Genomic DNA, 545,324 nt, shown 5'->3' on the forward strand with positions numbered 1-545,324 from the left:
ACTAATTTCACTTCCAATAAAAACCTTCAGGACAATTTTGCATTTGAAATGACAATATTAATTTGTTGCTGTAAGTATGCAGTTAGTGAAAGGAGAACATGGCATCTATCCTACTTGCTGTCCTGCTTGCTGCCTGCTATTACAGACTGACTAAGCTGGGATGTAGAAACAAGGAACTGCAGATGCTGGTTAACACACAAAAGGACAGAAAGTGCTGGAGTAACTCAACAGGTCGGGAGACATCTCTGGAGAACATGGATAGATGATGTTTCGGGTCAAAACCTCGACCCAAAAAGTGACGCATCCATGTTCTCCAGAGATGCTGCCTGACCACTGAGTTACTCAAGCACTTTGTGCCATTTTCTGACTAGACTGGGGTTGGTCTCTTTGAAACAAAGGAGACCAAGCAGACATTTGATTCACCCCTGCTCTGAGGCAAGTATGAATGAGTAATTTCCCTTAGCAAAGAGCTGATAACAACTGGTCGAATTTGTTAATTGGTGGAAAGACTGGAGTGCAGAAATAAATCCAAGCTGTGTTTAGAAATTGCTGTCTGTAACAGGGCTGAGGGTAGAATGCATGACATTTAAAAACAGTTAATGCTGTGGCTCACAGCTGCAGCAACCTGAGGTAGGACCTTCAGGTGTTATCTAGGTGAATGTTCCCACATTCTCCCCTTGGCTCCATGGGATTTATTGGGGTCCTCAATTTCCTCCAACATTACAAAGGCAGACATATAGATGGATTAATTGGCTGCCATAAATTGCTCTTTAATGGAAAAATAATCAAAAGGTTCATTGATGGACATGTAAGAGAGAATAAGAGAGCATGGCTGCAAGGAAATCAAGGTTGAATTCTATTGAGAGCTGGCACAGACCTGATGGGCCAAATGCTTCCTCTTTATTGTGATGAATTAATAAATTAGAAGCTACCTGGATGAGCACATGAAGAGCTAGAACCTGCAAGGCCACAGGCCAAAAGCTAAGAAGTGAGAGTGACCTGATTAGTTCAATTTATTCTGCACATGCACAAACTTGTTGGGACAAATGGTCTCCAGCGCTGTACATTTATACAACTTCTGGCATTTAAACCACACCATCTAACCAAGGAGTCTAATGTGCTCCACAGAAGGATTATCGAACACAGAGCCACAGGTAGATATTAGAGAAGAGAACCAAAGGCTCTCCGTCCCCATTGCATGCCAAAGGAAATGCAATAATAAAAGTATCAAAACTGCAGCTAATATAGGAGCTAATTCTCACACGGATTATCAGATAAATCTTGTGGTCCGAGAGCCACTCGTTATCTTCATGGTGAGTCATTTTCAGAAGCTTAGAGACAAGGCTGGGTTAGGATTATAATCACCATTTTAAAGGGCATGCAACGGGGGAGGTTCCCGGCAACAATAACTGGCTTGGAGCCAGGAACATCTTTCATCATCTGAATGGGTGGCGAAGTTGTGTAGCTGTTGAGTTGCTGGTTTACAGCGCCAGAGACCCAGGTTCGATCCTGACCACGGGTGCTGTCTGCGCGGAGTCTGAAGAAGGGTCTCGACCCGAAACGTCACCCATTCCTTCTCTACAGAGATGCTGCCTGTCCCGCTGAGTTACTCCAGCATTTTGTGTCTACCTTTGTACATTCTCCCCGTGACTTTCTCCAAGATCTTTGCTTTCCTCCCACACTCCAAAGATGTTCAGGTTTGTAGGTTAATTGGCTTGGTATAAACGTAAACATGTCCTTCATGTGTGTAGGGTAGTGTAGGATAGTGGTCAGTGCGGACTCGATGGGCCGAACTGCCTGTTTCCACGCTGTATCTCTGAAACTAAATAAAACTGAATGTTCTCGATCTTCTGAAAGTCTTTTTTTTCCAAAAGTTATATTTTCTCTTCATTCATTGTGTTACAATCAGAAGTTATAATTATACCATTTTATTTTTTATTTTTTAGGTTTCTCCGACAATGTGCCTTCCAGGTAAAAGAACCATTCTTTCCTACAACTGTCAGTCGATTTTGTGTGCTTTATCTATCTTTACAGGTGGTTGGTGAAAGATAAGCTGTGATACATTGTCAGTATCTGAGATCGTGAAAAGAAGGCCAAATAGAAGACTGTGACTATTTATTCGGCCACATTGTCAGGAAGCCAATGATGAAGAGATTGTGAATTAATTATTTCAAGAGACTTAGCTCATTGGTGGCACCCTTATTTCAGAAGGTTGTGGGTTGAAGCATGCGCTGGAACGTTGAACATATGATTTATGTCCCTGTCCCACTTAAGAAAGCTGAACAGAAACCTCTGGAGACTTTGCGCCCCACCCAAGGTTTCGTTGCGGTTCCCGGAGATTTTTGTCAGTTTCCCTACCTGCTTCCACTACCTGCAACCTCCGGCAAACACCTGCAACCTCCGAGAACTGCACGGAAACCTTGGGTGGGGCGCAAAGTCTCCAGAGGTTTCCGTTCAGGTTTCCTAAGTGGGACAGGGGCTTTATATCGCTGATTCAATCCTGTTGATGTACTAGGATAGAATTAGGAAAGAACTAGGAAAGTCTAGAAAGAAAACTAGGAAGTAGGCTTTCGACCCGAAACGTCACCCATTCCTTCTCCCCAGAAATGCTGCCTGTCCCACTGAGTTACCCCAGCATTTTGTGTATCTTCTGTTGATGAGATATCAAACTGTATCATGTGGATTCAAAGCCATGGACAGGAATTTATATTGAACAGCTATGCAATGAATAGGTAAATGATGTATTTTAAGAAGGAACTGCAGATGCTGGAAAATCGAAGGTAGACAAAAGTGCTGGAGAAACTCAGCGGGTGCAGCAGCATCTATGGAGCGAAGGAAAAAAAAATGATGTCAATAATTTTGCATGTTTTTAGGTGACTGTTACAGGGTTGGAGGGTGGGGAAGGCTCTGACCTACTTGTGTAATCCATCAGTAGATTTAAAATATCCTGTGACATTAGAAACATAGAAAAATAGGTCCAGGATTAGGCCATTCGGCCCTTTGAGCCAGCACCACCTTTCAATATGATCATGGCGGATCATCTAAAATCAGTACCCCGTCCCGAATTTTTTCCCCATATCCCTTGATTCCTTTAGCCCTAAGAGCTATATCTAACTGTTATGTGGTCAACTGTTAGTTGACGACAAGCCCTGGCCAATATATTTATCCTCCCACCACCTCACATAAAAACTGGTTAAATTACTATTTATCACATTGTTATTTTCTGGGTTCTTCCTCAGCACCAATGGTAACCCTTTTGTTACAGAAGAATCAGACTTTCTAAATACATAATTTGTAAGGAAGACTTTTAAGATGCTTTCTGTATAAATATTGATGCTTTTTTAAACTATCCACAATGAACATTGAATTAGATCTTTACTCAGAAGCCCATTACAAGTCCGGTTTGCTCATACTATGTTCAAAATGATACATTTTATTAGTTTGTATTCCCATACCTTAGTCACACAGTTTGATTCAAATCAATTTTACAGACTAAATGTTAAAAAATTGTTTTAAAGGGGCACGTAGGCACATGATTACATTACTGGACCAGTAATTCAGAATAGGCATGCCAACCAAGATATCCTATCTAAGCTAGTCTCATTTGCTCGCAACTGGCCTATATAGGTCTAGTAGGTAGGACAGGGATAGAGATCTGATAGGATAAACTATGTTTACTTTAATACAAGAAGCCTCAAGGTAAGGCAGATGGATTGACATAGGGGGTTACGATATTGTAGTTACCGGTATTTCAGAACATGGTTGAGGGACGGGCAAGAGAGGCAGCTCAGTGTTCCAGGTATCAATGCTTCCGGTGTAGTAGGGTCTCAACCCGAAACGCCACCCATTCCTTCTATTCAGAGATGCTGCCTGTCCCGCTGAGTTACTCCAGCATTTTGTGTCTATCTTTGGTGTAAACCAATATCTGCAGTTCCTTCCTGCACATTTTGTATGGAAATCTCCTCAAGGTATGTCTACTTTGAAGAAGTTCTCCTTCTCTCTCCGATGAGGGTTCTGTAACATTCTCTCTCACTGCTCCCCCTCTGTGATTCCTCCTGCTCACAGCTTACCCATCCTTATCTCTATGTCTCCCTCTCCCCTGACTCAGTCTGAAGAAGGGTCTCAACCCGAAACATCTCCTGTTCCTTCTATCCAGAGATGCGACCTGAGTTCCTCCAACATTTTGTGTCTATCTTCCGGTGTGACCGAAGTGGAGGCAATATCAAAGAGGAGGGGAAGTTGTACTATTGATTAGGAAGAGCATCATGACAATATTTTGGAGATGATATATCGGGGGTATGTTTGGTGAGCCTTCTAATTTACTTTAGAGATACAGCGCGAAAACAGGCTCTTTATCCCAGAGTCTGCGCCGACTGCCGATCATCCCATACACTATCACTATCCGACACACGAGGAACAATTTACAATTTTACCAAAGTCACAAACCTGTACGTACCTGAGGCAGGTTGTCTAGCGGGATATTGATCAACTGAGAACATGAGCCGGAAAACGCAGAGGGAATTTAACTCGGGGAAGAATGAACTGGTGCATTTTGGGAAGTTAAGCTGGGGTGTGACATATATAGCGGATAGCAGGGCCTTTGGGAGTGTTGTTAAATGGAGAGACATTGGGGTACAAGAGCATAGTTCCTTGAAAATGCAGCACAGATAGACTGGGTAGTGAGGAGGGCATATAAAATGCTTGCCTTGTTCAGCCAGTATGAAGTAGCAGCAGCTGCACTGCCGTACCAGTGCACCATATTAACTTGTCTCAATCGTTTCATAGGACCTCACTGCGTATAAACTACTGCAGAGATTGCTGTGGGGTATGTCAAGACATTTCACTGTCCATAAGAAATATGAAATACTTACCATTTTATATATTTTAATTTCTATTGAAAGGTTCATTTCAAAGCAGAAAACGGACAAGTTGTTTCCCTTGCAAGGACGGAACTTACACAGAGGTGAAGAATTCTCTGCAGAAGTGTCGCAAGTGTTATGGGCCCTGCATGGGTAATGTCTTCAAATACCTTCTTTAATTCTCCAGTAAACGTTGACAATTCCACCAGCACATTATCCTCTTGAAGATTGCGTGCACTTTGAACACCAACCTGTGTTCAAAGGCACAGGCGGTCTTCCCGCAAAGGGAATATATAAATGCTTGAGGCAAAGTCCACAATTTCTATTAAAATTGAATTAGATTGAATCGGAGCCAGAGCTTTCAGGTTTAAAGTTTGGAAATACTTCTACATGCAGAGAAGGAAATTTGGCCTGAGCATCTGTACCAGTTTTTGATAAGTAAAGTTTCCCATGACAGCATTATCAATGATTCTCTCTGTACTGAGCAAATGATTACGAATAGACACTTGAGCAAGGCTATTTTACTTTGATCTTGGTGCCAACCTAATCTAGCAACCAGCTGAAAAGGCCTTCTGATACCTGAAAAACAACAAGGCCTCTGGTGCAGACAATATCCCTAAAATCTCTAAAACATGTCAGAGAAGTTCTTCCGGCCTGTATTATTGACTGTATCTCCCTCAGAGAAGAGTGTACCAGAGGATTCTTGAGATGCTGGATTCATGATCATCTTCAAGTGTTAAAGATAAATTCTCTGGAGCAGCCTGAGAGGCCAAGTGTTTTACTCTTACTACAAATTTGACTGAACGATGAGGAGAAGTCACAGGAAAAGTATTTTTAAATTCATTTTCAGGGTCAGGGGATCGTTGTCCATACCAGAAGCTATTCCCCATCCCTAATAGGTTGTAGTGAGCCAGCTTCTTGAACCACTATAGTCATTCAAGTAAAGATTGGGTGGCACGGTGGCACAGCAGTAGAGTTGATTCCCTACAGCACCAGAGACCCAGGTTCGATCCTGTCTACGGGTGCTGTATATATGGAGTTTGTATGTTCTCCTGTGAGCTGCGTTGGTTTTCCCTGGGAGCTTCAGTTTCCTCCCACTCTCCAAATACATGCAGGTTTTGTAGGGCGATTGGCTTGATATAATTGTAATGTGTGTAGGATAGTGTAAAAGACCTGTCCCACTATACAAGTTTACCCAACTGCTCACCCGAGTTTAAAAAAAAAATCGAACTCGTGGTAAGTATGTAGAATGTACGTAACGGGTATGTCGGAGCTCGGGACGTCTCTTAGTGGCTCGTAACGCTAACGGCAGGTATGTGGGAAACGCGGTAAGTTCGTGAAGTTTTTTCAACATGTTGAAAAATGTCCACGAGAGCCCAGAGTACCTATGAGCGGCTATAACCGTAATTCTCCGAGTTCGAATCAGAGGAAACTTGGGAGAACTCTTGAATTACCTCGTACAGTGGGGCAGGCCCTTTAGTGTATGGGGATCGCTGGTCGGCACAGATTCGGTGGGCAGAAGGGCCTGTTTCTGTGCTGTATCTCTAAGGCTAAACAAAAAAACTATGTACCAACAGTGCTCTTTGGAGGAGGCAGTTCCAGGATTTCAATGCAGCAACAATGAAATGTTAGTGATAAATTTCTAAGGCGGGATGTTGTGGGACTTGAAGATGAACTGGCTGCTGGTGATGTTCCACACCCCTTTTACATCTACTCTTCTTGGTGGTTGTTGTTGCAGGTGGCAGTGTCGAATCAGTTCCATGCAGCACAACATCAAATCGAAAATGTGAATGCCCTCTCCATTATTACTGTGCTGCAGAGGATGCAACAAAATGTGAATACTGTGAAAGGTGCGATGCCACAAAGGGACCCCACAAAGGTACGGACTTCACCAAACTTAATTTTTTTTTTTTTTTTTTTTTTTTTTTTTAAATATTTTATTTTATTAGAAGTAAGTACAGTCATATTGCACCAAAGTGCCTAATATATATTTTCATAATACATTTTATGTACAACTTTTTTTTTTGTTACACTGAAAAAAGATTAGAATAAGAAAAAGAAGTTAGATAGTAAAGGATAGAAAGATGTGAAATATATAGTGTGTGAAAAAAGAAAACGAGTAAATGAAGAAAGTTGAGAGAGAGAATAGAGAAAAGAAAATAAAATAAAAAAGAAAAGGAGATTATTATTTATAATCTTGACCAACCCTCGTCCAGTCCTGAAACAGTTATTTTTTACAATTGTGTTGCACCATATGATTCCAAAAAAACGACGAATGGAGGCCAACTCGTTATGAATTGGTCTGATTTATCCAATTATTTCTTTAAAATAATACATTTCTTTTCATTCACATAATTAGTACACTAAGAATGACAAACCATTTACATTGTGGTCAACACTTGCTGATGATGTTGATGACAATGTAAATGCTTTGTCATTCTTACTGTACTATTTACCTGCCACGTGGTTTATCGAAACACAAATAACTTTCTTCTGATGATAGAATTATTTTCTGTACATTCCATAGACTGTAATTTACAATAGTGACACAGCTTTGAGCAATATCTAAATGCAGGCAGCTTAAGATTCTTGGGTGACATTATTACATATCTTTCACCACAGGATTTAGCCAGAGTGTTGCAGCTACAAAGAGAATGATTGATTAGCCAGTGCAGTGGTTTCGAGCACGATTATTTTTGTCATTACAAACTGACAGTTTAAAAGTTCGTTTCTTGTTCAAAGTATCCACTCTGGTGGGGATTTTTGTTTAACTCATCACAAGTTAGTATATTCACTGAAAGGAAATACAGTTGGTAAAGGATGTAAACTGGGTGTAGTCTCTTGTGAAGGGAGGGGAGAGTTATGGGCCTGTCCCACTTAGGTGATTTTTCTGGCGACTGGAACGGCGACGGTCAGAGTGGAACACACACACACATCGCTTCCTTCACCAGCCCTTTATGCAGGCGGGGGACAGGGCAAGCGGGGGGAATGCTGTCTGAGTAAAATTCACACGGTGCAAAGCCAATGTGATATAGATACACACCGTGATGAACAGGAAGGTTGGTGCTGTAATTAAGACGGTGAAAGCACAGTGTTCGGGAAGGGTCATGTAAGTCCTTTAAAAGAGGGGGGGGAGAAGGAGGGGAAGGAGTGGAGACAACTTTTAAGAAGCCAGAGATACACGGCTGTGAAGCTCGGCGGACATTAACATTACCGGTCGGTTATCCTTGGTTTTTCCCAATGAGCCAATGAAATTCACCGGTCAGCACCGGCTACAACCTACACGAACCTTTGACCTCTTGGCAACCCACTAGGACCTCCTGGCGACCCACCTACAGCACGAGAATTCTCACTACTCTACATGGCGGCTTCATTCTGGTCGCCGCTAATTTTTCAACATGTTGAAAAATTCGCGGCGACCATAATGAGGCCGCGACTAGTCCCCAGAATGCGGGAACTCCTCACGACCATGAAGACGACTCCCCGGCAACCACCCGCGAACATGTGGCGACTGCATAGGCTCCTTAAGATATTTTCTGGTGGCAAAGCAGAAGCTCTTATTCTGCACTTGACATACAGTTTAACTAAGGTGGAGTCAGAAGAGAGGAGAACTGCCTGTTTTATAAAATTGATATTAAATTATATTTTTAAGGTTATGAGGATCACTACGGACAGGCATGTTCCTGTGCTTCAGGAACATTTCTGAATACCACGCACAGCCAGAAATGCCAGCCTCACACTAAGTAAGTCCTTCTTTTAGCATCAGGGTATTAAGGCACATGCCCAGATTTTTCCAATAAGAATGATATGTACTCACATTGCTCTGTGGAATAACCTGCAAATTAAAGATTTTTGCATGGGTTTAACTCTACTGTCTTAGAGCTTTCCTCATGCAATGAGGGTAAATTAGTTAATGGATATGAAGTCTGTTCTCTCTCCCTATCGCAGTCTCTTGCTATGTGTTCCTTGCATTTAGTGTTTTCATTTCAGATTTCCAGAACCTATTGTATTTTGATTTTACATCACTGAGCTTGCAGCAGCTGGGAATAATACATTGATTAATATTATTTTTGCAGCTGCACAGCTTTGAATATGACCATTCGTGTTAAAGGCAACAGCACTGCTGACAACCACTGTCATTCAGCGATTAATTCTTCACAGATAAATAAAAGTAGGTATTGCATTCAGTTTATCACAAACCTAAACTACTGTATATCTGAATTTCTATTCTGTGGGTGATGATGTTATTGGTATGTGATTATTATTATCACATGTACTAAGATATAGTGAAAAACTTTGCTTTGCTTGCTATCAGGTAAATCTCAGCATACATGAAAGCAACCATACCATACATGAGTATAGCAGGTACTCACAAATGGTATGGTTAGGGTGCAAGGAGAAAAAGGAAACAGAGTGCAGAATATAGTGGGTTGATACAAAATGCTGGAGTAACTCAGTGGGTCAGGCAGCATCTCTGGAGAGAAGGAATGGGTGACGTTTCGGGTCCCGAAACGTCATCCATTCCTTCTCTCCAGAGATGCTGCCTGACCCGCTGAGTTACTCCAGCATTTTGTGTCTACTTTTGATTTAAACCTGCATCTGCAGTTCCTTCTTACACACAGTGCAGAATGTAGCGTTACAACTACAGTAAAAGTGTAGATAAAAGAAGTGCAAGGGCTGCTGCAAGGTAGATTGCGAGATTGAGAATACATCCTCAGTTTGTGAGAGGTCCACACACTAGTCCTGATACAACAGGGTAAAAGCTGTTTGAATCTGTCTGATGAGACGTACTTATTATCCAAAATAATTATTTCTACCAACACAAATGTGGAACATAGAATGTGGATTAAAGACATCAAAATAGATTTATTTCAATATTTGTTATAATATTGGAATAAATTGCATAGACTCCAGGTTGGGGGTGCATTTTAATGTATTAGGGGCATAATCTGTTCTTTGTGACTTTACAGTATTCAGAATTTCTTAAAATTCCTGAAATTGGGCTTTCCCCTCACACCTTAAACCTATGTCTTCTGATTCTCAATTCCCCTACTCAAGGTAAATGATCCTATCTATTCCCCTCATGACCTTATGCACCTCAATAAGATCACCCCTCATCCTGATGTGCTCCAAGGAATAAAGTCCTAGCCTGCCCAACCTCTCCCTACAGCTCAGGCCTTCAAGTTCTGACAACATCCACGTAAATCCTCTCTGCACTGCTTCCATCTTAACGACATCCTTCCTGTAGCAAGGTGACCAAGTTATTTTAATGTTTAATTACTATTGTAACAGAGAAATCACGCATCCAATCCATGCAAAGCAAGCATCTACAAATATAACTGAGATAACAATTAGATAATCTGTCTTTTTAATGTGGGATGAGGTATAAATAATGAATAGAAAATGTGGGTTCTCTTTTCAAGATACTGCCATAGGAACATTTATATTTGCCAGAGGGATAACGGCTTAATGTTTCACTCAAAGGATGGTATCTCCAACAGTGCAAATATCCATCAGTACTTGTTTATAAATAGTGATTATGTCTTCAAATCTCTGGAGGAGAATTTGAACCCACAACACTATGGCCAGGAGATGAGGTGCCAGTTAATGGAACTCAGTTGATAGTTGAACATAGGCCACCAGAGAGGAACCAAGGGACATTTGCAACTACTAACCTTCTTTAATGAAAATCCCAAGAACTTCACCATTAATGGAGGGCTGTAAGAGATGACGAATAGCAGACAAAGAGGGAACATTAGGCCTTCCTGAACATCTTGGCTAATTCATATTAAAGCTTGTTGTTAACAAGCAGGTTACCAGAGGAGAAGTCTTACGCAAGTGCTTAAGTGTCACAGGTAACCTGTTGGCTTCAGTAGCTTTGCGTCAAGGAAATCTAAGTCAGGAAAACATGTCACAATGATTCAGTTGTTTAACAATATTGTTGCATACAAATTTTATTTCAGGAAGTTCCTTTACCTCTTACATGATGTGGATAATATCGATCTTGTGCATTCTGTGTGTCATTGTAATGCTAAAATCAACACGATGCAGGACATCTAACAAGCGAGGTAAGGAGTCACACTGATGGTCCTTCTCCCTATTTTATGGTCACACTAGGATTTCCGAAAACTGCCATTCAGGAAGACTCCTAGTATAGAATGGGTGACCAGTGACTCTACATGTTAGATTAGATTATTTTCATATAAACAAGGGTATAATGGATTTCCTGATTAACATGAAGCTCACAATGTGTACAGTAACTGTACAGTAATGACAAATATAATAAATACAATGATGAGGGCAAAACAGCAGAATGGCACAAGATTGTAGAGCAAAATCTGAGTAATACAAAAGCATGTTAAAACACAATAATCTGAGTAATGCTAAAGAATGTTAAAATACAACAATGGATTAACTGATGAAGTAGTGGTAAAAGTAAGAGTATGTGGCACCACGTCCGGGAAGGGGTGTGCATGAGATGATTGGTTCAGAGTTTGTTAACAATGGGGAAGAAGCTGTTCTTAAGTCTGGATGTCCGAGCTTTCCGACTCGAAGAGTGAAGAGGGAATGGCTAGGGTGACAGGCATCCTTGGTTATACTTTCATCTTTCTCTCGGCAATGCACCACGAAGATGGAGTGGATGGAAGGAAGGAAGGGGTCAGCTTGTGATGAATGGGCTGCAATCACCACTCTCTGTAGGTGCAGGTGGACAATAGGAAGAGTTGCCATACCAGGCTAACATGCATCCTGTCAGAATACTTTCTACAGTCCATCTGTGGAAATTTGAGAAAGTTCTCATGGACCTGCTGAATCTTCTCAGAAGCCTCAGAAAGTAAATATGCTGATGTGTTTTCTTGATCAACGCAGCAGTGTTAAGGGACTAGGTTAGGTTGCTGGTGATGTGAACGCCTTGGAACTTGAAACTATTCGACCATTTCTACAGCAGCTCGATTGGTGAGGCCAGGCTGGTGTTCACCTTTCTTTGTTGGGCCAACAACCAACCCTTTTGTCTTGCTGATGTAAACGACTGAGTTATTGTACTGACAGCACAACACTAGGTTCTTGATCTCCTTCCTGTACTTCATCACATTGATGTTATAGTTTTGGCTGATATCAGTGGTATCAGCAGAATTAAAGATTGAGTTGGTGTTGAACTTTGCCAGTTAGTTATGGATGTACAGGGTGTAGAGCTAGAGTAGACGAAAATACTGGAGAAACTCAGCGGGTGCAGTAGCATCTATGCAGCGAAGGAAATAGGCAACGTTTTGGGGCAAAACCCTTCTTCAGACTGTTGTAGGGTGGGGGGGGGGGGCAGGGAGAAGAAAGGAGAAAGGAAGAGGAGGAGCCCAATGGCTGAGGGAGAGCTGAGAAGGGGAGGAGACAGCAAGAGCTACCGGGAATTGGAGAAGTCAATGTTTATGCCGCTAGGGTGCAAACTGCCTAAGCGTAATATGAGGTGCTGCTCCTCCAATTTCCGGTGGTGCTCACTCTGGCCATGGAGGAGGCCCAGGACAGAAAGGCCGGATTCGGAATGGGAGGGGGGGTTAAAGTGCTGAGTCACCGGGAGATCAGGTTGGTTAATGCGGACCGAGCGGAGGTGTTCGGCGAAACTAGGGACTGGACACACAACTCCGAAGGGCACCTGTGTTGAGAGTCAGATGGAGGGAAGATGACCATTTCTAACCAACTGAAGTTCGCCAGTCAAGAAGTCCAGAAGCTAATTGCTGATGTAGGCACCAAGGCCAAGGTCCAGATGTTGAGGGATGAGCTTACTTGGGAATATGATGTTTGATGCTGAGCTAGTCAATGGTCGCATTCTGACATAGATGGACTTATTGTCATGGTGATCCAGATCTGAATGCGGGGCAAGAGAAATGGCCTCCTCCAAATACATACTTTTCCAGTGTACAAAGTGCAGGGGGTCAGGATTGTCCAGAAGGCTGATGCAGATATGGGTGATCACCAATTTTTAAAACCGCTTCATTATAGCTGGTGTTAGAGGTAGTGGCTGGTAGTCATTGAGACAAGTCGTATTTTAGTTAATTAGTTGGAGAACAAACAGCTGACTATTATAGTGCGAAAAATAAATAAGCTTTTTTTCAAATTATTTTAAATGGATCTTATTTAATATAAAGTCGAAAATCTTGATTCCTGCATTGATTCTGCTTCTGTCTGTCTTACAGAAATTGGAACATTGATCAAACTGAGGGTGAGTATTATTTTGGTGAACTAAGATAATGTAGATGAGTTGAAAGTGGTCATGTAACCCGTTGAGCCTGCTCCACCATTGGATAAAATTGCAGTTGATCTCTTCCTTTTTCATTTCCACTTCCTTGCTTCATTCTCACAACCCTTGTCTCCTCTGTATCTCAGATTATGAATATTCAATAATTAAGCCTAGACAGTTCTCTGCAATAGTGAGCACCAAAGATACATTGAGCCTAAAACAAACTGCTGGAAGAACCTTTGTTCAAGATTCCAGAATCTAGTCACGAGTGTCTCCAAAGATTAATTACTGTTTCAGAGCGAAAATTCTTCATTTGTATGGTAGAGGGCAACCACTTATTCTGAAACCATGTACTTTAGTTCTAGAATTCCCCACAAAGAGAAACATCCCTCACAAACTGACATATTTCATCGAGCTCTCCTCTGATTCGTCTAATTTCCTATTAATTTCAGATTAAAACCACTCCTTCATCCTAGGAATTGACCCAATGCACCTTCCCCAATCTGTCCTCAATGTAGTTCATATCATTCCTTAAATGAGATGACCAAAGATGTACGCAGCGTTCCATGTATGGTCTCCCCAGAATTACACATGCTACAGGAAGACTTCTCCATTCGTTTATGCTCCATTCACTTTGCAATCGTGAACAACATTCAAATTGTCTTCCCAATTATTTGCTATTCATGCCTGCAAACGTTGTTTGTTTTATATACCTGGGCATCCAGATACTGCTATATAACAACATTCTGTGGATGTTGTCCAATTAACTGAGATTCTGGTTTTCTATACCCATCATCGTGGATAACCACAGGGCAGAAGTTTCATAGTGCTGACTGTAATAAGGTGAAGATTGCAGTCAAGGAACTGAACAGAACAAAATTTTGGGTTGAATGTAAAATAAACTTTACTAAAACCAAAGACTCAGCAATACAAGATGTTTAGGAAATCACCGTCAGAAAGCGAAAGGCAATTTGGGGAGCAAGATGACACGGCTAATATTGCTCCTGCATTACAGATCCAGTGACCCAGTTTGATTCTGATCTCCAGTACCATCTGCATAGAGTTTGTATGTTCACCCTGTGACTCCCCACCTCCTCAGTTCCCCGTTGATATTCTAAAGCCTTACTGCATGTTAGTCTTATTGGTTGCTTAATTTCTCCTTGGTATACAGTATGTAGGAGCGAATTTTGTACTTTACCCATACCCTATATCTGACTTTACTCAGATAGGCACAGACACAGGATAAAACAATTCACAGATCAGTGGTGAGTCTATCGCACAAGTCAGTTTATTGATAGGTCTTATCGATGCACATCGGGAAGCAGTCTGAGGAGACCCAAACTGCTTCAACAAGCCATGGTAACTATACCATTTTTATAACCTCATGACACATTGGTTACTTGTGGAGTTGACATAAGCCATCATTAAACGGAGTCTCTGTAACTTTCCATCTTTGTCTTTCCCCAGTTAACTTGAACCTTACATCTCTTGGTGTTTTGAAAATCTCTCGCCCATATATCTAATAAATAGATACCATAATTGTCAATGCCCCTGTAGGGAGAATTGATTTGAGAGTCGGCATAGACTTGATGGGTTGAATTGCTCCTATGTCACAAGGAAATATGAAATACGTTCTTGTGTTACTAATATTTGAATTGTTTTCATACTTCAATTGCAATATAGTCAGACTCATTTGCTAAAGCAGTTAGCATAGAAGAGATTGTTACCTCAGATGTTCTCAAAAAATAGATGGTGGGTATATGGAACGAGCTGCCAGAGGAGGAAGTTGAGGCAGATACTGTAACAGAATTTAAAGGATATGGGCATGTACATCGATTGGAAAGATTTAGCAGGATATGGGCCAAATGCAGGCAAATAGGTTCAGTTTCGAATGGGCATCTTGGTCAGCATGGACAAGTTGGGCCAAAGGGCCTGTTTCCGTGCTGTATGATTCTAACTGTAAGGCAATGGTTTAAAATGGATATAATTTAAAAAAAAAGAAAATACGCAGATCATAAGATGAACCCAATGGATTTTCTCAACAGTTTATCTGCATCTGTGGCACGGAAAATACTCAAGGTAAAGATGGTGATAATGAAGAAGAAATTCAACTAAAAACACAGCCGGAGACAGGGGAACCTGTGGACTCCAAACCCATGATATTGATTGTACCAATAAGCAGCAATGAGGCTGAAGCTCCAAGACTGGAATACAGACCTGAAATGTTAGACATTGAGACCGTGTCAGGAGTTGGTGAGTGAATGTTTTTCCCTGGAGTCATAGAATCCTACAGTTTAGAGAATATAAATAAGTTATGGTATTAAGATCACGTTTCGATTATTTGCAACTGAGATGAGGAAAAGTCGCAAAGGACTGTAAGCAATCAGAGTTTTCTACCCCCATTAAATGCTCAAGATAGACTTTCATGCACTAAATATATCAAATAAGGTGGGGATTAGAGGAGAGCCTAATTATCCTCACCATCCAGGCCATGTTCTCTTCTCACTGCTAACATAGGGCAGGAGATATGGAAGCCTAATGTCCCACACCAGCAGGTACAAGAACAGTTACTTTCCGCGAACTATCAGTTCTCAAACTGACCTGCACAACCCTAATCCCACTTCAGTGACGTAACGCTACCGACCAATTCTTGCCTTATCATGGACTTGATCTCTAATTGTCTATTTTGCACTCTAATGTCCTGCTATTTTTGCACAGTATCTGTCTTGCAGAACTTATGTGTAAAATATTTTGTATTATTTATGTTCTTGTGTGTTCTCTGAGTCTATGTGCCCATGATGCTACTGCAAACAAGTTTTAAATCAGGGGTTGGCAACCTTGTTCTGCATAGGGACCAGGATCCATGTCTGTGAGCGGATGGCAGGCCACATATGTCGCCACAGTGTTGTTTTTCGCATAAGTTTTCACATGTTTTTCCAATTCGTTTTCTGCAGCACCCAGGTCCCTTGCGTGCCCCGGGACTGGCTGCAGTTCCCAGTTCGGCTCGCCTGCCCCGGGACAGGCTGTAGCACCCAACTCGCCTGCATGCCCCGGGATGAGCTGCAGTTCCCAGATCAGCTCTCATCCCCTGGACTGGCTGCAGTTCCCAGGTCGCGAAAACGAATTGAAAAAAAAATACGCCTGCGGGCCGGATGATTTCGGGTTACAGGCCGAATCCGGCCCGTAACCCGAAATCTTCCGGCCCGCAGGCGTTTATTTATTTTTTTTTACGGGCTTTCCTTTTACGGGGGCCATAGGTTGCCGACCACTGTTTTAAATTGAACCTGTACCTCGACTCACTGATACATATGACAATAATCGCGCCTTGATTTGAGGGGATGGTTTGATTACAATATTGTTGAATCCAGAGGGCAGGGTTGTATGGCCTAGTGCCACCTGTATTCCGTTCTTAAGTAAATCGTTCATCTCTCTATTTCACCAAACCCCAGCTGTGTGCTGCAGGTTAATTAATTCATAATGATGGTTATAAAAGGGAGTGAGGTAACAATGATGCCCTGGAGCTTCTGATGTACTTTGCAGCTCTGTAATCTAAAATCTAAGATTTAAATGAATCCTCTGCACAATTTGAGCAATGAGCCTAATTGTAACGTTCATTTGTTTCTATTTGCCTCACACTAAAGGCAGTACAGAAGACAACATCCCATTCCCAGTGCAGGAAAATGGAAGAAATTCAAACACATATTACCCCATAGAGGAGCAGAATAAAAAACAGTACTACCAGCCTGTAATGACTGAAGCCAAATCTGGAATACAAGCAAGACCATATTTGCACAGCAGTAAGTATTGACTGGATTGAATTTTCGTATGAAATGAGCCTCTTGCTGGGCAATATATTGTAATTTGATGACAATATTCAGTAGACAGCAGGTGGATATCTGCATTGACCTTATTAACTTCCTAATCATTCGAAATTATTTTTTCAGGCAGCTAAGAGGTGTCGAAGGACTGTCGAAAACTGGAACTCCATTATATGAAAGCAACTGATTTAACATGAACGTGGATCATGCATCAGACTTTCTCCATCTACATCCTCTCAGCCCTCGAGTAAATTATCCTTTCAAAATATGGGCCAAAAGCTTAATCCCAGGGAGAAAGCCTCAAGGAGTGAAATCTCCTTTAATTGAGTGCTAATAAGATAGTTCGGCCTTGAAATTAAATATCAAGCCTGCTGATTTCAAGTTTTACTTAAAAATGTCGCAGCATTTTGTGGGGATTAGCTGTAAGACCATCATAATTAAACAGTTTGAGCATCCTTTTTCTGAAAAGATAGGGTTTATAGAAAAGAAAAGCAGAAGCTCTCCAATTGTACTTGTCCCTCCAGCATGAGTTTGTTGGAATAACATCCTCACTAACTGACTTTAGTAGCTAACCCCGTAATGCATCAGTGTTGTCAGATCTCCTCCACATCCTGGCAACCCTCTCCATCTCCTCTACATTGGCAGAGGCATCTTTGATCGACATGTCAAAGAAAGAGGTTTTGCTGGTAGTTTACCGATTTCCGATGAGATGAGTGGAGAGTTCCTCCAGCATCTTCAGGACACAAATGTAAGCCAACACCCACTGCCAGAGGTACGGTTTTTCACTCAAGACGTTTTTACTCCATCAGTTTGATGAAATAGCACCAATTGAAGTACAGCGGTGTTCAACCTCATGTTGTGGCCCACATCTATCACTCAGTCAACATCCACAAAACACAGATTACTTGATCAGTGCCACATTATAGACAATAGGTGCAGGAGTAGGCCATTCGGCCCTTCACTGTGATCATGGCTGATCATCCACAATCAGTACCCCGTTCCTGCCTTCTCCCCATATCCCCAGACTCTGCTATCTTTAAGAGCTCTATCTAACCCTCTTTGCACTTTGTGTGAGCTCGCTGGTGTTGTTTTCTTTAATACAACCAAGACTACACTTCAGAAGTTCCAATTGCTATAAAACTGTGGTTCATCATGAAGTGACGGAAGATGGTGGAGGTTTAATTTTCATTTTTCATCTGATCACCGTTGACTCAGCTGTCATTTCCCAGTCTGCAGAGGTCTGCGTCTGAGTTAGTCGTCGTGGTCGGATGCATCGTCACAACTGACACACTGGCAAATAAATCCATGTCTGTAAAGATCTCTGAGGCTTCGCCAAGTGCCATGATGAGTGTTGACATCAGTATAAATTCTTTCCTTTGTACATAGGCTATGTATATTGATTGAGCTTGTAGGTTTACCATTTTATACACATTGATTGAAAATTTGTTTTTGTATGATATATATGTAAGTAAAAGGAGCTACGGTCGATATCTCTTAAGTTTCAAATCTGTACTAAGCTAATATTTGGAACAACAGCGTCTTTGCTACACTATGCTCTTTCTTTACAGTAAATATTTCCCTTCACAGAATCCATTTCCTTGCTCTCTGGACCAGGCACTTTGCGACCTTGAAGCTCACCTTGGGATCAAATCCAGCAGAGTTTTTATCTGCACCATCAATGGTCTCCATTATTTCCACTTCCTTGGGATCATCCAACTCAGTCCCTGCCTTAGTACAGCCATTGCAATCTCATCCATGCATTGGTGACCTTCAGGGATGATCATTCCAATACTTTACTGGCCAGCTTTCCTCATTCTACCCTCTAAAAACTCGAGACCCAGCAGAAGAATGCCACCTGTGTCTTAGCTTGCACACATCTCACTTGACCCTCGCCATTGTCTCGCTGATCTATTCCGGCTCTCTGTTAAGTAACATAATTCTTATTTCCAAAACCCTCCACAGTCTGAAACCTTCCTTCTCTCTGTCTATCATTCAAGAGTCAGGAGTCATTAATTGTCGTATGTGCGGAAACACAACAATGAAATTCTTACTTGTCGCAGCACAACACCATCCTGCAACCTCTGTAATATTTGCATTCCTTAAATTCTGCCATCTTGATCAACCACAAATTTAATTTCGCCACCAAAGTTGACCTTGCCTTCAGCTACTGAAACTAAGGTCTGGCATTCCCTCCCTCAGTATCCCTGTCTCTCTTTTCATTGTTAAAATGTTTGTTAAAACCTAACTCTCTGACCGCATCTTTGATCATCCTTATCTTTGGATGAATTTTGGTAAAAAGTGAAGCAGTTTTGAAGCAGTTTTAGTAAAAGCACTGTTAAATAGAGGTTATTACAAGCAGTTTTTTTAAACAAACCTAACACATCCCAGATGTGTTCCTTTCACTTATAAAGCTCCTAGGTTTTAATGTTTACTTAGTGTTTTATTTTTGTACATTAGATACAAATAAATTCAACCATATACTTTAACTGGAACAATTCTGTTTGGTGATAGTTCACTTCACTGGATAGTTGACATGGAGTTCTGATCATCTGAAAACTGGCTCATCACAATCTGAATTGACAGGAATATCTCATGTTCATAAGTTACAGCAGAATTAGGCCAATAGGACTACTCCACCATTCAATCATGGCTGATCTATCTTTCCCTCTTAACCCCATTCGCCTGCCTTCTCCCCAAAAGCCCTCTGCAGTTGTACAGGGCCCTAGTGAGACCACACCTGGAGTATTGTGTGAGTTTTGGTCTCCAAATTTGAGGAAGGACATTCTTGCTATTGAGGGAATGCAGCATAGGTTCACGAGGTTAATTCCCAGGATGGCAGGACTGTCATATGTTGATAGAATGGAGCGGATGGGTTTGTATACTCTGGAAATTAGAAGGATGAGAGGATATCTTATTGAAACATATAAGATTATTAAGGGTTTAAGAATCACTTAATTAAGAATTATTAAGAATCAACAGCATAAACTAGCTGGACAATCACTGGGATTTCCATGTTGCATAATTTAAAACAAAATTTGTTTTTGGTTCAATTTGTAATACAGCACAGAAGCAGAACCTTCAGCCCAACTTTGAACTAGTCCCATTTGCCCATATTCATACGTGTACAAATGTCTAGGTTGAATAGTGATATTGCCATATTTTATTTAGACAATACTCATGCATGAGCCATACCAAGCACAAAACAATAAACCGTATTGTATTGTATTGTATCATATTTGAAAATTATGTAGTTAGTTAGACAATCAGTCACTTAGCAATTGGGAATTCAGTGAATCAGTTCTTGACATTCCCTGCCATCAAGGTTAATTAAATATGGTAGATCCTCTGCTCAGGAGATTGTGTGGGCAGAACATGGAAAGAGCAGGGGTGGATTGAGAGATTTGGAGTGCGTATAGATTCAAAGAGTCTTAAATGTCATCTTTTTTTTCTGCATTACTATCAATACTGAGGATAATTTGGAAGCATTGCTATATGAGCATTTCAAATCACAATTAAACATTCACTTGTGGCATCAAAATTATGATTTACCAAAAACAACGTGTGGTCACTCATCGATTCACTACCAATAACTAATTTAATGTTGTCCTCTTGAGGGCTCCAATTAAATCCATATTATACTCCCGTCATCCGATCATGCATTCGAAATCCCAACTACCAGATTTCCCCTGGTCATGCGGCCTTTGATTCTTGGCGTCTCTTTGGCGGTGCCTAACGGCAGCGGCTTGACTGCAGTCCGTCTGTCTTTTTTAAAATTTTTGTCCCGTTAGATGTATGTTTTTGTTTTTAATTTTTATTATTTTTTATCTGTGCATATGTGGAGGAGGGTGGGGGTGGGGAAAACGTTTAATCTCTTCCCTATACGGGGACCCGACTTTTTCCCCGTCGGGTCTCCGGTGTCGTTGGGTCTAACATCGTGGAGCCGGCGGCGGCTGCAATCCTACTTCGGAGCTTCGGAGGCTCCGGCCGCAGGCCCGGTGGACAGGAACATCGGGAGCTCGCCGATCCATGGTGGGAGACCGCTTTTCGGAGCTCCCGCAACGGCAACTTTTCCCGCCGGAATCTCGGGGTTTAAATGACTCAGAGCAGGGCCTAACATCGCCCGGCGCGGCTTAAACGGCTGCAGGACTTACCATAGCCTGCCGGGGGCTTTAACATCGTGAGCCCCAGTCGCCTCAACGCTGCAGTTGTACAAAAACAAAGGGAAGAGGTGAGGAGGTGTTGGAGATTCACTGTGATGAATGTTTGTGTAAATTGTGTTAAGTGTATGTCTTGTTTTTTTTTTTGTAATGTCACGACTGCAGGAACGAAATTTCATTCAAACCTTGTCTGTTTGAATAACAATAAAAGGTATTCTATTATGTCCTTTACTTTAAATCCACTCAAGGTGGTTATTAACCTGTCAGTCACCAAGAGCAGTTTCTCAATTTTGTTTACCCTTTTTGTAAATCTTCACTTGGCTTCATTTACTTGTGAAAACAATCCCAGCCTATCAATATAACAACTGTAGGTAGACACAAATGCTGGGGAAACTCAGCGGGCGAGGCAGCATCTATGGAGCAAAGGAATAGGCGACGTTTCGGGTTGAGACTGAAGGTATGCCGACTTTGAAGAAGTTGTCCTCCTCTCTCCGAAATCTCCTCAAAGTACCAACTGTAATCACTCAGACCAGGAAACATTCCAGTCAATTTTGCTGAAAAATATCACCGAGCCCAGTCTCCCAGGTTTTACAACAGGGAGACACCAAATACTTACATTGTATCATGGATTGTTCATTTAGATGACAGGTATTTATATGACAGCTATCTGTACACATTGATTGCACCACGTATTACTGACTATTGCTCTTAAACCTGGACAAAAGGAATAATCTTGAGTTAAATGTATTTGCGCCAATGTACTACTCCCCAATCCCTTGTCCCTCTGACTGCACCGTCTGCCCACCCAGAAGGAAATTCACCCACCATCCCCAAATTACTAGAACATATTTTCTTCTTGCTGTTTTAATCAAAATATGATCAGCAATTAGCAAGTTAATAGGATCTCAAATGGAATTTGCATTAATAGATCATGTATTCCAAATCACAACCATCTGAGTCTGAAGAAAGGTTCCGACCCAAAACGTCACCTATTCCTTTTCTCCAGAGATGCTGCCTGACCCACTGAGTAACCCCAGCACTTTGTGTCTATCTTCGGTATAAACCAGCCTCTGCAGTTCCTTCCCTCACAACCATCCTGTGGCACCAAGATGATTTATATACCCATCATGCTGCCTCGGATTCTTTTGTCCTTTACTTTAAATCCACCCAAGATGGTTATCAGCCTTTCAGTCACTATGAACTGTTTGCACTTGTACAACAGCAAATAAAAAAACACAGCCTGCTGCATTGATAATATATACTATTGAATGAATCATCATGCCACAGGGAAATCTACTGAGGGCCGAATGGCCAGCTTTCTTAAAGATTCAGGGACGGCCGCAGGATCTCTTTCCACTGTATTTATTAGGTTTCAACCATATAGGTAATCAATAATCATAGGTAAAATCAATGCTGCTGCATTCGCCCTTAGCGTTGGCGGCGCGACTCATGTTGCAGCGGCCCCTACAGCCTGTCTGTCTTTTTTTTTTGTCTAGTAAAATGTAGTTGTCATGTTTTTTTATACTGTTTTTAACTGTGTATATGTGGGGGGCGGGGGAAACTTTAAAAATCTCTTCCCTGCACGGGAGACCCGACCTTTTCCCTGTCGGGTCTCCGTTGTCGTAGGGGCCTAGCACCGTGGAGCGGCCTCGAACCGGAACGACCTGGGGGCTCCAGTCGCGGAGCTGCGGACTTACCATCATGGGGCTGGCCGGCCTCAGAGCGTGGGGAGCGGTGGTGGCTCGCTGCTGCGGCCCGACTCCGGAGCTCGGAGGCTCCAGCTGCGACATCCGGAGCTCGCGGATCCGGGTGGGAGACCGGTTTTCGGAGCTCCCGCAACGCAACTTCTCCAGCCCGTGTCGCGGGGTTGGAACGACCCGGGGCGGGGCTGTACATCGCCCGGCGTGGCTTTAATTGGTGCGGAATTTCCAACGCCCGCTGGGGGCTCCAACTTTGTGACATTTAGACCTGGAGCGGGGCCGTACATTGCCCCGTGCGGCCTTAAATGGCCGTGGGACTTACCATCGCCCGCCTGGGGCTTCAACATCGGGAGAAAAAATGGTGCAGGGGAGAGAAAAGACTTTGCCTTCTATCACAGTGAGGGGGAGATTCACTGTGATGGATGTTTGTGTGTCTTGTAGGAATTGTTTTGTTTGTATGGCGTTAGAAACGGAGTTTCGTTTGAGCCTCACTGAGGTTCAAATGACATGGAATAAATATTGAATTGAATTGAATTGAATTGAGAGAGGTGGAGTTGGAGAATGGAATGAACGCACATGGAACAGCAATGAGAAAAATGGGCCAAACTATACATTTGATCCCCACGTTTGGGAAACAAGGGCAGTACAAAATATTTGCCTAGAAAACTGCTGTATCCAGTTACATCCACACACTGCAACTTAAGAGTGTCGGTGAGATCCACCAGTGTCATTCAAGGCCTTGCTTCCAGAGAAAGCCTTGAAGGCTTAGACTGACCGCTCAATCAGGATATGCCAAATCTTCTTTAAGACGCCAGACTGGTTAATCAAGTCGTTCCTCAAAGTTTCATGGTTCACAAAACTAGCTTAAACCTGGGAGTAATATTAATGCATCAACTAATTCTTCGGTACATATGATATTACAGAACTACAGTAGTGCCATGATCAAATTAGCAGACCAACACTCCAGAAACTTGAACCGCAGACTTGGGGAAACTCACCACGACAGAAGAAATACTGGGATTGCTCCGTTACTGTCCTCCAGGGAGCAAGACCTACTGCCTTTTTGCAACCCAAGATTCTACGCACCATGATCGACCATTTCTGAAAGGACCCATCCAGCAAACAACAGAGTAAAAGCCAGCAATGACATCTCCTATGAATAATTTAAAAATCATTAGACCATGCAAAGCATTTAGGAAAATATACCAGATTTAGCTTGTAGCAATTTATGTTTGTGCAAGTAATTCCATTGTTTACTGTTAGACTGTGATCAAAATGGCTGTTTTTCTCTGTGAGTACAACAGCTACACTCCCCCATTGCCCCACCACAAGATGGCAGTGCTGGGCTTGGTGCAATAATCCAGGCAGCAGCTTCACTGATTTTACTGAGTCAGACATCAAAGGGCCATCACAATGGCTCAGGTAGTGTGCAGCGTTCAGGTCTGTCACACCAGAAAAAATCCTTGCCATTCCCCCCCCCCCCCCCCGCAAACACTGGCTCTTTTGGAAAATTTAGCAGGCAGAACATTGAGGTGTGGGGGTGGGGGGGGGGGACACCAAGTCATACTAACCATCAACTCAAAGGTGGAAAAAAGATACTAGGTGCTGGAGTAACTTAGTGAGTCCGACAGCATTTCTAAGGGACATGGATAAGTGACATTTCAGGTTGCCTGTCCACTCCCTCCACAGATGCTGCCTGACCTACTGAATTACTCCAACACTTTGTGTCTTGTTTGACAAAAGAGCATCTGCAGTTCCTTGTGTCTACAAGTCAAACATGGAGTACCGACTCAAAACATCTCTTGAGCTCTACCGTTCCATAGTCATCGTCATCGGGTGGCGCCGCGAGCGGCAGCTGCGCCAGCCGTGTGTCTGTCATTCTGACTTATTTGTTTTTTGAGTATGTCTAAATGTATATGCTAATGTTTCTAGGTAAGCTTTTATGTGGGGGCTGGTGGGTGGGGGGTAATAGGGGGAAACCGTTTCCAGTCACTTACCTCAGCGGAGATGCGACTTTCTCCTAGTCGCATTTTCCCCTCCCCGCGGCCTAACAACTTGGATTGGTGCGGCCTTTACCGGAGACGGCCCAGAGATTCAGCAGCAGGCACGGCGCGGCGCAGACTTTAACATCATGGAGCCGGAAGAAAGCCTGCTGACTTTAACATCGCGGAGCTTCTAGCCGCGGGCGTGCAGCGTTCTTTTAATTGTGTTGTGTTTGTTTCATTGTATGGCTGCATGGTAACTCAAATATCACTGTACCATAATTGGTGCATGTGACAATAAATGTGAATCTGAATCTGAAAGTTCAAACATTTCCCCAACACCAAATCAAGGTGCATAAAAGAGACACCAATCTTTGGCCCATCAGTCTATATTTTCCATTAACTTGGATTCAGGAACAAAGCAATAATAATTGCATTGGGCGGCTGGGCTTGTATACTCTGGAATTTAGAAAGATGAGAGGGGATCTTATTGAAACAAAGGACAAAGGACATTTATTGTCACTTACACCAAATTGGTGCAGTGAAATTTGAGTTAAAGCCCTGTCCCACTGTACCAGTTCATTCCAAGAGCTCTCCCGAGTTTAAAAAAAATCAAACTCGTGGTAAGCACAGAGAATGAACGTAGCGGGTATGTCGGAGCTCGGGACATCTCTTAGCGGCTCGTAACGCTAACAGCAGGTACTCGCGAAGACTCGTTAACGGCAGGTATGCACGGGAAAAATGTCCACGAGAGCCCCGAGTACCGACGAGTGGCCATTACCGTAAATCTCCGAGTTCAAATCAGGGCAAACTCGGGAGAGCTCTTTAAATGAACTCATACCGTGGGACAGGGCTTTTACCATGCAGCACACAAATACGATAAACACACTATAGAATTTAACATTAAACATAAAAACATCCCCCCACAGTGAAATTAACTTTTCCCACTGAGGGGGAAGGCAACAAAGTTCAGTCCTCGTCCTCTTCATATAAGATTATTAAGGGTTTGGACACGCTAGAGGCAGGAAACATGTTCCCGATGTTGGGGGAGTCCAGAACCAGGGGCCACACACAGTTTAAGAATAAGGGTTAAGCCATTTAGAACGGAGACGAGGAAACACTTTTTCACACAGAGAGTTGTGAGTCTGTGGAATTCTCTGCCAAGGGCGGCGGAGGCCGGTCCTCTGGATACTTTCAAGAGAGAACTAGATATGGTTCTTAAAGATAGCGGAGTCAGGGATATGGGGAGAAGGCAGGAATGGGCTACTGATTGTGGATGATGAGCCGTGATCACATTGAATGGTGGTGCTGGATTGAAGGGCCGAATGGCCTACTCCTGCACCTATTGTCTATTGTCTAATATATATTGAAAGAAAAAGCGCCACGGTGGCACAGCGGTAGAGTTGCTGCCTTACAGCGCCAGAGACCCGGGTTCGATCCCAACTGCGGGTGCTGTCTGCACGGAGCTTGTATGTTCTCTGCATGACCTGCATGGGTTTTCCGGGATCTCCGGTTTACTCCAAAGACATACAGGTTTGTTGGTTAATTAGCTTGGTATAAATTGGCCATAGTGTGTTTAGGATAGTATTGGTGAACGGGTAACGGGGATCGCTGTTCGGCGAGGTCTCGGTGGGCCAAAAGTCCCGTTTCTGTGCTGTATCTCGAGAATAAATGAAACTAAAAAGCCATCAGTACTCCAACATGCTCAAAACTAACATAAGTTTTATTATTCATGAAAATTTCAGTTAGCTTCAAGTTCAGTTGATCATTTGAGTTTACAGTAAGTTTATCTTCTGCGATTCTAAACCAGACACCAGTGCAGAATGTTTAAAATATCTACGTGGAATGTTATTTCACCAGTATTTTGCCAGCGCTGGCGGTTTAGGCATTGTACGGAGTCGACGCCACATTTCCACCGTGACCTGTCCAATTGGTGTGGACAAATGTCCCGGGCTTGTTCTGCATTTCATACGTGTGAGCGCCAAAGTAATCCCTTTGTGCCTGTGGGAGAGAGAAGGATCAATTAACAACCACCTATAGAAACAAAAGCCCAAGCCGACATCTACACTTCACACTGTGGTGGAAAAGCAGCCAACATTCCTCCTTCTCCCTGCTCCCTTCAGATAGAAGGTATAGAAGTTTCAAAGCGTATACCAAAAGACAGAGGAACAGCATCTTCCCCTCTGTTATCAGGCTTCTGAATGGTCCTTCCATAAGCTAGGGTGCTGTCCGATTCACCTCTACCCTATTGGGGACATCGGACTGTGTCTCTGGAGCTGGTGCACTGCAATGCTGAGAACTATATTCTGCACTCTGGATATTTTCCTTTATTCTACCCATTGTACTCGAGTTTGGCTTGATTGTATTTATGTATAGTATTATCTAATTGGATAGCATGCAAAACAAAGCGTTCCAGTCCTCATGACAATAATAAACTAAAATGGGTTCAATTCAATCATCCGCTCTGGGTGATCAAGTGTGAGATTCTGAAGATACTATTTCAGATTGGTCACATTAATGTTCCTTGGAAGGTCTGGTGGGTACTGATGGCAAAGCAGTCGGGCAGAAAGGTCTCCGGAAAGATTTCAGGACAATGGCTTCATTTTAGTCAGTAAGTTGGGTTAATTTCTACTTGGAAATACGTCATTCCTCCAATGTAACTTCTCGACAGCCGTGGGAGTATTTTCACATGGACTGCCACAGCTACATGGAAGGGCAATTAACCTGATGACATGATAAAGAACAACAAGTTTACTACCATTGTTGCAGAGAGCAGGGGAGGCGAGGCAAATTAATAGGGCAGCGTGGTGGCGCAGCGGGAGAGTTGCTGCTATCAATGCCTGGGACCCGGATTCCATCCTATCTATGGGTGCTTTCTGTAAGGAGTTTGCACGTTCTCCCTGTGACCAAGTGCATTTTATACGAGTCCTCTGGTTTCCTCCCACATTCCAAAGATGCACAGGTCAGTAGGTTAATTGGCTTCTGTAAATTGTCCCTCGCGTGTGTGTGTGGGACAGGACTAATGTACCAGGCGATGGTTGTTCAGCGCAGACTCAATGGGCCGAAGGGCCTATTTCCACGCTGTATCTCTACGCTTAACTAAACTAATGAAGAAGCTGCCGAGGCCCTTCACCGCCGAAGGTTAGTCAGCGTCTCAGTGTCAGACTGGTTGAGGTGGTCATACTGGATTAGTGGCATACACTGTAGCTGTGCTCTCTGGTACACGCATGGCTTCACTTGGGGAGCTGATAATTCCTGTTGAACTGGAGCTGGGGAATGTCAGTAGCTCCAGGGAGAAGGAAGTAATCAGACCAAATGTCATTTGCAGGTGCAGAAGCTCTGAAAACACTATCACAACTTAAACCATTGACAGGAACTGCAGTGGCCGCAACAAACAATGAATCTGCCAGAAAGGTATTAGCTGACACCAGTGTATTCACACAGCACAGCAAATCGATTTGAAGACTGCCCTAATTAAACACTTGTGGCAATGAGCAAAGCAGCAGAACATTTGGTTGTTTTATTCAAGGCAAAGAACAGTAGCTCATTCTTCTGAAGAAGATGAACAGCAGTTTTTAAGAACAAGGTCCCGACCTGAAATGTCCCCTATCCTTGTCCTCCAGAGATGCTGCCTGACCCGCTGATTCTGGTTGGTAATTGCGCAGACACCTCCTAAGTGGTTATCTCGCGCAGGTCGGAGTGAGTAGAGTAGCCATTAAATTTTGAAGTGGGCCTTTTTGACCAAGTTGAGGAGATCTAGTTGCTCCATCCCCTTTTTAAATAACTTAACATCGGGAGCAGCGCGTGTTGGGTGGTAACAGATGCCATTCCCTTATCGTCCTTGGGTAAAGGGCAGGGGTGGGGAACCTTTTCATGTTGGAATGCTGCATTATAAGTTAGCTGTAATCTAATAAGGCCGCATCCAAGAAACTTCAATTAGATATACTTCAAAATGTACATTATTTTGTTAAAATAGCCCTCATGACTTACTAATGTTTTAATTGTGGCCGTCAGTTAGGGAGGATTATTTTGTTGAATCTTCTTTTACTCTTTGGTATTTTAAATACGTCAATTTTAAGATTAAAATAAAAATAATAAAAGATGAACAAAAACATATTAATAATAATAAAAAGATTTGTTCTACAATATTTGGACTCATTCAAAAGGCCGCACTTAATGGCTTAGAAGGCCGCAGGTTCCCCACCCCTGGGTAAAGGGAATAAAGCGCTGAGTTACTCCAGCACTTTGTGTCTTTTTTTCCACACAGTTTTTAAGATGGGTTGCTCCAAGGTGATACCACACTATAACATTGTGCAATTGTATCACTTTGTTACGCTGAAAGATTGAGCAGTACACTAAGTTACAGACTTCTTTTGTTGATTAAAAAAACAGGCTGCCAATCTTTGAAGCTTTGAGTTTAATCAACTCAGGGTTAAAACCGAGTATCAAATATCTATGGTTTCTCAGGGAAACAAAGTCTTGGCAGATGCCCAAGAGCGACACTTGTAGAACCCAGCCAAGATGCAGTTTAGTTTAGTTTAGAGATGCAGCGTGGAAACAGGCCCTTTGGCCCATCGAGTCCGCACCAACCAGCGATCCCCGCACATTAACACTATTCTACACACACTAGAGACAATTTACGATTATACCAAGCCATTTAGTCTACAAGCCTGTATGACTTTGGAGTGTGGGTGGAAACCGGAGCACCTGAAGAAAACCCACGCAGGCCACAGAAAGAACGGACAAACTCCGTATAGACAGCACCCATAGTCAGGATCAAACCCAGCTCTACTGCTGCACCACCGTGCCAATAGACAATAGACAATAGGTGCAGGAGCAGGCCATTCGGCCCTTCGAGCCAGCACCGCCATTCAATGTGATCATGGCTGATCATGCACAATCAGTACCCCGTTCCTGCCTTCTCCCCATATCCCCCTCTATTTTTAAGAGCCCTATCTAGCTCTCTCTTGAAAGCATCCAGAGAACCTGCCTCCACCGCCATCTGAGGCAGAGAATTCCAGACTCACCACTCTCTGTGAGAAAAAGTGTTTCCTCGTCTCCGTTCTAAATGGCTTACTCCTTATTCTTAAAAATGTGGCCCCTGGTTCTGGACTCCCCCAACATCGGGAACATGTTTCCTGCCTCTAGTGTGTCCAAACCCTTAACAATCTTATATGTTTCAATGAGATTCCCTCTCATCCTTCTAAACTCCAGAGTGTACAAGCCCAGCTGCTCCATTCTCTCAGTATATGACAGTCCCCCCATCCCAGGAATTAACCTTGTAAACCTACGCTGCACTCCCTCAATAGCAAGAATGTCCTTCCTCAAATTAGTGCCGTCTTTTGAAGACATTGTGGTAGGGGATCCAGTTAACAGCTAAAGGCCATCAACAGTGTGCAGGTCTAAAAGGCGAGTATAAGATAAGATCAGATGCTTCTAATCAGTTTTGTTAGCTGCGGTACCTGTATAAGGTTGGCTGGAAGCACGCCATGCCTGTAACCATCGTAGAAGGACAGGGCTGTACTGAAGCAGGGCATTGGAATCCCCATCTTCACCCCAGTGCTGATTACATTACGCCAGGAATCCTGTGGGAGGCAACTGCAGAGTTAACCCAGCAACACCTTCAGGGGATTCACCAACAACCGAAGTGGGTTTGACATCCATCCAATTGACGTGAAACAAAACAAATAAACCCACTAGGACTTACATTTTAAGACCAGAGCACGAATTTGAATTGAGTTTTTCTTTTGACGAGGTGGCAAAGAAGATTGACAAGACTAGGCCGGCGGATGTAGTGAAGAAGGGTCTCGACCCCAAATGTCATCCCTTCCTTCTCTCCAGAGATGTTCAAGAAGGAACTGCAGATGCTGGAGAATCGAAGGTAGGCAAAATTGCTGGAGAAACTCAGCGGGTGTGGCAGCATCTATGGAGCGAAGGAAATAGGCAATGTTTCGGGACGAAACGTTGCCTATTTCCTTCGCTCCATAGATGCTGCCGCACCCGCTGAGTTTCTCCAGCAATTTTCTCTCCAGAGATGCTGCCTGTCCCGCTGAGTTACCCCGGCTTTTTGTGTCTATCTTAGGTCGGTAGATGCTATCTACTTAGATTGCTGACAAGACGCTACATGTTAGGCTGGACCAGAGGGTTAAATCGCATGAGCTAGCCCATCGGATACAAAATGGCGTGTGGGCAGAGAGTACCAGTGGAGGGTTGCTGTTTTTTTTTTTAGATTGGAGGCCCGTAACCAGATGTTGATCATACGAGAGAACATGTTGAAGGAAATAAAGAGACCGCGACAGATGGGCTTGGCGCGCTGGGAGCTAGCATGGGGCACAATGGGCTGAATAGCCTTCTTCTGTATCGTGAAAACCGGCTAACATTTTTTGTGAGAACGGTCAAACCTCATTGACCATTGCACCAAACCCGGCTCATCATTCGATTCAATAAATCAGTTGGATTGATTAAGGAATAACATACTTGAAACTCAAAAAAGGCAGGAAAGATGAGGTTATTTACAGATTCCAGCACACACAATTCAATGAATCCAACGTATGAGATGGAATGGTTAAGCATTCACTTTCAACACCCAAGCAACTAGTGAATTGTAACAATGATCCTGCTTGAATCAAAGAGCAAGGGAGATTGCAACATCGCTGTACAACTGTTAGATTACAAATGTTGAAACGGTACAATCCTTTCTCAAATATTAATTTAGCAAACGGGTTTGCGCACGTACCTGACATTCGTGAATCGCCTTCTTGAAAAAATCGTCAAGTAACAGGTTCTGCAGATTGGGGTTTGCATCGAATGCATCTTTAATCTTTCCTAGAAAGACACTGGCAGGGGAGAAACGCAGAGAAAACATTTTGTGAAGATTCCATCTGTAATTGCCTGCTTTTTACAAGCGATATTATCCTCGCGATGAGGAGCTCAGACTCCTGAAAGAAGGTCAGCAACCCCGAAAATAACTGCACAACTTTACACGACCTGCTCTGCTTTGTTCCCTACAGTCTGATGAAGGGTCTCGACCCGAACATCACCTATTCCTTCCTCCAGAGATGCTGCCTGTGAGTTACTCCAGTACTTTGTGTCTATCTTCGTTCTGCTTTAGCAGGTTGTTGACGAGACCCTACATGTTAGGCTGGTCCAGAAGGTTAAGGCCACAGCTAAGGATGCGGATGCCAACAGAATTAGCGAGCACATCAGGAAGGCTGGCTCTGTCCTGGGGGAGTAGAGTTGGACTCACTTGAGACGATCTTGGAGGGGAGGATGCAGAGCATCTTGGACAATACAGCTCACCCCCTCCATGACACACTGGTCAACCTGAGGAGCACCTTCAGCAACAGATAAGCCACAAAATCCGAATTGTCTGAAGGGCCTCGACCCGAAACGCCACCCATTCTTTCTCTCCAGAGATGCTGCCTGTCCAGCTGAGTTACTCCAGCACAATGCATCTATCTTTGCGCTGCTTAACAGCAGTGAGATGCTCCCAACATTCTCAGAACCGTGAGCTAATGAAGATCAACGGTTTCATATAAAACCAAGTCCTTTCCACAGCAGATTTATCACTGTGAAGAAAATTTAACACTTGCAAACCTTATGCTCGATTTATTATTTGTCTCCAGCTTACGTACAACTGCAGTCCCTGAGGAGTTTAGGTTTAAGGTGAGGGGGTGAAAGATTTAATGGGATCCTGGGGATACACACACACACCATTTTTTACACAGAGGGTGGTGGGTATGTGGAATAAGCTGCCGGAGAAGGTAGTTGAGGCGGGGACTATCGCAATGTTTAAGAAACATTTGGACAGGTACATGGTCTAGAGCAGGGGTTCCTAACCTTTGTCGTCCCTGTTTACCTCTGGCAACTTTAGTAGCGCATAACAATGTTACTTCACTTATTTATGAACAACTAATAATGAACAAATGCCAGTAAACCAGAACCAAACACAGTCAGTCAATGAGTAAAAATATGTACAAATCCAGTATCAACAAATTTACCCCCCTGGGTCGGCGATATTTACCCCCTGGGGAACCCTTGCTTTGAGGGATATGGGCCCATGCAGGCAGGTGGGACCAGTGTAGATGGGGCACGTTGGTTGGCAAGGGCAAGTTGGGCCGAAGGGCCTTTTTCCATGCTGTACGAGTCCTCTCCCTAAACCTCCCTCTCCATCTCCATCATGGACACCCTTTAAATCCCACCTTTGTGACGGTCTCGTCCCCCGATATTTCACAGGGCCAAGTAGAGTTCTTCTCTCTGGACGCTGTGACGAGTGGATACCTACCTCCGGATGATGCAGCCACCTCTCCACATCAGTGCAATCCCACCGTAATTCAAATACCAGTTAAACTCTTTAGCCGCTTGTCTCAGGAGCATGAACCCCTGGGTGTAGGAGATGATCTTTGAAGCATAGAGAGCCTGCAAAGTGGGGCAAAGAAAAGATCACTGTCACATCAACACTACAGGGAGATATTTAACCAAGTTGATGCATCGGAATATTCAGCACCTTGTACATTAATAAGCTTAAAATAAAGACAGAAGGTGGCGCAGTAGCTCTGCAGGGTCTGGCAACAGCTCTGGAGAACACGGAAAAGGTGATGTTTTGAGTTGACACCCTTCTTCAGACCCGATACATCACCTATCCATGTTCTTCAGAGATGCTGTCTGACCTGCTGAGTCACTCCAGATCTCTGTGTTTGTTTTGTAAACCAGCATCTGCAGAGGTCCTTGTTTCGACATTCAGACTTCGTAACGTTACTGCATCCAAATCCTGGCTTGTCCTCCACAACAGAAATAAAAGCAGAAAATGCTGAAAATACTCAGTGGGTCTGGCAGCATCTGTGGGGGGGGGGGGGGGGTCGCCTTCCATCGCAGTGAGGAATGTGGAGGAGTCACTGTGATGGATGTTTATGTTAAAATGTGTTTTGTGTGTTAGGTTGCTTTTTATTTGTATGACTGACTTGGCAAATGAAATTCTTCGTATGTTGCAAAATAAAGTATGATTGTGATTGTTGTCACGTATATTGAGATACTGACGAGAAATGGAACTAATGTTTCAGGTCAAAGACCCTTCGCTAGCACTGGGAAAGATGAAACAGAAGCTTAGCTTTTCCTACCACAGATGCTGCACGACCCGCTCAGCTCTTCCTGCATGTACTGTATTTTAGCATCTCCAACATCTGCAACTTTTTTTCCCCCGCTCCTACACATCTGTAGTGCAAGCACGATCAGAACTGTACTGAGTACTGAGGGTAGCACGGTGGCGCAACTGGTAGAGATACTGCCTTACAGCGCTTGCAGCTCCGGAGACCCCGGTTCGATCCCGACTACGCGTGCTGCCTGCATGGAGGTTGTACGTTCTCCCGGTGACCACGTGGGTTTTATCCGAGATCTTTGATTTCCACCCACACGTCAAAGGTGTACAGGTTTGTAGGTAAATTGGCTTGATATAAGTGTCAATTATCCCTAGTGTGTGTAGGATTGTGCTAATGTGCGGGGAGGACTTGGTGGGCCGAAGGGCCTGTTTCAAAACCAGCTTCATCACAGCAAGAGAAAATAGAAACATAGAAAATAGGTGCAGGAGTAGGCCATTTGGTCCTTTGAGCCGGCACCGCCATTCAATATGATCAAGGCAGATCATCCAAAATCAGTATCCCGTCTCTGCTTTCTCCCCATAATCCCTTGATTCCGTTAGCCCTAAGAGCTAAATCTAACTCTCTCTTGAAAACATCCAGTGAATTGGCCTCCACTGCCTTCTGTGGCAGAGAATTCCACAGATTCACAACTCTCTGGGTGAACGGAACGAAGGAATCGCTTTAAGCATGGTCTGAAAACCTAACGAGTTCACTGCCTCCCTGACACGACTATCAAAATGGAACAGCGGTGACACAGAACCCACAGACCTGGAGTGGATTCACCACCAATCATGAACAAAAGGCCAAAGAAAACAAAGAGATATCTAGTAAAGAAATGCAGAAGATATTGGAATCACTTAACAGGTCGGGCAGCATTAGGTGGAGAGAGAAACAGTGAATGTTTCAGGACAGAGGCTTAACATCAGAATATTCTGATGTATTTGACCCCAAAACCTGTCTGTTCATAGTTTTCTGAAAGTTGCGTCACAGGTGATGAAGAAGCCTAGGGAATGGAGTTCAGAAGTTGGGACCTAATGTTGCAGTTGTACAAGTTATTGGCGAGGCTGCACCTGGAGTACACACAGAATGCTGGGGTAACTCAGCGGGACAGGCAGCATCTCTGGAGAGAAGGAATGGGCGACGTTTTGGGTCGAGACAAGACTCGGAGTACTGTGTTTGGCCCAGTTTTGGCCGCCCTGCTGTGGGCAAGGTGCCATTAAACTGGAAAGTGTGCAGCGATTTATGATGATGTTGCCAGGAAACGAGGGGCCTGAGTTATAAGGGAGAGGTTGGGCAGGCTAGGACTTCATTTCCTGGAGCACAGGAGACTGAGGGGTGAACTTAAAGAGGCAAATAAAATCATGAGGGGAATAGATAGGATGAATGCACAAAGTCTGTAATCCAGGGCTGGAGTTCATTTTGCTCAATCAGGCTGTGGTCTCACCAGCCACTGAGACTGCAACAACCCTTAATCAAATAAAGTCATACAGCATGGAAACAGACCACTTTGCCCAACTTGCCCAGGCTGACCCATCTACATTAGTCCCACTTGCCTGTGTTTGGTTCATATTTCCCTCTAAAACTGTCCTAGCCATGTACCTGCCTAAATGTCTTAAATGTTCTTATAGTATGAGAAAAATAAGAACATCGTAATGCCAGCCGTAGGAACTCGGGGCATCAGGTAAGTCGGGACGTTTTTTCAACATGTTGAAAAATGTGCACGAGTTTAAAAAAATAGCCCCGAGTACCTACGAACGGCTATTACCGTAATTCTCCGAGTTCGAATCAAGTGGAAAACTCGGGAGAGTTCGTGAGTAACTCGGGAAAGTGGGACAGGGCCTTAACTGCTGGTGCTGTCTGTACAGAGTTTGTACCTTCTCCCTATGACGGCGTGGGATTTCTCCGGGTGCTCCAGTTTCCTTCCACAGTCCAAAGACATGCAGATTTGTAGCTTAATTGGCTTCAGTGAAAATTGTAAATTGTCCCTCGTGTGTTGGACTGTCCTCGTGCACAGGGTTGGCGTAGACTCGAAGGGCCTAGTTTCCGCGCTGTATCTCTAGAGCCTAATATAAAGTCTATCCCATGCAGGCTTTGCCCATTGTTGGACCTCTGGCGATGCCAGTCACAACTTGGCTGCCACCACATGACTTTGTAGTCTAATCCACCATGTTTACTTATTGAACTTTTTCCATTTTCCCCCGTTATATGCAATGTTCACATATTCACATATTCTGTTGTGCAGCAGCAAGTAAGAATTTCATTGTCCCGTCTGGGACATATGACAATAACACAATCTTGACTTGACTTGAAAGTCACAAGCAGAGTCCAATCTGGTGTGAACTACATCAGGCAGCGTTCACCAGATGAACTGCAGGAGTTCATTGCTCTGCTTTTACTCTACTTGTTCGTTGATGGGTTCAACTCCTGGACTACCCATCCAACAGACCTGTAGGAGCTCCCTCACTAGAAGTACCGCAGCAGATGGAGGCAACATCATCTGGGTTTGGGTTGGCTTTGCCAGAGGAGCGCACTTGCCCAAAACTGACTACGAGAAAGAAAGGGAAAGCAGAAACTGGTGCTGACACAAGGCCAAATGCCCAACTGGTCGGAGGAGATCTGGGTTAGGCTCATTGACACATGTACCGAGCGAGGTACAGTGACAAGCTTTGTCTTGCATGCTTTCCACTCAGATCAGATACTACGATACATAAATGTAATCACGTCAAACTCACGAAGAATATAGTTATCCACTGTCCGCAATGGGGTAGAGGTGAATCAGATAGTACCTTAGCTTATACATCCCTTGTGCACCTACTCAAAACATTGACAATTTCCTGCAGATTTCTTTCAGCAGACCTACCTTGCGTATATTCTCCAGGAATGACTTCTCACTTCCAGAGAGTTTCGATCCTTTGGGTCCACACAGTTGCTTGCAGGCGATCACACGCTCATCTTTCAGGGAAGACAGGCATCTCGCAAAGACAGCTTCACCTGAGACGATACAGGGGACAGTTTTAACGCACACGGGAACTGCAGATGCTGGAATCCTGCATAGAACCCCTGCAAAGTGCTGGAGCAACTCAGCGGGTCAGGCAACATTTCTGGAGAACATGGATAGGCAATGGTTTAGGTTGGGACCCTTCTTCTGACTGACACGAGGAAATGCAGGTGCTGGAATGGTCTGAAGAAGCATCCTGACCCAAAATATCACCCCACCATGTCCTTCAAAGATGCTGCCTGACCCGCTGAGTTACTCCAGCACTATTAGAGTCCAGTTCATAGCTGGATATTTGATCAATCTTGATACATGATCAATGTGTATGAGGCTTCTGCAATGCAGTCATGCTCTCCAAGTCCACCCTTTGAAATCTCTTGATTTAATCCCTGGAGTGCAGGAGGATGAGGGGTGATCTGATGGGGGTAGTGAAGATGCTGATGAGCCTTCTGTACCATGGGCGGACAGCGGTAGAGTTGCAGCCTTACAGTGCCCGAGACCCGGGTCCGATTCTGATCTCGGGTGCAGTCTGTACGGAGTTTGTACATTCTCCCCGTGAGTTTTCTCCAAGATCTTCAGTTTCCTCCCACACTCCAAAGACGTACAGGTTTGCGAGTTAATTGGCTTGGTGTAAAAAAATGTAAATTGTTCCTAGTGTAGGATAGTGTTTATGTGCGGGGATGACTGGTCGGTGCGGACTCGACGGGCCGAAGGGCCTGTTTCCAGGCTGTATCTCTAAACTAAACTACAACTAAGATCAAGTGGCCATCAGCTGGTGGGTGAATGTCTCATCTCGTACTCTTGGGATGTTTTACCTCCCGACCCGTAGCTACTCAGCGTAAACCGTGGGCATTGACGGCAGGCCCCCCCCCCCCGTACCTATCAGGGTGACGGGCATTCCAAACTCCAGCGCGGAGACGGCCGTCCACTTCCCCGTTCCCTTCTGTCCCGCCGAGTCCCTGATCTGCGGCAGAAGGTGCTTCCCGCTGGGGTCCTTGAACTTGAGGATGTCGGCTGTGATTTCCATCAGGAACGAGTCGAGCTCCGTCTTGTTCCACTCCAGGAACACCTGAAGGCGGAATCAACACAAGGCGTGAGAATCAAAGCAGCACCACTCCTCCCAGTTACTCACACAACAATGGCCAAAGACCAGGTCGCAACTCACATCTTACAAGCTAGAAGATGCTGGTCACAGATCTCATGGTGAAATAACTATCTCACACTCGACTCCAGCAGCACGTACACCATGACCAACAGTCACAATGTCATGGTTGAACAGTTTGGTGACTATCCTCATACTGACCATGCATAGGTTCATGTCAAAGGAGCAGAATTAGGCCATTCGGCCCATCAAGTCTACGCCGCCATTCAATTGTGGCTGATCTATCTTTCCCTTTCAACCCCATTCTCCTGCCTTCTCCACATAACCCCTGACACATGTGCAAATCTGTCAATCTTCACCTTAAAAATATCCATTGACTTGGCCTCCATGGCCATCTGTGGCAATGAATTCCGCCATACATAGAATTGTACCACACAGGAACAGGCCCTTCAGCCCACCATATCTGTGCAGGCCATGGTGCCAATCTAACACGTGCCATCTGCCAGCACGTGGCCCTATCCTGCGTGTTCAAGGCCAGGTCCGGCAACTCGAATGTCCAGGAACAAAGGAGATTCCAAAATGTTGGGGAAGTCAGTGCCTGTGGTGGACAGTGCCTGGTCCATCACAGGCACTGACTTCCCCAACATCAAAGTGATCGATAAGAGTCGCTGCGTCAAAAAGGCAGCCAGCATGATCAAGGACCCACGCCACCCTGACCACGGTCCCATTTCCATAGACTCCCGACCCGAAACGTCACCTATCAATGTTCTCCAGAGATGCTGCCTGACCCGCTGAGTTACTCCAGCATTTAGTGTCCTCTTGTGTAAAATTGCATTAACCGTTACTTGTTTCAACCCTCTCGACTCTTGAAATGCCTCTTCAAAGTTGCTATGGTGTCTCCTATCACCTGCTCTGGCAGTGTGTTCCAGGCATCCCCTACTCTCTGCCTAAAATAACTTGCCTCACGCATCTCTTTCAAACTTTCCCCCTCTCATCTCAAAGCCATGCCCCTTCAGTACTTGACATCTCCACCCTGGCAAAGATTAGTTGTCCACCTCATCCATGCCACTCATTATTTTATACCCTTCTATCAGATCACCCATTAAACGCCAATGTTTCAGCAAAAACAGTCCAAGCCTGTCTAACTTCTCCTGTCCAGAAAACAGCACCAATTAACTTCTTCTGCACCCTCTACAAAGGCTCCAGATCCTTCCTGTAATGCGGTGACCAGAACTGCACACTACACTCCAAATATAGCCGAAGATTTATACATTTGCAACATGACTTGCCAACTTTCATTCTTGATGTCCTGACCAACGAGGCAAGCATGCCATATACCAACTTCTCTACCCTAGCCACTCGTGTTACCAGCTTCAGGGAGCTATAGACTCACACCCCAAGGTCTCTCGTACATCCCCTGTATCTCTACTGTATATTCTCATCGTGTGTTTGACCCCCAGACAGCATCACCTCGAACTTGACCAAATTAAACACTATCTGCCATTTCTCTGCCCATATTCCAAACAAGGTCTATCCAACCTTCATATCCACATCTCCACTCATGTTTGTGTTGTCCGCACACCGACTGATCAGATGTTGTACCACGTCTAACCTTGGCCATTTTATCGTGGTCCATGCGTAGAATGTCCTTCATCAGGTGGTAGGCTTCACAGATCAGCTGCATGTCCCCGTACTCGATGCCGTTGTGGACCATCTTCACAAAGTGGCCCGCTCCCTCATCTCCCACCTGGTGGCAAAGGAATGATCATCTGAGCTTATTTTCAAAGCCTTTCAGAAGCACAGGCAAGCAGTTACTTCAGGGCAACCCACCAGCAGGGCAGCAAGCACAGCTGCTGCCTGAAGGCCCTGTCCCACTTTCCTGAGTTACTCACAAACTCTTGCCCCTTGATTCAAACTCGGGGAATGTCGGTAGCGAGCTCGTAGGAGTCCGTAGATGCTTCGTAGCGGCTCGTAATGCCAGTCGTAGGAACTCGGGGCATCAGGTAAGTCGGGACGTTTTTTCAACATGTTAAAAAATGTACACGAATAAAACAAATAGCCCCGAGTACCTACGAACGGCTATTACAGTAATTCTCTGAGTTCGAATGAAGGGGAAAACTCGGGAGAGTTCGTGAGTAACTCGGGAAAGTGGGACAGGGGCTTTACAGCGCCAGAGACCCAGGTTTGAACCTGACCTCGGGTGCTGCCTGCGTGCGGCATTTGCACGTTCTCCCTGTGACCGGGTTTCTCCTGGGTGCTCCGGTTTGTGCAGCTTGATAGGTTAAGTGGAACCTGTCCACTGTCCCTCGCGTGTAAACATGGGTAACATTTGGTGGGTGGGGATGTTGATATGACTGGGGGTAGAACAGGTTGCAGGAAATTCAGTGGGGGCCATGGGATTGTTCTATGGGCTGCAGAGACTCAATGGGCTGAATTCCTTCAAATAATGTCGTCAGGAAATAGGGAAGTGCAGGACAATTTGCACACAGCATTAACACCAATGTAATAATGTACAGATAATCCACCTCAGTTTTGGTTGAAGAGATAAATAATAACGATTGAATATCCAGTGAATAACGCCTTTGTTCTGCAAATAGTGCCAAGACTGACAACAATTGACAGCACTCTCACTCCTGAAGAGCGGGTACAGCCGTCCCTGGAGCTCAAAACATACGGTTTACAAACAGAAACGAGAGATTTACAACTGCAGATGTAATAGCCCTGTCCCACTGTACGAGTTCATTCCAAGAGTTCTCCCGAGTTTGCCCTGATTCGAACTCGGAGATTTACGGTAATGGCCGCTCGTAGGTACTCGGGGCTCTCGTGGACATTTTTCAACATGTTGAAAAATCTTCACGAGTCTTCCTGAGCTTACCTGCCGTTTGCGAGTCTTCCCGAGTACCTGCCGTTAGCGTTACGGGCCGCTAAGAGACGTCCCCGAGCTCCGACATACCCACTACGTTCATTCTCCGTGCGTACCACGAGTTTGATTTTTTTTTTAAACTCGGGAGAGCTCTTGGAATGAACTCGTACCTTGGGGGCAGGGCTTTAACCCTGCAATCTCTAAATGTAGGAAATATATGAAAAAATAAAATTCTTAAAAGCATTATGGGTGGCAAAATGGCGCAGATGCTAGTGTTGCTGCCTCACAGCGTCAGAGACCTGGGTTCGATCCAGACCTCGGCTGCTGTCTGTGTGGAGTTTGCACGTTCTCCCCGTGACCGTGCGGGTTTCCTCCCACATCCCAAAGACATCAAGGTTCTTTGGGCAGCCAGGATGGCAGACGCCACCCAGAGCCCTGGTCTCCAACACACGGCCATGGCCAGTTAGGCTCCAGCCTCGGTTACTGCAACCTGGTCAGTAACGTGTCCAAGCTCAGCCGCAGGAAACAGTTGCAAGACTTACCCAGTCACAGCACGGTTCACCAGTGCCAACCTTGGCAGCAATACTCTGGAAGACATCCTTGATGTAAGGCCTGTAGGGGCAAGTAGAAAGCAAAACTTAGCCCAGACTCAGAACGTCACCATCGGCTGGTGTTTCGATGGCAGCCTCGCCTATCGTCTGTCTGTCCTTTTCGGTTTTTTTGGGTTATTTTTTGGGTGTAAAAAGCCCGTGTTAATGTTCCACGGTTTGTTTTATGTGAGGGGTGGGGTGGGCTGGGCTGGGGGGTCAGGGAAGCTTTTTTTCAATCTCTTACCTTGCCGGAGATGAGATTGTTTTCAGGATAGTATCTCCGTTCGCTCTGCAGCCTAACATCGTGGAGCTGGCAGCCTTGCTCGGGACTGACTTTGAGCCCCGCCATGTGGCGTAGACTCACCATCGGAGCCAAATCGTTGCCTGGGCTCCAACCGTGGCCTGTGGACTTTAATATCAAGGAGCTCGCAGTCTCGGGAGAGACCAAGTCGGGAAGCTCCAAAACCGCACGACGTTTGACAAGCCCCAACCCGAGGTGGATCGCCCGGCGCGGTGGAGCTGAGATTCCCCCCCCCCCCCGGTGCAGGAGCTTGATCGCCCCGACGAGGAGGCCTGCCGCCGGTTACGGGAATAAGATCGTCCCGTCAACGGAAGGTTAGCGGCCCCCAACCGCTGGAGAACAAAGACGGGAAGAGATTGAACTTTTTTTCGTCTTCCATCACAGTGAGGAATGTGGAGGAGTCATTGTGGTGGATGTTTATGTGAAAATGTGTTTTGTGTGTTCTGTTGCTTTTTACTAGTATGACTGTAGGGCAAAACATACTTGGCTAATAAAGTCAGTATCAGTATGAGTATCAAAGAGGCTTTTGGATGTGCAGGGAATGGAGGGACATGAGTTATGTGCCAGCAGATCAGAGATAATAATAATAATAATGGATGGGATTTATATAGCGCCTTTCTAATACTCAAGGCGCTTAATGGTCTTGCCAACATGTTCAGCACAGACATTGTGGGCCAAATGGAGCTGGCCCTGTACTGTACTGTACTGTACTGTTCCGTGTTCTGTTACCAAGGAGCAGACAAATGAAGCAGTAAATTGCTTTGAAATGTTCACACACCAATTGTGCAGGATACTTTAACTGGGATGTTCTGTACGCACTCTGGGCTTGACCACAAAGAACTAGTTAGAAGGCGGCTTTTTCTTATTCCACGCACATTATTACCCCTCTCGCCTTGTCAAGATCAGACAGAATCTTCTTTTCCACAAATACAACTTTGTTTTGAAGTCAGTTTTTTTCTCTCCTTGATCCCAACTCCAGCCCCATGAATCTCACACCCTTACGACCAGCAAGACAGATGGTTTATTGCGGGTAGACACACATTCGTGGAGTACCTCTGCTCCCTGCTCTCTCCCTCTCCCTCTCCCTCTCCCTCTCCCTCTCCCTCTCCCTCTCCCTCTCCCACCTCCCACCTCCCACCTCCCACCTCCCTCCCTCCCTCCCTCCCTCTCTCCCTCTCTCTCTCTCTCTCTCTCCTCAGCTTTTGTTGCACTTTAATCATAAGTGCAAAGTATACAGGGAATATTTGCAGTGATCATACTGAAGGATGGGGACTTGTAGTAATGTGAGTTACACCAGTGCGAGCGGGAGCGTCTGGGGACATACCAAGCCTCCTTGTGTCCTCCCGGCATCAGGGACGGTCCGTATCTGGCCCCATCCTCGCCGCCGCTGACCCCGCTCCCCACATAGAGCAAACCCTTGGCTTTCAGCTCCTTGCATCTCCGCTGCAGAGGGGGGTGGAGGGAAACAAAGTGTTGACAGCACACACACACACACACACATACACAGCAGAAGAACATGTCAAACAAAGCAAAGCAGTGGTGGAGTTGCTGCCTCACAGCACCAGAGACCTGGGTTCAATCCTGACTATGGGTGCTGTCTATACAGAGTTTGTACATTCTCCCAGTAACCTGCGTTAGTTTTTTCTGGGTGCTCCGGTTTCCTCCCACACTCCAAAGACGTATAGGTTTGTAGGTTAATTGGCTTCTGGAAATTGTCCCTAGTGTGTAGGATACATCTAGTGTACGGGGTGATCGCTGGTCGTCATGGTAGGCCGAAGGGCCTGTTTCCACACTGTGTCTCTAAACTAAACTAAACCACACTAAACCTCCACTGCGACACTGCAGTGTAAATGCTCTTAGCAAGGGGTTTGATTAGGACTTTATTTAATTACAATGTCTGGTAAAAGATGCAAAGAGGTTCAACGTTAACTCTATATTTGCAGTGTACAACCTATTTGTCTGGGGACATTGGCTAAACTCGATTGGAAGGGCATTCAAGCTTGAAGACTCTGTCAATGGTTTCTTTAGAAAGGAGGAAACTAGTCATTAAACTCATTCACATGATGCCAGAGAACCACTGCTCACTCATCATGGGCAGCACAGTGGCTCAGCTAGTAAAGCCACTGCCTAACAGGGCCAGCGACCCGGGTTCAATCCTGACCTCGGCTGCTGTCTGTGTGGAGATTGCACGTTCTCCCTGTGGCCAGAATGGGTTTCCTCCCACATCCCAAAGAAGGGTTTGTAGGTTTACTTAGCCTCTGTAAATTGGCCCCTATCGTGCAGGGAATGGATGCAAAAGTGGGATAACATAACTCGCTGGGCCGAAGAACATGTTTCCCGTGCTGTATCTCCAAACTAAAGAACCTAAACAGCAGGGGTGCACAGACATGACATTTCACACAGGATGGCAAATCTCAGGAATTCCCGACTTTAGAAATCAATGGTTGCTGGATCAACGGAACTGGTCAGAGTGGAGCTAGACACACCTTTGAAAGGATGAGATAACTGGGGGCTGTGGGGAACTGCTGGAGAAGACAAGGTGAATGAGTCCAGCCAAGACCATATTGAGCCCGACCCCTGCCTCTAGTTGCTAGTGAGTTTGTCGAACAAATTTCAATGCAATCTTGAAAATAACCCAAACATTCTTCCTGGATACAGAGCATTACTCGTTACAGCTCCACCACTGGTTTTCCAGCCTCCTCTGGTTCCAGAACCTTGCCAGATTATCCGCTTTGCCAGACCAACAGAGGTCATGTAATAATAATTCAACAATATACCTTCGACTCACTAATTATACCCCTCCCATGTCTCTGAAGCACCATGGACTGCGAGAAACTTAAATAATTTTAAACAATTAACTCAGAAACACAAGTAATTCTAACAATTAACAATTATAATAATTAAAACAATGAACTCTTTCGGGATGGAGGCGCACGAAAGTTGCGGGAATTTCAAGCGAGCGACTTTCGTAAATTTGTCCGGATTAAATCAGTTGCTGAAAAAACAAAATCAGTGGTGGACCTGTGCCTTGTTTCGATAACACTTCACTGTCAGTTCCCAACACACATCCATTAGAAACAGTGGGATGCACACTCTCTGGATACTTTCAAGGGAGAGCTAGATAGGGCTCTTAAAGATAGCGGAGTCAGGGGATATGGGGAGAAGGCAGGAACGGGGTACTGATTGTGGATGATCAGCCATGGTCACATTGAATGGCGGTGCTGGCTCAAAGGGCCGAATGGCCAACTCCTGCATCTATTGTCCATTGTCATTACAGGGACTATATAATGTGGTGTCACGCACGGCTGGAACAACCATTTCCAGGTTCATTACCGTGCACAAATCTCCTTCATTGTGAGTGGAGGTAGTGGGGGAGCAATACTGAAATGGACCACTCATCCCACACTGGTCCAATACTTCTGCCCCGGTGTGGATTACACACCGTGCAGCCTGTGGGAGATTTATCCCACACGGAAACCTCTCGCCAAAGGCACAAAACTTACCGTGGTGTCATTGTATTCGGAATTCCCACCGTCAATAATGATGTCACCCTTATCCAAAAGAGGAATCTGTCAAGGCAAGAATGACAACGTATTTCAGAAAAAAAGACAAAGTGTTGGAGGAACTCAGAGGGTCAGGCAGCACCTGTGGAGGGAGTTGGGGGTGGGGGTGGGGGCGGGGGTGAGGGTGGGGTGGGGGTGGCAGTGGGACACCTCTGCGATGTCAACAACATACACATACAATTTGACGCCCTGGTTTTTGAGCGATGTTGTCCAGAATCAGCTCAGATTGTGGGAGAGATGAGCAGCTAGCAACGCCCAGCTCACGAGGCTGAGAGGCGTCCAGCCATGGCCCATGGAAGAATCCAAGGGAGGAGGGAGTTTTAAGAGGTCGGCCGACTCATCCACACCAGGGTGGAGTCACCATGGAAGGAACAGCCAAGGAAGAGGGTGGACCTCTCTGGGAAGGCAAACGAGGGCAGGAGAGATTGGGGGCTTCATCAATCCCCCTACACCCTTGGTCCTAACACAAGACACAAGAAAGGTCCCCTCTCCCCCCCCCCCCCCCCCCCCCCCCCCCCCGCCTCCCCTCGGGAACCCAGTCTTACATAGTCTCTGCTACTGAGGTCGACCACTCGCCACTGAGGCCGTCACCTGGACAACGTACCAGCTTCTGGATGAAGTCATCGACAGCATCGCCAGCCTTCACCAGCATCATGATGCGGCGTGGCTTCTTCAGCTTCTTGACCATATCCTCCAGGGAGTTGGCACCGATCACCTTGGTCCCTTTGGCCTCGTTCTGCAGGAAGCTGTCCACTTTGGCAACCGTTCTGTTGTAGGCACAAACCTGGCGCACAAACGGAGAGAGTTCTGACCGCACCATCACCATGGAGCAGCACCCCTGTGACATGCAGCTGTGTCTAAAGCACTTTCACCACAGTGGCCGGGTCAAAACAGCGAGAGCAGAGAACAAGACCATACACACATGTCTACAATAAACCCCAATGGGACATATCTCCACCCCTCTCAGAGATCAGCCCCTGACATACACACGTTCCAAGCTGATAACAAGCATTACTTAACTCTCCCTTGATACAAATCCTCCCCCCCCCCCCTTCTCCCCATCAGAAAATCATCCAGACAACAAAATAATCACTTTCCTCAAACATTATTAAGGGTGATTATTCAGTGACTAGGCCATTCAGCCCATCAATACTCTGCCATTCAATCATGACTGCTCTATCTCTCCCTCCTAACCCCATTTTCCTGCCTTCTCCACATAACCCCTGACACCCATACTAATCAATAATCTATCCATCGCTGCCTTAAAAATATCCATTGACCTGGCCTCCACAGCCCTCTGTGGCAGTGAATTCCATAGATTCGCTACCCAAACTATATGTAGAGGGTTTGTATCACCGATGCCTGCAAACATTGACCAGTGATTTGGTTGCGGAGGCAGCAAAGGGCAAACCAGAGCGACTGCCACAGTCAGAACTTACGGGGAGAGGTAGCGGAGTCCATAGTGTTCAGTCTCAGCTCCCCAGCAACTGTTCCCTGCTTCCGCTAATGTTACAGAGACCAGGAAGGAGGCCAACATTAATTTGGAGCATGACAGCACCAAGAGGCAAGAAACACCTCCCACTCAGTCAGAGGCTGCAGAAAGTGGTGGTGAAGTTAGCCCGGTCCATCACTGGCACAGCCCACCCCACTATCAAAAGCATCAACACCAGGCGCCGCCTCCAGAAGAGTACCATCCATCACCAAGGACCCCCACCATTCGGGCCGTGCCCTCTTCTCACTCCTACTATCAGGCAGGAGCTACAGAAGCCCTATGTCTCACACCACCAGCTTCAGCAACCGCTGCTTTCCTGTAACCATCAGGTTCTTCAACCAACCTGCACGACCCTAAAGGGCCTGTCCCACTTTCACAACGTAATTCACAACCTTTTTTACTCATGCACATTTTTCATCATGTTGAAAAAACGCCCTGACCTACTTGATGCCACGAGTACCTACGACTAGCATCATGACCTGCCTACGACCTCGTGACGACCATGCTGCGAGTATGAGTCAAGGGAAAACTCGGCAGAGGTCGTGAATTAGGTCGTGAAAGTGGGTCAGGCCCTTTATCCTACCTCAGCCAACTCTTGGCACTATTGTGTTTGGTCCTAAAGTCCTGTTATTTTGCGCACATTTTCTTGCAGAATTTGTGTGACTTGCGTATAACTGACATGATAGTGTGTTGTCTGAGCCTGAGCTGCTGCAAGTCTGCACCTCACTGTACCCGTGCATGCAACAATAAACTCGACTTGACTTGACCACCACCTGGTCCTACAGAACTCTCCCTGGAAGGAGGTGCAGGCTCAGCTCCGGGGCAGTGTGACGTTTAACCAGCCCCCAAAATCGTCCAGCGTGCCCCCCTCTCGTATCATGGGCCCCCTCGCCACCCGAACAGCAATGTTCAAGGCACGCGGCTCACTGCCCGGGATTCATCACCAAAGTCCACAACTTCACATCACCTCCTCTCTCTGCATCAGGGCCGGCCGTTTCTGCTGTTGTTTTCCACCAGTGACAATGGCTCAGCGTGGATCGAAGCTGTCACACACCCTAACTGACCCACAGCCCCTGCATTCTCACCATTTTTCACAATTCTTTAGTCTGTATTCTCACTCTCTCTGACTGCTCGCACTCCCCAGTGTTCATTCGACCCCTCTACCTGCCCTCACTAAACCACTAATCAATTCCCTCTACAACCCCCTCTGTGGCAGCCTTGTCCTCACTACAGACCTCGCCCCTTTGTCCTACCTGTTCACGTCTATCTTCCCTACAACTTGTTTTCTCTTGTGACCAGTTCTGATAAAGGGTCCTCAACCTAAAATGTTAACTCTTCCCCTTTCCGCAGAGGCTGCCTGACCTGCTGAACGATTCCATCACTTTGTTTTTTCTGATTCATCAATAGTCTCCCAGCAGCAGTTTGAGGTGTGCATTCAATGTTGGCCATCACTATGATGCCCACGTTCAATGAATGGATAAACAAAAAAGTATAATGGGGTTAATTAATATTAACGCTGCCTCACAGCGCCACAGACCCAGTTTCGATCCTTACTCGGTTGCTGCCTGTGTGGAGTTTGCACGTTCTCCCTACGACCGCGTGGATTTTCTCTGAGTGCTCCTGTTTCCTCCCACATCCCAAAGACATGCGGGTTTGTAGGTCAATTGGCCCTCTGTAAATTGCCCCTAGTGTGTAGGGAGCGGATGAGAAAGTGGGATGACATACAACTAGTATGAACGGGTGTGTGAGGGTCAGTGTGGACTTGGTGGACCAAGGGGCCTGTTTCCCTGCTGTATATTTCAAAGCCAAGCAACACACAGCAAGATCCCATTAACAGTGAATGAGGTGAACCACTAAGAAACTTGCCACCAAGTGAGAAGTAACAAGAGACTTACTTACCACAAAGCCATGATCGTTCATGTTCAGGATGATGTTTTGGCCCATTACAGCCAGCCCGATGAGTGCAATATCAGCTCTGTGGAGGAGGACAGAAAGCATTTTAATACCCGAGCCCAGTACCATTACATTCACACCTTAGTTCCCGAGGAGTGGGGATGTGGGGGAAGAGCATCAGAATGTTAACATCACAGATAGAGTTGCCGTCAGCTCCTACAATGGAGTGTCTGCGTTCACACGAGTCAGCAGAGTGGGGCGTCGTCCTTGGGCACGGCCCTGAAACTACTGGTCGCTCATCATTTTCACCATCGTTCCCCCGTGTTTCTACTTCAGCCGTCCTGTCCAGACACCTTGCAGAGAAAGGAAGGAACGCTTTGTGCTAAGGGCGCCAAAGGTTATGGGGAGAACATGGGGTTGGGAGGTTCCGTTTGGTTCATTGCCACGTGTGTGCCGAGGTACAATGAAAAGCTTTTGTTGCGTGCCAACCATTCAGTGGAAAGACAATACATGATTACCATCGCGCCATTCACAGTGTACAGGTACAGCATAAAGGAAATAACGTTTAGTGCAAAAATAAAGGGAAAAAACATGAATTTACTGCAAGACGAATAACGTCCAGTGCAAGGGGGAAAATAGATCAGCCATGATTGAGTGGCGGAGCAGACTCGATGGGCCGAATGGCCTAATTCTGCTGCCATGTCTTATGGTACTCTAAAACTGAGAGAAATTTACAGGTGAACTGAAATGAGTGTATTAAATTATGAGAGGATAGGCAGTCAGATCTTTTTTCCACCCAGGTGGAAATTACTAAGATTAGGGGCCAAAGCTTTAAGGTGAGAGGGTAAAGTTTAAAGAAGATGTGCAGGACAAGTTTTTAGTTTTGTTTATTGTCATGTTTACTACACGGCCAGAGGTAGTGGTAGTCGAGGCAGATACGATAGTGGCATTCAAGACAGGTCTGTGGAGTTTAACTTCACATCATTTAAAAATAAATTGGATAGGCATATGGATGAGAAGGGAATGGAGGGTTATGGTATGAGTGCAGGCAGGTGGGGCTAAGGGAAAATAATTGTTCGGCATGGACTTGTAGGGCCGAGATGGCCTGTTTCCGTGCTGTAATTGTTATATGGTTATATGATTATATCATGTTCGGCACAGATATTGTGGGCTGAAGGGCCAGCTCCTATACTGATATAGACTATGTTCTTTGATGGTTGGTCAATAATATCTTAAGTACAGACACAAAGTGTTGAAGTAACTCAGCGGGTCAGGGAACATTTCCGGAGACAAAGGATGGGTGACCTTTTGGGTTTGGAACCTTCTCTTCAATATCTCAAGTGCCAGGATCACTATTTCAAACGGATATTTGAGCATTGTTAAAGTCAAACTAAAGCCCACATCAGAGCTAAAAGAAGTTCTTCAATACGGGAGGACATTGTGTATTCATTGGATGAACAAAATACACAGCGGAGGTGCAGAACCTGGCGGACTGGTGCGCACGTAACAACTTGTCACTAAACCTCCAAGACCAAGGAGCTGATTATTGACTTCAGGAGGTCCCATAATGGAGAATACGCCCCAATCTCCATTTACGGGGAAAGTGTGGAGAGAGTGTCCAGCTTTAAGTTTCTGGGCACTCATATTTCAGAGGACCTCACATGGTCCACCAACACCGCTGCGCTGGTCAAGAAGGCACAGCAACGACTGTTCTTCCTGAGGACATTAAAAAAGACTGGTCTGCCCCAACAGCTGCTGACAACGTTCTACCGCTGCACCACAGAGAGCATATTAACGTATGGCATCTCTGTGCGGTATCTCAGCTGCACGGAGGTGGAGAGGAGTGCTCTTCAGCGCGTCGTCCAGAGCGCAGAGGATTATTGGGACACAGCTACCAGCCTTGGAGGGCATCTACCACACACGGTGCCTCAGGAAGGCCGTCAGCATCCATAAAGACTCCTCACACCCTTGTAACGGACTGTTCGAACTACTTCCCTCCGGCAGACGTTACAAGGCCTTCTACGCCCGAACCTCCAGACTCAGAAACAGCTTTATTCCCAGAGCTATAGCGGCTCTGAACCGGCCCTGCTGAGTGCCCCCCACCCCCCCTGGACTGTCTCCCTCGGATGGTCACGTCACACAGCTTATTTATTTATTTTACTTTTATTTACATCGGTTGGAAGCTGCATACTAAATCTCGTTGCACTGATGTGCAATGACAATAAAAGATATTATTATTATTATTATTATTCTGCACCCGTTATCCCACAGCAGATAATGGCAGGATTCCTATAAAACCGATAGTCATCGGCACAGCGTTTAGCCGACAGCCATGATCATGGAGGCTTTATAGACGTCACAGTGGCTGTTGAAAATGGCTAAGGGGAAGTTGCAAAATGTGCGTCCAAACCATTAATGGTGTCGAAACAAGGAATCGCAGATGCTGGTTTGCTTAAAAAGTCACAAAGTGCTGGAGTAACTCAGCGGGTCAGACAGCATCCCTGGAGAACATGTATAGGTGACGTTTCTAATTGGAACCCTTCATCAGACTTGGGAAAAAAAGTCCTGACCCAAACTATCACCAATCCACGTTCTCCAGGGATGTTGCGTTGCCTGAGCTGCTGAATTACTCTAGGACTTTATGACTTTCTTCATTCCCCCATTAATGCCGTATATTAGTTTTGTTTATTATCACGCGTGCTGAGTTAGGGTGGAAAAGCTTTTGTTGCGTGCTAACCAGTCAATGGAAAGAGAACAAGTCACTCAACAAAAAGCTGGAGTAACTCAGCGGGACAGGCAGCATCTCTGGAGAGGAGGAATGGGTCGAGACACTCGACCCGAAACGTCACCCATTCCTTCTCTCAACAGTTGCTGCCTGTCCCGCTGAGTTACTCCAGCTTTTTGTGTCTATCTTCGGTTTAAACCAGCTTCTGCCGTTCTTTCTTACACAAGTCGCTCAGCTAGAACTGTGCCAAATTCTTCCCACCCCCTAACCCTCACCTTACAGTAGGTTTACAAGAATGATCCCAGGAATGATTGGGTTAACATATGATGAGCTTTAGACAGCACTGGGCCTGGACTCGCTGGAGTTTAGAAGGATGAGGATGGGGGGGACCTCATTGAAACTTATGTTGAAAGGCCTGGATAAAGTGGATGTGGAGACAATGTTTCCACTAGTAGGAGAGTCTAGTACCAGAGGCCATAGCCTCAGAATAAAAGGATGTATCTTTAGGAAGGAGATGAGGAGGAATATCTTTAGTCAGAGGGTGGTGAATCTGTGGAATTCATTGTCCCAGAAGGCTGTGGAGGCCAAGTCAGTGGATATTTTTAAGGCAGAGATTGATAGATTCTTGATTAGTACGGGTGTCCGGGGTTATGGGGAGAAGGCAGGAGAATGGGGCTGAGAGAGAAAGATAGATCATAGAGAAAGATGATTGAATGGTGGATTAGACTTGATGGGCCGAATGGCCCAATTCTGCTCTGAGAAATTATGGACAAAATAGACCCACTCCCTGAGGCAGATTGACAGAAGTAAAGTACAAGGAGGCCTATAAGAGTAATATCAGGTACAGGAGAAAAGTCATTGTAAAAACATTTGCGGAAAAGCAAAGTCATCTCCATTAAAGAAAGGGATCAATGCTGCGATTGCAAAAGGTTATTTTAACTCAGCACCAGGTTAGGCATTGTGAAATCTGCATTGTATCATCCCCACAGCAAGTTTAGTTTGATAGCAATTACAAATATCAATGCTGATAGTTCTCTTCTTGCACAACTTCCCCTTGGCAGTGTGACACGATTCTTAATTCAATACTTGCTGCAAAAATCTTAACTGTGGTATTGCAAAACAGGACAGACACTCCCAGCAGGATTCTTGTGAAGTGGAGCAATAGATGTTCACAATAACTCATGGTGGAACTTCCTGATACCAACCCACCTGTGCAATGAGGAAATATCAGCCTTCCAGTGTACTGCACAGCCAAAAATGTAAAAGGACTCAAAAGGACTGTGCAGGGGATAGTAATCCAAATATTATCCATTTAAAACACACTTGGACAGCTACACAGATAGGAGAGGTGTACAGGCATATGGACCAAACGTGGGCAAACATGGCACCTTGATCAGCAAGAATGAGTTGGGCCGAAGGGCCTGTTTCCATGCTGTACGAGTCTAAACTAAAGTGTCGTGATAACACTAGGGACTTCTGGCTTTGCTTTGTATTTTTGCACCATTTTGGATTTTTTTTAAATTGAGCTTTTTTTCAATGTTTATTATATATCTACTGCGTACTGTTTTACAAACCTGTTATGCTGCTGCAAATAAGAATATCATTGCTCTGTGTCAGTACATATGACAATAAAACACTCTTGACTACGACTCAATGCCTATGATTGATGGCCTCCCATTTCTGCACCCCCACCATCACATCTGCTTCCTTTATTGCAATACTCTCTGTCTAGCTAATGGCCAAACGCCTTTCAAAGTTGTGGTTTAATCCATTAAAAGTTAGGGCTGTCACTGGATCTTAGTTTATGGGGAGGATTTACTCCTTATGAAAAATACATCTGAGGGTAGAATTACATATGTTTTCTTCAAAATCAGCTTGTGCTTTGAATCAGAGAAGTTTTGACTTGAGATAGACACAATGCTGGAGTAACTCAGCAGGTCAGGCAGCATCTCAGGAGAATAAGGATAGGTGGCTTTTTCGGTCGGGACCTTTCTTCAGATTTAAAACAGTCTTAATACAAACAAGCAATACAGACTGCAGAAGGGTCCTGACCTGAAACATCTTTTATCCTTTTTCCAGAGATGTTGCCTGATTTGCTGAGTTATTCAATGATACATTATTGTCACATGTACCTGGGTACAGTGAAATGCTTTGTTTTACCTCAACCTGGTAACATCATACAGCTGACCTCACCCAGGCAGAACACAAATAGCCCCATGTTTCTGTTGCCGACAAAGTTACAAAAGTTCCCCAAACAGCACTTTAGTTCCTCCAGCACTTTGTGTCTATCTTTGGTACAAACCAACATCTGCAGTTGTTTTCTGCATCTTTGTTTCCCAGCATTGACGAGCTTGATAAGAGCCGAGTGCAGGTTGGGCCAGGTATAGAGGCTGATAAAACATTATGTCACAATTTAAAGGTCGACAGGTCAGGCCACACCGACCCAATACAGGATGATTTGCTGAGTTGGGCGGCGCGACTTTCGTCAGCAGCGACCTCTGCAGTCCGTCTGCGTTTTTATTATTTTATGTCTTTGTTTTTATGTAGTTTTTGTTATTTTTTGTTGGGGTATGTGTGTGGGGGGGTGGGGGTGGTGTGGGGGGGAGGGGGTAACTTTTAAATCTCTCCCTGCACGGGAGACCCGACCTTTTCTTTGTCGGGTCTCCGTTGTCGTTGGGGCTGCAACGAGGAGCGGCCTCCAACAGGAAGACCGGGGGCTGTGGTGCCGACTACTCACCTCACTGTCGCGGAGCTGGCCGAGTCCAGAACGGGTGGAGCTGTGGTGGACGCTGCTGCGACCCGACCCCCGGAGATTCGGAGGCTGCAACTGCGGGTCTGGCGGACAGTGACACCGGGAGCCCGCGGGTCCCTGGAGGGAGACCGCTTTTCAGGGCTCCCGCAACGGCGACTTCTCCCGCCCGAGTTGCGGGGTTGAGGAGCGCCTGGAGCGGGGCCTTACAGCACCGCCCCGCACGGCTTGGAATGGCCGCGGGACTGCGAGCGCACGCCGGGGGCTCTAACATCAAGAACCCGGTGTGCGGCCTTGCATCACCCGGCGTGGCTTTAATGGGCGCGGAACAATCGCCATCGCCCGCCGGGGGCTTTGACTTTGACTCTGACATCGGGGGGGAGAGTGCAGTGGAGAGAGAAGTTTTTTTGGCCTTCTATCACAGCAATGTGATGGATGTTTATGTAAATTATGTTGTGTCTTGGGTCTATTTGTTTGTAATGTATGGCTGCAGAAACGACATTTCGTTTGGACCTCAAGGGGTCCAAATGACAATAAATTGAATTGTATTGTATTGTTTGCTAATTAAGAAAGTGACTTTCAGCAAGCTTCAGGTGCAATTATTTGGCATTGCCTCCTCAGTTCAATAGTGGATCAGATCTTGTTATACTTGAAGTGATGAGGGGAAAATGAAGTGAAGTGACGAGAAAACATGATAAATATTTGGGCTTGGGTAGGGTTCAGAATGTCCATGGTGGTGTCAGGTTTTAACCTGACACCCAAGCAGCCATCTCGCTCCACTCCTCACTCAAAGACACATGCACAGAAGCCAATCAGGCAGATGAGGCTTGACTAATATAGGTTACTCTGGCTCTTTTAAATTAAAAATAACTCTTTTAACTACAGTTTTAAGACTATATTGTACATTGGATGTCAATTTTGGCTCCAAATCTCTGTGTTTTTCTAGCATTGTGGTGAATGGTATGTGGAGACAGCTGCCGGAGGAGGTGGTTGAGGCAGGTACTGTCACATTTAAAAGATATTGGGGGACAGGTACGTGGATAGGAAAGGCTTACAGGGAAATGCAGGTAAATGGGACTAGCATAGATGGGGCATTCTGGTCGGCAGGGATAAGTTGGGCAGTAGGGCCTGTTTCTGTGCTGTGAGCGAGTGAAGAAAAGAAACTCACTTAAGTGGGGAAGAAGATAGGTGAAACCTTCCAATTAAGTCAGCTGATGATGAAGATGCTCTCCAAAAGGATCTCGATACTATGGTTAAGTGGTCACAACAATGGGGCATGCAGTTCAACCCTTCCAAATGTGAAACTATGCGTGTCACCAGAAAGAGGAATCCAGGCAAAATCTTACAATATACTTGGTGCCACCTTGAAGAATCCAAACAAACCAAGTATCTTGGCATCAAATTGCAGAATGATCTGCGTTGGAATGGTCAGACTCATCATGCAACAGTGAAAGCAACAGGTGTCCTAAACTTTCTGAGGCGCAACTTTCATCATTGTTCAACTTCTGTCAAGGAGAAGCTATACTTCACCCTCGTTAGACCTCATTTGCACTACGCAGTTGCAGCATGGGACCCATACACAAATAAAAACATTTCTTCCATCGAACGTGTCCAAAGACAGGCAGCTCGATTTGTCACTAACACCTATGAGAGAGAAGCGAGTGTCACCAAACTTCTGAATTCTCTGGGGTGGAACCCTCTCCAAGACAGACGTGAAGCTCACTGTTTGATCTGTTTTTACAAAATGTTAAATGTTCAGATCGACATAGACTACAAGACCTACACCAAACCCAAACCAATTAGGAGCAGACGAGGGCATTCGATCCAATTTGTGATCCCAGCTACAAAGACAGATGTGTACAGCAATTCATTCTTCCCCCGCACAATTAAAGCATGGAATAATCTCCACCCAACTATAGTTACCCAACCAGATGCAACTAAATTTAAAGTAGCTCTTTCTACCCAATAACCCTTTCTGGCTTAAGCCCTCCCTTCACCACCTCCAGTTTAAATTCCATTTGGAATATTTTGGAGGACCAAGAAACCAAGAAGAAAAAAATATCACCTATCCACATTCAACAGAGATGCGGCCTGATCCGCTGAGTTACTCCAGCACTTTGTTACCTTTAATTCCCTATTCACTTACACTATTCAATAGGCTATGGATTAAAGACCTCCCCAAAACCTCACACAGTGAAAGCTAGGCAAAACACTCCAAGCGCTACAACGAATACAGTGGAAGCGTAAATACTCCACAAGTACCATTCCTAAGAGAAGCGGAAGAGTTTCGGCCCGCAACGTTGCCTATTTCCTTCGCTCCATAGATGCTGCTGCACCCTCCGAGTTTCTCCAGCACTTTTGTCTACCTTCGATTTTCCAGCATCTGCAGTTCCTTCTTAAACAGAAGAGTTATATGCAGAGTCCTGGCCAATATTGATCATCCAACACCACTGAAAGGAAATTTCCTGGTCTTCATGACGTCACTGGTTACATCGCACCATCGCTACTTTGAGACATCTTGCTACGCGCTACAGAAATGCACAGTTCTTTGATGATCGAAGGGAATAATGGGGGCAGTCGAACAAGGCAGCAATCACACAGTAAATATCACGGAACAGTACCAGAAAGTAACTTTCAGTAAGATTCAGGTCCAGTTACTCGGCATCGCGTTCTCAAATATTTCAATAGTGGAGATAGGCACACAACGTGCTGGAGTAACTCAACAGGTCAGGCAGCATCTCTGGAGAGAAGGAATGGGTGACGTTTCTGATCGGGACCGTCTGAAGAAGGGTCTCGACACGAAACATCACCCATTCCATCTCTCCGCCTGTTCCGCTGAATTACTCCAGCATTTTGTGTATATCTTCAGTTTAAACCAGCATCTGCAGTTCCTTCCTAACCCTTTTTTTAAATCTTTGATATAAACCAGCATCTGCAGTTCTTTGTTTCTGGATCAATAGTTGATCTGACATTGTTGTGGCTGAAAGTTAACCGAGGAAGCATTCACACAGTGAACATGAGGGGCAGTCGGAGTGCAGTGTTGTGGCGGTGGTGTGTGTGTGTGTGTGTGTGTGTGTGTGTGTGTGATGGTGTTTGTGTGTGTGTGTGTGTGTGATGGTGTTTGTGTGTGTGTGTGTGATGGTGTGCGTGTTGGTGTGTGTGGTGATGGTGTGTGTGTGTGTGTGTGTCTGGCAGTGGTGTGTGTGTGTGTGTGTGTGTGTGTGTGTGTGTGTGTGTGTGTGTGTGTGTGTGTGTGTGTGTGTGTGTGTGTGTGTGTGTGTGTGTGTGTGTGTGTGTGTGTGATGGTGTGATGGTGTGTGTGTATGTGGCGGGGTTGAAACTCACTGAGCCATGGTGGCGATGTCCCCTTGTGCCGCCCGTGTATGTTTCACCCAAAGATCACCCGGCTTGTATCACTTCACCCTCCGCCTCCCATTGGCCAGCGCCGCATTGTTACACCGCGATCCACGCAGCGACGCCCTGTGATTGGCCGCGCCGTGTATCAGCATTTTGTGTATATCTTCGGTTTAAACCAACATCTGCAGTTCCTTCCTAACCCCTTTAAAAAATATCTTTGGTATAAACCAGCATCTGCAGTTCTTTGTTTCTGGATCAATAGTTGATCGGACATTGGTGTGGTTGAAAGTTAACCGTGGAGGCATTCACACAGTGAACATGAGGGGCAGTCTGAGTGCAGTGTTGTGGCGGCGGTGGTGTGTGTGATGGTCTGTGTGTGTGGGGGGTGGGGGGTGGGGGGGGGGGGGTGATGGTGAGTGATGGTGAGTGTGTGTGTGTGTATGTGGTGTGTGTGGCGCTGGTGTGTGTGTGTATGCGGCGGGGTTAAAACTCACTGAGCCATGATGGAGATGTCGTCTTGTGCCGCCCGTGTAGTTTCACCCAAAGGATCACCCGGCTTGTATCACTTCACCCTCCGTCTCCCATTGGCCAGCGCCGCATTGTTACACCGCGTTCCACGCAGCGGCGCTCTGTGATTGGCCGCGCCGTGTATCAGTCCCGGCCGCGCGGGAACGCATCGATTGGTGGTCGCAGCCCAGACATACATGGTCCCCTCCAGACATCATCGAGCGGATCTTTGGGGCGGCCGGCGAGGGGCAATGAAAGAGGTGCCTGAGCGGAGAGGGGCCGGCTCTGGCGGTGCAGGGGAGACCCTCCGAGGCCTGGATTAGGGGCCGCCCATCGACTCCATCTCTGCTCCATTGCTTCGGACGGATAGCCCGAGCTCAACCAATGAGGTCAGCTGAGCGAGGCTGAATCAATTTCCTGCAAGTCAACATGACTTAACACTTTGGCCAGGAACAAAGATTATAGAGGAGCCCGGAAGGAACTGCAGATGCTGCTTTAGACACAAAAAGTTGAAGCAACTCAGACGATATCTCTGGAGCAAACGAATAGGTGACGTCTGAATGTAGACACAAATGCTGGAGAAACTCAGCGGGTGAGGCAGCATCTATGTAGCGAAGGAAATAGGCAACGTTTCGGGTCGAAACCCTTCTTCGGGGTTTCCTTCGCTCCATAGATGCTGCTGCACCCGCTGAGTTTCTCCAGCATTTTTGTCTACCTTCGATTTTCCAGCATCTGCAGTTCCTTCTTAAACAAGTGACGTCTGAAAAGGGTCTCGTCCCGAAACGTCACCCATTCCTTCTCCAGAGATGCTGCCTGTCAAGCTGAATTACTCCAGAATTCGGTGTAAACCAGCATCTGCAGTTCCTTCCGCCACATCTCTGGAAGTGCTGCACTGGAGGGTCACCTTAGGTTTTTCAGCCCAATTTTCAATCTCAAAAATAAATTTTATTCAGAATAAAAATAAATATAAAACAAAAACTCTTCATACATTATCTGTGTCTGTGCATTCAGTAGATTCACACTCAGTAGTATTCACACCTATCTTTAAACAAAACACCCTTGCCTCTCACGTGGCCAACAGGGGTGATATCCCTTCCCTTGTTTGAGAGGTGCCCTCACCAGACTCGGTCCTCAATGTCCAGTAGCGGAAGGACCTTAAACAGTGATCCTCCCTCACAGAACCTTTGCACGATAAACAAGTTCGGTATTCCGACTGCGCATGCCCAGGTCAAAGGTCACTCGCGATAAACATTCTGGGCAGCTGTGCTGCTGCATGTATACAGCCCTGCGTTTCATCTGTATTCAGGATCGAACCCGGGGCTGCAAGCGCTGTTGAATCGCTACTGGACCATCCCCGTCCCCTCCTGAGTCTCCCATCCCTGTCCGGGGACGACCGGAGATACCCGGGGTGACCCTGGACTGACGGGACATCGGCCCAGAGCAGTGGCGGCCCAGGCTTACAGCCAGCGCGGAGAAGAAGTGCTAGCACCAGCTCAATTCTGCCTGTCCCGCTGGGTTAACCGACAGCCCTGGACTGACGGGACACCAGCCTGGAGCAGTAGAGTTAGCGCTTCTTCTCTGCGCTGGCTGTAAGCCTGGGCCGCCACTGCTCCGGGCCGGTGTCCTTTGACAAATCCCATGATTCCTTGTGTTTTTTGGAATACTGAACTCGCTTATTATTTAGCATGCTCCACCCAGTGAAAATAGCTAAGCAAAGAAGCACGGCCTACGTTTCTAGGGAAATATTAATCTGTTGCAAAATTAACCTTCCGGAACTTCTTACCTGTAATGACCGCACTTAACGATTTTAGAGGTTTAAATCGATGATTCCATTCACAGGATTTACGAGATATAGACAAGGGAGATAACAGGAATCTTTTTCTGAAAATGGTGGTGTCAAATCGAAAGGGCATCTAAGATGTTCAGAAGGGATTTGAGGAAGACTTTCTTCAACCAAAGGGTGGTTGGCGTCTGGAACACACTGGATGATGAAGGCCGATACTCACACAACATTTAAGCGGCATGCAGAGGTACATCTGAACTGCTAAGGTTTAGAAAGCTACAGGCCAAGCGTTGGTGTATGGGATTAATGTGGATGGGCGACTGATAGTCGGCTTCGACACAATGGGCTGAAGAGTCTTTACTCAATGATTCATTGAGAATTTGGATAGTGATGGAAAGGCAAGTTTTCTTTATTCAACACCAGAACTGATTTAAATACAGAATGATGAGCGGATGCAGCGGGTTAGGCAGCATCTGGAGTGGGAATGGACCAAGATGACACTTTGGGTCAGGATCCTACTTCAGACTAGACCCATCGGACCTAATTTTAAAAAGGGTCCTCAGATGATGTCTGACTTGCTGAGTTCCTCCAGCACTTTGTATTTTGCTCAAGATTCCATCATCTGCAGTCTGTTGTATCTTCACCTGCATAGATTTGCTTGGTGGATTTTTATAGAGGGCAGCAAAGAATCTGTACCTCATTGTACTTGTGCATATAATAATAAACTTAACTTGAACTTTTTTCCCTTACCTGTAGCTTATAGATACCTCCATTGTGGGCCAGATGTCAAATGGGGCATGTGTGGAAAGGGTGCAGACTTTCAAATTCCTAGGAAATATCCGAGGATCTCTCCTGGTCGGCCAACACCACTGCAACCGTCAAAAGAGCACAACAGAGACTTCACTTCCTGAGAATGCTCAGGAGGCACAACACCAAGAAGAAGCTACTGGTGGCCTTCTACCGGGCGAGCATTGAGAGTCTACTGACATATTGCATGTCAGTGTGGTATGCAGGCTGCTCTGCTGCAGATAAGAAAGCGCTTCAGAGAGTGAGAAAAACAGCAGAGAGAATCACCGGCTGCCCACTGCCCTCTCTGGAGGATATTGCCACCTTGCGCTACCTCAGCAGAGCCACTAAAATCATCAAATACTCCACACACACCACCTTTTTGAAATGCTGCCCTCTGGCAGGCGTTACAGGTCAGCCAAAACACGCACCTCCAGACTCAGAGAAAGTTTCTTCCCCAAAGCAATCTTTACACTCAACGTGAAAAAACACAAAGATTATTCATGCTGCACTCTTCCATGCTGCTACCCACCTTGAATGTTTACTATCACCATGTACAGTGCTGATGCTTATTTTAATACCTAGTTTTTAACATTGTTTTTAAATTGTGTCCCGTGTTTTTATGTTTGTATATTATGCACCAATGGAGTGGTAACAACAATTTCGTTGTTACAACGACAAATAAAGGCATTTAATTTCATAATGATGAGACGGAGTACAATGATGAGAAGGAGATTGAGAGCCTCGTGTCCTGGTGTCGAGACGACAACCTTTCTCTCAATGTCAGCAAGACAGTGATAGACTTCAGGAAGCAAAGCGGTACACATACCCCACTTTGCATTGATGGCACCGAAGTAGAGATAGCTGAAAACTTCAAATTACAAGGAGTCAATATCACCAATTACTCCTGGACCACCCATATTGAAGCAACAACCAATGAAGCACACCAACACCTCTACTTCCTTACAAGGCTTAGGAAGTTTGGCAAGTCCCCAACAACTCTCACCAACCTCTATAGATGCTCCATAGGAAGCATTTTATAGTGATGCATCACAGCTTGGTTTGGGAACAGCTTCATCCAAGACCGCAAGAGATTGCAGCAAATTGTGGACGCAGCCCAGACCGTCACACAAACCAACCTCCCTTCCATTGATAAACACAAAAAGCTGGAGTAACTCAGTGGGACAGGCAGCATCTCAGGAGATGAGGAATGGGTGACATTTCGGGTCGAGACCCTTCTTCAGGCTGGTTAGGGATAAGGGAAACGAGAGATATAGACGGTGATGTGGAGAGATAAAGAACAATGAATTAAAGAAGTAACGATGATGAAGGAAACAGGCCATTGTAAGCTGTTGTTGGGTGAAAACGAGAAGCTGGTGTGACTTGGTGGGGGAGGAACAGAGAGAGAGGGAATGCAGGGGCTCCCTGAAGTGAGAGAAATCAATATTCATACCACTGGGCTGTAAGCTGCCCAAGCGAAATATGAGATGCTGTTCCTCCAAGTTGCATTTAGCCTCATTGACAATGGAGGAGACTGAGGACAGAAAGGTCTGTGCAGGAATGGGAAGGAGAATTAAAGTGTCCAGCAAACAGGAGATCAGGTTGGTTCAAGCGGGCTGAGCGAAGGCGTTCTCCTTATCCCTAACCAGTCTGAAGAAGGGTCTCGACCCGAAACATCACCCATTCCTTTTCTCCAGAGATGCTGCCTGTCCCGCTGAGTTACTCCAGCTTTTTGTGTCTATCTTTGGTTTAAACCGCATCTGCAGTTGTTTCTTACACACTCCCTTCCATTGATTCCATTTATACCTCATGCTGCCTCGGCAATGCCAGCAACATAATCAAGGACGAGTCGCATCCTGGCCACTCCCTCTTCTCCCCTCTCCCATCAGGCAAAAGGTATAGAAGTGTGAAAACACACACCTTCAAATTCAGAGACAGTTTCTTCCCAACTGTTATCAGACAACCAAATCATCCTACCATAACTCGAGAGCAGTCTGTCGAGAGATCAGACTTTACTGGCTTTACCTTGCATTATTCCATTATCATGTATCTGTACACTGTGAATGGCTCTATGTAAGCATGTATTGTCTTTCCTCTGACTGGTTAGCACACAATAACTTTTCACTGTAACAACATTAACACTGTACTTTTCACTGTACCTCAGTGACAACATTATCACAAAGTGACAATAAACTAAACTACTATGGATGGTTTATGGCTCCGACCACGGGTGAACAAAGGAGGAGGACTGGCTGAAAAATGCTGTGGTGGATGTTTGTGTTAAATCTTATTGTGTATTGTGTGTTCTTTTTAAATGTATCGCTGCTGGCAAATTCATTTCACTGCACCTTCGTGTGCATATGACAAATAAAATTGACTTTGACTTTTGGTAGCATTTGCAGAAATTAAGTCATCATCAGAACTGGGAAGTGAAAACGTGAACACTGTTTCACTTTCCACAGATGCTGTTTGACCTGTTGAGTTTTTCCAGCATTCTATTTTTATTTCAGATTTTCAGTTTCTTCTTTTTTTCCCCCTCTCAAATTTCACCTTTGGAAGAGGACTGCAAATATGTATACTATAATAATTAAATGTTGCTTCTCATGAGCACCTCAACGCTCAGTGTAGAGGAGCATTGAGTGCTGGCTTATCATATCCCCCTCAATAAGGGAGAAGGGGGGGGGGGGGGGGGGGGGGAGAGATTATTTGGGCAGCTCAGTGGCGCAGCAGGTAGATCCGTTGCCGCACAGCACCAGAGATGTGGGTTTCATTCCTGACCTCTGGTGTGGTCCGTGTGGAGTTTGCATATTTCCCCGTGGGTTTCCTCCAGATGCTCCAGATTCCTCCCACATCCCAAAGACATGTGGGTTTGTAGTTTAATTGGCCTCTTTAAAATTGTAACATAGAAACAGTGTGAATGGGTGATCCATGGGCAGCGTGGACTCGGTGGGCCAAAGGGCTTGTTTCCATGTTGTATTGCTAATCTATATCCAGTGGTGCAACGGGTAGTGCTGCAGCCTCACAGCCCCATGGAGCTGCATTCAATTCTGCCCTCATATGCTGTGTGTGCGTGTGTGTTTGCGCGTGCATTGTGTGTGTGAGCGTGTGCATCGTGTGTGTGTGTGTGCATTGTGTGTGTGCGCGTGCATTGTGTGTGTGTGCGCGTGCATTGTGTGCGTGTGTGCGTGCATTGTATGTGTGCGCGTGCATTGTGTGTGCGTGCATTGTGTGAGCGTGTGCGCGTGCATTGTGTGTGTGCGCGTGCATTGTGTGTGTGCGCGTGCATTGTGTGTGTGCGCGTGCATTGTGTGTGCGTGTGCGTGCATTATGTGCACACACCATACTCCATGGATGCTCAGATTTCTTTTTAAATCTAAAAGGCATACTGATAGGTTACTTGGCTACTGTAAATTATTCTTAATTGTAGGTTAAGCGGCAAAGAAACCTCAACAAAGAGACGATGGTGGCCATGTGAGACAGCTCTCATTGCAGGAGATTAAGATGAGGATTGGATGGGACTGAAGGGATTGCTTGGCAACGAGTTGTATGGATCCAATGGGCCAATGCTTCCTTCTGTGTCATAATACACTTCTATTCAGTTACGCTCAGGCCCTTCGCCTACGTGATCTCCCGGTTGCCAAGCATTTTAACTCCCCTTCCCGCACTGACCTTTCTGTCCCGGGCCTCCTCCACTGTCAGAGTGAGGCCACATGCAAATTGAAGGAACAGCACTTCATATTTTGCTTGGGCAGCTAAAACCTACAGATATGAAAGTTGCTTTCTCTGATTTCAAATAACCCCTGCATTCCCTCCCCTCCCCCACCCTAGTCACTTACGAGTTCCACTGTTCGCATCCTTGTATCACTTCATTATCACCTCTTCCCCAGCCAACCATGGGTCATTATGGGCTCCATCCTTCCTTGGTCATCTGTTGCTGACCCTGCTTTGTTCTGGCCTTTTCCTATCTCCAGTTCCCTCCTACTTTCAGTCCGAAGAATGGTCCAAACCCGAAACATCACCTAACCTTTTTATCCAGAGTTGCTGCCTGACCTGCTGACCCAGCAGTTTGTGTCTATCTTCAGTATATACCAGCATCTGCAATTCCTTTCTGCACGTGTGCTAATGTATATGGGCCCAGTGCTTACTATATTCTAGTGAATACAACTAATTTAAAATCTCCAAAGACATACAGGATTGTAGGTTAATAGGCTTGGTATAGGTGTAAATTGCCCCAAGTATGTGTATGATAGTGTTAATGTGTGGGGATCGCTGGTCGGTCCGGACTCCATGGGCCGAAGGGCCTGTTTCTACACTGTATCTCTGAACTAAATTAGGATTTGATCAGATCTTTAAAATACATTTTTGTTACTGACACGTTGCTGTGGCGAACATTTAGAATCCAAGGTGATTTGCTAAGACTCGGCAGTATAGATATTCTTCTTGCGTTGGAGGCAGCAGGTTATGTAACGGCCTCCAGGCGCTGACGCCAGTTCAATGCAAAGATCCTATAGCCCCTCTATAATCTTTGGTTCAATGTGCTGTTGTCGAGGGCCGTGAGGTCTACCCCTCCACCAGGGGGGCGGAGGACAGCGCAGTTGAAAATGACGTGCTGCTGCGCTGTTTGCTGGTCTGCTCCACACACGCAGGCTGCTGATGAACGCAGTGATGCATGTTGGCGTTGAACCGGGTCTGAAGAAGGGTTTCGGCCCGAAACGTCGCCTATTTCCTTCGCTCCAAAGATGCTGCTGCACCCGCTGAGTTTCCCCAGCAATTTTGTGTACCTTCGACCCCTGTACGGAGCGGGTTCAGGACGACCCACTCATTGCGGGGCAGGTCCGAGCTGGGTGGGGAAGTGTAGATAATTTAATTATGTTAGAACACTTTGAAATTTTGTAAGAGTCCAGGCACAGGCTGGGCCAGCAAAAATACCCTGGCTGTCACAGTCCGAAGAAGGGTCTTGACCCGAAACATCACCCAGTCCTTCTCTCCAGAGACGCTGCCTGTCCTGCTGTCCAGTATTTTGTGTCTATCTTCGGTAGATTTGAATTTGTGTTTCTTTATGTTAAGTTTGGGCTGGGGATTATTCAACCATCATGATACTTCTGTAGAACAGTGCAAATGGTGCTCGTTTTATGTTGGAGTAACTCAGCCCGTCAGACAGCAACCCTGGAGAAAAGGAATAGGTGACGTTTCGGGTTGAGACCCTTCTTCAGACTCAAATAATCTGAGGAAGAGTCTCAACCTGAAATGTCACCCATCCCTGACGCGTTGAGTTACTCCAATGTTTTGTGTCTATCTTCGGTGTAAACCAGCATCTGCAGTTCCTTCCTACACGTTGAAAGTCATTTTCTCATCTTGATCAGATTTGGAAGAGCAGCGAGTTCTCACATTGTCCTAGCGTCTATTTTCTAACCCACATGAAAACCCTAATCAAAGAACAACCCGCTGGAGAAACTCAGCACGTTGAGCAGATCTGTGGAGGAGGAAATGAACGGTCAGCATTTTGTGGAGGTTGAGCCTCAGGACTTCACTCCCACCCACACGATTCTTTGTGCTGTATCTCAGCTTGTTGGCTCTTGCTAATGGTTCTCGAGAGAAGAAAGATTCTTTTCCTAATGTTTCTCAAGAATACTTCCCTTACTGTAAAAATGTGTACGCAGTACAGTATGCAGGGAAATCCCCGGCACTAAATAAACGCAGTGTCTTTTATCAATTAAAATAATGAATTGATTGAAATATACAGCATGGAAACAGGCCCTTCAGCCCACCAAGTCCATGCAGACCATCAATCACCCATTCACACTAGTTCTATGTTATCCTACTTTTGCATGCACTCCCAGCACACGGGGGGGGATTTACAGAGGCCAATTAACCTACAAATTGGGATAGGGGAGGAAACTAGAGCACCTGGAGAAAACCTACGCTGTCACAGGGGGAACGTACAAACTCTACACCAGACCGTGCCCGAGGTCAGGATTGCGCCCGGGTTTCGGGTGCTGAGGCAGACACTTTCCCAGCTGTGCCACTTTGAATGTTTAGTTTAGCTTTAGAGATACAATATCGAAACAGGCCCTTTGGCCCATGCTGACCAACGATCACCAGTGCATTAGTTCTATCCTACACACTAGGGAAAATTTACAGAAGCCAATTAACCTACAAAGCTGTACGTCTTTGGAGTGTGGAAGGAAACCGCCGGTGAGGACCTGGAGAAAACCCACGCGGTCACGGGGAGAACGTCCAAACTCTGTACAGACAGCACCCGAGATCAGGATCGAACCCGGCTCTCTGGCGCTGTGAGGCAACAGCTCCACCAGATATGCCGCCCAAATAATTCCTCCATCTCCCTTGTTGAAGGGGATATCATAAGTTACTATTTACAAGCCAAAAATAGTGCGCCACTGTGACACCCAAAATTATTGCTTGAAGAATTCTTCGGATGGCTACTCCCGACATTATACATGGATGAAGTGTAAATAAAAAGGCAATTTTATCTTCGATATGCTCTGGTTGTAGTTTTATTGTTACTTCATTCACTAAACATGTCGGAGCTGCAGCTTACCCTACACAGAATTAGATATCTCTTTTACACGTCTATGCTATACAGCAAATGGATTATAATTAGTACAAATACATGAAATATTTACATTTAAGTCTTTATACCTCAAGCTTGGTTCAACATATATTTACAAAATAAAAATTATGAATGTGTAGCCACCCTTATGAAGTATAATAAATAATATACAGTGTTGATGCACTCCTCTGAAGGATCAGGTGTTGATAGGAAGCACAATAAAGCAATCCAAACTAAAATATTATCTCGAGCTACCTTGGATTGTGGTTAACCAGACTAAAGTTAAAGTAAAAACACACAGGTAAACAGATCACATTCAGTACATTCAGTAAACCTACCAACAGCAGCTATGATATCTTCCTTTTCACTGGCCTTGCTTCCTAGTTTTATTTTGAGCGAGACTGCGCAACTCATTCATTCACACTAGTTGAATTTCAAGTTAATTAAAAAAAGAACAAAATCAAAAATCTACAAAGTAATGTCCTCTCCGCATGACTTCCAATAAATAACGTGCGGTTGAAGTGGTCTCAATGGCTACCATGTAGCTGAAGTATCGGTGGAGATCTGACCACTTCCTTAACTCGGCAAGTCAGGCAGCATCTCTGGAGAACATTGATCGGTGACATTTTGGGTCGGGACCCGAAACGTCACCTATTCATGTTCTCCAGAGACGCTGTGTGTGTAGGAAGGAACTGCAGATTCTGGTTTACACCGAAGATAGACACTATATGCTACCTGACCCACTGAGTTACTCTAGCATGTTCTCTCTTCTCCAGAGATGCTGCTTCACCCGCTAAGATACTCCAGCAATTTGTGTCTTTTTTTCGTAAACCAGCCTCTGCAGTTCCTTGTTTCCACATTTGACCAGTGGTTTATATGATTTACACTTCTTGTTTTACAATGTAAAATAAACCAATGTTACCAATAGGTTTGTTTGATGAATAGTGCTAACTTGGAATATTATTAAGCTGAAAAATAAAAAAGACATTAAAAATAAAAATTCTATCTTTCTTGGAACCGTTTTCTTCCTTCCCGCCACAAAAACCAAGTGGCTGTGACAATTTCACACCTCAAGGGGCAGCATGATGAGAGGGTACACAAAATCCCACAGCTATTTTTCGATTTTCCAGCATCTGCAGTTCCTTCTTAAACAGCAATTTTTATTCTCTTTTGTAACAACTACTTCCTTAGGTGTGCAACTTACCGCAAACAAATCTTTAAAAAAAATAGTGCATTTTGTTATGCACTAGCTAACAATTACACAGCATATAGTGGGGGGAGGGGGGAGGGGGGAGGGGGGAGGGGGGGGGGGGAGAGAGAGAGATGAAGGGAGGACATCTTTGCTCTGATAAAACTATTATACACCCTTTAAGATACAAACGGATAACAGATTCTGGGCTCCTGAATGAAACTGGATCTTCAATCTGAAACTAGCTGTTAAGACCATGTAAAGTTTATAAAATGTGAATATATACTTCTACTAAACTTGAGATTGGCAGAAGATGAAGGAAAGGATTTCTGTTTAGTAAAGTGAACATAATCAGGTATGTTTTAAATCAATCCACTATCTTACTTTTCTCACCCAATCTAACATCATTACAGGTTAAATAACTCTTTTTGGAACATGTACGAATATATTGGTATTATTTATTTGGTAAATCTAATTAAACTATAGAAGTAAAATAGACCCTGATTTATCAAACTATTGATTTAATTTAATAAGATGCAATATTTAAAAAAGTCATGGTTATAAAATATTGGAAGCATTATTATTTCTGTTGGTGTGAACACTACGCTGACATGGTGGGATATTACTGCGTCTCTAATAGAAATGTATATGTTATCAATGCAGCTCTTCATTGATTTATTTGCACTCTTGCAGAACTCATGTTGTTCACCCAGGAGGCAGCTGGAAACAGGGAAAAAATGTAAGACATTCAAATTCCATTTCATGCGTCCAGTGAAGTCCTCCAGCTCACTAATCCTGCATGTTTAATTCATGCCTGTTGCTGCTTATCACCTTCAGACCAAGAATGGGAACCTGAGGTACGACCTCAGCATGCTGCAATGGGTTTAAATATCCAGTGGCTCAGTGCATGGAAGTTGAGCAGTCTTATTTTTCAGGCATTGAAGCAATAACTGACCATTATATGGTACAATTATTTGTCCCAATCGACTCTGCTGTTGCCTATGCTCTGGAGGTTGCTTAGAGTCTGGCACAGACAGCTCACTGAATGTTCTGTAGGCTGGCTGGCTTCAGAAACCCAATGCATTGAGTCAACGAGACAAGCTTACTTCATTTGCCTTGCTTTCTTCACACCACGTGTGCTGCAATGGATTACATCTACAAAACCCTGCACAGACGCCGGCTGTCATTCTGCAGTCAAAGACACAGCGACATACATGCTCAATTTTACCAGCTTCTAGTTTCATGTCATCTATTTTACTTTGGAGACTGTAATGTAAAAGCTATCCCTTTCATTCCTTCATCGAGACTTGACCAATTTTAATGCAAGTCTCATTAGGAAATACATCTGAGGTACGGGGACATACAGAATGTCTTGACAGAAATAAAGCAAAATACTATTTCACCTTAAGCAAAGCCTGCAACATAAAAAAGGGATTAATTTAAACTATAAAATAACGTGCTTGTGTTTACAAGAGGTAGGTTCATTATGCGCACTAATCTGCGTTTAGCACAGAATGTGACCGTTACATCAGTGAACACCATGATCTGTAGGTTTGCCGGCCTCAGTCGTGCTCTCCTGTCCATTCAGGAGGTTTCTGTAGCTTAGACAAAGGGCCCGAGGCCAATTAAACATAAAGCTGGGTGGACTGGAGGCATGGTGACACATTTAGGCGTCTTGAGATAAATGCTTAAAAAGATAGACACAAATAGTCTTCTTCTGTGCCCTAATCCATCTGTGAGCCCAATGCTTAATTACAGGTCCACAGGTAATGTACATTAAAGGTATCCAAGCATTGATGATGAGTGCATTGAAGGACACAATCATTTATCCATTCACATTAGTTATGTTCCATCTGAATGGATTTGATATTGGAGTTGGATATTATTATTTGATTTACTGGGTTTATAGAATTTATCGATATGCTTATTCCCTGTTAAACAAGCACCAGATGCTGTGCAAGTATCGATTCCCTGATGCTTCCAGACTAATAAAAATAAATATGCACTTGTCTTCAACCTTTCTACGATGGATCATTTCAATTATAAGTTCAACTTTAAAAAAAGCTGATGATAGCAGGTAAAGTCAAGCTAGAATTTATGGAATCGGATACTAATTAAGGATTGAAAATCCAGTTTCTAGGATTAGACAAGAGTGTTGTTTCTCAGGTTCAGAGCAAAGATTGAACTGGGGTTGGAGCAGAAGAAAACAAAACTGTAAAAAGTGCACCATAAAAGTAAGGTTGGCAAATTCCAAGCGAATTACCAAAACAACTTCCATCCCGGTAACTCTTGTAGTAAACAATTCAATCACAATGTTCAAAATATTTCCTTCATTTCTACTCGAGTAAATCAGTGCCGATCAGTAACTAAAGCAGCTTGGTCTCCCGATAATTGTTCCAAGAAAGTCCAGTTGACAACATCACAGGATCCATTTTGATCAAACGCTACCGTGGAAATCATGACCTTCAGTGACTTATAAGAAAAAGTGCATACATACTGTACGATAATTAGCAGTGATGTGGGTCTGTTAACTACACTTGGCCATAAATGCTCAGTGAAGTCAAGTTCCATTGTCTGTGTCAATACTGGGGAAATGTGAGTCACACAGATAGCATTGTAGGTGGTTGTATTGCAATTCCTTATCTGGCAACAATCAGGCAAATAACGTCCTACAATGAATGGAGGGCTTTGAACCTGCTTAAGAGAAGCCAAAGTCATGAGCCAGATACACTTCCCTGCCACAACAGTTTAGCAGGATGCCACAATATTGCCAAACCCTGAATGTTTCTACCTTTTGAAGAATGAACATGTACAAGTACCATTCTGTTTTCATGTCATTCATTGCAATGCCCTCAGCCTATAATCCTCAGTGATGGAGTATCTTCAATATCATTTTTTGTTTCAATCAGTCGTTAGGCAGCTATGCAAGTTGGAGGGATTGCTTTTGGCGATACAATCAAGGGGGGGGGGGGGGGGAAACGCAAAGAGATTTGAGAAATACTGGAATGCAATTGCCTGATCGGTGGCCAGCTTGTCAAATGCTGGGTTTGGGGGAAGGCATTTGGCAAGTAACGTGTGGGTGATACCTGAAGGATTCTTCATTGACCGGGGAGACAATAAATAGGTTGTGAAAACTTGGGAAAGAATATGAATGTGTGAAGACAGGAGGATAATCTGCAACAAACCCAGCTTCCAGCTAAACTGTCAAGGCGGCAACTCTTTGAAGAACATCTCATGACATCTCCAAACCCAGAACCTCGGCCTTGAAACATCTGCCTTGCGTTCACTCAGATAGATCCAGGTACAGATTTGTACCTTCAATGAAACCCTGGTCCAACTTTGTATCCTGTTGCTTTCTAAGTTGCCCCTTCCTTTCAGAATAGTAGCTTAAGCTGCAGGTTACTCAGCAAGACAAGGGGATGGCAGTGGATAAGCACCTTAATGCGACTTAGCAGATTTAAAAAACAACGTTGTTTGTGGGACATGTGCGAGTATGAGGGAAATGCAGCTTGGTGCATGAGTTGTGGAGCATTTCCAGTTCCCCATTTGGCATGGCGGTCAGCTATTTCAGGACATTCCTCCCGACCCGCGATGACTACCCTCCAAAGAACACTCCCTCACTGAAATAACACAGGCATCTTCTCACCAACAAGCCTCAGCCACATACATGCATTGCCGGCCAAGTCCAGCCATTGCGTACAGAGAGGCCCATGGCAAACTTGTCCCTGTAGGTAGGTACACAAGCACACTCAAAGCAAACATGGACAGGGCAAGGAGAGCCCCAACACCCCAGCTTCTGTGTGGACAGCGGCATAGAACTTCGATCGTTTTCCCTGGTAGTTCTCAGTGCTATCCTGCAACGCGACTGATTAGCGAGTCATATGTTAAAAGTGAGTCATCTGTTCAAAGCCGCTCGCTTTCTCATCATGTGTAGAGGGACAATGTTTCCCCAGAATGAGTCTCACCCTCTACCACACTAGACCAGCGTAATCCCGCCAAGTTCACAGCTGCTGCCTCCCTGGTAACTGCAGCATTCCCAAGTACCGGGGATCAGGAAACAATATTCCAGCACACACGCACAACCCTGTTCCTGAAAGGAACAGCTACCCTATAACATCACTCATCGGGCAGGAGTCTGCCCCTCTCTGTCCTGCCTCAACTTACAGCCTGATGCCAGTTGTGGTTATCATGCAGTCACAGTCCAGAGGCTGCATTTCGCTAGGTAGCACAGACAATGACATCCTACAGACACGAGAAAAACAGCAGGAGAGTGGAGGAAAGTGGTTAATCGTGCTGGCACTTGACTATTTTACAACATGCTACTACCAGATTGGGACGGATGTAACGGAAAAGCATTCTGTGAACTAGAAAATAAAAAAAGGTGGTCAGACAGAGAGTTAAGCCACAGGTCTACATGTACGGGAGAAATAGTCAAGGATCACAAAGGTTAACAGCAACACTTGAATGTTCAGAGGGCAAGTCAGAATATCCACGTCATTTCTTGCTCTCCGCAGAAGGTTCGCCTTCACACTGTCGGTTGCCCTGAACGTCTTCGAGCGAGTTTCGACCTAAAGGGAAGAAAAAAATCAACATTAATTTAACTAATGTGAAGGCGCCGACCCATTCCAAAATAGAAAAGCACCAGTAACTTGCATTTATTGAGCGATGTTTATGTTATAAAACATACCATGGCACTTTCAGGAATCTTAAGAAATTAAGTCAATTTCAGTGCAGTGCAGTGCAGTGTAGGTTCACGAGATTGATCCCTGGGATGGCGGGACTGTCATATGAGGAAAGATTGAAAAGACTAGGCTTGTATTCGCTGGAGTTTAGAAGGATGAGGGATCTCTTATAGAAACATATACAATTATAAAAGGACTGGACAAGCTAGATGCAGGAAAAATGTTCGGAATGTTGGGCGAGTCCAGAACCAGGGGCCACAGTCTTAGAATAAAGGGGAGGTCATTTAAAACTGAGGTGAGAAAAAAACGTTTTCACCCACAGAGTTGTGAATTTGTGGAATTCCCTGCCACAGAGGGCGGTGGAGGCCAAATCGCTGGATGGATTTAAGAGAGAGTTAGATAGAGCTCTAGGGGCTAGTGGAATCAAGGGATATGGGGAGAAGGCAGGCACGGGTTTTTGATTGAGGAACGATCAGCCATGATCACAATGAATGGCGGTGCTGGCTCGAAGGGCCGAATGGCCTCCTCCTGCACCTATTTTCTATGTTTCTAAATGTAATGTGATGTTACATTAGTTTTACTATTATATAATTGTTGATTGTAATATGTATGAGCAATGAAAAGGGGTTACCTGGCAAACATCTAAATTACTACTCTGGAATTTTAGGAATAAAGCTAAATGCAACTGATGAAACTTTGTCAGAAATAAACAGAACTATATTGATTTTTAAAATGTGAACAGGCATCACTGCTCACTAACATTCTTTACATTTCCAGCCCTGTTTAAGGTATCGACTGGGAACTGATTAAACGTCAAAGGTCAGGTCTGCCATTTATAATCGATAAATCTGGGCATGGTCACTGCCCTGACTCATCACAGCAGCAAGGTCACCATCGAAAGAAAGGAAAAGATTACAAGGAGACAAAATGTGTAGGGAGGAACTGCAGATGCTGGTTTGAACCGAAGAAAGACACAAAAAGCTGGAGTAACTCAGCGAGTCAGGCAGCGTCTCTGGAGAGAAGGAATGGGTGACGTTTCGGGTCGTGACCCTTCAGAGATACTGCCTGTCCCGCTGAGGTACTCCAGCTTATTGAGTCTATCTTTGATCACAAGGGGAACCAAACTCCATCAACCGGCACCCCTGGGACTGTGGAAGTGCCACACTAGAAGATTATCAGGACTCTTGGACGTTACCGTTAGTAATATCCGAATGCAGTTTTTGTTCCGAAAGCTAAATTATTGAAGGAACTCTACGGGTCAGGGAGCTGCTGTGGAGGAAGAAGCACGGTTGTTGTTTGCGGTCGAGCCCCTCCATCAGGCCTGAGAGATGTAGAGTTATGATAATCAGTATAAGGAGGTGACCTGGGCGGGGGTGTGGAGGCAAAGATGAGACCAGGGCTGGCAGATGGTAGGTGAAGCAAGAGCGAGGTCAAAGACCAGTAGAAGCATAGGGGGGGAAAAAATCAGTGAGAGTCTCGAACAATCCTCGAAGAGAAGAACTTCATCAAAGTAGGGATACACGTGGAAATTTTACAGTGGGTAATGTAATGTCAGCAGAAACATACTTCAGTTTAGTTACGTTTAGTTTATTGTCACTTGTACCGAGGTACAGTGAAAAGCTTTGTGTTGTGTGCTAACCAGTCTGCGGAAAGACAATACATGATTACAATTAAGCCATCCACCGTGTACAGACACATGATAAAGGGAATAACATGGATAATGTTCAGTGCAAGATGAATTCCAGTAAAGTCCGATCAAAGATAGTCCGAGGGTCTCCAATGAGGTAGATTGTAGTTTACACTGCTCTCCAGTTATGGTAGGATGGTTCAGTTGCCTGAAAACAGCTGGGAAGTAACTGGCCTTGAATCTGGAGGGTACACAAAAATGCTGGAGAAACTCAGCGGGTGCAGCAGCATCTATGGAGCGAAGGAGATAGGTAACGTTTCGGGCTGAAACCCTTCTTCAGACTGATAGGGGGTGGCGGGGAGTAGGAAGGAAAAAGGGAGGAGGAGGAGCCCGAGGGCTGGGGGATGGGAGGAGACAGCTCGAGGGCTAAGGAAGGGGAGGAGACATCAAGGGCTAACAAAATTGGGAGAATTCAATGTTCATGCCCTCCGGATGCAGGCTCCCCAAGCGGAATATGAGGTGCTGTTCCTCCAATTTCCGGTGTTGCTCACTCTGGCAATGGAGGAGACCCAGGACAGAGAGGTCGGATTGGGAATGGGAGGGGTAGTTGAAGTGCTGAGCCACCGGGAGGTCAGGTAGGTTCTTGCGGACCGAGCGGAGGTGTTCGGCGAAATGATCGCCCAACCTCCGCTTAGTCTCACCGATGTCTGGAGGTGTGGGTTTTCACACTTCTGTACCTCTTGCGTGATGGGAGAGGGCAGAAGAGGGAGTGGCTTGGTTGCGACTCGTCCATGATGATGCTGCTGGCCTTGCCGAGGCAGCGTGTGATGTCAACGGAGTCACTAGAAGGGAGGTTGGTTTGTGTGACGGTTTGGGCAGCGTTGACGATTCTCTGTAATTTCTTGCGGATTTGGATGGAGCTGTTCCCAAACCACGATGCGATGCATCTCGATAAAATGCTTTCTACAGCGCATCTGTAGAAGTTGATGAGAGTTGTTGGTTGGGGAGATGATGAACTTCCAAAGCCTTCTAACAAAGTAGGGGCGTTTGTGTGTTTTCTTGGCCATTGCTTCAATAGGGTGGTATTTTGAAGAGATTCTCCTTCTCTCTTCACTGGAAGTTCCACGAGTGCCTCTCTCACTGCTCCCTCTCTCTGTCTACTACTGCTCTAACCACCTTCTTACTCCTGACCTCCCCCCCCCCCCCACCTCCTTACATAGACAATCTCCCCCTGCCCTCTCACTCCTGAGCCGCAACATCAACCACCCCTCTGCCTGTAGATGCTGGTTTATACCAAAGATAGACATGAAGTGCTGGAGTAACTCAGCGGGTCAGGCAGCATCTCTAGAGAAAAAGGATGGGTGAAGTTTCGGGTCGGCATCCTTCTTTAGCCAATGTCATGAAGGACCAAACCACCCTGGCCATGCTCTCATCTCGTTCCTACCATCGGAAAGAAGGTGCAGGAGTCTGAAGCCCATGACCTGTAGAATTCTCTGCCTGGTCTGTGGAATTCTCTGACTCAGAGGGCGGTGGAGGCCGGTTCTCTGGATGCTTTCAAGAGAGTTAGTTAGGGCTCTTAAAAATAGCGGAGTCAGGGGATATGGGGAGAAGGCAGGAACGGGGTACTGATTGGGGATGATCAGCCATGATCACATTGAATGGCGGTGCTGGCTTGAAGGGCCAAATGGCCTACTCCTGCACCTATTGTCTATTGACCTCCAGGTTCTAGAACAGCTTCATCAGGCTCTAGAGCAGGACAGAACACTAACTTGTGCATTACTGTGGACTGTAGTTGGTTGCACCTAGGGGGTTTTGTTTGCACTCGAATTAGCATTATTCATGTTTATTTTTTTTGTTTGTTATATAACATCTATGTGTATAGTGTTTACATTTCATCGTTTTGCTGTCAGTACAAATGACAATTCAACACCATTGATTCTCTGCCCAACCCTGCAAATTCTTCCTTGTTACTTATTATATAGCTTCCTTTACAATGCCAAATTCTCTGGTAGTGCATCATCAGTTAGCAACTGTCAATTAATTGTTTCTCCATTAATAATAATAAGAACTTTGCCCTACAATTGCAACAATGAGTTACTTCCTGTAACTCCAGGGAAGACTTTAAAGACATTGCCAGAAGATGAGTCATTGATGACATCGAAGTAGAGATGGTCGGAAATTGTAGGAAGGAACTGCAGATGCAGGTTTAAACCGAAGATAGATGCAAAATGCTGGAGAAACTCAGCGGGACAGGCAGCACCTCTGGAGAGAATGACTGGGTGACGGTTTGGGTCGAGACCCTTCTTCAGACTAGTCAGGGGAAAGGGAAATGAGAGCTATAGACAGTGATGTAGAGAGATATAGAACGAATGAATTAAAGATATCCAAAAAAAAAGGAACGATCAAGTTCCGAGGAATTAACATCACCAGCAATTTGTCCTGGACCAGTCTCATCGAAGCAATGGCCAAGGAAATACAGAACATCTCTACTTCCTTTGAAGGCTTAGAAGTTCGACATGTCCCCAACAACCCTTACCAACTTCCACTGTGGGATAGAAAGCATCTCATCGTGATGCATCACGTCCTAGATTGGGAACAGGTCGATCCCAGACTACAAGAAATTGCAGAGAGTTGTGGATGTGGCCAGACCATCACACAAAGCATCCTTCCTTCCATTGGCTCCATCTATGAGTCATGCTACCTCGGCATGGCCAGCAGCAAAATCAAGGACCAGTCTCACCCCGGTCATTCCCCCTTCTCTCATCTCTCATCAGGCCAGAGGTACAGAGGTTTGAAAACCCATACTTCCAGATTCAGGAACAGTTTCTTCCCAGCTGTAATCAGGCAACTGAACCGTCCTCTTGCCAACTAGAGAGTAGTCCTGACTTCCCATTTACCTCATTGGAGACCTTTGATATATCTTTAATCAGAATCTAATGTTGTATCTTGCACTGAATGTTGTACTCATTATCCTTTATCTGTGCGTTGCGGACAGCTTCATTGCATTCCTGTATAGTCTTTCCTATGACTGGATAGCACACAAACAAAAGCTTTTCACTGTACCTCGGTACACGTGACAAAAATGACCTGAGAAAAATGTAACTAATGCATAAACTGATGCATTACCTGATTGAACCGGCCAGCAATGGATTAAAAGCATACAACCAGTCATACATATCCTTGTCATTGCTTGCTTGCAGCAGGATTCCACGATGCTTTGTGCACACTGCAAATGTATTAGCCGTCTGAGAAGGGAAAAATAATCATATGGTTATTTCCCAGAATCTCCAAACTCAAACGGTTTTGATTGCTTAAGAGTTTCAGCTGTGAATCAAGAACAAGGAGTGTTGCAACACTGAACATGTAATAAATAAATGTTTCCTCACAACCAACTTTCACTTCTGCTTCATTTTTCTTTTGCAGATGAAAAACAAGTTTAATTTATAAGTTGGCCTCAACATAGGGAAATATCCCACACGATTTTTAAATCAGTCTCCGGGCCACAAAGGGAGATATTAATGCAGAGGAAAGCTGTATTTTTTTTAGGAATTACTGAAAGGGATACCGAGACGCTGAGGTTCCTTGAGAGATTTTTAATCTTAAGCCAAGTGGTGAATCTCTGGAACTCTCTGCCACAGAGGGTAGCTGAGGCCAGTTCATTGGCTATATTTAAGAGGGAGTTAGATGTGGCCCTTGTGGCTAAAGGGATCAGGGGGTATGGAGAGAAGGCAGGTACGGGATACTGAGTTGGATGATCAGCCATGATCATATTGAATGGCAGTGCAGGCTCGAAGGGCCGAATGGCCTACTCCTGCACCTATTTTCTATGTATCTATGCCAAGTAGCCAACGTTCTTGAGCCTTACCAAGGTGCTGAGTGTTTAGCTGTGACAACTCACTTGCAAGTCCAGGTGTCACAGGTGACAATCAAAAGAAAGAAAGGTCTTAGTTTGCTATATAATGGGGGCAGCAGCAAAATAGTTAGTTCAGCTGCTGCCTCAGAGGACATAGGTTTAAGGTTTATGGAGGCAGTCTGAGGAAGGGTCTCGACCCGAAACGTCACCCATTCTTTCTCTCCAGAGATGCTGCCTGTCCCGCTGAGTTACGCCATCTTTTTGTGTCTATCTTAGGTTTAAGGTTAGATTAGACCAAGTGCAGACCCGTTGGGTCTGTTTCCCCAACACGCGTTTGTGGGGGGGAGGGGAGGGGCTGCAGCATCACACTTTACACTAACCACCCCCCAAACACCCAGGCGGGGGGAGGGGGTAGAGGGAGACGGGGTGGGAGAGGGGAGGGTGAGAAGGGAAGGGAGAGGGGGAGGAGGAAACGGGAGAGATTTGGGAGGGAGAGGAGAGCAGGGTAGGGGGAGAGAGAGGGGGATGGGAAGGGGGAGAGTGAGGAGTGGGAGGAGAGCAGGGAGGGCTGGAAGGGGGGGAGAGGGGTAGGGGAGGCGTAGCGGGGACTGGTGCAAGAGAGAGGGGAAGGGGGTGGGGGGGGGAGAGAGGGGGTGAGAGGGGAGGAGGGAGTGGGTGAGGAGAGAGGGAGATGGAGAGGGGGAGAGAGGGGGAAGGGGAGGAGGAGAGTGGGGTGGGGAGGGGATGAGAGAGAGAGAGGGGGAGGGGGGAGAGAGAGGTGGGGGAAGGGGAGAGGGGGGAAGGGGAGGGAGGGGCGAAGTGTCGGAGGGCGGGGAGAGCAGTAGGGGGGAGCGTGTTGGAGGGGGAGCGTGGTTAGGGGGGGAGAGGAGGGAGGAATTGGGTGAGGGAGGGGGGGGAGGGTAAGAGTGCAGAAGAGGGGCAGAGGGGTAGGGGGAGTGGAGGAAGAGGCAGAGATGGGTAGGGGGAGAGGTGGGGGGGAGAGAGGGTTGTGGGTACATGGAACGAGTTGCCAGAGGAGGCGGGTACTATAGCAACACATAACAGGCACTTGGACAGGTACATGGATTGGAAAGTTTTAGAAGGAAACGGACCGAAAACGGGCAAAAGAGACTAGATTGAATGGGACATCTTGGATGGCATAGAGGGGGCGGAAGCGCCTGTTTCCAAGCACTAAGGTTCTATGACTCTAAATCTTGGGATCTTATTAACTGGAAATCATTTGTAAGCTTTAAGTCTTCTCATTGACTGAAATTTTTTTGACAGTGAAGCCATATCTGTAGACTGAATATGCCGTTAAAATGTGTGAAAATTCACAAATATTCAACACCTTTTAAAAACTGAACTCTCTATTTAAAAACAAATAGATTTAGAAAGAGCAAAAATAATTAAACAGAATAGCATTCAAGCATTTAAGCCAAGAAAATGTAATTCACCCAAAACGTGCTTCCCTCCCTTGTATCCATTCATCTGCCTTGAAATGAAGGGAGTTGCTGACTCCCTTTGTAACTGCAGGGAAACTAGAAGATTAATCCCAGGACTCCAACAGGAATGCACAGTTCCAGTGTTGTGCCCAAGTTCAGTATTCCCACCCTCTAGTAACAGTACTAACACAATGCTGCACAATCTTGGAGGGAGAGCTGGCTTTCTTTAGAAAATTCTGCGCCATTTCAACTCAATGGCTTTTTATTGTTTTGATTGAATTAATTGAAAGACCCAGCATGGGAACAGGACCTTCCCTGCACCGAGTCCACGCCGACCGTCGGTCACCCGTTCACACTAATTCTATGTTATCCCGCTTTTTCATCCGCTCCCGACACACGAGGGGCAATTTACAGGAGGGCCGATTAACCTGCAGACCCGCACGTCATTGAGTTGTGGAAGGTAACCGGAGCACCCGGAAATAAACCCACACGGTCACGGGGTGAGGGTGCAAACTCCACATAGATAGCATCCGAGGTCAGGATCGAACCCGGGTCCTTGGCGTTGTGAGGCAGCAGCTCTTCCAGCCACCGTTCACAAGGGAATGTGCACGGATAAGCAATGCCACAAATGCCGAGGATTTTGCCAGGACTTAAGGGCCTGAGCTGCAGGGAGAGATTGAGTAATTGGGACTTTATGCCTTAGAGCGCAGGAGGCTCAGGGGTGATCTTACAGACCTATAGAAAATCACTAAGATAATAGATAAGGTAAATGCACATTTATTTTCCCATGATAAGAGAATCAAGAACTAGAGGGCAGAGGATTAAGGCGAGTGGGAAGAGATTTAATATGAACCCGAGGGGTAGCTTTTTCCACACAGAGGCTGGCGAGTATATAAAACAGGCTGGCAGAAGAAGTAATCAAAGTGGACACAATAGCAACAATACCTGTTCAATGCCCAAGTATATTCGCGTCATGGCCAATTGTGAAGAAAAAACTTGGCAGTGAACAGGTTAAAAGGCATTTGGACAGGTGCATGGATAGGCTAAGGATACAAGCTAAATGCGGGTATATTGGGCTAGTTTAGATGGGGCATCTTGGTTGGCATGGGTGAGTTGGGCCGAAGGGTTTGTTCCCGTGCTGTGCGACTGTGTGACTGACCTTCAGCATTGCCTGCTGGTCTTCACTGTACTCCACTTGGGCAGTGGACAGGTTCAGAATTCCTCGCTCCACGGGGTCCTTGTCGCTGTTGTACATGAACACGTAGGGACGCCGGATAGCAACGTAGTGTTTCACCCAAGAATTAGACAGTGGCTCCATGAAGTGCAGGTATCCCTTCTTTGACACCACAGGGCTAAAGCGGGAGAAGAAATAAATAAGTGGCGGCTTAACTTCAAAACATTGATCGAATCTTGGAATAGACTGAGGTTGATTAATTTGGGATTAGCAAGAGGCCGTTACCCAGTTCTGATCTCTTCAATGTCAGGAAGAAGGTTCAGGAATTCATTCTTCCCAGCTCTGGCCAAGTATGAGGTTTCCACTCGCGTAACCATAGGGAAGCCATCAAACTCCATGCAGGGACTGGATGATCTAGTGTTGGCATCAGGAGTCCTGTAATGTGAACATGTATTCATCTTAGACGTCAAGCTGGAAACACCAACAAGGCACTGCTACTGACGGTGGCTTAGTTTAGAGATACAGCACGGAAACAGGCCTTTCAGCCCACCGAGTCTGCGCCGACCAGCAATCCCCATACACTAGCACTATCCTACACACTAGGGACAATTTACATTCTTTACCAAAGCCAATTAACCTACAAACCTGCACATCTTTGTAGTGTTGGAGGAAACCGGAGCACCCGGAGAAAACGCACTGACTTCACCGAGTTCCTCAAGCACTTGAGTTTTGTTCCATCATCTGCACTTTGTTATGTCAACAAAATGAAGAATGTTACACTCACACACACCGCCACACACACACTCACACACACCCCCACTCACACACACCGCCACACACACCCACTGCCACACACACCCCCACACACACACACACACACACACACCCCATTCACTCTTCTCCCCTCTCCTGCTGGGCAAAACATACAAAAGCTTCAATGCACGTCCCATCAGATTTCAGAAGCTCGTTCCCCCGTATTGGGCTCTTGAATGGTCCTTTCATGCAGCTAAGGATTTATTCCCAATCTCCCAACCTACCTAGTTGTGGTCTTTGCACTTTAAAAAAATTGCACTTTCTCTGTAGCTGTAACACTACATTCTGCACTCTGTCCCCCCCCCCCCCCCCCCTTTTTTTCACTACCCATTGTCCTTGTGAATGGTTTGAATATGGTTCAATTTATTCAGATGGCAAGAAACACAAAACATTTCACTTTATTAAGGTATAGGAGACAGTAATAATAAACCAAACCAAATCTCACACCATCCTAATGTGGACATCGGTCCTTTATTGCTGCTGCCGGGCCCTCTCAGCTTTGTGTGAGAGGAGCTTCACCACGGAATTTAAATCCGAGGCTACCATCACCTTCTCACAAGGAAAGTCAGTCAATGCTGACAATGCACACATACCGAAAATGAAAATAACAATAGAAAAGCTGGGAAGTGGAAAGTTAAAACACAGCCACGACTATATCCCATCGTTAACACTGGAAAAGGAGGTTGATATATTTAGCTGAAGGTCAGCAAGGAAACTTTCTTTCAACAAATGCAAGAAACACAACCAAACTTTATTTGCATGATGAAGCAGTAGCCCTTTGTTTTGAACTTACTTCTGGTCGACCGAGTTACACCTGGAGTCTGCGAGTGATGGGCAGGTGGAAGAGGGGGTCAGTGTGCTGCTGCTGAAGCTGGAGACCGATGCATCGCGACCGATGGGGGAGTTGACATCCGACAGCTGAAACACACAGCAAATGTCAGCAGCCTTCTTCTGGTGCTTAACCCCGACACAGATAAAAATGTCAAACGTACACTGAAGCAGGTTCCGGCCCAAAACGTCACCTATCCATGTTCTCCAGACGCTGCTTGACAGCCCCCCCCCCCCCCACCCCCACCCCCGCACGTTACTCCAGCACTTTGCGTCTTTCTTCGTAAACCAGCATCTGCAGTTCATTGTCTTTAAACACACACTTGGTTTGATGCACAGCAGATCCCCGCCATCTCAAGAAGGCTGAGTTAATTTGTAATCCTCAAATTCCACTGCATTCTCCTCAAAAGGCAAGGAATATTCTTGGTAAATAATATCTTGGCTACAGAATAATATTACTCAATAGGTGGAAATGTTGAAATATCCAATTCCTTGATTTATCTACAGATTTGAGCACTGGATGCTTTTTTTCAATGGAGTAACAGGAATCTACACTGCTTAACAGGGGAGCAGTACTACTTTGGGAGATGCCAAAAGACATGTTCAAAGATAAAGATATTCTATACAAGGTGATGGGCATATCCATCCATCTACCTATCTATCCACCGATATTCCTACCAGTTTATTTATTTGTCATTCATTCATTCATTCATTCATTCATTCATTCATTCATTAATCCATTAATTAATCAATTAATTAATTAATTAATTAATTAATTAATTCATTCATTCATCTGTCTGCCCGCCCACTTCTTTCTATTTTTTGGGAGGTGGTGGGGTCTGTTCAAAATATTGAGATAAGTAGGACTTATTACAACCGGCAGAATATTGTAGAATATTCAACAACGAGACAGATTTTCATAAACTCACTCACCCTCTACATGAACTGATTTGTCAGACATCCTATTTTCTGAAATTTTCCTATTTTCAAAACTAACAGCAATTTCTTTTGCATTTTTGTGCTTCAATAAAATATAGGTGTTTGGAAATTGCATCCCACATTGTTGCGTTTTAGTGTGCTTTCTGATGCAGTTTCAATGAAAAATAATAAATGCAATTAAAACTCAGAGAGTCAGTGGTGCAAGTGAGGCAAGGATTGGGTCACCTGAATGATGCACACTGTTGGATATGGTACCACTTGTCCTCCCTTCACCTGCTAGTTCAACATGCACACGGAAATGCCACGCACATGCACATAGATACCACAAACACACATGGAGCACTGCATGCACCCGGGTACCGCACGCATTGAGTGCATGAATCTGTGTGTGGTGTCCATGCATGTAGTGTCAGTGTACGTGTGAACACGGTGTTCTGTGCGTGTGGTGTCAATTGTACGTGCGGTTGTGTGTCCGTGTGTGTGTGTGTGTGTGTGTGTGTGTGTGTGTGTGTGTGTGTGTGTGTGTGTGTGTGTGTGTGTGTGTGTGTGTGTGTGTGTGTGTAACTAACAGGTGGAGGACGTGTACAAACATCCCCCCCCCCCCCCCCCGTGCAGTTACTGTTCTGAACCAACTCTCTCTGCCAGGAGCACCCAACAATGAGTGATGCCCCCCTTGCCTGCTCCAGCCGCCAAAACCGTCTCCTCATCCCTTCATCCGAAGGCCTGCTCCCTACAAGATTAAAACCCATCCTGCCGTGGGCAATCCGAGCCAGACTCAAGCCTGAGGTTTATCCAGACCCAACAATAGGCATTGGCAGGAATCAAAAACTAGTTATGTAGCTCAAGCTTTGTGACTGAGCAAAACCAAGGGACATTAGGAGAATCGAGGGATGTGGGGACGGTGAACCTTATTTAGTTTAGTGCAGAGATACAGGGAGGAAATAGGCCCTTCGGCCCACCGAGTCCATGCTAACCAGTGATCGTCTGTGGAAGTCCCAATAACAGTTGGAGGTGTTTATTCATACATTAGTTCAAGCTGCCAGCTATCTTCCATTAATATATTAACTGTCAGCTCCACTATACCCTGGTTCTCACAGACTCACCATTAACACCTTCATTGACGTTGCCTTTGTTGCATTCAGAACCGAGAAGTTGTGACTTTTGTTACAATGTAAATGTAAATACAATTCCTGTAATGAACATATCAATCTACTTCATATCTGTACTTCCTCATCTTTTTTGGTGTATAAATGTCCTGCTGTACCGACTTCACTTTGTAATTGTGATCACAACCTTTGACTGAGACTGAAGAAGGGTTTCGGCCCGAAACGTCGCCTATTTCCTTCGCTCCATCGATGCTGCTGCACCCGCTGAGTTTCCCCAGCAATTTTGTGTACCTTTGACTGAGACATTTCTCCTCTTGTGCAAGTAAAACTCACTGCTGATGGTTAATCTAATAGTTTCTTGACTCTTATTAAAGGATCGACTTCGTCACATCCCGCACACTGACACTATCCTACACACACACTAGGGACAATTTACAATTTTACCAAGCCAATTAGCCTCCAAACCTGTACGTCTTTGGAGTGTGGGAGGAAATCAGAGCTCCCGAAGAAAACCCAGCAGGTCACGGGGAGAACGTACAAACTCTGTACAGACAGCACCTGTTGTCAGGATTGAACCCGGGTCTCTGGTGCTGCAAGGCGTGCCGTCTCATCTCTGGAGAACATGTTGCCTAACCCACTGAGTCCTGCCAGCACTTTGTGTCCTTTTGTGCTTCCACAAGGCGAGCGGGTGCTTACCTTACTGTCACTGATGCTACTGCACACCTGGTTCAGATCCTTGTTAAAGGTGTGCATTAGAAGTCGCAGGCACTGGAACAGAGAGATTAATGCGCATCAACAACAGGCCAACCGGGTATAAAACAGCTCCACGCTACTGATAAACACAGAATACTTGGCTAAGGAATCAGAGCATCAATAATTATTTTTTGCTATCTGCAAACTGAGAAGCGGCTAAAGGGCGATCAGTCCTACGACCGATTATTCTGGGCAATCGGAGCCGAGACATCCATTCACTTTCAGAACAAACGTATTTGTGGATGAAACACACAAACTAACACAAGTTGCATATTGTTTTTATAAAGCACTGCCAAAAAATGTAGTGGCTAACTTCTCAACTTGTTCTGTAATGCTGTTATTGTATCTACTTTCAGAGCATCACCTACGCAGCAGTGGTAAGACAGGTGATATGGGTTCAAATCCCGGAGCACAAATAGAGGCTGGTGCCCCAGTGCAAGGCTCAAATAGTGCAGCAATGCCAGGGGTAAGGTGGGAGGGGCAAAGGTTAGACGTGCAGGGCAAGTGTTATTTTACACAGAGGGTGGTGAGTGCCTGGAATAAGCTGCCAGAGGTGATGGTGGGGGCAGATACAATAGTGGTGCTTAAGAGAGTTTTGGATAGGCACATGGCTATGGAGGGATATCTATCATGTACAGGCAGGTAAGAATTGGACTAGACATCATATGCGGCACAGACATTGTGGGCCGAAGGGCATGTTCCTGTGCTGTGTTTCATACAAGAGCACTAAATATCTGTCTTCTCAGCGACAGGTAAAGATCTCCACTACGTCACCTCCAAGTGGAGCAAGGGGGGGCCCTCACCCCCTCATCTTCACCATGGATGTCCAGTCACTCTACACCTCCATCCCCCACCAGGATGGCCTCGAAGCCCTCCGGTTCTTCCTCGACCAGAGGAGCAACCTATACCCAGCCACTGACCCCTCCTCTGCCTAGCGGAGTTGGTCCTCACCCTCAACAACTTTACGTTTGACTCCTCCCATTTCCTCCAAACACAAGGCGTAGTTATGGGCACACGCATGGGCCCCAGCTACGCCTGCCTCTTTGTCGGGTACGTTGAATAATCCTTGTTCAATACGTACCAGGGCCCCATCCCCGACCTCTACCTCCGTTACATTGACGACTGCTTTGGGGCCACCTCCTGCACCCACACACAACTGACTGACTTCATCCACTTCACCACCAACTTCCATCCGGCACTCCAATACACCTGGACCATTTCCGACACTTCCCTACCATTCCTTGACCTCACCATCTCCATCGCAGGGGACAGACTTCTGACCGACATACACTACAAACCAACTGACTCACATGGCTATCTGGACTACACGTCTTCCCATCCTGCCCCCTGTAAAGACTCCATCCCCTACTCCCAATTCCTCCGCCTACGCCGCATCTGTTCCCAGGATGAGACGTTCCACACCAGGGCATCGGAAATGTCCTCGTTCTTCAGGGAACGGGGATTCCCCTCCACCACCATAGATGAGGCTCGCACCCGGGTCTCATCCATACCCCGCAACACTGCTCTCTCTCCCCATCCCCGCACTCGCAACAAGGGCAGAGTCCCCCTAGTCCTCACCTTTCACCCCACCAGCCGGCAAATACAACAAATAATCCTCCGCCATTTCCGCCACCTCCAACATGACCCCACCACTCGCCACATCTTCCCATCTCCCCCTATGTCTGCCTTCCGCAAAGACCTCTCCCTCCGCAACTCCCTTGTCAATTCTTCCCTTCCCTCCCGTACCACCCCCTCCCCAGGCACTTTCCGTTGCAACCGCAAGAAATTCAACACCTGTCCCTTCACCTCCCCCCTCGACTCCATTCAAGGACCCACGCAGTCGTTCCAGGTGCGACAAAGGTTCACATGTATCTCCTCCAAACTCATCTACTGCATCCGCTGCTCTAGATGTCATCTGATTTACATCGGAGAGACTAAGCGGAGGTTGGGCGATCGTTTCGCCGAACACCTCCGCTCAGTCCGCAATAACCTACCTGAACTCCCGGTGGCTCAGCACTTCAACTCCCCCTCCCATTCCGACCTCTCTGTCCTGGGTCTCCTCCATTGCCAGAGTGAGCAACACCGGAAATTGGAGGAACAGCACCTCATATTCCGCCTGGGTAGTTTGCGTCCGGATGGCATGAACATTGAATTCTCCCAATTTTGCTAGCCCTTGCTGTCTCCTCCCCTTCCTTAACCCTCGAGCTGTCTCCTCCCATCCCCCCGCCCTCAGGCTCCTCCTCCTCCCTTTTTCCTTCCTTCTCAGTCTGAAGAAGGGTTTCGGCCCGAAACGCCGCCTATTTCCTTCGCTCCATAGATGCTGCTGCACCCGCTGAGTTTCTCCAGCATTTTTGTGTACCGGGGATCTAACCTTCCTGTCTGGACCAATTTTCAATCCCTCGCTCAACATCATTAAATCATATTATCTGGTCATTATCGTCTTATTTGTAATAAAAATGAACTGCAGATGCTGGTTTATACCAAAGATAGACACAAAGTGCGGGAGTAACTCACCGGGTCAGACGGCATCTCTGGAGAAAATGGATAGGAGACGTATTGCGTCAGAACCCTTCTTCAGACTGTTTGTTGGGGGCTACAATTGGTCTGAAGGATGATTGTAGCCCCTACAATCAGTCTGAACGAGGGTCCTGATCTATCCAGTCTGCCAGATATTGCCTGACCCACCGAGTTACTCCAGCACTTTGTGTTGACCATCCCGTTTGTTATTTTGTGTGAAGTGACCTGGGGCATCCTGCCGGGAATAATGATGGCAACAATTGTTTGGAACTCTTCTCGTTCTTTCTCTTGACCGACTCCACAAGGGGGGGGGGGGGTTCATCACAGTGCCATACCTTGGTCGCCAGCTCCTTCTCACGGTCCACCAGGCTCTGGATGTCCGAAGAGTCGTACCCACTGCTCTCGCTGGGTGTGACGGCGCTCTCGAAGGTGGTGGTGGATATCTGGGAGGAGATGCTGGTGGAGGTGCTGAGCGTGCCGCTGCTCATACTCGGAGAGATGGAGTCGCAGAGAGACTTGGGCGGCGCTTCACCCAGCTTCTCCCTCAGCAGCAGGAGATGGCGAGTCCGCTCAACCTGGGCAAATTGGACCGGAGATAAAAAATCTGCACTGACAATAGACAATAGGTGCAGGAGTAGGCCATTTCGCCCTTCGAGCCAGCACCGCCATTTAATGTGATCATGGCTGATCATCCACAATCAGTACCCCGTTCCTGCCTTCTCCCCATATCCCCTGACTCCGCTATTTTTAAGAGCCCTATCTAGCTCTCTCTTGAAAGCATCCAGAGAACCTGCGTCCACCGCCCTCCGAGGCAGAGAATTCCACAGACTCACCACTCTCTGTGAGAAAAAGTGTTTCCTCGTTTCCGTTCTAAATGGTTTGTTCCTCATACTTAAACTGTGGCCCCTGATTCCGTACAGACAGAACTGGGAATCCGGAGCATGTTCGGTCAATGGATTCAGGGTCTTTATCTAGCTGGTGGGACCCACTAAAGACCACAATGCAAAATGTTTTCAATCAATCTGGAATTCTCTCCTGAAACACACTGCATGCAATTTACATATTTTCAGCGTACCCCTTTTTTCCAATTTATTCCAATTTTTCGGTGCCGTTCATCCTGAGGAATAGCACGATAGTACAGTGGGCAGTGCACTACCCATGGACTTGGGTTCATCCCGACCTGGGGTGCAGTGTTTGTGGAGTTTGCACATTCTCTGTGTGACCTGTTGGCTCCTCCCCCCCCCCCCCCCAGTGCACTGGTGTATTCCCACTTCCCTGGAATGGGTTGGTGGGTTCAATGACAACTGTAAATTACCTCTTGGATTCATCTCGACCAAACATTGAACAAGTCAACTACTATAATTTCCCTCTGTGGTGACAGAACTCTACAGGTCCCTAGAATTACTGGGGTCACCGTCCTCTGGCCCAGAGTTCCATATCACACTGATCTGACTTCCCAACATTGACTCCATCTACACTTGACACAACCTTGGAAAAGCGGCCAACATTATCAAAGACTTGTCTCACCCTGGTGATTTCTTCTTCTCCCTGCTCCCGTCTGGCAGGAGGTGCAGAAGCTTGAAAGCGCGCATCACCAGACTCAGGAACAGCTTCTTCCCCTCTGTTATCAGGCTTTTGAGTGGTAAATCCATAACCCAGGGTGTTGTCCAATTCACCTCTACCCCATTGCAAACATTAGACTGTGTCTATGGAACTGTTGCACTTCAATGCTAAGAACTGTATTCTGCAGTCTGTATCTTCCCCCTTGCTTTACCCATTGTATTCGAGTTTGACTTGCTTGTATTTATATGTGGTATATCTGATCGATTGGGTAGCATATAAAACAAAGCTTTATGATTCTGTCCCACTTGGTGATTTTTTCGGCGACTACCCACGCCATATCAGTGTCGCCAAAAGATTTTGAACATTTCAAAATCCAGCGGCAACAAAAAATGTTGCGACACTCGGCAAGTGGCACAGGCACCTTACACTGCACCTCAGTACATGTGACAATAATAACTCTAAAACTCGGTATGTGTGTCTATAATAAACCTATACCTATCCCCAATACTGGGCCGTAGACCTCCCCAGATCTTCAGACCTGGGAATCAGACCTCCCTAGATCCCCAGCTCCAGAACACAAACCACCCCCAGGCCTGGGTTAAGGCAGTTTGAACATTACCTCATGCAGGATGTCCAGTTTTTCCAGCTCCCACTGGTGTTCCAGGATGAGGCTGTCCCCACGGGGCCTCCAGCCGGCCAAATTCTCCTCTCCTCTCACGTAGGCAACCGAGGTATCCAAAATTTTCCTTCTCCTTCTTTGCATCCCTGGAACATATCAGAGCATTATGCCACCCAGTGGTCCAGTCTCCATGAACACCACACCCGTTGCTTTGAGAAGAGTTTTCAGACACACCACTGTCTCATAATTTAGTTTTTTTTTCCTGCATTCAACCATAAATGTCTTGAGTTGTTTGCATTTGGGAGTGGGGTGCATGGTTCCTGAAAGCAGCAAATCAAGTGGTCAGGGTGGTGAAGGAGGCATTTGACATGCTTGCCTTCAATGAGAATAACATTGAGACATAGGTTGGGAGATCATGATGCAGCTGTACAAGTCATTGATGAGACTGTGTGCAGTTCTGTTGGCACAGCTACGGGTTGCCATTACATTGGAAAGGGTGCAGAATAAATTCACCAGGATGTTATCTGGGGTTGCAGGTTGGATAGGCTGGGACATTTCTCCTTTAGAGAATTGGAGACTGAAGTGTGTCACTTATTAACAAGGACACGAGGAACACGGATAAAGTGAATGCTCAACTTTTTCTCTCCTAAGGATAGAGGACTCTAAAAGTCGAGAACATTGGGTTAAGGTGAGCGGGGTGAGATTAAAGAGGGACCTCAAGGGCAACCTTTTCACTCAGAAGGTCGTGCATATCTGGAATGAGCTGCCAGAGGAAACTATACAAATGGATACAATGATGACTTTTAAAAGACATTTGGACAGCAATTTGAATGGGGTTTAGGGGACTACGACCCAAATGCAGGCAAATGGAACTGGCCCATGAACCTGGTCAGCATCGATAATGTGGGCTGATGGGCCTGTTTCCATGCTGTACAGCTCAATGACTCAATTTAACAATGTGTTACATGCAGAGGCCTTCTGTCAATGTACAGTGACCTGGGTTCAAACCTGACTCCTGGTGCTGTCTGTGTGTGGTCTGCACATTCTCTCCTCACGTGTGCAGTCCACACATTCTCCCTTGTTATCAGGCAACACAACCATCCTACCAACTGCTAGAGAGCGGTCCTGAGCTTCTATCGTCCTCAGTGGAGACCCTCGGTCTATCTTTGATCACACTTTATCTTGCACTAACGTTATTCATATTATTCCCATTATCATGTATCTGTACACTATGGATTGTAATCTTGCATTGTCTTTCCACTGACTGGCTTACACGCAACAAAAAGCTTTTTACTGTACCTCAGTTCACGTAACTAAAAACTAAACACAACTCCCCCCCCTCCCCACGCGCGTTGTCCGCACATTCTCCCCGTGACTGAGTGGGATTCCTCCCACATCCCACGGACGTGATGGGATCTCCCTTGGCATGTAGGTGGGTGATGGAATCTTGATGGGAAAGTTTGGAGAATAAAGTCGGGTCAGTCTACACGAGGGCTTGGAGAGTGGAGGGGGATATTTCAGTTGAATCAAGGACATAGCATGGACTGCAATAGTTTGAGGTGATGATTAAGGGTCTGTGACATCCCATGGACTGCAATAGTTTGAGGTGATGATTGAGAGTCTGGTGCAGACAAACTGGACTAGAATAGATGAGCATTTCCATGCCGTATGGCTCCATGGCTCACCTATCTTTTCATGGCAACTGGCAAAGTGCTAAATATGCTGGCTGTGCCTGTGGTTCCCTTGTCATGAGGAAAGACACATGTAAACCCAAGCATGTGGTTGAATGAACTGCAGATGCTGGTTTATACTGAAGATCGACACAAAATGCTGGAGTAACTCAACGGGTCAGGCAGCATCTCTAGAGAAAAGGAATAGGTGATGTTTCGGGTCCTTCAGAAAGATGGGGGGGAAACCGGACGCGAGAAAAGCCCAGAAAATTCTAGCCCTGATTTGTTCTAGCCTTATCTTGCCTCCGTCTCCCACCCCCCCCCCCCCCACCCAGCTTTCAGTCTGAAGAAGGGTTGCAACCTGAAACGTCACCTATTCCTTTTCTCCAGATGTTGCCCGACCCACTGAGTTACTTCAGCATTTTGTGTCTGTCTTCAGTAAACCCAAGCAGTTTGGTCATGTGGAGGCTCCAACCAAAGCTGTGTGCATGTTAATACCACAGAGCAGTAATCTGCATAACCAAGATGAGGAATCTTGCACTTACCAGGGCTCCCTGTGTCTGACATTTTACACAGACTAAGCTCATAAACCCCACTTATTCGGTTACTGAAATAAAACAAAGAAAAACAGCTTGTTAGTTTTGTTTGCATCCTTAAGGGCCTGTCCCACTTACGTTGGCGCGCGAAGATTTCGTTCACTACAAAAAATTCGGAGCCCCGCGCGATGTCGCGCACAACTCCATACCCCTCCGCACTTCTAAGTGGGACCGACCATACGATGCCCGTGCGATTCAACGCGACCACGAGGTTGCGTAATTTGTGTGCCAAGGACACGTAAGTGGGACAGGCCCTTTACTGTCTGCCTGCACAATCTGCAGCATTTTACATTTGCAACCACAATACATTTTTATCAAAAATATTTTACGTCCATTTACATATGTGTAAAATTCTCAAGTAAAGTGGCACGGTGGCGCAGCGGTAGAGTTGCTGCCGTACAGCACCAGAGACCCGGGTTCGATCCCGACCACAGGTGCTGTCTGTACAGAATTTGTACATTCGCCGGGTAACCACACGGGTTTTCCCACGGGTGCTCCGGTTTTCTCCCACACTCCAAAGACCTGTGCGTTTGGCTTTGGTAAAATTGTAAATTGGCCCTAGTGTGTCGTATGTGCCAGCGTAACAGGGATTGCTGGTCGGCGTGGGCTCGGTGGGCCGAAGGGCCTGTTTCTGCGCTGTATCTCTAAACTCCAAATTAAAGCGATCAATAACATTTCTCCCATTCCAATTTACTAACGACAGCACTTTCAAACCCCATTTTGATTTTGAGCGTACCAGTCGGGTGTCTTTGCGTAGCCACTGCCAAACAGGTTACGCAGGGAACGTGGAGGCGAGATCTTGGCATCCCGGGAGTAGAAGACCATGCAGATATCTTTGGTGATCACCGCTGGCTGAATGCAATGGTCCAGCTGCAAGTTGAAAGGGCGCAGAAAATTATTACAATCAGGAGTGCAGCCAAAATACTGTAATCTTAAAGTCTGATACAGGTGGCTCCAAAACTGCGTTCCACCAAAGTCAATAGCACACATATGTCAGAAGCTGATTTCATTTCGCTCCTACCATTGGGAAGGTGCTTGGAGCCTGATAACCCAGGCCACGAGGCTCAAGGATAGCTTCGTCCCAACAACCATCAAGCTCTTTGACACTTCACAACACAAACCTCAGCAACTATGAACTTCTAAGGACCGTCTTTGGTCACCATGAGCAGTTTGTTTTTTTGCGCTAGTTATCACTGTTATTAATTACTGAATTTTTAAAAATTATATTTTCTGTGTGTATTGCATTTGCCGCCCTATTAAGCTGTTGCAAGTAAGAACTTAATTGTTCTGTTGTCTTTACATATGACTTACACACTCTTGACACAGCCATCATTCACGTTGTGCATTGAGTCTAACCTGGTAATATGTGTGTCTGCATTGATACAGAGATGCTCTGCTTGTAAATGGGGTGGATCAAGCCTAACCCCCATCTCCAACCTCCACACAAAGGCATCTGGGGATAAGCACTAACATAATCCCAAACTAATAACAACATGTACTTCGCATAAGCCACTGAACTAGGGGTAAGAGATACTGTGGCCATACTAAACAAATAATGAACCAATATTGTCACTTTTGTTACAAATCTAAACCATTCTACCACAACTAGAGAGCAGTCCTGAACTCCCTTTATCATGTATCCGCATACTGTGAATGGCTCAAATGTAACCATGTATTGTCTTGCCGCTGGCTGGTTAGCACGCAACAAAAGCTTTTCACTGTACCTCGGTACACATGACAATAAACTAAACTCAAATCTCATTTAACATACAATTTTCTTGTCCCCACTGGAGTTAAACATGCTGTATCCTTTGTACCAGGTGTGGACTCCTATACATCGGTGAGACCAAACGTAGACTGGGCAATCGTGTTGCTGAACACCTTTGCTCAGTCTGCCTGGATCTACCTGATCACCTGGTTGCCAAACACTTTAATTCTCCTTCCAGTTCTGACCATTCCGTCCTAGGCCTCCTCCATTGTCAGAGTGAGGCCAAACGCAAATTGGAGGATAAGCACCTCATATTTCGCATGGGCAGCTTACAACCCAGTGGTATGAATAGATTCCTGTAACTTCAGGTAACCCAAGCATCCCCATTCTCTCTGTCCCTCCCCCACCCTAGTCATTGTCGCCTTCATTGTCGGTAACTCATTTTCACCCAGCCCACAGGTAACAATGGCCTGTTTCCTTTACCATCTGCATCTCTTTCATTTATTTGTGCTACATCTCCCTGCATCACTGTCTATACCCCTCGATTCCCTTTCCCCCGACTCTCAGTCTGAAGAAGGGTCTCGACCCGAAACATCACCCATTCCTATTCTCCAGATATACTGTCTGACCCGCATGAGTTACTCAAGCTTTTTGTGTCTATCTTTGGAGTTAAACATTGGCAGTGGACTTCATCTGATCGCCCTTGATTTGTGTTCAACTATTCCTTGTCCCTGGACCTTTCTTGCATTTACACAGATGTAAAACAAGTCTGAATTGAAGCAGCAACCATTGCAGAGTTTAGAAGGAGCTGAGCAGACAAACCTCCAGGTATGCTGAAAGGGTCATGTAGATTCTTTCTCCATATGGAGTCACGCGGTTCAGAAGGAGGGAATTGTGCAAGGAGCTGTCCCAAACGGCCTCGAACCGATAAAAACTTCTGAGGGGAACAAAGATAATGATAGGAAAAGTGAGTTTTATTAGTGAAGAAATACCTCACACAGAAACTTAAGGGTCTGTCACACTTATGCAATTTTTTTCGGCGACTTGCCTGCGACCCGTCATAGTCGCAACAGAAATCTTATAAGCACGTACCACCAGATTTAGGAACAGCTTTTTCTCCAGTGTTATCAGACTACCGAACTGTCCTCTCATAAACTAAGGGTATCGTCTCAATCTTCCAACCTACCTCATGTACACCCTTGCACTTTTTAAAATCTGCATTCTCTCTGTAACTGTAATGCTATAATACTGAAACACTACATTCTGCACTGTGGTTTTTTTCTCTTTGCATTAACTGTGTTATCGGTGTTACAGCTTGATTGTACTCATGTGTAGGAAAGAACTGCAGATGCTGGTTTAAATCTGAAGAAGGGTCTCGACCTGAAACGTCACCCATTCCTTCTCTCCAGAGATGCTGCCTGTCCCGCTGAGTTACTCCAGCATTTTGTGTCTACCTTTGATTGTACTCATGGTATGATTTGACTAGATGGCACGCAAAGTTTTTCACTGTGTCTCGGTAAACGTGACAAACGTGACGTGTGTCTTACTGCAGATCTATTGCCTTATCATTATGTTCTGTGGAGGCTTTCTTTGGCGAGGTAGACAAAAATGCTGGAGGAACTCAGCGGGCGAGGCAATAGATCTATGGAGCGAAGGAATAGGCGACGTTTCGGGTCGAGACCTTTCTTCAGGCAGGATGCTCTCCACACTATTCACCAGAACAAGGAACAGGATACTTCATTGTCCTTCTGATGGAGAAATATAGGTGTTGGGACTCATTATTCAACCTCACGCCCTTGTGTTGAGGAGAATTCCAACAATCTGAGGCTATACCAATATAAAAGTTCAACTTCTCTCCCAATTCCGCCGCTCCCATTTTCCCAAATAAATCATTACAAACGCTCGTTGCTTGCAAGCACTCTCTCCATTTAAATAATTAAATGCGGATGATTAAAAAAGACAATTCTAGCAAACTGAGTGAAGCATTCAAACACTATCTCTCCTATTCTCCGCTGTAACCTTTTCTCCATAATCTTCTGATCATTATAATCAGTTTAGAGATACAATATGGAAACAGGCCCTTCGGCCCACACTGATCATTGATCACCTGTTCACTCTAGTTCTATGTTATCCCACTTTCTCATCCACTCCCTACCCACTGGGAGGAAACCGAGGCCAAATAACCTACAAACCATAATGTTCGTGATGAGTGTTTAATTCAGAGACCGATAACTTCATGCCTGTCTCTGCCTCAGAGGGTTGTGTATTAACTAGTCATAGTGTCCATTCAAAGATCAGACTGATGGGCGTTTGCATAGGAAAGATATGAACGGATATGGTCTTAAAGCAGGTAAATGACCCTGAGACACAAAATGGTGTCTGGAATGACAGAGCAGTCAGAGGCTAGTGGCTTATCTCTGCTCCCTTTTATCACTTTAATTCTCCAGGTTTGGTGGTCACTTCTTTGTTTTATTGATTGATTTGTTGCTTGAAAGATCCAGCATGGAAACAGGCCCTTCAGCCCACCATGTCCATGCTAACCATCAAGCACATGTTCACTTTAGATCTGTTATTTGCAGTTTCTTGCGCCTCCATTATAGGACTGATCGAAAGATACGGCTCGGAAACAGGCCCTTCTTTACTAGTTTACTAGTTTAATCTGGTGAACTAGTTAACTAGATTTACACTAGTTCTGTTAATCCACTTTCTCATTCACTCCCTTCACAACACGGTCAATTTACAGAAACTGATAAATCTACACATCATATTATTTTGTTGATCACTTTACTTTGATTAACTATTCCCGCTTTCGAATTTGTGTCCCAAAGATAATTTCCTGTTATGAACCCCATGGTTCGATGAACAGGAAGCCCGGATAGGACATTTATGGTCCAAGGTTTATTCACGGACCAGAATAATCAGGTACTGTCTCTCAGTGAATATAATCTTGTCAGGCTGCTGCTGGGTGCTTTGCCTCAATCGTTTTGTTTAAATTGTTCACTCTCCTGGTGTGAGGTTGTCCACTTTACACACATCGTGGCTTCAGTTTCTGCCCATCGAGCTTTACACAGGAGGGGGCTCCGAGACAACTGGCAAAGAGCAAACCCCGCAACTGCCCACCTCTCCCCCCCCACCTCTCAGTGACCCAAGATTCTACTTTCAGAACACCTTTCCTCCAACCTGCCCCAAAACCAGCACGCTTCCCAAACCACAATCACGTAAAAAGGCCAATTGATGATAGATAATAAAGACCTAATATCCTCAGCAGAGAGGCCAACAAGGGAACATAGATTCCAATGACGACCGATTACTCAGAGAGGAGCACCAGATGGACAGACAGTAGGAGAGAAGACAGAGTATATATATTGTACCTTGATGACCACTTAAAGTGCCTTTAAGACTATGAAGACAGAAATTACCAGAGAGATGACTAAAGGTTAGGTCAAGTAATTCAAAAGATCACCTGACGATACCCAAAAGACCCATTAAATTAGTTTCACTTCCCCACTCTCTCTTCAGAATCCCATAATTCTTTTCCAAGAGGATATCTAATTTGCTTTTGAATGGTAAGTATCGAATCCACTTCCATCATTCTTTCCCAAAGGCAATGCCTTGCCCAATCATCATTATTCTTTGTGTAACCAGGAAAATTATTTGCTGGTTAGATCACTGGATGATTCCCCTGGAGACTGCTTATAAAAGGTAAACAACGTGTGAGCTGACATCATTTATACAACTGGAGGAAAGGAAAAAGGTTACGTTTCTTTATGGTACTTCAGACACCTTTTCTCCAGAAGGTAGACAAAAGTGTTGTAGAAACTCAGCGGGTGCAGCAGCATCTATGGAGCGAAGGAAATAGGCAACGTTGCCTATTTCCTTCGCTCCATAGATGCTGCTGCACCCGCTGAGTTTCTCCAGCACTTTTGTCTACCTTTGATTTTCCAGCATCTGCAGTTCCTTTTCTCCAGAGATGCTGCCTGCTGCTCCGAGTCAAGGGCCTGTCCCACTGTACGAGCTAATTCGAGAGTTCTCCCGAGTTTCCCGATTCGAACTCGGAGAATTACGGTAATAGCCGCTCGTAGGTACTCGGGGCTCTCGTGTACATTTTTCCAACATGTTGAAAAATCTTCACGAGTCTTCACGAGCTTACCGCGTTTCCCGAGTACCTGCCGTTAGCGTTCTGAGCCGCTAAGAGATGTCCCGAGCTCCGAAGTACCCGCTACGTACATTCTACGTGTTTACCACGAGTTTGATTTTTGTTAAACTCGGGAGAGCTCTTGAATTACCTCGTACAGTGGCCCTTTACTCCAGCATTTTGTGTTTAATTTTGGTGTAAACAAAATCTGCAGTTCCTTCTTACACATTTGTACCACTGTTGGCTTTGTCCATTTTTGTGATACTACTCTTACGAATTGAGCCATTTCATGAATTCACAATCCAACCGACATGAAAAGTATAAATATAACAAAGACTTTTAACAAAAGAAGTTGATTTAAGAAATAACATTTGTAAGGGGGGGGGGGGCTATAATTTATTATATTCAGAACGCTTGCACACACCTATTTTCGTGACAATCATTTGTGTCCTTCATACACTCATTCCCCCATCCCCGAAGTGACCCAGTCTCAAGAAACGTCACCCATTCCTTTTCTTCAGAGATGCTGTCTGACCTGCTGAGTTGCTCCAGCTTTTTGTGTCTATCCGGTTTAAAACAGCATCTGCAGTTCCTGCCTACCTACAGTTTATAAATGTTTAAGGCTCGGCTGTTTTATACAAAGTATTAAACGATGAAGTATAAACAGCTTCATGAGCCAAACAAACTGCTGGAGGAACACAGCTGGTCAGGCAGCATCTGTGGTGGGAATGGACAGGCGATGTTTCAGGTCGGGACACTTCTTCAGACTCTTTATGTGGTCCGGCATGGATGTTGTGATCAATGCTGAAGGGGCAGGCACATTTTATTCAGGCCATCGTGCCTTGCGGCATTCAGTCACTTTTAGTGATATCAATGAAACTGTGACAATAGACAATAGACAATAGGTGCAGGAATAGGCCATTCAGCCCTTCGAGCCAGCACTGCCATTCAATGTGATCACGGCTGATCATCCCCAATCTGTACCCCGTTCCTGCCTTCTCCCCATATCCCCTGACTCCGCTATTTTTAAGAGCCCTATCTAGCTCTCTCTTGAAAGTATCCAGAGAACCTGCCTCCACCGCCCTCTGAGGCAGAGAATTCCACAGACTCACCACTCTCGTGAGTGAGATTGGCCAAAAGTTTAATCAGTTAATCTACAAAAAAATTGCCTGTCTTTCTAGCAACACTTTCTCATGTCATGCCACAATATGAAGATCAATACTTGGATGGAAACTATTAAGATCTAACTACATTTATTTCCCCAAAACGTTATCATCGTGAAGCCCTGTCCATACTGTAATGTCTCTGGCTGACACAAGGAACTGCAGATGCTGGAATCTTCAGGAAAGGACATAAAGTGCTGAAGGAACTCAGCGGGTCAGGCAGCATCTCTGGAGGATATGGATAGGCGATGTTTCGAGTCAGGACCCTTATGTTACATCTACATTTCACTCCTCCTCTCCATTTTCAGGTGACACACTTTTGTCTTCTTTCAACTCTAGCCTTCCTCCACCCATTTGCCAATCAAACCCTTTTCTAGTGTGCCCACCTATCACCTGCCAGGTTTTGCCCCACCTCCATCTCTGGAGCGGCACGGTGGCGCAGTGCGAGAGTCGCTGCCTTACAGCGCCAGAGAACCAGGTTCGACCCTGACTACGGGTGTTGTCTGTACTCCCTGTGACCACGTGGGTTTTCTCCGGGTGCTCTGGTTTTCTCCCACATTCCAAAGATATGCAGGTTTGTAGGTTAATTGGCTTCTGTAAATTGTAAATTGTCACTAGTGTGTTGGACTAGAACCAGTGTGTGCGTGATCGCTGGTTAGCATGGACTCAGTGGGCAGAAGGGCCTGTTTCCACGCTGTATCTCTAAACTAAACTCCCTTCGAGCTTTCTTCCTCCTGAAATCTGAAGGGGTCCCAACCATCTGCCTATCCATGTTCTCCAAAGACGCTGCCTGACCCGCTGAGTTACTCCAGCACCTCATGTTTTTCATAACATAGGCAGCAGATCGTCACTATAGAATTTGCAAATACTGCTCTGTAATCAAGAGCGGCCTAAGGCAACACAATCCCTGCAGCCAAGGAATCCATTCCATCCATCAAGCCTGTGATGGCGTTGCAATTTTTAGAGAGACTGATCCAGTCAGTCCTGTTCCACTGCTTTCATTTTCTGCACATAATTTTTTTTCCAGCACGATGCTCATCATTTCCTTTTCCCAGTCACCGTAGGGAAATATATAGAGATAAACTCTGTCAAGGTATGGGAATTCCCAACGCGAATCCATATCCTAACCTTGTAAACTCTCTTCTATCCCTGAGGAATTCTGAATATATTTATGTTAAACAAAACATCTTTTCTGTTCCCACCTCAAACCAACTAGCACCTTCTTATGGAGAAACAAGGAACTGCAGATGCTGGTTGACAAAAAGATGTCACAAAGTGCTGGAGTAACTCAGGGGGTCTCCGTCTTCTGAATTCACACCCCAGAACTGCCATTTGAAGGGAACTTTCCACCTGAAAGCTCAGAAATTAATCCCCAGTGACACCCTGCACAAATAAATGCTGAAAATCTTTTACTGCATGTCTGACTCTTGAACTTATAACCATATAACCATATAACAATTAGAGTACGGAAACAGGCCATCTCGACCCTTCTAGTCCGTGCCGAACACATAATCTCCCCTAGTCCCATATACCTGCGCTCAGACCATAACCCTCCATTCCTTTCCCATCCATATAACTATCCAATTTATTTTTAAATGATAAAAACGAACCTGCCTCCACCACCTTCACTGGAAGCTCATTCCACACAGCTACCACTCTCTGAGTAAAGAAGTTCCCCCTCATGTTACCCCTAAACTTCAGTCCCTTAATTCTCCAGTCATGTCCCCTTGTTTGAATCTTCCCTACTCTCAGTGGGAAAAGCTTTTCCACGTCAACTCTGTCTATCCCTCTCATCATTTTAAAAACCTCTATAAAGTCCCCCCTTTGGACATTATTTAAGGGATTCAAGTAACAATTAGAGCTTATACAAAAATAGATAAAATGCTGGGACACCTGGCTTTGTCCTGCCCCACCTCTCAAGCGTCCCCCCCCCCCCTACTAGAATCAGTCTGAAGAAGGATCCCGGCTCAAAACGTGAACTATCCATGTTCTCCAGAGATGCTGCCTGACCCAGCTGAGTTACTCCAGCACCTCATGTCTTTTTCTTGTATTAACTAGCGTCTGCAGTTCCTTGCGACTCTAACAATTAGATTTTGCTCTTTAGACACTTGAAACTGAAAATTATTCCATGGCTCCTGCACCAATATAATCGCAGTCATTCATCGAATTACAAAGCCACCTTCTTGGAAAACATTTTGTTGCAAGAAATGATGTAAATTGACAGAGATGGCTGGGCAAACGACTTCATGGGCATTTCAGTAACGTTATTCCGAGGCTCAGCGAGGGGTTCGCTGTTTGAATGGAATTGAAATGAAAGAGACAGCATGAAAACAGGCCCTTCAGTCCATCAAGTCCTCTCAACCCTCTCAACCTCTCCAAGAAAATGTTTTCCTTCAACAACCTGCAACATTTTTAGTTTTCCATTACGAGATTAAAAGTAGTGCAGCTAATTACAGCACGGAAACAAGCCATCTCGGCCCTTCTAGTCCGTGCCGAACACTTACTCTCACCTAGTCCCATCTACCTGCACTCAGACCATAACCCTCCATTCCTTTCCCGTCCATCTACCTATCCAATTTATTTTTAAATGATAAAGACGAACCTGCCTTCACCACTTCCACCGGAAGCTCATTCCACACAGCTACCAATCTCTGAGTAAAGAAGTTCCTCATGTTACCCCTAAACTTCTGTCCCTTAATTCTCAAATCATGTCCTCTTGTTTGAATCTTCCCTACTCTCAATGGAAAAAGCTTATCCACGTCAACTCTGTCTATCCCTCTCATAATTTTAAAGATCTCTATCAAGTCCCCCCTTAACCTTCTGCGAATCAAAGAATAAAGACCTATCTTGTTCATCCTTTCTCTGTAACTTAGGTGCTGAAACCCAGGCAACATTTTTTAATTTTATATTTTTTAAATTATTCAACCAGCCTAATTATCTTAAAGATTATTACATTACATGGTGGCATTATATTGAAAATGCAGACAATAATTGAAAACGTATCTTTTTGTTGACTTCTGTTAATAAGCTGAACATCAGTGTTAAAAATGTTTCTTAACAATAATTTTTTGAGTTACTGCTATATTTTGAAAATTGCTTTCAGTCATAGCTGTTAGTGCTCAGGGTTGGAAGCTCTGGCCCTGCAGGTTGGGCTCAATGAGGATTGATTGACAGACATGAATTGCAGACTTCATCGTTAAATACCATCACACGGACCAGAATTCCCACCATCGACTCCATCTACACTTCACACTGCCTCAGAATGCAGACAACATCATCAAACACGTTACTTCTTCTCCCTGATTCTGCTTTGCAGAAGGTACAGAGGTTTGAAACAGCTTCTTCCCCACATGTTCATGTCATAATTGAGCCATCGGCCCATCCGGTCAACTCCGCCATTCAATCATGGCTGATCTATCTTTTCCTCTCAACCACATTCTCCTGCCTTCTCCCCAAAACACCGTTAATAATCAAGAATCTGTCAAATTGCATCTTAAAAATACCGACCGACTTGGCCTCCACAGCCGTCTGTTGCAATGAATTCTACAGATTCACCACCCTGACTAATCTGACTGAAATTCCTTCTCATCTCCTTTCTAAAGGTACGTCCTTTTATTCTAAGGCTGTGTCCTCTGGTCCTAGACTCTCCCACTAGAGGAAACATCCACTCTATCCAGGTCTTTCACTATTTTGTAAGTTTTAATGAGAAACCCCCTCATCCTTCCAAACTCCGTCATCAGGTTTCTGAATGGCCCTTCAACAAGCTAGGGTGCTGTACTATTCACCTCTACTCCATTGTAGACAGTGGACTTTGTCTATGGAACTGGTGCATTGCAATGTTGGGAACTATATTCTGCACTCTGTATCTTCCCTTTTGTGTTTGAGTTTGATGATTGTTTTCATGTGTGGTGTATCTGATTTTTATGACAGCTTGCAAACAATGCTTTAAACTGTACCCTGGTTCATTTGACAATAATAATCCTAAACCTAAGTCTGATTAAGAGACTTTGCAGGAACAGTTGATACTTGACCTTTAAGTGGAGCATTCCAGGATGTGTCTGGAGATCTACACTGAGCACACATGGCAACAGACCAAGGGAGTGTTAGAGGATGCAGCAAACCAGTGTAAGAGGGTGCAGTGTAAAGATGCAGGAGCTATTTCTTGGGTGAGGGTTTTGCTGGCATGTCTAACCCCGACTCAGTGCTGCGACTGGAAGTGATGTTCATGCAACACCTACTTCGTTTATACCACAGGCAGTCTTGATTTGAACCTTTTACAATAGAAAGTGGAGTAAAGATTCAGATCTCTCGTCGTCCAACACCATCCCACACCCTCAGCTCTGGTAACTGACCTCTCTCCAGTATAAATAACTCCAGAAAATATTGATATTGCTGCAGTTGGAATAACTTGGGCAAGCACAACCTGTACGATATTTCATTGCCACAAAACTCGATTTAAATCCTTGATCTCTCTTCCTCGGTCCTTATACAGAAGGTATCTAGAGATTATTTCTCCAGTGAATAGTGCCTCAGAGGTAAAGCCCTTCCACCAATGGTGCCATTGAGTCCTCCCTATCCCCCTTTAAGCATGTGGCCTCGCTAGTCTTGTCAGCACCAACACTTGTACTCAGCATCACCTCAGCTTGACAAAGGATTTCACACCAAGCATCATGAAATCTCAAACCTGTGATCATCCTCTTTAGACTTTATAGATACAGCATAGAAACAGGCCCTTTGCCCCACTGACTCCTGTAGTGTTATTGCACCCCGTACAATAACACTACCCAACACACTAGGGACTATTTTACAACTTACCAAAGCCAATTAACCTACAAACCTGCACGTCTTTAGAACGTAGGAGTAAACCGGAGCACCCGGAGAAAACCCATGGAGAACATACAAAGTCTGTACAGGCAGCACCTGTAGTCAGGAATGAAGCCAGATCTCTGGTATTGTAAGGCAACAACTCTACTGCTGCGCCACTGTGCACTGACAAAGGATCGCCCATTTAAGACAGAAGATGAATTTTGTCTTTCAGAGGGCTGGGAATGTTTTGGATCATCCACCTCAGAGGGCTGTAGATGCTGTGTCTTTCAGTATATTCAAGGCTGAGGCAGATTTTTGGTTTACAGGTGACTCAAGGGTTGAATGGAAAGGACAAGAAAGTGCTGAGGCCATTTCAAATCAGTCACTTTCTTATTGAATGACAGAGAAGATGTGAGGCTCCTCTGACCAATTCCTGCCTTATTTGTTCTTAATTTTTTTTTAATGAACTTGTTGGTATTTCTCATCAAGCTAATTCTATATTACTATCAATATACAGTGAAAATAGTTGCCTGTACCCTGTTAATAGTAATATACACCAATAGATCAATAACGATGCCAGCAAATGATCTTCTGCATTTAATTAATTCCACCAGGATTATTTGTTTAGCCAACCAATGGGTGGTACAGTGGCGCAGCTGGTAGAGCCGTTACCTCTCTGCGCCAGAGAGTTGGGTTGCTGTCTGTGTTGAGTTTGCATGTATTCCCTGTGACCACGTGGATTTTCTCCGGGTAGGTCCCGTTTCCTCCCACATTCCAAAGAAGTACAGGTCTGTAGATTAATTGGCCTCTGTAAATTGCTCTTAGTGAGTAGGGAGTGGATGAGAAAGTTGGACAACACATTGAATGAGTGATCGATGGTCAGCATGGACTGGGTGGGCTGAAGGGCCTTTTCCCATGCTGTAAACTAAAACTAAAAACGACTCTCTCAGCCCTTGCATTCATAAGCTGTGTGGAACTGAAGAGTAGCTCCTGAACTTTCAGACCACTGAGGAAGTTTTGGACTTCTGACACAAAGCCGTGCCCATGGATGGACTAAAACTAAGTGTTTTCCCCAATTATTCCTGTGCCTGTGGTATAAAGACAAGCTGGGTACAACACTAACGAATGAATACATAAAAAGCAAAGGCAAATGAACAACAAAATAAAGAGATGAAGCTCTAATCTAATCAACAAGCAGCAATGAAAAACTCAAAATACCTAGGTAAATCCAAATCAAGAAATAGCCTGCAAAATACAAGAAGCATCATTAGTAGCAACAGAGGAAGATAGATGGGAACAACACAGTTTATGCACATCAGGGGTGAAAACAGCCAGCCACAACTCGCACAAGCGATAAAAGAAACTGGAAAAAAAAGTCAAGCGCTTTCATCAATAGCCCTGGATATCAGTTCATGGTACTCCTTGAATCCTGAACAGTTTGAAGTGAGACCATGACTTGATTTCAACATTTGAACCCAACAGTAGGAAGGATGGAGAAGAAAGTGGAGTGGCTCAGTTAATGAAGGACAGGATCACTGCAGAGTTGTAGAATGATATTGGCTCAGGAGCTCAAGATGCAGTAATGAGTAGAATGAGTTTGGGTGGAAATTAAATGTAGCAAGGTTAAGAGATAGCTACATGGAGTTATAAATCAAGACATTGAGAGCTGAGCGGCACGGTGGCTCAGCAGTAGAGTTGCTGCCTTACAGCGCCAGAGACCCGGGTTCGATCCCGACTACGGGTGCTTGTCTGTACGTTCTCCCTGTGACCTGCGTGGGATTTCTGCGGGATCTCCGGTTTCCTCCCACACTCCAAAGATGTACAGGTTTGTAGGTTAATTGGCTTGGTATAATTGTAAATTGTCCCTAGTGTGTGTAGGATGGTGTTAAGAGTGTGCAGGGATCACTGGTCGGCTGAAGAGCCTGTTTCTGTGCTGTATCTCGAAACTAAACTAAAGAGTGACTAACGTAAACACGGTCGATTTCTATCAATACATTGATCGGAAAGTGAAACTGGCAAGATATATTTGAGGAAGAGTTTATGAATATATTTGGCATGGTTGCTGAGGGCAACATGCTGAGTCACCAACAGGAGAGCAGGCTGTCTTTGTACAGGGCAATGAAACAGGATTCATTAATGACCCCATGGTATAGGATCCCCATAGGCAGGGGGATTATTGGATGCTAACTTTTGCATTGACCTGTTGCCACACTCACAAAGATTGATATTAACAAAAGCACAGATCGCAGTAATCTTCAACAGTGTGACTTTAATAGCTGCTCTTTAACGGAGATGGAATAATGGAACAGTAGATAAAAGATAATTTAAACAAATAGTTGCTCCAAACTGAAAAAACCTGTGATCAGTCAATCAGGTCCTATTGATCAAACTTTCCATGGCACAACGGCCATTCCACGCCAGGACCTTACTTCAGATGCCCATCTAATAAGGCATGGCACTTTCATGTGGGCGAGAGAACTGGATCTCAAGATGTCCAATCTCTCCAGCTAACAACAGACAACACGTGCGTACCTGTGAGCGTCATTTGAAGATTTGATATGCTTTGCAGAAATAATATTCAAAGATAAAACGGCATCGACAGCAGCTTCATCCACCTTGGGTTTATTCCTGATGCGTCCTGGGAAAACAGAGGGAAGCACGTTATTTCTGGATTTGTGAATTTCCATTTTGTCCCTTCATGTGTGAAGTCAAACGGACATTTATTATAACACCGCGTTCCAAATCAATGCACTTTGTGGGAAAGAGAGAGATACAGCAGGAAAACAGGCCGATCAGCCCCCCAGGTCCACGGCGAGCATCGCACACCCGCTTACAATGGTTCAGTGTCATCTCACTTTTACATCCACTAGGGGCAATTTTTCCGAGGCCAATTAACCTACAGACCCGTATGTCTTTGGGATGTGGGTAGAAGCCAGAGAACCCGGGAGAAACCCATGCAGTCACAGGGAGAACGTGCAAACTCCAAACAGAGAGCACCCAAGGTCAGGATCGAACCGTCTCTAGCGATGTGAGGCAGCGGGTTACCAGTGCACTACTGTGCCACACTAAAGATCGCAGCCATTCGTGAATTTAGTTAATTTAAATTGAGGTAGCAAATTCCTTGCTCTTATTACGGATCTAAACATCATCATTCATAGTCTTTCTGTCGGTCAATCGCGAAAAACAGTCGCAATGCTGGGGAAAATTGGCACAAAAACAGTCGCAATGCTGGGGAAAATTGGCACAAAAACAGTCGCAATGTTGGGGAAAATTGGCACAAAAAGATAAAAGAAGCAGAAAGTGTAAAATCAGACGAGATGTGAACGAAACAAATTGTTATCAAAAATCTCCGATTAAACTCACCGACAACCAGCTCTCGAACGTCCTTCCAGTGAAGTTCACTGCCCTTCTCATGCACGATAGTGACCGTAATCCTGCGCTGAATTCCCTGTCGAAATCAAAATGTACAGTTCATGCTGTGTCGGCCGTGCTTATTTACCGCAATCTCACACCAGTGTCGGGAGGACCAAGCCGAGAGTTAGGCCTTGGGTTCTGGATCAAGCTTGACCCTTAACCACAGCACTCAAAGGCTATGAATGCCTTCTCTCTAAAGGCTCCCGTGAACTTTCCAAATAGGAGAGAGGGTGTCCAGTCCGATATCTCTACCTCCACCAATATCAACAAACCACCGTGGTGCTAATTAATCAGTTCTTGCTGTCTAAAAATCGATTGATTGAAAAACATTGGCATGGGAACTGGCCCTTTATCTGACTGAGTCCACGCCATTGATCACCCGTTCACTCTCAATCCACATGATCTCACTTTCTCATCCGCTCCGCACACTAGGGACAATTTACAGAGGCCAATTACCCTACAAATCTGCACATCTTTTTGAGTGTGGGAAGAGACCGGATCACCCGGTGGAAACCCACGTGACCACATGCAGAACGTGTAAACTCCACACAGACAGCATCCAAGGTCAGGATTGAACCCGGGTCTCTGGCGCAGCGAGGCAGCAGCTCTTCCAACTGCGCCATTGTGCCGCAAAACCATTAGTAAATCTCATGACAGTGCGAGAGTGTCTATAATGTTGGTACAAACACAATATTGTGTTAACACTTCAGACTGTCCTTCACTGATGGGTAACCTTGACACAATCCTGCACTCTCTTCAAACAGCACGTCTATTTATAATTTCAGCATCACGGGTGCTGTGGGTACAATGTCACAGTTTGACGGGGGATGGAGTTGAATGAATGCTTTTAATCCCTCTGGAAGTCGAGCTGTTGTTGAATAAAAGCATCCGGCAGCAATTGCACTTAAAAGGAAAGTACATTGCTGGAAGTCTGCATCGTATCATGAAATAGTGGGCTTAAGGGTTTCTTATAAAACTGAAAATTGTGATAAAGTATTGTCAAAGTGCCACATATAACCATTCTTTCATCACCACTGCCAGTTATTAACCTGGTGCCCAGTCAATATTTCTGCCTCAATCGACATCACCAAAAATAGTGTAGAAACAAAGAACTGCAGGTGCAGGTTTATACCAATGATAGACACAAAGTGCTGGTGTAACTCAGTGGTTTCGTCCCAACACGAAACCTCACCCATCCTTTTTCTCCAAAGATGCTGCCTGACCTGCTGAGTTACTCCAGCACTTTGTGTCTATCTTTACCAAAAATAGTATTTTTGCCCATTCTCCGATTACTCTTTGTGGAAGCTTACAGTACACAAATTATCTGCCGCATTTTCTCCATTTCAAGAACCATTCAATAAGCCTCCATTTAAAAAGAAAATTTGATATAAAAAGGCATAAGCACTGTGATTAAAACTAAACACAGAAATGCTGGAAAAACTCAGTCATTCAGCCAGTAAGTGTGGAAAGGGAAACCAGTTAACGTATCAGGTTGGGGACCCTTCCTCAGAATTTGGGACCTCTTCCCTGACCTGAAACAAAAACTGCTTCTCCTTTCCACAGATGCTGATGAACCGACTGAGTTCTTCCACTATTTCTGGTTTTGGTTCACAGTCCAGCACCTACAGTTTTATTTGTATTTCCAAAAAATTGTATCTTCTTTGAGGGCTAATCGACGGGCATGACACAAGGAATAATTCCCGCCATTCCTCCGTCAGACTGCTGCGGAATCTGTTTCTATACAAGATGGTAGACGGGCTTGGATTATCATGTCATCTGATAACATGAAGTTGTTCTGCCTTGTGTAGTTGTTCTGGCGTAGGTTATTATCAGTTAGGAGTTATCAGACAAGATGTCTATTGCGGACTATGTCAAACTTTCTTTAGAGTACCGAAGACAGACACAAAATGCTGGAGTAACTCAACAGGACCGGGACCGGCAGCATCTCTGGAGAGAAAGAATTGGTGACGTTTCGGGTCGAGACCCTTCTTCAGACTGATTAGGGATAAGGAGTACAATGGTTAAATGACTGGATTACCAATGACATATCTTGATCTGACGAAGCTAAGGTGCTACCTACTAAACCACAGCCGACATTGGCGAACTGAGACAACAGGGGAACCTGAGATCTATACTACCGGGACGCCCCAGGACAGGAGGTGCGTGGGAACATTGTTACTTCCACTCCAAATCAGGCGCTGCCCCAGCTTGAAAGTCTATCACCATCCCATCTCTGCTGCAGGTCCCAGATACTGAAGTTCCTATGGTATTCTGAAGCTTTAGACATCCACCGCAGAATAGAAGAGCTGTTCTAAATCAATCTCAATCGATTTGGTATGATGGATCACAGTGTCAGAGACCCTGTTTCGATCCTGTCTTCTGGTGCTGTCCGTGTGGAGTTTGCACATTCTCCCTGTGACCACATGGGTTTCCTCACACATGCCTCCAAAGACATGCGGGTTTGGAGGTTAATTGGCCTGTGTGTATTGTCCAAGTGTGTGTGTGTGTGTGTGTGTGTGTGTGTGTGTGTGTGTGTGTGTGTGTGTGTGTGAAAGTGGGACAACATGGAACAACTGTGAATGGGTGATCGATGGTCGGCGTGGACTTGGTGGACCTGCTTACATGCTGTATCTTTCAAACTAAAGAGTGGGAAGTATTCACAGCCCTCCGAAACATTTAGGGTTGGCCACATATCAGGATGGTTAATGGTCTATTGCGGTCTTTGAGAACGTTAAGGAAATATAAGGAAGGAGGTTAATTGAAAAAGTGAATCCCCATGAAGGGCTAATTACAGGATTGAGTCAAACCGGTGTGAGATAAGGGACAACCCCTCACAGCAGCATTCTCTCAACATCACCGACCAGCAGACACAAGCTTTTGGGAAGTTAGTTTGCTTTATAAAAGGCAAAACTCTCAGATATACTTAATAAATTGGAAGCAATAAGATAGCAACATCTCATAGTAACTAACTTGGAAATAATGGGTCCCGATATCTCAATTTCTCCTGGGATCTCAAAGAAGGTGGAAGAGCAGATGAATACTCTGGTAACAAAGGATAACTACAGACTTGGGTTAGTTTAGAAAAATACCCAAGTGATGAGGCTTTATCATCAGAGGCATGAGGAGAATGAATTAGTTAACTAGTAGAGTTTAATTATCAATGGCGGAGCTGTTAGATCATTAATCCAAGATGTCATTTAACTATTGTACTCCATTGAAAGTTTAACACAGTAAACAATAGACATCTTGTCTGATAACTCTTAACTGATAATAACCTGTGCCAGAAAAACTTCAGATGATAGACAATAGGCAATAGGTGCAGGAGTAGGCTATTCGGCCCTTCGAGCCAGCATCGCCATTCAATGTGATCATGGCTGATCATCCACAATCAGTACCCCGTTCCTGCCTTCTCCCCATATCCCTTGACTCCGCTATCTTTAAGAGTTATCAGTTAAGAGTTATCAAACAAGAATTAAAGAGATGAGATTATCCAAAACATTTACCTGGTGAAGCAGGTAAGTGCCTTGACAGGGCATCCCTCCACTGTGATCCACAACAGCAGCGATGTATCTGTAGAGAGAGGAAATATTCATCAATGTAGGCACAGCCTAATGGGGAAAATCTAAATAAAACATTCTAGGCAGCACAGTGGGACAGCAGTAGAGTTGATGCCATACTGTGCCAGAGACCAGAGTTCGATCTTAACCACGGGTGCTGTCTGTACGGAGTTTGTACGTTCTCCCTGTGATCACGTGGGTTTTCCACAGGAACTCCTTTCCCCCCACACTCCAAAGACATACAGGTTTGCAGGTTAATTGGCTTGGTAAAGTTGTGAATTTTCTCTCGTGTGCAGGATAGTGCTAGTGCGCGGGGATTGCTGGTCAGCATGGAATGGGTGGGCTGAAGGGCCTGTTTCCGTGCTGAATCTCTGAACTAAAATTTATTTGTGCTCACAACCCAATCAACTTGCACAAGCAAAATCCTGCATGGTTTTATGAAATGATTATAGTTTTAACTATTTTTCTTATCAAAAAGCCTTACTGATGAAAAACATATACTCAAGGGTCCCGACCCAAAACGTCACCTATGCATCTTCTCTTGAGATGCTGCCTGACTTGCTGAGTTACTCCAGCACATTGTGTCTTTTTTCCCAGTGCTATTCTATATGGGATAAGTCCTTACTCTTTCACTATAATCTGTCTTGTGGCTGTTCTCTCTTTGAGTCTCTTCCTTCTTCTGATCACCTGCAGCAATTTCCACACTGAGATATCTCAAAACATATAGTTTTTGATGTGTTTTCATAACCAAAGCCAGGCAAGAATTTATGAGATTTACCCAGGACAACTTTTAATTTAGTTTAGAAGATATAGCACGCAAATAGGCCCTTTGGCCCACCGAGTCTGCATCGACTAGCGATCCCCGCACACCAACACTATCCTACACACACTAGGGACAATTTTACCAAAGCCAATTAACTGACAAAACTATACCTCTTTGGGGTGTGGGTGGAAAATTGAGCAGCCGGAGAAAACCCACGCAGGTCACGGGGAGAACGTACAAACTCTGTACAGACAGCACCCACAGTCAGGATCGAACCCAGGTCCCTGGCGCTGCAAGGCAGCAACTCTACCGATGCGTCACTGTGCCACCCTGCACACACCCAGCCTTTTGAGAAAAGCTTTTGTAAAATGCCTGACAGTTGGCAGCATTGATCAGATAAACAAACATCGCCATTTATCGACTTACTCTCCTGTCGGCTCCAGCTCGCTGATCTCAAACCAGACGAGGAGGTCGTACTTGCTAACGCATTGCCCCCGGCTGGGTTTGCTCACGGCATTCACCTTGGTGGCTGGAACTGAAGCAGGAAAACACGTCAACACATTCAGGTGCAGTCATTTATTCACTCATTCGAAGCAGTGGTCGATAAAATATAAAGCAATCAATTCCAATTTCCAATTTCGTTTCCTTTTCATTTATATATATTCTGGTCTGCTCAGCAGGTGCCAGCAGACCAGTTTATTTAACATCACCCAGACTTCACTGCATTAGCAATACGCGACATGGACAAGTTCACAAGTTATCGGAATAGAATTAGGCCATTTGGCCCATCGAGTCTACTTCACCATTCAATCATGACGAATCTCTGCCTCCTAATCCCATATTCCTGCCTTCTCCCCATAACCCTTGACACTACCTACTACCTACTTGGCATCACCCTACTACCCATTGCCCTTCTGCAGCTTCTCGGTTATTTACCACACCAACAGGTTCAGGAACAGCTAAGGGCCTGTCCCACTTGGCGATTTTGCCGGCGTCATATCACGGTCACCAAAAGATTTTGAACATTTCAAAATCTAGCCGCTACAAAAGAAAGTTGCGACACTTGAAAAAACACCGTGCATCATACATCATCACGCCGCATCACCGCCGCGTCACACGTCATCTCGCCGCATATTTTTCGGTGACCAGAAACGTCAGTCAATGATGCCAACAGTCGCCCGAAACAAATCACCAAGTGGGACAGGCCCTCTACTTTCCTACAACCATCTTGACTCGACTTGCAAAACCGTAATCCTCCCAAAACTGGCAAAACACCACCTTATATTCAGCTTTGGTAGTTTACAAGCCCATGAGATTAACATTGAATTCTCCAGTTTTAAGTAACTAACCTAGCCCCACCCTGATTTTGTCTCCCCCCTTTTTCGCCCAGTCTCTTCCCTGTGCCTCACCTAGACTCGCACCCATTTCTCCCCTCCTCTCCCCTACAACCTACATTCTGGCTTCACAATTCGCACCGCTTCTATCTTTACCTCACACCTTTTGTCTTTTCATCTCTGATCTTTGTCTGACCAATTGTCCATCAATCCCCCCCCAACTTGTGTCACCTATCACTTGTGTAGGAAGTGCAGATGCTGGTTTAAACTGAAGATAGACACAAAAAGCTGGAGTAACTCAGCGGGACAGGCAGCATCTCTGGAGAGAAGGAATGGGTAACGTCTCGGGGAAAGTTTCTGAAGAAACGTCATCCATTCCTTCTCTCCATAGATGCTGCCTGTCCCGCTGAGTTACTCCAGCATTTTTTGTCATCTTCGGTGTAACCCAGCATCTGCAGTTGCTTCCTACACGGGCTTGTACACGGTATTGACAATTCCATGATGTGTTAATGGAGGCGATAAGTATTCATAAGAAAGTGGCCTGAGATCTGTGTGCATGGCTGGAAAAGAGTGGGTGAAGGACAAAGCCAGGCAAGTGATAGGTAATATTAGCATCATTCTTAAAAAGCAGTTTTACATCTAAGAAATATGCAGTATATCTAAGAAAAGGAAAATACAAAAAAATAAATTGTTTTCCACCATGGCAAACTTTGGACATACATAGTTTTAAATGCAGGTATACATAAACACAACCTAATGGGGAGAGCAGGGAAGGAGCAGTATAATTGACACATATATCTATGTTGCGTAATGAACACCTATCACCAAAGCTCGTATATTTGATTGTACATAAAAATAATTAACATTTTTGCTTAAGGAAGTCAAATGGGAGAAGGCAGGAGAATGGGGTTGAGAGAGAAAAATAGATGGAATCAAGGGATATGGGGAGAAGGCAGGCACGGGCTATTGATTGGGGACGATCAGCCATGATCGCAATGAATGGCGGTGTTAGCTCGAAGGGTCGAATGGCCTCCTCCTGCACCTATTTTCTATGTTTCTAGATCAACCATGATCGAATGGCAGAGTGGACGCGATGGTCCGAATGGCCTAATTCTGCGTCTTATGGTCTATTCTTGGGGGAGGACTTTGATGTTGGAAGAATTCCAGAAGTTCAGGGAATTACACAAAGGAAAAGCCACTAACAATGCTTTTAGAGCTAATCACGAAGAAGACTTTAATCATTGTTTCAAAATTAACGCTGGCTGCTATATTTTAGAGTTGGGTTAAACCTACCGATAAACTAGATCACCTTGCACTTCCAAGGGAGTTCTTTACAAAAAAAAAACCTTGCTGCTGATTTACAAAAGGCAGACAGCTGATTGAGATGAGGAGAGTGTTCAGCTATCACAGGGCGGCAATCAGCAATCTTGAAGCGAACCGTTAATTTAGCCATCAAATAGGTTTCTTCCGAATAATGATTTATTTATGAAACTAAATATTGCCTGAATAATATCATTTTTTTTAAATGCAAAGCAAGGCAAGGACTATTTTTAGTTCCAACCGTTATGTCAAGGGCCATGTACCATGATAATATATTGTATCACTGTTTAGTATACATTTATTCCTATGTTGCTGCGTTAATGTGCCTGTAAAGCTGCAACAAGTAGGAATTTAATTGTTCCATTCCCGTGTCTATGATAATTAAACTCGCTCAATTATATCTTAACACAAAGGTTGCAAAAGGAAAAGCAAACAAGGTGAATCCAAAAGTTGCAATCAACATCCCTTGATCACCTCTACCACAATCCAGTGAGTTTCATTTCTAGATTAGTTTTTTTTACACTGATTTATTTTATGCTCCTTGCTCTGCAGCCAAAAAAATGATTACAATTCTTGTCAAGAATCCTGGAGATTCCCAGCGCTGCGTTTCACTTCATTCCTCAAATAGTCTTCTCTTTCACGATTCAATCCAATTACATCATTGCAGAATGTAATTCCACTTTTGATGGTTTTCCCAATTATAGACTCTGTTATGCCCTCTTTATCAGCTCTTTTGTAAGTTTAGAGATGTAGTGTGGAAACGGACCCTTCGGCCAACAGTCCATGCTGGCAATTGATCACCTGTTCACACCATATTATCCCACTTTCTCACCCTCCCCCCACCGGGCAAATTTACAAAGGCCAATTTACCTACAAGCCTGCAAATGATTTTATCAACTGATTCACTGATTTAAAGATCCAGCATGGAAATAGGCCCTTCGGCCCATCGAGTCCACACCAGTCATCGATCACCCGTTCGCACCAGTTCTATCTTATTCCACTTTCTCATCCATTATGGGCAATTTACAGTGGGCCAACTATCCTAGAAACCCACACGTCTTTGGGATGTTGGAGGAAACCGGAGCACCCGAAGGAAACCCACGCAGTCACCGGGAGAGTGTGCAGACTCCACACACGCCACACCCTAGGTCAGGTTCCTTGCGCTGTGAGGCAACTGCTCTACCGGTTGTGACACTGTGCCGCCATTAAATGATCTTCCTAAGAACATTCCTACAATTAATCTTCCTTTGTACAGGTATTTCTGAAACTGAACATTTGCTTGTCAAATTATATTTTCTTTGACCAACAGTAAGAAAAGATTTATTGCATGTTGTCACCTTATCCAATCCAGAATCTCATGACAACAGAGATCGCTAAATTAGTTACTTTCTGATTGAACGTTTATCCCATTTAAAAACAAATAAACAGCAAATTTAGCCCGTGATCTCTTTAGCCCATGATCTCTTTAGCCCTTAATTTAGCCCTCAACGTCTCAGCTTAATAAAACGTGTTGAATTTTTTGGTTCTTGATAGATCGCAACATTTCATCGTCCTACAAATTATAAATAGGAGGAAGCTGCTATTAGGAAATTAAAATCAAGATTCACAAAGAGGCACCTTAACTAATATAGATATTTCTTGACTAAAATAGATTAAACACAGAATCTGGACAGTTGAAGGTAAACTTCAAAGGAAGGAATATTCTTTCAATAGAAAATCTGGAACCAGGATATTTGACATTTTCTACAGCTTCAAATCCTGATTCATTTGATTTGACCGACACTTAAGAATTTTAGTGGTTGAAGGTGGTGGCGGAAGAGGAGGGGATGGAAATGAAATGAAACAAATGACTGGCTTAATATTGAAAGGCAAGTGAAATCTGCTTGTCAGGGCTAAAGCTATGCTTACTTATTGGCCAGAGATTGTACTCATCTCTGGTTCCATTGAGTATAATGGCATGAAGTCTGCTGACTGTTTCTGCTGACTGGATAGCACGCAACAAAGGCTTTTCACTGTACCCCGGTACATGTGACAATAAACTAAACGGAACTGAAGTGATCAATAGTTGGCATGGACTCGATGGGTCGAAGGGCCTGTCTCCATGCTATATCTGTAAAACTAAAACTAAACGTAGACAAGGGACAATTTTTTTTACCTCTTAAATGTTGGGGAAATGAATGAACAAAATAACTAACAGCGGTATTATTTTTTAAGCTGTAGGTTGGAAAAAGAGTGTTCACAAAACAACTCTCTTTTTACATGGAGCAACAATGGCAATGGCTGATACACTTGGACACACCATGAGCGGACAAGTGCAGCGGGTAGAACTGCTGCCTCACAGCGCGAGAGACCCGGGTTCAATCCTGACCTCGGGTGCTGTCTGCGTGGAGTTCACACATTCTCCCTGTGACCGCATGGGTTTCCTCCGGGTGCTCTAGTTTCCTCCCGCACGCCAAAGACGTGTGGGTTTGTAAGTTAATTGGCCTCTGCAAATTGCCCCCTAGTGATGAGAAAGTTGGACAACATAGAAAATAGTGCGAACTGGTGATCAGTGATCGGCATAGACTTGGTGAAGCAAAGGATGTGTTCCCCTGCTGTATCTGCAAGACTGAAACTAAACCAGGGACCAATATTTCCCCTTAAATGACAGGGCAATGAATGAACAAGATAATCAACAGTGATAGTAGGTTTTAAGATGTGGGTTGAACTTCACACACAGAGGAATTATCTACACACTCTTTCTACACACAGAGGTCTTATTTCACTACGGTACACTGGCTGATCACAAAGCTGCAACTTTGCTACATCCAAAATACAAACGGGTGTGTGACAGGGACAGACTACACTAAACGGGATCTTTAGATGTCGCTAATTTGCCATGGCTCTGCACCAGTTACCAACCATGATGTTTTGGGACTTTCAGTATGTGACAGGTGGGAAGTGGATGCAAAAGGAAAGCCGGCAGCTGATCGGCGGTGTTGATGAACGGGCCGGCAGCAGATGTAACAAACGTGTTGGCATTCTCAGACAGAGCATCAAGCAACTGCACATTGACATAGCCAGACATCAGATATCTAATCAACTCAATCTTTCGGTAATGGTCTGAAATGGAAGAGAAATCACAGGAGGTGGGTGGTAGGTGGTGGGGGGGAGATCATGGGTTGTGGGAAAGGAAAAAGGAACGAACAGAAAAATATTTAACATGCAAAAATAGAAATAGAAAAATGTTTAACACAAAAATAAAATTATACATGTTTTGTTGTGAAAGCTTTGAAATTAATTATAACTCTTTGCAATAGTAAACCTTAGAGATTACCATAAAATGTGCAGGTGCATGAGATTTACAGCATTACATGAATGTTAATGGTCTTTCCGTTCGGTAAGCCATGCTCAGGAAACTATTCAAATTACTGAATATCCATCTGAAAATTATTGTCTTAGTGACATGAGATGAAGACCTAATTTCGGGTTAAAAAAAAAAAATGTATTCATTTTTTTGTGATGTGGCCACATGGTGATGCAGCGGATAGGGCTACTGCCTCACAGCACCAGGTTCGATCCTGACCTTGGGTGCGGACTGTGTGAAGTTTGCACGTTCTCCCTGTGACCGCTCACGTTTCCTCCAGGTGCTCCTGTTTCTTCCCACATCCCAAAGATGTACAGGTTTGTAGGTTGATTGGCCTTCTGCAAATTGCCCCAACCATGTAGGGAGTGGGTGAGAAAGTGGGATAACCAAGAACTAGTGGGAATGGGTGATCAACGATCGGCGCGGACTTAGTGGGCCGAAGGACCTGTTTTCATGTAGAAACAAGGAACTGGTGCTCCACATACACCATCTGGGGCAAGGATGGACCATTTCCTTACCCGTAGGACATCACTTTAAACCAACATTCCTGTGGTTTTTATGCTCATCATTTGCAGATTATGAACGGAATTGAAATTCATCAGCTGCCATGACAGGGTGAGAACCCTGCTGTTGGATTGTTGCAAAGTATGGTCTCTTTCATTGCCACGCCACTCTCATTGCCACACCTCATCATTATATTTATTTTGAAAATTAAATGTTACACATATCTTCATCAGGTATGGAATACAAATAAAATATTGAAGACAGGGTTCGATGTTATAACATTTAAATCACGACAGAAGGACTTTGAGATCAATAACAATAATGAACTAGAACACAGTTAATAGTTTTATTTCTTTACTGAACATCGGTGTGTGGCCCAGCACTCAACTGAGGGGTCGGAGTGAAGACCATTAAATAGGAAATAGGAGGAAAAGTAAATAGTCCGGACTGCACCGTACAAACAAATGACAAAGTTCTCTTTCTATCCTACATGAGCGACTGAAAGATAAAGAAGCAGAGGATGGTGGAGGCAGAGGGAAAGGAGGGGAGAAGGATAAACAAGAGGGAGAGATGGATGAGAGAAAGGGGAGGGGTGGTGAGAGAATGAAAGGGGAAAGAAAAATGGGAGAAAAATAGATGTTCAATGTCGGCATTGAAAATTGCCAGTCCAATCAGCTGAATGCTTTTATTTGTATCTGGGACGTTGTTGTCAATGTGGCCATAACATATTGGCGGTGAAGGAACATTCAATTGTGGGGTTTCGGAGGCAAATGGATATGCAAGGAATTGAGAGGTCTGGTGAATGTGCAGGCAGGTGAGATTAGTTTATCTGTACGACATGCTGCATGGACATTGTGGGCCGAAGGGCCTGTTCCTGTGCTGTACTTTTCTATGTTCTAATAAGCACCAACTCCCCAGGGTAGAACTGGCCAGGTGAAATCATTGTAAGTATAAGTTTATTGGCCAAGTATTCACATACAAGGAATTTGCCTTGGTGCTCTGCCCGCAAGCGACAACTTGACATACAGTGACAGTTAGGAATGACACATAAAACATTGATAATAAAACATTATCGATTAAGCAGATTTTAAAAAATCATGGTCTGTGAACTGCTACCTGTACCTTAGTGAAACTTATGAGAAATTAGTTCTCCATTTTGCAAACTTGATCATAAGCAGAATAGCCTGTGAGAATTTATTATTCAAATATCTCATAAATGATGAGACAAAATATTGGAGTTGACTGCAATTTCTCCATTTATACACAATTAAAATCTTATTTCACATTACCAGGGAACTTCCATTCAGACTCACCTGGTTTTGAGAGAGGCATCGGAGGAGGGAAATATTTGCGTGCTGGTTGTGGTGTTCTAGGGAAACAAACATTAAAGAGGTGACTTTATTCTTTAATCTTCAGTATTTCACCCCCTCCTCCAGTAAGATCTTACTGAATTGTATACAAAGCAAAGAATGTTATATATCCAGGTACAGAGAGTCATACCACAAGGGAACAAGCCCTTCAGCCCCGCTTGACCATATAACTAAGATGCCCTAACCCCAATTGCCTGCATTCGGCCCAGATCCATCTAAACCTTTCCTGTCCATATACAGTATCTGTCTGTGTATAAATGCGATTATAGATTCTGCCTCAAATACCTCCTCTGGCAGCTCGTACCATATACTGAGTGAAAAAGTTGCCCCTCAGGTTTGTATCAAATCTTGCCCCTCTCACCTTCAAGTCTTCTTGTTCTTGATTCCCCTCGCTTGGATAAAAGACTCACCCTATCTATTCCCCTCATGATTTTATACACCTCTAGAAGATCATTCCACCGTCTTTGGCAGTCCAAGGAATAACATCTTAGCTTGCCCAACCTCTCCCTGTAGCTCAGCTTAAGTCCTTGCAACATCCTCATACATCTTCTCTGCTCTCTTTTTAGCTTAACAACATCCTTCCTTGAGCAGGGTGACCAAAATTGAACACAGTCCTCCAAGTGTGGCCTCACCAACATCTGTAACATAGCATCCCAACCTCTATGCTCTATACCCTGCATGACGAAGGCCAATGTGCCAAAAGCTTTCTTGACGACCCCATCTACGTGTGACGTCACTTTCAGGGAACATGTAACAATAAAGTACCACTGGACAATTCAAATGTTGCCTAACCCAAGTCCTATACAGCTGCCTCATGACATTCTAACTCTTTTACTCAAAGTCCCGACCAATGAAGGCAAGCGTGCCATACCAAATTCAATGATTTAGTTCATGTATGGCTGGAAAACCTCTGCATTGATCTTAATCTTACCTGATAAAATCCTGTCCTTGGAAATAATAAGGGTACTGCTGATAATGTCCAAACACCTCAAACACAATGGGCTTGGTCTTGATGTATTCAGAGAAGGATTCCGTTACTTCGACAGCAATCTGAGTGGATGACAAAGGCCATGTCACAAGGCAAGTTCACGGAGACTTGTTACAACAATTAGCGCACTGACATGACCGGTGACGGCATGGGCCAATGTTTCCTAACTCAGACTCACGTTCTGTACGTGGTAAAAGCCGAGGGGTGTTCCTCGACCGCCGTTCTTTAGGGGCTCCGTGGAGAAGGCCTCGTCATGGCGATGTAGGAAACTGTTCAAAAGAGCGAAAATCATCGTAAATCAACTAATACCCCAATTAAAATTAGAAGGCGTGGGTTGGTTGAAGGAGGGGAGGAATCGTATACAAGCGGAATGTTTAGACACTAAAAACAACAATTCCTACCTTTCGGCCCTTGGTTCTACCTAAGGCATGAATGATTTGGCTTCACTTCACGGCATATAAAAAAAAATGAGTGTTTGGCAAAGTCGTGGTGTTCATAGTTATTAAAAACGATCTCTCGCCTACACTTGGGGCAATGTACAGTGGCCAATTAAACTACAAACATGCAAATCTTTGGGATGTGGGAGGAATCCGGAAGCACCCAAAGGAAACCCAGGTGTTCACAAGGAGAACGTGCAAACTCCACAAAGGATCGAACCCGGGTTTCTGGCTCTACCCGCTCGCCACTGTCGCCTTCATCTGCCACTTGACTTTAAAAAAAGTCAAATTTTTGCATGTGAAAATTTGCACATGCATCAAAACTACAAAAGTACATAAAATCCGAATGTTGCATTTTGTCAAACAGAGTAAGAAAACTGCAACAGATAATGCTCGGATGGCTGATCCAGTGAAAGCGATGAGCCCTTGGTATTTCCACTAGATGGTGCATTGTACTGCATTAGTGAACTCCGCCTTTAAAGTAAACAGATACTTCACTTTAGATACAGCGCAGATTCAGGCCCTTCGGCCAACCTAGTCCACACCAACCAGCGATCATCTCTTTACTAACACTATCCTATACACGATGGACAATTTCCAATTTTGTTTACTGAAGCCAATTAGCCTACAAACCTGTATGTCTTTGTAACGTGGGAGGAAATCGGAGCATCTGGAGAAAACCCGCGCGGTCTCAGGGAGAACGTATAAACTCTGTACAGACAGCACCCATAGTCAGGATCAAACCAGGATCTCTGGCGCTGTGAGGCAGCACCTGTACTGCTGCGCCACTCTGCCTTGGTCAGGGAAGGAAATGGAACTGCATCGGTTTACTTAGTACTCTTGACAGCAAGTCAGAGTACTTATAAAAGCAGCAAAAGGGTTGGGGGAGGGAAGGAATGGTGGGTGTGTTTGGAACCGATAGTTTAATGGTACTTAAGCTACAGTGTGGAGGAAACTCAGGCACTTTCCTGATCAGATCATTAAACAACAAACAGCTCTGAGATTTCCTCTGAAGTGCAGCAGTGGAGTGAGCACTGGTCCATGGACAACACATGATGCATGGCAAGTGCTGATCCTTCCAGTGAGTGGACAAAATGATTGTTATTCTTCTATTGTTTTCCCTGGAATATTCTTGGTTGATTGGAGACATAATAGAAGTATATCAAATTATGCAAGGCATGGAGGGGGTAGACAGTCAGAACCTTTTTCCCCCAGAATGGAAATGTGAAATACTAGAGGGCATAGCTTTATGGTGAAAGGAGATATACGGGGCAAGCTTTGCTTTGTTGTGATTTCTATCCATCCATCCATCCATTTATTTGTCTATTTATTTATCTGTATTCATTTATTTAATGTTTTATTTATTTAAACACCTACAGAGGGTAACATGCTGCCAAGGATGGTGGTGGGCGTAGATCTGATGGAGCTGTTTAAGAGACTTCTTGGATAGGCACATGGACATGCAGGGAATGGAGGGATATGGATCATGTACAGGCAGATGAGAACAGTTTAGCTTGGTGCAAACAACAGCCTGTTCTTACACTGTGTTGCTTTATAGCCACCAGTTGTTCAAGATTCAAGATTCAAGAGAGTTTATTGTCATGTGTCCCAGATAGGACAATGAAATTCTTGCTTTGCTTCAGCACAACAGGATATAGAAGGCATGAATACAGAACAGATCAGTGTGTCCATATACCATTGTATAAATATATACACACATGAATAAACAAAACAGATAAAATGCAAATAAACAGATAATGGGCTATAAATGTTCAGAGTTTTGTTTGAGGAGTTCAATAGCCTGATGGCTGTGGGGAAGAATGGGGAAACTATAGGTTCACATGCTTAAGAATATTATCAGCTTAACTCACGCAGTCAAATGGAGAAGAGGATGAATTTCTTTAGCCAGAGGGTGGTAAATCTGTGGAATTCATTGTCACAGATGGTGGTGGAGGCCAAGACATTGGGTATTTTTAAGGCAGAGACTGATAGGTTATTGATTAGGGAGATTGTCAAAGGTTATGGGGAGAAAGCAGGAGAATGGTGTTGAGGGGGTAAGATAGATCAGCCATGATTGAACGGCGGGGTAGACTCGATGGGCCAAATGGTCTAATTCTGCTCCAATGTCTTATGGTCTAAAAGGACAAGGCATTTGTGTGCAGTCAAAAGTGCTGGAGAAACTCAGCGGGTGCAGCAGCATCTATGGAGCGAAGGATCTATTTCCTTCACTCCATAGATGCTGCTGCACCGCTGAGTTTCTCCAGCACTTTTGTCGACCTTCGATTTTCCAGCATCTGCAGTCCCTTCTTAAACACAGACATTTGTGTGCAATCGTTTACAGAATCAACCTTCTCTCCAGAGATGCTGCCTGTTTTACTCCAGCTGAGTTACTCCAGCATTTTGTGACTATCTACAGAATGTCCCTCTTCCCATATAACTCTCTGCGAAGAGATTCCATGATTTGTGCACCAGCTGAATCTACAGCGCAGTGTTGCTGCACTTGGTACATTTGGGACGATGCTTGCGAAGGGATCTAGAATGTGGAGTACATTTGCAAAGCAGATGCTTACTTGAACTGACAAAAGATGTCTGCGTATTCAGCCGGGATCCCACTGGCTTGCAACACCGTCACCCGGAAAGTGAAAACGCTGCCGATTTTTAGATGTTCAACGCCTTCATCAGATATCCCCTCGGAAGATAACTTGGGGTCCAATTCCGTACTTGATTTAAAACCTGTTGTCCAAAAGGCACCAAAACAATTGCAACGAGTTATTAAACACAACACAATTCATTTCAAATCAGTAAGTATGCAATGCAAACCAAATTGGACCAGATTAATAACCCCTCTTTCATTAAACCTATTGCTTGCTTCCACGTTTAATATGCCCAGGCAAAACCAAATACAAAATGCTTCACAAAACAGATATATTAAACTACGTCCAGACCAAAAATAAACCATAGTAAATAAACCCAGCTCATGGCCAGATCACACTAGGATCAAATGCCATAGGATTAAAATTCACTTGGAAAACTAATTTATTAATCAGAAATGCATTTTGCTAATTTTCAAATTATCATGTCACCTCAAAATTGGGATCATACTTTAATACTTGTAATAGTAAGGACAATAGGAGTTAAAAAAAGAAAGGATGGTAACCGGAGAGAAGGTAGGCCCCTTCAAGGATAAAGGAGGGAACTTACACTTGGAATGATGGGATGTAGATGAGGTACTAATGAGTGCTTTGCGCCTGTATTCACCAAGGAGAAGGGCATGGAGCACAATGAGATCAGTGTGGAGAATACTATTATGCCAGGGCAGCTTGAGATAAAGGAGCTGGCGGGGTTGAGGGTGGAGAGATCTCCAGGGTCTGGTGAGATCGATCTCAGATTATTGAGAACCACGAGGAGATTGCCTGGGCCTTGACGAAGATCTTGGTGTCTTCTCTAGCCACAGGTGAGTTCCTGGAGGATGAGAGTAGCCAATGTTGTTCTCATAACATTGAAAGAGGAAGTGGCGATAATCCAGCAAATTATCGGCCGGCGAGGCTCACAACAGCCGGCGGGAAGTTATTCGAGAGGATTCCTCGCATTTGGAATTGGCTAATTAAGGACAGTCAACATGGCTTTGTCTGCGGCAGGTCATGTGTTATAAATCTGATTTAAGATTTTTTTGAGGAGATATCAAAGGTGATCGATGAGAGTGTAGTAGTAAAGTTGTCTACATGGATTTTAATAAGGCATCTGATAAACGCTCATGGTTGGTTTATCCAGAAGATTAAAATGCACGGGAGCCATGGTGACTTGGTTGCTTTGATTCAGAATGGCTTACTCAGGATGCAGAAAGTTGTGATACAACAGTGTTATTCTGGCTAGAGGTCTGATTCCCAGCGGAGTTCCGCAGTGCTGACAGCACTGATGTTTGAGATGGATCTCAATGAGGTAGATAGGTTGGTTAGTAAGTTCGCAGATTACACCAAACTTGGAGGTTACAGACTGTTAGGAATGCTCTCAAAGTGTACGGCAGGAATATAGATCAGCTGCAGAAATGGACGGAAAAATGGCAGATGGTGTTTAATCCGAGTAAGGGTGAGGTTTTGGCACTTTGGCAGAATGGTCATCAACATTCCATCATGCCTTACTGTATATCTCCTACCATACATGACGTTCCCAAATGCAGTACTTTACACTTGCTGGGATTAAATTCAATCTGCTAGTGCTCTGCCGAACTTTGTGTAGCACAGGCACTGTGGGCCGAAGGGCACATTCTTGTGCTGCATTGCTCGATGCAAGTCTATTCAGGCAACGCCTACTGCCCGCCTTCATCAATCTTCTTCGTCGCCTCCTCAAGAAACTCAACCAAATTAACAAGACAGGATTTGCCTTGCATTAAGCTACCCCATCACTGGTCCAAAATGTTCCACCACTCACATCCTCAACCGTCCCAGTTTTACTTCTGCGGGTCAAGTACTGCACCATCTCTCGTGGGATGCCCAAACATTGCCTCAAAATCTCTCTTACCCTCAAGTTACACCCATCCAAGCCCCTTGTGCTACGACAATGACAGTCAAAATTGACTCAGTTAAAATCCCCTGCTTTCTAGAAGGTAGATTAAGTACGGCTAAATGATTCTTTAGGCATCAGATCTGCTCACTACTCCACAATACTTAGTAAGATTTTGAAGACATTCTCAACAGGAAGATTTATCCAGCTGGCTGTATTACGATTCACATTACTAAACCCTGACAAGGTAATTGAAATGGCTTTCCCCTTTGATGACGGATTACACTGAATATTGCAAAGAAGTTGACGTCAATTAATTCCATTGTCTGGTAAATCAATTACCAGCCAGCGGAAGGCTGTTAGTGAATTTAGTAGGGCTTGCTGTAAATGCTTTACCGTACTCGTTGAATCTGTTCATCTCCTCTGATGGGGTTACCACATCTGTACTTTGACCTTGCCCTTCCACAATCCTGAGTTCCTCCATCGACAGCCCTGAGCGTGACATTACCATGGAAGAAATGCCACTCTGCAAAGACAGCAACATGGTGGTGAGAACCTACAGCGATCGACATCCATTGGCGTACAACTCAACTGCGGCGGGCGGGCGGGGTTGACAGATTGCCATACCTCTCTGTAGTACTCATCGTCGAATGAGATTTTAGCAGTCCCGGACTGACGCACGCCCGATCCATAATCTGGGGCCTCTTCATCAGCTGCAAGTTGAGTTATAAACATTCAGGTGAGCTCCAAACTGTCACACAAACTACACAAGGCAATAATAAGAGGAGATGGCTGAAATACTCAGCGTGGGCAGCATGGTGGTGCAGCGGTAGAGTTGCTGCCCCACAGCTCTAGAGACCTGGGTTAGATCCTGACTACGGGTGCTTGTCTGTGCGGAGTTTGTACGTTCCCCCCGTGACCGCGTGGGTTTTCTCCGGGATCTCAGGTTTCCTCCCACACGCCAAAGACGTACAGGTTTGTAGGTTAATTGGCTTGGTAAAATTGTAAACTGACCCTAGTGTGTGTAGGATAGCGTTAGTGTGTGCAGGGATCACTGGTCGACACAGACTCGGTGGTATGATGGACCTGTTTCTGCACTATATCTCCAAACTAAACTAAATTAAAGCTTTGGCAGAATTGCCGGAAGGGAAGAACTGTTGATTCCACCCACCCCAGTAAGTACCTGACCTGTTGAGCATTTTCTATTGTTTAGCTTCATTTAGTTCAGAGATATAATGTGGAAACAGGTCCTTCGGCCCACCGAGTCCACACCGACCACTGATCCCCGTACACTAGTTCTATCCTACGTACTAGAGACATTTTATATCAAAGCCAAGTGACCTACAAACCTGTACATCTTTGGAATGTGGGAGGAAACAGGAGCACCTGGAGAAATCCACTGGGTCACGGAGAGATCACACAAACTCCCTACAGACAGCACCTGTAGTCAGGATCTTGGATCAAGCCCAGGTCTCAGGCCCTGTAAGGCAGCAACTCTATCTCTGCGCCACTGAGCCACCCTCATTGTAGAAACAAGGAACTGTAGTTGCTGGTTTACACCAGGCACATCAGTCAAAAGGACCCAGACCCAAAATGCCACCTATCCATGTTGTGCAGAGATGCTGCCTGACCTGCTGAGGTACTCCCAATACTTTGTGTCCTCTGAGCATTTCCGAATATGCTTCAGCCTCTGCAACAATGCTGGGGAGATGGAAAGAAACTCTCAGCAGTTGAGCGCACTGTTGTTTTATCTTTTACAATACAGACAACAAAATTACAATTGTAGTTGACACCAGTAACTGCAGGTGATGGTTTGCAAAAAAAAAGGTGCTGGAGTACATCGTGGCTCAGGCAGCATCTCTGGAGAACTTAGATAGGTGACGCTTTATTACAATGATACTGTGTTTAGGTTTAAGAAATCACAGAAAGTATTGAAATCAAATCATTACTTTGGATAAAGCAGTAAAATCAATTCATGCATCAATTAGATTTAACATTACTACGATCCTAAGATGGCATGTGAGGGATAGCACCAGGCTATCTATGTCATCGGCCTTCAACCATGACAAACCAGGCCATGTAAACCCACCTGTGATGGCCTGAACCCCCACTCGGAGGAACCCCCGGACCTCTCCCTTCTCACTAACTATAGCAATTCTGTGAACAAGGGGGACGGGATACAGCAAATTGCTGAGGTAAACAAATGCTCTGTGGAGAAAGAAAAAGAGAAACAGGAACAGCACATTATTTAATTAAAGTCACAAATGCCGCATGAACATACACAACACCTAACAGCAGGGATGTGCAGATATTGTTGAATCATATCTCTTTTAGAAATCGGCATAATCAAGTCCACATATTGGATTCCATGACATCTTTGATCTCCGATGAAATTGCAAAGAACTATTTCCAATTATTTTTCCTGCAGGAAACATCATTCAAGTAGATTTCTAGTTAAAGATATCCACAGAACGTACGAGGTTGCTGGAAAGGCAAACTTAGCTCATTAAGTATCAAGACTATGCAGGGAAAATGCCTCACTGAAGGGTTTAGATGTGTGTTTTGAGAAACTCGACACATAGTACAACATAGCTTGCCAATGTCAATGAATTTTAAAAAATACCTTGTTAGGAATGGTATGATCAGCCATGATCACATTGAATGGCGGTGCAGGCTCGAAGGGCCGAATGGCCTACTCCTGCACCTATTTTCTATGTTTCTAGGAATCCTATGAAGCCATCAGGAATTCTTTAATTCAAGATCAATTTGAATTCTCGTAATCTGGATTTAAAAAAACTTTCATGTTATTTTGATTTGCTGAACATGTTTAATTGGAGTTAGTCATCCAAATAATATGGGAAGACCAATTTGCCAAGATTGTTCAGATTTGTAAACTCAAGCTAGAGTTTAGCCCAGCTGGTTCTGCGCATTTATAATATGTGCCCATTAACTGAATGAAGGCAGGCTGAAGGTGACATGCTTGAAGCAGCAGTCTGAGGTGGAGTACAGATGACAGCCAACTTTACTGAAGGGATCGTAGGGATTGTGCCCATTAGTCAGCAACTTAACACGCTGTGTTGGCAAGTTGGGTGATTTGCTACATGCTATTGATCCTATTTCTCTACGTTACACCCATCCCAAACTCTTTACTTAAGCTGGACGACACAATTAGAAGCAGAAGATAACTGAAGGAATTGTACCCTTGATTTTAAGATGCAATAGCAGAATCACACTTAAATGCCACTTTTAGTGAGGCTTCAGAAGGCAATGCTTCATTACTTAATAGGATATCTGCAAATTCCTGCTGTTTATATGGATGGGTTTATGAACATTAATAATTAAGGCCTATTATTGCCTCAACCCACTTCCACCCCCCCTCCCCCCCATCACCGTTGCCGAGTGTACTTGTTTACCAACCCACACATTTTCCAACTGTGGGAGAGGGAAAGGGAGGGAGAGAGAGAGCTGTAAAATGAAAGCTAAAAGGAAAAGTGAACCATAATCAGACAGAAATTAACATTGTAAAAAACAGGGGGAAATTATGGCAAACTAGCATTATGAAGATTAAAAATGAGACATAAAAAAAGGACCTAAAATGGAACAAAACAAGAATTGCATGAGCCTTATTCAGTCTGCTTCGAGTCAGTAAGCACACTTACTACAAACGATCATCGGAAAGAAAGGAAAAAATAAGCAAAAAAGCACTAATGTTTACAGATTTAATAATCAAAAAGAATCCAAAAGAGGTTGGCAGGATTAATTAGTATCTGTTGCAGCATTTATCAGCACAACTAGACTGTAGTAAGGCATGGTAAAAAATAATTGAAATTATGATACCATAATTGCAGTCTGTAAATTATTGCAATGTGTTTCCCAGCTACCTCCAATGTAGAAATTGTATTTTGCAGGCCTTGTTGAGTGTGAAAGGCCTAAGAACGTTTAGAATGCCTTACTGTCATTCCATCCTGCACTCTTCCTCACACAAGATCTGCTGAGCAAGCGTATTGACTTTTTTTTTGGAAAGCACGAGCAAACTGGAGAAATTTTGGAAATTGCCAAGTCGTCCACAGGAACAATGTCACCCTGGTGAAACGCAACTTGAGATTCATAGTAACGTCTACGTTTAATGTGCCTCCCTTTAAGCAGACTGAAGAGGATGAAACAATATCGGCAGTAAGATTGGTGAGGCAAAAAAAATGGCATGTCGATAAACAAATTCCAAACAAAACAATCGTCCAAATAAAAGTCTAATCAAAACGTAAAAATTATGCCAATAGGAAAGGAATGTAGAACTACTATGAAGCACACGTGCAATTTGAGGACAGCAGACAACTTTTACGGAGTAATCCTTTTAATTAAAAAAAAGGAATTGGAAGTATGAAACTGTTGTACTGCCCCAGCATGCCATAGGAGACGGTCAAAGGGACAAGCTCTTTTACCAACCCAAGTAAATTCAAACACATTCATACGGCAAAACCTGCTTATTATATATATTTTCTCTTTTAGTTTAGAGATACATTACGGAAGAGGCCATTTGGTTCACCGAATCCGCAGCGACCAACGTTTACGATCCCCGTAAACTAGCACTATACTATACACTAGGGACAATTTATAATCTTTACCAAAGCCAATTAACTTACAAACTTGTCAGTCTTTGGAATGTGGGAGAAACTGGAGCACCCGGATAAAACCCACGCGGTCACAGGGAGAACGTACAAACTCCCTACAGACAGGAACCGTAGTCAGGGTCGAACCCGGGTCACTGGCGCTATAAGGCAGCAACTCGACCGCTGCGCCACCGTGCCGCCATTTTGCGGAGTGTAAAACATAGGTCATTCAGTTCTGGACTAAATATTCTGCTTTGGATTATCAGATTACCCAGAGGGACATAGAGACAGATCCAAATTGAAATAATCATAAAGGCACCTTAATTTTTTTTTAAAATCACACCGGTAAAAGATCGGCACTCTGTGCAAGTGCTGGTGTGATCCAGGGAATACAATTAACATCCAAATGACTTGGACTGCAATAGAACTTAATCAGATATACAGTTACAACTGACCAATTTGGCGTTTCTTATACAATCTTTAATTTTCACACTTGCTCTTTCCTCCCCCCCCCCCCCCCCCCAAGAGTTAGGATACAATTTAATTTTTTTATTTAATTCAATCTTTTAAGCCCCAAATAAACACTTATTACTATGCTAATAAGAAGGCTCTGCTGTATAAATTTACAAGGAGATCAATTAGTATTATCCTATTTCAGAATGTCATGTACAGTCCACGTAATATTATAGTTTCACCTATAGCACAGTCAGCACAATATATTTAGTTTAGCTCACGGAATTAGGTAGATTTGTCTCAAATCTGTTTTGCCCTAATTGGTCATTGGAGACCTTTGAACACATAATAAACCTTTGAACATATTGGAAATCTTTGAATTATCTTTAAGCGGAATTTATCGGACTTCAATATTATATCTTGCACTAAATGTTGTACTCTTTATTCTTTAACTGTGCAAGGCTTGATTGTATTAATGTGTAGGCTTTTCTTGTCTGGATAACGCGCAAACAAAAAGCTTCTCACTGTACCTCAGTATACACGACAATAATAAGCTAAACTAAGTGGTCGACTATGTATCATAATTTGTCAGTATGAAAGCATTACAATGCCCAAGTTTGCATCATTATAAAATATTTCACATCTTCTGGTCTGCACCCCCATGAATTGAGGATTATCAAGAGACTTAAAAAAAAAAGAATGAGTCTCAAAAGAAGCACTGCTGGTTTATCAACACATGCATTCAGTTGCCAGCCACCGTTTTGTGCTAAGAAAAGTATTAAAAGTGCAAACCAAATGCAGAAAGGGAAGTAGTGAGTGTTGGATCACATGAAAATATTCGGACCAGTGAAAAGTAAATGTGCTCCTAAACCTAGTTTCAGATACAATACACGGCAACATCTCATCTCATCAACGTTGAAATAACTTTTGCGTAGGAATGGATTATGTCAACTCAAATCCAATCTATTTTGTTGTATTTGCACATGTTTTTGGCGACAAGCCTTAATTATTTACAGAAGGGTGGCACAAAAGTGAAGATTACTGAGGGGGGGGGCAAAAAAAATAAAGAATAATATTGCTAAGTAAATGTAATTCTCATGAAAGTTCCTATGTATGCAGATTAGAGCAACAATAGCTTGTCAACTTAATGCCCTCGAGTTATTATTCTTATCACTGGTGGTGACTGCAGCACAATTTTACATCTAGTGGCTTAAAGGCAGCCAACACAAATCCTTTAATCTGCTGGGAGAGAGCTGACGCCAATAGCATTAAATGGAAATATTTTGAACTCATGGAATGCTAAACGCCCACTCTTGAGGAGGCATGCACCAATTTGTAAAGAAACAGGACATAAGACAGGGCTAGGATATGTTTTTTTTTTTTGTGGGACTGATTTGTGCTCTTTCAAAGCATGAATGAAATGCCCTACTTCCATGAGCTAAACAGTGCATAAACCAAGGTTCTGGCACACAGTTAAATACAATTGTTTTTGATGCTCGATTTATAGAGGTTTCCAATGAAAAGAGCTAGTCCCTCCCCGCTGTTCTCCAAGGAACCTCACCAACCTTCCCACTAAAATGAACCAGGGGGACCGGTCATAAAATGGATCCTGTCCATCGCTGAAGATGTCAGAGCCCTCTTCGTTGCCCAGATCTGAGCTAGTGTCGTCCACAAAGGCCTCGTCATCCAAGTCTTCGATCTCGCTCTGTTGTTCATCAGCAAGCTCAGTGATGTCAGAGTCAGCTGTGGAGAAGGTGGGCGAGGGTGTGCGATCAGCAAGATGCTCGTTCACACAGCCGTGGAAAATTGGGGAACTGGAGTATAGTTAAGGGTAAGAAAGGGTTATTTTTCCACTGTACACGTCACCACTGTCTTTCATTCAGAGAAAAAAAAAAACGGATGTTAATGAAAACTTCAATCTCTTCAAGCTAGGGTGAACAATTCCACACTTGACCTGTTACAATTCATTCTTCTTGAACACGTTAAAAACATTAGAATGACCCAAATTTTCATCAATTTACCAGCATTTTGTTAAAGCCTTTATAAATTATTTGACTGTACTTTTGAGAAAACTATTTACAACTGGAGGTTAAACTGCAAGAGGACTTCAATTATTCTCATTGGCAACCATTGAGTAATCCAATCACTGAATTCCTTTTAAAGTGCAATTATTTTAATTAACTGCTTCAATTAATCCTGTAGCCAGAAATTGTAACACAAGGATGCAAACATAACAAGATAAACTGCAAGGCAACAGTTAAAGATTTCATGATTAAAATGGATCAGCGCGTTCTCTGCAAGATGAAGAGAAAATGCTGGAAATGCTCACAACGCTGCAATGAATGAAAGAGACACAAAGTTAATGCCCAAAGGTGAAGACTCTTCCTCAGAACTATGATTCTCTGCAATCAAGATCGAGTCCCAGTCAAGTCAAGTTGAGTTTATTGTCATATGCACAAGCTTAGTGAGGTGCAGGTGCAATGAATACCTTGCCAGAAATATGATGCTTAGCTGGTGTCAGTATAACAAGTTAGCCGAGGGGGATCTCGGTCGGAGTGATAATCCATGTTAGATCCAACAATTGGAGATAAAAGGGAATGTTAGGAACTGGACACTTTAAAAAGTAGGATTCCAAGGTTACAAAGTTAGGTCTACTTTGATAGAGAGACACTGAATGATACAGGCATCAACAAGATCAGGAAAGAAAGTGCAGTGGAAGACAGGTGTGGGAAGGATTTCCTATCCAAGGACAAACATCTGGAGGATCTCAGTGGTCAGGCAGCATCTTTAGAGATACAGCGTGGAAACAGTCCCTTCAGCCAACCGAGTCCACGCCACCCAGTGATACACACTAGGGATAATTTACAATTTTACTAAAGCCAATTAACCAACAAGCCTGTACGCCTTCAGAGTGTGGGAGGAAACCAGAGCACCCGGAGGAAACCCACGTGGTCACAGGGAGAATGTACAAACTCCGTACAGACAGCACCTGTAGTCAGGATCGAACCCGGGTCTCTGGCGCTGTAAGGCAGCAACTCTACCGCTGCGCCATCGTGCCTCCCTTGCATCTCTGGAGGGAAATGGACAGAAGGTCCTGACCAGAAAAATTGCCTGTCGAGCAGGTAGCATTTTGCTCAAGATTCCAGCACCTGCAATCTCTTGTGTTCTCCTACCCAAGGGACCCTAGTGTAGTAAAATACATGTGGAAACAGCACAGGAGCAATGAATAGAATCCCAATTTTTAAATGCCTTTTGATGCCTTTTTAACATTTTGATGCCTTTGTAGCATCAAGCAATGATCAAAAGTTTAAAGAAATTAAAGATCTTAATTTCTAGGTGAAGGTTGGAACTGCAGATGCTGGTTTACATCGAAGATAGACACAAAATGCAGTATCTCTGGGGTAAAGGAATAGGTGACGTTTCGGATCGAGACCCTTCTTCAGATTGAGAGTCAGGGGAGAGGGAAACTAGAGGTATGAAAAGGTTCAAAACCTTTTTGACTGAATATTGAACAAATGTGGGCATTTGTGAGAAAATTTGAAAGTGTAACATGGGAGGGGATGGGTTGAAAACCAAGGGAGGGGAGTAATGAGGAGCTGTACATTATTTGACAGAATACAACACATGACCTTTCCCAGGGTAATGGGACTTGCATACACACACACACATTAACACAAAAAGGGATTGGATAAAAGAAAGTGTTCAATATCCAGGTTGTGAGATTATACAAGATTGATAAAACTAACAGTTAGCGCAGGCGGGTGTTGTTAATAGACAAATTCCGATCAGCTGGGCGGGTAAAACAATGACAGATGGATGGGCAGTGATGGGATCCAGGAAAGCCTGTATATTTTCTCAGTCCAAAAGGCCAGGTATTGGTAAAGCCAAGGAACATTTATTTCAAGAGGACTACAATATAAAAGCAGGGATGTAATGGTGAGGCTTTATAAGGCACTGGTCAGACCGCATTTGGAGTACAGTGGGCAGTTTTTGGCCCCACATCTGAGGGAGGATGTGCGAGCGTTGGAGAGGGTCCAGAGGAGGTTTTTCGCGAATGATCCCAGGAATGATTGGGTTAAGGTATAATGATGAGCATTTCACGGCACTGTGCTTGTACTCAGAGTTTAGAAGGGTGAGGGGGGGGGGGTTGAACCTCATTGAAACTTGCCGAATGGTGAAAGGCTTGGATAGAGCAAATGCGGAGATGATGCTTCCACTAGTGGGAGAGTTTCGGAAGAGAGTGCGCAGCCTCAGAATAAAAGGACATACCTTTAGAAAGGCGATGAGGAGGAATTTGTTTAGACAGAGGGTGGCAAATCTGTGGCATTCATTGCCAATGGATATTTTTCCAGCAGAGGTCGACAGATTATTGATTGGTACGGGTGTCAGGGGTTATGGAGAAAAGGTTGGAGAATGGGGTTGAGAGGGAAAGATAGATCAGCCAGCCATGATTAAATGGCGGAGTAGACTTGATGGGTCAAATGGCCTAATTGTGCTTCTACAATTTATGAAGTTATGAACGTGTCAATGAAAGATGACTCCAAACATAACTCTAACGGAGCAGGAGAAAATCTATCCAAGGTTTTATTGGCCTTCTTATTTCAATATGTCAAAAGGCAAAGGAGAGGGATTTACTGATGAGATATTGAGAACCTCGGTCAAAGCCCATCTTGTGAAACGCATTCACTCCACAAACGGCATCTCTGGAAATGGCTCGGTGGGTATGCAATGCAAACCGACTCAAACAGTGGCTTAAAGTATCAAATGATGAGGGCAGGTCCTACAAACTCAACAAATAAGAAGGATGAGAAGGTTATCCTGGTTGGGTTTTCAATTAAATTTCTGCAGGACTCAACATTTAGCACAGAGAAGCATTTTCTTTCCAGAGAGAAGCCAGAAAAGTGACTTGTGGAGCAAAGCCTAATAAAATTAAGCACCACTTTGCTTCGTAAAATCTTGGATCTGAACACCCCCAGCACGGAGAGTGTAAACAAATCAGGTGCAGATTCCCTGGGAGATGTCCATACCACACTATCCAAGAACACGGTGGTGCAGCGGTACAGTTGCTGCCTTATAGCGCCAGGGACCCGGCTTTGATCATGACTACGGGCGCTGTCTGTACGGAGTTTATACGTTCTCTCCGTGATCTGCGTGAGTTTTCTCCAGGATCTCCGGTTTCCTCCAACACTCCAAAGACGCACAGGTTTGTAGGTTAATTGACGATATAAATGTACGTTGTCCCTAGCCTGTGTAGGATAGCATTAGTGTGTGGGGATCGCTGGCCGGCTCGGCCTCGGTTGACTGAAGGGCCCGTTTCCCCGCTGTATCTCTAAAACTAAACACTGGCCGGAATTTCTAGTTTTTGAACAGACAGGTCAAGCCATTTCCTGAATATTTTTTTCTTTCCACAATTTAACTAGTTGCTCAACAGTAGGCAGAGAATTACTTGCCCAAAATAGTACTTTGGGCAGTGCAGATGGCTTGTGAAATATCATGATGGACACAAACGTTTCAGCAGATGCGCACGTTATGGATGCAGTTCTGAGCCACAGGGAGATTGGAAACCCGAGATACGGCTGGCAGCTGGTTAATCCCCCTCTTCAGCCGCAGTTCAGCAAATATTTGCTGCAGTTGATCAGTGGCACGTCCGCCTATATATGGTCCATATATGATTCGGGTAGAGAATGCCGAGGTCTCCTTTTAAACAGTATTGTTCCTTTTGAAAATAATTTTTGTGGCAAACCTTTGAGAGTTTCCTTTTTCACCAAAGCACAATTCCGAAGCTCAAAGCATCTCAACAGTGTTTAGTAACATCATCTTCCCTCACCTCCAAGCCAGATGTGGTCCAGCCAGCACAAGATAAAATGGGGTCAATGGCGACACAAACGTGGATATCTACCATAGAACCTTTTGGTGATCCTAAAAGTTGATAGAAAATAAAGACCAAAAGATTTTGCAGATGCTGGAATCCAATTTTTTTTTAAAATGGGATTGTGAAGGTTATTAATCTTGGAGCAGTACGGTTTGAGGGCTCGCCCAACACAGGAAAAATGTTCCCAATGTTGGGCGAGTCCAGAACCAGGGGCCACAGTCTTAGAATAAAGGGGAGGCCATTTAAGACTGAGGTGAGAACAAACTTTTTCACCCAGAGTTGTGAAATTATGGAATTCCCTGCCACAGAGGGAAGTGGGGGCAAAATCACTGGATGGATTTAAGAGAGAGTTAGATAGAGCTCTGGGGGCTAGTGGAATCAAGGGATATGGGGAGAAGGCAGGCACGGGTTATTGATAGGGGACGATCAGCCATGATCACAATGAATGGCGGTGCTGGCTCAAAGGGCCGAATGGCCTCCTCCTGCACCTATTTTCTATGTTTCTATGAGGGGATGTTGCTTTGTTAACAAGGGTACGGAATTGTGACAGTTTTAGATACTGTGAATGGAGATTAATGATTCCTACCAGCAGATGCTTTACAGACCACGGGACTTGATTTTAAAATGGTGGGGAAAAGAAAAAAAAAGCAGAATGGCTCTGATCTGGATCTTACTTTTTCTACCAGGCAGGATGTTCAATAAGGAAATAGGATAATACGCTCAGGGAAAAATAATCTGCAGGACTACCAGTAAGGCAGTATTATAATGGAACATAACAGATTGCCCTACAATGTACCAACACGAGCCTAATGACCCTCCATTGCTGCTGTAACAACGTTGAATTTATTTAGTTTTCAGGTAATATATTTGTTGTCATTTGCATGGATGTGTGTCCCACCGATGGACTAGTATTTATTCAATGATCGGGGCATTGTGGTCATAGATTAATACAGTGTGGAAACATGCCCTTCGGCCCAACACGCCCATACTGGCCAACAATGTCCCAGCTAGCCTAGTCCCACTTGCCTGCTCTTGGTCCATAACCCTCCAAACCTGTCCAATCCATGTACCTGTCCAACTGTTTCTTAAACAATGGGATAGTCCCAGCCTCAACTACCTCCTCTGGCAGCTTGTTCAATACACTGTCTTCAGCTACTGCAGACCATGTGATGCGAGGACTCCCTCAGCACGGTGATGGGAGGTAGCTCCAAGATTCAGACTCGGCCCCAGTGTCGATGGGCGGCACAGAGCATTGCACTGCTAACTCACAACCCAGGTTCGATACTGTCCACGGATGCTATTTGTGAGGTTTTGCTCGTTCCCTCCCACATCCTCCAATACCCCGCCCAAGACGAAGGCTAAATGGCCACGGTAAATCTACCACATAAATTACCAAGCTGGTAGGTTCACCGGCTGCAGTAAATGGATCCTTGGTGAACATAAGCAGCAAAATGAGATTTGATGGGCACGGGAGAGAGAATAAGGTGCAGGATGACAGGGGAATAAGGAGATGGAGTAATGGGACTGATGGGATTGTCCTGCTGGGAGTCAGCCTGGACCATGTGGATGGAATGGCCTTTTGTGATATTTCTTCAAGTTAGGGAGCTGTGGAACTTGGAGGGAAAGTTTCTTAGTGCTTCATAAGTTCATTAAGTGATAGGAGCAGAATTAGGCCATTCAGTTCATCAAGTCTAATCCACCATTCAATCTTGGCTGATCTATCTCTCCCTCCTATCTCCATTCTCCTGCCTTCTCCCCATAACCGCGACAAAAAATACTAAACAACAATCTATCTCTCCCGTCAAAATATACATGGACTTGGCCTCCACAGCGATCTGTGGCAATGAATTAGACACCCTCTGACTGAAGAAATTCCTCATCTCATCTCTTTTCCTAACAGAACGTCCTTTAATTCTGAGGCTGTGACCTCTGGTCCTAGACTCTCCCACTATGGAAACATCCTCTCCACATCCACTCTATCCAGGCCTTTCATTATTCGGTAAGTTTCAATGAGGTACCCCCTCATCCTTCTGAACTCCAGCGAGTAGAATCCCAGTACCGTCAAATGCTCATCGTTTTTATTATTAACCCATTCACTCCTGGGATCATTCTCTGGGTTATTCTCACACTCAGTGCCTTAGCTGGTGGGAGTGGTGGATTCGGGATGGATGGAAGGAGAATGAAAATCTTCAACCATTTGGTGCGGGCCTTTCATCTACAAATTAATGTATTGATCAGTGTAATTATTTGAATCGCTGGAGCAAGACATACAACTCTTAGAGCTCATAGTATTTGATCGTCAGCCAGTCTTTGCGTAGTCAGTCTTCTGGGACAGAGGTGGGGACATGTCGAGCAGGAGCAGTGTGCAATTTAAAGAGAAAACGAGACAGGCGGCAGAGTGGCCCAGTGGTACAGTTGCTGCCTTACAGTGCCAGAGAACTGGGTTCAATCCTGACTACAGGTGCTATCTGTACAGAGTTAGTACATTCCCCCTGTGACCTGCGTAGGTTGCCTTTGGGTGCTCCAGTTTCCTCCCACACTTCAAATACATGCAGGTTTGTATGTTAATTGGCTACGGTAAAATTGTAAAGTGTCCCTAGTGTGTAGGATAGTGCTAGTATACGGGGCGATTGCTGGTTGGCGTGGAGTCCCATGCTGTATCTCTAAAGAGTTAATTTTTAATTTAAGGAAAGAAAGTTCAGTCTTGGCACCACACGCTGGCATTACTCATTCCACATGAGAAGAATCACTGAGTTCCTCCTGTTTCCCAGCCGCCCCAGTACAAACGCCGATTGGGCCGAGTGCCGAGTTCATTGCCAAAGCTATGATGCGCTGGCCAGCCCTGTTTGAGGAAGATAAGCCAGAGCTGGACATCCCAGCCTCCAGCTGCTCTGCCAGTCTGCAAAGGCAAGGCTGATCATCCAATTCCCCACCCGGCCATCACCTATATCAGACGTGCCAAAACCCATCATCCTCAGCTCGAAACACATCTCTGTGCATTTACAGCACTTTGAAGTTTACAGTGTTTAGAAATTCACCTCAGTCCCAAATGGCCCAGTCTTTACCTTGGGACCCTAAGCCACAGTTGTAGACCTTACAACCAAGGGCACCAGCCCCTCAATATCCTCCCGTCAATCCTGATAACAAAGAAACCTACGACCCTCAGCTGAAAGTTCCCTTGCCCGGTGATTTTTAATTTTTGATGTAGTCATTAAATTGTGTGTAGTTTGATAATCCATAACTCGGCAACAGAACATAAGATTGCTCTTGTAGTGATGTAAAGTCAAGGCAATTCCAGAACCAAAGACTATAAATGATTTCACTAAATACAAAGAAAAGGTTTTTGCACAGTCGTTGCCTGAAAGAATGACAACTGAACAACAGTACTGCTTTCTAAAATACAAAGCTGGCTGTAAACTGGGATTTTGTTGAGTTTCATGCATGTTTGAATACCACGGAAAAATCATCACCTGTGCTTCTGACATCACTCAACAGCACATAACCCTTTGGATTTGACGTGGGTTTTTTTCCCCCCCTGCAGTATTAATTGCACTGGAGGGAAAATGCTCCAATAAAAGGTATCCATTTCATGAGTGTGATTGATATGCCAGCCACTGCAGGTCTTGCAGCTGTCGTGCTGTCTGCCAGATGGTTCTGACGTGGGGTGGGGGTAAAGGCTGACGTACCTTCCCACGAGTTTAAACCAGTGGAAGCGGTCGTAGAATGGGTCTCTGCCCGTCATGACGTTCTCACTCTCATCCTGTGCGTTGGAGGCCATTTCGCCAGCACGATCGTACATCTCACGCATCAGTTCCAACCTTTGCCTGCACAGGAAAAAAGTGTGTTCGTTAGAACTGTTCAGGCCATGAGTCGCATATTGCTAGATATCACACACCACTTTCTTTCACAAAGATAACGGGGAATTCAAGGTGGATAAAAATGCTGGGGAAACTCAGCGGGTGAGGCAGCATCTATGGAGCGAAGGAATAGGTGACGTTTCGGGTCGAGACCCTTCTTCAAACTGATGGGAATTCAAGTGTATCTACTATAAGATGGACACGAAATGCTGGAGTAACTCAGCGGGGCAGGCAGCATCTCTGGATAGAGGGAATGGGTGGCATTTCGGGTCAAGACCCTCGACCTGAGACGTCACCCATTCCTTCTATCCAGAGATGCTGCCTGACCCGCTGAGTTGCTCCAGCATCTGTGTCTATCCTCAGTGTAAATCAGCATCTGCAGTCCCTTCCTACACATCAAGTGTACCTACCTCTTCCTGTATATAATCGCTATGCATCTAGTATATACCAGAATAGATCATTTGTCCACATCCTCTTTGTACCAGTACATATTTACTGTTATCAGGCCAATGCGCCATCCAACCAACAACCAGAGAGCGGTCCCGAGCTGCTATCTTCCACGGTAGACAAAAATGCTGGAAAAACTCAGCAGGTGCAGCAGCATCTAGGGAGCGAAGGAAATAGGCAACATTTCGGGCCCGAAATGTTGCCTATTTCCTTCGCTCCATAGATGCTGCTGCACCCGCTGAGTTTCTCCAACATTTTTGTCTAACTTCGATTTTCCAGCATCTGCAGTTCCTTCTTAAACACTACTATCTTCCTCATTGGAGACCCTTGGATTATCTTTGATCATGTAGTGGTCGGCTCGGCCGTAATCAAGTATTTCCTTTCCGCTGACTGGTTAGTACACAACAAAAACTTTTCACTGTACCTCAGTACACGTGACAATTCACTAACTCCCCATACTAAAACCTAAACGGGGCTCAAGGGCCGGCATTCTAGGTAGACGTTGGCCTGGCTAGGACGAGCACACAACAAAAGCTTTTCACTGTTCCTCCTTACAGGTGACAATAAACTAACTAAATATTTAGTCAATGCAATCAATATTTATTTTAATAAGTGATCAGCAGCTCATATCTGGCAACGGACCTGAACACTGCGAAGGACGATCAGTTCCTTACGGTGACAGGGTCAGACTCTTCACTGTTTAAATATAACAATGTAGAATAAAAGCAGTGGCTAATACAGAAATATGACCAAGTCTGTGGAACCATCTTTGTTCAACAATTCCACAAGGTCATCTGAAGCCCAAAGTGACAAACAACACTTGGACGTAGGGGTAGAGTTGCTGCCTTACAGCAACAGAGACCCGGCTTCCATCCTGACTACGGGTGCTGTCTGTACGGAGTTTGTACGTTCTCCCCGTGACCTGCTTGCGTTTTCTCTCGGTTTGCTCCCACACTCCAAAGACGTATATGTTTGTAGGTTAATTGGCTTGGTATAAATGTAAATTGGTGTGTGAGTGAGTGTGAGCGTGAGCGTGTGTGTGGATTTAATGTGCGGGTCGGCAAGGACTCGGTGGGCCGAAGGGCCTGTTTCATCGCTGTATCTCTAAACTAAACATTTTTAAAGCACCTAAAGCACACTAATCAGATCCAGCTTTAATCTCTCCATCGTCATCAATTCCCCTCAAAATCACTCACCTACACACAAGGGACAATTTACAGAAGCCAATTAACCTACAAACCCACACGTCTTTGGTATGTAGGAGGAAATCGGAGCACCCAGAGGAAACCCACATGGTTACAGATAGAACGTGCAAACTCCACACCCGAGGTCAGGATCTAACCCGGGTCCCTGACGCTGTGAGGCGGTGGCTCCACCGTGCCGCCCCATTGTGGAAATGCACCGCTCAATTTAAACAGAAAAAGCTCTCAAATCCAAAATGTTTTTCAGGTAAATCACTTTTGGGATAATAAATGAGGGAATTTTTGATCTGGGAAACTGGGAAGAAATTTATTGCCCATCTCCAAAATAAAATCAATGAAGTGTCTTCAGTGTCACCTAAAATTTATTTTTTCATGAGTCTGGATTGGACTTGAACCCATAAACACTTAACTGAGAGTTGCCCCTGCAATTAATTAGCCTGCAACTAGAAACTAACATTAGCGTGGGGCGGAGAAGGACAAGCTCGATGAATTAGATATTTTTTCTACAGCACAGATTATACACAGTAACTCTGGTTTCCTGTTGAACTTGCGAGTTCTTTCTCTCACTGAACTGAAAGCAGAAGCTGAGCTGGCAGAACAGCCACGAGAATCAAACCTTATCCCAGATTTCACAAAGCATTCCATGGATTCAAATAATGAGCAAGAGGTAACGAGCTTATGCTCAGCGTGGTCCCACAATCCAAGTAACAAATTTTAATGCAGGAGGGGATTTACACATGAAGGGGTTAGTTAATAAAGGGCAGAAGTATAAGTGGGGAACAAGCTGGGGGGGAGAAACAGGGAACAAGTGTGGGGAACGAAGTTGGGGTGGGGATGCGGTGTACAAATATGGGGGGTGGGGGGGGGGGGGGGGCAAGGAGCAATGCTAATAGGAGAGGGAACCGGGATCTGGCCCACCTCAAGGTGCAGGTGGTGCCCGAGGGCACAAAGGTGGACGGGCGAGGAGAAGGACACTGTGTCCAGGGAAGGCGATAGCTGGAGGCCAGCAGCAGCCTCCTGGTGCTTGCCTAGAACAGGCACTGCTCGTAATACCTCCAGCAGCAGACTGGAGGTACAACGTGGACGGCTCGATTGTAATCATGTATAGTATTTATGCTGACTGGATAGCACGCAACAAAGCAGCTTTTCGCTGTACCTCGGTACCCGCGCCGATAATTGGAAATTAAACTACTTAAACACTAGTACAGCACAGGCACTTGGTGTGTCGGAGGGAACTGCAGATGCTGGTTTAAACCGAAGATGCTAGGCACAAAATGCTGGACTAACTCAGCGGGGCAGGCAGCATCTCTGGAGAGAACCAATGGGCGATGTTTCAGGTCGAGACCCTTCTTCAGAACAGGGACTTGGTGTTCTCGCTTTCAGCTCAGCTACTTCGAGCTGAAATAGCACATCATCTCCACGGAGCTTGAAGCTACACGGGAACGTGCCGAGCGTTTTAACTCGTCTCTCTGTGAGCTCCCCCCATGGGCTGACTGGCAGGGGCTGCTGGCACGTGGCCACAACACATTCCTTCCGCCTGTTGTATCGCAGCCCATTGAGGAACACAGGGCAAGCGGCAGAGGCCCTGCCCACAGCAGGCAGATTCAGACTGCAGACAGACTCAGCCTGTGCCTTCGCAGAAGCACGTGATAGTCAGTAACAGAGGGAGGCTTCTTTGTCTGCAGACTTTTGTGTTTTGTTTGTGTTCTTTTGACTAATAGAAACAGGCATAACTTGTAAAAAGTCAGTGGCCACAGTTTTGTTGATGGCGCTATGCACAGACATGCTGGGGGCTACATTGACACATAGGGTCTCACCCACCACCCCAACCTGCTTCACACAAACCATCCCTCCCCCCATCTCCCCCCAGCTCTAGATTGACCCCTGCCTCAACATAATTCATATCCCTCCGTTCCCTGCATATCCTTAAATCTCTTAAATGCCACTATCACATCTGCCTCAACCACCACCCTTGGCAGAATATTCCAGGCACTCACCACCCTCTGTATAAAAACACTTGACCCGCACATCTCCTTTAAAATTAGCCCCTCTCACCTTAAAGTTATGTCCTCTTTTATTTGATATTTCACTGCCCTATCTATGCCTCTCATAATTCTCAAGCGCCTTGAGTATTCTAGAAAGGCGCTATATAAATCCCATCCATTATTATATACTTCTCTCAGGTCTCCCCTCAATCTCCAGGAAAACCATCCAAGTCTGTCCGACCTCTCACTCTAGCCAATGCCCTCCTATGCAGGTAAACCTCCTCTGCACCCTTTCGAAAGCCACCACATCCTTCCTGTAATGGGGCGACCGGAACTGAACACAATACTCCAAATGCAGCCGAACCATAGTCCTGTAAAGCTACATCACGACTTCCTGACTCCTACACGCAATTCCCCAACCTAGCGCAACACATGCCTTCTTTACCACTCTAGCTGCTTGTGTTGCTGCTTTCAGGGACTTATGACGAGCCCCCAAGATCCCTCTGCACATCAATGCTGTTAACGGTCTTGCCATTAATTGTATATTTTCCCATTGTATTCAACCTCTCAAAGTGCAACACCTCACACGTGTTCAGATTAAACTCTATAGACAATAGGTGCAGGAGTAGGCCATTTGGCCCTTCGAGCCAGCACCACCATTCAATGTGATCATGGCTGATCATCCCCAATCAGTACCCCGTTCCTGCCTTCTCCCCATATCTCCTAGCTCCGCTGTTTTTAAGAGCCCTATCTAGCTCTCTCTTGAAAGCATCCATTTTTGTATGTATCTGCACCCATTTTTGTAGATGATCCCACTGTATACTTTGATAGCCTACCTCACAGTCCACCACCCCAGCAATCTTGCTGTCATATGGTAGGCATATGGATAGGCATATGGATAAGCAGGGAATGGGAGCGATGTGGATCATGTGCGGGCAGATAAGAGTTGGTCTTGACATTAAGACGAACCAACCCGTCATGTTTATGTCCAAGTCATTTATGCACATCACAGAGTAATGAGCTCGCTCATTAACTGAGGTTTCAGAGTAGACACAGGGCACCATGGAAGGGTTTTCTCTCATTCGTATTTGCAATCTAGGAAAGGCATTTTCAGTTGGGCAAATAAATATTTTAGAAAGTAAAATATGGAATGTATAATTAAAATACAAATTAATCATTTTATTTGTGGAGCATCCTGGACAATACAGCTCACCACCTCCATGACATTGGTCAACCTGAGGAGCACCTTCCTGGGATAAATAAAGTTCTATCGTATATAAAATATTGATTTTAGAAAGTACAAATAAATATTTTATCAAATAAAATACCGTGACACACCACATCATTGGGACACCAAGTGATTGGGCAAAGATTGAAGACGTGCTTACTTGAGTTTTTCCAGAGACCAATAATGCGTGGCGCCATTCTTCAGATCCTGTACTTCCACCGCAACCACAGTCCTGGGGAACAGCCGGGCTTCCCGATCCAACTCTGCCTCAGCAGGGAGTAATTCAGGAGGAAGTGGCGAATATAGCGTGTCTGTGAGCAGCACAAACTGGAATTGTACCTGAATGCAAGGTGTGGGGGAAGGGAGGAAAACAACCAAGAAGTTGGTAGGAGCTGTGAAACTGAGTGTTAGATTATTGTTGCGTTCCGAAAAATCTTTACTGTTCTTTCCGCCCACATCATCAATAACTCAAGGAATGAATGATATGAATGAGAAACAAAATGCTTGTGCACCACCTCAGGGTAATCTATTATTCTTAAACTCCTATGATTGGGCCTATATACAGCAAGAATGCTATTGAATTGTATGCAATATAGGAATTTCACTGTACCTAGGTAAAGTGCCATTGAGGTCATGAGGTAGAGCAATGTAGTTGTTCATCCACATATCACATGCTTTTCGTGATTAGGACCGTCAAAGGTTACGGGGAGAAGGCAGAAGAATAGGGTTGTGGGGGAAAAGTAGATGAGCCCTGATCGAATGACTCAATGGGCTGAATGGCCTAATTCTGCTCCTCTGGTCTTTTTCCCCCCTATGTGGCTTAAAAGACGGAAACTCAGATATCACTGTGCAAATTTACTTACAACTTATCCAAAATAATAACCGGATTCAATTGGAAATGGCAGACCACATATTCAGAGAGGATACTTGGCTTCTAAAAACCTAAACGAACTAAATTTGTTGTGTATGTTTTTCAGTGATTGATTGGTTAAATACAATTTTTACATCCACCCCTCCTCCCCCCCACCCCACAGTGCAATTGTTCCAGATCATTCCGTCATCACCTCTAAAGAGCAATGCATCTCAATGGACGAGTTAAACTTGGTCCGTGGATGACATTTAATCCTGGAGTAACGCATTCTGTCAGCACGTGCCCAGCATGGACAGCTGTAGGCTGAATGTTAGTATTTTAAGCCTTCGATAATTGGTTTCAACTCAGAATTCATTCGGTTTAAATAACTGTACTTGGAAAGCTCAAAAGATTTAAAAATGTCATGAAGTTTAGTTTAGTTTGGAGATACAGCGCGGAAACAGGCCCTTCGGCCCACCGAGTCCGCACGGACCAGCGATCCCCGCGTACATTAACACTATCCTACACCGACTAGGGACAATTTACACATACAGCAAGTCAATTAACCTCCATACCTGTACGTCTTGGAGGTGTGGGAGGAAACCGAAGATCTCGGTGAAAACCCACGCAGGTCACGGGGAGAACGTACAAACTCCGTACTGACAGCAACCATAGTCGGGATCGAACCCGCACCTCAGGCGCTGAAAGCGCGGCAAGGCAGCAACTCTACCGCTGCGTCACCGTGCCACCGGGTGGACTTTGGCCCAACAAGTCCATGCCATCCATCGATGACTAGATCACACCAGTTTTATGTTATTATCCTACTTTTGCATCCATACCCTACACAATTTACAGAGGGCAAACTATCTTCAAACTCGCACCTCTTTGGGTTGTGGGAGGAAACCGGAGCACCCGGAGGAAACCCACGTGGTCTAGGGGGGGGGTCATGTAAACTCCACACAAACAGCACACGAGGTCTGTGCCGCTATGAGGCAGCAACTCTACCAGCTGCGCCACCGTGCCGCTGTGAGGCAGCAACTCTACCAGCTGCGCCACTGTGCCGCTATGAGGCAGCAACTCTACCAGCTGCGCCACTGTCCCGCCCACTTCCAGCAATCTGCTCCTTGATTTTTACATAATGCAGCTTTTGAAAAATGTTTGAGCTGATAAAGAGTTCAAATTGTACTTCAAGGGTTGGGAATTTATATGCAATTTAATGAATCCGGAAAACTAAAAACTCTTCGATCAACCTAAGAACCTGCTGGATTGTCATAAAACTTTCTTTCTTTCAGTTGCGTTGCTTAGGACCTCCAGTGTGCTGTGTTTTATTAGACCTGTAAGTCCACACCATATCAACAGCCATGTGATTGTCTATTGTCTATTGAGCTCCTCAGCTGTCAAGAAGGCAACCCTTATCTCCAACGCAGGTCACGGGGAGACAATCAATGTGTGATGGCTGTGTCTACAAGCTGCGACCACTCATACCACATTACCTTCTTCTTCAGCTCAACACTAATAGCATTCGCCTCCTTCAGGTAGACGGCATTGCCCCAAAGCAAGTCCCGTAGGGATGTGAATTGGTGATACTTCCACTTCCTGAATGCCCACTCAGCCAGCTCGAAGTCATGCTGGGTCCAGTGTGCTAGAGAGGCAATTAGAAATGTGTCAGTAACAGTCTCTACCATCAATCAGGCATCTGTTAAGTAACACATCAATTACTTTATTCCCCTAAAAAAGACACAAAGTACTGGAGTAACTCAGTGAGTCAGGCAGCATCTCTGGAGAACGTGCAAAGGTAACATTTTGGATCAGGATACCTTTAAGAGCCTGTCCCACTTAGGCTATTCTTTAGGCGACTACAGGTGACTAGGCTGTCGCCACATGGTTGCCAGGGTATTGCCTGTACGGTCGTGAGTTGTCTCCTCAGTCGCCCAAAGAGTCGTAGCGTCTTTCTGGTCGCCGCTGGATTTTCAACATTGACCTTTACAGAGTCAAATCAGGAGGAGGATCCTGACCCAAAACACCACCTATCCACACCTTTAATTTGGGGAGAAGTACATGGGGTGCACTTGAAATCCAGCCGGGAAGTCCACCCTGAAAATGTGGCGCCTAGGCCAGGTGAAGTGGCCGATCTCTACCGCATTGGGACCTCCATGGCCGATTGGTGGGTGGAATTTGTCGCCTGCGGCCGGGACTCTAGAACTCTGACACTGCCGCATCCATTCCCGTACCTGACTTGCCAACTCTGTGGGCCGCTGACCTCTGTTGGTCTGGCAAAACAGATAATATGTCAAGCCTCTGGGACCAAGAGTGCCGGTGATAATCAGTGCTGGACCTGTGCCTTGAACATTAGGTTTTAAATGTTTCACGCTGCCCGGAGAGGACGCTGGCGTTGACTGTTCGCCGCTTCTCCGCCCGCCGTTCCCCCCCCCCCCCTGTCTGTTACCTACCTGTTACCTGTTACCTACCTGCCTGTCTGTTACCTGCCTGTACCTGTGCCTGTGCTCCATCGATGCTGGACACCTCCCTGCACCAGTGAGGGAGCTGGATCCTCTCTGCACCCGCACCGCTGGACAACCTCTCTGCACCTGCTCTGCTGGATACTCTCTGCACCCTCATCGCTGGACTACCTCTACACCTGCTCTGCTGGACAACCTATCTGCTCCCTCAATGCTGGACACCTCGCTGCATTTGCATTGCTGGTCAACCTCTTTGCTCCCTCACTGCTCGACACCTCGCTGCACCTGCACTGCTGGACAACCTCTCTGCTCCCTCACCGCTGGATACTCTCGTAACCTGCACCTGCACCGCTGGACACCTCTCTGCACCCTCACCATCATGCTCAAATATTCAACTCTACAAATGACTGGTTTCTTCAACAACCACATCCCATCCTGCATCCAAGTCATTAAACAGCTTAGACTTCTACGTCGACCCCGTTTCATCCACAGAGGCTCTCGGTGCAGGCTTGTTTACTTCAACCACGGACATTACATTCCATCCATCTGCTCACTACCACGCACTACCCCCCCCCTCAACCGCGTCACCCCCCACCCCAGCTGACCGCACGCACTGTCAACCGGGACAACCTCAGATCTCTCCAGCCTGCCCCCATCCCACCACCCTCGCATAATGCCAACTTTGCCCTCCTCAACACCAGGTCGCTCAACAACAAAGCCCTTGCCCTCCATGAACTAATCCTTGACAACACTCTGGACTTCCTTCCGCTCACTGAGACCTGGCAACAACCCAATGTCTTCTTCTCCCTCAATCAAACATCCCACCTGGATTTAATTAAATTTCCAAACCCCGCCCCTCCCGCCATGGAGGTGGCCTCGCTGTTATTTTCAACCAGAACTTTCGGATCTCTGAACTCACCCTCCCCCCAGTAGCATCATTTGAATTCCTCGCCTTCAAAGCCCTTTCCTCCATGACAGTCATCCTCATTTACCGGCCACCTAAACCCTCCTTCCTATCTGACTTCACTGAACTCCTCACACTTGCCTCATCCCTCTCCCCACGTCTGCTGCTACTTGGTGACTTAAATATTCACATGGACTCCCCCACCTGCAAGCTTGCATCTGAATTCGCCTTTTTACTGGACAACTTCTCTCTCACTCAGCACGTCAGCTATCCCACCCATGACAAAGGTCACATCCTTGACCTGGTCTGCTCCACAAATCAACCGGTACTCGACCTCCATCCATGCCTCTTCCCCCTCTCTGATCATAAGCTTATACGGTTCACCATCCCTTCTCCGACACCTCGCCCCCGCTTCCTCCGAGAAATCACCTTCCGTAATCTAAAATCCATTGATCCCCACCATCTCTCTGACCTGCTCTCCACCACTCTCCCCCTGGACTCAACCCATATCTCACCTGATGATCTCACAAACCATCTCAACTCCACCTTGTCTACCTCCCTTAACACTATGGCCCCCCTCAAAACAAGAACCGTAACTTTCAACACATCTTCACCCTGGTACACACCTGCACTTCGTAAACTGAAACAGACTGGTCGCCGACTTGAACGACTCACAAATAAATCATCTCTCACAGTCCACCTTGAAGCTTACAAACTCCACCTCACTGACTACAAAGATACCCTCATTGCTGCAAAATCTGCCTACCTCTCCTCCATATTCACCGACCCCTGCCTAAACCACAGAACCCTCTTCTCCACAGTGGGCAACCTCCTCAAGCCTCGAGCTAACACTCTCCCTACCTCTACTCCGGATCTCTGCAACTCATTCCTCCACTTTTTCGCTGATAAAATCAGCACCATCTATCAATCTTTACCCCCTGTACCCGACTCCCCAGCATCTACTCCACCTACCAAGGCCCCTCCTTTCAACATCTCCACTGACCTCCTTACCCCTCCTCCACACTGCTTCCTCTCCCAGTTTGACCTGGTCTCCCCTACTGAAATCTCCAAACTCATCAGCTCTTCCAAACCCACCACCTGCTCCCTCGACCCTCTCCCCACTCCCCTGCTGAAGTCCTGCCTCCCCGTTCTCTGCCCCTACCTCACTATTCTCTTCAACTCCTCATTGTTCCAAGGAATTGTCCCCTCCGCTTTCAAAACTGCTGCTGTCACACCAACCTTAAAGAAACCTGGTCTTGATCCCTCCTCTCTCATTAACTACCGCCCAATCTCAAACCTCCCCTTTCTTTAAAAAACCCTGGAGCGTATCGTTGCGTCGCAACTTCATTCTCACCTCCTTGCGTATAACCTACTTGAACCCCTCCAATCTGGCTCCATAGCACAGAAACTGCTCTCCTCAAAGTCCTCAACGACCTCCTCACCTCTGCTGACACTGGTTCCCTCAACATCCTCATCCTCCTCGACCTGAGCGCAGCCTTCGATACAGTGAACCATAACATCCTGCTTACCAGACTTGGGGACCTTAGCATTGAAGGTTCTGCACTCAGCTGGCTCTGTTCCTACTTTTCCAACAGATCCCACTTCATCTCTCTCCACAACCACACCTCTGCTACAGCCACAGTCACTCAAGGCGTTCCCCAAGGCTCCGTACTCGGCCCCCTCCTCTTCATCATCTACATCCTCCCCCTTGGTCAGATACTCCGCCACTTCAACCTGGACTTCCACTGTTACGCCGATGACACCCAGATCTACCTCGGCACCAAATCCCCCCACAACCCCCCCCTCTCCCATATCAACTCCTGTTTGTCAGCTATAAAAACCTGGATGCAACATAACTTCCTCAAACTCAACAGCGATAAGACAGAATTCCTCCTCATAGGCTCCAAAGCCACTCAGCAAAATCAATAACCCCACTCTCACCATCGACGGCACCACTGTCTCCCCATCTCCCCAGGCCCGCAACCTTGGCGTGATCTTTGATTCCACCCTCTCCCTTGAGCCTCACATCCGCCATGTCATTAAAACCTCCTTCTTTCATCTCCGCAACATCGCCAAACTCAGACCCTCTCTCACACCTCCCGCTGCTGAAAGACTCATCCATGCCTTCATCTCCTCCCGACTGGACTATTGCAACTCACTTCTCCTTGGCATCAGCTCCACCTACATCAACCGACTCCAACTGGTCCAGAACGCAGCCGCCCGACTCATCACCCACACCAAATCCTGGCATCACATCACTCCAGTCCTCAAACAATTTCATTGGCTTCCCATCTCCCACCGGATCACCTACAAAATCCTGATCCTCACCTACAAAGCCCTCCACCATCTGGCCCCCCCATATCTCACTGACCTCCTCTCCCCCTACCAACCCTCACGGTCCCTCAGATCCACATCAGCCGGTCTCCTCTCCATCCACAAGTCCAACCTCCGCAGTTTTGGGGACAGAGCCTTCTCCAGGGCAGCTCCCAGGCTCTGGAACTCCCTCCCCCAACTGATCCACAATTCCGTGTCCCTCACCATCTTCCAGTCCCGTCTCAAGACCCATCTCTTCACCTCTGCCTATCCTTAGCCCCACGTCCCCCTCCCTTTTCATCTGTGCATTAATTGCCTCATATTGTGTTTTGAATTGTATTCTGTCTTTACTTTGTGTACTAGTCATGTCTCTACTATTTATTTCATTCCCCTTACATGTTTTTCCTCTACCTGCTAAATTTTTGTAAGGTGTCCTTGAGACTCTTGAAAGGCGCCAATAAATAAAATTTATTATTATTATTATTATTATTAAACACTTGAGAGAATTAAAAAAAGCAAACCGCATCCTATTGACCTTTACTCTGCGCAATTAGTACAGGTGTCAGAGGTTATAGAAACATAGAAATTAGGTGCAGGAGTAGGCCATTCGGCCCTTCGAGCCTGCACCGCCATTCAATATGATCATGGCTGATCATCCAACTCAGTATCCTGTACCTGCCTTCTCTCCATACCCCCTGATCCCTTTAGTCACAAGGGCCACATCTAACTCCCTCTTAAATATAGCCAATGAACTGGCCTCAACTACCTTCTGTGGTAGAGAATTCCAGAGATTCACCACCTTTTGAGTGAAAAATGTTTTTCTCATCTCGGTCCTAAAAGATTTCCCCCCTTATCCTTAAACTGTGACCCCTTGTTCTGGACTTCCCCAACATCGGGAACAATCTTCCTGCATCTAACCTGTCCAACCCCTTAAGAATTTTGTAAGTTTCTATAAGATCCCCCCTCAATCTTCTAAATTCTAGCGAGTACAAGCCGAGTCTATCCAGTCTTTCTTCATATGAAAGTCCTGACATCCCAGGAATCAGTCTGGTGAACCTTCTCTGTACTCCCTCTATGGCAAGAATGTCTTTCTCAGATTAGGAGACCAAAACTGTACGCAATACTCCAGGTGTGGTCTCACCAAGACCCTGTACAACTGCAGTAGAACCTCCCTGCTCCTATACTCAAATCCTTTTGCTATGAATGCTAACATACCATTCGCTTTCTTCACTGCCTGCTGCACCTGCATGCCTACTTTCAATGACTGGTGTACCATGACACCCAGGTTATGCGGAGAAGGCAGGAGGATGGGGTTAGGAGGGAGAGATAGATCAGCCATGATCGAATGGCAGAGTAGACAAGATGGGCCAAATGGCCTAATTCTACTCCTATCCCTTATGACCTTAATTATAAATTATATTGATCATGCAGATGCAGCACAATATTTACTTCTAACAGAGTTTCAGACTAAACTTTATGGTGTTAGTTCCATCATGAAGTCACCCAGCACCACTTGTTACAACATCATCTCGACGTCTGTGGAATTACAGACAATTCACTTGTGACAAAAGGGCAAATTAACTGGACTCATGTTATCAAGATTTTGCTTGATGTCTCTTGCCACCTGACAGTCTGCCACAGTTAAAATGCAAGAGGCCTTATAATTCTGGGAAGGGAATTTTAAACAGAATTCCAAGACAAGGAAATGACATATAAAAGGCAGCTATCTGAAGACCAGGCCTGAAGAAGGGTCCCAACCCAAAAGGTCACCTCTCCACGTCCCAACCAGAAACATCGCCTATCCATATTCTCCAGAGTTGCTGCCTGACGCACCTAGTTACTCCAACGCTTTGTGTCTCTCCTTGGTAAACCAGTCTCTGCAGTTCCTTGTTTTTAGGTCTCATTAAATGTCTAAAAGTGCCAATGTCACATCATCCTTCCATTCTCCTCGCTGGCATTCTTACCTTGGTCACGCCTGCACAGAATGTACTGTAATTGTGTTTTACAAGCAATTATCATCAATGTATTGAGCTGACACCAGTAGGTTTATCGATGGGCATAGGAAGGAACTGCAGTCGCTGGTTTTCCACTGAAGGTAGACACAAAATGCTGGAAAAACTCAGTGGGACTTCAGACTGAAGAAGGGTCTCGACCCGAAGCGTCACCCATTCCTTCTTTCCAGAGATGCTGCCTGTCCCGCTGAGCTAATCCGGCAGTTTGTGTCTGTTTTAGGTTTATTGACGGAGCAGCTTTTAAATGACCAAGATCTTGATTAGTCTCGTCCATGTTACCTTCCTCCTCCTCTTCATCCTCCTCATCTTCCTCTTCAGTTGTTTCTGCAGCTAGAGAGCGGGTTTCCACTTGCTTCTGTAACGCTTCCAGTTTACTTTCATAGTCCTGGTAACAAAGATGGAACATGTGTAGAAAAGAAGGACATAAGCAGGTGAACAATTTCCATCAGTCCAAGGCTAGGGAATCTAAAGAGGACGGGCTACTGCTTGCACTGCAACAGTGATATATATATTGATATTTTATTGATAATGTATTATTTTATTGATATTGTATTGTATATATATATTGATATTTTACCATCGGAGTTCCACAACATGGAAACAGGCCCTTCAGCCCACCTTGTCCATGCTGACCAAGTTGGCACACTAGGCTAGTCCCATTGGCCAGCCAAACCATCCCTATCCAAATATCTGTCCTTGTCTTTGAAAAGTTGTAATTGTACCCAGTTCTATAGTTTCTTCTGGCAGCTCATTCCAGATACGGACTATCATCAGAGTGAAAAAGTTGCCACCTCTTACATCTTACATATATAAATAGACAATAGGTGCAGGAGTAGTCCATTCGGCCCTTCGAGCCTGCACCGCCATTCAACGTGATCATCCTGATCATTCACCTCTCTCCGTAAGCCTGTGCCCTATAGTTAAAGGATCCTCTACTCTGGGGGAAAAGACCACAAACTATCTATATCCCTTGTGACCTTGTACACCTCAAGTAGATCACCCCTCAGCCTCTTAGGCTCTGAAGAAAAAGGCCTACCCAACCTCTCTCTCTAACTCAAACCTGCAAGCCAAGGTAACATCCTGGTGAATCTCCTCTTCACCTTTTCCAACTTAACGGCATCCTTCCTTTCGCCAGGTAACCAGAGCTGCACACAGTACTCCAAGTGTGGCCTCACCAGCAGCATCGTGATTGTATTCCACCGGGTTGCGCCGTCAGCCTTGCCATCAGTCAGTCTGTCTTTTCATCTTTTTTGTTATTTTTTGCGTGTTTTAAAAAGTTTATGTTCGTGTTCTCTGGTTTTTTTTTAATGTGGGGGTGGGGGGAGGGGGCCAGGGGAAACTTTTTTCAATCTCTTACCTTGCCGGAGATGCGATTGTTTCCCGATAGTATCTCCGGTCGCTCTGCGGCCTAACATCATGGAGCTGGTGGGCCTTGCTCGAGACTGACTTTGATCCCCACCTCCGGGCCGTGGACTTACCATCGGAGCCTGCCATCGACACTCCAACCACAGCCAGCGGATTTCAAAATCGAGGAGCTCGCAATCTCGGGTAGAGACTGATGGCGGAAAGCTCCAGAGTCACAGAAGGTTTGACTAGCCCCGACCCAGGGTCCGATCGCCCGGCACGGGGGAGCCGAGATCCCCCTCAATGCGGGAGCTTGATCGCCCCGATGCGGTGGGTACGATCGTCGGCTAAGGGAGCCAAGATCGCCTCATCAACGGAAGGCTCGAGGCCCCCGACCGCGGGAGAACAAAGAAGGGAAGGAGATTGATCTTTTTTTGCCTTCCATCACATTGGGGAATGTGGAGGAGTCACTGTGGTGGATGTTTATGTTAAAATGTATTTTGTGTGTTTTGTTGCTTTTTATTGGCGTGACTGTATGGCAAATCAAATTCCTCATATGTTACAAAACATACTTGGCTAATAAAGTATGATTATGATTGCAAGTGTTAAAGGCAATGGAGTTATCAGCCAGATTAGCCAAACAGCATCCCAAACCTTTCGAAAACACGATGTTCCCAAGACAGGAGGGAGATGTTTTCGCACCTGTTCCCACACAATGCCTGGGACTGTCTTGTTTTACTGAATAAAGCAGGTTGGGTGGACCACCTGCCTCTAATAGTGCAGAAACGCTGCAGGCAGGGGGGCTTGTGACTGTCTCCGGGAGGGGGTAGGGCATGGTCTGCTCAGATAAGAAGTGTCATAAAGGATGGTGTCGGGCGGTCTTCCAGGAGGAGAGAACCTCAGCTTTCAGAATTCAGAACGGTGACACCCACCATTCTGAATTCTGAAGGCTGAGGTTCTCTCCTGGAACTCATAAACGAATCATATATGTTGATTATTTTATTCATCATTGTCTTTTATCTACCAATGTCACTTTTATCTTATCCTTTTTTAAGCTTAATGTTATCCTTGTAATATCATTGCTGAGGTGACCCGTTGTCATTGTCAAACACATTTCATTGTACCGTTGACCCTGTGCTAACCTACATATGACAAATAAAACAGAACTGAACTGGCGATCGACAACAGGAACATCCTGCTGCGTGCTCTGCTGTGTGCTCGGGGGTTGCGAGTGTGTACACGGACACGTGAGTCCATGTGCCTTATTTAGTAGTGTAATAAAATACCTTGTTATTCACACTGTTGTCTGGATTGGGTGATTTATCGAACACAACAATGATGTCCTAACCTTTGGACTGTATACTCTTCCTAATGAAGGCCAATCGTACTGATGCCACCTGCACTGTCCACCTGACTCGCCACTTTAAATGAACCATGCACCTGTACTCCCAGGTCTCTCAGTTCTACAACATTCTCCAGGTCTCCACCATTTACTGTGCAAGTCCTGCCCCACTTTGACATAGCAAAGTACACCACCTCACACTTGTCAGAGTTAACTTCCATTTGCCATTCCTTGGCCCACCTTCCCAACTGATCTGGATCCTGTAGTAAACTTAGATGTCTTTCACACTGTCTACCACACCACCAATTTTGGTGCCATCTTCAAAATTACTAACACTGTTAGCCAAGTCATTAATGGATTTAACCTACAGCCCTGACTGTAGCAGCACTGCTTTGGGCACGAGCATCCGACCCAAAACCTCGCCTATCCACGTGTAGGAAGGAATTGCAGATGCTGGTTTATACAGAAGACAGACACAAAACGCTGGAGTAACTCAGCGGGATAAGCAGCATCTCTGGGGGAAAAGGATAGGTGACGTTTCAGGTTAGAAACATAGAAAACAGAAAAATAGGTGCAGGAGTAGGCCATTCGGCGCTACGAGCCAGCACCACCATTCAATATCATGGCTGATTTATCTCTCCCTCTCAACCCCATTCTCCTGCCTTCTCCCCATCATCCGACACCCGTACTAATCACTAATCTATCTATCTTTGCTTTAAAATATCCATTGACTTGGCCTCCACAGCCTTCTGTGGCAAAAGATTTCACAGATTCACCACCCTCTAACTAAAGAAATTCCTCCTCAACTTCTACATAACGAAACATCCTTTAATTCTGAGGCTATGATCTCTAGTCCCAAACTCTCCCACTAGTGGAGACATCCTCGCCACATCCACTCTAACCAAGCTTTTCACTATTCGGTATGTTTAAATGAGGTTCCCCCCCCCCTCATTCTTTTAAACTCCAGCGAGTACTGGCCAAGTGTCATCAAACGCTCATCATATGTTAAGAAGTGTTGAGACTCTTCTTCAGACTGCTGGGTGATGATTCGGGTCAGGACCCTTCTTCACATTCCAGTCTGAAGGGTTCCGACCAGAAACTGCACTCATCCTTTTTCTCTTGAGAATTTGCCTGACCTGCTGTCTAACCTCACATATCCATGTTCTCCAGAGATGCTGCCTGACCCATTGAGTGACTCCAGCACTTTGTGTATTTTGTGTAAACCAGCAACCTAGTTTCTTCCTCCACAATTACCTTTGACTCCTTCCTCCAAGCCAATTTTGAAACCAATTGGTTAGGTCACCTTGGATTATATGCATTCCAACTTTCCAGACAACTGATCCATACAGGACCTCGTCACAGTCCTAGCTGAAGTATGTCTACTGCCCTGCACTCATCAATCCGCTTGGTGAGCTCTTCAGAAAAATCTCGCAGAGCTGTGAGATACATGTGCCAAAATTCATTGCCAATGACCGAAGCAAAAAGATATCCAAATTCCTTGTTAAATGTAATCAAATTTGCAAATGTAACATTTTTAAAAGTTAAAGAATGTATGTTTGCTTGATTGAAAAAGCAATCAAATCAACTTAAAGTCTTCAAATAGTTGAGTACCTACATATCTATTATGGGTTTGCACTTTTTGCAGCTTTATAATAAGGAAACCCAAGAATGACAGGTTTGGAAAAATAACTCCCCCAAAAAGCAAAATTAAAGAAAGCATAAGAGCTTCCAAATCAGAATCCGTTCGCACATTTCCACAACTAAATACTCGGGGTGAATACATTCCAGCTCTAAAGTGTGATGAAAATGCATTAAAAAGGCCATATCATCAGCAAAATGATTTTAAAAATGTGAAATGATCGTAACAAATTCAATCCGCTCAGTTCTGCTTGGTTCGCACTAACCAACCTGATCTCCTGGTGGACCAGCACTTCAACTCCACCTCCCATTCCGAATCCAACCTTTCTGTCATGGGCCTCCTCCATGGCCAGAGTGAGTCCCACTGCAAATTGGAGGAGCAGCACCTCGTATTTCGCTTGGGCAGTTTACACCCCAGCGGTACGAACATTGACTTCTCCAATTTCAGGTAGTCCTTGCTTTCTCCGTCCCTCACCTCCCCTTCCCAGCTCTCCCACAGCCTTCTGTCTCCGCTTCTTCCTTTCTTCTTCCCGCCCCCCCCCCCACCCCACTTCCACATTAGTTTGAAGAAGGGTCTCGACCCGAAAAGTCACCTATTCCTTCGCTCCATAGATGCTGCCTCACCCGCTGAGTTTCTCCAGCATTTTTGTCTACCTTCGATTTTTCCAGCATCTGCAGTTCTTTCTTAAACATTCTGTAACAAATTGATAAGCACTTTGCAAAACATTAGCTTTGCACCAGACGTTTGAGAATGATGGTGTGACTGACGCTGCCAATTATTGCAAGCAATTAATACTATTCTGATATCATTGCAGTTCAGTTGGTAATCTTTGGTAATCTTCACAGTGGCTTTAGCAGAGTAATTAATTTTATCAGTTCATTAACAATTACACAACATCAGAGTTAATCGAGTATATTCAAATCTCAAAAGTTATACCTCAGGGTCCTCAGAATAAATGCAAGCATTAGAAAAATAATTTCTTGTTGGAACTGGAGACCATCTCAATATTAAAAGTTCACAAACCATTGCATTTTGTTCTTCCAATAGTGACGTGATTGTCGTACAAATCAGAGAACTAAGCTTGGCATTGGATTGCCAGGTTACAGTTTTTTTTAAATAACCCAACTACACTACACACAGATGCAAGATGGTTTAAATGAAAGAAAAATAAAAATGAAATTACCTTCAAGTGTTACGTCACATCAACACGACATTACAGGGTAGCCCTTGGGGTGGGAGATTGCAACCTTCACGTGTTCCGCCCTGTTTCGACGAATGCAATCAACCCGGCATGCACAATCAAATAAGATCAAATAGAACAAGTTGTCCTACAACTGTAGGCTGTGCACGCCATACACAAGAAGGCAGGGTAGCCCGGCGGTGGTATCAGTGCAGAAAGCTGACATTAGAAGCAATGAATTCCCAGCTCTATATCTGAACAATTAATCAAACTCTGCAAAATTCCTGGGCTCCAATTATGATACTTAACTGTTTTAATTTAATAGGCAAATCATTTCCCAATATTCCTGGTACATTTTGCCTGGAAATATGGTCGACCTCCAAGTTAGAATGACCCAAGACTTTCCTCCTCCACCCCTCCCTCGCATCCTCTTGGTCAATGTTCAGTCCCTGGAGAATAATTTTGAGGACTTGAGGGAAGGATCACTTCACCAAAACGATATGACGGAATAAAAAGACACAAAATGCTGGATGCTTATAACTCAGCAGCTCAGGCTGCATCTGTGGAGAACATGGATAGGAGACCTATCAGTCTTGAGACTGATATGTTATTGGCTAGCACTTGAGCAACTATACGCCATGGTCAACAAGCACCAGTTGGTGTATCCCGATGGCATCGCTATCATTTCCAGGGACTTCAGCAAGGCTGATGTGAAGACGAGACTTCCAAACTATCATCATTGTATCTCCTGCAGCACCAGAGGATCAAGCACTCTCCACCATCGCAGGTGCCTATCGCTCCATCCCTCACCCACACTTTAATAAAGGAGAGGTCCTTCTTCCAATGTAGAGGCAACAAAAGAAGAATGCGGCTCTGATGAGGAAGACTGTACTGAGCTGGTCAGGGAGGCAGAGGAGCAACTTTGTGATGGCTTGGACTCAGTGGGATGGCAATGTTCCTGGACTCTGCAGTAGATCCGAACTGATATGTCATGGTTATTACCAACTTCATAAGTATGGAAAGTGTTCCTACCAAGACCTTCCGATTGTTCATCAACCACAAGTATAGGATGAACCAGGAGACACGGAATCTACTGAGAACCATACCTGCAATGTTCAAGTCAGGTGATCTAGAGTCATACAGGTATGATCCGCAGATGGCCTTCATGAACGCAGAGACACTTCTGGACTAAACTGGAGGCTGAGACGAACTCTCGGCAACTGCGGCAGGTCTTGCACACCATCATTTCTTGCCAGTTGAAAATAATGGTTATCTCAGAGGACAACGTCAGAAGATCATTCACAATGACAAACTCTCAGAGAGTGTCTGGCCCTGATGGTCTACCCGGCTATGTTCTCAAATTCTTTGTGGTACCACTGGCTGGACATTTTGTGCACATCTTCCACCTTTCACCACCATGGTTGAAGGCCCCACATGGTTTAAAAGGACATCAATAATACCTGTACACAAGAGCAAGGTGACACGCCTCGACGAGTACCGATGGGTGGCACTCACGTCTACTGCAATGAAGTGCTGCGAGAGGTTGATCACAACGCAAATCATGTAATCATTATTGTAACCATATCAGTAATGACCTGGACCCATGTTAATTTACCTACTGCCACAATGGACTGACAATAGATCTCCATTCTGCACTGCACCACTTGTGACATCAAAACCAAGTCTTTCCGGACTGTCAAAGCAGCCACAGCCAGACATAAAAACAGTTTTTATCCACGAGTAGTTGCTCTACTCAACAGCCAAAAATCTGTAGCCTCCCTTTGATCTGGTATTTTGTTGGTTCACATGCTTGATCAATGGTGTTTTATCATAAATGTTTTATTATTATTAATGTTTAGTGTTTTCTGAATAATTCGTAACTGTCACTGTATGTCATGTTGTTATTTGTTTGCGGAGCAGCAAGGCAAATTCCTTGTATGTGAATACTTGGCCAATAAACTTACTTACTTCAACAACGGCCTAAAATACAACAGCAGAGTGTTCAAAACTGTCATCCCTTCCGAACCTCTTGCCAAGTTCAGGGAACTAGGTCTTTGCTCCCCGTGCATCTAGATCCATGGCCTCCTCATCAGCAGACCTCTGGCAGTAGGGATTGGGAACAACCTCCTCCTCACTGACCATCTGCAAAGGGGGACGTCAAGGCCATGTGTGCGGTCCCCTGTACTTTACTCTGTATACCCACAACTGTGCAGCCAGACACAGTTCCAACGCCATCTTTAAATTTCCCAATGACACCACGGTCCTTGGATGAACAACAGGTAATGATGAGTCAGAATAGGAGGGTGGCGGCGCGACTCGTTGCAGCGGCTCCTACAGCCTGTCTGTCTTTTTTTTATTTTTGTCTAGTTAAATGTAGTGTTTGTGTTTTTTTAAGCTTGGTTTTAAATGTGTATATGTGGGGGGCGGGGGGGGGGGGAGGGGGAAACCGTTTTAAATCTTTTCCCTGTACGGGAGACCCGACCTTTTCCCTGTCGGGTCTCCGTTGTCGTTGGGGCCTAGCACCGTGGAGCGGCCTCCAGCCTGAACGACCCGGGGGCTCGGGAGTCTGCGGAGCTGTGGAGCTGCGGACTACTCACCATCGTGGGGCTGGCCGGCCTCGGAACGTGGGGAGCGGTGGTGACTCGCTGCTGCGACTCGACTCCAGGGGCTCGGAGGCTCCAGCAACGCAGCCGCAGGTCCGGTGGACTGGCACATCGGGAGCTCGCGGGTCCGGGGGGAGAGAGAGAGACCGCTTCCCGGAGCTCCCGCAACGCGACTTCTCCAGCCCGTTTCGCGGGGTTGGAACGACCTGGAGCGGGGTCATACATCACCCGGCACGGCTTCATGGCCGTGGGACTCACCAGCGCACGCTGGGGCTCCGACCTTGTACTTTCAGACCGGGAGCGGGGCCGTAAATCGCCCCGCGCGGCCTAAAATGGCCGTGGGACTTATCATCACCCGCCTGGGGCTTGGACATCGGGAGAGACATGGAGAGCAGGGGAGAGAAAAGACTTTTGCCTTCCATCACAGTGGGTTCACTGTGATGGATGTTTGTGTGAACTTAATTGTGTGTATGTCTGTAGGACATTGTCTTTGTTTGTATGGCTGTGGAAACAAAATTTCGTTTGAGTCTCACTGGGGCTCAAATGACAATAAATTGTATTGTATTGTATTGTATTGATCAACAGCATGGTTCCTGGGCGTGCAGATCTCTGAAGATCTGTCCTGGGCCCAGCACATTGATGCAATCACAATGAAAGCTCACTAATGCCTCCACCTCCTCAGAAGGTTGTGGAGATTCGGAGCGTCGCTGAATACGCCACAGAGTTGTACAGGAGAAAGCATGCATCACGTCCTGGTTCGGAAATTCAAACGCTCAAGAACTAAAGAGGCTTCAGAACCCGGTGGGCGTTGCCTGATCCATCACGGTACTCAGCTCCTCACCATTGATGGGATGTGCAGGAAGCATGCAGTTAATATCATCAAAGACCCACAGTACCCTGGCACCTTCTCTTCTCTCCGTTACATCCTGGTACAAGAATAGCTACTTCCCTCCAACCACCCTAAACAACCTAACCACAACCTCACGTCTCAGCACTGAACCACTATGAATGGTGCATTACTGAGGGGGTTCTACATACTTTGGCTTTTTGCACAGTCATGCTGTAGTTTACTGTAAATAACTGATCAATTATTGTTGTGGCATCTCATGCACCCGTTGAGCTGCAGCAAGTAAGAATGCCATTGTTCTGGTTCAGATCTTCTGCATGTAACAAAGAAACACTGCTGCAACCTCCCATGGGCAGAGCTGCCAAGTTTTGTCAGAGCATTTCAGTATTCTAGTACCTGAAAATCAGTATTTTGCTGAGGAAATCAGTATTTTTACGCGGTGCCATTTTGCTGAAAGAAATGTTTTTTATGTGCGTTCATACCCATGAAAGAGTACAAGAATGTATAACTTTGCTACCAATTGACATGTCTTCTACGCACCTCACTTGACACTGCCATCTCTATGTATACTTCTGTTTGAACGGCTACTTCTGCTTTTAGCACCAGATGATGATGTAGAAGCCATTTTGGAAGCCTCCCTCTCCCTCCCTCGCTCTCTCCCTCTCCCTCCATCGCTCTCACCCTCCTTTCACTCTTCCCCTCCCTTTCTCTCCTTCCTTTTTTTCTCCCTCCCTCCCAGAAAAGTCTGTGACCTATAGCGCTGTGGCCATAGCACTATGTGTAAAGCCTATAGCGCTTTTTATAAAGGCAATAGCGCTCCAGTTGGTAGCGCTATAATTAGAACCCATAGCGTGTTTGTTTAAATTCCTACGCGCTAAACTGACAGCGCTGTTTAAACCTGGAGCAGGACAGGCAGATCAAAGCTTGAAAAAATAATCATCCAGATCTTGAAATTTAAATTACTAATAGATTGAATCTGCTATAATTTTTAGTGTTGCAGTTTGATTTTTTTATATCCTTGCATTTTTTAAGCTGCAAGATGAAACAGGAAGTCGGGCCGATTTAAAAAAAAACCCGTATGTTACAAAGCAAATCCGTACATCTGTATTCTTATCGCATTTCCGTACAAAATACAGAACATCCGTGCTACTTGGCAGCTCTGCATGGGCATTGCATCGGCCTCCATTTATTGGCTTTCTATGAGCTTCAGGATCTCCTTTGTGCCAGTAGGCTGCATGAATGACATTAAGTCGTGGATCGTCCGCCAGTAGGCTGCATGAATGACATTAAGTCGTGGATCGTCCAGAGCGGCTTCAAGCTGATTAATTAGAAACACAAATTGAGCAGGTACTATCGCGACGTTTAAGGAACAATTAGACAGGTACATGAATAGGACCGGTTTAATGGACCAAATGCAGGCGGGTGGGACTAGTGCAGCTGGGAGATGTTGGATGGTGTGTGCACGTTGGGCCGAAGGGCCCGTTTCCAACCTGTATGACTATGAAGAATTTTAACCTCACTCAGAAAGTGCACACCAACATCCTCACCCCTATTTGGTTGCTTACTCTCATTGAACCTACCTGAAACACTTCAATATTTTGTTCAGCACACGCACAAAAGCTTCATGTCTGACATTCTCTCCATCTACACTGTCCATTACCATTGCTTTTTTCCATCTCCAGTTACCTCGCCCCTCAGAAAGACACACAAAGTGTTGGAGTCTCAGCGAGATAGGCAGCATCTCCGGAGAGAAGGAATGGGGGACGTTTCGGGTCGAGACCTCGTAGACTGGACACCTTGGTTCAAGACTTTCCAACCTGCTGCTGTAGGGTCTGTCTGATCAGTGCTAATTAATTGCTTTCAAATCTTCAACCAAATCACCCCATGGCTTTCTAAATTCTCAGGGATAACCAGAGTTGTTTGCTAAACCATTCTTTCTACTTTGAGAAAGTCAAGCTTCCTACATCAAACAAAAACCTGATTAAATTGCAATGTACAGTACACAATTATCTCAACAAGGCATTTGAGTGCAAGTTCATCTAATATTGGTTATGGGGCAGGAATCAAGGATACCAGTGTTGCCACAGAGTAACAAAATAAACCTGAAGACCAGCTAGAAATAAGGCTAAACACCACAATCGCATCCTCTGGGTCTTTTGGTAGACGTGGCTGTTACATAGAAACATAGAAAACAGGTGCAGGAGGAGGCCATTCGGCCCTTCGAGCCAGCACCGCCATTCATTGTGATCATGGCTGATCGTCCCCTATCAATAACCCGTGCCTGCCTTCTCCCCATATCCCTTGACTCCACTAGCCCCTAGAGCTCTATCTAACTCTCTCTTAAATCCATCATGTTATGAGTAAGGCCCGCATTTAATACCCATTCCTTACAGCTCTTCAGTAGACAGTGGCGAACAGCCACATTGAACCTCCGACAGTCCACATGGTGGAGGAATCGCCACAGATTCACTCGGTGGGAAGTTCCACAGAGATGGATAAAAATAACGTGGTAGTGATGATGAAGGAATGACATGACGGTGCGTGGCTTGGAGGGGAACTAGCAGGTATTGGGCCATCTGTGCAGATGTTGTTGTTCTTTTTCTATTGGGAGGAGCAGCTGAAGCATTGGAGAGCTGCTGCACTTCATTCTAAGGATGTCAAACTGTACACTAGTGTCGAAAAGAGAGCATGCTTCAGATGGAGTGAGGGCCTGTAGGCTGCTTTGCCCGAATAGTGCGATTATCATTGTTGGATCATCGCTCATCTCTGTTTAGTTTAGATTTAGTTTATTGTCACGTGTACCAAGTTACAGTGAAAAGCTTTTGTTGCGTGCTAACCAGTCAACGGAAAGACTGTGCATGATTACAATCGACCCTTCCACAGCGTACAGATACATTAGAAGAGAATAACGTTTAGTGCAAGATAAATTCCAGTAAAGTCCGATTACAGGTAGTCTGAGGGTCTCCAGTGAGGAAGATAGTAGTTCAGGACCGCACCAACTCCTGACTTGAGCCTTTAGCAGCAGGCACTGGGGTATACCAGCACCTACAAGCTTCCTTTCAAGTAACAAGCCATCCTAACATGGAAACACATCACTGGCCCTTCACTATTGCTGGAACTTGCCACTAACAGTCACACGAGAGTTGCTTCTCACCGCTATTTTTTGAGGCAAGAAGTGATGAGCTTTAGACACTCTCTCTGGCAGCTGCATTGCTTTGAATGATTAAAACACCTTATATAATTGGTGGTATTTAGATGTTGCAATTTTACGGAACTATTTTCATATCCTCTTGAAGACCAAATTATGTTGGTGGTTAGTTAGGTCCTTTAAAATCCAGCAATAAATACTATGCTTCAGCAAGTGGCAATACTGCCAACTTCAATCTGTCATGTGAGCAGATTATTTAAGGTGTTTAGGGGCCGGGCTGATATTAGTCTATGGGAAAATGCTTGAAGCTATTACTGAGAATAAAGTAAAGGGGTATGTAATGAATCACATTAAGCAAAGTCAATGTGGAATAATGCAAGAGAGATATGGTTTGACAAGTCCAAGAGAATTTAGTTTCCGTAAGGAGTTGCCAAATGCCATTTTAAATCTGGAATTTCAAAAGGCCGTTGATTATATTATGAAACAACCTTTTGTGAACTGACTAAAGACACGAGGCTGCAGGCATTATATAACTACATGAATAGAAGGTTGTTTAAAAGGGCCGAACATTTTTGGTTGAATTTTGATTGAAACATGGAAACAGGCTGTTTGGCCCACCAAGCCCACGCCAACAATCGATCACCCGTTAACTCCAGTTTCACATCCACTCTGTACACGCAGACCAATTATCCTAAAGACCCACGTCTTCTTGATGCGGGAGGAAACTGGAGCACCCGGATGAAACCCACGTGATCACAGGGAGAAGTGCAAACGCCGCACAGACAGCACTGGAGGCCATGATTGAACCCGGGTCTCTGGCATTGTGCTATACCAACTGTACCAAGGTCCTTCACCATGGAAAGGTGCTAGCTGCCCCACTAGATCCATACTGGACTCCTGTCTACTCTCGCTGTTGGTTGACCATGGTTCATTGCTGCCAGTTCTGCAGTCTTCGTGGTAGCCCGAGTGTGGCTGGTAAGACCAGCCCTGGAGGTCCACAATCAGACACACTACACTCATACAAGTTACAGAAATGACTTTGGGGGAAAAAAAGACAGATCATAGTGTAACCAAGTTTGCTGATAATACAAAGCTGTGCTCTTGGACAAATTCAATAATCTTCAGTGACTTTAGCAGTTTCAAGAACACTAGGATGCTATTTCACTACAGAAGTTGTGTTTAATTTAGGGAGACAGCAGAGAAACAGGCCACGCTGACCATCAATCACCCATTCACACTAGTTCTATATTATCCCAATTTTTCATCCACTCCCTACACACCGGGGACAATTTTCAGAGGCCAATTTACAAAGCCACACGTCTTTGGGATGTGGGAAGAAACCGGAGCACCGGAAGGAAACCCACATGGCCACAGGGAGAACGTGCAAACTCCACACAGGCAGCACCCAAGGGCAGAATCCAAACCGTTTCTCTGGCAATTTTAGGCAGCGGCTCTACCAGTTGCACCATTGTGTCATCCAGAATTGTACACATTTAAAGGCTGTGGCAATTAGTTAGCTTTAACTCTGTTAACTTTATTTTTCAATCCTACCGTCTTAATTGCTCAACCAGGCTAGGGTCAAACAATAAAATGGAAGGACACTGTCTTGAAGGACAATGAATGATTCAATACTCCTTTCTCAGTAAACCTTCAATGGCAAGATTAGAATCTCCCTCCATTGTGATTGCTGGATTAAATCTTTAAATCCAGTGATTTTCTGCAGAAAAAAGGTCACTATTATTTGAGATGCCAAAATGGAAAAGCTAATTTAGAAACAATTACTAAATATTCAGCTATCATTTGATAATTTAAAAAATTTGGGAGCTTTGAAAAATGGTTAGATTTAATTGATGAATGGCAACAAAATGAACATTATATTCACATTGTGTTCTCAAACCACAGCTTGTATTTCTCAATTTTTCAGCAAGATAAGGGCCAACATAGAATAAATCTACTAAGGGTCAAGCCCAGTCAGTGATACTGAAAGTTCCTATATTATCACAGCTATAACGGATTAATAACACTTTAATGAGAAAAGCCAACACAAACATGAAAACTCAGCACTTTATTTGACTGAAACCCTTAAAACAGAAGTTCCCAATAATGTGAACTGGGCAAAAAGGGTGTGGTACAGTTGACAGAAACAGCAAAACAAATTGGTGCTACAGAGAAAGGCATCATAGTCAATGTGATTGCAGAGTTATGAAAAACTCTCAATTTTACAATACCACACTAATAGAAAACAACCTGATACAATCAATGTTATCTTTTATTGAATTAATTCTTAATGCACACTAAAAACCTTTATGTACGGATGCTCACAAATACCCATTTTAAACACATGTAATGAACCATCCACAGGAGGGGAAAGTAACAAGAGGCTGAGTAGCACCATTTCCTTAACATCAGACGGCTTTATTTTAGAACAGAGGCAATTAAAAAAAAACCCCAGCTAATTCTAGGAACAAAAACTAGCCGCTCGCTTTGTTATTCGGGTCAACATAAAAACCTTCCTGCAAACAGCAATGGCAATGCTGGGAAATAGGACATTTCTCAACCAGGATTTAGTGGTGAAAAAAATATTGCAAAGACAAGTGTACAATCTGTAGGTTTGGAGGTATTGGCATTTTGTGTTCTCAGAAAGCCTACATTGTCCAGAGTGCACATGAATCGAAGGACTTTCAACATTTTAATGTGTTAGTTAAATGAAGCTGCCCTCACCCAGATAGAATCAAGATCTGAAAATATCAAGTTATGCATCAACTGGTGAATCTGTGGAATTCTTTGCCACAGACAGCTGTGGAGGCCAAGTCAATGGATATTTTAAAGGCACAGATAGATTCTTGATTAGTGCAGGTGTCATGGGTTTATGGGGAGAAGGCAGGAGAATGGGGTTAGGAGGGAGAGATAGATCAGCCAAGATTGAATGGAGGGGCAGACTTGATGGGCCGAATGGCCTAATTCTGCTCCTATCACTTATGACCTTATGAACATGATACACTATTACAGCAGCTGGCCAAAATTTACCAAATAATTCATGAGAATGTCATTGTCCTAGATGTTACCTTGCATAGACGATTTCCCTCACCTTCAAGAAATGATCCTCAAATTAATTGAGAATGAATATTGAGGAAATAATTGCTTGCAGTTATGTGTTCTTTAATGGAGTCAACATTTTAAAGTCTACTATTAAGTTAATTTAACAATCAATTCTTTGAAAGTAAAAATTAAAATATTTGTTAAAATGCAAAACAAGAGAAATTACTAATCTTCCTTTGAAACACGACAAATTACAAAATGCACCAGTTGTCCAAAGCAATAACTCAAAATTTCTGGAGCATAAAAGAATAATAATCATTGAATGATACTTAAAATGATGAGGCAGAAATTAGAAAAAAAACTAAAGCATATACCAATTTTAAAGACTAATTGTGTGTATAGTTAAATAAATGATAACATGCTCATTAAGAAAATTAAACAAATCGAAGAAAGTTTTACTTAAGACACCCTACTTCATTACTTCAATTGAGAAAACAAAAAATGAACGCCCTTCACAATGTCTGGTATCATTTACATTATTCATAATCTTCATTCAAATATTGTGATAGAACATATTTAACCATGATGGTGTGTTAGTGTGATAAACAAGACCCAAGAAGGAACCTACAAGTTTCAGAATACCCGAGTAAAAAAAGTCCACACGCAAAACTATCAGTCTCCAGAGTCGAATCCTACAAATGCCAAATCTGGAATTTTAAGAGGTTTTGGAAGCAACCATCCAGAATTTGGGGGATGAAGTTTTTTCTTTAAAAAGTACAAATACTTTCAAAGAGGAAGTGCCTAGTTTGGAATGATCTGCATTAGTTGGTGGAGTAGAAAGTTTGTAAAGTTTAGGGAAGCGTGTAATTTTTTTAATTGTGTTCAAAATATGAAATTCAAATACTGTTATAGCATTGTTGGCACATTTAATCAGATCCTTCTGAAGAAAACTATATTTGAATAAAATAAAAAGCACTTATTTTAATTAAAAAGAAAGTGGTGATAATAATATCTGTAGTAAGTTCAGAACAAAATAAAACAATTGAGTTTATGTTCAGAGCTTGCTGCTCTGTATTAAAACGTATAAGGCACTTTACCAGTTCCTTGCCGACAGTCTATACCTAATCTTCGTGGATTTATAGACATTAAACTATGAAATGCCTACAAATGCTCTCTTGAACTAAATTGTCAATCGCAAAAGTCTTTATTAACGGAGGTGGACAAAACTAAACAGGCAATATTGATAAAACTCCAATAATTCTGCATCCGATTGAAAATGGTTCAGCATCTGGAACACTGGTCAGTTACTAACACAAGCCAGAGGGACAGAGGTATGAATATTGACATCTCTAAATTCAAGTAACCCTTGCCTTCCCTCTCTCTCCATCCCTCCCCCCTTCTCAGTTCTCAGACTAGTCTGACTGTCCTAGTTTACATTTTATCTCTGTGTGCTTTGTTGTTACCTTCCCCTAGCTGAACAATGATCCATTCTACATGTTCCTTGATCTCCATCCCCTTTGTCTTGTTTTCACACCTTACACTTCCTTATCTCAGTATCTCTCTCTCTCTCGCCTGACTCGGTCTGAAGAAGGGTCTCGACCCGAAACGTCATCCATTCCTTCTATCCAGAGGTGCTGCATTTTGTGTCTATCTCCTGAGGCACAGTGTGCAGGCAGGGTGCTCAACCAGAGCTAGTGTCCAGAAAACCAGGGATCAGGAGTGTGGAGAGATGTGCGGCTGGAGCTAGTCCATTCCCATACCATTCCCATTAAACTCAATGGGTTGGAGTCAAGGTCATAGACCTATACAGCACGGAAATAGTTATTTGACCCAACTCATCCATGCTGACTAAGTTTCCTAAGCAGGCTAATTCCACTTGCCCATATCCCTCAAAACCTTTCCTATCCATGTACCTGTCGAAATGTCTTTCGTATCCATCTCGATCACTTCCTCTGCTAGCTTATTCCATACACGTACCATCCTCGATGTGCAAAAGGTCCCCTCGCACTTTAAACCCATGCCCTCTATATTAGACTCTCCTAACAAGGGGAAAAGACCGTGTTCATTCACTTTATCTATGCCCCTCGAGATTTTATAAACCTCCACATGGTTACTGGATAATGGATTATTTAACCGTGTAACATGTAAAAAAAGCTGAAATAAACGTTTTTTGGTATTGTTAGGAGATAATAGTCTGTAGTCAGCTCGATTGGCACCAAAGTCCCAAGGTTGCCGGATTATTGGAGTTTTTCTGTATACCATCTTAGTCAGCCTACCAGACCGCATAACAAAGAAAAATTATAAAAAAACAGCATTTGTTGACACAATTTAAATTTCCAAATGGTTTATGTTAAACATTTTAACTGTTATTAACTGATATAAGGCAGAAAAAAATATTAAAAAATGGTATTTCAGGTAGAAAATCTGTATTTTTACGAAGTCTTGCATTCAGTGAAAGACTTTGATGACACATACTTTGAATTGGTTGTGGAACTAAATTTGTCCAAATACCAAAGTCAAATACAAAAGATACCGGCCCATTTTGGTTGGATCTATGTGAAGTCAATGGAATTCGGCAGTAATGATCACCCACAAAAACTCATTTCCACCACCTCGAAATTAAAAATAAAAAAATCACAGAGGTGGCAACATTTGGGTTTTCGTTTCAAAGACATCGTTCAATTTGGATCTACGAAAGGACACTTGAGCTTATGAGACAGACGTAGAAAAAAACAACTGAAAGGCAATCTGAAACAGGAACATTTTGTTCAAACTTGTTTTTGAATGGCATTTACCATTTGGGCCATTGGGCTTTAACTAAATATATCAAAGGGCAAAATTAAGACATGTCAACTGTTTAAGGGTTAGGTGTGAACTGCTTGCACTCCTTGCGGCGATCTTGGCAAGTACTTTAGACAATTGACAGGACTTGAGAAGGACTTGAGAATTTGTAAAATTCTGCTCAGTTCTCAACTGAGAAAAATGGGGAAAATGGGAATTTGAAACAAAGAAGAAAAATAGCTTTACTGAACAACTGTCAAAAAACAATGCCAATTTTTAGTGCATCTTTCATTGAGTTGGCAGTTTTCAAAACTGAATGCATTGCAACTGGCTGACCACAATCAACACATTTGTAGTAGACCTGGCCTTTTCACTTTCCAACATTTGTGATGGACAAAAATGTGCCCAGTGTGCGGTGAGAATTCTAACATTGTAGGAAGATTGGCAGCCTGTAATTCTGGAAGCTGAAGCACCTTGGAAGCTCTTGAAGGGTGGTTGGTTTGGATTGGGTTGGGCTGGGTTGGGGTGGGATGTGTATGGAGAGGGCGGGGAGTGGGAGGCACATTTTGGCGTCTGCTTCTATACAGTTGTCTCTCGCGCTTTAAGGTTTGGTGCCGAATACTGCCGGCGCATTCGCGGCGGGGTGGTGAATTGGTTGTGGTACGATCGCTCAGTTCTAAAGTACTCCACCGGGTGGAAACAAATTTCCGAGGAGCCGTTGTTGTAGTGGCAAGGCTGTTGGTGGACGCGTTGCTGTTGGAACGTGGGAGATTCCGGAGTGCGGCGGCCATCGGAGGAGGGCAAGGACTCCGTCGAGTGTGAAGACTGCCGACGCAGGCCGCGGTACTGTCCGCCGTTGAATGAGTTGCTGCGCCAGCGAGCTTGCTGCTCCTTCTTGTGGTGCTGCCTGTTGCGTTGGCCTTGGTTGTGCCCCCTGCCCGTTCCCTGCTGGTGCCAGGGCTGAGGCTGCTGCTCGCGCTCCCTCATTTCGCCGGCGTCTTCCTCCGCGCCGCTCCCATCCTTGGCATCCCTCTCCACCACGAACTCCACCGCCTCCTTGTCGGTGATGATGATGTGCGTTCCCGGGCTCCAGGAGTTCCGGTGGCTGGGGTTGCTTTTGAAGGGGAAGCGCAGCTTGCGGTCGTAGGGCGGGATGAATCTGTGCGGCCCGGTCTGCCGCCGAAGCTGCTTGGTGATCTCCTGCTGCTGCAGGTTCTTAAAGCGGATCTGCTCCAGTCTCATCCACCGCATCCGGCCGCGACGGAACTCCGGATCCTCCGTCATCAGCTTTGTAACACGCTCCTCCTTGCCCGACGGATCCTCGCTCTCAAAATCGCTGGTCTCGTTCTGGCCCAGGCCTTTCTGCCTTGCATCTTCACTGTCCCAGCGTTTCCCTTCCAGCCAGTCTCTGCTCGAGGCAGGTTTCCCACGCTGGTCCTGAGGTTCGATCAGCGGCAACACCTTCTCCATCTGCAGCATTTTGTCGCGCAGGATCTTGATCTCCTCTTCCTTCGTGTTGTTCTGAATCTTCACCTCTTGCAAGATGTTCTCCAGCTTGTCCACGTGACATTTGAGGACATCCACGTCACTGGGAGTCTTCACGGTGAACACCAAGTCTTCGATTCGCTCCTCCCCGACGCCTACTGTATCCCACACATCCCTCGCTACGGCTCGCCAGGAATCCTTCTCATTGGGATCCTTCTTCCCATACGCAGTAGAGAGCTCCTTCATTTTAACAATGGCCAGTGCCTCTATCTCCTGCCTAGTGTGCCTGAAATCATTCAAAGCCACCTCATAACATATCTCCTTCACAGCCTGGATCTTAAGGTCTGAGAACGTCACCCATTTGGGGTCTTTGGTGATTTTACGTCGCTTGGGTATCTGGTAAACTTTGATCTGTTCGTGTTTTTTCCCACTGCTGGGCAGGCCACACTTTTTTACAATGGTTTGCAGCTTGCTGGGGGGCAGCTTTTCCCGCAGGGAGGTTATCAATCGCCAACTCTCTTCACAAGACCTCTGGTCTGAATCATCCCCACTATCAGAATCTGCGTCCTTTAAAAAAAAAACCCAAAATGCCCCAAAACAACCAAAATTAAAATTAAACCCAAAATTCAAATTGAATGAAAACAAAAACTATAGTTATGTAGAAAACATAGGTGGGGTGGGAAAACCATGATGGAGTTAGGTGAACATGCTCAAAGCTTTAGGCACAGAAAACAAACACAGAATTATGGTTCCGAATTCGAAAAATAAAAAATGTTTTTGCAAATATTTTTGAACTTCGCTCATATTTTATGCAATTTTCCCTGTTGAAGCAGCCTCCCTATTGGAAATTTAACCACATGTGGATACACACAAAACGCTGGAGTAACTCAGCGGGACAGGCAGCATCTCTGGAGAGAAGGAATGGGCGATGTTTCATGTCTTGACCCAAAACGTCACCTATTCCTTCTCTCCAGCGATGCTGCCTGTCCTGCAGAGTTCCTCCAGCATTTTGTCTATCTTCAGTTTAAACCAGCATCTGCAGTTCCTTCTTACACACATGTGGACACAGTTCCATTTGTTCATTTCGTTTATTTGTTCATTTTTGCTGCTTTTGAGTTACATTTTAGGATTAAGGTTTGACCCATGGACATGCAAAAATATTTGCAGAAACAAACAAAATCAGATTTTTAAATATATTTTGCACCACAATTCTGCAGTTATTTAAATTTGACAAAGAAAAGTTGCAAAAGGGAAAACAAAAAATAAAAATCTGATGCTTAATTTCATGATATACAAAACTCCCTTACCATTTATTCAGACAAATTTAATCTGTTCTTTCCCCATTTTTGAATTTCAAAGCTGCACCCATCATGCTACAAACATGCAAAAAAATTGGCTGTCTCTTTTTGATCTCCATTTTAGTGTCAAGATACAAAAGTGTGGTGTAGACGTCAGATGAATGTAGTTAAAGTGGGTTAGTATGCAGGTACACGTACAAATGCAGTTAAGTTCAGAGCAGCCAATACTTGTCTCATTACTAAAACAAAGGCAAGATAAGTTTATTAAGTAGTTTCTCATCCTTGCAGAAAAGGGAACTAGTACAGATGATGTGTGATCCAATGATCAACAATGTTTGAGATCACTCCTTTAAACAATTGGCACTATCGAGAAAGATTGAGTATATGAGAGTGAACAACTTGCTTCAATGGAAATACAAAGATCCAAATTTAACAAGGATTTTGGCAGACTGCTTGTAACGTTTCAATCCTACAACATTCTAATAACTTGATTTTCCAAAATTGTTTGTGTGTTTATTTTCAATTATATAGGATTCAAGTTAAGCAAGAATGAGATTCTACCAACTCTTAAATTTTGCAAAGGAAAAGATCAAGTCTACAAAACCACTACCAGTCTATTTTTAAATGTTAGGCAAAATAGTTCAGAATTAACATCATAAATTCAAACCATCCGGAAGATTAATGTATCAAAACAAGTATTTAGTCATCAGCATATTGCTGTCTTAAATACTATTCAGGTGATTCAGATGAAAGCTACCAGATTAAATACAACTTGCCTATATTTATCATATACACATTTCAAAAAGTCATAACATTTAAATTCCCAATCTGTAAAAACTATGGATACGCTTCAAGTCTTTTACTTTAAAAGGCAAATGTTGGCAGATTTTGTAGTTTTATTTACTGCATATATATATTTTTTAATTCAGTCACTGACAAAGTAAATTGGCCCATCAACTAAACTTAATCAATTATCAATTGTGCTTAATTTTTATACCACATTGAACTCAGAATTCACTTAATAAATTGCAAGCCAATCCATTTAGCACACAGGAACTGTAAACAAATATCCTCTTTTGAAAGAAAAATTTAAGAATTTGAGGAAATTTCATTAGCCTACATTATTAAAGGCTATTGGGAAGGATGTTCAGCATCATTCATTTCATTTTACAATGCACAACCTTTCAGAAAAAGCAGCTTGGGGTATTATAATCCAGTTGCTAAGCTGCATAAGAGCAAAGTACCAATATCGAATCGATTGGATTGAATTGATTGAAAGATACAGCATGGAAACAGACCCTTCGGCACGCTGAGTCCACGCCGACCATCAATCACCCGTTCGCACCAATTCTATGTAATTCCACTTTCTCATCCACTCCCTACAGGCGGGGCAATTTATAGAGAGCCAATTAACCTACAAAATCCTGCACAACTTTAGGACGTGGTAAGAAACTGGAGCACCTGGAGGAAACCCTTGCAGTCACAGGGAGAACATAGAAAATTAGAAAATAGGTGCAAGAGGAGGCCATTCGGCCCTTCGAGCCAGCACCGCCATTCATTGTGATCATGGCTGATCGTCCCCAATCTATAACCCGTGCCTGCCTTCTCCCCATATCCCTTGATTCCACTAGCCCCTAGAACTCTATCTAACACTCTCTTAAATCCATTTGGCCTCCACTGCCCTCTGTGGCAGGGAACTCCACAAATGATCCTTCCGCAGAACGTGCAAATTCCAAACACAGACAGCGCCCGAGATCGGGTTCAAACCCGCGTCTCTGGTGCTGTGAAACATCAGCTCTACCAGCTGCACCACTGTAATGCGGAGATTTAGAAATTCGGGTCACTTTAAATATTTTGATTCAGTATCTTCACACAATCAGGTTCTCTTTCTCCTGCACAAAGCTATAACATTTACATTTCAACTAAAAATGGTTTATTAATAATTTTCCCTCAAATAGTTTGATTTTTTTAAATGTATAAGAAGAACGACTAAAGCAAAGCGTTTAATGGGTAAACTTTGAAAATATCAACTAAACACTGCAGTTCTCTCCCTCTCCCCGATGACTTCACAAGGACAAGCACAGTGGAATGAACACTGAGCGTGGGATGCTTTGAAAATGTGCATCGAATGTTTTAGTCCAAGCTTTAGAAAAGGCCAATGACCTTTGCAGTACTATTCAAAGTAGGGAACAAAAGGCAGAATAATTCCCACAACCTAATACTGACTTCACTCCCTAGCAATGAATTAGAACCCAAATGTATAAATGTATATTTCAAGTAATGATTTGTCATTAAATAAACATATGAAATTAGACCAATTATTTAAATGGTTATTCGTAGTGCAATTCCACAAGATAAAATGGATAGCTTTCTAACTGTGTTTAAGAAGGAACTGCAGATGCTGGAAAATCGAAGGTACACAAAAAAGCTGGAGAAACTCAGCGGGTGCAGCAGCATCTATGGAGCGAAGAAGGGTTACGGCCCGAAACGTTGCCTATTTCCTTCGCTCCATAGATGCTGCTGCACCCGCTGAGTTTTTCCAGCTTTCTTGAGTAACTTTCTAACTGTGTTGCTTGAAGTATGAATTTGTTACAATAACTGAAAGGATCATCACCAATAGGTGTTGCCTTTCATGTACATTCATAAAAATGGAGAGGGGGATAACCCATGCCTCAATTGAAGGCTTTGGCTTCATACTAAGGGACAATGTCTCTGCCACACTGGCACAGTGGCCTGCAAGCAACCCTATGCCTATTAAACACACACATCTGAGCTCTTTAACGAGTCAGGAATAGCAACCAGGGAGCAGATATCTGATCGATTTCGTGCCTGCACCTACCCCATAGCCCAAGTATGGGACCCTTGTAATTAATGCTAGAAGCCAGGTACTTCAGCAGAGGTTAGAGATCAAGCCAAGGACCATTCTACATGACTGTTGAGTTGAGGGGAAGGGTTTGTGTTGTTTTAAATGGTTAGGAAGGTTAGGAAGAGGGACATTAAAACCAGGGGGAATGCAATTTCCGACATCTACTGTCAGTGTCAAGTACTCTCTCTGGAAACCAGGAAGACAGTGCAACTTCCTACAGTGCATATCCGGTATGTTTTACAGGCCACACCAAACATCCGACAGAGATGATGCACAATTTAAAACGGGCTCCATAAAAATTCCCCAAAGGCGGGCATCACAGGAGAATAATTTCATCCAATGGAGTCAAATTGACAGAAGCCAACTTTCTAGTCACGATCCCAATTGAATCCCATTTCCTTCCCATCTTAACAGCAATTGCAAAAATCAAACTTCAGGTCCACTGTTGCATAGTTTTTCTAAAGTACCTATAGGTATACAACATGCCAAAACATGAATAGGATTAAATGAAAGGCTGGCTACAATTAAATCCCAGCTACCCAGTCCATTGAATCAATTAAAATATATCTGACTAATACAATTATTTGTAAGTTATCTTGTCCCTCTGACGTTCAGCTGACGTTCTATTCTAAAACTGGACTACTTTATATAAAAATGTCAATTTCAATTTTACAATGGAGTAGTTTTGTTTCGCAATCATTACTTTCCTTCCAAGTAAACAATGTTTTTATATTAAATATCTCACAAGCCAAAAGGGTTGTTGAGTAAACAATCCTCAAACCACCTTGAGTCAAGACTTGCTTTAGATATTGCTCAAGGATGGCAGAAGCATTACTTTCTCTAGAAGGCAGAAGGAAGATCAAGTCCCATGCAGGAGTAGTGGATTGTACCATGCAGTTTTAAATAGTCCATTTCGGAACAAAGAGCACAGTGAAACATCAGAGCTAAACGATGGTGCAAATTAGTAGTGGCCAGAAGTCAACAAAGCAAGCATGAACAGTCCGATCATTTCAGGCCAGAATGACCGAATATAAGAACATTCAACATACAAGAAATGTTAGATTCTAGGTAGGAAAAACCCTTACCAAGCGCTGTTGTTCCAGAAGTAGGTCTGCCTCCTCTTTCTCCTTCTTGTACAAGATCTCCATTTCCTGAAGTCTGTGGAGGTAACAAAAAGTAGTTGAAACTCATCCTTGTGCACTACTACCTGCAGATAGACAGGGAGATGTAACAGAACATAGACAGTACATGAGAGAGACAGCCCCTTCAGCCCACAATGTCCGTGCCAAACATAATGCCAAGTTAAACTAATCTCCTCTGCCTGTATATGATCCATATCCCTCCATTCCCTGCATATCCATACGCCTATATAAAGCTTATTAAATGCAACTATCATACCTGCCTTTACCACCAGTCCTGGCAGCATGTTCCACGTACTCACCACTCTCTGCGTTAAAAATAAATGCTTTGCACATCTCCTTTACACTTTGCCCCTCTCACCTTAAAACGATATCCTGTAGTCTTTGACTTTTTCCACCTTGTGATAAAGGTTATGACTGTCTACCCTATTTATGCTTTTTATAATTTTAGATGCTACTATCAGTCCCCCATCAACCTCTGGTGCTCCTGAGAAAACCATCCAAGTTTGTCCAGCCTCTCCTAGTCAATGTCCTCCAATCCCGGCGCCATTCTGGTAAGCCTCTTCTGCACCCTCTCCAAAGCCTTCACATACTTCCTGTAATGGCGAGATCAGGACTGGCCATTGATCACTAAAACAGCAGCAGGAGCCATTCAAAAACAAAAAAACCCAGCGACTTTGCCGATCTTTTTACAACCGGCTCCACGAGAAGTCTCTTCTGTGTTCATCTATGATGTGGAGTTTGGGATTAGTATTGATAGGTACCCAATAGTTAACGTAGACACAACAAAGAATACAAGTGCTGTCCGATAAACAGCCATAAATTGATAATTGGGAGGGAGAGATGGAGGAACTCAGGAAACCTAGAATTATCAATAAAGTGTTACTGAACAAGTAGTGGAACCATCAAAGGTTCAAAGGTCTTTTATTGGCACGTGTACCAATTAAGGTACAGTGATATTCATTTACCATGCATTTAACTGCACTCACACCCCCAAATCCTAATGGATTTTGTCCTTAAGTTGTAAAAAAGCCAAGTGAGACAGCTAATGCATTAGCTTTAATTTACAAACTTCCATAGACTTGGGGAAGGTTCCTTTCATTTAGAAAACAACAGATGCATCCCATTTAGCGTGGACTAGTATGGTTGAGTGGATGGGCAAACTTCCAAAAGATGGGCCAAATGGAATCATTGAGCCATTCAGTAGGTAAATGGGCCCTTTAGCTCATCATGTCCACTTTGCCCATCGTATCTGTCAACACCAATTCCATTCGCCAGCACTCAGCCATAGCCTTCCATGCCATGGCATTTCAAATATCCACTTAGAAACATAGAAACATAGAAAGTAGGTGCGAGAGTAGACCACCAGGTCCGTCGAGCCCGCACCGCCATTCGCTCATGGCTGAACACTAAACAGACACACTTACCCACAAACAGTAGACACAAGACACAGAACACAAGACACTACCCTCCCCTTTATACCGCTATCACCCCTCTCCACCCCAAGAACCTCGTGATCTCCTGGGGGAGGCAAAAAACCGGATAAAAACCCAGGTCCAATTCGGGAAAAAAATCCGGGAAATTCCTCTCCGACCCCAATCCAGGCGATCGACACTTGTCCAGGAGATCACTCAGGTCTTACTATACTAACCATACCTAGGTCCATATCCCTGCCCTCTCCCCGTAGCCCCTTATCCCCTTGGCAGCTAAAAAACCATCTATTTTAGTCTTAAATATATTTAAAGTTTCTGCTTCCACTGCTCCCTGGGGCAGTGAATTCCATAAATTAACCACCCTCTGGGTGAAGAAGTTCTTCCTCATCTCAGTTTTAAAAGAGCCCCCCCTTATTCTGCAACTATGTCCCCTAGTTCTAGTTTCCCCGATCATTGGGAACATCCTCGGTGCATCCACCCGATCAAGGCCCCTCACGATCTTATATGTTTCAATGAGATCGCCTCTCATTCTTCTAAACTCCAAAGAGTAGAGTTCCAGCCTACTTAACCTTTCCTCATATGTCAATCCCCTCATTGCAGGAATTAATCTTGTAAACCTTCGCTGCACTGCCTCCAGGGCTAGTACATCCTTTCTTAAGTATGGAACATCCTTTCTTAAGTATTAAATGCTGTGTGAGTACCAGCCTCTGCCATTTACTTAGGCAGCATGTTCTCATTAAATCCCCTCTAAAACTCCCATCCTTTACTTTAAACACATTATCTTTCCGATGTCCCCAATGGGCACCTTGGTCGGCAGGAACGAGTTGGGCCAAAAGGGCATTTTCTGACCCTATGTCACCAAACCAATTTTGGATCAAATTTACCAAATTGCCCCGAATTCAAAGTACTTTTACCTGTGGCACTTATCAAAGGCCTTACTGAACTCCATAGAGACTGTATCTATTGCACCACCCTGTTCGACACTTTACCACCTTCCTTTAGGAATGTCATGCCGACTCTCCCTGATCAATCCCTGCCTCTCGAGGTATAAACTAATGCCGTTCCCAAGAACTTATAATTTCTTGTAATTGTCCTACATTAGACCCATCATCCTAAAATTACCCTGTTCATCCCTACTGGCCTTCTTGAATAAAAATACCGTAATCATCGGCCTCCAGTAATCTGGCACCTCATCTGTGGCCTGGGAAGACGTAGATTTAAGGTGATAAGTGATACAAGCAGAATTAGGCCATTCAGCCCATCAAGTCTACTCCGCCATTCAATGATGGCTGACCTATCTCTCCACCCTAACCCGCTATCTCTCCCTCCTAACCTGATTTCTATCAGAGTCCCAGAAATCTCCTCTCTTGCTCCCATATCAGCATGGATACATTATGACATGCCCTGGGAATTTATCCAGCTTAAAGCCTGCCGAGGCATCCTATGCTTTCTTCTTTTAAGTGGTAACTTGTTGTATAAACATAACACATAGAACAGTACAGCACAGTAACAGGCCCTTTGGCCCACTATGTTTGTGCTGATCATGATGCCTGATCTTATCTGCCCGTACATGATCCATATCCCTCTAGTCCCCGCATCCTTCCTACAGCAGGGTAAGAACAACTGCACACAATACTACAAATTGTGGTCTCACCTACGTCTTGTACAACAGTAACACCTAGAAAAAAAGATCCGACTGTCTACCCCCTCATAATGTTGCAAACTTCAATCAGGTCTCCCCTCAGCCTCTGGCATTACAACCTCTTCCTGTAGCTAGCACCCCCTAATCCATGTATCGTTCTGGTAAACCTCTTGCACACCCACTCCAAAGCCGCCCCATCTTTCCTGTAATGGGGCGACCAGAAATGCACGCAATATTCCGAATGCAGCCGAACCAAAGTCATAGAAATGTCTTGGCGGAAAAAACAGATCAATTTCTTAAGACATGGATACCCTTTACAGAATTTTTACAACAGAATGGTTAAACACAAATTTAAATTTAAATCCGATGCCAGGATGGGTGGTGGGGGGGGGGGGGGGGGGGGAGGTAAATCTCCATCTTTTCTTTTCTTATTTATTTACTTTTCTTCTGCACTGCTTTGGTAGCTATGGGGACTTTTTCCTGCTCTCTCTATTTTATTTCATTTTTCTTCATTCTTTTCCTTTGTCTTTCTTTGTTTTCCTTTTTTTTCCTTTTTTCTTTTATTAAAATTCAGGGTATAAGGTTAAAAATGAAGCTGTACAATAATTGTATAATTGTGATGCCGATCGTCTTATCCTTGTACAATTGCTTCTAATAAAAATAAATTATAAAAAAAAAACAAAGTCCTAGAAAGCTGCGCCACGATTTCCAGAACTTTAAAACCTTTCCCAAAATTTACAACTAAAATTGAATGTCCTGCCACACTGTGTGTAGAATTACCTTTTCTCCATCTCCTGCTTCATATCAATGCCTTGTTTTTCAAGAAGTTCTCGCTGGGCAAAGGCCCAGTCAACGGGTTCGACCGGGGTCTCAGCAGACGGGGTCTTCTCTCGCTCAGCGCGCGCCTGCTCTGGATGGTTGAATCGGAAAACGTGATTCTTGCCCATTATTATGCGATTCCCTGGAACAAATAGGAAGCAACAGCATTACAATGCGGACAAGTGATCGCGGGAAAGGTGAATTATATAGAGTCAAGAGTGTTTTATTGTCATGTCCCAGATAGAACAATGAAATTCTTACTTGCAGCAGCACAACAGGATATGTAAACACAGTACACCTAAACAATATAATAAACGAGAGGAAAAAGATCAGTGTGTGTATATAGACAAAAATGCTGGAGAAACTCAGCGGGTGAGGCAGCATCTATGGAGCGAAGGAATAGGTGACGTTTCGGGTCATCTCGACCTGAAACGTCACCTATTCCTTTGCTCCATAGATGCTGCCTCACCCGCTGAGTTTCTCCAGCATTTTTGTCTATCTTTGATTTTTCCAGCATCTGCAGTTCTTTCTTAAACAGTGTTTAAGCACATACTCACAAATGCACATACACACATATACATATAGAGACATAGAAAATAGGTGCAGGTGTAGGCCATTCGGCCCTTCGAGCCTGCACCGCCATTCAATATGATCATGGCTGATCATCCAACTCAGTATCCCGTACCTGCCTTCTTTCCACAAGGGCCACATCTAACTCCCTCTTAAATATTGCCAATGAACTGGCCTCAACTACTTTCTGTGGCAGGGAATTCCACAGATTCACCACTCTCTGCGTGAAAATTCTTTTTCTCCTCTCGGCCCTAAAAGATTTCCCCCTTATCCTTAAACTGTGACCCCTTGTTCTGGACTTCCCCAACATCGGGAACAACCTTCCTGCATCAAGCCTGTCCAAACCCTTAAGAATTTTGTAAGTTTCTATAAGATCCCCCCTCAATCTTCTAAATTCTAGCGAGTACAAGCCGAGTCTATCCAGTCTTTCTTCATATGAAAGTCCTGCCATCCCAGGAATCAGTCTGGTGAACCTTCTCTGTACTCCCTCTATGGCAAGAATGTCTTTGCTCAGATTAGGAGACCAAAACTGTACGCAATACTCCAGGTGTGGTCTCACCAAGGCCCTGTATAACTGCAGTAGAACCTTCCTGCTCCTATACTCAAATCCTATAGACTGTGTCTATATATATACACACACACAAACACACGCCCACATACGTACACACAAAAAAACACCTTAATATGGGAACATAATTCTAATGGAGACACAAGAAACTGCAGATGCTGGAATCTTGAGCAAAACAAAGTGCTGGCGAAAACGCACAGGGAGAACATGCGGACTCCACACAGAGAATACTGAAGGTCAGGAACAAACCTAGGCCGCAGGAGTTGTCAAGCAGCAGCACAAACTGTTGTGGCCTTTCATCCCCTTTACTATTTAATTGCATAGCTATCATAGTGATGCTATAGCCATGGGAATGGGTAGCTGAAGCTGCAATCTCTGTTCTTTTGCCAACTTGTTTTCAGAATCCTGTCATCAACGCCAAGGCCAGTATTTATGGCATATCCCAGGGTGGTGGTGCTGGACTATCTCTGTGCAGGCCTGGCAGTTTTTCTCCCACTCTTCCATTGGGAAAGAACTTTCACGATCCACACAATGACAATGAAAGACTGGCGATATATTTTCCAGCTAGGACGATGTGTAGATTGGAAGTGAGCATGGAGGTGGTGGTATTGCCAGTTGCCTGTCCATCTTGGTTGGTAACCCTCGTGGCTTTGTGAGGTGCTGTTAAGAGTAGCCAGGGAAAGGAACCACTATGTGTTTTGTCGACGGTACACATTGCAGCCTCAACATGCCAGGGATGGAGGGAATGCATGTTTACGATGATAGATGGTGTTCTCGCGATCTGGACTGTGTCAAGCTTCAAGTTGTCGGCACTACACACATACAAGCAAGTTTATAGACCACCATCAACTTGTGCCTTGTAGATGGTGTTAAGACTCCATGGTCTCTGGAAGTTGGTCACCCTGCACAGGATATCTGTTCGCCAGCTTACTCGTTACACGGTGTATTCATGGCAGGCCCAGTTGAGTGGCTGATAACTGGAATTCTCCAGGGCACTCAATTATGTTAATGCCATTGAATGTCAAGGGTAAGTGGCATCGTTGAAGGAAATGCTCAAAACCTGGCCACTCTGCGGTACAAATTATTCGCCATTGACCAACTCGTGCTACGAATTATGTCCTGGGACTGGCATAATAGGTTTCCAACAAGAACAACCGCCTTCCATTGTGCAAGGAACTCTAAACAATAGAATATGTTCCTTCTGATGCCCGCTTTTACCAGGGTTCTTGATACCACTCTGGACAAAGGCCATGCTGAGGTCCTGGGCAGAGCAGTACTAGTGAAACAAACTGGACAATGGTATCCAGGTTATCTGGCAAGAAGGTACCCCTTGTGAGCTTGGTTAATAAAGCCTTTCATCATTTTGCACTCTTGTACAATGACTGGACAATACCTTTCCTAATTGTCCTACAACCTGGAAAACTTTATATCATGCTGGAGAGATGCCGTCTTTGTATTGGGACTGTGACAGCTTGGCTGGAGATACAGCTAGTTCTAGACCAAAGGTCTTTGGTAGTACAGCTGGGTGTCAAGTGGACCCATAGCCTTGTCTGTATTTGGCTGGAGATTAGTTCCTGTGATGATGCAGATATCAGAGTGATGTTGCAATGGATCATCTACTCAGTCCTTTTGGAAAAATACAGCTGCAAATGCTTCAGCATTGTGATTGTCCACTATGGAGATGCTACTGAAGCTTCCACCTCATGTTAGCTCCAACCATTCACCACCACTCAGAACTAAAGGTGATAGGACTGCAGAGAGATGCTCTGAACAATTGCTTCTGAGATTACTTAGCTCTGTCTACTGCAGGATGTTTACTGAGTCATTCAGCAAAGAAACAGGCCCTTCGTCCCAGCTTGTCCATGCCAACCAAGATACCACATGTGGTACATGGATAGGTGATGGTTTGAGCCAAGTCCCTTCTTCAGTCTAGCAGTTATCCACGTTCTCCAGAGATACTGACTGACCCACTGAGTTACTCCAGCATTTACAGATCCTTGTAACTACAATCGTCAAACTCAAGTACAATAGGCCGAGCAAAGGGGAAGGCAGAGAGTGCAGAATATATTTTTCAGCATTGTAGCGCATCAGCTCCAGACACCGTCCAATGTCCACAATGGGGTTGAGGTGAATTGGACAGTACCCTAGCTTATGGAAAGACTGTTCAGAAGCCTGATGAAAGAGGGGAAGAAGCTAGATTATGGAAGGAACATTCTTGTTGATGAAGGCCACTCTCTAGCACTTTGTCAAAAAAGCTTGGGATTTTTCCACAAAGGTAGGCAAGAAACCGGGAAGAGGTTTGGAGAGGGAGAGGGACACTACCTGCTCCCCCTCTAGCTTCATGTCACAGTGGAAAGTAGCACTTGGTAGTTTTAATGACATTAGCAAATAAGCAGAAGAAATGAAACGCACACATAAAAGACTGATACCGTCATCTGCAGATAACCAACCTGAACGTAATTTTACTGGATTGATGACGCGTTTGCCATTCACATAGGTTTCAGATCCTTCACAGGGCACCAAAGTCACGATAACTGTACAAAGAAAAATAAACAAAGATTTAAAAAAAAATGTCAACTTCTGCAAAAGACTCCAATTAAAAACCAGGAGAAAAATCACTTAATTAGATGCATGAATATGGAACTACTGAACTCGCCACTATTTAATGCTGTTTGAGTATTGTCTACATTCATCACAACATAATATAATTGCCCATAATTATTCATTGTTTCAAAGGAATGAGAATGAAAGGTATGCTTTTATTATATTTTCTTTGGATAACACCACCAGCTCACAAGCTTTCCTTGGTTCAATACTGATGCACCAATGATATCCCACAATGTTAAAACCATTAGTCATCATCATCATCATTGGTATCTTGGTCAGCTCAGACACGATGGGCCAAAGGGCCTGTTGCTATGCTGTACTGTTGTATTGCTATAGTCATGGAGCAGCCCAATGTACTATTTTAATCTGCAGATCCTGTGGTGTCAACTTAGGATCCCAGGCATCTTATTGAAATGGAGATGGCATTAACATTTTAACCCAATGAAAGGTTTGCTTGAGAAGATCTTCCAAGTAAACATCAAGCGTTATCTTAAAAATAAGTAATTTGCTGGTTTTACCTTCTCCAGTTTGATTCTTGTCGCTCCTGAAGCTGCAATGTTCTTCTCGGATGTGGGCTCCACTGAGAACAATATCCTGGCGTCTCTGTGCTTCCGTCTGGCCAACCCTTATAATTAAAAGATACACGCTCACAACATTGAAACACAGTTAATCAAAGGAGCTTTCCATTTGGCATTGCGTTAAATATTTAATTATAAAGCTAATTAAATTCAACTGGTAGTCAAAGTAACTGGGAGATGCAAGTGAATTGAAAATGCCCTTTTCCCTCTGGTTGTAAGCAGCGGGCTAACCTAAACTGAAAGGATGGATGTGAACTTTTGGAACACGCTGTAAATGGCTTGTCACTCGGGGATCATGCACATGATATGTAATAAGAATGATATAGAGCGAAATTCAGCCATTGCGTGATTACAGTAGGATAATGGGCGGCACGGTGGCATAGCGGTAGAGTTCCTGCCTTACAGCGCCAGACACTCGGGTTCGATCCAGACTACGGGTGCTTGTCTTTATGGAGTTTGCACGTTCTCCCCGTGATCTGCGTGGCTTTTCTCAGAGATCTTCACTTTCCTCCCACACCCCAAAGACGTACAGGTTTGTAGGTTAATTGGCTTGGTATAAAATGTAAAAATGTCCATAGTTTGTGTAGGATAGTGTAAGTGTGCAGGGATCGCTGGTCGGCACAGACTCGGTGGGCTGAATGGCCTGTTTCCACGCTGTATCTCCAAACTAAAACTAATAGAGCGTCTAATTGTAGGTCAACCACTTCAGAAATTGTATGAATCATCCTACCATAAAAACATACTAAGGATGGCCAACAATATTTCTTCTGTCCCCAACCACGTTCTGAACAGCGAGTATAATTTGTTACCATCAAACCGGAGATATAGGGTTCCAAAATTTAATAAGGTTAGACTGAAGCACTCTTTTGTGGACCAGTCAATCCTCAAACTAAATACGCCGCTAATCCCAGATCAAATGCACGCTGATGGGCCTCACATGTTGTCTTCTGTTATTGTAATGACGTGTTGAATGTATGTATTTTTGGGTCCTGTCTTGATGTCTTAATGCATGACTTTTCAAGTCTCTTTTATCTTTTATGTGATGCTGCGATGCAAAATAAATTTCACACTTTGTTCTGACAATAAAGTAATATCGTATCGTATCCCAATGGTGTTGAAGAGGTGAATTTGGGAGCCATGTGTTGAATGACATGACACTCTGGTCATCCTGAGGAGCACCTTCAGCAACAGACTGGTTCCACCAAAATACAGCACAGAACATCACAGGAAATCCCTTTTCCCCGTAGCTATCAAACTGTACAACTCTTCCCCATTCTGTCGTGGGGTAGACTGACCCCACAGCAGGTCAGACAGCATCTCTGGAGAACATGGACGACATCTCGAGTCAGAACCCGGGATCACCTATCCATGTTCGTCAGAGATGATGCCTGACCTTGCTGAGTTACTCCAGCACTTTGTGACTTTTAGTGTATTAGCCAGTATCTGCAGTTCTTTGGTTCTACTCGCTACTATTTTCTGTTAAAAACATTAGATCAGATAATTCGCAAACACAGCGATATTTTTTAAATGTTGAATACTAAACAACCTGAATAACAAGAGGAGTTGAGTATAGGAGCAAAGAGGTCCTTCTGCAGTTGTACAGGGCCCTAGTGAGACCACACCTGGAGTATTGTGTGCAGTTTTGGTCCCCTAATTTGAGGAGGAACATTCTTGCTATTGAGGGAGTGCAGTGTAGGTTTACAAGGATAATTCCCGTGATTGCAGAACTGTCATATGCTGAGAGAATGGAGCGGCTGGGCTTGTACACTCTTGAATTTAGAAGGATGAGAGGATATCTTATTGAAACATATAAGATTGTTAAGGGCTTGGACACGCTAGAGGCAGGAAACATGTTCCCAATGTTGGGGGAGTCCAGAACCAGGGGCCACAGTTTAAGAATAAGGGGTAAGGCATTTAGAACGGAGATGAGGAAACACTTTTTCACACAGAGAGTTGTGAGTCCGTGGAATTCTCTGCCTCAGGATGGTGGAGGCCGGTTCTTTGGATACTTTCAAGAGAGAGGTTGAAAGGGCTCTTAAAGATAGCGGAGTCAGGGATATGGGGAGAAGGCAGGGTACTGATTGTGGATAATCAGCCATGATCACATTGAATGGCGGTGCTGGCTTGAAGGGCTGAATGGCCTATTCTGCACCTATTGTCTATGATATCCAAGTAAAGACTGCTCCTCCAGTTCCATACCTTGTGGTGCCATCTTTAATGTAGTACAGCAGACACTCGGACATGAGAGGATCTTCATTGAGGTTCACAAGATGCGGCGTCTAACAAAAGTAAAAAAATAACAATTGTTTTATGATCATTCAGAGTCATAGTGTCTGATACAGTGTGGAAACAGGCCCTCCAGCCTAACTTGCCCACACCAGTCGACATGTCCCAGCTCCACTAGTCCCACCTGCCAGAGTTTGGTCTGTATCCCTCCAAACGTGTCCTATCCGTGTGCCTGTCATATTCATTCATGCCAACAAAATTCCCATCTCACACCCAAAACTGTTTTGAGCTTGGGTGGCTGGAACTGAGGCAGACGCCATTACACTATCTCACCACAGCGCCAATTCAAAATCCAAGTGATGGCTGTTTAATTAAAGTGGGTACAGTGGTGGTGTGCTAAATCTTTGCACTTTAATAAAACTCATCAATATTTATAGGCAGAACCGGAATTAGAATAGGATTTGAACTGAAATAGGAAGAGTTGGAATTATAGTTTTCAATTTGGTCGACAAAAGTACTGATGATCTCAGCTGGAAGATGGAACCCAATTACAGTGCCTGAACTTTCATATGTAGGTAACGGTGAATGATATCATCCCAACCATTTACTCAGCACCTAGCAGCAATATTCAATTTTAAGACTCGAAAGTAAACCGCAAGTTTTGCTTTGACACTTTTCGCACACGTCTAAAAATGGGAACTACAGCATGGATCAGCATTTTAATTAATAGAACAGCAGAAATGTGGGTGTTTAGGTTCGCAAGCACTCTAGTCATATACCTATATTGCCTCAACTTGCCAAATATAGTCCATTAAGGCATATACTATAACGCGTCATGGAATGCATCCAAGGGGCTCCCAAAAAACTCCATCGATGTTCCACCAGTTTAAAACAGCAGTGTGAGTAGCCGTTTTCTCAAACTAACTGCAGATTGTTGGTAGACAAAAATGCTGGAGAAACTCAGCGAGCGAGGCAGCATCTATGGAGCGAAGGAAATAGGCAACGTTTCGGGTTGAAACCCTTCTTCAGGTCCTGTTTTCACACCAACACTTCCTTATCTATGTATCGCACACTCCACCAACATCTGTCTGAAGAAGGGTCTCGACCCGAGAAACGTCACCCATTCCTTCTCTCCAGAGATGCTGCCTGTCTCGGCCGAGTTACTCCAGCATTTTGTATTATCTGCAGATTTAAACTAAGGGATGCTACACAGAGTGCCTAGAATGCAATGTCGGGGTTGGTGGTTGAGCCAGATACGATAGTGGAGTTTGGATGAGACTTTTGATGTACATGGATTTGCAGGGAGTTTAAGTTCAGTTTACCGGTGGACCTAGGTGCAGTGAAAAGATTTTGTCGTGTGCAAACCAGTCAGCAGAAAGACAATACTTGATGACAATCGAGCCGTCCACAGTGTACAGATACACAATAAAGGGAATAACATGAATAACGTTTAGTGCTAGATAAATGTCCAGTAAAGTCTGATCAAAGATAGTCCACATGTCTCTAATGAGGTTGACAGTAACTCAGGGCTGTACTTCTGGTTGATGGTAGGATGGTCCAGTTGCCTGAAAACAGCTGGGAATAGAGGGATACGGACTATGTGGCGGCAGGTATGAGTTGGTCTTGGCATCATGTTCAGCACAATCATGGTGGGCCGAAGGGCCTGTTCCTGCGCTGTACTGTTCCATGATGTTTCAGTTCAAGGTGGACGTAGTTTTAATCTTACGTCTTCGCTCATTAAAGATGGAGACCCAGTCCCCAACCCAAGCTGCATGATGGAACATCAAGTATTGATCAAGAGGTGAATCGGGAGCAATATGTTGAATAGCATCTCATGTAACGCGTATCACTATTAAACGGAAATGACAAGTAAACCTGACAGTGTTTTAGCAATAAAATGAGCACTAGTAGTTATGAACAATCCATTCAACATCATAATCTCAAAGTCCCACAAATACCAACCTTCTGAGGAGAGAACACCCCATTGGAATCAGCATAGAGATCACATGGCCTTGAAGTCAAAATCTACTCGACAAGACAGCAGGAAGAAGAAACCCCAAAGTAAAGAGCAACAGAAAAACACAAGGGTAACGGGACATACAATGGAGAGGCTTACACAAAATGGGCAAAGAATGAAGAGCATCATGAATGATAAAATTGGTGAAAAATAAAACATGAAACAGTGCAGGGAGAAATTAGGCCGTACAGTATACACAACGGAAATAACTTTGAGTTCATGAGACTTGAAACAAGGGTACTGCAGCAATGGTGTGTGACGATATAATCCACTAAAGTCAAAGCAGGACATCACTTTAATAAAGCAAGATTAACCAAAAACTAAATGCTATCCCATTTAATTCCACCATAATCTAAATGTTTACTTTGCGTACTTGAAGCAAACGCAACCCCCAACATGACAGATTTTATTCCAGAACAATTTGATTACAAAACAAATTACAACTGTTTAAAATTTTCACGTCGAGAATCACTTTGGACACATTTACAGAAAGGCAGGTAAAGTAGGACTATGCACGAGGTTGTTAAACTTACATTTTGCATCTATTTAAGAATCTTGACTACCCCCAGTTTGCTAACTACAGAACAGGTTCTGATGCCCTATTGGTAATTGCGATATAAATGTGCACTATGTGGATTGTATGCAATTACAGTTCGTAACGCAATCTTAATCTATCAATTAATTAGGAAACTGTAAAATGCACTCTGATGATAGATCAGTTACTAAATATTCACGGGCAAGCATAATTTAATTAAAAGAATAACGTACAAATATTTTACGTGCAATCAGAAAAATGTCAAAAACTCCGACACAGAGACACAGACAGGCACTAAAACAAAATGCAGATTTTTTTTTAAAGGGATGAGTACCTGGGAGGTGAAGAGGGCGAGGGATATGGGTGCCCTTGTATAGAAATCACACAGGTTTAGCAAGCAATTAGGAAGGCTTTATTGTAAGAGGATTTGAGTGCAAGAGCAGACATGCAAATAGATACATCGTGCTCCATTTATACATAACCCATGTGAATGCATCTGGAATAGTGTGTTTTAAACGAGTCTCCTCCATCCAAGGAAGTATATACGGGAGACAGATGGAGCGCTGCGGTGCTCGATGCCAGGGAGGGTAGGCTTGTCACATTAAGAGAGATTAAGCAGAATAGATCAGTACTCTAAAGTCTAGAGAAGGTGCGTTTATATCATTGAAATTTACAATCTTCTCATTGTGACTGATGTGGTGAGGGAGGGGAAGATAATTCTACCTGCTGATGCGTTCAGAACCAAGGCTCATAATCTCAAACTAAGGGGCTGGCACAGAGGACAGCAGAAATGTCTTCACTCAGAGGGAAATGAATCTGTGGAATTCTCTCTCATCGAGTTGCTGCAGAGGCTGGATCTAGAGGGACAATTATCGACAGAACAATTAGGACTGGAGAAAGTGGTTAAGTATATGGTGGAAACTTGGTTAACGTGATTAAATCTAAAGTTAGGAAACCACAATTGAGGCATATTAGTTAAATAATCCTGCACGGTGGCGCAGCAGTAGATTTGCGCCAAAGTTCCGGGTTCGATCCTAACTACGGTGCTGTCTAAAAGGAGTTTGTACGTTCTCTCCGTGACCTGCGTGGGTTTTCTCCATTATCTCAGGTTTTCTCCCACACTCAAAAGAATTACAGGTTTGTAGGTTAATTGGCTTAGCATAATTATAAAATATCCCTAGTGTAGGATAGTGCTAGTGTGCGGGAATCGCTGGTCTTCGAGGACTCGGTGGGCCGAAGGGCGTGTTTCCGCACTGTATCTCTAAACTAAACTAAACTAAACACTCCTCTAACCTATCAAACTCAATAGAGGATTATCGCAGGAGGTACAACACCAACAATAATTTTCCACTAATGAGTTTAGTTTCAGTCTCATGAACCCAATATCAGAAACCAACCTTTTTAGGAGCAAAGATTTCATCTGACTCAAATAACTCAGATGAATCCTGGTTGTGAGTCTGAGCGGGATGCAAAGATGGAAAACAGGAACAAAAACATGAAGCTGAAGAACATGATAATGATGACCCCATTACTGAAGCCCCTTGCACTGGGGTGCACATTAACTCCTGCCTTTACATTCAAGATTAAAATGCTTTAAAAATGCACTATGATCATAAATCACTGCATTGTCATTTATCAATGGCAGAGATCAAAATCTGGCATTAACAGACATCTACATATTAAATTACTTAAAATCCTGCACAATTAAGCTTAACATATGTAAAAAAAATTACAAGAATGTTGGATCATTAATAACAAAACAGATCCAAAAGCATCTTCACCACGACAACCAGGTATAAGTGTATTTGAATCTAACAAAGTTTGGCATGGTTTTGTCTCCACCTTATTCGTCTTGCTTTTTGGTTGGCACATCATTGACAGGTTGATATGCAATGGTTTCATTCAGCCCAGACACATGAAGCAGCAGCCCCAAACTCATTGTCTAACTCTGGTCAGTTTCACTCAGAGTAACCCAGAGATCTATCAACACCATCGCAGTTTATTGCTGAAGGGATTGTGTCCAACTCCAAGAGGTGAAAACTTCAAACTACACTAAACTTCTTCAAAAATAGAACATAGTGACTGCTTTTTAAGATGACGACAAGAACTAAGATAAGACTCTGCCTCGTTGGCCAACATACTTTCAGATTGCCCAAGTGGCAATGTATTTTCCGACCAGATGTTTTCGTTGGTGTTGTTATCTTTGAACCAGTCTTTTCCAACACGCTGCAAGAGGGCCTTCCTGGTTTCCATAAACTGGTGGTCATCCAGAACTTTACTGCACACAAAACTTTACTAAATCTGCTCCAAAGCCCAATCACTCTCTGCTTGATGGTCGCGTTGGCAGCTAGTTAATCAAGAATAAAGGTAATGCTAGTTTTCACAGCTCACCATGTAACAACTCTTGACAGTCTCCTCTGACCTTCAGAAATGGTCGTGCTTTTATAATTTAGGCTTTTTGCTCATCTGTAAAACTGACCTCTCCACCATTGATGGGGATGCCTTCCATTGACAAGACTGTACACCAGAAGTTCCTTCCTCGTTGTCTCCATCTATCTTTCCATCTTTGAGATAAACCCAAAACGTCACCCATTCCTTCTATCCAGAGATGCTGCCTGTCCTGCTGAGTTACTCCATCATTGTGTGTCTATCTTTTAATAAGCCCCCTCTTCATTTGTCCCATCATCCAGTTATGGTTTCACAACGATTAGCGTATTTAAAAAATATATATTTATCAGCAACTTGCTATATTGGGAGGAACTCCACAAGTGCAAAACGTGATAATTAAAACATAGTGCGATTGGAATATGGCAAGATTTCCCAAGCTGACTTTTAGCCAGTGCATACCAGTGGAAGTTTTAAACACAAGGCAACATGAACGATGCGCAAAATATGCCCACAATGGACATTGCAACTAACTGACTGACTGACAAGAAACAAAAACATGGCTGCAATTAAAAAAAACTTTGGGGACAAATAAAGAATACTGACTAGTTTCACAAACAAAACAGATGATGCAAATAAATAATGAAGTAAATCAAGTAAACACTGCCAAGGCTGCTCCGCCAGCATTTATATTAACAAAAAGACGTCTACCTTTTTAGGGGAGAACACTCCCAGGGTGCCTCCATCCTCACGTATAGCGACTCCCATTTCAGCCAAAAGAGCCTCTCTGGAATCAGAAAGATATCAACCATTCAGCTGGTTATGAACGGTTTCAGTTCAGTTTAAAACTGCCCTGAGTGATAGCACCGTTAAATTGAACCATTGAGAGATTCCACACTGAAGAGACAGCGACTGATGAATCTTTATTGAGAAAGCAATTTAAAGTGGAAACACGGCACAGGCAGATGTGCAATAACGTCTGTTTTAAATCACCAACAGATGCCTTAATTACATTTTAAAATAAAAGGATAATTTCAGGAATTTTTACAAAAACACATTTTTTAAATGTCACCATACATCAGCAGAAACTGTGCACACTAAATCAAAATTAAGTCAATGCAGAGTTCCAGTGACTGCGGAACCCATTAATCCTCTCACAATGAGGTGTATAACGCTCAAAGTGCATCTCGTTGGTTAGATTTCTTCACAAAGCAGTAACAACAGCTGTCAAATTGCTGTGACTACAAATGCAGAGGGTCTCAAATTGAGTGTTAATTGAAAGACTAGACATGATTGCACACATTTTCAATAATTGAGAGAAATCCTTGTTAACTGCCAATATGTATATTTTTTATTTTGCTATTTGTGACCAATTACTGACCCAAATCCCAACATCAAAATGTCATTCATTTTACCAACTCTAATAGTCAGTGGCCCCCCCCCCCCTCTTAATCATCCTCAAAACCATCCTTTCTAACCTAGCTGTCATCATCTTCCCTGGTATCATGACACATTTCGGCAATTTTTATGTTTGATAATGCTTCTACAAAGAAATGTGAGATGATTTTGGCACATCACGTTTTGGATGCTGGTCCAGTGTAGAAAGAAGAATGCTGGTTGACAAAAAATACACAAAGTGCTGGAGTATCTCAGCGGATCAGGCAGCATCTGTGGAGATGCATCTCTGGAGAACACGAAAATATGATGTTTCGGGTCGGAACCCTGCTTCAGTCTGAAATCGGGGTCAGCCTGAAGATGGCTCCCAGCCCGAAACGTCACCTATCCATGTTCTCCAGAGATGCTGCCTGACCCGCTGAGTTACTCCAGCACTATGTGTAGGTATGTTGCAAAGCCTACCTGAAGCGTCGCTGAAAATCTGTCGCTGCGGGTGTGCGCGATTTTGGCGCCGTTTAGAGGGGGGCGGGTTTAAAACGCGATTTTCTCTAGGCTGTTCAAATCGAAGATGTTCAGCCTAGTTAATTATTAACGAAAAATCGCTGGAAGACCCCGTCGCAAAAGCTATTATTAGTTTTAAAGGCCTCGTAGTTTAAAAATCAATCTCTAAACCCGCGACCACCGGCAGCTGTCAGGGTCGCATAGAGCAAATAATAGAAGGTATGCTGCTTATTTTTACATTAAAAAGGGCTTCTTAAGATCCCTTTATACAAAGTTTAATATTGCGAGTAGCTCATTTTGGGCCCATTATATCCCGCAGTATTTTTCTGGGCATTTGAGGGCACAAATCTAGCGCAATGTGAACGTTCTAAACCAGCGCGTTCACAGGATCCCACTAGAAAGCTGATTTAAAATGGACTTTAATTTACAGCAATTGAACACTAAATTCCTTCCATTTGGCCTATAAATTAATGTAAATGAGATTTGAAAATCATGTTTTATTGTGAATTATTTATGAATATTATTTGGACACTTAGGCTATTTAAAAATGATAATCATTTATTAAGAAATGGATAGATGTTTAGATCTAGTAATTGAAGTTTGAAATTAGCTACACTTGGGTAACTAACTAATTATATGCTTTAATTTCAGGTCATCCAAGTAAGATTATTTTATATTTGTTTCAGAATGCTTCAATCTACGATAACTGAAAATTTCATTCAGTTCTCTTAATTTTTAAGAAGGTTATGGGCTTTTGACTGCACACGATCACAGCTTTTTTGTTATGTCCATAGAAAATCAATAGGGAACAAGATGCTAATTTCCGAGTATGAAAATGGCCATAACTTTTTTAATACTTGAGATATGAAAGTGAATTAGGTGTCAAATTAAACTTCTTTTTATGCTTTATCTGATGGGATAAATTACAGACTTGATTTTTTAAATCTCAAAATTTTGTAACATTGCTACTATGTGTCTTTTTAACATTTAAGGTAACATCCACTTGTTGTAGCTTCAAGCTTTGAGACTGAGGCTGCATAATTAATGTTGGATTTGTTTAAGGGAATGAAGCAAACTTTGGTAACTTTGTTAATCTGGAATACATATCTATAACAATGCCCAGCTCTGATGAAAGATAATTGACCTGAAACATTCTGTTTCTTCTCCCACAGATGCTGCCCAATCAATTCACCATTCTCAGCACCTTGTGCTTGTATTTCAGGTTTCTATCATCTGCTGCACTATGCTGGTGAATAACTAACATGGATTTAAAAAAAAACCCCTACAGAATATTAAATTCAGTATTTGTAGAAATGCCAGCTAGCTGAATTACAACCACTTCCTTAATCATGTCTGCCAAATGGTTTAGGTTTAGATTTATTATTGTCAAACGTACTGAGGGAGAGCGAAAAGCTTTGATTTGCATGCTATCCAATCAAACCATATAATACTCTAGAAAAATAGAATCAAGCCACCGTCAACTACAATAGGCAGAGCAAAGGGGCAGAATATTGTCCTCAGGATTGTAGCGCATCAGTTCCATAGGCAGTTCAATGTCTACAATGGGGTAACGGTGAATCGGACAGTACCCTGGCTTATGGAAGGACTGATAACAGAGGGGAAGAAGCTATAACAGAGTCTGGTGGTGCACACTATCAACCATCTGTAATTCGTGCCCTACAAAAGCAGGGAGAAGGAGAAATAGTGGGAGTGGGACAAGTCTTTGATTATGTTGGCTGCTTTTTGGAAGCAAAGAGTGAGTCAACGCTAGGAAATCTGTGGAGAATTGAATTGTTTTCTTATTAATATACTTTTCCTCAGATATTACACAGAGGCATAATACATTTTCCAATGAACTCGACAAGTATAAAGAATGCTTGGTAACTGGGACAAGGGTGTAAAGAGAGCGCCACAAATATCACCTGGTGAGACAGATGTCAAAACATCAGCAGTGCTGAACATTCAGGTGGTTTTACTGTACAAAGGAGTTGTATAGAAAGAAAAGGCCTGACCTTTCCATCCTAATTGCTTCGGTTTTCCGAAGTTTTTCTTCCCAAGTCTCATTCAGCTCAGCGATGATCTTTTCAGATTCCTACAATAGAGAGATATTTAAAACAGAGCCATTAAAAATATTACATCACAATCTTCATTTAGCAAATGCATCACAAAAGAAAAACAACATTTTTTGGAGGGTGGCTCGATTAAAGTAACATGATGCGTTGGTCTATGTGTAAGAGTGAGAACTTTACTCAAAAGTTCATCCACCTGGCATTATTTTAATGTAAACACATATATTCGCTGCAAAAACAGAAAGTTCTGGAAACATTCTGCTGGTCCGTTGTAAGAGAAACAGAGTCAATATGAATCGTCCTTTCGCCAGTGTATGGACTTCAATCTGAAACGTGATCTGTCTCAAGAACCTGCTGGACCTTGAGTTATCCAGCATGTTCTTCTTTTATTTCAGTTCATTTTAGTTTATTGTCATTTGTACCGAGGTACAGTGAAAAGCTTTACTGTACAGTACAGCAGAAAGGCAATACATGATTACTATTGATCAATTTACAGTAGATAAGGGAATAATGTTTAGTTCAAGGCAAATCCAGATAAGTCGGATCAAGTATAGTCCGAGGGTCACCAAAGATGTAGATAGAAGTTCAGCACTGCTCTCCGGTTGTGGTAGGATGATTCAGTTGCCTGATAACAGCTGGGAAGAAATTGTCCCCAAATCAGGAGATGTTGCTTTTCACACTTCTATACCTTTTGCCTGACGGTAGAGGGGAGAAGAGGGAGTGGCCAAGGTATGACTCGTCCTTGATTATGCAGCTAGCCTTGCCAAGGCAACACGAGGTATAAATGGAGTCAATAGAAGGGAATTTCAGATTTCCAGCATTATGTTTTGATTTTCATAAATTGATGGTTTACTCAAAAACCATTTGTAGGTATCATTTAGAAATCAGTAATTCACCACAGAGTAATCCGTACATTTTAAAATGGGAATAGAAAAATGACCCACTGGATGGGCGTCTCATTTGGTCAGCGAGTTTAACCTCAGCTAAAATGTGTTTAAGTCCCACTCCCAAAACATCAGAACAAAAATCTCAAGACACAAGGAGCCACAGATGCTAGAATATCGTGCAGAACACAAAAGTGCTGGAGTAACTCTGCGGGCCAGGCAGCATCTCTGGAGAACATGAATCAGTGATGTTTCAGGTTGGAACCCTTCTTCAGATTGACTGATGGACCCGACCCGAAACGTCATCTATCCATTTTCTCCAGAAATGCTGCCTGACCCCCAGAGTCAGTCTGGCAGCTTGTGTCTATGTTTGGTATAGACCAGCATCTGCTGTTCCTATTTATTAACAATGAACTAGACTTGATTTGACTTGACCAAGGTCTTGTTAATGGAATGGAATGTATAGATGCATGCACAGCTATCTGCAATGAGTCAAATGACCTTTTCCAGCTGTATGATCTTCCCTTTTCTGTCCTACAGAAAAGGGAAGATCAAAGGGTAGAAGATTTAAGAGACAGACAAGGCGTCAGAATATTAAGAGCCATATCTTAGGGGGATAGAGGGGGTTTCGAGGGGTTTAGAGAGTGTTAGGGGGAATTGACTACGGAGTTAGGAAGATGTCACTCTGCAGGATATCCCCTGATGTTGTCTGAAGAAGGGTCTCAACCCGAAAAGGTGCCCATCCCTTCTCTCCAGAGATGCTGCCTGTCCCGCTGAGTTATTCCAGCTTTTTGTGTCTATCTTAGAAAGATGGAATGATGGGAAGAGATAGAGTCAAGGGAGATGATGGGTTAAGAATGTGTAGGATGGAACTGCAGATGCTGATTTAAACCGAAGAAAGACACAAAAGGCTGGATTAACTCAGCGGGACAGACGGCATCTCTAGAGAGAAGGAATGGGTGACGTTTGGGGTCGAGACCCTTCTTTCAGCTGCTCCTGTAGATGCCATGTACTGCAAAATTAATATCCTTTTTTGTGGCTTTAGTGGATTAATGCCACCTGTTGTGCCTGAGGGGGGGGGTCTTGACCCGAAACGTCACCCACTCCTTCTCTTCAGAGAAGCTGCCTGTCCCGCTGAGTTACTCCAGCTTTGTGTCTGTGATAGGTTAAGAATGCTTGACTGTAGAGTTTGCCAGCACTGTTCATGGGGGCTGCAGTGGCTACATTTTTAAAGGCTGCCGTAAATTTACTGGGTCTCAGCTGCTCCTGTGGATGCCATGTACTGCAAAATTAATATCCTTTTGTTGGCTTAATTGGATTAAGAGCACCTGCTATGCCCACGTTGTGGAATCTATCACATCATTTAAAGTAAGCACGTCGTATAAAGCTGCAGAAAATGCCCTGCTGTGACGATGATGTTGGACCACATCCGTGATATTGCTTTATATCCGATGTATGGAATTGGATGCGTTAATCCATGATCGTGCAAAGTCTCTCACTCATTTAAAATCGGCCTTGAAATATTACTTTCGCTTTCACGCTGTGAGCTTCCCCGTAATGAGTGGGCAAGGTGACGTCTCCGGTTGCTATGGCAACGTGCTAATGGCAGGCAGTGCATCATTTGAAGTGTCCTCGTCACGCACAGCCTACAGAGCACTGAAGTACCACAATACCTGCAATGAGGCGAGGTGGGTGGCAGGGAACGAGGAGGCTGCTGAAGATGATGCTGCAATACACGGGACACAACTCAATCCACAAATCTTTTATTCAACATAAATTCTGCAATAAACCATTTTCAGGGACTCATCGGGTAGGTTATTAGGGAATGGTGGCGCAGCGGTAGAGTTGCTACCTTACTGCGCCAGAGACCTAGGTTCGATCCTGACTACGGGTGCTGTCTGTACGCAGTTTGTACGTTCTCCCAGTGACCTGCGTGGGTTTTCTCCGGGATCTCCAGTTTTTTCCCCACACTCCAACACGTACAGGCTAGGTTAATTGGCTTGGAATAATTGTAAATTGTCACTGGTGTGTGTATAGGATAGTGTTAGTGTGCTGGGATTGCAGGTCGGCGCTGACTCAGTGGGCTGAAGGGCCTGTTTCCGGGCAGTATCTCGAAACTAAACTCTAATGATCTACTCACACCGAGTGATGTTTGTGATTAGCAGGCCTTAAATGGAATATTTTAATGCCAAGTAGCACAATTATCTGCAGTTATAAAGCATTGTGCAGCATACTGCAAAGATGTGCCCATATCGTTCCGATTAGTGCTCACAGAGTGAAGATTATTAAGGTAATATAAACCATTATCAACCCAACTGCACAACATATTCTAATTTCTTATGTTCACTGAGCTCATGCATCATTTAACAAGGAAGCTGGATATAATGAGGGGAATAAGGCACTGGTCATTACAACTCCAGTTGCTATTTCTGGAATTAGCAAAGAAGGATACAGAAAACTAACTGCAAACAAGACAGGTTCATTTTCCAGGTCACCAAGCAAATTTTAAAAGGATGATCAATTATAATGCCATTTGGAGATTTGTGTGGATGTATCTTATATTAAAAATATATAACAGGAAACATATCAGCACATATACACCAAGATCCATAACCCGATCTTCAATTTTGTAAATAAATTGGTTTGACAGCTCTGAATTCAGTTACGCATCAGGTCCCAAAATTATATAACCTTTCTTCATTCATTCATTATCGGAGCTGATTAATTACACAGCCTGTCCGCTCACTTAAAGCTATCAAGAAGTCTAATTACATAAAATACATAGAGACACAAGGCACAGTGGATGCTGGAATCTTGAGCAAAATACAAAACGCTGGCGTAACTCAGCAGGTTAGGCAGCATCTGTTGAGGGAATGGATGTGAAGAAGGGTCCCGAACCAAATGATCACCCGACCATTCCCTCTGTCTGATCTGTTGAGGTAGGGATTGGACAGGCTAGATGCAAGAACAATGTTCCCGATGTTAAGGGAGTCCAGATCCAGGGGACACAGTTTAAGAATAAGAGATAGGCCATTTAGGACTGAAATGAGTAAATACTTTTTCACCCAGAGAGTTGTGAATCTGTGGAATTCTCTGCCGCAGAAGGCAGTGGAGGTTAATTCACTGGATGTATTCAAGAGAGAGTTGGATATGGCTCTTAGGGCTAACGGAATCAAGGGATATGGGGAAAAAGCAGGAACGGGGTAGTGATTCCAGATGATCAGCCACGATCATATCATATGGTGGTGCTGGCCTGAAGGGCCGAATGGCCTACTCCTGCACCTATTTTCTATGTTACTCCAGCACTTTGTGTTGTATGTAAAATATATGCCAGGTTTCATGAGTCTTTGGAGCATTTGATTTGTGACATCTGAAATGAATAAGTTAATGTCACAGGAGCAGAATTAGGCTCATGTCTACTCTGCCATTCAATCATGGCTGATCTACCTTTCCCTCTCAACCCCATTCTCCTACCTTCTCCCCATAACCTTTGACGCCCTTAACAATCAAGAATCTGCAAATCCCCGCTTTAAAAATATCCCCTGACTTGGCCTCCACGGCCGTCTGTGGCAATGAATTTCACAGATTCATCATCACGCTCAGACTAGAGAAATTTCTCCTCGTCTTCTTTCTAAACGTATGTCCATTTATTCTGAGGCCATGTCCTCTGGTCCTAGACTCTCCCACTAGTGAAAACATCCTCTCCACATCCACTCTATCCAGACCTTTCACCATGCAGCAAGTTTCAATGAGATCTCCCCTCGACCTTCTAAACTCCAGCGAGCGCAGGCCCAGAGCCGTCACAAACGCTCATCATGCATTAACCCTATCGTCCCCGGGGTCATTCTCGTAAAACCTCCACTGGACCCTCTCCAACGCCAGCACGCCCCTTCTCAGATATGGGGCCCAGAAATGCTCACAATAATGCAAATGTGGTCTTATAAAGCCTCAGCATTATAGTCTATTCCTCACAAAATAAAATGCCAACATTGAAGACCTGGCAGCAGCTGTTTGTTTAAATAATATGATAGGAAACGGGTGCAGAAACTTTCTTGCTCAGCATAAGAGGCGCAAAGATAGACAAAAAAAAAGCTGGAGTAACTCAGCGGGTCAGGCAGCATCTCAAGAGAAAAGGAATAGGTGACGTTTCGGGTCAAGACCCTTCTTCAGACTCCGCAGTAGAGCAGGCAAAGTGCGCATGAAGGAACTGCAGAAGTATTTCTCCAGAGATGCCGCCTGTCCCGCTGAGTTACTCCAGCATTTTGTGCCTATCTTCAGTATAAACCAGCATCTGCAGTTCCTTCCACATGACAATAAACTCACTTGAACTTGAACTTCCTACACATACGAGGCAGAAAGGCAGACGTTTTCTAAGTAGTAAATGCAAGGGTGAATGGTAGCCGTAAAAGTTTTTGTTTTTTTTAATGTGGTTTTATAATACTCGTTCCGAATTAATGTAGGGAAACTGTTCTTCCCAAGTAATATTCACGTCAAAATAAAATCACCCGGAGTGGTTCAGCTGTAACGCTGTGACCATCACCAACTGGTTTGGAAATTAGAAACAGAGAATGCTCTATTTGCTCAACTTATGCAACTTGTTTACTCATTTGCTAACTTCAGTGGAGGTGATTTGGATGCTTGGGAATGTGGTTACAATAGACTGCCCTGAAAATGCACAATTTCTATCCTAATCAGACCGTACATCATGTAAGACCTCCTAAAATACAGCGTTCCCTCGAGAGCCATCAACACCAACAGTACCAAATACAACAACAGCTCCTACCCAATTATAGGGCATTGGCCCATGGCAATATCTATCTAGAAGGGCTTAGTCTCAAGGGTAAAAGGATCCATAAAACTGAGGTGACAAATTTCTTCTCCCAACCCTCGAGAGCTCTTGATGCAGAGAATGACTCACATTTAAGGCTGGAATAGATTTTTAGACTGCAGGGGATCAAGAGACTGTGCAGGAAATGGAGTTGAAGGCAATGATTAATTCAGTCATAATCTGATCATTTGGCAGAACAGGCTCCAGGAATCATGTAATTCCATTTAAATAAAGGCCGTGGTAACCAAGTCAATGGATATTTTTAAGGCAGAGATAGATGGATAGATTCATGATTAGTACAGTGTCAGGGGTTATGGGGAGAAGACAGGAGAATGGGGTTAAGAGGGAAAGATAGATCAGCCATGATTGAATGGCAGAAACATAGAAACATAGAAAATAGGCGCAGGAGTAGGCCATTCTGGAGTAGTTCCTGAGGATTGGCGGGTAGCAAACGTAACCCCACTTTTTAAGAAGGGAGGGAGAGAGAAAACGGGGAATTACAGACCAGTTAGTCTAACATCGGTAGTGGGGAAACTGCTAGAGTCAGTTATTAAAGATGGGATAGCAGCACATTTGGAAAGTGGTGAAATCATTGGAGAAAGTCAGCATGGATTTACAAAAGGTAAATCATGTCTGACGAATCTTATAGAATTTTTCGAGGATGTAACTAGTAGCGTGGATAGGGGAGAACCAGTGGATGTGGTGTATCTGGACTTCCAGAAGGCTTTCGACAAGGTCCCACATAAGAGATTAGTTTACAAACTTAAAACACACGGCATTGGGGGTTCAGTATTGATGTGGATAGAGAACTGGCTGGCAAACAGGAAGCAAAGAGTAGGAGTAAACGGGTCCTTTTCACAATGGCAGGCAGTGACTAGTGGGGTACCGCAAGGCTCAGTGCTGGGACCCCAGCTATTTACAATATATATTAATGATCTGGATGAGGGAATTGAAGGCAATATCTCCAAGTTTGCGGATGACACTAAGCTGGGGGGCAGTGTTAGCTGTGAGGAGGATGCTAGGAGACTGCAAGGTGACTTGGATAGGCTGGGTGAGTGGGCAAATGTTTGGCAGATGCAGTATAATGTGGATAAATGTGAGGTTATCCATTTTGGTGGCAAAAACAGGAAAGCAGACTATTATCTAAATGGTGGCCGACTAGGAAAAGGGGAGATTCAGCGAGACCTGGGTGTCATGGTACACCAGTCATTGAAAGTGGGCATGCAGGTGCAGCAGGCAGTGAAGAAAGCGAATGGTATGTTAGCTTTCATAGCAAAAGGATTTGAGTATAGGAGCAGGGAGGTTCTACTGCAGTTGTACAGGGTCTTGGTGAGACCACACCTGGAGTATTGCGTACAGTTTTGGTCTCCAAATCTGAGGAAGGACATTATTGCCATAGAGGGAGTGCAGAGAAGGTTCACCAGACTGATTCCTGGGATGTCAGGACTGTCTTATGAAGAAAGACTGGATAGACTTGGTTTATACTCTCTAGAATTTAGGAGATTGAGAGGGGATCTTATAGAAACTTACAAAATTCTTAAGGGGTTGGACAGGCTAGATGCAGGAAGATTGCTCCCGATGTTGGGGAAGTCCAGGACAAGGGGTCACAGCTTAAGGATAAGGGGGAAATCCTTTAAAACCGAGATGAGAAGAGCTTTTTTCACACAGAGAGTGGTGAATCTCTGGAACTCCCTGCCACAGAGGGTAGTCGAGGCCAGTTCATTGGCTATATTTAAGAGGGAGTTAGATGTGGCCCTTGTGGCTAAGGGGATCAGAGGGTATGGAGAGAAGGCAGGTACGGGATACTGAGTTGGATGATCAGCCATGATCATATTGAATGGCGGTGCAGGCTCGAAGGGCCGAATGGCCTACTCCTGCACCTAATTTCTATGTTTCTATTTATATGTTTCTATTCGGCCCTTCGAGCCTGCACCGCCATTCAATATGATCATGGCTGATCATCCAACTCAGTATCCCATACCTGCCTTCTCTCCCTACCCCCTGATCCCTTTAGCCACAAGGGCCACATCTAACTCCCTCTTAAATATAGCCAATGAACTGGCCTCAACTACCTTCTGTGGCAGAGAATTCCACAGAATTACCACTCTGCGTAAAAAATGATTTTCTCATCTCAGAATAGCTCATTCTCAGAATAGGTTTGATGGGCCGAATGGCTAGATTCTGCTCACATCACGTACAAACTTATACAAAGAAATAAGGCACTGGAAATCCAAAAATAAAAATACTAGATGCTTGAAATTATCAGCCGTTCGGGCAGTGTGTGGAGAGTGAAACAGCATTTTTTTTCGAATGAAGGCATTTCATCAGCAGATAACTGCTTCACACCTCCAGCAAGTTCAATCTGTCTGTGCGGAGTTTCCCCTCAGGTGCTTCAGTTTCCTTCCACATCCCAAAGATGTGCCGTGTAGGAAGGAACTGCAGATGCTGGTTTAAACCGAAGATAGACACAAAATGCTGGAGTAACTCAGCAGGACAGGCAGCATCTCTGGAGAGAAGGAATAAGTGATGTTTCGGGTCGACAGGGAAGGCTTCTTCAGACAGGGAAGACTTAGAACGGGTTCTCTGGAAAGCAGAGATTGATGGGAGAACTGATTGGGTGATCACTTGGCCACTGTAACTTACGTCTTGTGTAAGTGGGTGTTAAGACAACTGGGAGAGGGTTTATGTCTGAAGTGGGAATAGGTGGGAAAATGATATGGAGCATTGTGTGTAGTTGTGGTTGGTCCATTGCACGAAGGATATGGAGACTTTGGAGAGGGTGCAGAATGCTGCCTGGCTTAGAGAATATTAGCTACAGGGACAAGTTGGGAAGACTGGGATAGACACAAAATTCTGGAGTAACTCAGCGGGTCAGGCAGCATCTTTAGAGAAAAGGTATCAGTGACATTTCAGGTCAGAACCCTTCTTCAGACTGGGAAGACTTATGGGCCTGTCCCACTTACGCAACTTTTTCGGCCACTGCCGGTACCCGTCATAGGTCGTTGCAGGTCGCGGAAAATTTTCAACACGTTGGCGGCGACCAGAAACACGCTACGACTCTTTGGGCGACTGAGGAGACTACTCACAACCATACAGGCGATACCCTGGCGACATGTGAAGCCTCTATGGTCGTGAGTAGTCGCCCAAAGAGTCGTACCTTGTTCTGATCGTCGCTGGATTTTCAACATGTTGAACATTTTCGGCGACCTGCAACGACCTATGACGGGTCACCAAAAAAGTTTAGTTAGTGGGACAGGCCCATAAGGATGCTTTCTCTGGAAAGTCAGAGATTGATGGGAGATGCAACACTATGAGAGGCATATTTAGGGTAGACAGTCCAAACCTTTTCTCCCAGGGTGATATTGCCAAAACTAGATGGCATAGCTTTAAAGCAAGAGGAGCAACGTTTAAAGGAGATGTACAGGGCATGTTTTTTTTTGTTTACATAGAGTGGTGAGTGCGTAGAGTGCTTTATCTGATGTGGTAGAGGCAGATATGTGGTATTAAAGACGCTTTTAGATAGGCATATGGCTATGCAAGGAATGGAAGTGTATGGATTACATGCAGGTTGACGACATTAGTTTATCTTGGCATGATGTTCAGCACGGACATTGCGGGCCGAAGGGCCTGTTCCTTTGCTTCTGTCTAGGTTCCATGTACTCAAATTGCAGCCACCAGAGAGCAGTGACTGACAATGCAACGTAGGCATGAGAATAATGTACAGAGGGGTACCGCCCAGATTGCAGGCTATGCAATGCTCAACTCATCACAGTGCAGCAGGACTGCACGCATTTAATCTGATCCAATTCTTGTGTAATCACTTAGCTACTGTGTACGTCTTACAGCAAAGCAAAGCTCTAATCCCCATGTCACACGACTCTGGCAAGAATATTCTCACTGGGTGATGTGGTCACTGACGCTGGCTCTGATATAATGGGGATCACTACAACAAAGAGGCGGCTGAGATGGAACGGGAACTGAGGGAATGAGATGGTTCTATAAGAGGGGGAGGGGGCAAAGGAGTGACTCAGGGAAGAGACAAGGCTCTCTCTGTTGGGAGAGGGGGATGGAAAGATGGGTGGGTTAAAGATGATGTCTTTATACCTGCATCTTTGTGCCCTCGTCAATGTGTATGGTCAGACTGTGTTGGCATATTGTAAAATGTCCAAGCAATTGGACGCATGGCAGAAACCAAAGTCTAATTGTTTTGAACCTCTGATATACAGTGGGATCTTGTGGTCGAAGTCCATTGCTCCCTGAAAGTGGCAACTCAGATAGAGAAGGAGGAGTATGGTATGCTTGCCTTCATCGGTCGGGGCATTGAATATAAGAGTCAGGAATTATGTTGCAGCTTTACTGAACCTTGGTTAGGCCTCATTTGAAATATTGTGTGCAGTTCTGGTCACACCATTACAGGAAGGATGTGGAGGCTTTGGAGAGGGTGTAGAAGAGGTTTACCAGAATGCTGCTTGGATTAGAGGGCAATATAGGGGTATGATATTTATGTGTACAATTGTTAGGCGCTTCCCCCTCCTGGTGAATGCTATGTACTAACCTTTCTCTGTTTCTATCCCAAGTACAGGCCTCGTGGCTGTGAGTCTGGAATCGAGGGGTTAAAGGCTCCTGTACCCGATTGGCCAAGCTGCGTCAGGTGACGGGTGACTCATCTGAAGTATAAATACCAGAGCTTCCCAGGATTCTTCTCTTTTTCGTCGTAGACTCTGACTGATGAGCAGACTGTTGGTGTGGGCCGAGGAAGCCTGACCACATGGCATAGAACTTTGTGTATTTTCACCATTCCTTGTTAACAGATATTGAATTGGGACGGATAAGGGCTGACCTTAGAGTTTTCGTGTATTTTGGTTTCAGGGTTGTATCTCTTTGGGCAGGTTTTGGAATCTCCGGTTCGACGGCCCATGGCGTGGCTGGCTGGAGCATTGTTAAATTGTTTGTCGGTTTATCCATATCCCTGACTGGGTTGTTTAAATCAGGTTTGAGTTTTGTGTTCCAATGAATAATTAAAACTGTTTTTTGAACCTGAACCTGGTTTTTGACTTGTGTTACGTGGCTCTGAAGTACTTGCATTCGGGAGTCGTAACAAAATGGGGGCTCGTCCTAAGTTTTGAGGACCCTAGACGTTTTTAGGGGGTTTTTTTGGTAGGCTTCTGGACTGAGGAAGTCTGTGTGTTGTGAAGGAAGTTTTTCTTCCCTGTTTGTGGTAGCATTAGTGCCCAGGTTTTAGCTGGTGGTTTGGGGCTACATTAGAAATGGAATTTAAGGTGAAAGAATTTGTTGAGGCTCCTAGTCGGGAGTTGTTTGATAGATGTACGAAGGAGCATTTGATTTTGCTGGCTGAGAACTATGCCGTGACTATTGACAAGCATTCAAAGAAACACTCCATTAAATCGGAGTTGTGGGCTGCGTTGGTGGAGGCTGGGGTTTTGCCTGGTGGTGCAGACAGTCCCCCACCTTCTGTTCAGCCAGTTCAGAACATGGAGGCCATCATTAAACTGAAGGAGATGGAGCTTGAGTCACAGAGAATTGCCTCTTTGTTAAAAGAGAAAGAGCTCATGCATGTTCTTGAAATGAAACGGCTTGAGGAGGAAACCAAAAGGGCTGAATTTCAGCTGCGGGAAAAAGAAATAGATAATTCCCGGGTTTCTTCTAGGGAACGGGAGTTTGATATGAGCAAGAACATCCGCCTGGTTCCTCCGTTTCGTGAGGAGGATGTGGACAAGTATTTCACAGTGTTTGAACGGGTGGCTTTGTCCTTGAAGTGGCCTAGGGACGTGTGGACCTTGCTATTGCAGTGTGTCCTTGTGGGTAAAGCACAGGAGGTGTACTCGTCTTTATCTGTTGAAAGCAGTCTGGACTATGAGTGTGTGAAGTCTACAGTATTAAGGGCTTATGAATTAGTTCCAGAGGCGTACCGGCAGAAGTTCCGGCGCTTTAGGAAGTTTGATAGTCAGACTTATGTGGAGTTTGCTAGGGAGAAGGAGGCACTTTTTGACAGGTGGTGCGCTTCTCAAGGAGTGAAGGATTTTGAGCTACTGCGGGCCTTGATGATTATGGAAGACTTTAAGAACTGTCTCCCTGAGAGGGTTACTACTTACCTTAATGAGCAGAAGGTGAATGAGGGGTCTAAGGCTGCGGTGTTGGCAGATGAGTATGTATTGACTCATAAATCTGATTTTGTTGGGCGATCCTATAGTTTTGGTGCACGGCCGGTTGATCGTGGTGGTGTCGCCGGGGGCAGTGTCAAAGCTGTTTCTGTGCCTGCAAATGGCAGCACGTTGATACAGGGGGAGGTCCGAGCTGATAAGGTTGACGGAAATGTAAGGACTGATGAAGGTCCTGTGTGCTACTATTGTAGAAGGAGAGGGCACATGTTAAAGTCGTGTCCCGTTCTGAAGCAGAAAAATGCAAAGCCTGTGGCTTTGGTGGGTGCACAGAAGGCACCTGTCGTACCTGAGGTGCCTGAGTCTGATGAGTGTAGGAATTATTCTGCGTTCATCATGAATGGTTTTGTTTCTCTAGAGGATGGGGGTGACAGAGTTCCAGTATCCATCTTGCGTGATACTGGTGCTACTCAGTCCTTTATATTGGATGGTGTACTGCCGTTTTCTGGGGAATCATCGGTTGGGTCAAGTGTCCCAGTGGTAGGATTCGGGATGGATGACATGGTAGTGCCTTTGCATACCGTGCGTCTCGAGTCCGAGTTGGTTTCAGGCCGGGTAACTGTTGGGTTACGGCCGTGTTTTCCCGTTGGGGGAGTTTCTGTGATTTTGGGGAATGACTTGGCAGGAGGTAGAGTTTTAGTCACTCCTGAGGTGACGGCTGTTCCGATGGTGCAGAGTCCTGATAGATTGGCTATGCAGCATCCAAAGGTCTTCGCAGCTTGTGCTGTCACGAGGGCTATGGCTAAGAGCCAGGCGAAGTTTGAGGATGTGGTGGACCTGAGTGAGAGCATTTTTGGGGATCAGGATGATAGATCCTGTGTTGTGAAGGGTGTTTCTCCATCTCAAGATGGGATAGTGTCTGGAAATGTGCCGGTGTCACTGTCACGTGACCGGCTGGTTGAGGAGCAAAAGAGTGATCCAGGTTTATCTGATCTGTTCGACTGCGCAGTGCCTGAGGGGGATATGGATTCCACAGCAAAGGGGTTTTTTCTAAGGGATGGCTAACTGATGCGAAAGTGGTCTCCCTTGGATGTATCTGGGCATGATGATTGGAGCGTGGTTGATCAGATTGTGATGCCTCGTCGGTATAGGGACGAGATACTCTGTTTGGCTCATGATGGTCCTCTGGGTGGACATTTGGGGGTCAATAAGACGTATGACCGCATCTTACGGAATTTTTTTTGGCCAGGGTTGAAAAAGGACGTGAAACAGCACTGCAGGTGTTGTCACATTTGCCAGGTGGCAGGAAAGCCGAACCAATCGATTGTTCCTGCGCCTTTATATCCAATCCCTGTGGTCGGTGAGCCGTTTGAGCGGATTCTAGTTGATTGTGTGGGCCCTCTACCTCGGACAAGGGTGGGCAACAAGTTTTTATTAACAATTATGTGTGCGACTACCCGCTTTCCGGAGGTGGTCCCTTTGCGTAGAATTACTGCCCCTGCAATTGTTAAGTCTCTCACTAAGTTTTTTTCGTTGTTCGGTTTGCCCAAGGTTGTGCAGAGTGACCAAGGTACTAACTTCATGTCGAAGGTTTTTGGTCAGGTAATTAAGTTGTTAGATATTAAGCATTGTTACTCCAGTGCGTATCATCCTGAGAGCCAGGGAGCTCTCGAGAGGTTTCACCAGACTTTGAAATCTATGTTGAGGACTTACTGCCTGGAGTTTGAAAAAGACTGGGATGAGGGAGTTCATCTAGTTATGTTTGCGGTGCGTGAGGTCGTGCAGGAGTCTTTAGGGTACAGTCCTGCTGACCTGGTGTTCGCGCATACTGTACGTGGTCCGCTGAGGGTCCTGAAGGAGAAATGGTTGCAGGAGGATACAAAACGTAGTATTTTAGACCACGTCTGTACTTTTCGCTCTAGACTGAGGAGGGCATGCGAACTGGCAATGGGTAATCTTGCCTCTGCTCAGTCTAGGATGAAGGACTGGTTCGACAGGAAGGAGCCTGTGGAGGTTGATGGGTCGGAGCTATGTCCTTCTAAGCCTGTTTTGGCTGCAGTGGTGCTGCCCCCTGACACGGGTGGTGATGTGGGGGAGGCACGGTTGTCTGTGGCAGTAACGCAGGGAAAGCTGAGTAACTCTGAGGCTTTGGAGACGCTTCCCTTGCGGTTGTCTCATTTGACTGGCATATCCGTGGCAAGGATAATGTATTGGCTGATGCATTGTCGCGCCAGTGATGTCTGTGTTACTGAATAGTTGCTGAAATTTGGTGGTGTTTTTTTTAGTTCATTTTCAGAAACTTATTCAGTATCTTTGGGTGGGGGTGTTAGGCGCTTCCCCCTCCTGGTGAATGCTATGTACTAACCTTTCTCTGTTTCTATCCCAAGTACAGGCCTCGTGGCTGTGAGTCTGGAATCGAGGGGTTAAAGGCTCCTGTACCCGATTGGCCAAGCTGCGTCAGGTGACGGGTGACTCATCTGAAGTATAAATACCAGAGCTTCCCAGGATTCTTCTCTTTTTCGTCGTAGACTCTGACTGATGAGCAGACTGTTGGTGTGGGCCGAGGAAGCCTGACCACATGGCATAGAACTTTGTGTATTTTCACCATTCCTTGTTAACAGATATTGAATTGGGACGGATAAGGGCTGACCTTAGAGTTTTCGTGTATTTTGGTTTCAGGGTTGTATCTCTTTGGGCAGGTTTTGGAATCTCCGGTTCGACGGCCCATGGCGTGGCTGGCTGGAGCATTGTTAAATTGTTTGTCGGTTTATCCATATCCCTGACTGGGTTGTTTAAATCAGGTTTGAGTTTTGTGTTCCAATGAATAATTAAAACTGTTTTTTGAACCTGAACCTGGTTTTTGACTTGTGTTACGTGGCTCTGAAGTACTTGCATTCGGGAGTCGTAACAACAATATAGAGTGTCTTGGAGGCTAGAAAGACAAGGTTGGGCAAAATGGATTGATTTCTCTGGAGCATTGCAGGCGGAAGGGAAACCCGATTGAAGTACATGAAATTATAAGAGGCATAGACAAGGTAGACACTCTGTACCTTTTTCTCCAGGGTGGAAGTATCAAAGACTAGAGGGCACAGCTTTCAAGCGAGAGGGAGAAGTTTAAAGGAGATGCACTGGGCAAGTTTTGTTTTTATCCAGAGAGAGGTGGGTGCCTTGGAAACGCTGCCAGCAGTGGTGGACAGATATGATAGTGGCATTGAAGAGGTTTTTAGACAGGCACATGGATATGCAGGGAATGGAGGAATATGGAATAAGTAGAGGAGATTAGCTTCTCCTGGCATCATGGTTGACATAGACATTATAACCATATAACCATATAACAATTACAGCACGGAAACAGGCCATCTCGACCCTTCTAGTCCGTGCCGAACACGTATTCTCCCCTAGTCCCATATACCTGCGCTCAGACCATAACCCTCCATTCCTTTCCCGTCCATATAACTATCCAATTTATTTTTAAATGATAAAAACGAACCTGCCTCCACCACCTTCACTGGAAGCTCATTTCACACAGCTACCACTCTCTGAGTAAAGAAGTTCCCCCTCATGTTACCCCTAAACTTCTGTCCCTTAATTCTCAAGTCATGTCCCCTTGTTTGAATCTTCCCTACTCTCAGTGGGAAAAGCTTATCCACGTCAACTCTGTCTATCCCTCTCATCATTTTAAAGACCTCTATCAAGTCCCCCCTTAACCTTCTGCGCTCCAAAGAATAAAGCCCTAACTTGTTCAACCTTTAAACTGTTCAACCATTATGAGCTGTTCCTGTGCTGTACTGTTCTATGTTCCTTGCTATGGACTATGATAAATTCACAAGTCACAGGAGCTGAATTAGGCCCAGCAAGACTACTCTGCCATTCAATCATAGCTGATCAATCTTTCCCTCACAAACCCATTCTCCTGCCTCCTCCTCATGGCCCCTGACACCGCTACTAATCAAAAACCTATCGATCTCCATCTTAAAAATATCCATTGACTCGGCCTCCACAGCCGTCTGTGGCAATGAATTCCACAGATTCACCACCCTCTGACTAAAGAAATTCCCCCTCATCCCTTTTCTAAATGTACGTCATTTTATTCCGAGGCTATAACCTCTGGTCCTCGACACTATCTCCACATCGTCTCCACATCCACTCTATCCAGGCCACACTCTATCAAGACCTTGTGGTAACTAGTTTGCAATGGCCACTTACATTAAAATAAATCACATAGCCATCTTCAAAATGTTCGACACATCCTTGATTCCCTGAGCGAATCCCTCAGAATCATAGAAACATAGGTGCAGGAGTAGCCCATTCGGCCCTAACTAGTTTTCAAGCAAGAGTTAGATTTACCTCTTCGGCTTGAAGGAATCAAAAGATATGGGGGGAAAAGCAGGAACGGGGTACCGATTTTAGATGATCAGCCATGATCATATTGAATGGCGGTGCTGGCTCGAAGGGCCAAATGGCCTACTCCTGCACCTATTTTCTCTGTTTTCTATGTTTCTATGATTCGGAGGGATTCGCTCGGGATGATGATGATTCCATCTAAATTACACACTACTGTACAAGTTGTTCTCTCGTTATCTGATCCGCCGAGACTGCTCAGAGTCTTATATATTTCAATCCAGTTCCCTCACTCTTCCAAACCCTGGAGGCTCAAGTATATCGTGCCCAACCTCTTGTCATCAGATAATCATCCAATCCAACTGTTAGCCTCATAAAGCATCACTGGATTATCCAACACGTTAGCCTTGGGCAAGGAGAACAATTATGTACACAGTTAATGCGGTAAATGTTTATGATGAATTTTCCCACATCATCAGTCAGACTATTGAGTATAGAAGGTGGGAGGTCATGTTGTAGAACACACTGGTGACGCCACATTTCGAGTATTGTGGTCAGTTTTGGTCACCATGTTGTCAAGCTGGAAAGGGTGCAGAGATGATTTGCGAGGATATTGCCAGGGCTCGAGGGCCTGAGGTATAGGAAGAGGTTGACCAGACCACGACTCTATTCCTTGGAGCAGAGGAAGATGAGGGTGATCATGCAGAGGTGTATAAAATCACGAGAGGAATAGGGGAATCAAGAACCAGAGGACATTGGTTTAGTAAGGGGGGGAGGGGGAAATTCAATAGGAATGAGTAACTTTTTTTTTTAAACTCAAAATGTGGTGGGTATATGGAACGAGCTGCCAGAGGAGGTAGTTGAGACAGGTACTATCATAACATTTGAGAGATGACATTTGGACAGGTACATGGATAGGAAGGGTTTAGAAGGTTATGGGCCAAGCACAGGCAGGTGGATGGGGCATGTTGGTCGGTGTGGGCAAGTTGGGTCCGTTTTCTCTGTGACCCCATCACACATTTGCTAAAACATGAGGATTAAATGTAGTAACCTCTCCATTAAAATGATACTCTTTGTCTTAAGAGCACCCAGGAGCAAAAACTCAACACAAAAATGCACAACGCAACTTAAAATCTACATTGATGCCCTTTTGGCAGTAAATTGATACAAATTGCAAGGTTGATGTATGAAAACGTTGAATAATGCGCATACCTTTAAGCGTTCAATGGCCTCTTCGCCGCCGGGAGTAGACATTATCCGCTCTTGCAGGCTGGTCACGGATTGAATAGCTGCCTGGCTGCTCAGCGAGGTGGAAGATGGCGAGGCTGCTAGTGAGCCCACTGGCGCTGTGGAGAAATGGCCAGGCCTTTGATTTCCTGAGGCTAGTTTGTACTTATGGTTACTGTTCTGTATCTCTTTCAAATCTGAGTAAGAGAAGGAGCGAGCCAAGGAGGAAAATAGGGAGAGGGAAAAAAGAGGAGAAAGAGGAAAGGAAGACATAAGACACACGAGACAGGGTTACGGAGCGGGCTTGGACACAAGATGGTAGTTCTAAAACATTGCACTTTAATTTTGATTAGGGTATTAGTAAACAGGAGAAACAAGAATCATAGGTGTATATAAAGAAATTAGCAGAATTACTGTAATTCAAGCAACTTTAATACAGTTCTTCAATTTATCAATTTCTTTGACCCAGAAGAATTATTTTAATAATACTTTGTCCCTCACATTAAGATGTCTCTGGAAGACAAACCCAACGGTGCTTAAGTGTATTTGGTCATATATCAGGTCAGTCTTTAAAACCACCATCAGTGTACCACTACTGATAATAAGGACACAGTGTAACCCGTGTGGTTATGTCCATATCTGGCAAAGGGATCAGCAAAGCATTTAGCTTCAGCAAAGAAAATCGTTCCACGTGCACTTACACCACAGACGTCTCACTTCCCCCACACAAGCCTTACAAAATAACCCCGCTATGCTGAAAACAACATATGCATTTCATAAAATGGCCAAGTCATAAAATTGCGATCATAAATCTGGCATCAGATCATTCTACAGTGCACAGAGTCAAAGACACAGGATCTATTCTGTCCTGTTGTATAAGTGACTGCTCTGGATGTCAGCTCTGAAGGAGACCAACATCATTCCTGACTTTGGGGCAATTTTATTCAAATCATCAGTACTTCCTCAGCCAAAGATGGTTCATCCCTTTAAACTCTTACTTTAAGTATCTGATATGCAACAAATCTCTTCATGTACAGCTGTGGACTCTCTATTTGAATACACTTCTGTTGTCATCCCCCTACCCCAATTTGACATTAATGTACATTGTCATTGGTTGCTACAACCAGAATCTTGGACCTTGCTCGATGCAAGTTAATGAAGGTCCCCACATTGAAAATGAAGGCGTACGTGTACTAGCAGCCAGTTACAAACCAATTGTTCACTGCAAGTTAGCGTTCTCCTCTCAGGGACAGGACCCTGTTGAGAAGTTTGCTGACCTGAAATATTAATCCAGTTTCTCTCTGTTGTGCTGCCTGACTTGCTGAGTACTTTCTGCCAATATTCATAATAAACCATTACCTGAACGCCTACCTGGGATTTTAATTTCTAAAAGAGATTTGCAATGAGAAATTACTGGTATTTTCTGCTCATTGCTGTCACATTTGAAAAAAGCAACATCAAATGACAGCAATATTCGATAATCTACACTGACATTTCTGTTGCAATAGTAGGTAGGAACCAATGTTCAAAAGGGGACTGCAGAGCAGTGGCATCAACTCTTAAAATAATTCTATTCTTCTCTGACATTTCTCTTAGAGACAGTCATACAGCATGGAAACCACCATGCCCAACCTGCCCACGTCAACCTAGATGCCCCATCTACAACAGTTCCACCCGTCTGCGTTTGGCCCATATCCCTCTAAATCTTTCCTGTTGTTATAGTACATGCTTCAACTACCTCAACTACAGTACCTCTCTCTCATTCCATTTACCCACCACCCTCGTGTCTTGCTTATTCTAGGGCTAATAAGTGTTTTGGCAAGTGGGAAGGAAAGTAATCACATTAGCTAAAGAAATGTGGAACCAGATGGCATTTTGAGCATGTCAAAGTGGAGTGTAGTTCTGGACTGATGGTTGGGAAATGCAGTGTTTAGCTCTGGCCAATTAATCACCTGCCTTATTTGATAAATGAATGTTTAAGAATTACTTTGTAAATAACATATCTGTGTGTGCTGTTTTTACGACAGGTTAAAACATTCTGCTGTCTGAGAAAAATGCTGAAGAGAATAGACAACATAACATTACTTCCTTATAGAGTAACACAGAATGTAAACAGGCCCTCCAAGTGCATATCAAGCATTTGATCCCCATTGATAGGCAAGAATTATTTGCTTGGCTTTGTGCTGCTGTAGTCTGATGTGATGCCACCCACTTCTTAAATCAAGTTGTAAAATTAAACGGGACCTTGTTAATAGCAGCATGAAAAATAGAGACAGGGCTGCAGCTGGTGGTTGGAAAGGCACTCACTGAAGGTTAGTGCATTACCCTGCAGCGCATGGTTTGTACATACACTTGCGTCTGTGCCATTCCAAACCGGGTGCCAAAGATCCACATGTACTGAGGAACCATCCCATTTACTCTGCATACGTTGCGTGGTATACTTAAAGCAGGACAACAGGCATTTTTCAGGAAATCTCTCCGGAGTTTTTCCTGCAACAAACACCGCAGATTTGGACATGCAAAAGCTCGGGTTGAAGCAGGGCTGATTAAAAGCGGGTTTGCAGGAGATTTAGAATGTACCGACACACACGTATACACACATTTGAATCCACTTCCAGAGTAATCATCAGTCATTGGCTCAACTGGAGGGATGCAGGAGAACGAGAAGGGTCAAAGAACATTGTGAAAACTCAGGCACAGTTGTTTTCTGATGAACACATTAATTACGCTGGCAAAAAGACTTCCCTGAAACTTAAAATGTCCGGCGTCTCTTTACACCAAGTGGCAAAGACCTAATCCCACAATAACTCTCAGCTCATATCTCACACATCAACACAAAACATTGCTCATACAACCTTTACACTCATTTAGCATTAACCTTATGTGAGAATTTGTTCCCACCTGTTAAAGGGCATGGTGAAGCATAAAGATTGAATTGAATGCCCACATACATATTACGACTTAGAAAGAGGACATTTGGCCCACTGGGCCCAAGCCAGCTCCCATTTAAAAACTGCCACCACTTACCCTACCCAAGTGGTCCTAAAAATGTCTCTCTCTCAATCACCCCACCCGCCCTACGATTAATTTGCTACTTTATTATAGTGACCAATTACCAACCAGTGCATCTTTGGGATGTGGTAGGAAGGCAGAGCACCCGGGGTAATCCCACATGGTTACACCAAGAGCTTGCAAACTCCTCTATGGAAGCATTTGCGGCCCGGATCAAACCAGAGAGTTGTGAGGCGGCTGCACTAACTCACATGCCACGGGGTGGACATTAAATTGTGAGGTACATGCACATGCATTAAAGAACAGCTGTAATCTCATTAGCGTATGCACAAAATCAGCATTTACAGCCTTCGTTTCTACAAACTCTCTGACAAAATTCTCAATAGAAAAACCATGGGAAACTCTGCATGCAATTGAAAAAAAATGAGACTTTGAGGAAGAGAAATGTTTAATACTCCTCTGACACACATAGTGGGATAAGACTAAATTGGAAGGATCTGCAAGGGTCAAACAGTATTTCAGAAAGGTCAACCATAGAATTCACACACTAAATATCTTAAATTGTCATGGGATATCATATCCCAGGCACTAATTTAAATCATTTATGTAACTCCAGATAAATAACAAATTCTAACTTCTTAGGACAACCAAGAGCTTTGTTAAGGCAGCTGAGATGCAGCATTATGACATGACTGGATTAAAAGGGAGACAAAAATGCTGGAGAAACTCAGCGGGTGAGGCAGCATCCATGGAGCGAAGGAATTAGGCAACGTTTCGGGTCGAGATCCTTCTTCAGACTGATGTGAGGGTGGGGGGTGGGGGGGGGGGGGAAGAAGAAAGGAAGAGGCGGAGACAGTGGGCTGAAGGAGAGCTGAGAAGGGGAGGAGAAAGCAGGGACTATCTGAAATTATAGGTCAATCTTTATACAGCTGGGGTGTAAACTGCAAGATCTGTTATTGAAGATGACTTTCTTCAAAGAAAGTTGCAGTCCTCGAAAAATGATTTTGGAAATGTTGACAGAGAAACTAAATCAGGAGAATTGATTTCTCCTGCCTTCAGTATAAGTAGAATTGAAAATAGGGAACTTCACAAGTCAGTGCACTAACTCAAACTCCAACCAGTTGAAAATAGTTCCAACACAGCGGATAAGACATTGCACTGATGGATGGCCTCTGGGCTGGAAATTGTACCTGCCCACAAGTGTATATTAAAAAGGAAAATATTCATGAAGTACTGTTGGAGTACAGTAAAAACAGAAGCATGTTGTGGAGATTATAAGGATCAAAATGAATTTCACTTTGCAATGCAATTATATTCGATTCTGAACTATTATCCAAAATCATTTGTGTGTTAAATTCTATCAACAGATTTTGCCGTCTAAAATTTTGAATTTATCATCTAAAGATAAAGTGTAAGGGTTAAATTTGGTTTAGCTTGGAAATACTGACCATCGATCACCCGTTCATGCTAGTTCTATGTTATCCCACTTTTACATCTACCCCCTACCCACTTGGGGCAGTTTTATAGAAGCCAATTAACCTACACATCTCTGGAATGTGCAAAGAAGCTGGAGAAAGAAACACTTCCACAGGGAGAGCGTGCAAACTCCACACAAAGGGCACCGTAGATCAGGGGACAGTGGCGCTGTGAGGCAGCAGTTCTACCAGCTGCACTACAGTGCCCTCAAACGTGAATATGGTTAACGTTTAGCCATAAAATGTAATGGAGAACAAATAATAGGTTTTCAATAGAACATCATGAGAGGCGGATTCATGCGTTGGAATCAGAGTCCTCAGGATTGTACTCAAGCATCCTTTATCACTCTCCAGTCACAGAGGTGAGAGTGTATCGAGTAACCATAGAGCTCCTGCCCAGCTTGCTCACAGAAACCTATCCCAAGAGTAGGTGCGCTGATTTTAGATGAGGGACCCACGTGTATGTTACACAGGAGCTAAAACTTCCCCACGCACCGTTAAACCTTTTGCAATACCCGCCTTACAGCGCCAGAGACTCTGGTTCGATCCCGACTATGGGTACTGCCTGCATGGAGTTTGCACGTTCTCCCTATGACTGTATTGGTTTTCCCGGGTGCTCCGGTTTCCTCCCACACTCCAAAGATGTACAGGTTTGCAGATAATTGTCTTTGGTTAAATTATAAATTGTCCCTAGTATAGTCTATGAGGTGCGTGGGAAGGAACTGCAGATGCTGCTTTTCACCAAAGATAGACACAAAATGCTGGAGTAACTCAGCTTCTCTGGAGAGAAGGAAAGGGTGACATTTCGGGTCGAAACTGAAGAAGGGTCTCGACCGGAAACGTCACCCATTCCTTCTCTCCAGAAATGCTGCCTGTATCAGTAATTCACTACAGGATTTTGTGTCCATCTACAGTCTATGAGGTGAATGCTGATCAGTGCGGACTCGGTGGGCAAAAGGGTCTGTTTCCACGCTGTATCACTAAAGACTAATCTGGAAGCAGTAAAGGTCAAGATTATGGACTGAGGAGGTAAAGGATTTCTCATTTTGCTGCACGATTTTTTCAAGACCCTCAATAAAATCACAAGCACACTGGAACTATAGAAAATACTGACTCTTATTTCGTATTTGCTCTTTCTACAAGATAAAAATGTAAAGCATTTCCTAAGAGTCGGAGGGGAAGTAGTTAAGGGACTTGAATATGATTGGAAATGTATTTGACCTGAATAACTCAAAGCCATTCACACACACACACACACACACAAACTATGAGAAGATTATTGGATTATTACTTAGAATTTAAATAGAAATCACAGAGAATTCCTGCACCAACAACACGACTAAAATGACAACTTGCAGATAATCTGCAATAAAAATTCCTTCTACACAGATCTATAAAAGGGCTTGTTGCCTGAAGCATTCCTTGCATACAAAAGCAGCGGATGTGCTTTAGTTATTGGGGATTTCTTGGGAGGTTATGTTTAGTACTTAAGCTACTTACTGTCTAAGATATCGCCGAGGCCCTGGGAGCAGAGCAAGTCCTTCAATCGCATGACTTCATCCTTCAGCTCCCGGATCAGTTTAGCATTTGGATCCTCGTTGATCACCGCGTTGCACTTGATCTGCTTCGCACGGTCCGCGTATCTGCAGAGTAAAGATGCAGGAAAACACAGAGTAGTGAGAGGAAGACTGGGTCGCTATTTCCACAGAACACAGGAATCCCCAAAGACCTCTGAAAGCAGTCTTGTACCTGAGGTAGGGCAATAAAGAACCAGAGGACGTAGGTTTAAGGTGAGAGGGGAAAGATTTAATACCAACCTGAGGGGCAACCATTTCACTCAGAGGGTGGCGAGTATATGGAACGAGTTGCCCGAGGAGGTAGATGCGGCAGGTACTAATACAGCATTTAAAAGACACTTAGATACATGGATAGGAAAGGTTATGAGGGATATGGGCCAAACACAGGCAAATAGGACCATCTTAGATGGGGCATGTTGGCCTGCATGGGCAAGTTGGGCTGAAGGGCCTGTTTCCGTGCTGTATGACTCCACGACTACCTTTTCAGCCCAGGGAGTGGAATTACTAACCCAATGTCGCAATCGTGTGATGTGATGTAATGTTGTCTGAGAAAATCTCTTTAAATAGAAGAGTTTAGTTTAACTCAAAATCAAGTTAAGCACAGGAATTATGTGACTGAATGGCCTATCCCCGTGCTGTACTGTTCTATGTTTAAAATAGTGACTAATAATATTTTATACCCGCTCAAACATTGCAAAGAGGCCCCGTGAAAATTTATTTAATCAGAAGGTGGCACCTCTAATGATGCAGCATTCCCTCAAGTGCCTGTCCCACTTATGCGATTTATTTGGCAACTTGCCGGCACCCGTCATAGTCGCAGCAGGTCGCCGAAAACTTTGAAAATGTTGAAAATCCAGCGGCGACCAGACAAAGGTACGACTCTTTGGGCGACTACTCACGACAATACAGGCGTCACCCTCACGACATGTCGACATGTGCCGCCTGTATGGTGGTGAGTAGTCGCACAAAGAGTTGTCCTTTTTCTGTTCACCGTTGGATTTGAACATTTTTATTGAAAATTTTCAGCGGACTGCTGCGACTATGACGGGTGCCGGCAAGTCGGCGAAAAAAAATCGCGCAAGTGGGACGGACAGCCCCATAACTCTTGCAATTGATTTTGCTTCTCATGTCACTGGACCGGGGTCTTGAACTACAGGGTCAAAGACAGCGTTGCCTTCCACTGACCTACATCATACAGCAGGAAAGACAAAGTGCGAAAATCTGAACTATGAGCAGAAATAGGACCTCAACGGACCTGCAGAAAGGGGGATGTGCAAAGATTGGGGAGGGGGTATGTTAGAATCCTCTACCCTAGGAACAAGACTGAGTGTTCACTACATCCATGCCCCTCATGATCTTGGACATTGCAACAGTCGCCCCTCTGCCTCACATGCTCCAAACATAATTCTGGACGATTCACATTACATTTTTTTTTTTACTTCAATCTTTCTTCCTCGACCTTTGTTAACTCTAGCATACGTAAAGCTGGAGGGATTAAAAGATCGTTCAAGCACGAAAACTGAACATGGGGTCACTGACTAAAGGGTTTAAAGCTACTGTGGAAGAGTCATTGCAAACGCAGCCAGCCGCAAGAGGAGAGCGTCTGCACTGGAGAGCGTTACTGATGGACATACCTTAAAGTGCCGAGAGTTTCATCGTAGTTAATGTCAGCTGGACTGAGGGCAGCAACCATTGCAGTCCGTGAGTTCCCACCTGAGAGAAACACAATACCACAATCAGCAGCTATAGATCCACAACATTAATGATGCCCGATAACCTGACCGTTAATGACGCTGAACTACTCCAGCATTTTTGTGCCCTTTTGTGTAAACTAGCATCAGCAGTTCCTTATTTCTACATTGTCTGATGACTGGTTAGATGAAGGCAAATTAACATACCCGCATTGTCTTATGGGAACAAAGAAATGCAGGTGCTGGTTTACAAAAAAAACACACAAAGTGCTGGAGTAATTCAGTGGGGCATGTAGCGCCTCTGGAGAACATGGATTTGGGTCATAGACTGATTGTAGGGTGTGGGAGAGAAAGCAGGAAGAGAGGAGAGGCACAGTCTCTTCATCTCCGTCCATCCCAAATAAAATGTTTTATTATTATGTTTCAATAATACTGCACAAGAGTTTATCCAAAATCTTTTGAATTTGAACCGAAACTTTTTAAGTGATCAGCATTGGCTTAGTCTATTGTGTCTTTTAACCTCTCAAGACCAGGAAATTAGTAGCAGGCACAAGGTGCTGGAGTAAATCAGTGGGTCAGGCAGCATCCCTGGAGAACATGGATAGGTGACGTTTTGGGTCGGGACACTTCTTCAGACTGATGAGTTCTCCAGGCACGCAGCCTAACTCGCTGAGTTACTCCTGTACCTTGTCTTTTTTTTGTAAATCAGCACCTGCAGTTCCTCGTTTTGACAATTAATAGCAGGGACAGGACATATGTGCTGTCTAACTAGTTCTCCCATTCTATTAAAATCAGATCATCCTAAACCTTCATATCCTCTCTCCATATCCATAAGGAGTCATAGTGTAAAAGCAGGCCATTTGGCCCAACTGGCCCATACCGACCAACGTGTCCCATCTACACTAGTCCCACTTGCCTGCGTTTGGCCCATATCCCTCTAAACCAGCCCTATCCAGGTACCTGTCTAAAACATATGGAAAAATCATTGGCATGAAACATTAACTTTGCTTCCCTCACCACAGACACCGCCTGATTGCTAAGGATTCCCACCAGTTTGCACTGCCTCAGACATCGATGGCTTTTTGATTTTAGATCCACCTCTGAAGCAGAGTCCCTGCAAACCTCAGACCAGAGTCTTAAATTTACTCAACAGCTGAGAAACCCCAGCTCATCGACACACAGAATCCTCTCACCATCTCAAACCTCAATGAAGAACCATCTGTGGGGAAAGTTTTATTAGACACAGAAGTTGGTTAGCGCGTAGATCGCACAGCCAGGGGTGCTCGTGGAGGCCAGTGCAATGGTGGTATTTATGCAGGGTATGGAGGGACATGGTTTAGGCAGAGATTAGTTTAACTTGGCCTCATGTTGGGCACAGACATTGTGGGCCAAAGGGCCTGCTGTTCCATGCATCCTGGGACCACAACCCTCCAACCAGAAAATAGCCTCCAGGAACCTCAAGGGTTCTTCCAGTGAATTTAGACCAATTTTCCTCAACCACCTCCTGCAGGATAAGAATGATCAAATCCATTTAAAGTCCGTTGCACCATTGCCACACAAGCAAGCGTATCATTCCATCTCAGCAGCAATTGAAATGTACTGGGAACACCATATGTGATCTCACTCGAGCCCCATTCTGTCAACGGCCATCGGGCATTAGAATAATAAAGAGAGACTACCGCCTAGTCTACAATTCACCAGGTAAGTTTACGGAAAAGTAAAATAAATAAATGAATACGGTCAATTGAAGATTTATGACAACGAATATCACCAGAATGCAGAAAGTAACAGTCAGTCATGTGGTGAAGATTCTTGGCGACCATTAGACTTTAGAGATTAATCATGGCAAGATTTAAGGTGGGAATAAACATACATTGAGAAAACACTTAAATTTTGTTGTCAACTTACCCAAATTCTCTCTCAGAAGCCACGTCAGCACAGAGTCTCTGTATGGAATAAAATCAGTCTTCTTTTTCTTCTTACTCTGCACAACACACATAAAATGAACAAGTTATAGTCGGCAGTTCACTGGCTCTCGCTCTGCAAAATGTTAGATTGTTTCTGGTCTTTCCCAAATATTGATAACTATGATATAGTCATGGAGACACTCAGTTATATTTCGTTCCCAAGACAGGGTGCGATCGGCCAGGCAAGTTTATCGATTATTGTTTTGTTTTTTTAATATTTAAATATTTTTTAGTAGAAGTACAATAATGTAGTACATAAGTACCTAATACATAATGAGATATTACAGTTCATGTACAACTTCTTGTTTCAAATTTAACAGAATAGAACAGGAAATGAGACAAGCCAAGATAGAGAAGAAGAGTATCATAAACAGTGGTGATAGTGTTAGATCGTGAGATAGTAAAGAAAGCCCGAAGAAAAGGTAGAAGGGGATAGAGTGGAAAAAAGAGAAGAGAAAAAAAGCTAGAGAGAAAGAAAGGAAATAAAAATAAAGTGATTGAAAGAGATATACCTATTTAATATCTTTATCCACCCTTCACCCGTTTCTGAAACGTTTAATTTCTAAGGTTATGTTGCACCATGCGCTTGTAAAAAGTCAATAAAAGAAGACCAAATCATTAAGAATTGTTCTGCTTTGCCTGAAAGGAGATTATTGCTTCTAAACTGAGTCTATCCAAGATCAGAGGAGAGTTGGGTTAAAATTAGTGGCTATGGAGACACACGTGGGCCACAGCAGGATAAAGATGTAGGCTTCCATCATGGAGAAAATTAGTTAACCTTTGATTTTTTTACAACAATCTAATCACCATCACTAATTCTAACTTTTAATCCCATATTTGCTTTATTTTGTATTAGATGCCCAGCAGTTGTGATAAGATTTGACCACATGCCTCTCGATTACTCATTGAGTAAGTCAACCAGACCCATCCCCAAAACAAGATAGTTACAAGTCAAACTAGGGGGGAACAAAGAATTTCTATTCTTGATTAAAAGCTTCATCTGAATAGTGAAAGGCCAGGACAGAGTGGATGTGGAGAGGTCGTTTACACTAGTAGGAGCGTCTAGGACCAGTGGGCATAGCCTCAGAATAAAAGGATGCACCTTTAGAAAGAATAGGAGGAATTTCTTTAGACAGAGAGTGGTGAATTTGTTGCCACAGAAGGCCTTGGACGCCGTCAATGGACATTTTTACGACAAAGATTGACAGATTCTTGATTTAGTAAGGGAGTCAGGAGTTATAGGGAGAGGGCAGGAGAATGGGGTTAAGAGTAAGATAGATCAGCCATGATTGAATGGCAGAGTAGACGATGGGGCAAATGGCCTAATTCTCTCCTCTCACATTTGAACTGATGGAACTCTAGTCTGCCTCACCATTCAATGTGATCATAGCTGACATTCTCCAGGCTCAACCCGTTACCATGCCAGATCCTCAAAGCCTTCAATTCCCTGTGATATTTAAAAAATGCAGTGTTAGAAAGTCAAGGAGCTACACAGCATGGATTGTCCCACTTTGTCCATGCTGACCTTGGCATTCTGGGCTCGACCCATTTGCCTGCATTTGGTCCCAACTTCTTCCTGTCCATCCATCTGTTCAAATGTCTTATAAAGGACCCAATTGTATTCACTTCCATAACTTCCCATGGCAGCCCATTCCAGATATGAATTACCCTCAGTTGGAAAAATGTTGCCACTAAGATCTCTCTTAAATCTATCCTTTCTCATCTTAAGCCTGGGCCCTCTAGTTTTAGAATCGTTTACCCTGGAATACAGACTGTGAGCTTTCACTTTACCCATGTTCCTCGTGGTTTTGTACACCTCAATAGGGTCACCCCTCAGTCTCCTAAGCTCCAAAGAAAAAAATCCTTGCCTATCAAACATCTCGCTACAACTCACTGCCCATATTGCCTTTCTTGTGTAAGTGGTCCAAAACTGTGTACAGTGTAAGAATTATTCAGGTGTTTTGGAATTCTACTGAAACAGGTTTTAATTCAAATGAAACAAAAAAAACAAAACCTGTTCTAATTGCAAGCAGTTTGAAATTAAAAGGGCAGCTTTATAAACAGACAGCGCTGTTGAAAATGAGAGGCCATGTGGCCACAGCAGGAGGCTGCTGAAGAGATGTGGTTCATAAACATACATGAACAGGTACATCGATAGGAAAAGTTTAGAGGGATATGGGCCAAACGTGGCAGGTGGGACTAGTGTAGATGGGGCATCGTGGTCAGTTTGGGCAAGTTGAGCTGCAGGACCTGTTTCTATACTGTATGACTATGGAAAGGAGACAAGGAACTGAGCAAAAACCAAAATGCTGGAGAAACTCGGCGGTTCAGTCAGCATCTATGGAGAATGGATAGACAAAGTTTTGGATCGGGACACTTCTTCAACCTTAAGGGTCTCGATGTAAAACAACACCGACCCATGCTCCCCTGGGATGCTGACTGACCCGCCGAGTTACTCCAGCACTTTACGACTTTGTTCATATTACAAAAGATTATGAGTGTAAACACAACATTTTGCTGGCCTAACAATGCAAAGCTAAATGGGGTGGTGCTAAAATGGCCGATATTTTGCAATGACTGAATGCTAAATTGCGACGTTATTTACGTGGAACTTGTAGCAGCAATTTAGAGACCTTACTCAACAGTAATTAGAGCCGTCTATTTATGGTGACACGATAACTATTTCTGCAGCCCTGATGACATTTAAATACATCCACAAGTAGGAAAAAAAGTGTAGTATACTATATATAGAAAATGGAAAGTGAGCAGAAGGTTAGAGAGAACGCAGAGATGGAGGAGCAAAACTGTGATCAGGATAAGGACCATAATTAGATTTTTCAAGGCCAATAAGACAGGGAGAATTGCAAAAATTTTCAAATCCCCAAAATAAGGATTGCAGAACACCTGATGAAGATGCAAAAATAAGCAGGTGCTGATGAACATACAGGAAATAAGTTGGGAAACCAAGCAAGCTAAAAATATGGTTTGTGCCAAGTTCAGTAACCATTTCATCAACGACTGGTCATTTTTGCAGTTATATTCTGGAATTTCATATATTTTCATTGTAAACACAGTGAGGAAATAGAAAGGAGATGAGAAGTAGACTGATTGATTGAATGGCGGAGTAGACTTGATGGGTCCAATGGTCTAATTCTGCTCCTACAGCTTATGAACATGAGTGGGGGGAGGGAGGGAGGAGAGAGAAGAAAAAGAGAGCTTGATACTTGAATCATCCCAATTCTAAATTCCTACAACACAATAGTGATAGTTAATGGAATAACTGCTCTAACATTGTTTTGGCTCGTGATTTTAATATTTACAAATATTCCCAAACTAATGAAATACATCTATAATGCAAAGCTGCTGGCATTTCATTCTTCTATATACATAATTATGTTCACACACTTACACTAAATTTAAATTTATAGCTACACGTCATATTTGCTTTAACCATGAAGGGTCAAAAGACAACTCCTTCCTAGGCTTCAGTTTAACGGTATTCTATAATCAGCTGGGATAAGCTAATTCCAATAAAATTCCCTTTGCCGAGTGTGCAGTCTATGCTGGCCACTTATATTATGTCAGGGCTCCAATATGGAAAGGCACACACTTGCTCTGCACGACTTCACACCTCAAATCGTGCCACAGGCCTATGAAGATTCATCAAATTAATAACCAGTCTATCGCTTCAATCAATATATTTAAATTTACAGAAATTAAATTTGGCATCTACAAATATCTACCATGAAGGTATAATTCACACCGCTTTGAACAGTGTCTCTAATTTCCATCGATTTCTTCGCCCATTTCTAACTAAAATAATTGAGAAATTTGGTCCACTCAGAATCACAGAAGTTTTACTATAATATAACTATCTAGCCCATATCCATTTTCCACCACTAGCTCTTCCAATCACAGTTCTTCAAGCACACATTCATGCCTTGTTTAAATGTGGAGAGTTCTTTTATATTTACCATCCTTTCTAACTTTCGAGTGTTAAAAAAAAACTCTTCATCAATTCCCTTCTAATCCATCCTCCAATTAGTTCACATCCGTGCCCCCAGAGTTTGATCCCTCTGCCAGGAGAAACAGATTATTCACCTGCTTCTCTCATGGTTTTACACCCCTCCATTCAGTCTCGCCACAGCCCCCTCTTTAACAAGGAAAACAGACCCATTTCTCTTCATAACTCTCATCATAGCTCCGTAGCTCCACTTCTCCAGTCTGCGTAACATCCCCAAATCTCCATTGCTCCTTCTCCCACGCTTTACTGCAGTGTGTTAACTACACAGGACACGGGCTGTGATCGAACCAGTGCTGTATAGTTTCATCACTACCTTTCCGTCTTATATTCTATACCTTTGGTATGGGTATGCCGAAAGCAAGGTATGCCTCTTGGCCAATTTATTGAGTGCCATTGAGGATTTGTACACACATGCTCCAAGATTAAAATCCTGCTATTTATTCTTGTCCTATACCTTCCGATAATGCATTGCACACAGCTCATAAGGCTAAATTCATTTGCCATTTCTCTGTCCAATTGACCAAATATTCTCAATTTTCCTGCAGTCCAAAGATTCTCTATTCACTTTCAACCATTGTATTGATTGAAAGATACAGCATGGAAATAGGCCCTTCGGCCCACCGAGTCCAGACTGATCATCAATCAACCGCTTACACTATAGTTTTATGTTAACCCACTTTTACACCCAATCCGTACACACTTGGGGCAATTTTAAGAAGCCAATTAACCTTCAAACCCGCACGTCTTTGCGATAGAAACATATAAAATAGGTGCAGGAGTAGGCTATTCGGCCCTTCGAGCCTGCACCGCCATTCAATATGATCATGGCTGATCATCCAACTCAGTATCCTGTACCTGCCTTCTCTCCATACCCCGATACCTTTAGCCACAAGGGCCACATCTAACTCTTAAATATAGCCAATGAACTGGCCTCAACTACCTTCTGTGGCAGAGAATTCCAGAGATTCACCACTCTGTGTGAAAAATGTTTTTCTCATCTCGGTCCTAAAAGATTTCCCCCTTATCCTTAAACTGTGAGCCCTTGTTCTGGACTTCCCCAACATCGGGAACAATCTTCCTGCATCTAGCCTGTCCAACCCCTTACGAATTTTGTAAGTTTCTATAAGATCCCCCCTCAATCTTCTAAACTCTAGCGAGTACAAGCCAAGTCTATCCAGTCTTTCTTCATATAAAAGTCCTGACATCCCAGGAATCAGTCTGGTGAACCTTCTCTGTACTCCCTCTATGGCAAGAAGTGGGAGGAAACCGAAGCACCTGGAGGAAACCCATGCAGTCACAGGGAGAACGTGCAAACTCCACACAGACAGCACTCAGTCAGGATCGAACCAGAGTCACTGGCTTTGTGAGGTAAGAGCTCTCCCAGCTGCACTACTGTGACATCCTAGTGTTTTTTTAATGTTAGAAGTTATTAAAATGGTGGGATAGGCTAGGATTGCAACCCGTTATTAAATGTTGTTGCAACATTTCCTAATATAGAATATTCCGGTAGCTATCTACCTCGATGGAGAGAGTTCATGGTAAAAAAAAAAAAAAAAAAGGCTTTCCTGACACTATACTGCTATTTAATGTAGTTAGACAAAAGCGCTGGAGAAAGTCAGTGGGTGAGGCAGCATCTATGGAGCGAAGGAAATAGGCAACGCTTCGGGGCCCGAAACGTTGCCTATTTCCTTCGCTCCATAGATGCTGCCTCACCCGTTGAGTTTCTCCAGCACTTTTGTCTACTTTCGATTTTCCAGCATCTGCAGTTCCTTTTTAAACATCTGCTATTTAATGAAATCAGTTTGTTGTTCATCTGAATTACTGCGTCAACTGTTTCCTAGAACAGAGAAAGATACTGACAAACAGGACCTCTAACTTCAACATCCTCGCATGTTAAGTATCCTTTCTACTTTCCATTGAAATTATTGCATGAAGATAAAATGACACAGGTGGAGGCAGGTTCTCTGGATGCTTTCAAGAGTGAGCTAGATAGGGCTCTTATAAATAGCGGAGTCAGGGGATATGGGGAGAAGGCAAGAACGGGGTACTGATTGGGGATGATCAGCCATGATCACATTGAATGGCGGTGCTGGCTTGAAGGGCCAAATAGCCTACTCCTGCACCTATTGTCTATTGACAAAGAATAAATTAATAAAATAAATTAGTTCTATTTAAAGGGGTCAAACGTCTTTAGTCTTTGTGGTTTAAATATAAATAGGCTATGATATTTTACCCAAGATAAATCTAAATATTTATAATTGCACTATAATATTTATTCCACATTTGTTCATTTTCATTTTTTTTTCATAAAATTATTAAAAGTTAGAATGCAAAGTAGGTAAATTAGTACCATGTAAATAGTGATTTAGTCGTTCAAAAGGAGAAGTAAACCAAGGTAAAAGATGTTCACACTACTTAGAAACAAACTGAAGACAATTATTATTACGATTAAATACGTAACAAATTCCTCGTATGTTGCAAAACATACTTGGCTAATAAAGTATGATTATGATTGTTTAATTGGTGTTTTTGAAACAGGTATGTAAAGTAAACCAAATGAAAGAAAGCTTGCACACAACAATGTGTTTTTAAAACTATATTTTCTATATATAAAGAGTCACATACAAACAGACAAAGGTTAGATGATCACTAAATACAATGATGGTCTGAACATTACCTTACTGGGAGCATTATCCTGCAATGGCAGCACAGTTTAAAAAGACAAAAAATATATAATCAGCAATTTTTCTCCACTTTAAATTCTCTTCAAATATTGCAACATTGCAAACTCACCACTTCGGCAAGGGCAGAGATGACTTTTCCCAATGTTGTGAGTGATTTGTTGATATTTGCTCCTTCCTGAAAGATATCAATCCCACTCTCAGATCAATGTCCAATTTGGGCAACAACAAAAAAAATCAAACTTCTGCACAAATCCTACGGTAACGATCCAGGTGTTTTGATGTATCAAAGTTTACTTCACGGTGGTTAGCTTACAGATAAGCTCTCAACAATAATTAAATATTCCACAGCCAGATCCCATTAAAAGGTCTTTCCATTAAAACTCCCAACAAAAGCAAAGTGCCAGCAAAAACATGCCAGGGTCATTACTAGTATATTGACGAGGATGTCATTAAACATTCATTGGATTCAATTAGCAGAATTAAAGGAAGAATCTGCTGTCTCGCTTTACCTTTAATCTTGTTCCTTTAGCCCCGGTGGAGTCTGCTCTCTCGCTGCCAGCCAGATCAACCAGGCTAATTTTGCTGACCTAAACGTGGATGGAATTGGAACAGGAGTCAAATCAGCTTTTAAACTTAACCAAACCATCAGCTGGTTCTAAACTTCCCAGGGTAGAGGCAGAATGAGGAGGAAATGGAAGTTGTTCGTGGGTTGAATGTACGTTTGCTTACTAGAGATCAGTCAACGGGCGGCACAGTCGTAGAGTTGCTGCCTTACAGCGCTTGCAGTGCCGGAGACCCAGGTTCGATCCCAACTACGGGTGCTGTCTGCACGGAGTTTGTACGTTCTCCCCGTGACCTGCGTGAGTTTTCTCTGAGATCTTCGGTTACCTCCCGCACTCCAAAGACGTACAGGTTTGTGGGTAAACTGGCTTGGAAAATGTCAACATTGATAGTTTTAATTTGTGGGGATCGCCGGTCGGCGTGGATCCGGTGGGCCGAAGGGCCTGTTTCTGCTCTGTTTCTCTAAAACTACAACTAAAACCGGGTGAGAATAAATGGTTCTCTCCAGCGTTCGGATCCTCGGTCAACATCACTGGTCACCGTCAGATTGTGGGGCGTGGAATTTAGCAGACATGCGAGGCTCCCTTTCCAAGGTGGGGCATGTCGGCAACTCTGGGGGAGATGGAGGCAGCATTGGAGGGAGGGTGGAAGAGGCTGTGTGGATGGATTGACGGAGGTGGAGGAGGCAACAGCGGCCAAGCATACAAAACCGAAGGTGAGAGGGGAGGGAACCTTATGGTGCCCGAGCGCGTCCTGTCAGTGGTGGCGGCCTGAAGAAAATGCTGTCCCTAGGGGCTACAACGTAAGCCGCACCAACAGCAGATTGCATGCTTCTTATCTGAGTCGAACTGATCATTAAACTAATTCAACTGCTTCAGGTCATTAAAGGTGCATCACAAACATCAGTCTTTCATGTTGAACTAAAATCTAGCCTCGTCCACACAAAATAAAATCACCGTCTAACAATGTGAAGAACTATGGTGAGGAACTGTCCTTCCAATCGGTTGGAGGAGAGGGGAAAGAAGAGGAAATAAAAATCATTGAGAGATGAAGAGAATATAATTTTTAGTATGTGGAGGAAGGAACTGCAGATGCTGGTTTACACTGAAGATAGACACAAAATGCTGGAGTAACTCAGCAGGACAGGTAGCATCTCTGGAGAGAAGGAATGGGTGACGTTTCAGGGTCTCGATCCGAAACACCACCCATTCCTTCTCTTCAGAGATGCTACCTGCTCGCTGAGTTACTCCAGTAGTTTGTGTCTATCTTCAGAAAATAATTCTTTACAGGTTATAGATACAAAAGTGCAGATTGACAGCATTCTCACTTAGAAATAATCATTTAACTGAGAATGGTTCTCACCATCGTGGTTAGATTGTGATTAACTCTTCAATCTAGTTACCAATGGAACAATTGTACAATTATCCCAATTTTTATTTATTAATATAATTCCTGGCAGAAACAAAGGAATCCTGGGACAGTGGGAATGAGGAGCTGAAGAAAAGAAGAGTCATACTAAAGCTGACAAACCCAAAGGCTGATCAATCATAAAGATCCAACGAGTTTTGAAAGAGGTTGTTTGGAGATGGTGGGTGCCATCTCCCCTGGTCCTGTAGGATCTAGATTTGTTCCTGTTGATTGAAGGATAGCAAAAGTGGCCCCACTTCTTGAGAAATAAGGAGAGACAGAACAGAGAGCTACCAACCTGCTAACTAAGGAGATGAAAAATATAGAGAATGATGTAAACACAGAACCACTTAGAGTCAGAGTCACAGAACACAGAAACAGGCCGTTCGACCCATATCAATCAAGATGCCCCATCTACACCACTCCCACTGCCCGCATTTACCTCATATCCCTCTAAACCTATCCTATCCATGTTCCTGACCAAATACCTTTTAAATGTTGTTATGGCACCTGCCTCAACTACCTCCTCTGGTTCCATATACCCACCAGCCTCTGCGAAAAATAAGCCCCTCAGGTTCCTATTAAATCTTTTATCTTTCCCCTCTCACCTTAATCCCATGCCCTTTGGTTCATGATCCCCCTACTCTGCGTAAAAGAGTGTGCGCTCACCGTATCAATTCCCCTTATGATCTTCTCCACCTCTATAAGATCGCCCCTCACTCACTCTCCTGAATCACAGCCTCCTGTGCACTTTGAAAAGACTAACGAGGTTCGAGCCAGCACTGTCCGCCATTCAATATGCATATGATTCATGATCATATTGAATGGCAGTGCTGGCTCAAAGGGCCGAATGGCCTACTCCTGCACCTATTCTTCAATGTTTCTACGATGCTTTGGATAGGACCAAAGGCTGATTTCATTTTTCACACGACTTTGACGCTAGGGTTGTAGAGTTATATGGTACAGAAAGAGAACACTTCCACAGAAAACGGAAAGAGCATGTCTCTACGTGGGAAATACTAGTGTACTCGTGTTGAGCTCATGGGTAAGAATAAGGAAACAAAGGGAACTGGAAAGGACAAAGGACATAAGTAAATGGAAAATCAGCAAAAGACTGAGTATGAAAATTAAACGAGGGTTCACTTCTCCAAGTTGTACCTTTTCTGTACAAAGGTCAGTTTCCACATCGTGCCTCTTCTGTGTAAAAACTATGGTGAAGACAGCGTGGGATCTGCTGCTGGTCTCGTTCATGTTTGTTGCTGCTACAGTTCTGGAATAATAAAACGGGATTAATGTTACAGCTGTTAAAATACTGTTAAAATACATGGCTAAACTAATATCTCAACACTTCCCCATAAGGTCCAAACTCGAAGGAAAGGAATTATATCTTGTAAGAACTTAATAAACAGAATTCAACTGTTGGTTTAATCTCTGATCTTCTTCTTGCAATCCCTGGAAGACTTTGACTCCAAGACTGAGAGGTGCAGAGCCTGGAAAGATGCCAACACCAACAACGGAGAGGTAATCACAGACCCCACAGTGAAACCACCGGGATTTGACCACCATCACAAGCAGGGTGTGGATGAGAAAGTTGGATTAAGAATCCAAACCTTTGATGCATGGCTGCTGACAATAAATGAAAGGTGCATGGATGTACAAAATCATTTACAAAACCAAAGCTCCTCACTTATTACCTTTACCTTTGAGGAAATATTTAAGGGGGAAAAAACACAGTCTTTACAAAACAATATTCGGGGTAGCAGTGGCACAGTTGCTGCCTTGCAGCACCAGAGACCTGGGTTCGATCCTGACTATGGGTGCTATGTTCTCCATGTGACCTTGTGTGTTTTCTCCAGGTGCTCTGGTTTTCTCCCAAAGATGTGCAGGTTTGTAGGTTAATTAGCTTCTGTAAATTGGCCCTAGTGTGTAGGATAGAACTCGTTGGTCGGTGCGGACTCAGTGGGCTAAAAGGCCTGTTTCCACGCTGCATTTCTGAATAACAATACGACTAATCTGACTCAGGCACTTGTGGCCTTACCTGGCTTTGTTCCCGGCATCCATGAGATCCGCAATATCCGTGTATGACGTAACAGCCAGTTTGGAAAGGTCTTCAACGTAAGGACCCAGCAATGGATGCTCTCGAACCCGCAGGTTTCCTTTGGTCTTGGGATTCAACAGATCCCGAACCCTCTCACAATAAATCTCCATGTAACTCACCTGCAAGTAAAACAAATACTGGATTGGAATGAAGAACAAAAATGATCGGTACATCAAGAATTAGGTACGGACTAAGGTTGTTTCTTCACCTGGGTGCCACTGGCAAGGCTGATTGCCAAATGCCCTGAGATGGTGGTAGTCTTGAATTGTGACCAGTGGTACCACAGGTGGCTGGTTAGGACATTTTAGAAGGCAGTTAAGAATTTACCACATTGTCCAAATCAAGGACATAGTACTTCCTTCCCCAAAGGATGTTAACAAATCAGTTGGGGATATAACCACATTCAGGAAGTTTCACAGTCACCATTCTTGATGCAAGCTCTTTATTTCAGATTTATTTACCATCATCAACAGCATTTGAGTTCCCAGCAACTCTGATGGGATTTGAATACATAGAATAGAAGAATAGAATAGTTTCTTTATTGTCATTGTAACATGAACCATGTACAACGAAATTGTAAAATGTCATCCAGTCAGTGCACCATTCAAACATTTCTAAAAGCTAACGATACATACAAGGTAAAATATTTAAAAAAAGATAAACAACTAAAATAAATATCATGAAAATAGCACGCATAAACACCCAGCCCTACATCCTTCTGTCGATTTCACAGTCTCTTAGTATGTATCGCCCCTGCGTTCCTTGGCGGCTACATTTAGTGCCTTTATAGCAGTGGGGTAAAAACTGTTTTTAAGTCTGTTTGTCCTTGTCCTTGTAGATCTGTACCGTCTGCCTGACGGTAACAGTTCAAACAGGGAGTGTCCGGGGTGGGAAATGTCCTTTATAATACTCTGGGATTTTTTGATGCAGCGGGAACTGTGTAAGTCCTCCAAGGTAAGGAGAGGGCAGCCGACAATCCTCTGGGCGTTGTCAATGGCCCTCTGGAGCGCTTTCCTCTGAGCCGCTGTGCAGCTGGTGTACCATACGCATACACAGTATGTTAGGATGCTTTCAATGGAGCACCGATAAAAGGACAGCAGCAGTCTCTGAGTGATGTTAGTCTTCCTGAGCCCCCTCAGGAAGTGCAGTCTCTGCTGGACCTTTTTCAGCAGCGCAGAGGTGTTCACGCTCCACGTCAGGTCCTCCTCAATATGGATTCCCAGGAAGCGGAAATCCGCCACCCTCTCCACACAGTCCCCTCTGATAATTAATGGTACCATGTCCGTTTTATTCTTTCTGAAGTCTATTATTATTTCCTTTGTCTTTAAGGTGTTGAGGAGCAGGTTATTTTCTCCACACCACACTGTCAGCTGCTCCGCCTCATCCCGGTAGGCGTACTCGTCCCCCCCGGAGATGAGTCCCACCACCGTAGTGTCATCCGCAAATTTGACAATGGTGTTGCTGTGGTGGGCGGGGGTGCAGTCATGTGTGTAGATGGTGTAGAGCAGGGGGCTCAGCACGCAGCCCTGTGGAGAGCCGGTACTGAGGCTGAGGGCCGTGGATGTGTGATGGCCCACTCTGACTCTCTGGCTGCGAGCTGACAGGAAGCTATTTATCCACATGCATACAAAGCATGGAAGATTTGTTTTTACAAAGGCCTAAACACTAACAAAAGAAACAGTTTCTATACTTGTCCAAGGGGAGGGAGTAGGAAAGCAGTAACTTCAACCATTTTATGTATTCATCCTGCATAAGTCATCAATTAATATCAGACGGAATTAATGGTAGCAGGAGATTGACAGAATTATGTTTCAGAGAAGATGAAATGGTCTTTGGGTTGCCTTATTGCATCAGCTAATGTTGGAAATTAAAAGATTGCAATCTCATGTATATGCATGTTAGCACTTAACTGTCTTAAAAGTGCTGCTTTTTACAGTCCACTAAATCTTCATTGGATATCATAAATTATGTATAATTAATCTACAGCCTCTGACTTTTGAGAGCATTCTATTGCTTTTCCTCTTACAGGCCTCTTTGTAGACGCCAAACACTAATTTGCCAGCTGAATTTTCCTTTACAATTTGATTGGGGTGTGGAGGAGATAGAAAAACATTTACAATTGTACATTTTTTAAATTCTGGTCCTTTGAAACCCCATAATAGAGCCTGCCTTTGATTTAAAAAAAAGACAAACGTGTTCAAAGCCAAGTTCCATTCAACCATTACCAATATAACAGAATGGAAGTGATGGGATAGACAGATTACTACAAATCATGGACATACCTTAACTTTCTCAGATGCCCGAGAAAATAAATGAGCTGATGCACTTTTGTGATCATTGCATCTTGATGCTTTAAGTTCCTCGGCATCCATATCACCGGCAACTTAAAGCTGTCGACCATCTCTATATCAGCTTCGTTAATGAGAAAAGTGTTGTGTTCACCCCCTCTCTTCCTCTGGTCAGCAACCAATTCTTAATAGCTGTTTTCTTGACCTAAGACTATGACACAAGGTCTCTTTCTTGTGTGCCCTCTCATCATAGTGGAATTGGTCAACAATAGCGCCATCAACAAACTTAAAGATCGAGCTGTCGCTGTACTTGGCCACACAGTTGTACAGAGAGCAAAGCCTGGGACCGAGCACACAACCCTGCGGAGCACCAATGTTGGGGGTCAAGGTGGAGGAAATGTCATGCCCAATTCTGTCCACTGAGATCTGCTGGCCAGGAATTCCAGAAGCCAGTTCCACATGGATACCCCGAGGCCACAGTTGAGAATTTGAGAGATGAGTTTATTCCATATCAAGGTATTGAAGACTGAAATAAAGTCAATAGACAATAGGTGCAGGAGTAGGCCATTCGGCCCTTCGAGCCAGCACCGCCATTCAATGTGATCATGGCTGATCATCCACAATCAGTACCCCGTTCCTGCCTTCTCCCCATATCCCCTGACTCTGGTATTTTTAAGAGACCTATCTAGCTCTCTCATGAAAGCATGCAGAGAACCTGCCGGCAGAGAATTCCACAGCCTCACCACTCTCTGTGAGAAAAAGTATTTCCTCGTCTCCGTTCTAAATGGTTTACTCCTTATTCTTAAACTGTGGCCCCTGGTTCTGGACCGATGTTAGAATGACATTCTAACATCGGTGTTCTAACTGTCACGGTGACCCAGGGGTGAACATTATGCAAGGGATACGACATCCTCTGCAGATCTAGTTTCCCTTCATGTTATTACAAGGGGTCTGGTTTGGCCGAAAGACTGGTACAGAAGTGGTCCACTACCAATTCTTCAAAGCACTTCATAATGGTCAAAGTTAGAGCTACTGGGCAGACATTGGGACAGGTCACATTGACTTTTCTTGGGGACTGGAGTGTTGGAGGGTTCTGAGATTTCTCAATCTTGGTTTAGGGATTTGCAGGATCAGCAGTTGATACACCACAGATTTCTAGATGACATTGTTCAAGGTCAAGTTCAAATTTATTTGTCACGTGGACCATAAGGTGCAGTGAAATGAATTTACTTTATGAAGACCATAAACATCACTTTATTAAAAAAATAACCCACCATCTCACAGGAGTGGAATAACATGAACTTCAGACTAGTTTTGTAGAGCCAGCTCAGGCCTGAAAAAAAATCATTATTTATGACTGGCAGCTGATGTGATTTCATCTTCTTCTGAACTCGGCTTTAGATCGGAGCAAAACGTGATGTTTTGATGTGACTGGCTATGCTGGTGTCAGTACTTATGACCTTATTGCCATGTCCAATCAATTAAAGAGCTGGCTTTATGTGGAAGAACACTGATGTGTTGAAACATAATTGTGTAACTCCACACTATCAATGTACTCGTACGCAATCAGTTCAGCCAACAAAAAAACCCACAGACATGCAAGAAAAGTGGTGGCAGTTCCACATCAGCAAACAAAGAGGTCAGAGAGGAAATGTTTAACAAGTGACAAAATGTCACTTGAATTATAAAACCACATCAGTTGTAAATCTATTAAACTTCAAAGAGGATAAACCATTGTCTAATCTGATCTAATATATTACCCGAACAATTTAACTGAAGCCTAAAGCTAACATTTTGGTTCTGTCTATATAAAAGGTCAGCTGGAGTTGATAGACTGAGTGATGCCATGACTGAAACACCTTAAAATCTCCTTGAAATTGTCTTTAGGGTTCTCAGAAGTGGGAAGCCAACAACTGTTCCATTAGATATGCTTTTGATATCGGCTCTTACCTCCACTGAGTAGGACATGTCAGATTTGCTGTTGTCGTTTATTTTTTCAAAGAGGTCTTCACAAAGCTGCAGGCAGAAGGAACACATTACAGTTTAAGATATCAGAAAATCAATTTTCATCAAATCTCATCCCAGCAAAGATATATTAGGGTCCACCAGAAGCATCGCTCCCATTGAAGGATATTAACATTCTTGCATAAGAAAGAACTGCAGATGCTGGAAAAATCTCGACCCGAAACGTCGCCAATTCCTTCTCTCCATAGATGCTGCCTCACCCGCCGAGTTTCTCCAGCGTGTTTTTGTCTACCTTTAATATTCTCGCATGTTCATTGGTGATAATTCAGTATAAAAGGACACAGAGTGCTGGAGTAACTTAGCAGGTCAGGCAGCATCTCTGGAGAACTTGGATAGGCAACGTCTCAGGTCGCAACTCTTCTTCACTTTCCCAACCCAATGCGTTACCCATACATGTTCTAGAGATGCTACCTTGACCTGCTGAGTCACTCCAGAACTTTGTCCTTTTGAATAAACCTGCATCTACGGTCCCTGGTTTCATAATTCAATATAACCATGCCAACTATTTGATATTAGGTACAAAAGTTTAAAATGATCAACCAATTGATGCATTTGATTCTTGCATGAATATTGCCACACCATCCAATGGAATTACCTTTTCACCCAATGTGATCAACAAATAGTTATATCACATATAGATGATGTTCAGTCCCCTGAGGACAGGTTGTCCTTCGCCAGCAATATTCCCCATCTAATTCCCTTAATTCGTAATGCTTTTCGTCTCCGGACCTTATCCTATTGCATTAGCACTCAAATCTTCTGCCAATGAGACCAGTTTTAATTACCAAGATGGGTTTTGCCATGAAGTATGAACAGGTCTCGAATCTCAATCACTCCCCTGGGGGATAAGTGAATGTCCAACTCACTTTTACAGATTCTATAGGACAGTTGATGTTACCCATTGTTACTATTCTATAGTGTTGCCATTTCCACATTAAGTCCAACTATTCACCGACATCTTGCTTCGATAATTAATATTGGATGCTAGGAAATCTCATTTTTAAAAACATTGGATTGTAGTTAATGGAAATCCTATTTCTAACTGAAAATGCCTGATCCTGAGTCATGTCCCGATACATCACCAGAGTTGCTTTTTTATGAAGCAAGAATATATTCACCCATTTGATGAAAATCTTGCCATTTATTATTACATTGCTTCTTCTATTGCTATATTGATTGAAAGATTCAGCATGAAAACAGGCCCTTCGGCCCACTGAGTCTACACCAACTATCGATCACCCGTTCACACTAGTTCTATGTTATCCCACTTTCTCATCCACTCCCTGCACACTAGGGGCAATTTACAGAGGCCAATTGACCTACAAACCCAGACATTTTTGGAATGTGGGAGGAAACACAGGCAGTCACACAGAGAACATGCAAACTGCACACAGGCGACAACAGAGATCAGTATCGAACCCGGGTCTCTGGCGCTGCAAGTCAGACCTGTGCAGCCCGACCCATTGAAACAAACGACTTTAAAAGGAAAATGTGGCAAAAGATCACAGAAGAATCCATTTTAAAACAAACTTTCAACAGGCTTTGAGCAAATGTTACCTGTGGGATTATTCCTTGATGGTCTTTATCCTGTTTTCCCATCATCGTATAGGATTTCCCGGCCCCGGTCTGCCCGTATGCAAAAATGCACACATTGTAACCCTCGAAGGAATGCTGCAGCATTTCTTTGCCAATGTCATTGTAGACTTGACTCTGTGACGCAAAGGATGGATCTTCAGTCTGAAAATAAAGGGGAAGAAATCAATTGATTCAATTTGATTCTGTGTACAATGGGGCTTACTGAGCACAAGCTCTTGAAGTGCACGACAGCAGATGAAAGGAGATGTGCTGGGCAAGTTTTGTTTAATCACAGAGAGCGTTGGGTGCTTGGAACATGCTGCCAGGACTGATAAAGGTCATGGTATAGATAGGGTAGACAGTCAGAACCTTTTTCCCCAGGGCACTAATATCAAAGACTAGTTAGCATAGCTTTAAGGTGAGAGGGGCAAAGTTGAGGCACAGCTTTAAGGTGAGAGGAGACATGTAGGTCTTGGGTTTTTTCCACACACACACACACACACACACACACACAGTGGCAAATGCCAGGGGTGCTGGTGGAGGCCGATATGATAATGGCATTTAAGAGGATTTTGGATATGTATGGAATGGAGGGATATGGATCATGTTCAGAGGAGATTAGTTGAACTTGACATCATGTTGGACACAGCTATTGTGGGCCGAAGGGCCTGTTCCTTTGCTAGACTGTTCTATGCTCTATCTCCCCATTCACTGAAACCTAATAAAATCACTAAGAAAAACAGAATTCTGGGAGCACTCTGCACTCAGAGAGAGGAACAGAGTTGTTGCTTCAGGTCATCAGAACCAGAAAGCAAAGTATTTTTTTTGTATTTCCAGCACCTCCAAGTTTTGTGCTCCAATATCAAAGTCATGGAGTCAGGAAACGGGCCCTTCAGCCCAACTTGCCCATGACGACCAACATACCCCATCTACACTGGTCCCACCTGCCCACGTTTGCTCATATCCATCTAAACCTATCCTACCTGTCTCTGAGCCCAATTTAAATTATTTTTTTGCAATCTTTTGGAGAAAGAAAATGAGGGGTGAAATGGAGAGGCAAAGTGAACAGGTGCCGAAAATCTCCACTCCTTGAAGATCGTGCTAATTTCAATATTCTGGAAAATTTTACTTCAGCATGGAAACGTCAGAAAAGTGTGAAGCAGAGAAGCAGAGTTTTAGAACATGCAGCGACAGACACCCACACAATGGCCAATGCAGCACCGTCTTTTGGGATTGCACCAGATTCATGAGAATTTTCAATGGCTGTGAAAATAATTTCTGGAGATCCGTCAACTCTCCTTTCGTTTTATTCTGGGGAATGTTCGTGACTGCTGTTGATTATCAATTATTTGCAAGCTTGTCCAAAGCCTGAATCTAAAGGAGTAGCTTTTCACAAGACCCAAAATGCCAGAGTAACTCAGCACGACTGGCGGCATCTCTGGAGAAGAGGAATGGAAGTAGGAAACATCATCCATTCCTTCTCTCCAGAGATGCTGCCTGCCCCTCGCATTTCATGCCTATTTTCCGTGTAAATCAGCATCTGCAGTCCTTTTCTACACATTTTGTCTCTCTTTTTTTCTCTGCCATTTAGTGAGAATTGTAGCCAGTTCTCTTCTTGTATCTTAAAAAAGTTGACTTCCCACGTGGGCCAAGGGAATGTATATAAACATCTATTATTCCCAATGTTTCTCTGCCTGGTTGCTAATCCTTGATCTAAATACAAATGACCGGGCCATGACTTATTCCAAACATAGCTTGTGATAGCTTAAACCGATTGGCATCGGGGTCAAATGGTCTGGAGCAGGGATGTGGATTCTGAGTCGGCAGTAATATTTGTTCCCTCTCCATCATTGGATAACAATAGGTGCAGGAGTAGGCCATTCAGCCCTTCGAGCCAGCACCGCCATTCAATGTGATCATGGCTGATCTTCCCCAATCAGTACCCCGTTCCTGCCTTCTCCCCATATCCCCTGACTCCGCTATTTTTAAGAGCCCTATCTAGCTCTCTCTTGAAAGCATCCAGAGAACCTGCCTCCTATGTTAGAATGGGTCTCCCATTTGTCCAGAAACTACATGTTATGTTTGCCCTTTTTTTCTTTTTCACTAACCAATACCTCAACTACCCTTTTCAGCACTTCTCTCAACTCTCTTAATATTCATAAATGTAGCACTACCATAGTGCATGCCCCCGTAACGCTAATTGGATATAAAGCGACTGATCAATCAAGAACAGTACTTGTATTAAAATCACTTTAAGCAATAGAGTTTGTTTTGCAATTGTTTGGCCATTATAGTCAATTGCTAAATATCATCCTCGAATCTTTTGAAACTGCTGTACTACCTGTAACTTTTTTTGCAACCCCTGCTCTAACATGTTCTGCATGTGACGCAACAGCCACACATCTCAGAAAGCTCACGTTATGGAAAGTCATGTTATAAAACAAACGGTCAGTGTGGGCTGAAGGGCTTGCTTTTGGGCTGAATTGGGAATAGCACAATTTCAATCGGGACCGAGATAACCACTCAAGTCACCGTGGAAATTGACAAGCAGAAAAAAAGCTGTCTTGCGGGGAATAAAAAGTCAAGAGAAAATGTTTTTTCCATGTAACCTCCTTGCAGTAATCAGACACCATTGTCTCCGAAGAACACAGTCTGTCAGTTTCACCATAGATGGCCATTGAAATTGACAAGCAATCGCTTGATACAATATTTTAATTAGACAATGTAAAATAAGCCTTCAGCATTTTTAGGTTTCAGTCACATAAACTTATATCTACTAAAAAAAACTTATACTACTATATTTTTGAAATTCCTGAAGGAAAAATGCTTACTGAAAATCTGAAACTTTCTCAAGAGTCTGAAACTCTCTCAAGAAAATCTGAAACTCTGTACAGTTTGATAGCCACAGGGAAGAAGGATCTCCTGTGGCGTTCTGTCCTGCATCTTGGAAATGCAATTGGTGTTCTAGGGAAACATTGAGTTCAGGTTGGTGAACGAATAATTCTTACCGAAGTATGTGACCAGTACGAGTGATCGAAGCTGAAGGTCTTTGGTGAATCCTTTGGATTCTTCGGGTTAAAAATAGCTGAAAGACAAAAGATATCAGAGCATTGTCAGTGAGGTGTTCCGAAGATCTCACCATTGATCAAACATGCCATTGGTATCCTGGATGGTTGCCAGCAGTACAGTTCTCCGTATTTGCACACTTGCTAATCACAACTTTCTCTCGATTAAGAGCGGACAGTTGAGATTCTATTCCCCAAGTACAGAGAAAATGAAAATCTAATTCTCTTGGGAACAAGCTATACAAAAACTCTATTCATTGCAAACTGCTAGATTAGTATTCACAATCAAGGTCACCAGGCAGGCAAAGGGAGGGTGGAGAAGAGACCACAGATAAATGTGTCAATTGTGTAAATGTGTCAATTGAGGGGTAAAGAGGAATTCTTGAAAGCAAGACTTTAAACAAAATAATGGCCCCCAAATATTGAATGAGAAAACCGACGATACCCGCTCCATACAAGCGTACAGTGAAACTTCATCAGCGATCCAAAAATTACACGTAATGAATTTTTTTTTTTAATGAATTCTCAGCGAGAAACGAGAAATTGAACGAGGGATTCAATTTCAAGTTGAGGATTCACAGAAGTGTCGTTTAGTACATTACTGTTGTGCTGCTGAGAGAAAGATGCAATTTCCCTGTCCTATCAAGATGAATGAATGTCCCTAACTACAGATAAGCAGATGAAAATCCTATATACAATAGGAAGTTACCATCCCAGTGACACTTCAGAGTTTTGTTAAGGGAAATTCAATGTTTCACACCACATTCGCCAATGTATTGTATTTCTATTTCTCCAGTTCAAATATTAGTGTTCATCACCATTAATGTTCAGTTCTTGTCCTCGTGACATACAATTTAGTGTTTAAAATACAATGGTAACACAGAAGCTAGATTTTCATTTCTAAGCATTGCGGAGCTAAAAGGCCTCGATGACGTGGTCAGATTATATAAATTCATGTTCATAAGTTATAAGAGCAGCAGTAGACCATTTGGCCCATAGAGCCTACTCGACCATAGCTGATCTATCTTTCCCTCTCAACCCCTTTCCCCTGCCTTCTCCCCATAACCCTTGACCCCCTTACTTGGGGCGGTACGGTGGCGCAGCGATAGAGTTGCTGTCTCACAGCGCAAGAGACCCGGGTTTGATCCTGACTATGGGTGCTGTCTGTACGGAGTTCGTAGGTTCCCCCATGACCTGTGCATGTTTTCTCCGAGATCTTCAGCTTCCTCCCACACTCCAAAGACATCCAGGTTTGTTGGTTAATTGGCTTGGTGTAAATGTAAAATTGTCCCTAGTGTGCGTAGGATAGCGTTAATGTGTGGGGATCGCTGCGGACTCGGTGGGCTGAAGGGCCCGTTTCTGCACTGCATCTTGAAACTAAACTGGAAACGAAACTAACCAAGTATCTGTCAATCTTCACCTTTGAAATAACCATCGACCTGGCCATGGCCACTTGTGGCAATGAATTCCACAGATTCACCACCTTCTGACTAAAGAAATTCCTCATCATCTCCTTTCTAACTGTAGTTAGAATATCGTACAGTGCAGTACAGGAGCAAGCTCTTCAACCCACAATTTCCGCGCCGAACATGACACCAAGACAAATTAATCTCCTCTGCCTGCAAGTGACCATACCCCTCCACCTTGTATATACCGCATTTCAAATTAATTGTGATTTTTACATCATACTTGCAATTTTCAAATTTTTTAAAAAAAGACAATCTCAGGGCATCCTAAATCACTTTCCTTCCAGTTACATCTATGGGAATGTAATTATCAATGAATTGGAGGAAACTTAGGAGAAAATGTATACAAACCAAAACCCATGAACAACACTGGGAAGCAAGTAGACTAACAATATTGATGGATCGTGGTGGAGACAGCAAGATAACTTCTCTACTCCATCCTCAAAAGTAACGCCACGTGGTCCTTCACATTCAGCAGAGACAAATGTTCTCTCCTCCCACTGGATTCCCTGTGGTCCATTTTAAAATGTTTGAGAGATCATTTTATAAATAGCTGCGCAGTGTGTAAATCTCTTGGACATCGTATCAAACTGTGACATAGCTAAAAGATGTTTGAGCAGCAATGTGACTCATTAAATAAATGGGAACAAACAGCAGCAGCAGCCGTCACATTCAATCCTAGCCGCACTCCCCAGAGACACAACCATCTAATTCAGATCAAAATCTGATCAAAAAGAACACAGCGGCTTCTTGATGAGCTGCGAGATTCAATATCTGCTTCAAGCAAGAGATGACACTGTCTTTGACACCATGTCCTGTGACAAAAGCCTACTTTCAATAATTCAGCCAGGTGGGATGAGAGCGCCTGTTCTCACTGTGCTAATCTTACACATCATCAGCCTGTCCATAGCCCGAGGTATCTGGCAGATGCAGCAGGCTGGAGGAGGAGTGCTTTGGTTATGTGTAAAGCAGGCACAAGCACCTTCACTGTCAAGGAACACTGAAGATAGGATCACATCAAAGGAATACAGTAGGCTGCATTGCCAATCATAAAATGCCCTAAGGAATGGGACCTAACAGAGGGAAGACAAGGAGTTGATACAGTCATTTTTAATACAAGAGATGCCTTGTGTAAACATAAAAGCACACTGTCCCAGGAATGAGTAGGTTAACATATGATGAGCATTTGATGGCACTGGGCCGATACTCACTGCAGTTTAGAAGAATGAGGGGGGACACTATTGAAATGTACAGAATAGTGAAAGGCTTGGATAGAGTGGATGCGGAGAGGATGTTTCCACTAGTGGGAGAGTCTAGGACCAAGGGTCATAGCCTCAGAATTAGAGGACGTTCTTTTAGGAAGGAGATGAGGAGGAATTTCTTTAGTCGGTGGTGAATCTGTGGAATTCTTTGTCACAGAAGGCTGTGGAGGCCAAGTCAGTGGATATATTTAAGGCAGAGATAGATAGATTCTTCATTAGTACGGATGTCAGAGGTTATGGGGAGAAGGCAGGAGAATGGGTGAGGAGGGAGAGATAGATCAGCCACGATTGAATGGCAGAGTAGACTTGTTGGGCCAAATGGTCTAATTCTACTTCTATCACTTATGACCTTATAAAAGAGTCTATAGATATATGAAGAGAAAAAAATTGGATAAAGTTAAAGCTGCAGACTGATTCAGAACAAATATTGTGCTTCTGTCTACAAAAGAACCCACGTAAAACCCGCCAGTACCAGTAGAGAACCATAGGTTCAGTGGGAATTGAGCAGCTCAAAGAAATTAGCATTAGTTATTGGGCTAGTATTGGAGAAATTAATATAGTTTAGTTTAGAGATACAGCGCGTAAACCAGCACTTCAGACCACCGAGCCCGCGCTGACCAGCGATCCCCGCACACCAACACTATCCCACATGCACTAGGCAACAATTTACAATTTCACCAAGCCAATTAACCTACAAACCTGTGTGTTTTTGGAGTGTGGGAGGAAACCAGAGCTCCCGGAGAAAACCCACGAAGTTCACGGGGAGAACGTACAAACAGCACCCATGGTCAGGATTGAATCTGGGTCCCATGCACTGTAAGGCAGCAACTCTACTGCTGTGCCATCGTGCCACCCTAATGGTCCAATGAATCTCAGGCCTAATGGTTTGCATCCCGGTGTTATGAATCACTGAAAGACAGCATGGCAACGGGCTCTTCAGCCCACCTAGAACACACTGACCATCTACATCCCAACCAGAATTGGGATATTTATGTTACACAAGTGCGAGTCTAAAGAAGGGTCATGGCCCAAAATGTCACATATTCACGTTCTCCAGAGATGCTGCCTGACCCGCTGGGTTACTCCAGCATTTTGTCTCTTCTTTTGTAACCAACATCTGCAGTTTCTTATTTCTATACATATTCAACCTGGGCAAATGTCAGAAGAAAATTTGGGACAGCTCAAGCACGTTTTACAGAAAATCCCACCTCATTATTGATTTAAAAAAAATAAAAACACTAGGTTACAAGTTTTAGTCAGGAGCAGTAACATTAATGCATTATACCACAGTCCTTAAAGCAAACTACAAGAGATATCATATCATTATCGTTTTTGAAATCTAATACTAAAGTAAAGGCCATTAAAGGTTTTAAGAATCTTTTATGAATTACAGACAACCAATCTGAAAATGGTTTAATAGGTTCATCTGTCCTAATCTGAAATTGGATCACTGTTCCTTGGCAATCAGAAGAATGAAGGGTGGTGATCTTACAGAAACACACGAATCGGAGGATGCAAATTGATTCAATTATATTTTATCTTGTCACATGTAGTGTGAAATGCTTTGTTTTTGCACGAAACCCGGTAAAATCGTACAGCCGACCTCACCCAGTACACAAGAGTCGCCGTGTTTCTGGCACCTTTGGGTAGTTGGCAACTGGTGCCACTGGTGGGGGAAATCTCAGACAGGGGAACATAGTGATAAGATTGGGGATTAAAACTGAAGTGCATTGGAATTTCTTCTCATACAGTGGGGCGTCTCTCTGGGGCAGCACAGTGGTGCAGAACCCGTTGCCATGCTGTCTGACCAAAGTGGGCCAAAGCTAGTGTTTCTACGCTGAATCTCTAAACTAAACATGGTGGTGGCTCTCTGATATCATCAGGTACAGTTAAATGGTCAACTTAACATCTAAACCCACAAAGGCACAAATATCTAAACCATTTCCCATTTTTATAATAGCTGTGAAAAATGATTGGATTGTGCCAATGCAATAAAAATTCATTCAAACTGTAATCTCACTTTAAAAATAAAAGCTATCTCAGTGCATGAACCGATGCCATTGCAAACCACGCCTACATTCTGTAGGCAATTCCATTCGAATGGCTCATTCATGAAAATCTGGGCTAACCGTTCACCATCAACTGAAAGATGCCCCATCCTCATCCCAAATACTGAAATGGAATCCAACACTCACACAACATTCATAACTTAAAAGGCCAACGTCCAAAAATAGACACAGTTTCAAAGGGCGTGTCAATGGAAGTAATCCCTTGTGCTTCTATCCATCTCCGTGCTAATGCATTAGAATCATTCCAACAGAGACCAGCGTTTTTCAATAAAACTCATACTGGTTTATTTTCTACAATAGTCTACACGGCTTAAACAGGAATCGAGGGTATCTTCCCTCTTGTGTTATGCACTAAGGAGAAATATAGAACACATATCGGCCTCCTAGATTACATTACAAATTCTCCCTGGTCCAAACTACAATCAAAATAATTGTTCTTGTATTGTGAGAGTTATTTGCACCCAACTTCTCTCAAAGGACATCACAGGCCTTGTTTCTATCTTACTTTCAAGAAGCAATTAAATTGAAAGGAAAATCCCTCCAGTGCAGAATATTTGAAGTGTAGCCACTGTAGGTATGGCCACAGTTCCCACAAGCAATGTGGTGATTAGGAGCCCCTCGATAGCCACATTTAAGATAAACCTCACAGTCTTTGGATATTTAAAAAAAAACTTCTGCTTCATTGAAAAAACTCTTCGATCTACATCTCCTCGTGGGAAAGGTTACATGTAATGACAAGGAGACACAAGAAATTGCAAATGCAGGTTTACAAAAAAAAAAGCGCTGGAGTAACTCAGCGGGGCAGGCAGCGTCTCTGAACATGAATAGGTGATGTTTCAGGTCAGGATCCTTCTTCAGACTGCAAGCCCCCAGTCTAAAGAAGGGTCCCAACTCTAACCCATGTTCTCTAGAGTTGCTGCTTGACCCGCTGAGTAACACCAGCACGATGCAACTTTTCTTTTACATGTAGAGACAATGTTGCTCTTAACCCGACAGCAACACTTGGTTATTTCTTCTATCATTCAATCCCGATTATCTCAATGTTGTGCTGGGCTAATGGGTTTTCTGCAATGATCCTCCACTTACTGGGAAATTACCAGAATTAATGGAAGTAGTCGCACAAGTTTATCACTTTACTCAACATTCGACCAAAACAGATTTTGCTGTGCAAAAGCTGCAGATACTGGACATCAGAAATGAAAAACAGAAACTACTGTAAATGCTCCACGGGTCAGGCAGCACCTGTGGATAGTGGGGGGAAAAAACGTTGGTTTCTCTGCTCTTTGAATATTTGTTTTCTCTCATCCCTGGCCATATCTTCATAAATGTGCGTAGGTTCATGAGGTTAATTCCCAGGATGGCGGGACTGTCTAATATTGAGAGAATGGAGCGACGGGGCTTGTATACACTGGAATTTACAAGGATGAGAGGGAATCTTATTGAAACGTAACATTATTAAGGGATTGGACACGCTAAAGGCAGGAAACATGTTCCCGATGTTAGGGGAGTCCAGAACCAGGGGCCAGAGTTTAAGAATAAAGGGTAAGCCATTTCGAACGGAGACGAGGAAACATTTTTTCACCCAGAGCTTCGTGAATCTGTGGAATTCTCTGCCTCAGAAGGTGGTGGAGGCCAATTCTCTAGATGCTTTCAAGAGAGAGTAAGATAGAGCTCTTAAAGATAGCGGAGTCAAGGGATATGGTGAGAAGGCAGGAACCGGGTACAATTTGTGGATGATCAGCCATGATCACAGTGAAGGGCCTACTCCAGCAACTATTGTCTATTGAATTACCCCAGCACTTTGTATCTATCTTTGGTATAAAACCAGCATCGGCAGTTCTTTGTTTCTACAAGGCTAAGGAGAGATTTAATTAAATTGCATAAAATGTTATGAAGTCCCTATTGAATAAGAAGACAACATCTCTCTTGGAAGAGTGGACAAGAATTAGGGGAACTGGATTTACTGCAATTTGATAGTTGAGGAAAGTAGGAATCGGGGTTATATTCCGTGGTCAGGTTTATGCATGCTTTACACCCACTTTACCCATATATGAGCGATTGATTCTTTGCTACTGACTTTTGACAGAGGTGTACAGGATTATGAGAGATTGAGATAGGATAAATAGGCAAGATGCTCTCATCAGCAAATGGCTGCATTTCAGGGGCACAGCTTTGAAATGTTGAGCAACATTTACAAGGACAATGCGAATACTTTAAAAAATCTCACTGGTAATAGGCTGGAATACATGGCCTGCACTGCCTGAGGAACAGAATCAGGCAGTGCCCTGAAAGGAATTTGGATAGATACTTGAGAGAATAATTCAAAGGACAATGGGAACAACAAGATTGCCCTCCAAGGATCTGACATAGAATCAAAGGTCAACCAGTCAATGTTCCTGCTGTAAGGGTTCCCTGATTCTATGATGTTGCAGCTTCAGTCGGCAAGGCCCAAGGAATTGCAAGCTCAGACACTAATCATTCAGGATTGCCACTAAACCAACTTTGAACAGTCGTTGGGGAGAAAGCCCAGCAGCTAATGTTTGAAACCGAGAGATCTAAGGACAAAAGATCTAATCCCACTATTGCAACCAGGCATTTAGATTTTGCTGGGGGGGGGAGAAAAAAAAATCTGAAATTGAAAGTAGCGGTATGGGAGGCTTCCTGCTACCTTAATTGGGTCAAGCATTTACGCAAATCCAAAGGCACAGCAACCCAGCTTAAATGGTTCAAAATCCACTTGGTTCCATTGAGGCTGAGGGGTGATCTCATTGAGGTGTACAAAATCATGAGGGTAACAGATAGGGTGAATGTACGTGGAGAAGGGGAACTCTACCAACAACCAGAGGACATGGGTTTTAGGTGAGAGGGGAAAGATTTAATAGGAGCCAGAGGAGCAACTTTTTCCACACTTGGGGCAGTGCGAATATGTAACAAGCTGCCAGAGGAAGTAGATAAAATACATTTGGATAGGTACATGAATAGGAAAAGGTTTAATGGGATATGGGCCAAATGAGAATAGGACATACCTCCACATCATCAGGATTTCTAATTCAAGCAGATGCTGGATTATCAGAGTTTTACTCTAGCTGTTACTATCAATCATTGGACTTTGGCAAGGAAATAAAAGGGAAATCTTGGGTCAGGTCACACCATGGCTCCAACACTAGGAGTTCTTTTGGTAAACCAGCATCAGCAGTTCCTTGCATCTCCAAGAGAGAACAGGAATAGACCTGGTTGGAGTAGCTCTAGAGTTTGAATGCAATGGACATATGACAACCCACAGACTGAACCAAGTCAAAAACAACCTATGGTCTAATCTCAGGAAGATTCGGGAGGGCCTACTGCACTTTCTTACTCCGATGTGTAGAGGGAGCTCTAGTGCACAATGTCCAGGGCACGGGGAGAGTCCATGCCTGTAGTAAACTTTGCCCCACAGACCACTACAATAGGAAAAGCCAGAAAGATTGATCATAATATGGTTGAAGTCTTGCACTTCCAAATTGTCGAACCTGGTCCTTCACAGCTGATGACATAGAAACATAGAAACCTCTGTACAATAAATTTAAACAAAAACATCATGAGTTGGTCAATGTAACGAAGAAATCTGCAGTATCTCGAGAATGCAAACACGTTCGACTTCTGACAGACCGCAAAACAGCTGCCGACATTAGCATAGCTTTTGCTTCATAGTATTCAAAAATAGATGTTCCTTCCCCTGCATGGCACAAGATCATTTAACACTGCTGGCAGTGGCTTTTCTCCAATAATGGATTGCAGCATTGCGTTTTTCACTTCAGGGAGAGCAGCATTTTGTTAACGCCATACTATCTCAGTCTATTCTACATTATCAACTTCAGAAAGTAAGCTCTCATACAAAACAAACTATCCTTCATTCGTGAAATACAACAGCCAGTGTTAATACATTTGGGATTAGATTAACATTGACAAAATGCCAGCTGTATTACTTTTCCTGTTATTCTATAGTTATAAATCTGAGTCATATCTTCTTACCAAACAACGTTTGGGGCATTGGAGTTGTCTATCAGAGGCCTCGGACAACGAGAAGAGTAAACAGGAGACACAGAGATCAGTGCAGAGGCCCACTGTGGCTTCATGGGCGGCACACTGCCTTGAATCAGAGGGTTGAGTGTTCAAATCTCACTCCAGACACAAGTCAAGAAATATTAGGCAGGAATGTTGTACAGAGGACGTCATCCTGTGTATAAGACAGCAAACCAAGGCTGCTTCAGGCAGACATTACAAAATAAATTCCCTTATTTTGACAAGAGTTCTCAAGGGTTAGTGTGGAACCAAGCCCTTCGGCCCAACTTGCCCACGCCAACCAAGATGTAGCATCTGCACCTGCCTACTTTTGGCTATATCCCTCTAAACCTGTCCTATCCATGTACCTGTCTAAATGTTTCTTAAATGTCGCAATAGTCTCACCTACAGTAGCTCGATCCATACACCCACCACCCTTTGTGTGAAAAAGTTACCCCTCAGGTTCATATTAAATCTTTCACTCTTCGCCCAAAACCTTTGTTCTCTGATTCTCGATTCCCCTGCGCTGGGCAAAAGACTGGGCGTCTACCTGATCTATTCCTCTCATAAGGAATACGAGTAGAATTAGGTCATTTGGCCCATCCAGTCTACTCCACCATTCAATTATGGCTGATCTATCTCTCCCTCCTAACCCCATTCTCCTGCCTTCTCACCATAGCCTCCGACACCTCTCATGATTATATTCATCTCTATATGATCATCCCTCATTCTCTTGCGCTCCAAGGAATAGTATCCTAGCCTGCTCAACCTCTCCCTATAGTTCTGGCCTTCGAGTCCTGGCAACATCCTTGTAAATCTTCTCTGCACCCTTCGCAGCTTGACAACATCTTTCCTATGACAGTACCCAGAACTGAACACAATACTCTAAAAACAGCCTCACCATTGCACCGTGACCTCCCAACTTTCCGACTCCGCTTGTCCTGATCAATATTTGTTCTTTAATCAATTCATCATCTGGTTCATTGCCACTTTGTTCCTGAAGGAGCTTGCTATGGACAAAATTGGGTGCTCGATTTCCTATTGCGACAGGGATCACATTTTAAAGAGCACATCTTGACAGGTTCTGCCAGAGAAATATGCCATTTGAAATACGGATCTCTTTTAAACTCGAGAGCCTCGAGAACAGAAAATGTTTGGTTCCCAAAACCACAGGGGAGAAATGCAAATTTAATATTGCAGTGTTTGTGAAAATAATTTACAGTTATGTATTTGATGGACCAGCAAATAAGTAAAGCTGCGATTGATGAGTCTTTACTTTATGCACAGAGGTTTCTAATGCACCTTATTGATTGGATGGTAATGTGTCTAGTTATCTTAATTATCAACTCCAAGATACATTCATTGCAAATTTATAAGCTTACAATATTGATGCTAAGAGCATTACTGTGAAAGATGGAAGGAGTTTTGACAATACAGCTATTCGTTAAATTATTCAATTTTGTTGGTCCAACAACACAAATAAGATCTTTATTCTGAGGAGTGTGAATTCCATACACAATTAAAAGAAAAATCTGTCAAAATTAATGCAGGAAGCAAGAACTTAAACCTATTGCCATTGCAAAGCAGTCAAAATAAGCCAAAGCAGTTTGAGTCTGAAGAAGGGTCTCGACCCAAAACATAGAAAATAGGTGCAGGAGGAGGCCATTCAGCCCTTCGAGCCAGCACCGTCATTCATTGTGATCATGGCTGATTTTCCCCAATCAATAACCCGTGCCTGCTTTCTCCCCATATCCCTTGATTCCACTAGCCCCCTAGAGATCTATCTAACTCTCTCTTAATTCATCCAGTGACTTGGCCTCCACTGCCCTCTGTGGCAGGGAATTCCACAAATTCACAACACTCTGGGTGAAAAAGTATTTTCTCACCTCAGTCTTAAATGGCCTCCCCTTTATTCTAAGACTGTGGCCTCTGGTTCTGGATTCGCCCAAGATTGGGAACATTTTTCCTGCATCTAGCTTGTTCAGTACTTTTATAATTTTATATGTTTCTATAAGATCTCCCCCTCATCCTTCTAAACTCCAGTGTATACAAGCCTAGTCTTTTCAATCTTTCCTCATATAACAGTCCCGCCATCCCAGGGATCAATCTCATGAACCTACGCTGCACTGCTTCAATCACAAGGATGTCCTTCCTCAAATTAGGAGACCAAAACTGTACACAATACTCCAGGTGTGGTCTTACCAGAGGCCTATACAACTGTGGAAGAACCTCTCTACCATACTGAAATCCTCTTGTTATGAACATCACCCATTCCTTCTCTCCAGAGATGCTGCCTGGCCCACTGAGTTTAGTTTAGAGATACAGAGGGGAAACAGGCCCTTAGGACCACCGGGTCTGCGCCAACCAGTGATCCCACATATTAACACTATCCTACACACACTAGGGACAATGTTTACATTTACCAAGCCAATTAACCTACATACCTGTACGTCTTTGGAGTGTGGGAGGAAACCAAAGATCTCGGAGAAAACCCATGCAGGTCACGGGGAGAACATACAAACTCCATACAGACAGCACCCGTAGTCAGGATCGAACCCGGGTCTCTGGTGCTGCAAGGCAGTAACTCCATCGCTGCGCCACTTAGGAAACCTGAACGTAAACCTCTGGAGACTTTGCGCCCCACCCAAGGTTTCCGTGCGGTTCCCGGAGGTTTTTAATCAGTCTCCCTACCTGCTTCCACTACCTGCAACCACCTGCAACCTCCGGGAACCGCACGGAAACCTTGCGTGGGGCGTGAAGTCTCCAGAGGTTTCCGTTCAGGTTTCCCAAGTGGGACAGGGGCATTACTCCAACGCTGCGCTACCTTGCCGCCCTAACAAGTTACTACAGCATTTTGTGTCTATATTCAAAGAAGTTTGGGATTGTGACAGAAAATAATATACCTGCAAACATAATGTCCCACTTTCATAAAGTTCAGATTTGTTAGGACTGTCAACAGGAGACAATGTTCACAGAAGAATTCTGTGATAGGGCAAGAAGAACAGGTGTCAAAAGACAGAGGTTCTCTATCTGTAATTATCTCAATTGCCATCAGCTATCTATCTTCCAGACTTCTGTCCCTCTCCAGAGAGCATGTGACTAATGAGCAAGGACATGTCATGGAAATTATTTCAGAAGACAGGCAGTCTACTACATTCATTCCCTCTTTTGCAGTGACGAATGAAATGCAAACAGCTTACATCCCCAAAGACACGACACATAAAACTGGAGTAACTCAGCGGGTCAGGCAGCATCTCTGGAGAAAAGGTAGAGGTGACGTTTCGGGTCGAGACCCTGCCTCGTTCAGGGGAATGGGAAATGCGAGATAAAGAGAGGTATAGAACAAATGAAAGGAAGATATGCAAAAAAAGTAATGACGATCAAGGGAAGGCGGAGCCCACAATGGTCCGTTGTTGGCTGGATGATAACGAGTTATACAGACAATTAATCTCACCAGGACGACAGAGAAACTAGTACGATGACCCTCGACAGGATGTGTGGGTACGTCGAATGAATTGTCAGAGAAAATGGTAGAGGTGGGTGCAATGACAAAAGACAGGTACATGCATAGGATGGGTGTGGAGGGACATAGGTGAAGCCCAGGCAAACGGGACTGGATCAGTTAGGCAATTTGGCATGGATGGGTTGGGCCAAAGGGTGAGTTCCCATGCTATACAACGCTGGACTCAATGACCTGTTCCCCACTATGCTGGAGTGGTGGGAGAGACAGTTAAACGGTCAGGGTGTTGGAAGGCTTGATGTAGAGAAACCAGTGTCTTTGGAGCAGCGAGTTCCAGCCCCCCCACCATCCTCTGGGTGGGGGGGTTAAAAGATCCTCATCTCCCGTCTGATTCTACCACCAATTATCTGAAATGTAGGCCTTTGGCTTTTGACCTCACCTACAGGAAAGAAGCTGACCCACCTAAACTGCTCATAACTTAATACAATGGTTTTCTTGATTTTTTTTTTAAATTTCAGATTTGCTACATTAACAGAATGTGAATTCTATCGGGAGCACTATGTTGTTGGACTGGAATTGGAACAAACCCGACTGGGGAAGGGAGTGGTAATTTCTCATCCTTATGACAAACCAGCGGATTTCACGCAAAGAGTTCAGACACAAGTATTATTAGAATACACAATGCCCTCTGGTCAGGAATCTAACCCGTACAACATGGCATACCCGTCAGCTGAAATGCACATATCCATTCATAGAGCAACGAACGCAAAGTAAACGGAATCAACCGTTAGGAAAATAAAACACAATTGAAAACAAATAAAAGTGCTGGAAACACTCTGCAGGTCAGGCAGCATCTATGGAAAAAGACACAGCCAACCTTTCAGCTCTTACTCTCTTCATTGGAATTGAAGAACCACATGAAACATTAAAGGGCCTGTCCCACTTGGCCATCATTTGCACCTCATTTACGAGTCGTATGTAAAATAGGTCGACGCGACATCACGCGTGTGGTGCGCGTGACATCATTAGAATACCCTGCGGCACGCGGTGACGCATGGTTACGCACGGTGACGTAACCATGCGTCACCACGCGATACACATGAGACTTCGGGACACAGCATGCAACGCCAATGCATCAGTGTGCGTACGCGATACGTCACGCAGATGGCGCGCGAGGATTTCGTTCAGCACGAAATCCTGGAGCACCGCCCGATACCGCACGCAACTCCACACCTCTCCATGCACCCGTCCCGCGCTATACATGCGTCACAACGCGTCGACCTATTTTACATATGACGTGTAAATGAGGGGTAAATGACAGCCAAGTGGGACAGGCCCTTAACTGTTTCTCTTTCCATCAATACTATTGACCATTATATTTTGCTTTTATTTCACATTATCAGCACCTGCATTTTCTTTATGTTATTCTTCACTAGTATTTTATACACTTTGACAAGTAATCAAGGGGAAGATTCAGACTAACCCTTTCCTCAACTCTGAGCAGGATACTTCTTCATGAAATAAACGTTGAATGGTTCTGTTGCATGATGTGATGCCTTCTACACCAATGAAAGGTCTAAAGTATTGGTCACAAAGTCATACAGCACAGAAACAGGCCCGTCAGCCCAATTTGCCCATGCCGACCAAGATGCCCCACCTACACTAACCCCACCTCTCCATGTTCGTCCCATATCCCTCTAAACCTTTCCTATATATGTACCTGGTCAAACGTTTTTTAAATGTTGTGATAGTACCTGCCTTAAATTCCTGCTCTGGCAGTGCAATCCTTCCACCCACTATGCCCTGTGTAAAAAGTCCTATTAAATTCCTATTAACCTTAAACCCTATTTAAACCTTAAGTCATATTAAATCCCTCTCACCTTAAACCCATGTCCTCTGGTTCTTGATTCATCTACTCTGGGCAAAAGACTGTACTTTTACCCTATCTATTCCCTTCATAACCTTATAATCCTCTATAAGATCACCCCTCATCTTCCTGTGCTCCAAGGAATAAAGCCCTAGCTTGAACAACCTCCCCCATAGCCAAGGCCCTAGAGTCCTGACAACATTTATGGAGGTCACGGTGGCGCAGCGGTAGAGTTGCTGCCGTACAGCGAATGCAGCGCCGGAGATCCGGGTTCGATCCCGACTACTGGTGCTGTCCGTACGGAGTTTGGACATTCTCCCTGCCACCTGCATGGTTCTCCGAGATCTTCCGTTTCCTCCCACACTCCAAAGGCGCACAGGTTTGTAGGTTAATTGGCTTGGTAAATGTAAAAATTGTCTCTAGTGGGTGTAGGATAGTGTTAATGTGCCGGGATCGCTGATCGGCGTGGACCCAGTGGGCCAAAGGGCCTGTTTCCGCGCTGTATCTCTAAACTAAATGAAATATCCTCGCAAATACTTTGTAATGTATCGGTCTATTATTGCCACCTACACCGAGGTATATCACAAAATTCATGTTATCCGGGCAAATCATATCATACCAGTACATCCGGTGGGATCCATGTAACTGCATGCCTGGAATAATCCCTGAAATGTAATGAGATGGAAAAGCAATGAAGGTCTGAGAGTGGGTATACGTACATCAGGCTGGGTACAAGAAAAAATAAATAGTGCAGAACACAGTGTAACAGCTGCAGAGAAAGTGCAGGTACGGAAATGTGCAAGGGCCACAATGAGTAGACTGGAAGATCGGGAATGCACACCTAGCACATGAGAGGTCCGCTCAAGAACCAGTTAACAACGAGAGAGCTGTTCAAGATCCTGTTACCAATGAAGGGTTTGTTCAACACTGACAACTAAACAACAATCTGCCCTCACTCCCACATACATTGTACATGTGCATCTTAGACTACTTGGCATTCATCACCACCCACTTTGATGGTGTGAACTGTGATTTAGTCAGCTAGATTTTCTTTGAAAAAAATGTGTTTCAGTTAATGTTTTTTTAATTAAATGCTTGCTCAACTCTGCCTCTGCAGCCATGTCTTAATGGGGGTGAAAGAGTCAGGGAGAGGAAGGAGAGAAGGCGTGAGGGGGTTTCCTCGGATTGTGCCAAGGACACACTTACACAGGCAGGCCGTCCGGAGAACCAGAGAACAGTACAACACAGGAACAAATCCTTCTGACCACAGTATCCGCACTGAACACGCTGCCAAGTAAAATTAATCTCCTCTGCCTGCACGTGATCCGTATCCCGCCACTCCCTGCACATCCACATGCCTATCTAAAAGCTTTTTAATAGTCACTACTGAATCCACCTACACCACTATCCCAGCCAGCGCATTCCCGGCATCCACCACTCTGTTTAACAAACTTGCCCCGCACATCTTAAAGTTCGCCCCTCGCTCCTTCAACTTATGCCCTCTGGTCCTTGACTTTCCAATGCTCTCCAGAGAACAGAGATAGCTAAAAGGAGAAGGTAAGCAAAAATGCTGGAGAAACTCAGTGGGTGCAGCAGCATCTATGGAGTGAAGGAAACAGGCAGCGTTTCGGCCCGAAACTTTGCCTATTTCCTTCGCTCCATACATGCTGCTGCACCCGCTGAGTTTCTCCAGCATTTTGTCTACCTTCGATTTTCCAGCATCTGCAGTTCCTTCTTAAACACTTAGCTAAAAGGAGATCTGCCAGAGGTATTTAAGATCAAGAAAGGTCTGGACAGTGTAGGCAGAAATATTTCCCATTGCCGAGGAAAGGCAGAAGACCCAAGGGGTGAGAGTTGGGCGGGGGGGGTGGGGGTAAAACATTTTTTTGATTATGCGGCTAGCAATTGGAATCTGGAATCTGGAATCTGGAATCTGATTCAGGGTCATACAGCATGTAAACAGGCCCTTCGGCCCAACTTCCCCACACCGACCAACATGTCCCGTCTACACTCGTCCCACCTACTTAGGTTAGTTTAGAGATACGGCACGGGAACAGGCCATTCGACCCACCGAGTCCGTGCCGACCAGCGATCCCCGCACACTATCACTATCCTACATACAAGTACACACACACACACACATACACTAAGGACAATTTATAATTTTACCTAGCCAATTAACCTACAAATCTGTACATTTTGGAACCAGGGAGGAAAACGTGGGGGGGGGGGGGGGAAGACGTACAAATTCCGTACATAAAGCACCTGCAGTCTGGATCGAACCCAGATCTCTGGCGCTGTAAAGCAGCAACTCTACCTCTGCGCCACCGTGCAATCCTACTGTATGAATGTGGTGGCAAGGTGAACAGTGAAGGCCGTTCCCATCGTGTGCTCAAAGTGGAACATGCTCTGCACTTGAAAGGAAAACCAAATTGCAGGGCAATGGGTTCACAGCAACGAGGTGGGACAAGCTGAAATATTCTTGTGCCGAGCTGGGCTGATGAGTTGCAACCTTTCCGTGAGAAGATCAAGAACACTGTTGCAGGACGAGATATTTTAGTTTTGCCATTTTACAAGCAGCCTCAGATTGATTAAATGCCAAGTCACGGGGCTAAACCGGATTGATACCAGCGCAGGATTTACGAGGTGTGTACGAGCGCGACCCATCCTGAATTCTTGAAATGCATCCCAAAGTCACAATCGGTATTCAGGATCACAGAGGGCAACGATCTCCTGTCAGCTCGATGGCGCTGATCCAAGAACACAAGGACTTCGATAAGGTAAACTGAGGGTGGGCGGCACTGCCAATCTTACAGGGAGAAAGCAAATCAAAAGGCTTCCTACTGATTAATTTCCCAGTTTCACTTTCTGCCTTCTCCCCAAAATACAGGGAATAGAGGGAAAAGATTAAAAAAAAGACGCAGCTGTCTGGAAACCAGAAATTACAGAAAACCTTCGCCGGGGTCAGTGACCTGAGACAATAATATTGATCCTCAGATGCTGCCTGACGTTGAGTGCCTTGAAGCATTTTTTAAACTTTAGATTTCCAGCATTTCCATTTGTTTAAACTGTAATGTTTTATTCTTAAGGTTTTAATGTTTTATTCTTAATTGTTTCCTGTATGTTGTGATGTTACTTGCGAGCGGAGCACCAAGGCAAATTCCTTGCATGTGTACATACTTGGCCAATAAACTTATTCATTCAATATTTTCAGCAGGCATGTTTTATAAATTCAGAAATAGATACTTGGTCTTAGGCAGTAGGGGTGCGTGAGGAGAGAAGGTGAACTAATAGGGGAGACTCAGTGGACTAACACAATAGGGGAAAGACACACGGGAATGCAAGTTACCCGAACTTGGAAAATTCAAACGTTCATATCACTGGGTGCAGACTATCCATGTTGAATAGTAGACCGAGACAAAATTAACAGATGCTGGTTTACAAAAAAAGACAGTGTTGGAGCAACTCAGTGGGTCAGGCAGCATCTCTGAAGAATATGGACCGATTTGGGTCAGGGCTCTTCTTCAGACAGATTGTGATGGGGGGGGGGGGGGGTGGGGGGGAGCTGTAAGAAAGGTGGGGGCTGTAATAACACTGGCATGATAGGTGGATACAGGTGAGGGAACTTTTAGATTGGTAGATGATTGGATAAAGGCCAGAGATTAAAACAAAATAAAAACTGTGAGATAAGGATAGAAGAAGTAGGAATTGATTAACCTTGAGGAAGAAATGTAGAGGAAAGGGGAGAAATGGATCCAAATCCAGGTGGGGCGTAGGGAAGTGGGAGGGGGAGGGTTGTTTGTAGATTATTAGTTACCTAAAATCAGAGGGTTCAATGTTCAAACTATTGGGCTGTAAACTATCCATGTGGAATAAAAGATGCTGCTCCTCTAGTTTATGTGTGGCCTCGCAGCAACTTAATGGAGGAGGCCCAGGCTTAGGTTGGTGGAGGTGCATGAGAATCTCTGCCTCACTTGGAAGGGCTGTTTGCGTGGCTGTTTAGGTACCCGCTTGGGATAATGCTAATCATATGGCCTCCACGATGCTGCTTGACCCACTTAATTCCTCCGGCAGTTTTGGTTTGTACATTAACAGAAATAAAGGGAACACAAATTCCTCACATCTACATCATCCACTTAATTTATTGAAACCAACCCAGGAAGTGGTTCATTGTCCCCCAAGTTTGATGCTGCAAGTACTCAATTATATTTATTTGAGCATTACATTTTTGCCCAGAATCAAAAAAACATTCATTCAGTTAAATAGGTTGAAAGGAAGGCAAATTAAACCAGTTAATCGAATATCTTCAATTGAATTTTAACATTAATCCAGTTCAAGTGGTACTCATTAGATCCAACTGATGCAATCTCACTTGTTGAAGCACCATTAAAATCATAATATGGGGTTATGAGGGAGAGGTAAATCAGCCTCGATTGAATGACGGGGTAGACTTGATGGGCTGAATGGCCTAATTCTGCTCCCATCACTTATGATCACGTTGCAGATATTTAACTGACTGTTAAACCGGGTTCTGGAAAGGTTCTAAAAATATTGTGGAAAATACCTACTTTTTAAGTATGAGCACAGGACTAAACTATTTGGAGTATTGCACATAGTTCTGGCCGCCCAATTACAGAAAGGATGCGGAGGTTTTGGAGAGGGTGCAGAATCGTTTTACCAGATGCTACCTAGGTTGGCTATAAGGGGAGGCTAGATAGACTTGGATCATCCTTTTTGGAGCGTCGGAGGCTAAGTGGAGACCTGATGCAAGTATATATAATTATGAGAGGCATGCATAGGGTCGATGGTCAGAACCTGTGTTACTAGGGTGGGAAAGTCAAAGATTAGAGTGCATCGCTTTTAAGCTGCGATGGGCAAAAGTTTAAAGGAAATGTGCAGGGCAAGTTTTTTTTGTTAACACACACTATGGGTACCTGGAACGTGGTAAAAGCAGATACAAGAGTGGTGTTGAAAAGAATTTTGGCTTGGCACATGCAGGGAATGGAGAGGTCTGGATTATGTGCAAGCAGGTGAGATTAGTTTAGCTTGATATCATGTTCAGCATAGACACTGTAAACCAAGGCTTCCCAACCGGGGGTAAATTTCACCTACCCAGGGGGTAAATTTCACCTACCCAGGGGGTAAATTTGTTGATTCGGAATTTGTTAAAAACTGTATTTTAGATCCGGAGTGTACCAGCTCTTTTCCAGCTTTCTCCCCCCTTGTACAATCAGTCTGAAAAACGGCCCTGACCGAAACGTTACCTGACCATTCCCTCCCAAAAGATGCCTGACCCACTGAGTTCCTCCAACACTTTATGTTTTACTCGAAGCTCCAGCATCTGCAGTTCCTAGTGTCACCAAATCTGACCCAGTCCTTTTAAAAACAAAATGCCATTCCTCTAAAGGGCAGCACAGCAGTAGAGCTGATGTCTCACATCGCCCTGTCTAGGTTCGATCCCGACTATGGGTGTTGTCTGTACGGAGCTTGTACACTCTCCTTGTGACTGCATGAATTTTCTCCGGGTGCTCCGGTTTCCTCCCACATTCCCAAGAGGTGTGGGTTTGTAGTTTAATTGGCCTCTAAATTATCCGTGGAGTGTAGGATAGAACTCACGTACATTGTGGGCTGAAGGGCCAGTTTCCACACATTGTCTCCCTAAACTAAACCATAACAGACAAAGTGAGGGACGTCAGGTTTCTTATCGAGTACATCCATCCCCCCCCCCCCTGCATAACCGCTCCACGCCACCTCAGAAACAATAAGCAGTCAGCCCTGATTCGACTTACAGCATTTGTTCTGCTGCAGTGTCCATCATTAAGGTGCAAGAGCAAAATTTAGCTCATTACCTAACAATTGTTAACACGATCACATTTCTATATGGATCGAGGAGAGCTGAATGTGCTGAACCCACAGCAAATTGAGATGCACAGATTTCCAACAGACTGCAAATCCAGCATGCTTCCCTGTCAATCTTCACCGAATAACACCTACAATCCCGAGCCGTCAAACTAGCAGCAACATAGAAGGATGGATCAAATACTATTTGGAGACCAGTCCAGACGGAAAAATATGAAGTGATTTTATATTTCACTGCCACTTATAGACCGGTGGAACAGACCACAGGCAATAGACCGTGTAGCAGTTTGATTGCCAGATCAGTCTATTTATTTTGGCAACCCATTTACATCGTCTGGTCTCGAAGCACAGCTGGAATATGCAACCAACCGTCACCCTGAATTAACAAATGACCCGATCAGTGGATTAAAACGGCTTTTAATCAAATGCAAGAAAAGGCAAGTTACTAAACGCAAAGGAACATTCAGCATCAGAGCACGGCTCCTAAACGTCACACAATAGCTCTGTCGAACAAAACAGGAGCGACTGATGTGATGAGCACGGAATTAGTGCCCTGAATACTGCCGTCATCCTTCAAACGCCCGCAAGACCAGAACTCGGAAGTAAAGGAATTAGATTAATTATTTAGAGGTTATTGCAGAAGAGCGTAAGTAAAAATGAAACGCAAAGGCAGCCTTGCGTATGTTTTTTATGTTGCTTGACCTTTAATGAATCATATGCACACGCACACACACACACGCACACACACGCATGCGCACACACGCACACACACATACACACACACACACACACACGCACACAGAACCAGGGCCTTCACAGTTTAGACCGAGAAACCCTAATGGCAGATTATTAAACAATTGTCTGAAATCATTCCATTTGACATTAGCTTTAGAATGGTCAGTGGTGGGGGAACTGAGGGGAGACGCTGGAAGTTTACAATATTATGAGTGTCATAGAATGGGTAGACAGTCAGAACCTTTTCCCCAGGCGGGAATGTCAAATACTAGTGGGCATCGTTTTAGAGGTCAGAGGAGGAAAGTTTAGTGAAGATGAGCAGGGCAGGTTTTTCCTCTCCACAGAAGGTGGTGGGTGCCAGGGGTGGTTGGGGCACACATACGACAATGGTGTTAAGAGACTTTTAGATAGGCACTTGGATGTTCAGGGAATGGAAGGGGATTGAACAGATGCAGGCAGAGGGATTCATTTGTTTTAAAGACTCAAACTGCTGCAGTAATTAGCAAGTCAGGCAGCATCCCTGGAGAACATGGATGGGTGATGTTTCGGTCCCTTCTCAGGTTAGTTTAACTCCCCATCATGGTCGGCAGAGACGTTGTGGGCAGTCACGGTGGAGCAGCGGTAGAGTTGCCACCTTACAGCAAAATGCAGCGCCAGAGACGCTGAAGGTTTATAATATTATGAGAGTCATAGAATGGGTAGACAGTCACAACAGCATCGGACGATAGCTAAAATAAAACAATTCCTCCAGTTTGATGACCTCGAAAAGATCATCCACACATTCATCTCCTCCCGCCTAGATTACTGCAACTTCCTTTACACTGGCATCAGCCAATCTTCCCTGTCCCGCCTGCAACTGGTCCAAAACACCGCAGCAAGACTCCTGACGGGCACCCGCAAAAGGGACCACATCACCCCGATCCTGGCCACTCTCCACTGGCTCCCTGTGCGGTTCCGTATAAACTTCAAGATCCTCCTCCATGTCTACAAATCCCTCAATGGGCTTGCCCCCACCTACATAAAAAGTCTTCTCACCCACCACTCCACCTCCAGGCCCCTCAGATCGGCCGACTTGGGGTTGCTGAATATCCCGCGGTCTAGGCATAAGCTCAGGGGCGACCGCGCCTTTGTGGTTGCAGCTCCTAGACTGGAACAGCATCCCCTTCCCATCAGAACTGCCCCCTCCATCGACTCTTTTATGTCAAGACTAAAGACTTATCTATACTCCTAAGCCTTTCCTGACGTCCTCTGAGTGAGGGCTACATGTATATATTATGTAGTTTGTTTTGTTGTGCTATTCTTATAACAAATGTAAAGCACTTTGGCCAACGAGAGTTGTTTTTTATATGTGCTATATAAATAAATGTGACTTGACTTGACTTGAGAGACCCGGGTTCGATCCCGACTACAGGTGCTGTCTGTACGGAGTTTGTACGTTCTCCCCGTGATCTGTGTGGGTTTTCGCCGAGATCTTCGGTTTCCTCCCACACTACAAAGGCGTACAGGTTTGTAGGTTAATTGGCTTGTTTAATTGGCTTGATAAAAATGTTAAATTATCCAAGTTGGCGATATGCAGAGTGCTGCCCTGCCGACCACAAAATTCAGAAGGTTCAGATGGTTGTGGGCTGAAGGGCCTGTTCCTGTGTTGTATTGTTCGATGTTTGAAATTTCAAATGACCAATAAAAGTATAACTCTACAATGGCAAAGAGTAATGGTTTAACAAAACAAATGTGCTCTTTGTTTTCCTACAGATTTTGTCAAGATCCAGTTTTTTCCAGTAGGTTATCGAATACTATATTCAAGGCTAGAATGGTACACGGCACAACCACCGGCACATCCATAACGGCCATGGAAATGGGAGCAGACGAGGCCACACAGCCAACTCTAACATCCATCACCCCTCCAGCCTACTCAGTCGGTCAGTCAAAGCTGATTTGACGCCATCTGATCTCAATCTCCCTCAATTCTTTTAGTGTCCAAAAATCCCTCCATGAAATAAACTTGCTGACAAACAGTCACGGGCCCTTGGGTAAAGGATGCCAAAGATTCACAATCCATTTCAGAAAAATTGAGTGTGGGAAGGAACTGCAGACGTTGGTTTATACTGAAGATAGACTCAAAATGCTGGAGTAACTCAGCGGGACAGGCAGCATCTCTGGAGAAAAGGAATAGGTGACGCTTTGGGTCTGAAGAAGGATTCAGACTCAAAACGCCACCTATTGCCCCTCTATCCCATTTCTATGCAACCACACACCTCAGGGTCCATGTGCAGGTGTTATTAATGATTTCTTTACCCAAGGCATGGAATGAAGTTCTCATTCCCCAAAAACTCTGCAATTCTGATTTAACCAAACTCAAGAAAGCCACCACCTCCCACTCTGTATCCAACCAAATCCAACGAGAATCCAACAGGATCCCACCACGAGTCACATCTTCCCATCTCTAGCCCTTTCCACCTTCCACAGAGACCGTTCTCTCTGCAACTCCCTGGTAAACTCATCCCTTCTTATCCAACCACCCCCTCCCCAGGTACCTTCCCCTGCAACCGCAGGAGATGCAACACCTGTCCCTATACCTCCTCGCTCGACTCTGTCCGGGGACCCTGACAGTCCTTTCAGGTGAGGCAGAGGTTCACTTGCACCTCCTCCAACCCCCATCTACTGTAGCCACTGTTCAAGATGTGGACTCTTATACATCGGCGAGATCAAACGCAGACTGGGCAATCGTTTCTCTGAACACCTTTGCCTATGGATACGCAAGTAATTGTGGAATATGGATTATATGCAGGCAGGTAAGGGTTGGTTTTAGCATCGTGTTCAACACATACATTGTGGGCCGAAGGGCCTGTTCCTGTGCTGTAATGTTCTATGTTCTATGAATGAACCTTTCATAAGCCTAGGACATATTCCTGTTTTATCAGTCTAAAGATGGGTCTCGGCCCGAAACATCACCCATTCCTTCTCTCCAGAGATGCTGCCTGTCCCGCTGAGTTACTCCAGCATTTTGTGTCGATCCTGTTTACCCAATCTACTTTGTTGCATCACTTTAACTGCACTTTCTCTGGAGCTGTAACAACATTCTGAACTCTGTTTCTTTTCCCTTTTTACACTATCTGGAGTAATAAACCAATACGAATAAAAACGTCAGAGCATGTTTTCTTTTAACACGAGTTGGCTGTTGCACACCAGCTGGATGAGTTTCAACAGAGCCTTACTTAAAACTTGAAGATGGCGGATGTGCAGGAGTGGGCGCCGTCTGTGTATGGCAGCCTGCCCGTAGTCCGTCTCTTCACCTTTTTTTAAATTTTATTTTAAGTCCTGTCCCAAATGTTAGTGGAGGTCTTTTATGTGGTGGGTGGGGGTGGGGAAGGGGAAAACTTTATTTCTTAGTCCCCTACCTGGTCGGAGAGGCAGCATCCCTCCAAGCTGCGTCTTCGCCCCGTCCTCGCGGCCTGCCATCGAGAGTGGAGCGGCGTTTCCTGTCGGGACCGGCCGGGACTACAGCTTCAGCAGCGGCAGCACAGCGCTGGGACACCAACAGGGAGCGGGCGATGCCTTACCGGGTCGCCGTGCGATAAGCTCCGGAGCGCTGTGGTCGCCGACTACCAACATCGCGGAGCTGGGTGTGTCCGGCCGCGGGCGGCGCTGGATTTGGAGCGCCGCGGAGCCAGGGATCGAGTTGGCCGGGGTCGGAGCTCCAACCGGCGCGGCCTGAGGGCTACGAGTACCCTGGTCTCCGGGGAGGAGGCAGCCGCTCCAGACTTTCTAAGCCGCTGAGGAATGTTTCACCCGACGCTGGATGTTCCATCTTCACGGCAAGAGGGCCCTGAAAACATCGGACTGGCTGCAAGGCCACAAATGGGCCCCGACCTCGGGTGTTTCAGAGGAAGAGGACTTAACTTTCTGGTGCCTTTCCCCACAGTGGACATTTTTGATTCTGCTGTGGGGGGACGTTTGTGTTGAACTCTATAAAGTGTTGTGTCCATTTTCTTTATTTTTTTTAACCTTTTTCTATGGTTTGTATGGAAACTTATTATTCAATTTATGTAAAGCACTTTGATGTCAATGCGAGTTGACTTAAAACGTGCTATATAAATAAAACTTACTTACTTACTTACTAACTAGAGTTAGATCCTGGTTCAACTGCAAGGAAAGTCCAAAATGACTAGAGAGCAAACTCTCAACAGTCAGAGTCATATACAAATGGAAACAGGGCCAGGAGAGGGAGGAGAGGGGGGAGAGGGGGAGAAGGGGAGAGGGCGCAATAGAAAATAACTCTTGAACTTAACATCTCTAGAATAACATTGAACCAGCATGAAGACCAGGTGATCAACATGGACTAAATGGAGCTGCTTCCATGTCGTCCCTTTCAATCAATCAATAATTTGCCAACCATCGCCCCAGTCTATTGGTGCCCGTGTTTATTTTGTTGCAACCAGCCTCTGTAATAAATCACTCCACCCACTGGCAAATTTCACCACTGTGCTTCCAATTCCTGATCTTTGGACGCTGCCAAAATTGTGCATGCGGAAGGAAGCAAACACTGTACTGGAGTTAAACACAATTACCAGCAGTTCCATTCATGCTTGTGGAAAGGAAATCATTCAGTAGAGCAGGAAACAGGGACAAACACACAAAATATACCCGATGGTCCGATCGAATCTTGTTGCATTTTTTCAGGATGCCACAGATAGAGTAGGAATCGAAAGAATTTAAGTTATATTTTAATAATATTGTGGAGTTTGAACATTGTCAATTTGAATTTTTTTTAAATTGCATAAAATTACAATAACAATTACTGGGGCAGATCTTCCCAACAGTAACTTGATAACATATCCATGCATGATACAGACTAATCAGTGGTTGCTTGCAGTCGTTATTGATTTTAAGGGCGGCACAGTGCCCGAGACCAGGGTTCAATCCTGACGACGGGTGCTGTATGTACGGACTTTGTGTTTTCTCCCTGTGACGTACTGGTTTGTAGGTTAACTTTCCTCTGTAAATTGTGCAGGAGGTGGATGCAAACGAGGGATAACATAGAACAGGCGTAAACGGGTGATCAGTGGTCGGCGTGGACTCTGTGGGGCAAAGGCTCTGTCTCCATGCTGCATCTCTAAACTCTTTCATTATCACAGAAAAAACAATCCTTTTTGGTCTTAAATATCGAAGTGTATAAAATAATAAGAGGCACAAATAGAGTAGACCATCAGAACCTTTTACCCAGGATGGAAATGTCGAGACCCGAGGACATACGAGGAGCAAAGTTTAAAGGATATGTGCGAGGCAAGTTTTTTTTCCCCCCCACACACAGAGGGTGGTGGGTGCCTAGAATACGCTGCCAAGAGTGGTGGTGGAGGGAGATACAATAGTGGCATCTAGGAGGCTTTTGGATAGACACATGGGTACGCAGGGAATGGAGGGTTATGGATCACATGCAGGCAGAGAGATTAGTTTAATACTGTATCATATTTGGCACAGACATTGTGGACTGAAGGGCCTGTTCCTATGGTGTACCAGATAATTCCAATGCCCTGCATCATTGCGCGCTCTCATGCTGTGAAGAATAAGGTATGTAATTGCAGTTTATTCATTCAGTTGACTCTATTGAGCAGCCGGGAAACTGAGGTTCCTATTCAATCTCGCTAATCCGGTGCCATGATTCTGCTGCCCGAGGCCAATGTGCCGGAGTATTCCTTGAGGCATTCTCATCACATGTCCGATTGCAGCTTCAGGGAGTTTGACTGCACTGGCTATGCCTGGCTTGCGTACAGTGTTTGTGCACCACGGTATAACCAAGCCAAGTGTGGGGACATGCGTGCTTAACTCTGAATGAGTTAGAACCAAACATCAGCCTACAACCCCGAGTGTGGCCAGGAGTCTCTGGCATTTAGAAACATAGAAAATATTTGCAGGAGTAGGCCATTCGGCCCTTCGAGCCATCAGCACCATTCTATATGTTCATGGCTGATCATCCAAAATCAGTACCGTGCTCCTGCTTTCTCCCCATATCCCTCGACTCCGATTTAAACTTTTCTTTGGTGAAAGCTTCAAAAACATATGTAATAATGTGCCATTCTACCTTCCCCCCCCCCCCCCCCCCCCCTCCTGATCTTACATTAGAAAACATGTGAAGAAAAATTCATTAACCTCCCCAGGTACTTATAATGGAATAAGAAGGCATTATTTTTTAAAAGAACAAATCATTTGGCTCATTTTTCAATCACAAGATATAAAAATTCAACTCGGGTGCTTACAATGCAATTGTAGGCTTGAAGGCATTAATTTAAAATAAGAATAAGGCTCAGTTTCCAATCATAAGATATAAAGATTCAACTCAAGAACTGCCTTTGGTGCATCTATTAATCTTGTCAGCTGATGCTGCTCTGTAAAACAAGCCAACCAACACATATGAAATAAAGCAGAGCATTTCAGAAATCCTACTACGCACGAACAGTAAAAAGTCTCTTTTTGTTTTGGCATTTCCCTTTAACATTTATTTCAAAGACTATTTTCCAGGCAAAAATGAGGCATCGAGTATTCCACTCAGAAATAAATATAGTCAAAAGTACAAAAGAAACAGACAATGGTGTTATCTTCCGCATTTAGTGAGGCAATGGCAAGTCATTCTGGAGCTGTGGAGAAAGACTGAGCAACAATGGGCATTTGTACCAGGGAACAATGTCAAACTCAGGGTCACGGGGACAGCATCCTCCTTGCACCACAATTGATCAGACGCGGGTCGAATCTCAAGCGCTGCATCTCGGATGAATTCCCAGGCTCTGCGGATTCACCGGACTGATTCCTGGGATCACAGGATTGTCATACGAGGTGCCGTTATGCAACACGGAACCATGCCCCAGGGGCAGATGAAAGACTGGTGCTCTCACAGAAATTTGGAATGGGCGCAGCTGGTAGTGCTGCTGCCTCACAGTGTCAGAGACCCAAGCTCCCACCAACAGAAAATAATAATGACTGGATACCCAATCACATTTAGGCAATTTTCCACTGAGTACATAGTTAGATTATTCTTCCTATGAGTGCATTATCTCACACATAGTTACACTTATCCCATGCAGTACAGTGGTGCCATTGATAGAGCTGCTGCCTCACAGCGCAGGAGACCCGGTTTAGATCGTGACCTCAGGTGCTGTCTGCGTGGAGTTTGCACATTCGCTCTGCAATTGCATGGGTTTCCTCTGGGTGCTCTGCTTTCCCCCACATCCCAATGACATGCGGGTTTTGGGTTAATTGACCTCTGCATATTGCCCCGAGTGCTATAACATGGAACCAATGTGGACAAGCGATCACTGGTTGATGTGGACACTGTGGGACAAAGGGCTTGTTCCCGTGCTGTATCTTTTAATGAAATATCCACAATTGTTATGAGACACAGAAAGCTGGACTAACTGCGCAGGTCTGGCAGCATCTCTGGAGAAAAGGAATAGGTGACGTTTCGGGTCCAGACCCTTCTTCAGACTGCCTGACCCACTGAGTTACTCCAGCATTTTGTGTCTATCTTCAGTGTAAATTAGCATCTGCAGTTCCTTCCTACACGTTGTTATGGGACGTGCCTGGCTTGGCTCAGACTGCATGCGTTCCCCTGGCTGTGGGTGTTTACAAGCAGGAGTCAGTCTCAAAATAAGGTCCTGGCCACTCGGGACAGATGAGAGGACAGTCCTTTACCTGGAGAGTACAGAGTCTAAGGAACCAACAACCCAAGAGGATGGGGAGGAGGCAGTCTCCCAGTCCACCCACAACCAAGAAACATGGGGGGAAAGCTTAGGGATGAGGGATTGGTGCAGGAAAATTGACCCAATGTAGAAGATACCTCAGGATTTTACAGAAGTGTGGAGCATCTCCAGGGGCCATATGTCCTTCTCCCAACGAGTTTTTTTTTTGATTTTAAATAATCAGGTAAGTTAATGTGCAAGATGGTTTCCAGTGTACAGATAGATTCAATATCACAACCTCTGTGAGTCTAGATCAATGCATTCTATCTCTTCTGCTCACAAGGATGTTAGATTACAAGTCTTCCTTGGATATTCATTCCGATCCTATCCTAATTGGCTCAAATGGGCCTGAGATCTTTTATAAACCCGTGGCCTCCTTCGGAAGGAGGAAGTATGAGAAGTATGACACACGCAGAAACCATCTCCCTGCCGCACTTTATGGTGATCCAAGACCGTCAATAAACCCCGCTTGTCACAGGGAGCCTGAATGACCAGTTAATAGGCAATAAGTGCAGGAGTAGGCCATTGGGCCCTTCAAGCCAGCACCACCATTCACTGTGATCATGGCTGATCATCCACAATCAGTACCCCGTTCCTGCCTTCTCCCCATAACCCTTGACATCTAGACACAGGAATAGTTGACGCTGAACAGGCCTCAAAATCAAAACATTTTCTTTACAGAGTCCATTCCGCACATCGACCGCCATTCACACCAGTTCTATGTTATCCCACTTTCACACCCATTCCCTATACACCTGGGGAAATTTACAGGGACTAATTAACCTGCAAATCCACACATCTTTGGGGTGTGGGAGGAAACCGGAGCACCCGGAAGAAACCCACGCAGAGGAAACCTGCAAACGCCACACAGACAGCACCAGAGGTCAGGATTGAACCCGGGTCTCTGGCGCTGAGGCAGCAGCTGCACCAGCTGCACCACCATGCCATCCCCATTTCATTCACAATACGGCAGTTACAAGCCAGAATAGGCCAGCACATCACTTCACATTTTGAGCAATATTCCACGTGACCACTAACAAATGCAAAATAGGAATCTCTTGGAAAAAAATTAAAGCATCAAACCATTGAGAATGTCACAATATTTTCATTAATGTAATAGGTTAGATAGGAAATTAATCCATTTGTCCAGATGCACTGAGATATGTCCTGAATTCTTGAGACCTCCTGATCAAGACCAGAAACCAAACGGCCACATGATTGGAATTAACTGCCTAATGATGCTAATACACTTTCCCTTTGTGTCACCACATTGCAAGGCTTACACTTTTTCTTCTTGTGTATGGCATGCACAGCCTAAAGTTGTAGGACAGCTTGTTCTATTTGATTGTGCACGTCGAAACAGGGATATTCTGTTGGTAAACACTAAATGAATTCCCCAGGTGGTGGCTGTAGATAATGTGATACCTCTACAAAGGTAGGCTGATATTAAAAGATCAACTTGCAATTCAATGTTGGGCGGCGCGACCGACGTCGCAGAGGCCTCTGCAGTCTGTCTGTGTATTTTTTATTTTTTTGTCCTGTTGAGGGTTTAGTTTGTAGCGGGTTTTTAAATGTGTATATGTGGGGAGTGGGGGAAACTTTTAAATCTCTTCCCTGTCGGGTCTCCGTTGCCGTTGGGGCCTAGCGCCGTGGACAGGCCTCCAACCGGAACGACCTGGAGGCTCAAGTCACGGAGCCTGTGGAGCTGTGGAGCTGTGGACCTACCTCCGTGGAGCTAGCCAGCTTCGGAGCGTGGAGAGCTGCGGTGGCGCGCTGCTGCGACCCGACTCCGGTGGATGGTGACACCGGGAGCTCGCGGGTCCCCGGTGGGAGATTGCTTTGCGGGGCATCGGCAACGGCGACTTCTCCCGCCCGAATTGCGGGGTTGAGAGTGACCTGGAGCTGGGCCTTACAATGCCCGGCGCGGTTTTGATTTGCCGCGGACTTGCTAGCGCCCGCAGGGGGCTTTGACCTCGACTTCGGGAGAGGAATGGAGAGCAGGGGAGAGACAAGACTTTGCCTTCCATCACAGTGAGGAGGAGACTCACTGTGTTGGATGTTTGTGTAAATTGTGTTGGTGTGTGTCTTGGTTCTTTTCTTGTATGGCTGCAGAAACCAAATTTCGTTTGAACCTCATGTGAGGTTCAAATGACAAATAAAAGGTATTGTATTGTATTGTAATGATTTGTAACATTCTCAGCTCCTGCAGAATTGGAAAATTAGTGCATTGGACCAGACTGCATTATCATAAGTTCATAAATCATAGGAGCAGAAGTAGGCCATTTGAATAGGCCCATCGAGTCTACTACAAAATAGGTGCAGGAGGAGGCCATTCGGCCCTTTGGGCCAGCACCGCCATTCATTGTGATCATGTCTACTCTGCCATTCAATCATGACTGACCTATCTTTCCTTCTCAACCCCATTCTCCTGCCTTCTCCCCATAACCCGACACCCGCATTAATCAAGAATCTGTCAATCTCTGCCTTAAAAATATCCAATGACTTGGCCTCCACAGCCGTCTGTGGCAATAAATTCCACAGATTCACCACCCTCTGACTAAAGAAATTCCTCCTCATCTCCTTTCTAAACGTGCATCCTTTTATTCTGAGGCTGCGCCCTTTCATGCTGACCTCCCACTGGTGGAAACATCCTCTCTGGAAACATCCTTCACTCAACATAGATTATTTCTCTGAGAAATGTTTGGTGTAATTCTACCTTCACACTAACTATCGGTGGCCAGGAAAAGAACCATCTTAACTGTAGCAACAAGGTGCATACAACAGACTGTCCGCAATGCAGAAATGTAAAGTGGAAACTATTCAGTAATGGCTTGGCACCAGTCAACAGGAGTGCTGCTGAATAAAGGATAAGGATTACTTACGTAACTCGGGGAAAACGTAGCAGTTTTCCAACAACTGAACACAAGTTAGCAACCCAGCTTTTGGAATGTATGCAGTTAACACTAACCTGGCTGAATTAAACACCAAGGAACCTCAAAACCACAAACGCCGCTTCTTTAGTTAGACACAAAGTGCTGGAGTAACTCAGCGGGTCAGGAGGATTCTCTGGAGAAAATGGATAGGTGACGTTTCGGGTAGGGATCTTTCTTCAGACTCAATGTAATATTATAAAATATAATTTACTAAGTTCAAGAAGGAGGCAAATAAAATATGTCTTATTTGCTGCTTCCATGAATAACTGCACCGCACACCTATTGCAAGAGTGAAGCATCCTGAATAAAGTCATTAACCGTCATCACAGACAAGCGACTGGATAAAAACCCCTCCCTTGATCCAAGGATTCCTTCGGAGACAATATTCAGTTTCTGCTAAAACTCTATTAAAATGTATTAAGTTCAAGAGGGTGGCAAATCATTAAGTTCAAATGGACAATGGCGGTACCAGTGATGTAGATCATCTCTTGTTTAAGAAAGAACTGCAGATGCTGGAAAAATCGAAGGAAGACAAAAATGCTGGAGAAACTCAGCGGGTGAGGCAGCATCTAAGGAGAGAAGGAATAGGTGAAGTTTCGGGTCGAGATCCTCGGTCTCGGGTTTTGATGGCATGCAAAATAAGCTTTTCAGTGTACCTCGGTATATGTGACAATAATAGACCTAATCCTATTATCTGTGTGTATTGCATTTGTGGACTGTAAAAGAGTTGCAAGTAAGAACTTCATTGTTCCATTGTCGTAACACATGACAATTAAACACTCCTGATTCTTGAGTTGGGCCGAAGACTTCTGTGTTGTTCGACTCTTTGTGCTTCTTGTGACATGAACTTGTCCAAAGCCAAATAGGTTCAGGAATGCCTATGTATAACTGCTGTTAATTTGGAAGCATTCATGCCCACACTAACCGCAACTTAAGTTTGATAATGCATCTAGACATGTTTTGGTACAGTAAAGAAATTGGAGTCATAAAGCGCAGAAACATGCCCTTCGGCCCAATTGGCCCATGCTGACCAACGTGCCCAATCTGTTTAAGAAGGAACTGCAGATGCTGGAAAATCGAAGGTACACAAAAATGCTGGAGAAACTCAGCGGGTGCAGCAGCATCTATGGAGCGAAGGAAATAGGCAACGTTTCGGGCCAAAACCCTTCTTCAGCCCAATCTACATATCCCTCTAAACATTTCTTATTCAAGTAGCTGTCCAAAAGTCTTTTTAATTGTATTAATGTTATCAAAATGTGAAGGAAAGAATTACAGATGCTGGTTTAAATCAGAGGTGGACACAAAATGCTGGAATAACCCAGCGGGACATGCAGCATCACTGGAGAGTAGGAATGGGTGACGTTTCGGGACGAGACCCTTCAGACTAATTTTGGGTCGAGACCCTTCTTCGGATTGATCAAGGATCTCGACCCGAAACGTCACCCATTCCTTCTCTCCAGAGATGCTGCCTGTCCCGTTGCGTTACTCCAGCATTTTGTGTCCACCTTTAACGTTATCAAAAGGCAGTTATAATTGTATAAATTATTACTTATTCCAGTGCAGAGTAAAAGCCAGCTTCATTCTTATGCTCAATTTTTCTTTAATCATTTGCTCAAAGCTCTGAAGCACGAGATATTCCATTTTCCTGCGTAGAAAATAAAAAGAAACAAAATGTGGATAGAAGCCGTGGGCTCAATCTGAGCTGCTTTCTCTAAGGACAATAAGCTAGATATATTATATGACCTGCCATCCCAGTTATCATTTTATTAGAAAGCACTCGTGAGTAGTCAACACTGAGAGAAGAGAAGAAGGGATCAGCTGACTCGATCACAATCCACTTTAATGCAGCTTCTCAGACTTTACAGGCTGTCTCTCTGGAGCAGACAGAAGAGCTTTGTTAATTCAGCGCAGAGGCACAGCTTGTAGTCACGGAAGGGTTGGGGGAGGGGTGGAACAGCTACAAGGAGAAAAGAAAGAAAATATCTTCTGACGCCAGTAATCACCTCGTCAAGCCCCGCTGAACACTTCAGGGAACGAGCTGAACACTTCAGGGAACGTCAATGATTGCTCCCTACAAATGATCCCTGCTTAAAAAAAAATCTAAAAGCACCCTGGCTTGGTAGAGAGTGTATCACAGCCTGGTTCGTTACACTCAAATACATCGGTAGAGTTGCTGCCTTTTATGCCCCTGTCCCACTTAGGTATATCTAAGAATATATTGTTTTAAAAATCAGTCAAGAAGTTGCATCAGAATGTAAAAACAGGGAACTGCAGATGCTGGTTTACAATTAAAAAAAAGACTCAATGTGATGGAGTAACTCCATGGGTCAGGCAGCATCTATGGAGAACATTAGGTGACGTTTCGGGTCAGGACCCTTCCTCAGGCTGATTGTAGGGGAAGGAAGAAAGACGGATGGGGAAGAGGCAGAACGAAGTCTGGCAGGTAATGAGTTGATACAGGTGAGGAGCTGGGTTAGATAGGTAGATGGATGGACAAAGATGAGAGAAGAAGACAGAGGGTGCGATTCAAAAGGATTGAAGAGATGCAAATTGTGAAGCTGGAGGAAGGAATGTAGGTGGATGGGGAGGGGAGAAATAGATGTGGAAGGGTGGGGTGTGGGAGATTTGTAGTTCACCTAAAATTGAAGAACTCAACGTACAGACCGTTTAAGAAGGAACTGCAGATGCTGGAAAATCGAAGGTACACAAAAAAGCTGGAGAAACTCAGCGGGTGCAGCAGCATCTATGGAGCGAAGGAAAAAGGCAACGTTTCGGAAGTCTGAAGAAGGGTTTCGGCCCGAAACATTGCCTTTTTCCTTTGCTCCATAGATGCTGCTGCACCCGCTGAGTTTCTCCAGCTTTTTTGTGTACCTTCAACATACAGACCGTTGGGTTATAAGCTACCCTAGTGGAATACGAGGTGCGGTTCCTCCAGTTTGACGTGTGACCTCACTCTGGCAATGGAGGAGACCCAGGAGAGAAAGGGAACTAGGGGAATGGGAATGGAAGTTGGTATGGACAGCAACCAGGAGATCCAGCAGGCCTTGGCGGTCCCAGCGCAAGTGTTCGGCAAAGCTGAGTTTACGATTTGTATAGCTGATGTACAGGAGGCCACATCGGGAACACCAGATGCAGTAGATGAGGTTAGAGGGAGCTGAAGCATCGTACTGTACTTGCTGGCAACACCACTTCCCCACAGAAGCACACTGATAAATGGCAAAGTAGTGGCCTAGTATTACTGGGTACCTAGTATTACTGATTACTGTATATCTATTTATTGTTGTTGTTGGGTCAAGGTGCTACAAAGCTAGAGCAAGAAAGAAGTTAATTGTTCCATTTGACAATTAAACACTCTTGACCATTGAATGCAACAGGGCCTTGACAATCTGCCCAACAAGAAGGGTTCATCACCTAATCCTTTTCTCCAGAGACGCTGCCTGACCCGTTGTGTTATTCCAGCACTATGTGCCCATGGTCTTGATAACCACCACATAACCTCATAGTAAAGATGCAGCTCATTCATCAAACTACGGGAAGAATACAAATCAACTCAAAGCCACGGGATTAGAGGGGGGAAAAATGTACCCAGCTAATGACAGTGGCAGAGTGAATCACAGCTGGTAGAGACCCAGGTTCAATCCCAATCTCGGGTGGTGGTGTGTATGCGTGCATGCGTGCGGCGAGCTTGCACAAACTCCCAGTGACCGTGTGGGTTTACCCCCTGCATCCCATGGATGTGTGTTGGGTTAAAAACAAATACAGACACAAAATGCTGGACTAACTCAGCAAGCCAGGCAGCATCTCTGGAGAACATATATTTTGCTATACAGAATGTAACCTTACCTCCCAAATGACCCATGGAACAAATTTTATATTACAAAACTGAAATGCTAACAATTTTCAATGAATACGACATAGAAGAGTTTGATGACCATTTTATTGTTCAATGTGACACAAAGTGTTGGAGTAACTGAGTGGGCCGGCAGTAGGATTTGCCTGACTCGCTGAGTTACTCCAGCACTTTGTGCCCTTTTGTGTAAACTAGCATCTGCAGTTGCTTGTTCCTATATTTTCAACACGATCGTATCATTTCCCCCACAATACAGGAGACCATTTGGCCCATCGAGTTTAAGCCAGCAGCTCTCGGGGGAGTCTCACCGCCCCCATTCCCCATTCCCCCCCACATGTTCTCTGCAGCTTCATTCTTTCTCCCTTGCCCATCATCTCTACCTGCTAGCCACACCCACACGAGTGAGTAATTTTACAGTAGCACCCAGATTCAATCCATCTAACCAGCATGTCTTTGGGACGTGGGAGGAAACCAGAGTCCCTGGAGGAATCCCACATGATCTCAGGAAGAACTCCAGGCAACTTTGGAAGCCAATATTGAATCTAGGGGCGTCTGGAGCTGCGAGGGAGTAGCACCTCTTCCCTTGTCATTGTGCGGCCCATCTTCTGTTAACTTGATGCCTCAACTCATTCTTTTGTTTCCATGACTTGGAACCACATTCATAAGTGATATGAGCAGAATTAGGCCATTGAGCCCATCTAGTCGACTCCGCCACTCAATCATGGCTGGTCTATCTTTCGCTCTCCTGGCCATAGCTCCCGACACCCGTTCTAATCAAGAATCTAGCAATCTCTGTCTTAAACATATCCACAACTTTCTACAACAATGAATTCCACGGATTCAACAGCCTCTGACTAAAGACATTTCTCCTCATCTCCTTTCTCAAGGTACGCCCTTTTATTCTGAGGCTATGGTCCATGGTCCTAGACTCCCCCACAAGTGGAAACATCCTCCCCACATTAATGCACAAATCATTTCAGCTTGAAAAAAAATCCAAATTATTTTTATGACAGAAATTTAGAAATACACCTGTTTCATTATCAGATTTTTCCCTCACACGCTGAACAGTTGACACCCCTGTAGCTTCCAAATGCTTTCTCATCTCACAATAAAGGCTATATATATCATTGCAAATTCCATTTTTTCATTTGCCAATAGGCTAATATTAGCACAGAATAAGCAGCTGAATGTAAAAGTCAGTCACTTACTGTAATTGTACGCACAAAAAAGTGGTAATATAATTTTAAAGTCAAAAGCTATCAAGGCGTGGCACACTTTTTCCACACAGAGCTGTGTGGAAACACTTTTTCTCACAGAGAGTGGTGAGTCTGTGGAATTCTCTGCCTCAGAGGGCGATGGAGGCCGGTTTTCCGGATACTTTCAAGAGGGAGCTAGATAGGGCTCTTAAAGATAGCGGAGTCAGGGGATATGGGGAGAAGGCAGGAACGGGATACTGATTGGGGATGATCAGCCACGATCACATTGAATGGCGGTGCTGGCTCGAAGGGCCAAATGGCCTACTCCTGCACCTACTGTCTATTGGTGTAGCTATTGGTGTTGCTGCCTCACAGCGCAGGGACCCGGGTTCAATCATAATCTCCGTTGCAGTCAGTGTGGAGTTCACACGTTCTTCCTGCGACCACGTGGGATTTCTCGGAAAGATCCGGCTTCATCCCACATCCGGTATGTGTAGGAAGGAATTGCAAATGCTTGTTTCAACCAAAGATAGACACAAAATGCTCGAGTAACTCAGCGGGCCAGACATCATCTCTGGAGAGAAGGAATGGATGACGTTTTTCGGGTTGATACCCTTCTTCAGACTGATGTCAGGGGAGAGGGAGATGCATAGATAAGGAAGTGTAAGGTGTGAAACCAGGGCAAAGGGGTTGGAGATCAAGGGAAATGTAGAATAGATCACTGTTAGATGGGAGACGGTAACAACAAAGCAAACAGAGGTAAAATGTAGTCTGAATCAGTCAGACTGCTCGGAGAACTGGGAAGGGGGAGGGATGGAGAGAGAGGGGGAAAGCATGGATTACTAGAAGTTAGAGAAGTCAATGATCACACAGCTGGGGTGTAAACTGCCGAAGGTTGTTGGTAAGATAACAGGCCACTGTAAACTGATCCTTGTGTGCTGATGAACTCTATGGCATTGACTGGGGTGGGGGGGAGGAAGTACTGATGAGATCATGGGAAGATGGGATTCGTATAGGATTATTGTACAGTTGGGGAACTGGTGGACATGTTTCTGTGGGATCCAACGAGGACTCTAATGAAACCCAAAAATAAACTAATTGGAGTCTGTTTAACGAGGTATGGATTGTTTATGCAATTGATAAAGAGCATTCTTCACAATGAAAAAGGGATTCTCATTTTATATAGAACATAATACAGACAAAATGCTTAGGGAAGAACCAAATGCTGGAGTAACTCAGTCGGTCAGGCAGCATCTCTGGAGAAAAGGAATAGGTGACGTTTTGGGACAAGGCTCTTTAGAAGAACCCACGGTCTGAAGATGGGTTCGACCCAAAACGTCACCTATTCCTTTTCTCCAGAGATGTTGCCTGACCCGTCGAGTTACTCCAGCATTTTGTGTTCGTCTAGAGAATAGTACAGCTCAGAAACATGGCCTTCGGCCCACAGCATCCATGCCGAACATGACGGCATTAAACAAATCTCCTCTGATCCATAACCCCCCCATGTGCATTTGCCTTTCGAAAAGCTTCTAAAACACCATCACCCTTGGCAGCAAGTTCCATGCTCCACCCAACACCCTGTGTGCAAAAAAACTTGCCTCTCACATCTCCTTTGAACTTTGGCCCTCTCAGCTTAAAGCTATGCCCTCTAGTTCTTTTTTTTTTTTTTTTTTTTTTAATTTATTTATTAGAAGTAGACATATTATAAAATGTAGTTACATATTATAGTAAAAAAAACTTTTCATATACATCAGTCATACATTATTAAAATTTTCCATTATCAATTACTTCTGCTTCTAGTGTTATAATTTTTTATAGAAAGAGGGAAAAAGAGAGGGTAGAAAGTTACAAATAAAAAAGAAAGCAAAAAAAAAAAACACAACAGAAAAACAAGGGAGGTGGAATGGGTTACCTGTAATACATCAATGGAGATAGGTTCGTAGGTTAAAAAGTATAGCTTTTCATCTATTCCTGAGTTCAAGTTTCAGTTGGGTCCTCGTGCTGTGCCAATCTATCCCTTCAGATAGTTAATGAATGGAGCCCAAATTTTATGGAAAAGATCTTGTTTGTCCATTAAGACAAGTCTAATTCTTTCTAAGTATAGGGTCTCCGACATTTCCGTAATCCACATTTTAATTGTGGGAGTTGTAGGGCCTTTCCAAAATTTTTATATTAATTTTTTTCCGGTTATTATACTGTAATTGAGGAAGTTTCTTTGGTTTGTTGTAAGTGTTAAGCTTTGTTCTGATATTCCAAGTATTATTAATTTTGTGTCTGGGTCCAGTTTTGTATTAATAACTTCTGAAGTTATTTCAAAAATATCAGTCCAAAAATGTTTAAGTTTTATACAGTTTGCAAACGTATGTGTTAAATTAGCCTCTAGATGTAGACATTTATCACAAATAGGAGAGATTTGTGGGAAGACTATGCCCTCTAGTTCTTGACAACATCACCATGAGAAAAAAAATCTGATTTTCTACCCTATCTATTCCTATTTAACGTACTTTTGTCTTCAAGCCCAAAGGATTGATTGTCCCTGGTAACTAAAAGTGAACAACCACTAGACATGACATCTAGTTATGTTGTGTCGTGCATCATGAGGCAACTTACATTTCTCATCATGGTGAACAAACTCCGACTGACCCATTGTACGAGAGGACCAGTTGCTGAGATGTTACTGATGGGGCAGGACCCTTCACCTACTCTGAGCAGTTTAGAGATACAACAACAAAACAGGCCCACCGAGTCCGCTCCGACCAGCGATCCCCGCACATTAACACTGCCCTACGCATACCAGGGACAATTTACATTTATACCAACCCAATTAACCTACAAACCTCAACGTCTTTGGAATGTGGGAAGAAACCGAAGATCGCGGAGAAACGCTACAGTCACTGAGATAACGTGCAATCTCCGTAGAGACAGCACCCGTCGTCGGGATCGAACCCGCATCTCTGGTGCTGGAAGGCAGCAACTCTATCGCTGTGCCACTGCGCCACCCAAATGAATGACCAAATAGAACAAGTGGAACTTCCTCAATTCCACCTGCCTTAGTGGCGGCCAATAGTTTTTATTTTTAAGTGTATATATTATTGACCCTTTCCCATCGAACAGCTTGGTGATGGGGGTATATCCAAACCCCATTGTATCAAAAGACTATCCACCCCGGTTCCCTAGAGGAAGCTGGAAGGTTTAACACAATGATTGTCAATACAGCCTTTAGTTTTGATCATTTTCTCTGCGTTCAGATGGGCAATCAGGAGTAGTTATCATCATTTTATTTCATGACATTGCATTGTCCATCTAACCGCCATTTAGGTGTAGACACTGGTGAAGACAGTTCATCAATCGCCCATTAAGGTCAAGAGACAAGAATGTTTTATTACCATGTTTACCGAAACAGAACAATAATTTTTTTAATTCAGCAGCAGAGCAGATTTGTAAACACTGCACTCAATAGATAACGATAAACAAAAGAAAAGGTTCAATAAATAAAATATCACAATATAGTCCAAAACAAAGCAAATGCCAAGAGTCCCTGGTGCAATCACGACAGTTGGGAGACACAAAATGCTGGAGGAACTCGACTTCTTCAGAGTGAAGGGTCTCAACCCGAAACATCACCCATTCCTTCTCTCCAGAGATGCCGCCTGTCCCGTTGAGTTACTCCAGCATTGTGTCCATCTTTGATTTAAACCAGCATCTGCAGTTCTTTCCTACACAAGACAGTGGGTAGTATAGTTGGTGTTTGCAGCGTGTCGCAACTCCTTTTGCTTCCATCCATCCACTACCCACACAATTCATCCACCAAAGTTTATTTTAATTTTAGATAGAGTGGAAACAGGCCCTTCGGCCCACCGAGTCCACGCCGACCAGCAATCCCCGCACACTAACACGATCCTACACACTAGGGGCAATTTACAGAAGCCAATCAACCTACAAACCTGCATTTATTAGGAGTGTGAGAGGAAACAAGATCACCCGGAGAAACCCCACGCGGTCACTGGGTACAAACAGTACAGACAGCACCCGTAGTCACGATCGAACCTGGGTCTCTGGCGCCGTGAGGCAACAATTCTCATTGGAATTTTAAATACACTGAGCACAACGCACACACGAGGCACAAATAATTCACAGGGACTGCTTCTATTCTCAGGTGAATGATAGCTGCAAGCAGACAATTAGATAAAAGGAAAAAACGGAGACAGGTGTGTCTGCAAATCCCTGCTATCCTCACTGAACTACAGGGATTAACATGCACTTGCCAGCTCTCGCTTCAGCTGTCGGCACAGATAGACGGACTATAAATACAGCTCACGGGCCGGTGGGCAACCTGGTGAGCACATGGCCCCGATACGTCCACTGAAACCTCTACAACTTTACCGATTGCTCAAGTCAGTAATTACCCTGGCTGCCCAATTAAATATGCCGCTTCAGCAGTGCGGAGTAATTTTAGAGACAGCGATGACTTCTCTGCTTACTGTACCAGAGAGATTCAGCAGATGTGGGGATATAAAAAGGTCAACGACATACAGGATATACCAGTTTGGGCATGTGGGATTGATTGAAATTTACTGCTTGAAAACAGGCCCTTCGGCCCACCAAGTCCACGCCGACCATCGATCACCCGTTCACACTAGATCTATGTTATCCCACTTTCTCATCCACTCCCGACACATTCAGGGTAATTTTTAATGAGGCCAAATAACCTACAAACCTGCACGTCTATGGAATGTGGGAGGAAACCGGAGCGCCCAGAGAAAACCCAGGTGGTCACAGGGCGAAGGTACAAGCTTCGCACAGACAGCACCCGTGGTCAGGATGGAGTTCGGGCCTCCAGCGTTGTGAGGCAGCAGCTATACCCGCTGCACCACCCTTGAGTGGTTGTAGTCAAATATTTCTGAGATTGCTTCTGAGCATTTCTCTCGTGGTTTGACTATTGGAGACCCTCCAGTTCATGGTATTTAACGTGTGCTCAGCTTCCTTCTGTGTGTGGCTATTTGTACTGTGTGACCTATTAAACGCAGATAGATCAAGGTCAGGATCGAACCCGAGTCTCTGGCGCAGTGAGGCAGTGACTCTACCAGCTGTGCCACCCCGAACCATGTTCACCTCTGTATCAAACCACAGGCATAGAGTTTTCATACACAAGAATTATATTAACCAACTATAACTATGAATAAAATCATAGTGTTATAAAATATGTGGACAGAAGAGATTGTAGATGCTGGAACCTGGAGCAGAGCAATAAACTGCTGGAAGAGCTCAGCGGGTCACAAGGCCTCTGTAGAGGCAAAGGGATGGTCAACGTTTCAGGTCGAGACCCTGCGTGAGGACTGGGAGTGTCGACGGAGCAGAGACAGAGGAGAGAGAAGCAGTAGATCGTATGGAGCGTCAAGGTAAACAAGGGGAGAGAACAAGACACAAGGAACTGCAGATGCTGGTATACAAAGTGCTGGAGTAACTTTGCTGCCTGACTTGCTGAACTCAGGAGGCGTTTTAGGTCGTGATCCTTCTTCAGTCTGATTGTGGTTGGGGGGGGGGGAGATGAAACCTAGTAGAGAGGTGGGGGTGGGAAAAAGCCTGGCAAGTGATAGGTGGAGGAAGGAACTGCACATGCTGCTTTAAATCAAAGGTAGACACAAAAGTAGGAGCAACTCAGCGGGACAGGCAGCATCTGTGGAGAGAAGGAATGGGTGATGCTTTGGTTCGAGACCTCTCTTCAGACAAGAAGGGTCTCGACCCGAAACGTCACCCATTACTTCTCTCCAGATATGCTGCCTGTCCCATTGAGTAATCCAGCATTGTGTCTACCAAGTGATAGGTGGATACAGGCGAGGTCATAATGCACTCAGAAATCTTTCTGCTCTGAATTAGAAGAGCAATTTGAGCTAAGATTATTGATTATAAAAATATATAATTAATGTAGACAGTCAATAATTATTTTGTGAAGTTTGCACGAAAGTACCTGCCAGTTGATAACTGGCTAATTCAGACAGCAATTGATTCAGTGCAGGGGATGTTGTGGCCCTCGTCACGGCTGCCGTTTATTCCCAGTCTGTATCTACCCTTGAAAACTCGGTGATAGACCTGGGCCTTAAACCACTGGAGTCTTTCCAGGGAATGAGCTCTTGGATTTAGATCCAACCACAGTGAGGAATGAGCAGAATGTCTCCTTCAAGTCAGTGTGACAGGAATAGAACCTCATGAGACAGAGGAACTATTGGGAAGGTGAGCATTTCTCACCAATCCCCAAATGATTTGTCGTGGGAAATTCAAAATCCATAGTGAATAAGTGGGAATACTCTTCGTAGGCTGTTGTGAAACTGCTATTGGGATCAGGAGAGGGTTTCACCGCTTTTGAACCAACATTGGGAATGGCAGGAGGACAGCAGGCTTCCAAGAACGAATGGAGGGGAGGAGATGGGATCCTTCGCCATTTTTAACATTGTCGCCATAATCTATTTTCACCAACCAATCACTCACACAATATTCAAAACATTATCCAAGATTTTTGTACCCGAGAGAGACAGAGCCATTTACAGTTAGGTCAATGAAGGACGTGTCCAATCAGGACAAGCCTCCTCTGATTTATTAATAATTTGGCATATATTTAAAAGGACAAACATGCAAATCTCTCCACTTCAAATAGAAGCCAAGAAGTAAAAAACATTTTTAGAAACACAAAATATATTTCCAGGAGGTTGCTTCCAAGAAATTTCAGACAAATATGGAAATGAGGATCGATAGGGCATGCTGGGCTAAGTTTAGTTTAGTTTAGAGAGACAGCGCGGAAACAGGCCCTTCAGCCCACCGAGCCATCACTGACCAGCAGTCACCTCGTACATGAGCACAATTCTAAATCAAAACCATTCAGGGCCCCAGATGAAACAGAGTCAAAGTCCGCTAATTATGTATTTCGTCAGGGATTCTTGAACTGACTAATGCTCATATGCTGCAGATGTTGTCATGATATTCCAAAATTAGACCGTCTGAAGAAGCAAAATTAAACTTGGCAGCCAGTGACGAGAGCCGTGGGCCAAGCTTACTTTTCCTAATTTGTGAAGGGGGAAAAGGAAAGGATGGAGCCTCTTCTCTAAAAGCCAAGATCGTTTTATTGTCATATGTTCCAAAACGGGACAGTTACATTAAACCAATGAACAGCAGTAAAACAGGTTTGTAAAACGCAGCAAACTTAATAGATTTTTTTTTAAATCCACGTCACTGGAGTACATTGACTGGCCAGGCCTAAGGAGATTGATTCAAGCATCATGCGAGTAGACTAATCTTTCTGCCCTGGGTGTGCCACATGCAAACTAGAGGAACACCACTTCATAATCCACTTGGATAGCTTACAACATATATTCCTATCTCTGGCTTCACAATTTCACCTCTCATGACCACGGTCGTGAGAGTTCTCCTATGGCCGTGAGAGGTCTCCAAAGAGTCATAGCGTCTTTCTGGTCGTCGGGTGCCGGCGGTCGCCTGTAAAGGTTGGGTAAGTGGGACAGGCCCTTTACCAAACATTTGTCCGTTAATCTCCAGCCTTTGACCAACCAGGCCTACTCCTGCACCAATTGTCTATTGATATGGGGAGAAGGCAGGAACGGGGTACTGATTGGGGCTGATCAGCCATGATCACATTGAATGGCGGTGCTGGCTCGAAGGGCCGAATGGCCTCCTCCTGCACCTATTGTCTATTATCAGCCTACCACCTATATGTATCCACGTATCACTCGTCAGGTTTTGTCCGGCCCCTACTCTCTTCCAGCTTTCTCCTCCCCCCACCCCCCCAACACACACACACACACACACACAATCAGCGAGGAAGGGGGAAGGGCCCAGACCTCTCCTTGTTCTCCAAAAATGCTGCCTGACCACAATTACTCCAGCAATTTGTGTATTTTTTCTTTTTAATCTGAATATTTCAAAGATTAATCGCACTCACTCACTCACATAGGAAGGGAAGCCATCACATGGACATGTCCCATTGCACCATACAACACTCTGCATTCCATCATCACAAACCAAAGACATCTCTCCCCAGAAGCCCAATACATTAAAAGATTAAATCTACCAATGCTTCAGAGCAGTCCCAGCGGGCTTGTGGTTTAAGCAATTGGTACAGTTTGTTCTTTACATCCAACTCAAACCAATATTTCACGAAACATTAGCAAGCATTATAAAACCTTGTACTTTCCCCTACTCCAAAAGTACTTCAACAGGAGGAGTTAGAAGAATTATAATATTATGATCGGATGCTATTGATAAAAAGGTAGAAAGTTTAATCAAAATAAGCCATTGTTTTTTCACATTTATTAATTTTCTCTTACATTTTCCTTTATGTTCTCACGCAGTTTCTTTCCTGAGGAATGGCCTATTTTGATTTATTTTTTTTGCCATGGTTTCCTCCAGCACTCTACAGTCTTGGCAATTATTCAGTGGCGATCCAATGCCGGGGATGTGGATTTTTCCAGAGTTTGGTTGAACTGCAGCAAGTATTCGCACTACAAGTTGTTGGCACTGCAAGTATTGCCCACATCAAGTTGCGAAACCGCTTCCTCCCACATCCGACACTTTGCTTAGCAAGCAGGGCCAATTTATTTCGCATTTGACAGTCAAAAGTCAAAACAGGCAGTTCTCAGCAGAAGATCTTCACGTAGAGGGTGGTGGGTACATGGACTGAGGCAGGTACAATAATGAAATTTAATATACATTGGGCCCAGTTTAGTTTAGTTTTGAGATGTAGTGCAGAAACAGGGCATTCGGCCCACCGAGTCTGCACTGACCAGCGATCCCCAAACATTAACTCTAGGGACAATTTTTTAATTTATACCAAGCCAATTAACCTACAAACCCGCACGCTTTGAGCGTGGGAGGAAACCAAAGTTTTCGGAGAAGCCCCACGCAGGTCATGGGGAGAACGTACAAACTCTGTACTGACAAGCACCCGCAACCAGGATCAAACCCGGGTCTCTGGCGCTGTAAACACATTAACGCAGCAACTCTACTGCTGCGCCACCATGCCGCCCAGGTACATGGATGAGAGGGGTTTTGTAGGGAAATGGGCCAAATACGGGTGGGGCCACTGCCATCTGCGTTTACAGGCAGTAAATAAGACTGTTCAGTGAGCTTGTGTAGTGCCTAGGCAAGGTCTGCTACCTGACTTTACTGGGCTGTATGCAAAACAAAGCATTTAACTGTACCTTGGTACATGTGACAATGAAGTAACATTGAATTGAATTGAATAAGACAAGACTAAATGGGGCATCTTTGTCGGCATGGATGAGTTGGGCAAAGAGCCCGTTTCCATGCTGTGTGTCTATGACTGCAACCCAACAGGAAATCCGATGATTTCAAACAAGATGTCGTCAGACTGCTGTTGCAAAAGGAAAAAGAAGCTGCCTGGGTTAGCGGGCATTGGCAATACGGAGAGATTGAACAGACTTGGATTATTGTCTCTGGAACACTGGGGGTTGAGTGGAGACCTGATAAAAGCCCATAAAATTACGAGTGGCATCAATAGGGCAGACAATCAGAACATTTATCCTCAGGATTGAAACATCAAAGACTAGAGGGCATAGCTTTAACGTGGAAGGGACAAGGTTTAAAGGAAATGCGCAGGCCGAGTTTTTTTTTTTAATATACAGAGTGGTAGGTGCCTGAAACGCATTGCTGGCCTTATGGTGGAGTAGATAAAATGGTGGTGTTTCAGGTGGCCACATGGATATGCAAGGAATGGAGGGATATGGGCTACGAGCAGGAAAATAAAATTAGTTTATCTTGGCATCATGTTTGTCAGACATTGTGGGCTGAAGGGCCTGTTCCTGTGCTATGAAAAGTATCAGTGCTTTGGCCCATATGCTATTGTGTCTGGTGAGAACACAAAAATAAATGAAACAGACAGATTTATAAATCTTCTTTTACGACTTCCAGATATTTCAAAGTACTTCACAGACAAGATGGGAATGTTTATGATCCCAAGAGGCCAGATAGGATTTCAATTAAATGATGGATTTGAATGACAGCACCTCTGGCGATGTAGCCAAGCTTCAGTACTGCACCACAGCATCTACTTTCATTCCAGTCTCGGGAGGAGATAATAATTCTGCAACCTTCCAACTTGGAAGCAAGATTATATCATGGTTTAGTTTATACTTTGGTTTATAGATACAGCGGGGGAACAGGCCCTTCGGCCCACCGAGCCAGCAGCGACTAGTGACACCCAGACATCAACACTATCCTACGCACATTAGGGACAATTTACGCTTATACCAAACCAATTTACTTACAAACCAGTACATCTTTGGAGTTTGGGAGGAAACCAAAGACCTCGGAGAAAACCCACGCTGTCACGGGGAAAATGTATAAACTCCGTACAGACAGCTCCCGTGGTCGGGATCAAACCAGGAGTCTCTGGCACTGTAAGCACTGCAAGGCAGCAACTTTACCGCTGCGCCACCGTGCCGCGCTAAATTGATGCAAGATTGAACAGGTCCCGTTGGAGGCAAATAAATAACTGATTTTGGACTGAGCTCAAGCCCTTTGCACCCACTTATATTCACCCACAGCGATTCTGCATTTGCATGACAGCTAAGTTCATCAATATTGCAAACCAGCTAATCAGTATCAAAAAAAAGTCTCTTCCTGTGTTTGCATTAATACAGCACCATAAACATGAGCTGGTGTTTTTGGAGTCAAAATCTAGACTTTCATATTCATAGATATTCCACTACAACCAGCTTCCCTCCGACAAAGAATAAAGTTGCCTGACCCATTGAACTCCTCCAGCAGAACAGAGCAACATTGACATTTTGTTGAATAATCGCCGATTAAGTGACATTAAGACGCCAAACCTTGTATTCAATGTAAACAGGAAACTGCAGACAAATATTCACGTAATCACATATATCTAGAAGTGCCTGATAGCTGCTCATACCTCTACAGTTACCATAAACTGGGCAATACATGAAGGCACAACTGGATTTCTCAAGCACATAGAAAATAGGCGCAGGAGGCCATTCGGCCCTTCGATTGTGATTATGGCTGATCATCCACAATCAGTAACCCGTTCCTGCCTTCTCCCCATACCCCTTGATTCCGCTAGCCCCAAGTGCTCTATCTAACTCTCTTAAATTAATCCAGTGAATTGGCCTCCACTGCCTTCTGTGGCAGAGAATTCCACAAATTCACAACTCTGGGTGAAAAGGTATTTTCTCATCTAGCTTCCCCTTTATTCTTAGACTGTGGCCTCTGGTTCTCGACATAGAGTTGTGTATATGCAAATAAAATGTATAAAAAGCTTAACTATATGAATGTTATCAAATACATGAATATACCAGTAATTATAAAGCACATTATTTTAAGTGATTTGATTTTTTTAAGTCGGCACACTGCAGAAACAGCAAGTATTAATATTGAAGATAGACACAAAAAGCTGGAGTAACTCAGCAGGACGGGCAGCATGTGTAGGAAAGAACTGCAGATGCTGCTTTAAATCGAAGGTAGACAAAATGCTGGAGTAACTCAGCAGGTCAGGCAGCACCTCTGGAGATAAGGAATGGGTGACGTTTCAGGTCGAGACCCTTCTTCAGACTGAAAGTCACGGGCAAAGGAAACGAGAAATATAGACGATGATGTAGAGAGATAGAAAACATATGAATGAAAGATATGCAAAAAAGTAACAACAATATTTAAACAGGCCGTTGTTAGCTGTTTTATAGGTGAGAACGAAAAGCTGGTGTGACTTGAGTGGGGAAGGGATGGAGAGAGGGAATGCAGGGGTTACTTGGTGAGAGAAATCAATAGGTATGAATATAGATTTTTCTAACTTCAAGTAACCCCTGCATTTCCTCTCTCTCCATCACTCCCATTGGAAAAAATACATAAATCTCTCTCGATATGTACCTACATGCGTCACATATTTGACGTCAGGGCGTTTGTAACCTGGACACGACGTGTATGCATTCAGCACTGCACGTTCAAGAACATGTACTTGGGATTCATCACTTCGCTCTCAGAAAGAGTGGAGACAAACGCATAGGAAACGATATCCAGTCATCAAGATCAGAGTGAATAATTGTCAGGCAGAACTAAATGTCACTCATATTACACTTGGTCGTCGACTCGTGACTGTAACTTTAAATGCTTTTTCAAATGGTTCTCCTGCCACCACAGAAAAATGGACGTAACTAGATCAATGCATTAAAATCCTGATCAGCCAACTTCTCATCCACTCTCCACACACTAGGGGCAATTTACAGAGGCCAATTAACCTACTAACCCACACGTCTTTGGGATGTGGAAGGAATTCAGGGCTCCTGGAGGAAACCCATGCAGTCACAGGGAGAGCGTGCAAACTCCACACATACAACGCCTGTGGTCAGGATCGAACCTGTGCCGTTACAAAATAGCTAACTCCATCGGACTTGGATCATTTGGTCATCGACTGGCTGACAATTCCCAGCATTGAATTGGCAGGATTATGTTAATCTATTGAATCAATGGTGCTGTCACCGCATGAGGATGTTATCTTTGCTGCCTTTTATACAAGGCCTTCCTGGCAGATTAAATTGGATTCCAGCTTTACACAGCATTTCATGAAAGACTTCAAATACTGACAAGTTATAATGTGAAATAAATATTCAGCAGAAACATTTCAATGCAGATCTCTGAGGCCACAAGTAATTTCATACATCAATCATTGCAGGGGAAAAAACTGTGCATCTCCTCTGATAATATTTTATATTTTGGTTTAAAAGATCCATCAAAACATACATTTATTTCCAAACACCAGTACCAACTCTACTTGTACATTATCCCAAGCAGCATATTTATTTGTAGAATCAGTCGCATGCCCGTTACAGCACAGGAGACTGTTTAAGAAGGAACTGCAGATGCTGGTTTAAACCAAAGATAGACACAAAAAGATGGAGAAACAGCATCTCTGGAGAGAAGGAACGGGTGACGTTTCGGGTCGAGAATGGTGATATGGAGAGATAAAGAATAATTGAATGAAAGATATGCAAACAAGTAGAACGATGATAAAGGAAACAGGCCATTGTAAGCTGTTTGTAGGGTGAAAATGATAAGCTAGTCTGACTTGGATCGGGGAGGAATAGAGAGATAGAGAGGGAATGCTGGGGCTACCTGAAGTGAGGAAGATCAATATTCATACCACTGGGCTGTAAGCTGCCCACGCGAAATATGAGCACAGGAGACACATGTTTGACACATCTTGTGTTTGTTTAGGAAGGGACTGCAGATGCTAGTTTAAACTGAAGATAGACACAAAAAGCTGGAGTAACTCAGCGGGACAGGCAGCATCTCTGGAGAGGAATGGGTGACGTTTCGGGTTGAGTGTCTGAAGAAGGGTCTCGATCCGAAACGTCACCCATTCACTCTCTCCAGAGATGCTGCCTGTCCCGCTGAGTTACTGCAGTTTTGTGTCTATCTTGTGTTTGTTTGCTGCCTCAAGAGCAGTCCACACAGTTCTTTCCCATGGAAATTATTTCCCCTCAAAATGACAAATTAGCAGAATACATCAATTCAATACTGCGTTATAGATTGCAACAGACTAAAGTAGAAATCCAATACTCTGGCATCTGATGAGAGTTAGTAATACAGCACGAAGACAGGCCCTTCGGCCCAACTTGCCCATACCGACCAACATGCCCCATCTACACTACCCACCTGCCCGCAGTTGGCCCATATCCCTCTAAACCCGTCCTATCCATGTACCTGTCTAAATGTTCTTTAAACGTTGCGGTAGTCTCTGCCTCAACTATCTCCTCCAGCAGATTGTTCCATACATACACCACCATTTGTGTAAAGCAAGTTACCCCTCAGATTTCTGTTCAATCTTTCCCCCCTCACCTTAAACCCATGTCCTCTGAATTGCTCAGAGATCCTGTAGCTTCAGCATCTGTCTCATTCATTAGTCTGGAATGGAAGCCAAGCGTCCAGAGAACAAACAGGGGTCTAGATCCAGAGCCCAGTCGGTCTATAGGCCAGGGGTTGGCTCTGCACCATCAGTGCTCAGAAACACATGTAGGTTTACAGCAGATGCAGAGTCTAGCGTGCATGCAAAGCTCCCACACTATAAACACATCAGATTCAATGGAAAATCACATTAACACACACCATATAAGTGAAATTAACTGTTTGGCTTTTCGTTGACATTTCGTTTATTATTATCACATGTGCCAAGACACAGAGAAAAACGTTGCTTTGCATGCTATCTAGGCAGATCACACCAATTTGCACACACATTTGTAATCATGCCACATGCAAGTACAACAGGCAGCCAATAAAGACAAAGGGTACAGAGTGCAGAATATGGCTGCCGAGAAAGTGCAGGTTTTTTTTAAAAAGGGCAGGGGCTGCAACGAGGTAGACTGGAAGATCAGGACTTCATTGGGTATTCTGAAGTCTGTTAACAGCAGTGAAGAAACTGCTTCTGAATCTGGTGGGACATGCTTTGCATCTTCTGCCCGAGGGGAGAGGAGGGAATGACCAGGTGTGACTGATCCATGATCATGTGTAGGAACGAACTGCAACTACTGGTTTATACCAAAGATAGACACAAAGTGCTGGAGTAACTCAGCGCGTCAGGCAGCATCTCTGGAGAAAAAGGATGGGTGGCATTTCGGGTCGGAACCCTTCTTCAGACTGAAGTAGTCTACGAGTCTGAACAAGGGTTCTGAACCGAAACGTCATCCATCCTTTTTCTCCAGAGATGCTGCCTGATCCACTGAGTTACTCCAGCACTTTGTCTCTTCTCTGGATCGAGAATAAATTCTATATAAAAACTTTGAACACTGTAGTCTGCAGATGCTGGAATTTCAGCTCATTGTGTCTATCCAAGATTATGTTGGTTGCTTTCCCCAAAGCAGTGTGAAGTATAGATGGAGTCGATTGGGGAGAGGTGGGGGGAGAGAGAGAGGATACTTGTTTACGCGGTGGACTGGGCTGCGTCCATGACTGCACACTAGTCTGGAAATTCAGTTCATCCAGCAGTGGTTTCCAAAAGGGCCTGTCCCACGAGCATGCGCCTGCATGCGGTGAGCGCGACCAAACCGGAAGCAGGGGCCGCACGGAGGTCGAGTGAGTGACGTGAAGTTCGAGCGAAGTCCGTGGGAAGTTTGCGCGTGATGTACGGCGTCAAGACTCTACGTACTGCGTCGAGACGCTGCGCACGCTCGTCGAGGCTGTACGTACGGCGTCAAGGCAGCTGCGGGCTGCCTTGACGCTGTACACGGTCAGTTTTTCGGAGCCCCGCGCGATGTTGGGACAACTCCATAAGGCTCCAGCGATCGAAGTGGGACCGGCCCCGCGAGGCCGTACGGCTCAAGAGACCACGTTAGGTCGCGCTTGCCGCATGGAGTCGCATGCTCATGGGACAGGCCCTGAAGGATGCTGGATTGCTACAGTTCTACTAAATTTACTTTTCTGCATGTAAAGACAAGATTTGTATTCAGTTTGCAACCTGAACAATGAATGAACAACTAACCACATTACAGTCAGCATCCCAATCAATGAACCAAAGTATCATGTTAATCCAAATGGCTTTCCAACCCAAGCTGTTCCATGTCTCAACATTCCCGAAAAAGGAAAATTGAATTAACAGAATATCTGGGCCAGATATAAAAGTGTACTATAATTAGATTTAGTTTGCTAAATAGAGTGCTTCCAGCACGGCTCAGTCATCTTCATGCCCTATCTGGTTCCTTGCATAACAATGGGCTGCAAAGCAAGAATGCAAATTGATCCTTCAAGATTACACTTACTCTTCAAGTTATGTACATTGAGCTGTCATTTTAATTCAACACATTTATGTCGCAAAGTTTCTGCAGAACAAGAAAGAAAATCACAGCTTGTATTGTCTCATTTAGTTTAAAAGGAACATACTTTTTTTAAATATGCACACGTAATTGTGTTTGGATTTATAATGTAAAATGCTAATCAATAATAAAATGGCCTGCACAAAGTGGTTAACATGTTACGCACAGGCTTCAACCTCCAGGTTTCAACTGAAGGGCAACCCAGTGTCATTAGAGGATCGATAGAGGATGAAAGTCTGCGGTGGATAAAACAGAAGGCGGTAAATAACAAGGAAATGATCAGATCCTGCTATATCCCCCTGGTCTACAAACATCCTCCAGGGAGGAAACCAGTTGACCCCACCCTGTCTGGTCTAGACGAGACTCCATGCCCACCATTGTGATGTGCTCTTAAATACCTCTGCAGCTCAGGGGCAATTATAGGACAGGCAAGCGCTGGCACTATCAGCAACCACCCACTGTCTGAGATTGGATAAGTGAAAAAAAATTGAATAATATTTCATGACCAGCCTAACTACAAGGAGTTTAAACTAGCTGTTTACACTAAACCTTGGTCATTTCATCTTCTCCCTGCTCCCATTGAGCAGAAGATACCGAAGCTTGAAAGCATGCACTACCAGACTCAGGAGCAGCTTCTTCCCCCTCTGTTATCAGGGTTCTGAACGTTCCTCCAAAAGCTACAGAATTGCCTGATTCACCTCAACCCCATTGTAGACATTGGACTTTGTCTGTGGAACTGGTGGATCGCAACGCTGAGAACAATTCTGCACTCTGTATTTGCCCTTTTGCTCAACCTTTTGTGCTCGAGTTTGAATTGATTGTATTTATGTATAGTATCCCGTTTAGTTTAGAAATACAGCGTGGAAACAGTCCCTTCGGCCCACTGATTCCATACCGACCGTCGATCACCCATATACTAGTTCTGGGGTAACCCGGCAACTTTAATAGCACACAACAATGTTATTTCACTTATTTATGAACAACTAATAATGAACAGATTAGTTGTTATACCAGAACCAAACAGTCAGTCAGTCAATGAGAAAAAATATGTACAGATCCAGAATCAACAAATTTACCCCCTGGGTAGGCGAAATTTCCCCCAGGTTGGGAACCCTTGCACTAGTCCTATGTTAAACCACTACACACTAGGGGCAATGTAGAGAAGCCAATTTACCAACAAACCTACACGTCTGTGGAATGGGGGAGGAAACCAGAGCACCCAGAGAAAACCCACATGGTCACAGAAAGAACACTGACAGCACCCGGACCAGAGTCTCTGGTGCTGTGAGGCAGCAACTCCATCACTGCGCTACTGATTCCGTTGGATAGCATACAAAACAATGCTCCTCCCTGTACCTCAGTACACATTATAATCATATATCTAAATCTAAACCACACTAGATGGTCACACATAGAAGTCACTTTGACAAGATGATGCATAGGAAAGGCCGAGAGGGATATGAGCCAACAGCCATTAACGGACGCGTAGATAGGGCACCTTGGTCAGCATTGGCGTATTGGGCCAAAAGAACTGTTTCCATGCTACGTGGCAACTCTGGACGAAGGAGTTTTATACATCCCAAGTGGTGGTAATGACAAAATATATTTACAGAACATGTTGTCCGAACTATAATCTGTAAGAATGGACCAGTGATGGAAAGGTTTGAGGCCGAGATCACCCAACAAGCAAAAGCCACAAGGATGTACAGACTTTACTGAATTATCAACAATAATGAACCAGGAACAACAAAGGCCAACAATTTAAGCTTACAACAGCAAATAAAAACTTTTAACCAGGAGACCAATCCCACATTACCAATGATTGGATTCTCTGGATGCTCCCTCCAAGTCCAGGTCTCCAATGGATGATAATGATTGATTATCCAAAGTATTTGGCAGAAAACATATCACAAGTACTTTCACACCCGAATCCAATTCAGAGTCAGAGAACATGGAAACAGGCCCCACAACACGACTCATCTATGCTGACCAAGGTGTGCCATCTATGCTACTCCCATTCACTCATGTTTAGCCCATATCTCTCTAAACCTTTCCTATCCTTGTACTTGTTCAAATGTCCTTTAGATGATGTTATTGGACGTGCCTCAGCTAGTTCCTCTAGCAGTTCCTTTCATACTCCTCAGGTTCCCTCTCAAATTAAACCTACATCCACTGGTTCTTGATTCTCCGACGCAGAGAAGAAGTGTTCACACCCTCCTGATTTTATCATTCTACATTCAGAATCTGACTCCACTGTGGGGAGCATACCTGCAGTATTGTCAGTGACACGTCTAATTTAAATGCTATCGTGGCCTCTTTCAGCACCAATTCCACTGGAGCTCTCAATCATGGGAATGCATCCTGAGAACCAACCATGGCACCATTCTGTCCATTTGATTCTGGTTTGATCCCACAGTCAAAAGGTTGCAGTAAATCTCCAATAGTCCGCAGTTAGCTGGGACATGTTGTCCAGTGTGGGCACTGAACACCGGCGTGCCACAGGGCTGTGTGCTCAGCCCTCTCCTCTACTCCCTCTTCACCCACGACTGCATCCCTAAGTACGGATCCAACGCCATCATTAAGTTTGCTGACGACACCACGGTGGTAGGACTGATCAGTGACAACGATGAGACAGCCTACAGAGAGGAGGTCCAGCACCTGACAACCTGGTGTGCCAATAATAACCTCGTCCTCAACTCCAAGAAGACGAAGGAACTTATTGTCGACTTCAGGAAGGTCAGAGGGGGCAGACATACCCCCATCCATATAAACGGGACTGAGGTGGAGCGCGTCTCCAGCTACAAATTCCTCGGGGTACACATCTCGGAGGATTTGTCCTGGTCCCTCAACACCTCCAAGCTGATCAAAAAGGCACAGCAGCGCCTTTACTTCCTGAAGAGGCTCAAGAAAGCCCACCTGTCCCCCCAGATCCTGACCAACTTCTACCGGTGTACCATCGAGAGCATCCTGACCGCCTGCTTCACGGTATGGTACAGCAGCTGCACTGTTGCGGACAGGAAGGCACTACAACGGGTGGTGAAAACCGCGCAGCACATCATCGGTGCCCCGCTCCCTGCCATGGATGCCCTCCACCGAAAACGGTGTCTGAAACGAGCTGGGAAGATCATTAAAGACCCCTCCCACCCCAACCATGGACTGTTTGCCCTCCTCCCATCAGGGAGGCGGTACAGGAGCCTCAGGTCTCGTACCAGTAGGATGAGGAACAGCTTCTACAATCATACCGTCGCATTGCTGAGCTCGGAGTCCCGCCGATAGATTCCTCCGGTCCCTCCGTCCCCATTGTTTAATTATTCTGTATTTTTTATTATTCTGTATCCTCTTTTTTTTTTATTTTTTTTTTAATTTCTATATTGCACTACTACGGACTGACGCAAAACTGCATTTCGTTGTACCCATACTCAGTATTTGTGCAATGACATTAAAGTTGAATTGAATTGAAGTTGGGCCGAAGGGCCTGTGTCCACACTGAATCACTCTATGACTCTAAGAGTAGTTCACAACTCAATAGACAATAGGTGCAGGAGGAGGCCATTTGGCCCTTCGAGCCAGCACCGCCATTCAATGTGACCATGGCTGGTCATCCCCAATCAGTACCCCGTTCCTGTCTTCTCCCCATAACCCCCGACTCCGCTATTTTTAAGCAACTCCTGTTGCTTTGGCATCAGGCTTTGTGAGATACGAGGGCTACCTCTTCAGACGAGGGGCCGTGGATTCCGCGCTCCCTTGAAACCTAGCTGGTTCACTGGCAAATTTATTACAATAATGTGTAACACGCTAAAGAAAGCGAATTAAAAGAGCGTTGAAATATTAATAGAAATAGTATCAAAATCACCTGAAAAATCTGCAGGGTTATCAGAGTTTTAGTACAAAGGCTTTGCACTGCATCTTGGTACAAGTAACAATAATAAACAAAACCCTAAAAGGTTTTCAGTAAATCTAGCTCACCCCACCAGTAGACGCCATTACATCATCACCAGTAAACGCCATTACATCCGGTTAAGTCTCCTTTCCATGGAAAACAAACCTGAAAACTGAAATAGCTCATTCTGCAACAATAGAATCTGAAAATTTCCCATCTTAACTGTGGGCTCAGTCTTGGTGCATGGAGCGCAAAGGAACTCAGGCCCAGTTATAAATTCCCCGCAATTGACTGTATTTCCAGACGCGATTACTAAAACTGGGGAAATAAACATTTCTGCAATCATTTGGTTGCAGTGATGGGTTTTTATTCTAGCTCAATTATATATATAGTGAACCCTCTATACCTGACCCAGTCTGGAGAAGGGTCTCGACCCGAAACGTCACCTACTCCTTTTCTCCGTAGATGCTGCCCCACCCGCTGAGTTTCTCCAGCATTTTTTGTTTTACTTCCTCTTTATCATAGATGGTTTCTTAAAATTTGCCACAAACAACGTGACTACCGTATGTAGCAACAAGGAACTACAGGTGCAGATTTATACAAAAGGACACACAGTGCTGGAGTAACTCAGCAAGTCAGGCAGCATCTCTGGAGAGCATGGAGAGGTGACATTTGACCAATTCAGAATCTATCTGAAGAAGGGTCCCGAGCCGGAAAGCCGCCTAGCCATGTTCTCCAGAGACACTGCCTGACCCGCTGCGTGACTCCAGCACTGTGCGTCCGACATGAACACATCAAATGCCCTCCACAGCTGGTTTTAGTAAGATGATATTGCAGAGCAGAACCAAAAGATGCTAGACAGTTGGAAAATAAGGGCCCATTTGCATCTCAGATGACACTATTTCAATGAGTCATTCCCAAAGTACTCTTCAATATTTTTCCGTCGGTCAATATTGCAAGGGATCATCTGGCCATTCTGATGCTGGTGTGAGAACTTGCCCGGATACAAGAGTGGCTGAATTTCAGAAGGGCTTCATTGGCTACAAGGCCCTTGGGACGCCCAGAGGACTCCATCTTAGACCACGGAAACCAGCCATTCAGCCCATCGGGTTCATGCTGACTCTCAGAAGAGAAATCCCAACCCCCATCTCCTTCTCTCCCTGCAGCATACTCTCTCTCATACAGACTCATCAACTCCCCTTTGATTGCTTTCTGCCCCAAATCTGCACTCCATGGTAATTTACAGCAGTCAATTAACCCACAAGCACATCTTTGGAATGTGGAAGGAAACCAGAGCACCCAGGAGAAACCCACACAGGCCCAGCGAGAGTGTGAACGCTCCACCTAAGCTCGGGATCAAACCCGGGCCCATGGAGCTGTGGGCTAGCAATACTACCTGCTGCACCACCGTGCCACAACTGAAACGCAAGCTTCTTCCTTGTTGCTTCATTCTTCTGTTTTTAAATTGCCTCGGATGTAAGTGTAAGCTTGGAACAACAAGCTCGAAACAAGGTCATGAAGGTAGACACAAAAAGCTGGAGTAACTCAGCGGGACAGGCAGCATCTCTCGAGAGAAGCAATGGGTGACGTTTCGGGTCTTCAGACTGATGAAAAAGCTCTTTATTACACTTAGAACACAGCAGAGGGACAGGCCCCTCAGCCCTCAATGCCTGCGCCCAACATGTTTAAAAGGCAAATTGCCCGCATCTGCCTGCATAAAATCCATACCCCTCCATTACTTGACTATCCATGTGCCTATCCAAAAGCCTCGTAAACGCCACTATCATATCTACCTTCACCACTACCTCTAGCAGCGCATACCAGAAACTCACCTCCAGGCTTAGAAGTCGCTTTGAAGGCCCTGAAAGTGTAACAAGAGTACGATCAAAATGCAGGTTTAGTTTAGTTAAGAGATACAGTGCGGAAATAGGCCACTCGACCCACCGAGTCCGCACCAACTATCGATCCACGCACAATAACACTACCCTACACACACTCGGGACAATGTTTACATTTATCCCAAGCCAAATAACCTACCAACCTGTATGTCTTTGGATTGTGGGAGGAAACAGAATATCTCGAAGAAAACCCGCAAAGGTCACAGAGAGAACGTGCAAACTCCGTACAGACAAACACCTGTAGTCAGGATCAAACCCGGGTCCCCGGTGCTGTAAGGCAGCAACTCTACTGCTGCGCCACCCACAAGGTATTTCTTTCATTCCAAGCCCCCAATTCTTGCTTCTATGCTGCAGAGCTGTTAGTCTGACATTGGGTTAAAGAAGGAACTGCAGATGCTGGAAAATCGAAGGTAGATAAAAACGCTGGAGAAACTCAGCAGGTGCGGCAGAGGGTTTCGGCCCGAAACTTTGCCTATTTCCTTCACTCCATAGATGCTGCCGCACCCGCTGAGTTTGTCTAGCATTTTTATCATTCTGACATTGGATATGGCCAATTACAATGTGACCAGTCCATGCATTTTCTACAAGGTGATCTACCTCGACCTCAATCAATGTACAAGTGAAGCTCAATACAATGGCAGATTCCAAATATATAGGTTTATACTTGACTGTGGAGTCAATCCTAACAGAGAGTGCATTAGAAGACGCTAAAAATAAATCAACGTACTGACGCTGCTGAGATGCCAGTGTGAGTAGCCAAGGACAGAGGGGAATCAAGAATGCAAGATCACTCCCGGTGCTGCGCATTCCAAAGCCGAAATAGAATTGGAAGTGAATCAACCTTGCAGGAATTTAAGCAGCGCAGATTAAAAATAATAAATCTGCATCAACTCCTCCTGAGCATTTGTCGGTACCTCACGGACCACACATGTTGGAAATAAATAAACCTGCACAGGAACGGGTCACATCGCACTGCGTCACTGTTACATTTGATTCACAGACTCATTTAAAAAGGCTCCATTTTGATAACCTGCACTGTCCTTCCTTCCCGAGAGCATGTCGGGCCCTGTCGGCATGGAGTTTGGACGTTCTCCCAGTGACCAGCGTGGGTTTTCACCGGGTGCGCCGGTTTCCCCCCATGCTCCAAAGACATACAGGTTTGTAGGTAAATTAGCACTCGTGTGTGTAGGATAGTGCCAGTTTGTGGGGATCGCTAGTTTGTGTGGACTCAGAGGGTCGTAGGGCCTATGTACATTATCAATTCTAATTATTAACTATGGAATTCTTATTTGATTAAGAGAAACAGCACAGAAACACCACCACCAACCACTGATAGACAATAGACAACAGACAATAGGTGCAGGGGTAGGCCATTCGGCCCTTTGAGCCAGCACCGCCATTCAATGTGATCATGGCTGATCATCCCCAATCAGTACCCCGTTCCTGCCTTCTCCCCATATCCCCTGACTCCGCTATTTTTAAGAGCCCTATCTAGCTCTCTCTTGAAAGTATCCAGAAAACCGGCCTCCACCGCCCTCCGAGGCAGAGAATTCCACAGACTCACAACTTTCTGTGAGAAAAAGTGTTTCCTCGTCTCCGTTCTAAATGGCTTACCCCTTATTCTTAAACTGTGGCCCCTGGTTCTGGACTCCCCCAACATCGGGAACACGTTTTCAGCTTCCAGCGTGTCCAATCCGTTAGTTACCTTATATGTTTCAACAAGCTTCCCTCTCATCCTTATAAATTCCAGTGTATACAAGTTCCTGAAATCTGCACCCAGACTGTGCAGCAGATGAGAACCCCAAACCCCTTCCAGGGAAAGGTCGCCGTGGCAACGTGGGACAGGGCCGCAGGGTCCATCGCTCGAGACCTAGTTGCCAATTGTTGGCTGCTCCGCTTTACAAGATGGCACCAAGACCCCAAGCTCAAATTAAACCATCGTGTCCGCAATAGGTTTGTCTGGCCCCACGTGGATGACAAACACAAGTCAGGGCCCGTGTCAAGTAAATCCAGCCAGCATTGCCTCTGTCTCAGACCCTTCAGTTACTCACTCCCCAGCTTCTCTCCACTACACTGCAGGAAATCAGCAGCCTAAATTAAGAATTATGTAGGAACATTATCTGTAGGAACTGCAGGCATTGGTTTACAAAAGAAGACACAAAGTGCTGGAGTAACTCCGCGGGTCAGGCAGCATCTCCGGAGAACATAGACAGGTGACATTTCAGTTTGTGACCCTACAGATTAGAAGGGTCCCGACCCGAAACATCGCCTCCCCATGTTCTCCAGAGATGCTGCCTGACCCGCTCAGTTACTCCAGCACTTTGACTCTTCTCTGGATCAAGAATAAATTCCATATAAAAAATTTGAACATTGTAGTCTGCAGATGATAGAACTTTAACTGTTCAGTCAAACAGAATGCAATTTATTTTAAGTCTGTTTTGAAAACCTTTTCCTTTCGCCAAAAATGTAATGATATATCCTGTCTTTCAAAGCTAATGACTGGATGTGCTTTCTCCAACCTTTATTTGCCACTTAACATGATTACTAAAACTCCTGCCAGCAAAACAGCTTCCCTACATAACTACTCCGAATTTGACCAATTTGTGGGTTCAGAAGCTGGATCATAATTAGTTGAAGCCCTAATAAAAAAAGTGTTTTCCTGGGCATTAATTGTGGTGGGAGAATACCTGCAGTATCAGTTTTCCATTAGCATTCGATTTCATTCCCTCGCTTTCAGTGCTTTATCCAAGCCAGGTCCACAGATCAATAATCCCTCCTTTAACAGCTACAGAAAGACTGCTGCAAAGATTAGATCAATTAGCAGCGAGCCAGAGACTATAATTCTGCAGCAGTTGCAGTGCACCAAGTTCGTGCACCATCATCATCATCATCCTTTGAACTAGATTACAGGTCCACCACGGATATCCCAGCAACTGGCGGTCCTTTTTTTAGTTTTTAGTTTCGAGGTACAGCACGGAAACAGGCCCCTTCGGCCCACCGAGTCTGCACCTATCCCCCGGCCCACCGAGTCTGCACCGATCCCCGGCCCACCGAGTCTGCACCGATCCCCCGGCCCACCGAGTCTGCACCGATCCCCCGGCCCACCGAGTCTGCACCGATCCCCGCACATTGCCACTATCCCTCACACACGAAGGACAATTTTACACATACGCCAAGCCAATTAACCTACAAACCTGCACGTCTTTGGAGTGTGGGAGGAAACCGAAGATCTCGGAGAGAACCCACGCGGGTCTCCGGCGCTGCAAGTGCTGTAAGACTCTACCGCTACGCCACTGTGGCCGCCCTTTAATCCTGACAAAATTACCAGAGCGCACTCGAAACCCCCCCCACCCCCGAAAATGTGGCACCTCGGCCGGGTGAGGCAGCTGATCTAAACCTCAATGGACCTTCCTGGGCATCAGTGCGGAATGAATTTGCACCTTGACCCCGAGTCTCTGGAATTCCGCCACGGCCGGAGCCGGCAGATCCGTTCCCATAGCCGAGCTCCGAGGCCAACTTTACGGGACGGCCTGTGGGTGGCCTGGGCGAAACGCTCCGGTAACGTTCGGCTCCTCTTGGAGACGGTGACCTATGTAGGTCCAGTAACACGGATGATCCGGCAAGGCTCTCGAACCAAGGGTGCCGGAAAATTAGTGGTGGAGGACCTATCCCAACAACAATAATCACAGAAACTCCAAATACCAGCAGCAAAGATGTAGTAACGAGGTAACTAACCAACGACATCCCCCCTCTCTTCCCTCTGCACGACATGGAAGTGCAACCGTATCTCCCACTATCTCGACCCTCTATTCCCTTCCCATACATACCTCGTCACTCCTTATCCCACAGCCTTCTGTCTTTTCATCTCTGGCCTTTGTCCAACCATCTGATGACACAGACTGCCCACCCCTCACCTGTGTCCACCTATCACTTACCTGCCTTTGTCCCACCCCCTCCTCTCTTCCAGCTTTCGACCCCCAACTAGAATCATCACCTATACATATTCTCCACAGATGCTGCCTGACCTGCTGGGTTACCCCAGCACTCAAGGATTTAAGAGAGAGTTAGATAGAGCTCTGGGGGCCAGTGGAATTGGGGGGATATGGGGAGAGGGCGGGCACGAGTTATTGATTGGGGACGATCAGCCATGATCACAATGAATGGGGTGCTTGCTCGAAGGGTCGAATGGCCTCCTCCTGCACCTATTTTCTATGTTTCAACGTCAGCGATGGAGTTACTCTTTCAATAACTTCTTCAAAAGAATAAAATGGAATAGCTTCCTCCTGAGTAACTAATGCACACATGCTTGATATTGCTGCATTTGATGGAGGAATATTTCCTCCATGTGATCCATCTACACTGAAAGGAACTACTTGGTAGAACAGACAGTTCTCTATTCATTTATTATGTTTTACAGCCTCTAGACAGTGTGTGCGTTGATGTTAATCTGGCTTCCTCCTCTAATACCACTACCGACATTTCCTTTGAGAATGAAATCAAAAAGTTATCAAATCAGACAACGATTTTAGCTACAAATTTATGACTATGTTTGGTTGCAGCTGTAAGGCCAAAATAACACAATTCTTCCCTGGACTCTTTTTGTACTTCCAAGTCCATATTACCTGCATCTTTTAAAGAGAAAAGTGTTCCTCAGGAGAAGGAAAAAAATGGAGCTAATTGGACATATCTTCCAAAGACACAACGTGGGAACAATTATCTGAATGCTGTCTACCGTATTCATTTTATGGGCCATTACTTCGAGAACATTACACTAAAGTAGCACCAAAATAAAAGCTAGAGTTTTCTTTCAGCTAAATTTTGCTTTGTGAATCGATTTCAATTTCATCTCCATCAATATTAGAAAATCCAGTGAGTTCCTGGGCATCAACCCACACTAGTACAACTCTTCCCCAGTGTATGATCACCAAACCTATGGACCTATATATGGAGGAGAGTTGGGGACCCCCTCAGAGACACAAAAAGCTGGAGTAACCCAGCCGGGCAGACAGCATCTCTGGGGAGAAGGAACGGGTGACGTTTCGGGTCGAGAATAAATTGCATCTTACACCCTCAGGACGGTTGGGGAGGGATTTGCTGGCTGCTGTCAGGCTGCATGCATCTTCTGCCGAGTGAGAAGGGAGCATTTCTGTACCCCTTCTCTCTCCCAGCTTCAAGCCACAACAATCAGCGGCTAGGCGGTGCCGAGCCGAACTGGGAGCGTTGAGCGGACTCGCTGGCTGTCGCGGCCCCCCCGCCTGCCCACACTACCGTCACCGCTCCAGCAGTGACCCTCCCCCACATGCTGTGTGTGTGTGTGTGTGTGTGTGTGTGTGTGTGTGTGTGTGTGTGTTTGTGTGCGCGTCCGTATGTGTGTGTGTGTCCGTGTGTGTGTGTTCATTTCCGACTTACAAACAGCTCTCGGGAAGGGAACCCAGCCATGACCTGGGGATTTCCTGCGACAGGAACTCCCTTTGTACAACACTTTCGACAAAGTGTTTGCCATTCATTTTTATTTGACAGGAACGCCCACATTCTTTAGATAGATACAAAATGCTGGAGTAACACAGCGGATCAGGCAGCATCTCTAGAGAGAAGGAATGGGTGACGTTTTTGGTCGAACCCTTCTTCAGCCCACATTCTTTAGGTGGTTGAACTCAGGGCTGTGCAGAACACAAACGTCACCCAGTCTTTTTCTCCAGAGATGCTGCCTGGCCCGCTGAGTTACTTCAGCATTGTGTGTCTATCGTCAGTATGTACCAGCATCTGCAGTTCCTCTCTCCACAGAAACAGGTCTTTTAGCCCAACTCGTCCCTGCCGACCGAGGTGCCCCATCTACAATAGTCCCACATCCTCCTGAGCCTTTCCCATCCATGCACCTGCCCCAGTGTCTTGTACATTATTGCACCTGCCTTTACTACTCCTTCCATGTACCTCCGTGTGAAGAAGGTATCGCTTAGATCCAGTTAGTTTAGTTTATTGTCACGTGTAGCGAGGTACAGTGAAAAGCTTTTGTTGCCTGCTAACCAGCCAGCGGAAAGACAATGCATGATTACAATCGAGCCATTTACAGGGTACAGATAAATGATAAGGGAATAACGTTTAGTGCAAGATAAAGCCAGTAAAGTCTGATCAAGGATCGTCCGAGGGTCACCAATAAGGTAGATAGTAGTTCTCTGGTTGTGGCTTGATGATTCTGTTGCCTGATAACAGCTGGGAAGAAACTGGCCCTGAATCTGGAGGTGTGCATTTTCACACTTCTGTAGCTTTTGCCTGATGGGAGTGGCCAGGGTGCGACTCGTCCTTGATTATGCTGCTGGTCTTGCCGAGGCAGTTCGAGGTATAAATGGAGTCAATGGAAGGGAGGTTGATCCCTTGAACGTTCTTGCGATCACTTCAACATTACTCTTGTGGTCCGACTTCACTGAACCCCCTCTGTTGCTTTACGTTTTAAAGTGTTCCCAGCCTTGTTTGCCAGACGTAGCTTATTAAAACAACTCTCTGGTCTGAGATGCAGCAAGAAGCCGACCCATAAGGATTGCACATTTGGTGAATTTAATGCAAAATCTATTGTACTTTAGAGGCGGCTACAAAGCCACAAAATAAGTGAAGGCAGTGATTAGAACCCATACACAGGTCTGGCTCTAGTCTACAGAGATTTAAACAGCAATGTACAATATGTATAAAATCACAAGAGGAATAGATCGGGTAGATGCACAGAGTCTCTTGCCCAGAGTAGGTGAATCGAGGACCAAAGGACATAGGTTTAAGGTGAAGGGGAAAAGATTTAATAGGAATCTGAGGGGTAACTTTTTCACACAAAGGATGGTGGGTGCATGGAACAAGCTGCCAGAGGAGGTAGTTGAGGCTGGGACTATCCCAACGTTTAAGAAAAAGCTAGTGGATGTGGATACGATAGGTTTGGAGGGATATGGACCAAACGCAGGCAGGTGGGACTAGTGTAGCTGTGACATGTTGGCCGGTGTGGGCACCATGACACTGTTTCCACACAGTATCACTCTATGACTATCGCCCTAACCCCACCTGCATTGTGCAAATTCCACAATGCACCCTGGCTTTCATGTTCCCTCAAAAGAAGGTTTCCTTGTTCAAAAGTTGAGAAAACACAGTTTACAATCACGGTAACAAAACCTCCAGCCTCTGAGCCAACGCTGTCTCCTGTCAGCCACTGGTGTCGAGGTGCCAAACACCAGCTGCTCTTCTCAGAAGTGTCCCCGAGCTCTGTGCATGTAAACAGTAATGGAAAAAAACACCGGTGTCCAACGGCAACCAAGTGCCGCTAATTGTGTGTTTGATTCATGCCACATTTGAGAGCATAGAATTGTTTAATAAGTCACTGTAGCAAATAGCCACACACAGCGAAGGAAGCTGGGCACACCCTAAATACCAATGACAGGAGGGTCTCCAATACAGTCAAATCACAAGAGAAATGATCAGAAGCAAGCCCAGAAATATCTGACTGCAACCACTTAAATCCTGCACAGTGGCACAGCTGCTGCCTCACAACGGCAGATATCCAAATTGGGTCCTGACCTCGGGTGCTGTCTGTGTGGAGTTTGCACATTCTCCCTGTGACCACATGGGCTTCCTCCCAGTTCTCCGGTTTCCTACCACTTCCTGAATATGTGTGGGTTTGTAGGTTAACTGGCCCCTCCTATGTAGGGAGCGGATGAGAAAATGGGATAACATAGAACTAGCGTGAACGGGTGATTGATAGTCGGTGTGGACTCGGAGGTCTAAAGGGCCTGTTTCCACGCTGCATCTTTCGATCAGTCAATGTGGAATTTAAAATGCAGTAACGATAAAGCTACCAGAAATCATAAGAATCCCGCGGGCTCTCCCATGTCCTTCGAGGAAGGTAATCTGCTGCCCTTACCTGGTTTGGAAGTAGATTTATAACAGTGTGGTTCACTCGCTACTGGCCTTGAAAGCCACTCCAGTTCGAAGGCAATTAGAATGGACAATAAATATTGACCAGGTCATAACACTTAAATCCAGTGAATAGAAACTAGCTGAAGTCATGAATTACAATTTTACACACACACACACGCACAAATAACTTCCTTGAGGGTTGGTGCAAAGTCTGGATGTCACAAAAGATAATTGGAAGTTGGAGAAAGCCAGCACACATTGTAAGGCAGCACATAAACCTGAACATATGAATCACTTCTGCCGCAATATTGCTCATAACCAATTATTTTTAACCTTTCATAGCATCTATTCCATATATTGCTCAAAGTAAAACTAACAGCTTGGCATCTCCACTGGTCCCAGAGTAAATTGTACGTTTGGACACCTAATTACAGTAAATTCTCAATCAATCTGCCAAGGTTCACAACCCTGACTTTCCAAAGAGCCTATAATTGTGTCCACAACAGCATTAATTTGTTGCCATTAAATAAAATCCTCAATAAACCATGAACTAAACAAAAGGTGCAAGTCTCCTATTTTAGTTTCATGCTTCCTCAATCCCTTTCCCACATTCTCCTCAGCCAATCTCAGGAGTTACAATGATCGCAATCATGTCATGTGATAGTAGAATAAGGCCATTCAGCCCATCAAGTCTACTCCGCCATTCAATCGTGGCTGATCTATCTCTCCCTCCTAACCCCATTCTCCTCATAACCTCTGACACCTTTACTAATCAAGAATCTATCTATCTCTGCCTTAAAAATATCCACTGACTTGGCCAACACAGCCTTCTGTGGCAAAGAATTCCACAGATTCACCACCCTCTGACTAAAGAAATTTCCCCTCATCTCTTTCTTAAAAGAACGTCCTTTAATTCTGAGGCTATGATCTCTAGTTCTAGACTCTCCTACTAGTGGAAACATCCTGTCCAAGCCTTTCACTACTCAGTCCCACTCACCTGCCCCATGCCCATACACCCTTGCACATCCTCTCTATTCAGAAACTTTCTCTACTCCACTGTTAACACACAACCAAACCTGCCCCCACTCCGATCTCTGGCCGTGCGGTCCACACACTCACCACCAGCAGAGCCAACATCATTTTCATCGTCACTGCTGGTTTTCTGTCAGTCATCTTCATTCTATACCTTCTGGCTCTTGCCCCTTCCACCAGTGGGAACAGTTTCACATTCCCTTCTCTCTCTCTCCACGCTTCTCAATATCCCCATTCCTAAAGAACCACTTCAACTTCTCCAACCTACAAAAGTCCATCATTAGAGGAAGGGTCCCAACCTGAAATGTCACCTATCCATGTTCTCCTGGAGAAGCTGCCTGACCCGCTGAGTTACTCCAGCACTTTTGTGGCCCCACTTTGTAAACCAGCACCTGTAGTTCATTGTTTCCACAAAGTCTATCATTCCTAGAATCATCCTGGGGCCTTGACAACTTTCACAAAGTCAAGTCCCCTGACATCTGGCTGATGAAATCCTGTGAACTCAGTCAGTGTTGAAGCATCGGGGCCTCTCAAACCAATGGGCCTCTCTTCCATTCCATCTGGAAATAAAAATCACTAAACAAATAGGGGGATTCAGCACGGTGGTGCAGCGATAGAGTTATGGCCCTTCAACGCCAGAGGCCCAGGTTCGATCCTGACTAAGGGTGCTATCTGCACAGAGTTTGTACGTTCTCCCCATGACCGTGTGGGTTTTCTCTGGAGCACCCAAAGACTTTGTCCACACTCCAAAGACGTACAGGTTTGCAGGTCAATTGCCTTTGGTAAAATTGTAAATTGTCCCTCGTGTGCAGGGCAGTGCAAGTGTACGGGGTGATCTATGCTCGGCGTGGACTCGATGGGCAGAAGGGCCTGTTTTAGCTCTGTATCTCTAAAGTCTAAACAAATCAGGACATGACTCATTGTACGTACACTCAGGAGCCCTCCAGCCCAATGGAACCCATGCATGCTGCAGAATTCCAACGCCATCTCATTCGGAGATAATCCTCAAGCTTCCTATTGTATAGATTCAGAGTAACCGACAGGTGAAGCTTCACCACACAGGTGATACACCATAGTTACGTCAGTACAATGAAGGCATTATACCATGTAGTCATTAGACCAATTGCCTCAGTATAACAGCCTAAAGCCATTAAATAATTAAATCTATCTTGTTCTTCCACTGGATTAATCAGCAAACTTTGTATTTAAATGCAATGTAATCTTGGTCATAGATACCTTCTCTCCATAGATGTCACCCCACCCGCTGAGTTTCTCCAGCATTTTGTCTACTTTCAATTTTTCCAGCATCTGCAGTTCCTTCTTAAACGTACTCTAGATCGTGTTTAAAAATATCGTGACAGAGTACAAATCCCGTATTGTCTTTCTGCTCATTGGTTAGCACGCAACAAAAAGGCTCTTCACTGTACCTCGGTACACGTGACAATAAACTAAACTGAAACAGAATACAAGGAGATCAACTCGAGTACTTCCAGCATTCCCTATTTCAGCAACAGTAATCCACAACATGCATTTTCTAACACAATGTAGCACCACAAGTACTTCCTTCGTTATAGACAGAAATTCCACCCAGCCAGGGTTGACTAGTGACCAAGGGAGATCAGAGACTACTTGATCATAAAAACATTAAAACACAAACTCTGTTCACCCCTCAACATATTAAGACCCTCTGACTTTAGAACGCACATGAACGGGTCGACACTGCCTTTCTCTCCCCGAGGCAGTCACAGGAAACTAACTGCAAGGATCAGTGGTGAACATAGAAAATAGGTGCAGGAGTAGGCCATTTGGCTCCAAGCCAGCACTGCCATTCAATATGATCATGGCTGATCATCCAGAATCAGTACCCGGTTCCTGCTTTCTCCCCATATCCCTTGATTCCGAGCTATATCTAACTCTCTCTTGAATACATCCAGTGAATTGGCCTCCACTGCCTTCTGTGACAGAGACTTCCAGATTTACAACTCTCTGGGTGAAAAAGTTTTTCCTCATCCAAGTCCTAAATGGCCTACCCCTTATTCTTAAACTGTGACGCCTGGTTCTGGACTCCCCAACATGGGGAACATTTTTCCTGCATCTAGCCTCAAGAATTGTACATAAGATCATAGAAACATAGAAAATAGGTGCAGGAGTAGGCTATTCGGCCCTTCGAGCCTGCACCGCCATTCAATATGAACATGGCTGATTCCCTCTCATCCTTCTAAATTCCAGTGAACATTACAAGCAAGATGTTGCAGCCGATACTAACGAACAATATCCATCCATTGATGTTTTGTTGGAGAACTCTTAACTCACACTATTTGCCGTGTTTTTATATGGCGAGTAATTTGTGTAGTACATTATACAGCAAACTGTATCGTCGCCAAAACTCTCTCACATCAGTTCAGCCAAACCTAATTATCAAATTTGAACATAACATCTGTGACAGGAGTAAATTTTTTTATCTAATATAAAAATAAACACAGTCTATTTAACTCTTCACACATAAGATCAGAAGACAAAGGGGCAGAATTATGATGTTCAGCCCATCGAGTCTGCTCCGCCATTCGACCATGGCTGATCTATTTTTCCCTCTCAACTCCATTCGCCTGCCTTCTCCCCATAACCTGACACCCTTGCTAATCAAAAATGTATGAATCTCTGCTTTAAAAAATACCCAGCCATCTATGGCAATAAATTCCACAAATTCACCACCCTCTGGCTAAAGAAAATTCCTCTTCATCTCCTTTTTAAAAGGTATGTTGTTTTATTCTGAGGCTGTGCCCTCTGGACCCAAGATCCAACATCCTTTCCACATCCACTCTTTCCATGTCTTTCATTATCTGATATGTTTCAATAAGATTCCCCCCTCCCAACTCATCTAAACTCCAGGGAGTACAGGCCCAGAGATATCAAACGCATCCATCACAAGAGGCAAGTGGAAAGAAGCAAACTTACTGCACTTACGTTATAGATTACACAGTAAGAAGCCCAAAGAGATAAATCAATAATAGAATTAGGCATGAAAGATGCAGCAGTTTCCAACCTTCTCTAGGAAAGGTTTCTGCCTGGTATTGTTCACCCACCACTGACACTAGATGACATGGTTGTTATCTGCAAATATCTGCACCAAAGGTACCTACGCAGTCAGATCTGTCCAAGTGCAGAGATTGACCTGGCATACAGCCAATATCATCTCCTTCTCATTCATTCCACATGATGATTTTCCTCACATCAGAACACATCTGCTTTCATAGGACATTTTAAGCAATCTCATAAAACTGCAAAATGTCGATTTCCCCCCCCCCCCCTAATCCTTACTATTTCAACGTTAAGGATTTAAAATAATCATCATTTGGATAATCTGCATCAAAGGAATGAGACAAATCCAGTCCCTCCCCCCACCTGCCAACTCAAGTCAGTACTAAATTACACATGCTTGGAAGGCTTGATCAGCACAGGAAATGCTCAGTGTGTGGACACATACACTCACTCACACACACTCACTCACACTCACACAGCAAAATTACCCAGAGCGATACACTGCATTAAAATCAATTTTAAAATCGGACACATCCAAGCACGTTGATGTGCGGCAGTGTGGCTGCTCTGTCAAAATATATTCCCAGCAACAAACACTGTCAAACAAACGTCAAACGTATGTGTAGCAAGGAACTGCAGATGCTGGTTTAAACCGAATAGACACACAAAATGCTGGCGTAACTCAGCGGGACAGGCAGCACCTCTGGAGAGAAGGAATGGGTGACGTTTCTGGTCGAGACCCTTCTTCAGAGTAGGGTCATGGGGAAAGGGAAATTAGTAATATAGAACACGAATGAAAGGTCAAATTTCTTTGTGCAAAATGTACAATGTTAGCGCATATGAAGTTAGTGCTTACAGATGATCGTAAAAACTTTACTGCTGTAAAAGAGGAATATCAAAATAAAAGAATGTGATTCCACAACTAGAACATTCTATGCATTAAGGTTATAACATTTCAGTTGTATAAATACGAGTTGCCAGCATACATAAAGTTATTTTTAACATAACCACACATGTTCCCTCTCCTGATTCATATCACCAGAAAATAAATTATCATCATCTTTGATGTCAACGGGATTACTCCTGGGTTTATGTAATTTACTCCAAATTAATTTGATCGCACCCACACTCAATCTTAAGCATCACAAAACTGTCAAAATGAAAACATGAATGCCATTGGAAGTAATAAAATAGCAAATGAATTGGCAATTCAGTTAAATTGGTGCAAAGTCATTAAGCATTTTTTTTTTTAAACATGTCACATGTATAGAGTCCAAAAAGATCGGCGTGTTAAAGATAAAAGTAAATATTCCAAATATTCAAGAGGGGGTTTCCGTTTCACAAAGGGGAGGGGGTGGCTGCTGCTCTGTTTTATGTTGAAGGTAATCTGATGCCTTGTGACCGTATCTGCAGTGTGGCACAGTCAAAGGCAACAGAGCAGCCTGACTGACGCAGTGGGAACCGAGCGAGCGAGCAAGCGATGGAGGGAGGAGGATTTCACTTACTGGTGATGTTGCCTTGCATCTGAATGATGCATTTGGAGTCCTTGTTGATCTCCCGAGTGTTAAAGGGTCTCACACGGACAGCCACCTTGACGGATGCCCCAGACATCTTGCCTTTTTCTCTCTCTCCGACTCACAGCGACCGGTTCCTGCATCAGAAGATTGCAATGGGACTCGTGTTAGCTAAGCCCGCCTCTCTCTCTATTATACACAGACACACAGGAAAATTCACCGGCGCCCCATGGCTCGTTGCCCTTCATCACTTTTCCAGTTGTTACATTTCAAACATGGCTGACGGGAATGTACAGCGGTGAGGATCAAACATTCTCAGCCCCAGATCAGACACCGGCCATCGACTCACCCCACTCTTCATGCAAACAGCCAGACCCTGCAAACAGCCACTGCAACCTGCAGCCCGCAAACCTCGCATTGAGGGTGTCCACCCGAAACGTCGCCCATTCCTTCTCTCCAGAGATGCTGCCTGTCCCGCTAAGTTACTCCAGCTTTTTGCGTCTATCTTCGCATTAAATATCTTTCTTCCATCCCCTCCCTTAATTTTTTTTGGGAAATACTGTATATTAAAAAAAGCTAAATATTTTACTCTCTTAATACCAATCGAGCCGACTGGTTGAGAGCCCCCAGCCTTTGGAAAATTAACAATTAAGAGCACACGCCCTTGATCTGCAATATGACACAAAACAAATCAGTTACTGGCTCCCGGTGAAGCAGAGAATCTCTCCACCCAACGGAGCAGCAACTCGGACAGGCCCGGCTCCAGCTTACTGCCCCAACATGAATCAAAAACAGGAGCTAACCGGGAAAAATATATAAATAAATCTCAGAACAAAATCAACAAAATATTCAAAGAATTCAAATCTTTCTGGCTGGAGAGGAGCTGATTGGGAGGGGGGAGGGGGAAGCTATACCGGTTTAAAGAAAGTTTTTAGAAAATTAAATCTGCTAACCGCTGGGGAAATAGATTACACGGGACGATCCCAAGTCTTGAGTCCAGCTGAGTTGGGGAAAGCAAGGGGGTGGGAGTTGAACTAAGGGGAGATTCAATCAGAGGGCATTTGGGGGGCAATATTACACCGCAGTAACCCCCCCCCCCCCCCCCTCCATCCCATCCTTAACTACACAAAGCCTCCTCCCCAACATCCCAGTGCTCCCCCCCTATCCCAATACTCAGCCACCCATACCCAGCCCTGGACACCTTCATTCAACCCGGCCGTCACCCATCCACCTCCATTCCCTACCAACCCCCATCGTCTCCAGCGACCTTTCCAATCCCTTCCCCAGTCATTCACACCCTGGAGTGATCCAAGCTTCCCAACATCCAATCCATTGATCCAATACACCATTTTTGGGACAGGCATTCCCATTCACCCCAACTAACACACCTTCATGGCTACCCACGCACACAACCCACTATAACCACATCCAACCTCACCCCCTCGCACACAAATCCACCCCCAATACCAATACTCATCCAGCTCTCTCCAAACACATCCAGACCCATTCACCTACCCATAAACCGCAAAGACCCAGCCCCTCTCAATCACATCCAGCCTTATCCAAGCACATCCTAGCCCCCATCCACCCCACCTCCTCACACACATACTGCCAATCTAATCCCACTCAATCAAGACCCCACCCTAACTTCATACATATTCGCCATCCCTGCCCCATTCATTTCACCCCCCATCTCTGACCCCCATTCATTTGTAAGACCCTCACCACCAAATACAACTCCCCATTCACCCGAGGCTCATTAATTTCGAGCCCATCTCCCCTCCTAGCAGTAAGTGCACGCCCGAGGCCCCATCCCTGCTAAACCACACGTCTGTGGTACACAAAAAAATGCTGGAGAAACTCAGCGGGTGCAGCAGCATCTATGGAGCGAAGGAAATAGGCAACGTGAAACGTTGCCTATTTCCTTCGCTCCATAGATGCTGCTGCACCCGCTGAGTTTCTCCTGCATTTTTGTCTACCTTCGGTTTTCCAGCCTCTGCAGTTCCTTCTTAACCACACGTCTGTGAAGCTCCAGCTCTAACTCTGTCCCCCTTACCTTGAGGTGCAGACGGCGAGGTTGAGGGAGATGCTGAGCTGGGGCTGAGCGGCGGCTACAATGTTACAGCGGGCGGCGGGCGGATACAATAGTGGCCGATGTGTCACCGCACTCCAAGCCCATGACAGACAGACAACCCGGGCTCCCCCGCTCCCAATCCAGCCCGCTTCAGCCCCGAGCAGTCCCCAATCTCCCCCCGGACAAGCGCATTCGAGCTAATGCACCGCCAGGGAGCAAAAATCCAAATGCAAACACGAAAAGAGGGAAGCAAAGATTTTTGTTCTACATTAAATTCGCAGCGTAGAAGCGGCGGAGCGAAGTCACAGCGCCGGCCGGCTGCTGCTCCCTGGGCATTACGTCACCTTGCCGTGATTGACAGGGCCGCCGCCCTACGGGGATGCCCGTCGTCGCGGCCGCCGCCAATGGGAACGCGGGGAGGGCGGGACATGGGCCTGGCGATGACGTAAGGATGCGGGCAGAGTGTGGGCCAGCGGCTAGCGGTGAGATCTGCCGCCACCTGGCGCCAGGAGGCTGCGTGGCAGCGGATCGCTGCCCTACTGCCCTCTCACTGTAGGGGGTGCAGAGGGAGCCTCAGGCTCATATACAGGAGCAAAGATTATAGAGTATATAGAGTATATCTGCTATAGGATCTTTGTACAGGAGAGCTCACTTCAAAGCAAAGATCCTATGGGCGGAAGGAAAATAAGATTCACCCTAAGATAAGAAAATAAAAAAAACGAGATGAGAGTTTATTGTCATGTGTCCCAGATAGGACAATGAAATTCTTGCTTTGCTTCAGCACAACAGAATATGGTAGGCATGAAGACAGCAGGTAAATTAAGACTGGAGGTGCTACAACTCCCCAGAGAAAATGTGTAGGGAGGAACTGGTTTAAAAACCGAAAGCAGACACAAAAGGTCCTTTTCTCCAGACCCACTGAGTTACTCCGGCTTTTGTGTCACATATCTCCAGAGATCCTGCCTGACCGGTTGAGTTACTCCAGCACTTTGTGTCTTTTTGTTTATAACCAGTATCTGCAGTAACTTTGTTACTTGTGAAGGAAAGGCTTACATTTCTATAGCACCTTTCTCATCCTTCACTGGATTCCCAACCAGCTTTACAAGGAATGATATATCTTAACAATGTGGAATTGTTATGCATGCAGCTGCTCCTCCTTTCAGATGGACACAAAGTGCTGGAGTAACTCAGTGGGTCAGGCAGCATCTCTGGAGAAAAGGAATACTGTGGGTGACGTTTCCTCATTGTCACCCATCCTTTTCTCCAGAGATGCTGCCTGGCCCTCCGAGTTACTCCAGCACTTTGTGTCTAACCCACATCTGCAGTTCCTCTCTACATAGCTCCTGCTTTAAGCTATGTATAATGACCAGATTATTTATTTGAAGAAGGGTTTCGACCAGAAACGTCACCTATTTCCTTCGTTCCATAGATGCTGCCTCACCCGCTGAGTTTCTCCAGCATTTTTGTCTACCTTCGATTTTCCAGCATCTGCAGTTCCTTCTTAAACAGATTATTTATTTTAGCGATTTTCATTGAGGAATAAATCCCAACACGATTATATGTGAAAAGACTTGCTTCTCTTTAGAAGTAGGGCCGCGTTTTCATGTAGTTATCTAAGGGATGCGATCTCGATAGACCCAAATTACTGGAGCAACTCAGCGGGTTAGGCAGCATCTCTGGAGAACACCGATAGGTGATGTTTCAGGTCGGGACCCGCAGTTCTTTGTTATTACATTAACATCTCAACAACCTGTATTTACACAGAGACTTTCAAACAGTAAATCATCTTGAGACACTTCACAACAATAGCAAACAACATTCAATGATGATTCAATTATACTTTATTGTCACATGTACTTAGGTCCAGAGAAATGCTTTCTCATTGTCACCCATCCTAATGACCTAATCCCATTATCCTGCCTTGACACCCGTTCTCTCCAAGAATTTGTCTATCAATGCCTTAAAAACATCCACTGACTTGGCCTCCACAGCCCTCTGTGGCAAAGAGTTCCACAGATTAACTACCCTTTGACTAAAGAAGTTCCTCCTCACCACCTTTCTGTAAGAGCACCCTTTAATTCTGAGGCTGTAACCTCTAGTCTTAGACTCTCCCACCAGTGGAATCATCCTCTCCACATCCACTCTATCTATGCCTTTTATTATTCTGTAAGTTTCAATGAGGTTCCCCCTCAACCTTCAAAACTCCAGTGAGTAGCGGCTTAGTGCTGTCAAATGCTCATCATATGCTAACCAACTCATTCCTGGAACTGTGAGATGCTTTGTTTTACATACCTAGGCATACAAAGAGTCACCCATTGGTAAAGGGCACCATTGCCAATTAAAGTTTTGATCTTTGCATTTGGCGCTAATTGTTGTGGGTGGGTTCTGCTGCTGGGTGGCATGGGTTCAAGAGGAGCCACATGCACCTTTAACGATGTAGGCTTGCCACCCATGCACGGTGAAGGGATTTTTCAATCCATGCCGTGCTTCCTTAGTGATGTGACACTCCACACCCGGTGGAGTTTATTGGCCATTATTTGTGAACATTGAAAGATTGAAGGATACCAGAAATTCAAGATGGCACCAGAAACATGGCGCCTCTTGTGTACCATCTCAGTGTAATATACTATTCTTACACTCTTGTATTAAGTATGGTTATGCTTATGCAAAAAAAAAGAATTTCACTGTACCTAGGTACATGTGACCACAACATTTCATTGAGCTATGTTATAATTCACAGGAGCAGAGTTGGGCCAGTTGGCCCATCGAGTCTACTCTGCCATTCAGTTGTGGCTGTATCTATCTTTTCCTCTCAACCCCATTCTCCTGCCTTCTCCTCATAATCTTTGACAACCCTTACTAATCAAGAATCTGGCTATCTCCGCCTTAGAAATACCTAATGACTTGGCCTCCACAGCTGTCTGTGGCAATGAATTCCACAGATTCACTACCCTCTGACTTAAGAAATTCCTCCTCATCTCCTTTCTAAAGGCGAGTCCTTTTATTCTGAGGCTATACCCTCTTTCCTAGACTCTCCCACTGGTGGAAACATCCTCTCTGCATCCACTCAATCCAGTCCCCCTCTAGTCTGAAAACGGATTTCGGCCCGAAACGTTGCCTATTTCCTTCGCTCCATAGATGCTGCCGCACCCGCTGAGTTTCTCCAGCATTTTTGTCTACCTTTCACTATTCGGTAAGTTTCAATGAGATCCCCCCTCACCCTGAAGCATTGATTTGTGCTTTGATTCAGCTGTTAAAGTATCACTATGGTTTGCGATTTGATAATCTATCACCAGCACAATCGCCTTCCATTTTCTGGTTTTGGTTATGAAACAAAATGCAAATTAATTTCAACTGGCTTTGTGTGAAGTTCAAGTTCTATAAAAAGGTAATAGTTACGGCTGTTAAAGATAGACACAAAGTGCTGGAGTAAATCAGCATCTCTGGAGAAAAGGAGTAAGTAACGATTCAGGTTGAGACATTTCTTCAGACAGAGAGTCAGGGGAAAGCGAAACGAGAAATATAGATGGTGCTGCTAAATTAGGTTAGCTATCTTCCAGAATCTGTGTGGTCAAATGTCACTTGAGTGTGAATCACTGTGTGTGTAATACAAGATAGTTTATGACACGTTCTCAAACAACAAGTTTCAGCTTTACTAAAAATCACCACAATCACTCACTCTATCAACCACATTTCTGTAAACGGTGTCAAAGGTCAGACAACATTCATGTTGATCTTAAACAAAGATCATCTCTGCTCGATGATCTTTGATCTTAAACACCCCACACTGAGAGAGACCTTGGGGTTTAGAGATCCTACAGGCCATGGACAATTTACAGAAGCCAATCAACCTACGAATTTGCACGCCTTTGGAGTGTGGGTGGAAACTGGAGGGAACCCACGTGGTCACTGTTTGAACGTGCAAACTCCATACAGACAGCACCCGATGTCAGAATCGAACCCAGGTCTCTGGCGCGGTGAGACAATGTGCTGCCCTTAAATGCTTGTAGATCATGTGAGCTGCGAGTTTCACTCCAATTCAGGCACAGTTTTCTCACCCACCGCCCTCTCAGTTTTAAAGCAGATCACACTCGTATACCTTTGTTAAAAACAGCAAAGTTAATTTATTTTATTTATTTATTTATTTTTATTTTTTTTTCCATTTGGTAAAATCAATGTTTTTTTTTTGTTTTTTTTTTAAATTAGAAGTAAGTACAGTCATATGGCACCAAAGTGCCTAATATATATTTTCATAATACATTTTTTTTTGTTACATTGAAAAAAGATTAGAATAAGAAAAATAAGTTAGATAGTAAAGGATAGAAAGATGTGAAATATATAGTGTGTGAAAAAAGAAAACGAGTAAATGAAGAAAAAAAAACAAAAAAAACCAGCAAAGTTTAGCTCACTGGAGCTAAAGCTATCCCTGAGCTCACTGATGAGCTTCTTCCTCTAGCCCAGTTCTTTCTCTCTCAGTGTCATCATGTATGAAGATTGGGACATGTCAAGGTTTCGGTACTACACAGGCTCCACCAGACAAACTGACTGACAGATTGCATCAGGAGTTGAGCAAGGACAGAGAGGCACAGATATAAGGTGAGAGGGGGGAAAGTTAATAGAGATGCGCAGGGCAAGCTTTTTTTTTTACACAGAGTCGGGTGGACGCCTGAAACGCATTGCCTGGGGTAGTGGTGGTGGAGGCAGATACAATAGTGGTGTTCAAGAGGCTTTTGGATATGGACATGGAAGTGCAGGGAATGGAGGGAGATGGATCATATGCAGGCAAATGAGATCAGTTTAACTGGGCATCATGTTCGGCACAGACATTATGTTCCATGATTGTACAGTTTTATGTTCCATGTTGGAGAGGGCAAAGAGTTGGCCTGGCCCTGCACTGCTGCAGCGCAGAGAATGCCAGGGCTCAGGATGTCATTGACCAAGTGTTAGTTACTGGGAATAACACACAAAATGTGTCGGAAGGAACAGCAGATACTGGTTTAAACCGAAGAGAGACACAAAAAGCTGGAGTAACTCAGAGGGTCAGACAGCATCTCTGGAGAAAAGGAATAGGTACCGAAACGTCACCTATTCCTTTTCTCCAGAGATGCTGTCTGACCCGCTGAGTTACTCCAGCTTTTTGTGTTTATAATTGGATTAGCACAGTTTGGTACTTGATGGTCAGCATGGACACAATGTGCTGAAGGGCTGTATGACTGTAATAGCCAAAGATTCTGACAGTCCAGCCCAGCAAAGGACACACAAAGAACCTCTCCAACCTCTCACTGCAAGTAGACCCCACATTTATTTACAGTACCTTACCTCATGAAAACTCATTAGAACTTCGCTCCTCAATTACTTTCTTAACACCCACCGGCAAACTTCAGTTTGATACTGAATCAAATACTTTTATAATAATGTTATTGTACATATTATGTTTATAGCCTGAAATATTAGCGTACTTTGATATTTCACCTGCTTGAAGCTAGTTCACATGTTTGGAGACACAACAGACTACAGATGTTGGAATCTTGAGCAAAAAACTAAGGAACTCAGCAGGTCAGGCAGCATCTCTGGAGGGAAATGGACAAATGTGTACCTGTCCAAGTGTCTTTTAAATGTTGTTACTGGCTCAACTACCTCCTCTGGCAGCTCGTTCCATACCCACCACCCTTTCTGTAAAATGTTGCCCTTAACAGATTCCTATTAAATCTCACCTCTGAGTGAAAAGGTTACCCCTCATGTTCTTATTAAATCTTTCCCCTCTCGTTTTAAACTCTGGTTCCTAATTCCCCCTAACCTGGGTAAACGACTGTGCATTCACCCTATCAATTCCACTCATGATTTTATACACCTCTATAAGATCACCCCTTTCAATTGGCTTTGTGTGAAGTTCAAGTTCTATAAAAAGGTAATAGTTACGGCTGCTAAAGATAGACACAAAGTGCTGGAGTAACTCAGCATCTCTGGAGAAAAGGGGTAAGTAACGATTCATGTCGAGACATTTCTTCAGACAGAGAGTCTAAAAGAAATCCAAGAAACTAAAACATTGATTTCAACTTTGATCATTTTGGAACCTAGAAGGGATACCTTAATTCAATGGTCTAAACTGAGGTTTAGGTTTACGCACACTCACACCCATTGGAGATTTCTCGCCCACATTTTTATTTTGAGGTGAGTGAGTCGGCGGGACACGGCTCAGATCTCAGTGCTGGCATCAGAATCAAAACCACTGCTACTCTCCACAATTGTCGAAGGCCATTTGTATCTGATACACTCCCAATCAATGCTGGACCTTCCGTAACTATTGAATGGCAAAATGCAGGAAAAGGTTCAGGGAGAAATAAGCTGGGAAACCAGAGAAGCAGCAATTATGTCAAGAATGTTGTACAGTATTGTTATTTGTCCCAGACAGAACAATGACATCTTTGCTGGCAGCAGCACAACAGAATATGTAAATATAGTACTCTAAACAATATAATATATGGAAAAGTTTTATATATATACACACACACACAGAAACACATATATGAACACATATATGTGCACACACACATACACACACACACACACACACATATACAGACACATACACGCATATACACACACATATGCACACGTACGCACACACAGAAACACATATATACACAAGCACATACACACACAAACACATATATATATATACACACACACACACACACATATATATACACACGCGCACACACACAGAAACACATATACACGCGCACATACACACACATAAAGAAACGCATATTACACACGCGCACACACACACACGCACAGAAACATAAATACACACACATACACAGTTTATGCACACACACAGAAACACATATATATATATATATATACACACACAGAGAAACACATATATACACACGCAACTATAATCACACACGCATATAGAAACACATATATGCTCACATACACACAAACACATATATGCTCACATACACACATCCAGAGAAACACACACACACACACACACACACACACACACACACACACACACACACACACACACACACACACACACACACACACACACACACACACACATAAATAAAAACAAACAAACAATGATGGGGCAAAAAGGTTAAAACCAATGCCTCGAAGTCTATGTAGTTCAGAGTTTATTTGGAGGTTGTTGTGTTTAATAGCCTGATGGTTGTGGGGAACAAGCTGTTCCTGAACCTGGACATTATAGTTTTCTGGCTCCTATACCTTCTTCACGATGACTGGAGTGAAATGGTTTCTTGGGGCACAGGGTGGTGTGGGTCTCTGACGATGCTGCCTGCCTTTTTGAAGCAGCGGCCCCTGTAGATTCCTTCGATGGTGGAGAGGTGGAAAGGATCTGCTCAGCTGAGTCAAGCCTGTTTGTCCCACACAGGCACACTCCTTGCCAAACAGCACGTATTTCCTTATTTGGCCCTTTGTTTTTCTGGGGATTGATTGATCCGAGTTGAATTTCTAGGTACACAACGAACATAGGTCAGAACCAGAGGAGTTTAATAACAAGTCTTTACATCAGAAGCATACGCATGGTTCCGTCTTCCTCACAAGGGTTGCAGCTGATTCAGAGATTGGTCACAGTTCTATTGCTGCTGCCACGTTTGCAGTGAGTCACTTGTTCCCAGCACATCGTTTCATGTGACGTCTTTCAGCAGCAAGGGGGCAGGAGGGCGTCCAGCAGGTAAACAGCACTGGGAAATCACCTGAACGGAAGAGAACGACAGTGGGAGTAGAGGCCGACAGGAGAAGAGTGTGGCAGACATTCAGTGCAAAGGGAAACACAAGTGGCTCACTGCACACACAGCATTCACATTTGAATGACTTAAATCGCCTGATATTTCAGAAGCTGACACACTGGTCAACCTGAGGAACACCTTCCGCAACAGACTGGTTCCACCAAGATGCAGGGCCGAACGCCACAGGAGATCCTTCTACCCTGCGGCTATCAAACTGTACAACTCCTCCCCCTTCTGTCGTGGGGTAGACTGACTCCCCTCCCCCCCCCCCAAATTTGCTCATCCCCAATTCTTTCAACTGGTCACTTTAATTTGATGTTTCATGTATCGTGTGTTTTATAACTGTTGGCAGATCAATTTCCCTCCTGTGATAAATAAAGCTCTATTGTATCGTTTCATCGAACCTCTTTACAGTCGAAGGCATGCAGAGGGAGCACCGTGCGTGTGGCTGAGTCCGTCCACAAAGCTTCATCATCATTGAGGATCACATGGATGTGCAGGGGATGGAGGGATATGGATCATGTGCAGGCAGAGGAGATTAGTTTCACTCAGCATCAGGGCCAGCACGGACATTGTGGGCCGAGCGGCTAGCTCCTACACGGCGCTGTTCTATGCTCTATCTGACGGATTAGGATGGTGCAGTGGAAACAACCCCTTTGATTGTTGGGTGGAAATAGTTGCCACAGCTGCCGGCCGTGAAGCTGGTGGTGACCAGCAGTGACCTAGCTGCCAGCTGCGCAGGGTATTGGGGGGGTGAGTGATGGGCAGAATGTGAGAAAGCATGGTCGTCATGAGGTTGTAGGAGGTCGTAGGTAGGCCGTAGCAGGTCATGATGCTAGTCGTAGGTACTCATGGCATCAAGTAGGTCGGGGCGTTTTTTCAACATGATGAAAAATGTCCACGAGTAAAAAAGGTAGTGAATTGGGTCGTGAAAGTGGGAAAGTGGCCCTTTACTCCAGCATTTTGTGTCTACCTTCTCTATACCATTCCCAGCTTGACAACAGCTTTCCTGTAATATGGTGCCCAAAACTGAACACAATATTCTAAATGTAGCCTCTCCAACATCTTATATAACAGCAACATGACCTCCCTACTCTTCTACTCAGCACTGTGACTGATGAAGGCTGATGAGCTGAAAGCCTTTTTGACCTCCCTATCTACCTGTGAGCTAAAGAGGGGAAAGCAAAAGGGAAGAGGATGAGTGAAGGGGGGAAGGGAATTGGAGAAAGGAGATTGAGAGAAGAGTGAACCAAAGGAAAGTGTCGGGGATAAGGAAGAGGGGCAGGAAAGTGGCGTTGGTCGGAACAGATTTGCACCTCTCATCAGCTGGAGTACGGTCCCGACCTCCCATCTATCTCAGTGAACTATCTGTAATTGTTCTTTCTCCTGCACTAAATGTTGTACCCTTTATCCGTGCACTGTGGACGGCTTCATTGTGTTCATGTATAGTCTATTCGCAGACTGGACAGCACGCAGAATGGACAGCATGCAGACTGGACAGCACGCAGAATGGACAGCACACAGAATGGACATCTCGCAGAATGGACAGCACGCAGACTGGACATCTCGCATAATGGACAGCACGCAGAATGGACAGCACGCAGAATGGACAGCACGCAGAATGGACAGCACACAGAATGGACAGCACACAGAATGGACATCTCGCAGAATGGACAGCACGCAGACTGGACATCTCGCATAATGGACAGCACGCAGAATGGACAGCACGCAGACTGGACAGCACGCAGAATGGACAGCACGCAGAATGGACAGCATGTAACAAAAGGTTCTCACTGTAACTTGATACACGTAACTACAGTGGCTTGCAAAAGTATTCATACCCCTTGAACTTTTCCACATTTTGTCACGTTACAACCACAAACGTAAATGTATTTTATTGGGATTTTATGTGATAGACCAACACAAAGTGGCGCATAATTGTGAAGTGGAAGGAAAATGATACATGGTTTTCAAATTTTTTTACAAATAAAAAACTGAAAAGTGTGGCGTGCAAAAGTATTCAGCATGGACAGACATGCGTGCTGTCCAGTCTTACTCTGATACCCCTAAATAAAATCCAGTGCAACCAATTGCCTTCAGAAGTCACCTAATTAGTAAATAGAGTCCACTTGTGTGTAATCTAATCTCAGTATAAATACAGTTGTTCTGTGAAGGCCTCAGAGGTTTGTTAGAGAACATTAATGAACAAACAGCATCATGAAGCCCAAGGAACACACCAGACAGGTCAGGGATAAAGTTGTGGAGAAGTTTAAAGCAGGGTTAGGTTATAAAAAAATATCCCAAGCTTTGAACATCTCCCGGAGCACTGTTCAATCCATCATCCGAAAATGGAAAGAGTATGGCACAACTGCAAACCTACCAAGACATGGCCGTTCACCTAAACTGACAGGCCGGGCAAGGAGAGCATTGATCAGAGAAGCAGCCAAGAGACCCATGGTAACTCTGGAGGAGCTGCAGAGATCCACAGCTCAGGTGGGAGAATCTGTCCACAGGACAACTATTAGTCGTGCACTCCACAAATCGGGCCTTTATGGAAGAGTGGCAAGAAGAAAGCCATTGTTGAAAAAAAACCATAAGAAGCCCCGTTTGCAGTTTGCCACAAGACATGTGGGGGACACAGCAAACATGTGGAGGAAGGTGCTCTGGTCAGATGAGACCAAAATTGAAGTTTTTGGCCTAAATGCAAAATGCTATGTGTGGCGGAAAACTAACACTGCACATCACCCTGAACACACCATCCCCACTGTGAAACATGGTGGTGGCAGCATCATGCTGTGGGGATACTTTTCTTCAGCAGGGACAGGGAAGTTGGTCAGAGTTGATGGGAAGATGGATGGAGCCAAATACAGGGCAATCTTGGAAGAAAACCTGTTAGAGTCTGCAAAAGACTTGAGATTGGGGCGGAGGTTCACCTTCCAGCAGGAAAACAACCCTAAACATACAGCCAGAGCTACAATGGAATGGTTTAGATCAAAGCATATTCATGTGTTAGAATTGCCCAGTCAAAGTCCAGACCTAAATCCAATTGAGAATCTCTGGCAGGACTTGAAAATTGCTGTTCACAGACGCTCTCCATCCAATCTGACTGAGCTTGAGCTATTTTGCAAATGGGCAAAAATTTCAGTCTCTAGATGTGCAAAGCTGGTAGAGACATACCCCCAAAAGACTTGCAGCTGTAATTGCAGCGAAAGGTGGTTCTACAAAGTATTGACTCAGGGGGGCTGAATACTTTTGCACGCCACACTTTTCAGTTTTTTATTTGTAAAAAAATTTGAAAACCATGTATCATTTCCCTTCCACTTCACAATTATGCACCACTTTGTGTTGGTCTATCACATAAAATCCCAATAAAATACATTTACGTTTGTGGTTGTAACGTGACAAAATGTGGAAAAGTTCAAGGGGTATGAACACTTTTGCAAGCCACTGTATAAAACTCAAATCCATTTCCATGGGTCCTGCCAGGGCAGCAGAGCTTGATCTCCTGTCATCTTGGATCTCCTCGCGTTTGTGCAAGGAAAGACCTGGCTGTGCATGTCATGGGCACTCCAAGGTTATTCACACACAGCAAATTCCGGTGTTACGGTGGTCAATCATATTTCTTCTCCGTGTATGAAGTTGTGTGAATAACGACAAGTAGTGTAACTTCATAATATGTTTCATTGTGTGAAAGATACGTCTTCTAGATGCGCTGGGATGCATCCTCAGTGATGTGACCTGGGTTCATCGGGTGTTTCGGGTCACACAACATCAGCCACCCACGCCCAGGCGACCCCTGGTCACCCTCGCCCAGGTGACCCCTGGTCACCCTCGCCCAGGCGACCCCAGGTCACATCACTGAGGATGCATCCCAGCGCATCTAGAAGATATATCTTTCACACATTAACCATGAGGCAATCCGACTAGACAAAGCCCCTGCATTCCTCTCAAGCACTCCTTGTCTGAGCTGACCCTGGATGGCATGCATGCGCTAGACAAGATACTCCAGGAACAGTCTGTACGAATACCCGACATAGTGACTGATCTACACCGACCAGCGATCACCTTTACACTGGTTCCATACTACCCTGGTTTCGCATCCTACACACAAGCGACAATTTACAGAAACCAATGAACCCACAAACCCGTACGTCTTTAGAGTGTGGGAGGAAACCGGAGCACCCAGAGAAAACCCAGGCAGTCACAGGGAGAACGTACAAACTCTGTACGCACAGCACCCGTAGTCAGGATTGAACCCATTTCCCTGGCGCTGTAAGGCAGCAACTTTACCGCTGCGTCACTGTACAGCGAATGTTCGTCTGAGATGTCTCAAATGAGAAATATATATTCCCACATCTACCAAAAGTCAAACCACCGAAGATAAACAGGTCAGATTGTTGCCCTAAAGAAAATTTAAGCCACAGGATATATTTTGCAACCCTGGGATTTCTTCGCGTGACAACGGTGTGGCCTTTCTCTGAGATCTTCGGTTTCCTCCCACACTCCAAAGATGTACAGTTTGTAGGTTAATTAGTGGTGTAAATTGTCCTTGATGTGTGTAGGATAGTGTTAATGTACAGGGATGGTTGGTCGGTGTGGACTCGTTGGGCCGAGGGGCCTGTTCCCTTGCTGTATCTCTGAACTACATGAAACTAAACATACAGGTTTTTAGGTAGACAAAAATGCTGGAGAAACTCAGCAGGTGAGGCAGCATCTATGGAGCGAAGGAATAGGTGACGTTTCGGGTCGAGACCCTTCTTCAGACTCAGACAGATTTGTACGTTAATTTAGCTTCAGTAAAAATTGTAAATTCTCCCTGGAGTTTAGAATTGTGCTCATGTACGGGGTGACTGCTGGTCAGTGATGGCTCGGTGGGCTGAAGGGCCTGTTTCCGTGCTGTCTCTCCAAACTAAACTAAACTTAGCCCAGCATGCCCTATCGATCCTCATTTCCATATTTGTCTCAAATTTCTTGGAAGCAACCTCCTGGAAATATATTTTGTGTTTCTAAAAATGTTTTGTACTTCTTGGCTTCTATTTGAAGTGGAGAGATTTGCATGTTTGTCCTTTTAAATATATGCCAAATTATTAATAAATAACTTTCGGCAGAGGACGCTTGGCCTGATTGGACACGTCCTTCATTGACCTAACTGTAAATGGCTCTGTCTCTCTCGGGTACAAAAATCTTGGATAATGTTTTGAATATTGTGTGAATGATTGGTTGGTGAAAATAAATTATGGCGACGATGTTAAAAATGGCGAAGGATCCCATCTCCTCCCCTCCATTCGTTCTTGGAAGCCTGCTGTGCTCCTGCTATTCCCAATGTTGGTTCAGCGGTGAAACCCTCTCCTGATCCCAATAGCAGTTTCACAACAGCCTACGAAGAGTATTCCTACTTATTCACTATGGATTTTGAATTTCCCACGACAAATCATTTGGGGATTGGTGAGAAATGCTCACCTTCCCAATAGTTCCTCTGTCTCATGAGGTTCTATTCCTGTCCCACACTGACTTGAAGGAGACATTCTGCTCATTCGTCACTGTGGTTGGATCTAAATCCAAGAGCTCATTCTCTGGAAAGACTCCAGTGGTTTAAGGCCCAGGTCCATCACCGAGTTTTCAAGGGTAGATACAGACTGGGAATAAACGGCAGCCGTGACGAGGGCCACAACATCCCCGGCACTGAATCAATTATTGTCTGAATTAGCCAGTTATCAACTGGCAGGTACTTTCGTGCAAACTCCACAAAATAATTATTGACTGTCTACATTATTTATTTATTTTTATAATCAATAATTTTAGCTCAAATTGCTTTTCTAATTCAGAGCAGAAAGATTTATGAGTGCATTATGACCTCGCCTGTATCCACCTATCACTTGGTGGACACAATGCTGGATTACTCAATGGGACAGGTGGGATCTCTGGAGAGAAAGAATGGGTGACGTTTCGGGTCGAGACCCTTCTTGTCTGAAGAGAGGTCTCGACCCGAAGCGCCACCCATTCCTTCTCTCCACAGATGCTGCCTGTCCTGCTGAGTTGCTCCTACATTTTGTGTCTACCTTTGATTTAAAGCAGCATGTGCAGTTCCTTCCTCCACCTATCACTTGCCAGGCTTTGTCCCACCCCACGCACTACAATCAGACTGAAGAAGGATCACGACCTGAGTTCTCCTGCTGAGTTCAGCAAGTCAGGCAGCAAAGTTACTCCAGCACTTTGTATACCAGCATCTGCAGTTCCTTGTGTCTTGTTCTCTCCCCTTGTTTACCCTGAAGCTCCATACGATCTACTGCTTCTCTCTCCTCTGCCTCTGCTCCGTCGACACTCCCAGTCCTCACGCAGGGTCTCGACCTGAAACGTTGACCATCCCTTTGCCTCTACAGAGGCCTTGTGACCCGCTGAGCTCTTCCAGCAGTTTATTGCTCTGCTCCAGGTTCCAGCATCTACAATCTCTTCTGTCTCCATCTTTTATAACACTATGATTTTATTCATAGTTATAGTTGGTTAATATAATTCTTGTGTATGAAAACTCTATGCCTGTGGTTTGATACAGAGGTGTACATGGTTCGGGGTGGCACAGCTGGTAGAGTCACTGCCTCACTGCGCCAGAGACCCGGGTTCGATCCTGACCTTGATCTATCTGCGTTTAATAGGTCACACAGTACAAATAGCCACACATAGAAGGAAGCTGAGCACACGTTAAATACCATGAACTGGAGGGTCTCCAATAGTCAAACCACGAGAGAGATGCTCAGAAGCAATCTCAGAAATATTTGACTACAACCACTCAAGGGTGGTGCAGCGGGTATAGCTGCTGCCTCACAACGCTGGAGGCCCGAACTCCATCCTGACCACGGGAGCTGTCTGTGCGAAGCTTGTAACTTCTCCCTGTGACCACCTGGGTTTTCTCTGGGCGCTCCGGTTTCCTCCCACATTCCATAGACGTGCAGGTTTGTAGGTTATTTGGCCTCATTAAAAATTACCCTGAATGTGTCGGGAGTGGATGAGAAAGTGGGATAACATAGATCTAGTGTGAACGGGTGATCGATGGTCGGCGTGGACTTGGTGGGCCGAAGGGCCTGTTTTCAAGCAGTAAATTTCAATCAATCCCACATGCCCAAACTGGTATATCCTGTATGTCGTTGACCTTTTTATATCCCCACATCTGCTGAATCTCTCTGGTACAGTAAGCAGAGAAGTCATCGCTGTCTCTAAAATTACTCCGCACTGCTGAAGCGGCATATTTAATTGGGCAGCCAGGGTAATTACTGACTTGAGGAATCGGTAAAGTTGTAGAGGTTTCAGTGGAAGTGTCGGGGCCATGTGCTCATCAGGTGTGCCGACAGCTGAAGCGAGAGCTGGCAAGTGCATGTTAATCCCTGTAGTTCAGTGAGGATAGCAGGGATTTGCAGACACACCTGTCTCCGTTTTTTCCTTTTATCTAATTGTCTGCTTGCAGCTATCATTCACCTGAGAATAGAAGCAGTCCCTGTGTATTATTTGTGCCTCGTGTGTGCGTTGTGCTCAGTCTATTTAAAATTCCAATGAGAATTGTTGCCTCACAGCGCCAGAGACCCAGGTTCGATCGTGACTACGGGTGCTGTCTGTACTGTTTGTACCCAGTGACCGCGTGGGGTTTCTCTGGGTGCTCTTGTTTCCTCTCACACTCCTAATAAATTCAGGTTTGTAGGTTGATTGGCTTCTGTAAATTGTCCCTAGTGTGTAGGATCGTGTTAGTGTGCGGGGATCGCTGGTCGGCATGGACTCGGTGGGCCGAAGGGCCTGTTTCCACTCTGTATCTAAAATTAAACTAGGCTTTGGTGGATGAATTGTGTGGGTAGTGGATGGATGGAAGCAAAAGGATTCGCGACACGCTGCAAACACCAACTATACTACGCACTGTCGTGTAGGAAAGAACTGCAGATGCTGGTTTAAATCAAAGATGGACACAATGCTGGAGTAACTCAACGGGACAGGCAGCATCTCTGGAGAGAAGGAATGGGTGATGTTTCTGATCGAGACCCTTCACTCTGAAGAAGTCGAGTTCCTCCAGCATTTTGTGTCTCCCAACTGTCGTGATTGCACCAGGACTCTTGGCTTTTGCTTTGTTTTGGACTTTATTGTGATATTTTATTTATTGAACCTTTTCTTTTGTTTATCGTTATCTATTGAGTGCAGTGTTTATAAATCTGCTCTGCTGCTGCTGCAAGTAAAAAATATCGTTTTGTTTCGGTAAACATGGTAATAAAACATTCTTGTCTCTTGACCTTAATGGGCGATTGATGAACTGTCTTCACCAGTGTCTACACCTAAATGGCGGTTAGATGGACAATGCAATGTCATGAAATAAAATGATGATAACTACTCCTGATTGCCCATCTGAACGCAGAGAAAATGATCAAAACTAAAGGCTGTATTGACAATCATTGTGTTAAGGCTTCCAGCTTCCTCTAGGGAACCGGGGTCTTTTGATACAATGGGGTTTGGATATACCTCCATCACCAAGCTGTTAGATGGGAAAGGGCCAATAATATATACCCTTAAAAATAAAAACTATTGGCCGCCACTAAGGCAGGTGGAATGGAGGAAGTTCCACTTGTTCTATTTCGTCATTCATTTGGGCGGCCCAGTGGTAGAGTTGCTGCCTTACAGCACCAGAGACGCGGGTTCGATCCAGGCTACGGGTGCTGTATGTACAGAGTTTGTACGTTCACTCCGTGTCCGTGGGGTTTCTCCACGATCTTCGCTTTCCTCCCACATTCCAAAGACGTAGAGGTTTGTAGGTTAATTGGCTTGGTATAAGTGTAAATTGTCCCTCGTATGTGTAGGGTAGTGTTTTATGTGCGGGGATCGCTGGGCAGCGTGGACTCGACGGGCTCTAAACTAAAGAAAGCAATTCAACATGCAAGACTGCTGCGTGTGAATGGAACTGATGACATTATTTATTCATTCACATTGATCAGGGATGACAATTTCCCTCACTCGTTGAAGCTAAATTATTGATCCCTCCCACAGCAATGACACATCCAACAGTGGAACAGGGACACAAACTGCAGATGCTGGAATTCGACAACAAAATAAATCAGGTAAATGTCAGAAACGTTCGGCAACTCAGGCAGCAATGACAGAAAGACAAACAGTCACCTTTGGAGTCAAGGAATTGAGAAAGATAAGCAAATGTTTTTTACGTTTGAAGGAGGGGTGCGGATTGGAGGGGACAGAGGGAACGTCTTGGTGAGCAAACCAAGGACTTACCATCGCTCTCCCGCCGGGGGCTCCAACATCAAGACCCAGACGGAGCAGGTCCTTACATCGCCCGGCACGGCCTTAACGGCCACGGGACTTACCATCGCTTGCCGGGGCTTTAACATTGGGAGAAGAATAAAGAACAGGGAGAGACAAGACTTTGCCTTCCATCACAGTGAGGAGGTGTTTGGAGATTCACTGTGATGGATGTTTTTGTAAATTGTGTTAATTGTATGTCGGTTTTTTTTCTTGTTTGTATGACTGCAGAAACGTAATTTCATTTGAATTTAGGTTCAAATGACAATAAATATTATTCTATTTCTATTCTATTTCAAAGTTGTCAAGCTAAAATTGGCATTTGGAGATTGATAAGAAAACCAAATTGAAAGGAGAGAAAGATAAACATTGAAGTTAACAATTTCAGGCAAAGTCCTGCTAACTGCAACATACTGTGATAAGAAACCAAGCTGCTGTTCCTTAGGTTCATGATGGAGCAATGTCGGAGGCCAGAGATGGAGACCCGAGTGGAGGTGGGATGGAGAATCTAAGTGATAGGCGGTTGCAAGCCTGTGGACTCAAGATATCAATCCAGCATTTGGTTTGCCCTAACACGACATAAGTGCATGCTTCACCCGAGAGATATGTTTGGGTTCTTGGATGGAGGGAAGTGTCACCATGCCAGTCAGTGAACCTCCCAGATTATATGGGAACGCACTGTGAAAAGGAAGCAGTGTTAAGACCATAAGAGATAGGAGCAGAATTAGGCCATCAAGTCTGCTCCACCATTGTTGATCTATTTTTCCTTCTCAACCCCATTCTCCTGCCTTCTCCCGGCCACTTTTGACACCCTTACTAATCAAGAACTTAGCAATCTTTGCTTTAAAACTTGGGCACCAAATCCCTCTGTGGCAATTAATTCCTCTGATTTCACCCATCTCTGGCGTTTGCAAGGCTGAACTTGGAACATTATGTTCAGTTTTGGTCATCCTGGTGTAGGAAAGAGTATTTACGAGGATGTTGCCAGGACTCAAGGGCCTGAGCAATAAGAAGTTGGAGGTAGACAAAATTGCTGGAGAAACTCGGCGGGTGTGGCAGCATCTATGGAGAAGGGTTTCGTCCCGAAACGTTGCCAATTTCCTTCGCTCCATAGATGCTGCCGCACCCGCTGAGTTTCTCCAGCAATTTTATCTACCTTAGATTTTCCAGCATCTGCAGTTCCTTCTTGAACGATAAGAAGTTGGGCTGGGTAGGACTTTTATCATTGCAGTGCAGGAGGCTGAGCAGTGATCGTATAGACGTGTATACAAAAGAGGGGCATAGAGATAGTGAAAGCACAGGGGGAGGGGGGGGGGGGGGTTATCCTCAGGGTTGGGGTAAAATAACTTGAGATAAGTTTAAGGTAAGAAGGGAAAGATTTAATAGGAGCCTGCATGAAAACATTCTCAGAGGGTTGTGGGTACTTGGAACGAGCTGCCAGAGGTCATAGTTGAGGCAGGTAAATAACAACATTTAAAGAACATTTGGACAGATACATGGATCAGAAAGGTTTAGAGATATAATGGCCAAATGTAGGAGAATGGGACCAACTCCGTTGGTGTCTTTTGGTGGGCATGTTTGGGCTGGGCCCAAGGGCCTTTTACCATGCAGTATGACTAACTATAAAGTTGAGGCATAGTTAGGGGTAGATACCCAAGGGGGGAAATGTCAAAGATAAGAAGTTTAACTTTAAATTCAGAAGAGAAAATTTTAAGGTGCAGGTCAAGTTTCTTTTTCTCCACAGCCACTAGTATGTGCCTGGATCCTGCTGTCAGGGTTTTTTTTTTATGTTCTAGAAACAGAATTATGCCATTCAGCCCATCAAGTCTATTCTGTCATTCAATCATGGCTGATCTATCTTTTCCTCTCAACCCTGTTCTCCTGCCTTCTCCCCATAACCCCTGACACCTGTACAATCAAGAATCTGTCAATCTCCACTATAAAGATATCCATTGACCTTGCCTCCAGCCATCTCTGGCAATTGATTTCCACAGATTCACCACCCTTTGACTAAAGACATTCCTCCTCATCTCCTTTCCAAATGTACATCCTTTTAATCTGAGGCTATGTCCTCTGATCCTAGATTCTCCCACTAGTGAAAACATCTAGTGGTGGAAGCATATGATAGAGGCTTGCAAGAGGCTTTCAGATGGGTACATGGACATGTAGAGAATGGATCATACAGTGGGACGAGTGACTTTGGCATAATGTTCAGCACAGACATTGTGGGCCGAATGGCCTGTTCGTGTACTGTTCTGTGGTTACAATGATGAATGGAAAACCTTGCTCAATTAGCTTGTCTTGCAATTAATGACAGGAAAAAAAGGAAAAAAGTCCTGCCCATACCAGCTGTGGAAAGGGAAAGCACACATGCACAAAGTAATATATTGGGAAGTTTTATTCACATTGCATTTCAAGTTACAGAAACCTACAGGTAATCTTGGTTCTGAAGATAGAATCAGAGTGCTTTATTGTCATTTGTCCCAAAACAGAACATTGAAATTCTTACTTGTAGCAGCACAGATATGCAAACATAGTCTAATTCCCAACCCAAGATGTCACCTGTCCATTCACTCCACAGATGCTGCCTGACCCACCAAGTTCCTCCCACACTTTCATTTGCTCTAGATTCCAGCATCTGCCATTTCTTGTGTCTTCAGGTTATCCACTGGATAACGGACAACCTAGAAAATCAAAACGAGAATTCTCAGACCACAATGAAGACTTTGAAACACACACACACATGTAACAATATGCATCATATATTTTTATATCATGCGGGAAATCTGTTCATTACATCGTCTTTAGCAGATGGAGGACAGTCCTGGTTATTTTTTACAAAATGAATTCTTGCCTTTGTCATTGATATCTGTAACAGAGTCACATTCAGTGGTTACAAATTCCCCTTGTGATGGCTTGCATCCGTCTAAATAATTTGAAAATTAGATATTTAAAGGGTCTGTCCCACTTTCACGATTTTTTACACTCGTGGATTTTTCATGATGCTAAAAAAACGCCCCCACCTAAATGCCACGAGTACCTACGACTAGCATCATGGCCTGCTACGACCTCGTGAAGACCATGCTGCGAGTATGAGTCAAGGGCAAACTCGGCAGAGGTCATGAAAGTGGGACAGGCCCTTAAGCATTTCAGGAGCAAATCTGCTGCAGCATCAGATTCACTGTCAAGCCAAGTTCACCACATATAGTAGTACAAAGAGCAGATAACTGGCACAGGCTGGGTTATAAAGGACGGATGGTACCAGTACAGCCATCTGTTATATGCAGCATCCAATGGTCTCAAGTATTCAAAAAGAAATATGATTGGGAGCTGATCCAAATGCCATTTAGAGACACATTTCTACTCTTGAGAAATGAAGAGGCAATTACCTGCAGTCAATTCTGCTTTTTATTTGAAGATTTATTGTCTGGATAAATAAGAGTGCTCAGCATGTATTGCAGATATGTGTCACCATGACATTTTCCATCCCGTTGGGTTGCTTTACACTGGCTGGTTCTGATAATCATGCCGTTGAATTAACCAGTGGTTGATGGGCAAGATCTCGTCACAGCAAGAATAAACAAACAGAAAGCCATTTGATTTTCAAAACAGTACATATTCAATGGGAATATCAACAATCAGTAAATGTCGATCTGGTTCAGATTAGGTAGAAAAACAAACTTTAAATTGCGATTGACATTCCCCCACAGACTGTACCATTACAAATCTACCCTTTTCTGGACAATTATACAACCCACACGGCTTCAGGAGCACTGATCCGATGTAGCTCAAATGAAAGACACCGCATGAAGTTACTCAGCAGGCCAGACAGCATCTCTGGAGAACATCAGTAGAGAACATTTCAGGTTGGGACCTTTCTGCAGACTAATTGCCAGGGAGACATACCTGGAGTCTGAGAAAGGGTCCCGACCCAAAACATCACTTATCCATGTTCTCCTGAGATATAGCCTCTCTCTGAGTTACTCCAGCATTGTCCTTTGTAAACCAGCGCCTGCAGTTCCTTGTTTCTACATTTTTGTACTTCAAATGTAGTACATTTGAAGAAATGTCCTAACCCAAAATGGCACATGTCCATCCCCTCCCTCAGATGCTGCCTGATCAGCTGAGTTCTTCCAGCACTGTTTTGTGCTCAAGTTTGCAGCATCTGTAGCCTCTTGTATCACTACATCAGATGAATGCTATTCATTGTTGTTTCAATATTATAGCTTGCAAAATCCAAGGCAACATTCTAGTCTTGTGCCAGGGGAAATATGTTCAAATCCAGCTCATCAACAAGGAATTATAGCAAGAGAGAATGAAATGGGAAACTTGTGTCTTTTTCAGCAATAGTGCCATAAACCTGGAACTAGTGATCAGCTACCACATTACCAGTCACATTGAACCTGGGTTCAATGACTAGATTTATAAATGCCTCAGGCTTCATTATGGGAATTTGAAGTTGTTATCTAGACGAAACTGTCCTGCCTGCGATTGTTTTACCTAAACCATTTATAATACATTCACTACACATCACAGGAAAAGATTTACCACCAAGTCAATGATTGTATACACTATCATTTGAAATGATACACACCTCTTATAAAGCTCATTCTTTCACTTATTTTGTGAAAAGGTGACAATTTACAGGCTTCTGTTTAACTCCTTTGCCAGTACAGGACAGAAAGCTTGTTTTTACAGCATCTTTCATGATCATAATCCTCTAAAATGGCAGCCCACAAGATAACACAGAGTGTGACTAGTGTGGGAGTGCGGAGAATTACAGCAGACAACCTCCACAGTCTGCAGCAGAATAACAGCTAAATCATGGTGGGTGAGCAATGAGTATCGATCACTCCTGCTCTGCACATATCGCCATGAAATCATTTACTTCCAAAGATGGAAGAGGAGGCTTCAGCTTCAAAATATTCAAATAATGGTGTCTTCAGCAGTGTAGCATTATCTATACTTTACCACAGCATTGGCCAAATAATGTATAAGCTGATTAGTGATGAGAACTAAAGCGATGCAGAATATACGAACACATTGCACGTGTGACATTTAATGCACAAAACATTAATAAATACACAATACTCTAAATACTTTCAACCCAAAAAGTGGGAGATTCCACAAGATTCCCTCTTTTCTTTCCTCTGCAATTCTATGCAAGTTTTGCCTTTAATCAGACACTGTTTAAACATGTGGCGGTCTATTTGCTAACATATGGATTAGTTTATCTACACTAAAGGCTTTAAGTTCCATATTGAACTAGAGAATGTGTTGGAAGGAACTGCAGATGCTGGTCTATACCAAAGATAGACACAAAATGCTGGAGTAACTCAGCGGGACAGGCAGCATCTGTGACGAGAAGGGATGGGTGACGTTTCGGGTCGAGACCCTTCTTCAGACAGTCGAAAAATCACCCATTCCTAAATCACCCAGAGATGCTGCCTGTTTCGTTGAGTTACTCCAGCATTTTGTGTCTATCGTTGATCTAGAGATTGCTGTGGAGAAAATGCTCCCTCTTCCATTTTCAGTAGCGGTCAGATGTCACTCAGGGTCCCCAGCTTACATCAGTGCATCATTCTACCAAGCTGGCCAGACAGAACAATCGCAAGAATTCTCAGAGATCAACCAAAAAGAAAAGGCTATTTTCTAAAGCAATTAGAGACATGTCAATATGATTAAGGTAGAAGCTGAGGTAACAAGTTTTAAATATAAAACATTTATTTTAAAACCAGTTATGTTATGGAATTTGTGCAAGAATTACAATACATATAGAAAATGGTTCATTTAAGATAAGAATGTTTCCCAGCCAGGAATTATGGCTTCGAACGCCACTAAAAACCCACATACACTCCACACAACAAACCACTAGTGTCAGACACCTTTTACAATGGGGCTACTTCAGAAGCAACTTAAATTCATGTAAACTTAACATATTTCCCTTGATATTAATGAAGGTGTAAATAGCCCAGCCTGTGGCAAGAGATAAATCACCGACTACTGAAATTCACACATTAAACTGTACTTGCTTTAAAATCCCAAAGTTGCTGTTAATAACACAAGGTAAAGCCAGTGAACATAGTTTGACCATCATTACCACTGTCAATTCGTGCATGTAATCTTTAACCAATAGGAACTAATAAATGTGGTTTTACAGGCTTTAATCTCACGTTTGGCATTTTAAAACCTCGAGTATCCTAAATCCATTCCTCACACGCTCAGATTTTTAAACAGTTTTGGATCTCCACTTCTTCAAGACACTCATACAGCATGGAAACTGTCCCTCTGGTCCAACTTGCCCACGCCAACCAAGATGGCCCATCTACACTCGTCACAGCCTTTGGCCATATCCCTCAAAACCTTTCCTATCCATGAACCAAGATCCATAATATTTTCATCTAAAATGCCAGTGCTCCAAAAATTAAAAAAAAAAAATATTCAGCAACATCATGACCAGATAATCTGCTTTAGTGATGTTAACTGAGAAGCATGGCCAAGGCAACATTTTCCCATGCGTTCCATCAAGTGCATTGACAGGGGACAGGGAAAATACAATGGCAATTCTATATGGCTATCAATTTCTGTATTAAGGGGATTTGAACTCAGAATCTTCTGACCCAAGGGAGAAGAGTGCTGCTACCCACGGTGCCACAGTTGGCAAGGCACATCAAATCTTGGAGAACTACCACGATAATCCTTCAATTAATTACACTTTGCAAATACCTAGGGCAAGACATTCACTGCAGCAATCGAGCAAATGCCAAGTTTACAATGCACATTGGCAGGAACCTTCTACAAACAAACTTGAAACATGAAACAAAAACATTTAGAGGTCAAGTTGGAGGCCCAAGTTATAATAATTAACCTTCGATTGTGGCTATGTCATTCTGCTCTTTGGTGTTGTTTGAAATCTTTCAAATTAAATAGCTTGCTGATATTTTGCTATATATTGATCATTCTTTACTGCAATCATCTTGGATAAGCTTCAGGGAACGTTGTTCAAAGTGATTTGAGTTGTTGATACTTGTTGATACTCTGGCATTTTACATGCCCAGTATCAATGCAGCCAATTAGCAAGGTGACACATCTCTTCAATACAAGAGGAACGTCAATTTCCAATGTGCATTACCATGCAAAAGCATTCAAACTGTATATATATCCTCACACATTGTGTACCATGACCAAATATAATTTATATTCAATGTTTATCACCTTAAGGAATATTGTTTCAAGTTACTCTTGCACTAACATTTTAAAATGCTCGAAACAATTTTACTTTTTGCCATTTACACAGGCAACAATTCAGACCAAATCCCAACCAGGGCCCAATGCGTATAAGTAACAGTAGAATAAGTTTCTTCAAAGAAACTCATACATACCTTTGCTAGGTGAGATACGAATACGATTAAACCTGTAAAATGGAGGCAGTATTATAACCAAACAAACCCCACATTAAGCTGGCTCCAACACTCTTAAATGAGTTGCACGTGACATAGCTGGTACCCCCAAGTGAAAATAACGCCACATGACTAACGCCTCCAGTCAGCTGAGTAGACAGTAGATTAGCACAGAGCCTCACTTGGAACTCTGTTCAGAACTTATTGTTTCACTTTACAGATGTCATTCAACTAAGTATCCATCATTTATTGGGTTTAAAAAAAAATGTTTTCCCATTTAAATCAAGTTCAGATAGTTAGTGTACTTTCAATGTACAGGCTATTTAGTACATTAAAAGTAGTAGTGTAAATATTAATCGCATACAGTAATACTTCATTTACTGCTTCCCCGCATAGCACTAACACTCTTTGCTCTTGGAGCCTTATTTTGATTACGTCAACGATTAGAGTCATTATTAAAAATGTAGGCAAGATAAAAGCTTCTGTCATGGCAACCTCATGGTTAATGGAGACGACTTTGTTCAAGGAGCAACAAGAAGTTGATTAGTACAGAGGTTATGTGGAGAAGGCAGGAGAATGGGGTTAGGAGGGAGAGATATATCAGCCATGATTGAATGGCGGAGTAGACTTGATTGCCCAAATGGCCTAATTCTACTCCTATCACATGATAGTTTGAGCATTTTGAGAAAATGGAAGATATGCTTTGTGTTTGTGTTGATGACCAAACGCAGTTGTAATGGCCCTTGTGGAGCATTGTTTCGTTTAGCGCTCTATTTACTAGCAATGTATCTAGAGCACTGATCAAGGTTTTACAGTGCTGATGATCTGTCAATATCCAGCATTCAAATGCCACAATTGAGTTATGTACTGGAGGGCTTGGAACAGCAAACTATGTGATACAATGAACTGAACTCAATCCCACTGGGCACTTAACACTGGAAAACGGGTTGCTTCTGCTGTGGGCTTGCAATGAAAATGACATCTTTCAAACACTTCCTCAATTATCCTTCTTGCTACTCTGACAGTTAATTAATCTGCATGAAAACACATACAGATAACGACAAGGATAATATAATTAAAAGTAATAAACCTGGAAACTAGGAGATGCACAAAATAATTCATCTTCAAACCAAACTGTGGCCATGCAACTGAATTGGGGGTTCAGTATTGATGTGGATAGAGAACTGGCTGGCAGACAGGAAGCAAAGAGTAGGAGTAAATGGGTCCTTTTCACAATGGCAGGCAGTGACCAGTGGGGTATCGCAAGGCTCAGTGCTGGGACCCCAGCTATTTACAATATATATTAATGATTTGGACGAGGGAATTGAATGCAGCATCTCCAAGTTTGCGGATGACACGAAGCTGGGGGCAGTGTTCGCTGTGAGGAGGATGCTAGGAGGCTGAGTGGGCAAATGCATGGCAGATGCAGTATAATGTGGATAAATGTGAGGTTATCCACTTTGGCGGCAAACACAGGAAAGTAGACTATTATCTGAATGGTGGCTGATTAGGTAAAGGGGAGATGCAACGAGACCTGGGTGTCATGGTACACCAGTCATTAAAAGCAGGCATGCAGGTGCAGCAGGCAGTGAAGAAAGCTAATGGTATGTTAGCATTCATAACAAAAGGATGAGTATAGGAGCAGGGAGGTTCTACTGCAGTTGTACAGGATCTTGGCGAGACCATACCTGGAGTATTGCGTACAGTTTTGGTCTCCTAATCTGAGGAAAGACATGACATTCTTGCCATAGAGGGAGTACAGAGAAGGTTCACCAGACTGATTCCTGGGATGTCAGGACTTTCATATGAAGAAAGGCTGGATAGACTCGGCTTGTACTCGCTAGAATTTAGATGATTGAGGGGGGATCTTATAGAAACGTACAAAATTCTTAAGGGGTTGGACAGGCCAAATGCAGGAAGATTGTTCCCGATGTTGGGGAAGTCCAGAACAGGGGGTCACAGTTTAAGGATAAGGGGGAAATCTTTTAGGACCGAGATGAGGAAAACATTTTTCACACAGAGAGTGGTGAATCTCTGGAATTCTCTGCCACAGAAGGTAGTTGAGGCCAGTTCATTGGCTATATTTAAGAGGGAGTTAGATGTGGCCCTTGTGGCTAAAGGGATCAGGGGGTATGGAGAGAAGGCAGGTACAGGATACTGAGTTGGATGATCAGCCATGATCATATTGAATGGCGGTGCAGGCTCGAAGGGTCGAATGGCCTACTCCTGCACCTATTTTCTATGTTTCTAATTGAATGGGAGCACTTGAAGGAAATATTTGGGAAAATACAGGGATAGAATATTAACAACTAAATTATATATCGCCTTTACCTATTAACCTGACAATAAAATGTCCTCATTATTTTAATTGTGAACTTTTACATCACTAAAATTAGGTATTTATAATCTGCATGAATGTAATAAAATTATTTTAACACATGTCAGCTTTCGTATTTGACTTTAAAATGATTTTACACTTGTACAGTAAAAATTAAACTAGAATTTCAAGATTAGTAGCAGCTATCATGCTCATAAGCCGAGAATTTATAGCAGTTGTTTGCAATTAAGAGATTCCAGCAGAACACTCATCACAAACTAGCAATGTAAACATTTTCCATTTTAGTATTGGACTAAATTCAAAATAAAGAATATGTATCTTGGCAACAAATGGATTTCCTTTTTCCATTACAGATGTTACCGCAGTGAAGGGAACGGTGTCCACTCCCATTTTACTACATCTGATTCATGCAGTATGTCGATTTTATAGTAAAACATCTCTGAAGAAAGGTCCCAACCCGAAACATCACCTATCCGTGATTTCCAGGGATGCTGTCTGATCCGCTGAGTTACTCCAGCACTTTGCGTCCTTCCTGATAAAACATCTTCCTGATACAGAGTGATTTATAACTACGAGAAGTAGAGGCAGCGGAGACAATATTTCTGAAGTCACTGCACGTTTGTGGAAAAGTGACATTTAGCTGGCAATCAATGAAATTTAGGATTTTTCTTCCATACTTTATTTAACTTGCAAATAAAATTTCCAAAATGCAAAGTAACTTCACATTACTTCAGTTTGCTACAATTCAGGACAGTTGAAATAACCAACTCTGCAGCAAATTATACAAAATGTAAATGAGATAAAAAAATTATTCAGAAAATGTAGACAACCAACATGAATTAAAAGCTCAAATTAACAGGAGTGAATACAATAGGGCAGACAAAAAAAAATATCTTGATTTTCTTTCTATTCACAAGTCAGATACTTGAGAGCATGGACAATAATGAACAGATGCTGCCTGATCAAACGAGGATGTGCAGCGCTGTCTGCTTTTATTCCTGATTGCCAGCATCTGCAGTCATTTTTGGCATGAACTATACCATTTGGAACATTTCAGTGTAAGGCTGAAGAACTCTTGGAAAACAAGAGTGCCCTCTGGTGTGCTGTCACAATAAAGGCCCTCCGGGAGAGGAAGGAAATCGAATGGCTCCTGCATTTAGGATGCTTCTCAGAGCATGTCTTGAGAAAACCTTATTGCAATCAAAATATCCCAATAATGCAGCTCATACAGTGGAAAAAGCAATGGCCGTAAAACATGGTTGGTAGAAACGGAGGAGAGTCGTAACTTCTTAGCTACAGTGTTTGCAAACAAGTCTATGCATAAAGTGGAACAGGAGGGAGAGAGGCAGCTAGAAAAAATATAAATTAATGATAAACAAATAGAATTCAATAGTCTCACCTTTAATCCTGTGAGCCAACAGATTATGCCTCATAATTAAAACATCAGTTTTTAGGGATAGGGCCTGTGCATCACTTTGGTTTTGAAGAACATTTAGTGCAGCAAACAAAACAGTCCCTTCAGCAGCGACTGGGCACAAGATACAGTAATAATTTCAACCTAAAATACAGACCATCTTCCGTTAATACAGTCGTTTAAAAAACATCGTTGCTCAGACCCTTTTAGTTTCCAAATTACAGATCCGAGTACACCACTGTTACACTTGGACTGGTCACATGTTGCTGTACTGAAAAAGGTATTTTAACTTGTACCCTACACCTCTGAACTTTTTCTCCTTTAAATTGTTTGTTCTTTTAAATTAAATTTATTTACAGCGCCATAACATTTTTCTAATGTTTTCAGTTCACCCTTTTTAATACGAGTGCAGCAGTCCTGCCTGCAACAATTCATTGTGGAGCAGATTTTCTCTTGGGTCTCAATATACTGGTGGTCTACACTCAGAACTACAAACATCTCGCATTGGATCCATCTTCCATGACACATCACTGCAAAAAGCGATTTGAATGTTGCTTCGCTCTCATCCAGGCATGGATCCTTTCCTTCAGTTCAGGCACTAAAATACAAAATGGAACAATGTAGAGAGCAGAGTGGAATTAGTCAAGCAATCGACTTTCAAAACACTTAAAGACATGGTTAAGCAAAATTTAAAGGGTGCTTGCTTACACATATCTGAATATTCCATGTTTGTTTCCTGCTTTGTTACTGTGAGATGTTGCATTGATGGAATTTGCAGTGAGAATTTTACATATTGCAATCCACTCTAGATAGGCAAGCCCCAACTTCACAAGTATTTTTAACTCCACCGCATTATCTCCAGTAAGACAGTGGTACAGCCAGTTGAGCCGCTGCCTCACAGCATGAGACCAGGTTTCAGTGTGAATCTCAGGTGCTGTCTGTGTGGAGTTTGCACGGTCACCCTGTGACTACATAGATTTTTCTCTGGTATTCTCCCACATCCCAAAGACGTGTGGGATTGTAGGTTAATTGGCCTTTAACATTGCACCTGTTTAACAATTAACATCAGTCTGCAGGGAGTGGATGTGAAAGTGTGATCGAAGGTAGCCATGGACTTGGTGGGCAGTATCTCTAAACTAAACTAACACTTCCACTGGTGCAAGAAGCTTTCATTTGAGAGCAGCTTGGTGTTTAACTATGCTGAACGTAACAATGCTGACTAACCCTGGACACAGATGATGTGCAAACACTTTCCACCAGGAATGCTTGTTGGTCTTCAGTGAGGAAACTCTGGCTCAGTGTTTCCCTGTGCCGTATGTAACCAATTATACACATCATTGTGGTATCTGAACACAAACCAGACTGGACACTGAACCAGGTAGGCCCAGGTTTACTCCAAGTGGTCTGGTTGTATCCCACATCGCATGGTGTATGGGCTCGTAGGTAAAGTGAGCTCTCTAAATTATCGCTACTGTATGGAGGTGGGGGTGATGGGGCAAAGAAAAAGGAGTTGATGAGACAGTGGGGAGATACCATGGGTTAGTGTTTGATATTAAGCATGGACTTGATGGCCAAAGAGCCCCTTCCTATGTGCGCTCTCTCTCGCTGAGATGAGATTTCCACTCTGCAGTCTGAAGAAGGGTCTCGACCTGACTGTCCCGCTGAGTTACTTCACTTTGTGTCTATTTTCCACTCTACAGAGTTCAGCAAATGTTGCTGATATTTTTGAGCTGCAAATCTTATCTAGGCTTAGAATAACATACTTTACCTGGCTCTAGCATATTCTCTGTTAAATGTTGGCGGTTAAATGGGTCAGTTGGAGAATTCAGTAAATGTCTTAAAATAATGGAGCGGTCCATTATCGCTCCTGAAGGCAGCCTGACAGGATCATTCATCAGGGTGTCCATCAGTGGATCTGCAACAATGAAGACCTTTCAATCACAGCTCAACTCCACCAAACAGTTCAAGATTAATTTACCCAAATTACTCTGTAGGGTACTTGTCAGCAATGTGCTGGGTCCCAGCACTGAGACATCTGCCTCTAAGCATCCATCCCGATCAGCTACAAAGTGAAAATGAGGAAGGTACATGAACGTGGGTTACATCACCCCTTGATGTCAGCATCACCACTTCTGGGAGAAATAAGCAGTTCACGTTCAGCTCTCAATAGTCCTGCCATCTTGCTTCCATTACAGAAATGGAGACACAAGAGACTGCGGATGCTGGAACCTTGAGCAACAGAACGTGTTGGAAGAACACGGGGCTCCAATTAAGGATGGCACGGTGGCGCAGCGGTAGAGTCGCTGCCTTACAGTTCCGGCCACTAGAGTTCAATCCTGACTACGGATGCTGTCTGTATGGAGTTTGTACATTCTCCCCGTGACCTGCGTGCATTCTCTCCGGTTTCCTCCCACTCTCCAAGGACGTACACGTTTGCAGGTTAATTTGCTTCAGTAAAATTGCGTGCGTGATAGTGTTAGTGGACGGGGATCGCTGGTCGGCACCGACTCTGGGTCAAAGTGCCCGTTTCTGCACTATCTCTAAACTAAAACCAAACTAAACTCAGCGGCTCAGGCAATATCAGTGGTGGGAAGTGGACAGACAACGTTTTGGGTCGGGACTTTTCCTCAGAGTGACCCATCAGTCTGAAGTGTCCCAACTCAAAGTGTGGTTTGTCTATTTCCCTCCACAGATGTTGCCTGACACAGAGTTCTTCCAGCAGTTTGCCTTTGTCCTACTTCTATTACAGTGAGGTTTCGATATAAGGCCCTCATTAGCTCGAGCACTGCCACATCACGCAAGCTTAAACCGCCACTGTTATACCAGTCTTGTAAGGAGAGTTTGGGAGATTGGTTTTTACAATGAGTTATAGAAATTCAACCCTGCAATTAAAAGGACAGCAGTTATACAGATTACTGTTGTATGAATGAATTTACTATCAAGATTTTATAAAATCCACAACCCAGCACTGATTGGAAATCAACCTATAACAATGTCTGCACACTGAATAATTCTCAGATCTATACATCATACTTCATTGGTATCTTTTTTCAAAGACAGACAAGGATTTTGACCATGCCAACATCCTCTTAATTAAGTGCTCCTCAGTTGATCAGATTGGACAAAGCAGGTGCTCTGCAGTAGCAGTGATGTCTTTTGCTCAGGTCCTGGTGTGGGGCTGGCAAACAAAGCCAGGAATCAAACAGTTGCCAAGTGAGACAATTGCCTCAACACCTGCGGCTACAATGAGTCCAAAGGAGTCTAATTAACAAACTATACTCACGTGTGGAACACTGCCGTTTCAAGGCTGAAATGTGCCTCAATCAACTCTATTTTGTAAATTAATATATGGTCACACTGATCGGTTCTGTATTTATTTATGCCTACTATATTCTGTAGCTGAAGCAAAGCAAGAATTTCATTATCCTATCTGGGACACATGACAATAAACTCTCTTGAATCTTGAATTAATGTACAATTTGCAATCAGTCCAATTTAAGTAAACTTGTAAATCTGCATTTATAACTGGTTCACACCCAACAAACATTATACAATGCTCTGGTACATTACACTTAGAATAGTATCATTGGTATGATCTTCGTAACCAAAGATTGATACACTTGTAATAGTTCAATAAAGGTTTACTGACACCTCAAATTCAAAGACACCCCCACGGAGAGATAGTAAACAGAGATCCAGCATTTAAAAGACAAAGGAGCTCTCATTGAAACAGATTCTTGGAGGACTTTATCGGGGCAAATGAGGAGTTGCTGCATTCCCTGGCGAGGACATCTAGAACAGTCTCAAAATAAGGTCATGCATCAACATCTGAGACAAGAAATGTCTTCACCCAGAGGCCTTGGTCCCTGACTGTACTCAAATTAGAGAACAATAGATTGTTCTACATTAAAAAGAATCAAAGTAAGATGAATGAGGGGAAAATAACATTGAGGTAAACAATCTTATTGAATGGCAAAACAGATGCGACACCTACTTCAACTTCTAATGCTCAAACATACAATGAATTAATTTGAAGCCACAGACTGCAGAAAATATTTAATTGGCTCTTTTGGTTTCACTTCATTTACCTCCAGCATCAGATCGAGAGACAAATATGAGGAATTTCTGCCTATGAAACAGTACGAGTTTCTCTTCATAAGAGCTGGTTGTAAAGTGGGAAGGCATTTCAGACATTATTTTATTCCGAATTCCTAGATTATAACCAAACCGATATGACACAAATTCCATTGAATTCTCTAATGATGGGCTTCAGGGAGAACCAGTCCACTCTGATTCAGCATTAGAATTTTTCCAACATTCACTCACCTCTGAACTCATCTGGTGCATCACCGTAGTCGATTTCCGCGCGGGCATTCTTTGTCACAATCTCTTCTACCTTTTCTGCCAGCAGCCTGAACTTTTCTATAGCTATTGTTGATTTAATTCCCGCTTTTCTCATTTTCGAAATGACTTCATCAAAGAGTTCTTTACTGTACGATCGCTGTTCCCAAAAGCGCAAAACAGAAATGAAAGACAATTTACAAGTGAAATTATAGCAAATCCATTACACAAAACATTTACATAATAGAAGGGTATCAAATCCATTTATTTTTGTTTTAACTTTTAAACAGGAATGTGCTTATTAGAGCTAATACAATTAAAATTATGTAAAATTATGAGGCATAAAATCGCAATTTGATTTCAGAAGTTACTGATTTGGATCCAAAAATAATAGGAGTGGACAGTTAGAGGAAGAGAAGCTGAGGAGGTAGATGAATATAGCTCATTCCCTCTATACCCAAAGATGAAGTTACTCTATACCCCAATTCAGCTCCAGCGGTTTAGCAGGAAAGCTCACCTGTATTCCTTCATCTCACTTGAGATGTGAAGCACAAAGTTACTTAGACACTACACCGCAAGCTGCAACTCTGCTCAAAGTCTCCTTGCAAACACTTTCCCAAAGATGTCACTTTTAAACCTTCACCCAGCAAAATTAGCCCACAATGAATAAACAAGTGAAAAATAACTGCAAAGCGGTGATAAAAATCAGCAGATAAAATGTCTTTGCACTAGCATTCAGTGATCTTTACAAGTATCAGAAGCAACATGTAAAGGACATGGTTAGAGGCAACATTTAATGACACCACATGAAGTTTAGTTTAGATAATGTGGAAATAGGTCTGTTCACCATGATCATTAATCACCCGTTGACAATAGTTCACTGTCATCCCACTTTCTCATCCACTCTACACGTCAGGGGACAATTTTAAAGGCCAGATAACCTACAACCTCGCACGTCATTGGGGTGTGGCTGGAAGCCCGAGCGCCTGGAGGAAACCCACGTGGTCACAGAGAACGTGCAAACACCACACAGACAGCAGCTGAGGTCAGGATTGAACCCAGGTCTCTGACATCGGGACAGCAGCTGTACCAACTGCATCACCGCACCATGGTACAGACAAACATCAAGAGCACAGATTGGCCACTTGGGCCCTCCAACCTGCCGCATCATTCAATAGTCACGTCCAGGCCAACTTTAACCTCAACGTCACATTCCCATCTGGCACTGGTACCCTGTCACCCTTCAGTTTATCAAGAATCTATCTACTTCGGCCTTAAAAAAAATCCAATATTCTGTGTTCCAAAATTGGTAATTCAATATTCTCCGACGGAAAACCACCACCCTGTGAAAACCTCCCAGAATTGTGCGCGTTTCACGTGGGGCAGTGAAATACCTCAGATCACCTAGAGTGCTGCGTACAGTTCTGGTTGCCACACTACAGAATAAATGTTGTGGCAACAGGTTCACCATGTTGTTGCCTGGACAGAAGGGCTGTAATCTCTTACAAAGATAAATTGGATCGTCTTTATCCCAGGTTGTGAAAGGTTAGAACTAGAGGGAAGATATTGAGAGAGTTGAAGGGGTACGTTTTTTCCCCCCAACGAGCATATGGGCTGAACGGAACAATTTCTATGTCTGACAATGATTCTATGGGTAAGAAGGAACTGCAGATGCTGGTTTAAACCGGAGATAGCCATAAAAAGCTGGAGTAACTCAGTGGGACAGGCAGCATCACTGGAGAGAAGGAATGGGTGACGTTTCGGGTCGAGACACTTCTTCAGACTGGCTAGGGATAAGGGAAATGAGAGATATAGACAATGATGTGGAGAGATAAAGAATAATGAATAAAAGAGATGGAAAAAGTAACGATGATAAATGAAACAGTATTGTTAGCTGTTTGTTGGGTGAAAACAGGAAGCTGGTGCGACTTGGGTGGGGGAGGGATAGAGAGAGAGGGAATGCCGGGGCTACCTGAAGTGAGAGAAATCAATATTCATGCCACTGGGCTGTAAGCTGCCCAAGCGAAATATGATATGCTGTTCCTCCAATTTGCGTTTAGCCTCACTCTGACAACGGAGGAGATCGAGGACAAAGATCTGTGTGGGAATGGGAAGGAGAATTCAAGTGTTTAGCATCCGGGAGATCAGGTAGGTTCAGGAAGGCTGAGCGAGGGTTTTCAGCTAAACGATTGCCCAGTCTGCGTTCGGTCTCGCCGATGTATAAGAGTCAACATCTTGAACAACGGATACAGTAGATGAGGTTGGAGGAAGTGCAAGTGAACCTCTGCCTAATCTGAAAGGACTGTCATGGTCCCTGGACAGAGTCGAGGGGGGAGGTATAGGGATAGGTGTTGCATCTTCTGCGGTTGCAGGGGAAGGTACCTGGGGAAGGATTCTATGAGATCAGCTACCGACATTCTCCTAAAACAGCATACATTACAAGTAAAAGAAAAAAACTGCAGACGCTGGAAATCTGAAATGAAAAACAGAAAAAGCTAGAAACATCAGTACGTCAGGCAGCATCAATGCTGAGAGAAAGAGCTAATGTTATAAGTCGGAGACTATTACATTGTCAGTTGCTTAAAACTCTGAATGCATGTGCACGAACCTGGTCATCAGCAATGGCTTTTGCAAATCTGGGACAATCCAAATGCAGGTAGATGTCAGTCAACTGATCCAAAAGCTTCTTCGGTTCAAAACCATACTTCTCCGGGTTTTCTACTTTTAGGTCACGGCATTTCGGACCACACAGCTGCTGCAGGTTGAAGTTCAGCATTGCTGCTAAACGCGGCCCAAGCTCCTGCAAGTCATTTCAGCAAAATCAACTGGTGTGTTACAAAAGCCCCTCCTTTATCAGTTTTCAATTGGATAATAGTATTTCAGAGTGTCGCGCTAATCAAGAAACGTTTTCCTGCACAAACTAATGAATTGTAACCTACCCTATGTCAATAAGGAGAGTAGTTGTGATGAACTGGTTATTTCCCCCCCCCCCCCCCCCCCCCGGTTGCCAACCCCCACGCAAATAGTTGAAAGAGAGAACATGAACGGCTGAATAATTGCACACACAAGAGCTTTGGTCAGCAGGGTTGTGTACAACACCAGTGCAAGCCGAGGTACACACCTCTCACTGCCATTCTGCTCATTTACCTCAAAACTGCCAAGTTCTGAACAAGCACGCTCACATCTGTCTTGACAAAATGCCTGCTGAAAACCAAACACGACTGCTGCTCAGTTTTAGACTTTAGAGATATACAGGCCCTTCAGCCTACCGTGTCCATCCTGACCAGCGATCAACCCGTACACTAACCTACACACACCTCAAGCCAAATAACCTACAAGCCTGTACACCTTTGGAGTGTGGGGGAAAACCAGAGCAGCCGGAGAAAACCCACACGGCCACAGGGAGAATGCACAAACTGTCTGCACAGACACCACCCAGAGTCAGGATTTAACCTGGGTCTCTGGCGCTGCAAGGCAACAACTCTACAGCTGCGCCACTGTGCCACCCAGTTAGCTGGGAACAAAACATAACTAAAACTACAACGATGGTGACAGCAGTTTTGTGTAATGGAAATTAGCCCTTACTTAGGAATTGAGAAATCGCTAGCGAAAAAATCTAAAATACAGATGAAAATTCACTCCAGGAAACTTGTGAAGGTAAATAAAATTGCAACTAATTTCCTGACATGCAGATGCAGCTTTGCATTACAGAAAACAGTGATATCCAAAGTTTCCATTGAACGCAACCCCCCCCCCCCCCCACTCGTGCAGCTGTAAATGTAGATCTTCCACGTTCATTTGGTAACTAATGAGGGAACAGAAATTACTCACGGGTCGAAGGAAAGGTTTTTGCACTTGTTTCGTGAGGTAATGGAACATATCCACGGTCTCGGCACCAAGAGCGAGGTACGAACGGGAGACACGCTCGTCTTGAGTCAGCTGGGACTGCCGGCTCTGTTGCTGATCCTTACAAACGTAAAAGGCAACCATTGAGGTGAACACCGAACTTGAGTGAACAAATGGAATATGCTATTTCAACTGTCATTATTCAGCCACGGACTAGAGATGAAAGCAGTTTATTATTTACGACATGGCAGCATGATTATTCTCAGAATGAGCTTAAAAGATTTAATGGCTCATTCGAGAGAGACGCTATTAGATACTCCAAAGGGACACTATATGACATCTTAATGGCGCTTTAAGAAACGTATTTTTATAAAATGGAGAAACGAACAGTATTATTGGCAAAACAGTTGTTTTACGTTCATATATTTACTAGATGCGGGCTCAACTGTCATCCATTTTCAATACCATCGATTCATTTTAGAAATTAGTCAAGTCAGTGTCAAACAGCTAGGAAACGGGCTCTTCGGCCCAACATGCCCATGAAGGCCAAGATGTCCCATCTACACCAGCCCCACTTGCCCGCGTTTAGCCTATATCCATTTAAACCTTTCCTATCCATGTACCTGTCCAAAAGTTATTATACCTGCCTCAGCTACCTCCTCAGACAGCTCATTCCATATATCTACCATCTTGTGTGGAAAAGTTGCCCCTCAGGTTCCTATTAAATCTTTCCCCTCTCCCCTTTAATCTATGTTCTCGGGTTTGTGATTCCCTTTCTCTGCATAAAAGACTGTGCATCTACCCTATCTATTCCCCTCGTGATTTTATATACCTCTATAAGATCACTTCTGATCCTCCTGAATTCCAAAGAATAAAGTCCTAGTCTGCTGAACCTCTCCCTACAGCTCAGGCCCTCAAGTCCTGTCAACTTGAGTCCAGTGTTCATCTAAAATCACATCTGTGCCAAATCAATGAAGTGCTCCTTTCTTTAAGGGATGTCAGTGAATTAGCTAGACTTTATGACATGAAGTTTCAGATTCACTTGACGAGATTCTAAACTGCAAGTCCAGTTAGTTGTGCTACCAAAATCATACTTGGTCCATCAAATATGAATGTTTGGTTTGTTCTGTGAGAAAACAATCCCAAAGGGAAGCCAGAAAAAGTTGTGTTATAAAAATGGTTTAGCAGTACACATACTTCCTTCAGCAGCAACCATGCGTCTTGTGCATAATCCACAAATATGAAACATGACTGCACAAATGATAGACAGCAGGCCATGCAAATAAAAAAAAATCCAGCACACTACTCAAAAATTTCAAAAACACTACTTCTGTGCATTCCAAAATTGGAAATACTTCCATTCCATCTAGTCATAGAGTGATAGTGTGGAAACAGGCCCTTCAGCACAACTTGCCCACACTGGTCAACATGTCCCAGTTACAATAGTCCCACCTGCCAGCATTTGGTCCATATCCCTCCAAACCTGTCCTATCCACGTACCTGTCTAACTGCTTCTTAAACGTTGGGATAGTCCCAGCCTCAACTACCTCCTCTGGCGGCTCGTTCCATTCACCCACCACCCTTTGTGTGAAAAAGTTACCTCTCAGATTCCTGTTAAATCTTTTCCCCTTCACCTTAAACTTATGTCCTCTGGTCATTGAATTACCTACTCTGGACATGAGAACGTGTACCTACCCGATCTATTCCTCTCATGATTCCATACACCTCCAGAAGATCACTCCTCATCCTCCTGCGCTCCCAGCCTACACAACCTCTCCCTATAGCTCAGACCATCTGGTCCTGGCAAAATCCTCGTAAATATTCTCTGTACCCTTTCGAGCTTGACACCTTTCTTACAACATGGTGCCTAGAAATGAACACAATACTCTAAATGCAGTCTCACCAACGTCTTATACAACTCCCAATTTCTATGCTCAATGCTCTGACTGATAAAGGCCAATGTACCAAAAGCCTTTTTGACCACCTTATCTACCTGCGACTCGACCTTCAAGGAATCATGCACCTGCATTCCTAGACCTCTCTGCTCTTCATCTCCCCAGAGCCCTACCATTCACTGTGTAGATACTGCCCACGATAGACTTCCCAAAATGCAACTCACATTTCTCTGTATTAAATTCCATCAACCATTCCTCCGCCCACCTGGCAAATTGATCAAGATCCTGCTGCAATTTTTCACAACCATCTTCACTATCTGCAAACCACCCACTTTTGCATCATCAGCAAACTTGCTAATCTTGCCCTATATGTTCTCATTCATATCATTGATGTAGATGACAAACAGTAACTGGCCCAGCACCGAACTACGTGGCACACCACTAGTCACAGGCCTCCAGTCCGAGAAGCAATCTTCCACTATCACCCTCTGCCTCCTTCCATGGAGCCAATTTTCTATCCATTCAGCTATCTCTCCTTGGATCCCATGCGATCTAATCTTCCAGAGCAGTCTACCATGTGGAACCTTGTCGAATGCCTTACTGAAGTCCATGTGCACAACATCTACAGCTCTGCCCTCATCAACCTTTTTGGTCACATCTTCAAAAAACTCAGATTTGTGAGACATGACCGCCATGTACGAAATCATGCTGACTATCCCTAATCAGCCCTTTTCATCCAAATGCCAGTATATCCTGTCCCTCAGAATACCCTCTAGTAACTACAGATGTTAAGCTCAATGGCCTATCATCCCAGCAATTTCCCGGCAGCCCTTCTTGAGTGGAAGTATAACATTTGCCACCCTCTGGTCTTCCAGCACCCCTCCTTTATTTAAAGATGACTTAAATTTCAACCAGGGCTTCGGCAATTTCCTCTCTAGTTTTACACAATGTCCTCGGATATATTTGATCAGGCCCTGGAGATTTATCGACCTTCATACCCAATTGTATCTTCAGCACCACCTCAACGGTCACACTGACTGCTCTCAAGACACATCCAATGACTGCCCCAAATTCCACAGTCCTCCTGTCTTTCTCCTTTGTAAACAGAGGAGAAATACTCAGAGGACCTTGCCCATCTCCTGTGGCTCCACACAGACGTGACCGCATTGATTCCGGAGAGGACCCACTGTCTCGAGTTACCCTTCCCCCCCCCCCCGTCTCTATCTCCTACACACAACCCAGAGCCCTCCATAACCTGCGTTCCTATCCAAAAGTCTCTTAAATGTCACTATTACCACCCCCAGCGGCACTTTCCATGCACTCACCACCCTCTTAAAAACGCGCCCCGCACATCTCCTTTAAACTTTGCCCCTCTCACCAAAGCTCTGTCCTCTGGTATTTGAAGTTGTGATGGTCCCACTCAAATCCCAGTCACCAGGTCAACCTCAATTCCCAACACAAGGTCCAGTGTGTTCTCTTCTTGGATTGGACCATCTGCATACTGTTTCAAGAAACCCTCTTGGACACAGGTAATAGATTCTGGCCCCTACAAGCCTTTTGCACTAAGTCCCAGTCAATATTGGGGAAGTTAAAAATCACCCACTAAGACAACCCTGATACTCTAGCCTCTATCGGGAAGCTGTCTACATATCAGTTCCTCTATCGCCCACTTGCTAATGGGGACCCTACAGCACAATCCCATGAGAGTGCTTGCAACTTTATCTCTAAGCTTCATCCTTCTTTCACTGGTTATCACTCGTCTCCTTGCTGAAAAACAAATTAACTACATGAAACAAAATATCGGGTTTACCCTGGGTAACGCGTCCCAACGCTCTTTGTTCTTCATTTCTTCCTGCACCTCGTGGATACGTTTAAGAGAATCCAGGCTCTCATCCAGCAGGTATGTGGTATCATTTATTAACATATTGATGTAACGGACAAATTGCTTTCCAGAACTATTATAAAACAAAATGTGCAAATGTAGAGTTAGATATCCCCAAAAAGAGCAAGCTGGTAAATCCACTTTAACTATCAAAAGCCTTTGACTGCACACTATTGTACTTATTGCCATAAATTTAGTCCAGCTTTCTTCCCCCCCCATTCCCATCAGTCTGAAGGGCCTCTTCCAAAATGACGTCCATCCATTCCCTCCACAGATGCTGCCTGACCGCCAAGTTCCTCCAGTACTTTGTGTTTTGCTCAAGATTCCAGGATCCTTCATTTCTTGTGCCTCCATGTTACTGCTTCACTGCAAAATCGCTAGCTTCTTCACTCTTGCACGTTTACCCATCATCGGAGAAAAAGAGATGCGGCAACTTACTTAAACTCTTCCATAAAGGTGCCTTGATGCGCTACGTTCTGCCAAAGGCTCTTAAATATTGTGCTGATGTGGTAACGGATAGTGAACTTGTCATAGAATTCACTTGTTGCTCCAGTATGTTCAACATCTAAGTAGTAAATTAAATATCAAGTTAATACTACTTCTCAAATTCATCTGAAACTCAGTATAAAACAGTAGGCACAAACCTTTTAAATACATGTGAGAGAAACTGGCCTGTGATCCCTGACACTTATGCACGCAAGATTACTGACCGACAGCGCACTCCTCTCTATGTTCAGAGATCAGCAGAACTGGATACATACAACCTAGCACATCAGAGTAGTCAACTAGTTCTCCTGTGCCCAGCACATGAAGACAAATCTCTTCAATGACACGCTTCTTTCACACAATATTAATGCAAAAATGCAGCCCTGGTTGCAGAAGGCAAAATAAAGTCTTAATCCAAGAATGTAATGACTTCAACATCATGCCGCCTTCTAAGGGCCAAATTAAAAGAAAGATCCACAGCTCAATACAAACACGCTAAATTTCAATTGTGTTTTATTTAATGGTCGGGTTTCAAAATGAACAAATCATGTGAAATCTGTTCATGCTACCTTTGCTCTCAGCTGAGGCAGTTCTTGCAATCATTTGGTTTTGTCACTTGATATTTCTCCATAAAAGCAATAGGTATCGTTTTGGAATGAATACTTTTTGAAGCCAAACTAACTAGAAGACCAGCTAAGAGGATGTGTATTGGGTAGTCAATCCAGTGAAAATACGCCATAATGGGTCCAACTCTCCAAGAGGGGAATGAAAGGGCTGGAATAAAAAATCTAAGCAAGCATTTCTTTGTGATGGGTCTGTACAGGCCCACCACCAATTTTCCAGCACCCTTGGTTTAAGGGCCTTGCCATATTATCTATTTTATGATCTTATTTTGTCGGACCAAGAGACCACGTCCTTGGGGGGCTGAGATACTGTGGACGTCGGCTATGGGAATGGATTAGCCAGCTCTGGCTGGGCCCGTGCTCCAGAGCGCAAATCCAATCCACCAATCGGTCCCGGAAGTCCTGATGAAGTCGTGATCAGCCACCTCACCTGGCCTAGGAGCCACATTTTGGGGGGGGGGGGGGGGGGGGGGGGGGTGGGGGGAGTTTCAAGTGCTCTCTTAGAATTTTGTCTGCATTAAAGGAGGCACTGGACAGTCGGTGGTGGACTTTACTTTAAGTACAAAGGGAAATTTCTCTTTTTATTAAATATACACATTTTCTTGTAATTATTTAGCTTTGTCACAGGATATTTCTCCTTAAAACAAACATAAATAAGCCGCCTTCAGTCTCGACCCGAAACTTCGCCCATTTCTTTTGCTCCATAGATGTTGCCTCACCTGCTGAGTTTCCCAGCATTTTTGTCTACCATAAATAAGCAGCAGGTATGGGCCAATTCAGTCCCCAAACCCGTCCAAAGACAGTGCTGATCCAGCTGTAACCTCCTGTACATTTATATCGCAGAAACTTTTCCAAACTTTGCATCTCTAGTAAAACATCGAACCCTGCCTTAAAAATGTTCAAAGAAACTGCCTCCACTGCACTTTGAGAAGAGATTTCCAAAGATACACGACCCTCAAAAAAAGGCCCCTCCTTTCTACATGAAATGAGCAACTCCTTAATTTTGTTTTTGTAACAGCAACCCGTTTTTAAGGTTCTCCCACAAGTATCAACTTTTCCATACCCATGACGTCAAAACCTCTGGATCTTAGGAATAACTTTAACTAGTCTTGGGCCCCGTGGACTCTTTCAGGAAACCAAAAAAAATCTCAATCTGTTTGAAAAATTGTCACCCACTATCTGATGTTGGTCTAATCTCTGGACGACAGATGGCACAATGGGCTAAGTGTTCGGCTGGCAACCGGAAGGTAGCCGGTTCGAATCCCGCTTGGAGTGCATACTGTCGTTGTGTCCTTGGGCAAGGCACTTCACCCACCTTTGCCTGTGTGTGAATGTGTGTGAGTGATTGGTGGTGGTCGGAGGGGCCGTAGGCGCAGATTAGCAGCCACGCTTCCGTCAGTCTGCCCCAGGGCAGCTGTGGCTACAGAAGTAGCTTACCACCACCGAGTGTGACTGAGGAGTGAATGAATAATGCGATGTAAAGCGCCTTGAGTATTAGAAAGGCGCTATATAAATCCCATCCATTATTATTATTATTAATGATTCTGCTTCACTACTGAACAAAGAAACTTGACTATTTTCAGAAGTAATATAATAAAAGTTTGATTAAAACAATAGTGACCTCACAAAGCCTTGAACACCACTCTAAGCTCACCTGTCCAAATATATATGACGCATTCCCCTTGCACTAACTGGAGTGTTTCCATCCCATTGTTCAAAGCAAATTTAAAAACGGGATACCTGTGTAAAATTTCATTAATGCAGGCACAAGTTGTTTTGTGGCTAATGGGTGATTTTCCATCATTTCATAGAACTTCTGTGTTCGAGGCTGAACTGTCGGGTTGGTCACAAATACGACTTCCACAAGCTTGGCAATTAGATAAGGATTTCGGATATAGTTTTGACTACAGGTGAATACAACAAGGAAGGTCACGACATCCTGAGTACATGGCTCGTATAAAACCTGAGGGGAATATCTGTAGAAAATGAATAGCATTAAATTAAATGCACAAACTGGCACATGGCACAACAAAACAAAGGCACTCAGAAATTCAATAGACCTCTTAAAAAAAAAAAATCAAAAAATCCTCGAATTCTTGCCAGGGTAAATGTAAACCTCAACATAAGGGACTGCTGGTTTTCACAAAAAGAGAGTGCTGAAGTAACTCAGCAGACCCTTCTTCAGGAGAGTCGACCCAAAACGTCACCTATTCACGTCCCCCAGCCCGACGTGCTGAGTTACTCCAGCACTTTGTCGGAATTAAAAATTAAGCAGCACAGTATAAATACAAGTTTATATTGATATTCACAATCAATTACTGATTTATGGCGATTACTTGAATACAACATGTGCCATGGATGTGTGCTATGTAATGGAATAGTCAGATAATCAAACTGCAAATACAGTGCAGAAATCCATCTGGTCTGCCGAAGTGATAGGACATTCACTGTCACTGAACAGCATTGGATGAAAGATGATCATAGAATGATGGGCCGAATGGCCTAATACTACTCCTATCACTTATGAACATAAAAGAATATTAGTGGTGATCATTATGTGTGTTAATTAAGTCCAAACATGACACATAGCCAGAAGAATAAGTCACACTAAGGCTTCATAATAAATTGTTTCAACAAAATGCTGCCTTTATTCCAACTCCTCAAATATGCATTTTCAATAATCTGACTAAGAACATTAGGTTTATATTAAGCGTAATGAATGGAATGACATTTTTCTCAGTGATTTTTCTTTTATGGTACATCATTTGGATTAACTCTCAAAAACAATTGTAATTGAGTTGATTCCCAGCGGCACCGTTAGAGTTCAGGAGGGAGTGGCAAGACAAGATCACAATGTTGGCAGTGGATGGGCACCTTAATATCACTGGCTCGCTATGCACAGTTTATGCATAAATGGTTAAATCTGAAAGTTAAAGATATCGTTCTAAAAAACTGACAATTTTTTTCTTGTCACTGAGAAAATAATTTAGATAATATTAGACAAGACTTTAGCATGTTTACAAGGAAACATACGATCTTGAGTTCGGTGAACAAATTGTGAGGCCAATTTTTCATAAACAAGGGTGGACTGAAGGATAAAAACATGCTGAAAATACTCAGTGGCCGGGCAGCACCTAGAGTGAGAGAAACAGTTAATGCCACAAGTCGAAGACTTGTCATTGAATTGTTCATCGTTCCATAGATGGATCTCTATTGTTGCTGCCCGAACTGCTGATTAAATTCAGAATTTCACATTTCCAGCATTCTGCAGTCTTTTGCTTTTAGATTTATTCCAGGGAGTCTGTTTGGACAGATCAAGCATCCTAAGATTCAATTATACCGTGTCATCTGTACCTAGTAAAATCATAGCAGACCTCACCTACGCAGAACATAAGTGTCACCAAGTTTAGGTGCCGACAAAGTTAGAATTACCCCCGCGATGTCAATCCCATTGAAATTACATTTACTTACTGTACAACAAACAGCAAAAATTCAGCAATATCTTCCAAGTAGAATTCAGGCAATGCTGCAAACACCTTGGGGATATCAGGATTAAGGGGCAGTGTCATGCTGCAAGGAAGGAAGAACAAACATTTTGCTTCATAAAGCACAACATCTCAACAACTTGAGGTTCACAATCTCATCCTTTTCCTGGCTGCACCTCAAGGCAGACTGACCCAAGTTGAGTGTGACTTTTTAAACATCGCTCAGAGCATGTTATCAAGACCACTTACAATAACACCCCTCTGGACTCTCACTGGCTACTGCTTCCCCTTATTTACCCACTCCAGTCCGGACTACTCTAATGTACAAGCTGAAGATATTCAGATGAAAAGTAAGCAGGAATATAATATCCACTAATTATCATGACGAGGAGATCTAACTGCATAGGAACATTTCCATATCCTAACAAATTACTACTTTTCCTTCTAACCCAGCTGGCCATTTAGGCCAGGTTACACAAGGTCACAGAATAACCCTGTTCCTCTGACTAATTATCCCTGCAAATCATTCCCATCTTGTATTCACTGGAGTTTGGAAGGATGAGGGGGGAATCTTATAGAAACATATAAAATTATAAAAGGACTGGACAAGCTAAATGCAGGAAAAAATGTCCCAGTGTTGGGTGAGTCCAGAACCAGGCACCACAGTCTTAGAATAAAAGGGAGGTAATTTAAGACTGAGGTGAGAAAAAACGTTTTCACCCAGAGAGTTGTGAATGTATGGAATTCCCTGCCACAGAGGGCAGTGGAGGCCAAGTCACTGGATGGATTTAAGAGAGAGTTAGATAGAGCTCTAGGGGCTAGTGGAGTCAAGGGATATGGGGAGAAGGCAGGCATGGGTTATTGATAGAGGATGATCAGCCATGATCACCATGAATTGCGGTGCTGGCTTGAAGGGCCGAATGGTCTCCACCTGCACCTATTTTCTGTGTTTCTATGTATCTACTCCCCAGTGTCCACCATTCACCTTCAGGAGACAATTTATAGCACACAATTAACTGACCAATCCACACATCTTTGGGATGGGAGAAGAAACCAGATTACCTTGTGGAAACCTGTGCATTCGCGGGAGAATGTGCAAACTCTGACCAGACAGCACTGGGATTGAATCTGGGTCACGGAAGCAGTGAATCTATCACAGTGCCCTCCATAATGTTTGGGACAAAGACCTATAATTTATTTATTTGCCTCTGTACGCCACAATTTGAGAATTGTAATAGAGAAAAAAATTTAAAAAATCACATGTGGTTAAAGTGCACATTGTCAGATTTTAATAAAGGCCATTTTTATATATTTTGGTTTCACCAAGTAGAAATTATGGCAGTGTTTAGATAGTCCCCCCATTTCAGGGCACCATAATGTTTGGGACACAGCAATGTCATGTAAATGAATGTAGTCATGTTTAGTATTTTGTTTCATATCCTTTGCATGCAATGACTGCTTGAAGTCTGCGATTCATGGACATCACCAGTTGCTGGGTGTCTTCTCTGGTGATGCTCTGCCAGGCCTGTATTGCAGCCATCTTTAGTTTGTTTGTTTTGGGGGCTAGTCCCCTTCAGTTTTTTCTTCAGCATATAAAAGGCATGCTCAATTGGGTTCAGATCGGGTGATTGACTTGGCCACTCAAGAATTGACCAAGCTTTGAAAAACTCCTTTGTTGCTTTAGCAGGATCAGTATCTTGCTGTAGAATGAACCGCCGGCCAATGAGTTTTGAGGCATTTGTTTGAACTTGAGCAGATAGGGTGTGTCTATACACTTCAGAATTCATTACGCTACTACCATCAGCAGTTGTATCATCAATGAAGATAAGTGAGTCAGTACCTTCAACAGCCATACATGCCCAGGCCATAACATCCCCACCATCGTGTTTCACAGATGAGGTGGTATGGTTTGGATTTTGGGCAGTTCCTTCTCTCCTCCATACTTTGCTCTTGCCATCACTCTGATATAACTTAATCTTCGTCTCATCAGTCCACAATACTTTTTTCCAGAACTGTGGTTGCTCTTTTAAGTACTTCTTGGCAAACTGTAACCTGGCCATCCTATTTTTGCAGCTAACCAGTGGTTTGCATCTTGCAGTGTAGCCTCTGTATTTCGGTTCATGAAGTCTTCTGTGGACAGTGGTCATTGACACATTCACACCCGACTCCTGAAGAGTGTTTCTGATCTGTTGGACAGGTGTTTGAGGATTTTTCTTTATTATAGAGAGAATTCTTCTGTCATCAGCTGTGGAGGTCTTCCTTGACCTGTCAGTCCCTTTGCGATTAGTAAGCTCACCAGTGCTCTCTTTCTTCTGATGTTCCGAACAGTGGATTTTGGTAAGCCTAAGGTTTGGCGGATGTCTCTAACAGTTTTATTCTTGTTTCTCAGTCTCATAATGGTTTCTTTGAATTTCATTGGCACAACTTTGGTCCTCGTGTTGATAAACAGCAATAAAAGTTTCCAAAGGTAATGGAAAGACTGGAGGAAAGTCTAGGTGCTAAGAGCTCTCTTATACCTGCATTAAGGAGGTATTTAAACACACCTGAGCAATGACAAATGCCTGTGAAGCCATGTGTCCCAAACATTATGGTGGCCTGTCATGGGTGGACTGCTTATAAACACATCTGCAATTTCTACATGGTGAAACCAAAATGTATAAAAATGGCCTTTAATAAAATCTGACAATGTGCACTTTAACCACGTGATTTTTCCTATAACACATCTCAAATTGTGGAGTAGAGGCAAATAAATAAATGATGGGTCTTTGTCCCAAACATTATGGAAGGCACTGTAGCTACGCCACTATGCTGGGCAAAATTTGTTCAGCTCTGCTGTGGAATACTTACTCTGGGTAGCGCGAATCAATCAGGCGAAAGATCAGTTGAATTAACGTGCCATAGAACTGGAGGCATCTCCTCAACAGATGTTCATCCAACAAACCTGCATCAGCACAAGCCTTACTCCGCACCAATTTCTAGAGGCAAAATACAAAGATAAAATGTCTCCGTAAATAGAAAATAAATTCTCATCCAAACTGTACTAGGTTAGTTGTGTTTTTATACACAGAATTTAAGGACTTAATCCAATGCCAAATTGCTATGTCAGGTTTACAAGTAATAAAAATGCTATTTAAAATATTCGTGAAGTCGAGTCAAACAAACCTGATACACCAATAGTAGAAAACCAAAATAAACTTAGAGCTTGCATACAATAACCAATCTATACATTTTAAACTGACAATCCCACTGAATGCACTTAGCCATCAAGTGGATAATCTAGGCTGATATCTCAAAGTACAAAGGTAATTCAAAACAATTGGACGTTCTACTTCAAGACTATATCCAAAAGGTTCAGATTGTAATTTCCTCCACACAGATAGAACAAGGAAGTTATCCTTGTGTTGACAAAGTTGTGTCTCAATTATCAGATTTAAAGTGACGGATGTATTAAATTGTTTACAGGATCTTGCTGTGCTTATATTAACTGCTCCATCTCCCAGACTTGACAACAGAGCTTGTGTTTCCAAGGTGCTTCAATGGACTTGAAGTACTTTGGATCATGTAGTTATACAAGGTCCTAAGAAACTTGGAAATAACCGCAAATTCACACAAGTCTTCTTTGTAAGTTTAATGACAATTTCAAACTTTTTCAATGTCCAACTTTTTATTGCTATTACTACACAGGCAGGGAGGAGTAGCAACTGATGATGTCCATGAATCGCAGACGATAAAAACAAATCCTTTCCAGTTTAATTGATTCTTTATTGAAGTAGTTGTACAGACAAAGAAGTGAACATACCAGATCCTCTTTATTCTTATACAAATTGTAGCTTTCCATTCTTACTATCTGACCTGGTAAAAACTGTATTCTTTCTCCAGTCTGATCTAGCCACTCCCTGTGACTACGCTTATATGTAACGTTCATCTATGTATCAAAAGCCCAGCCCCAAGTGTTGAAAATAATTCTGCAAGAAATATCTAGACAAAATAAAATATGCTAACAGTAACTAGCCCAAGCATGAATGGCTCCTACAGTAAGAATCTAAAACAGCTGCAATCAAGGAGCAGCTCTGGTGGTAAAGGAGCATTGTTATCCAAGGCTTACATACCTTCAATTGAGTTTTACATCGTTTCAACATCTCTCTATGTCTGTTTGCCAATGGAGAATCTTTCCACTGGTTTTCACTATTTTTCAGTTCCTCAACGGTCCTATGAGAAGAAACAAGGTAAATGTTATCATCAATCTGAAGGGCCGAGACCTGAAACACCACCTATCCACCTTCTCCAGAGATGCTTGCCCAACCCACTGAATTACTCCAGCAGTCTTTGTAAACCAACATCAGAATATAGTTTGAAGATAGATCCTATAAAAGTTGGCATTGGTACATTTACAGTTGAAGAATGCTTGTATGAGAGTGGTGTAATTGTTATGATGCCAACCAACTACAGTTGCTGGTTTACAAAAAAAGTGTTGGAATAACTCAGTGGGTCGGGCAGCATCTCTGGAGAACATGGATAAGCGATGTTTCAGATCGGAACCCTCCTGAAGGAGGATCCTGAACAGAAACGTCATCAATCCAGAGATGCTGCCAGAACAATTGGGTTACTTCTGCACTTTGTGTCTTTAATTGTTACAAACTTCTTTCATTAAGTATTACCATTCCACACACAATTTAATTTTCCAAGTGCAGACAATTATTTCATCTCTGCTATTCTTCCAAGCCGGACAACGTCAGCGGATTAATTCAATGATGTAGTGAACCAATGAGTACAAGTGCAAATAAATCTTTTAACAACGAGGTTAATTGTGCATCCGTCGTCATTCACTGTACCAATCGTCATTCACTGTACCAATATCAGTGTTCCCACTGTAAATGAAACATTTGTACTTAGTGTCTTTCGTAATCTCTGGAGACCCAAAAACACATTACAGCCAATTCAATTCTTCAAGTTCAGCAAATTAGTAGCCAATTTGTACACAGCAATCTCCCACAGACAGCAATGTGATAATGACCACATCCGAATTAGTGATGTCAACTGAAAGATAAATACTGGCAGGGATACTGATACGTGCTTGTCAAAGCAAGTGCCGTGGGAATTCAAAGACTTTCATGAGAGCAGGCATATCTCTCACTTCTCATTAAAAGAACACACCACTGAAGGACAGCACTTCCTCAATGAGACACAGGGTGTCAACCTGAACTATGATCTCACTACTGCTTCATAAAGCCAGAGACTAGAGTTCAATTCTGACCTCGGGTGCCGTCCACGTGGAGTTTGCATGTTTTTTGCAACTGCGGATGCACTGATTTCCTCCCACATCCCAAAGTCGTGCAGGTTTGTAGGTTAATTGGCTTCTGTAAATTACCCCCTAGTTTGTAGGGAATGGGATAACAGAACTAGTGCGAACAGGTGATCTATGGTTGACATGTGGGTCAAAGGGCCAGTTTCCATGCTGTATATCTAAGCCAAATCTCTAGAGTATATTTTGAGTACCATGGAGCAGCCTTTGAAAACTCCTCTCATGTGACAGCATGTTATTCAGTATGAAACATAGTCAAGGAAAATTCTATACTATCGTATCCCTGGTGTAGCAGTCACATTAAGTAACCCTGATCCAACGATCAAAGCCAAAGGGGAGTTAATCCACTGCTGTAATTCTGAGATTCAACATGTTTGAACATTGGACATGGTTTGGAAAGTGAACCAGTAAAATCTGGTAATTTAAACACGTTTGGTACCAATTATACCCACTGTAAAAAGACAGTTGAGAGATGTGAGGTAAAGCAAAATCTCTCAATTTTGAGGCAGAACCATTCATTCTCAATCTCTAACTTGAAGATGTGTAACTTTACAAATTTTTATACAAAAGATTTCTAGATTGGCCACAAATTTATGCACATCATAAAACATCAACAAATGGGCAAACTCTCTAAGACCACATTTAGAGTATTCCGTCCAGTTCTGGTCACCCCAATACAGGAAGGATGTGGAGGCATTGGAGAGGATGCAGAGGTGGTTTACCAGAATGTTGCCTGCATTAGAGGGTTTCACCTACAGGGAGAGGTTTGATAGACTTGGATTGTTTTCTCTGGAACGTCAGAAGTTGGAGGTGGGGGAACTTGATACAAGAATATAAAATTATGAGGCATAACAGTCAGAACTTTTTTTCACCCAGAGTGGAAATGCCCACTAGATGGCATTGCAACAAGGTGAGATGGGGAATGTTTAGTGTGGGGCAAGTTTTCTTTTTCCCCCACATAAAGAGTGGTGGGGTCTGGAACACATTGCCAGGGGATGGTGGTGGAGACAGAAGCTATAGTGGCATTTAAGTTTTTAGATAGTCACATGGAAGTGCAGGGAATAGAGAGATATGGATCATATACAGGCAGACAAGATCGGCTTAATTTGGCAACACATTTGGCGTAAACATTGTGGGCTTACTGGCCCTGTCCCACGGTACGGGTTCATTCCAAGAGCTCCCCCGAGTTAAAAAAAAATCAAACTCGTGGTAAGCACGGAGAATGAACGTAGTGGGTACGTCGGAGCTCGGGGACGTCTCACTAACTGCAGGTAAGCTCGGGAAGACGTGAAGATTTTTCAACATGTTGAAAAATGTCCACCAGAGCCCCGAGTACCGACGAGCAGCCATTACCGTAAATCTCCGAGTTCGAATCAGGGCAAACTCGGGAGAGTTCTTGGAATGAACTCGTACCGTGGGACAGGGCTTTTAGGGCCCATTTGTCTGTTTACTGTTCTATATTCAATGCAAAATAAATAAACATTCAGGTAAACCACATAATTATACGAGTTGAATATTGGAGGGAGCAAATTTGCAAACCAAAAAACTGCACTGTTTATTTGATATTGCATGTATAAAATCGGAAGCAATGGCTCAGTCAATAGCAATCTTGTTTCAGGATCAAAATAATGGTATTCTAGAGGTGCAAGCAGCAGAGCTTCAGACAACTCTACTAGGGAGGAGGAGTGCTGCACTATTGGAGATGGCATCTTGCAAACAAGCTGCTACACAAAGGTCCATCAACTCAAATCAAACTTATCATATGCACAAGTACAGGTACAATAAAATCTTGCATGCAGGAGCAGAAGCACAGACTCACACAACGCACAAATCAAATTTTACATAAATCACACCATTTTTTTCAAAGAAAAATGACCATGCAATAAACAAGACATTAGCACAAAAACGATTAGCAAAAACAGGTCAATTGTAGTGCAAGAAGTGGCCTGTAGTATTCTATTGTAAAGGTAGTTTAGTTTGTCTTGTGTACCGGGATAGAGTGAAAAGCTTCTGTTGCATGCTAACCAGCCAGCAGGAAGACAATACATGATTACAATCGAGCCATTCACAGTGTTGATACAGAAGGGAATAAAGTTAAGTGCAAGGTAAAGCCAGTAAAGTCCAATCAAAGATAGTCCGAGGGTCCCCGATGAGGTGGATGGTTGTTCAGTACTACTCTAGTTGTGGTGGGGTTAGGAGCTTATTTTCTGTGAATATTTCTGCTGTAATCAACATAAATGGAATACCTGGCCATTATCAGATTGCTGTTTATGTAGGAATCAGTTGCTGGACTTTCCTTCAGTACATCAAAGTGAAAAGCACAATATAACCAGAAAATCACATCTCTATTTTTTCCTTCCTACCTGTTGAGATCTCGAATAGCTCGTAGTCTTCGTATATAACGTCGGCAACTTGGCAAGATAGCAAGATGATGGGCATGTAGCGTCAGGAAAAAACATTCTGTTGGGAACTTTGGCTCAGCAAACGTTGACTGATCATCTATTGGTTAATATTTTAAAAAGATGAGATTGCACAAAGTCACAATGTTATTCTCAGAATATTTAGAATTAATATCAATCAAGCCTGGTGACTATACTGGCACATTGTGACATTTTAAACACAATTTAAACCAACACCAGTCTCTGCTGTTTTCTAATAACATTACCCCGTTTTTATTGAGAGGATGCTGCCGTTTCTGCTTCAAGCTTCATTTTCTGTTTTCTATGCAGAATGTATTGTGTAAATGTACTTTTATTCTATGTATAATTAACAACTGAGCACCCAGACATGCAGCATGCCCTGTCTTTAGCTCAATAATTGACATTCTAAAGAGGAAAATAATTCTATAGATGATTTAGTAAATACACAATTTTTGAGCAGTGTTATTGTTATTGCATTTTTATGTAATATTCCATATTTACTCACTGAGCTCTGCAAGCCAACTTTTAATTTCGTCCATCGAGGCTTTCACACGAGTCTCATCTGCTAGAATGTTGATACGACATTTTGGGTGGAAAATATACATTGGATCTACAGTTTCTAACTTGATCTTTGTGCTCAGTTGCTGAAGCACCCAAAGAAAATTCAGCATGAATCCATCTGTCGATACCATCCGGTCATCTGTCTGAGAAATGGATTTGTTGTATTTAGATTTTTCCCCAATGCAACTCAATTCTCTGTTGTAACTACAAACGGTTTCAATAGTTTTTAATGTTCTATATTCTTTACAAAAATTAAATTTATACTTTAGGTTTTGGCTTATTATCTATCACATGTGCTGAGGTACAGCGAAAAGTTTTGTATTATGCATGGTATATCCGATCAGTTTGGATGGCATGCATAACACCTATGTATTCAAACTCGGGTACAATAGAGAGCAAAGGGGAAGATACAAGGTTCAGTTTTCTTTGCTGGGTACACTTATTTCTGCTAAATTCTACAACAATCAGAATTATTACCTTTTGCACCACCTGATGGGCTTACATGGCCTGGATAGTACACAAAGCATAGTTTTTCACTGCATTGTGCCATGCACGACATTAATAAACCAATTCCAATAAAGATCTAAAGTTTCATATCTTTATCCATCACCAAAGGTTTTCATTTCATCTTCATTTCGAAGTAGCAGCAATGAGATAACCTGCCATTGAGATTCATCCTGCACTTACTTGCATTTGTGCTTTCTTCATGTTGCGATTTATCACTGCTGCCATATAATTTAAAGCACTCTCTCTGGTCTCACCATTAAGCAAGATGTTGTGCAAAATTTTGAAAAGATCATTCTGCAACACAAATAGACATTACAAGCTGTGAGAACATCGAACCCACCACTCACCCGAAATAATTCCAAAAGGCCCCAGTTGTTACTAATTTGGAAATAGCACAGCATATCATGGGTTTTAATCTGCATATGTCACTACAGTAATTCCTTACTAAGGCGACAACCAAGAGGACTGATCTTCCATTCCAACTATAACAGCAACATGTTGCATGCTAAAAGATGCAGACTTCAAATAGTTGCAATAAAACCAGAAAGTGCTGTAAATACTCAGCCAATCAAGACACCTTTGTGGGAAGAGAAATGATGCTAACGTTTCAGGTTGAAAACCCTTGATTGAACTTAAAGATTAAGGTTACAATATGGTTTCAATTATTACATTTTTCAATTTTTACCATCAACCCAACTACCTCGGAGAGAGTGAAGTGGGTTACATTTGGACTGTTGCTGTGCTTATAATTAGAGTCCTTCCACTGGAGGCTGGATGGGGAGTTCCGACCTTTAAGCCCAGGGACAACTGAACTGCTATATAATTCCAGGACAGGATGGTGCACAACTTAAACCTGCAAGTATGTACTTGTGTAGGAAAGAACTGCAGGTGCTGGTTTAAATCGAAGGTAGATACAAAATGTTGGAGCAACTCAGCGGGACAGGCAGCATCTCTGGAGAGAATGAATGGGTGACATTTCAGGTCGAGACCTTTCTTCAGATTTGACCTTGTGGTGCTCTTATCATTGTAGATGTGGTTTAGAAAATATTGGTAAAATAACCTACAGTGCATTTTATAGTTGGTACACAACACAACCATGGGTGCTGGCAGAGGAGTGAATATTTAGAGCGGTGGACAGTATCAATGGTACTTTATCATCACATGTACCTAGGCACAGTGATTTTTTTTTGCATGCAGTTGAGTACCAATGTTGCTATACATTCGATACAATCATACACAAGTACAAGAGTGTAAGATAGTTGGTATCATTGAGACAGTACTCAAGGTTTCTAGTGCCATCTTGTACTCTTGCTTTGCCCTGAACAGAACCAATCATGCATGAAGCTTCACTGATCCAGGCTCACACACACACACAAAAAACAGCTGATGTTTCAGGAAATGCCTAGCCCGAAAGATATGCAAACTGAAACTTTTGTTAACTTCCAACATCTATTATTTCAAGTTTTCAGCATTTGTGATTTTTCTGCTTTAGCCTAAAAGTTCTTTGCCTGTGCACTTTTAAATAGCATTCAATTAATTATAATATTGCAACAATATTTCATATAAATAATAAACAGATGTCTGAAATAGATAAAATGGTCGCACAAACCAGGGCAGTGAGCTTGGGTTAGAAAGAGTTGTATTATTTAGAGATGTTGATCAATGAATGTACATTTCCTTTTTTTTTTTAAAAAAGCTTTTTTAATAAATATTTTTATTAGAAGTGATGTACAATAATAATAATATAAGACATGAATAACTTCTTATTTTAAATTTAATAGTAGAAAAAAAAGTAAGAAAAGCAAGAAATAGAGAGAGTATTGTATAGCTCGAAAAAGAAAAGCAGCGGTGATGTGAACTAAGCAAAAAGAAAAAGAGAAGAGAAGAAAAAAAGAAAGAAAAAGAAATTGAAAGGGATATGCCTCCTTCATATCTTTACCCACCTCTCACCCGGTTCTGAAAGACTTAATTTCTAAGGTTGTGTTGCACCACATGCTTGTAATAGATCGATAAATGGAGACCAAATCTTTAAGAATTGGTCTGATAGGACTGAATGTACATTTCCAAAGCTGCATTAACTCCACTAATAGGTTTATGTGGAATTTAGGCAAATACAAAACATCATCTGACCACGATCTAGCAGATAAATCAGTGAGATGCTTTTTTTTTTTTTAATTACCACCAAAGGGATCAAGATATTTATTGCTGCTGCATTTTATAGAGATGTCTTGTGGATACAAGGATAAAAAGCACTTTGCAAAAAACTGTTTAGGAAAAGCCAGAACATATTAGAGATTCAGCTGGAAATACTTACCCTGGCCGATTCCAGATGGTGTTGCAAGGATTGACTGACAACTCGAGTATTTTCAAGTGTAAGTGTAGGCCCAGAGAAATATTTCTCCACAACTCTCGTCTGATACAAAACACAGATTAAGTCAGAACCCTGACACCTTGCATTAAGAAAATAACCATTTAAAAAAATAACATTGAATTATTAGCTTCTTGGGTCTAGCATGTAGAACGCAAATGAATTATTAGGGTCAGATATTCATGTCTACATTCATCATTCACTTGCTTATGAAAGACCATGAAAAATGAGGGAGGAATCATTTTGAAGCATCTCAAGTAGGATAAAAGTGGCTTAATTTATATCATTTCACAATTTTCTAACTAAAAATAAAGCTTATTTTGGGAAGTAGTGAGACTGGGATCTACGATAATTAAAAATAGATAATTTACTTTTATTTTTTAAGTAATTGTTTAGAATTGAAGCAAAGATTCAATTTGAAGTCGTAGATCACACTAAAGTAATTTCCCACCACTTTCTCTGTACCTAGATTGCATTGCAATGAGTTTATAAGGTCAGCCAACTTGTCACCAAGTCGAAAAATGCCAGCAGCATTTTAATTTTATTATGCATACTGGGTGAGCTGTTTTCTAGCTATTAGCACAGAGGTCACAGGTTTAATTTGAGAAAGGTTAGATAGCAGATGAACAAAAGTTACTCACGAGGTTAAGGTCTTTCCCGAAATAACAGAATACTTGGAAACTAATCATGTGCCCTCTTCCTGTGCTGTAACTTTCTATGATGCAGTCTTTATGTGTAACCTTTCTGCCCTATGTCTCAATTGGTTTGAGGTAGTTACACCACTAGGTGCTTGGTCTGGTCTTAATTATGATTGACGGCGCTAAAATGTGTACACCTATTTAACGACTAGCAGCTTTTTAACCATTCCTCATGAGCGAAAAATGGTAAGAGTAAATGAGTATAAATCCCTTCTCGAACTTAAATTGGATAAAGTGTGTCAAGGCATAGTTTCTCATGCAGTTACTAAAAGCTATTCTGCAATTCTATAAATCAGTTCTCTATTCAATTCAATTATACTTTACTGTCACGTGTACCCAGGTACAGTGAAATGCATTGTTTTGCATACAACCCAGTAACATCATACAGCAGACCTCACCCAGGCAAGTTTCGCTACGTTCCTAGCGCTGGCAAAGTTACAAAAGTTCAGCGAACAGTCCTATCTTCTATCTGGCTCTGCACATGGCAGCAGGTGCCCCCCCACCAGACCCCCCCTTCATTTGCCTTCCTTCCCCCAACCCCCCGCCGGGTCACCCCTACGCTCTCGACGGCTTCCCCACCGGTTCACCATTACAATCAGAATGGTCCTTTGAATTAAAGATGAAACAGATAATTAAACAAACTGCAGTACTTACATCATCCTCAGCAAATACAGACAGGCTGAAGCAAGCTCCAAGGAATGACAGCCTTTGCAGCTCTCTGCCTGTGCCTTGACTCAAAGGATCAGGCAAAAACAACGGCAATGATATCACCTATGAAGGCAAAATAATGTAGAGTTCATGGTGGATTTACCACAAGCATTTCCCATTGGCAAATAAGGTCCTCTCCCCTTTGCACATGGGATAATTCCCCGACACATCAATTCTTTGACAGACTATCACTGACGGCAGATGACAACTATTATTCACCATGCAAGTAGCGACAAGATTTGACAGCGGTACATCCCTGCCAAGCCTCATCAACTAACAGTAAAAATGTAAACTTCCCCAGCTTCAAGCAGAGATGCTGGAGAAATCACTGGCCCGATTCGTCTATCCCAATTTAAGATTACCAAGAATAACTATAAACATAGAAAATAGTTGCAGGAGTAGGCCATTCTGCCCTTCGAGCCAGCACCGCCATTCAATATGATCATGGCTGATCATCCAAAATCAGTACCACGTCTCTGGCTTTTTCCCCCCATATCCCTTGATTCCCTTAGTTCTAAGAGCTAAATCTAACTCTCTCTTGAAAACATCCAGTGAATTGGCCTCCACTGCCTTCTGTGGCAGAGAATTCCACAGATTCACAACTCTCTGGGTGAAAAAGTCTTTCCTCGTCTCAGTCCTAAATGGCCTTCCCCTTATTCTTAAACTGTGACCCCTTGGTTCTGGATTCCAACATCAGGGACACGTTTCCTACATTTACCCCGTCCAATCATATAGCAGGCCAAAACACCCTTAACTGAAGCAAACTAATTTAAAACTGACCAGAGAATGAACCTAGAGATATTCAAGTCTGCATAGATTAGTTACGCATTGGATTCTGTCAACAAGCTACTTATTTATAGTTAGTAAAAAGTTTAATCTTGGCATTAAAAAATAAATTAAAAGTGTATGTAGCTGGAGACAGATTCAATAGAAAATAAAACTTACCAAAGTGCACACAGGATGAGTTTTCCCAAACTTAATTTCACTCAGTTCTTGTAATGCCTAAAAGGAAAGGAACTTATGACAAGATCGGAGAACTAACAGACACTAGCTATGGAAGACTAAATCAATTGGTCACTGATCAACTTTCAGATAATTAACATTTATAAATGTTCCATTTTGTCCTGGTTTTGTTTTAGAAACATAACTTTATATACTTGCAACTTAATATTCTTTTGACATCCATGGTCAGTAGATGTCAGGACTTTTCTACTACCCACCCACAAAGTTGGATATATTCCAAATTTCTTCCCCAAAAAGTAATACAACTAGTTTTAATGTTAAAGGTTTTTCTAATACTGAAATTTTACATTGTAAACAAACCACTCAACACGAGGCAACATTTCCACAACTCAGGGGTTGAAGCAGGAGTATAAAGTTTGCTTTGAGGAGTTTTGCAGTAATCAATAGTTATCATAGTCTGAGCAATGCAGAATGTAAAAGCAAGTAGCCTGTGCTCTATTAGATATCTGAAGCCTCTGGGCACATGGACTGTAGTACTAATACAGGACATTTATGTTGTTCACAAGACTTTACAGGGAAGATTAACTTTTTTTGTTACTTCAAGTTCCAAAATAATTGTGCACGAGAATTAGATGATCTGCCCAAGGGAATTCTTTGAATCTGGAATGTCTGTGCCCCAGGATAACAGATCCACCAAAAAATCAAGGAGAAAAAAACAAAACATTTGTAGAGTGCTGCAAGTGAGTCACATTAATCTGCACAATAAACTGAAGACAAAGTGCTGGAGTAGCTCAACAGGTCACGCAACATCTCAGGAGAACATGGATAGGTGATGTTTCGGGTTGGGACCCTTTGTGTGTGCATGTGCGCACGTGTGTGTGTGTAAGAGAGGAAAGTAAGCTGGAAGGACAAAGGTAATAGCAGTGAACTACTGACGTACTTGGACTCAAATAGAATCCCCACTGTCCCCTCCCCCGAAGGCCTTCTTACCACAAGTGGATACTTGAAGTTATCACCATCCAAGGAGCATTCTTTCACGGCTGATGCCAGGCCTTGTATAATTGGAATAAAGATCTGTTGAACACAAGATAAAAACATCAAGCTCAAAATAAGTAACACTACAATATAACCTACTCAAATTTACAAACTCAAGCTCCATCCATGTGATGTCCAAGAGTGGAAAATGTGCAGCTAACCCTTGTTATAATGGACCATAGGTGGGGGAATGGTGTCTGTTATTGTCGATTGTCCGCTATAATCAAACAAGAGATTTGCTTCAACCACCGGTCACACTGAGAGGCAACAAGTTGTTTGCAAATAAAGTTTATTTCAGCTAAAAATTTATTTTTGTTACTGCAAAAAATATTACGGGCTGTTCATTACATTGTTTAATAGAATATCACTGCACAAGTGTTAATCGAAGCAATTGCTTTTCAATTTCAATGCCTTCCCGCAGTGTAACTAGCAGCCGTATTCTTAAAGGGACGGTTCCATCTACTATAACTAAAATCTGTCATAGAGGTCCATAATGACGAGGGTACTGTAGATGAAAAGATGATAATGTAGGGAGGAAGTGCAGGTATATGAAAGTACATTTTAATCATCCTGGCAGTATCTAAGGTTATAATTCTTCCTGCTATTTCTGCTTATTTATACAATACATTCAAAATCTATGTGCCATTCCCAACTTCTCCTAATATCCATGCAAAAGAGTATGTTCATAAGCTTGTTTAACCCAGAAATGCTACTAAAGAATAAATCTCTTTAAAACAATGCACAAATTCATTATTTTCCCTTTTTGTCTAGTGCCCCTACTGCCATCACCACCCAAACTTGGTATTAGTATTGTTACTGATATTGGTTTATTAATGTCACATGTACTTGAGTAATGCTATCCAGTCAAGTCATACAATAAACAAGGACAATCAAACTATACACAAGGAAAATAGCTAATGGAAAGCGAAAAATACAAAGTGTAGAATCATAGCGTTACAGCTACAGAGAAATTGCAGATAAAAAGTTGCAAGGACCACAACACAGCAGGTTGGGAGATCCAAACCACACCATTATCTAACAAGTAGTCTGTTCAATGGTCTGAAAACAAGGAAGCAGACAGACTTCGTAATTCATCACAATTGCCTTTATTTTTCACTCTATGAGTCAGCAGATATCCCTAGATGGCCATCACTTACGTTCGTTTAGAAATTAAAAACCTGCACCAAAAATTGTAAAGCAATGCAGAAGGCAGATTTAAAATTCAAAACAGACATAACAAGGACAGAAACAAAACAACCATGCTATTTAAATTATCCGGATGATCGAAGATGGTGTTCTAAATATAGTCAATTCATTTCTTGAACTGAAATTAGCTGTGAATGAGATGCTCCATAACCCCCATTTGCAATGCCAACAGTGCTTATTTTAAAATGTTGGAAAATTACATTTTTGGCTATTAACATTGTCACCAAGAGCAGCCAGCACTCCAGCACTGACTTTCTCCGAGGGAACAAATAAAGAGCACTTTAGGAAAATTCTTAAGCACAAAAATTATGTTATGCAAAGCATATTTAAATTTAGAGACTCGAGAAATGTCACAGTGAATGAAGTAATTTAACTGCAAACAAATATCTTTATCTTATTGATCGAAAGATACAGCATGAAAACTGACCCTTCGACCTGCAGGCTACACACTACACTCCGTGGAATCCTGAAGCTACAGCTTTCTGATTTAGGAACAAGAGTGAAACAAGTCTGACTTTTTTTCCCATAAGATACAAATGAATGAATCTTGAAATAGCTGAACTCACCTGTTTGAATACCTCTTGGTCCTGGTGAGTCATTCTAATCAGCTCTTGAATGAAGCCATATGGAAGATTCCGACACAGCATGTAGGGCACCAGTAATGACTGCTGCAACAGTGACCTGCGGAATACAAACACATTTTCCGCCTCATTAACTTTTGTAACAATCCAATTCCACGATGACCACTTGCTTTACTCAAATTTGAAGGAATGTTTAGTGAACTATTAAGGTTTATTTGCATCAAGATGCCTGCGCTATTAAAATGCTAATGAAACAAACAAGATCAAAACATTACCATGCCATTACAAATTATACTATCATAAAGGCCATCTTTTACAACCCCTGTGAATGCAATTTCAAGGAAACTCAATTGTTCAGATCTGTTACATTTACGATACATTTTCTATCTTCTGATAAGCAATTCCATCTTCTGCAGGTGAACAGTGCTGAAGTTATGTTGTCAGTACCACATCTGCATGAAAGGAGCACCAGATGTAGTAAATTTGGATTTCCAGAAGACATTTAATAAAGGTGCCACTGTCTGGTGCACCAGATAAAACTCGGAGCAATGGTGGAAAGAGTGAGCATAGATTAAAGACTGGCTATCACACAATTCAGTCGGAATAAGAGTATCCTTACGACTGGAAAAATGTAACTGGCGGAGTGCCCCCAAGGTGCAGTTCTTCGCAATTATTTACTTCTGCAGTAATGATTTGGAGGAAGCAGAATGCAGACATCCAAGTTTGCTGATGATACAAAAATATGAGGGAAGACACACTGCGAGAATGATTGGACTGTGGCAAGATGCAGATAGATTGTGTGAAAACATGGCAAATGCAGTTTAATGTAGGACAATGCAAGATCATGTACTTCACAGGGAAGAATGAAAGGGTAGATTTATAATCTAAATGGAAAATACTGCAAATGAGTGAGATACATGGGGATCTACTTGTTCTTATGCATTTACAAGAGTTGTAAAAGTTAGCCTTTATGATAGTATAATCGCACGAAACATTAACATACAGGTAAGCAATTTATTGTGCAAAATTTCACATTGACAGTTAGCCAAAGGCTAAAAATTAAAAATTGGAATGTATTGTTACAATCATTGAGCAGCTCAGAGGACACGCCTGGAATTCTGTTTTCTACTTCAGACCCCTTAAAGGATATACCAGCATTGGATGCAGTCCAGAAGTGAATTATTAGGTTATTATGCAAAATGGGTCCATTTCAGAATTCCTTCCATTAATTCCAGGGATTTTCCACCCTCCCTCATGGAGGCTGATGGAGACTAGATCATTGAAGGAGGATAATTTTTTGAAAGATCTGATAAATGAGGGACGTGACCATATTGAACAGCAGAGCAGTCTCAAAGTCCTGGCGGTTACCCTATTCCTGTTTGTGTTTTTTTGCATGTCAGATAATATTATAAACATTCTGTGAACTACCTGAAACATGCCAATTTCCCCCAATTGCTTATGAGTGGGCACAGCCATGTACTATTTATTGCAAAGTACAAAATCTTTTTACACCCCCCCCCTTGACCTTTTTCATTCTGTATATTTAAGTTAGTCTAGCCACTACTAGATTCTCTTCAGGTCATAGGAGCAGAATTAGGCCATTCGACGCATTGAGTCTATGCCATTCAAATGCCCTCTCAACCCCATTCTCCTGCCTTGCCCCCATAACTCTTGACACCCTTACTAATCAAGAACTTACTAATAGCACCCTTACTAATCTTCCTAATCATCCCTAGAAACGAAGTTTAAATTCCACAAAGTTGTGATGGCATGTGAACTTGTTTCGGTTTCATTAGTCCAGGCATCTAAATGACAAGTGCAATAGCAAAATACCATGCTATCCAATGATTTGCTCCCCCCAGATTGCCAAGAATCCCACACACCCAATCCCTTGACCGAGCCAAAGAAAAACTGAAGACCATTTACAATGTGAGCAAGTAACCAACCCACCTCGGCTGTGTGAGGGCTCCTTGCAACACGAGAGCAGCATGGGAAATACACTGGGATCGGATGTTGCTGAGCAGCTGACTGACACATGGTTGATTGCACATCTGAAAACATTCAAGAAATGCTTGGTTACATCTAAACATGCAGCTGTTCAAGTGTAAGAACATTTGAAAAGATACAATATTATATGCTCAGAAAGACTCCACTTGAAGGGCAGGACAGTGCCATAACGGAAGAGCTGCTGCCTTACAGTGCCAGAGACCCGGGTTCGATCCTGGCTGCAGGTGCTGTCTGAATGGAGTTTGTACGTGTTCCCTGTGACCCGTGGGTTTTCTCGGGGTGCTCCGGTTTCCTCCCACACTCCAAAGACGTGCAGGTTTGCAGGTTAATTGGCTTTGGTAAAATTGTAAATTGTCCCTAGTGTGTCAGATAGTGCTGGCACATTGGGTGATCGCTGGTCAGTTCGGACTCGGTGGGCTGAAGGGTCCATTTCCGCACTGTATCTCCAAAGTTTAAAATGACAAATGTTCAATATCCGCTCCCACAACAAAAATCACTGAAAAACAAGTTGACAAATCCGGCTTCCTTTATTTTCTCCGCCAGTACATTCATTAGGAATTTCTCAGAAGCATGAGGTAGGGCAGTCATGTGGCAAGTCTGATATTTCTTTTGATGTGATAAAAAAAATGAAGCAAGTTGTCCACTACACATTGGATTGTGCAACTAATTAAAAAAGCTTTAAACTGGATGCAGTCAACATGTTTACTGATTTGAAATTTATTTTTAGTCACCAGTTGCTCTTTGAAGTCACCTACAGTGTTCCAATGTTTCAAATATCAGCTGCCATCGTGGGTTCATTGAAAAGCCTTGCTAGTGTCATCGTCTGTTTAACTAATCAGTCGGCAATTTAAAACAAATACTTAAAAATGAACTTTCTCTTTAGAAAATGTGTCATTCTGCTGCAATGTGAAAACCTGCAATAAATTGGCACAGGTTATGGAAATAATTTCAGTTAATGACATGAAATATTGCTTTTGGCCACTCGACTATCTGCAGGTCCCTACAATTCAGTTCCTGCATATTGCTTGACATGCATTCTGGCTTTTGTTCCACAATGTCTTTAAATAAGCCAAAACGATCAACCTCTGCAGGTAGCCGATAAAGAGTGTCAATTAAACGAAACAGACAAGCGATTTGAAGATCTTTTCATTTCAATTTGACTATCTGACTCAATTAACGAATGTAATCTCAAGAGCACAACAACCACATGGGAGACAAATCCATACTTATTAAAATCAAAATCTGCTCTGCCATTTGAATTTACATCCTATGTATTCTAAACATTTTTTTTTAATGTTAAGAGAGTTCAATTTGATCTGTAAAAGATATTTGGACAGATATGGATAGGAAAGGTTTGGAGGGATTTGGGCGAGATGCAGGCAAATGGACTAGCCCAATATGCCAATCTTGTTAGCATGGACAAAGTGGGCTGAAGGGCCTGCTTCCCATGCTGTCCAGCTCTCTGACCATGACTAGTCAACATTTCAGACATCAGTTATGCTTCTTTTGTTCCACCCTCTCAAACAAATATGGCAAACTCTGGATGGGATGGGAAAAGGTGTCTGTCATTGGTGATTGTCTGCTAACACCGAGTACAGCATTATCATTGTACGTAGATGAAACAAAGAATTGCAGAAGCTGCTTAATACACTAAGTGCTGGAGTAACTCGGGCAAAGGTGGTACTGAACAAAGCAACAGGCCAGCAGGAAGCTGGCCAGCAGCATGCCCTGTCGGTGGCCTGAAGAAAGCACAGTCACAGTACAATGTGAGCTGCGACAACAACCGACACAGTGGTGCAGAGGTAGAATTGCTGCCTTACAGCGCCGGAGACCCGGGTTCAAGCCTGACTGCAGGTGCTGCCTGTATGGAGTGTGTACGTTCTCCAGGTGACAGTGTGGGTTTTCTCCGAGATCTTCGGTTTCCTCCCGCACTCCAAAGATGTACAGATTTGTAGGTAAATTGGCTTGGTGTATGTTGCCCCTAGTGTGTATGTGTGTAGGATAGTGATCATTTGTAGGGATGAGGCAAGGAATGAAGAAAATTGCTACGAGAGAGATGGCCGTGCAAGTGTAGAAATAACATTGCATTTTGCTCAATTGAGTTTGCACATAATTACCTAGAGATTAAACAATTACAGTTGATTGCTATAGATCCTACTTGGTCTATGAAAGCAGCAAGTCAGATTGTCTGTGTGTGAAGATAGGCAAATTGCTGGAGTAACACAGTGGGCCAGGCAGCATCTCTGAAGACCTTTCTTCAGACCTGCCTTTGTTTCATGCTTCACCTTCTTAATGATCAATATTGCACAAATACAAGACAAGACACCTCAGATGTTGGAATTGCTGGAGGAACTCAATGGGCCATGCAATGTCGGTTGTGGAAAATGTACAGGTGTTTCAGGTCAGGAATCAATTCAAGTCATCAATCCATTTTCCTCCATTATTTCATTTTTTGCTCTTAACACTTAACCCAGAGTACTTGCTATGTTTTGGGATGTTTTCTCAGCTGGTTCAAAGAAACACCAAGTAGTTTACCTTTGGAGCTTTCCGCTCTTCTATTCCAACTCTGTCAAAGCACTCTATGAGGTAGTTCAACATCTCCGTCTCCTTACACGCTTCAATTGTGAAACGATCGCTGCCAGACTCTGAACAAGTGCCAATTGTGCCCACACTGTGATAAGAGATGTGGAAAAATGACAAAAATCCAAATATTATCAAGTAGTCTATTCAATGTTGATTGCTATAGATCCTACTTGGTCTATGAAAGCAGCAAGTCAGATTGTCTGTGTGTGAAGATAGGCAAATTGCTGGAGTAACACATTGCTGGAGTAACACAGCTTGTTCATGCATTGCAAACCAAATGCTGTTTTGATCATTTCAATTCTGGACTTCTTGAAGAAATCTAAATAAACGCCACATACATGTTGTTAACAAGCCTATTGGTATTAAAATCTGGACTCCAGTTGTGGATAGAAAACACAGAAGAGAAACTCACCTATATAGGGGAACATAGATGAAAGCATTTGTTATGTTGGGAAGGAAAGGGTTTGGGGAGGTGGAAAAGAATAAAGCTTCTTTAAAAAAAAATATAATAATTCCTGGATAAAGTAAAAAGATTGATGCTTAACCAGTCAAATTGTTTGTTCCAAAGGAATGTCATGGACAGGTGATAGTCAGGAAATACAAACAGTTATATTTTTACGACAGCCTTAAAGAAATCAAGTTAGTTAACATGCAACTGTCTGCAATTATGAAGGACCAACTTTTCAATGCAAGCTATCCATAGGCACAGTATCAAAACAAGTGTTTAATGAACTATAGTGGAATAAAAACACTTTGACCAACAGAAGCAACAATGTTGGTGTTTCAACGATTAGTTTAAAACACGGGTGAGCAAACACCGAGAGGCAGCTTGCAGCATTAATTCAAACTTTATCACCATTCATTTCACATTAGAAGGACATCCTAAGATAATACATCCCAACTTCAAAAATCAGAAGTACTGTTACCCAAATTGGTCAACTGCAACAAATCTACTTGCAGTTTAGTACTGTAAATCCCTGCATATCAAACTTGCTGGATTTATTTAAAAAAATTAAATTGCCTTAGTACTTGATTAGCAACTTGGCAGATGTCATATTAGTAGGGTTGTAGATAGAGAAGCAGGTTGTCAAAATGATATTGCAGCGTAGAGATCAGTTTAAGATATGGCTGGAGCATTGGCAAATGGAGTTTAATCCGGACAAGGAGGAGGTGCTACACTTCAGGAGATCGAACTCAAGGAGAAAGTGTACGGCAGGATCTTCAGGAGCACTGAAGTACATAGAGATCCTGTGTTGCAAAACAGTTCCCTAAACTGGTAACACTAGTAAATAGGGCAGTGAAGGCTGGTATGTAGAGAATGGAGGAATACGAATCATGTGCAGGCAGATGGGGGTTAGTTTATTTTGGTGTCATGGATGGTCAAAGGGCTTTTTCCTGTGCTGCACGTTCTTGTAAGCTTATTGCACCAGAAAAAAACGCAGATTTAAACTTTGTATGGTTGATTTAATGAAATTTGGGTTATTAAAGCGTAGCAATTATGCACTTTGACCATCATTCCCCATGTTTTTCTGAAGCAATGAATGACACTTGCTTGCATCTCGATGGAACCATTGTCACTTGGTGTTCTTCTTACGACAAACAGGAAAAGTAATCAACTAAGATCTCAATGGGGAAAATACACTCGAGAGCAATTAACTTCTTCCAAATAAGACAGCGGATGAAGGGTCACTGATCTCTACATTGCAGAAACTCACTAAAAATATTACCAGCTAGCCTTTAAACTCCAACATACTGATTTCCTCTTTTCATAGCAATATTTGCACCCAGCCTGAAATTAAGAAATCTTAAGAGACACATGACACTGCAAATGTTGGAATCTTGAGCAAAATACAGACTGTTGGAGAAACTCAGCAGATCAGACAGCATCTGTGAAAAGATATGGGGCGAGTTGGAAGACGGGTCCCAACTGGATACTTTGTCGGCCCATTTCCCCATCACAGATGCTGCCTGACCTGCTGAGTTTTTCCAGAAGCCCGTTGAATAAAAAATATTAATTTATTACCACAAAAAATAAAACAATTTATATTGGACAAAACTCAGTCAAAAATTCAGTTCACTAGGAAACCAATTTACCAAGTTTATATGTTTATGATTAATTTGATGCCTTTTACAGAAGTACAAGGTTTCATTAGACAGGTCCACCACCGATTTTCTGGCAACTGCCGGTTTGGCACCTTCTTTAATGCAGACAACATTACGGAAGCGCACTTGAAACCCCGCCCCCCCGGAAGGCCCCCGAGAACGTGGCGCGTAGGGCAGGCAAGGCGACCAATCTCAACCTCATCGGGACTTCCGCGCCGATCAGTGGATCGAACTTGCTCCCTGTGGCCAGGGCTCTGGAACACCAGCCCAGCCAGAACCATTCCCGTAGCCAACTTGCAGGCTGACTTTGCAGGTTGGTATCTCGGCTCCTCGGCTGCCTAGGCGGATTGTTCGACTCAACTCGGAGGCTGTGACCTCTGGTAGTCCAGCAAGGAAAGGCCCTGGAACCAAGGGTGCTGGACCTGAAAATTGGTGGCAGACAAGCTATTTCTTAGTTGGATGGAACAACTGATAAAAAGACCTCAAAATTGTTGGTTGCAGATCTGAGTCACCATTACTGCAATACTCCCCTTTGTTTAAATGAGACAAACATAGCACAATATATTCTAGCACCTACGTAGGGCATAGAGAGTGACAAGTCACTGGATAGCAAACACAACAGCGAACAATTCACTTTTTCAAAAGAAACAGTAGATGAAGGGTCATTTGGAACTTGCAATTAATACATCCCTTCATGGTCCAAGGCTTACAAACAGAATAAAGGGATTTATGTTACTTGGTTATGCCATAACAAACTTAACTCCCTGGTTATTTCCTGGTCCAGCAACTATTGTTCTACACACCAGAAAGTTGAAGAGAATGGGAGAATAGGAGGGTGAAGGGGGCTAGGTAATAAAAACTACTGCAAGTGCAGACATCACACACTGTTAGTTGCACTTCCAAATGCATACACTCATGCCTGTTATAGAAAAGGCTGCCGCAGCCTTGTGCCACTGATACCTGGAACCAAACTGCACACTAGATAAATCAACATCGTCTTCCTCATCATCATCAGCATCATCATCACTGCTGTCCTCCGGTAAGTCAGAAAGAGCGAAGAGGAGAAGAGAAAAGGGATTGTTGTATATACTACCAAAGCGAAGATAGAGAGATTTAGCAAAATAAAGGGAAGAAAAGGACACGAAATCAAAACAAGAAATGCAATGATTTTAGATTTTACTTATCTATAATGAACATGAACAAAGTATTAAACAATGGAGTCTTAAAGTTAAAAGTGGGTAATCCAACTAAACTAACTTTTCAGGCATCTTGATGTAGACTTTGAAATGCTCTACAACTAATGGACAAGCAATCATAACTACCACATAGAATTCAAAGAGTGAAAAATATCACTTGAATTTACACAAATGTGTATTTTTTAGATTTTTTAAATGACCAATCAGGTTACCAAATTAAAAACGAAAAGATTAAGTGCCATAATTTGCGGAAATTCAGCTCTCTCAATTCTCAGGGACCGACCCTAATGCTGTTGAGGATAAACAGACAACAAATAGTCAATGAGAAACATCTTATCCTAAATAAAGGACGCCATTGTTCAAAAACTCCAAGCCATGAAAAAAAGAGAACAAACTAATCATATATGTATATATGAAATTAAAAAATGACATAATCTGATAGACTACAAAAACAATAATCAACCCAGTATCTAATGGATCAAAACTATATCACAAATTAGCTATTTCATTCCAGAATCTTACAAAAGTCACTGATAACGAGTCAAAAAAATGAATCACTGATCCAGAGGCTGTTCAAGATCTGAGGTACATGATTGGGACAGTGTAAATGGAGCTTAATTCTTCAACTTGCTCCATTGTTCAACGAGAATAGCTCAGTATAAGCATTAAACACATCAGTGTTTAACATATTAAGTGCAGCTATTCCCCACAATGCCAATCCATATTCTTAAACACAGTAAGGAAGAAAAACTTTTAACATGTCAGAATTTGTGACAAAGTCATTTTAATTTGAAAATTCACTTTTCCACAAAATTCCGTTTCCTTTGTCCAATGGGGATTAACTAATTTTCCTCCAGAGTTTCAACCGTTCAGTACAATTAAATGCCACTCTAAACTTAGTGTCTAAATGTTTCGCCCGTCGACTATCCGTGTAGTGAAAAGATATTACAAAATTACCACCACTAATCCAATTAATGTCGCATAAATTGAGTGCTGCCCTTTAGCTTTTGTAAACTTCAAAGCACAAGGATACTGAATGCAAGAACTAAACGTAGAAAAAAAAGAGCTGAATTCTGCAAAAGACTGCACCTTGACAAATGATTGCTTGCCATTTAGCAAAGTAAATATATTGAGTAGCAGAGACCTTATTTAAAATAGCGATGTAGAATAATCAGTGGGAAACGTTGATACCGCTGTGTGGGGATGTTAATGTTAAAGACTATCGTGTTCTGTGTTCCTTATTTTATTCGTATGGCTGTATGGTGACCACAAATTTCACTGTACCAATTGGTACATGTGACAATAAATGTCTCGTCTTGTCTTGTCTTGTCTTGTCTTGAAAGAATTTGCTAATTTATCATCTGCAAATCTATCCTGTAATCTCACTAATCACAACCTCTCATCATCCAGTTAACACCACCATGGCCTTCTTTGGTCAATCTTTTTCTTACAGAACAGAAGTTAAATTCCTGATGCATTCTTACACTTTCATCTGGTGAACACCTAGCATCCACTTTTATATTTTTATTATGGATAGTACTCAAAACAATGTTATGGCTAGGTTGAAGTAGTGCAATATTATGCAATACCACCATTGGTTTCTATGGAAAACCATGAGGTATTGCATGGCTCAATTACTTTGTCCCAAGCTTGCTACACTATTCCTACCTTAAAGATAGCAAACTTTGCACAGGAACAAAATTTAAATTTAGAATTCTTTAATCCTAAAGGCTAATATAACCAGACACAAAAAAATTAATTCTCATAACAAAACAAATATACAGTGCCCTCCATAATGTTTGGGACAAAGACCTGTCATTTATTTGCCTCTGTACTCCACAATTTGAGATTTATAATAGAAAAAAATCACATGTGGTTAATGTGCACATTGTCAGATTTTAATAAAGACCATTTTTATACATTTTGGTTTCACCATGTAGAAATTACAGCTGTGTTTATACATAGTCCCCTCCATTTTAGGGCACCACAATGTTTGGAACACAGCAATGTCATGTAAATGAAAGTATTCATGTTTAGTATTTTGTTGCATATCCTTTGCATGCAATGACTGCTTGAAGTCTGCGATTCATGGACATCACCAGTCGCTGGGTGTCTTCTCTGGTGATGCTCTGCCAGGCCTGTATTGCAGCCATCTTTAGCTTATGCTTGTTTTGGGGGCTATTCCCCTTCAGTTTTCTCTTCAGCATATAAAAGGCATGCTCAATTGTGTTCAGATCGGGTGGTTGACTTGGCCACTCAGGAATTGTCCATTTTTTAGCTGACAAACTCCTTTGTTGTTTTAGCAGTAAGTTTGGGATCAGTTTTATTCTTGTTTATCAGTCTCATAATGGCTTCTTTGACTTTCATTGGTACAACTTTGGTCCTCATGTTGTGGGGGGGGGGGGGGATTTTAAATCTTTTCCCTGTACGGAGAACCCAACCTTTTCTTTGTCGGGTCTCCGTTGTCGTTGGGGCCTAGCACCGTGGGCGGCCTTCAACCGGAACGACCTGGGGCTGCGGACTTACCCATCATCGCGGAGCTGGCCGAGCGGGAGGAGCTGTGGTGGCGAGCTGCTGTGGCCCGACCCCGGTGATTCGGAGGCTCCAACCGCAGGTCTGGTGGACAGTAACACCGGGAGCCCGCGGGTCCCTGGTGGGAGACCGCTTTTCGGGGCTTCCGCAACGGCGACTTCTCCCGCCCGAGTTGCAGGGTTGAAAAGTACCTGGAGCAGGGCCTTACATCGCCCGGCGCGGCTTTAATGGCCGCGGGACATTTACCATCGCCCGCCGGGGGCTTTGACTCTGACATCGGGAGGAGAAAGAGGAGTGCAGGGGAGAGATAAGACTTTGTGTAAATAAGATGTTTGTGTAAATTGTGTTGTGTCTTGGTTCTTTTTCTTGTGTGTATGACTGCAGAAACCAAATTTCGTTTGAACCTCAATGAGGTTCAAATGACAACAAATAAATTGTATCATTGTATCATTAAAATCTGACAATATGCACTTTAACCACATGTGATTTTTTCTATTACAAATCTCAAATTGTGGAACACAGAGGCAAATAAATAAATGATGGGTCTTTGTCCCAAACATTATGAAGGGCACTGTATTTAACTTCTGTGAAAATGACAAACTTTGGAATGTTGCAGCATTGTAACTTTTAAAAGCTTAATACAAAAGTTTTCACACATTCTAGCACACAATACCTAGAAGGTGGCTGGCTCATTGGAGAAGAGCGAGAGGTTGATGCAGACGGAGTAACTGGAAATAATGGTGGACCCATTATGGAGGTTCTTTGTCTTGGAGAACTTATTGGGATTGAAGGGCTCCTGGATAAAGTTTGTGAGCTAGAAGACAGAGTTGTGATTGGCAGTGCATTGGTGCCAACATTTCTTAGCCTGGGAGAAGTAGAGAATAAGGGGGGGCAGCTCATTGTGAATGACGGTTGTCCAGAAGAACAGACTTGAGGCGAGGATGGACTAGTAGCAATGGTGCGCTGGTATGGAGAACTGGGTGTCAATGAAGCAGGACTCATAAAATTAGGCTGCTGGGTTGTAGGACCAGCTGTCATGGAAGTGTGGCTGGCTGACAGGAACCGAGAACTTGGGCTGGTTCCATACAAACTAGAACATTGAGACAGAGGGAAAGGAAAAAAAAAAGAAATTTAAAAATCAGGAAAACGGAAAAGAAAAAAAAGGCATGTAAAATGTTAGAAACATGATAAAGTTGTATATACACATTTGTGCTTTCCTGTACATTAGTATTTTTACACAGGCACAGTATCAGCACAATTATTTTTATAAATGGTTTTATAATAAATGATAGTATTACAATATCAAAGAATTTGTAAAACAGTTTCAGCATGACTAAATTAAATGACCTTAGTCACATAAAATAGTGCAGCATCTTGTGCTTATGCTTTCCAATTTATGTTCTGCCATTAATGGAATTCACAGCCATTAATACAAATTGCCTCCAAACACTCTCCCACCTTAATTATAGAAGCAAATAAAGGATTCTGCAGGCAAAAGCAGAGTGTCAAATCAATCTCATTCCTCCATCAGACACGCACCTTTACAGACTAACAATGCAACCTGAAACATGGTCAAAAATTCGGTGGCAAAATTTACTAATATTTAAAAAAATCTAATGACAAGACTCTGCAATTAATTAAAATGAAATATATTAACTTCAAAAAATGCATTAGCCTCTAATTCTTTGCCCTTAGGCCTGTAGTCATTGGACCAAAATAGAAAAAGAAATTCAATTATCATTTATGGAGAAACAAATTAAAATCATACACGCACCACACAAATTTAAATGTGATTTATACCCATCTGATAGCTTTCACACATCACAAAAAGTATTTGTAATTGCTCCTTAATACTTTCTGTTCTACTGTCAGTTTCTTCTACCACCATTTATCGCCAATCACACCCCCCCCCCCCCCACCCCCCAAAAGTTCTGTAATACCCGCTTCCTTTTTCAGGAACTCCGTCAACTCTACCTTTCTATCATGCTGAGAAGTGTTTGCCCATTATCAACCAGTTCACCCATCAGCCTGAAGAAGGGTCCCAACCCAAAACGTCACTTGTTTATGTTCTCCAAGCAACACCCAGGGATGCTGCTTGACCACTCCATCTTTGTGTCTTTCCTTGATAAGGCAAGGTCACAATCACAGCAATTATAGCAACAATTAGCCAACTACCTACCCACAAATCTTTTCACAAAACATAAACAAAATATGTTCTGTGAATGTTTGTCGAATTTCAGAAAATAAAGAGCACACGACCAAAATGTGTGTCATTTGTCTAACTGTATGCTCACCCTCCCACTCCACTTCCCCCACCAGCATCAACAATGTTTGTTTGTCTTTAAAAAGTCTATTTCCTAAGAAATTGCCTGGTGCAGTTCCTACAAGTTTTGAAAAATGTTTAGGTTTCAAACCATCAAGAAAAACAACGTTAAAATGTCCACTGATGTCCTGGAGAGATGCTTTGCAAAATTCAATTAATTAATTTAATTAATTCCAAAAGTAAACAAGTCATACCTCAAGACTTGCCTGAATGCTATTGTTTATTAACAATATAGAGTGACAATGTGGAAACAGGCCCTTAGGCCCAACTCGCCCACACCGGCCAACAATGTCCCAGGCACACTGGTCCCACTTGCCTGTGCTTGGTCCATATCCCTCCAAACCTGCCCTATCCATATACCTGAAGAAGGGTTTCGGCCCGAAACGTCGCCTATTTCCTTCGCTCCATAGCTGCTGCTGCACCCGCTGAGTTTCCCCAGCAATTTTGTGTACCTATCCATATACCTGTTTCTTAAGCGATAGGATAGTCCAGGCCTCAACTACCTCCTCTGGCAGCTTGTTCCATACACCCACCACCCTTTATGTGAAATTGTTACCTCAGATTCCTAATAAATCTTTTCCCCTTCACTTTGAACCTATGTCCTCTGGACTTCGATTCCCCTACTCTGGGCAAAAGACACTGTGCATCTAGCCGATCTATTCCTCTCATGATTGTATACCTCTATAAGATCTCCCCTCATCCTCCTGCGCTCCATGGAATAGAGCCCCAGCCTACTCAACCTCTTCCTATAATTCACACCCTTTAGTCCGGGCAGCATCCTCATAAATATTTTCTGAACCCTTTCAAGCTTGACAATATCTTTCCTATAACTTGCCCTTCTTTCCTATAACTGTTTAGATTTATTCTGTATGTGTTATGTATGTAATTTATTCTAATTATTAAATTCAACTGGTACAAATATTTTATTTGGATGGTGGCAGTAAGTCATGAATACTTAGCTATATTATCGCACTCTCCAAAAACAAATCTTCAAGTAAGCCAGAGTGCACTAATGTACTGATAATCTGGAGAAAAAGTTCAGCCACGTGTCCATGTAATTTTTTAATTACAGCTGAGTACTTAGCTATTAGATGAAAACTAGAAGGCATACTGAAGTCAGTCATAGGAACTCAAGATAAAATGATCAACATGGAAAGGCCAAAAGAGACTTGTTTTAGTTATACCAAAGAGGAAAAAAACAAGAGATTAAAATTCAAAAGCCTTTATCAAACAATTCTAAGTGCATGGTTTCACAATATGACAATGCCCCACATTATAACCAGTCAAATGTAGAATCCTTGCAAATAAATTATCATTATGAAAATAACAGCTTTAATTATGGCCGAGTACTTAACTAGTAGATGAAACTGGAAGACAAAATGAGGTCAGTCGTAGAAACTAAAGATAAAATGGTCGACATGGAAAGCACCAAAAGTGACTTTCTTTTGGTTATCCCTGTGTTGTCCAATACAAATATTTCAATTCAAATGAAAAATACCTCAACTATTTTTATCTTTTAAGTCAATAATTCAATAGCAGGAAATATCTGGACGTTACAGACATACCTTGATAAAGAACTGGCGCCAAAAGAACCCGGACTACAAAACATAGGACTTGTTCCTTGACTTGACAAAGGGATAAGTGGCAAGCTCCTATCCGGTGACCGTGCAGCAGCTGCAATTGGCTGAGACGTAGCAGTCAAACTGGCAAATGGGTTGTCTTCTGGCATTTGAGTGGACAGCATCAGAACTTCCATCAGAATCTGGCCAATTAAGTCCTTCCAGTCTGTAAAAACTAAAAGCAAAGATTACACTTCAATACAACAATTTAACAACGTAATTTCTAAATACCACCATTCTGAGATGGTGCACTTTGGGCTCCTTTCAGTTTAGCTGGCTCACAATTTCACCTTATGCTGTTCACATCCACCCCATTGTATCTACCTACTTGTAATTTCTTAATCCCGTTATCACGCTGAGGAGACATTGTCCCTCCAATTATTTTTTAATTGAGATCCACTTTCATGTCTGTGTTTATTGAACACTGAATGTCCATACATATTAATCCAAATAAACACATTTGATCATGAACATTATGGACATGCTGAGTATTTAGTTTAAAGATACAGCATGGAGCAAGGCCCTTCGGACCACCGAGTCCATGCTGACCATCTATCACCTATTCGCACTAGTTCTATATTATTGCACTCCCTATGCACTAGGGACAATTTACATAAACTAATTCACCTACAAACCCGCAGGTCTTTGGTTTATGGAGGAAACCGGAGCACCCACAGAAATACCACACAGTCCGAGGGAGAACATGCAAATTCCACACAGACAGTACCCGAGGTCAGTATTGAACCAGGGTCTCTGCACTGTGAGGCAACAGCTCTAGCCGCTGACAGTATGGTAAATGTTGGCAGCATTCCAATAAAAGGAGTATATTTCTAGAATTATTTGTTTTTGATTCTTAATTGAGATTACTGGCTGTGTTAAACTTTGAAACCATCGATCATTGTCATTAATTCTCACCTTCTTTTGCACTCTGTTTAAACTCTGCAGCCAGACCAGGCAAGAAAATTACATCTTGGTCGTGTTCCTTCCAGGAGACTCGGAAAATTTTACAGATAAGCGAAAGTGCTTGCTCTTCTGACACATCTGACCCCAAAGACGGTTCCTAAACACAAAACATTTATTACTGACTCTCTGGCAGCTTTCGATCTCCACACCAAGGCCAGAATAGGTTATTTCACCCCCTCAAGACTTTTCTGTCATTCAGAGAGAACATGGCTGATCTGTGGCCCAACCTCGATCACATTTTCCATCATTATCCTCGGTACCTTCTGTTAATGAAGATTTACGAATGACATTTTAAATTAAATTAAGAAAATCTGCACATATTCGAGTGGATGTACCTTATCAGTCAGGCTCCGTTTTTCCCTGCGATCACCCTCATCAACTTCCATATTTTCAATTCCGGAGTCCACATCCACTTGGGACATGCTGCTTCAAGTAAAATAGTAAATATTAATAAGCAACAAGTTTGCTTCGAATAAAAACTCGAATTGAAAGCAACTCTTAAACAATAGGAAATCCGAATCCATTCACAAGACGAAACAGCTGAATAGAACAGGTGGTCATCGTTGGGTAATCAAGAGTTAGAATCTTTCCAAAATAAATGCAATGTTAGTGTTAAAGTGGAGCTTTACTGAACATTATGACTTCACATCAACTTTACTGTATTGTTGGTCTACAGTTAGTACTGTACAATACAGCAATTTCACTCGTACAATACAGCATTTCACTAGTAGAAGGGGCCAAGGAAAGAGCGTTCACGTCGCGGCCCTGTTTCAACCAATCTTTCCACCACCACGCACAAGAAGCACAAGAAGCGCAAGACAGACACCATTGTGCAGATGCCGAGAAGTGTGTTCAGCTCTGGCTGAACAACTTCTAATCTTGTGTGTGGACTCGATAAGAAGAAGACTAGTAGAAACCCAATACCTTTTACAAAGCCAAACCGGAATAAACACTTAACATTTTATGGGTTCTAGAAAAGCCCTATTTTGCACAAATTTCCACTAGAACATGTCTTTAAATTAGCTTGGTGTTTTGTAACTGTTTAAATAGCAAATATTGTACCATTACTATAACAGCCATTTGCTCCAACATTACATGTGTTTATTCAAATTACTATACAACCTCAAATCATAGACAACTGCAGCTTTATATATGTATCATTCAGCAACAAACTTCATTATTTCAAATAGGCCCTCTGTTCTAACAAATACAGCAGTTGGAATGTTGATCAGCAATACAATTCCGCAAAAAAAAAAACTTAAGAATTCAGACTTCAATATTCCAAACATCGCTGTCCAATTATAATAGCACCACACAGGAACATTACCTGAAAATTAAGTACCTTTTCTCACAGGACACACTGTCAATATCCATACTTTGAGATCGGGAAAGACTCTGAGACTGGTTTTCAAGGCTGTTTGATGGGGAACTACTGAGTGAGCTGACTCCTTCGCTGCTCTGGCTTCTGTGTGCAACACCTGAGAAAACAGATAACAGTCACAAATCGTTTTATCTTTAAAAGAGGAAAGCAAAAGATTTTAAATTCTAATTTAAATTTAGATTCTGAAGAAGGGTCTCGACCCGAAACATCATCCATTCCTTCTCTACAGAGACGCTGCCTGTCCCTCTGAGGTACTCCATCTTTCTGTGTCTATCTTTGGTTTAAACCAGCATCTGCAGTTCCTTCCTACAGATCTAGTACAGACCCTTCTTCAATTTTCACACTGTGACATCAACCATCTCAACTTTTCCACCCCCCTTACCTACTCTAACCTCAGTCTGAAGAAGGATCTTTAACCAAAATGTCACCCATTCCTTCTCCCCAGAGATGCTGCCTGTCCCGCTGAATTACTCCAGCATTGTGTCTACCAAAAGATTTTAAGTTTGTTTTAAAAACGGTATTTCTTTTCAATTTCTGTGGGGGTGCCTCAATACTGGGACAAGAGAATGCTCAAGCATATTCTACCATCTTCATCTGTGGCAGAGTTAGCAATTTAAATTTGATTTAGACTAATGTTGATTAATGTGCCACTTATACCATGAAACCCACCAAAACAGACTGTCAAAATGTTGTCAAGGGATCATGGTGGTTGCTCGAGTACGGAAGCTGAACCTGCCCCAGATTTAACACATCAATCAGCTCAGACAGAATAAGCAGCCTAAGTAAGATATCGAATCAAGGCTTAAGGCATGAAGATTCTAATGCAAGATGAACTGAATGGGCCTCGACTCACAGCAAGGACTTGATATTCCGGAGATCACAGAAAGACCATCAAGGAGACTCACATTTTAAACCAAAGTTTGATTCATTACTGTAATTCATTACTGTAATTTCATGTCAAATCATTCATAACTGTTCAAAATATAGTGGACAGATTTACCCCACAATCCTGAGCACAGTAGAAACTTCAATCAGAAAACCTCTGTAGCACCCATCTCCTAGTGCCACGGATATCCATGTCTCTAAAACAGGGCACCTAGAGGCACCAAAGCAATTAGTCAAGACCACAGTATTGGGCAATCCAAAATTCAAGATTGTTCCAATTTAGACAGGGGCATTGCCAAAAATAAATTAGATGATATGCATTACGATCAGTCTTCAACTCTTCATTTTGTCTCGTAAAGAGGAAAGCATGTGTGATGCACAAAGCACCAGCCAACAGCAGAATTGCTAAAAAGAAAAAGGCAATTATTTGAACATCCCATCTTTTAATGTAGAATATCTCTTGCAAGGAAGTTAAATTAAATTTTATTGACAAACATTGATCCAACAAGCCTAATGTAGACCCAAGGGAATATCGATGCTAGAAAAAAAAAAGTGTTAGTGTAACTCAACTTGTCAGGCAACATCTCTGGAGAACATGGATAGGCAACATTTCGGGAAGGGAAACGTCATCTAATTATGTCCACCAGGAGATGCAGCCTGACCCGCTGAGTTACTCCAGCATCTAGTCCTTTTCTCCAAGCAGGCCTCACTTCATTGACCAAATGTTTTCCACAAAATGTCATGTTAATTGTGACATAATTTTAAAATTTCACATACACAGAGCTCATGACTTCAAGGCTGGCTTAAAAGCATTTAGATTTACATGACAATCAGCACTACCAGAATCATTTATTCATAGTTACAAACACATTTTACTGACCTATATTATCCAGCTTTTCAGCTCAAAGTATTGAAAATGTCAAAGTTTCCACAACAAACAAATCAAAAGTGTTTGATGTAGCTTAATAAAATGAGGTTTGAACAATTCCCTGATGAAACACTGATAAGGTGCCACACCTGAGGCTGCTAAAGAAGATAGCCCATGGTATCAGAGGGAAGATAGTAGCATGGATAGACGGTTGACTGGAAAGCAGAAGGCAGAGTAGCAATAAAGGTCACTTTTTCTAGTTGGCTGCCGGTAATAAGTGGTGTTCCACAGGGGTCGGGCCACTACTCTTCACATTGTCTATCAATGATTTGGATAAGGGAAATGAAAGCTTTGTGGCCAAGTTTGCAGATGATACAAAGATAGGTAGAGGGTCAGGTTGTGTAGACTCTGCAGAAGGACTCTCCCAACTTGAAGAGTGGGCAAAGAAGTGGCAGATGGAATACAGCATAGCAAAGCATGGAATCATGTATTTTGGTAAACTATTAAAGGCATAGATTATTTTCTAAACGGGGAAAGAATTCAGAAATTGGAGGTGCAAAGGGACTTGGGAGTGCTAGTGCAGGGTTCCCAAAAAGTTAATTTGCAAGTCGAATTGACAGTAAGGAAGGCAAATGCAATGCTGGCATTTATTTCCAAGAGGACTAGAATATAAAAAACAGATGTAAGGCACTTTATAAGGCACTGATCAGATTGCAAGAAGGATGTGCTGCTGTTGGATAGGGTCCAGAGGAGGTTTATGAGAATGATCCCAGGAATGATTGGGTTAACATATGATCAATGTTTGACAGTACCAGGCCTGTACTCGCTGTAGTTTTGTGGGATGAGGAGGTATCTCATTGAAACTTACCAGATAGTGAAATGCCTGGTTAGAGTGAATGTGGAGAGGATGTTCCCACTAGTGGGGGAGCCTAGAACTAGAGGCCATAGCCTCTGAATAAAAGGATGAGAAAGGAAATTAAGAGAAATGTCTTTAGTCAGAGGGTGGTGAATTTGTGAAATTCATTGCCACAGAAGCCTGTGGGGGCCATCAATGGATATTTTAAGGCAGAGATTGACAGATTGTTGATTAGTATGGGTGTCAGGGGTATAGGAAGGTGGCAGGAGAATAGGGTTGTGAGGGAAAGATAGATCAGCCATGATTGAATGGCGGAGTAGACTTGATGGGCCGAATGGCCCAAGTCTGTTCCTGTCACTTATGAACTTGTGCAAAAACACAGTGCTGGAGGAACTCAATGGGTCAGGCAGCATCTGTGTGGAGAATGGACAGAAAGTGCCGGTCCACAGCCCGTCACTATAACAGAGCTACTGATCAATAGTCTGACCCCTGTGATGGAAGGAGAGTCCCGACCCAACACGTTATGTTGCCTGTCCATTCCCTCCACAGATGCTGCCTGATCCAAGTCCCACCAGCAATATTTTGCTCAAGATTGCAGCATCTGCAATTTCTTGCAACTCCACTGGTAGTTTTTTGTAGATTACAGTAAAAAAAAAAAATTATCATTGCTACCAGATTCCTTCCAGCAATGCAAACCCAATTTACTGGGCATCTCACAGAAAAACAAACTCACAAAGAACAACTGTCAAATCAAAAATCTGGACAATTATACACTGAAATTATTAACCTTTCAGTTCTTGCAGCCCTTTTGGGGAAAATGTCCTTCATCCACCAATGCCTAGTTAAACTATTACAGTGAAGATACAGTAACCATAAGCGCATGGGGATTTTAAACTTACATGAAACCCTAGCAACAGCTTGTAGTAATGGATGGGTGGCTCTAGCGTAGAATTCAAAACTAATATTTTATAAAGATGGATTGGCAAAATCTAGTTTTAATAATCCAATAAATTAATCAGAGTTATCGGATCCCAAAAATGTTAATACTAAATACAGCTAAATTCAGGATAATTTAAGATCAAAAGGATATCATGTGTCATGATCATGAAGATCTTTAATGACCACAAATAAAATCTACACCTGACAGCTATCAGAGTGCATTACAAATTGGTTTGGCTCTACCCAAGACTGCAAGAGATTGTAGAGAGCTGTGTGCACAGCCCAGTCTATCACACAAACCAACTCCCCACCCGGAAAGTAATCAACAATTTCAGGGCCTTGAACACCCCCGGTCATTCCTTTTCTCCACTCTTCCATTTGGCAGAAGATACAAAACTTTGAAAACATGTATCATACTAAAGAGTAACTTCCTTGCTGTTATCAGACGATTAAAATGGACCTCTTATAAGCCAACTGAGTTCATGATCTCCCAATCCATCCACTTGCACTTTTTAAAATCTGCCCTCTCTCTGTGGTTGTAACACTATATTCTGTACCATTTCCCCTTTTGCATTACCTGTTGTACTCTTGGATGGTATGATTTGCCTGATAGCACGCAAAAGTGTTTTCCAGTACATTGGACAAAAAGTTACAGGAAAGATCATTATAATGTATTCTGTTTAAGTAATTAACATCACAAGACTAAACCTTGTGGAAAAAGTTACAATATTCTCATTTTAATTCAACTAGCTCAAACCACCTAATTCTCCTTACCTGTTGCTCCAATTGGTGATGTGGCAGGAGTCACACTATGTACACTCAGGCCCAGGTTTTGAGACATCCCTGGTGTTGCTGCAGACACGCCTGGTGGATTTTCTCGCTGTGGGGAAGTTAACGGCGTGGTGGGCTGCGACGTTGGTCCGCCAGCTAGTCGTGCAAGACGTCTTCTGCGGATCTGTCAGTGAGAAAATGTTACTGCTCAAAAGAGAACTTTGAAATTCTGCTGACATGACAAATGCTCCGCAGTTCCAATACAAACGTGGAGCATGCACAAGCCGATAATCAAATAAACAAGATCTTCATCATTAAATGCCCCTTCCCATAAATGCCAGCAGGCAAAAATATGGAACAAATAATCAACATTTACATAGTGTCTTTAGCGTCACTGTATTCCAAGTTTCATATAAAATCGGGTACTGAGACACAAAAATGATATTAGACATGTGGTGAACGGCTGGTTAAAGCAGCATGGGAAATGAGAGTTAGTTTTTAGTAGGGAACAGGTGGTTAAAAAATGTTCTTAAAAACAGGGAGACATTGCAGGAAGGTTGTGGGGGTTTTGTTGAGGGCAAAAAAAGTTTTACCAGGATGCATCTGGAGTGGAGGACATTAGTTACAAGGAGTGTTGGCCAAACTTTTTTTTTTCTGGGGACAAGGCAGAGGGGAGACCAGAGAAGTTTATACAATTTGAGTGGTTTACATTGATCTGGGAGATTTTGCCAGAAGAACATTCCACAGGAATGCCAGGAAATAATCCAAAAACAAGAATGAAAAATTTAAAACAAAATAATATCAGGCTACAATCTCATGTTGGTTAGCAGACGCAGACTGGTGTAAGTTGGGATACAGGCAGGATTTGGTGAAGGTGCAGACAGTGAAAAATGCTGTCAGAAGATGCAGGAAGATATAGATCAGTTACATATATGGACAAAGAAATGGCAGCTGGTGTTTAGTCCAGGCAAGTGTGAGGCATGTGATTTGGGAGGGGACTCCATATGGTTAACAAGAAACCCAACAGCATTGATGTGTAGAGGGACCTTGAAGCTCAATTCTACAGATCCCTGAAAGTAACAACACAACCACATAGAATGGCAAAGGCTGCCTACGCTATGCTTGCCTTCACCAGTCAGGGCATGAAGGATAAGAGTCAGATGTCATTTTGCATCTTTTTAAACTCTTCCTTAGGTCGAATTTGGAGACACAGAGATATGGAGGGGTAAGGTGTGAAAACAAGACAAAGGGGATGAAGGTCAAGGAAAATGTAGAATGGATCATTGTTAGCTTGGGGAAGGTGACAACAAAGCACATAGAGATAAAATGTAATCAGGACAATCAGACTGGTCGGAGAACTAGGATGGGGTGGGATGGAGAGAGAGAGAGAGAGAGAGAGAGAGAAGACAAGAGTTACTTGAAATCAGAGAAGTCAATATTCATACTGCTGGGGTGTAAGCTGCCCAAGCAAAATAGGAGGTGATGTTCCTCCAGCTTGCGTTTGACCTCACTCTGACAGTGGAGGAGGCCCAGGATAGAAAGGTCAATAGGGGAATGGGAGGGGGAGTTAAAGTGTTTAGCAACTGGGAGATCAAGTAGGTTTAGGCAGACTGAACGGTGTTCAGCAAAACGATCACCGAGCCGGCGCGTGGTACATAGGTGTCCACACCTGGAACAGCGGATCTAGTAGATGACGTTGGAGGAGGTGCAAGAGAACCTCTGCCTCAACTGAAAGGACTGTCAGGGTCCTTGGACGGAGTCGAGGGAGGAGGTATAGGGACAGGTGTTGCATCTCCTGCGATTGCAGGGGAAGGTACCTGGGGAGGCGGTGGTTTGGATGGGAACGGATGAGATGAGTGAACCAGAGAGCTGCGGAGGGAAGGGTCTTTGCAGTAAGGGGTGGAGATGAAAAGATGTGGCTAGTGCTGGGATCCCATTGGAGGTGGTAAAAATGCAACAAGGTTATGTGATGTATGCAGACCAGGGGGACTCTGTTCCTGTTGTGATTAGGGGAGGGGGAGCAAGGGCAGAGCTGCAGGGTACTGATGAGACCCTTGTAAGGACCTCATATTTGATGGAAGAGGAGAACCCCTGTTTCCTAAAGAATGAGGATATCTCAGATGACCTGGTATGGAACACCTCATCGTGGGTGCAGATGCGGCACGGATGGAGGAATTGGGAGTAGAGGATAGAGGGTTTGCAGGAGACAGGGTGGTAAGAAGTGTAGTCTAGATAGTTGTGGGAGTCAGTAGGTTTATAATAGATGTCTAGGTTTATGGTCAGGTTCGGTGAGTGGGCAGATGCAGTTTAATGTGGATAAATGTGAGGTTATCCACTTTGATGGCAAGAACAGGATGGCAGATATCTGAATGGTGTCAAGTTAGGAAAAGGGGAAGTACAATGAGATCTGGGTGTCCTGGTACATCAGTCACTGAAAGCAAGCATGCATGCAGTGAAGAAAGCTAATGGCATGGTGACCTTCATAACAAGGGGAGTTGAGTGTCAGAGCAAAGTCGTCCTTCTGCAGTTTTACAGGGCCCTGGTGAGACCGCACCTGGAGTATTGTGTGCAGTTTGTCCACTGTCAGAGTGAGGTCAAACGCAAGCTGGAGGAATTTGAGGAAGGACATTCTTGCTATTGAGAGAGTGCAGCGTAGCTCCATGATGTTAATCCTAATGGCTGGACTGGCATATGTTGAAAGAATGGAGCGACTGGGCTTGTATATACTGGAATTTAGAAGGATGAGAGGGTATCTTATTGAAACATATCAGATTAAGGGATTGGACACGCAAGAGGCAGGAAACATGTTCCCGATGTTGGGGGAGTGCAGAACCAGGGGCCCCATTTTAAGAATAAGGGGTAGGCCATTTAGAACGGAGATGAAGAAAAACTTTCACCCAGAGAGTTGTGAATCTGTGGAATTCTCTACCTCAAGGCATTGGAGGCCGATTCTCTGGATGCTTTCAAGAGAGTTAGATAGAGCTCTTAAAGATAGCGGAGTCAAGGGATATGGGGAGAAGGCAGGAACAGGGTACTGATTGTGGATGATCAGCCATGGCGGTGAATGGGCAAATGGCTGGCTCGAAGGGGCAAATGGCCTACTCCTGCACCTATTGTCTATTGGTCGATAATCTATCTCCTGTGGTGGAGATGGCGAGATCAAGAAACGGTAGGGAGATGTCGGAGATGGTCCAAGTGAATTTGCATGCAGGATGGAAATTAGTTGTGAAGTTTCGTACTGTATTCGTAATGAAGTTATTTCCAGCCTGGCTACCCAATGCTAATAATTTTATGCGCTTCTATTGGGTCGCCTCAAACTCCAGAGTTCCAGGGAAAACAATCCAAGTCTGTCAAAACTCTCCATGTAGCCAATACCCTAATCCAAGCATCATTCTAATATTCCTCCTCTGCACACTCTCCAAAGCCTCCACATCCTCCTGTAATGGGGCAACCAGAAGTCCACACAATACTCCAAATGCAGCCTAACCCAAGTGTTATAAAGAAGATAGACACAAAAAGCTGCAGTAACACAGGCAACATTCGGCCCTTCGAGCCAGCACCGCCATTCAATGTGATCAAGGCTGATCATCCACAATCAGTACCCCGTTCCTGCCTTCTCCCCATATCCCCTGACTCCGCTATCTTTAAGAGCCCTATCTAGCTCTCTCTTGAAAGTATCCAGAGAACTGGCCTCCACCACTCTGAGGCAGAGAATTCCAGACTCACAACTGTGTGAAAAAGTGTTTCCTCGTCTCCGTTCTAAATGGCTTAACCCTTATTGTTAAACTGTTGCCCCTGGTTCTGGACTCCCCAACATCGGGAACATGTTTCCTGCCTCTACCGTGTCCAAACCCTTAATAATCTTATATGTTTCAATAAGATCCCCTCTCATCCTAAATTCCAGAGCATGTAAGCCCAGCCACTCCATTCTCTCAGCATATGACAGTCGGGTTTTCTGAAGAAGGGTCTCGACCCGAAACGTCACCCATTCCTTCTCTCCAGAGATGCTGCCTGTCCCGCTGAGTTACTCCAGTTTTTTGTGTCTATCTTCGGTTTAAACCAGCATCTGCAGTTCCTTCTTAACCAAGTCTTATGAAGCTGCACCATGGCTTCCTATCAGTAAGCCAGTTACGAATTCATACAATCAAGCCACTGTTAATCACATGCATTCTAACCTTCTGGATCAGCCTACCATGGGGACTTTATCAAACGTCATACTAAAATCATGCAGACAACATCCACTGCCCTGCCCTCATCAATCAACTTTGCAATATAGCTTTAGAATGAGAAGGGGAAGTGGAAGTTTAAAGATGATCTGCAGGGAAAGTTGTTGTTTGTATTTTTACACATGCACACTAGATGTAGTAGGTCCTGGAACATACTGCAAAGGGTGATGGTGGAAGTGGATAGGATAGTTGTCTTTAAATGGTTTTGAGGGGGGAGGGGAGGTTGAAGGGAAAAAAGGTGGAAGAGAGGGGGAGAAAGACAAAACGTAGGTAGGTAATGGGTGAACACAAGCAAGAAGGGGTTTTGATAGGCAGATGGTTGAACAAAGGCAAGAAATGAAAATGTACGAGACAAAAGGATTGAAAAGTTGCCAATTCTGAAGCCAGAGGAAGGAATGTAAATGGAGGGGAGAAATAGGCGTGAGTACAGATGGGGCACAGAGGAGGAGGGGGGGGGGGGGGGGGGAGAGGGGGGTTGTTTGAGGTTACTTAAAATTGGAGAATTCAATGTTCAGACCGTTGGACTGTGAGCCAACCAAACGGTGCCGATCCTACAGTTTGCATGTGGCCTCAATCCGGCAATGGAAGAGACCCGGGACAGAAAGGTCAATATGGGTATGGGAAGTAGTTTAAATGGTTAGCAACTAGGAGATCCAGTAAATCTTGACGAACCAAGCACAAATGTTTGATGAACCAGTCTTCAAATCTACGCTCTGATAAACTACTTTTGCACCCTCTCCAAAGCCTCCACATCGGTCCTACAAGGGGATGGCAAGAACAGTCCAAATCTTAATGGGGAAAGTTATTGTATGTGTGTTTATTTCCATGACAGGACATTTTTAAAGGTGCTTTAGACTCCCTGAAAAAGTCATAGTTGAGATTTTGGAAAAAGTGTGGTCACTTTATGTACAGAAAAATCCAATGCAAACCAATGCAATAAAGGTCACAATCTATTTCAGTGATGATAAATCCTTTACAATATTGTGTAATTTTATACCACACCATTATAGAAACCAAGGTAGAGTTACAGATGCTTAAATATTAACAATAGGATTCAAAACTGTACTAATGTGGGCTGCCATTAAGCCAAAGTTACAATTAAACAAAGAGGCACAAAATGCATTAAGGATCTTAATTATATTGCTCGTCTAATGAAGGATCTGTCAATTGATTTTTTTCTAGTTAATGAAGCTCAAGATAAACAATCTGGAGGTTGGTGAACATTTAAAGAGTGTGTATATCTTGCTTAGATATCTACCAAAACCAGAAATAAAATTACTGTGAGCATTTCCAGTCAGAAGAACTGTGCTCACCACAAACATTAAAGAAGACTGTCCCAGAAGCTTCAGTTGGCTCTGGCATGGCTTTCCCCATTGCAGATATTAGTTGCCATCAGACATCCCCTCTAGCATACAGCATTTAAACTGGCTAGACACAAAACTGGCAAGACACTCAGCGGGAAATGCAGCATCTCTGGAGGGAAGAAATGGGTGACGTTTCGGGTCGAGACCCTTCTTCAGACCGAGAGTCAGGGGAGAGGGACTAAATATTGATTTCTTCAACTTCAAGTAACCCTTCCTTTCCCTCTCACCATCCCTCCCCCACCCTAGCTTTCTGACTAGACTCACCTGCCCCCTGATTAACTTCACTGTTTGTATGCCTCGTTGTGCCCTTCCCCGCAGCCAACCAGTTTAGAGATTTTCAACAGGCAGTAAACAATAATTTAAAAAAATCTAAATGTGATAAGTAATTTTTCTTACAGAAAATATATAAATGAGTTTAAAGTAAAAGATTAGATACCAAAGTTATTGTTTTCCTTTTATTTGAAAATGTGACATTTTGAAGTTTGAGGGAGCTAGATTTCACACAAGCTAAATGAGTTTTTCCAAAGTTGAGGTTTCTCGGATGTACATTACTCCCCATTCAATTGCAGAACATTCACTAGCTTATGAGCAGAATAATTACTAAAATGATTAAAAATACATTAACTGATTTGATATTTACTCCAAGATATGATAGCACACATGGCAATTAGTAACTGCAGTAGTATGAAAAGCAATCAAGACTAAATTCAATTGATTTGAGATTTAAATACCAGAGCAAATCCAACAGTATGAAATGTTCAAATTCGGGTTTCCAAAATATAGGCAATTATATCTTGTGGTCCTAACAAGGTCTACCATTTGATTTGAAAAGCAAAAAAATTGATTGCTTTTAAATTTACACAAAATACTAATTATACCATTGTTGGAATATTCCATGCAAATTTGAAAACCTTTGTGGGAAGAACATTACAAATAAATTAAAGATTTACAATCTGGCAAACTTCCAAACATCCTTGGCTCTGTCTCACTATCTTTTTCCACCCTAATCACTGCCTAATGCTGAAATCACTTAGACTTTGAGAGATTTACATTGAGTTAGCCAGGTTTCATAGGATTAGACATTTTTCTGCAATGGATTCAATGAATAAAAACTATCTTTAAGAAATGGCTGGTTTCTTAAAATTATACCTCTGGAGGATTGTGAGAAACAACCAGTCACAGAATCACAGTAGTAGCTACTTTCTGTACATATTTACTACAATCCTTGGTATTCCCCAATTATCTTTTCTTAGACTCTTCATATTAGTCTATCTTTTGTCAACAGCAACCAAAATGAAGTTCATTTCCACAACAGCCAACTGCATCTGTCTTCTCGCAAGCTTAGGTAGACACAAAATGCTGGAGTAACTCAGCAGGACAGGCAGCATTTCAGGAGAGAAGGAATGGCTGACGTTTCAGGTCGAGACCCTTCTTCAGACTGAGAGTCCAAGTCCAAGTGAGTTTATTGTCATGTGTCCCTGTATAGGACAATGAAATTCTTGCTTTGCTTAAGCACACAGAAAATAGTAGGCATTTACTACAAAACAGATAAATGTGTCCATATACCATGATATAAATATATACACACATGAATAAATAAACTGGTAGTGCAAATAACAGAAAGTGGTTGCTAATAATCAGAGTTTTGTCTGAGCCAGGTTTAATAGCCTGATGGCTGAGGGGAAGTAGCTATTCCTGAACCTGGTTGTTGCAGTCTTCAGGCTCCTGTACCTTTTACCTGAAGGTAGCAGGGAGATCAGTGTGTGGCCAGGATGGTGTGGGTCTTTGATGATACTGCCAGACTTTTTGAGGCAGCGACTGCGATAAATCCCCTCGATGGAAGGAAGGTCAGAGCCGATGATGGACTGGGCAGTGTTTACTACTTTTTGTAGTCTTTTCCTCTCCAGGGCGCTCAAATTTCCGAACCAAGCCACGATGCAACCGGTCAGCATGCTCTCGACTGTGCACCTGTAGAAGTTAGAGAGAGTCTTCCTTGACAATCCGACTCTCCGTAATCTTCTCAGGAAGTAGAGGCGCTGATGAGCTTTTTTGATAATTGCGTTAGTGTTCTCGGACCAGGAAAGATCTTCAGAGATGTGCACCCCCAGGAATTTGAAGTTCTTGACCCTTTCAACCATCGACCCGTTGATATAAATGGGGCTGTGGGTCCCCCTCCTACTCCTTCCAAAGTCCACAATCAGTTCCTTGGTTTTGCTGGTGTTCAGGGCCAGGTTATTGCGCTGGCACCATATGGACAGTTGCTCGATCTCTCTTCTGTACTCTGACTCATCCCCATCAGTGATACGCCCCACAATAGTGGTGTCGTCAGCGAACTTGATGATGGAGTTCGCACTGTGGTTCGCTACGCAGTCATGGGTATAGAGTGAGTACAGCAGGGAGCTGAGCACGCAGCCTTGAGGTGCTCCCGTGCTGATTGTTATTGAGGCTGACACATTTCCACCAATACGAACAGACTGTGGTCTGTGGACGAGGAAGTCGAGGATCCAGTTGCAGAGGGATGCGCAGAGGCCCAGTTCTGCGAGTTTGGTAACCAGTTTGGAGGGGATGATTGTGTTAAATGCCGAGCTGTAATCAATGAATAACAGCCTGACATATGAGTTTTTGTTGTCCAAGTGGTCCAGTGCGGAGTGGAGGGCCAGCGAGATCGCATCCACCGTTGATCTGTTGTGACGGTACGCGAACTGCAGTGGGTCCAGGTTTTTGTCGATGTAGGAGTTGATTTGCTCCATGATCAACCTCTCAAAGCACTTCATCACCACCGGCGTTAGTGCCACTGGTTGATAGTCATTGAGGCACGTCACCTTACTCTTCTTGGGCACCGGTATAATTGATGCCCTTTTAAAGCAGGTGGGGACCTCAGACCTCAGAAGTGAGAGGTTGAAAATGTCCGTAAAAACTCCCGCCACTTGGTCCGCACAGGTTTTTAGAACACGGCCGGGTATACCATCAGGTCCAGGTGCTTTTCGGGGGTTCACCCCTCTGAAGGATTTCCTGACATCGGCCTCTGTGACTGAGACTGAAATGCCATCACAGCGAATGGGGGATCGGGAAGGCACATCAGTATTCTCCCTGTCAAAGCGTGCGTAAAACGCATTGAGCTCGCCAGGGAGTGATGTTACACCGGCATTCGAGCTGCCTCCTGGTTTTGCCTTGTAGGAGGTGATTGCATTCAGACCCTGCCACAGCTGCCGAACATCTGTCTCGTCCTCCAGTTTGGAGCAGAAGTCCCTTTTGGCCTTTTTGATGGCCTTACCAAGGTCGTATCTGGTCTTCATGTAGGCCACTGTATCGTTGGATGTGAATGCCCTGTGTCTGGACTTCAGGAGAGTGCGGATCTCAAAGTTCATCCAAGGTTTCTGATTGGGAAACACTCGGAAGGTTTTTGTAGGGATGCAGTCCTCCACACATTTCTTTATGAAGTCTGTAACGACTGTGGCATATTCGTTCAAGTCCGTTGCCGAGTCCTTGAACATTGCCCAGTCTACAGACTCCAAACAGTCCTGGAGTTGTTCTTCTGCCCCCCCCCCCCCCCCCCCCGACCAGCTCTGTGCTGTCCTCACTTCTGGGGGTGCGCTCTTTAATTGCTGCTTGTCAGGGGAGGGGGAGATACAGAGATAAGGGAGTGACAATGGAGGAGGCCCAGGACAGAAAGGTCAGATTGGGAATGGGAGGGGGAGTTAAAGAGCTGAGCAGCCAGGAGATCAGGTAGGTTAAGGCGGACTGACCGGAGGTGTTCAGCTAAATGATCGCCGAGCCTGCGATGATTGTCCTTGGATGGAGTCAGGGGGGGGGGGGGGGGGGGGGGGGGGAAAGATAGGTAAAGGAACAGGTGAGGTCTTTAAGGGGGAGGGGGTGGTTTGGGTGGGGATGAGTTGACCGGGGAGTTGCGGAGGGAATGGTCTGCGGAAAGCAGAAAGGGGTGGAGATAGGATGATATGGCCAGTAGTGGGATCCCGTTGGAGGTGGCAAAAATGTTGGAGGATTATATGCTGTATGCGACAGCTGATGGGGTGGAAGGAGAAGACAAGGGAGACTCTGTCCTTGTTGCAAATGACGGGTGGGGGAGCAAGAGCAGAGCTCTGGAATATCTAGTAGGAGCCTCAACTATAATGGAAGAGGGGAACCCCCGTTTCCTAAAGAATGAGGACATCTCCAATGATCCAGTATGGAAAACCTCATCCTGGGCGCAGATGCGGTGCAGACGGAGGAATTGGGAGATGGGGATAGTCTTTACAGGAAGCAGGATGGGAAGAACACCTACATACTTCTGCACACTTCCTCCACTTCTCGCAAGCTTAGTTAAGTTGTTGAAGAAATAAACGTCAGCCATATCATTCTTAACTCACCCCATCTGTCACTAAAAACTTGCCCATGCCTTGCTACCACCACACTTAATACCTTCTTAATATACCTGCTTTAACATCTTCATACTGCCATTGAGGCATTCCCCCATTCACCTGTACTTGTTGATAAAGTGACTCATTAAGCAATGCCGCTATTTTAAATTCTCATCTTTGCTTTCAAATATGTCCAATGTCTAGCCCTCCCCACCTCCAATGTCCCTCCAAAATCGCGCGCTCCTGATTTTAATCTCTTCATCCTCTCAAAACATAATCATTAGAACCATAGAAGCATTCCGCCTCTATCCTTCTAATTTCGGAAATTCCCTCACTAAACTTCTCCATCTCCCTTTAAATGATTTCTGAAAACCTAGTAGTCTGAAGAAGGGTCTCGACCCAAAACATCACCCATTGCTTCTCTCCAGAGATGCTGCCTGTCCCACTGAGTTACATCAGCATTTTGTGTCTATCTTCGGGATAAGCCAGCATCTGCAGTTCATTCCTATACATCTTTGAACAAGCCTTGGGTCGACTGTTCTAACATCTTATGTGGATCAACATTTTTTGTTTTATGATATTCCCATGAAAAACCTAGAAACATTTGAAAGTAGTTCACTCTTGCCAATGAATTTATGACTGCTTACATTTTTGTTGCCAGAAAATGAGGATTAAACATTACATTTTCAATGTTTTTTTTGTTTTTAAAAAAACAATATTAAACCACTACTAAAATTCTACAACCAGGCATTGACTATTTATTTTACGGCTAAGAAGACCAGCAGAAATAAAAGTACTGCAAAAATAAATCCTTCAAGTTACCCATTATTCTTTCTTCCACCCAACAACCTTCCACCTCACCGCCTAGCTTGGCTTGTAACCCAATGGTATGAACATTAAATTCTCCAGTTTCAATTTAAATCCCTCTCTCCTCTCTATCTATCAGAAGATTATTGGGACACAGCTACCAGCCTTGGAGGGCATCTACCACACACGGTGCCTCAGGAAGGCCGTCAGCCTCCATAAAGACTCCTCACACCCTTGTAATGGACTGTTCGAACTCCTACCTTCCGGCAGATGTTACAAGGCCTTCTACGCCCACACCTCCAGACTCAGGAACAGCTTCATTCCCAGAACCATAGCTGCTCTGAACCGGTCCTGCTGAGTGCCCCCCACTCCCATGGACTGTCTCCCTCGGATGGTCGGGTCGCACAGACACATTTGCACTTTAGACTGTTTTGACTGTTTTACTGTTTTTATAAACCATGTTCTCAGGGTATCTAAATCTAAATGTTATTAGTTGTTTAAGTTATGACATCGGATGGAAGCTGCATACCAAATCTCGTTGCACTTATGTGCAATGACAATGAAATATATTATTATTATTTTAGGTGCACCCCACCTCATTGCACAACCGTTTATTTCACCATCTCCTGCTAATTTCCCCTCCCTCATAAAGCTCCTATCCCAAATTTCTCACTTCCCTTTCATTTCCAGTCTTTCCTCACCCCCGCCTTCGTCCACCTTTGTCTCCCACTCTGGCTGAGCATCTTACTCCTTTCCTTCTCCAATACCATTACATCTCCTATTCACCTCTAGCCATTGTCACTTACTCTACCAAATAACCCCCAAACATCTGCCAATCAACCCCCTTCTCACCAGTATCCACTTATCACCCACAAGGTTTTGTTCACCACCACCTCTCTTTTCTAGCTTCCCCCCCCAACAACCCAACTAATATCAGTCTGAAAAAATCCTGGCCCATATCTTCATATAAACTCTTCACATTTAATGGCACACAATCAGAAATGAGAATCTTGGACAATCATCCCCCACCTACAGCCAGCCAGCATAACTCAATGGTCACCTTTGTTAACATAGTCCAGGGATTCAACTTGGACCTACCAAGTCAATACAGTTTAGTACTACTTTGTGTTGCATTTACCCAATTAGGTTACTGAATACAAAATTAAGTAGATTATGCTCCATTTATAAAGGGCATTGGCAAGACCAGAAAAATCAACACTTTCTACAGGTGCTGCCTGGCCAACCGGCCATCACCACCATCTTCATTTTTTTAAATATCAGATTTCCAGCATCTGCAGCTTTTTTTTTTTCATTTATTTAATCTAGCTGAAGTGAGTGAGGCATCTAATGAGGAAAGGGCTCATGGGCCAGACTTGTATCTGCTGGAAGGACTGGCAAAACACTGGATTCAGAGAGATCTTGTCAAGTTGGATGTTGAGAGTGTCTAGAAGCGGGTGTTCAAGACACAAGATAGTTTTATTGTCATATGTACAGACATATGCCAGGGCTCTCACTTAATTTTTTACATGATATATACCACAATGACAGGCAGTAAAGTTATAATACAGTATCAACAGTATCTCAACTCTTTTTACACGCTGCAATTAATGCAATTTCTATTATTTCTTTCCACTTCCAAACAAAGTTCAAGAGAATCCTCTTTGACATACCAAATCTCCTTAATCTTCTCAGGAAGTACACCCCCACTCTTCCCCACCCACATTACAGCCCTCTCACCCCCCCACCCCCTGACCACCCACCACCGCTCCAACACCCACAATCCACCCCCCTACACGTCGCCCTGTCCCCAGTCCACCCACCTGCCTTCCTCTGGCCCCAACTCCCACCCCTGCCGGGTGTTCACCATCCCCCCCGACCGCCCCCTCTCCCACACCGAACGGTCTGTCCTCAGCAGAGGTCTTACCTTTGTCCCCCTCCGTCCCCATCTCAATGAGTTCCGCGCCCACCATGACTTGGAGCGCTTCTACCGTCGCCTCCGCCTCACAGCGCACTTCCATGGGAAGGAGTCCTCGCCCCCCAATGATGACCCTTTTCCCCGTCTCCAATGCACCCCCTCCTCGTGGAACCCCTCTCGTAAAGTCCCGGCTCTGGAACTCTTTATCCAGAACTGCCGCCGCGACGTCAACCGCCTCAACTTCTCCACTCCCCTGTCTCACTCCAATCTCTCCCCCCCTGAACGCACTGCCATTGAATCACTCCGCAAAAACCCAGATTGGGTTATCAAACCAGCCGACAAGGGAGGTGCCGTAGTAGTCTGGCGCGTCGATCTCTACAAAGCTGAGGCCACGCGCCAACTCTCGGACACCTCCTCCTACTTACCCTTGGACCATGACCCACTGACGAGCACCAGGCCACCATATCTAGCACCATCACCGACTTCATCAATTCCCACGCCCTGCCCGACCAAGCTTCCAACCTCATCGTTCCCCAGCCCCGCACGGCCCATTTTTACCTTCTCCCCAAAATACACAAACCCGGCTCTCCCGGCAGACCCATTGTCTCTGCCTGTTCGTGCCCCACCGAACTCATCTCCACATACCTTGACTCCATACTATCCCCCTTGGTCAAATCCCTTCCCACCTATGTTCTAGACACCTCAGACACTCTCCGCCGCCTCCGCGCATTCCACTCTCTAGGCCCTCACCCCCTCATCTTCACCATGGATGTCCAGTCACTCTACACCTCCATCCCCCACCACGATGGCCTCAAAGCCCTCCGGTTCTTCCTCGACCAATGTAACGGAGGTAGAGGTCGGGGATTGTTCAACGTACCCGACAAAGAGGCAGGCGTAGCTGGGGCCCTTGTTCGAGACGTACCAGGGCCCCATCCCCGACCTCTACCTCCGTTACATTGACGACTGCTTTGGGGCCACCTCCTGCACTTACACACAACTGACTGACTTCATCCACTTCACCACCAACTTCCATCCGGCACTCCAATACACCTGGACGATTTCCGACACTTCCCTACCATTCCTTGACCTCACCATCTCCATCGCAGGGGACAGACTCCTGACCGACATACATTACAAACCCACTGACTCACATGGCTATCTGGACTACACGTCTTCCCACCCTGCCCCCTGTAAAGACTCCATCCCCAACTCCCAATTCCTCCGCCTACGCCGCATCTGTTCCCAGGATGAGACATTCCATACCAGGGCATCGGAAATGTCCTCGTTCTTCAGGGAATGGGGATTCCCCTCCGCCACCATAGATGAGGCTCACACCAGGGTCTCATCCATACCCCGTAACACTGCTCTCTCTCCCCATCCCCGCACTCGCAACAAGGGCAGAGTCCCTCTGGTCCTCACCTTTCACCCCACCAGCCGGCAAATACAACACATAATCCTCCGCCATTTCCGCCACCTCCAACGTGACCCCACCACTCGCCACATCTTCCCATCTCCCCCCATGTCTGCCTTCCGCAAAGACCGCTCCCTCCGCAACTCCCTCGTCAATTCTTCCCTTCCCTCCCGCACCACCCCCTCCCCGGGCACTTTCCGTTGCAACCGCAAGAAATGCAACACCTGTCCCTTCACCTCCCCCCTCGACTCCATTCAAGGACCCAAGCAGTCGTTCCAGGTGCGACAAAGGTTCACCTGTATCTCCTCCAACCTCATCTACTGCATCCGCTGCTCTAGATGTCAGCTGATTTACATCTGGGAGACCAAGCGTAGGTTGGGCGATCGTTTCGCCAAACACCTCCGCTCAGTCCGCAATAACCTACCTGAACTCCCGGTGGCTCAGCACTTCAACCCCCTCCCATTCCCAATCCGACCTCTCTGTCCTGGGTCTCCTCCATTGCCAGAGTGAGCAACAGCGGAAATTGGAGGAACAGCACCTCATATTCCGTCTGGGGACCTTGCGTCCGTATGGCATTAACATTGAATTCTCCCAATTTTGCTAGCCCTTGCTGTCTCCTCCCCCTCCTTAACCCTCTAGCTGTCTCCTCCCACCCTCCCATCCGCCCGCCCTCGGGCTCCTCCTCCTCCTCCCTTTTTCCTTCTTTCTCCTCCCCCCCCCCCCCCATCAGTCTGAAGAAGGGTTTCGGCCCGAAACGTCGCCTATTTCCTTCGCTCCATAGATGCTGCTGCACCCGCTGAGTTTCCCCGGCAATTTTGTGTAGCCTGACATAAGTGTTTTTATTGTCCAAGTGGTCCAGTGCGGAGTGGACAGTAAATGAGATCACATCTTCCATTGACCTGTTTTGATGGTAGGCAAACAGTAGAGGGTCCAGGTTCTTGTTGAGTAGAAGTTGATGTCCACCATAACCAACCTCTCAAAGCACTTCATCACCAGACTTTAGTGCCAATGGATGATAGTCATTGGGGCACGTCACATTGTGCCCGAGAAGAGTAAGGTGACATATTATTGATGCCCTCTTACAGCAGGTGGGAACCTCAGACCTCAGTAGTGAGGTCGAAAATGTCCGCAAAAACCCCAGCCAGTTGGTCTGCACAGGTTTTGAGAACTTTACCGGGTACACCATCAGGTCCAGGCACTTTCCGAGGGTTCACCATCATGAAGGATCTTCTGACATTGGCCTCTGTGACTGATACCATCAGGGCGATTAGGTGCTCGGGAAGGCACATAAGTGTTCTCCCTATCAAAGCATGCGCAGAACACATTGAGCTCGTCACAGAGTGATGCTCCACTGTCGATTGAGCTGCTTCCTGGTTTCGCCTTGTAGGATGTGATGGCATGCAAACCCTGCCACAGTTGCCGACCATCCGTCCCATCCTCCAGCTTTGAGAGGAAGACACATTTGGCCTTTATGATGGCCTTGTCAAGGTCGTGTCTGGACTTCTTATAGACCTCTGCATCACCAGACCTGAATACCCAACATCTGGTCCTCAGAAGAATGCGGATCTCCTGGTTCATCCAAGGCTTCTGGTTATGAAGCACTCAGAAGGTTTTTGTAGAAACAGTCCTCCACACAGTTCTTTATGAAGTCTGTAACGACTGTGGCGTATTAATTCAGGTCTGTTGCCGAGTCCTTGAACATTGCCCAGTCTACTGACTCCAAGCAGTCCTGTAGTTGTTCCTCTGCCTCCCCCGACTAGCTCTGCGCAGTCCTCACCTCCGGGGGGTGAGCTCTTCAGTTGCTGCCTGTATGCAGGAAAAAGCAGCACCGCTGAATGGTCAGATTACCCAAAGAGAGGGCGACAGATAGAGCGATAGGCATCCTTGAAGGTCTTATAGCAGTGGTCAAGGATGTTTAATCCTCTGATGCTGCAGGCGACATGTTGGTGGTAGTTTGGGAGTGATTTTTTTCAGGTTGGCTTTGATGAGGTCCCCGGCTATGGTGGTAAATGCGTCGCGTTACGCTGTCTGGTGCTTGTTGACCACAGCGTACAGCTCTTCCAATACTACATGGACGTCTGCATGGGGTGGGATGTAGACCGCAGTCAGGATGATGGAGGTGAATTTTCTCGGGAGCTGGAAGGGACGGCACTTCACCGCCAGATGTTCCAGGTGCGGAGAGCAGGAGTTAAAACTGCCACGCCTGAGCACTGCCACGCCTGAGTTCACCATGAGGCAGACACACCCACCTCTCTCTTTCCCAGATGCCTGCATATGATCCATATGATGGATAGAGAAACCTTCAGGCTGGATGGCTGAGTCTGGGGAGCGAGCCATGTCTCTGTGAAACAGAACAGAGCATTCCCTCATCTATCTCTGGTAAAGCAGCCTTGGCCTTAAGTCCTCCACTTTATTTACCAGTCACTGTACGTTGGTTAGCAGGATGTTAGAGAGAGGGGGGTCGTAGCTTAAGTCTGACTTGTAGTCCTGCCCTCCAGCCACGTTTCCAAACTGGAGGCCTCCCCGGTGTTTCCAGGTACAGTACTTACCTCCGCCAACTCGGGGATTCCCCTGCGATCGGGAATTCCCTTGGTCGGCAGCTCCGTTGCAGCCGGTAGTTTGCAATAACGTAATGCGTAATACAGTAAAATTAACTCTTCAAAAGTAAGCTCAGTTGATACAAAGTCTAGTGTGCAGAGACCCCATTTATCAAAGTCCCTGCACGTGTGAAGCTAGTTAATCTTTTTTTATGGCAGAAGAAACCCAGCACATGTACTCTGCAAGACAGCGAAGCTGGCAATAAACATTTCAATGGCCCCTGATGAAAAGAAAGCTGCATAAACAACGATTAGTATTGGCTTCACTTACATTGATCTTTATGGAATAATTCCTTACCATAACCTATTTGATATACACAAACAAGTCAATTGGATGAAGTACTGACTGGTGATGCTCACATCCCACAAGTGAATAAGCCCTGGAATGCAAGCATCAATTTTCCTCAAAGTCAAGACCACAGTCATTACTTGCACCAAATATAAAAGTTTAATCCAAGTTTAAAGCAATAAACAAACTATAATCAGAACAGGTCCAGGCAGCATCTCCGCAGAACATGGACAGTTGACATTTTAGAAACATAGAAAATAGGTGCAGGAGTAGGCCATTCGGCCCTTCGAGCCTGCACCGGCTGAACATCCAACTCTGTATCCTGTACCTGCCTTCTCTCCATACCCCCTGATCCCTTTAGCCACAAGGGCCACATCTAACTCCCTCTTAAATATAGCCAATGAACTGGCCTCAACTACCTTCTGTGGCAGAGAATTCCAGAGATTCACCACTCTGTGTGAAAAATGTTTTCCTCATCTCGGTCCTAAAAGATTTCCCCCTTATCCTTAAACTGTGACCCCTTGTTCTGGACTTCCCCAACATCGGGAACAACTTCCTGCATCTAGCCTGTCCAACCCCTTAAGAATTTTGTAAGTTTCTATAAGATCCCCCCTCGATCTGAATGAATGAATGAATGAAAACTTTATTGTCATTCAGATATACACCTAGACACAGTGCACCTTGAACGAAATTTCTTTGCATTTGACTCTCCAATCAGGTAAATAGTAAAAGTAAAAGTGCTAGGTGCGTCCATAAAAATGCCTCATGTGCATGGTTCTGTAAAATAAATATATATAAAAAGTTTTTTAAAAGTGTCGATATTTAAAAAGTTCTAGCCTCGGTTTTGTTGATTGTTCAGTAATCTTATGGCCTGGGGGATGAAGCTGTTGCAGAACCTGGTTGTCCCGCTCTTCATGCTGCGGTACCTCCTCCCAGAGTTAAGCAGTATAAACAGTCCGAATTGTGGGTGTGTGGGGGCTCTGGTAATGCCCTTAGCTCTAATCAGACAGCGCTTGTACCCCATGTCCATGATTGAAGGAAGAGAAGTCCCAATGATTTTTTCCGCTGTCCTCACCACTCTCTGAAGGCACTTCCAGTCCGCAGCTGTACAGCTGCCGCACCACGTAGAGATGCAGCTGGTCATGACCGACTCAATTGTGCTTCTGTAGAAAGTGGCGAGGATGGGAGGGTGGAGGTGTAAACTTCTCAACCTGTGGAGGAAGTACAACCGCTGCTGTGCCCGTTTTGCCAGAGATGTAATGTTTGTGGACCAGTTTAAGGTGTCCGTTATATGCACCCCCAGGAACTTGATCCTTTTCACCTGCTCCACTGCTGAGTTGTTGATGCAAAGTGGAGTGTGACTGGGCTGAATTTTCCTTCTGAAATCGACGACAATCTCCTTGGTTTTGTTCACATCTAGGAGAAGGTTGTTCCTGCTGCACCAGCTCACGAGCTGTTCCACCTCCTCTCTATATGCCTGGTCGTCGTTATTGCGGATGAGGCCCACTACTGTTGTGTCATCCGCGTATTTGATGATATGGTTAGTAGTGGACCTGGCGACACAGTCATGTGTCATCAATGTGAAGAGCAGCGGACTCAGGACACAGCCCTGAGGGGATCCGGTGCTCAGTGTGATGACCGAGGAGGTGTTCTTCCCCACCCGCACAGACTGGGGTCTTTCAGAAAGGAAATCCAGGATCCAGTTGCATAGTATGGTATTGAAACCTAGGGGTGCCAGTTTGCTCACCAGATGCTGGGGGATTATCGTGTTAAATGCTGAGCTGAAATCAACAAACAGCATCCGCACAATCTTCTAAATTCTAGTGAGTACAAGCCGAGTCTATCCAGTCTTTCTTCATATGAAAGTCCTGACATCCCAGGAATCAGTCTGGTGAACCTTCTCTTGTATGGTAAGAATCTCTTGTATGGTAAGAATGTCTTTCCTCAGATTAGGATACCAAAACTGTACGCAATACTCCAGGTGTGGTCTCACCAAGACCCTGCACAACTGCAGTAGAACCTCCCTGCTCCTATACTCAAATCCTTTTGCTATGAATGCTAACATACCATTCGCTTTCTTCACTGCCTGCTGCACCTGCATGCCTACTTTTAATGACTGGTGTACCATGACACCCAGGTCTCGTTGCATCTCCCCTTTTCCTAATCAGCCACCATTCAGATAATAGTCTACTTTCTTGTTTTTGCCGCCAAAGTGGATAACCTCACATTTAACCACATTATACTGCATCTGCCATGCATTTGCCCACTCAGGGTCAGGAGTCTTCTTCAGACTGATTGTAGTTTGGGGGGATCGGAGGGGGGGGGGGGGGGGGGGGGGGGGTGATGGATACATGCACACATAGAGTCAAAGTGTGATACAGCATGGTAACAGGCCCTTCGGCCTAACTTGTCCACACAGGTCAATAAGTCCCAGCTACACTAGTCCCACCTGCCTGTGCTTGGTCCATATCCCTTCAAACTTGACCTATCCATGTACTTGTTCAACTGTTTCTTAAACAATGGGATAGTCCCAGCCTCAACTACCTCCTCTGGCAGCTTCTTCCATACACCCACCACCCTTTGTGGAAAAGTTAATCCTCAGATTCCTATTAAATATTTTCCTCTTCACCTTGAACCTATGTCCTCTGGTCCTCAATTCCCCTACTCTAGGCAAGAGATTCTGGGCATCTACCCGATCTATTCTTCTCATGATTTTATACATCTCCATAAGATCATCCCTCACCACTCAGACGAGGTGGGTTTATTGGCAGTTAAGTGGAAAAAAGCTGGAGTTGAAAAGGAGAGAAAAAGGTGTAGAATGAGAGTAGAGGCATGAAAGATGAAGCCAGAGGAACGGAAATGGATGGAAGGGGCCGCCTAGCGATTGGTATCCATTTACATGGATTTGAATGCAGGAAGCAAACTTTTGTAATTCAAAGATGATGAATCTTTAAAATAGATACATCGGTACCACAGTTTGCAATTTCCTGCAGTGCCAATTTGTTAAAGATCCTTGGTTCCAGAGGCAGAACACTCAGTATTGTGGCCACACTGCTCATCCCAGCCTGTTCCACATCTGAATGCCGAGGGACCACATCGTTCACCGCAGCCTATCTACACTCAGTCACGGGCAAGTTATTGCTATGAGATGATCAGCACAGTAAAGGTCCCTGATGCAGCAGCACAGAGCAACAGGGTGGGCTCCAGATTGCTGACATGGCCGCAGCGAGGGCAAGATTCTCCAGGTGCCGGAACAGCCATATTAAAGTTAGTAAAGCTTCTCTACACATGCAACACTATCGTGACCCTTTTTGCACAGATGCCATCAGCAACCCGGGAGCACATCGAGCGCGAGATGTAGTTCAAGTGGAGACTGTGAGGAGATTAGCAGCAGTTTTCAGTGAGAGCACACAGGTAAAATATGCAAACTCATTGCTGATACCCAAATACAATTATGTGAAAAGTGAAGCAACTAGAAAGTGAGGCACAGAATGGCATACGTGTGTTTAAAAATAGGGGTTGGAAAAGTAGACTAGGCTCACACACTCAAATCTCAGAGGTGAAATGTTTTTAATACCGCATACGGAATCCTTAAATTTATAAATAAGACTGTTAAACCTTACAAAGCAAGGGAGAAATAGCAAACAGTAAAGTCCAATACTTGGAAATGCATTTCATAAAGGATATCATGGATTTTGCCAATGCTGATGAGATGCAGGAGTGTAGCATCACAGATATGGGAATTCAGCAGTGCAGAGAGACCAGTGGAGATGGGATTGTTCTCACCAAGAAAGGAGGAGATTGAACAGAGGTGTGCAAAACGAAATGGGCTTTTGATACAATCAGTAGGGAGCATGATTCTAGAAGTAAGGCAGCTGGAGACAAAAGTGCAACTACCTTACAACCTGCAAGAAACTTAGTGATCTATAAAATGGAAAAAGTGATGCGGCTACAAAAAAGTCTAACAGGATAGTTTAAGAGGCCTTTCGGAAATAATTTCCTTCCACCAAACCTTACCCCAAAATTGGCAAGCGTGCCTTTAGTACCATAGGTCTGTGGTTGATAATTCCTTCTCTGAACCCTTCAGCTGCCCCCTCTGTTTCTTCCATTAAAGTTTCATTTCGAATACTAATTTTACATTCAATGGCTGTGCTCATCTCATTACTCCTGCATAGATTTTTTTTAATATTAAGAGGTGCGAGTTGTTATTCTATGTAATTGGAACATTTATATTTATCCTATTACTTCACTCGTATTTCTTTCTCCTTGCTCTTCATGTGTAGACTACTGCACTGGTAACCAAAGACATAATATTTTGAAGGGTCCCAACACAAAATGCTGCCTATCCATGTCCTGCAGTGACACACCTGTAGAAGTTCAAGAAAATCCTCTCTGACATACTGAATCTCCGTAATCTTTTCAGGAAGTAGAGGCATTGATGCACTTTCTTTATAGCATCAGCTTGTTGTGTCAAAGAAAGATCTTCAGATATATGCACATTCAGAATTTGAAGCTTTCGTCTCTCTCCACCATCACCCCATCGATATAGACAGGTTTGTGGGTCCTCATCCTTCCTCTACCAAAGTCCACAATCAGTTCCTTGGTCTAACTGACATTGAGAGCCAGGTCGTTGTGCTGGCATCATTTGGTCAGTCGATCGATCTCACTACTATACCCTGACTCATCAGCATCTGTAACTTCTGCAACAACTGTGGTGTCGTCGGCGAACTTGATGGAGTTCGCACTGTGTCCGACTATACAGTCGTGAGTATAGAGTAGACTTTTCTCAGAGTTTCCTCACAGATGGAATTTCTAGTACTAGGAACATCCTTGTAAATCTGTCCTACATCTTTCCCGTTGCAATATAAATGCTCCTGTAATGCACGACCTAAACTGTTTGCAATACTCAAAAATGTAGGTTAACTAGTGCTGCATGCAGTTCCTGCTTGTATATTTAATTCCTCAGCCAAGGAAAGCAACCCTCTGCCCTTTTAACCATCTTCATGACCTGTCCTGCTAACTTTAGACGTGCACACAGTACTAATATCCTCCTGCTCCCCCAGATCTTTCAACATCCTCCCATGTATTGTCCATTCTCTTACCATGTTGCATCTGCTGAAATGCATTACCCCACTTTTCTCTGTATTTAATGCATTTTGCCACTCTTCCGCCCAACTGAACAGACCATTCATCTTTGTGCAGTCTGAAGCTTTAAGGGCCTGTCCCACTTGGGCGTCATTTGCGCGTCACGCAGGTGGCGCACGAAGATTTTGTGAATCCCAAATCCTGGGGCGCCGCGCGCGACACACGGGTCGTGACGCGTAAATTATGTTGCGTAAATGGCACGCAGAATGTCGCCCAAGTAGGACAGGCCCTTGACTCCTGTCAACCAATCTATCCTTCTTTGTATCATTTTAAAACTTCTTTCACACACTCCCTATATTTAAGACGAACCATATAGTAAAAGAATGTATTCCACTACTGTGGAATTTCCAGTCACATTACCAACATTCAACTAATACCTTTCTAGCCCTGCCAACAAGCCAATTTTGGATCCAATTTGCCCATTACCCTTAGATACTGTAGGATTTAACTTTTAATTGCCCAGCTTCCTCAAAAGCCTCGCTAAACTCAGAGACAACATGATGTGTATTGATACTCTTATTCCCTCAAATAATTCAATTTAGTCAAACATGACTTCCCATTGAATCCATGCTAGATGTCCAGATTAATCTGCATTTTTTTCCAAATGATCGTTAATTCAGTCCTTTAGAATGGATCCCAGTAATTTGTCCACCAAACATAAATTAACAGGTCGCTTATTACATAATTTAACCTCTGCTCTTTTAAACAACAGTATAACATTAGGTGTCCAATCTTCTGACATGACTCCTGCAGTCAGAAAAAATGTAATTGGACCTTAGCAATTTTCTCTTGTGATTCCAAAATTAGAAATAAAACTGCTAGAAGTGATCAGCAGATGAATACCCCTGAAAGGAAACAGTAAATGATTTCAGTTCATTGACAGGGGAAATCTGTGCAAGTTATTTGTTGCAACTCTCAGTTGTGCATCATTCCCTCTCAAAGTTATCAGTTACTTAATAACTAATCATCAAAATGCAAGGCAGGCTAGTCAAAGGCATACTTACTATTTATCTTCCATACTGCAGCACGTTGTAAAAACTTCCACGTACAATTGGTAACATACATTAGAACTGCAGTTACCCTCAAGCAGGTCTGACAGGAATTTGCAACTTTGAACTGAAAGTTTTACTGGGTCTGAATACTACATTTTGAATTGATGCGAGCAGATTAGAAAGATTAATGTGAAAAAATTGGAAAGGTGTATGTTGAGGCAGAAGCAGGGAGGTGCGGGAAGGGCACGGTCTCGAGTGTGGCATTATTTCCACTCCAATCTATGGAAGAAGAAGCAAAACGCACAGCTGGAGGGATATGGGTGGGAAGGAATAGAGGAGAGGGGAAAAGGGACACAAAATGGAAGATGCCGGAGATGAGCATACAGAGGGGAAGAAACAGGATGGGGTGATGGGAAATGGTGGCAGAAATGCGTACGCACTGAGGGGGGGTAAAGATAAGGGGAAATTGGAAGGTAAAACTTGAAATTGGAGAATTCAATGATCATACTCATTAGGTTGGAAAATTCTTTCACCACCCAGTCCTGTTCCACCCTATACTTTACATTGCACTCCTCCTCTCCTTATCTGACACCCTTTTGTCTCCTTTCCACCACAAGCCTTTGTCACCATCTCCACGCATTTGCCAATCAACCCCCTTTTACCTGCACCCATTTATCATTTGCCAGGCCCTGCCCCACCCCCACTTCTCTTTTTCAGCTTTCACCCCTACTCCATCAGTATGAAGAAGGGTCCTGACTAAAAACAGGTCTATCCACTCCATCCATTCTCAGATGGAGAGACTGTCAATTCAGTGAAGGATGCTCCTTGATCTGTCTGAAACTTGTTAGTCTTCCAGCACAGTGAGATCTCTGTAAAGGAATGCTGCCGACTGGCCCATTTAGACTGCATGTACATGCTGATCGAAGCACTGAAGCTCAGTGTAGCCAACGCAATAGGCTCTGCGGGAGAGGACCACAGTCTAGAGTCCTTCCACTGTCGAGATCGCAGGGGTTGAGTTCGGATGCAGACCCCTCAAACAAGGAAGAGATGTCACCCCAAGTGACAATGCTGCTCTGGGTAAGGGAAAAGAGATAAGCTAACACTACAGAGTACCAAACTAGCAATACGTACAGACAAAATGTGTAGGGAAGAACTGCAGATGTTATTTGAAACCAAAGACAGACACAAAAAGCTGGAGCAACTCAGCGAGTCAGGCAGCATCTTTGGAGAAAAGGAACAGTGGACATTTCGGATCGAGACCCTTCTTCAGAACAGTCTCGACCCGAAACGTCGCAATTTTTTTAGTTTATTTTTAAATGTTTTTATTTTTTAAATGCCTCCACAGATGCTACATGACCCAGAGTTCCTCCAGCACTTTTTTTCACAAATAACTGGAGTTTATATCACAAATTTGGATAGTTTAAGCTGTCAAGATGTTACTTGAAGAGACAATAGCAGCCTGTAACAGTTCCACCATCAAGAAAAAAGACAGTTTGTTGCTCAATCATAGTAATGGTCATAAAATTGTTCCTAGATAATGCTGGACCAGCAGCAGCTACAGCAAAAGCCATTACTCCTCTGTAGGAGTAAAACCTGGGTAAGAAAGAAAACTTGAAGAAAAATATTTACTGTTTTTTAAAATCTTTCATTTTTTACTAAACGTTTGAAAAATAATGTTTATGTTAAATGTGCAGGAAGAAACTGCAGATGCTGGTTTAAACCAAAGATAGACACACAAAAAATGGAGTGACTCAGCGGGTCAGATAACTTCTCTGGAGAAAAGGAATAAGTGATGTTTCAGGTCAAGACCCTTCATCTGAAGAGGTTCTGTAGGGTCTCGACCTGAAACGCCACCTATTCCTTTTCTTCAGAGATGCTGTCCGACCCACTGAGTTACACCAACTTTTTGACTGTTTAATGTTTAAGCTAAACACGCTTTAATTAAAAAAAATGACAAGATACAGTATTTATGCAAGTTGGTCAGTAAATGGTCTTATCATAACACTGCAAGGCTATAACTTCTGTCATCAACAATGGTAGAAAATAATTTCACCTGCAGTCAGTATGCATCCCCTGATAGATTAAAGTAAAGCTGAACAAGACTCTCTGCTAAATCTTAGAGCTCAGCAGTTGTAGAGTCCAGATTTAGCCAAGTGCAACCTAGAGAAAGCTTCAGGAGCAATAATTTGATATTGAACAAAATAATGAGCGAGACATATGTTAGAAACTATATGGGACAATTGCTAGTAAACTATGCAAAGGACCAAAGCTTAATTTACTTTCTTAAGAGATATAATCACATCTTTTCAGTCTACATCTTTCCCAGTTATATTCACAAGATTCTAAGTTTGTTTAGAATCAGATGGAGATAGCTAAAGTTTGCCACATTTTCCCTAAAAAAAGGATAGTTTCTTAAAACAATGATTTTAAATTAGTATGCAGTTTTTTAAAAATCGTTCCACATTAATATGCCCGCTTAAAAATGGATTAAGTGTAATCAAATATGAAGGATGTCAGTGAAAGTCACTAAATTAATGTTCCAACTATCCTCAATGCAAAAAATAAAAACTTATTCTGCTGAATGACATTACAAAATCAAGCCAAATTTCAATAACTTGTTATTGAAGATAATTTTATTGAGATTAAAACGTAACCAAGTGCCCAGTATTTGGTTGTTCACGTTCATATAGAAAGGTAGGCCTCTCACACATTTAGGCAACCATACTTTCAGATAATCCATTGCTAATTAATAAAGATCTCTCGCTTGTTCTCCTTCAATCATCCTCCCCCCCACCCCTCCCTACAGAAAACGTAGAGGCCTACAGCTTCAGGCTAAAAGTCAAAAGTAGAATCAGATTTTAAAAACTAAAGAAAATTAATAAATTGGTTTGGACAATGTACAGAATGTAGGTTTCAAGCAGCGTATTTTCCAAAATCACACAAATACAAAAGATACACATCATTTCTATAGAGACAAAGATTCATTTTCACATCTGCACCTACGTTTGCAGTCTCTGCACTTTTCAACAACCTTGTATAAGAATTACTTTTAGAAAAGCATATTTGGAAAGCAAAATTGAAAAATGTCAAGAAACCTTTTAAACCACGAAATCGCCAAAGAATGGCCTACAATTGTCGATTTCAAAGATTTCAACAACAAAAGGACATGCATCGAGTTTCGTACATTAATACTTTCAATTATTGTCTGTTAATAACCAGGTTACTAAACAAATGAGAAACAAGACAATATGAATTAACAAGGGCTCTCCTCACCTCATCAGCACTTAGTTCTTCCATTCTTTAAGTATATTTTTCGCGTTTTTTTAAAAGAAAAAAGCCGTATATTTTTCAGCAGAGGTGCATAGTTTGTCTGAGAGTGTTAGAGGGAACGCGGGGGGGAGGTTGGTGGAGGGCGGGATGGAGGGTTATTCTTCCTTCAGTCTGCTGCCTGCTGCCTGCCTCTGTGGAGAGGCCTGCCCCTGACACAAAGTCTCTTATTCATCAAAACAACGCCGCCGCCATTTTGATTCGGTCAGGTGACAGGGCGCAGGCGCAGGCGCGGCGGCGTCAGCAGGAGGCGAGAGAGAGTGCGCCAAGACTGGCTGGTGTCAGCTCTGTGGAGTTTAGACTCGATCTGTGTGTCTCTCTCTCCCTCCCTCTCTCTATCTCTCAATGACACGCAAAATCAGAAGGCTCATGACCAAAACAAAAACCCTGGTGTGTGGGGGTGAAAATAAGGTTTTTTAAAGATGCATCTCAAAATGCCTTTTGAAAAAATGGCAATGTACCAGATCAGATTTGAGGAAAAAGCCTACACACACAAAGTGCTGGAGTAACTCAGCAAGTCAACCAGCATCTGTGGAGAACATGGACCGGCGACGTTTCGGGTCAAAACTTTTCTTCAGAACTGCAACATAGATAGATGATGTTTTAGGTTGAGACCCTTCCTCACACTGCAATATGGATAGCTGACGTTTTGGATTGAGATCCTTCACCACACTGGGCCCTCCTTTGCCGACCATCTACCCTCTCTGGACCAGCGCAACATCAACCGTCTTTTCTTCACTACCCCCCTTAGATTCTCCGAACACACAGCCCACTCACTGAACAACAATCCGAATATTGTTATTAAACCCGTTGACAAGAGAGGTGCTGTTGTAGTCTGGCGGGCCGAGAGAAACCTCAAAAGATGCTGCCTGAGATATGAAGGGTCTAGTCAGGTAGAAGAAGGATAGATATGACAGATGTAGACAGCTGGAGTCAAGCAAGTCCTTGAGATATATAAGAGATGCAAGAATACACTTAAGAAGAAAACTAGGAGGGCAATAAACTGCCATGAGATATCACACGTTAAAAGATAATTTAAAAAGATTTCTATATTAAGATCAAAAAGGAGACTAGGGAGAGAGTAGGTTCCCTAAGGATCAATGGTAAGAATATTTCTCGGCTGTATTCACGGAGCCGGACATGGAAGCTAGTGAGTTCAGGGTAAGGAACAGTAGAATATATTGGAGGTCTTGAAGCACATAAAAGTGGATAATTCATCAGGCTCAGCCAAGCATATCCCAAGATATTATGGGAAGTGGGAGATTGCTGGTGCCTTGGCATATACTTTTATATCTTTATTATCCAAGGTGAAGTACCAGAAGACTGAAGGTTAAAAATGTTGTGCCTTTATTTAAGAAGGGCAGCAGGGATAAGCCAGACAACTACTGGCTGATGAGTCTTGCATTAGTGGTAGGAAAGTTATTGGAAGGAATTCTGAGGGTTTGCCAAACACTTTAATTCCCACTCCAACACTAACCTTTCCGTCCTAGGCCTCATCCATTGTCAGAGTGAGGCTAATCGCAAATTAGAGGAACGGCATCTCACATTTCACTTGGGCAGCTTTCAACCCAGTGGTATGAATATTGATTTCTCTAACTTCAAATAACCCTTACATTTCCTCTCTCTTCCCTCCTCCACCCAAGTCCTACCAGCTTCAAAGTCATTTGCTGAGTCTCATTGTCTGCACTCGTTCTCACCTAGCACACAGCTAACAATGGCCTGTTTCCTTTATCATCGTTACTTTATTGCATATCTTTCATTCATTTGTTCTAAATCTCTTTATATCACCGTCTATATCTCTCGTTTCCCTTTCCGCTGACTCTTAGTCTGAACAAAGGTCTTGACCCGAAACATCACTTATTCCTTTTCTCCAGAGATGCTGTCTGACCCGATGAGTTACTCCAGCTTTTTGTGTCTATTTGAGGGATAAGATTTATTTGCATTTCCCTGTGTGTGTCTCCTTGTGTGTGTGTGTGCCTCCCTGTGTCTCCCTGGGTGTGTGTGTGTGAGTGCCTGTGTGTGTGTGTCTGTGTCTCCCTGTGTGTGTGTGTATCCCTGTGTGTGTGTGTCTCTCTCCCTGTGTGTGTCTCCTTGTGTGTGTGTGTGCCTCCCTGTGTGTGTCTGCCTGTGTGTGTGTGCGTGTCTGTGTGTGTGTCTCCCCGTGTGTGTGTGCGTGTCTCTGTGTGTGTCTCCCCGTGTGTGTGTGTGTCTCCCCGTGTGTGTGTGTGCCTGTGTGTGTGTGTCTGTGTCTCCCTGTGTGTGTGTGTATCCCTGTGTGTGTGTGTCTGTCTCCCTGTGTGTGTGTGTGTCTGCCTCCCTGTGTATGTTAGTCTGTCTCCCTGTGTGTGTGTGTGTGTGTCTGTCTCCCTGAGTGTGTGTATGTCTTCCTTTGTGTATGTGTCTCCCTGTGCATCTGTTGTCACATCCTGGCCTTAGACAGGGCTGCCAACTCTCACGCTTTGAGCGTGAGAGTCACGCATTTCAGCCAATTCTCACGCTGTTGACAGAATTCTCACGCTGTCTTCAGTCCCTGCACAGTTTGTCTTTTTGCGCCATATCACAATGATCTGTGCAGTCTGGGGAAGCGCGTCAGTTGGCGGCTGTGAGTGACATCGCATCTCTTATCTTCTCTTCTTTCTTGGTTGGATGTGCAGCCGCCGACTACATGAAGCAGCCGGAGATAAAACTAACCAGGTGAATCGGTTGTAAAACATGGGGAGGACCACAATGAGGCCAAAATCTAGGACAGGGTTCGGCAACCTACGGCACATGGGCTGAATCCGGCCCGTAACCCGAAAAACCACGTTTTTTTTCAATTCATTTTCGCAGGGTCGGGGCAGGCGAGCCGACCTGAGAACTGCAGCCAGTCCCTGGGACGCGAGCTGATCTGGGAACGGCAGCCAGTCCCTGGGCACGCAGAATGCCAACTTGATCATTATGGACAAATTGGGCCAGCCACGTACATGTTGTATAACTCTGACTCTATGAAGATCTGAATGGGCTTAGAATTACCATTTAAGCAAAATTGCCCCACTTTCCCATTTTGATTCTTGAGATTAATATCCCTTTGCTCTGTTAACAGCGTTAAAAGTAATTATGAGGTCGAGTCAGGAAAGGGAACATGTTATTTCTTTTTAGTTTGATTTAATTTGTTAGTTGATTGTTTGTTGCGTGCCATCATTTCTGAAATGGTCTTAAAGTAACTTAACTGTTATAAAGCAGTAATAAGTGATTTTTGTCCAAACAATTGGAACTTGCATAAAATGTTTGCATTATTAGCAGGACTGCCAACTCTCACGCATTGAGCATGAGACTCACGCATTTCACAAAATTCTCATGCTCTCACGCTGATCACAAAATTTCTCACGCTCAAATATCTGTGGGTGCTGAAAGTTCAAAATAAAGCTAAAATTGTTTTAGAGGTGAGTAAAAACCATGAGGGGAATATCAGGTGAATGCATAGTCTTTTTCCCAGGATATGTGATTCAAGCAGGGCTATCAAACTACCAGCACCAACCCCCCTCCCCCTTCCTCCCTGAGGCACGGCACATACCTCCCACCCTCACCTCCGGCGGCTCTATGTCCATCGACCGCTCTGTCCACATCCCATGGAGTTTTAACCCCGGCCCGGAGCCAGGAGCGGACCGGGTGAGTGCCGCTTCCGGAGCCTACTATGGGAGGGGGAACACCCCCTCCCACACCCTCCCCCCCTCGGTCGCTACGCTCCCTCGCAATTTCTCACTCTCAACTCTCACCCAATGTTGGCAGCCCTGTCTTACTGTTGTACAAAATGCTGGTTAGGCCACACTTGCAGTACTGTGTGAAGGTCTGGTGACCGTATGGTATGGGTCTTTATTTGTCCCATGAAGGTCTGGTGACCGTATGGTATGGGTCTTTATTTGTCCCATGTATCGAGGTACAGTGAAATTTATTTTTGTAAACAGTTCAGTACAAGTATCACTATACATGAGCACTTAGATACATGTTGGATAAGCATCTCGGATACAGTACACAAGTGTATAGCAGTTGCTAAGTGTATAGCAGTTGTACGCTAAGGCAGTATACAGAGTCGCCAGTTTAGCGCCATTTTCAAGTCTCATTTGTTGCAAGTGCAGGGATCTTGATCTGACGATGAAGGTCTGTTGTCCGTCCTGGCGGTGTTGCTGGGTCGGCCTGGCCAAGTGCAGCTATGTAGTCCTCCACTGCAGCGCTACCACTGTAGGCCGCGTGTGGTCCATGTGCTCGGCCCATGGAGCGACGCCCGTCCCAGCCAAGCCCCAGGCTGTTGCAGGGCCTCCCGCGGCCCACTCCCCCGTCGAGGCCGTGCACTCCCACAGCCGGTCTGCTAACTGGCCCTCCAGGTGGGTTCCCATTGGTCCTCAATCCGCTTGGCGGGTTGGCTGGGCCTACAGAGCGGCTTCTACTCTGTGACGTGGTTCCACCGCCGCAGCAGACAAGTCGGGTCTGCCGGGCAAGTTCCCGGTCTCCAGTGGGCGATATGGACTTTCCGGGCGAGTCCTCGATGTACAGGCCACTGCGCTCCCTGGGATACTACCGCCACGTGCGTAGCGCGTCTCTCCTCGCTCTGCTGGCGGCCTGATTAAACAGGGATATTTTGTGGATTAGCTGGCTTGAGTTATCAGGAGAGAGTGGATAGGCTAGATCTGTTTTTCCTGGAGTTAAGGGGGCTGAGAGATAACATAGAGGTTAAAATTGAGAGATGTCGATAGGGTAAAAAGCTGGAGTCTGTTTCCCATGGTGGATGAGTCTAAAACTAGAGGGCACAAGGGTCAGGGAGGTTTAAAGAGATCTGAGGGGTAGAATTTTCAGGCAAATAGTTTGTATCTGGAATGAGATGCCAGAGGAGGTGGTGAGGCAACAGTTAAGAAGCATCTGGAGAGGTACTTGAATAAGTAGGTTGTAGAGAGAGTTTGAATTAATATGAGGGTTATTAGCAGGGTTGTGACAGGCCAAAGGACCTGTTTCTATGTTGTACAACTCTGAATCTATTAAGGAGACACAAGGAACTGCAGATGCTGGTTTACAAAAAAACACAAAATGCTGGAGTAACTCAGCGGGTCAGACAGCATCTCTGGAGGACATGGATATGCAATGTTCCAGAAACTAAATGTCGCCTGTCGATTCTTTCCACGGATGCTGCCTGACCCACTGAGCTTTTCCAGCGCTTTGTGTTTTTTTCTATGACTCCAGAATTCTGCAGTGCCACCACTGGGGGGATAATGAGATTACAGTTACTTGTTGCAGTTTCAGTTAACGGTGCAAGTTACATTTTAAAATTTAGGTTTGCTGGCGCAATGGTTAAGTTGCTGTAACAACGATCAAGGGGTCTGGACCATTGATCAGAGATGAGATTGAATCTAATTGTGGCAGCTAGGGTGTTTAAATTATCTAGAAGCCTTTGTTTCAAAGGTTAGGCGTAATGACAAAATTACGGGATTGTTTAAACACCCAGATAATCAGTGAAATACATTTGTGATCCTTGGCTGGTCTGGCCCATTTTTGGCTTCAGAGTCACTAATTTGTTTGACCCTAATGCCCATGAACTTAAGAGAAAGTTAGGGATGGACAACAAATGGTGAATTGTCAGCAACGGCTGCAGGCTGTGGATGGATGAATTATAATGATGAATGGACATAAATATGTAATAAAGTAGGAATTAATGCAACCTTAAAATGGAATTTGATTTGATGTCTGCCATCTCTGGAGCCAACTCTCATCTCTAAGCCTAAATTTAGAAAACAAAATATGATTATGCTTTTAGTGTGACATGCGTCAGAGATAAATTTGTTTCCCCTTTTATTTTAATAGATGTTCCTCTGTGATGCTTTTTTATAGGTAACAAAATGCCTTTTTAACAAGTGTTGTAAACCTCTAATGCAGAGTGGACAGGCGCCTATCCAAGCCGATGGTTACAGTGTGTATCAGAGCAAGAGATACTTTATGAAATATATAAATAAAAGCTAACCACAAAGTCATCATTACAATGTGATGCAGTTTGAGATGTATCTGAAAAACATGAAGATGCAAAAGGAATACAACTTTTTTCCATCAAATTTGAAAGAGAGTTGTTCAAATTCACTTTCCCTGTAACAGTTGGATAATGTGGAAAGCTTTTCATCTTTTGGAATAATTGTGTTTTTATTCGAGGTTTCCAAAACTCAGCTCTTGATTTTCATGTCAGCAGGAAGCCATTTGGCCCATCATGGTTGTGATGGCATTTTGAAAGTCTACACTCCCACTTTACATTCTGTACATGCAACATAAATACAGTGTTAATTGAAATATTTTACTCAGTTGTGCAACGTGTCGGCATTGGTACCAGGTAAGCATTTAATGCCCATTCCTAATTGCCCTTCAGAGTGGGAGTTGATGCCTGTTTGAACCAGATGGTGAAGAGTTCCAATCATGTTGAAGGAAGGACATATATTTCTAATTGGGATTGGCTGTAAGGGAAAAGAAAGAGTTGTTGGTGGTGATGTTCTCACAGACCTGGTGTTTCTGTTCCTACTTGTAGACATCACAAACTGCAACCATACTCCACTTGAGGGAAACTTGAATACCAGACACATTGTTTGTGATTGAAACCTGGTGTTTATTTTAAATATGTTTTCATTTTTTATTCAAAACCTATTAATCACTTTCCATATACAACAATTCAACATTAGATAGATTAACACCTAGAACACTTAGATTTAAATGAATCCTGGATAACTGGGTGATATAAATAATTTTCTTTCAATTAATGCTAGAAGCCTGGATAGTTACTGAAGAACTTCTCAACATTTAAACAAACATCTGGTTTAAACCAAAGATAGACACAAAAAGCTGGAGTAACTCAGCGGGACAGGCAACATCTCTGGAGAGATGGAATGGGTGATGTTTCGGGTTGAGATCCTTCTTCAACTTTTCCACTATGACATCAACCATCACAACTTTTCCACTCCCCTTACCTACTTTAACCTCAGTCTGAAGAAGTCACGACCCAAAACATCACCCATTCCTTCTCTCCAGAGATGCTGCCTGTCCCGCTGAGTTACTTAAGCTTTTTGTGTCTACTTTCTAGATCTCTTTGAGTGACTCCATAGACAAATTGAAGAGGGAATTTACATCAGATTAAAATGAAAACCAGTTAAATGAAGTATTGACAAAAGCTTAATAGACTTTCACAATGTTCTTTTGTAAAATGTTCCTGCACTTGTTTGACACTTACTTGGATGACTGTTTTCCTCAATTGTGATTGGAATTTGTATGGAACTTAATCCCATTAGTAAGAGCCACTGTTTGCAAAAGGACGCCATAACATTAACCTTTGATTTGAGCAGTCTCATACTTTCATATATATTCCAAATGCCAGCCAAATATTTCTGTGTTTAATTTTATGATGGATGAATCAGAATGATTTGGTCACATTTTAATATCTAATAACCCCAAAACAAAATACTGCAGCAGCTGGAAATCTGACATAAGCACAGAAAATGCACCTGTGGAGAGAGAAACAGAATGAACCCTTCATGTCTAGGAAGGAACACAAAAATGCTGGAGAAACTCAGTGGGTGCAGCAGCATCTATGGAGCAAAGGAAATAGGCAACGTTTCGGCCGAAACCCTTCTTCAGACTGATGGGGAGTGGGGGGGAGCGGAGAGAAGAAAAGAAAAAGGAGGAGGAGGAGCCCGAGGGCTGAGGGAGAAGGAAGGAACCGCAGATGCTGGTTTACACTGAACATAGACACAAAATGCTGGAGTAACTCAGCGGGACAGGCAGCATCTCTGGAGAGAAGGAATGGGTTAGGTTAGGGTCAAGACCCTTCTTCATTCTCATGTCGATGACCTTTCATCAGATTTATCTTGTTGCTTTCTCTACTTGTGCTGCCTGATCCGCAGGTTACTTTCGGCATTTTCTGTCCATATTAGCAGCCATAAATCAGGTTGATAAAGACATATCACGGCACATAGTAGACGAGAAAATTCTCAACCCACACAATGCTAAAAATGGAATAAAACAAATTCTTCTTGTACCAGCAGAGAAAACAAATTAGAACATGTGTTAAGAAGTTGACATGACGTGGGGACTGTAACTGTAAAGATAAGTAACTTGACAATTTTCTCAGAATGACAATCCATCAGCTCTGGAAGGTCAAAGCGTGACAACATTACAGCCTAGATACTCAGCTGTAATTACTGTGAGAACAGCCAGGAGAGTGGAGCTGACGCCACGATCAGATCAGCCCTACGTTCATTGAATTAACTAAACTATAAACTGTTTGGGTTGCACTATGGATCTTGTGCTTATTTTTGTACGAATATAGTTTTTATTAATTTTTGAACTTTTTAAAAATGATGTTATCTATGAGCACTGTGTTTACAGACCGGTTATGCAGCTGCAAGTAAGAATAATCATCCTTCTGTTTTATTCCAGAACAAATGACAATTAAGCACTCTTGACTCCTGAACGGCACAGCCGAATCAAAAGACTGAACTATTCATGCTCCTATTTTATTATGCAATTGTGATTGATCGATAGAATTGAGAGTTGAGAACATATTGGCTTTGGAGTAAATCACTCTTTCCTGTGGAAAGTCTGACATGTATTTCCCCAACATGAAATTTAAAAAAACTCACTTTGTTAGGAAAAGTAGAACATGCTTCATTCCTCACTTCAGTGCTGCCTTTGTGATGTTAGAACATTCTCCTTATGAGTAGCAATGTCACAAAATTTTGAGATTTTAAAAATCAAGTCTGTAATTTATCCCATCAGATAAAGCATAAAAATAAGTTTAATTTGACACCTAATTCACTTTCATATCTCAAGTATTTAAAAAGTTATGGCCATTTTCATACTCGGAAATGAGCATCTTGTTCCCTATTGATTTTCTATGGACATAACAAAAAAGTTGTGATCGTGAACAGTCAAAAGCCCATAACTTTCTTAAAAATTAAGAGAACTGAATGAAATTTTCAGTTATCATAGATTGAAGCATTCTGAAACAAATATAAAAGAATCTTACTTGGATGACCTGAAATTAAAGCATATAATTAGTTAGTTACCTAATTGTAGCTAATTTCAGACTTCAATACTAGATCTAAACATCTATCCATTTCTTAATAAATTATTAACATTTTTAAATAGCCTAAATGTCCAAATAATATTCACAAATAATTCACAATAAAACATGATTTTTAAATCTCATTTACATTAATTTATAGACCAAATGGAAGGAATTCAGTGTTCAATTGCTGTAAATAAATGCCCATTTAAATCAGCTTTCTAGTGGGTCCCTGTGGAACGCGCTGGTTTAGAACGTTCACATTGCGGTAGATTTGTGCCTCAAATGCCCAGAAAAATACTGCACGATATAATTTGCCCAAATTGAGCTACTCGCAATATTAAATTTTGTATAAAGGGATCTTTAGAAGCCCTTTTTAATGTAAAAATATACAACCTAACTTCAGCTGTCTGCTTTATGAAACCCTGCGGTTGCTGGCTGTCGCGGGTTTAGAGATTGATTTTTAAACTACTATAACTATTATACGAGGCCTTTAAACCTAATAATAGCTTTTGCGACGGGGTCTTCCAGCGATTTTTCGTTAATAATTAACTAGGCTGAACGTCTTCGATTTGAACAGCCTAGAGAAAATCGCGTTTTAAACCCGCCCCCTCTAAACGGCGCCAAAATCGCGCACACACACAGCGGCAGATTTTCAAAGACGCTTCAGGTAGGCTTTGCAACATACCTATTATGAGCACGTGGATTTCCTTGGGGTGCTCCAGTTGTTTTCCATCACCCAAAGACAGGATGATTGGTGAGGTGACTGGTCACCGTCAATTGCCTCTAGTTTGTAGGCTAGTGGCAGAATCTGGAAATGTGGGGATAACAAAGCATGATATTAGTAGTAGATGAGTGTGAATGATGGTCGATGTTGATTCAGTGAGCCAAAGGGTCTGTTTCATAAGGTCATAAGGAATAGGAGTAGAATTAGGCTATTCGCACCATCAAGTCTACTCCGCCATTCAATCATGGCTGATCTATCTCTCCTTCCTAAACTCATTCTCCTGCCTTCTCCCCATACCCTTTGACACCTGTACTAATCAAGAATCTATCTATCTCTGTCTTATAAATATCCACAACTTGGTCTCTGCAAACTTCTGTGGCAAAGAATTCCACAGATTCACCATCCTCTGACTAAGGAAACTTCTCATCTCCTTCCTAAAAGAACATCCTTTAATTCTGAGGCTATGCCCTTTAGTTCTAGCCTCTCCCATTAATGGAAACATCCTCTCCACATCCACTCTATTTACTAATCTGTATGTTTCAATGAGGTCCCCCCCTCATTCTTCTAAACTCCAGTGAGTACAGGCCCAATGCCGACAAACGCTCATTATAGTTTAATCCACTCATTCCTGGGATCATTCCTGTAAACCTCCTCTGGACCCTCTCCAGAGCCAGCACATCCTCAGATATGGTGCCCAAAATTGCTCACAATATTCCAAATGCGGCCTTACCAGCGCCTTATAGAGCCTCAGCATTACATCCCTGTTTTTGTATACAAGCCCTCTTGAAATAAATGCTAGCATTGAGTTTGCTTTCTTTACTACTGATTTGACTTGCAGACTAGCTTTTTGGGGATTCTGCACCAGCACTCCCAAGTTCCTTTGCGCCTCCGGTTTCTGGATTTTCACCCCATTTAGAAAATAGTGTGCTCTTTTATTCCTACTACCAATTTGCATGACTCCACACTTTGCTACACTATATTCCATCTGCCACTTCTCTGCCCATTCTCCCAACCTGTCCAAGTCCTTCTGCCTGCTTTCTCTACACTACCTGCCCCTCCAGCTATTTTCGTATCATCCGCAAACTTTGCCACAAAGCCTTCAATCGCCTCGTCAAAATCATTAATATACAACGTAGAGTAGCAGCCCAACACTGATCCTTGTGGAACTCCCCTAGTCACTGGCAGCCAACCAGAAAAAGCGACCTTTATTGCCACTCTTTCTCATTCGCCATCCTGCTATCCATGCCAATATCTGCCCTTTGATACAGTGTGCTCTCATCTTCCTAAGCTGCCTAACGTGTGGCACCTTATTAAAGGCTTTCTGAAAATCTAAGTATACAACATCTTGTGACTCTCCTTTGTCTGTCCTGCTATTTACTTCTTCAAAGAATTCCAGCAAATTTGTCAAGCGAGACCTCCCCTTCAGAAAGCCATGCTGACTTTGGCCTATTTTATCGTGAACTTCTAACGTAACATCATCCTTTATAATGGACTCTAAAACCTTACCAATCAGACTAACCAGCCTAGAGTTCCCACTATTCTGCCTTGCTCCCTTTTTGTGCAGCAGGGTAATATTGTCTATTTTCCAATCATCTGGGACCACTCCTAATTCTAGTGATTCTTAAAATATCACTATCAATGCCTCCACAATCTCTAAAGCCACCTCTTTCAGGACCCTAGGGTGCAGTCCATCTGGCCCAGGTGACTTATCCACCTTCAGCCCTTTCAGTTTCCCAAGCACTTCTCCCTAGTAATAGCCACTCCACTAACTTCCACCCCCTAACTCTCTTGAATTTCAGGCACGTTACTGGTGTCTTCTACTGTGCAGACTGATGCAAAAACGTTATTCAACTCCTCTGCCATTTCTTTATTCCCCATTAGCACTTCTCCTGCATCATTCTCCAAGATACAAGATACATTTATTCGTCACATGTGCCAGATGGCACAGTGAAATGAAATTCCCATACAGCCATACAATAAAAATAAAGGACACAACACACGATAGAATTTAACATAAAACATTCCCACACAGCAGAATCAAAGTTTCCCACTGTGTGGGAAGGCACCAAAGTCAGTCTCTTCCTCCACTGTTCCCCGTGGTCAGGGCCTCCCCAAGCCCTCCGCAGTTGCCGCTACGGGCGGCCCAATGTTCAGGCCCGCTCGCCGGGGTGTTGTAAGTCCGACATCAGGGTTGCGGGACGTCCTCAGCGGCGTGGACACAGGGTCGGCCCCCTCCTACCGGAGTCGGCGGCTTCCAAAGTCCGTAGGCCGCGCTGGGTGGAGACCTGCTGCTGTAGACCCTCTGCAAGGAGCCCCAGGTCTCCGCGATGTTGTTCAGCGCCGCCCGCGTTGGAAGCTCTCCGCACCAGAGCTCCACGATGTTGGAGCAGCGGCCCAACGCTCCGGAGCTCCAAACGGCGACCCATGGAGGCATCGCCCGCTCCGCGGTGACACCAGCGCTGCGCCGCCGCTGTAGCAGCTCTGGTCCGGTACTCGGTCCCCGCCAGGAAAGGCCGCTCCGATCCAGCTGGTAGGCCGCGAGGTGGAGGGGCGAGGACGCGACTCGGAGAAATAGTCGCGTCCCCGCCAGGAAGAGACTGGGAGACGGTTTCCCCCTTACCCTGCCCCCCTCCCCCACATAGAAAAGTTAAAGTTTCCCCCAACACAAAACTTTAGACTAACTAAAAATTAAAAAAAAGATTTAAATAACAGGTTGAGGCTGCTGCCAGTGCAGCGCCCCTAGAGGTCCTAGAGACCCAGTGGTCCAACGTCCACTCTTGCCTCTTTCTTGGTCTTTATATAACTGAAGAGACTCTTACTATCATCTTTTACCTTCATATTTCATCTTTTCTCCCTGTAATTTCTTTTTAGTTACCCTCTCTTGTTTAAAAGCTTCCCAATCCTCTGGCTTCCGACTAAACTTTGCTGCGTTATACGCCTTCTCTTTTAGCTTTATACTGTCCTTGACAGCCATTGTCGCCTCTTTCTCCCCCTAGAATCTTTCTTCCACTTTGGAATGAAAAGATCCTGCATCTTCCGGATTATTCCCCAAAATTCCTGCCATTGCTGTTCCACTGTCATCCCAGCTAGGGTCCCTTTCCAGTCAACTTTGGCCAGCTCCTCTCTCATGCCTCTGTAGTAGCCTTTGCCCAGCTGCAATACCAACACATACTGTGTGACTATAAGTATCGCCTAGCCTTGCTCACCTCCTCCCCTACAAATAGCGTTTTTTATCACTCATGACATAAAGTATGCGAATGATAGAAACAGATATAAAGAGCATGGAGACAGTCTCTTCGTCCCAACAAATCAATACTAATGATCAACTACCCATTTACACTAAACCCGTTTTCTTTATATTATCACCACATTTTCACCAACTCCCCTGTGCACCTGTGCTGATGGTTATCAAGGACAAAGTGTTGTTGCCGATTTGTATTGATTGTGGTCTGCTGATGAGGCAGTCAAAGATCCAAATACATAGGGATGAGCAGAGACCGAGTACTCTGAATTTGATGTTTAGCTTAGATGGGATGATGGTGTTGAACTCCAAGCTGTAATCCAGGTGTCGGCAACCTTCTTTGCATATGGGCCAGGACCCATGTTTGTGAGCGGATGGCGGGCCACATCTATCGCCATAGTTAATAAATTGGCTGTAGCGCCCAAGTCGCTTGCGAGCCCCGGGGCTAGCTGCAGTTCCCAGGTCGCCTGCGAGCCCCGGGGCTAGCTGCAGTTCCCAGGTCGCCTGCGAGCCCCGGGACTAGCTGCAGTTCCAAGGTCGCCTGCGAGCCCCGGGACTGGCTGTAACGCCCAGTTCGCAAAAACTATTTGAAAAAATTACGCCTGCTGGCCGGATGATTTCGGTTTACGGGCCGGAACCAGCCCGTGTGCCGTAGGTTGCCGATCCCTGCTGTAATCCATGAACCACTGCCTGATGTGTGTGTTGTTAATGTTCAAATTATCCAGTGCAGAGTGGAGAACCAGTGAGATCATATTCCCTGTTGATTTGTTGTGGCTGTAGGTGAATTGTAATGGGTCCAGTTCCTTACTAAGATAGGAGTTGATATACGCTATAGGGTGATTTCACGAAAGGTCACTGGAGCGTAGATCCGCACCCACGTGACCGCAAAATTTAACTGGGGGACAAGCGTCACTTCCGGTACATGTTAGTGAATGGGAAAACACGCACTTTCACACCCGTTAAAAACATCGAAAACGGCCAGTGTTTGAGCTGCAATTTACTGTACCAGTCGGGGTGACCGTGAGGCACAGCTACCTAAATTTACAGTTTAAAAAAAGATAGAAACTAAGGTAAATTCAAGAGGGAGCTGAAGGTGCAAAAACAGCGGAAGTTGTTAGCGGACATTTGTCGTGGAGATTTAAAGATCCAAAATATCGGGAATTATCGAGTTTGCTCGCTGCATTTCATCAAAAGTAAGTAATTATTGGCTTTGTTATCTTTATTCATTTGTTATATGAAAAGTTTTAAAAGTGAAAAATCCGTCAGTAAAATTGCAAAATCGCCCATGGTTCTCAGGTGGGTTTTAACATGCAAAATGAAAACGCTTCTGAAGCTCCATTTACCATTTAAATAATCGTAAACTATCAATGCGTTTTGAAATAAATTTTACTCAGATGCAAGCTAAGGAATGGGATAATTGTCAGCTGTTAGTTGGACAAAATTAGGACATTTTAATATATTTCTCAATGTTTCTTGTTTAAAGCCTGCACAATCTGCTTTAATACTCTCTTCTTGTTGCACGTGCATGGCGTTCTTGTGCACATTGTCTATCCTGCTCACAGTGGGTGCCCAATCAGGATTGTTGACATCATTCCATGCTGCAGGCTTGTCTGTTATTAGATGATAAATAAATAAGTAGTTTGGGTGATTGTGCAGGCTTTAAACAAGAAACATTGAGAAATATATTTTGGCAAATAATAAAATGTCCTAATTTTGTCCAACTAACAGCGATTTTGCAATTTTACTGACGGATTTTTCACTTTTAAAACTTTTCATATAACAAATGAATAAAGATAACAAAGCCAATAATGCCTTACTTTTGATGAAATGCAGCGAGCAAACGCGATAATTCCCGATATTTTGGATCTTTAAATCTCCACGACAAATGTCCGCTGATCACTTCCGCTGTTTTTGCACCTTCAGCTCCCTCTTGAATTTACCTTAGTTTCTATCTTTTTTTTTAACTGTAAATTTAAGTAGCCGTGCCTCACGGTCACCCCGACTGGTACAGTAAATTGCAGCTCAAACACTGGCCGTTTTCGATGTTTTTAACGGGTGTGAAAGTGCGTGTTTTCCCATTCACTAACATGTACCGGAAGTGACGCTTGTCCCCCAGTTAAATTTTGCGGTCACGTGGGTGCGGATCTACGCTCCAGTGACCTTTCGTGAAATCACCTTATATCCAACCTCTCAAAACATTTCACCAACCTGGGCATCAGTGCCACTGGTCAGTGGTCTTTGAGGCATGTCACTTTACTCCAACTTGCTTTATGTCTTTTATTTTGCGCTGGTGATCCAGGGAAAAAAGAAGAGAAAAAAATGTGAAGGATGCTGGAATTATTACAGCACAGAGTGAGTTCATTTAGCCCATCGATTCTGTCCTGGCTCAAGGCAAGAGCGATCCAATTAGTCCAATCCCCCACCTATTTTTTTTAACCCTTCTGAGACCTATCCAATTCCCTTTTGAACACCCCAATTGAATTTGCTTCCATGACTACCTTAACAGTACATTCTGGACCATAACTATAAATAACCACAACGGGACGGCACGCTGGCGCAGTGGTAGTGTTGCTGCCTTAAAGCGCCAGAGACCCGGGTTTGATCCTGGTTGTCCGTATGGAGTTTGTACGTTCTCCCCGTGACCTGGTGGTTTTTCTCCGAGTGCTCGGGTTTCCTCCCACATTCCAAAGACGTGCGGGTTTGTAGGTTAATTGGCTGCAGTAATAATTGTCATTTGTCTCTAGTGTGTAGGATCGTGCTATTGTCGGGGTTCGCTGGTCGGCGTGGACCCGTTAAACCAAAAGGCTGTTTCCCCGCTGTATCACTAAAATGAACTAAACTAAACTAACTAACGGCTATGTGAAGAAACCTTTCGTTTTGTCACCATGTATTTACTCTATGCTTCCTTGCTCTTGACACCATCACAAATGGAAACACATTATCTGTTTCCAGCTCCTCAACACCCTTCGTAATTTTAAATACCTTCATCAGCACTCCTCACAGCCTCCTTATTTTCAAAAAGAACCACCACAGCTTTGCCGATCGTTAAGGTCGGCCATGGCCAAGACAGCTACACATTATTATAGCTGTAGGTTATGTTATAAAATGGAGAACTGTGGGCTGAAGCATAGTTGCAGCATGCTGAATAGGGACAAAGAAATTATTTTTGGCTCAAGGAGAGATGGTAAAGTGTTTGTTAAACGACATAGGATGGCTGCGATCTGTCCATAAACTGGTCTCAAATAGCCACAAGATACCTCATTTAACTTGGGTCGATAAGTATGTGATGCATTAATACCATGATAGGTTCATAGCCTGCCAGGATAGGCTGCACAAAATGTATAAAATGTGCACTTTGTTCTTGTTTATTGGAGCAGTTATCCAAGATGCCAGCAGTTTATCCCCACCAATGTAAAACAAATCTTTGATGATCAGCCTAGGTATCAAGTGATTCTTTGATCGTTTGATTTTCTCTAATCCGGTCAATCTGTATAACTAAAATCCCTGGAATCTTTTCAGTAATTTGCTCTGCCACTTTCAACAAACTATTCACGTATTCCCCCAGATCATTTTATTCTTGTGCCGTTTTTATAACGATACCCTCTCATTTACATTGCTTTCCTCATTCTTCCGCCCATAATGTAACGCTTGATGTTTCTCATCATTTCATGACATTTTTTACCTATACCAGACCAAGTGGGACCCGTTGGGCCCCGTTCCCCGAATGCAATATTCCACCACTCACCCATAGCCCCCAACTGCGCAGGCGCGTCTGATGTTTAAATGTTTTTAATGGCAATAACATGTGAACGCATCTCACTCTCCCTCTTCAGCCCTCTATTCCACGGACCTGACCAATAACCTTCCAAGATAAGAAACCTTGGGAGGCTATGGGGTGGCACAATGGCGCAGCGGTAGAGTTGCTGCCTTGCAGTGCCTTGCAGATACCCGGGATCGATCCCGACTATGGGTGCTGTCTGTACGGAGTTTGTACGCTCTCCCTGTGACCTACGTGGGTTTTCTCCAAGATCTTCGGTTTCCCCCCACACTGTAAAGACGTGCAGGTTTGTAGGTTAATTGGCTTGGTAAAAAATATAAAATTGTCCCTAGTGGTTGTAGTGTTAATGTGTGGGGATCGCTGGTCGGTGCGGACTCGATGGGCCGAAGGGCCTGTTTCCGCGCTGTATCTCTAAACTAAACTAGCCCTCATGAGTAAAAAGGTTATTTTCTGTTATAAGGACAGATTATTACACTACTGAACCAAACTAACCGACTTTTACATGAGGTTGTGCAAACTAATGTTGGACCTGATCGGCTTGGTTAAACCTTTTACTCTTTGATTATTGGTTTAGGCAGAATCCAAATGAGAAAATCTTTGCATTGAGGGCAAAAAAAAAGATTGTCTGTTTAAACGTCATTATATCTATAGTTTTACTAGATTGATGCTCCCAATGAATCAGGAAGGTAATTTTATTCTGGATTTTGAGCATGCTGGTAAGTGTAAAATAATAGCTTTAATCATTTCTAGATGTTTGTTGGTTCTATCTTAACACATTGAAATGCCTTTATAGTCTGAAGAAGGGTCTCAAACTAAAAGGTCGCCTAATCTTTCCTTCCACAGATGCTGCCTGACCTGCTGAGTTACTCCAGCACTCTGTATTTTGCTCAAGATTCCAGCATCTGTGTCTCCTTTATACAACAAATGCTGGGAGTATTTGATAGAATTTGGAATTTATATCTGCGAACATTAACTCTAACTCACATGCTGTCCATGGTAGGTCTACCAATTCCCCCTCCTCTCTCCCAGCTTTCTCCCCCCTCCCCCCTCTCCCATTAGTCTGATGAAGGATCGTGACCCATAACATCACCTATCCATATTCCCCAGGGATGCTGCCTGACCCGCTGAGCTACTCCAGCACTTTGTGTCTTCTCTCATTCAATAAATATTTAGCATCGGGCAATTTATTTTGATACAGTCTGCGTGTGACTCCAGATCAATCAATGTGGCCAATTCTTAAATGCTCCTCAGATCAGGCACAGTTAGGGCAGCAAAATGAATGCCAGTCTTGCCGTTGCTATCCACATCCATGGCAAAAATAAATTAAAAAGCACATTCACTAATTGGAGCATTAAATACAAGGTAATAAGTAGGAAATTGTTGAAGACACAAGAGATTGCAGATGTTAGAATCATGAGAAAAAGACAAACTGCCCATCGTGTCCACGCTGACCAGCAATCCCCATACACTAACACTATCCTACACACGGGACAATTTACAATTTTACCAATTAGCCAACAAACCAGTTCGTTTTTGGAGTGTGGGAGGAAACTATAGAGCACCCAGAGACGACCCACGTAGGTCACAGGGAGAACGTACAAACTCCATACAGACAGCACCCGTAGTCAGGACCAAACCTGGGTTTCTGGCACGGTAAGGCAGCAATTCTATCGCTGCGCCACCGTGCCGCTCTCTGTGAAGGGAAATGGAGAGATGATGATTCGAGTTGGGACCCTTTTTCAGACAGATCTGTAGTAGTTGTAAATAATAGTTGGAATGCTTGTGGCATTCTGTGCACTAGTTTGGTCGGTCGCTTGAACTATTGGAGCTCTGACATTCAAAAAACTGAGGCTGATTGTTAGTTAGTGTGACTTAACAAATACTCAGATTTATCTTGCATCTTTACCATCTTCACACGACAGTAATCTTCTCAAGCCAAAGAGGGACTGGTGAGGTGATGTTCAGAAGCATCTTAAAAGGAAGAATGAGACTTTAGAAGGTTACAAAGGAAATGACAGACTTGAGGACCTAATAACAGTTATGGAACGCAGGGGGGAAGGGATGGAAATGAGGCCAGAGGCGGAAGCGTCAAATCATCATTGGGTAATGAAGCTGGAGATAGGAAAGGGAAGTCATGGAAGTTTAAGTAGAAGAATGAGAATTAAGGTTGAGAGTGAAGATTGTTGAGGTTGGATCATCTCCAGTGACACATTTCAAACATCCATTTGGCAAAGAGCTTGTTGATTAACCATGCGTAACAGGAACTGTAACAATCGTCAATTCGCTAGTTTTGAGCAAATGAAAAGGTGAAAAGGGAAATTTCATGGCATGACATTGTGGAATTCTCTGCCACAGAAGGCAGTGGAGGCCAATACATTTGATGTATTCATTTGCGGAGCTTCCAGCCGCGGGCGGCGCTGACTTTAACATCGTGGGGTCCTGGGACCCCTTGCCGGGGGTTGCCAGTGTTGGAGCTCCGTCCAGCTCAGCCTGTGGACTTCGGAAGCCGCGATCTTCGGCCGATTCGGAAAAACTCCAAGCCGCTGAGAGTGTTCTTCCGTTCCGACGCCTTAGTTCCATCATCCCTGCGAGAGGGCCTGAAACATCGAGCCGCCGTGGCAGCGACTGCGGAGGGTTCAAACGCCCCGACTGATTCTGGATGATCAGCCATGATCATATTGAATGGCAGTGCTGGCTCAAAGGGCCGAATGGCCTTTTCCTGCACCTATTTTCTATGTTTCTATGAATGTGTGGCATACAGTTCCCTGCATGCTGTGATGTCACATGTAAGCAGCATCTGATAGCAGGGATGGGCTATGTTGATTTCCTAGGACACGTTAATATTAAAAAGGTGTTGGGTGTCTTGCAAAACATTAAGGTGGATAAGTCAGAGATATAAGAAACTGCAGATGCCGGAATCTTGAACAAAACAAAAAGTGCAGGAGGAACTCAATAGGCCATGCGGCATCTGAGGAGGGAATGGACTGACGACATTCAGGACGGGACCTTTCTTCAAACAATTAGAATGGGGGGAGAGAGCTGAGAAAATAGAGGTGTGAGTGATGAGTGGCAAGTGATAGGTGGATACCCAGGTGACGGGGGAGGGGGGATTGGCAGATGATGGCAAAGGCTAGAAAAGGAAACAAAAGGGAGAGGGGAATACGAGCAGTAGGAAAAAGGGAATAAAGGAAATATGGGACATGGGGATGGGTTAGGAGCATATTGGGGACTGTTTACCCTATCTATCCTGACTGTTTCCCTTATCTATGCCTCTCATCATTTTATTCACGTCTAGAAGATCTCCCCTGGGGTCAAGGAAAGACAGTTCACGTCGCGGCCCTGTTTCCACCGATCTTTCCACCACCACGCACAAGAAGCACAAGAAGCACAAGAAGCGACAAGACAGACACCATTGTATGCAGATGCCGAGAAGAGTGTTCAGCTCTGGCTGGACAACTTCTAATCTTGTGTGTGGACTCGATAAGAAGAGAAAGGTCTCCCCTCAACCCCCTCAGAGAAAACGAGTCAAGGTTGTTCAATCTCTCTTTATTGATAATGCCTTCTAATCCACAACCACAGACTGGTGGGTGAATGACTCTAGGAATCACATTATGACTCCATAATGACTACATTATGACTCCATAATAAGTGACTCCAGAAATGCCGACTTAAAATGATCTGGCAGAAATATCATTTTTTTAAATTTTATTTCGGACTCCTCCGCTGAGTTCACCCTGCTCCATGAAGTTTGCTATTTGGTAGTACAGGGCCAGCCTGGGTTATCAACGACCTGACTCACACAAAAATCTACTTCTCATAAAACGTTAAAGCATTTTTCAAAATAGTAATAAGAATAATAATACTAAAATGATTTGTCACATTTATTAGAGGCTGACATTAGTTCAGTTATCAGAAATATTAGGATGCATATTCAATGCAATGAAAGATTTATGGTAAGTGTATGTGGAATGATACGATAGGTGTAGGTATACAAAATTGACATTCCTGACTCATGGAGAAATGAGATTCCAGACACATCCCAGGAATGGAACCCACACATTACCCGGGGGTTACTTATTCTTGGGCATAATACGAAGGCTGGGAGCTGCAGAGAATGTCATGCTCTCCTTTTCTGTCGCATATAATGATTTTGGCCTAAATTAATAACCCTGGACAGAATCCTGTGCATTATCTACTTGCTACACCCGTTTACATGGTGGCTCAGCGATAGAGTTTCTGCTTTACAGCGCTTATAGCACTGGAGACCTGGGTTCGATCCTGGCTACGGGTGCTGTCTGTACAGAGTTTGTACGTTCTCCCCATGACATGTGCGGGTTTTCTCCGGGTGCTCCGGTTTCCTCCCACACTCCAAAGACGTACAGGTTTGTAGGTTAATTAGCTTGGTATTAAAAAAAAAAGTAAATTGTCCCTAAGTGTGTCGGATAGTGTTAATGTGTGGGGATCGCTGGTCGGTGCGGACTCAGTGGGCCTAAGGGCCTGTTTCCGCACTGTATCTCTAAACTAGATCAGGAAAAATGAGCGCGAGGAAAACTGGAAAATCTTCCCACCGATACAAAGGGTGCTGCAACGCACAGTGTGCGTCTCTGAAAATTGCACAAGAGGAGAAGTTTTGGAGTTATATAAAAAAAAACAAAAGACATACTGTGACGCTAATCCTTTATGATTATCAAATTCCCACATACATGTGAAACTGCTACTTCCATTCAATCAAATATCGACAGTGTGAATACATTAGTTGTTCAAGAATGTAATCCCACCACAAAATTAATCTTGGAGCAGATTGACACTGAATATCTCAGTAACATATTACCTCAATGCACAGAAGGGTAGCCACATGAAATCTGTTTCCATATTTCAGTGCCGTAAGAAGTACCTTCGGATCTAAATCTGAGGGCAATGGGCAAAGTTTCCACTATTGATCACTCAATGTCCTAAAATCGTACAAATTAATAGTTTTCACATTTGGCATTTTCCTTCACTTATGCGGTGGACATTTTCTTATAAACCTGTTTGCACATCTTGTTTTCACAGTAGAGTTCCTGGAAGGAAAGAAATTATGTAGATTAAAGCCACCAGCAATGATGTCAAATACTCAACGACTAGGGTTGTGAAACATTCTGTTATTTTAGCAGTGGGTGGCGCAGCTGTTGCTTCACAACACCAGAGACATGGGTTGGATCCGGATCTGGGGTGCTGTCTGTGTGGAGTTTGCCCGTTCTCCCTGTGACATTGTGGGTTTCCTCCCAAAGACGTGCGGGTTGGCAGGTTAATTGGCATTTAAACTGCACCTAGTGTATAGGGAGTGGATGCGCAGGTGGGATAACATAGAACTAGCGTGAAAGGGTGACCAATGACTGGCTTGGGCCAAAGGGCCTGTTTCCATGTAGTATCTCTAAAACTCTAACTAAACGGTTACCATCAACATCCCAAACTCAATCAGCTTTTGTTATCATAAAACTACTGGTAACTATTTTAAACATATTACAACCTCTTGCCTATTTACCAAATAATTATTGGGGGCGATTCACAGGGGACAATTAATTAACCTATAAACCCGCACGGCTTTGGGATGTGGGAGGAAACCAGAGCACCCGGAGGAAACCCACGCCATCACTGGGAAACGTGCGAACCCCACATAGACGTCAGGATCGAATCTGAGTCTCTGGCGCCATGTGGCCATAATGGTGGAGGTAACACATATGAACAGTTGCTATTGAAGAAATCTGGCAGATTACTGCAGTATAGATAGTGCACCCTGCAGCCACAATACTGATGGGTAGTAAGTGCATGATGAGGCTGGTAAATGAGATCATTCAGCTCTTGAACATCTGACAGTAACAACTTTGGAACAGTTCATTCATAACTTGTAAAGGAATCCTGTTCCAGAGAATCTAAAAGAGCATACGGTGTCTTTGGAGACTGGCAAAAGAATTATTTGGATATTTAAAACAGTTTTTCAGTGTAGTTTTATCGTCTTTGTGTTGGACATAATGCAATCGTTAATCTGAATTTTTTGCAACAGGCCTCTTTTGGTGCAACATGAGGTCACTAAATAGACAATAGGTGCAGGACTAGGCCATTCGGCCCTTCGAGCCAGCACCGCCATTCAATGTGATATCAATGTAAAAATCTACTCCTCGGGATTGAATGAACTTTTAAACCATCAAGGCTTGTTTTAGCCTAGTACATTTGTATTGCTACCAAACCCCAGCAGTGTGAGAGAGGCGGAGAGAGGAGAGCGGGGACATAAAGAGACAAAGAACAAGAAAAACAAGTCCGTTTCTATATCGAAGATAGACACAAAATGCTGGAGTAACTCAGCGGGACAGGCAGCATCTCAGGATAGAAGGAATGGGTGACATTTTGGATCGAGACCTTTCTTCAAGTCTTCGAGTTCTTTGAGTCTGAAGAAGGGTCTCGACCCGAAACGTCACCCATTCCTTCTATCCACAGATGCTGTCTGTCCTGCTGAGTTATTCCAGTTTTTTGTGTCTTTCTTCGGTTTAAACCAGCATCTGCAGTTCCTTCCCTACATCTGTTTCTATATCTCCAGCTTTGCATTCATTAAATCTTGGGGTGGGGGAGTCACTGGTAAGGGCAGCATTTAATTATCTTCTCAAATTATCCCTGAGAAATTGATGGCTCCCCTGATTCAAAGTGGAAGCTCTCGTGACAGATCTGTGAGGACAGGGAGCCAGCTTGGTTAACCATGAACAGAGTAGAGAGAAGAATGAATTTGAACTAATTGGCTTTCTACTGCACAATTTTAGTTTGGTTTTTAGTTTAGGTTGGAGACACAGTGAGGAAACAGGCCCTTCGGCCCATCGAGTCAGCACCGACCAGTGATCCCCACACATTAACATCATCCTACACTCACTAGGGTCAATTTACATTTACACCAAGCCAATTAACCTACAAATCTGTACGTCTTTGGAGTGTGGGAGGAAACCGAAGATCTCAGAGAAAACCCAGGGAGAATGTACAAATTATATACAGACAGCACCCGTAGTCGGGATCAAAGCCAGGTTTCCGGTGCTGTAAGCTGCGCCACTGCGATAATAGACAATAGGTGCAGGAGTAGGCCATTCGGCCCTTCAAGCCAGCACCGCCATTCAATGTGATCATGGCTGATCATCCACAATCAGTACCCCGTTCCTGCCTTCTCCCCATATCCCCTGACTCGGTCATCTTCAAGAGCCCTATCTAGTTCTCTCTTGAAAGTATCCAGAGAACCGGCCTCCACCGCCCTCTGAGGCAGAGAATTCCACAGACTCACAACTCTGTGTGTGAAAAAGTTTCCTCATCTCCGTTCTAAATGGCTTACCCCTTATTCTTAAACTGTGGCCCCTGGTTCTGGACTCCCCCAACGTTGGGAATATGTTGGTACACAAAAAAGCTGGAGAAACTCAGCGGGTGCAGCAGCACCTATGGAGCGAAGGAAATAGGCAACCTTTCGGGCCGAAACCCTTCTTCAGACTGATCGGGGGTGGGGGGGCGGGGAGAAGAAAGGAAAAAGCAGGAGGAGCCCGAAGGCTGGGGGATGGGAGGAGACAGCAGGAGGGTTGAGGAAGGGGAGGAGACAGCAAGGACTAACAAAATTGGGAGAATTCAATGTTCATGCCCCCAGGATGCAGACTCCCCAAGGGATATGAGGTGTTGTTCCTCCAATTTCTGGTGTTGCTCGCTCTGGCCATGGAGGAGACCCAGGACAGAGAGGTCGGATACGGAGTGGGAGGGGGAGTTGAAGTGCTGAGCCACCTGGAGGTCAGGTTGGTTATTGCGGACCGAGCGAAGGTGTTCAGCGAAACGATCGCCCAACCTCCGCTTGGTCTCACCGATATAGGTCTGCTGACATCTAGAGCAGCGGATGCAATAGATGAGGTTGGAGGAGATGCAGGTAAACCTCTGTCGCACCTGGAACGACTGCTTGGGTCCTTGAATGGAGTCGAGTGGGGAGGTAAAGGGACAAGTGTTGCATCTCTTGCGGTTGCAAGGGAAAGTGCCCGGGGAGGGGGTGGTACGGGAGGGAAGGGAAGAATTGACAAGGGAGTTATGGAGGGATCGGTCTTTGCAGAAGGCAGATATGGGGGGAGATGGGAAGATGTGGCGAGTGGTGGGGTCACGTTGGAGGTGGCGAAACTGACGGAGGATTACTTGTTGTATGTGACGGCTGGTGGGGTGAAAGGTGAGGACTAGGGGGACTCTGCCCTTGTTGCGAGTGCGGGGATGGGGAGAGAGAGCAGTGTTGCGGGGTATGGAAGAGACCCTGGTGCGAGCCTCATCTATGGTGGAGGAGGGGAACCCCCGTTCCCTGAAGAATGAGGACATTTCAGATGCCCTGATGTGGAACGTCTCATCCTGGGAGCAGATGCGGCGTAGACGGAGGAATTGGGAATAGGGGATGGAGTCCTTACAGGAAGCAGGGTGGGAAGAAGTGTAGTCCAGATAGCCATGGGAGTCAGTAGGTTTATAGTGAATCTCAGTCAGAAGTCTATCACCTGCGATGGAGATAGTGAGGTCAAGGAATGGTAGGGAAGTGTCGGAAATGGTCCAGGTGTATTTGAGTGCCGGATGGAAGTTTGTGGTGAAGTGGATGAAGTCAGTCAGTTGTGTGTGGGTGCAGGAGGTGGTACCAAAGCAGTCGTCGATGTAACGGAGGTAGAGGTCGGGGATGGGGCCCTGGTAAGTATTGAACAAGGATTGCTCGACGTAACCGACAAAGAGGCAGGCATAGCTGGGGCCCATGCGTGTGCCCATAGCTACGTCTTGTGTTTGGAGGAAATGGGAGGAGTCAAACGTGAAGTTATTGAGGGTAAGGATCAGCTCCGCTAGGCGGAGGAGAGTGTCAGTGGCTGGGTATAGGTTGCTTCTCTGGTCGAGGAAGAACCGGAGGGCTTTGAGACCATCCTGGTGGGGGATGGAGGTGTAGAGTGACTGGACGTCCATGGTGAAGATGAGGGGGTGAGGGTCTAGAGAATGGAATGCGCGGAGAGGCCGGAGAGTGTCTGAGGTGTCTTGGGAATATGTTTCCTGCCTCTAGCGTGTCCAAACCCTTATTAATCTTATATGTTTCAATAAGATCCCCTCTAAATTCCAGAGTATACAAGCCCAGACGCTCCATTCTCTCAGCATATGACAGTCCCGCCATCCCGCGAATTAACTTGGTGAATTCCTAAGGAACCGAGCTGCTTGAAGGGTGATCCAGTGGTATTCTCAATCCAATAGGAAACATACCAAGTGAAGGTTATCGCCTTCTATCCAGTGAGTCCAACCTCGATTCTTCTTTTCTCCCTTCTGAGTGCACACCAGTTTGTTGTTCTCCCACATGACAAGACTCTGCAAAAACAAAGTTTGCCACGGTGAAAAGAAAGATTAAGACTCACTTGGTTGAACAGACCCAGTGGATTTCACAATGTAGTTGGAGCAGCTGGTGAATCTTATAAGAAGTGGTGCAGAAACAAGAATACTTTAGGTTCTGTAGAATTCTGACCTTGTGCAATACTGTGTGATGTCATCCCTTTACCCACTACTCAACTCTGCTAATGAATGTGGTTAAAGCTGAGGAGATGGGGGGTAATTAATCTCAGGTTCGTGCAACGTGTAGATTCATATTTCACATTCAATTGACTGGAATGTGGGCATATTTACATTATTTTTATACCCCAATGATGCATTAAAATATGTCTTACACATATTTCCATGGGGTGGTAACTATTTCCTGTTGAAATCTCCACTCATTTTACTGGACTTTACTGGATTCTTAGACATGGTTCATAGTAATATATTTGGTATTCTTCTAAATTCACACACACGGGTAACAACATCATCAATGCATGCAGTGACCATCTTTGTCTTATGGAAGGGTGACTGATACACTAGGCAAGGGGGAGTGATAAGAGTTGAGCAAATAGCAAGACTGAATTACATGTAGGGTCAATCAGGAGGTTGCAGGTGGTTGCTGGAGGTTGCAGGTAGTGGAAGCAGGTAGGGAGACTGACAAAAATCTCCGGGAACCTCCGGGAATCGCACGGAAACCTTGGGTGGGGCACAAAGTCTCCAGAGGTTTCCGTTCAGGTTTCCTAAGTGGGACAGGGGCATATGTTTCAGGTCCACGACTGATCATCAGAACTAAGCAACAAAATCAGGTTTTAAGTTGCAGAAATGTTTGGGGGAGGGATGGATAGGACAAAGGGAATAGCTGTGCTAGGGTGAGGTCAAGATTGCTGTGGAGATAGAAGGTAGTTAAGGTTACTGGGAATATTTAGCGGGAAATGATACGAACAATTGAATGTTTAATGCTGTGAAATACAGGTCAGGTTGTGCTAATGGGGAGAAAAATAAACAAAACCATTTCACAGATGATGACTTACGGCAGAAATGGCCAGTTGTGAGTAATATGAAATTGCAGAATTTGATATTGAGTTTTTTTATATATTAATCATTCATTGTAGATTTGTTTAATTAACCAGATGTAGATCTATCATTTACCATGGTGGAATTTGGAGGCTTGTGTTTAGATCATTAGTCCATGTCTCTGAATAGTGGTTGGAACATAATCCCAGTGAGGAAGTACGCCCACTGGAGAGAGTGTTTACTTGGACAGTTTTCATTGTGAGAGTGGATGAAGGAATGCTAAGAAGGTACACAAAAATGCTGGAGAAACTCAGCGGGTGCAGCAGCATCTATGGAGCGAAGGAGATAGGCAACGTTTCGGGCCGAAACGTTGCTTATTTCCTTCGCTCCATAGATGCTGCTGCACCCGCTGAGTTTCTCCAGCATTTTTGTGTACCTTCGATTTTCCAGCATCTGCAGTTCCTTCTTAAAAACTTCTGGTAAGAGGTTGGTTTAAGTGCATGAAGATATAACATTTTTACTATAGATGGTTAAATGAGAATAGAGCAGAGGATTTCAGTTAAGAATTGCATGAATGCTCTAGATCAATATTAGTTATGCTGAAACAAGTTAAAATCTATTGTCATATATTCAAGTAAAGTAAGGTAAAGGTGCAATGAAAAACTAGCTTGCAGCAGCATCATAGGCACATAGCCTCAGACACAAAAACATAAATGACACATAACTTGCACATACATATTAGTGATAAGAGAAGCAGGGCCAAATAAAAACAAGATATTAGTGCAAAGATACACAATTAGTGAAATAAGTCCACGGTAGAGCAAGAGGTGGTCTGTAGTACTCTGTTGCTGAGGTAGGATCAGAGGTGCGCAGGTCAGTTCAAGGAGCTGAAAGTAGTTGTTTCTGAACCTGGTGACGGGGTGGAAATTGCAACCTTCACGTGGTCCGCCCTTTCGACTAATGCAATCAACTCGACGTGCACAAACGGAAGATCAAATAGAACAAGTTGTCCAACAACTTTAGGCTATGCACGCCACACGAAAGAAGAAGAACCTGGTGATGAGGGACTTCAGACTTCTGAAGGATGCTACATGTGTAAGACATTATATGATGAGACTTATCTCAGCGCCTCATATTTCGCTTGGGCAGCTTTTCACCCAGCGGTATGAATTTTGATTTCAAATAATCCTTGGTTTCCATCTCTCTCCACCCTCCCCCATTCTAGTTCTCCGACTAGTTTCACTGTCCTCCTGATTAAATTTTACTGATTGTATGCCTCATTGTCACCTTCCCATCAGCTAACAATGAACCATTCTACATTTTCCTTCACATTGTCTCCTTTGATCTGTTTTTTCACACCTTACCCTTCCATATCTCTCTGTCTCCCGCTCCACTGACTCTCAGTCTGCAGAAGGGTCTCGACTCGAAACGTCACCCATTACTTCTCTCTAGAGATGCTGCCTGAGTTACTCCAGCATTTTGTGTCTATCTTCCGTGTAAACCAGCATCTATAGTTCTTTCCCACACAAAAGGGTATACCTCTGGTTTACATCTGATAGTCAATAGTAATACAAGGGGAAGCAATTTAATCTTTAAAGAGTGAAAAATATATAAAACTTCAGCAATTTCTCCCAATAAAATCATAGTAATTTATCCTGAAAGTGATGTTTAAATACATATTATATGCATAATGTGAATCTGTGATCTCCATTCTAGATTGGAAGTAACTTACCCATTGGTCTCCACTCAGTTCAGGAATAATGTTGCCAATATAGGCAACTTTTTAAAAGCTTTTTTCTAATAAAAGATCATTTTACTTCCACGACCATTGTTGAACCTCGTGCAATAGACGCTGGCTTCCTACCTTGCATTTGCGATTATCCAAACATTTCACATCCTCGTCAAATTCTACTCCCACCGTAAATTGGATTTGATAATTTCTGAAGGTGCTGTTTGTTTTGACGATGAATGAATCTCCCTCCTGTTCAATAACCTTCTCGGGTTTCAGCAGAGACGCAATCTTACGAGTAGGAAAGTCAATATCTGTCGAAGGAATATTAGGCCTTAAGTCTGCGTTTAGAAGCCAGAAGAGACTGCAGATGCTGAAAATCTGGAAGAGAATCAGCAGACGCTAGAAAAACGCAGCGGGTCAAGCAACATCTGGGGAGGTAAAAGGAGTAAGTTGACCTTTCAGGTTGGGACCCTGCATCAGAATGGGAGAGAGCAAATAGAGGAAGCATATTTAATTCCAATTCTGGTCCCCCCAAATCTGCAGATATTCATAAACTCTAGATAACGTGAGGATAGGAAGGGAAATTTCCATTTTTATATAAATTTATGGCACAGAAGGAGGCCAAGGGTTATTCCAATTTCCTAACCTTGGGACCTTAGTCGTATGGGTTGTGGATTGATTGAAAGATACAGCATCACTGACCACACCAACTACCGATCACCCGTTCACACTCGTTCTACATCGTCCCACTTTCTCGCCCACTCCCCACACACCAGTTGCAATTCACAGAGGCTGTTTAACTACAAGACAGCAACCTACAATGTCTTTGGTAGACAAAATTGCTGGAGAAACTCAGCAGGTGCGGCAGCATCTATGGAGCGAAGGAAATAGGCAACGTTTCGGGCCGAAAGCCCTTAATGGAAATGCAATGAGCTGTTTGGCTTGGGCCTGCCCTGTGCTTGTAGTGCAATGGCAATGGAAATGAAGCGCTAGCGCTCCAGAAAGCACCCCACCCCCCACTGGCCAGCAATATTGGAATTGGTGGAGAGGTGGAATATTGCGTTGGGGGACCAGCCCTCCCGTGCGAACATGGGACCCAATGGGTCCCACTTAGTCTAGTAATTTTATATAGTTCTAGCACTCTACACTTGTACTTCATGGTTTGGTTAACAACGGCATGCATTCTCTTTGTTTTCTTCACTGTCTTGGAGTCAAATAACCATTCCAGGTTACATGTGCAAAGAGAGACACAAGGGACTGCAGATGCTGGAATCTTGAGCAAAAGACAAGCTGCTAAAGTAACTTCGCAGGCGTGAACTCAGCATCTGCGGAGGTAAGTAGACTGACGACATTTCGGATCGGGACCCATCTACAGCATTAGACTTTATAGTTATAGCGTGGAAACAGACCCTTCAGCCCACCGAGTCTGCGCAGACCAGCGATCATCCCCCACACTAACACTGTCCTGCACATCTAAACCTGCAATGCAATGACAGTGTTTGCCTTTTCATGCACTCAGAGGCTGAGCTCCTAGTCATTGTCAATATTCAGGGTGATAGCAAGAACTGAGGAACTTGCATCACGAGTACACAGGAGTCCTACATATACAGTGGAAGGATTGCACTCTCCTCTAAACTATGCATCTGCCCAACTCATTGGGCATCAGATGCTTTATCTGTGGACAAACCTGTGTGCCCCACATGAGCCTCGTCAAATACCTCAGAACTTACAAGACTAGAAGTTATCCTCTATCCCAAGGGGCTGCTAAAGAAGATTCACTCTGAAATGTGGTTTTACAATTAAGAGAAGTTCTCCACTCATTCACTGAAACAGCTACTCATCATACACAGCCATGTCCAATTAGGACTAATAAAAAGATCATGAGTAGGACCTACTGCTGTTCTATTCCTGGACTTCACCCTCAGGGCCTTTTAGAGCAAGTTGGTTATATCCACAACTGACACAGCCAATCGACTGAAGATGCCACCTCTGGTCTCACTACAGCTTAGTACTACAACTAGCTTTGGTTTTCCCCGATACACAAGAGGAATGACGGTTCCTACATGCAAGTTTGCACATGACTCTGAACACCAACAGAAGGCTGCACCCAATGTGATTCTGATTTAAACCCGCACTATCGCCTCTAGGAAGTAATTGGGAAAAGTTGAGACTTGGTCAGTACTGATGGATATTTCTATTGGTCTCACACGCACCACAGCTCATTCAGGTCGTCAGGTGTAATTACAGATTAGACATTTATTTAGGTATTCAAGTCATGGAATGGGACTTCACCAAGTCTGCAATTCATTGCCTACCCACAATTGGGCCTAAACTGAACAAATGAACAACTGAACAATGACTTCAAAGGGCAGTTAAGGGTCATGTTGGGGTCACAGACGAGAAAGGGCCATCAGATTTACTCCTTGAAAAACATAAGAGACAGCTGGATGAGCTGCTGCCTCACAGAACCAGAGACCCGGGTTTGAATCTGACGTTGGGTACTGTCTGTGTGGAGTTTGCACGTTCTCCCTGTGACCAAGTGGGTTTCCTCCAGGTGCTCCGGTTTCCACTTGCATCGCAAAGACGTCAGGTTTGTAGACTAATTGGCCTCTGCAAATTGCACCCAGTGTGTAGGGAGTGGATAAGAAAGTGGGAACAGCGTAAAACAAGTGTGAACGGGTGATCAATGGTCGGCGTGGACTCAGTGGGCTCTAGGGCCTGTTTCCATGCTGTGTCATTCTATCAATTCAATTCAATTGATACTTGGATGTTTTGACGATTCAGCAGTTTCATAGTCACCATCATAGATCCAAGCATCTTATTCCAGATTTATTTAATCGCCCAAATTTAAACTGTCCCATTGACATGATATAAGATCAACATATCTTTAGCTATTTGGATATTAATACTGAAGCATAACCAGTAAGCTATTGTGTACAATATGCAGCAGACCAGGGGCAGAGTACACAAAAACATTTCCAATGTTATCAACAAACAATATCTTGAGTTAATGAATACATTTCAAAATTGCCCATTCTTAGAAAGAGTTTTAGTTTAGTTTAATTTAGAGATACAGCGAAGAAACAAGCCCTTCAGCCCACCGAGTCCTCACCAACCAGCGATCACCGCACATTAACCCTACACACATTTGGGACAATTTTCTTAAACATTTATACCAAGCCAATTGACCTACAAACCTACAGGTACGTCTTTGGAGTGTGGGAGGAAACCGAAGATTTTGGAGAAAACCCACACAGGTCACGGGAAGAACGTACAAACTCCGTACAGACAGCACCAGTAGGTGCCAGGGTCAAACCCAGGTCTCTGGCACTGTAAGGCAGCAACTCTACAGCTACGACCCTGTATTGTTAATACACAAATTGTCCGAAGCGCCTTGATTTATTTTATTTGCCAGATTGCTATAAAGAGGATCAGGCACTAAAACAATTTATTCAGTGTTCAAAAGGGAACTGCAGATGCTGGAATATCGAAGGTACACAAAATTGCTGGGGAAACTCAGCGGGTGCAGCAGCATCTATGGAGCGAAGGAAATAGGCGACGTTTCGGGCCGAAACGTCGCCTATTTCCTTCGCTCCATAGATGCTGCTGCACCCGCTGAGTTTCCCCAGCAATTTTGTGTACCTACTAAAACAATTTATCCAGCTTCCAAACACTCCATGATAAAAGAAAACAAAAACTTATAATCCACATCAGCATAAACTATCAGCAGTCATCAGAGCTGCAACTGACTTGCTATAAACACTTACATACTCACCCAATGCTTGCAAGTAAGGGTCAAGATTTTCATTGCTGACCAAATGCCAGGTACCACTGAAATCTGTCGGCATTGTGTCCGTTGAGGGCCGAGCTGCAAAAAGGAACCAAGGTGGCCAAGGGAGCTGTGGATGTAAAAACCTGTCAAACGCCAGGCTCCATGTCAGCCCAGAGTTTGGAAATGATTACAGACTGACCTTGACAACTAAGTACACAGAAACTGACAAACAGGACTGCAACTAAAGTCCGCTACCGGCAGACTATTAACTTGCATCATCACCCTTAACTAGTTATGAACAATGTCAGCAGGGAATTATTATAACATGCTCCGATCGAAAAAAAATAAACGCAAAGGAGCAACTAAATATCTAAAGAGAATGTAGAAATTGCAGGGTATAGATTTTCAGAAGGCATGTTGTATATGCTGTTGTATTGGTAGCTCGGTAGATTGATCTAAAAGTCACAAACGGCTGGAGTAACTCAACGGATCAGACAGCGTCTCTGGATAAAAGGAATAGGTGATGTTTCGAGTCCAGTCCCTTCTTCAGACTGAAGAAAAAGAGTCTAAAGAAGGGTCTCAATCCAAAGCGTCATCTATTCTTTTACTCCAAAAATGCTGTTTGACCCGCTGAGTTACTCCAGCTTTTTGTGTCTATCTTCAGTTTAAACCAGCATCTGCAGTTCCTTCCTAGACATAGAATAATAGAAAACCTGAATGGGGCACCACTGAACTGTTTAGTTCAGTGTTATATATCAGGCTTCACTCTATCCCATTAGTCTAAAGGAGTGAAGAGAGCAGCCCCTGGGTGAACATACATGAACCAGTATAAAAGGGCGTCATGGTGGCACAGCGGTGACCCGAGTTCAATCCTGGCTGCGGATGCTGTCTGTAAGGAGTTTGCACGTTCTCCGTGTCACCACATGGGTTTTCTCCGAGATCTTCGGTTTCCTCCCACATTCCAAGGACGTACAGGTTTGTAGGTTAATTGGCTAGGTATAAGTGTAAATTGTCACTAGTGTGTATGGGATAGTGTTAGTGTGCGGGGATCGCTGGTTGGTGCAGACTCAGTGGACGAAGTGCCTGTTTCCGTGCTGTATCTCTAAACTAAACTATACTAAAATGGAGATACAAGGAACTGCAGATGCTGGTTTCCAAAAGTAACCCAGAGTGCTGTTGTATCTCAGCGTGTCAGGCAGCATCTCTGGAGAACATGGATAGGTGACGTTTTGAGTCTGGATTCTTCTTGAGACTGATCGTACGGGGGGGGGGGGAGAGCTGGAAGAGAGATGGGGGGCGGGACAAAAGACGGCAAGTGATGGATGCATGAAGTTGAGGTGGGTTTGATCGACAAATGAGTGGACGAAAACTAGAGATGAAAAATAGACAAAAGGGTGTAAGATGAGAGAAGGAATGTGAAATATGAAGCCAGAGGAAGGGATATAGGGGGAAGGGGACCGAATGAAGGGGAAAGAGGATGGGATAGTGAGAGGAATGGATGGGGCACAGTGAAGAGAGGGGGAACATGACATGGGGAGGGGGTGGTGTTACCTAAAATTGAGAGATCATTGTTCACACCGTTGGGTTGCTGGCTACCCAAGCTGACGCTGTATTTTTGTGTGACCTCACTCTGGCAATGGAGGAGGCCCAGGTCAGAAAGAGAAGGGGACTTAAAATGTTTAACATCCGGGTTATCTAGCAGGCCGAGGGGAGCAGTCATTCACGATGTGTGGGATGGTCTGGTCTGGATGTCCGCAGTCGCAAGAATGGCTGTCTGTCACCCCCCACTGCACAACACTAACCTCCCAACATAGGCTGAGACCCAGTTTCATTTTCAGCTCAGTTTCAGTTTAGTTTATTGTCACATGCACCAAGGTACATTGAAAAGCTTCTGAGTCAACGTGTTGTATCAAACGTAGACTGGGCGACCGTTTTGATGTGCAGTGTACAAGAGCCTGATGGTTGTTGGGAAGAAGCTACTCATGAATCTGCTGGTCATGGTTTTCAGCCCCTATAACTTTTTCTTGAAGATAAAATGAGAGCGCGGCCAGGATGGTAGGGAATTGAAGAATACAGTTGAACAGAGGGATCTGGGAATAACCGTGCATAGTTCCTTGAAGGTGGAATCTCATATAGATAGGGTGGTAAAGAAAGCTTTTGGTATGCTAGCCTTTATACATCAGAGCATTGAGTATAGAAGCTGGGATGTAATGTTAAAATTGTACAAGGCATTGGTGAGACCAAATCTGGAGTATGGTGTACAATTTTGGTCGCCCAATTATAGGAAGGATGTCAACAAAATAGAGAGAGTACAGAGGAGATTTACTAGAATGTTGCCTGGGTTTCAACAACTAAGTTACAGAGATAGGTTGAATAAGTTAGGTCTTTATTCTCTGGAGCGCAGAAGGTTAAGGGGGGACTTGATAGAGGTCTTTAAAATGATGAAAGGGATAGACAGAGTTGATGTGATCAAGCTTTTCCCTTTGAGAATAGGGAAGATTCAAACAAGAGGACATGACTTCAGAATTAAGGGACAGAAGTTTAGGGGTAACATGAGGGGGAACTTCTTTACTCAGAGAGTGGTAGCTGTGTGGAATGAGCTTCCAGCGGAAGTGGTGGCGGCAGGTTCGTTGGTATCATTTAAAAATAAATTGGATAGGCATATGGATGAGAAGGGAATGGAGGGTTATGGTATGAGTGCAGGCAGGTGGGACTAAGGGAAAAAGGTTGTTCGGCACGGACTTGTAGGGCCGAGATGGCCTGTTTCCGTGCTGTAATTGTTATATGGTTATATGGTTATATGGTTATATGATAATGAGAGTCTTTGATTACAACCCAAAGTAAAAACATTGAATTCTCCAGGCTTAGGCAACACCAACCTCCCCTTCCCTCCCTCTATTTATCTGCCCCACATGGGTGTGCACCCATTCCTCCCACTACAGCAGCCCCTCCTCCTCCCCCCTCCCCCGCCTTCTCCCCTCTGGCTTCACATTTCACTCCTTTCTCTACCTCACTGACTCTTTTGTTATCTTTTCATCTCTGGCTTTTGTCCAACTTTCTTCCAATCAAACCTCCCCTCTCCCCTTCCCCCTTATCAGTATCCACTTGGTATTCGTTATTCACTTGGACCACCTATTCAATCTAGCTTAGAAAGGATCCCGACCCGAAATATCACCCATCCACGCCCTCCTGAGATGCTGCCTGATCTGCGTGATCTGATGTTTTCTGTGAACAAGTGTAAAGCCGTGTCACCATGACTGGGAAATGTTGCTGTTTGGAGAAATCTCTTCATGCAGGTTCATACACTATGCTTGGAGCTACCTCAACGATGGTAAACAATTTATACATTACTCTCATATAAACATTAATCCTTGCTAATGATATGCCCTTTAAAACATGGTGTCCGGGACTGAACGCTGGCCACTGGGGTTATGAGGCAGCAGCACTACCTGCTGCAGCACTGTGTGTAAAATTGGAATCATGAAAGCCTAAGTTGTACTCCTTCACCTGTTACATTTTGGAGACCCATTTACTTGGTTTCTCTGTAGCTGTGACACGATATTCTTCACGCTGTTTATTCTCTCTTTAACACCGCCTGATTTACTCATGTCAGGTGTGATCACACTCATGATCTGTCTGGACAGCGTACAAAATAAAGTTTGTCTCTGTAACTCGGTACACAAGGCAATAATAAACCTATACCAATGCTTATCAGCGGTTATCATTAGGACACTTCTGATTAGACCCGAAGACCTGTTTACGAGTGCCTTTAACCCAGATATCAATCTCTAATGAATGGCATGGACCTCATATGGATCAGGATCTGAGACTCTCACTCCAGTCATCTCATTAGACTGTGCGACGAAGTTGGCCTGCTACAAGTAATGTCCTAACCTGCCAATCTGCTTCGGGTACCAGCGCTCACTTCTGCCCTGTACTGACCTGTTGACCCTTTCTCACCTGTGGCTGTGGGAAGATGGGCGGGGAGATTTTATAAAACAGGGGAGGGAAAAGGTTTTGGTCACCGTCCTCAAATGCTTAAGATAGGCACAAAATGCTGGGGTCACTCAGCGGGTCAGGCAGCATCTCTGGAGAGAAGGAATGGGTGACGTTTCGGGTCGAGAGCCTTCTTCAGACTGAGAGTCAGGGGAGGGGGGGGGGGATACAGAGATAAGGAAGTGTAAGGTGTGAGAACAACTTATATCTTATCGAAACATATAAAATTATAAAAGGACTGGACAAGCTGGATGCAGGAAAAATGTTCCCAATGTTGGGCAAGTCCAGAACCTGGGGCCACAGTCTTAGAATAAAGGGGAGGCCATTTAAGACTGAGGTGAGAAAAAACGTTTTCACCCAGAGAGTTGTGAATTTGTGGAATTCCCCTCCACAGAGGGCAGTGGAGGACAAATCACTGGATGGATTTAAGAGAGAGTTAGATAGAGCTCTAGCAGCTAGGGGGATCAAGGGATATGGGGAGAAGGCAGGCACGGGTTATTGATTGGGGACGCTCAGCCATGATCACAATGAATGGCGGTGCTGGCTCGAAGGGCCGAATGCTCCTCCTGCACCTATTTTCTATGTTTCTATGTCTATATTTCTAAGATATCAAAGGGGGTGGAGATCAAGGGAAATGTAGAATAGATCATTGTTAGCGTGGAGCAAGGTAACCACAAAGCAAACAGAGATAAAATGTAAGGTAGACAAAAGTGCTGGAGAAACTCAGCGGGTGCAGCAGCATCTATGGAGCGAAGGAAATAGGCAACGTTTCGTCCCGAAACGTTGCCTATTTCCTTCGCTCCATAGATGCTGCTGCACCCGCTGAGTTTCTCCAGCACTTTTGTCTACCTTTGATTTTCCAGCATCTGCAGTTCCTTCTTAAACAGAGATAAAATGTAACCAGGGACAGTCAGACTGGTCGGAGAACATGAATGGGTAATGGTTAGGGTCGTGACCTTTCTTCAGACCTTCACAGTCCTGACTTGTGCCTTGATAGAAAGGCCTTGGAGTGTGTGAGGGTGAGTCACCTGCTAGCTGATCCCCATCCTCTGACCAGCTCTGGTAACCATAGAATTTATGTGACTGGTCCAATTGAGTTTCTAATCAGTGGTGACTGATGACTGGGGCACTTGGTGATGATAATGCCGTGAATGTCAAGGATACATCAATAGATTTTCTGTTGATGGAGATGGTCTGTGCCTGGCATTTTGTTTGCTGAGAATGTTACATTCTACTTATCAACCCACGCATGCATGTTGTCTGATCTTGCAGTAGGCAGGCACGGACTGCTTCCTTCGCTAAGGAGTCGTGAATGGAATTTTACATCATGGGATCATCAGTGAACGACCCCACCTATGATCTTGCGATAAAAGTAACGTCATTGATGAAGCAGCTGGAGATGTTTGAGACAATGAGACTGACTTGCCCTGTGGAATTCCTGTATTATTTCCTGGGGCTGGAAGTTCAATCTTCCTTTGCGAAAAGTTTGATTCCAACAATTGGGATCTTTTCCCTTTGAAGCATTCAGATTTCAGGGCACTGTGACACCACGCTAGGTTCAGTTTTGCCAAGGAAGATCACTCTAACGTCACCTCCGGAAATCAGGCTGTGATGAGGTCAGGAGTTCAGTGAATCTGGTCTATCCCAAACTGAGCATGAGTGACTACATTTAATTGTAAATAAGTGCCACTTCATACCATTGACGCCAACCCCTTCCATCATTTTGCTGATGATTTAGATGAGATTGATTAGATGGTAATTAAATTGGTTGGATTTATCCTGCTTTTTGTGAATGGGACGTACCTGGTCAATGTTCCAAAGTGCTGGGTAGATTGCACCATTGTAACTACTGACATAGTTTGGAGACACAGCTAGCCTGGAGATGTTGTCTCATCCTACATCATTCACTGAATGACTAAACAGTGCACCTTGTAAGTCAGAATCAAGTTATTATCTATTAATAAAACATTTTTTTAAATTTTGGCATACACAATGGCATGACAACCTAGTTGTCAACTTCTCCTTGTTAGCAAGGATCTTTCCTACATTTTCCTAGAACCTCATCTCTTTTGATGTCTCGTTTTCACACCTTACACTTCCTTATCTCTGTCTCCCTCTCCCCCAACTCTCAGTCTGAAGAAGGGTCCTCGACCCGAAATGTCACCCGTTCCTTCTATCCAGAGATGCCGCCTGTCCCGCTGAGTTAACCCCAGCATTTTGTGTCGATCAGACAAATATTGAATTGATTAAATCAATACCATCACAAACCTTATTTGAAATGTTGCAATTTTATCAGAAGACTGAGCAAAGCAGTAAAACTGAGCCTGAACTTGTTTGACCATCAAAATATTCGACAATAATTTACAGACCCTCGATTAGTTGCATCGCCCTCTCGTTCATAGACTGCAGAACGGGACATTTGTGCAACCTTTGCAACGTGGATTTGGAAAGCATAACCTGGGTGTTATACTAGACACAAGTGACCCAGAGGCCCAACAAAGACTTTGTGAGATGCCAATTTATACCCAGCCATTCTGAACTACAGCTGAAAATCTATTTCAACTGTGTGTCTTAAATTCTCAACATCCTGTTAAAATTCATATATATATGTATATATATACTAGACGAAGTGGGATCCGTTGGGTCCCTGTCACATGAGAGGCCTGGTCCCCAACGCAACTCGTTTCCCCATCGCGATATTCCACCACTCACGCATAGCCCCCAATTGCAAGGGCATGGCTCATTTCCCCTAATCCCCCAGCACTCCCTCCCCCTCCTCTTCACCCTCCCTCTTCTTTCTCCTCTCCTCCTCCCCTCCATCACCTCTCCCTCCCTCTCCTTTCCCCTACTCTGTCACTCCCTCCCACCCTCCATAACTCCTCTCCCCTCCCCTCCCTACCCCCTCCTATCCCTCTATCCCCCACCTCTCACCTCCCCCTACCCCACCACTATCCCTCCTCACCTCCCTCACTGCCCTCCTCTCCCTCTATTCCCCCTCCTCCCCACCTCACCTCCCCCTTTCCCCCCTCTCCCTCCTTACCCGCTCATCTCCCTTAATCCCCCCACTATCCCTCCTCACCTCCCCAGAATCTTTCCTCTCTCCTCCTCCCCTCCCCGAATCCCTCCCTCACCTTTCGCCTACCCTCAGTCACTCCCTCCATAACTCCTCTCCCCTCCCTACCCCCTCCTATTCCTCTATCCCCCACCTCCCCCGCTATCCCTCCTCACCTCCCCAACTGCCCTCCTCTCCATCTATTCCCCCCTCCTCCCCCGCCAGACATGATTACAATTGTGCCATTTATAGTGATAAGGGAATAATGTTTAGTGCTAGGTAAAGCCAGTAAAATCCGATCAAAGATAGTCAGGGGGTCACCAATAAGGTAGATAGTAGTTCAGGACTGCTCTCTAGTTATATATCTATATGGTTGGGGGGAGGGACTCAAATTGGGAAAGCTAGCAGTCAGTGTGTGAGGCAGGAGGCAGAGAATGGTAGCACTCTGACCCAAAATGTAGGGGAGAGAGAAGAAAAAGACAACAAACAGAGAATAAGAGAGGGTGGGTTTCTTAAATGTGTATATTTTAATGCTAGGAGCATTGTAAGAAAGGTGGATGAACTTAGAGCCTGGCTTGACAACTGGAAGTATGATGTTGTGGAGATCAGTGAAACATGGTTGCAGGAGGGCTGTGATTGGAAATTAAATATTCCAGGATTTTGTTGCTTCAGGTGTGATAGAATTGGAGGGGCAAGAGGTGGAGGTGTTGCATTGCTTATCAGGGAAGATATTACAGCAGTGCTTTGGCAGGATAGATTAGAGGGCTCGTCTAGGGAGGCTATTTGGGTGGAACTGAGAAATGGGAAAGGGGTAGCAACACTTATAGGGGTGTATTATAGACCGCCAAATGGGGAGCGAGAATTGGAAGAGCAAATATGTAAGGAGATTGCAGATATTAGTAGTAAGCACAAGGTAGTGATTGTGGGAGATTTCAATTTTCCACACATAGACTGGGAAACACATTCTGTAAATGGGCTGGATGGGTTGGAGTTTGTAAAATGTGTGCAGGATAGTTTTTTGCAGCAATACATAGAAGTACCTACTAGAGAAGGGGCGGCGCTGAACCTCCTGTTAGGAAATGAGATGGGTCAGGTGGCAGAGGTATGCGTTGGGGAACAGTTCGGGACCAGTGATCACAATACCATTAGTTTCAATATAATTATGGAGAGGGTCAGAACTGGACCTAGGGTTGAGATTTTTGATTGGAGAAAGGCTAACTTTGAGGAGATGCGAAAGGATTTAAAAGGAGTAAATTGGTACATTTTGTTTTATGGGAAAGATGTGGAAGAGAAATGGAGTACATTTAAAGGTGACATTTTAAGAATACAGAATCTTTATGTCCCTGTTCGGTTGAAAGGAAATAGTAAAAATCGGAAAGAGCCACGGTTTTCAAGGGAAATTGGACAAAGAGGGAGATCTACAATAATTATAGGCAGCATGGAGTAAATGAGGTGCTTGAGGAGTATAAAGAATGTAAAAAGAATCTTAAGAAAGAAATTAGAAAAGCTAAAAGAAGATATAAGGTTGCTTTGGCAAGTAAGGTGAAAGTAAACCCAAAGGGTTTCTACAGCTATATTAATAGCAAAAGGATAACGAGGGATAAAATTGGTCCATTAGAGAGTCAGAGTGGACAGCTATCTGCAGAGCCAAAAGAGATGGGGGAGATATTGAACAATTTCTTTTCTTCGGTATTCACCAAGGAGAAGGATATTGAATTATGTGAGGTAAGGGAAACAAGTAGAGTAGCTATGGAAACTATGAGATTCAAAGAAGAGGAAGTACTGACACTTTTGAGAAATATAAAAGTGGATAAGTCTCCAGGTCCGGACAGGATATTCCCTAGGACATTGAGGGAAGTTAGTGTAGTAATAGCAGGGGCTATGACAGAAATATTTCAAATGTCATTAAAAACGGGAATAGTGCCGGAGGATTGGCGTACTGCGCATGTTGTTCCATTGTTTAAAAAGGGGTCTAAGAGTAAACCTAGCAATTATAGACCTGTTAGTTTGACGTCAGTGGTGGGCAAATTAATGGAAAGGATACTTAGAGATAATATATATAAGCATCTGGATAAACAGGGTCTGATTAGGAACAGTCAACATGGATTTGTGCCTGGAAGGTCATGTTTGACTAATCTTCTTGAATTTTTTGAAGAGGTTACTCGGGAAATTGATGAGGGTAAAGCAGTGGATGTTGTATATATGGACTTCAGTAAGGCCTTTGACAAGGTTCCTCATGGAAGGTTGGTTAAGAAGGTTCAATGGTTGGGTATTAATGGTGGAGTAGCAAGATGGATTCAACAGTGGCTGAATGGGAGATGCCAGAGAGTAATGGTGGATGGTTGTTTGTCAGGTTGGAGGCCAGTGACTAGTGGGGTGCCACAGGGATCTGTGTTGGGTCCACTGTTGTTTGACATGTACATCAATGATCTGGATAATGGTGTGGTAAATTGGATTAGTAAGTATGCAGATGATACTAAGATAGGTGGGGTTGTGGATAATGAAGTAGATTTTCAAAGTCTACAGAGAGATTTATGCCAGTTGGAAGAGTGGACTGAAAGATGGCAGATGGAGTTTAATGCTGATAAGTGTGAGGTGCTACATCTTGGCAGGACAAATCAAAATAGGACGTACATGGTAAATGGTAGGGAATTGAAGAATGCAGGTGAACAGAGGGATCTGGGAATAACTGTGCACAGTTCCCTGAAAGTGGAATCTCATGTAGATAGGGTGGTAAAGAAAGCTTTTGGTGTGCTGGCCTTTATAAATCAGAGCATTGAGTATAGAAGTTGGGATGTAATGTTAAAATTGTACAAGGCATTGGTGAGGCCAATTCTGGAGTATGGGGCACAATTTTGGTCGCCTAATTATAGGAAGGATGTCAACAAAATAGAGAGAGTACAGAGGAGATTTACTAGAATGTTGCCTGGGTTTCAGCAACTAAGTTACAGAGAAAGGTTGAACAAGTTAGGGCTTTATTCTTTGGAGCGCAGAAGGTTAAGAGGGGACTTGATAGAGGTCTTTAAAATGATGAGAGGGATAGACAGAGTTGACGTGGATAAGCTTTTCCCACTGAGAGTAGGGAAGTTTCAAACAAGGGGACATGACTTGAGAATTAAGGGACAGAAGTTTAGGGGTAACATGAGGGGGAACTTCTTTACTCAGAGAGTGGTGGCTGTGTGGAATGAGCTTCCAGTGAAGGTGGTGGAGGCAGGTTCGTTTTTATCATTTAAAAATAAATTGGATAGTTATATGGACGGGAAAGGAATGGAGGGTTATGGTCTGAGCGCAGGTATATGGGACTAGGGGAGAATACGTGTTCGGCACGGACTAGAAGGGTCGAGATGGCCTGTTTCCGTGCTGTAATTGTTATATGGTTATATATCTATACAGATTTCTCTGACTAGCTGGATTATTTGGACATACTTGTTGGCGGGGCTGTGTTCAAGGTCTGGAGACGGAGGAGGACCCGTGGGAAGGGCTCTGGAGCACTCACCCGACTCCGGCGACAAGGATCACGCACACCGCAAACGTACGCTCTCTCAACAACAAAGCGGACGAACTGCAAGTCCCGCACCGGACAAACAAGGACTTCTCTCGAACCGCTGCCCTGCGCTTCGCCGAGACCTGGCTGTGTGAGTCGACCCCGGACAACGCGCTGCAACTGGCTGGCTTCCAACCACACGGAGCGGACCGCGAAGCCGATGCAGCGGGAAAATCAAGAGGCGGTGGAATATGCTTCTATACTAACCAGGACTGGTGCAGCAACATCACGGTACTGTCAAACTACTGCTCTCCCAATCGAGAATCTTTCTTTATAAACTGCAAACCCTTTTATTCTCCGAGGGAATTTGCCTCTTTTATTCACGCTGGAGTTTACATCAAGCCTGCGTACGTGAGGCGCAAACGCAACTCACTGACCAGGTAGTGAGGGTAGAGAGTGACTTCCTGGACTTCATGGTCATTGTTTTGGGGGACTTTAACAAGGCTAACCTCAGCCGTGCCCTTCCAAAGTACAGACTTCATGTTACCTGCCCCACCAGAGGGGAGAGAACACCCGATCACTGTTACACTTCAATCAAGAACGCACGTCGATCTGTTCATCGAACGGCTCAGGGTCTCTCTGATCATTGTTTAGTTCACCTTATTCCGACCTACTGGCAGAAACTAAACTCTGCTAAGCCTGTGGTCAGAACAATGAAAAAGTGGACAAGCGAGGGCATTGAAAACCTAGTCCTGCTTTGACCGCACTGATTGGAATGTGTTCAGGGAAGCAACCACAAGCCTCGACGAATATACAGACACTGTGACATCATATGTCAGCTTTTGTGAGGACAGTTGCATTCCCACTAGCACCCGGATCAGGTTCAACAACGACAAGCCCTGGTTTACAGCAGAACTCAAGACAGCTCCGCCAGCCTGAAGAGGAGGCCTACAGGAGCGGGGATGCAGACCTCTACAGGCAGGCCAAGTACAAGCTGAGAAGAGGATTCAGAACTGCCAAGGAAAGGTACTCTGAGAAGATTGAGAAGCAAGTTCTCAGCTAATGACTCTTCTTCAGTTTGGAACAAGATCTTATAGCGGAGCAAGATGGCCTACTCCTACGCAAAACACGTAGTACGGTCATGGACAGATTCATGGCTGATTATAGGACCCATTTTACCAACTAGCCTCCGCCATTTTGCTTCCGGCCAAAGATCGGATCTTTGCTTCCGCCTCCACTCTCGTATCTTCACTTTGGTCTTTGACTTTGACCATGCCGTCCACATCGACCAGTGTTGCCTACTGCTCTGCGGTAAATTGTTCCAATCGCCAATGTAGGCGACCCGACTTCAGGTTCCCCGTTAAGGAGGAAAGGTAAGAAAAGACAAATAAATCACAATAAAAGCGAAAAGATGCCTATGTTCCTTCCACAGCGTGCGGGGAGCCTGGCCCGGATCAGCACAGCCAAGACACCAAAGTGAAGTTGCGGGGAGGTTTACAATGTTTATTATTTAATGCCCCTTGTCTAGTCTGAAATAAAGTTCATCATTGGATGAAAAAATCAGAAGAAATATAATTGTGTGTGTTATATGATTATATACATCTACAGGGTATATCACATTCATGTATGTGTGTTCTTTCCAGCACAATCTAGTTAGTTGTATGCTCATAGAATAAAACCATCCTTAAGTTATACAGCTTTTGTAAATCTTGCTCAAAACAAATTTAATTTTGTGAAATTCTTCAATTAGATAACCCCACCATTACAGGCAGATCTCATTCCACTCTCTGGCTATTGGGAAGACCAGACCCCTTTTTATTTGTGGAGAAACAACTCCATAGAAAATAGAAAATAAGCACAAAAACATTAAGTAACATTCCAGGGCTAGAGCAACTGGAATCTTCATATTGCTATTATTTTCCCAAATACTGCAATTGTGAACAGTGTGTGATTAGATGAATGAATTACAGAGTGCAAGTGTAATGCAAAATCAACTCAAACACAGCTTATGAGCCATTTAAAAAGAAATGATTTAAAATATATTAAAAAAGAAAATTACCAGTCAAAATTTATAAACATTTTTCTTTAACAAGAATTAACAGAATTATGAACTAATAGAATTATGAATCTAACCCTATATCACACACCCAAACTGTTCCCCCGCAACGTTGATTACACTGCGAGTAGGGTAGGGTCGGGTCGGGTAGGTTCCGGTTACTAAAATGGGCAGAAAAAATGCCCAGGATCCCCTCCATAGCGTACTACACGTCAGCCCATTGCATTTTGCAGGAATGGCCTATAAGATCTTTGTTCAGAACTGCCAAGGAAAGGTACTCTGAGAAGTTGAGGAGCAGGTTCTCAGTTAATGACTCTTCTTCAGTTTGGAAGGGCTTGCAAGAAATCACCAGCTACAAGAGGACCCCCCCCCCCCCCCCGCGCTCCTTGGGCAATCATCAGCTGACCAACGTCCTGAACGAGTTCTACTTCAGGTTCGATAAACAGAAACTTAACCCTGGTACCCCCTTCCCCCCTCCCCAATTACCACTTCACACCTACTCACAGCCTGACTCCAGTCTGCAAAGACTGGGCCCTTTCCCACCCACCCCTCTCCAATCACCACTTAATACCCACTTACAGCCTGACTCCAGTCTGCAATGACTGGTCCCTCATCCACTACCCACCCCCTCCTTGCTGCCCAACTACAGTCTGGCCACTTCCCCATCACCAACAATAGAAATTGAGGAGGTGGGGAGACTGTACAGAAGACAGAAAAGCCGGAAATCTCCAGGACCGGACAATATTTCCCCCTCTACCCGCAAGCACTGTGCCGAACAACTGACACCGCTCTACACAGACATTTTTAACCAGTCCCTGCAAACCTGTACTGTCCCTGCCTGCTTCAAAGTCTCCACTATTGTCCCTGTCCCCAAAAAGACAAGGATTACTGGTCTTACATGACCTCTGTAGTCATGAAGACCCTTGAAAGACTTGTGCTGGTCCAGCTGAAAAATAGCTAGATATTTAGATATCTAGATAAAATATCCCATCTATCCAGAGACGCTGTCTGTCCCGCTGAGTTACTCCAGCATTTTGTGTCTATCTCAAGATACCTCTCAGGAAGATCGGTGATAAAAGGGCAAGTCTTGAACAACGAGATGCAAAGAGCATGGTTTTGTGGAGTGGAAGAGAAGGGATTGCTTACCAAGGGTGTAGCAATTAGATTCATATTTGTTTACACTAAATGGAAGATTTCACCAAGATTCCCCCTTCTTAACCAAAACCAACAAGACTTGGCACAAAATATTTTTTATTCAGACCATTGCAGAATCACAGAAGCAGAAGCGTCCACGTCGCGGGGGTGGGAACTGGAAGTATCCTGAGCTAATTCTGCTGCCACCATCATCTATTGCGACAAGTGATGGCTCCCACTGGCTGTCGCCGGAAGCTCGCGTCCTTTTCAGGACGGACGATGGCAGCGAGGCCAACATTTGTAACAAGATGGACTCGAAAAGAAGAAGAAGTAGTGAAAGCATCCATATTATAAGCAGTAAATAATCTTCAAGTCTTTCTAAGAATACTTAAAACGTATAAAACTTTCTAGCTTCATCAATGTCACCGGTCTCTGCATGCACTTTGTTTGCCCATCACTTGACACGTGCTATCCACAAGAGATGTTATCCTTTTTGTCTGGGCAAGCAGCAAGGGTACTCTATCTCTGATCCAGCACTCTAACTCCCTCCAGCTCGAGTTATTGGAGCTACTCTACAGAACACCTTGGTGCCGCCCAGCAGAGGTTCAATTCCTGAGGGGGTGACAATTACACATGGTGCACTTCTTCACCTCATTATAAACCAAACCGTTTCTCAACGGGCATTAAGAGAATGTTCACCCTGGTCGCATATCAAACGGAACAACCAATTCTGGGCGGTCGGGCAGAATTCCACTTCCAATTTCTCAAACAGTTTGGTAAACCAAATGAGATGTGTTTTTGTCTCACAGATCGGCCGCCGTTCATGACCTTTCATTCGGCCAAGGGGCGAAATGTTCTGCGAGAGTAATAATTGGATGAATGGTTGAGAATGAACTGCAGATGCTGGAAAAATCGACTATTCCTTCTCTCCATAGATCAAGCTGCCTCACCCGCTGAGTTTCTTCAACATTTTTGTCTACATTGGATGAATGGTATCGGTTTGGATGTAACAGTGCTTTTTTTCCCCAATGTGTCACAGGTATTATGGTAGTGCACAAGTGAAATCTTTGGCAGACGAAAGATATTGGAGTAATTATGTGAGATTAGTACTAGCGTTTGTAATAAACACCAGTTGTGCCAATAACCTCTAATCGTGCCCTAGAAGAGCGGGTAACACAAGAGTGAGTTGCACCGTGGTCAACCGTATACCGGGAGAACAAGAGTAGAAACAAGGAACTGCAGATGCTAGCTACAAAATGATGGAGCAACTCCGCGGGTCAGGCAGTATCTCTGGAGAACATGGATAGATTGATTAGTAGGGGTGTCAGGGGTTAAGGGGGGAGGCAAGGAGAATGGGGTCTGGAGGGAGAGATAGACCAGCCATGATTGAACGGCCTAGTAGACTTGTTGGGCCGAATGGCTTAATTACGCTCCTATCACTTATGGACTGCTGATAGATGATGTTTCAGGTCAGGACCGCCAGCGTGTGAAGAAGGCTCCCGACCGGTCACCTATCCATGTTCTCCAGAGATGCTGACTGACCCACTGCATTACTCCAGCACTTTGGGACTTTTTTTAAATCAGGAAAACAAGGTTCTTACTCACCAAGTCACTGCCCTGAGAAGAGTTTATGCTTTGGTGCAGGGACGTTATCAACAAAAGCTAAGGGTAACTGAAAGGAATCCTGTGAAAAGGGTAGATTGGGAGGTGGAAGACTGGTGGGATAAAGGGAATTCTCACCCAATCGGTGCAATGTGACATTGTACCAAAAGTTCCACACTGACGTGTCAATTTTGCACCATTTTAATAAATTGGACGAGGGCATTATTGCACATCCACGTTTGTGAATGACACTAAGCTAGGAGGCTGTGTAGCATAATGCCCCTGTCCCACTTAGGAAACCTGAACGGAACCCTCTGGAGACTTTGCGCCCCACCCAAGGTTTCCGTGCGGTTCCCGGAGGTTTTTGTCAGTCTCACTACCTGCTTCCACAACCTGCAACCTCCGGCAACCACCTGCAACCTCCGGCAACCGCATGGAAACCTTGGGTGGGGCGCTAAGTCTCCAGAGGTTTCCATTCAGGTTTCCTAAGTGGGACAGGGGCATAACTCACAGGCAATGGACCTTCACAGCAGTAGAGAGGGATCTCCTAGGGAGAAGGCAGGAACGGGGTACTGATTGGGGATGACCAGCCATGATCACATTGAATGGCGGTGCTGGCTCGAAAGGCCAAACGGCCTACTCCTGCACCTATTGTCTATTGTCTGTTGTCCTACGATAGACACAAAAAGCTGGTGTAACTCAGCGGGCCAGGCAGCATCTCTGGAGAGGGGACGTTTTGGGTCGAGACCCTACTTCAGAAGTTATGAACTTATAAACTCTGAAGACGGGTCTCAACCCAAAAAACGTCACCTATTCCTTTTCGCCAGAGATGCTGCTGCACCCGCGGAGTTACTCCAACTTTTTGTGTCAAATATCTTCGGTTTAAACCAGCGTCCGCAATTCCTCCTGACACGGAGGGTTCTATGCACTGTTTTTTGTTTAAGTAAATCAGTTCAATAATTGTCCAATTCAAATCACCAACAGTACCTAACATTGCAGAATATTCTTCTCCATGGTAGACAGAAATGCTGGAGAAACTCAGCGGGTGCAGCAGCATATATGGAGCGAAGGAAATAGGCAACGTTTCGTCCCGAAACGTTGCCTATTTCCTTCGCTCCATAGATGCCGCTGCACCGCTGAGTTTCTCCTGCACTTTTGTCTACCTTCGATTTTCCAGCATCTGCAGTTCCTTCTTAAATCCTTCTCCAGGGCCCACTCTATGCAGACAAAACCGTTTCCCACCTGTTACATCCTGTTCCTCCAACCATAGGAGTCCAACATGGGCCTTGGTAGCAATGGAAAAATATTTGCTATCTTTATTCAAACAGCCAAAATGTAAACCCAACAAAGGAGTATTAAAGAGCAGGTGGAAAGCCATCCATGATTTAATATCCCAGACGAAGCATTCAAGAGAGATTCTGTTGCCCAGCCTAAACACTATACTGCGTTCCTGCTCGATTCTTCTTTGTAACGCTGAAAAGGTGCTAAAACCACACCGGAATTCCTGTCCTCGCTGTGCTGGTCGTACAGCTGATGCCATAGAATATAGTCAATGACCGGATCGGGAACCACGTACTTAATGCTGTGTCCCCTCCGCAAGGCGCGGCGCACCTTGGTGGCCGAGATGTCATTGTCGATCCACTCGGTCACAAGGTGAATCTTGTTCCTGCACTGCCAGAGGATGTCGGACTCGAAGATACATTTTTGAAGATTGCACGCATGTCGGCTGATGCAGACCATCCCGTAGGTGCCCAAAATCTCCTCGATGTCCTCCTTTTTCCACAGGTCCGGAACTCCAAATGACTCCAACACGTCTCCTCCACAGAGCAGCATCAGCTGCGGCATATCTGTGAATGCAGGAAGGAGCCAGGCCGTGAGACGCAAGAGGCCAAGCAAATATTGTTGAAGACAAAACGCGATAGTCTCAAGATGCATTTACAAAGACAAAAGCATTTTTAAAACTCTCTCCTGAGGTTAGTAACTCTCTTTAGACTGAAGAGATACATAGTGGAAACAAGTTATTCCCTACTGAGTCCGGGGACAACCAGTGATCATTGTGTACACTAGCACTATCCTACATACTGGGGACAATTTACCAAAGCCAATTAATCTACAAATCTATACGTCTTTACAAGGACAAAGCTGGAAACTTGTAGCAATGTGGAAAGATTGTACAGGCTGCGGTTGTTACCTTTAGAACATGGGAGGGGGAGGTATGTTTTCAATTAAGTTTGTTACGTTATAAGGGGCTAAGAGTAAATAGGGGGGGGACCTAATTCCCACAGAAGGGCCCAAAGCATTGCAATGCGTGCATGGATTTAAAGTAGGTGTTAGAAGAATGATGTGGGGGGGAGGGGGGGGATGAGGAAATAACATCACCCATAAAGCGTAGTAGGTGCAGACTGTGGATAAAGAGTCTGTGGGAAGCTATATCCCACAGCGCTACAGACATTGCTGCAATGTTGGATTAAACCAGTGAGCTCTTCTTCATCCGACATAGACATGATGGACCAAATAGCCTCCTTCTGCGCTATACATATTCCTGGGCTTGGAAACTGAAACTGTTCCATCTGATGGACAAGGATCCCACCCAGGTCACCTATGGCAACCTTCTTATCAGGCTCCAGTTCAGTTGTTTAGAGATACAGCGCAGAAACAGGCCCTTCGGCCCCTCCGAATCTGCACCGACCAGCGATTCCCGGCACACGAAGACTATCCTACACACTCTCGGGACAATTTACACTTTTACCAAAGCCAATTAACCTACAAACCTGTACGTCTTTGGAGTGTGGGAGAAAACCGAAGATCTCGGAGAAAACCCACGCAGGTCACGGGGAGAACGTACAAATTCCGGACAGACAGTCAGGATCGGGATCGGGATCGAACCCGCGTCTCTAGCGCTGAAAGGCAGCAACTCTACGGCCACGCCACCGTGCCGTCGCTCCTGGGCTTATAGCGTGAAATACTGAAGGAAAAAGTCTTCCACCTTTCCTCCTCCTCTCGCTCTGGCTATCCCACCTCCTGCTGATCAGGGTTTTATACGAGGATAATATTAAGCTAACGTGTGATATATTTAATCTGAGTGTTTATTACTGTCAGAGGGTTTACAATCAGAAAATCTAGAGTTCTTGCATGGGGGATTTTTTTTTTAGCCACACATTTACTTGGTATAAATAAGAATATAAATAAGCACAGATAACAACACATGATCCATCAGCACCTCTTTCATCTATCAGACAGACGTCTTTCTCTTCGATCTTCCGTTTCTTTCCCTTCCGGCATTGAGTGGCATTCTTTTTATCGATGACATATTGGTTCTTCAGATTCTCGCAATGATGCCTGTTCAAGAATCAACATTAAATAATTGATAGTCTTCCTTCCAACACATGTTTGCTCAATATCAATCACAATGCATTAAGAGTACTGTGTTCAGTTCTGGGCACCAAGTTATAGGAAAGATGTTGTCAAGCTGGAACGGGTACAGAGAAGATCTACGAGGATGTTGCCAGGACTAGAGGGTCTGAGCCATATAGGCAGAGGTTGAGTAGGCTAGGAGGAGCACAGGAGGATGAGGGGTGATTTATTTATTTATTTATTTTATTATTTATTTCGAACAGAATAAAATAAAAAGCAAGTGTGAAACTGGTGTATAAGATCATGAGAGGAATGGATCGGGTCGATGCCCAGAGTAGGTGAATCGAGGACCAGAGGACATAGGTTTAAGGTGAAGGGGAAAAGATTGAATAGGAATCTGAGGGGTAACTTTTTCACACAAAGGGTGGAGGGAGCTGCCAGAGGAGGCAGTTGAGGCTGGGACTATCCCTACGTTTAAGAAACAGTACGCATGGTACATAGATAGGACAGATTTGGAGGAATATGGGCAGGTGGGACTACTATAGTTGGGACATGTTGGCTAGTGTGGACAAGTTGGGTTGCATGAGTCAATGACTCTTTAACTGTTATGGCACGGAGGTAGCCATTCAGCCCATCAATGCTGTGCCTGCTGCAGGTAAAAAATTGTTCCATTTTCTGCTTGTATCCCAGCAATTAATTATCTCCCAAGTGTCTGCCCAGTTCTCTTTCCAACGCCCGGTCATTGCTTTCTCCACCCTAATAGGGAATTAATTCCAGACTCTAACCCTGCTCAGCATAAAATAAAACTTTCCATTGCATCCCACGTATATCTTTGGTACTGAATGTTAAACCTGCCTCTCTCCGTCTCTGAAGCAGCCACAAAGGAGAACTGTTTCCGTCCAGTTATACTCCCTAAACCACGTATGACCTTGCGTAACAGCCAAGTTCCCTTCCATCTTGCTCAATCTGTATATATTTTCTCCAAAGGAATTATATAACACACTTGGTTCCTGAAACAATCCTCTGCACATCCCTGACCATTATCCAGCCAGTAAAGTGGCCATGCAGAGACACCAGCAAGGACAGATTCAAATTCTCACTGAAGATGTACGCTGTGGAAAGCCCAATTGCAATCATGTATTGCCTTTCCACCTGCTGGTTAGCTCACGACAGAAGCTTTTCACTGTAGGCCATTAGGACTGTAAACTCCTATCTCACCAGGGACTAACTTTACTGTACCATTCTACTGTTTTCCTTTTTCCTTCCTCCCACAATATGTAATATGTAAAAGAATATGTGATTCTGTTCCATTCTGTTTGTAGTTTGTTTGTTTGTTTGTTTTTTGCACAAAGTCCGCGAGCATTGCCACTTTTCATTTCACTGCACATCTCGTATGTGTATGTGACGAATAAACTTGACTTGACTTGACTGTACCTCAGTGTACGTGACAATAAACTAAACAGACTGAATTGTTGACTTGTATTTGGTGCTCATCTCTAGCCATCCTTGGGCGGAGAGCTGTACTCTTGAGCATCTGAGCGAAGGATGCTCACTCATTTTCCCACGCTTTGAAGCCACATTTTGGAATACCATTGGAAAATCAGGAGCTATCAACCTCGGGTCACAAGAAGCTGCGGAGGCTGGAATCCAGTGCAAAACACAAAGACTCAGCAGGTCAGGCAGCATCTGTGGAGGGAATGGACAGATGACGTTTCAAGTCGGGACACTTTGTCGGACTGTCCCTTTCTACGACAGATGCAGTCCTTTTCCAGGGAGATTCCTTCACTCCATAGATGCGGCCTCACCCGCTGAGTTTCTCCAGCATTTTTGTCTCCCGTCGATTTTCCAGCATCTGCAGTTCCTTCTTAAACATTGATCGAAACAATGTGTTCTGACAAAAGGATAGAAGGGTTATCTACAAGTTGACTCACCTCAGCACTTTGACAGTCTCCACCCATTCGTCCTGCTTACTTTCCCAGGTGTCCAGCGTCAACCAGTCAGACAACTGGATGGCTTTTTCTATCATAGCCACACGATGGTTTGCCTCCACAAGGCCCTTCTTTTTGTACGCATCACCCACCGGAGATATAATGCCCCTTAGCACCAGGTATCTCCCTGGAAAAGATACAAGCGCTGGGTAAAATTAAATGCCAGAATATACTGCATACATTTTATGTATAAATTAAGCGGCAGAATATATTCCATTCAATACAGCCAGGAAACAGGCCCTTCGGCCCAACCTGTCAGTGCCGACCCAGTTGCCTAATCGAACTCATCTCACTTTCCCATTTCCGTCCTATCCATATACCTTCTTCTTCTTCTTGCGTATGGCGTGCACAGCCTAAAGTTGTCGGACAACTTGTTCCGTTTGATCTTATTTGATTGTGCACGCCCGGGTTGATTGCATTTGTCGAAACAGGGCGGACCACGTGAAGGTTGCAATCTCCCACCCCTCCATGTACCTGTGTAGGAAGGAATTGCAGATGCTGGTATAAAACGAAGGTAGACACAAAAAGCTGGAGTAACTCAGTGGGACAGGCAGAATTTCGGGTCTCGACCCGAAACGTTACCCGTTCCTTCTCTCCAGAGATGCTGCCTGTCCCGCTGAGTTAACCCAGCGTATTGTGTCTATCTTCTATCCATGTACCTGCATGAGTATCTTTTCAATGTTGTAATTGTAACTGCCTCTGCCACTTCCTATGGCAGCTCGTTCTATATACACAGCACCCTCTGAGTGAAACGCTTGTGGCTCGGGTCCCTTTTAAATCTTTCCCCTCTCATCTTAAACCTATGCCCTCTACCTTTTGACTCCCCTACCCTGGGGAAAAGGCCATGACCATTCACCTTATCTATGCCCTTCATAAGGTTATAAACCGTCTCTCCTTTATGTGGTAACATCTTTTCAAATCTCCTGTGGAGTTGAAATGGCTGAACTGAGCTGAAGTACATGCAGCACAGCTGGAACAGCGCCAGAGACCCAGATTCCATTCTGCCCTTGAGCGCTGTCTGTGTGGAGCAAGCACGTTCTCCCTGTGACCGCATTCTCCCTGCGTGGGTTTCCTCTGGGTGCCCTGGTTTCATCCCACATCCCAAAGACGTGCAGATTTCTAGTTTAATTGGCCTCTGTAAATTGCCCCGAGTGAGGGGAGTGGATGAGAAAGTGGGATTAAAGTGAATGAGTGTGAACGATGGTCGGCGCGGACCTGGTTGGCCAAAGGGGCCTTTCTCTGTGCTGAATCTTTCAATTTCACTGGTTCAATTATACTTTATTGTTTGCATGTACTTATGTACAGTGAAAATCCTTTTTTGACACAGTTCAGTAACAATCTTACTACAGGTGCACAACCTTTTATCCGAAATTCCGGAAACCGAAAAGCTCCGAAAATCGGACATTTTCGGTCCTGGAAAGAAGGGAGGGTATATTGCCTGGGAGAGTAGGAATCCCTAGACCTAGTACGGTGAGCGTCCACCGAGGGTCGCCCGGAGAGGTTCCGTGGTCACCTCTCCGGGTGACCCTCAGTGGACGCTCACTGTACTAGGCCTAGGGGTTCACAAAAATGCTGGAGAAACTCCGCGGGTGCAACAGCAACTATGGAGCGAAGGAAATAGGTAACGCTTCAGGCCGAAACCCTTCCTCAGACTGCCCTATCAGTCCCCCCTATCAGTCTGAGGAAGGGTTTCGGTGAAGGGAGGGGAGAGAAGGGAAAAGAGAGAGGAAGGATCTGCCGGACATGCTGTGTGTGTTTGTTTGGCGGAGTCTGAGGGGAGGAGGAGAGAAGGGAGAGAAGAAGGGAAGGGAGGGAAAGGTCCAGCGGCGGGAACGGATGCCTGGGTCCGGGCGTGAGCTGAGGCCGAGGTTTGTAAACGTTGCTGCAACCCCCGGCCCGGCCCTCCGTGTATTGTTCACCGCGTCTTCCTGGAGAGAGGGGGGAGGGCGGGAGCCGGGGCTGTGTGCGTGAAGCTCGGCGACTAGAGGGACGGGAGAGCTGCCCCGGGGGCGTGAGGGCATCTCCCCCTTCTCCATTCCCCCTCACACCCCCCTCCCCATCTACCTCTCTCGGCCCGCAGCGATCTGCCGGACATGCTGTGTTTGTGTGTGTGGCGGAGTCTGAGGGGAGAAATGCCGGCACTAAGAGCGAGCGAACGCGCGGACAGAACGGACAAAAGCAACGATCATAGGTCGGAATAGGTGACCAAAGATCTTTGTAGGTGACATTTCGGGTCGAGACCCCTCTTCTGACTGACTCAGGGGAAAGAGGAGCAAGAGCTATGGACGGTACTAAGGACAAGTGAATGGAAGGTATGCCGATATCTCCCGTTTCCCTTTCCCTTGACTATCAGTCTGAAGAAGGGTCTCGACCCGGAATGTCTACCAACGCCGCTCTATGAACGTTGCTTTCGTCCGTCTGTCCGCCCTTTCCCTCGCTCTTGGTGCCGGCGCTTCTCCCCTCATGGCAGCTATTGAAAAAGTCGACCCGAAATATCACCTATAGGGTGATTTCACGAAAGGTCACTGGAGCGTAGATCCGCACCCACGTGACCGAAAATTTTAACTGGGGGACAAGCGTCACTTCCGGTACATGTTAGTGAATGGGAAAACACGCACTTTCACACCCGTTAAAAACATCGAAAACGGCCAGGTTTTGAGCTGCAATTTACTGTGCCGGTCGGGGTGACCGTGAGGCACAGCTACCTAAATTTACAGTCCAAAAAAAAGATAGAAACTAAGGTAAATACAAGAGGGAGCTGAAGGGGAAAAATAAGCGGAAGTTGATAGCGGACATTTTTCGTGGAGATTTAAAGATCCAAAATATCGGGAATTATCGCGTTTGCTCGCTGCATTTCATCAAAAGTGGCATTATTGACTTTGTTATCTTTATTCATTTGTTAGATGAAAAGTATTAAAAGTTAGAAATCCTTCAGTAAAATTGCAAAATCGCCCATGGTTCTCGGGTGGGTTTTAACATGCAAAATGAAAATGCTTCTGAAGCTCCATTCACCATTTAAATATCCGTGAATCATAAATGCGTCTTGAAATAAATTTTACTCAGATGCAAGCTAAGGAATGGTATAATTCTCAGCTGTTAATTTGACAAAATCAGGACATTTTATTATTAGCCAAAAAATGTCCTGATTTTGTCAAATTAACAGCTGACAATTATACCATTCCTTAGCTTGCATCTGAGTAAAATTTATTTCAAGACGCATTTATGATTCACGGATATTTAAATGGTGAATGTAGCTTCAGAAGCATTTTCATTTTGCATGTTAAAACCCACCCGAGAACCATGGGCGATTTTGCAATTTTACTGAAGGATTTCTAACTTTTAATACTTTTCATCTAACAAATGAATAAAGATAACAAAGCCAATAATGCCACTTTTGATGAAATGCAGCGAGCAAACGCGATAATTCCCGATATTTTGGATCTTTAAATCTCCACGAAAAATGTCCGCTATCAACGTCCGCTTATTTTGCCCCTTCAGCTCCCTCTTGTATTTACCTTAGTTTCTATCTTTTTTTTTTACTGTAAATTTAGGTAGCTGTGCCTCACGGTCACCCCGACTGGCTCAGTAAATTGCAGCTTAAAAACTGGCCGTTTTCGATGTTTTTAACAGGTGTGAAAGTGCGTGTTTTCCCATTCACTAACATGTACCGGAAGTGACGCTTGTCCCCCAGTTAAAAGTTTCGGTCACGTGGGTGCGGATCTACGCTCCAGTGATCTTTTGTGAAATCACCCTATTTCCTCCTATTATCACGTATTCCTCATCAGAGATGCAGCCTGATCTGCTGATTTACTCCAGCCTTTTGTGTCTGTCTTCGGTTTAATCAGCATCTGCAGTATGTGCCGTTTAAAAAGTACAAGGCATGTGCCATTTAAAAAGGAAGTGATAAAAAACATTTAAAACATTCAACAACACCTAAACTGTTCCCCCGCAACGCTGCGAGAGGCATAACTGAAGTCGGGTCGGGGTTACTGAAATTACGGAGGTTACGCTCCGGTGTGGACTATGCGTCAGTTCATTGTATTTGACAGGAGTGGACCATCTTGCGCTATAAGATCTTTGCTCCAATTGATTTGATTTTTCTAGCACGGGGCCCAATTGGGAGAAATAGGTCCCATCGGCTAAAGACCGGCCCTGACCGGGCAACTGCCGGGATCGAGGCGCAAACTCGCGACCACCAGCCGAGCACTCTACCACTGAGCCACATGTTAAAATCTACACTAAAAACCTTCCTTCGGAAAACCGAAAAGTCCCGAAATCCGAGAAGTGTCTGGTCCCAAGGCTTTCGGATAAAAGGTTGTGCACCTGTATAAATAAGCTTCATACTTAAGCACAAGAGTGTAAGAGTGGTAGATTACACTGGGACAGTGCACAAGATATGCCATGTTTCCAGCATCTTGTACCTTCCAGTTCAATCTTTTAATATACACAAAAAATGTCCAATAAACACAGTGCAGTCACATCACTGATGAAGCACGGCACGCATTGAAAAACCCCTTCACAGTGCATGGGTGGCAAGCCTACATCGTGAAAGGTGCACGTGGCTCCTCTTGAACCCATGCCACCCAGCAGCAGAACAGCAGAACCCACCCACAACAATTAGCACCAGTGCAAAGATCAAAATGGCGCATCTCCCTGACGCACAACTGACATGGAGACAAAGGAGCAGAGATTCCTCTGGTTGCCATAACCTGGCACCAAACCAGATGGTAATAGCCTGCGACCATCCCTTTGTGTGATGTCAACGGAATTAATGTTGGAAGGGAAGTGGCAGCCGACACGCATTGAAGGGTGCTAACCAACAGTGAACTTCTATTCTTTAAGTTAGGAGCGGCACGGTGGTGCAGCGGTAGAGTTGCTGCATTACAGCGCCAGAGACCCGGGTTCAATCCCGACCACGGGTGCTGTCTTTATGGTGTTCGCACGTTCACCCCATGACCGCGTGGGTTTTCTCCGTATACTCTGCTTTCCTCCCACGCTCCAAAGACATGCAGGTTTTCTAGGTTAATTGGCTTCGGCAAAAAAAATTGTAAATCGTAAAACAGGAAAATGGTACTGTTCCCTCGTGTGTAAGATAGCGTTAATGTGCGGGGATCGCTGGTCGGCACGGACTCGGTGGGCCGAAGGGCCTGTTTCCGTGCTGTATCTCGATCCCGAAACGAAAAAGTTGTAGCTTTCAAAGAGGGGGAAAGCGAGTGAGTCAAACCTGTTTCATGAAGGTGATCGCGGGCCAATTCAAACATCCTCAGGTGCATATTTGTGATTGGGTTGAATGAGCCGCAAGCCAGCAACACCACCTCTGTACAGGTGTTCCGGTTCGCCATAGCGTTTCTGCTGCAAAACACAGACCAACGTGAGAAAAAATATAACCGAGGAAAGGTTCTGTTTTCAAATCTGCAGAGTAAAAATCTGGATCAACATTCTATTCTTTCCATTAGTTTAGTTCGGAGATACAGCGTGGAAACATGTCTTTCGGCCCGTGTGGGAGTGTGGGAGGAAACTGGAGCACCTGGGAGGGGAAACAGGGAGAACATGCAAACTCCATACAGACAGCACCCATAGTCAGGATTGAACCCGCGGTCCCTGTATCTGGCACTATAAGGCAGCAACTCTACCGCTGGTAGACAAAAATGCTGGAGAAACTCAGCGGGAGAGGCAGTTTAGGCAACGTCACCTATTTCCTTCACTCCATAGATGCTGCCTCACCCGCTGAGTTTCTCCAGCATTTTTGTCGACCTTCGAATTTTCCAGCATCTGCAGTTCTTTCTTAAGCAACTCTACCGCTGTGTCACTGTGCCTATTCTGAAGGATGGAATTCATGTTTCCCTGGACTTTACCAACAAATCGGCTAATTCTTTAAGCGTGAGTCCAGATTATGGTTGTGGGTCGGCTATTCCAACATGATTAGCAGAACAGGCAGAAGCAGCTCCACCCTCAGCCGCGGACTGCAGTCCCGCAGAGTTTCCCCACTGGTGCTGAAATCCCGGCTGATACCTTTCCCCTTTAGCTGTGGGCTTCAACGGCAATGCCCCAGGCTGACACCGACGGAGGAGTGAAGTACAAGAATCGACCTCAGTGCCCTCTGCTCCGTGTGTGAACTGGACTGAATCCTTCCCGATTGGGCAACGTGAGACCTCACTTTCAACAGCTGAGCACCCATTACTCACGCCTCAGCAAAATCCACAAGCTTTTAAGGAACGCTGCAATACTGACACATGGGCCGCCACCCCTGCTAAAGTACAACCTGTAACGGTTTCACAACAAAAAATAAAACAAAACACTACAGATCCTGGAAACCTGTGGCAAACCCATCGCCACAGACACCCGTGGAGGCCAAGTCCATGGATATTTTCACGGCAGAGATAGATAGATCATTGATTTGGGTTATGGGGTAAAAGGCAGGATAATGGTGTTAGGAGGGAGAGATAGATCAGCCGTGGTTGACGGAATGGCGGACTGGGCCTGATGGGCCGAATGGCCTAATTCCTATCGCTTATGAAACCTGAGGCATCTGCAAACATTGAAGACATTCAGCAGGTCAGGTGGAAGAGAGACGGTTAACGTTTCAGATACAGAATCTCCCCTCAGAACTCAACCCCCGACAAATAAGTTTTCAAATCATAATTTTTAAACAGCCTTAAGCAACGCTGAACTGGCAGTATTTTCACCGTATGTTGGGGTGACATTAAACTAAGTTGACTCTGTGGTCAAGCAGCAGCTCTGTCAGCTGCCCTAGTCACACAACCACAGCACAGCACAGCACAGGAACGGGCCCTTCGGCCCACCATGTTTGTGCCCGACATTGTGCCAAGCTGAAGATGGACGCAAAAAGCTGGAGTAAACCAGCGGGTCAGGCAGCATCTCTGGAGGAAATGGATCGGTGAAGTTTTGGGTCGAGACCCTTCACGTCACCCATTCCTTTTCTCCAAAGATGCTGCTTGACCCGCTGAGTTACTCCAGCATTTTGTGTTTTTCTTCGTGGTAAACCAGCATCTGCAGTTCCTTCTTACATATTATGCCTGGCTGAACTGATCTTAATCCATATCCCTCCATATCCACGTGTCTTCTTAAATGCCACTATCGTATTTGCCTGCACCACCATCCCTCGTCATCACTAATTATCTGTTGCCTATTCACTAATGATCTATGTCAGCTAATTGGCTGTTACATTTCCTACACGACAGAACGGCAATTTAAAGTTACTTCACTGCTTGTAAAATGGATCTAAAAGATAGTGTTGAAATATATACTGAGAAATGGCAGTGGCATAGCGGTAGTACTGCTGTCTTACAACACCTAGGACCCGGGTTCAATCCTGCCTATGGGTGCTGTTTGTAAGGGGTTTGTGCGTTCTCCCCGTGACCTGCGTGGGTTTTCTATGAGATCTCCGGTTTCCTCCCACATTCTAAAGCCAGGTTTGTAGGTTAATTGGCTTCACTAAAATAGTAAATTGTCCCTAGGGTGTGCAGGGTAGTGTTAGTGTGCGGGGATCACTGGTCGGCGCGGACGGTGAGCCACAGGCCATGTATCTCTAAACTAAACTAAAGATGTCTTATTTCTTAAATTATAAACCACTAGGAATTTCAGAAATGTTACAACTGACTATTCCAGACTATTACAAGCCAGACAGAGCTGGTATTAGGCACTGGTCCCCGCAAATATCTCCAGCAGAAAACAGCACATTCTGTGGCTGGACCTTACAAACTAGGAACACATTTTTAAACAGCGTTAAACGATGCTTAGATCTGATGATTTTTACTCTGAAGATTTTCATCTCTGAGTCTGAAGAAGGGTCCCGGCTGAAGTGTTTGAAGAAGGGTCCTGTCCTGAAACTTCACCTATTCCTTTTCCTCCAGAGATGCTGCCTGTCCTGCTGAGTTACTCCAGCACTTTGTGTCTATCTTTGGTATGAACCAGCATCTGCAGTTCTTTGTTTCTACAACACATGTAGCTTGTCCGAGGAAGGCTGGGGAGGCCCTGACCACGGGGAACAGTGGAGGAAGAGACTGACTTTGGTGCCTTCACACACAGTGGGAAACTCTGATTCTGCTGTGTGGGGATGTTTTATGTCAAATTCTATAGTGTGTTGTGTTCTTTATTTTTATTTATTTATTCTCCTCAGGAATTGCACTCCAGATTTCAAACACCACCCAAGTGAAATTATTTAAATCTCCTCTAAATCTTCTGCCCATACCTTGTGCACTGAGGATGGCTTGGTTGCATTCATGTATAGGCTTTTGTTTGACTGGACAGCACGCAAACAAAAGCTTATCACTGTATCTCGCTGCACATGACAAGAATAAACTAAACTAAAATGATGCACTCTCATCATCGATCCCCGTGCCATTAGGAAGGTTTCTCATTTCCATTTCCATGTGGGTCTTTGATGATACAGGTCCACCACCGATTTTCCAGCATCCTTGGTTCCAGAGCCTTCTTGCCGGACCAACAGAGGCCACGGACTGCGAGAGTCCAACGGTCCTGGAATGGTCTGCCTAGGCTGCCGATGGGCTGAGATAACGGCCCGCAAAGTCGGCCTCGGAAGTCGGCTATGGGAACGGATCTGCCGGCTCCGACTGGGCTGGAGTTCCGGAGCCCCGGCCACAGGCGGCAAATTCGATCCTCCGATCAGCCACGTATGTACCGATCTGGCTGGGATTGGCCGCGTCACCCGGCCCAGGTGCCACATTTTCAGGGGAATTTCAGGATGTGCGCTCTCGTAGTTTTGTCCGGATTAAAGGAAGCGCCGGACCACCAGTTGCCAGAGAATGGGTGGTGGACCGGTAATAACTGTTTTCTTGTATGCAACCCTTCCTGTAGTTCACTTCGATGGTTTGGCCTTATTCATGTTTTATGCCAAAAAAACCCCCCACAAAATGCTGGAGTAACTCAACGAGTCAGGCAGCATCCATGGAGATGCTGAGAATCCAGAGATGCTGCCTGACCCGCTGAGTTACTCCAGCACTTTGTCTTTTTTTTGTAAACCAGCACCTGCAGTTCCTTGTTTCTTCTTCTCTCTCATGTTTTATGTGGTTGTACTGTAATATCTCTGCTCTTGTATCTTGTATGCCTCTGATAATGAGGGATAGTATCCCATATATTTTCTTAAACACTTTATCTATTTGTGCTCTTGCATTCAGGAACCCTCTGCACCTCAGTACTTCCGAGAGTCATACAGCCTGGAAACAGGCCCTTCGGCCCAACTTGCCCATGCTGACCAGGATACGTGGTCCTGCCATTTTTGTTTATATCCTAGCCTAATCAGTTCTCTCAAAACTATACTCTTTCATTTTCAGGATTACATTTTATGAGCTGCTGTTCTTCCTATTTTACTAACTGAACAATATCATCTGTTAGTCAAAGACGACCCTCCTCACCATCAACGCCCCCATTGAATTTTGTTTCATCTCTGAACTTGCTATTCATAACTCCTACAACCATGGCCAGATTATCAATGTATGCAACAAGGGTCCCATCACCGACCCTTGTGTTGCTTCACTGGGCACGGCCTTACGATCACAAACGCCACCCTTGACCCTCACTCTCCACTGCCCTTCACATCATTTGCCAAGTCATTTTCAGATCCAATTTGCCAACTTGCCCTGGATTCCACGGGCTCTTTCTTACCTCGTTGACTTGTCTCCCAAGTGGGACCTTGTCAAAGGCCTTGCCGGAGTCCATGCAGACCGCACCAGCCGTGCTACCCTCAGCGACATACTCCTCGAAAAATTCAATCAAAGCAGTCAGACAGGATCTTCCTTAACAAAGCCATGCTAACTATCCATGACTAACCCCACTGCCAGGCTACTCTGAGGGACGGGCCTCATCAGCAAGGAGAGAGATCTGAATCAGGAGAGCAAACCACCCAGGCCCAGCTGATGTGCTCAGGGCAGGGAGCTGAGCACACCAGCTGATAAACGCAACATAAACAGTTGGCACCATAACAACTGATTCCCTGTGCTAGGGACTCATAATTAGATATCAGTGCTCGTTTAGAAATCCAGCATAGAAACAGGCCCATGGCCCACCCAGTGGTACGAGTATTGATTTCTCTAACTTCAAGTAATCCCTGCATCCTCTCTCCATCCCTCCCCGCCCAAGTTGTACCCGTTTCACAGTCATTTTGTTGAGTTTCATTGTCTGTACTCGTTCTCACCCAGCAAACAGCTAATGGCCAGATTCCTTTATCATCATCACTTTTTTTGCATATCTTTCATTCATTTGTTCCACATCTCCGTCTATATCTCTCGTTTCCCTTTAATAATAATAATAATAATAATAATGGATGGGATTTATATAGCGCCTTTCTAATACTCAAGGCGCTTTACATCGCATTATTCATACACTCCTCAGTCACACTCGGTGGTGGTAAGCTACTTCTGTAGCCACAGCTGTCCTGGGGCAGACTGACGGAAGCGTGGCTGCCAATCTGCGCCTACGGCCCCTCCGACCACCACCAATCACTCACACACATTCACACACAGGTAAAGGTGGGTGAAGTGTCTTGCCCAAGGACACAACGACAGTATGCACTCCAAGCGGGATTCGAACCGGCTACCTTCCGGTCGCCAGCCGAACACTTAGCCCATTGTGCCATCTGTCGTCCCTTTCCCCTGACTCTCAGTCTGAAGAAGGGTCTCAACCTGAAACGTCACCTATTCCTTTTCTCCAGAGATGCTTTCTGACCCGCTGAGTGACTCCAGCTTTTTGTGTCTATCTTGAGTGCACCCTGACCATTAATTACCCGATCACACTACTTCCATGTTTCTCATCCACTCCCTACACACTAGGGGGCAATTTACGGAGGACCAATTAACCTACAAACCCGCACGTCTTTGGCCATGTGGGAGGAAAATGAAGCACGCAGAGGAAACCCACGTGGTCTCAGAGAGAACGTGCAAACTCTATGCAGACAGCACCCGAGGTCAGGATCGAACTAGCGTCTCTGGCGCTGTGAGGTAGCTGCTCTGCGTATAAGTAATAGACTAGAGGGTGGCAAATGTTGTGCCTCTTTTCAAGAAGAGCTGCAGGGAAAATACTGGGAACTATAGGCCGGTGAGCTTAACATCTGTAGTTGGTAAGTTACTGGAGTGTATTGTGAGGGATAGGATATACAGGCATTTGGATGGACAAGGGCTAATCAGGGATAGACAGCATGGTTTTGTACGTGTAGGGTCGTGTCTCTCAAATATGATTGATTTTTTTGAAGACGTGACCAAAAAGGTTGATGAGGGCAGAGCTGTAGATGTTGTGTACATGGACTTCAGTAAGGCATTCGCCAAGGTTCCACATGGTAGGATGCTCTGGAAGGTTAGATCGCGTGAGATCCAAGGAGAGATACCTGGCTGGAAAGCAAATTGGCTCCATGGAAAGAAGCAGAGGGTGATGGTGGAAGGTTGCTTCTTGGACTGGAGGCCTGTGACTAGTGGTGTGCCTCAGGGTTTGGTGCTGGGTCCGTTACTGTTTGTCATCCACATCAATGATTTGGATGAGAACATACAGGGCAAGATTAGCAAGTTTGCTGATGATACAAAGTTAGTGGTTTTGCAGATAGTGAAGATGGTTGTGAAAGACAGGGTTCGTACACTTGGAACAGTTATAAATTCAAGGACCTTTTCAAGGACTTTCAAGGTCGAAACATCAATTTTCAAGGACCGAAATCTAGCAAACATTGATGGTATAATGGAGACATATATAAATTGCTTGGTATTGGATGATTTGATTCTGTACCAAATAAAAGTAAATAAAAGTAAGTAAGAAAGTAAGTAAAGCTGGTCACCATCTCAGATTTGATTGAAAATCGTGTTTTGCACACCTCTGGTACAAAGAACACAGCAGAAAAATCAACTTTCAACTCAAAGTTCCTTTGAAGTTATGAACCATTGATATAGCTCGAATTATTGCCAAATTGCCCATTGGAATTTGGAGATGAGAGTTTGTTTTCTATTGTGTTACTTGTGTGCCCTGATGTACAGATACTGATTTTCAGGGAACTCTGAGGTGATCAGTCAATCCATTGGATAGACAAAAGTGTTGGAGAAACTCAGCGGGTGCGGCAGCATCTATGGAGCGAAGGAAATAGGCAACGTTTCGGGCCGAAACCCTTCTTCTGAGTCTGAAGAAGGGTTTTGGCCCGAAACAGTGCCTATTTCCTTCGCTCCATAGATGCTGCCACACCCGCTGAGTTTCTCCAGCACTTTTGTCTACCTTCGATTTTCCAGCATCTGCAGTTCCTTCTTGAACAGTCAATCCATTAGCCCAGGTTGCACAGAACAACATTAAACGACATAACAATTACACACAAGATGGTCAACTTATCTATATCCGTACATCAATAGAGCACTGATGGTCCATTTTCTCATCTCTTAGTTGTTCAATCTAAAACCATGATAATGGAAAACTTTGCTTTCCAACCAGTCCCTGCAAACCTGTACTTGTCCCTGCCTGCTTCAAAATCTCCACTATTGTCCCTGTTCCCAAAAAGACAAGGAGTTACTAGTCTTAATGACTACAGGGCCATGCCCCATCTACTGAGATCCTTGGCAACGGGAAACAATTCTGCCCCCATGCCACAGTCAGACATATTTGTCCATCTGCTTGCTGTGCGTTTTGGAGTTTAACGACTCGTCGAAGAGGCTGACATAATGATCTTGTTCTTTTACACTCGATGTCAACAAATCTTTCAAGTGTGGCGCCAATAGGAGGGTTTTTTTTTTCTCACCACACTGAAACCTGCAGGCTATCTCGCTATCAGGAAACATCATCCTGAACAGTTCATCGCATCCTCGGATGATTTGTAACTATTGTGTGCTGCCACTTGTCTCAATACCCACCGTAATTCCGCTTTTAATGTATCCGTGTTGTTCGCAAATGACGCTGGAGCTGATTGTGCCGGGGGCGTGCTACTCGCTGATGTAGTCCCATGGTCAGAAGAGAATGGAGGCGGTGCATCTGGTGGCTCATGGCCAGTTGCGGTAGTGGCTGAGAACAAAGGTGGTGCATCTGGTGGTCTATGATCAGTTGTGGTAGTGGCTGAGAACAAAGGTGGTGCAACTGGTGGCTTATGGTCGGTTGCGGTAGCGGCTGCAGACGAAGGTGGTGCATCTGGTATTTTACGGTCAGTTGCGGGAGTGGCTGCGGATGAAGGCGGTGCATCTGGTGGTCTACGATCAGTTGCAGCAGCGGCTGAGAACGAAGGCGGGGCATCGGGTGGTTTACGGTCAGTTGCGGCAGCGGCTGAGCCTGAGGCAGACTTACTACTCGAGTCGTTTGCGAAGATTGATGTCACGATCGTCTTGCTCCAGTTTTTTTCACGTTGGTAAGCTAATAACTTTTGGTGTTTAGCTCCTTTTCCGTGACTAGTGAGCGCCGATTCACCCATGCTGGCCAAGTTTATTGTCTTATGACAGAGTCGACATCTGGCATGACGTCTGTCAGCTTCAGCGATCCACTCTTGATACTTTGGATCATGGATCCATCTAGTGTTAAATATACAATTTCCCGGCATTGCTGTTTAACTGAATGCCTATATTACCAGAAATGTATCCCTGTACTCTTGAACCTTGCACACCCCTGTAAGAGAAAATGAAATTGTCCGGTGTTCATAGACATACATACACACACACATATATATAGTACATGCATACAGTACAGTGCGTGCTGGGAGCTAGAAATTTCTAGAGAGAGAGAGAGAGAGAGAGAGAAGTACTGCAGAAGTGCAGTTAATTTTTTCCATACACTTACAGCAGGCATGTTCTAGCCACATGGTTCTACCCAGCTACTCAGACTTGCCCCACACAGTTGAAGCCACACCCCTTATTTATTGGAACCACCTACATGAGCTTGAAGCTTAGATTTCACTCTTCATTATTCTACGATACATGGTGATACAAATCTGTGAGCAGTGTTGCAGTGTTAATTGTTTATGTGCCGGAGCTGTCAAACAGGGGCATCAGTTCAGGTTTTGCTGGGGGGGAGGGGGCAACTAGTCTCCCAAGAGGGTCAAACAAGATTATAGCCTATCACTACATCCCAGTGCATAGCTAGTACAATGAAATATATCATATTTAATTTAATAATATGACAAAATATTGCACGCTTGCCCTAACTGATTATTATGAAATATAATTATCAAGCAGGTAAAGAAAAATACGGTGATCATGTGTTTTTACAGAGGTGGCGGCTCGGCACCAACTCGCCCCGAGTCTCCTGCAGCTCTGGGCCTTCACACACACGCGCACTTACTCACGCTCACTCATGCTCACTCTCACACCCACTCACTCACACACACGCGCACTCACTCACGCTCACTCACACGCACTCACACACACTCACTCTCACACCCGCTCACTCACACACCCACGCACTCACTCATGCTCACTCACACACACACTCACACACACACTCACTCTCACACACACTAACACCCACTCACACACACACACTCACTCTCACACACTCACTCACGCTCACTCACTCACACACCCAAAAACTCACTCATGCTCACTCGCACACACACATACTCACTCTCACACACTAACACCCACTCACACTCACTCACTCACGCTCACTCACACACTCACTCTCACACCCACTCACTCACTCATGCTCACTCACACATGCACTCACACACATTCACTCTCACACACACTCACTCACGCTCACTCACACACGCACAAACGCGCACTCACTCACACACTCACTAACCTGCAATGGACCACAATTGTACTTCATTCAACGCCAGATCCACACCCTCAACAAAAGCTTCCTCTCCTATCCGGACTCGACCCAAGGATCACTCTACCGCCTCCAGACCGGTCCCTCCACCGACACCCCTCAACTTGCCCGCGGCTCCACCCTCACCGCCTTCCCGGCCAAACCCAGGCCCGGACCAGCGAAACTGCCGCAGCTGCCGACTCTCACCACCTCCCCGGGGCAACCGATGCTGCTTCCGCCGACCCGTATCTCTACTCCAGCCCCCCACGGGCGTCCACCAGCGACTCCGCCGACCCTCGCCTCTCCACCGGCCACCAGCGGGCCAGAGCCGTTACCTCACCAGAGTTCCAGGCTCAGCACCAGGCCCACAACCTCGTCTGACTCTGCTGGGTCCTAGTGCTGCTCCCCATCCACAGGGAACCTCAGTAGCGATGGGTCTTCTCCTTCACCCTCTTTTAACCAGGTTACCCCGACGACACACCCGCTAATTAAAATTCCCCGCTGTATATAATGGCTTTTTCTTTTCCAGAGAAGCTCTGGCGGCACTGCACCCATGCAACTACCCCATCTATTCCTCTCATGATTTTGTACACCTCTATAAGATCTCCCCACAACCTCCTGAGCTCCATGGAATAGAGACCCAGCCTACTCAACCTCTCCTTGTAGCTCACACCCTCTAGTCCTGGCAACAGCCTTGTAAATCTTCTCTGAACCCTTTCAAGCCCGACAACATCTTTCCTATAACATGGTGCCCAGAACTGAACACAATATTCTAAATGCGGTCCCACCAACATCTTGTACAACTGCAACATGACCTCCCAACATCTATACTCAATACTCTGACTGATGAAGGCCAAAGTGCCAAAAGCCTTTTTGACCACCTTATCTACCTGCGACTCGACCTTAAAGGAACCACGCACCTGTACACCTAGATCCCTTACTGTGTAGGTCCTGCCCTGTTTGACGTCCCAAAATGCAACACCTCACACTTTTCTATAATAAATTCCATCAACCGATCCTCCGCCCACTTGGCCAATTGATCCAGATCCTGCTGCATCTTTACAGGGCTCGTATGGTCCTTGAAAGTCCTTGAAAATTCACTTTTAATTATAAAAGTATTAATTCATGCAAAGTGGTGCTTTTTCATCAAGTTTATAATACCTATCTTTTTATTAAAAGTCGGGAAACATTGTTAGATATGTTTGCTAACAATGTTCCCTGTAGGAGAGGTGGGGGGGGGGGCAGTAGGACCCAGCAGAGTCAGACCACGTGCTGCTTGCCTTGTGGTCGTAGGCCTGGTGCTGAGCCGGGAACTCTGGTGCCGTGACGGCTCTGGCCCGCTGGTGGCCGGTGGAGAGGCGAGGATTGGCAGAGTCGCTGGTGGACGCCCGTGAGTAGAGATACGGGTCTGTGGCAGCGGCATCGGTGTCCGGGTAGACAGTGAAGGTCGGCAACAGCTAGGGAGGTGGTGAGAGTCGGCAGCCGCGGCAGTTTGGGTGGTCCGGGCCTGGGTTTGGCTGGGAAGGCGGTGAAGGTCGGAGAGGCGGTGGATGTTGTTGCTGCTCCTCGTGGTGGCCATCTCGGCCTCGTGGTGGTCGGGCAGGCGGCACCGTGGTCCAGCGGTGGAGCTCCGAGCCTACGGGCGGTCGAGTCGTGTCGGTGGAGGGACCGGTCTGGAGTGGGTGAGTGGGTGTGTGTGAGCGGGTGGGTGAGTGTGTGAGTGAGTGAGTGGGTGTGTGTGAGTGTATGTGAGTGTGTAATAAATTAAGTATGTTTATTGTACTAGTTATACACTGTGATGTAGTGATGGGCTATAATCTTGCTTGACCCTCTTGGGTGACTAGTTGCCCCCCCCCCCCCCCCCCCCGCCAGCAAATCCTGAAATGATGCCCTTGTTTGACAGCTCCGGCACCTAAAAAACCAGCACTGGGTAGATGCCCAGAGTAGGTGATTCGAGGACCAGAGGACATAGGTTCAAGGTGAAGGGGAAAAGATTTAATAGGAATCCGAGGGGTAACTTTTCCACACAAAGGGTGGTGGGTGTATGGAACAAGCTGTCAGAGGAGGTAGTTGAGGCTGGGACTATCCCATTGTTTAAGAAACCGTTAGGCAGGTACATGGATAGGACCGGTTTGGAGGGATATTGTATTGTATTCAAATTTATTGTCATTGTCTCAATTAGAGACAACGAAATGAAATTCCCTTTACAGTCAGTATCATAAAAATAAATAAATAATAAATAATAAAACATATTAAAAATAAAATAGAATTTAAAAAAAAGCACAAACACAGAAAGTCCACGACACAACATAACACAATGGCACCAAGGTGAGGAAGGCACCATAGTCCAGCCAGCCTCCCCTCCGATCTTCCCAGATGTTCACCCGTGGTCGGGGCCTTCCGAGCACCCGCAGTCGCCACCCCGGGCGGCCCGATGCTCAGGCCCTCTCGCCGGGCTGATGGAACGCCGACGCCGAACCCCGACGGTGAAAATCCTCCTCAGCGGCCCGGTCCTCCCGATCAGCCGCCTCCCACCGGAGTCCGCAGCTCCCGAGTCCGCAGGCCGAGCCAGGCAGAGTCGCAGGACCCCACGATGTTTGTCAGCGCCGCCTGCGTTGGGAGCTCCGCGAACCACAGCTCCAGGATGTCGGTGCCGCAGGCCCAGCACTCCGGGCTCCAGACGGCGATCCCCGGTAAGGCATCGCCAGCCCCGCGAAGTATCAGCGCTGTCCCGCCGCTGCTGGAGCTCTGGTCGGTCCAGGCAGGAAAGGCCCCGCCAATCCAGTAGGTAGGCCGCTGGGGGGGGTGAGGACCCGACTCGAATAATAGTCGCGTCCTCTCCAGGAAGCGACTGAAGGACGGTATCCCCCTTACCGTGCCCTCTTCCCCCACATTAAAACATAAAAAACCCCATAAAAAACACACTTCAACATAACAAAAAAAACGAAAAAACAAAAAGATACCGGGCTGAAGGTGGAGGCAGCTGGCACCAGCGCCACCGGAAGTACAATAACACCTTCTTTGAAGAGATTACTGAGCAATTCTTCAGTGCAAACCCTTGATATGGATCAAGCGCAGGCAAGTGGGACTAGTGTAGCTCGGTCATTGTTGGCGGTGTGGGTGAGTTGACGTTTCTTTCTGATGCCACTTCTTTGGTTTGGCCACTTTCTTGCTATACTGCCCTTGACACCTCTAGAAACATTTACATTTATGAAAACCATAAACACACACGTCAAACAAAAAGAAAAGTGCCCGTGTGATAATTTTCCAGAATTACAACGTTGTAAACTTTTCCAACCAACAGATATAAAAAATCCACATTTTAAATTCATTTTTAATATACACTTTGTATATCTCACTTGATTTTCTGACATGTTCTAGTCTGCTCTTTATTCTAGTTTGTTCCTGCTTCAAAAATGTTACTTGAAGCAGCGTGGGCTAAGCTGATCTCACAAAAATCACTGCACCACTCCATGCCAAATTCACTGATAATTTGAACTATTTTCTGAACAAGAGTGGATTTGTTTAAGGGAGTTAGCATGTTGGAAACACAATGTGAACCATTCTACAACTCTTGTAGACTCAGGGTTAGATTTCTTAAGACTTTTATTCAAACATTCGTATTGGAGAGGAGGCCTTGAATTTCACACCAGGCTAAATTTAAAGAGTTTTCCAGATGAGGTTCATTTTCCCTGGGGGACTGTTCACATTAGTGACTGACTGAGCCAGACAGTGACTTGACTGTGATTCTGGATATGAGTTTTGAACAAAGGAAAATGGTCAAAATTAAATCTTGGTCAAATATTAATATGATCACAAAGTAAAAAGTTTCAAATGAGATGATATTCGTTCCCAGCCGCAGAATTTTGAACAGTCTCAACTGTTAACCCTGGTTTAAAAATGTACTGTTGTCACTGAGTTTGGTAAAAGGCTACAAGTCTTCAAACCATTTAACCCAAAACATTTAAGGCCTACCTTTTTTTATTCTGCTTCTTCCTCGTTTGTTGCCGATTCCAAACACCACATGAAGTAATTACTTTTAACCTGCAAGGTTTTTGGCTCCCAGTGTAATGCTTATGCCTGCAAGAAAGTACGGCAGTCCATCAATGTGGAAACAAGGAATATGCACTCCCAGTTTCTGCTGTCCTTTCCAGTGCAGTAGGCCCTTGCTCCCAGATGACCTGGAAGTGAAGCTAGAAGGGCATCATTCTGAAAAACAGATCAGGTTGCTGCTGGCAACTCACCATCGTTCTATCAGGCACTGAGAATAGTTCTGCAATAGAGGCTGCCATCCTGCTAAAGGTTCTCATTTAGCGCTACAGCTAGGAAACAGGCCCTTCGGCCCACCGAGCCCGCGACGACCAGCGATCCCCGCACACCAACACTATCCTGCAACCATTAGGGACAATTTACAATTTTACCAAGCCAATTAACCTGCAAACCTGTGCGTCTTTGGAGGGTGGGAGGAAACAGAAGATCTCGGAGAAAACCAACGCAGGAAACCTACGTACCGACGGCACCCGTAGTCAGGATCAAACCCAGCTCTCTGGTGCTGTAATCGCGGAGTCACCGTGCCAAGCTGGGATATTGACATTTCCCAGGCTAATTCATACAGATAGAACACAAAGTGCTGGAGTAACCCAGCAGGTCAGGCAGCATCTCAGGTAAACATGGATTGGTGACCTATCGGGTCAGGATCCCGCAGATGCCAAACATACCCCATCCATGAGATCCAGAGAGTTGCCTGGCTCTGAGTTACTCCAGCACTTTGCGTTCTAGACAAGATTCCAGCATATGCAGTTCCTTATGTCTGAGTCTTCATTTAAACGGGCATCTGACAACAGGAGTGGGCTAGTGGGCGATCTGCCACCTTAATATCAATGTGGAATTTTCTCCAAAGGTTTACAACCTAAAAAATAGAGTCATATATAATGGAAAGAAGCCCTCATCCATATCAACCATGCCCATATTTGCTCAACCCATTACCCATGTTTGGCTCATATCTCCCAAAAGCTTTCCTATCCATGTACCAGTCCAAATGACTTTTGAAATGTTGGTATAAGTACCTGCCTCAAACTACCTCTTGCAGATCAGCACAGTTCCATATAGCCACCGGGACCCTCTGTGAAAAGTTGCCCCTCACTGTTCCTAGTAAGTCTTTGGCCCCTCATACCTTAAACCTATGACCACTAGTTTCTGATTCCCCTATGGGTAAAAGACCGACAGAGGGAGGGAGAAGTGAGGGAGGAGAGTGGGAAGAGAGAAGGAGGTTGGGGGGGGGGAAGAGGGAAAGAGGGAGAGGGTGTCAGAGAGAAAGAGGAAAGGAAGGGAAAGAAGAGAGTTTGAGGAAGACGGAGAGGAGGCTGTGGAGGGAGGAGGGAAGATTGACTCGCTATGGGAGCTGCTCGATCCGAGAGGGCTTGTTTGTTCCGCGTGTGTGTCCCGAGAGGAAGGCAGATCTGTGAGATACAGAGAGATTGGGCGAAGTGATGTGAGTGCGTGTCACCTTTAACACTGAAGTGCAAGAGTTTCCGACCAGTGGCACGATACCAGCACCAGTAGTTCCGGCTGCAAGGACTGGCTCCCGTGCAGTCTGCAAACCAGTGGATTAAACAGCTTCGGTAATGCTTCACATTTCAAGGGGCGGACTGTTGCCAGCATTTGCATCTTACCCACATCAGCTTCCGCCGCAGCCACTCTTGTTTGACTTCCTGGTGTTTTCAGGCAGGGAGATCTTTAAGGGGAATCTGGGGCTGGAAATATCCAAGTTCACATCCTCCAGAAGTGGCTGCAAAACACAAAATGGTGTTGGGGACATTCATCATCTCTGATATTTATGCACATCCCCTGACTCCGGAATCTGTCTGTCTACAATAAAGCAGAAACAAAGAACTGCAGATCCGGTTAATGTACAAAAGGGACACAATGTCTGAAGAAGGGTCAAGCCCCAAAACGTCACCTATCCATGTCCTCCAGAGATGCTAGCTGACCTGCTGAGTTACTGCAGCACTTTGTGTCCTTTTGGATACAGTAAAGACTAACCATGTTATCCAGTGGATAGACACAAAAAGCTGGAGTGCCTCAACGGGACAGGCAGCATCTCCGTAGAACATTAGGAAACGTCACCCATTCCTTCTTTCCAGAGATGCTGCCTGAGTTACTCCAGCTTTTTCCTTCCTACACATGTTATCCAGTAGTTGCATTTAAAACCACTTTTTTTTTTTTAAACTGCGGATAATGGAAATCTAAAAATCTAGGAAATGCAGTATCTCTGCCAACTCTCTGAGAAATGTGACAGAACCAGTCAGTAGGCATTTCAAGTGCAGGTTTATTGCGACTGACTGCAATATTAACAAGAATAAAACGAGGGAATTCTGTAAATTCTCACTGGCCAGGCATCAACTGCAGAAAGAGACAGAGAGATGTTTAACACTTACAACCTTTCATCGGGAATACCTGCATTTTTACCTTACTACAGCCCTTCACACGTCAGAGAGTTATACAGCATAGAAAGAGGCCCTTCGGCCCAACTAATCTATGCCAACCAATGTGCCCCATCCAAGCCAGTCTCATTTGTATGTGCTTTACCCACATCCTTCGAAACCTTTCCTATCCAAGCAACTGTCCAAATGTCTTTTAATTGTTGTTATAGTACCTGCCTCTAATTCCTCTGCAGCTCGTTCCATATACCCACCTCCCTGAGTGAAAATGGTACCCCTAAATTTCTATTTAAATCTTTCCACTGTGCCCTCTTTTCCTTGAGAAAGACTGTGAAAAAGTCTGTGTATTTACCCTACTTACTCCCCTCTTGATATTATACACCTCTATAAGACCACAGTCTCCTGCACGCCAAGAAATAAAGTCCTAAACTTCCAAATCTCTCCCTATAGCAGAGGCCCTTAAGACTTGGCAACACCTTCTTTGCAAAAGGGGGCAAGTGAGTTTTTTTTCAATGTCCTGCAGAGAACATATGCTCTTGAACTGGTGCCCCTATTTGTAAAGGAAAGGCAGACATTTTGCGCACAGCAAGATCCCACCAACAGCAACGTGGTGTCTGTGAGGTGTTCTGCTGAGTGGGGAGTAATGATCAGCGGGGAGTAATGATGAGCGGGGAGTAATGATGAGTCGGGAGTAAAGCTGAGTCGGGAGTAATGATGGGCGGGGAGTAATGATGAGTGGGGAGTAATGCTGAGTCGGGAGTAATGATGAGTGGCGAGTAATGATGAGTCGGGAGTAATGATGAGCGGGGAGTAATGATGAGTCGGGAGTAATGCTGAGCGGGGAGTAATGATGAGTCGGGAGTAATGCTGATCAGGGAGTAATGATGAGTGGGGAGTAATGATGAGTGGGGAGTAATGCTGAGTCGGGAGTAATGATGAGCGGCGAGTAATGATGAGTCGGGAGTAATGATGAGCGGGGAGTAATGATGAGTCGGGAGTAATGCTGAGCGGGGAGTAATGATGAGTCGGGAGTAATGCTGATCAGGGAGTAATGATGAGTGGGGAGTAATGATGAGTGGGGAGTAATGATGAGTGGGGAGTAATGCTGAGTCGGGAGTAATGATGAGCGGCGAGTAATGATGAGTCGGGAGTAATGCTGAGCGGGGAGTAATGATGAGCGGGGAGCAATGATGAGTGGGGAGCATTCCCTCCACAAAAGCTGCCTGGCCCGCTGAGTTCCTCCAGCACTCGGTGTTTTCTTCAAAATTCCAGCATCTACAGTTCCTTGTGTCTCTGACAGAGAAGCAATTGGTTGACCAAAGTAGACAAGAAAAGTTATAGAATAGACAATGATCATAATTGAAACGATTTCTTAATAGTTTTCTGGCTCCAGTAATTATCCAAATGCACTGATTTATGTATTTGGTCGCAACCGAAAGCGAAATACATGCTGGCTCCAACAATATGAGATGCAGAACACAGGGATAATAAACTTTAAGAAGGAACTTCAGATGCTGGAAAATCGAAGGTGGACAAAAATGCTAGAGAAACCCAGCGGGTGAGGCAGCATCTATGGAGCGAAGGAAATAGGCAACGTTTCGGGCCGAAACCCAAGGTTTTCGGCCCGAAACGTTGCCTATTTCCTTCGCTCCATAGATGCTGCCTCACCCGCTGAGTATCTCCAGCATTTTTGTCTACCTATAATAAAGTTTAAATCTATTTACACTTCCTTTCCTCCAATGACACCACCCAAAGGATATTTATGAATAAATATCATGGGCTATCTGGGATAAATGCACAAGTGCAGAAAGTGCAGAAAGTCACAAAGTGTTTTGTCGAAGAGTTTGTCAAACAGGTATCTCGGGCAGACACACAATGCTGGAGTAACTCAGCGGGACAGGCAGCACCTCTGGAGAGAAGGAATGGGTGACGTTTCGGGTCGAGACCCTTCTTCCGTCTTCAGAGATGCTGCCTGTCCCACTGAGTTACTCCAGCATTTTGTGACTATCTTCGATTTAAACCAGCATTTGCAGTTCTTTCGTACACAGGTATCTCGGGCAGTCTTGATCATAGACTTGTGTTTGAAGAACATCTTTTAAGAAGGAAAGAGATGGAGAGGTTTGAGGGGGGGGGGAATAATTCTAGATCTTCGGCTCTTGTTGAAAAATTGTCTCATCAGGCTGTTGCATAACGTAAAGGCAAAAATGTTGCAATAATATTTTCCTTTTCTATTTAAGTAAAGAATAGCACTTTTGCATGTGTAGTTTCTATCTTCGATTTAAACCAGCATCTGCAGTTCCTTCCTACACACAGCAATTTAGTCTTTTGCTTTCGTTCCCCCTCCACCTCCCCCTCTCCCTCTCTCCCTCCCTCTCCCCCCCCCCCCCCCCCCTCTCCCCCCCTCTCCCCCCTCTCCCTCTCCCACACATGCACAAGGACTTTTGTTCTGCTTGAAAAGCCTAACCAGACTAAAACTACTCAAGCAATCTTGCGGTGTTTGCATTTCAAGCTGAAGCAATAACCACCCCCATTTCAAATGATTAGAGTGAAATCATTAACCTTTTCCCCGATCAGCTCCTCTGCCTACAGCGCCATGTTGGAACTAGTTGCAGGAAGTGAAAGAGTGAGGGAGAGAGAAACTGTGGACTGGAGCACTTGAGAAAATGGATCTGAAGCAATAAGAAGCATCATCAGAAGTCTCACTTCACAAGACACCCTTTTCTTCAGAATAACACATCATGAGATAACTTGCCCCCATGTTAAAGAGCAGATAAAGTCTCAGTTTAATATCTCATCTGCTCCACTATGCTACAGCGAACTATCTCTGCTGCACTTTCAGGTGAGATTTGTTTATTGATCGTGTTTATTATACTAGTCGTGTGTACCGAGGTACAATGAAAAGCTTTGTTTTGCATGTTAACCCGATTAGATCAGATCATATTGTACATAAATACAGTCAAATCAATAGGTAGAATAAAGACTTACAGGTTTATTGGTTAATTAGCTAGCTAAATGTGAAAATTGGTCCCAGTGTGTATAGTCAATGTGTGGGGATCGCTGGTCGGCGCGGACCCGGTGGGCCAAAGGTCCTGTTTCCGCACTGTATCTCTAAACTATACTAAACAAAGGGGATGATATAACTTTTCACTGTACCTCGGTACACGTGACAATAAACTGCACTATAATACCTCTCCAAGACAGACGTGAAGCTCACCGTTTGACTTCTTTTTACAAAATGTTAAATGGTCAGCTCGACATAGACTACAAGACCTACACCAAACCCAAACCAATTAGGAGCAGACGAGGGCATTCGATCCAATTTGTGATCCCAGCTACAAAGACAGATGTGTACAGCAATTCGTTCTTCCCCCGCACAATTAAAGCATGGAATAATCTCCACCCAACTATAGTTACCCAACCAGATGCAACTAAATTTAAAGTAGCTCTTTCTTCCCAATAACCCTTTCTGGCTTAAGCCCTCCCTTCACCACCTCCAGTTTAAATTCCATTTGGAATATTTTGGAGGACCAAGAAACCAAGAACCAAGAATACAGAGTGCAGAACACAGCATTGTAGAGTGAGAGTTGTATTTTGGCGAGTCAAGTCAAGTTTATTCGTCACATACACATACGAGATGTGCAGTGAAATGAAAAGTGGCAATGCTCGCGGACTTTGTGCAAAAAACAAACAAACAAACAAACTACAAGCAGAATGGAACAGAATCACATATTCTTTTACATATTACATATTGTGGGTGGAAAGAAAAAGGAAAAAAAAAACCCAGCGATTTGAAAAAACCCAGTAGAATGGTACAGTAAAGCTAGTCCCTGGTGAGATAGGAGTTTACAGTCCTAATGGCCTCTGGGAAGAGTCGAGACAGTGAGTGAATTCAAATGGTTTTATTTTGTAACTGTAAAACAACGAATAAACTCAGGTCGGTAAGACAGCCAAAAACACGATGTTACTTCCACAAGTGTGGAGCTAGAACGATACAACTCGGTATAAAGCGTACGCGAATATCGCCCCTCCCCCTCCCTCGCGCCCACGTGACCGGTGCAGCCAACCCGAGGGTCTGACTACCCAAAGCCACCACCAGGTGTCGCTACACTATATAGCCCAACATCCACAATAAGGTAGAGGTGATTCGGCCTGTACTCGAGCCTACAGGAGACTGTTCGGGAAGCCTGATAATGGAAGGGAGGAAGCTGTCCCAGAGCTCAAATATGCAGTGGCATTAAACTCACAGTTTTAGGTCCCAAGGCAACATCTGAAGCTTAACACCAGGATAGGAATCGAAATAAACACAAAGGGTCTCACTCCGAATTAGTACCACTTAATTGACCTGGAACAGCAAACATATTGGAGATGCGTAACTGAGGATAGTATATATGAGCTGTTGTGGTTGTCCTCCATTTTGTATCTGGAGACCCTTTCTGGAAAGGGCATGTGTGCTGACAGGTTTAAAGTCAAAGGGTGAAAGGTTGAACTCCTTGCCAAGACTGACTCTCTTCCCCCACCAAGGGTCAACCCAATTGCCTTCTATTGGGGAGAGCGAACTGAAGCAGGTTGATTTGCCAGTCTCTGGAGTTTGCGCTACAAAATCTGAGGCTGTGTACAGAACAACCCCAACACGGTGGCACAGCGCTAGAGTTGCTGCCTTGCAGCACTTGCAGCCCCGGAGGCCCAGATTCAAGTTCAAGTTCAAGTTCAAGTTAGTTTATTGTCATGTGTCCCTGTATAGGACAATGAAATTCTTGCCTTGCTTAAGCACACAGAAAATAGTAGGCATTTACTACAAAACAGATAAATGTGTCCATATACCATGATATAAATATATACACACATGAATAAATAAACTGATAGTGCAAATAACAGAAAGTGGTTGGTAATAATCAGAGTTTTGTCCGAGCCAGGTTTAATAGCCTGATGGCTGAGGGGAAGTAACTATTCCTGAACCTGGTTGTTGCAGTCTTCAGGCTCCTGTACCTTCTACCTGAAGGTAGCAGGGAGATGAGTGTGTGGCCAGGATGGTGTGGGTCTTTCATGATACTGCCAGCCTTTTTGAGGCAGCGACTGCGATAGATCCCCTCGATGGAAGGAAGGTCAGAGCCGATGATGGACTGGGCAGTGTTTACTACTTTTTGTAGTCTTTTCCTTTCCAGGGCGCTCAAATTGCCGAACCAAGCCACGATGCAACCGGTCAGCATGCTCTCGACTGTGCACCTGTAGAAGTTAGAGAGAGTCTTCCTTGACAATCCGACTCTCCGTAATCTTCTCAGGAAGTAGAGGCGCTGATGTGCTTTTTTGATGATTGCATTAGTGTTCTCGGACCAGGAAAGATCTTCAGAGATGTGCACGCCCAGGAATTTGAAGCTCTTGACCCTTTCAACCATCGACCCGTTGATATAAATGGGGCTGTGGGTCTCCCTCCTACTCCTTCCAAAGTCCACAATCAGTTCCTTGGTTTTGCTGGTGTTGAGGGCCAGGTTATTGCGCTGGCACCATATGGACAGTTGCTCGATCTCTCTTCTGTACTCTGACTCATCCCCATCAGTGATACGCCCCACAATAGTGGTGTCGTCAGCGAACTTGATGGAGTTCGCACTGTGGTTCGCTACGCAGTCATGGGTATAGAGTGAGTACAGCAGGGGGCTGAGCACGCAGCCTTGAGGTGCTCCCGTGCTGATTGTTATTGAGGCTGACACATTTCCACCAATACGAACAGACTGTGGTCTGTGGACGAGGAAGTCGAGGATCCAGTTGCAGAGGGATGCGCAGAGACCCAGTTCTGCGAGTTTGGTAACCAGTTTGGAGGGGATGATTGTGTTAAATGCCGAGCTGTAATCAATGAATAACAGCCTGACATATGAGTTTTTGTTGTCCAAGTGGTCCAACTTGGATCCCAATTCGATCCCAACTACGGGTGCTGTCTGTACGGAGTTTGTACGTTCTCCCCGTAACCTGTGTTGATTTTCTCCGAGATCCTCGGTTTCCTCCCACACTCCACAGACGTACAGGTTTGTAGGGTAATTGACTTGTTATAAATGTAAATTGTCCCTAGTGTGTGTAGAGTAGTGTTAATGTGCGGGGATCGCTGGTTGGTGCAGACTCAGTGGGCTGAAGGGCCTGGTTCCACATTGTATTTTTAACTAAAACTAAACATTCAGCTGGGCTTTTCAATATGACCACTACACATAGACTGACAGTGGACTGGACATTTATGAGAAAAATAATTGTGGTTTAAGAGGCATTTGGAAGTGCAGGGAATCTAGGAACATGGATCATGCACAGGCATCATGTTAGGCACAAACATTGTGGGCTGAAGGGCCTATTCCTGTGCTGTGCTGTACTGTTCTATACTCTATCCTCCTTTTCCTTACTCCGTTTACCCAAAAGGGTCTCGGCTCCGAGTGGGAGAGTTTAGGGCCATTTACCAGAGCATCAGAATAAATGGATGTGCCTTTACAATGGATGTGAGGAAGAATTTTTGGAGGGTGGTGAATCTGTGGAATTCTTTGCCACGACCAAGTCAATGGCAGAAATTGATCTACTCTTCATTCCTGATTAATAACGGTGTTGGAGTTATGGTGTGAATGCAGGAGTATGAGGTTGAGAGTGAAAGATAGATCAGCCATGATTGAATGGCAGAGTAGACTTGATGGACCAAATTCTGCTCCAATAACATATGAACTCCCTTCCTGCCCTGTACTTGGGATAGAGAGAGAGGAAAATTGGGAGAAATCTGTGCTGGGTCAGAAGAGATCACGATTGTGCGACATTTGCTCCCTTCCCTCAGCAGTGATGAGTGACTGATCTGCCTGACTATCTACGCACACGGGGGTATAAATCACCATCAGATCAATGAGGCTATAAAAAAAAAGCAAATCGAGTATCAGGTTTATTTTTAGCAGGGATTGAGATGAGAAATAGACACGTTTTGCCACGTGTAATGCTCGGTTAGATCACATTTGATGCATTGTGTGAAATTCCAGATGCCTTGTTAACAAAAAAAGTGCATAAAAGATTACAGTGAAACATGGTAATGGTCACATGTTTGGAATTACTGGATGACTAACATTCACAATTGGAAAAAACCTGGGCTCAAATCGCAATATTTATTGCAAATGTAGAACGACTCTGAACATTAATAGCCCATTATCTGTTATTTGCACTTTATCTGTTTATTTATTCATGTGTGTATATATTTATATAATGGTACTAGACCAAGTGCAGACCCGTTGGGTCTGTTCCCCCATCGTGCGGTTGTGGGGTGGGATGCGGCATGCAGCGTCACACACACTAACTATCCCCCCCCCCCCCCCCCCCCCCCGGCACTCATGCTAATTACCCCCCTTGATATTATATTAATATTATTAAGTTGCTCCTTTTACCCCATAACCACCCTATCTACTGACGCATAGCCCCCAATTTGCAGTCACATTTAGAGAGGGGGGGGGGGGGGGGGTAGAGAGTGAGGGCAGAGAGAGAAGGGGCAGAGACACAGAGAGAGAGGCAAGAGGGAGAGGGGGTGGCGAGGAGGAGAAGAGGGAGGGTGGGTGAGAGGGGAAAGGTGGGGGTGGAGGAGAGAGAGAGGGTGAGAGTGAGGGGGAGAGAGGTGAGGGGAGGGGAGGAGAGGAGAGGGGGAGAGGTGAGGGGAGAGGGAGAAGTGAGGGGAGGGGGAGAGGTGGGGAGCAGGGAGGGGGAGAGGTGGGGAGCAGGGAGGGTAGAGGGAAGGGGGTAGGGGTGTGGAGGGGAGGGGGGTTTAGGGGAGGGACGGTGGGGAGGGGATGGAGGGGTGGGAGAAAAAGAGGGGAGAAAGAGAGATGGGGGGAGAGGAGAGGGGGGGAGAGGAGAGGGGGGGAGAGGAGAGGGGGTTGAGGACAGGGTGGGGAGGAGAGGGGGGGAAGAGGAGAGGGGGGGAGAGGAGAGGGGGGAAGAGGAGAGGGGGGGAGAGGAGAGGGGGGAGAGGAGAGGGAGAGGAGGGGGGGGGAGAGAGGAGAGAGTGGAGTGAGGGATGTGCTGAGAGGGGGGGGTGAGATGAGGGGAGGGGGAGAGGTGGGGAGCAGGGAGAGGGAGGGGGGGTTGAGGGAAGGGGTAGGGGTGTGTGGAGGGGAGGGGGCGTTTAGGGGAGGGACGGTGGGGGAGGGGATGGAGGGGAGAAAAGAGGGGAGGAGAGAGAGGGGGGGGAGTGGAGAGGGGGGAGAGGAGAGGGGGGGGGGGGGGAGAGGAGAGGGGGGGGGGAGAGAGAGTGCCTTTTTATTTCAACCCAAACCCCCCAAACAACCATTTGCAGGCAGTGCTTTTTTACTTTAACCATATTTTCATTTTCAAACCACATTAAGGGTACTAACTCACAGTTGTGTGCACAGGTGTTCAGTGTTATTCACAGCTCAGAGAAACGTGACCCTCTGCCTTCCTCCAGCTTGCAGACTGAGGCACACCACTTCCTGGTTTGATAGTCCATTCCCCCTGCCGCCAGCGGGGGCAGCAGAGAGAATGGGGAATTTTGTAAAATCATTAATATCTCTGTCATTTTTCACCGACTGGAAAAATCCTTGGCACACATGCGGCGGAGGGGGGCTTTGAGCGATGTGGCCATAAATAACGGCCGTAGGTGGCGGCGTTCTCTCGGAAATCGCAGCACAGATCGCCAAAACCAATCAAGAACAGACGTTTAGTAATATCGATAGAAGATAGAAGATATGGTCACACTGGTCTGTTTTGTAGTCAATGCCTACTATGTTCTGTTGTGCTGAAACAAAGCAAGAATTTCATTGTCCTATCAGGGACACATGACAATCAATTCTCTTGAATCTTGACTCATGTGGATTCGCTGGTTTAGGGGAACAAATCTGCCTCTCTTAACTGGAAAAAAATACACAAAGTGCCGGAGTAACTCAGCAGGTCAGACAGCATCCCTGGAGAACATGGATAGGTGACGTTTCAGGTTGGGACTCATCGAGGTAGCTCTTATCAAGTCTGGGTGATATCTGAGTCCAGACCCACAGCTATGTATTTGTCTTTGAAATGGCAGAGCAAGCCAATCTTTTCAAAGATAGGTGATCAATCTGGCCTTGTTGGCAATGCTCAAAACCCCCAATAAATAACATTTACAAGGATGATATCAGGAACGTGAGACAGGATAATTGCGCTATCAATGGATATTTTTAAGGCAGCGATAGATAGATTCTTGGTTAGTACGGGTGTCAGGGAAAAAAGGCAGGAGAATGGGGTCAGGAGGGAGAGATAGATCAGCCGTGATTGATTGACGGAGTAGACTTGATGGGCCAAATGGCCTAATTTTTCTCCTGTCACTTATGAAGACTGAGGCGTTGTGTAATAGACTTGAAAAAATTTGTAGGTTTTGATGCAGAGCTTGAGAGGGCTTCCTGTTATGAAAGTTAAAAAATGGTGGTAAAGTGTTGCAGCAGGTGGAGCTGCTGCCTCACAGTGACAGGGACCCAGGTTCGAACCTAACCTCCTAAGACTACATTTTTGAACAACTTTGGACTTGGATCATACAAAATGAGCCGGAAACAGGGCGCCTTGATAGGGCGGTACAGTGACGTGCAGTAGAGTTGCTGCCTCACAGCGCCAGAGACCCGGATTTGATCCTGACTACGGGTGCTGTCTGTGAGGAGTTTGCACGTTCTCCCTGTGATCAAATGGGTTTTTTCCATGGGCTCCAATTTCTACCCTCCTCCCTAACAGCCGCAGGTTTGAAGGTTAATTGGCCTCTGTAAAATGTTGTAGGGAGTGGATGAGAAAGTGGGACAACATAGAAGTAGTGTGGGTACACAAAATTGCTGGGGAAACTCAGCGGGTGCAGCAGCATCTATGGAGCGAAGGAAATAGGCGACGTTTCGGGCCGAAACCCTTCTTCAGACTGATGGGGGGTGGGGGGGGGGAGAAGGAATGAAAAGGGGAGGAGGAGGAGGAGCCCGAGGGCGGGCGGATGGGAAGGTGGGAGGAGACAGCTAGAGGGTTGAGGAAGGGGAGGAGACAGCAAGGGCTAGCAAAATTGGGAGAATTCAATGTTAATGCCATCCGGACGCAAGGTCCCCAGACGGAATATGAGGTGCTGTTCCTCCAATTTCCGCTGCTGCTCACTCTGGCAATGGAGGAGACCCAGGACAGAGAGGTCGGATTGGGAATGGGAGGGGGAGTTGAAGTGCTGAGCCACCAGGAGTTCAGGTAGGTTATTGCGGACTGAGCGGAGGTGTTCGGCGAAACGATCGCCCAACCTACGCTTAGTCTCCCCGATGTAAATCAGCTGACATCTAGAGCAGCGGATGCAGTAGATGAGGTTGGAGGAGATACAGGTGAACCTTTGTCGCACCTGGAACGACTGCTTGGGCCCTTGAATGGAGTCGAGGGGGGAGGTGAAGGGACAGGTGTTGCATTTCTTGCGGTTGCAACGGAAAGTGCCCGGGGAGGGGGTAGTGCGGGAGGGAAGGGAAGAATTGACGAGGTGTTGCGGAGGGAGCGGTCTTTGCGGAAGGCAGACATGGGGGGAGATGGGAAGATGTGGCGAGTGGTGGGGTCACGTTGGAGGTGGCGGAAATGGCGGAGGATTATGTGTTGTATTTGCCGGCTGGTGGGGTGAAAGGTGAGGACCAGAGGGACTCTGCCCTTGCTGCGAGTGCGGGGATGGGGAGAGAGAGCAGTGTTACGGGGTATGGATGAGACCCTGGTGTGAGCTTCATCTATGGTGGCGGAGGGGGGGGGGGGGGGGGGGGGGAAGTGTGAATGGGTGATCAATGGTCAGTGTGAACTCGGTGGGCCGAATGGCCTATTTCCATGCTGTATCTCTAAAGATAAACATTAAAGGCCAGTAAAATAAGACAGGTGTCAGGAAATCTCATAATGATTTTTGATGGTAAATTTATTTTGCCAGAGTGTGGTGAATCTGTGGAGTACTTTGCCACAGAAGGCTGTGGAGGCCGTCAGTGGATATTTTTAAGATAGAGACTAGACTAAGTTCACACGGGAGGGCTGGTCCCCCAACGCAATATTCCACCTCTCCACCAATTCCCATATTGCTGGCCAGTGGGGGGGGGGGGGGGGGGGGCTTTCTGGAACGCTAGTATGGGTGTTGTGGGCCAAAGGGACGGGTTTCCAGAGTGCTAGTATGGACATTGTGGGCCGAATGGATCCTTGTGCTGACAGCTTAGTCACTCAGGCCTGGTGGGCTGGCAGCTCAGTCACTCAGGCCTGGTGGGCTGGCAGCTCAGAAACTGCCAGAAATTCTGCCCAAAACAGGTGAGAGACTCTGTGAGAGAGAAGGGGGAGAGGGTGGCGAATCAATTTTAGACATTTTTCATCTTTTTCTGCAGATCACAGCAATGAAGGAGGAAAGTATATCCTGGCCTGTATCTCACAGGGAGCAAATGAAGGGAGGGAGAAAATACTGGGGTGAGGTTTAATACTTACAGGGGGAATACTTTCTGATGGGCCGAAGGGACTCCTGGGCTAGTACATGCCTGATGGGCCGAAGGGGCTCTTAAAAAAAAATTTGAGTGAAATCTCAGTGAAAGGCACTTTTTCTGGACTTTTCCTGGCCTGGCACGGGCCTTTTGGGCCAATATGCTCCTCCTGGGCTAATACGGGCATTTTGGGCAAAAGGGACTGGTTTCTCAGCTAATAAGGGCCTTGTGGGCCGAAATTAGTGGTTTCAGGCAGGTCAAACAACTAATTTCATTTCATTTCCAATTGCATTGCAGTTTCATGCACAGGACAGGCCGAATAGCTCATTGCATTTTCATTTCACTTCCATTGCCATTACAGTTTCAAGCACAGGGGCAGGCTCAAGCCAAACAGCTGACTGCATTTTCACATCATTTCCATTGCACTTTCAAGCACAGGGCAGCCTCAAGCCAAACAGCTAATTGCATTTTCACTTCATTTCCATTGCCATTGCACTTTCAAGCACAGGGCAGGCTCAAGCCAAACAGCTCATTGCATTTTCACTTCATTTCCATTGCCATTGCAGTTTCAAGCACAGGGCAGGCCCAAGCCAAACAGCTCATTGCATTTTCACTTCATTTCCATTGCCATTGAAGTTTCAAGCACAGGGCAGGCCAAACAACTCATTTCATTTTCATTAAGGGCTAACAAATCATTTATTCGAGTACATTGCATACTCACAGTGTTCTGTAGTTTCCCAACTCAGACAGAGAGTCATGACCTCTCCCTCGCCATCTTGCAGACAGACTGAGCCACGCCCACACTTCCGGGTTTGATAGTCCCTCCCCCTCCCACCGGAAGGGGCGTAGCTTTCATGGCGGTGATTGACAGGAGAGAGGATCTCAAGATTTTTTAAACACTAATAAGTCTTTTATTTTTCATCGATGGGTAAAATACTCGGGGCCTGCGCAGCGGAGGAGGACATACGTTTTTTCTAAAATCAAAGCAACAGGAAGTGGTCAAGATGAGACTTTTAATTATATAGATAGATAGATAGATTCTTGCTTAGTAAAGGTGTCAGAGGTTATGGGGAGAAGGCAGGAGAATGGGGTTAGGATGGAGAGATAGATGAGCCATGATTGAAAAGCGGAGTAGACTTGATGGGCCGAATGGGCTGTTTGTGCTGAACATGATGCCAAAACCAACGCTTATTTACCTGCACATAATCCATATCCCTCCACTCCCTGCATATCCAAAAGCCTCTTAAACACCACTATCATATCTGCCACCACCAGCATGTTCCAGGCACCCATCACCCTCTGTGTCAACAACGTACTCCGCACATCTCCTTTAAGCTTTTTCCCCCTCTCACCTTAAAGCTATGCCCTCCAATATTTGCTTTTTCCATCCTGGGAGAAAGGTTCTGACTATCTACCCTTTCTGTAGGAGCAAATGGAAGGACCACGCCGAGTTGGTGTTCAAAGTAACGGGCGATTTATTAAAACTGGTGCACACCAGAAGACCTTGTTGAAGCTGATCTCCTGAGCATGAGTTTGGTGCAGCTTTTACATTCTCAGATGATAAGATTACACAGAAACTTGATAAACTGTAACACGAGGTCTTGATTACAGAATGGATTGTACAGAAAGGTAACACGCTGGGTCTTAATTGCAGAATAAAATCATTATCCACAAGTCTAACTTAGTTGACAGTAGATCCAATTTGGGTGCAAGTAGAACAAGATGGGTGCACGCAATAACATAATCAATGAAGTTCCTGAACTTTGGGTGTCGTCACTGCCGCATTCCATGCCTCCACGTTTAGGCTTTGTCTGCAGTTCCCCATCACTACGTTAACACGACCCACATCCCTATTTGTGGAGGAAGGAACTGCAGATTCTGGTTTACATCGTAGACACAAAATGCTGGAGCAACTCAGCGGGACAGGCAGCATCTCTGGATGGATGGAATGGGTGATGTTTCGGGTTGAGACCCTTCCTCAGACGGATATAGTTAGGGGAGAGGGAAGGTGAAAAGATATGGTGGAGGGGGTGTTTGCAAGGCAGCAGTGGAAGCATTCACCAAGAGTGAAGATGATAACATTGATGAAGTATCTCAAAGTGTCTGCACTGTGTTGATGTGGCCTAACCGTGGCAATAGGGACAGCACCTCGTCATCTTCCTTGATGTTGCAGCCTTCCAGGCTCAGTCTCAAATTCAACCATTACGGGTTTGTATCAGTACTGGCCAACTCTGGGTATCTGTTCCATCTCTGGGTATCTGTTCCAGGACTGTTCTCCTGGCCAATTTCTGTGTCCTGGATCTTCCATATCAAAGCAATGGCCAAGAAAGCACAGCAACACCTCTACTTCCTTAGACAGCTTTGGAAGTTCGTCAAGTCCCCAACAACTCTCAACTACGCCACTTCTGTAGGAAGCATTTTAATCGGGATGCATCACAGCATGGTTTGGGAACAACTCCAACCAAGACTGCAAGAAATTGCAAAGAATTGTAGAAGTAGCCCAGACCAGCACACAAACCAACCTCCCTTCCATTGACTTCATCTACATTTCATGCTGCCTCGGCAAGGCCACCAGCTTAATCAAGGACACTCCCTCTTTTCCCCTCTCCCACCTGGAGACAGAAGGCTGATAAATCCCCAGGGCCTGATGGTCTGCATCCCAGGGAACATAAGAAAGTGGCTCAAGAAATCGTTAATGCATTGGTGATCATTTTCCAATGTTCTGTAGATTCAGGATCAGTTCCTGTGGGTTGGAGGGTAGCTAATGTTATCCCACTTTTTAAGAAAGACAGGAGAGAGAAAACAGGGAATTATAGACCAGTTAGCCTGACATCGGTGGTGGGGAGGATGCTGGAGTCAATCATAAAAGATGAAATAGCGGCACGTTTGGATAGCAGTAACAGGATCGGTCCGAGTTAGCATGGATTTACGAAGGGGAAATCATGCTTGACTAATCTTCTGGAATTTGTTGAGGATGTAACTAGGAAAATGGCCATGGGAGAGCTAGTGGATGTAGTGTACCTGGACTTTCAGAAAGCATTGATAAGGCCCCACACAGGAGATTAGTGGGCAAAATTAGGTCACATGGTATTGTGCAGTTTTGGTCCATAATATGAGGAAGGACATTCTTGCTGTTGAGGGAATAAAGTGTAAGTTTACAAGGTTAATTCCCAGGATGGCTGGACTGTCATATGCTGAGAGAATGGTGCGGCTGGGCTTGTATACTCTAGAATTTAGAAGGATGAGAGGGTATCTTATTGAAACATATAAGATTATTAAGGGCTTGGACACGCTCGAGGCAGGAAGCATGTTCCCGATGTTGGAGGAGTCTGGAACCAGGGGCCACAGTTTAAGAATAAGGAGTAGGCTATTTAGAACAGAGGTGAGGAAACTTTTTCACACAGAGTTGTGAGTCTGTGGAATTCTCTGCCTCAAAGGGCGGTGGAGGCCGGTTCTCTGGATACTTTCAAGATGGAGCTAGAAAGGGCTCTTAAAGATAGCGGAGTCAGGGGATATGGGGAGAAGGCAGGAACGGGTTGCTGATTGGGGATAAACAAAAGTGCTGGAGAAACTCAGCGGGTGCGGCAGCATCTATGGAGCGAAGGAAATAGGCAACGTTTCGTTTCGGGCCGAAACCCTTCTTCAGACTGATGTAGGGTGGGGGGGGGGGGGAAGAAGAAAGGAAGAGGAGGAGCCAGAGGGCTGAGGGAGAGCTGAGAAGGGGGAGGAGACAATAAGGGCTACCGGAAATTGGAGCAATCAATGTTCATGCCACTGGGGTATAAACTGCCCAAGTGAAATATGAGTTGCTGCTCCTCCAATTTCCGGTGGTGCTCACTTTGGCCATGGAGGAGGCCCAGGACAGAAAAGTCAGTTTCGGAATGGGAGGGGGAGTTGAAGTGCTGAGCCACCGGGAGATCAGGTAGGTTATTGCGGACCGAGTGGTGGTGTTCGGCGAAACGATCGCCAAGCCTACGCTTGGTCTCACCGATGTAGATCAGCTGACATCTAGAGCAGCGGATACAATAGATGAGGTTGGAGGAGATGCAGGTGAACCGCTGTCGCACCTGGAACGACTGCTTGGGTCCTTGAACGGAGTCGAGGGGGAAGGTAAAGCGACAAGTGTAGCATTTCTTGCGGCTGCAAGGGAAAGTGCCCGGGGAGGGGGTGGTATGGGTGGGAAGGGAAGAATTGGAGCGGTCTTTGCGGAAAGCAGAGAGGGGGGGGGAGATGGGAAGATGTGGCGAGTGGTGGGGTCACGTTGGAGGTGGCGAAACTGACGGAGGACTACTTGTTGTATGTGACGGCTGGTAGGGTGGAAGGTGAGGACTAGGGCGGATTGGAGATGATCAGCCATGATCACATTGAATGGCGGTGCTGGCTCGAAGGGCCTACTCCTGCACTTATTGTCTATTGTCCATCAGGCAAGAAGTACAGAAGTGTAGAAACGCACACCTCTGGATTTAGGGACAGTTTCTTCCCATCACACGACTGAACCATTCCCTCACCAACTAGAAAGCAGTCCCGACCTACCATCTACCTCATTGGAGACCCTCGGACTATCTTTAATCAGACTTTACTAGACTTCATCTTGCACCATACATTTTTTCCCTTTATCCTGTAATGTACACTCTGGATGTCTCTGTTGTAATCATGTAGTCTTTCCGCTGACTTGTCAGCACGCAAGAAAAAAAGCTTTTCACTGTACCTCGGTCGTACACTAAATTAAATATCCCTTTGCTGAGTTTCACAGATGTACGTTTGTTCGAATTACATAGGCTTAGATGACTACTTGGAGACACAAACGCTGGGAAATAGGGTGGGTATAGGGGCGTTTGATGGTCAGCATAGCCGTGGCGGTCCAAAGGACCAATGTCCATGGTGTATGACTCCTTGACTATGACCAATAACTTGGGGAAGCGCACACAAGAAAATAGACTATGGATGATCCCAATAGACTGGACTGAACCCAAAGCCTGAAGGGTCCCGACTTGAAACATCACCAACCCATGTTCTCCACACTTGCTGCCTGACCCGCTAAGTTACTCCAGTTACTTCAGGGTCTGAAGAAGGGTTTCGGCCCGAAACGTCGCCTATTTCCTTCGCTCCATAGATGCTGCTGCACCCGCTGAGTTTCCCCAGCAATTTTGTGTACCTTCGATTTTCCAGCATCTGCAGTTCCTTTTTGAACACAAGTTACTCCAGCACTTTGTTTCTTATTTTGTAAACCAGCTTCTGCAGTTCCTTGCTTGATCCCAAAGCCATTTTGTTTTCAATTTGCACGTGTTGGCAGAATAGCCTTAGTTTGTGTTAAACTCAGAGGGCACAGGTAGGAGGCACAAAGAAAATATATAGGAACACGAGCGACATGAGAGGATGGGATAACAGAGAGGAAGGGGGCGAGGGAGAGGGTAGAATTTAAGGGCGAACGAAAATGTGGTAGAGGCGGCGGTGAATAAGAGGAAGGCGAGAGATCTGCGTTACAAATCGGGAGTGGGAGGGGTAAGGGAGGGATTTAAGGGCGGGCGAAAATGAGGCAGAGGAGGTGGTAAATTCTGGCCTATCTTATCGAGAGAACTTTACCAGGGGAAAAGCCTGGATCGGGGAGCACATGGATCAGGGAGAGGGAAGCAGAGTGTGAGCAGAGCGCCGGCTTGGAACGCGGGCAAGCACAATGTTGAGGCTGCTCGTCCAGTCTCTGGCGATTCTACTTCTCGTTCTGCTCCTCCTCGCCAATTTCGTGGTCGTGAAGAGCGCGGAGGCTGTGACCGTTCTCTACAGGAAGATCAGCAGGCAATGAAGGTGAGCCCGGTTTTAAAAAAATATTTCGGGGCGTCAAACTTTGAACTACCGCGGGAAAATGTGACCCAGAGTTGCCGCTTTGCAGGCGAAGAAGCGGATCAGTTTTCTACAATAAACCTTTTTTTGTTAAAGAACGTGCTAAAGTTTTTTTTTGGAGCAATTTTAAGGAACGTTTATCCCAACCGTTGAATTCCCACTGCCTTTTGTGCATTTGAGGAATTTGAGGCATGTTGCAGCCCCGGCCCCGAAATGCGAGCCCCGGGGGTTCACAGAACGTTGATACATCGTGGAACGTTGCGACAGGGTGTTGAGTTTCACTTTGTTCGCGTTGCCAAGCGACGCCGCATTGATACTTACCTCCGGGTCCCAAGACTTTGCTACATCGTTCGCACAGGTACAGGTGAGCGAGGGACCCGGTCCCCGGCCGCCTGTCTGGGCTCCGTTTAGCGTGTCCATTCGGCACACAGTGCATGGTATTTCAGTGCTGCGGAATGTGTGCCCTCTGGGCATGGGATCTGTGACTTTTCTTTTGAGGCATCCGAGTCTTCTCCGCTTTCAAGCCCTTCAAGTTAGTTGTTTTCTTGCCTCACTTCGCCGCCTCCTCCTCCTTCCCTCCCCATCTTCTCTCCTCCCCTCCCCTCCCTTTCAGCCTTCCCATTCCCATCCTTACCTCCCCTCACTTCTCCTCCCCTCCCCTCCCTATCGCTCCTCATCGTCAATCCTCCCCTTCCTTCCAATCATTTCTCCCACCTCCCCTCTCTCCTCCCCTTCCCTCTCTCCCTCCTTCTCTGCTCACCCTCTCCTTCTCTCCCTTGCCCTGCCCTGAATTCCCCAAGTTTATCTCAGCCAGATCCTGCAGGACCCTGTGGATTGAAGTCTATATCTACCCCGGAGCAGCTGTGTCCACGTACTCTGAGGATGAATCTCAGAGACCATGGGCTTGTAACTGTTAGGTGGGGTTGCCACAGTCTCGGTTGATGCCTCTGCTAGAAAGATGAATTGTCGTCACCCATCCCCACGTCTGACGTGCCCCGGGAAACGGTTCGCTCATGGACCTGTCTCATACAATGCCAAGGCCATGCAATAAGACAACCTTCTCACGTGCGATTGAGAGTTTCCCACCAGTGTAGCCTGTGTCAGACAGGTACATCTTAATATTGGATATCGTTGTCTCTTGAGGAAGCACAACCAGCACCTGCCACGGTTTACTTTAGTTTAGTTCAGTATAGAGACTTTCGTATAGTACAGTACGCAGAGGTATGCTGCTAAACTATTCAGCATGGCAGCAGGCCCTTCGGCCCACCAAGGCAACGCCAACCAATGATCACCCATTCACACAAGTTCTATGTTATCCCACTTTCCCACCCACTCCCTACACACTGAGGGCAATTTACAGAGAGTCAATTGACCTACAAACCCGCAGAGTTTGGGATGTGGGAGGAAACCGGAGCATCCGGAGGAAACTCACACGGTCACAGGGAGAACGTACAAGCTCCACACAAGACAGCACCTGATGTCAGGATCGAACCCGGGTCTCTGGCGCTGTGCAGCAATGGCTCTGCCCATTGAGCCACCGTAACCACCGTGAGGTGGCGCCATGTTGTATGGTGCGTGCGGCCTCCACGGGCAACTCGACTGCCACGGTTGCACCAGCGAATGTTTTTATTCTGCAGGGGCCATAGATGGCTGCAGGGGAGACGCAGGAAGTTTGTGTATGAGGGGACGTCCCCCGAAGAAGCGTATAAGAGCAGGTAATACCAAAAATGAAAGCTAGCACCTACTTCTTAATCCGTGCATAGGTTCTTTCACGGGGGGGTGGGGAGGGGTGAAGATTCAGCAGGCGGGGTGCGGCCTGACTATCACATGGCTGATCGCTGAATCCCCAGCCTGCTCGGGGGTGTCACACAAGAGCCCCAGTAGCCCCCTGATGTCACAATGGCCAAGAAAGGAGGCACTACCTGGGCAAGCCTACACTGCTGGTGTGCTTCACATTGCCCACCACATCTGTTCCAAGGCTCATCCTTCTGTAATAACTTGTGGAGCAGGGTTCGGGTACCAGAGGGATCGGGCAAAAAGGAGTCAATGATTCATTGTCACGTGTAGGTAGAGTGAAATTCCATTTTCGTATCCAGGTCAGTAAAATTGATTAGTACGGGTGTCGGGGGTTATGGGGAAAGTAAGTAAGTTTATTAGCCAAGTATTCACATACAAGGAATTTGCCTTGGTGCTCCGCCCACAAGTAAAGTAAAGTATCCTTTATTGTCATTCAGACATTTCAGTCTGAACGAAATTGTATACCTTGCAGTCATAACATAGAATAAAATAACAAAACACACACTTAACATAGTTTAACATCCATCACAGTGAGTCTACCAGACACCTCCTCACTGTGATGGAAGGCAAAAGTCTTAAAGTCCTTAAAGTAACAACATGACATACAGTGACAGTTACGAATGACTCAGAAAACACTAAACATTAATAATAATAATAAAACCATTAATGATAAAACACCATTGATCAAGCATGTGAACCAACAAAATACCAGATCAAAGTCCGGAGAATGGGGTTGAGAGGGAAAGATAGATCATCCACGATTGAATGGCGGAGTAGACTTGATGGGCCGAATGTCCTAATTCTGCTCCTATCACATATACGGAGTACAAGAGTGTAGGAAGAGTAGATTACACAATACTGAGGCAGTACACAAGAGTCGTCACGTTTAGGGTTTAGTTTTAGAGATGCAGCATGGAAACAGGCCCTTCGGCCCACCCGGTCAACGCCAGCCATCGATCACCCGTTCACTTCGCATCCCGCTGCCTACTAGGGGTAACTTACAGAAGCCAATTAACCTGCAAACCTGTATGCCTTTGGAGTGTGGGAGAAAACCGAAGCACCCGGAGGAAACCCAGGCGGTCACAGAGAGGACGTGCAAACTCCGTACAGAGAGCACCCATAGTCAAGATCGAAGCTCTGAACAAGGAACGGCTACTGCTAATAATTAGGAAGGCAATAGAATTACTTGGTTCCATTGCAAGAAGGATGAAGCAGGAGAGTGGGGAACCCTTGCTGGTGAGACCACACCTGGTGTTACGCACAATTACAGTGTGGAAACAGGCCTTAGGACCCAACTTGCCAACACTAGCCAATATGTCCCATCTACTATAGTCCCACCTGCCTGCATTTGGCCCATATCCAAACCTGTCCTATCCATGTATCTGTCTAAATGTTTCTTAAACGTTGCGGTAGTCCCTGCCTCAACTACCTTCTCCGGCAGTTCGTTCCATACACCCTACCACCCTTTGCGTGAAAAAGTTACCCTTCAGGTTCCTATTAAATCTTTCCCCCTCACCTTAAACCTATGTCCTCTGGTTCTTGATTCACCTACTCTGGGCAATAGACTCTACCCGATCTATTCCTCTCATGATTTTGTACACCTCTATAAGATCACCCCTCATCCTCCTGCGCTCCAAGGAATAGGGTCCCAGCCTGCTCAACCTGTCCCTAGAGTTAAGGCCCTCGAGCCCTGGCAACATCCTCGTAGATCTCTGCTGGTCCAATAGCGTAACCACGTGGCCCTTGTACCTGGTCGTCTGTTGAGTCCTCCTCCTTTCTTTCAGATGCCGGGGACGGGACTGGACAGGAGATGCTGCATTACTGCCTGCCTCACATCGCCCACCACTTCAGCAGACAGCTGCCGAAACGCAACAGAGCAAAATTGTAAGCATGGCCTGGAGATGTTTGAGCATTTTCTGCACCCGTGTTGTTGCAATCGTGGGTTGGGAGGTTGATGGGCCAGAGCAACTGTCCTTGAGGGGGTGTAACGGAAGGGCAGTTGGTGGGAAAGTGAGGAGAATAAATTGTAACCTGACTCCGCTATTTTTAAGAGCCCTATCTAGATCTTTCTTGAAAGCATCCAGAGAACCTGCCACCACCGCCCTCTGAGGCAGAGAATTCCACAGACTCACCACTCTCTGTGAGAAAAAGTGTTTCCTCGTCTCCGTTCTAAATGGCTTACTCCTTATTCTTAAACTGTGGCCCCTGGTTCTGGACTCCCCCAACATCGGGAACATGTTTCCTGCCTCCAGCGTGTCCAAGCCCTTAACAATCTCATATGTTTCAATGTGACCCCTTCTCATCCTTCTAAACTCCAGAGTGTACAAGCCCAGCTGCTTCATTCTCTCAGCATATAGAGAGCAGTCCTGAACTACTCTCCACCTCAGTGGAGACCCTCAGACTATGATTGCACTTTACTGGACATTATCTTGCACTAAAGGTTATTCATGCTATTCCCTTTGTCATGTATCTGCACACCGTGACTTGCTCAATACCAATCATGTATTGTCTTTCCGCTGACTGGTTAACACGCAACAAAGGCTTTACACTGTACCTCGGTACACGTGACAATAAATTAAACTCAAACTCCTTACTAATCAAGAACCTACCAATCTGCACATTAAAAATACCCAATGTCTTGGCCTCCACAGCCACCTGTGTCTATGAATTACACCCCCTGGTTCCTTCTGAAGTAATGTCAGGGATAGGCAATTAGTGCCGGACTAACTAGAGACACCCATATCGTGAAAGCTGGCTTCTTTCAAAGATATGTGTCAGGAGCAGGGTGCTGAGGGCATGTAGACCACACCATTATATTGCATAACTGGTCTAAATTTCTTAACTTTGTGCATAAAACATATTCCTGTCACAGTGTATATGACAATTTTCACACAGAGAGTTGTGAGTCTGTGGAATTCTCTGCCTCTGAGGGCAGTGGAGGAAGGTTCTCTGGATACTTTCAAGAGAGAGCTAGATAAGGCTCTTAAAGGTAGCAGAGTCGGGGGATATGGGGAAGAAGGCAGGAACGGGGTACTGATTGTGAATGATCAGCCATGATCACATTGAATGGTGGTGGTGCTGCCTCGAAGGGCTGAATGGCCTACTCCTGCACCTATTGTCTATTGTCTGATTAAACAACTACTGATTATTGACCACCAAGCTACCCACATTCTCCCTACATCCACGTGGGTTCCCCTGGGTGCTCTGGTTTCCTCCCACATCCCAAAGACATGCAGGTCATTAGGTTATATGGCCACAATAAGTAACCTCTAGTGTGTGGGCACATGTTAGCATCTGGGGCAGGTTGATGGAAATATGGGGAGAATAACATTGGCAATATTGTAAACAGGTGCCCAAAGACTAGCATGGACATGGTGGGCCAAAGGGCCACAGGACTTTACAATTCTTGTATGCTAAACAAATTCTTGCTAAGCAAATTCTTTACAATTCTTGTATGCTGAGCAAATCTTCCTTCTCACCCAACTGTTTCCTTTCTCCTCATTATTAATCCACACACACACACACTAGTTGCACAGTAAGCTACTGGAGCCTTGGTTTCACTGTGTATCCACATTGGCAGTCAAGGCATGTGTTCAGCAGCTTCTTTGGAGAACTGGCTAACTTTATTTTCATGAGATAAATCAAGATGATCCTCAGACCACAGAATCATCATCACATTTGTAGCATGTGATCTGAGCACCTTAATCACTTCTACAATTCTTAAAAGTGAGAGTTAATCTAGACAGTATCTACGTACATTCTACGTGCTTACCACGAGTTTGATTTTTTTTAAACGCGGGAGAGCTCTTGAATGACCTCATACAGTGGGACAGGCCCTTAACACTATCTTGCACACGCTGGGGACAATGTACAACTTTACCAAGCCAATTAACCTACAATCCTGTATGTCTTTGGAGTGTGGGCGGAGACCGGAGAAAACCCATGCAGGTCACAGGGAGCCCGTGCAAACTCCATACAGACAGCACCTGTAATCAGGATTGAACCCGAGTCTCTGGCGCTGTAAAGCAGCAACTCTACCGCTGCGCCACCGTGCTGCTGAGCCTTCCCCTGCCGAGATATGTTTGGCTGACGGACGTTGCTTGGGGACAGAGCTTCCACCACACCCTGGGGGAATTTGTTGTCTCGCACCACCCTACATTGATGAATGACCCCCCGAATGATGGCACCATAGGAATTGCCAGGTCTGCAAAATTGTGACCATGAGGAAAAATTGGTATCAGCTGGCATAACTTCTCATGGAGCAGAAGAGGGTAAGGGTGGTGAATAACATTATGAGTGGCTTGGATGCGTATCCTTCAATGGGTTCAAACACCAGGAGATAAGTGTTAAAGTTATTGGGAGAATTATTTTCATGCGGATGCTTGTTAGGGTCTAGAGCTCGCTGCCTGCGAGAGAAGGAAAGGCAGAAGTCTGCGTCACATTTCAAGTGCATATTCAAGTAGAGTTAAACTCTGATAACCCACCACCTGGTTAATCAGAATTTTTAAATTTAGTTTAAAGATACAGCACGGAAACAGGTCCTTTGGCCCACCGACTCCGCACCGACCAACAATCCCCGCACATTAACACTACGCCGCACACACTAGTAACAGATTTACATTTATAACCAAGCCATTTAAATTACAAACCTGTACGTCTTTAGAAACCAGAGTACCCGGAGAATGCCCACGCAGGTGACAGGAAGCAGGTACAAGCTCTGTACAGACAAGCACCCATAGTCAGGATCAAACCCGGGTCCCTGGCGCTGTAAGGCCGTCACGTTACCGCTGCGCCACCGTTCCGCCCCATCCTGATGGTTTGCATTTGGCTCATCTGGAGCGCCAGTTCCCACCATCCAGTGAAATCCAGCAGATTCACTGGAAGATTTATATTATTTATTGGTTTATTGTTGCCGCCCGCGTGTACCGAGAGACAGTGGAAAACATTGTTTGGCGTGTGATCCAGACAAATCATCCCCATACATGAGCACCGTGCTTTGCAGTTGTGGACATCTCTCACACAATAAGCAGAATTACAGGACTGCACACATTTAGAAGATTCCATTAAATCTGTACATGAAAGCAGGAGCCCGTTTTTACCCGCAGGAACGCTGCTTGTAATTCTGCCGTCCATTTTAAGACATTCCTAATTGAAGGGACATAATCCTATAGTCCTGGCATCTTCCTGCTCGTTGCTTTTTTTTGACCATGAGTTCTCTGGTCTCCTGACATCTATCCAATCCAGTTTTGAGTTGGTTGGGGTTACAGTCATTCACTCATTTAAGAGGAGTCATTAGAGGCCAGCACAGTGGAGCAGCGGTAGAGTCGCTGCCTTACAGCTCCAGGGTCCCGGGTTCGATCCCGACTACGGGTGCTGTCTTTAAGGAGTTTGTGCATTCTCCCTGTGACCTGCGTGGGTTTTCTCCGGGTGCTCCGGTTTCCTCCCGTGTAAGCCGGGGAGCGCCTGTACAATTAACGAGCAGTTATTCTAGGGAATCAAATTGCTGGAGTAACTCTAGGCAGCATCTCTGGAGAGAAGGAATGCGCGACGTTTCGGGTCGAGACCCTTCTTCAGACTGTGAGTCAGGAGAGGGGGAGATACAGAGATGAGGAAGTATAAGGTGTGAGAATGAGACATCAAAGTGGGTGGAGATCAAGGGGAATGTAGAATAGATCATTGTTAGCGTGGAGAAGGTAACAACAAAGCAAACAGAGATAAAATGTAATCAGGGATAGTCAGACTGCTCGGAGAACTGTGAAGGGGGGGGGGGGATGGAGAAGGAAAAACAAGGGCTACTTGAAGTCAGAGAAGCCAATGTCCATACCGCTGGGGGGTGTAAGCTGCCCAAGCGAAATATGAGTTGCTGTTCCTCCAATTTGCGCTGGGCCTCACTGAAGAGGGAGGGACAGGCTAAAGCCTGGAATGTCATAGGTCGTATAGGTTATAGAGCTGGAAGACAAATTTCCAGAGTGGGGGTTGGGCTGTTTAATGACACTATGTTGCCTCATGCAGACGTTTAAATATTGGGTTGCAGTTTAATTCTGTACAACATACGACGTTTATTAACTATGTCCCAAATTTGTATTTGCTTTCTAGCCAAGTGTTGCTGGCCCTGTTTGTGAGCGGCTTCCTCTTGCCACAGTTGTTCGTGCTCGCTCGGTAAGTGGAGTCGTTGATGTGCGGGGTTGTTGAGGGTGGCGCAGCTGGCAGAGTTGCTGCCTCACTGTGCCAGAGATCCCGGCTTCGATCTTGGCATGGGATGCTGCATGGGTGGAGGTTTTGCTCAGCGTTCTCTCCCGTGACCGCGGTGGGTTGCATCCGGGTACTCCGGTTTCCTCAAAGACATGCGGGTTTGTAGGTTAATTGGCCTCGGTAAAGTTGCTCCTAGTGTGTCGGGAGTGGATGGGAAAGTGGGATAACATGGAGCGGACGGCATGAACTCGATGGGCTGAAGGGCCTGCTTTCATGCTGACTAAAAGTGATCACCTCAAAAGCTCTTGCCAGCAATGGATGCACTGCCCCCGAGAAGGGACACATGGAGAAGAAACTTCACAGTCGGTCCTCTGCTGCGTTCCATTCCATGCAGTTACAGTTCAAGGAATATTATTGCATGCACAGTGGCCATTTGGCCCATCGTGTGTCTGGTAGAGTACTCCCAATTGACCACGGCCACTCACTGTGTTTAAGGAAAGGTTTTCTCTTGGTGTCACTGGTTCTCTTGTTGATCAATCTGAACCTTGGGCTGGGAATTATCAGCCCAATGGCAGGCAGCCACTTGAGGCCTGATCCACCATTTAGACCGAGACACAAGGAACTGCAGATGCTGGAATCTTGAGAAAAACACAAAGTGCTGGAGCAACTCAGCGGGTCAGGCAGCATCCTTGGAGGGAATGGGCAGGCGACGTTTCAGGTCTGAAGTGAGGTCCAGACCCGAAAGGTTGCCTGTTCATTCTCTCCCTCTGATGCTGCCTGAACCACTTAGTTCCTCCAGCGCTTTGTGTTTTGCTGAAGATTCAGACAGTGACGTGTTTGTGACCTAGTTCCATTCATCAGCCATTGGGTAAAAATGATCCATTACTCAGAATTAACTGTTGGCTTCACACTTGCAGCAGATCCGAACCTCTGCAAACTTCCCCGTAGTCGGGTTTGTTTTGTTGTGAACCTCCAACGATGACACACAAGGAGGCCACTCATCCATCAGGTCCATGCCAGCAGACCAGTCCCATCTCCTTGGTAATCTCTCTGTAACCTAACTCACATTCCCATCAATTTGCTTTCCTTTTGTTTCAAACCACTTACCCGCATCGGAGGTATTCAACAAACCTACTAACCATCTAATCTGCTGGTTAGAATAGAACCCTTCCATATCTCTAGACTCCCTCTAGCCCTGACTCTCAGTTGGAAGAAGGGTCTCGACCCGAAACATCAACCATTCCTTCTCTCCAGAGATGCTGCCCAAAGATCTTAGAGCAGAGCAAGATGGGCTACGCCTGCGAAATACAATGGGCTGACGTGTAGTACGCTACGGAGGGGATCCTGGGCATTTTTCCCCGCCCATTTTAGTAACCGGAGCCTACCTGACCCGACCCGACTCGCAGTGTAATCAATGTTGCGGGGCAACAGTTTATGTGCGTGATATAGGGTTAGATTCATAATTCTGTCAGTTCATACTTCTTGTCAAGAATAAAATTTGACTCTGGTAATTGTCTTTTTTAAAGCGCTTTCTCACGGGGCGACTTGACGCAAGATGTAACCAGAGTGAAGTGGTCGTGGTCTAGCACGATATCACACGATATAACGGGGGGTAGATAAAGAGTTCTCACGGGTACTCGGCATTTCTGTTATTTGTGCGAGTGACTTGTCCGTCTCCCGAGCTTTCCCGTTAAATCTTGAATGAACATTGTGAATCCCCATTCATAAAAAAGAAGGTAATTGCGCGGGAGGGTTAATAATTGACAATCTGCTGCTGCCTGCCCGCTGAGTTAAAAAGTTCCCACGGTCACGATATACAGTGTATCGTGAGTCTTGCGTGGGAACTTTTTAACTCAGCGGGCAGGCAGCAGCAGATTGTCGCTCCCTTCAGTTTCACCCCACCTATACCCCTCTGCTTCCCGGCCATGTGTGTGACCCCTTCCCTCCCCTCTTCAGCTCCCCGCCCATTGCACCGGCGCGGGGGCTTTGCACTGTCTTCACGTCGGCGATGCCAGCAGGTCAGTGCCAGTCACCGGAGACGTCAGGACCAACGGGACACCGACCCCCAGGCCCACTGCAAGCACTGAGATCCCAGAGACCCACAGCCAGCAGCAGCGCAGCCCCGTTCCAACTCCAGAGGAACACGCTCCCCGTAGGGACAGAAGCTGATGGTGTGCAAGGTAGTCTTGTTCTTGGGGTTGTGGATGAGGGGGCGCAGCACGGGCTGTGACGTCTCCGGCCACCCCCCTGTACAGGAGCTGAGACTGGGAACTGTGGGGTGTTTGCAGTTGCAGAGGGAGGGGGCAAGGGCGGTACAGTTCACAGTCTCAGCTCCAGTCCAGGGGGGTGGCCTGAGACGTTAGGACCAACGGGACACCGACTGCAAGCACGGAGATCCCAGAGACTCACAGCCAGCAGCAACTCTAGCCCAGCCCCGCTCCAACTCCAGAGGAACCCGGCTTGCGGATGAGGGGGCGCGGATTCCTCTGGAGTTGGAGGGACAGGGAGACACAGGGCTTTTGAGAATGGTGGGCAATCACTTCCAAAGTTCTGCCCACACAGTCAGTACACCTCTCCTACACTTGTCTCCTGCACTAAGATCATCTCGCAGAGAATGATCCCAGCCTAACAGCATGTTCATTCCAGATTACTCACCTTCTGTCCCCTCTGTCCAGCTTCCGGGTTCACCGTTCGCAGGAGTTCCCACGGTACACGCAAGAGTTAATACGGATATCGCACTGGCCACTACGTGCATATAATGTTGCAATCTTCAACCACAAGTGTACAAGTCACTCTTGGAGAAATTCAAACTTGCTTGAATTTTCTCCCGAGTCACCAAATTACACGAGTACCTGCCGTTAGCACCACGGTGGTCCACGAATGCCGTACGGTTATCGCACGGGGTTCCCACGATGTTCAACTCTGGTTAACTCTTGCGTCAAGTCGCCCCGTGAGAAAGAGCTATTAATGTTTTTTAAATAATTTCTTTTTAAATGGCTCACAAGCAGTGTTTGAGTTGATTTTGTAGTAACCGGAACCTACCCGACCCGACCCGCAGGGTAATTGACATTGCGGCGGAAGTTTTTGTGTGTGATATAGGGTTAGATTCATAATTCTGTTAATTCTTGTTAAAGAATAAAATGTTTATAAACACACATACATGAATGTGATATAAATGTATATAATCATATAACACACACAATTATATTTCTTCTGATCCAATAATGAACTTTATTTCAGACTAGACAAGGGACATTAAATAAGAAACATTGTAAACCTCCCCGCAACTTCACACACACTAGGCCTTATCCCCCCCCCCGGCACTCCCTCGCCTGCCCCCACACTACAATGTCTCCCCCCCTCCTATGCCCCTCTCCCCGCTGCCCCGGGCCCCACACTCCCTCTCCCCGCTGCCCCGGGCCCCACACTCCCTCTCCCCGCTGCCCCGGGCCCCACACTCCCTCTCCCCGCTGCGGAAACAAAGATCCGATCTTTGGCCGGAAGCAAGATGGCGGAACAAGATGGCGGGGTCTGGTCGCTAAAATGGGTCCTATAATCATCCATGAATCCGCCCATGAGCGTACTACATGTTTGCGTGAGAGTAACCTATCTTGCTCTGCTCTAAGATCTTTGATGCTGCCTGTCCCGCTGAGTTTCTCCAGCATTTTGTGTCTATTTTCGATAAAAACCAGCATCTGCAGTTCCTTTTTACAAATGACCTGACTTGTTGAAATCAGTCTTTGATGCAAATTCTTCCAAAAAATGGAAATTTGAACTCTAAAGAAGGGTCTCGACCCAAAACATCACCCATTCCTTTCCCCCAGAGATGCTGCCTGACTCGCTGAGTTGCTTCAGCGATGTGTGTCTATCTTCGGTGAAAACCAGCATCTCCAGTTGATTCCTGCACAATCTTTTTACCAGTTTAGCGGAGTCTAAAATACCAAGGCAAAACATTTAAGGAGAACAGGGATTTGAGGGGCAAATTCTTCCAGACAGTGTGCGGTAGGTACGTGGAACAAGCTGCCAGAGGCAGTGGGAGAAGCAGGTACAATTGACATGTTTAAAAGACAACTGGACAGGTTCGTGGATAGGAAAGGTTGGGAGCGATATGGGCCAAATTCAGGCCTATGGGACTAGCAATGGTAGACATCTTGGCCAGCATGGACAGGATGGGCTGAAGGACCGGTTTTCATGCTGTGTGACGCTGTCTAATGTTGCTCACAAGGAGGGACTGGGGATGATTTCCTACTGGCAGGTTTGTAATCTTTCTGCTTATCTTTCAGACCGAGGTCATCGAGATATTGTAACCAGCCCCTCCTCCACAATCTGACCACTTACATTATCTTCACTTTCCTGATGACAGGTAGGATTCTGCTGCTGTTTTAGCACCGACCTTACAATCCACCATGCAATCCACAGGAAACATTTGTGTGGCTGCAGCTCCCTCTCGCTCTCTCATAGAAACATAGAAAATAGGTGCAGGAGTAGGCCATTTGGCCCTTCGAGCCAGCACCGCCATTCAATATGATCATGGCTAATCATTCATAATCAGTACCATTCATTTTTAATTAATGAAGGATTTAGATAGTGTAAATAAGGAAAGTATTTCCTCGATGGGAATGAGTGAGTAGACAAGTCTGCTTCCGTTCAGTTTGGCTCTCTGTCCCAACTCGAAACGTTGTCTGTCCATTTCCTCCACAGATGCTGCCTGACCAGCTGTGTTCTTCCAGCACTTTGTGTTTTGCTCCTGAGAGTTCTTGACAGGGTGGATGTGGGGAGGATTTGTCCCACGGTAGAATCTAGAGGTGGGGGTTATCCATTTAAAACAGAATGAGACCAAGCAAGTTAGTTTAGTTCAGGATCACGACCCGAAACGTCACCCATTCCTTCTCTACAGATATGCTGCCTGACTCTCTGAGTTACTTTTGTGTCTATCTTTGGTGTAAACCAGCATCTGCAGTTCCTTCCGACACACAGTTTAGTTTATTGTCACGTGTACCGAGGTACAGTGGAAAGCTTTTGTCACATGCTCACCAGTCAGCGGAAAGACAACACATGATTACAATCGAGCCGTCCACAGTGTACAGATACATTATTTTTTTCTGAGAGTCTGAATTTTGGTTCTTCAAAAGGCAATGGAAGCAGAACCTTTGAATATTTCCAAGCTGAAGTGGATGCATAACCTGATAAAGAAAGGGTGGAAGCCAGACATGAATGCGGTGTCGAGGTGAATCTTGAGGGACCGAATGGCATCCTCTTGCTCCTGAATCACACGCGGGCAGGTTTATCAGGTCATAAGCGATAGGAGCAGAATTAGGCCATTGGGGCCCATCAATTCTACTCCGCCATTCAATCATGAATGATCTATCTCTCCCTCCTAACCCCAATCTCTTCCCCCCCCCCCTCATAACCGCTAACACCCATACTAATCAAGAATCATTCTATCTAAGCCTTAAAAATATCCATTGACTTGGCCTCCACGGCTTTCTATGGCAAAGACGTCCACAGATTCACCGCCCTTGGGTCACTTGACTTCAGCTTCGAAGATCAGCAGTGTGGTCTCCATGGGAACTCTGCTCTGCCTGTGTCAAATAATTGGGCCCAGGAACTGTGGATGCTGGAATCATGGGGTCAGGCAACATCTGTGGACGGAAATGGACTGATCGAGGACCAGAGGACATAAGTTTAAGGTGAAGGGGAAAAGATTTGATAGGAATCTGAGGGTAACTTTTTTCACACAAAAGGTGGTTGGTGTATGGAACGAGCCGCCAGAGGAGGTAGTTGAGGCCGGGACTATCGCAACGTTTAAGAAACATGGATAGGACAGGTTTGGAGGGATATGGGCCAAACGCAGGCAGGTGGGACTAGTGTAGCTGGGAGAAGGTACACAAAATTGCTGGAGGAACTCAGCGGGTGCAGCAGCATCTATGGAGCGAAGGAAATAGGCGACGTTTCGGGCCGAAACCCTTCTTCAGACGTGTAGCTGGGAGATGTGGGCAAGTTGGGCCGAAGGGCCTGTTTCCACACTTTATGACTCTAAGTCTGAAGAAGGGTCCCAACCCGAAGCATCATCTGTCTCTTTCCCTCCACAGATGTTGCCTGGCCCGCTGAGTTCCTCCAGCAGTTTGTTTTTTTAGTAAAATGACTGGTTGTTGCAACAATTTGTTATTAAGTATACAAATAGATCTAATTCTCACGAAACTCTTTGTAGGATTCACTTTCCTTTTGACGCTGATGGATCCGATTCCCTGCAAGCTGAGAGCGGCCTTTCATACATTTGGAGTTGGATCATTTCTACAAGGTGCCTTAACCACCTCATTCACCATTGCTGCCCCTCAGTGTGTGAGTTTATCTTCCTTGTTCTGTGATCATCTCAAGTGCTGTGTTAGGTTTTCACAGTTAGCCAGAAACCTGACCTTGTTGTGGCTGCAGCCTTGATAATCTCGTGGGAATGAGACTCCCCCCTGTAGCAGATCGAGTACAGAGGATAAAGGAGTACAGTTTGGCTTCGTGCAAAATGAACAGATCTCAGTTAAGTGGGTGACGTTATCCTTTGCTACTTTGGAAGGGGGCACGGTGGCGCAGCATTAGAGTCACTGCCTTACAGCGCCAGAGACCCGGGTTCGATCCTGACTGCAGGTGCTGTCTGTATGGAGTTTCTACACTCTCCCCGTGACCGCGAGGGTTTTCTCTGGGTGCTCTGATTTCCTCCCACGTTCCAAAGGCGCGGGTTTGTAGGCGAATTGGCTTCGGTAAAATTGGAAATATTCCCCTAGTGTGTTTAGGATAGAATTAGTGTTCGGGGATCGCTGGTCGATGCGGACCCGGTGGATCGACGGGCCTGTTTCCACGCTGTATCTCTAAACTAATATGAGCTAGAGCAAATCTGATTATTAAAGAACAGTGTACGTAGATTTTCAGTATTGATCCTTACAGGATTTCCTTTATTTCTCTGTATTAGGCAATCACCACTCCAGAGCTCTACTACCTGTCCCTTGTGCTGTCTGTACTGAGTGTGCTCGCTACAGGTTTGTACTCTGTTAGTATTACGTTGCTTCCTTTGCCCGTTTCAGGGGCAGCACGGTGGTGCAGCCGTTAGAGCCGCTCTCACAGTGCCAGAGACCCGGGTTCGATCCTGACCTTGGATGCTGTCTGTGTGGAGTTTGCACGTTCTCCCTGTGAACGCGTGGGTTTCCTCTGGGTGCTCCGGTTTCCTCCCACGTGCCAAAGACATGCGGGTTTGTAGAGTAATTGGCCTCGGTGAATTGCCCCTAGTGTGTGGGGAGCAAGATGACAGGACTAGGGTGGACGGGTGATCGATGGTCAGCATGGACACTGTGGGCCGAAGGGCCTTTCTCTATGTGTATCTGTCTAAACTGGTCAGTGCAGGAAAGAACTGCAGATGCTGGGATTAAGTCTGAAGAAGGGTCTCGACCCGAAACATCACCCGTTCCTTCTCTCCAGAGATACTCCAGCATTTTGTGTCTATGTTCTCTCTAAATTGGTCAGTTCTGCCGTAAGGCACCCAGTGTTTCTCTCCTTCACTACAGCCCGACCAGCTGGGCACATCCTCCAGCCCAAAGCTTCACAATCTTTACACTCCTTTGTTTTTACCCTCACTCTAACTATAGTTTAGTTTATTGCCACGTGTAACGGGGTACAGTGAGAAGCTTTTTGTTGCGTGCTATCCAGTCAGCGGAAAGATGATGCATGATTATAGTCAAGCAGTCCACAGTGTAGATACGGGATAGTGGGAATAATATTCAGTGCAAGGTAAAGTGGAGTAAGGTAGGATTAAAGATAGTCCGAGGGTCTCCAATTAGGTCGAGGGTAGCTCAGTTGTTGGTAGGATGGTTTAGTTGCCCGGTAACAGCGGGGAAAAAACTGGCCCTGAATCTGGAGGTGTGCATTTTCACACTTCTGTACCTCTTGCCTGATGGGAGAGGGGAGGAGAGGTAGACCAGTCTCACCCGGGTCACTCCCTCTTCTCCCCTCTCCCATCAGGCAAATACAGCTGTTATCATGCAAATGAACCATCCTACCACAACTAGAGAGCAGTCATGAGCTACTATCTACCTTGACAGCATACAGCATATAATCCTCCAACACTCTCCACATCCAACGGGATCCCACTACTGGCCACACCTTCCCATCTCCACATCTTTCTGCTTTCCGCAGAGACCGTTCCCTCTGCAACTCGTCCCTTCCCACCCAAGCCACTCCCTCCCCAGGTACTATCCCCTGCAACCGCAGGAGATGCAACTCCTGTCCCTTTACCTCCCCCCTCGACTCCATTCAAGGACCCAAACAGTCTTTTCAGGTGAAGCAGAGGTTCACTTGCATCTCCTCCAACCTCATCTACTGTATCCACTGTTCCAGGTGTCAACTCCTGTATATCGGCGAGATCAAGCGCAGGCTCGGCGATCGTTTCGCTGAACACCTCCGCTCAGTCCGCCTAAACCTACCTGATCTCCTGGCTGCTCAGCAGTTTAACTCCCCCTCCCATTCCCAACCTGACCTTTCTGTCCTGGGCCTCCTCCATTGTCAGAGTGAGGCCTAGCACAAATTGGAGGAACAGCACCTTATATTTCGCTTGGGCAGTTTACACCCCAGCGGTATGAACATTGACTTCTCTAACTTCAAATAACCCTTGCTTTTTCTCTCTCTCTCTCTCTCTCCATCCCCTCCCCCATCGCAGTTCTCCCACTGGTCTTACTGTCTATGACTGCTTTCTATCTCTGTCCCGCCCACTCCCCTGACATCAGTCTGAAGAAGGGTCTCGACCGGAAACGCCACCCATTCCTTCTCTCCAGAGATACTGCCTGTCCCGCTGGGTTACTCCAGCATTTTGTGTCTTTCTACCATCTACCTCATTGGAGATTATCTTTAATCGGACTTGATTCGACTTTATCTTGCATTAAACGTTATTCCCTTTATCCTGTACACTGTAGACGGCTTGAATGTAATCATGTATAGTCTTTCCACTGACTGGATAGCACGCAACAAAAAAGCAATTCACTGTACCTCTGTACACATGACAATAAACTAAACTAAACAGTTTGCTGCCCTCACACAGAGCACAACAAGACAATCTGACTGCGAATTAAACAAGAGGCTACATTCAGTACATCGCTGTGTGCAGACACAAGAAACTGCAGATGCTGGATTACAAATAAAGACACAGAGTGCTGGAGTAACTCAGCGGGGGTCAGGCAGTATCTGTGGAGGACATGGATAGGTCATAAGTGATAGGAGCAGAATTAGGCCATTCGGACCATCAAGTCTCCTCCGGATTCAATCATGGCTGATCTAACACTCCCTCCTAACTCCGTTCTCCTGCCTTCTCCCCATAACCCCTGACACCCGTACTAATCACGTTTAGGGTCTGAAGAAGCACCCCAAAACGAAACATCACCTAGTCATCTTCTCTAGAAATGCTGCCTGACCTGCAGAGTTACGCCAGCACTTTGTGTCTTTGCTTAGTAGTGTGAGTGGTTTTAATGCTCAGTCCAGCACAACAAACAACTGAAATCTACTGGGTGGCACGGAGGCGTAGAACTAACTACTGCCTTACAGCGGCAGAGACCCGGGTTCGATCTCGACTACTGGTGCTGTCTGTACGGAATTTGTACGTTCGCCCCATGACCTGCGTGGGTTTTCTCCGAGAGCTTCGGTTTCCTCCCACACTCCAAAGACGTACAAGTTTGCAGGTTAATTGGCTTGGTGTAAATGTAAAAATTATCCCATGTGTGCGTAGGGTGGTGTTAATGTGCGGGGATTGCTGGTCGGCACGGACTCGGTGGGCCGAAGGGCCTGTTTCCACGCCGTCTCTCTAAACTAAAAACCAACCTAAGACTTCTTTTAATATTTCTTTTAAACAGTGTTCATCGTGTTCCTGATCCCATTCCGGATGATCTACGGTTTCCATCCTGGAACGCTTTTAACTCCAGGATCACGCGCTGGAATCCGCCACAAACCGGTCGCGGGCTGCCCGTGCTGCTGGTACATTTAACGAAGGCATTGGTGAATCCCACACATGAATGAATAATGCATTTGGTTGCTGTGCAACAGAAGCTTCTGGAACATTCCGCTGCACGAGTTCACACACTATTCCAGTGGAAACAGCCCGAGCTGAGTTGGTCAAAAGACTGAAATGGATTCGTTGTCAGTATTTGCTTTGTAGGTTTAACGTGGTGGACGGCTTAGAACAGTTCTGTTTGTAGACTGTTGGTTCCCTGCATTAGACAGCGTGGAGGGCATTTCAAATCCATTTAATCGTACAGCAGCAGTCGACATCAATGTTGCTGTGTTCTCTTATGTAAAGTGGAACAGGACATTTATTTACTGATAAGTTTTATACACAGCTGTTTAACCCTTTGTGACCTTGACACATAACGTGATGTGCTGAGTACGGAGGCCAATGCAAGTCCCAAGGCTAGACTGACCCCGACCCCGACCCCCCCCCCCCCCCCCCCCCCCCCCCCCAACCCAGCAAAACACCTGCATTTTACAGCAAAGATAGACACAAAATGCTGGAGTAAAGGGCAACACGGTGGCACAGTGGTACAGTTGCAGCCTTACAGCACTTGCAGAGCCGGAGACCCAGGTTCGATCCCGACTACGGGTGCTGTCTGTTCGGAGTTTGTACGCTCTCCCCATGACCTGCGAGGGTTTTCTCCGAGATCTTCGGTTTCCTCCCACACTTCAAAGACACACAGATTTATAGGTAAATTGGCTTGGTATAAATGTAAATTGTCCCTAGTGTGTGCAGGATAGCGTCCATATGTGGGATCGCTGGTCGGCGCTGACCATGTGGGCCGAAGGACCTGTTTCCACGCTGAATCTCTCAACTAAACTTAGCGGGTCAGGCAGGATCTCTGGAGAGAAGGAACAGGTGACGTTTTAGGTCGAGACCCTTGTGCGTTCTTCAAATGAGTCTGAAGAAGGGTCTCGACCCGAAATGTCACTTATTCCTTTTCTCCTGCCGAGTTACTCCAGCGTTTTGTGTCTTTGGTGTAAACCAGCATCTGCAGTTCCCTCCTACATTGCATTTATACAGAGCCTTTCAAGAAATGCTGAAGCATTTTCCGACCAATGAGGACTATGCTTCTCATACATGGAAACAGGCCATTGCCGACCAGTGAGCTCCCTTCTTTCAGCTCCTGGCCCATTGCCTTCAATGCCTAGGTGATTGAAGTGCGCGGATAGACATCTTGTGAATGTCGTCAGCGACTCTGCTATCACTGTTCTCCACAGCTGTATGTTCCACTCACTCGTCCCTCTCTCGTGGAAATGATCTACGTCCGACCCACCCCCCCCCCAAATCTCTTACCCCCTACCTTAAATCTACGTCCTCCAGTATATCCTTCTCTGCTGTGGGGAATTGTTACCTACACCCCTCATCACTCTATTTACCTCAATCATAAATTCATAACTAATAGGCGCAGAATTAGGCCATTCGGCCCATCATGTCTACTCCGCCATTTAATCATGTCTGATCTATCTCTCTCTCCTAACCCCATACACCTGCCTTCTCCCCATAACCTTTGACCCCTGTACTAATCAAGAATCTATCTACCTTAAGAATATCCACGACTTGGCCTCCACAGCCGTCTGTGGCACTGAATTCCACAGATTCACTACCCTCTGATCAAAGGGCCTGTCGTGGGAGGATTATATGCTGTCGCCACATGGTTGCCGGGGTGTCGCCTGTATGGTCGTGAGTAGTTTCCTCAGTCGCCCAAAGAGTCGTCGAGATCTGCTACGACTGACAGTCGCCTAAAAATAGCCTAAGTGGGACAGGCCCTTAAGGAAACTTTCCCCTCATCTCCTTCCTAAAAGAACGTCCTTTAATTCTGAGACTATAACCTTTAGTTCTAGACTCTCCCATTAATGGAAACATCCTCTCCACATCCACTCCATTCACTAATCTAATACAGACCCAGCCTCTTCAGTCTCTCTCCCCACCTGAAACTCTGGCCTTGCCCCGTTCAAAACTTTCCTGGGCAGCCTCTGCAGACTCAAGCTCATCCAAACTGCTGCTGACTCTCTCTCCCTAACTCTCTTCCCACCACTCTTTCTTCCCCTTTATCTTCATGCCCTCGCTTTCCTTTTCTATTTCTTTTCCCCTCCCCTTCCCTTTTTTCTCTTACTTCTTCCTCTTTTTCCTTCCCTTTTTTATCTCTCTCCTCCCCTCACCCTCAGCTGTACCTTTGTCTCCGAGATACAATAATAAACCAATGCCAACATTTGCCCAGACTCTGTTTATTGTTTTACCCACCTATTAAAAGTTCTAGTTCTTTGCTCTACATTCAGATTTTATCTTTCCTTCATCAATTTCTTGACCGTCGTTTGCTGAATCCCAACAGTTTATTATTGTCGTGTACCGAGGTAGAGTGTAAAGCTTTTGTTTGCGTGTTATACAGTCAACGAAAAGTCTAGACATGATTACAATCAAGCCGTCTACAGTGCACAGATAAAGGTACAACATTTAGTGCAAAGATATAATATTGGGGTCAGTTAAAGTCCTATTCATGATAATTCAAAGGTCTCCAATGAGGTAGTGGGAACGTCAAGACCACACGAGAGCTGGTGAGAAGACTGTTCAGTTGCCTCACAACAACTGGGAAGAAACAGCCCCTGAAACTGGAGGTGTGCGTTTTCAAACGTCTGTACCTCTTGTCTGATGGGAGAGGGAGTGACCGGGGTGAGACTGGTCCTTGATTGTGCTGGTGGCCTTGCCGAGGCAGCGTGAAGTGCAGATGGAGTCAGTGGAAGGAAGGCTGGGTTGTGATGGTCTGGGCCACGTCTATAACTTGCAGCAATTCCTTGTCATCTTGGATGAAGTTGATTACTTTCCCTGTGCAGGACGATAGCTCAGCTTGCAGCAGCCACAATATCATTCCACACTAGTGTCAGAACATCCTTCCGCAGCATACCCGAGGCAAACACTGCCAACAACTTTAACTAGACAATATAGTGGCTGAGAATCATCAGCTATGAGCGTGTACACAAAACCTCCGGAGCAAATGGGTCATTACAGGAAATATTGCTCCATCTAGTGATCAAAGGAAAAACTCCACAAGTAGTCCAATTACTCCATTCACAGCAAAAGACACAAAGTGCCGGAGTAACTCAGCGGGTAAGACAGCATCTCTGGAGAACATGGATAGGCGACGTTTCAGGTCAGGACCCTTCAGATGGAAGACGGAGGAGCCTGGAGAGGGTCCCAACCTGTAACATCACCAATCCATGTATTTTGCTCCAGATTCCAGCATCTGCAGTTCCTTGTGTCTACCAATTTGCACCATTTCTATTTTCAGATCTTGATTTTCTATGAATGGATCCCTGGGTGTCTTCAGCTCTCCCGAGCTGACTCAAGCCGCATTTGGTCAGGTACATGGATCGGAAAGGTTCAGAGCCACATGGGTCAAATGCGGGTAAATGGGACTAGCTTAGATGGGGCATCTGACATAGATGGGACATCTTGTGTTGGAAGGAACTGCAGATGGTGGTTAAAACCGAAGACACAGGAAGCTGGAATAATTCAATGGGTCAGACAGCACCTCTGGAGAAAAGGAATAGGTGACGTTTCGGGTTGAGGCCCCTCGTTGACTGAGATATCTGTGGTAGCGAGTCTGGGTTAAAATGTAAAGTCAGAGAGCAGGAGGAATCACAGAGGCGGAGCAGCGAGAGAGGGCATTGCAGAACTCTCGTCGAAGAGGAGAGGAGAACTACTTTATATCTTGAGGAGATTTCACAGTGGAGCCGCATGATGAGTTGGGCCGAAGGGCCTCTTTCACGTTGTATGATTTTATGACTAAACAGAATCCAAGAACAAATCACTTTGTCAGCGGACTGCTTCAAGTGTAGTTTTCTTAACCCAGATATTGGATGCCATGCATAAGGTCAACACTTTTTTTTAAAGTGCAACATCAAAGATGTAGTTAAGCTTTCTTGAATTCTTTTGTGTATAGAACATTGCAGCACCTGACGAGCCCTTTGATCCACAATGTTTGCGCCGTATATGATGCCAAATTAAACTAATTCCTTCCGCCTACATGTGATCTGTATTCCTATATTCCAGATAAGTCCGTTTTATTCGTCACGTGCACACAAAGTGCAGTGAAATGAATTTGCCAGCAGCGGTACAATAAAAAAAGAACACACAATAAAAATCTAACACAAACATCCACCACAGCATTCATCACGGTGGTGGAAGGCACAAAAATTTGCCAGTCCTCCATTTTCCCCCGTGGTCGGGACCTCAACCCTCCGCAAACCTCGCTGCGGGCTTCCAGATGTGCAGACAAGGTAAGTCCAGGTAAGTCCTGAATCAGTGCCTCCCCATCGGAGACCGCCGCTTCATGCTGGTGTAGGCTGCAGGCCGGCAGTCGAAGATCTAAAGTCCCCGCCGTGCCGCAGCCAGAAGCACCGCAGGGCCGGCGGTCGGAGCTCCTCTCCTGGGATCCCCGGCGACGGATCCCGCTCCGGATGGTAAGTCCCCGCCACACAAGCGGTCAGAGCTCTTCTCCTCCGGGGTCCCCAAAGAGGGATCCCAGGCTCCGGACGCCGCGCCAGCTAGAGCTCCACAGACGGTGGCTTCAGGCTGCTGTGGGCCAGCGAACGGAGTGCTCCCCTCCGGCGAGGGCTCACCCGCTCCGCGACACAAGAGTCCGCGCTGCGCCCACTGCTGAAGTCCCAAGCGCGTCTCCGGGAAAGGCCGCACCGATCCTCCATGTTAGGCCACGAGGGAGGCGACATGGAAAAAGCCGACTCCGTGGAGGAGGCGACTGAAGCGGTTCCCCCCCCCCCCCCCAACACAAGACACAGAATCATTAAAAACACACATTGAGACACTAAAAAACGCTGCATATCCATGCACATATCAAAGACTAAGATTGTGTCTGCCTCCATCACAACCCCAGGCAGCATGGGATCCAGGCGTCCACAACTATCTGCTTATACCCGAATTTACTTTAGAGATACAGCATGGAAACAGGCCCTTTGGCCCACCGAGTCCATGCCGACCAGCGATCACCCCGTACACTAGCGCTATCCTACACACTAGGGACAATTTGCAATTTTGTCAAAGCCAATGAACCTACAGACCTACATATCCTTGGAGTGTGGGAGGAAACCGGAGAAAACCCATGCGGTCACGGGGAGAACGTATAAACTTCGTACAGGCAGCACCCGTGGTCAGGATCGAACGCGAGTCTCTGGCGCTGTAAGGCAGCAACTCTACCGCTGCACCACCGTGCCGGATGAAAAGCTCCATGTCCCAGTGAGCTCATCCCACAGTGTGTTATGATCTTGCAACCTAGATGATGGAATTAGGACCAGTTTCATTTCAAAAAGAGTGCCTCCAGTCTGCAAAACGGCCTTCCCTCCATCCAGCCTTCCTCCAGTCACTCAAGTCTCCCTGATTCTGCACAGTGTTTAAAGAAAAAGCACAGACTGCAATTTCATTTCCCTGCGCAATGTTTCCAATCCCACAACAACAGAATGGTGTACATCTGGTAATTTGACTCAATTTGGGTGCCACAAGATCCAATACTGCTCTAAACCTGACCACTACTGCATTAGAACAGGCCCTTCGGCCCACAATGTCTGTACTGAACATGATGCTAAGACCATCTCTTATCTACCATCATAATTATCTACATACACTCATAATCTATATCCCCCATTCTCTACATATCCATGTACCTATCCAAAAGCCACTATCATGCCGGTCACCACCACCAACCCTGCCAGTGCATTCCAGGCACTCAACACTATGTAAAAAGGTTGCCATGCACATCTTTAAACATTACCCCTCTCATCTTAAAGCAATGCCCGATTGTGCAAAGCCTCATCCACCAATGATCAGATGTTATAGGGAGAAGGCAAGAGAATGGGGTTGATAGATCAGCCATGATTGAATGGCAGAGTAGACTTGATGAGCCGAATGGCCTAATCTGCTCCTATACCTTATGAACTTATGATGTCTCCTTCTTATGTCTCCAACACTCTTCCTTGTGGACACCTTCTGAATTTGCAGTCAGAATCATACAGTACGGAGACCGACCCTTCAGCCCAATCTAACTTAGTCCCATTAGCCTACATTTGGCCCGTCTCGCTCTAAACCTTTCCCATCCCATTTAATTGCAGTATGACATCTTTAGTGAGAGTGAGAGAGAGAGAGAGGGGTGAGTGGGGAAGAGGGAGAAATAGGCAACACAAACCTGCAAGCCCCTGACAATAGAAAAGCAATAAGATTTGGCAGCCAACATGGACTTACTTATGAAAGGGAAATTACATCTGAGAAAACGCAAGTTTTTTTTTAGAAAGAGGTTGTAATTATGAGAACCTCGTAACTTGGTCCCAACTCAACGACTTTTCCCTCAATGTCAACAAAGGGGTTTGTGATCGACTTCAGAAAGCAAAGCGTTAGATAACCAAGACCTCAACGGTGGAACAGGCGGAGAATGATGGCTGACCTTAGTGGAGCGTCACAACGGCTGGGAAGGCGGATGAAGGCTGCAGCAGAAAAGGGTCTCCGGTCGTCTTGGACTCCATGCCACTGGATCCTGACCCAGATCTGTCAAGGACCGTGTGTGGTGGCTGTCTGTGCACCAGTCTCCCCACGTTAAACAAAGTCACGCACAGGCGTCCTCCAACCCTGGAGACACCCAGGGTCATAAGATAATTATGGATTACATTGACGGCAGTGAAGTGGAGATGGTTGAGAGTTCCAAAGAGTAAATATCACCTGTAACAATGACCAAGAAAGCACACCAACGTTTGGCATGTCCCCAACAGCTTAGTAATTTCTACAGATATGCCGTAGAGAGCATTTTATCAAGATGCATCACAGCATGGTTTGGGTACAGCTCCATCCAGGACCCCAAGAAATTGCAGAGAATTGTGGACACAGGTCAGACCATCACACAAACTGATCTCCCTTCCATTGACTATCTACACTTCACGCTGCCTCAGCAAGGCCACCAACATAACCAAGAACGAATCTCCCCTCTCCCATCAGGTGAGACGTTCAGAAGTGTGAAAACGCACACCTCCAGATTCAGGCATGGTTTCATCCTAGCCGTGATCAGGCAACTGAACTATCCGATCACAAACTGGAGAGTGGTTCTGACCTACCATCTACATCTAGCTTTAATAGGATTTTACTGGACTCTCTCTTGCACTAAACATTATTCCCTTTACCCTACATCTGTACACTGTGGACGACTTGATTGTAATCATGTTGTCTTTCCGCTGATTGGATTGCACGCCACAAAAAAGCTTTTCACTGTATCTCAGTGCATGTGACAATAAGCTAATCTAACCCATGAGAAAAGATGAGGGGGAACTGTTGGCTTTTACAGGAGGAATTTAATGCAAGCATAAAGATGTCATACTGCAATTAAATGGGAAACTATCATCAGTCTGCATCTGGAACAGTGTGCGTGGGTCGGCTCTCCCCAAGGATACAAGTCACTGAAAAGGAATGAAAGTTCACTAGACTGATTTCTGGACGTTTTTTTTATTTTTAAATCAAGGACATGGATAAGTTAACACACAGTCTTATACACAGGGGTTAGAGGATTCTAAAACTAGAGGGAATGGGCTTAAGGTGAGATATTTAAGAGAGTCCTCAGGGACATTTTGTTTACCCCAGTCTATATCTGGAATGAACTGCCAGAGGAAGCTATAGAAGCAGATTCATTTATGTTTTTTATTTAAATGCACAGATATGTGGTTAGGATGGGTTTAGAGGGCTATGGGCCATATACAAGCAGCTGGGACCAAACCAGTATACCAACTTGGTTGGCATAGGCAAAGTGGGCTGAAGGGCCTGTTTCCATTCTCTATGACGAAGCATTCAGGGCTTGCGTTCCATTATTATGAATGGAACTTGATCTCTTTGGAAGGAATACAATTGTTAATAGTCCAGGGATTGCCTAGGGTGGTGGTGGAGGCAGATACGATAGCGGGAAGTGGCAGAGGTAAAAGATCAGCCATGATCACATTGAATGGTAATAGAAGGGACTAACAAAGCAGCCTATTTCAGTTCCAATTTCTGAAGTAAGTCCTGACAATGGGGGAGCTACAAGATTGTGCATGCACAGTTACACTTGCCATCTTCATAACTCATAGCGGGAAGAGCTGTTACGTCCTTGAAATAATTTAGTTTTAACTCATTGACAGGATAAGAGTTTTTAAATATATATTTAAAAAACTGTAATATTTCAATTGTGTATATGTATATATATGCATGTATTTATATATAATTATATATATAATTGCCTTTATGGTTTATGTACATCTGACATAAGATAAAGAAAGTAATAGTGATGAATCAAAGTTGCTTCTGATCCATGAGAATGAACTTTATT

General features: G+C 44.5%; 4 protein-coding genes and 2 long non-coding RNA genes across 29 annotated transcripts; all 6 read right to left on the reverse strand.

The window, feature by feature from the left end:
- Positions 1-26,445: 26,445 nt before the first annotated feature.
- On the reverse strand, positions 26,446-58,141 carry pgd (phosphogluconate dehydrogenase). 2 transcript variants are annotated; one of them, XM_033048550.1, is made up of 13 exons: positions 58,002-58,141; positions 48,683-48,758; positions 45,896-46,075; positions 45,232-45,297; positions 43,053-43,171; positions 41,380-41,449; positions 39,587-39,721; positions 37,752-37,941; positions 36,738-36,868; positions 33,028-33,161; positions 31,480-31,579; positions 30,206-30,328; positions 26,446-26,744 (listed from the first exon to the last, which is right to left on the reverse strand). In XM_033048550.1, the coding sequence occupies exons 1-13, from the start codon at positions 58,007-58,009 to the stop codon at positions 26,625-26,627; spliced, it is 1,452 nt and encodes a 483-aa protein (XP_032904441.1). In that variant the 5' UTR covers positions 58,010-58,141; the 3' UTR covers positions 26,446-26,624. The 2 variants fall into 2 exon arrangements, with proteins under 2 accessions (XP_032904441.1, XP_032904442.1); XM_033048551.1 differs by lacking the exon at positions 58,002-58,141 and adding an exon at positions 57,496-57,619.
- Positions 58,142-71,832: 13,691 nt separating this feature from the next.
- On the reverse strand, positions 71,833-318,933 carry kif1b (kinesin family member 1B). 17 transcript variants are annotated; one of them, XM_033048531.1, is made up of 50 exons: positions 318,583-318,933; positions 316,518-316,663; positions 244,907-244,983; positions 241,881-242,060; positions 240,249-240,314; positions 235,951-236,129; positions 235,071-235,182; positions 232,454-232,531; positions 232,054-232,119; positions 231,938-231,955; positions 225,178-225,253; positions 223,213-223,291; positions 221,502-221,644; positions 218,115-218,156; positions 215,500-215,711; positions 198,059-198,138; positions 194,862-194,937; positions 189,187-189,266; positions 186,928-187,034; positions 186,253-186,336; positions 182,626-182,806; positions 178,717-178,789; positions 154,339-154,444; positions 147,865-148,013; positions 145,682-145,860; positions 140,489-140,626; positions 132,496-132,744; positions 127,960-128,078; positions 126,498-126,583; positions 126,267-126,396; positions 123,941-124,103; positions 121,112-121,202; positions 120,877-120,995; positions 119,889-119,944; positions 112,498-112,606; positions 111,255-111,321; positions 107,701-107,785; positions 106,870-106,975; positions 105,556-105,582; positions 95,056-95,170; positions 93,262-93,395; positions 92,475-92,536; positions 90,260-90,405; positions 88,413-88,652; positions 85,504-85,575; positions 82,728-82,852; positions 81,407-81,556; positions 81,107-81,299; positions 77,779-77,897; positions 71,833-72,911 (listed from the first exon to the last, which is right to left on the reverse strand). In XM_033048531.1, the coding sequence occupies exons 2-50, from the start codon at positions 316,621-316,623 to the stop codon at positions 72,869-72,871; spliced, it is 5,493 nt and encodes a 1,830-aa protein (XP_032904422.1). In that variant the 5' UTR covers positions 316,624-316,663; positions 318,583-318,933; the 3' UTR covers positions 71,833-72,868. The 17 variants fall into 17 exon arrangements, with proteins under 17 accessions (XP_032904422.1, XP_032904425.1, XP_032904424.1 ...); XM_033048534.1 differs by lacking the exon at positions 318,583-318,933 and adding an exon at positions 317,127-317,431; XM_033048533.1 differs by lacking the exon at positions 318,583-318,933 and adding an exon at positions 316,772-316,882 and having other exon boundaries at positions 316,518-316,665.
- A 27,101-nt stretch (positions 318,934-346,034) lies between these two features.
- On the reverse strand, positions 346,035-427,373 carry ube4b (ubiquitination factor E4B). 7 transcript variants are annotated; one of them, XM_033048106.1, is made up of 29 exons: positions 427,108-427,372; positions 400,734-400,914; positions 396,373-396,508; positions 395,366-395,453; positions 394,983-395,127; positions 394,014-394,242; positions 390,799-391,215; positions 387,358-387,486; positions 384,247-384,382; positions 381,655-381,755; positions 379,690-379,804; positions 377,873-377,956; positions 376,865-376,921; positions 375,866-375,982; positions 374,460-374,558; positions 372,326-372,439; positions 371,583-371,781; positions 371,021-371,156; positions 367,465-367,564; positions 366,203-366,330; positions 363,342-363,440; positions 361,611-361,846; positions 359,200-359,326; positions 358,690-358,834; positions 354,970-355,104; positions 353,747-353,938; positions 351,124-351,298; positions 348,566-348,712; positions 346,035-347,395 (listed from the first exon to the last, which is right to left on the reverse strand). In XM_033048106.1, exons 1-29 carry the CDS (start codon positions 427,129-427,131, stop codon positions 347,325-347,327), a joined length of 4,062 nt encoding a protein of 1,353 aa, XP_032903997.1. In that variant the 5' UTR covers positions 427,132-427,372; the 3' UTR covers positions 346,035-347,324. The 7 variants fall into 7 exon arrangements, with proteins under 7 accessions (XP_032903997.1, XP_032903996.1, XP_032903995.1 ...); XM_033048105.1 differs by having other exon boundaries at positions 395,366-395,456; XM_033048104.1 differs by having other exon boundaries at positions 396,358-396,508.
- Positions 427,374-448,634: 21,261 nt separating this feature from the next.
- Positions 448,635-490,253, reverse strand: nmnat1 (nicotinamide nucleotide adenylyltransferase 1). Its single transcript, XM_033047783.1, has 9 exons — positions 490,161-490,253; positions 485,740-485,867; positions 480,459-480,642; positions 478,394-478,512; positions 476,617-477,020; positions 459,853-460,030; positions 456,210-456,388; positions 453,227-453,328; positions 448,635-449,031 (listed from the first exon to the last, which is right to left on the reverse strand). The coding sequence occupies exons 1-9, from the start codon at positions 490,247-490,249 to the stop codon at positions 448,972-448,974; spliced, it is 1,443 nt and encodes a 480-aa protein (XP_032903674.1). The 5' UTR covers positions 490,250-490,253; the 3' UTR covers positions 448,635-448,971.
- Positions 490,254-492,688: 2,435 nt separating this feature from the next.
- On the reverse strand, positions 492,689-504,310 carry LOC116990475. Its single transcript, XR_004416553.1, has 4 exons — positions 504,248-504,310; positions 500,921-501,036; positions 499,224-499,328; positions 492,689-492,911 (listed from the first exon to the last, which is right to left on the reverse strand). It is a non-coding gene; the product is annotated as an uncharacterized LOC116990475 (long non-coding RNA).
- A 12,868-nt stretch (positions 504,311-517,178) lies between these two features.
- Positions 517,179-535,786, reverse strand: LOC116990477. Its single transcript, XR_004416554.1, has 3 exons — positions 535,548-535,786; positions 529,522-529,527; positions 517,179-517,190 (listed from the first exon to the last, which is right to left on the reverse strand). It is a non-coding gene; the product is annotated as an uncharacterized LOC116990477 (long non-coding RNA).
- Between the last annotated feature and the right edge of the window lie 9,538 nt (positions 535,787-545,324).

Source organism: Amblyraja radiata, chromosome 31 (genome assembly GCF_010909765.2).
Source record: "Amblyraja radiata isolate CabotCenter1 chromosome 31, sAmbRad1.1.pri, whole genome shotgun sequence".
In the NCBI taxonomy this organism is placed as follows: Eukaryota; Metazoa; Chordata; class Chondrichthyes; order Rajiformes; family Rajidae; genus Amblyraja; species Amblyraja radiata.

Excerpts from the sequence above, each read along its gene's own strand:
- pgd (XM_033048550.1), bottom strand. Across the intron at positions 46,076-48,682 it reads TGAACGATCATGGCTTTGTG|GTTTGTGCCTACAACAGAAC; the intron begins GTAAGTAAGTCT and ends TTTGTGCGCCAG. Across the intron at positions 30,329-31,479 it reads AGGCGATTCACGAATGTCAG|GATTCCTGGCGTAATGTAAT; the intron begins GTACGTGCGCAA and ends TGCCTCCCACAG.
- nmnat1 (XM_033047783.1), bottom strand. The coding sequence starts at position 490,249 with ATGTCGCTGAGGGTAGCACGGCTGGTGCGGTCTGCATGGACTCCGGCA. Across the intron at positions 478,513-480,458 it reads GAGACTGTCAAAGTGCTGAG|GCATCATTGCGAGAATCTGA; the intron begins GTGAGTCAACTT and ends ATTCTTGAACAG. Across the intron at positions 453,329-456,209 it reads TGGATAATCGCAAATGCAAG|AGTCTTGTCATGTGGGAGAA; the intron begins GTAGGAAGCCAG and ends TTGTTTTTGCAG.
- kif1b (XM_033048531.1), bottom strand. The coding sequence starts at position 316,623 with ATGTCTGGGGCATCCGTCAAGGTGGCTGTCCGTGTGAGACCCTTTAAC. Across the intron at positions 232,532-235,070 it reads CTGACCTTTGTACAGAAAAG|GTCAGCAAAATTAGCCTGGT; the intron begins GTACAACTTGGA and ends ATCCACGTTTAG. Across the intron at positions 95,171-105,555 it reads CTTGATTTGGATTTACCTAG|AAGTTTTTATCGGTTCGAGG; the intron begins GTATTTTGAGTT and ends TGTTCCCCTCAG.
- ube4b (XM_033048103.1), bottom strand. The coding sequence starts at position 427,131 with ATGGAAGAACTAAGTGCTGATGAG. Across the intron at positions 367,565-371,020 it reads GCTATTCGAGATCTCAACAG|GACCGTTGAGGAACTGAAAA; the intron begins GTAGGAAGGAAA and ends TTCTTCTCATAG. Across the intron at positions 363,441-366,202 it reads ATTGATTCGCGCTACCCAGA|CATGACACTGCCCCTTAATC; the intron begins GTAAGTATTCCA and ends CCTTCCTTGCAG.